General features: G+C 41.1%; 5 protein-coding genes, 1 long non-coding RNA gene and 2 pseudogenes across 12 annotated transcripts; 3 read left to right on the forward strand and 5 right to left on the reverse strand.

The window, feature by feature from the left end:
- The first annotated feature begins 26520 nt into the window (after nucleotides 1–26520).
- Nucleotides 26521–38064, forward strand: Pin4 (peptidylprolyl cis/trans isomerase, NIMA-interacting 4). The gene is made up of 4 exons (XM_070039132.1): nucleotides 26521–26610; nucleotides 33281–33354; nucleotides 37223–37342; nucleotides 37882–38064. Exons 1-4 carry the CDS (start codon nucleotides 26568–26570, stop codon nucleotides 38038–38040), a joined length of 396 nt encoding a protein of 131 aa, XP_069895233.1. The 5' UTR covers nucleotides 26521–26567; the 3' UTR covers nucleotides 38041–38064.
- A 9224-nt stretch (nucleotides 38065–47288) lies between these two features.
- Nucleotides 47289–119740, reverse strand: Ercc6l (ERCC excision repair 6 like, spindle assembly checkpoint helicase). Of its 2 annotated transcripts, none has more exons than XM_070040333.1 (2): nucleotides 119720–119740; nucleotides 47289–51014 (listed from the first exon to the last, which is right to left on the reverse strand). In XM_070040333.1, exon 2 carries the CDS (start codon nucleotides 50912–50914, stop codon nucleotides 47348–47350), a length of 3567 nt encoding a protein of 1188 aa, XP_069896434.1. In that variant the 5' UTR covers nucleotides 50915–51014; nucleotides 119720–119740; the 3' UTR covers nucleotides 47289–47347. The 2 variants fall into 2 exon arrangements, with proteins under 2 accessions (XP_069896434.1, XP_069896433.1); XM_070040332.1 differs by lacking the exon at nucleotides 119720–119740 and adding an exon at nucleotides 92033–92135.
- On the forward strand, nucleotides 84155–84657 carry LOC138839566 (protein FAM204A pseudogene; annotated as a pseudogene).
- Nucleotides 119741–120274: 534 nt separating the features above from the next.
- Nucleotides 120275–125344, reverse strand: Rps4x (ribosomal protein S4 X-linked). The gene is made up of 7 exons (XM_070040334.1): nucleotides 125286–125344; nucleotides 124324–124401; nucleotides 123708–123888; nucleotides 123260–123357; nucleotides 121980–122151; nucleotides 121039–121196; nucleotides 120275–120490 (listed from the first exon to the last, which is right to left on the reverse strand). Exons 1-7 carry the CDS (start codon nucleotides 125286–125288, stop codon nucleotides 120389–120391), a joined length of 792 nt encoding a protein of 263 aa, XP_069896435.1. The 5' UTR covers nucleotides 125289–125344; the 3' UTR covers nucleotides 120275–120388.
- Nucleotides 125345–163333: 37989 nt separating this feature from the next.
- Nucleotides 163334–169428, reverse strand: Cited1 (Cbp/p300 interacting transactivator with Glu/Asp rich carboxy-terminal domain 1). Of its 4 annotated transcripts, none has more exons than XM_070040339.1 (3): nucleotides 169303–169428; nucleotides 165475–165599; nucleotides 163334–163951 (listed from the first exon to the last, which is right to left on the reverse strand). In XM_070040339.1, exons 2-3 carry the CDS (start codon nucleotides 165532–165534, stop codon nucleotides 163418–163420), a joined length of 594 nt encoding a protein of 197 aa, XP_069896440.1. In that variant the 5' UTR covers nucleotides 165535–165599; nucleotides 169303–169428; the 3' UTR covers nucleotides 163334–163417. The 4 variants fall into 4 exon arrangements, with proteins under 4 accessions (XP_069896440.1, XP_069896439.1, XP_069896438.1 ...); XM_070040338.1 differs by lacking the exon at nucleotides 169303–169428 and adding an exon at nucleotides 168756–168924; XM_070040337.1 differs by lacking the exon at nucleotides 169303–169428 and adding an exon at nucleotides 168103–168172.
- A 27035-nt stretch (nucleotides 169429–196463) lies between these two features.
- Nucleotides 196464–462416, reverse strand: Hdac8 (histone deacetylase 8). Of its 2 annotated transcripts, XM_070040340.1 has the most exons (11): nucleotides 457775–458277; nucleotides 457200–457252; nucleotides 452100–452230; nucleotides 450280–450421; nucleotides 370577–370689; nucleotides 366290–366367; nucleotides 365617–365725; nucleotides 333754–333926; nucleotides 330475–330569; nucleotides 226573–226678; nucleotides 196464–197040 (listed from the first exon to the last, which is right to left on the reverse strand). In XM_070040340.1, exons 1-11 carry the CDS (start codon nucleotides 457997–457999, stop codon nucleotides 197018–197020), a joined length of 1248 nt encoding a protein of 415 aa, XP_069896441.1. In that variant the 5' UTR covers nucleotides 458000–458277; the 3' UTR covers nucleotides 196464–197017. The 2 variants fall into 2 exon arrangements, with proteins under 2 accessions (XP_069896441.1, XP_069896442.1); XM_070040341.1 differs by lacking the exons at nucleotides 196464–197040; nucleotides 226573–226678; nucleotides 330475–330569; ... (2 more) ...; nucleotides 366290–366367; nucleotides 370577–370689 and adding an exon at nucleotides 462388–462416 and having other exon boundaries at nucleotides 450276–450421; nucleotides 457775–458315.
- Nucleotides 230740–471338, forward strand: LOC138840293 (uncharacterized). 2 transcript variants are annotated; one of them, XR_011376059.1, is made up of 6 exons: nucleotides 230740–230912; nucleotides 231193–231355; nucleotides 257640–257787; nucleotides 430420–430622; nucleotides 462222–462453; nucleotides 470505–471338. It is a non-coding gene; the product is annotated as an uncharacterized lncRNA (long non-coding RNA). The 2 variants fall into 2 exon arrangements; XR_011376060.1 differs by having other exon boundaries at nucleotides 230740–230834.
- A 19619-nt stretch (nucleotides 471339–490957) lies between these two features.
- On the reverse strand, nucleotides 490958–504822 carry LOC138839858 (etoposide-induced protein 2.4 homolog; annotated as a pseudogene).
- Nucleotides 504823–576716: the final 71894 nt, after the last annotated feature.

Raw genomic sequence — 576716 nt, forward strand, 5'->3', positions numbered from 1 at the left:
CTCTTGTCTTTTGAGACCTGTCCATGGAGTCATTTGAAAAAAAAATCTCCTCTGTGACACTGACAGGTAGATGGATACACCTTGAGCCAGAACTCTTAATTCCACAAGGACCCATCACTTGAACACAAGCCCTTAAAGCATAACGTTTTTAGCCCAGAATATTTGCTTTTTAGGACTTTTAGCTTGATTTCTATCATTTGAGCCCAGGGATCTAAACACTTTCTAAAATCCAAATTTTTAAAAATCAGAGACACAAGTAACTTGAAAGATTTTTCCTCTTTCAAAGCACCCAGGAAATGGTTTCTTTCTGCCAGAATTAGGAAGGGAAATTAGGGTTACCCACAGACCCTAAAGGAGCCCAAAGACCACCTTTGCTAAAGGCCAGATGAGAGCTGAAGATTATCAGGTGGTAGCTGCCAGTCAGTGGAGCATTAGGTGCTTGCTGAACTTCAACCCGTGTTTAAACACAAGCAAAGAGCCAGGAGCCAACAGACCAGTGTTCTCAGCTGAAGCAGAGTTCAGGCCACTCCCCCAGTGATGGGACTGTGAGTCAAATTTCTAGAAGAAGCAGCAACTAGGAGAGACCATGATCCCAGTCTTTGTAGGGTTCCAGCACAAAATGAAGGGAACCCTCTGTGGGGTGTTATTGCAAAGGGTTTTCTTGTCTATTCTTTCTCTCTTTTTTCTTTTTTTCTTTTTAAAGCATTCCTTACTGGCTTGCTACCAGCAATTGAACTATATTCTTTGTATAGCTAGAGCTGTTTGTGTCTTCTTAAAATAAACCTTTTTCTGTCAAAAGCACTTGGTTTCACTGCCTGAGTTTCATTGTAGGGCTAATGGCTAAATTCAGACCTTCAACATTGTTTGTGATAGCATTTTATCACTCTGTGTGTGTGTGTGTGTGTGTGTGTGTGTGTGTGTGTGTGTGTGTGTGTGTGTGCGTGCATGTCCCCAACCACACCCAGTCCCCCGTACAGCCTGCCACTCATTCAGATAAGTTTCACAACAGACGGTGTGCTCACTACAAGGAGACAGGTCACCCATTGGACGCCTGAGGACAGGTGAAGAGGCAGTGTTTGCAACAGAAGGAATCTTCCAGTCTCTGAAAAATTAAGTAAGCATCCATTGTTGTCATGACCCATATGTCACAGGTGTGGCCTACAGCAAAGCTATGGGTAGACTAGCATTCCATTTAGATGCCTGGTCTCCAAAATTAGTGATTTTTTTCTTTTGCATTTCTGGGGATGGGACCCAGGGTCTTGTACATGTTAGGCAAGTGCTCTACCACTGCCCTCCAGTTTGAGCTGCAGATTTGTCATTTTTAACGTTAACTAAAAGCAGGTACCTAAAAGCAAATGAAGCTACAGTCTTTCCAGGTCTTCCCTTGGCCTCCAATGCAACTCACATACATTGTGTGTAATGTTCACAAAGCCCTGAAGACCCTGAACAAACTCATGGTCCACAATATCATGCAGAAGCCCAGCACACCTACCTTGGTCACATGGGCAGGTAATGTGTGCTCCCGGACTTCAACCATTCAAGTTCTGCCGCTCATAAAGCAAATCATGGCTGAAAACCTCACAGGTCACTCCTGACAGGAGATGGCTTTGGCACTATCTTACTTTTTTCCCTAGCTCAGAAAGCCACTCAGAAAAGGACACCATATTGAGTTCGGCCAGAATCAAAGCCACCATGACCCAATGTGTTCCTGATCATTTCCACCCCACAAAAAAAGGTATGAGCCCACCATGCAGATGGTGACAGCTCTACCTACAAGAAGGTCAACTCCTATCAAAAAGGAGCCTTGCTCTCTAGTTTCTAAGATTGAGAACCTTGCAGTTCACATCCATGTCTCTTTAGGCCTTGTAAGGTTCCCAGAAAGAAAACCACCACATAGTTCAGACAGAAGAGAGTTTATTGGGGAGCTGGGAATGTGGCATAGTGGTAGAGTTCTTGCCTATCATGCATGAATCCCTGGGTTCCATATAAACACAAAAAGCCTGAAGTGGCACTGTGGCTCAAGTGGTCGAGTGCTATCCTTGAGCAAAAAAAGCTCAGAGACAGAGCCCAGGCCCTGAGTTTAAGCCCCAGGACTGGCCAAAAAAAAGGAGTTTATTGGGGGGAGAGCAAACTGCCTGCCCCCACAGATGGAAGTGTGTGGAGAGAGAAGGGCAGGAAAAAGAGGGACTTGTGTTGAGTGGGATTATCTAGGGAAAGGCAAGAAGTTGAATCACAGTGGATGCAGAAGTGATCTTAGAGCCTAGGGAACCTCTTACTGTCCAAGGGAGCCTTGACCAGGGCAGTTCAGGAAGTGGCCTCAGCAGATGAAGAAGTGACCTCAGCATCTGTGGTCCTTTGCTGACTCAGTCAGGTGACTGACAGATGATTACCCGTTTCAGGCAGGTGAAGAGGAAGGGGGAAGGGCTGTTCTCCCTGGCAGACCTAACAGGCCTCAGTACTAGCTGATGTCCCTAAATGGACACAACTAAATAGATATAACCAAATCCGGGAATCGTGGTTAATGCCCATAATCCTAGCTACTCAGAGGGCTGAGATTGGGAGGATCGTGTTTTGAGGCCATTGTGGACACAAAAGTCCATGAAATCCTACTTCAATCAATAAAGTTGGGCATAGTGCCATGCTCATAAGCTTAAATAAGAGGATCTCTATCAAGGCTAGCCTGGGCGAAAATGACCAAAACAGGTTAAGGTTGAAATGGTAGAGCTCTTGCAAGTGTCAATCCAAGTTCAAATCCCAGTCCTCAAAAGAAAAAAGTCAGCAAAACTGGAAACAGACACCAAGGCAAACACTAGAAAGGAGAGAAGTCATGGCTCTATCAATATAGCATTTGTTTAAAGGAAGAGAAAGTCAGAGAAGGGGCCTAACTGAATGCAAGTGGACTTGATGGCAGATGGTCCCTTCGTGAGACCCTGCAGTTGGATGTCTGGCTGTCTCAGTACCTCTTTTAGCCACTGAAATGTGAGTTAGTGATTCTAGGGACGACCCACACTGATCAAATTCATCAAATGAGTTTAGAAGACAAGTTCTGGTGTACTAATTAAGCAAGGAATGAGTCTGCCTTCGAGCAAGGGTACAAATGGAAGGCTGAGGAACTCACTTGCATCATCAGGAGTACCATGTTGTTAGCCATTTATAAAAATTGAGCCAAGTGCCAGTGTCTCATGCCTCTAATCCTAGCTACTCAGGAGGCTGAGATCTGGGAATCATGGTTCAATGCCAGCTCCAATTCTGGATTAAACATGTGTCTTTTTTGATCCAGAATTGGAGCTCAAGTGGTAGAGTACTAGCCTTGAGCAAGAAAAACTCAGGGATAGCACCCAGCCTCTGAGTTCAAGCCCCAGGACCAACACCAAAACAAAACCTTTTTGATGGACAGGATCTCCCCAACTTCCCTAGGCTTCCTTCTTCTTAGCCAATAAATACAACTAGCTCCATTCCCTGAAAGCATTGGGTGGATGGCCCTTCCCTGGGGGTGCAGTCTTGATCTGGTTTCCCCCAGAAATGGACTGAGATGCAATTACTGGGCAGAATGTTCTAGGAGATGTCCTGGGCAGGGTACGATGTGTGTAGAAGAGAACAGAAGAGAAGAGAACGAAGTAGGTCTGGGCAGGAAAGAGCAGCAGAAAAGCACACTCATGGCAAGTTCTACAGTTCAAATGACTCAGGGTTATGGTATGGCTCAGTGGTGGGGCACCTGGCTGGCATGAGAGGGCCTGGGCTCCATGTTCCATCACCAGCATCACAGACAGAGAGGGAAAGGGGGGGGGAGAAGAAATGCAATATGTCAGGCACCAGTGGGTAGCTCACGCCTATAATCCTAGCTACTCAGGAGGCTGAGACCTGAGGATCACGGTTCAAATACAGCCCGGGCAAGAAAGTCCGTGAGACTCTTATCTCCAATAAACCATTGATAAAACCGAAAGTGGCACTGTGGCTCAACTGGTAGAGCACTCGCCTTGAGCTGAAGAGCTGAGGGACAGCGCCCAGGCCAGAGTTCAAGCCCCACGATCAACAAAAAGAAAAGAAAAAGAAAGAAAGAAAGAATGCAATAGGTGTCTTGTGCTAGATGGCAGGACAGGCTTCCACACCCCTGCTTCCAATGAGTTATTGGCCCTGGACCACCTTTCAAGAGCATGATCTTGAGTGAGGAATTTCTATATTGCTGAGACATTCTTGAAGGAGTGGACAGCTGAAGAAGATTCTATGTTGGCAGGGCTCCCAGTATGTGAGCAACAAGTTCTTCCCTTGATGGGAGATCTCAGTGACAAAGGTCTGTGTTCATCACAGGCTCTCTCTCCCATAAACAGCACGTGCTAAACACTTGCTGATACTTTTTTTTGTGGTAGTGGTGCTGGGGTTTCAACTCAGGAACTCTTGATTGCTAAGCAGGTACTCTATTATGTGAGCCATACCACCAGACCTTGCTTTCGGTTATTTTTTGGGATAAGGTCTAGCTTTTTGTTTTGTTTACCCTGTAGCTGGTCTCACACCACAATCTTACCTATGCCTCCTGAGAAGCTGGGATTATTGTGTAAACCACTATGCTCAGACAGGGTTTTGCTAACTTTTTGCCTGAGCTGGTCTGAAACAAAGATCCTCCAGATAATCCACTACTCAAGTAGCTGGGATTACAGGTATGACCCACATCTCAGTGCTTAGTTCATTTTTTCAGACTGGGTGTCTCACTTTTGCCCAGGATGGTCTTGGACCACAATCTTCTAACCTGTGCTACCTGAGTAGCTATCTGAGAAGCTACCTGAGATGACAGGTGTGTGCTAAGCCCAAATACTTATTTTCTTGATACTTTATAGGGTCTGAGGTTTGAACTTGAAGCTTTATGCTTGCTCAGCTTGCTTGTTCAGGTAGTATTCTACCCCTTGAGCCACATCTCCAATCTCACTTTTTTGCTGGTTAATTGGAGACAAAGTCTCACAAACTTTTCTACCTGGCTGGCTTCAAACTGTGATCCTACTTATGTCAACCTCCTGAGTAGCTAGGATTACAAACATGAGCTATTGGCACATGGTCCCCACTTCTTATTTTCTAATGTCCCTTTCTATAAAACTCATCCATTCCATTCTCTAGACCAATTGCAGTTTATTTGATGAGGTTGACAGCTTTTTTAAATTATCATCTCCACCCTGGGACACAGGCTGGCCACTTCAATTAAATTTTTGTGTTTCACAGACTCCATTAGGCCCCATTAGGAAAGTCTTTCCAGTGCATCTCATCATGTGTCATATGCAAATGGATAAATAGACTCATCATAAAATACTTTGATTAAAATGGTATTATTCACTATCAAGCACCTACCAAAGACAATGCTCTGTGTGTCAATCCATCTACTTCTTTATTTCTTCTATACACAGGTATGCGATGAGCTCCCACTGTAAACTAGGCAGAGTCCCAGGTGCAGGTGTAAAGCACTGGCCAATGCAGATCCAGGCATTCTCTCTTGAGACCAGGCCCAAAGGTCCTGACATTGCTGCTAGGAGTCACCACCTTGGCTGCAACCTAGTCATACCTACTCTCCACTCTGATCTATGGTTCTCCTCATCCCTATCTTCTTCATTGGTGCCCACAGAGCCCCATGTCTCAGGACTGATAAATACTCCAGTGGCTCAAACAGAAAACCCCTCTCGAGCCAGGTATCATCCGTTCACTCCTGTATCCTAGCTACTAAGGAGGCTTAGATCTGAGGAGTGAGGTTCAAATCCAGCCTAGCCAGACAAATTCAAGAGACTCTTATCTCCACTTAACCACACCAAAAAGCCTAAAGTGGAGCTGTGGCGCAAAAAAAAAAAAAACCAACAACAAAAACTAAGTGACAGGGTACAGGCCCTAAGTTCAAGGCCAGTACCAGTACAAAGAAAGGAAGAAATGAAATGAAGAAAGAAGACAGAAAGAAAGAAAAGAAGGAAGGGAGGAAAGAAGGAAGGAAGGAAGAAAGAAAGGAAGGAAGGAAGAAAGAAGGAAGGACCTTACTTTTCTGTAGGTCTTTCCTCAGCACTTCTGCACATGGAGGTAGCACAAGCACCTTGCTCCCTCCCCATTGCAGTTTCCAGACCAAGGCTGCTACACCTGTCAGGTGCCACCTTTCATCTGGGGTCTCCCCACGTCCCCATCATACCCAAAATGCAGATCTTAACAGCGTTCATTTAGAGGATCAATTCCACATTCTTGGTTTCTCTTTCCTCCAATCACCTCCATTTGTGCCCCAAGTAGATTTTGTTGTTGTTGTTCTTGGTCATGGGGCTTGAACTCTGGGCCTGGGCACTGTCCCTCAGCTGTTCAGCTCAAGGCTAGTGCTCTACTACTTGAGCCACACCAGCACTTGTGGTTTCCTGGTTGTTTATTGGAGATAAGAGTCTCATGGCCTTTCCTGCCTGGGCTGGCTTTGAACCATGATCCTCATATCCTAGCCTCCTTAGTAGCTAGGATTACAGGCATGAGCCTCCAGGGCCTGGCCCAAGTAGATATTTTTATGGTCTACAACCAATGGACCACCAAAGGGTAACCTCTTCAATTTCCCTTGTGCTCTCAGATCTTTTTACTCCTCCTCTAAAATTACTTCATTACACTCTTCAACCACGTTGAGACTTACATAGTTCACCATCAAAGAAAAAATTCAAATGTCCAATAAACATGAAAAGGACCAAGTGTCAGTGACTCATGCCTGTAATCCTAGCTACTCAGGAAGCTGAGATCTGAGGATCTTGGTTCAAAGTCAGTCTGGGCAGGAAAGTCTGTGAGACTCTTATCTCCAATTAATCACCAAAAAGAAATCTATACAGTTTCTAGTCCCAGAGTTCAAGCCCCAAGACTGGTGCGTGCACATGCACACACACACACACACAACTGAAGAAGTGCTTAATCTCAGCCAGGCATGCTGGCTCATATCTATAATCTCAGCTACTGGGGAGGCTAAAATAAGGAGGATCAAAGTTCCAAGCCAACCCAAGAAAAGTCATAGAGCCCTCATTTCAACCAATAACTGGACATTGTGAGGAAAACCTGTCATCCCAGCTGCACAGAAAGCATAAATACAAGGATTACAGTTCACATTAGCTCCAGGGGGAAAATATGAAACCACAAACGAGATGCTGGTGTCTCACCCCTGTAATCCTAGCTACTCTGGAGACTGAGATCTGAAGATTGAGGTTCAAAGCCAACCTGAACAGAAAAATCCAAAAGACTTATCTGCAATTAACCAGAAAAAAGCAGGAAGTGGAGGCATGACTCAAGTGGTAAAGCTTAAGTTGTGAGCGGAAAAAAAAAAAATTGAGAGTGACAGGTCCCAAAGTCAAGCCTTTATTCTTTTTTTAAATCTACTTTTATTGTCAAGGTGGTGTACAGAGGGGTTATATACATAAGGTAATGAGTGTATTTCTTGTAGAACATTGTTATCCCTCCCTTGATTTCTCCCACTGCCCCTTCCCCAATCCCCCCAAGTTGTAAAGTTCATTTCCAACATATTGTCTTGTGAGTATCGCTGTTGCCTTGATTCTTTTTTAAAAGATAAAAAATAAAAAATAAGCTTAGAGAAGCTTCTAATTTTCCAAGAAGTGAGTGGGCAGCAATGTCAACCCTTATCCATCCTTGTTGGCAGAGCACATCAGAGCAGGGCCTCTCACCAGACTTGGCAGCTGTGACAAAAATACTTTTGCACACACACAAAAAAAGAACAACAGTACGAACAGACGAAGAGAAATACTATCAGGAGGCACACATATGGGAAAATGTCTTCTCTTCCTAATGAGAAAAGATATATTTAATTTCAAAACCTGAATGGCCATTTTTTCCGCTAATTATAGAAGCAAAAATTAAGAAATTGCAATATGTCAGGCTGGAAAGAATACCCAGTTGATGCTTGGGTACTGGCTGCTAACAGTAAATACATAGCAGCCCTTGGAAATCTAATGTGGCAATGAGAGTAGGGTTCCCACGCTCGCGGTTCCCACGCTCGCTCCATCAACAGGGAAACCTACTGCTGGCAATCTGTTCTAGGCAAACTGGACAAAGGGCGGCGGGAAGGAGTGCAGAAGGGATTCCCAACTCTCTACGCCCCGTCCACAGCCACACCCAGTAGCAAACCCAGCACCCACCTGACAAGCACCTTTGATGGCTGGCAGGCCTCAGGGCTCTAAGAAAGGTGGCTCAGTGGTAGAGCGCTTGCCTTGCATGCCCGAGGCCCTGGGTTTGATTCCTCAGCACTACATAAGCAAAAAGAAAAAAAGCCAGAAGTGGCACTGTGGCTCAGGTGGTAGAGTGCTAGCCTTGAGCTGAAGAGCTGAGGGACAGAGCCCAGGCCCAGAGTTCAGGCCCCACGACCAGACCCAAAAAAAAAAAAAAAAGAATAGCCACGAAATCCTAGCAAACCTGAATTTCTTTGGGGCTCCTCCTTCCCAATAAATGGCTTACTGAGTAGCTGAGATTACAGGCATGAGCCATAACTGCCAAAAGCAGTGTGTGTGTGTGTGTGTGTGTGTGTGTGTGTCTGTCTGTCTGTCTGTCTGTCTGTCTGTATATATGTATGTATGTATGTATGTATGTATGTGTAACAGTCCTGGGGCTTGGGCACTGGCCCTAAGCTTTTGTGCTCAAAGATAGTGCTCTACTACTTGGGCCATAGTTCCATTTCTGGCTTTTTGGTGTTAGAGATAAGAGTCTCATGGACTTTCCTGCCTGTGATGGCTTTCAACAGTGATCCTCAGATCTCAGTCTCCTGAGTAGCTGTGATTACAGGCATGACTCACCAGCATCCAAACAGAATTGTTTTAAAGCCAAATATATACGCGTGAATACACCATATTTAAGGTAAACAAGGCAGAATCATCAAAAACTACAAACTAAAAAAAAAGTCAAATATGATGGTTCATGCCTGTAATCCCAGAAGTCGGGAGGCTGAAGCAGCAGGATGGCAAATTCTAAGCCAATCTGGGCTACATAGCCAATTTGGGATTGGGATATATAATAAAATGTATAAAAAAAAACAAACAGGAATCACATCATATCAGCAGCCTATATAAGATCGAAACTCCCGCCCACCCCATCCCAGCTACACTCTAGGCTGGGCTTCCTTTTATTGCAGCAAACCCCCTCATTAGGGCCTTTGTACTTGCTGCTTCCCGTTGGCTCCTCCCCCACATTCATCCTTCATGCTTCTTTAGGTTTCAGCCCCAAAGTCACACCAGGGAAGCTTCTGTGAGCCACCCGTGTAAAGAAGCCTCCTCTCCCAGCTCTGGTCAATCTTGCTCCCACCAGAAATCTTTAAATCAGTTGAGGTCATTATTTACATATTTACATAGGACCTTGTTTTCCCCCATCACAACTACAGCATAGCTTTGGGAGAGTAAAATCTTTTTTTTTTTTTTTTTTTTGGTCACTTGTGGGGCTTGAATTCTGGGCCTGGGCACTGTCCTTCAGCTCTTCAGCTCAAGGCTAGCACTCTACCACTTGAGCCACAGCATTACTTCTGGTTTTATTAATGGTTTATTGGAGATAAGTCTCATGGACTTTCCTTCCTGGGCTGGCTTGAACCGCCATCCTCAGATCTCAGCCTCCTGAGTAGCTAGGATTACAGGCATAAGCCACCAGCGCCCGGCTGAGAGCAGAAACTTGTGTCTCTGGCTCACTACTGCATCCATAGCACCTAAAGGTCATCCACACTCTAAATGTATGGAATGAATGAAGGTAGTCATATCAAAGTTTCTGACAAGGTTAGCAGTGAAGAAACCCTTTTAGTCTAACACAACTTTCAAAATCTATTCATAATCCTCAATTTGGGGAAAAATAATTCAGAAAATGATAGCCAAAGTATTTTAGTGTCACAGTAGAGTGAAGTAAAAATAATAGTTTTTTTATTGTGAAAATACTGTACAAAGGGGTTACAATTACATGAGCAAGGTCATGAGTACATTTCTTATCAAGCATTGTTGCCTCCTCCTTTGTTTCCCCTTACCCTCCCTTCCTATCTTCACCCTCTCCCCCCACCCCTCACTCCCCCCCATCCCCCACCCCGCGCCAGAGTTGTAAAGTTTATTTTTGGACATAGCGCATTGTACATCTCATTGTTGCAATGGGTCCACCTGTATCCGTATTTAAACGATTTGATTTTTCCCTTCCCCTCCACAAATTATACCAACATCAAATACAGTGAAAGCAGGGGTTATACCATAGGGGAGGGACATACAAAGCAACAAAGAAATCATCTTATAAATATGTTAGAAACAATAGAAGAAAGAAAACACATTTGAGTCCTTATCTCGGGGTTCATTTTGCCTAACATCAACTTATCTGACCATTTCTGCTTGTCTCAGACATATACTAGTTATTGCAAATAAGGGAAACCATGGGACCTATATTTCTGTGGGCCTGGCTTACTTCACTTAGTATAATTTTTTCCAAGCGAAATGTTATGTTTATTTAGTTATGTTTGTTAGTACTGAGATTTGAACTCAGAGCCTCATGCTTGCCTAAATGCCTTACCACTTGAGCTATGCCTCAGTTATTTTTCAAATAGGGCCAACTTTGGACCTATGGCCTCTTATGTAGCTTGGATGACAGGTACATGTCACCATGACCAACCTATTGATTAAGATGAGGTCTTACTAACTTTTTCCCTGGCCTGACTTCAAGGAAGATCCTCCTAATCTCCATTTCTTGAGTAACTAAGATTATAGGCTTGAGCCATCATACCTAATCTTGCAAGTCTTCATATTCAGACAGATATATATATAGATATATATCTTGATTTTATCCTTGACTACCGAGTTGTGTGATCATTGGCAAGTGAATTTGCTTCTCTGAACTTTTATTTCTCGCTACATAACTGGAAGTAAATAAAAGACTTCAGGTAGTTCTTTGAAAGCAGATTATGTACACAGCCTGTACTAGAAGACATATTGCAAAGTATCCCTTGGTAATGGTGATGCAGGCTAAGTGGCTTTACATGGGCGATGAATGTAAACAGAGAAAAAAAAGAGTCCAGAATGAGCCTAGGGCAGGTATGTTTTATATATTGGGTAGAGAAAGAGTCAACATGACACGCACCTTTGCTGTGTACTGCACAGGAAGAGCCAAGAGGACACTGTGGGAGCAATGTGGCTTCTGCTCTACTAAGTGGACAGGCAGGCTACAAAAACAAGATGCAAATGAGGACTGCCATTGAGTTTATCCATGCCCAAAACATTCCTGGTTCAAGTGCTCAGTAAACATGCTGAAGACATGAATGAATGAATAAGTAAAGGAATGACTGCAAAGTAATTTATAGTGGACAACCACTCCATAGGATTAAACAAACACAACAGCAATGGTAGTCAGAAGGTATGATTAAAAATAGTTTGTCCAGGGCTGGGAAGGTGGCTCAGTGGTAGAGTGCTTGCCTTGCATGCATAAGGCCCTGGGTTGGATTCCTCAGTACCATATAAGCAGAAAAAGCCAGAAGTGGCACTGTGGCTCAAGTGGTAGAGCGCTAGCCTTGAGCTGAAGAGCTGAGGGACAGTGCCCAGGCCCAGAGTTCAGGCCCATGACTGACAAGAAAAAGGGCTTGAGTGTGGCTCAAGGTAAAGTGCCTGCTTAGCAAGCAAAAGGCCCTAAATTCAATTTCAGTACTGCCTCTATCACAAATAATGGTTGTATAGTAGCTATGTTTCTAGATGGGCTTGCCCCAAAAATTTTCAAACTGTTCTTTTGTTGTTGTTGTTTGTTTGTTTTTCCAGTTGTGGGGCCTGAACTCTGGGCCTGGGCGCTGTCCCTCAGCCCTTCAGCTCAAGGCTAGCACTCTACCACTTGAGCCGCAGCATCACTTCCGGCTTTTTCTTATGTGGTGCTGAGGAATGGAATCCAGGGCCTCATGAATACAAGGCAAGCACTCTATTACTGAGCCACCTTCCCAGACCTCAAACTGTAGTTTTGTGTGCATTATTTATTAATGGTGTTGTTTAGAAATAGATGTGATAAATTTTAAAATCTTTTATTATCAACATGATAGTAGCACAAGAAATTTTACTGTAGATTATTTTTGTATATAATTTCTTTTTAATAAAAATTAAATGTGGAAACAGAACAAAATAGTTTATTGGAGCCTGGCACTGGTGGCTCATGACTGTAATAGTAACTACTCAGGAGGCTGAGTAGACAGGAAAATTTGTGAGGCTCTTGTGTCCGATTAACCACCAGAAAATGGGAAGTGGAGCTTGGCTCAAAGTGGTAGAGCACTAGCCTTGAGTGAAAGAGCTCAGGGGACATTGTCTAGGCCCTGAATTTAAGCCCCAGGACTGACCCAAAAATAGTTTGTCCACATTCTCTGCAATGTTGGGCTGTCTTTTTCTCCTGAAGTTTCCCTACTCTGTCTGTCTGTGTGACTTTCAGGGTATGATGTCCCTCACATAGTGTGGGAGTCCTTGCAACATTCCTGACTTCCTTTATCTTCATTCAACTCAATTTAATACACAAATATTATAGTCATCCCAGCCTGTAGGGGCCCTGCTCAGATTGCTCCCAGTTGTAGAGGATGCAGGTGGGTCCACAGGACACCAAATTCCAACCCCCCCCTCGTGCTTTCATTCACACATCCCCAGCTGCCAGCTTGTGACCCTAACCCACACCTCCCAACAGCCCATGCAGATATATGGTTAATGAAAAGAATCCTGCCTGCAAACACCTGGGAAAGGTAGCAGGGGACACTCCATCATGAAGGTGACTTGTCTTAGACCATCTTTATGAACTTTATTCATAGTTGAATAAGTGTGCTCATTGCTTCTCTGGCTTGGATTAAGTCTTAGGGGTTTTGCTAGAAGGGAACACGGTACACTATCACACTGCCATCCAACATGACATCAGCTTAGAGGGCTTTCATTATGGTGGGCAATACACTCTGTCAAAAATGGAAAAGCAGGCTGACTTATGCAAACCAAGTTGTCATTTATGTTTGCTGACAGCACCATGTGCCAAGCATTGCTCTAGCTCTCTAATCACACAAATTCATTTACCCTCCCAATATCCTGTGAGGAAGACACGCATATGACCTCTGACCACAGACAAGCCCAGAAATGTCAACTGACCCAGGACTGCTACAGCTAAAATTAGGTAGCATTCAATCCAGACAGCTGGGTTCCAGTGCCATCTTCACACACAAGACACTTGAAACACAGAAGCTGTCTGCTACTTTTTGTATTGTGTTCTCTGAGGGAATGTTGATTACAATCCGGATCATATGACCTATTACTTTCTGTTACTGGAGACTGAACTCAGGGCCTTGTGCTTGCTAAGCAGGCACTCTACTACTTGAGCCACATCCCCAGACCTTTGTCTGCTTTAGCTATTTTTCATGTAGGGTTTAGGGTTTTTAGATTGCTTGTTTGTTTTAGTGCCAGTCCTGGGGTTTGAGCTTAGAGCCTGAATACTGCTCTTGAACTTTCATGCTCAAGGCTAGTGCTGTAACATTTGAGCTACACTTCCAGCTTTTTTGGGTGGTTAACTGGAGAATCTCACAGACTTTCCTGCCTCGGCTGGCTTTGAACTGTGATCCTCACATCTCACCCTCTTGACAGGAGCCACCAGCATTCAGTGGATTTAGAATTTTTGCTGGGAGCTGACCTCAGACTTTGAGCCTACTACCTGTCTTCTTCTTTGTAGCTGGGGGCTATCATGCTTGTCATTAGTTGAGATGAGTTCTCACTAACTTTTTGCCTAGATGGCCTAAACCATAATCCTCTTGATCTCTACCTCCAGACTAGCTGGATGTACAGATATGAGCCACCTTGCCCAGCTTCATATAACCCCTTCAGGCAGGTTTATTGTACTTTCATACAAGTAGATTAGGAAAAAAAAAAAAGCTTTGAAACACCAAAATGACCCATTAGACCAAGTAAACCTTCATAGTATTCTTTTTTTTCTTTTCTTTCTTTTTTTTTTTTTTTGTCAGTCGTGGGGATTGAACTCAGGGTGCTGTCCCTGAGGTCTTTTCCTCAAGGCTAGCACTCTATTACTTTGAGCCACAGTGCCACTTCTGGTTTTCTGGTGGTTACATGAAAATAAGATTCTCATGACCTTTGCTGCCCAGGTAGACAGTGCTTGGCTATCATATTCAATTTTAAAGAGAGTATTTTGCTGAGATTACAAAAAACAGCATGTCTAACATTGCCAGGCACCAGTGGCTCACGCCTATAATCCTAGGGACTCAGGAGGCTGAGATCTGAGGATCATGGTTCAAAACCAACACGGACAGGAAAGGCTGTGAAACTCTTCTCTCCAATAAACCACCAGAAAACCAGAAGTGGCGCTGTGCCTCAAATGGTAGAGCACTAGCCTTGAGTTGAAGAGCTGAGGAACAGTGTTCAGGCCTAGAATTCAAGCCCTGTGAATGACAAAAAAGAGAAAGAAAGAAAGAAAGAAAGAAAGAAAGAAAGAAAGAAAGAAAGAAAGAAAGAAAGAAAGAAAGAAAGAAAGAAAGAAAGAAAGAAAGAAAGAAAGAAAAAAAAAAAGAAAGAGGAGAGAAAGAAAGGAAGACAGAAAGAAAGAAAGAAAGAGAGAGGAGAGAAAGAAAGAAAGAAAGAAAGAAAGAAAGAAAGAAAGAAAGAAAGAAAGAAAGAAAAAAGGGAGGGAGGGAAGGGAAGGAAGGGAAGGAAGGAAGGAGAGAGGGAGAGGGAGAGGGAAAAGGAGGGGGAGAGGGAGGAAGGATCTTGAAATATTGTAGATCTAATCCTACTCCAAAAGAGACTGGGAATGTTTGCCGATAGCTAATATAGTATAAACCTCCCCAAGGTCTAGAATTAATTCACTGCACTTCACAATGCCATTTCTGTGGAGTAAAGATTACTACATTTGGAGGAAAGCAAAGGAAGGGCGACATTGTCCAAAAAGAAATGTACTAATTACCTGACATAAAATGGTAACCCCTAGGTATATCACCTTCATAATAACAATAAAATCATATTAAAAATATTTCTGCCAGGGCTGGGAATGTGGCTTAGTGGTAGAGTGCTTGCCTAGGATGCATGAAATCCTGAATTTGATTCTTCAGTACCAAATAAACAGAAAAGGTTAGAAGTAGCACTGTGACTCAAGTGGTAGAGTGCTAGCCTTGAGCAAAAAAAGCTCAGTGACAGTGCCCAGGCCCTGAGTTCAAGTCCCAGGACTGGCAAAAAAGAAATGTACTCGGGGCTGGGAAGGTGGCTCAATGGTAGAGCACTTGCCTTGCATGCCTGAGGCCCTGGGTTCAATTCCTCAGCACCACATAAACAAAAAGAAAAAAGCCAGAAGTTGCGATGTGGCTCAAGTGGTAGAGTGCTAGCCTTGAGCTGAAGAGCTGAGGGACAGCGCCCAGGCCCAGAGTTCAGGCCCCACAACTGGACCCCCCCCAAAAAAAAAAGAAAGAAAAGAAAGAAAGAAATGTACTTCATTACCTGACTTATTAAACAGTAACCCAAGGCTGGGAAGGTGGCTCAGTGGTAGAGTGCTTGCCTTCCATGCATGAGGCCCTGGGTTCAATTCCTCAGCACCACATAAGCAGAAAAAAAAAGCCAGAAGTGGCATTGTGGCTCAAGTGGTAGAGCACTAACCTTGAGCTGAAGGGCTGAGGGACAGCACCCAGACCCAAATTTCAGACCCCACAAGCGACAATAAATAAATAAATAAACAGTAACCCATCTGTATATAACCATAATAATAACAATAAAATTATATTAAAAGACTACCAGGCTGGGTGCCTACCAAGAGAGGAAAACTTTGTAGGAAGATTTTGTTACACTTTTAGCTAATTAAGCTCCTTTAGTGGCTGGAAATGTAGTTCAGTGGTAGAACACCTGTCCAGCATGCCCAAGCCTCTGAGTTATATCTTCAGCATGGAAAAAAGGGTAAAAGGTCTGTGGCAAATAGGCACTCTATGCCTGGTCAGTGGGAGCACTTGTCAGTGCTCTGTCTCGGAAGGCAACTTTCACAACTACTAATAAACTCCAAAACACTTGTACTTTATCCCTACATAGGAATATATCCTAAGATGTCTTGTGCCTGTGAGGTTAAGATGTTAATTGCAGCAATGTTTGTCATAACAAGAGATTAGACAGCCCAGAATAGTGGCACATGCCTGGAATGCAAGTGCTCTGGAAGCTGAGGTAGTAGGGGCATAATTTTGAGGCCATTTTGTTAAATAGTGAGTTCAAGATCATCTTTGGCTACCCAATGGGTCTCTGTCTTGAAAACAACCAAATATAAGAAATAAAAAATGAGTAGTTAGCATCTGGTTGAACCACTACTAAATATCCCCATGCTGCTGATCACGTGTATGGTATATAACATATGAACACCGTTATATATTACAGACTGTGATAGACAATTTGCTCCAGGAAAGTTAGAATGAACCTGTGACTTTAAATGAGCATCATTATTCCACAATACTGTGAATTTCCGGAAATTAAGTAATCACTTAATCACAATCCAAAAAAAAAAAAAAAAAGAACCTTGGGGAAGGGAGGGAGGGAGGGGATGGTAGGGAGAAAACAATGGAGGGGGTAACAATGTTCAAGAGGAAGTGTACTCATTACCTCACTCATGTAACTGTAACCCTCTGTATAGAATCTTTACAATAAAAAAATTTAAAAAAAAAAATATCCAGCAAAAAAAAAAAAAAAATGAGTAGTTAGAACTTCCTTAGAATACAGGAGGTTAGCTGGGAGCTGGTGGCTCACGCCTGTAATCCTAGCTAATCAGGAGGCTGAGATCTGAGGATCACGCTTCAAAGCCAGCCGGGGCAGGAAAGTCCATGAGACTCTTATCTCCAATAAACCACTAGAAAACCGGAAGTGGCGCTGTTGCTCAAGTGGTAGAGTGCTAGCCTTGAGCTGAAGAGCTGAGGGAAAGTGCCCAGGCCCAGAATTCAACCCCCACTACCAACCAAACAACAACAACAACAACAAAAAGAATACAGGAGGCCCTGGTTCAATATCCAGCATCGAGACAGAAAAAAATAGAGGGCATGGAGGGGGGGCATGGAGGAAGGAAGGGAGGGAGGGAGGGAGGGAAGGAGGAAGGGAGGGAGGGAAGAAAATACTCATATAATGAAAACCTGAGGACTGAGGTTCAAAGACAGCCCATACAGACAAATTCGAGACTCCTATCTCCAATTAACGAGCAAAAGTGGAGACATAGATCAAATGGTAGAACTCCAGCTGTGAGAGAAAAAGCCAAACAAGAACGTGAGGCTCTGAGTTCAAGCACCAGTGCCAGCACAAAGGGAGGGGGGAAGGGCAGGAGGGAGGAAGGGAGGAAGGCAGCCAGGTTCAGAAACCCTGGTATTAAAAATAAGAACAAAATGGAGAGTCTTAAGTCCATTTTTGTGCTGCTATAACAAAATACCAGAAGCTGACTAGAGAAACAGTTCTGGCAGGTGAGATGTTCAAGATCAAGGCCTGAGCACCTGCTGAGGACCTTCTGGCTGTTTCAGCTCATGTGCAAGGGTAGAGAAAGTGTGGCGGGGAGTGAGAGAAGGAGGGACGCTGTAGGAGAATGAGAGACTAAAATTATCCTTTTTAAAGGAACATACTAGCTTAATCACTCCTGTAATAACAGCATCAATCCAATGAATAAGTCTTCACTGTCTCATTTCTTTTTGTTTATAATATTATTGGTTATTAGAGGATTGAACTCAGGACCTAATGTTCACTAAGCAGTGCTCTAAGCACTTGAGTATACTCACAGCCCTTGTGGTTTCAGCTTTTCAGCTAGTCTTTTGCCCGGGCCAGCCTTAGATCTGGATCTACTCACCTCTACTTCCCTACTGTTCTCCAGCCCAGGTCTATGCTAGATCCCTTCTCCCAATCTATGCTTCTGGTCCAGGAAGTTCAGCAGAAGTGGACATATTCCAGGCTCCTCAACCAACACCCTGATGTATAAGCCAAAGATAACTTATCTATGTCCCACACTGGGGCATATTTGCCTACACAGAATGATTCAAGCACACCTCATGGTCCTGGGATAATAACTGCCTTATTTAACATGCATAGTAAACAGAAGAGCTTTGGGGTTCTTGAATTTCTTTTCAGGAATGGCAAAACCTGATGGCATGGCATCCTAGAGACTGTATTAGACCTGACTTTAGAGACTGAGCCTACCACAGATCCTAGCTAACTGAAATTTGGGGTATTTTTCTTAACTTCCACAAGTCTATTTCCTTGGTTCTAAAGTTGGAACAGTGTTATTTTTGCAAATAAGTCTGTTGTGGGAATTATAAGATTGGCTTGGGGTGTAGCTCAGTGGTAGAGTAGCTGTTTATCATGCATAAGGCCATGGGTTTAATTACCCGCACTAAACACAAACACACACACACACACACACACACACACACACACACACACACACACACACACACACACACACACACACAGAGCATAATTAAAAACTGGAAAGAAATCCTGACTGATAGTACATATGCTGTTTGTGTTCATTGTTTTCTAGTGTCTCAAATGAATACTGCCTCTGAAATAAACTCACCAGAAATCGTACTAGTTTTGCATAGACAATGCCTGTAGAGTCTTCTCTGAATCTTCTGTTGAAAAACTAGTCATTTGCCTGGTGCCGTAATCCTAGCTACTCATAAGACTAAGATCTGAAGTTCACAGTTCAAAATCAGTTGGGGAAAATATGAGAGACCTCATCTCCAATTAACCAGCAAAAAGTCTAGTGGAGCTGGATGCTGGTGCCTCATACCTGTAATCCTAGCAACACAGGAGACTGAGAGCTGAGGATCATGATTCAAAGCCACCCCAGGAAAGAAAGTAATGAGACCTTTGTCTCCAATTAAACAGACAAAAGCCAGAAGTAGAGCTGTGGCTCAAGTGGTAGATTGCTAACCTTGAACACAAAAGCTCAGGGACAGTGTCCAGGCCCTGAATTCAAGCCCCAAGTCTGGCATCAAAAAGTTGAACTGGCAGCATGACTCAAGTTGCAGATTACCACACATGAGTGAAAAAGCTGAACAAGAACTTGAAGCCTAGATTTTAAGCCCTGGAACCAACATGAAAGAAAAAGGAGAAAGAAAAATGAAAGAAAGAAAGAGAGAAAGAGAAAAAGAAAGAAGGAAAGGAAGGAAGGAAGAAAGAAAGAAAGAAAGAAGAAGGGAGGGAGGGAGGGAGGGAGGGAGGGAGGGAGGGAAAGAAAGAGAGGGAGGGTTGGGAAGGAAGGGAACAAAAGAAAAGGAAACAAACTAAAAAACAAAAAGCCAGTGAATGTGGCTAATGTGCTGGGAACACAAGAACGTTCTGTGTGTTCCAGCAGATGACAGCAACAATGATAATGAGACTGTGAACCTGGCTACATGTGTCCAAAGTGTTGCTTCAAAGCCAATTGCTCCAAGGAGAAATAGATGGACATAAGTCTGCTGGGAGTTCAAGGTAAAAAACACTTTTAGACACTCAGATGCAAAATCATATAGGATCTCAGCTATGCATAGATGCACTAGAAACAAATGGGGCAGGAAATAAAAATTTTCCAATATTTTGAAATGCAAGTTTCTGAGTAATTTTCACTTTTTTCTTTGTATTATATTTTCATACAGCTCTTGAAATGTATAATTTTTATATTCAAGGGTTGAAGAAAACCAATGCCAGACACTGGTGGCTCAGGCTGTAATCCTAGCTACTCAGGAGGCTGAGATTTGAGGATAGAGGTTCCAAAGCAGCTAGGACAGAGAAGTCTTTGAGACTCTTATCTCCAGCTAACAAACCAAAAGCCAGAAGTAGGGCTGTGGCTTAAGAACTAGAGCACCAGCCTTGAGCAAAAAAGCTCAAGGAGAGTGCCCAAGTCCTGAATTCAAGCTCCAGGACTGGTATGCGAGAGCACGCACGTGTGCACACACACACACACACACACACACAACACACACACACACACACGTATGCGCGCACATACACAGAGGCAAGAAATATTATTTCTAAAATAAACAACAAAAAAGGCAATTTCTATAGAGGGTTAAGTTTGCACCAGTCAATGGAGGCTTACTGTGGAGGAGGCTGCTAAGCAGAGTGACAAATTAACTGAAGAGGGAGCAGGGAGGAGGAAGATTCAGCCTTGAAACCATGGTAACATCTGCTCGAGTGTGCGATAACTCAGCCAGTAATGGCTCCACTTGTGTTTTCTACTAATTATCTCCTCAGACTCAGGCTGCTATACATTACTTAAACCTACAAAATCAGGGAAGATCTGTGGCAGCCCCCTGCCCAGGACAGAGGTTCACATACTTTAGCCCAGACCCCCTTCCCCATCCCACTTGCTACACTGTCTTTCCTATTTAAGATATTCTGCACAGGAAAGCCTGAAGCAACCAGACACAGAGATCTAGTTGATCAAATTAATAAGTGGTCAATATATAGAGAACACTGGAGCCCAGACTCTGAGGACAAGGATAGAGAAATGTTGCTTTCAAGACTGAAACTAGGGGGGGAAAGTCAGAAATGAGTGACTCGTTTTTCTTTGTTTCCTTTTCTTTTGATTCTTTCCTTTGTCTTTCTTTTTTTTTTATCGTGAAAATACCGTACAGAGGGGTTACAATTACATGGGCAATGTAATGAGTACATTTCTTATCAAGCATTGTTGTCTCCTCCTTTGTTTCCCCTTCCCATCCCTTCCCATCCCCCCCCCCGCCCCCGCCCAGGCAAAGTTGTGAAGTTCATTTTTCAACATAACGATTTGTACATATCACTGTTGCAATGGGTCCACCTGTATCCCTATTTAAACGGCTTGTTTTTTTCCCTTCCCCTCCACTAACTACACCAACATCAAATACAGTGAAAGCAGGGGTTATACCGTGGAGGAGGGACATACAAAGCAACAAAGAAATCATCTTATAAATGTGTTAGAAACAATCACAAGAAAGAAAAAAACATTTGAATACTTATCTTGTGGTTCATTTCACCAAACATCAACTTATCTGACCCTACCTCCCTCTCTCCTTCCCTCCCTTCATTTCTTTTTTATTCCCCTTTCTCTCTCTTTCTTCCTCCCTTTTTCTTTCTTTACTTTCCTTTTTCCTTCCTTCCTTCCTTTCATACTTTCATTTTCTCTCTCCTTCCTTCCTTCCCTCCCTCTCTCTCCCTCCCTCTCCCTCCCCCTCCCCTTTCCTCCCCCTCCCCCTTCCTCCCTCCCTCCCTCCCTCCCTCCCTCCCTCCCTCCCTCTCTCTCTCTCTCTCTCTCTCTCTCTCTCTCTCTCTCTCTCTCTCTTTCTTTGACAGGTCTTCTCAAGTAGCCTAGGTCAACAAGCTGACATTGAACTTTTGATTCTCCTGCCTCCACCTCCCAAGTTGTAGAATTACAGGTATGCAGCCGCACACACAGCTTTCTTGTTGACTCTTCATTAGGATCTGAACTCTGATTTACTTCATTTCTACTCTACAATGGCTAGAGCCACTGATCACAAGTTAAAAAAAAGACTTAAAGGGGCTTTCTGGACCTCTTGGCCATGAACGCTGATATTTTAACTCTCTGTCTCCCAACTGGACCTTGAAAGTCAGTAGAGGGCTTGGAGCCAGCTCAAATGTCAGGGAGCAGTGATTCTTTCTTTCTTTTCTTTCTTTCTTTCTTTCTTTCTTTCTTTCTTTCTTTCTTTCTTTCTTTCTTTCTTCCTTTCTTTCTTTCTCTTTCTTTCTTTCTTTTTCTTTCTTTCTTCTTCTTTCCCTATTTTTTCTTTTTTCTTTTTTTGTCGGTCGTGAGGCTTAAACTCTGGGCCTGGGCACTGTCCCTGAGCTCTTCAGCTCAAGACAAGCACTCTATCTCTTGAACCACAATGTCACTGTCAGTTTTCTTATGGTTAATTGAAGATAAGGGTCTCATGGACTCCTGCCCCAGCTGGCTTTGAAGCATGATCCTCAGATCACAGCCTCCTGAGTAGCTAAGATTACAGGTGTGAGCCACTGGTGTCTGGCAGGAGCAGTGATTCTTGCACCACAGTTGGTTATTTCCAATATGAAACAAGATGTGTCCGGAAGTCATAGTAGTATTATTTACCGATTTGGGAATCTGCACCTGAAGTACCTGACCTATTTGTTTCAGCATGAGACACCCTCGAGTCCAGGAAAGACTATATTCAAAAACTCAGCCCTGCTTGATATCCATGTTCGTGCCTGTGATCCTAGCTACTATGAAAAAAGAGTCTTTTCTTTCGAAGTCATTTCCTTCCTGTTTATCTTGATAGAATTGTTTTCTGAAGGGTTCTCCTTTGGGGAGGTGGCTTGGCCCTTGCTAACTACATTTAAGTTACATACATCTTTTTTTTTTTTTTTTGTCAGTATGGGACTTCAATTCTGGGCCTGGGCACTGTCCCTCAGCTCTTCAGTTCAAGGCGAGCACTCTACCACTTGAGCCACAGCACCACTTTCAGTTTTCTGGTGGTTTATTGAAGATAAGAGTCTCACGGACTTAGGGGCTGGGAAGGTGGCTCAGTGGTAGAGCGCTTGCCTTGCATGCCTGAGGCCCTGGGTTCGATTCCTCAGCACCACATGAGCAAAAAGAAAAAAGCTGGAAGTGGCGCTGTGGCTCAAGTGGTAGGGCACTAGCCTTGAGCTGAAGAGCTGAGGGACAGTGCTCAGGCCCAGAGTTCAGGCCCCACAACTGGACCAAAAAAAAAAAAAAAAGAGTCTCACGGACTTTCCTTGCCCAGGCTGGCTTTGAAGCATGATCCTCAGATCTCAGCCTCCTGAGTAGCTAGGATTACAGTTGTGAGCCACGGACACCCGGCTAGTTACATACATTTTTTTGCCTGTGTGCTTTAATTATGACATCCTGTTACAAGCTCCTTGAATTTTAGTTGCATCCTGTTAATTAAGGCATATCCTTTGCAGATTGTGAACCTGAGCTCAGCCAATGTGAGCAGAGGGGCAGACCCGGCTGGATCCTGCTCTGTGTGTTTGCTTGCCAGATTTTTGGCTGATGGCTCACCCTTCTGCATAAATAAACTTTGCATTGCCCAGTTCCTTTTGACTTGGTGTCCTTATTCTTATGCAGCACCCCAACATCTGGAGCTATTTATTTCTTTTTTGTTAGTCCTTGGGCTTGAATTCAAGGCCTGAGCGCTGCCCCTGACATTTTGCTCAAAGCTAACACCATACCACTTGAGCCACAGTGCCAATTCCAGCCTTTTCTGTTTATGTGGTACTGAGGAATTGAACCTAGGGCTTCATGCATGCTAGGCAAACACTCTACCGCTGAGTCACATTCCTAGCCCCTGAGCTATTTCTAACACTACTCAAATGGCTGATATTTGAAAATTGAGGTTCAAAAATAGCTGGGGCAAGGGATGACATTGTCCAAAAGAAAATGTACTCATTATGTTAGTGAAATGAGTCCCTTCCCATAGCTTAGTCCACTCCTTCTCTTCTCCACAGCTTAGCATGTTCCCTTCCTAGGCAGCACTAGGCCCACATAGTAAAGGCAGTAAATAATCAACTTCCAGCCTCCTTTACCTTGGGATGGCACTTCTCTGGGGCAGCTACCACCATATAAAGCATCAAGAGCCCCTTAGAGTGACCTTCAGGTCTGGACAGTTGCAGGACCCTTATCTACTATTTGGACAGCAGCCATAAATCCTAGTCTACCATGATGAAGCCCCTGGTCCACATGTCCACACCAGGGTCTCTGCCTTCTAGACCCTTCTAGCCCCTCCTAAACCTAAGTTATATAGGTCACCCCAGACAATAGCTGGTGCTTCTTCTCATTCCTCCCTTGTGAGAAGGGGTCTTGCCGGCCCCCTTTCCCCAGCAATAAACCTTTCTTTGTTCTCTGTACCTGGATGTCTGCGTGGTTCTCTGGCAAAGTCTATTAATCTTAATTTTGCTGACATTATGTACCCCTTCTTTTTTTTTGTCTTTTCTTTTTTGGTACTGGGGATCGAACCCAGGACGTTGCACTTGCTAGGCAAGCGCTTTGCCACTGAGCTACATCCCAGCCCTATGTACCCCTTCTTTACATCACCTGTATAATAATAAAAATTAAAAAAAATAGTTGAGGCAAAAAACCCAGACTCTATCTCCAACTAACGAGCAATAAGTCAAAAGTGGAGCTGTGGATCAAGTCGTAGAGTGTCAGTCTTGAGTAAAAAGATCAAAGATAACTGTAAGTCAGCAAGTTCAAATGGCAGTACTGATAAAAGAAGCCTAAACTCCAGCTGAACTTGTGCCATATGTCTGTAATCCCTGCAGTTGGTAGGCAAGAGGCTGGTTTAGGCCACCCTGAATAGCTAGATAGTGAGACCTTGTCTCAAGAGGGAAAAAAACCAACTAAGGTCTGGCTTAGGATGTAGTTCAGTGTTAGAGCACTGGCCTGGCATTCATGAGGCCCCGGTTTTGTGTGTGTGTGTGTGTGTGTGTGTGTGTGTGTGTTTCATGAGGCCCCGGTTTTGTGTGTGTGTGTGTGTGTGTGTGTGTGTGTGTGTGTGTGTGTGTGTCCTGGAGCTTAATATCAGGACCTGATTTCTATCGAGCTTTTTCCATCAATAATAGTGCTCTACCACTTGAGCCACAGCTCCACTTACAGCTTTTTTGATGATTAGAGATAGGAGCTTCACCAACTTTTCTGCCCAGGCTGCCTTAGATCTGTGATCCTCAGATCTTCGTCTCAAGTAGCTAGGATTACAGACATCAGTCACTGGTACCTGACTGAGGCCCTGGGTTTGGTCAACAACACTGCAAAATCAAAAACATGAAACTCTGAACTGGAGGAACTATGTATTCTGGCTTGCAGTCATATCACATAGTAATTATCAATGGATGAGGGAGGGCTTGTGGATAAGGAGAAAGAAGCATCCTCAGACAATTTTTTTTTTTTTTTTGTCGGTCATGGGGCTTGAACTCTGGGCCTGGGCGCTGTCCCTTAGCTCTTCAGCTCAAGGCAAGCGCTCTACCACTTGAGCTACAGCGCCACTTCCGGTTTTCTAGTGGTTTATTGGAGATAGGAGTCTCACGGTCTTTCCTGCCCGGGCTGGCTTTGAACCGCAATCCTCAGACCTCAGACAATTTTTTAATCATGTTTTGTGTGTTTCACAAATATGAACTTTTAAATTTTTTAAACTTTAATTAAAAAAATTTTAATACCCTGTAAACACATATTGACTCCATTATACAGATGATGAAAGTGTGCCACAGAGAGCTAATTAATAGATAGTGACTTTGAAATTTGTAACCAGGCCATGTGGCTCCAGAATCTATGCTACTAATGACTTTCAGATGCTGCACCATCATAGGAGTTTTGGAAAATACACAGAAGCATACTCAACAATGTTGGGACTGACAGCATCAGTAATATTTTGCCCTACTGTGTAGCCTGCCTGTCTTTCATATGTGTAGATTCTGCAGCACATGATACTATTAGAAAAAGGAATCCTTCGCATCTTGGTCTGTAATCCTCCTTAAGGATATTTTCCTGTACACAAGGTGTTACCGTGTGTGTGTGTGTGTGTGTGTGTGTGTGTGTGTGTGTGTGCGTGCGTGCGCGCGCCTGACCTGGGCTTGAACTTAGGGCCTGGGCCCTGTCTCTGAGCTTTATTTCAACTCAAGACTGACACTCTACCACTTGAGCCACAGCTCTGCTTCCAGATTTTGGTGGTTAATTGGAGATAAAGAGTCACATGGACTTTCCTGCCCAATCTGGCTTTGAACCATGATCCTCAAATTTGTCTTCTGAATAGTTAGGATTACAGGCATGAGCCATCAGCACCGGCAACATCATTGTTTTAAATAGCACCTTTTTCTGTGGGTAAAACATGTATTTCAGCAGTACTCTACTGAGAAGTCTGCCTCCAAGTGTCTGTAGAATCCAAGGGGAAGAGTAGTGATAAACTTAAAAAAAAAAAACAAAAAACAGAAAACATTTTTTTAACTTAATCAACTACAGCTGCAAAACAATTTTTTAAGGAAAAAAAAAAACACCAGGGAGAGCAGGCTTGTGTGGGAGGAGACGAGTGGAATGTGGGCCACCACCACTCTCTCTGCTTTCCCTCCCACTACGCAGGCGCAGGCGTGGAGGAAGTGGGCTGGGGGAGGGGAGCAGAAGGAGCAAGGATGCTGGGGCAAACAAGGATGTGTGAAAACAAAAACGCAGAGGTGGTCTTTCCTGTCCGGACACTACTTTTGTCTCCACCCTTCCACCCCGACTTCAGGTTCTTACTGGTTAAATATCTTTTTTTTTTCCTCCAAATTCTTTATTGTGATTGATTATATAATTCCCCAAATTTCACAGTATTGTGGGATAGTGATGCTTAAAGTCACAAACAACACATTCTAACTTTCATGGAGCAAATTGTCTACAGTGGTCTATAACATTTATGAGTTCTATGAGCTTTGTAATACAGTTATTTCTTCCACAGATGGTCGAACGTCTTAAAGCCCATTGGTCCAGGAGTCAAAGGACTGGGTCTGTCCTAGGCAATGCCTGTTTCCGGAGAGAAGGCAGAAAGCGTTGAGTGCTATACTTTTTTTCAGGCATTGTTTAGGACATTCTACTGGGGCTTCGAGAGGTTTTTACGGCTTCCGGAGCACTTGGGAGTTCAACATCGCGTTTAGAAGATGCCGCCTAAAGGAAAAAGTGGCTCTGGAAAAGGGGGGAAAGGTAGAGCTGACAAAAACCAATCAAGGAGTGGGGGCGGTGGAGGACAGGGGAGGGAACAGGCAACTCTCGGGGTCTGGAACGGAGGCAGCAGATGGCCTGTGGTCTCTCAAAGCTGCTAGCGATGTCAGCAGTTACTTAGGTGAAGCTCAGGAGGGAGGGGCTATCGGAGTTGTGGAGGGGGTAGTACATAAACTTGAATACGATGCAGGAGCCGTTCTGGTGGGTAGTAGAAACTGGTAGGTGTACTCTTTCGGAGGCGATAACTTGAGACTGCTGTTTCAAGGAGGATATTACAGATGTCAAACTTAATTTGACATCTGGGAGCTTGGTGCCTCACGCCTTAACCCTAACTACTTAGGAGGATGAGAGCTAAAGATGTCGCTTTGTAAGCCAGGCGCCGGTAGCTCATGCCTGTAATCCTAGCTGTTCAGGAGGTTGAGAGCTGAAGATCACGGTTCAAAGCCAGTCCAGGCAAAAACGTCGGGCACACCACCAGAAAACCGGAAGTGGCGCTGTGGCTCAACTGGTAGAGCACTCGCCTTGCATGAGGCCCTGGGTTCGATTCCTCAGCACCACATAAGCAAAAAGAAAAAAGCTGGAAATGGTGTAGTGGCTCAAGTGGTAGAATGCTCGCCTGGAGCTGAAGAGCTGAGGGAGAGTGCTCAGGCCCAGAGTTCAGGCCCCACGACCGATCAAAAAAAACAAAAAAAGATGTCGGTCAGACAGATCAGAGACTCTTATCTCCAATTAACTACCAAAATACTGGAAGTGGGCCTGAGGCTCTACTGTAGAGTGTCAAATTTAAGGAAAAAGGCTAAGGGAGAACATGTGCTCGGGTGCACACACAAACTTTTTTTTTTGTCGGTCCTGAGGCTTGAACTAAGGGCCTGGCTTCTGTCCCTGAGCCTACCTGTGCTCAAGGCTAGCACTCTACTACTTGAGCCATAGCTCCATCTCTGGCTTTTTCTGTTTATGTGGTACTGAGGAATTGAACCCAAGGCATCATGTGTGCTAGGCAAGCATTCTAGCACTAAGTCACACTACCAGCCCAACACTATTTTAAAAAGTAGTCTGAGCTGAGAGCACCTAGCTAGCATGTACAAGGTCTTTGGTTCCGTCACCAGAACTAGAGAAAAAAAATCTTATCAAGAGCCATTAATAGAAGGAAGCCTTATTAATTAAGGTTTCCTTTAATGCTTACAGAACGACATGCCCTCTATTAAGGAAGGACCATACCTTCCATTGAACACAAATGTGTTGGACACAGTGCTATGCTCTGAGAAATGATGTAGTCAGGTGTGGTAGTGCACACCTGTAATCCCAGCATTGCTGGAAGTATAGGGAATTGAGGTTTGAGACCTGACCTAGGCAAAAAGATGGAGACCTATGTGAAAAATAAAGGAAAGCAAAAGGGACTGGCAGCATGACTCAAGTGGTAGAGTGCTTGCCTAGCAAGTGAAAGTCACAAGTCCCCACTACTGTGTGAATGAACAATTGATTATACTCCTAATGAACTCCCAAAGTAATGGGGAAGATTTCTAATAACCAAAGTACTATATTAAAATCAGTGCTAAGAGACATGTATGGGATATTACAGAAGCTGAAGAAGTGCTTCATCTAGCCAGAGAGCAGAAAGGGAAGCTTCTCTGGTGATGAGTTGTTCAGTTCAGGATGGGTGGTGGACAAAAGGTAAAGCATACCAGACAGAGGGGCCAGCAGCCAAAGCATTGAGATGAGAAACATCACAGTTTGTGTGGTATAGTGTGACTGGAGAAAAACCTCAAGACCTAGTGGTGAGCATTAATGCCAAAACAAACTAAATCCTGGAGAGTGCCATGCATGATACTAAGAAGGTTAGTTAAAGCCAAGTAGAGCTTTGAGATTGTTGAGGTAGTTTTGGTGAGAGATGGTAGGGGCCTGAACTAAGGTAGTGATTATGGGAGAGAGGAGGAGAGAAAAAGGGAGTGCAGAAGAAAGATGGCCCAGAGTCCTAAGGAATTAGTGTTTTAAAGAAAAAGAGTATGGGGCTAGGTGAGGTGGCACACACCTAAGGCAAGAGGATGGAAAGTATGAGGGCAGCCTGGAATACAAAATGAGCCCTATCTCCAAACAAAGGGGGCAGGGAGGGTATGGCATTATGAACCATGGCAAAATGACCAAATAAGATGAAGACTGGAAACAGGCTGCTTAGATTTAGAGCTGGCTTTAGGCACAAGTGGAGTGAGAAAGGCAGAAGCCACATTGCCGTGACAAAAGTGTTAAGTTGAAGACAATGTGCACTTATTGGAGATTTTTATTTTTTTTGTGCTGCTTCTGGGGCTTGAACTTAGGTCTTCACACTCTCCCTCAGCTTTTTCTGCTCACTACTAGTGCTCTACCATGAGCCATACCTCCACTTCCAGTTTTTTGCTTGTTAGTTGTAATCAAGTGTCTTCTGATTTGTCTTCCCCAGGCTGGCTTCAAACCTCAATCCTCAGATCTTACCCTCCTGAGTAGCTAGGTTTATTGGTGTGAACTCCCCAACACCAGGCTTCTTTGGAAATTTTAAATAGAAGAAACAGAACTAGAATGATAGAGGAGGTTGAAGCATTAGAACATTTTGTTTCTTCAGAATGTGACAAACTTGAGAGTGAGACTGAAATGAAGGATCCAGTAGATGAAAGAGAAAGTACAAAAGAGGGAGATTTCTGAGAAAATGGAGTCCAGGACTGATTTGCAACAATTGACCTTCAAACAGGAGAAGGGCACTGTATGCTTGAAGTCATGAAGAAAGAGACACGGTGGCTTTGTAAAAATCAAAGCAAGAAAAAGCTGGATGTCTGTGACTAAGACCTCAGCTACTCTGGAGGCTGAGATCACAGTTTGAGGACAGCCTTGGCAGGAAAGTACATAAGATGCTTTTTTGGGGGAGGAGGGGGGGTCCGGTCGTGGGGCCTGAACTCTGGGCCTGGGCTCTGTCCCTCAGCTCTTCAGCTCAAGGCCAGCGCTCTACCACTTGAGCCACTGCACCACTTCCGGCTTTTTTCTTTTTGCTTATGTGGTGCTGAGGAATCGAACCCAGGGCCTCAGGTATGCAAGGCAAGCGCTCTACCACTGAGCCACCTTCCCAGCCCCCATAAGACTCTTATCTCCAATAAATTACAAAAAAAATCCAGAAGTGGAACTATGGCTTGAGTGGTAGAGCACTAGCCTTAAGCAAAAGAAGCTCAGGGACAGTGCTGAGGCCCTGCATTCAAGCCACAGGACCAGCATCACCCTCCCTCCTCCCCCCCCCCTGCAAAAAAAGTGAATATTCAGCAAGCCCATTTAAGATTTTGGTTTAATAAAACTCTCGGCACTAATATTTTCCTAGGCTTTTGCTGGTCATTAATGGGGTTTTAAGTTTCATTGCACATTTATTTTGCACCTGTTCTGTGCCAGGCACTGCTCTAGAAGTTGGAGATAGAGGCTGCATATCCCTTAATCAAAAAGCTTGTCACCAGAACTGTTTTAGATTTCAGAGTTTTATGGATTTTGAAATACTTGCAGAAACAACCAGTTGAGCATCCTTAATCTGAAAAATCTGAAATCTAAAATGCTGAGAAGTTTCAGATTTAGAAGCATTTTGGATTTTCTGATTTGTGCTAAGACAAATGAGAGGGAGCCTCTTCCCTAAAACTTTTCCATAATCTATTCTAGGGTAAATTTCAAGATCCAGACTGGGGATGTAGCTTGGTAGTAGAGTGCCAGCCTGTCTTACAATTGTAAAGTCCTGGGTTCCCTCCCCAGGATTGCCCTGATCCTTAGCACCTCACCCCCTACAGGCCAATTCCATGCCTCCCACCTTATATTGGGCTTCATCCAAACAACTTCTTATACTGAATGTGGTTTGGTCTTGTCCTTTCTTGAGCTGGTTTAAAAAGCCCCATGGGCTTTCACAGCTCTCAGTCCATAACTGCAGATGTTGCATTACATTCCCTATGCTCACTGAATAAAGACATAGTTTGCTTGGCTTTCTACCTTCAGTGCCTGTAATGTAAGTTATTTAGAAAATGTTTACTGAACCGAGTGCTCAGTCCAGCTGTAGTTCATTTTTTGTCCAGCTATAGTTCGTTTTTTGTCGGTCGTGGGCCTGGATGCTGTCTCTGAGCTCTTCAGCTCAAGATGAGGGCTCTGCCACTTGAGACACAGAGCGCCACTTCCGGTTTTCTGGTGGTTAATTGGGGATAAGAGTCTAATGGAGGGCTGGGAAGGTGGCTCAGTGGTAGAGCAATTGCCTTGCATGCCTGAGGCCCTGGGTTCGATTCCTCAGCACCACATAAGCAAAAAGAAAAAAGCTGGAAGTGGCGCTGTGGCTCAAGTGGTAGAGTGCTAGCCTTGCGCTGAAGAGTTGAGGGACAGCACCCAGGCCCAGAGTTCAGGCCCCACGACTGGACCCCCCCCCCAAAAAAAAAGAGTCTAATGGACTACTTTTCTACCCAGACTGGCTTTGAACTGTGATCCTCAGATCTCAGCCTCCTGAGTAACTAGAATTATAGGCATGAGCCACTGGCACCTGGCCCTGCTGTAGTTCTAAGGAACACCAACCTCTAACAGTATGGATACTGCCTGTGATGCAGAAATCAGCAGTAAATTGTCTGTGCTTGTTCATCTGAATGTCATTGACTTTTCTTAGGAAGACATCAATAGGTGATGTTAGTAGACTCCTAGAATTTGGACAGGAATATTTTTTTTTGTTGGTCCTGGGCTTGAACTCGGCCTGAGGTTATTTTGCTCAAGGTGAGTGCTCTACCACATTAGCCACAGAGCCACTTCTGGCACTTTTGAGTAGTTTATTGGAGATAAGAGTGTCATGGAGTTTCTTACCTGGGCTGGCTTCAAACCACCATCATCAGATCTCAGCTTCCTGAGTAGCTAGGATTACAGGCATGAGCCACCAGCACCCAACTATTATGTTCTTTGTAAAAAATTATTTTAAGCCAGGTGTTGGTGGCTCACACCTCTAATCCTAGCTATTCAGGAGGCTGAGATCTGAGGATCACAGTTCAAAGCCAACCCAATCAGGAAAGTCCGTGAGACTATTATCTCCAATGAACTATCAGAAAACCAGAAGTGGTGCTGTGGACCAAGTGGTAGAGCACTAGCCTTCAGCTGAAGAGCTGAGGAACAGTGCCCAGGCCCAGAGTTCAAGCCCCAAGACCTACCAAAAAACATATTTAAAGTAATTATACAAAGGGGTTTTGAGTCCGTGTCAGACTGTGAGTACACTGCATCTTGATCAGTGTCACCCCTTCCATTGTCCTCCCCATCTTTCCCAATATCATCTGTACCTTCAAGTTAAATAATTCCATTTCTACATATGTACATTGGATATTATGACTGCATTTGCTCACCATTCCTTTCTCCATTTGTCTGCTTTCCATTCCCCTTCCCCCAAAACACGTTTCAACTTCGTGGAATTCAATGAATGAATATATATATTAATATATATATATTTATGTTTATATTTGCCAGTCCTGAGACTTGAACTCAGGCCTGGGCACTGTCCCAGACCTTTTGCTCAAGGCTAGCACTCTACCACTTGAGCCACAGCACCACTTCTGGCTTTTTCTGTTTATGAGATACTGAGGAATCAAATCCAGCGCTTCATACATGCTAGACAAGCACTCTACCACTAAGCCACCTTCCCAGCCTAATGAATATATTCCTTAGCCAAACATATTCTAAATAGATTCTTGGGGATTTTATTTATTGGAATTATAAGCACTCAAAAACAAAGTTGAGGGCTGGGAATGTAGCTTAGTGGTAGAGTACTTGCCTAGCATTCACGAAGCCCTGGGTTTGATTCCTTACATACCACATAAACGGAAAAAGGAGGAAGTGGTGCTGTGGCTCAAGTGGTTGGCTACTAGCCTTGAGGACAAAGAAGCTCAGGGACAGTGCCCTAGCCCTGAGTTCAAGCCCTGGGACTGGCAAAAAAACCCCACAAAGTTGCAGTGTGTATTAGGAAATTTGTACAAGGTTGAGGTTTTACCCTTAGAAGGCAGGATTTGAAATTGGATTCGGAGAATTTGATTGTGGGAAATACTCTTTTATGTATTCATTTTCCTGGAAAGGTTTGTGTAGGGCACACATTTCCTATTTCAAGAGAGGCAAGTGAGGGCCACGTGCCACTGTCTCATTCCTGTAATCATAGCTATTCAGGAGGCAAAGATCAGAGGATCACCATTTGAACCCAGGCAGAAAGTCGGTGAGACTCTTTATCTCCAAGTAGTCTCCTCCCCCCAATAAAAAGCTCAGGGAGCTGGGAAGGTGGCTCAGTGATAGAGTGCTTGCCTTGCATGCATGAGGCCCTGGGTTCAATTCCTCAGCACCACATAAGCACAAAAAGCCGGAAGTGGCACTGTAGCTCAAGTTGCAGAGCACTCGCCTTGAGCTGAAGAGCTGAGGGGACAGTGCCCAGGCCCCCACTACCACCACCAAAAAAAAAAAAGCTCAGGGACAGCATCCAGGCCCTGAGTTTAAGTGATAGCGTGGCTTTGTTTGGCTTGATGTGGTACAGCATGGCAGACTCCTTCTGAAGCCTGGTGCTGTGGTTGAAATTATCATCACATGGGGGCAGGGAGGTTAGGCTTTCTATAAAGAGATCAAAGTGCAGCTTAAATGATAACTTGTCATCTCTTCTCCAAAGGGGGTGCAGCTTCTGGAAGTGACAGTGCTGATAAGAAAGCTCAGGGCCCCAAAGGTGGTGGCAATGCAGTAAAGGTGAGTTAATTCTCTTGTTCCTTTTTTTCTATATTACGTATTAAGTTCTATATGTGTGTGGGCACATATGTTTTGTGTGTATCCATGTGTTGTATATACTCTCATTTGTGTGTGCATGGGTGTGTGTTGGTACATACAAAAAGCAGTATGAGCTGGGTGCTGATGGCTTACACCTATAATCTTAACTACTCAGGAGTTTGAGATCTGAGGCAGCCTAGGCAGGAAAATCTGTGAGACTCTTAACTCCAATAAACTATCAGGAAGTTGGAAGTGAAGCTGTGGCTTAAGTGGTAGAGAACTAACCTTGAGTGAAAGGCTAAGAGACAGTGCCCAGACTCTGATTTCAAGTCTCAATACCAGCATGCAACACACACAAAACGACAGTATGCTTAATTCTTTTAATTGTTGTTGCAACAGTGATGTACATAAGTCAGGTAATGAGTAACTTTTTTTGGGGGGGGGGAGTTTCCGGTCGTGGGGCCTGAACTCTGGGCCTGGGCACTGTCCCCTCAGCTCTTCAGCTCAAGGCTAGCGCTCTACCACTTGAGCCACAGCGCCACTTCCGGCTTTTTTCTTTTTGCTTATGTGGTGCTGAGGGATTGAACCCAGGGCCTCATGCATGCAAGGCAAGCGCTCTACCACTGAGCCACCTTCCCAGCCCCCTGAGTAACTTTTTTTTTGAGCAATGGCATCCCTTCACTCTCTCCCAGTTTATGCTTAACTTTTATTTTAGAGACTAACCTAATACATAAAACCAAGAGGACACCATTGGAAAATAAAGCCCAGTTTTTCTTATGAATAGTAAATTATTTTAAATGTTTTCTCAAGTGCTATCTCTCAGGCATCCAAAATTCCTTCATACTTTGAGTAATACTCCATAAAATATATTGACTTAGATGATCTTAGTGAATGATTTCTCAGAAAAGGGTACTGTTTTATGAAACCAAGAGCTTAGGTGTATGTTCAAAGCACCTCTGTTGAATAACCAAGTCTCATTAGAAGGCTTCCTACTGGTGACCTACAAACCAGAAACCTGACCATGCTTTGGCAGGAGGTGGGGAGGGGGAATGGGAAGGGATGGGAAGGGCAAACAAAGGAAGAGGCAACAGTGCTTGATAAAAAATGTACTCATTACCTTGCTCATGTAATTGTAACCCCTCTGTACGGTATTTTCACAATAAAAAAAGATGCAATAAAAGAAAAAAATAAAAATAGAAAGCACTTATAATAGTAATAAAAATACCTATTCTCTAAGATGCTGTGAAAATTAAATGATCTGTGGCATAAGAATCAGTCTGTTACCTAGTACATACTAATTATAAAACAAGTATTGCCTACTGAAATTACTGCTTTTATTGTTATTAAAAATAAATTGATAGTGAAAAAATGGGGGTGGGAAACAATTAGGAAATAAGTACAAGAAGTTTGTAATATAGTTCTGGAAGGGTGTTTGCTATGAGAAAATTCAGTCTGAACACAACTATGTGGCTTATGTTATGGAACAAGGTAATTTCCATGTGTTAGCCAGGATATGGGAACATATAGTTTGATTCATTCATTCAGCAAGGATTTAGTGACATCTGCCCCAGGCCAAACAGTGTACTAGGCTTTGATAGCAAGAGTAAGACAGACAGAGAGAATATGAAACAATGACAGAAGCTGTTTTATCTACCTTTCTGTTCAGGGAACCTGCTTCCAGAGAGAGGAAGATAGGAGGCATGAATCTGCTTTTCTGTTCTTGTCCTCTTTTTCTGTATGGGCATTTAACTGTATCAAATGAATTCTGGTGTCTAAAGAAAAAATTTTCATTAAACATGACCCCTAAGTATAACCTAGTTACTTTATCTCATGTTCTTCCAAAGAAGTAGTCATTGTCATAACCGAGGATTGGTGGGGAGGGGGGGAGTCTGGCTATTTGGGGCTTAATGAGAGCTGACTTGTTGGTCTCCAAAATAACACTTAAAAGGAGTGTTTAGCTGGGTGCTGATGGCTCACATCTGTAATCCTAACTACTCAGGAGGATGAGATCTGAGGATTGAGGTTCAAAGTCAGCCCAGGCAGGAAAGTCCTGTGAGATATTTTTTGGTCGGTTGTGGGGCTTAAACTCTGGTCCTGGGCACTGTCCCTGAGCTCTTCAAGAGCACAAGCACAGCGCCACTTATAGTTTTCTGGTGGTTAATTGGAGATAAAAGTCTCATGGACTTTCCTGCCTGGGCTGGCTTTGAACCATGATCCTCAGATTTCAGCCTCCTGAATAGGTAGGATTAGAGGTATGAGCCACTGGTGCCTGGCTCCTTATCTCTAAGTTATAAGGCAGAGACATTAGTTTCTACCCTAGTATATCATCTACAGTGTGAAACAAATAACAGTGTGAAACAAATAACTGATTTTTTCTAAATGAAAAATGGGAAATCCTGCAAAACATAATATAATAAAAATCACATAGCTCACTGTTCACTAGCAAAGTACTTGCCTAGCAAGCATAAGGCCCTGAATTCAAAGTCCAGACTGACCCAAAAAAAAAAAAGAAGAAGACAAGAGAAAATTAAAGATAGAGGTTTTGTTTGTTTGGTGCCAGTCCTGGAGCTTGAACTCAGGGCCTGGATGCTATCTCTGGGAATTTCTTTTGCTCTAGCCTAGCATTCTAACATTTGAGTCAGCTCTGTTTCCAGGTTTCTGCTGGTTAATTGGAGTTGAGAGTCTGCCTGGGCTGGCTTTGAACTGTGATCCTCAGATTTCTGTCCCTTGGGTTGCTAGGATTCTAGGTATACGCCACCGTGCCCAGCAAGATACTGGTTTTATTTTTAAACCACTTCTTTATATAAACATAGGTTGAATGGGATACTGCTGTAATTATGAGTATTCTAATATTTGAAGCCAGGTGTGTTATACACCTATAATACCAGCACTTGGATGGCTAAAGCAGGAGGATTGCCAGTTCAAGGCCAACCTGGGCCACATATCAACTTCCAAGCCAACACAGGCTATGTAGAAAGACTCTCAAGAAAGAGATAATTCAATGTGTAATAACTTTTCACTGTTAAATTGTGAGATAGCTTGATACAGAAAGCATCTTTGATTAAAATATTTCCTAGTAGATTTTTTCGTATCATCCCCCATGCTAATGAAATCATAGGCAACAGTTATTGAATGCTAGTTGCATTCTCTCTTTGCAGTACTAGGTGAGGATCAGGTACAATTATTTCAGTGTATATGGTAAGATACATGAAGGTCTAAAAACCTGGGTGCATTACTCAAATGGTAAAACACTTGCTTGTCTAGAAAGAGAGGTTCTGGGTTTAGTACTCAGTACTGCCAAAACAACAACTATTTATCAGAGTTAGAATTGGATTCAGGCCCAAGACTCTCAGCTAATATTATTTTTTTGCTAGGCCTGGGGCTTGAACTCAGGGCCTGAGCACTGTCCCTGAGCCCCTTTGTGCTCAAGGCTCTACCACTTGAGCCACAGCACTATTTCTTGCTTTTTCTTTTTATGTGGTACTGAGGAATCGAACCCAGGGTTTCATGCATGCCAGGCAAACACTACCACTAAGCCCCATTCCCAGCCCTCTCAGCTGTTACTTTCCCCTCCCTGTTATTTTGAGGTACATGGTAAAAGATGGGAGAAGCCCTCAGTCTGGTGCCCATTTTCCATCTAAATGAGGTTTCTGAGATGTCTTCAGATGCAAAACAGGTTTATAGTGATCACCCAACTGGGCAGACTTGCGTGATTTTCAATTATTATTAGTTAATGATGTGTTTGGTTTATTTTTACTGGCAGGGATAATCCAAATGTCACTGCTGTATAGAGAGAAAACATTTGGGTCTCCAAGTATTAACATGAACATGCTTTCTTTTTCCCTTGTAGGTCAGACACATTTTGTGTGAAAAGCATGGCAAAATCATGGAAGCCATGGAAAAGTTAAGGTCTGGAATGAGATTCAATGAAGTAGCCACCCAGTACAGTGAAGATAAAGCCAGGCAAGGGGTATGTTGCTCTTAGCATTTAAAATTTTCTGTCCTTAAGCTCCAGGTAGAGCTCAGGGTAGGTCATGCATATAAACTCCTACATTTGATTCTTAGCATTGCAAAGAAAACACAAAAGCAGGGCTTATTTAATTGTTCTGCCATTAACTTCAGCCATATCTCAATGTACAATCTTAAAAGCAGAAATGTCTGACTTGTGGGGCTGGGAATGTAAGTCCAGTAGTAGGACACTTGCCTGGCACATATGAAGTCCTGGGTTCTATTCCAATCACCACAGAAAAGAAAAAAAATGTCCACATTATAATAAGAATTACCTACATATAATGTAGGCATACCCAAACCTTTGCAGCTAACTTCATACTTCACTATCTTGCAGGTGTTGTGTTCAGCCAAGGGTTAGATGACTTCTGGTTTGTCCTTGTTGGGCTCCTACATAGCCCAATTGAATAAGCTTCATGTTGGGAAATTCCCTCAAGCTACAGGACAACTTATCCCATTTCAGGACCATTTGCTATATGATGTTATCTTTGGGTTTTGCAGGGCGACTTGGGCTGGATGAGCAGAGGGTCCATGGTGGGACCCTTTCAAGAAGCAGCGTTTGCCTTGCCTGTGAGTGGGATGGATAAGCCTATATTTACGGACCCACCAGTTAAGACAAAATTTGGATACCATATTATTATGGTTGAAGGGAGAAAATAAAATCATACAACTGAATAAGTTGCACATTTTGTTTATTTTCAAAGATGTCATATAATACTTGTGCTTTGTGAACTGTTGGTATGGGTTTATAGGTAGAAAACAGGATGGGTATAGGGCAGTATATGCTATAATAGTTTTCAATCAGTTCTCACAGTCACATACTTTTTAATCTGTGGTGCTCTTCCTCCCAAGAACAACTCAAAAGTTAATTCAGAAACCATCTTCGATGGGGGGAAAGATCTTAGCTCAGATTGTTTATGCCAACTGAAAATATTGGGTATCAGAAAGATTAATTAGTATATGAAAATCATAGGATAAATTCTCATACAACTCTTTTGGACTCTTATGTCCAATTAATCAGATGGGTAGTAGTAGCTCCCTTGTGTAACAGAGTACATGACACCTAGGAGCCATTTGACATTAACTCCTTTTCCTTTAAATAAACATCTTTCGAGCCAGGTGCCAGTGCTCACACTTGTAATCCTAGTTACTCTGGAGACTGAGATCTGAGGATCATGGTTCAAAGCCAACCTAGGCTGTGAGACCCTTATCTCCAATTAACCATCAGAAAACTGAAGTGGTGATGTGGCTCAAAGTGGTAGAGCACTAGCCTTGAGCAAAAAAGTTCAGGGAGAGCACCCAGATAGCCCTGAGTTCAAGCCCCATGACTGACTAAATAAATAAATAAATAAATATCTTTTGGTAGAAAAAACACAATTCTTCCATATGTGGTATGTACAAAACTAAGCAACCATTCACCAAGTGCTGAGTAAAGGGACAAGAAAAGGGACAAGGACATGAAAACATGACTCCTTCATCCTCAGTATGTGGATTATATTTATTATAATTCTCCCATGGCTAACATTCTGAGTGTATATTTTAAAATGTTTAATTATGATATATTAAGGATAATATACTCCTTCAAAAATAAAACATTGACACTTGAGCCTCCAGCTCTGATACATGTATGTGATTCTTGTAATCCACTGGACTCTTTCTCAGCTACATTATGCATATATTATTCCAACTTATATATGAGTCTAATTTTGCCTAGAGACCTGAAATTCCCATTTTGGACATTTCTGAGCACCTCAGGAACTTTAGGCCTCTGTGAGATTTTCCCCACCTAGCAGGTATGCTAGTATGACAGAAAAAGTTCAAAATAAGCTGGATGTTCTTTGTATACACCTATAATCCTAATATTTTGTGTGTGGAGGTACTGGAGCAGGAGGAACATGAGTCCAACAGCAGTCTGGGCTTCAACAAGACCCTGTCAAAATACACCCCCCCAAAATGGAGGAAAAAAGATGCTAAAATAGTAAGTGAAATATGATGCTAGAGGCTCATGCCTATAAATCTAGCTATTCATGAGGCTGAGATCTGAGAGTCACAGTTTAAAGCCAGCCAAGACAAGAAAGTCCATAAAACTCTTCTGTCTAATTAACCAGCATAAAGCCAGAAGTGGAGCTCTTGCTTAAATGATAGAGTGCAAGTCTTGAGCACAAACTATTAGGGACAACACTCAAAGTTCAAACCCCAGGAGTGGCACCAAACAAACAAACAAAAAGTAAATAAAGAAACTACATTCACCTAGCTTCAAATAAGCTAGTTAAGTACACTCAAAAATCTGGGGGGTAGAGGCTGAGAAGATGGCTCAGTGGTAGAGTGCTTGCCTTGCATGCATGAGGCCCTGGGTTCAATTCCTCAGCACCACATAACCAGAAAAAGCCAGAAGTAGCGCTGTGGCTCAAGTGGTAGAGGGCTAGCCTTGAGCTAAAGAGCTCAGGGACAGTGCCCAGGCCCAGAGTTCAGGCCCTACAACTGGCCAAAACAAAAAAATCTGGGGGGTATAGTGGTAGGTAGGGGTTCAGACTCTAGCATGGCAAAGTAAACAATTAGGCTGAATACTAGTGACTCATGTCTGTAAACTTAGCTACTTGGGAAGCTGAGAAATACACATCACAGTTCAAAGCCAGCCTGGGCAGAAAAGTCTGTGAGACTTATCTCCAATTAACCACCAAAAAAATGGGTACAATGGAGCCATGGCTCAAGTGGTAGAGCACTAGCCTTGAGAGAAAAAAAGCTAAGTGACAGCATTCAGATCCTGAGTTCAAGCCTCAGTACCAGCACATGCACACACAAATTTTAAATAATTTAGTATCTGTGTAAACTAATATATTCTGAAAATCTTGAGTCTTTATAAGCAAAGATGGTATTGAGATAGAAAGTTTTGCTCAAGACATTGGCATAATCAAGATTACATATGAATGTTTGTTGCATGGATGTCATCAAAAAGGAAGGAGCTGGAAGGCAAGCCAGAGAAACAGCCTGTGAACTAGGGAGAGGGCAGTAACAGGTACCTGAGAATGAGTAGGGAGCAATGAGCCTCTGATACCAAGTTTTCCTTTGGGAAGTTAGGTTCTAGCTGGCAACTGATAATCTGCGGGAGTTGGTAGAGGAAAAAAAAAAAAAAGGATTTCTACAGATTTAAACACATTATAACAAATGCATTTAACTATGGCTTCATCTCAGTAGGTTCACTGTTTAAATAACAAACATTAATTGTAGAAAAATAATTGTAAATTAAAGCCCAATTAAGATCCTATTTCTTACCTGATTGGCACAATTCCAGACATGTAATGTATTGCTGGTGAGCATATTCACACTAGTGAATATGTATTCACTAGTGATAGGAATATAATTAGAATCTCGAGAACAATTTAGCAAAACCTATCAAATTTATAGACTCTTGGCTCAGCAACTCTATTTCTAAGAACTTACCATCATGGGTATAATCACATATAAAAGGTATAAGGATATTCATGCCATCATTATTTAGAAGCAAACTAAATGTTCAATGGATGATGATAAATTACAGTTCATCACATCTCTGGCTATCATTTGGATAGAAAAATATGTACACTGGGTCCAGTGATAGAACACTTGCCTAGCACACACAAGGTCCTAATTTCATCCTTAGAGCTACAAAAAATGAAGTGAAAGGCAGACAAGACAACTCTGGGAATGGCATCCAGAATGGGGGCAGATTGAAAGGAAACTTGACCTCAGGCCCTTGGATCAAAAGTCTTAACATTTTATTCACGGATCCCTTTGGCACTATGACTAAATTTCCAGATCCTTTCTCCTAATGTTCATACACCTATATAGGGACTACAAAAGCCACCGACTATATTGAAATATAGTAATTAAGCTTTTTGTTTTGTCAGTTGTGGGGCTTGAATTCTGGGCCTGGGCGCTGTCCCTCAGCTCTTCAGCGAAGGCGAGTGCTCTACCACTTGAGTCACAGCGCCACTTCTGCTTTTCTCATGGTTTATTGGTGATGAGTCTCACGGACTTTTCCTGCCTGGGCTGGCTTTGAACCACGATCCTCAGATCTCAGCCTCCTGAGTAGTTAGGATTACAGGCGTGAGCCACTGGTGCCCAGCAGTAATTAAGCTTTTAATATGCAAATATGTGTACTCTTCATTAGGTAATATCTACTAGTAGATCTAAGAACCATTGTGACAGGGCTGAGAATGTGGTTTTGTGGTAGAGTGCTTGCCTAGCATGCATGAAGCCCTGGTTTTGAATCCTCAGTACCACATAAACAGAAAAGGCTGGAAGTGGTGCTGTGGCCCAGAGTGATAGAGTGCTAACCTTGAGCAAAAAGGAGCTGAGGGACAGTGCCTTAGCCCTGAGTTCAAGCCCCACGACTGGCAAACACACACCTACACACAAAAATTGTGATTTAAGTTTTTGGTGCTGAGGATAAACCTAGGACCTCATACATGCTAAGCATGTAGTCAGTGGTTATTTTGAGACACCTGCGAAAAATCAAGCACAATTTCTGTTGGCAGAGAAGTCATAAATAATCAAGGCTAGTACTTCTGCACTTTGGTGCCTATATCCATAGTGAAAAATTCTGAACTCCAGATTCAGGTAGTGGATGAAACGGTGTTAACTTTTTTTGGAGGGGGTGTGGTCATGGGGCATGAACCTCTTTTGTTCAAAGCTAACACTCTACCACTTGAGCCACAGCTCCAATTACAGGCGAGAGCCATACACCATTACATGGCTAAGATGTTAACATTTTCCCATCCAAATTTGACACCCAGGTTCTATTCAGAAGCCCCAGGTTTTAAAATCATTACTTTGAAACTAGGCACCCAGAGACACACCACTGTAATCCTAGCTACTCAGGATGCTGAGATTTGAGGATTACAGTTCAAAGCCAGCCCAAGCAGTAAAATCCATGAGGCTTTTTGTTTTTTTGTTTCTTCTGTGGTAGAGCCTGTAAATCCTTTATTTTTTAAACATTTTTATTATTATGTTTAAGTAGTTGTACAAAGAAGTTCCCATTCTACAACATATGAATACAAGGTGTCTGACATTGTCACCCATCTCTCCTAACCCATCCCTTCTCTTTTTTTTTTAAATTGAGATTAAAGTCACGAACACAGTTTAACCTTCACAAGACAAACTGTCTTTATCAAATCCTTGAGACTCTTAATTAACCAGCAAAAAGCCATAGTGGAGGCATAGATGCAAGTGGTTGAAGATAAGGGACAGCACACAGGCCTGTGTTCAAGCCCCAATACCAGCACAGAAAAAAAATCTGCTTTGGATAGTTTGAATATTTTACCATATGGATGTTTTCCCCAAAACCTTGTCATAGTACACTTGGAAAAGAAAGTACATTCTGATGGTATGGGATGTAGCTCAGTGCTAAGAGCTTATCTAAAATGCACAGCCATGGGTGTGATCCCATGGAAAAAAAAAGATAAAGCAGAGCCTGAATTTCCACAAATAATTGTATGCCTAATGGAAAGGACTGAAAAAGATGTCAGGTACAACTTTTTGCCTGAATCACTGTGTGAACCCACAGGTCATGCTGGGGTAGAGTCAGATTCAGACTGAATTAATGACTCAATGTTACATCAGCATTCTAAAAAATGATATATGCAGTCACATTACACTAAAATACAAGTCACAGTTGTTTATATATTTTTTATTATTTTGGTTGTGGGGCTTGAACTCTGGACCTGGGCGCTGTCCCTCAGCTCTTCATCTCAAGGCTACCACTCTACTACTGAGCCACAGCACCACTTCCAGCTTTTTCTGCTTATGTGGTGCTGAGGAATCAAACCCAAGGCCTCATGCATGCAAAGCTCTACCACTGAGCCACCTTCCCAGCCCCTGCAGTTGCTTTTATTAAAGTTTTGTATCATCAACTTCTTTAAATTTCAGCTTGAACTCAGGGTCTAGGCACTATCCCTGAGCTTTTGCCCTCAAGGCTAACAGTCTACCACTTGAGCCACAAGCTCCACTTCTGGCTTTTTTTTTGGTGCTTAACTAAGAGTCTCACGGACTTTGCTGCCTGGGCTAGCATTGAACTGCAATCCTCAGATCTCAGTCTTCTGAGTAGCTAGGATTACAGGCAAGTCACCAGCGCCTGATCTCAAACATCTTTTACTAACATATGAGAATAGTGGGTAGTTTAGTTCAATTTACAAGCCACTTTCTTATGATATAATAGGAAATACTAGCTAAGTGCAGTACAGTGCATCCTATATTCCCAGTTACTCAGGAGGCTCTGGAGACTCGAGCCTAGGAGTTCAAGGCCAGCCTAGGGAACCTACTGATACCCTGTTTCTCTTATGTTGAGGCCAGAGAGCAGATGCTTTGGTTTGTCCCCTTTAATTCTCATGCCCATCATGAACAAAGCAGAAAAATTCTCTCTGGACAAGGGGCTTATTAGGCCTGGAGTTGTTGGTGGATCCATTGGTCTCAGGACCTAGGTGAAACTCTCTTGGAATAGTTCATATTGAATTGCAAGATAGTGGCTAGCTGCATTGTTCCCTAGACAGGTCAAGCCTAGGGCCCTTTCCTCTGAACTTTCAGCAGATTCTTTTTTTTCTTTTTTTTTGGTCGGCCGTGGGACTTGAACTCTGGGCTTGGACTCTATCCCTCAGCTCTTCAGCTCAAGGCGAGCTCTACCGCTTCAGCCACAGTGCCAGTTCCGGTTTTCTAGTGGTTTATTGGAGATAGGAGTCTCACGGACTTTCCTTGCCTGGGCTAACTTTGAACCGTGATCCTCAGATCTCAGCCTCCTGAGTAGCTAGGATTACAGGCGTGAGCCACCAGCGCCTGGCTTTGTTCAGCAGATTCTTGAGCTGCTTGTAGACAGTCCTGTACTCAAGCAAACGTATCAGCTAGTACATTGAAAACAGCATTTCTTCCTTACAAATTAGGTGGAAAGAGGCACTCAAGAAAACCTTTGAGTGAATGACTTGTCATCCTGTTATTCAACACCTGTCCCCTAACATGTTGTTCTACACTTTGAAGTTACAGCAGTGAACAAAACATGAATCCTTGCCATCATGGAAATACAGTTGGCAAGTTGGAGTTGGGATTTTTGTTGTTGTTGTTAGTCATGGGGCTTGAACTCTGGGACTGGGCGCTATCCCTCAGCTCTTCAGCTCAAGGTGAGCACTCTACATCTTGAGCCACAGTACCACTTCCAGTTTTCTGGTGGTTAACTGATGAGTCTCGTGGACTTTCCTGCCTGGGCTGGCTTTGAACCTCAATCTTCAGATCTCAGACTCCTGAGTAGCTAGGATTAAAGGTGTGAGCTACTGGTGCCCAGAACAAGTTGGAGTTTTTAGGGGCATAGAGTTGGAAGTTTTATACAGGGTGGGGAGGGGTGTTAAAAAAATTGTCTTTGTCCTTGGTTCCTGGCACATAGCTGTGTGTGTGTGTGTGTGTGTGTACATGCACCTGTACTAGAGCTTAAACTTGGCCATTCTCACTCAGCTTTCTTGGCTCAAGGCAAGGCTGGCACACAACCACTTGAACCACATCCCACTTCTGGCTTTTCTTTTCTTGGGTAGGTAATTGGAGATGAGTCAGATGGACTTTCCTGCCCAGGCTGGTTTTGTATATCAATCCTCAAATCTGAGTCTCCAGAGTAGCAAGGGTGATAGGCATGGGATAATGGTGATGACTAATAGCTCTTTTCAGTATGCTGCAGAGATAGCTAATGGCTAGAGGCCTGGGAAGAGCTTGAGGACCCAGGCTGGTAGCAAAAAGACCAAGGTTCAACTAGAGAGGTGGCGTTACCGAACCTCAGGGCTGATGACTAAATTAGTCATCAAGAGCCAATTACTTTGAATTATGTCTAGACCAATGAAACTATCCTAGAGTCCCTAAATTGTTCATTCTCTGGTCTGCAAAAAAAAAAAAAACACTCAAATAATTTGAGTTTGGAGAGGGTCAGCTTATGAGAATGATGTACCTGGGCACACAACTGTTGTCAGTACTGAAAGAAATCATGGTTCTGTGTATTATAGTGAGTTTTCATTAGGTAATACAAGATAAAAGCTTAAAAAACTTTCATACTTTATCACTGGGCAGGTGACAGAGTAGACCTCATAGGAGTTTGCTCAGAGAGCCTTAGGAGTTTGCTCAACTGAAAAACTAGAAATGTCATCCTCCTTCTACTTCAAAGGATTATGGTAAGTAGCCAGGCACCAGTGACTCATGCCTTTTATCCTACTTACTCAAGAGACTAAGCTCTGAAGATCATGGTTTGAAGACAGACCAAACAGGAAAGTCCATGAGATCCTTAGGCCAATTAACCACTACAAAGCCAGAAATGGAGCTGTGGCTCAAGTGGTAGAGTGCCAGCCTTGTGCAAAAAAGCTCAGGGACAACACCCAGTCTCCTGAGTTCAGGCCCCAGGACTGGTAGACACCTATTATTTTTTTTTTAAAGTATTACAGTAAGAATTAAATGAGAGGCAAGTATAGAGTACTCAATATACCATAGGTAGCTGAGAAGAAACAGTTTGTTTCCTTTCTGTGGTGGCAGAGTGCAGAGTGCTATGCTCCCCTTGATGTTTCTGAGAGGGAATCAAAATCCTTTCTGGTTTACAATCAGCGAGACTGTGATAATGTGTTGTCCAAACACAAGCAGAGCTATACTGAAGAAAAGGTGATGTGAGTGGAAAATAGCTAACTGGTCAGTCAAGTGACTCTAGGGAAGGCTGCCAGCAGCAGAGAATGAGAGCACCAGTACCTTCTGTGCTGTTAATGCTGAAAGCATTAAAAAAAAAAACATGTTAACATGGATGCCTTAGATCTGGAATGCTAATGACAAGCTCCTACTTGAATTTCACTATAGCTTCTAGATGCACCTGCAAAACCATCTCAGTGAAAGGAAGGGAATGAAAAGATAAAAAAAAAAAAACCGAGAAAACTCATTTTTTTCTGAATGGATAACCAAGTGATGATCCCTTTCAGAGTAAAATTAGTTGCCAGAATAATTTTACAAAAACCTTAAGTATCCATTAAAAATAAAATTTGAGGGCTGGGAAGGTGGCTCAGTGGTAGAGCGCTTGCTTTGCATGCCTGAGGCCCTGGGTTCGATTCCTCAGCACCACATAAGCAAAAAAGAAAAAAGCCAGAAGTGGCGCTGTGGCTCAAGTGGTAGGGCGCTAGCCTTGAGCTGAAGAGCTGAGGGACAGTGCCCAGGCCCAGAGTTCAGGCCCCATGACTGGACCCAAAAAAAAAATAAAAAAATAAAAAATAAAATTTGAATAAGACGCCTTGGTTCTGATATGTTTATGGAGTATACCCATAAGAAAAATAGAATACTGAAGGGGGCTGGGAAGGTGGGTCAGTGGTAGAGCGCTTGCCTTGCATGCCTGAAGCCCTGGGTTCAATTCCTCAGCACCACATAAGCAAAAAGAAAAAAGCCAGAAGTGGCGCTGTGGCTCAAGTGGTAGAGTGCTAGCCTTGAGCTGAAGAACTGAGGGACAGCGCCCAGGCCCAGAGTTCAGGCCCCACGACTGGACCCAAAAAAAAAAAAAAAAAGAATACTGAAGTGAAGAAATATTTAATCTACAGCATAGAAACCAGAATGTGGGCTGGGAAGGTGGCTCAGTGGTAGAGCGCTTGCCTTGCATGCCTGAGGCCCTGGGTTCGATTCCTCAGCACCACATAAGAAAAAAGCTGGAAGTGGCGCTGTGGCTCAAGTGGTTAGAGTGCTAGCCTTGAGCTGAAGAGCTGAGGGACAGTGCTCAGGCCCAGAGTTCAGGCCCCACGACCGGACCAAAAAAAAAAAAAAGAAACCAGAATATAACTGGGGGAGAGGAACCACAGGATAGAAGTGAAGTTGCTTTTTGAACTTTCTTGCTTTAAGCATGAATGCTTCAAGCACTCAATGAATTTAATTGTGGAAAGAAAAGAAAACAAAACACTTTATATTCAGTTTCATCTTAAAATGAAGTGAACAAGTTATAAATTTCTCAAGTGTTGCTAAGTTGCTTATACAAACTTAAAGTCATAAGCATGACTTCAGGATCTGCACTTTTTATGTCAAGCGCCTTAACAAAGCAGTTTAGAGCCTCCTGTATTTTTCCGCATTCTTTCAGTTCTTTTCCACGAGCCACAAGAGTCTCATAGTCATCAGTAGCCTCCACTGACTTCTCCTGGGGTGAAGCAACTAAAGGTTCACCAGACAGAGGCTCAGGAGTAGCACCAGAAGAGGTCTGCAGAACAGGAGAACTAGGCTCAGACATCTTTAGCTCGCTGGACTTGTCTTTGGAAGGCAGTGTTTCACTAGGAAGGTCCTCTTCTGTGCACTCATCACTGCTAGTTTCTCCTTGGGGATCATCAGCAGCATCCTCTGCTTCATGGTGGTTGCCAAGTTCCTCTTCCATATCCTCTACATGGTCTAAAACCACATTAATCAGAGACCTCCTAGAAGCCAAAGATCTTCTAGAGGTTGTGGATTTATTTCCACTGTCAGGCATTTTAGGTGAAAAGAGCCTTCCAGGTTGACTGGTATCATGTTTGGGAGTTGAAGCATCAAATTGTTTCACAGATGTAAATTCAAAGGGAGATGTGCTGAATGGACTTGTGCTTGAAGTACTTTTAAAGGGATCATCATCATCTTCATCTTCATCATCTGAAATGATCCTTCTAGCTTTGCTTCTGGTTTTAACATTAATAACTACTTCTTCTGCTTCATCTTTCCCAGAACTTAAACTGGAATGATGCACTGACTCTGCTCTGGAATTAACTGCAGAACCACATGGGCCCTCTTCTTTCCCAACATGCTCCAAAGACTGACTGGAGAGATTTTGTCTATTGTCTGCAGAGTCTTCCAGGAAGAGATTGAAATCACATGCATATTGTGGTGAAGATGATAAAGATTTTTCTTTTGTGTTGGCCCCATTTACTTGAGCAACCTGCAGTGTGCTATGAGATGCTGACAAGCTGTCATCAGATATTTTAATAACGGATGTATTTGATTCTTGACTTTTATTTTCCTTTGTCATGGGATTAATGGGCCACGAACTGCAGCTATGTAAAACCTCACTATCCTGTAGATCTAGAATTGGCCCAGGCTCGGCTTCTGCTCTGACTGATTGACTAAGTAAACTTCCCAGGGGGCTCTCTTGCAGTGCTGCTTGCCTGGGCCTCTCTTGTAAAGCCTCCTTCTGCACAGCCTCATCTTCAATGGCACAGACTTCTGCTGTTCCAAGTGAAGATTCAGTCCACTTTCTTTCTGCACTTCCAACCCCCGTGGGTAAAGTAGATGCAGAGTCAGCATCAAATTTATTTTCATATGGGTGACTGCCATCTTGCATCATGGTAACGTTCACTGCAACATTGGAAAGATCTTGTGGCTCACTCTCTTGGGACTGATCATCAAGGCTTATGTTTGCCATCTGAGAACTAATGTCATCTTCCTGAGTATAATGAGTAGTTCTAAAAGGTGAAGGCTGATGCTGTGGTTTGTTCAATCCAGGGCCTCTCTTCTTTGTTTGAGAAGCTAATATAGATGCTCTCTGCCAGGCTTCCTCATTTTCAGTTCTTTGTTTTCCCATGGTATTTTGAGACTCAAATTCAACAAGGAATTGAGCTTTCTGAACTCTCTGTTGAATATACTGAGATTCTTCTATCACATCAAGCTCTTCTTTAACAGATAGATCACGTGTGTACATCAAGTCATGGTCTGAGATTCCAGCAATGCCCAGAGAGTGCAGGTAGGCAATGTGTTCGTCTAGTTTCTCATCAGATCTCCTCTGAGCAGCATGCAAAGACTGAAGCTGCAGCTGGGTTGCAGAGTTTTGAAGATCCTCAATTGTAAAGAGCTCTCTTAATTCTTGTTTGGTAAAATAGCGGAATGGATTCTTCTTATCACCAGTTGTCTGCCTGATTAATGAGTCCTTGAAAACCTGTCGTCTATATATTTTTTCTTCTACAGTCCCACAAGTGATTAGCCTATAAATCACTACGTTTTCTTTCTGTCCAATTCGGTATACTCTATCTACAGCTTGAGCATCAGTTGCAGGGTTCCAGCTAGGGTCAAAAATGACCACTCTAGTGGCTGCGGTTAATGTCAGGCCAACACCACCTACGAGAGTGGTAAGCAGGAAAACAGAGTACTCTTTATTTTGCTGGAATAACTGAATTCGTTTTTCTCGTTCCCAGAGATGAGTAACTGTGCCATCAATTCGTAACACCTTAAAGTACTTACTCTTTAAAAGGCGTTCAATGATGTTTAGAATTTGTCTCGATTGGGAAAACACCAGAGTCTGATGCCCCTCATCTCGAAGTCTGTTTAGCAGGTCCATCAAGAATATCATTTTTCCAGATTCATTCATCAGTGTTTCATCAGTTATGTGATCAATGTTGTGCACTTCTGAGGGATCTTCTTCATTTACATCTTGAGCAGAGAGTCTGATATTCCCCAGATTCAGCAAACCACAAACCCGTGCAGACAGCAGCCGAGGATGATCACACAACTTCTTTAAGACACCTAGTTCAGCCAAAGGTGAGCGAGTCTCCATTAATAACTCCTTGATATGATCTAGAGATGTGAATTTCCTATAAATTTCTTCTTGTAGAGGTACCAGACGTATCCAAATGATTAAATCATTTTTCCTGGAAAGGGAAGGCATTTCACAAATGGGATCGACAACTGGAGTGTTTTCATTGGGTCTCACCTCTGGGCCACTTGGCTTTTTCTTCTGTACTTCTTCTTTAGTTCTCCTGAGAAAATAGGGTTTTATGATTGCCATTAAGTTTTCAGAGATCTTAAATCCCAAGGCTTTTTCCCCTGGGGTAGCATCCTTCTCTCTTGCACGCACAATAGGATTTTCATACTCTATTTTAAAAGTTTTTAATGTTCCTAACAAGGACCCTTGGCAAGCAAAGTCAAACAGAGACCATAGTTCTTGCAAATTATTCTGGATTGGAGTTCCTGTAAGGAGAAGGCGATTCCTTGCAGGGACAATACGAGCACAGATTGCTGTCTTGGTAGATGAGCTTTTTATTTTATGAGCTTCATCAAGGATCACATAGTCCCACACAAACTCTCCACCATTAAAGCTTGCAAGGTGCTGCCAGTTATTGATTAACATTTGGTATGTCGTGATAACGATGCCATTCCTTTGTTGAATCCGCCTGAGGTTTCTGGTACGTTCATCCTTGCTAGGGCCGTGAAAAGTCTTCACTCTCATTCCTGGAGTCCACCTGGCAAACTCTTTGATCCATGTGTTGATGAGACTGGTTGGCATGATCAACAGCACATGCTTCACAAAAGAAGCATCAAACATACCAGAAAGGAAAGCAATGATTTGAACAGTTTTCCCTAATCCCATATCATCTGCCAAAATGCCCCCTTTTTTCCCATCCCTATAGAGGCTGTAGAGGAAAGCAACGCCTTCCTTCTGATACTCAAAGAGCTGGTTGTATAGTTCTCGGTAAAGCAGCAGGCCAGAGTTGCATACATCTGTAAATTCATCATTTTCTTCTTCTGCCAACTCCTCCAAGGCCTCCTGTAGTTTTTGGATTCTACTCATCACTTTTTCATTGGGAAAAATGTCCTTTGCCAAATTGAAAAGTTTAAGCGCTTCTTCCAAATCTCCATTCTTAGCTGCTTCTTTGGCCTCTTTCACATATCTACAAAAAAATTTAAAAAAGAATTATATGAAGCCAAGTGTAGAGCACTTGCCTACCATGCATAATCCTCAGCATTGTTAAAAAAAGAAAGAAAACATCATACACTTTTTCAAAAAGATCACACACACAATATTAGAGAATTAGAAAGAAGGGTAACAGGTCAACATTCAATTTAGTAAAGCTTTAGGGCATTTTTGAATCCAAACTATAATTGGGCTTTTTCTTTTTGGTCGGTCGTGGGGCTTGAACTCTGGGCCTGGGCGCTGTCCCTCAGCTCTTCAGCTCAAGGCGAGCGCTCTACCACTTGAGCTACAGCGCCACTTCCGGTTTTCTGGTGGTTTATTGGAGATAGGAGTCTCACGGTCTCTCCTGCCCGGGCTGGCTTTGAACCACGATCCTCAGATCTCAGCCTCCTGAGTAGCTAGGATTACAGGCGTGAGCCACCAGCGCCCGGCTCTATAATTGGGCTTTTAACATCCTCAATTCAGGATGAGAAAGGTTAGCACAGAAGATGGTCCACATCTGTAATCCTAACACTTGGGAAAATAATAAGGCTTCCAGGCCAGCCTGGGTAAGCATAGCAAGACCTGGTCTCCAAAAAAAAGAAAAACAACATCAAAAATAAAACTATACAAATGGCCAACAAACATATGAAAATATGTTCAATATCATTAGTCACTAGGGAAATGCAAATAAAAACTACAATGAGATTGCATCTCACTCCAGGTATAATCATCCAAAAAAAATGAAAAGTAACAAATACTTGTGAGAATGTGAAGAAAAAGGAACCTTTAAAATGCAGTATAGAGGGGCTGGGAAGGTAGCTCAGTGGTAGAGTGCTTGCCTTTCCATGCATGAAGCCCTGGGTTCAATTCCTCAGCACCACATAAGCAGAAAAAGTCGGAAACGGTGTTGTGGCTCAAGTGGTAGAGCGCTAGCCTTGAGCTGAAGAGCTGAGAGATAGCGCCCAGGCCCAGAGTTCAGGCCCCACCACCGACAAAAAAAAAAAATGCAGTACAGAGGGGCTGGGAAGGTGGCTCAGTGGTAGAGCTCTTGCCTTGCATGCCTGAGGCCCTGGGTTCCATTCCTCAGCACCACATAAGCAAAAAGAAAAAAGCCGGAAGTGGCGCTGTGGCTTAAGTGGTAGAGCGCTAGCCTTGAGCTGAAGAGCAGAGGAACAGCGCTCAGACCCAGAGTTCAAGCCCCACAACCAACACACACACACACACACACACACACACACACACACACACACACACACACACACACACACACGACTGAAGATATGGCTGGAGAGAAGAATCCAGAGATCAAACCTCAGTTACACACACACCACACACACACACACACACACACACACACACACAAAAGGACTGAAGATATGGCTGGAGAGAAGAATCCAGAGATCAAACCTCAGTTACACACACACACACACACACACACACACATACACACACACACACACACACACACACACACACACACACACACACACACACACACACACACACACACACACACACACACACACACACACACACGGACTGAAGATATGGCTGGAGAGAAGAATTCTTGCCTGGCAAGTGCAAAATCCAGAGATCAAACCTCAGTTATGGCAAAAAAAAATTAAAAAATAGGAACATCCTATGATCTAGCAGTATCATTTCTGGGTATGTACAAAGTCAGTTTACCATAGGCACACCCCTGATTACCAAGGCACTACTTGTAATAGCTAAGTTAATCAGCCTAGTGCCCATCCACAGATGAATGCATTAAGATATAATGCTGGGTGTTACTGGCTCATGGCTGTAATTTTGGAGGCGGATTGCAATTTGAGGATCACAGTTCGAAGTTAACCCAGGCAGGAAAGAAAGTCTGTGAGACTCGTCTCCAAATAACCATCAAAAAGCCCAACGTCGAGCTGTGAGTCAAGTGGTAGAGCTCTACTCTTGAGGGAAAAAAAAGCTCAAGAACAGCACCTAGGCTCTGAGTTCAAACCTCAGGGCTGGCACACACACAAGCACACATGCACACATGCACACACCAATAATGGAGCATGAAATCCTCTAACATTCAACAAAGTCAGAAACAGAAAGATAAGTAGTGCATGTTTCTCTCATACGTAGAAACCAATCAAGAAGAAAAATGATATGAACAAAAGGCTAGTAGGGACTGACTGGGAAGGGGCTAGAGGGACAATGTGGGGGACAGGGTAGAAGAATCAGGAGTGAACATGACCCTTACATGATATATACATTATCAAAATATTGGTGAATCCCAATGATCATTACAATATATATTAACTACAATTTCTTGTGCCAGTGCCAGGGCTTGAAATCATGCCTTTTTGCTCTCATTTGGCTTTTTCTACTTGCAACTGACACTCTACTACTTGTGCTACACCTCCAATCCAGTTCTATTTTTTTGCTAGTTATTTGGATAAAAGATTCTCTTGGACTTTTCTACCTGGGATGACTTTGAACCTGATCCTTAGATCTCAGCCTCCCGAGATTACAGGTGTGAGCCACTGGTGCCTGGCAATAATTACCACATTTAAAAAGGCTAATATAAGAACATGAAAAGAGGTGGCTCAGTGGTAGAGCGCGTGCCTTGCATGCCTGAGGCCCTGGGTTCGATTCCTCAGCACCACATAAGCAAAAAGAAAAAAGCCAGAAGTGGCACTGTGGCTCAAGTGGTAGAGTGCTAGCCTTGAGCTGAAGAGCTGAGGGACAGCGCCCAGGTCCAGAGTTCAGGCCCCACGACCGGACCCCCCCCCAAAAAAAGAATAAAGTTATTTAAAAAAAAGTTATTAAAAAAAAAAGAACATGAAAAGATATTCTATATCATAAGTCATCAGGGGAATGAATGCAAACCAAAACCACACGATATCTGCCTCTCATACCCACTAGGGTACCCACATACATAGACACAAACATGTACTGGGGATTGAATTCAGGGCCTCCTACCTGCTAGGCAGATACTCTACACCTGAGTTATTTGGGGGGTAGAATCTCAACATATATTTTTTTGCCAGTCCTGAGGCTTGAACTCTGGGCCTAGGCACTGTCCCTGAGCTTCTTTTGCTCAAGGCTAGCAGTCTACCATTTGAGCCACAGTGCTACTTCCAGCTTTTTCTGTTTATGTGGTACTGAGGAATATAACCCAGGGCTTCATGCATGCTACACAAACACTCTACCACAAAGCCACAGTCCCAGCCCTCAACGTATTTTTTGCTTGGGCTAGTCTGGACCACAATCCCACTTACACCTCCTGCATAGCTGATATCCAGTTTTGTTTTTTTGTGGGGTGGTCTGGTTGTGGGGCCTGAACTCTGGGCCTGGGTGCTGTCCCTCAGCTCTTCAGCTCAAGACTAGTGCTCTACCACTTGAGCCACAGTGCCACTTCCAGCTTTTTTCTTTTTGCTTATGTGGTGCTGAGGAATGGAACCCAGGGCCTCATGCATGCAAGGCAAGTGCTCTACCACTGAGCCACTTTCCCAGCCCCATGTCCAGTTTTTGTTGAGATGAAGTATTGCTAACTTTTTCCCCAGGCTGGCCTCCAACCAAAATCCTAACTTGATTCTCAAATAGCTTGTGCCACCATGGCCAACCCAGGAAGACTATATCAAAAAGTGAAAAAAAATGGGGTTAGGAATGTACCTCAGTGGTAGAGTGCTTGCCCAGCATGTCATCAATTCCTAGTACCACCAAAAAGGTGAGAAAATTATTGTTGGTAAGGGCATAGAAAAATTTTCAATAATTGGTTGGAATGTAAAACAGTACAGCTTCTTTGGTAAAGTCTGGCAGTTCTTCCCAAAATTATACACAGATAAATAAAAGAATTTGTGCACAGTAACTCTGGTACAGAAATATTCATAGCAGTACTTGGGAAACAATGCAAATGTCTTTCAGCTGATGAGGTAATAAGAAACGTGCTATGTCTATATAATGGAATATCATGAAACCCTAATTCCCATTACAACTGGATGAACCTTTAAAACATTACGCCACCAGAGTTCAAGCCCCATAACCAACAAAAAATTAAATAAAATACAAAACATTATGCCAAAAGAAACAAGCCAGTCATAAAAGACCATATATTTTATGTATGAGTCTATCTAAATGAAATTTCTAAAACAAGCAAATTCATGGAGACAGAAGATAAACTGGTAGTCACCAAGGGCTGGAGGGGTTATGTACATGGCAAGGAATTCCTTTTCAGGTAATGTAAAATTAACTGTGGTGAAATATGCACAATTTGGAATATACCACAAATCACTGAATTTGTACTTGTACACTATAAATGGGCAAAATATATAGTATGTAGATTCAATAAAGCTGCTAACCAAAACCAAGTCTGCTGGTAAATACAGTCCTCCATGTGGTGGGGAAAGGACTGGGAAAGAGAGCTGGGAGAGCTGGGAAAGAGAGAGAAAAGAGCTGGAAAAGAGCTAGAAAAGACAGCCTCTGGGAAAGGTGGGAAAGAGAGAGCTGGGAAAGAGAAGAGAAGGAAAGAGCTGAGAAAGAGCTAGAGAGGGCGTCTGGGCCTGGGCTAGGCCTTATCTAGGGTATGGGTGGAGAAAGGTGTGGATACATCAAATTCAGATGTGACCTCTTCCAGGTGTCCCAGTTGCCTAGGTAACGCAGGTACTGGGTGGAGACTTTGCTGCGAGGAGGGTGGAGACTGCTAGCCATCCAGGAGCTACCTTACATTCCAGCCTTTTAATAATCATGAAATAGGGCGCGGATTCTCTCTGGCTACTTCCTGCTGACAAGGGGCATCGACAATAGGGGTAAAAGGCTGGAATTTGGTCCCCTCCCACAGAAGTCAGTGAGCAGCAGCTGTCTCTTGGTGGCGTGAGTCCTTAAATGAAGTCTGAAGAAGTCTCATGAGCATTGAGGGGCTAGAAAAAAAAATACTAGAGAGCAAATAAATGGCAAGAGGAAGGACTTGGGGCTGAAAATGTTGGTAGAAATGTCCCTAGCTACTTCTGACATCTTTTGCCCCAAATTCTTATTGCTGCCTGCCTCCTGTTAAGTTTCTATAGTTTCAAGTTTCTCAGTGTCCTTTAAGCCTAGGCTCACACTATCACTGTCTTCCTGGAATGTGCTCCTCTCCCTCCACCAAGCTAACCTCATTCTTTAACAGTGATTCTCAGGCTGGTGATGTAGCTCTGTAAAGTGCTTGTGCAGCATGCATGAGGTCCTCTGTCCCATCTTCAACATGGGAAGGGCAAAGGTTGGAAAAAAGTGATTCCCAATTTTTTTTATTTTTAAATTGTGAAAATATCATACAGAGGGGTTACAATTACATGAGCAAGGTCATGAGTACATTACTTATCAAGCATTGTTGCCTCCTCCTTTGTTTCCCCTTATCATCCCTTCCTATCCCCCTCTCCCGGCCCCCCCCCCTCCTCCCCCCCCCCTGCACCAAAGTTGTAAAGCTCGTTTTTCAACATAACGACTTGTACATCTCATTGTTGCAATGGGTCCACCTGTATCCCTATTTAAACAATTTGTTTTTTCCCTTCCCCTCCACAAATTATACCAACATCAAATACAGTGAAAGCAGAGGTTATACCGTGGAGGAGGGACATAAAAAGCAACAAAGAAATCATCTTATAAATGTTAGAAACAATAACAAGAAAACACATTTGAGTCCTTATCTTGGAGTTCATTTCGCCTAATATCCACTTATCTGACTGTTTCTGCTTGTCTCAGACATATACTAGTTATTGCAAATAAGGGAAACCATTGGGGACCTATGTTTCTTTGGGCCTGGCTTACTTCACTTAATATAATTTTTTCCAAGTCTTTCCATTTCCTAACAAAGAACTCTAATAACAGATGCTGGAGGGGATGTGGACAGAAGGGAACCCTACTGCATTATTGGTGGGAGTATAAACTTGTTCAACCACTTTGGAAAGCAGTATGGAGGTTCCTCAAAAGACTCCACATAGAGCTCCCCTATGACCCAGCAATCCCACTTTTGGGCATTTACCCAAATGATCACAAACAAGACCATACTAAAGCTAACAACACAACTATGTTTATTGCAGCATTATTTACCATAGCTAAGATATGGAACCAACCCAGATGCCCTTCAGTAGATGAATGGATCAAGAAAATGTGGTATATATACACAATGGAATTCTATGCCTCCATCAGAAAGAATGGCATTGCCCCATTTGTTAGGAAATGGAAAGACTTGGAAAAAATTATATTAAGTGAAGTAAGCCAGGCCCAAAGAAACATAGGTCCCATAGTTTCCCTTATTTGCAATATCTAGTATATGCCTGAGTCAAGCAGAAAACCCTAAGATATGTATTCAAATGTTTTTTTTTCTTTCATGCAATTGTTTCTAACACATTTATAAGATTATTTCTTTGTTGCTTTGTACGTCCCTCCCCCACAGTATAACCCAGCTTTCACTGTATTTGATGTCCGTATAATTTGTGGAGGGGAAGGGGGAAAACAAGTCGTTTAAATAGGGATACAGGTGGACCCATTGCAACAATGAGATGTACAAGTCGTTATGTCGAAAACGAACTTTACAACTTTGGGGGGGGGAGCGGGGAAGATTGGGTGGGGGGCCAGGGGCAGGATGGGAAGGGATGGGAAGGGGAAACAAAGGAGGAGGCTACAATGCTTGATAAGAAATGTACTCATTATCTTGCCCATGTAATTGTAACCCCTCTGTACAGTATTTTCACAATAAAAAAAAAAGAAAATAACTAAAAGTGGCCGAGCACCAGTGGCTCACCCTGTAATCCTAGCTACTTAGGAGGCTGAGATCTGAGGATCGCAGTTCAAAGCCAGCCCGGCAGGAACGTCCATGAGACTCTTATCTCCAAATAACCATCTGAAAAGTGGAAGTGGCACTGTGGCTCAAGTGGTAGAGCACTCGTCTTGAGTTTAAGAGCTCAGGGTCAGCGCCCAGGCCCAGAGTTCAAGACCTACGACCAACACAAAAAAATAACTAAAAGTAAAAAGGGTTGTGGGGCATGGCTGAAGTGGTAGAACACCTGCCTAGCTACTTTTCTTTGCTAGCATTGTTGCTGAGAAACAAGTTAATGAAAGAATTCTTTTGATCCATCATGGCCAAGAGGGCCTAAATCTTTCAAGGGGACAATTCCTATTTGAACCATAACAGTACCCTACTCTTGTTATCATGTGATGTGTTTTTCCCCAAAACTCAAATCTCCAGTATAATCCTGAGAAGAACACCTGGAAAATTCCAATTGAGGGATATCCTTGAAAATACCTGACTAACTCTTCATAACAATCAAGGTCATCAAAATACAATGGAAGTCTAAGAAACTGTCATAAGCAAGGATAGCCAAGAGATAATGATGAAATACAATGCAGTGTCCTAGATAGGATGGTGGAAAAGAAGAGACATTAGATTAAAAACTAAGAAGAAGCCAGGCATTGGTTGCTCATGCCTGTAATCCTAGCTACTAGGAGGCTGAGATCCGGTTCAAAGCCAACCCGAGCAGGAAAGTCCGTGAAACTCTTATCTTCAATAAACCACCAGAAAACTGCAAGTGGCACTGTAGCTCAAGTGGTATAGTGCTAGCCTTGAGCTGAAGAGCTGAGGGACAGAGCTCAGGCCCAGAGTTCAAGCCCCACAACCAACAACAACAACAAAAAAGAGCTCAGAGACAGCACCCAGGCCCTGAGGTCAAGCCCCACACTGATTTTTAAAAAAACTAAGAAGATTCAGCTGGGGACTGGGGGCTCATTCCTGTAATCCTAGCTACACAGGGAGGCTGAGATCTGAGAAATGCAGTTCAAAGCCAGCACAGGCAGGAAAGTCCATGAGACTCTTATTTCCAATAAACTTCCAAAAAACTAGAAATGGTGTTGTGGCTCAACTAGTAGAACACTAGCTCTGAGCAAAAAAAGCTCAGGGACAGCACCTAGGCCCTGAATTCAAACTCCAGGACCAGCACAAAAAAATTAAGAAAATCAAATAAAGTAGCTTAATTTTTAAAACCATCTGTTGAGCCAGGCTCCAGTGGCTCATGCCTATAATCCTAGCTACTCAGGAGGCTGAGATCTGAGGATCATTGTTCAAAGCCAGCCCAGGTAGGAACAGACTTGTATCTCCAATTAACTACCAAAAAGCCAAAGTGGAGTTGTTGCTCAAGTGTTAGAGTGCCAGCTTTGAGCCAAAAAACAAAACAAAACAAAACAAACAAAACACCATAACCATATGCAGGGATAGTGTGTAGGCCCTTAGTTCAAGTCCCAGTACCAGAAAAAATATATTATGGTATACTGAGGGTTTGTCTATATAGATGTAAACCTTCAAAATGGCTCTAAGGATCAGGTATTCTAACAGATACTTGGTAGAAGTAAACTGAATGAACAGATAAAGGAAACAAAGAATGAGTTGGGATATAATTTGGAGCTATAGCACTTGCTAAGCATGGGTATAAGGCTCTGGGTTCCATCCTAGCACAAGGAGACAGAAAGAAAAGCCCGCTAGCTCTAAATGTGTTATTCCATGCCGAGGACTGTAGAATTATGTTACATTCTCTGTTACGTGACCACTGGAGTCCTGTAAGTGCCAGGCTCTGAACCCCATTCTCCACCTTTTAAAAATTGTTTTAATGACTGAACCTGAAATTGGATCCCTAGGGTATGGTTCTTTTTAAGGATAGTTTTTGCCACATATCAGTGACTCAGGCTTGTAATCCTAGCTATTTGGGAGACTGAGATCTGAAGATCCGGGTTTGAAACTACCCCAGGTAGAATAATCTGTGAGACTACTTTCTCCCAATTAATCAGCAAAAAGCTGGAAGTAGAGCTGTAGCTCAAATAGTGGGAGAACACCATCCTTGAGTGAAAAAGCTAAGGGACAGTACTCAGGCCCTGAGTTTAAGTCCCATTATTGGCACACAAAGGATAGTGTTAAAGGACATAGAAAAAGATCATATACAGGCTGGGTATCAGTGACTTATACATGTAATACTACCTATTCCGTAGGCTGAGATATGAAGAATTGTGGTTTAAACCCAGTCAGGGAAGAAAAGTCTCTGAGATGCTAGTTCCATAATAACCACCCAAAAGCAAGCAGGGAAGTGTGGCTGAAGTGGTAGAGTGCCAACATAGCAAGCAAATCAGGAGACCTTGAGGTCTTCAGTTAAAACCACAGTACTGGTACAACCACACAAAAAGATATACAACTCCTGAAAGGGACACAATTATTAACAAGTGTATAGTTACCAACTCTCTAGGTATTAACCCTACCTAAAGTAAATTAAAAATCATCTCTGACCAGGTGCTGGTGGTTCACACCTGAAATCCTAGCTACTCAGGAGGCTGAGGTCTGAGGATCAAGGTTCGAAGCTAGCCCGGGCAGGAAAGTCTATGAGACTCTTATCTCCAATTAACCACCTAAGAACCAGAAGTGGAGATGTGGCTCAAGTGTTAGGGCATTGGCGGTTAGTAGGAAAAAGCTAAGCAAGTGCATGAAGTCACGAGTTCAAACCTCAGTACCAATGTACCTACGTACATACACACACAATCTCCCTCCTGTGACTGGTTATGTGCCTCACTTGCAGAGCACTTATCTAGCTAGCATGTATTAGGAGCCCCAGACTTCCCCTCAAAACAAATCATCACTGCCCCAAAGCTTTATTTCCCCAATATTAACATTTTAGAGCTGGGAGTGAGACACACACCTGTAATCCCAACATTTAGAAGGCAGAAGAAGGGTTGGAAGTTCCAAGCCAGCCTAGGTTATGTAGCAAAACCCCCATCAACAAAACAAAAATCTTCCTCAATCACAGCCTATTAACCTCTCAATAATCCCATCTCACCTACCACCCTTTGTAGCTGGCAGACACTTGGAGAAACCTTTTTCCTCCAGAGGAACTGCCAAGTTAAATGATAAGATTTTCTATATGAGAAAGCATTCAATAAGTATTCCCATACCTAAGCCTCAAACAGCTAAGCCTCACTAAACACAGTGCTTGCAATTTCACGCCAGCTTAAACTGCAGACTAGTGCTAGATTTTCCTTGATGCTTGATGGAGGATCCTTTGGAACATTTCCCACAATGTTCTTCTCAAATGTAATTGGATAGAGAACTAGATGCCAGGACTTTGACCCAATAAAATTTTATTTGTCATATGCAAAGCAGTCAGCTGCTCTTTACTGTCCAATCTGGTCACCAGGCACTGGGCCTATACAGTGCTAGAAAGACCTGACCATGCTCATCTCAGTGAACATGAGTGGGGATAGTCAGTTCCCATACCCTGACCTAGTTCCTAGATAAATCTTTGTCAAGTTCCCTTGTGAACGCACCTGTAAATAAAATTGACATAACTAATAAGTTATGTGATTCTCAATTAAAATTAAAATCAATCATAAGATCAACATAAAACCTACAGTTGGACTAAAGGACATGATTGGGAATAGATCCATTCATAGCCCCAATCAGGGCTAGGAGGATTTTTAGGGGGCCTCATTTCCAGGAATAGAAAATATTTTATCAGGAGCTGGGAAGGTAGATCAGTGGTAGAGTGCTTGCCTTGCATGCAGAAAAAGTCAGAAGTGGCGCTGTGGCTCAAGTGGTAGAGTGCTAGCCTTGAGCTGAAGAGCTCAGGGACAGTGCCCAGGCCCAGAGTTCAAGCTCCACAACTGACAAAAAAAGAGAAAATATTTTATCATCAGGTGTGGATGGCTCATGCCTGTAATCCTAGCTACTCAGGAAATTGAAATCTGAGGATTGAGGCTTAAAGCCAGCCCAGGCAGAAAAGTCCATGAGACTCTTCTCCAATTAACCACAAAAAGCTAGAAATGAAGGTGTGGCTCAAGTGGTAGAGTGCTAGCCTTGAGCACAAAAGCTCAGGGAAAGTGCCTAGGCCTAGAGTTCAAGCTCCAGGACTAGTTAAAAAAAATACACATATTTCATCATAATCATTTATAATTACAAATTTATTATTAAATAATAGTGATTTCTGGAATAAGTTAAACATGATTTACATTTCAATCAGCAGATATTATTATTTAATAATTACCATTTCCGGGCTGCGAAGTTGGCTCAGTGGTAGAGCGTTTGCCTTGCATGCCTGAGGCCCTGAGTTCGATTCCTCAGCACCACATAAGCAAAAAGAAAAAAGCCGGAAGTGGCGCTGTGGCTCAAGGGGTAGAGCACTAGTCTTGAGCTAAAGAGCTGAGGGACAGCACCCAGACCCAGAGTTCAGGCTCCATGACCGGACCAAAAAAAAAAATAATAATAATTACCATTTCCCCTCTTGGCCCATTTGGTGTTTTCTTTAGTATTTTGTTTTGGTGCCAGTCCTGGGGCTTGAATTCAGTGCCTGGGTGCTATCTCTGAGCTTTTGTGCTCAAGACTAGTGCTCTGTCACTTGAGCCACAGCAACACTTCCAGCTTTTAAGGTTGTTAATTGGAGATAAAAGACTCACATACTTTCTAGCCTAGGTTGGCTTTGAACAGTGATCCTCAGATCTCAGCCTCCTGAGGAACTAGGATTATAGGTTGAGCCACTGATGTTCAACTGGCCATTTTGTTCAAAACATACTTTATTTCTAACAGCTTAAAAGTGAAAATAAATCAAGAGCCCAGCCTGGGTTAATTGTTTCTGGTGTATTCATACAATAGACTACTATTATACAAAAATTACTATATGTATGAATACATACAAGAATATATACTTGTATGAATCTCAAAAAACATGCTGAGCAAAAAGAAGGTAGGCGTGAAAGAGTAGAGGCAGCCAGGTACAGTGGCTCTCTCCTGTCATCCCAGATAGAGGGGAATTACAAACAGGACAATTGGAGTAGTCTAGTCATAAACATGAGACATTGTTCAAAAAATAACACAAGCAAAAAGAGCTGATGGCAAGGATCAAGTGGTAGAACACCTGATTGGGAAGTATAAGGCCCCGAGTTTAAACCCAATACAGCAAAAAAAATAAGCAAACAAAAGAACCCCACCTGCTTTGCCCATAGATATCTGCCTCTCAGTTTAAGTCACACAAAACTGGCATTCATTCTGGAATCTGGCTTCTTAGCTAGCACTCTTAAGCAACTGTTCTCACCAGGGGCACCAACAGTCACCATATTGCCAAACTCAATGACTATTTCTTGGGCTTTTTCATTCCTTGGCCTTTCTGCATCGTTCATTCATTCATTCATTCATGGTATTGTTATATAATCCCTGCTGGCTTCAAACTTGCCATCTTCCTACTTTAGCCTCCTGAGTCCTATGATTCCAAGCATGCACTATCCTACGTGGTTTCTGCCCTATTTAAAACTACTTACCACCCCCTTGTCCCTGGGCTTAGTGAGTGGCACACACCATTCTCTCCTGGATTTTTCCTACCTCTCCAATCATTCCTTCTCAATCTGCATCTTGAATTCATCTCCTTCCACCTGTCCCCATATAAAATGTTGGTGTTTCCAATATTGTTGTGTTGTCAGTGCCCTTCCAACCTGATGTGTTTACTCCAGCAGCTTTTAGGTTGAATCATGTTCCCTAGAATTGCATTTGGACTAGAATCTATGGATGTGCCCTTATTTGGAAAATCTCATTTGCAGTTGTAATCAAATTAAGATGAGGTCATACTAAATGGGAGGAGGTAATCCAACATAAATTGTGTACTTAAAAGAGGCAGACTAGGACACAGAAACAAAGAGAATGCCATAAGAAAATGGGAGCAGGCAGAAGTATATATAAGCCCAAAAATGCTCCAAGGATTGTGGGTGTTCCAGAAGCTAGAAAGATGTATAGAACAGACTATCTCTTATAGCCTCCAAAAAGAAGCTATTCCCTGCTGATGCTTTGATTTAAAACATCTAGATTCTAATGAACCCCAAGATATGTATTCAAATGCTTTTTTCTTTCATGCGATTGTTTCTAACGCATTTATAAGATTATTTCTTTGTTGCTTTGTATGTCCCTCCCCCAGAGTATAACCCCTACTTTCACTGTATTTGATGTCCGTATAATTTGTGGAGGGGAAGGGGGAAAACAAGTCGTTTAAATAAGGATACAGGTAGACCCGTTGCAACAATGAGAAGTACAAGTTGTTAAGTCAAAAACGAACTTTACAACTTTGGGGGGGGGCGGGGAGGATTGGGTGGGGGGACAGGGGGAGGATGGGAAGGGATGGGAAGGGGAAACAAAGGAGGAGGCTCCAATGCTTGATAAGAAATGTACTCATTATCTTGCCCATGTAATTGTAACCCCAATGTACAGTATTTTCACAATAAAAAATAAAAATTAAAAAAAATCTAGATTCTATAACAATGACAGAATAAATTTGGGGGATTTAAAAATTATGATAGCTGGGCACCCACTGGCTCACGCCTGTAATTCTAGCTACTCAGGAGGCTGAGATCTGAGGATTGTGGTTGAAAGCCAGCCCAGGCAGGAAAGTCCGTGAGATTCTTTTTTTTGGGGTCCGGTCGTGGGGCCTGAACTCTGGGCCTGGACGCTGTCCCTCAGCTCTTCAGCTCAAGGCTAGAGCTCTACCACTTGAGCCACAGCACCACTTCCGGCTTTTTTCCTTTTGCTTATGTGGTGCTGAGGAATCGAACCCAGGGCCTCAGGCATGCAAGGCAAGCGCTTCTACCACTGTGCCAACTTCCCAGCCCCGTCCGTGAGATTCTTATCTCTAATTATCCACCAGAAAACCTGAAGTGGTGCTGTAGAATGCTCACCTTGAGCTGAAGAGCTTGCTCAGAGGCAGTGCCCGAGTTCAAGCCCCATGACCAAAAAAAAATTTTTATTATAATGCGTGCCAATATTGGGACTTGATCTCAGGGCCTTAATTTGTTCCTTAGCTTTTGTGTGTGTTCAAGGCTGGCACTCTACCACTTGAGCCATAGCTCTGCTTCTGGCTTTTTGCAGGTTAATTGGAGATAAAGAGTCTCATGGGCTTTCCTGCTTGAGCTGGCTTCCTCAGATCTCAGTTACCTGAGTAGCTAGCAGGCATGAGCCATCAGCTCCCGGCTATTTCTGGCTTTTTGGTGTTTTATTGGAGATAAGAGTTTCACAGATTTTCCTACCCTATTTGGTGTTGAACTTTGATCCTAAGATCTCAACCTCCTCAGTAGCTATTACAGGCCACTAGTGCTCAGTACTTAACTATTTTGTTGTTGTTGTTGGTCGTGGGGCCGGAACTCTAGGCCTGGAGGCTGTCCCTCAGCTCTTCAGCTCAAGGCTAGTGCTCTACCACTTGAGCCACAGCGCCACTTCTGGCTTTTTCTGCTTATGTAGTGCTGAGAAATCAAACCCAGGGCCTCATGCACCCATGGCAAGCACTCTACCACTGAGGCACATTCCTAGCCCAGTACTTAGCTATATTTTTTTGTCAGTCATGGGGCGTGAACTCTGGGCTTGGGCACTGTTCTTGAGCTCTTCAGCTTAAGGCGAGTGCTCTACCACTTGAGCCACAGTGCCACTTCCAGTTTTTTCGTGGTTTATTGGAGATAGAGTCTCACAGACTTTTTCTGCCCGGGCTGGCTTTGAACCGCGATTCTCAGATCTCAGCCTTCTGAGTAGCTAGGATTACAGGCGTGAGCCACCGGCGCCTGGCTTAGCTATTTTTAAGTGTACAACAGCATAGTGTAACCATCTCCACTAATGCCCCAATAGAAATAACTCCCCATTTCTATTCAGTCTCTGGTGATTGATCTTTCATTGACTTCTTCCCTCTATATATTTGCTTATTCTAGATCTTTCTTTTTTTGTTGGTTCTGGGGCTGAACTTAGGATGTGGGTATTGTCTCTAGCCTCAGTGCTCAAGGCTAGTGCTTTACCACTTGAGCCACAGTGCCACTTCCAGCCTTTTCTGCTTATGTGGTGGTGAGGAATCGAACCCAGGGCCTCATGCATGCAAGGAAAGCACTCTACCACTGAGCTTCTCAGCCCTTCTCAGCCCCTAATATTTGCCTTTTAGGCTAGGCAATGTTTAATAAGATAACCTTGGGATGGAAGGTTAACAGGTTGTAGGTACTAAAGGCCTATATCTCATGTAAAAACTTAAAGTTTATGCATTTCTTAATGATTTTTTTACCTTATTTATACTTTATCCCAAAAGAGCCAACCAGGATACTAGCCATCAAATGCCCCATTAATAAAGGCATTTTTCGGGCTGGGAAGGTGGCTCAGTGGTAGAGCGCTTGCCTTGCATGCCTGAGGCCCTGGATTCAATTCCTCAGCACCACATAAGCAAAAAGAAAAAAGCCGGAAGTGGCGCTGTGGCTCAAGTGGTAGATCGCTAGCCTTGAGCTGAAGAGCTGAGGGACAGTGCCCAAGCCCAGAGTTCAGGCCCCATGACCGGACCCCCCCTCAAAAAAAGGCATTTTTCCTGCGGGGAAGCATTGCCTAGTATGATCCAAATGGATGCTATAACACATCTGTTTGGCCAGGGGAAAAAATTGTACTGGTATAATTACCCACTAGCTGTTTTTTTTTTTCCCCAGAGTAATTAGCTAGCAGATTCAGCTGCTTTATGAGGGCATGTTGTTAGCATATAGGAAGATGACATCTTCCAGTTTACTCTGTTACAAGTATATTCTACCCAGTTCAACCAAAAGCAGCACTAAAATTTTCAGGTCTAAATTTACAGAGGGGTTCTAGAATCCTGTATGCTTTTACTCACTCTGAAATGGGCCTTAGTCCTCCTGTCTGTATATAACAGACCAAAAGGGGGAGTAAAATCCTCAGGTTTCTTTTATGCCATATAGGTGGTCCATATAGTTACTGGCTGTGGAATATAAATCCAATTACACAGATATTAAACACTACTGAAAACCTCACTTCCAACTGCTTTGGATGGTAGCTCTTCTTAAGTTACACAGGGGATGGGGACCATGTAAACCCCATACCACACTTTATGAAGGATCCTTATCCTAAGAGCCCCAGGCCTACCATTAAATGGTAGGTTTTATACATTTTTCTCTACATGTCTTACACATCACAATTAATTAAAGTGTTAAAGAAAGGTACTTTGAATACCCTAGTGGCTACAGAGTAAGATCCATGGCAAAAGAAAATGGATGTGAAAGCTTGCTGAACAGACAAAAACTCAAAACCATGAAAGCCACAAAACATAATAGTATCCATAATCTCCTACACCTAGCAGATTCCTGAAGTAAGGGAGCTTTATCTTGTCAATACAAGAATATAGATTCTCAGTTTGTTTGTTTTTTTGATGTGTCAGTCATGGGGCTTGAACACTCTCTCTCTCTATCTCTTCCCCCTCACTGCCCCCCACACACATACACACACAAAATGAAGATGTTCTGAACAAAAAATAATACCCAATGCTGGGAGCTCATACCTGTAATCCTGGCTACTCGAGCATCATAGTTCAAAGCCAGCCCAGTCAGGAAAATCAGTGAAACATATCTCCAATTACCTACCAGCTCTAGTAGTAAAATGCTAGTCGAGCAAAACAAAAAAAAAGCTTAAGCACAGTGACTAGGACCTGAGTACAAGCCCCAGGACTAGCATCAAAGAGAGGTGGGGGGGAGGGAAAAAGGGAGAGAGGAAGAGAGTGTGTGTGCTTGTGTTTTGGGGAACTACTGAATACAATGATGTCTAAAGTTCATAATGTACATGCATTTCAAGACAGACAAAAGAATGGACCATAATTGTTTTGGCCACAAAGTAATGATTAGTACTTGGAGTGATAGATGTGTTAAGGAAGTTGATTTGATCATTCCAGACAGGACTGCTACTTTGGAGTAGTTCTTCCCAAAGGAGCTCCCTTTGCTATTCTACCTATCCCTAATACTACTCCAAGACTTACATACCCCTGCTTTTATCTAGTATTTTAAATACTAAAGAGAAGCCCTACCTAAATGGTTAAGATGTTAACAGTTAGCCTGGCACCGGTTGCTCATGCCTGGAATCCTAGCTACTCAGGAAGATGAGATCTGAGGACTGCAGTTCAAAGCTAGCCTACACAGGCAAAGTCTGTGACACTCTTATCTCCAATTAACCAACAAAAAGCCAGAAATGGAACTGTGGCTCAAGTGGTAGAGTGCTAGCTAGCCTTGAGAAAAAAATAAACAACCAAAAAGCAACTTAGTTCTGGCCCTTTGTGCCAGTCCCAGGACTGGTACAAAAAAAAAGATATTGCCGGGCGCTGGTGGCTCACGCCTGTAATCCTAGCTATTCAAGAGGCTGAGATCTGAGGATCACAGTTCAAAGCCAGCCCAGACAGGAAACTCTATGTGACTCTTATCACCAATAAACCTCTAGAAAACCAGAAGTGGTGCTGTGGCCCAAGTGATAGAGTGCTCGCCTTGAGCTGAAAAGCGCAGAGAAAGTGCCCAGGCCCAGAGTTCAAGCTCCAAGACCGAAAAAAAAAAAAAAAGATGTTAACTGCTAAGTATTTTAGATTTGCAAAACCAAATATTAGATAACCATGGTAGTACCTCCTTAGCCTTACTTATACTGTGATGTTCCAGGGAAAAAAAATAGAACAGAGACAAATATCCAGGAAAGATTTTAAAATGCTGCCCTAAGCCAGGCATGTTGGCTCAGCTAGCTGCTTGGAAGCTGAGATAAAGATGATGATGTTTTGAGGCAAGCCCAAGCAAAATGTTCACAAGACCCCCAACTCAACTATAACCTGGAAGCTGGTGTACAAACCTATCATCCCAGCTTCATGCTGAGACAATTGGCTAAGTTTAGCTCTGATCCAGCTTGGGCAAAAAAGTTAATGGCTGGACGTATGGCTCTTTAGTAGAGTGCCTGATTAACAAACATGAGGCCCCAATTTCACCTCAGTGACAGGTGAATGGCAGCTCATACCTGTAATCCTAGCTACTCAGGAGGCTGAGATCTGAGGATCTCAATTCCAAGCCTGTCCAGAAAAGTTTGCTATCCTCCATCTCCAAAATAATCAGCAAAAAAACTGAGGTGGAGATGTGGCTCCAGTGGCAGGCCGGGCATACCAGCTGAGCAAGGGAGGCCCTGAGAGCAAACATATTACCACCTCCACCCACAAAGTACAAGTTGGGTGTTGGTGGCTCATTCTATAATCTTAGCTACTCAGGAGGCTGAGATCTGAGAATCATGGTTCAAAGCCAGCCTGGGCAGGAAAGTCTCTGAGAATATTATCTCCAGTTAAGCACCAAAAAAGCCAGACATAGCACTGTGGCTCAAGTGGTAGAGTGCTAGCCTTGGGAAAAAAAAGCCTTAGGACTGTCACAAAAAAAAAAAAAAAGCACACAAGAATTTCCTTGAATAGATATAAGAAAGAATAGTTATATCAGAAAAATCACTTTTTATAATACTTACTGAAGTAACTATGTGAGCAATGATTACCAATGTATGAAAACATTGATAGGGAAAAGGATATTTAAAGGATGCTAAATTATCCCCAACATATTATTTCCTCATCCAAAGGAAATGTAGCTTTAAAAAGGAAGGATCAGACTGACCACTGAAGCCTGTAATCCACCTTAACATTTCTGAAAGCAGAAAAACCAGACATTATTTGCTTCCTAATATGATGCAAAAAGTATACAGATGAATTATTCCCGCCAAAGAAACTAAACCTTAATCTTCTCAAGCCTTTACATTTACATTACAGAAGACAAGAGAACCAGCTAAAGGCACTACAAAGAAGCCACCTGGCTAACTCATATCTTTCTTCATTAAAAGAGGATTAAAAAGGGCTAGAGTGTAGCTCAGCAGGGGAATGCTCACCTACCTTTTACCAGGCTTTGGGTTTGATGCCCAGAATGCCAAAAATATTGGAAAATAAATTTGTGTTAGGACCAGGGCTTCACCTCAGGATCTGAGTAGTGTCTCTTAGATTTTTCACTCAAGTCTCTATCACTTATGCCACAGCTCCACTTCTAGCTTTTTTGCTGGTTAATTGGAGCTAAGGAGTCTCTTAGATTTGTCTGCTTGGGTTGGCTTTAAACCTCCAGCCTCATACTCCTAAATAGCTAGGATTACAGACATGAGCCACCAGTGCCAAGCTAATATTTTAAAGGCTTAAAGGCTTAATGCCTACCAAGTGTAGCCTGTAACCCTAAACCTTCTATGAATCTTGATTTCATAAAAAATGATTTAAAAAACACACAAAAGTTTTTGTGGTACTAAGGTTTGAACTCAGCTTGCTAGGCAGGTGCTCTACAAGAGCCATGCCTCCAAACTTACCTATTTGAAAGCTTTTGAACATGGACTTTAACAACCTGGTAATCCACAGGGGGCAGACAGCTGGGGGTGGAAAGCAGCAGTGGCTATAGGAGTGCAGGACTGATAAGAAACTAGACTTTCTGTTAAACCAAAGTAGACATTTATAAGAACATAATGGAGAGAATATGATGACTGTGATGCCATGTATATACATTTGCTATCTCCAGATGGTTATCAATTTATTGTAAAAAGAGAAAGTGCACTAAGATCAGGCACTGGTGACTCATGCTTGTAATCCTAGCTACTCTCTCTCTCTCTCATACACACACACACACCATGTTTAATGGCTCAGGTTAGTCTACAGAGAACAAAACTAATGAGGTCAATCTGAGAAAGATCCCTTCACATGTTCTTTTAAGGTTTGAGTGCAGTGAGGTCTCAAGAGGCAGGGATTGAGAGAATCACTTTGAGGGCCAGCCTTGGCAAAAAGTTAGCAAGATTCTAACTCAAATAAGCAGATAAAGCTAGGTGGCTTATACCAGTAATCCTAACTACTCAAAAGACTGAGATCTCAGGATCATGGTTCAAAGCCATCCTAGGCAGTAAAGCCCAAGAAACTCTAGCTAACTGCCCCAAAAAAGCCAAAAGTGGAGCTGTGGCTCAAGTGATGGAGCACTAGCCTTGAGCAAAAAAGCTCAGGGACAGCATCCAGGCCCTGAGTTCAAGCCCCAGGACCTGCATAAAAACAGCAAGTTAAAAACAATAAGCAGGGTGTGGTAGTGTACACCTGTTGTCCCAGATACACTGGAGGCCACGAATAGGAAGATTGTGGTCCAGGCCAACCCATGGCAAAAACCAGAGATCGTATAACTAAAGTACAAAAGATGTGGATTAGCCGGGCACCTGTGGCTCACGCCTGTAATCCTAGCTACTCAGGAGGCTGAGATCTGAGGATATTGCTTCAAAGCCACCCTAGACAGGAAAGTCTGTGAGACTCTTATCTCCAATAAACCACTAGAAAACTGGAAGTGGCACTGTTGCTTAAGTGGTAGAGTTCTCGCCTTGAGCTGAAGAGCTAAGGGATAGTGGCCAAGCCCAGAGTTCAAACCCCACGACTGACAAAAAAAAAAAAAAAAAGATGTGGAAGTATGACACAAATGGTAAGAAACCAGAGTTCAAACCCTAGTCCCACCCCCCACAAAAAAGTATGCACATATTTTACTTATAGCAGCTCCAATATTTCCAAATTCTCAACTGCACCTAAAACTGCATCACAACTGCTGATAATTATACACTTTTTTTGCAGGTTCTGGGACTTGACTTCTAGACCTGGGCACTGTCCCTGAGCTTATTTTGGTCAAGGTAAGCACTCTACCACTTCAGCCACAGCACCACTTCCAGCTTTTTTGGGTCATTTATTAGAGATAAGAGTATCATGGAGCTCCTGCCCTAGCTGGCTTCGAACTGTGATCCTCACATCTCAGCTTCCTTAGTAGCTAGGATTATAGCTGTTGGCCACCAGTGCCAGGCTGTACACTTCTTAGATTGATAAATTGTAATGAACTTAAAGTTGTTTTTTAATATAAACTACATATATTAGATGATGTCAAGGAGTTAATTTTTGTTAGGTATGATGATACTTTATCTTCTATACAATAGTGGGTATCTGAACCCAGGGCCATAGTACATGCTAGGCAAGCACTCTACACCATAGCCTTTTAGCTTTCCTTCTTTCTTTCTTTCTTTTTTTTTTTTTTTTTTTTTGGTTGTTCATGGGGCTTGAACTCTGGGCCTGGGTACTGTCCCTGAGCTCTACAGCTCAAGGCAAGCACTCTATCACTTGAGCCACAGTGCCACTTCTGGTTTTCTGGTGGTTAACTAGAGATAATTGTCTCACTGACTTTCTTGATAGGGCTGGCTTTGAACCATGATCCTCAGATCTCAGCCTCCTGAGTAGCTAGGATTACAGGCATGAGCCACCAGCAACCAGCACATTTTGATTTTGAGCCAGCCTTTCACTATCTTTAAATTGAAAGCTCTTGCACAACTAGTTAAATGAAAATTACATATATTTTTTTAAAATGAAGGTGGGCACAAGTGACTCATACCTGTAATCCTAGCTACTCAAGAGGATAAAATATGAGGATCACAGCTTGAAGCCAGCCCAGGCAGAAAAGCCTGTGAGACTTTTATCTTCAATTAACAACCAAAAAGTCAGAAATAGAGCTGTGGCTCAAGTGGGAGGAGTGCCAGTCTTGCACAAAAAAGCTAAGGGACAGTGTCTAGGTACTGAGTTAAACCCCCCAGGACCAGAACCAAGGAAAGAAAGGAAGAAAGTGAGAGGGAGAGGGAGAGAGAGAGAGAAAGAAAGAAAGAAAGAAAGAAAGAAAGAAAGAAAGAAAGAAAGAAAGAAAGAAGGAAGGAAGGAAGGAAGGAAGGAAGGAAGGAAGGAAGGAAGGAAGGAAGGAAGGAAGGAAGGAAGGAAGGAAGGGAAGAAAAGAAAGAAGGAAGGAAGGAAGGAGGGAGGGAGGGAGGGAAGGAGGGAGGGAGGGAGGGAGAGAGGGGGAAAAAGAAAAAAAGAAATGAAAAGTGGGGCTGGGACTGTGGTTTAGTGTGTCTAGCATGCATGAAGCCCTGGGTTTGATTCCTCAGTACCATATACATAGAAAACGCAGAAAGGGGCGCCTGAAGTAGTGCTGTGGCTCAAGTAGTAGAATGCTAGCCTTGAGAAAAGAAGCTCAGGGACAGTGCCCAGGCCCTGAGTTCAAGCCCCAGAACTCGCAAAAAGAAAAAGAAAAAAGAAAATTGATCTAATGATTTTTATCAAATATTATTAGCTGAGGAAAATAAAGATTGAGAACTGCTGGACTTAACAGTAGAAGTCATGGGGCTGGGAAGGTGGCTCAGTGGTAGAGCGCTTGCCTTGCATGCCTGAGGCCCTGGGTTCGATTCCTCAGCACCACCAAGCAGGAAAAAAAAGCCGGAAGTGGTGCTGTGGCTCAAGTGGTAGAGCACTAGCCTTGAGCTGAAGAGCTGAAGGACAGCACCCAGGCCCAGAGTTCAGGCCCCACAACCGGACCCAAAAAAAAAAAAAAAAAAGCTTTGAAACACCAAAATGACCCATTAGACCAAGTAAACCTTCATAGTATTCTTTTTTTTTTTTTGGTCAGTCGTGGGGATTGAACTCAGGGCGCTGTCCCTGAGGTCTTTTGCTCAAAGCTAGCACTCTATTACTTTGAGCCACAGCGCCACTTCTGGTTTTCTGGTGGTCACATGGAAATAAGAGTCTCATGACCTTTGTTGCCCAGGTAGACAGTGCTTGGCTATCATATTCAATTTTAAAGAGAGTATTTTGCTGAGATTACAAAAAACAGCATGTCTAACATTGCTTAAAAGAAAAAGGATCTTGCCAGGCACCAGTGGCTCATGCCTATAATCCTAGGGACTCAGGAGGCTGAGATCTGAGGATCATGGTTCAAAACCAACACGGGCAGGAAAGGCTGTGAAACTCTTCTCTCCAATAAACCACCAGAAAACCAGAAGTGGCGCTGTGCCTCAAATGGTAGAGCACTAGCCTTCAGTTGAAGAGCTGAGGAACAGTGTTCAGGCCTAGAATTCAAGCCCCGTGAATAACAAGAGAGAGGAGAGAGAGAGAGAGAGAGAGAGAGAGAGAGAGAGAGAGAGAGAGAGAGAGAGAGAGAGAGAGAGAGAGAGAGAGAGAGAGAGAGAGAGAGAGAGAGAGAAAGGAAAGAGGGAGGGAGGGAAGGGAAGGAAGGGAAGAAAGGAAGGGAAGGAAGGAAGGGAAGGAAGGAAGGAGAGAGGGAAAGGGAAAAGGAGGGGGAGAGGGAGAGGGAGAAAGGATCTTGAAATATTGTAGATCTAATCCTAGTCCAAAAAAGATTGGGAATGTTTGCAGATAGCTAATATAGTATAAACCTCCCCAAGGTCTAGAATTAATTCACTGCACTTCACAATGCCATTTCTGTGGAGTAAAGATTACTACATTTGGGGGAAAGCAAAGGAAGGGCGACATTGTCCAAAAAGAAATGCACTAATTACCTGACATAAAATGGTAACCCCTAGGTATATCACCTTCATAATAACAATAAAATCATATTAAAAATATTTCTCCCAAGGCTGGGAATGTGGCTTAGTGGTAGAGTGCTTGCCTAGGATGCATGAAATCCTGAATTTGATTCTTCAGTACCAAATAAACAGAAAAGGTTAGAAGTAGCACTGTGACTCAAGTGGTAGAGTGCTAGCCTTGAGCAAAAAAAGCTCAGGGACAGTGCCCAGGCCCTGAGTTCAAGTCCCAGGACTGGCAAAAAAGAAAGGTACTCGGGGCTGGGAAGGTGGCTCAGTGGTAGAACGCTTGCCTTGCATGCCTGAGGCCCTGGGTTTGATTCCTCAGCACCACATAAGCAAAAAGAGAAAAGCCAGAAGTGGCGCTGTGGCTCAAGTGGTAGAGCGCTAGCCTTGAGCTGAAGAGCTGAGGGACAGTGCCCAGGCCCAGAGTTCAGGCCCACGACCGGACCCAAAAAAAAAAAAGAAGTGAGTTCAAGAGAAGCTTGGAAAAAAGGAATTGGAAATGACAAATATGTATTTAGAATTTTTATTTAAAGGGAGGATAAAGCATGGAGTAATAATTGGAGGAGAACATAAGGTCAATAGAGTTTTGGGGAACTGGGGTTGTGTTTGCCTAGCATACATAAGGCCCAGGGTTTGTTCCCCAGAACTACAAAATAAAAATTAAAAGATTATTTTCTTAGTAATGAAAAAAAATACTTCTAGATCAAAGTCTTTGTATCATAGGGTGACAAGGGTGGGATGTTTTGCACAAATAGAAGAGTTATGACTTAACTAGGAGCATGAAGAATTCATCCATACTAACAAGACAGAAAATTCAGTGGGAACAATTCTGAGATGGGTGGCTATGTTCTCCCATAGCTTATGGAATTTCTCTTCCTATTCTCTTCTAGTGAAACTGGAAGCAGGGTCCCAGCATCAGACATAAAGAAGGTGTTGAGGGTTTGAAAAAGCAAGAAGATATGAAACATGCTTCTTGTAGAGTGGACAAGTAAATACACTGGAGAAATGTAAAATTATTGCCAAGTATTAAGAATCTGTTTAATAATCATGGATTCCAAGCAAGGGCAGTTAACTGTTTCTTCAACCACTTCTATTTATTTAAGCCAAACATGGATTTCTGAAAGTGAATTGATTCCTTATGGCTATTATTGATATAGTAATACAAGTATGTCACTACAGGGATATACACACATATATAATACATATATGTGTGTGTGTGTATAGAATATCAAAATGAGCCCCCAAGTATAATATATAATACATATATGGAATATTAAAATAAGCCCCCTTGTATAACTAATATTTACTAATAAAAGTAATATTAAGCTGGGTACCAGTGGTTCATACATATAACCCTTGCTTCTTATAAGGCAGAGATCTGAGGATCATGGTTTACAGCCAGCCCAGGCAGGAAAGTCTGTTAAGAACTTATCTCCAATTAACCAGGGGAAAAAAGCTAGAAATGGAACTGTGGTTCACAAGGTACAGTACCAGCCTTGAGTGAAAAAAAGATCAGGGACAGTGCTCAGGCCCTGAGTTCAAACCCAAGAAAGGCAATAATAACAACAATAGTAATAAATAATATTAACAACAACAATAATACTGCTATCTCATAGCTCATCTCTCTGATCTTTTCTGTACCCCTCTTCTACTTTTAAAGGACCCTAGCAACTACCTTGAAAAATCTCCCCATTTTGGGGTCAGCTGAATAGCAACCTTAATTCCATCTTGGACCTTAAATCTTGTTTTCTGTATAAAGTTACATTCACAGGTTTAAGAAAATAGTATGGTGATATCTGCTGGAAAAACAATATGCTCCCTACCAGATAAAGCAAGAAAAATGAAGTGTGGGGAGAGAGAGAGAGAGAGAGAGAGAGAGAGAGAGAGAGAGAGAGAGAGAGAGAGAGAGAGACAGAGAGAGAGAGAGAGAGAGAGAGAGAGAGAGAGAGAGAGAGAGAGAGAGAGAGAGTGTGTGTGTGTGTAAAAGCAAGAAAAATGAAGTGTGGAGAGTGGTGTGTGTGTGTGTGTGTGTGTGTGTGTGTGTGTGTGTGTGTGTGTGTGTGTGTGTGTGTGTGTGTGTGTGTGTGTGTGTGTGTGTGTGTGTGTGTGTGTGTGTGTGTGTGTGAATGTGTATTACTGGACTTTAAGCTATATAGTTGGGAAGTGAGGACCTGAGTTGGGAAGCAACAGTGAAAAGACTCAATTAATAGCCTAGAGCATCCAGTGACATGAAAGGGTGTTGTAAATGACATCCTAAAGAAAGTAAAGTGATTAGAGAGTAGAATGCTGCATATTGAGATAATGGAGTATTAAGGTGATTCCAAACAGAAAGATGGTGAATAATTTCAAAACACATGTATGAAGATGGCATAAAAAAATCTCAGGTATAGCTGTTGATCAATACATGGTTGAAGAGACCAGAAAAGAAAAAGCTATAGTGAAGTATATCTGACATACCATGGTGAAATACTCTTTGGTACAATTACTATACACTTAAAAGGAATGTCAGGAAAGTAAAACTGGCTCTCCTAGGAGGGCAGATTCCATGGGAGGAGTAAGGTTAGTTGAAAGGTGAGGGTGAAAGAAGATGAATATAGTTGAAGCAGTTTATTTGCATGTTTGAAATAGAACAATGAGGGGCTAGGAAGGTGGCTCAGTGGTAGAGTGCTTGCCTTGCATGCATGAGGCCCTGGGTTTGATTCCTCAACACCATATAAGCACAAAAAGCAGCCCGAAGTGGCGCTGTGGCTCAAGTGGTAGAGTGTTAGCCTTGAACTGAAGAGCTGAGGGACAGGGCCCATGCCCAGAGTTCAGGCCCCATGACTGACAAAAATTATAAATAAATAAAATAGAACAATTAAGCCTGTTAAAATTGGTTTAGAAGGGGGAGGAGATAAGGGTGATAGAGGTTGATATGGATACATTATATGCATATATGAAAATGTCACAATGAATTCCCCCTTTGTATAACTAATGTATATCAACCTTAATAATTGTGTTAAAAAAGTGATTCTGTTACTATTGCTTGACCACTGTTCACAGACTGTTAGTGTCATTAGATTGACAAACACCTAAATCATTATTATTATTAAGTATCTATCTCATCGGACTCTTGTAAGCATACAGATTCTGATTCAGGAGGTCTTTTTTTTTTTTTTTTTTTTGGCTAGTTCTGGGGCTTGAACTCAGGGCCTGGGCACTGTCCCTTAGCTTAATTTGCCATTCTTCCACTTGAGCCACAACACCACTTCTGGCTTTTTCTATGTATATGGGACTGAGGAATCAAACTCAGGGCTTCATGTTAGGTAAGCACTCTAACACTGAGCCACCTTCCCAGCGCACCTACATCATTACTAAAACATACCTCTAAATATTCCTAAGGACAATTACATCCTAAAGGTTCTGACCTAATGAATAGTTTAATCCAATGATAGATTCAAAATCTGAAGAGCACCAGGTTCTCATGGCTCATGCCTGTAATCCTAGCTACTCAGGCGACTGAGATCTGAGGATCACAGTTCAAAGCCAGCCCATGCAGGAAAGTCCATGAGACTCTTTATCTCCAATAAACTGCCAGAAAACTGGAAGTGGCACTGTGGCTCAAGTGGTAGAGTGCAGGCCTTGAGCTGAAGAGTTGAGGGACAGCGCTCAGGCCCCGAGTTCAAGCCCCATGAGCGACAAAAAAAAAATCTAAAGAGAATTTTGGAAGGTGACAGAACTGTGGAAGGCGAGGCCTGGCTGAAGGTGGCATGTCACTGTCACTGGACATACATCTTTAGAAGCTGTATCTTGCCCTTGCTCCTTGTCACTACTTTATTCTTTTTTTTGGGGGGGGGGGTCCGGTAGTGGGGCCTGAACTTTGGGCCTGGGCACTGTCCCTCAGCTCTTCAGCTCAAGGCTAGCGCTGTACCACTTCAGCCACAGTGCCACTTCCAGCTTTTTTCTTTTTGCTTATGTGGTGCTGAGGAATCAAACCCAGGGCCTCAGGCATGCAAGGCAAGCGCTCTACCACTGAGCCACCTTTCCAGCCCTTTATTCTTTTTTATCCTCCATGTGAATTGCCCTCTCCTCCACTATGAATGAAACCTCTGTAAAAAAAAAATTGAGCAACAAAAAATTAATCCCCCAAAAAATAAGCTCTTAAAGAAGTAACAATGCAATTGGTAAATGGGATAAAGCCAGACTTCTCAGAAGAATGGTCAATAGACACATGAAGAAATGTTCAACATCTCTGGCCATATCTGTCTTTGGGAGGAGGGTAAAGGGGCAGACATGGAGGGACAAAGGCTGAACAAATGCAGCAGTGATATTCACTAGATACTATGTTGAAAATAAACAATAGTACCTGTGAATGGGGACAGGAAGGAAAAACTGGGAGAGAGCAAGAGAAGGGGTGACAGTGTTAAAAAAGAAATGTATTCTTTATCTGACTTATATAACCATAACTCCTCTGTATGTTATCTTTACAATAACAATAAATATTTTTAAAAGAGAAAAAAATGTTGAGCAAATAAATCCTTACTCCATTAAGTCGTATGTTAGTTATGTTATCACAGAGACAAATAAGTCTAACATGACTACTAACAGCTTTTAAAGTTCCACCATTCCCACTTTGCTTATTAGTAAGCTAAAAATATATCTGAAATGCTTCCTTCCTTGGCACCTGAGGGCAACTCAAACCATTAAAGTTTCAGCCCCTGCACAAGAAATCCTTATCATAGCACTACTTACATCTTTTCCCTACACTCAAGCAGTTTTCACATCAGATCCAGAAACTTGCCTCACTTTCCCCAGAAAACCTCAATACATGTCTAAAAAACACTTTTATATCTTCTTGGTTCTATGTATGTAAGATTAGCAATCTTGACATCTGAGCTAAACTTTTTGTGGGAGGAAGTCTTGTCTGAGTCTGTTTTCTATTGTCATAACAAAACAACTGAGGCTGGGTTAATTTATATACGCAGAAGGTTTACTTAGGGCTGAGAATGTGGCTTAGTGGTAGAGTGCTTGCCTACCATGCATGAAGCCCTTGATTTGATTCCTCAGTACCACATAAACAGAAAAAGCCAGAAGTGGCACTGGGGCTCAAGTGAAAGAGTGCTAGCCTTGAGCAAAGAAAGCTAAGAGACAGTGCCCAGGCCCTGAGTTCAAGCCTCAGGACTGGAGAAAAAAGGCTTACTTAGACTCACAGTCCTAAAAGTTCAAGAGCATACTGCAGTACCTACTTGCTCAATTTCTGGTGAGGACAACATGTTGCTCTGTGCCTGACAGAAAAGTACAAAGGGGAATGAGGTACAAAGAGAGGGGACAAAAGGAGTTGTTCTGATAGTAAATACCCCTCATAAACTATGTGTTAGCCAGGTTCCGGTGGCTCACACCTGTAATCCTAGCTACTCAGGAGGCTGAGATCTGAGGATCAAAGCCAGCCTGGGCAGGAAAATCCATGAAACTCTTATCTCCAATAAACCTCCAGAAAACTGGAAGTGACGCTGTAGTTCAAGTGGTAGAGCGCTTGCCTCGAGCTGAAGAGATGAGGGACAGTGCTCAGGCCCAGAGTTCAAGCCCCACGACCAACCAAAAAAACAAAAACAAAAACAAAAACAAAACTATATGTTGTGGGGGGTTGGACGCGTGCTGTTGACAGAGTGCCAGCCAGTGAGCAAAAGTGGCTGCAGGTACTGAGTTTAAGTCCCAGTCTTGGACCAAGAAAAAAAAGTAAAAAGAAAAAAAAAACTATATGTTGAAGGCTTGATCATTAATACAATGCTAAGAGACTTTTGGGAAATGATAGGTCATGATGGTTCTGATCTAATCAATGGGCAAATCTACTGATCAAGTCATAATTTAATGGCAATACTGAGACATGATGGAAACTAGGGTATGGTCGTAGTTAAAACTTCATCCAAAGCAGGTTCATGGGTATGCACTAGAAGGTTATATCTTGTCCCCATTATTTCTTCCTTTTCTCTGCTTTCCCAGCTGCCATGAGGTAAGCCCTTTCCTCCATTATGCCATGCCACAAACTAAGAACAATGGAGCCAGCTAACTATGGCATTGAAACCTCTTCAGTTATTTTTTTCAGCAATAGAAAACAACCAAGACAGGAGCTGACTTGCTCTTATGACAGCCAATTCCTTCATGAAGGCAGAACCTCCATGACCCCAACAATCTTTTAAAGGGCCTACAACTCTTAAATATAACAGCAATTGAAACTCAACATGACTTGTGGTGTATATAAACCAAAATCAGACCATAGCAAGGTCCTTTATCTTTGCAAGGTGCCCAATTCCAAGAGCAGCTGTAGTAATTAATAATGATGAAGTACATGACAAAACCATGATAGTAAGAAGATGTAATGGAGAAGATAATAAAAAAATTGAGATCAACAAATTGACAATTTGGTACTGGAAAAAGATCGACATCAATATTGGAAAAAAAAATTTAAATCCTATTGACATGCTCTACTATACTATGTACTATATACTATGTACTATATATAGTACATACATATATATGTATATATATATATATATATGTGTGTGTGTGTGTACTGGATGTACTAGAATTTAATCTATTTAACAATTTCCCTATCAATCAGTATGTATACTGGACTAACGATATAGTTCAGTGCTACAGTAATTGCCTAGCATTTGAGAGGCCCTGGGTTCCATTCCCAGCACAGGGGAGAAAAGCTTGTAGACTGAAATAACAGCTATCACTATAAATACTACAATAGCACATACATACATGTACATGTTTATACACATAAATACCTTTGTACACTTGTATAAATATTTAGAAAAGAAAATACTATAATTTCTAGCTTCAAAGAAAACTAGGCTAAGAGTATGGCTCAAGTAGTAGAGTGAATACCTAGTAAGAGTAGAGTCCTAATTTCATACCCCAATACTGCCAAAAAATAAAGCAAAACTAAGACCAGTGTGGTGGCACATACTTGTAATCTCAGCATTTGGGTGACTGAGAAAAGGATTATAGCTCAATGCTAGTCAAAGCAAAAGTTAGCAAAATCTTACCTCAAAAGCAAGCCAGGTTTGGTGATATATGTCTGCAATACCAGATACTTGTGAGGCAAAGGTCACAGAACTTAGGTTTGAGGTCAGCCCAGGCAACGTTAGCAAAAGAACCTACCAAAAAACTGAACGTAAAGCTGGGCACCGATGGCTCATGCCTGTAATCCTAGCTACTCAGGAGGCTAAGATATGAGAGGATCACAGTTCAAAGCCAGCCTAGCAGGAAAGTCTGTGAGACTGATTTCCAATAAACCACTCAGAAAACTGAAAGTGGCACTGTGGCTCAAGTGGTAGAGTGCTTGCCTTGAGCTAAAGAGCTAAGGGACATTATCCAGGCCAGAGTTCGAGCCCCACGATTGACAAAAAAAAAAAAAAAAAAAAAAAACAAAAAAAAAAAAAACACACACACACACAAAAAATGAATATGAAAATGGCCATGACCATGACTAGAAAATGGCCTAGAAAATGACTAGAAAATGGCCATGAGTTTAAAAAGAAAAAAAAAAGGATCAGGATCATCAAATGATAATCTGAGAAAAAGCACAAATAAATGGTTACTTGTAAAGACTACTGATTGGATTAAAGACTGGTAAGGCGTTCTTGAATTATCATTCATTTATTCATGATTTCATTCACCCCAGAGACTGGGTCTCACTCCATGGCCCAGGCTGCCTCAAACAATCCTCCTGACTCAGCCTCAGTAGTAGCTTGAACCATAGCCATGTACCACCTCACTGGTTTCAATGGCTACTTTAAATGTGTATTTTCTAACAACCAGCAATCCCACTTCCAAAGTGTGTACTCAATAAAAGTGTACCAAAATTCATAAGGATTATTCATTACAACAAAAGTTAAATGACAAAAAATAAGCCAAATGAATTAATGTTGAGAATACTTACACCTCAACAAAAGAAAATATCCAGACAGCAGCAGCTCCCGCCTGCAATCCTAGCTACTCAGAAGGCAGAGATCTGAGGCCCATGGTTTGAAGACAATCCTAGCAGGAAAATCTATAAGACTCTTAACTCCAATTAACCACCAAAAAGCCAGAAGTGGATCTGGCTCAAGTGGTAGAGTGCTAGACTTTAGCACAAAATCTCAGGGACAGTTCCCACTCCATGAATTCAAGCTCCAGGAGTGGCACAAAAAGAAAGGGAAGAAGGGAGGGAGGAGATGGAGGGGAAAGGAAGAAGGGAGGGAAGAGAGAAAGAACAAGAGAAAAAGGAAAAGAGATTTTAAAGAGGGATGTTGAGTGTGGTATGGCATTGAAAACCTTTTATTTCAGCACTGAAGAAGCTGAGGCAGGAGGTGCCCTAGTTCAAGGTGCTAGCCTAGGCTACATACCAAGACACTGATTCAAATAAACAGGCAAAAAGCTATAGTGGTATATGCTCATGTATGCCTATAATCCCAACTCACTTGAAAGGCTTAGGTGGGAGGATTGATCGCTTAAGTTAAAGACCAGCCTGGGCAATGTAGTAAGACGCCAGCCTCACTCAAATTAAAGTTCTAGACTATGAAAAAGGAAAGGCATAGAAAACAGAAACAGAGTATTAACCAATTTATGGTGTTACAAGGACAGAGGAAATATTGTAATGGAGACAAGGTTTCAAAAAATTAATGTTTTGTGTAAAAGAAAGTATAGAACAGTTTGAGAGAGAAAGAGTCAGAGACAGAGACAGACAGAGACAGTGGGGTGGGGCAACAGAGTATGTGTACTGACAAAGAACAAGCCAGTGATCAACAGAAAGAGTGAGTAAGCAAAGATAACTGAGAGAATGAACATAAGTAGGTCCCTGAAATAGTGGGTCACTAGTCATAGAAGGTAGCCAGAGAGGACACAGTATTAGATAAATGGCAGGGATAGGGCAAGGACAAATACAGACAAAAAGAGGCCAATAAAAAAGTGAAGGAGGGTAGGGCACCGGTGGCTCATGCCTGTAATCCTAGCTATTCAGGAGGCTGAGATCTGAGGATCGCCATTCAAAGCCAGCCCAGGCAGGAAACTTCATGAGAAACTAATCTCCAAGTAACCATCAGAAAACAAAAAGTGGTGCTGTGGCTCAAGTGGTAGAGCACTAGCCTTGAGCTGAAGAGATGAGGGACAGCACCCAGGCCCAGAGTTCAAGCCCCACCACAAAAAAAAAAAAAAAAAGAGTGAGGAGGGTCTGGGAATGTAGCTTAGAGGTAGAGTGCTTGTTAGCATGCATGAAGCCCTGGGTTCGATTTCTCAATACTACATAAACAGAAAAAGTGCCAGAAGTGGCACTGTGGTTCAAGCAATAGAGTGCTAGCCTGAGCAAAAAAAGAAGTTCAGGGTCAGTGCCCAGGCCCTGAGTTCAAGTCCAAGGACTGGCAAAAAAAAGTGAAGAATGAGGAGAGCATATAGGAGAGTGAAAGAGTGGACAAGAGGGTGCAAAGTGAGGATGTTTGACAGGTCCTAAGATGGCTGTGGGGCTGTTTTCTGGCCTAAATGAAAGTCAAGTTGTATCAAACTCTGAAGATGAAGCCACATTGGAGAACTCCAAATTTAAACTTACAAGAACTTAAAGAGGAGCCGAGTGCTGGTGGATCATGCCTGTAATCCTAGCTACTCAGGAGGCTGAGATTGGAGGACAGCAGTTCAAAGCCAGCCTGGGCAGGAAAGTCCGTGAGACTCTCATCTCTAATAAACCACCAGAAAACCGGATGTGGCGCTGTGGCTCAAGTGATAGAGCATTAGCCTTGAGCTGAAGAGCTCAGGGACAGTGCCCAGGCCAAGTTCAAGCCCCACGACTGACAAGACAAAACAAGAAGTTAAAGAAGAAGGAACCAGTAGGAAATCACAGAAGCCTCAGATTTCCTAGCAGAGGGGTCAAAAACTGAACCAATGTAAATGCATATAAAGAGTGTCCTTCTAGAATTGCCATAAGTATGTGGAACAAATGTCAGGAATTGCATAAAAAACATTCTGAACATAAAGCATCAGCCTCCAGATTCAGTTGGAGAAAATAAAAAAGATAAGTTGAAGAATGTAAATGAATCTCAGGGAACAGTACTCAAAGAAACTCAGTGAAAGGAACTTACTCAGCATTTTGGAGCCATTGTTAGATTTGAATCTCCTGTGAAAAACAAATCAAAATGTTGAAAAGTCAGGGGGAAAAAAAAAGGATAAACTAGGCTGTGGAGGAGTGGGATGCTGAAAGACTGAGGAACTCAGCAACTAGCTAGTTACTGGAGGGCTTCGTGTAAAAATTGCCAAAGCAATTGCCTGCCACAAGTTCATAGAGGCCAAGAAGGAGGCTGAAAATTCACAAACTGCTAGAAAGAAGAAACTGGAATAGGGGTTTATAGCAAAGGCAAGAGGGGAAACCAAAAGCAACATGGGATATATGTAACCCTGCAGAGCTCAGAACTCTTTTTTTTTTTTTTTTGAGTCAGGTCATGGGGCCTGAACTCTGGGCCTGGGTGCTGTCCTTGAGCTCAAGGCTAGCACTCTACCACTTGAGTCACAGCCCCATTTCCGGCTTTTTTCTTTTTGCTTATGTGGTGCTGAGGAATTGAACCAAGGGCCTCAGGCATCCAAGGCAAGCACTCTACCACTGAGCCACCTTCCCAGCCCCGCTCAGAGCTCTTAAGGGACCTCACATGTTCAAATTATCAAGACTTTCCTGCCTAGGCTAAATATGGCACAAATTGATAGGAGTAAGAAAAAATGTATATGATTTAGGAGTTGATCACCAACTCCTTCTTCGACATTTTCAGGGTTTTTTGTTTTTTTTGGTCCGGTTGTGGGGCCTGAACTCTGGGCCTGGGCGCTGTTCCTCAGCTCTTCAGCTCAAGGCTAGCACTCTACCACTTGAGCCACAGCACCACTTCCGGCTTTTTTCTTTTTTTCTTATGTGGTGCTGAGGAATCAAACCCAGGACCTCATGCATGCAAGGCAAGCGCTCTACCACTGAGCTACCTTCCCAGCCCCATTCTTCGACATTTTCTAAGGAGTTTATTTTATTAAAGTGAACAAAGCATACACAAAGGAAAAGGAAAGGATGGGATTTTAAAAAATCTATTTGGATAAACCTACAGTATAGGATCAACTGGCTTTTCATCTGTTTGGTATAGCAAAGTCTGTGAGATCCTTGTACTTTCTTCTCCATTCTAAGCATAATTACACTTTTTTGGGACTTGTGTTTTTACGATTGTCACTATCTTTACAAATAACCTAATGTCACAAAAACAGTGACTGATTCTTTATTGGAGACAGTAGAATTGAGATTTTTATAGTGACATTTATATATCTTCAGATGAAATAATTATAAAAGGGTGACAGAACCAAGAGAGGTGGCTGCCTGCTGGCCCTGGAAGCCCACACCAGCCCTGCCTGAAAACTAGCACCCTCACTTTTCTGCTATCCAGAGGGCTGTACAGTTTCTCCCGGGTTTGCTCTTCCCTAAATACCCTCCTTTAGTCCTAATTCATTCATTAGCTAGGCATCTCATTTCTCAGGTGAATATGTTAAAAAATTTCTGTTTTGTCAGGTGCTGGTGGCTCACACCTGTAATCCAAGCTGCACAGGAGGCAGAGAACTAAGGATAGTGGTTCAAAGCCAGCCCAGGCAAGAAAGTCTGTGAGTCTCTTATCTCCAATTGAACACCAAAAAAGCCTGAAGTGGGATGTGACTCAAATAGTAGAGTGCTAGCTTTGAGCAACAAAACTCAAGGACAGGACAGGCCTTCTTAAGCTCAAGCACCAGGACTGGCACACACATACCAAAAAAATCTTATTTTAATACAATGCATGGTTTCTATCTGTGCTTAAACCCAAAAGTTACTGATAGGGAGAGAGGGTAGGCAATAAAATTATATGACAGGGAAAGGACAAGCACCAAAAAAAGATTCGGTGGGGCTGGTGATGTGGCTCAAGTGATTGAGTGCTGCCTAGAAAGCCTGAGGCCCTGAGTTCAAACCCCCACAGACAAAAATAAAGACAGATGATAGAGACAGGTAAAGAGTGGTTGACAAACTAAGAGACCATAGGTGACTGAGAACAGTGCAAGGGGACACAGTGGGAAAGATGGCAGAGAAAAAGAGGGTGAGATGAAAGAGCAAGTGGATGGCAGAGAAAATAAACAGTGACTGGGTATGTGGTAATGAACAGATGAGTGTCAGAGACAAGTTGGTGACAGGGAGAAAAATGGAGGGAGCTTGAGCAGCACAGTGAGCAGGCAGACAATAGAGGAGCTGGTGAGCAGGCATCACCAAAGGAGAGCATGACACAGTGTGCCCAAGATCACTGTGACAGAAGATGCTTTATGACAAAGAAATGTATGTAGCAGGGGGAGGGGGCAAGAAGAATAAGAGATGGGGCTGGGAAGGTGGCTCAGTGGTAGAGCACTTGCCTTGCATGCATGAGGCCCTGGGTTCGATTCCTCAGCACCACATAAGCAAAAGAAAAAAAAGCCAGAAGTGGTGCTGTGGCTCAAGTGGTAGAGTGCTAGCCTTGAGCTGAAGAGCTGAGGGACAGCGCCCAGGCCCAGAGTTCAAGCCCCACAACCGGACCCCCCCCCCAAAAAAAAAAGAATAATAGAGATAAAATATGATCAAAGTGCATTATATATATGTATGAAAATGTCATAATAAAATCCCTTACTCTGAACAATTAATGTAGTGTGTGTATATATATTTTTTCTTTTTACATTTTTTTTTTTTTTGTCAGTCGTGGGCTTGAACTCTGGGCCTGAGCGCTGTCCCTCAGCTCTTCAGCTCAAGGCGAGCGCTCTACCACTTGAGCTACAGCGCCACTTCCGGTTTTCTGGTGGTTTATTGGAGATAGGAGTTCCACGGTCTCTCCTGCCCGGGCTGGCTTTGAACCGCGATCCTCAGATCTCAGCCTCCTGAGTAGCTAGGATTACAGGCGTGAGCCACCAGCGCCCGGCTTTCTTTTTACATTTTTTTAACTATCAACTAAGCTGGGTACCTGTCACTCACACCTGTAACCCTAACTGTTGAAGAGGCTGAGATCTGAGGACTGTGGTTTGAAGCCAGCTCAGGCAGAAAAGTCTGTGAGACTCTTATCTACAATTAATCACAAAAAGCCAGATGTGGAGCTGTGGCTCAAGAGGTAGAGCACAGAAGCAAAGGGACAGAGCCCGGGCCCAGAGTTCAAGTCCCAGGGCCAGCAAACAACAACAACAACAAAAATCAACTGAAGTGAGATAAAACTAATAGCTGGAAAATGGGTTAAGAATATACTAAACTGCTGGGTATGGTGGTACCCACCTGTAATCCCAGCTACTCAGAGGTGATAACTGAGAAGATCTCACTTCCAGACAAACTTTGACAGAAAGTTTGCAAGAACCCATCTCAAAAACAAGCCAGGGTTGGTTACTGATGGCTCATACCTGTAATTCTATCTACTAGGAAGTTAAGACCTGGAGGACAGTGATTCAAAACCATCTCAGACAGAAACCCCATCTGTGAGGCCTCATCTTTAATTATCCAGCAAAATGCTAGACTGGCAGGGCACTGGTGGCTCACGCCTTTAATCCTAGCTACTCAGGAGAGACTTAGATCTGAGGATCAGGGTTCAAAGCCAGCCTGGGCAGGAAAGTCCATGAGACACTTACCTCCAATTAGCTGCCAGAAAACCAGAGGTGGTGCTGTGATTCAAACTGGTAGAGCACTAGCCTTGAGCTGAACAGCTCAGGGACAGTGCCCAGGCCCAGAGTTCAAGACCCACAACTGACCAAAAAAAATCCAGGCATTGGGGCTGGGAAGGTGGCTCAGTGGTAGAGCGCTTACCTTGCATGCTCGAGGCCCTGGGTTCGATTCCTCAGCCCCACATAAGCAAAAAGAAAAAAGCCGGAAGTGGCGCTGTGGCTCAAGTGGTAGAGTGCTAGCCTTGAGCTGAAGAGCTGAGGGACAGTGCCCAGGCCCAGAGTTCAGGCCCCAGGACCGGACCAAAAAAAAAAAAAATCCAGGCATTTGTGGTTTATAATCCCAGCCCCACAGGAGGTGTAGAAGGATCAGGGTTGGCCCTGGAAAAAAGATCTATCTGAAAAAAAAACTTAAGCAAGGACTGAGGAAATGGCTCAAGTGGTATAGCACCTGCTTAGCAAGCAAATGGCCTGAACTTTAAGCTCTAGTACCAACAAAAAAAGAAATATGGCCAGGCACCATTGGCTCACTCCTGTAATCCTAGCTACTCAGGGGGCTGAGACCTGAGGATCACAGTTCAAAGCCAGCCCTGGCAAGAAAGTCTGTAAGACTCTTATCTCCAATTAACCACCAAAAAACAGGAAGTGGTGCTGTGGCTCAAGTGGTAGAGCACTCACCTTGAACTGAAGAGCTCAGGAAAGTACCCAGGCCCAGAGTTCAAGCCCAAGACACCCCCCCCAAAAAAAAATAAAAGAAATATGTACTGATGTCTGCACTTTGGGGCATTTTCAAAAATTATGAAAACTGGTAACTTTAAATTTTCTTTTTTTGTCGGTCGTAGGGCTTGAATTTTCAAAAACTAAAATGTTTACAGAAATGAGTATACTTTTTCTGTCATTGATATTGATATCCTCTCTATTTTGAGAATGTCCATGTTTTTGAGAGACAATCAAATGGTAGGGTTACAATTGTTCAACTAAAAATTTTGTTTTATAGTACTGAGTATTGAACTCAGGGCCTCACACACACACTAGGCAAAGAGTTCTACCACAAGCTATACCCTGGGTCCTTTTATTTTAAAAAATAAGATCTTACAACCCTTGACCTAGGCTGGCCTCAAACCTGCAAATCTGATGCAACCTCCCAAATAGTTGGTATTTCAGGCATGGGCCACCACACTTGTCTTGTAGATTTTTTGTGTGTGCCTTAATTTGAAAAGGCTTTCTGAAACTTTCTATTGAAAAATACATGTTTTACTATGATTTAGACCATTCATTAAAATGTGATTAAATATTAAAATGAAAGCCTAAGCTATTACAATTATTAGCAATAATTCAAATATAATATATATCAAGAATGTATGTTCGTAATAAGATTGACCTATTATAAAATACAAAAAATAATAAATCTGGAGATCTCTTTATTTTGTGCCAGTACTGGGACTTGAATTCAGGGCCTGGCAGATGTCCTTCAGCTTTTTCACTCTAAGTGTGAGCCACTGGTGCCTGGCTAAAGATTTTGTAAAAGACCAAAAAAAGGCTAGAATTGGTTACTCACACCTGTAATACTAGCTACTCAAGAGACTGGGAGTTAAAGTTCAAAGACAGCCTGGGCAGTAAAAGTCCATGAGATACCTCCAGTTAACCACCAAAACAATCTGGAAGTGGAGTTGTGGCTTATGCAGTAGAATACCAGGAATAAACAAAAAAGCTAAGGGAGAGTACCCAAGCACTGAGTTCAAGCTCCAGTACTGGCATATACACATACATACACATGCAGACAAACAGACATACACATGCACAAAGACAAAAAAGATATCGTGTGCCAAACATATGTAAGCCAGTTTCAGAGTTCTTTTCAGCACTTACACAGCAGCATCAGATAGAGAAAGGGACAAAAAGGAAGGGGAAAAAGAGAGAAACAGATTAAATAACTAGCATTGTATCTAGGACCAAAGCTGTAAACAGGAGATAGTTTGTGTGAGGGGAATATATGTGGAATGGGGGGCATGTGGGAGGATTAGTGAGGACAGGAGAGACAGAAATATTAGGTGGGGGGGCTGGGATTGTGGCTTAGTGGTAGAGTCCTTGCCTAGCATGCATGAAGCCCTGGTTTCGATTCCTTAGTGCCACATAAATAGAAAAAGCCTGAAGTGGCGCTGTGGCTCAAGTGGTAGAGCGCTAGCCTTGAGCACAGAGGGGCTAAGAACAGAGTCCAGGCCCTGAGTTGAAGCCCCAGGACCAGGGAACTAAAGAAATGTTAGGAGGAAAAAGAAAGCAATTGTGATAGCTGAGGGGGTCATGAGATAAGTCCTGAAATGAATTGTGAGAGAAGACAGGATTGGAGGAGTGATGGCTGTAAGTAGTGGAAGACAGGGATTGTTTGAGAATGCTCAGGCAAGAAGCTTTGGGAGCAAGCAAAATGTCTCAGAGTAAGAAACAGTTCTAAGGGAACAAACAGTGCAGACAGAGAGCCCTCCCCCTGATGTGCTTAGGGAAAGGAGAAGGGCTAAAGATTCATTTTCCAAATGAAAACTTAAGGCTCAAAATAGTTAAGAGAAACTTGCTTTTGGTAACCAAGCTAGTTAACTGCTTGTAATTTCTGTTTTTGTTTTATCTTGTTTTGTTTTTGTTTTTTAAGTGCTGTGGATCTAACCCACAGCTATTTCATGCTGGGATAGTGCTCTACTACTGAACTACACTCCCAACCAGTCATCTGAAGTTAAAATGACCCAACTTCAGTTGGGGATATGGCTCAATGGTAGAGTATTTAGCAGTACATGCATGATGATCTAGGCTGTAATCCCCAGACCTGTAAAAAATAAAATAACATGACCCAACTCTAATAGTACTCTAGTAACATACATAGACTGTCTTAAGATATCATGGGACTTATTTACTTGGTACGGTTTTAGTTTTGCAAAATAAAAGCTTGGAGTGTGCCTCTATTATATAAAAAATATTTATTGAAATGAACTCTAAAAAGCAGAAGCAATAAGGTTTTTGTTTTGCTGATCCTGGGGCTTGAACTCAGAGCCTGAGCACTGTCCCTGAGCTTCATTTCCTAAAGGATAGTGCTCTACCTCTAGAGCCAAAGAGCCACTACTGGCTTTTTCTGAGTTGTTTATTGGAGTCTCATGGACTTTCCTGCCCTGGCCAGCTTTGAACCGTGATCTTCAAATCTCAGCCTCCTTAGAAGCTAGGATTACAGGCATGAGCTACCAGTGCCTGACAAGGTTTTTCTTTAAAAAAAAAAAAAAAAAAAAAAGCTTGGAGATGAGTTACACAATAAGGTGAATATGAGCTATATACTTAAAAATGAAGATTGTGGACTGGGAATGTGGCTTAGTGGTAGAGTGCCTGCTTAGCATGCATGAAGCCCTGGGTTCAATTCTTCAGTACCACATAAACAGAAAAGGTTAGAAGTGGTGCTGTGGCTCAAGTGGTAGAGCGCTAGCCTTGAGCACAGAGAGGTTTAAGGACAGTGCTCAGGCCCTGAGTTCAAGCCCCAGGACTCGCAAAAAAATAAAATAATAAAAATGAAGATGGTAAATTTGATGTTATGTGTATTTTACAATAAAAAAAATCCGTATATCCCCTAGATTTCACTCAGCAAGCAGGTGAACGCTTATGCATTTTAACACATCGTTCAAATGTTTCCTTCGGTGGTGAGGTCTTCCTTCGCTCAGTGATCCTTCTATTTAGATGCTCACTCTCACCTTTATACTAACGCTCAGCCCAGCATATGAATCAATTTAAAGTACTCATGAAACAATACAGCAGATCGGTTCCCACTACCAGAGCAATTTGGGGGCCCCGTTTTATTTGTCTCTGTATACGTTAGGTTCGGGGCTTGTTAGGGTAGGAAGATTCAGAAAGGGCTTAAGCAGTTGAAGTGCTGACTCTGTAGGAGATAATGCTGGAGCTCATGCACCCCTTCTGGCCAAAAAGTAGGTGTCCCAGGGATTCCCAGGGAAGAAATACGGTCAGTGCTTGGAGTCGATTCTCATGCCCTACTCGGAAAAGGCCGAGAAGCGTCCCACAAGGCTCCACCATCCCCTCCGCGCAACTGAGGACAAGGCCCTGCTAGTTATACCTGCCCAGTAGCCCAAACTAACCTCAGATAATGGGCAGCCTGTATTGAGCTTAAATTCTGGATTTCCGCCGAACTTCTGGACACCTCCATCATCACGCTTGGTTTTCAGGAATCAGAGCTGTAGCTTGAATTTCGCTCGTTAACATCCGACGCATGCTCTGTTCACTCGCATAGCGGCAGGGCCAACCCTCTGCCGCCAGGCCAACCAATCCGCAGGCCCGCGCTTCAGCGCCGACGTCATAGCTCCACCCGTTCTGCGCCTGCGCGTATGCGCGCGGGAACCTAGAGGTTGAAGCGGTTAATGTAGCACAGCGCGGTGAGGCGCCTAGTAGACTGCGTCATTGGATTTTCAATATGGTCGGAACCAAAATACGGGGAACAGACGGGGGGGAGGGGGCCAGGGGACGGGGAGTGCGCATGTGCCTGCGTACGCGCGCCCACGTACGCACGCACGCGCGCACACACGCACGCACGCACGCACACGCACGTTATTCTTGGAGTGGCGGAGGACCGGTATACCTTCTTTCAACGACTCCGGTACTTCCTGGCTCTGAGCACACTTTGAATCCAGATGCCTTGAGAGTTGAGGTCTCTGTGATCTAAACACATTGATGGAGGTCACCAAAGCTGTCATTTAAGAAATAGCCTGGCACTGGTGGCTCACGCCTGTAATCCTAGCTACTCAGGAGGCTGAGATCTGAGGATCACGGTTCAAAGCCAGCCCAGGCAGATAAGTCCGTGAGACTCTTCTCTCCAATAAACCACCAGAAAACCAGAAGTGACGCTGTGGCTCAAGTCGTATACTGTTTGCCTTAAGCTGAAGAACAGCGCCCAGGCCCAGAGTTCAAGCCCCATGACCGACAAGGAAAGAAGGAAGGAAGAAAGGAAGGAAGGAAGAGAACAGGCAGGAAGTGGAGCTGTAGCTCAAGTAGTAGAGCAGTAGCTTTGTGAACAAATGTTCAGGGACAGCACTTAGGACCAATTAAACACCAAAAAGCCACAAGTGGAGCTGTGGCTCAAATGATAGAGCACTAGCCTTGAGCACCTAAAGACTGACCCCCTCCCTGTTTTCCCGGTGCATACAAATGTCAGACAAGCCACCAAAGATATGTACAGACTGCCTGACACAGGCAGAGCAATCTACCTAAGCCTGACTGCAAACATTCTATTGTGGGCTCAACTGAAAAGCCCCCGACCTCCCTAGACCTAATGGCTTCTTCATTAACCTCTGCCTCCTTGCTCAGACCTCATAAAAACCCAACTCCTGGCCCACCACTTGACACAGTCTCCAAGCCCACAGGAAGCTTTGTCCTCACTGTTATATCTCAATAAACACTCCTTGCCTGTGGAAGATGGCCTGTTTCCTTTTTCCTCCATTTTTCTAACAAGCACAAAAACTCAGGTCCTAGGACTAGCACATAAACAAACAAACCGTCTGTTAAGAGAACATTTGGGGGCTGGGAAGATGGCTCAGTGGTAGAGTGCTTGCCTTGCATGCCTGAGGCCCTGGGTTCGATTCCTCAGCACCACATAAGTAAAAAGAAAAAAGCCGGAAGTGGCGCTGTGGCTCAAGTGGTAGAGCGCTAGCCTTGAGCTGAAGAGCTGAGGGACAGCACCCAGGCCCAGAGTTCAGGCCCCACGACTGGACCCCCCCCCCCAAAAAAAAGAGAACATTTGGTAGGGGTGTTTAAGTTGTGTGTGTGTGAGTCCTGTGGTTTAAAATTGATGTGGTAGGAAGTGGCGCTGTGGCTCAAGCAGTAGAGAGCTCACCTTGAGCTAAAGAGCACAAGGACAACGCCCAAGCCCAGAGTTCAAGCCCCACAACCGACAAAACAAAAAACAAAAAAACAAAAACAAAATAAAATTGATGTGGTAGCAATAAGCATGGGGCCTTTTGGGAATGCCTTTTGTTAGGAAGGCTCCATTCTTATGAAAGACTCCAAGCCTTATAAAAAGTTTCAAGATCATTGGTTTAGCCCTTATTTGTTCTTGTACCATTTAAGGACACAACATTCCTTCTCCTGCTGAGAAGGAGATTCTGCAAAGAGGCACCATCTTAGGAGAGAGGCCCTCACCAAACACCAGTCTTACCAGCCCCTTATTTTGGACTTCTCAGACCCCAAACCTGTAAGAAATAAATTTCTAGTCAAGTGCTGCCAATGGCTCATGCCTGTAATCCTAGCTACTCAGGAGGCTGAGATCTGAGGATCCTAGTCTGAGGCTAGCCTGAACAGGAAAGTCCCTGAGACTCCTAGCTACAATTAACCACAAGAAATAGATCTGTGGTTCAAGTGGTAGAGTGCCAACTTTGAGAGAAAAAGCTAAAGGACAGCACTCAGGCCTTGAGTTCAAGGCCCCATACTGGCACCAAAAAAAAAAAAGGAAGAAAGAAAAAAGGATAAAATTTATATTGTTTACAAATTATTCCGTCTGTGATAGCAGCAAAAATAGACTAAGACAGGGCAAGTTGACTGCCCAGATACCCTGACAACCCAAAAGATAAGTAGGAGTAGAGAATAGGGGAAATTTCTATAGAAAGTAAAAGAGGGATAGGAGCACAAAAACTTCATTTGACTAACAAGGTAGTTGGTAATTCACACCTGTAATTGCAGTATTCAAGGGGCTTTAGCAGGAGAGTAAAGAGTTCAAGGACAATTGAGGCTACATAACAAGACCATGGTTCAAAAGAAAAAACTTGAGGTTGGTGTGAGATACCGAGTTTGAGTCCCAGTCTTGAAATGAGAGGGGGGGGGAGGAGAGAAAGAGAGAGAGAGGAGGGGGAGAAGCTTCATCTGGAATCTAAGGAAGTCATTTCTAATTCAGCTTTGGCTTGAGGTCTGCCATCATCACTTAAATACTTGGAGAGCCAAGTGCTGGGGACTCACACCTATAATCCTAGCTACTTAAGAGGCTGAAAATTGAGAATCACAGCTTGAAGCCAGCTGGGGCAGACAAATCCATGACAATATTATCTTCAATTAACCAGAAAAAAATATATAAGTGGAGATGTGGCTCAAGTGGTAGAGCACCAGACTTGAGTGAAAAAGGCAATGGAAAGTGTGAGGTCCTTAGTTTAAGCCTTGATATGTGCACAAAAATACATACATACACCAGGAGCTGGTGGCTCACACCTGTAATCCTAGCTACTCAGGCAACTGAGTTCTAAGAAGCTGTGCTTAAAGCCAGCCCCATCAGGAAAGCCTGTGAGACTCAGATCTAAAAACTGTGGCTCAAGGACTGGTAAAGTGGCTTAGTACTAGAGTGCTTGCCTCACATGCATGAAGCCCTGGGTTCGATTCCTCAGTACCACATAAACAGAAAAAGCCAGAAGTGGTGCTGTGGCTCAAGTGGTAGAGCACTAGCCTTGAGCAAAAGAAGCTCAGGGACAGTGTCCAGGACCAGAGTTCAAGCTCCAGGACTGCAAAAGGAAACAACAAAAAAACTGTGGCTCAAAGTGGTAGAGCGCCAGCCTTCAGCACAAAAAGATCAGGGACAGGACCCAGGTCAAATTTAAGCCCTGCAACTGACAAAAAAAACTCATGCCTGCAATCCTAGCTACTCAGGAGGCTGAGATCTGAGGATTGTGGTTCAAAGCCAGCCCAAGCAGGAAAATCTGTAGACTTTTATCTCCAATTAACCACCAGAAAACCAGAAGTGGCACAGTGGCTCAAGTAGTAGAATGCTCACCTTGAGCTCAAGAACTCAGGGACAGTGCCCAGGCCCAGAGTTCAAGCCGCACCACCGACAGAAAAAAATGCATACAAACATATGTCCATACCCACATACCTATAAAACCCAAGCTGAAGCAATGCAGTTCTGGGTTTGCTGTTGTAGGCAGCTGTCCCTCTATGAACTATCATGAAAAGTTAGAGAGACTTCCACAGGAACCTGGTTACCCTTTCCCTATCTGCTTCCCTGCTGGCAGTGATCCCCAAAGGCCCTGATCAATGGGAAGGAATGTCTATCTTGCCAGTCTTTTTTTATTTTGATGGTCCTGGGGCTTGAACCAGAGCCTGGGTGCTGTCCCTAAGCCTCTTTGTGCTCAAGGCTAGCATTGTACCACTTGAGCCACAGTACTTCTGGTTATTTTGAGTAACTTAATGGAGATAAGAGTCTCATGGACTTTTCTGCCAAGGCTGTCTTCAAACCATGATTCTTGGTCTGGGAATGTGGCTTAGTGGTAGAGTACCTGCCTAGCATTCATGAAGGTGTGGGTTGGATTCCTCAGTACCACATGAACAGAAAAAGCCGGAAGTGGTGCTGTGGTTTAAGTGGTAGTGCACTAGCCTTGAGCTAAAGAGGCTCAGGGACAGTGCCCAGGCTCTGAGTTCAAGTCCCAGGACTGGCAAAATAAACAATAAAAATAACCATGATTCTCAGATCTCAGCCTCCTGAGTAGCTAGGATTACAGGCGTGAACACTGATGCCTGGTTCCTTGCCTGTCTTTTGGCTTCTGGACTTTCTCAGAGCCATTGTCACACAGCTGTAGAGTTCTTCCCCATCCCCTAGGAACTGCAGTTACTCTTTTCTGTGTCTTTTTTGTCAGTCTTGGGGCTTGAAGTCAGTACTTGGGTGTTGTCCCTAAGCTCTTTTGTTCAAGGCTAGCACTCTACCACTTGAGCCGCTGTGCCACTTCCAGTTTTCTGGTGGTTAATTGGAGATAAGAGTCTCACACTTCCCTGCCCGGACTGTCTTCAAACCACAGTCCTCAGACCTCAGCCTCCTGAGTAGTTATGATTATAGGTGTGAACCATTGGCTCCTAGTTGTTTTTTGGGTTTTGGTTTTGGGTTTTTTTTGGCGGTCGTGGGACTTGAACTCTGGGCCTGGGCGCTGTCCCTCAGCTCTTCAGCTCAAGGCTAGCACTCTACCACTTGAGCCACAGTACCATTTCCAGTTTTCTGAGTGGTTTATTGGAGATAAGAGTCTCACAGTTGGGGCTGGGAAGGTGGCTCAGTGGTAGAGCACCTGCCTTGCATGCCTGAAGCCCTGGGTTCAATTCCTCAGCACCACATAAGCAAAAAGCTGGAAGTGGTGCTGTGGCTCAAGTGGTAGAGCACTAGCCCTGAGCTGAAGAGCTGAGGGACAGTGCCCAGGCCCAGAGTTCAGGCCCCACGACCGGATCCCCCCCCCCTAAAAAAAGAGTCTCATGGTCTTTTATGCCTGGGCTGGCTTTGAACCCCAATCCTCAGATCTTAAACTCCTGAGTATCTAGGATTACAGGCATAAGCCACCAGTGCCCAGCCTGGCTCCTAGTTTTATTCTAATTCTTAACTACTAGTTTTTAGTGCTGGGGCTTTAACTCAGGGCATCATATTTTCCTCAGTATATCCACTCAAGGTTGGTGCCATACCACTTGAGCCACACCTCCACTTCTAGACTTTTGCTGGTTAATTGAAGATAAGAGTCTCTTAGATTTGCCTGCCCAAGCTGGCTTGGAACTGTGATCCTCAGAACTCGAACTCTTGAGTAGCTAGTATTATATGTGTGAGCCACTAACACTGGGCATATAAAAAATAATATAGCTGGGCTCCAGTAGCTCATGCCTTAATCACATCTACTCAGGAGGTTGAGATATGAAAATCACAGTTCAAAGCTAAACTAGGAAAGAAAGTCCCTGAAACTCTTATCTCCAATTAAGCACCAAATAAAAAGCCAAAAGTGGAACAGTTACTCAAGTGGTAGTGCTTTAGCCTTGAGCACAAAAGCTCAGAGATAGTGTCTATAACCTGAGTTCAAGCCCTAGGACTGGCACCCCCAAAAAAGAATAATATAAATATTATATTGCTTCAAAAATAAAAGTTTGTTGACATAACTATGATTCTTTTGTGGTACTGGGGTTTGAACTCAAAATCTTGTGCTCTTAGCATTTTTTGCTCAAAGCTGGTACTCTATCACTTGAGTCATGCCTACACTTCCATCTCTTTGCTAGTTAATTGGAGATAAGAGTGTCCATGACAATTGGGAATGAGCAAGTGAATGAGTGACATTATCCAAAAAGAAATGTATTCATTACCTGACTTATATAACTTTAACCCCTCTGCACATCACCTTTATAATAACAATAAAAAAGAGTCTCAAGGGCTGGGAAGGTGGCTCAGTGGTAGAGCGCTTGCCTTGCATGCTCAAGGCCCTGGGTTCGATTCCTCAGCACCACATAAGCAAAAAAAAAAGCCGGAAGTGGCACTGTGGCTCAAGTGGTAGAGCGCAAACCTTGAGCTAAGAGCTGAGGGACAGCGCCCAGGCCCAGAGTTCAGGCCCCACGACCGGACCCCCCCCCCAAAAAAAAAAAGAGTCTCAACAACTTTTCTGCTCAGGCTGGCTTTGAACCACAGTCTTCAGATCTCACCCTCCTGAGTAGGTAAGATTACAGATGAGAGCCACCAGCACACAGCAACTGATATTTAATTACTAATATTAACCCACATATCATACATTATACATATATTATGAACATATGAAACATATAGAATTAGCTAAGAAAGGGCTAAACAGGCTGCAAGGTTCCCAGTGAATGTATTAAATAAAAGCTGAAGGCAAGGGCAAAGAGCTGATACAGATGTAAGAAAAGTCAGAGGGAAAAGAAAAGAAAAGTCAGAGGGGACTTGATGAAAATTATGAACCACAGGTACACAGCTGTTATAGTGCAGACTTAAAAAATGCAGGTCAGGGTGGCAGGCAGTTTGGGGTGTCAGTTTGAAAGGGGTTGCATGTCAAGAGCAGGAAAAACTGTACTTGAGCTAAAGCTCTGGAAGAGTGCTGAGATCTGGTCCTGGAGTTTGAACTCAGGGCCTGGGTATTGTCCCTGAAGTTTTTTCTCAAGGCTAGGGACTTGAGCCACAGCCCCACTTCCAACTTTTTTTGGTGCTTGTTAGAGGTAAGTCTCATAGACTTTCCTGCCAGGGCTGGCTTCAAACTGCAATCCTTGGATCTCAGCCTCCTGAGCAGTTAGGATTACAAGCATGAGCCTGGCTCACAGTGACAGTTTTTTTTGTTTTGTTTTGTATGGGTTTGGGGGGGGTGTTGCCAGTCATGGGGCTTGAACTCAGGGCCTGGGTGCTGTCCCTGAGCCTCTTTGTGCTCTTAAGCTCAAGGCTAGTGCTCGACCACTTGAGCCACAGCACCATTTCCAGTTTTTTCTGAGTAATTTATTAGAGATAAGAATTTTAGGGCTGGGAAGGTGGCTCAGTGGTAGAGCGCTTGCCTTGCATGCCTGAGGCCCTGGGTTCGATTCTTCAGCACCACATAAGCAGAAAAAAAGCCGGAAGTGGCGCTGTGGCTCAAGTGGTAGAGCGCTAACCTTGAGCTGAAGGGCTGAGGGACAGCGTCCAGGCCCAGAGTTCAGGCCCCATGACCGGACCCCCCCCCAAAAAAAAGAATTTTATGGATTTTCCTGCCTGGGATGGCTTCAAACCACAATCCTCAGATCTCAGCCTCCTGAGTAGCTAGGATTACAGGTGTTAGTCACCAGTGCCCAGCTCACGGTGACAATTTTTTTTTGACTCACGACAAGTGATCAAGTGGTTGTGCCTGCCACATCTTATTCTCAGGATACTCTTTCTTCTACAATCCCAGGTAAAGGGGTTATACATCTGACATGATTGATATACTGTGTGTCTGGTGTTTCTTCTATGTTTGATATTTCTACAAATATAATTATTTATTGGCACAAAATCTATCCATTTATGCCTCGCTGTACTTGCAGATGATGATTGCTTACTTTTTATAAAAGTTATAGAGTCATTCTGCTTTGGCACTTAGACTCAAAATGCAGTAACTCAAACATAGGTTTTTGTTATTCTTATTGTTGGTATTTGGTTTTGCTCTGGGTTCATCTTCTTTAAGAGGGACAAAGGGACCACATAAAGGGAGGGAGGAAGGATGGACAAATTACTATTCAGGATACACTCTTTGAAAAATGACCTATGTAATTTGTGGACAAGGGGTGGGAGGGGGAAACTGGAAGAAAGTGAAGGAAGAGATGACGTTGTCCAAAAAAAGAAGTGTACTCATTACCTGATTTATGAAATGGTAACCCCTCTGTACAAATCCTTAATAATGACAATAAGGGGCTGGGAAGGTGGCTCAGTGGTAGAGAGCTTGCCTTGCATGCCTGAGGCCTTGGGTTCGATTCCTCAGCACCACATAAGCAGAAAGAAAAAAGCTGGAAGTGGCGCTGTGGCTCAAGTGGTAGAGCGCTAGCCTTGAGCTGAAGAGCTGAGGGACAGCGCCCATGCCCAGAGTTCAGGCCCCACGACCGGACCCCCCCAAAAAATGACAATAAAATTATATATGTATATATATGTATATATATATATATATATATATTTTTTTTTTTTTTTTGTCAGTCATGAGGCTTGAACTCTGGGCCTGGGCACTGTCCCTCAGCTCTACACCTCAAGGCGAGCACTTTACCACTTGAGCCACAGTGCCACTCTACTTCCCATTTTCTGATGGTTAATTAGAGATAAGAGTCTCACAGACTTTCCTGCCTGGGCTGGCTTTGATCGAGGATCTTCATATATCAGCCTCCTGAGTAGCTAGGATTACAGGCGTGAGCCACTGGCACCCGGCTTAAAATTATATTTTTTAAATGGAGTTACTCGGGAGATGGGAATGTGGCTTAGTGGTAGAATGCTTACATAGCATGCACGAAGCCCAGAAAAAGCTGTTAGTGGCACTATGGCTCAAGTGGTAGAATGCTAGTTTTGAGCAAAAGAAGCTCAGGGACAGTGCCAAGGCCCTGAGTTCAAACCCCAGGACTGGCAAAAAAATGGAATACTTTGGGTCAAAATTTGATTATAAATTTGACTGAATCCATTTTATATTGTGCCTAGCTTGAGTTAAGCTAGGCACAGCCTGAAGGCTGCTATGCTTTTTTTTTTGTTGTTTTTTTTTTTTTTTTGGTTGTGGGGCTTGAACTCTGGGCCTGGGTGCTGTCCCTCAGCTCTTCAGCTCTAGGCTAGAGCTCTCCCACTTGAACCACAACACCACTTCCAGTTTTCTGAGTGCTTTATTGGAGATAAGAGGCTCATGGATATTCCTGGCTTTAAACCGAGATCCTCAGATCTCAGCCTCTTGAGTAGCTAGGATTACAGGCGTGAGCCACTGGCGCCTGACATACTTTATACAACATAAAGTAACCTAGATCAGATCCAGTCTATTCTCATCTAGCATGTGTGAGGCCCTGTATTCAATCTCCAGCACCATAAGAAGAAATTCTTTCTCTGCTTCTTGCTGGCCATGGGGTGAAAGCCCCCATGGCTGCAAGTTCCTAGCACCATGATGATCTGCTCAAGCATATAGAGCTAGGCCAGAATTCTGAAACTGAGCAAAAGTAAATTTCATGCCAGGTCCTGGTGGTTCATGCCTATAATCCTAGCTACTCAGGAGGCTGAAATCTGAGAATCACAGTTCAAAGTCAACCTGGGAAGATGACTCTACAAGACTCTTATCTCCAATTAACCACCTAAAAACCAGAGGGGGAAACATGACTTAAGTGGTAGAGCACCAGCAATGAGTGAAAAAGCCACGTGAGAGTGCAAGGCCCTGAGTTTGAGTCCCAGTACTAGTACACACACACACACACACACACACACACACACACACACACACACACACACACAGAGGGTTTGAGACAGAAAAAAATAAAACTTGGACAACAAGCATTTCATTCATGGGCTGGGAATGCAGCTTAGTGGTAGAGTGCTTGCCTACCTAGCATGTGAAGTCCTGGGTTCAATTACTCAGAACCACATAAACAGAAAAAGCCAGAAATGGTGCTGTGGCTTAAGTGATAGAGTGCTAGCCTTGAGCAAAAGAAGTTCAGTGACAACCGGGTGCTGGTGGCTCACGCCTGTAATCTTAGCTAATACCACTAGAAAACCAGAAGTGGGCCTGTGGCTCAAGTGGTAGAGTGGTAGCCTTGAGCTCAAGAGCTGAGAGACAGCGCCCAGGCCCAGAGTTCAAGCCCCACAAAGCCAAAAAATAAATGAAAAAGAAAAAGAACTTCATTGGTGCTTCCAGACATCCAGGCAGACCTCCTCACTTCCAGCAAGTACTTCTGTTAGGTGAATGGGGTTTTAAAACAGGGAGAAGGGGGTTGAGATGAGAGGATGCTGGAAGAGTGGGAGAGAGGGTTGAGGGGATGCAGATGAAGAAAGAGCAGTAAACAGCTGGGTGTCATCTCCAACTCTGCCAGCAGGGGGAGCCATAAACTGAATATTCTGAGAGTGACAGCATACTGGCCCATGAGCTAGAAAAATTCCATTACTATTATTATTATTATTACTCGTTGTTGTTGTATAAAGGAGTTACCATTTAAACAAATTAGCTTATGATTCCAATGCATCTTGATTGATGTCACCCCTTTCATCATTTTCTGTCCCTCCCCTTAATTTTTTTTTTTTTTGGTTGGTCCTGGGGCTTGAACTATGGATGTGGGTTCTGTCCCTCAGCTCTTCAGCTCAAGGCTAGTGCTCTACTACTTGAGCCACAACGCCACTTCCGGTTTTCTAGTGGTTTATTGGAGATAAGTGTCCCTTGGACTTTCCTGCCCTGGCTGGCTTTGAACAGCCATCCTCACATCTCAGCCTCCTAAGTAGCTAGGATTACAGGCATGAGCCACCAGAGCCCAGCTTTCCCCTTAATTTTCTTTTTTTTTTGCGGGGGGTCCGGTCGTGGGGCCTGAACTCTGGGCCTGGGCGCTGTCCCTCAGCTCTTCAGCTCAAGGCTAGCGCTCTACCACTTGAGCCACAGCGCCACTTCCGGCTTTTTTCTTTTTGCTTATGTGGTGCTGAGGAATCAAACCCAGGGCCTCATGCATGCAAGGCAAGCGCTCTACCACTGAGCCACCTTCCCAACCCCACCCCTTAATTTTCTTAAGTGCATAGGATATGCATTGAATATAATGACTTCATTCTCTCCAACTTCCTCCCTTCATTTTTCTCCCTCCTAACCTTTGGTCCTTCCCTACACCTTTAAAGTATCAGTTTCCCTGTATTCATTTTGTTGGACTGTTTTCTAATTGGAAATACTTCAAGTCAGCCCAGGATGAGGTGGAATGACAGGAAGGGAGATAAAGGAGGGAGTTAAGAGTTATATTATCTGCAGGATCTCTGTCCTACATTGAAGTCTTTAGTGAAATCTGACTTCCAGAGTTTAAGTGAAACAGCCAAAAGGTTGGGAATCCTTTGAAGGGACAGTGCCCCTGCCAAGTGCATGGCATTGTCTTTGCCCTTTGGGCCACCTCACCCATTCTCAAGACCTCACAACTGTCTCCTGTCTCATCCTCTCATTTGAATTTTGGATATAAATAACTAAGTGGCTATAGAGCATCTCATTCTGAAAGTTCAAACCCAACATGGCATTGAATTCATCTCTTACCCTTAATATCCTCCAACTGCATGAACCGAACTACCAATACCTTAGTTGTCTAAGTCAGAAACTGGGAGGAGGAGCTGGACGCATAACTAACTCCATAAGAGTGCTTGCACAGGAAATGAGGGAGCTAGAGGAAGAAAGGGAGGGAATGAAGAAGAAAGGACATTTTGAGGCTTTTCTCTCATTCGTCCCTCACATTAAATCTATCAGTAAGTCTCATTAGTTCTACCTCCAAAATACAGCCCCAATCCAGCCATTTCTTTCCATCTTCACTGCTACCATTCTGGTCTAAGCTACAATGATCACTTCCCTTAACCACTGTAGTAGCATCCTGATTTCTTCTCTCCCGGCTTGTCTACCATCCACTGTCTGATCTCTCTCTACCAAGAAACCAAAGTATCTTTCAAAAACACCAAATTGACCACATCAGGGCTCATGATCCAATCCACAACAGTTCAAAGTATTTCTATTGCCTTCCTGATCAAGTCCTGCTTCCTTACCATGTCTAGACTACCTCTCACCTGCTGGTGTTCCCCTTCACAGTCCTGCCATATGCATGCATACACTCTCTTCTTAAGTGGAACTGTTTCCAGCTATCCAGATCTTGTTTCCTGATCTTCTCGCTGTCTTCTCATTCAGGATGGGAACTGCTTCCTTTCCTTTTTGTTTCTGTGCCTGTCTTGAGGCTTGAACTCAGGGCCTGGACATTGTCTCTGAGCATTTTCTCAAGGCTAGAGCTCTACCTTTTGAGCCATAGCTCTATGTCTGGTTTTGTTGTTGTTGTTAGTGGTGGTGGTGGTGTTTGTGGGGCTTGAACTCAGGACATGTACTCTGTCCCTGAGCACTTTTGCTTAAGGCTACTGCTCTATCACTTTGAGCCACAGTTCTACTTCAGGTGGTTTATTGGAGATAAGATTCTCACGGGCTTTCCTGACCAGGTTGGCTTTGAACCATGATCCTCAGATCTCAGCCTCCTGAGTAGCTAGGATTATAAACTTGAGCCACCAGCACCCACCCACTTCTGGCTTCTTTTGATGCTGACTTTGAGCTACAATAATCTTTAGATCTCAGCCTCCAGAGTAGCTAGGATTATAGGTGTGAGCCATCAGCTCCTAGTTCTTCCTTTGCTTTTTTCCTCTCTATGTCAAATTCCTCTAGTTTCGGCTCAAGTCTCCCTTCTTCCAGGAATGGTTCTGATCCTTCTTTACATCCTTGCTCACAGCCTACCTTTATCATTGGATTGATTCTGTGGAATTTAACTTCCCAGTAACCTGACTTGTTTCCCTCATTGTCACAGGAGTTCTATGAGGGATTTAGCTGTCTTTTTCACAATTAGAGTCCCACAGAGTTTAGCACAAGGCCTACACCCAGAAGTATATTGGTAAATACTTATTGGTTGGGTGGATAGATGAACAGGTGCATGATTTGTCAATTTACTCTAAAAGGGGTACCATGGACACTACACTGGACTTAGAATGAAGCCTTGGGTAGAGGACTGAGAAACCTCCAAAGCCATAGTAGTGACTAGGAACCAGAGAAGTAGAGAGGGTCAAGCATGCCCAATCCTAGACACTCTTCATGCCAGTAAAAGCTTTAGGGTCTTAGGGGGTAATTGTGGAATGGAATAGGGATAAGTATTAAGTTTTTCTAGAGCCCATCCAAGTCCTTGGCCCTCTGCCTGGATCTGAGTCAAGAACTGTTATGTCCCAGAGAACTAGCTTGCCAGCCATCTGCTGTGAACTTAAATGAACCTAGGGGCCCTTGTGGAATGTTTTGTTCCAATTCATCAAGAAAACAACACAGCTGAGGACCTTGGGCAATCTAGACCTTTGAAGGTGTGGTTAGAAGGGCCAGATACATGACACCAAGGCATGCTGAGAACCTGGCAAGTCCCAGAACAGAGAGCTCCTCTTCTAGCACAGCCCCACTGTTCCAGAACTGCTTCCCATGAAACCCATGCTTCATGAACAATTGCTCGATGCTGGGTCCTTGCTCTACAGCAAGATGTCATCCTTTATTAATTATAGGAACCCAGGCTCAGAGAGATTAATTGCTGTCTGCAAGGTCCTAGAGTAAGCACATGGCAGATTCAGTGAGAGGACCAATCCCCTAGTGAATGGTTTCCCAGTCTGCTAAGAAATTATTTTATCAGTGAGCAGGTAGGTAGCCTGAGGATAATGGCTAGGAGCAGAGACACGTCTAAGATATACCTTGCTCTATGCAAGAACACATATTTGTCTCTGAAACACATCATTTCTAGGTGACAGGACTTGGTCAAGGAATAGAGTCAAGCTGTGCAAGCAATAAAGTTTTAGCATGGAGACAGGAAAAAATGGGCTTAAGGTCTCAGCTGGCATAAAAGAACAGTTCAGAAGGGAGCTAAGAAGCAAATCAGATCCCCAGCAGGAACACTAACAAGTCACCCTTTGCTCCTAAAATACCCCACAGCCATGGGCATTCACATGCATTGAAAGACTATTCCCTGGAGCCAGGTGCCAGTGGCTCATACTTGTAATCCTAAGTAATCAGGAGGCTGAAATATGAGGATCCCATTTTGAAGCCAGTCAAGACAGAGAAATTTAACTAGCAAATTACTGGGAGAGGAGCTATGGTGCAAAATGTAGAATTCCAGACTTGAGAGGAAATGCCAAGTAAGAACATGAGGCCCTGAGTTCAAGCCCCAGTACTGGCACAGAAAATTTGATTAGACCTTCCTAGTCTCACTTTCTCTAAAACAGAGAGCCTTGCCACTTGTATGCTTCATATTACTCACTAGGATTTAAACTTAAATTTATTTTATCCAGGTGTATGTGTCTCTCTGATCCTTTTTGTTTTGGTGGTGGTGGTTGTTGTTTTGTTTGTTTTCATTTTTGCCACTCCTTGGGCATGAACTCAGGCCTGGGCCCTGTCTCCAAGCTTCTTTTGCTCAAGGCTAGCACTCTACCACTTGAGCCACAGCGCCACTTCTTTCTTTTTTTGGTAATTTATTGGCGATGAGTCTCACCGACTTCCCTACCCAGGCTGGCTTCGAACCACTATCCTCAGATCTCAGCCTCCTGAGTAGCTAATATTACAGGTGTGACCCACCAGGCCCCAGCTCTGATCTTGATAGAAATAACTGTCTCGACTCACTTCCCTTTGCTCCTCATTTAGCACACCAGCTCCATGTCTGTATCCAGCATGCAACATTACTTCCAACACATAGTACATGCGGCTGAAAAAATCTGGGGAGTGAGTGAGTTGTTCAATAGCAATTCCCTGTTTTCCAGGCCTTTTCTTTTTTTTTCTTTTTTTTTTTTTTTTTGGGGTCCGGTCGTGGGGCCTGAACTCTGGGCCTGGGCACTGTCCCTCAGCTCTTCAGCTCAAGGCTAGCACTCTACCACTTGAGCCACAGTGCCACTTCCGGCTTTTTTCTTTTTGCTTATGTGGTGCTGAGGAATCAAACCCAGGGCCTTAGGCATGCAAGGCAAGCGCTCTACCACTGAGCCACCTTCCCAGCCCTCCAGGCCTTTTCTTGGTGAAGCACTCAGATTTGGAGAGAAAAAAAGGGATTGGAGAAAGGATTATTTTCCACCTTCCTGAAGGGAGAAAACTGATTTTAAGGACTTGAGGTGAGGTCTATGTCTATCTGAATAATTAGCAAAAACTCTCACTGATTCACTAAATAATGTTCCCTTTGACTCAGAGAGTTGTCTTTAAATTATCACCTTTGAATTAATGTGAGTCATTGCAGACTACATAACAGCCTTTCTTTGTCAATATGGTCTGCTTCAAATTTGTCACTAATTCCAGCTGGCCTTGCCCCAACCAATCTGAATGACTGAAAGGCAAAGTGAATACAATTTAATCAGTGGTTCTGTCCCTGCACGATCAGCTTTTGGTGTCTCTGTGGGCCTTCTCCTTAAAAAGTGTCCCAGGTGCAGTGATTTTTGCAGGAAATAAAGGAGTGCCAGCAGGGACCTTGCTTCTATAGAGAGGAATCTGGCAGTTTGTGGTTCCAAGCAGAGCGTTGAGGAGAAGGGAAAGGTGGCAACACAAGCAAACAATAGTCATAATCACAGCCAGGTTCTACTAACTGGCCTTCATTTTACAGTTTACAAACTGTTCAGGCCCTCAGCTCATTTCTGTCTGGGTCTGGGTTATTATGGAAATGAGTTATTATTCCTGTGTCACTGCAGGGACAACTGAGACACTGAATGGTCAAGGCTGTAAAAGCAATGGCCTCTATGCAGCTCAGTGCCTGGCACATCAGTGCCCAGAGCCTGGCTCCCTGCCCAATCTCCTGTTGTCACTAAGCCTGGCGGTGCCAGGGCTGGTTGCTATGGCATTTCTAGAGTGTCACAAGTGCCCAGGAAGCATACAAATTGACCTGTGTGAAACATAGTCTTGTGAAAAACAACTTCCAATTTACTCGCACTAATTACCACCCCCAGATTATACCCTGTGCCCAGTCAGGAAAAGAAGGGATGGCGGGGGAAGGAGAAAGGACTTGGAGAGGAAGAGAGGGAAGAAGAGAGGCACACCAGGCAAGTGGCCTTGTCAGGTCTGAGGTTTCAAGTATGAGAGTAGGGGAGACAGAAAGAGATGGTCTTTCTGGATTAGACATGGAAGAGGGCTATGTCATGTTGGGTTTTAGGGACTTGAGTGTTCTTCCTTTTCTCTAACCACCAAAAGGCTAGAAGTGAAGCTGTGGTTGAAGTGGTAGAGCACCCGTTTTAGAGAGGAAAAAGCTAAGGGACAAAACCCAAGTCCAGAGTTCAAACTCTAACACTATGACACACACAAAAACATTGGATATGTTCTATGTTCATTTGAATTTGCCAGAGACAGAACCAACAGGGTAGAAACATGTACATGTGCATGTGCATGGAAACGCACGCGCGCACACACACACACACACACACACACACACACACACACATTTTGTACAAGACATTGACTCACTTGATTTTGGAGGCTGAGAACTGGAAGTGCAGTTGGCATGATGGAGATCCAAGATGGGACATTAAAGTTCCAGTTTGAGTTCATGTTTAGAGACAGAAGAAGATAGATATTATAGCTTTAAGGTAGGCAGAGAGATAGAATTCTTTCTCTTTTCTTGCCAGTATTGGGGCTTGAACTAAGGGCCAAGGCACTGTCCCTTAGCTTTTTCACTCAAGGCTGGCACTCTACGACTTGAGCCAAAGCTCCATTTCCAGATGTTTTGGTGGTTAATTAGAAATAAAAGTCTGATGGACTCTGCTTCTTGGGCTGGCTTTGAACTGTGGATCCTCAGACCTCGGCCTCCTGAGCAGCCAGGATTACAGTTGAGAGCCACTAGTGCCTGGTTTGTTTTGTTTTGTGATGTGGTCTTGCTCTGTTGCTGAGTCTGGTCTCAAACTCTTGTACTCACTTTTCCTACCTCAGCCCCAAGTAGCTGGCTTGTGAAGTTTAAATGAGATGATTAGGTGAAAAAACTCAGGTTCACAATAGGCATAGAATACTGTTCCCTCGGTACTTGTTCTTCCTTGACCTGCAGGAAGCTAGAGAAGCTTCAGAGCAGATCTAAGACAGGAGAGGCTACGATGGACAAATGGGATTGTATATGATGCAGAAGCAAATAAAGGGCTCTCAGAGAGTCAGTGGTCAGGAAGTACTTAGTGGAAGACTTGGGAGTGGGGAAGGCTGGAGGAGGACATGATAGGGTGCGCCAGGTAAGGAGAACCTGTGACAAAAAGAAATAGAAAATTATGTACAAATAAAGAGGCCCCAACAGGAGGGGTGAAGAGATGGGAGGTCAACCTTCTTCCTCTCCAGCTCTGTCTTGGACCAGTGCTGGCCCAGAGGACCTTTGAAACTTTCTGAGTTACAGGATGAAGCTGGTCATAACAATAGCACACAAAATTCCCAACACACTAAGGAGTTACTGGGGTTTGTGCTGTATGGAATTCTACACAGCAAACATCTGGCTTGGATACTGGCCAGGACAAACCTTCCCCTACCAGCCATATACACATTGATTGCAAACATATGGCCCCCAAGGCAGAGGGAGGTTCTGAGAGTCATCTTTGCATTCTGGCCCAAATTACCCTGGCCTGGGACCTGCCAAAAGGGGCCCCTTATTCCCTTACTAAATGTATAAAAGCATGGAACTCTCCTCCCTCCCCCACAGAGCCACAAACAACAACCCCTCCCCCATGGGAGGTTCTGACATCAGCCTGACTGGGCTCCCATCCAGCCTCATTCATATTAGTTATGTGAACTTGGATCAGTCTCTTGACTTCCCTGTGCTCTTACTTCCCACCTCTCTAGAGAAGGTTGTAAATGACACATCCTTTCCAGGCTTGGTGAGAAGCAAAGTTCCTACGGGATTGTATGAGAGCAAAACTTAAAGGTACTAAGCACTGTGAGTTAGTGGTAGAGTGCTTGCCTAGCATACATGAAGCCCTGGGTTCAATTCCTCCCTACCACATAAATAGAAAAAGTGGCACTGTGGCTCAAGTGGTAGAGAGTTAACCTTGAGAAGTTCAGGGCCAGTGCCCAGGCCCTGAGTTAAAGCCCCAGGATTGGCGGGGAGGGGGGGAAGGGGAGAGAGAGGGAGGGAGGGAGAGAGAGAGGGGGAAAGGGAGAGAGAGAGAGGGAGGAGACAGAGATGAAACAGAGAGAGACAGAGAGACAGATGAGGAAAAGGAAAAGGTATTAAGCACTGAAAAGTGTGGATGTTGCCTTTCCTTTCCTATCCCCTACCCCCTACTAACCTACCAGTACCATTAAGTGATTCAACCTAAAAATGATGCCAAATGAAAAACGGTAAGAATTTCAGTCTAACCAAGTTCAGATTTTTCTTGTGATGACTACTTTGATGGAGTTCTTTAAAATATCAGTTATCACATTGTTCTCCAAAACATTTTGGTTGTTTTCCCTGCTTTACAAATTCCCTAAGCATTTTTATTGAGCTATCAGGCTTGGAGAGGAGAGATTTGGAAGCCATAAGGGACCAAGTACATTGTTGTTGGCCAGGATCAGCTAACACTCAATAAATTTTACTGCCTGCCAGGGAATGTTCTAATTGATTTTATCCTTACAAAAACCCTATGAAGTTAGTATAATTATTAACCCTTTTTGCAGAAGGGAAAGCCAAGAATCAGAGGGATGGATGGATTTTTTCAGTGTTGTACCTTGTGGATCTGGTGGAGGTTTTGAATAAAGTCTTGTTGCAAAGGTGATATGCTTACTGCTATGCTGTACAGTTGCCCTCGATTTTCATGGTTCCAGAAACCCTAGGCTACCAGAATCTGAGGATGCTCAGAACCCTTAACCATAATGGCATAATACGGGCTTGGGATGTAGCTCAGTGAAAGAGCACTGCCTAACATGTACTAGGCCCTGGTTCATTGCCTAGCACCACAAAATAGAGGGAGGGAAGGAGAGAGAAGGAAGGGAGGCAAAAGGGGAAAGATTAAGAGATTGGGAGAGATGGTGACAAATAGCGAGAGAGGTGGTGATACTCTCCTCTTTGTGGAAACCCTGGGAAACAATGGCCAGTGGAGACAATGCCCCTTCTCCCTAAAGGCCCTGGGAAGCCACGATAATGGCTCTGGTGAAAGCAAAGGCCCTGGTAACCAAGCAGACCCACACAGGGCACAGGTGCCCCTTCCTTTGGTGTGAGGTACTGACCCAACCAGATACCAGACTGAGACTTGCCCAAAGGGACTATAAAAGAGTGGTCTCATATGTCTTTAGGAGTATAAGGGAAGGTACAAAATGGAGGGACAAAGGGTGAACAAATGCAGCAGTGGTACTCACTATACACTATGTTCAAAATGAACTATATAACTTGTGGGTGGGATGAGGAGGAAAAACTGAGAGTGAAGGAAGGGGTTTCATTGTCCAAAAAGAAATGTATTCTTTATCTATCTTATGTAACTGTAACCCCTCTGTACATACCTTTATAATGACAATAAAAACTTAAAAATGGAGAGATCCCACTAGTTTATATCTTATTACCAATTTCTGAGACTTTTTCTTCGTCTCTTAGATGAGAAGTCTGCTTCTTACTCCTCTCTGCCCTTCCCTCCTGTCCCCCTCCCCCTCCCCCTCCTACCCCCTTTCCTCCTCTTCCTCTCACCAGGGAAACAGGTGAACAAGCCCTCATACATCATAAGGTGGCCTTCTCATCCAGAAGGCCTGTTTTTAGCGACTTGCACCACTAGCAACTATAACTCTTTCTTCAGCTTCCCTTGCTCCTTACTGTCATTTTCAACTAAACACCTCTGCTCACACTTTTCCTGCCTCATAATTCTTTATTTGGTAGAGAAAAGAAAAAACCCCAAATTTCAAGGCAGTATCACCTTTGGTGGGGGGTCATCTGGGATTTGGGAAACTCTTAAAACCACAGACTCTAGGTCAGTATAGTCCTGATAAACTGAGAAGGGAATGCCCAGAGAGTGTTGATAAGTCCTATGCATCTATGGTATCTCCTCTTGGGAAAACGCACATACACAGACACACACACACACACACACACACACACACACACACACACACACACACACACACACACACACTCACACACACACACACCATTACCAAGTTCAATCCTCCAGGTTTCCTTTTTCTTTCCCACATGAGCAGCAGGCTCTAATGCCCTTGACAAAAGTAGGATGTCTTTATTCCCTGTGGGGACTTTCCCCACCCTAGGATTGTCAGTCCATGCTGGCTCAATATGTAGGGATGGAGGCCTTTGTACCTTCTGTCAGTCTTCCTTTGATTGGTTTTGCCTTTTGAAGAAAAGTACAGGCTCTGAATTGGAGGTATCCCTCAGTTATATCTCCTCCCATACTCTTGTAGTTCACCCTTGAGCTAGAAAATATCTCAGGAGTCTCTATGATGGCCTTGGAGGGAATTCCTGTGTTGGTTCTTACAAAACTCATTAGTAATATTGACTTGAGGGGCAAAGGAAAGGTCCTCTACTACTTGTACTGGCCCTCATCACTGCTTTCTTGCCCTTTATCCAGGTGGCTGTTTGCAAACTCTGTTTTTTGTAATTGGAAAAAGCAAACATACTTGGGATATAACAAATTGATCAATCGCAGGCAAGGTTACATAGGTCTCAATGGCCCAAAGCTTGGATGAAGTGGTGTCAAGAGTACAAGGGGGAAGGATGCTCCTTGTGTAAGGCAAGTCAGGACCCACTCAGATACATGGGGCCTTGAGTTACAAGTTGGCTTTGTTTAAACTCTGTACTTGAGGGTTTTGCTCCATTGACTAGCACTCTTCCAACTGAACCATGCCTCTAACTTCCCTTCCTTCCTTCCTTCCTTCCTTCCTTCCTTCCTTCCTTCCTTCCTTCCTTCCTTCCTTCCTTCCTCCCTTCCTTCCTTCCTTCCTTCCTTCCTTCCTTCCTTCCTTCCTTCCTTCCTTCCTTCCTTTCTTTCCTCTTGGGCTGGTGCTGGGGCTTGAACTCAGGGTCTGTGTGCTGTCCCTTAGCTTTATTCTCAAGCTTAGCTATCTACCATTTGAGCCATAGCTCTACTTCTGGTTCATTTTGTAGTTAATTGGTGATAAGCAGATTAAGACCCAACTAGGGAATACTTGAAGTTAGTTTGTGTTATTGTCCGTGGGGGTGGTCATGGGGTTTGAACTCTGGGCCTGGGCACTGTCCCTCAGCTCTTCAGCTCAAGGCAAGCGCTCTACCACTTGAGCCACAGTGCCACTTCTGGTTTTCTGGTGGTTAATTGGAGATAAGAATCTCATGGACTTTCCTGCCTGGGCTGGCTTTGAATCACAATCCTCAGATCGCAGCCTCCTGAATAGCTAGGATTACAGGCATGAGCCACTGGTGCCCGGCCTGGGAAGGTAAGTTTATGAAGATTTCTCTATCTGGGATGTTTTCAGTCAAGAATATGAGGCCCTGAGTTTAAGCCTTAGAGATGGCATGAAAGAGACAGACACAGACACACAGATAGTCAGATAGAGACAGAGAGAGTGACAGAGACAGAGACAGAGAGAAAGTGACAAGATTAAAGCTGAGCTCTGGAGATGGGTCAGTAGTGTAGGAGACTAAAGTGGAAGCAAAGCAATTAGCCTCTGGCTCAGATGACTGAAGAGATAGAGAAGGAAGAACCCATGTTAGAAGGACTGATGCAGCATGTAGACAGGACCAGGACAGCCTGCCATCCCTAAAGTGACACCAGGTGGCTGGTGTGCAGCAGCTGGCTTGTCCCACTTTGCCAGAACCCAGTTGTTACATTATTCAGAGAAGTATAAAAATATGTTATTGTTATTACTTTTATTATTATTTGCCATTCCTGGAAGTTGAACTCAGGGCCTGGGCTCTGTCCCTGAGCTTCTTTTACTCAAGGCTAGCACTCTACCAATTGAGCCACAGCACCAATTCCAGCTTTTTTTATGTGGTACTGAGGAATCGAACCCAGGGCTTCATGCATGTTTGGAAAACATTCTACCACTAAGCCACATTCCCAGCCTAAAATTAAAAATTTAATACATAATTTTAATATACCTGCTTGGTACAGGTGGCTCACATGGGTAATCAAAGCTACTCAGGAGTCTGAGATTTTAGGATTGTGGCCTGAAACCAGCTGGATGGAAAAGTCCATGATATTCTTGTCATGTAATCAACAAAAAGCCGAAGCCAAGCAAAGTGGTAGAGCTCAAAAGCTTAGGGACAGTAGGCCCTGAGTTCAGCCCCACGACCAACAAAAACAAATAATGAAATAAATTATATTAAATACAAAGGTAATAAATACTTAAAAGTTCAGTACTTCCTGGTGCTGGAAGTGTAGCTCAGTGACACAGTGTGTACTTAATCACAGGAGTCTGGGGTTTCATCTTTGGCATCAAAACCAATCAACTAACCAATCAACAAACGTATAGGAAGAGAAGGAAAATCTTATGACTTTCTAATCATGTCACTACATCTATCTTGTCTGTCTGTCTGTCTGTCTATTTTGTGCTGGTCCTTGACATACTCAGGGCTTGGTTGCTGGCCCTTAGTTTTTCCTACTTTTTTTTTGTTGGTTGTTGTTAGGTTTTTATTTTTATTTATTTTTTATTTTATTTTTACTTTTTTGGGTCCGTTCGTGGGGCCTGAACTCTGGGCCTGGGCACTGTCCCTCAGCTCTTCAGCTCAAGGCTAGCGCTCTACCACTTGAGCCACAGCGCCACTTCTGGCTTTTTTTTCTTATGTGGTGCTGAGGAATCGAACCCAGGGCCTCGAGCATGTAAGGCAAGTGCTCTACCACTGAGCCACCTTCCCAGCCACTGTTGTTAGGTTTTTAAAAAGAGGTAGCTGAGTAAGAACCACACCACGCATGTGGTATTCAGGTAAGGGGTAGGTTTATTCATTGTTCTGGCTGGTACCAGGCCATGTTGGCACTCCACGCATCAGGGAAAGGCCTGGAAAAGGCCTGGGAAAGACCTGGGAAGGGAGAGCTTGGAAGAGAGCTGGGAAGAAAAAGAGCGTCTGGGCCTGGGCTAGGCGTTAGGGTATGGGTGGAGAAAGGTGTGGCCACATCAAATTCAGATGTGACCTCTTCAAAGTGTCCCAGTTGCCTAGGTAACGCAGGTACTGGGCGGAGACTTTGATTCAAGGAGGGTGGAGTCTGCTCCAAGACCTTACAGTTGTGGGGCCTGACCTCTGGACCTGGGTGCTGTCCCTGAGCTCTTCAGCTCAAGGTTAGCACTCTACCACTTGAGCCACAGCACCACTTCTGGTTTTCTGGTGGTTAACTGGAGATAACAGTCTCATGGATTTTCTTGCGCAGGCTGACTTTGAAATTCGATCCTCAGATTGCCTCCTGAGTAGCAAGGACTACAGGTGTGAGCCACTGGCACCCTTAGTTTTTTTTAATTTAATTTATTGTTATTATAGAGGTGATGTACAGAGGGGTTACAATTACATGACAGGTAATGAGTACATTTCCTTTCATACAGTGTCTTCTGTTCCCTCATGTTCTCCCAGTCCCTTTCTCCCATCTCCATTCATGAGTTGTATAGCTCACTTTTCATCAGTGTCTAGTGAGCTCCACTGCTGCACTTTTTCACCCTTCTCTCAACTTCTGTAATGTCCCCTACCCTCCTAAAGATATACACTTGAAGCCAGGTGCCAGTGGTTCACACCTGTAATCCTAGCTACTCAGGAGGCTGAGATCTGAAGATCTCAATTCAAAGCCTGTCCAGAGAGGAAACTCCATGAGACCCTTATCTCCAATGAACCACTCAGAAAAATTGAAGTAGCACTGTGGCTCAAGTGGTAGAGCGCTTACCTTGAGATGAAGAGCTGAGGGATAGTGCCCAGGCCGAGTTTAAGCCACATGACTGACAGACCAAAAAAAAAAGACTAGTGCTCTACCAAGAGCCACAGCTCCTCATCTGACTTTTTGGTGATTAATTGGAGATAAAAATCTCATGGACTTTCCTGCACAGGCTGGCTTTGAACTGTGATCCTCAGATCTCAACCTCTTGATCAGATTATACGTGTGAGTCACCGGTGTACTGCTTATCGATATTTTTGTCAGTCCTGGGGCTTGAACACAGGCCTTGACATTGTCCTTGGGCTTTTATGCTTGAGGCTAGTGCCCTACCACTTGAGCCATAGCTCCATTTCTGTCTTTTTGGTGGCTAATTGGATATAAGAGTCTCATGGACTTTCCTGTGCAGACTTGGCTTCAAACCTCAATCCTCAGATCTCAGCCTCCTGAGTAGTTGAGATTACAAGTGTGAGCCACCAGTGCCTGGCTTATCTATATTCTTTAGGTTGCTAAATGTGTATGGTGAAGATACTCTATAAAGGACTGCTATGATACATAGCTCCCAAACTCTGTTTAATGCCAACAGTAGCTTAAAAGCAGCTACACAAATGGTAAACAGTATAAATTAAGACTTGTTTTATTGACGGTCTAGTGTCAAGAAGTGTTGCACAAAATGTTAGAAAGGCAAACTTAGAAGCATATGTAGCTGAGCATGGTAGAACACATGTAATTTTAGCACTTGGGATGCTAAGGCAGGAAGATCCTGAGTTCAAGGCCAGTCTGGTTTAAATCTTTTTGTAAAAAAAGTTTTTTAAAAAAATTATACCATTACAATGCAAATAATACCAAAAATAAGAAAACATTCAGTATTCAAAAAGTATTATCCAACATAGCAAACAAGTAGCAAATGTCACAAAAAAGTCAAGTTTCAACATGTAAATCATTGTTATTTTACTTTTTTTGTATGTGAGGATTGAACTTTGAGCCTGGGTTCTATCCTTGAAATTTTTCATTTTCATTTCATTCATTTTTCATTCAAGGATAGCACTCTACCACTTTGAGCCACAGTGCCACTTCCAGTTTTCTGGTGGTTATTTGAAGATAAGAGTCTCACAGACTTTCATACTGGGTTGCTTTGAACCATGATCCTCAGATCTCAACCTCCAGATTTGTTAAAAGGTGTGAGCCACAAATACCCAGCAGTTATTTTACTTTTGACTTTTTTTGGTAGTGCTGGGGTTTGAAATCAGGGCTTCTTCACACTTGCTAGGGAGGCACTTTACAACCTGCACCATTCCCCCAACTACTTTTTGTTTTTGGCAGAGTCTCTAAGTTCAAGGCTAGCCTGGATTAGTCTTGAACTCTTGGTCCTCCTGCCTCAGCCTCCTGAGTAACTGGTATTACAAGCATGCACCCCTATGTCTACCTCATATTTTATTTGTTAATGCAAACAAAAATATCAACCAACACATCTAATACATTTTTTTGTCTGTTATAGGGCTTGAGTTCATGGGGCCTGAATTCACGGCTGGGAACTGTCCCTGAGCTTTCTTGCTCAAGACTAGTGCTCTACCACTTTGAGCCACAGTTCCATATCCAGTTTTCTGGTGGTTAATTGTTTTGTTTTGTTTTATTTTGGGTCCGGTCATGGGCCTGAACTCTGAGCCTGGGCCTGAACTCTGAGCCTGGGCGCTGCCCCTCAGCTCTTCAGCTCAAGGCTAGCACTCTAGCACTTGAGCCACAGCACCACATCTGGCTTTTAAAAAAAATTTTTTTTTGGGTCCAGTCGCGGGGCCTGAACTCTGGGCCTGGGTGCTGTCCCTCAGCTCTTCATCTCGAGGTTAGCGCTCTACCACTTGAGCCACAGCGCCACTTGAGCCACAGCGCCACTTCCGGCTTTTTTCTTTTTTCTTATGTGGTGCTGAGGAATCGAACCCAGGTCCTCATTTATGCAAGGCAAGCGCTCTACCACTGAGCCACCTTCCCAGCCCCATCAGCTTTTTTTTTTTGCTTATGGGTGCTGAGGAATCGAACCCAGGGCCTCAAGCATGCAAGGCAAGCGCTTTACTACTGAGTCACCTTCCCAGCCCCTCTGGTGTTTAATTGGAGTTAAGATTCTTACTGACTTTCCTCCCTGGGCTGGCTTCAAATAATGGCCCTCAGATCTCAGCCTCTTGAGTAGCTAGGATTTACAGGCATGAGCCAACAATGCCTATTCTGGAACTAACATTCTTTTGTTGATTGCAAATAGAACCCTAAGTTGGCTATGGATACAAGAGTTTGGCAAAAATACATGAAAATACCAGGCACTAGTGGCTCATGCTACTCAGGAGGCTGAGATTTTAGGATTGTGGCTTGCTCAAAGCTAGCCTGGGCAGGAAAGTCTGTGAGCCTCTTATTGTCAATTAACCACCAGAAAACTGGAACTGGTGCTGTGACTCAAAGCAGTAAATTGAAAAAGCTCAGGGCCGGGCACCGGTGGCTCACACCTGTAATCCTAGCTACTCAGGAGGCTGAGATTCAGGAGGATCTCGGTTCAAAGCCAGCCCGGGCAGGAAAGTCCATGAAACTCTTATCAAGCCAGCTTGGGCAGGAAAGTTGGTAAAACTCTTAACTCCATAAACCACCAGAAAACTGGAAGTGGCGCTGTAGCTCAAGTGGTACAGCGCTAGCCTTGAGCTGAAGAGCTGAGGGACTGCGCTCAGACCCAGAGCTCAAGCCCCATGACCACCACCACTGACAAAAAAAAAAAAAAAAAAGAAAAAGAAAAAGAAAAAGCTCAGGGACCGTGCCCAGGCCTTAAGTTCAAGCCCCACAATTGACAAAAAAATAAAAAAGAAAATATTTGGGGCTGGGAATGTGGCTTAGTGGTAGAGTGCTTGCGCCTAGCATGCATGAAGCCCTGGGTTTGATTCCTCAGTGCCATATAAACAGAAAAAGTGGGTAGTGCTGTATCTTAAAATGGTAGAGTGCCAGCCATGAGCAAAAGCTCAAGGATAGTGCCCATGCCCCAAGTTCAAGCCCCAGTAACCAAAAAAAAAAAAAAAAAAAAAAAAAAAAAAAAAAAAAAAAAACTGTCTCAGGTCAGTTGGTAGTGAAGGTAAGCACTATTTAGAAGGTAAGGTACTGGGCTGGGAAGGTGGCTCAGTGGTAGAGCACTTGCCTGGCATGCATGAGGCCCTGGGTTTGATTCCTCAGCACCACATAAGCAAAAAGAAAAAAGCCAGAAGTGGCGCTGTGGCTCAAGTGGTAGAGTGCTAGCCTTGAGCTGAAGAGCTGAGGGACAGCACCCAGGCCCAGAGTTCAGGCCCCACGACTGGACCCCAGAAAAAAGTTGAATTGGAAACCTTACAAAAACACAGTGGTAGATAGCTTGCCTATTGCATGTGAGGCCCTAGATTCCATCCCCAGCAACAAAAATTGAAATGGAGCCCAGTGTTAGTGGCCTATAATCTTAGCTACTCAGGAGGCTGAGTTTCAATGATCAATATTCTAAACCAGGCCAGGTGATGGTGATCCATGCCTGTAATCCTAGCTACTCAGGAAGCTGAGATCTGAGAATCACAGCTTGAAACCAGCCCAGGCAGGAAAGTCCGTAGAGACTCTTATTTCTGTTACACTACTTAGAATAAACTGGAATGGAGTTGTGACTTGAAGTGGTATGGTACAGCACTAGTGTGGGGTTTTTTTTGCCAGTCTTGATGCTTGAACTCCGGGCCTGAGCACTGTTCCTAAGATTCTTTTGCTCAAGGCTGGCACTCTACCACTTGAGATAGTGTCGATTCCAGCTTTTTGTTTACATGGCATTTAAGAATCGATACCCTGGGCTTCATACATGCTAGGCAAGCACTCTACCACTAAGACCCACTTCCAGCCCACAGCACCACTCTTGAGCAAAGCTCAGGGACAGTGTCCAGGACAAGTTCAGACCCCACTAATAGAAGATTCTGTCTGCCTGGGCAGACAATTCCAAGACTCACCTTTGACTAACTAGAAAAAAACAGCTCAGGAGGTAAGTCACCAACATTGAAGGTTCAAGAGCCCATGAAACAGGTCTTGCCAAGACTTCAGAACCTACCTGCCACTCCTTGGGAGAACAGAAGTTGGTCATCTACAACGGACAATAGCTGAAGTTAAGGACTACAGTTGCAGTAAAGTGAATGATAGACACTAATTAAAGCACATGTTACCCTACTAAGAGACTATAATCATGAAGGTTAACTACTTCTAGAGATTCCTTATTGCTTTTGGCAAGCTGGGCACAGGGGCAAAGACAAAGCAGGCTTGTGAGGGACCAGTGCAATATAAACCCAAGTGTAAGATGAGGGTGGTACATTCCCAAATAGCCAAGTGAGGAGCTGGGGCATTTCTGAATGGTAAAATGCTTGCCTAGTGTGTGTAGGCCCCTGGGTTTGATCCCTAGCACAAAAAAATAATTAGCTAGGATTTTACTGTAGCTGAGGCCTACCTAGCCCAGCCCTGAGTTATCTATTTCCTGGGCTTAGTTGTAGCCCCTTTCTCTTTACCACACAAAAATCTGGATTAGAAACAACCTGAGCTTGTCTAGAATTTATTCTTCATGTTACAATGTTAAATAGTAAACTGTGATAAAGACAACACAAACCAAGAGCAATTAATCACATCAGATCATTTTTATTTAAAATTCTCTGATTCTTATTTATTCAGAGACCATTTTATTGAGTACAATCTCTTATTTCCAATGGCACATAGAGATAGTAAGTGAAATTCACCCACTGCTCTGTTTGGCTGCCAGCCTCTTGTCTCTTTCTTCAGCGATGGTGAGGCGGATCCCCTTTCCTCGGGGAAGAGAAATCCAAGGTTTATTGCCCTGAAAGAATCAAAATAAGCATTTGCAATCCATCTCTGCAAGTTGAAGTAGTACCACAGGAGGATCTTTATTTAGTGTCCTAGAAAAGCACAGCCACATGAGGAAAGAATAAAACAGGCCATATTGGGGAGGGATTAGGATTAATAAAAAAGGTAATCCACATGGCTCCTACGTCTAACTACCAAAAAAGCCAGTAGTGGGGTTCAAGTTGAGACATGTTAGCTTTGAACAAAAGATGTGTGTGGGCCTTAGTTCAAGCCTAGACCCAGCACATGCACACACAGACAATATGTATGTATATTGTTTGCCTATATAAAAATAGTAGAGTGAGAGCTGGGAATGTGACTTAGTAGTAGAGTGCTTGTTAGCATGCATAAGGCCCTGGGTTCGATTCCTCAGTACCACTTTAAAAAAGTTTAAATAGTACAGTGAAACTTGCTCTAATTGTTTTAGGAAAGGAGAAAGGGAGTGAGAGGGTGAGCAGATTAGGTGGAAATGTCATAATAGTATAATTAATGATTGCTTTGAGAAGGAAAACTGAGACTTACTTTGCCAATAACAAAGATGTTGGAAAGTCGGGTGGCAAAGCTGTTGCCATTGGCATCTTTCACATGAACCACATCAAAAGAACCTGGGTGTCTCTCTCTATTGGTGATCACACCAATTCTTCCCAAGTTAGCACCTCCGGTCACCATACACAGGTTACCTAAACAAGAAAAACACTTGCTTCAATCAGAGATATGTGCTCATCTAGTTCATAGATCCCCTGGCTTTAACCCCAGGAGCAACTCATTCCTACTAATGCTGTAGTCCAAGCCAGGTCACCCCTGGAGTCTCTAAAAATGTAAACTGTCTACCCTAGGAGGACCGTGTCAGGTCCTGACCGTCCATTGCCTTTATTACTCCTGCTGCTTTTATATTTTCCACAAAGTTTTGAGGCCATATCAGGCAGTTATGTCCCTAAATCTCTTATCTCCAATTAATCAGCAAACAAACAAAAAAAAACCCAGAAAACAAACCCTCAGGGACAGTGCCTAAACAAACTGAGAGTTCAAGCTCTAGCATAAACAGATTTACATAGTTTTATTTTATACTATACATTTTGCCACCTCAAAGTGAAGATGCTACAGGTGAGTAAAAGCACCAGCCACTAATCTATACCCAGGCTGACCAGTTCACAATGCTCAGATGAGTTTAGTGTATGAAAAACAAAGCTGGGTAACAATGGCCCACACCTGTAATCCTAGCTACTCAGGAGGCTGAAACCTAAGGATCTCGGTTCAAAGCCAGCCCGGGCAGGAAAGCCTGAAACTCTTATCTCCAGTGAACCACCAGAAAACCCAAAGTGGTTCTGTGGCTCAAATGGTAGAGTGCTTGCCTTGAGCTGAACAGGTCAGGGACAGTGCCCATGCCCAGAGTTCAAGCCCCACAATCAATAATAAAACAAAACATCTGTTCTCCAAGATGTTATGTGGCAGAGGATGCTTACCAGTGTCAAACTTGATGAAATCTGTTATCTTGCCAGTCTCCAAATCAATTTGAATGGTGTCATTGACTTTGATGAGGGGATCTGGGTAGCGAATGGTTCGAGCATCATGAGTCACCAGATGAGGGATTCCTTTTGTGCCAACAAAGATCTTTCTCACTTTGCACAACTTGTACTGGAATCATAGAAAGGGTTAATTTAGTTGGGCTCATACTTATTATATTCACAAGTGCATCAGTTCTTTTTCCCAGGTCTGGAGCCACTGGCTGGAAAACGCAAACAGTAGCTGAAGATAATTTTATACAGCTCCACAGCTGTTGTGAACTGAAACACTGTATCTGAAGGGCCAGTCCTGTATGTCCCAAGCAGGTCCACCACTGGCTTCTACTGTCATTCCCACTCCTTTCCTTGAGCTCTTGAAATGTCATGGGCCCAGGGAGTTCTTTACGCACTGATTTCTCCTAATGTTTTGGGATTTTTTTTTGGGGGGGGGGAGAGGAAGGGGCATCCATACTTTGAACCACGATCCTCAAATCTCAGCTTCCTGAGTAGCTAGGATCACATTTTGACTCATAAACAGCAATTGTATTACCAGTTCATGTAATCAGTAAATATTTCACAAAGCACTTCAATTTTAGATCTTCACTTCCTGATAGTTTTACAACAAACTGAATTATTAAGGAAACCACTGGACAAGCCCTTCAGCCTGCTAGTACCAAGACAGCTCACAAGGTAACTACCTCACCCAATTGAATTAAATATGCTAGGCTGAAGTTAAGCTTTTTGTTGTGGCTCAAAGGGCTTGAACTAAGGGCCTGGGCACTCTCCCTAAGCTCTTTCACTCAAGGTTATCACTCTACCACTTTGAGCCACAGGTCCACTTCCAGTTTCCTGGTGGTTAATTGGGTCTCACGGATCTTACTGCCCTGGCTGGCTTTGAACAGTAATCCTCAGATCTCAGCTGCCGGAGTAGCTAGGATTACAACAGGTATGTGAGCTGTCAGCACCCAGCAGTCTGCAATTTTATGTTATCTCAAACTAATGCCTCAAGTATTATCAGTCTCTACCACCAAGACCCCTATAAAGCAAAGCTAGAGTCACAAATGGAGCAAGGGCAAAGAGCCAAAATAAACTGACTGGACCAGATTGGTTTCCTAGGTCTTTTTTTTGAAGTGTCAACTGTGTGAGGCCCCAGGCTTGTATCCCACCTCAGCTCAATCTAGGATTTAACTTAGAACCAAAGAACTTTAAAGTTGAAAGCCCAACCCACCTGTCATACTCACCTTGGCCTCCTCTGGTGTTATGCGGTGAACAGCAAAGCGACCCTTGGTGTCATAGATCAGACGGAAATTCTCCCCAGTCTTATCGATGCTGATGACATCTGATATCAAACAGCAACAAAGTAACTTACTATAGTGGACCCCATGCTCAGTAAAGAATTAACCACTTGCCTCAATCTTCCGGGGTCATGTGAAATTTAAAGTAAAATGAAATTTAGTTTTGAGAAGTGAAGCAATCCATGGCATTTAAGTAAAAACTTCTGACTCTGTAGCTTCTCAGTACTAACTAGACGACTATAGGGTGAACCTTGCCCCTCTCTACATAGGTTTCCAAATCCCTAAACATGACACTACTGAGTAGCATTAAAGCTGAGCACTGAGTACAACTGCCATGTAGGAGATGCGGGTAAGGCAATGTATCGCTACCAAGCACCTAGCACGAATTGCTCACCCATAAAACCAGCAGGGTAGGTGATATCAGTTCTGACTTTGCCATCAATCTTAATGAAACGCTGCATGCAGATTTTCTTCACTTCATCTCCTGTCAAGGCATACTTAAGCCTGTTCCTTAGGAAAATGATGAGAGGCAGACATTCTCTCAGCTTGTGGGGACCGGTGGATGGACGAGGAGCCTGCAAAATTATAAATAGTCACTTTCCAAATATCACCACCTGAATTCACTCAAAACTTACATCAGCCCTTAAGTCCATTAAGACACCAAAACTACCTTTCCATCACTTGGACACTTAGAAGCAATTTTCTCCAAGGAATAAGGCTCACCAATAATTATCATTTGAGATCTGAGTTCATGTATGTAAGTGTGAGAAAAATGTTAGGTGCAGTTGCGGAGTACAGGTAGACAGACAGCCCAGTGACTCCAAAAGCAGGGAAAGCCAGTGTATGTTTAGCCTGGCTTATAAAGTGGAAAATACTTTCCATCTTGTATAAGATCCTTATAGAAGCTGTGGGTATAACTCAGTGGTGAGTACTGCTCTAGCATGTGCAAGGCCCCAGGCTCCTCAGCAATCCTCCACCCCCTTCCCCAAGAAACACGTGGGGATACTTACAAATACACCGGTCAGTTTATCCAACATCCAATGCTTAGGAGCGGCTACCCGCTTCAGATGCTTCTTGGGACCACGAGCCTGAAGGGAAGTTTTATATTGCAATGTTGTGACATGGTTTCAGCTCAATAGGAATGTAGTGTAAATTCTCAAAATTTCTCTTCAATAAAACGTGTTAGAGATGTTCTGATAAAACGGACAGAAAGTACACGCATACTCTGTACAGAATACTACACGCACGGCAAACCGCACACAACTTTCTCACGTCCCAAGAAAAATACCGATTCCTCTCTCCCACAAGTAAACTAAGTACTTCAATGTTACCATTTTCTAAGAACACCGGCTCACTACGCAACACTGCAGGGATATAAAGTTCAGCGCTTCAAACCCAAGCGCACTGCGGCACTGGCCCAGGATTTCATTTCCGTTTCCAAAGAAGCTGCTTCAAAAGATCCATCTAACTTGGGCGCAACAACGTTTAGTGTCTCTTCGTATACTCATGCGAAGACCCGGCACTGGCTTTCGCTTTAGAAGTCGGAAGGCAGACTTCTCAAAGCTCCTTGCTGATGCTTACCAGCCACACTACGTCAGGTCAGGCGGCGGTGCCAACCAAGCTAAGAAACCCGGTGCTGATTTGCCTGGGGCTCGCCGCCTGCGTCCCCAGACTACCCGACACTTGTCGGGGACCAAAGCCACTTCTCCCTGATTTGAAAAAGACTGGCCAAGCCAAAGTCCTAGGCCTTGCAACTGGTGGCACCAGTGGCACATTCACCGCTTCCCCCCCCTCCAGCTCCCCAGGCCACTAATCATCCTGGCCCCGAAGCCCACTACAGCCAGCTCTAGGGGTTGCTTTCCCTTTGTCTCCATCCTGCCGACCCCCACAGGAGCCCGAAGCCCTGGACAATCTCAGCATTGGGAGGATGGAGGCCGATGCAACCCTAGAGTTCGCCGAACTGCTACCTTACCATGGCTGCGCTAGGAACGGAAAGAGGCCCGCCTTCTTCCGGCGCTCAAAGAAATTAGGGTCGGAGGCTGCGCGCGCCGCGCTAGAGACTGGGACGCTCCGCCCACGGTGGCATTTTCCCAGCCCGGTGCTTCCGTAGCCCGCCGGTACTCTCTCTTGCCATCTACTGGTCGGGAGGTCAGTGATCTCGGGCTCCGAGACCATAACGTGAGAAAGAATGTCTCGTAAGGGCAAGTACTTCCTCTCGTTTCCCGGTCTTTTCTCCGTCCAGGAGCACTGAAGGCTTGCCGGGTTTCTGACTGTGATAAGTGCCGGAAACTCAAATGATAACCAGATAAGATCCCTGCCTTCCAGGAAAATGTAGCTACGCTGAGTTCCACATACATATGCTCACACAATAAAAAAGAAACTATATTTTAACAATATTTAATACTATTTATTTTTTTACTCTTTTTTTTTTTTTTTTGGATCGGGTCTTGGGGCCTGAACTCTGGGCCTGGGCGCTGTCCCTTAGCTCTTCAGCTCAAGGTTAGTGCTCTACCACTTGAGCCACAGCGCCAATTCCGGCTTTTTTCTTATGTGGTGCTGAGGAATCGAACCCAGGGCCTCGAGCATGCAAGGCAAGTGCTCTACCACTGAGCCACCTTCCCAGCCCTTTAATACTATTTATTAAATATACTTTGTATTATCTTCCAGATTCCCTGCAGTCAGCCATCCTCACTCTAAAAGTTGGAAAGAGTCACCAATGTAATCTGTGTCTGAAGACTGCTGAAGGCATGAGCTGGGGAAGATGGGAAGGTAGAATCCCAGCTTGAACCCTGGCTGGCATCCTGCCCATGCCTTCCCGCACAATGCTTCCAGAACTTGCCACATATTCTCGGAGAAACAAGGGAACTTTTGAAATCATCTGGTTTTCTAATATATATTGCTTCTGCTATTTCCCTACTTCAAACTTCTTGATTTTCCATTTCCAGTCGTGAGGGAACAGATCGGCTCAATCACCTATGTCTTCTAGATTGTAGGCGGCAGCACCCTGGGCTAATCCCAAATCACAGAATTCCAGTCACTCTGAAAGGATAATTAGGAGAATCTCTCTCTCCTCCCTCCCTCTCTCTCTCCCTCTTCTCCTCCCTCTGTCTCTGTCTCACAATCTATTTCAACAAGAATCAGTTGGATTCAGGTCAGGATGAAAGAAAACAGGTATATGTGTTTTCTTGACAACATTCACGAGTCATTAATTTTCAAGTTCAGATTAGGGTTAGGGTTTGGAAATCGTCAGCTTTAGGGTCAAAATGAGTTTTCTACCAATAACTAGAAGCAAAGTACATATGAAATTTAAAAGAATCTACAGAAGTTTCCTTACTTTCACACTTTGGCATCATTGGGGTTTGGTTTCTGATCATGTTTAGGGTGTCACTAAAGCTTGCCTTGAGCCTTGAACTTGTGATCCCCCTACCCGAGTCTCCTGAATGCTGGGTCATTTCCTAATTTTATTTTATTTTATTTGACAGTCCTGGGGCTTGAACCCAGGGTTTGGGCACTGTCCATGAACTGCTTTGGCTCAAGGCTAGCACTCTACCACTTGAGCCACACCACCACTTCCAGTTTTTTCTGTTTATGTAGTACTAATCAAACCCAGGACTTCATTCATGCTAGGCAAGCACTCTACCACTAAACCACATTCCCAGCCCATGTCATAGATTTAAACAGAAGACTCCTTGACCTCCTAGTTATTACTATCTGGTTAAGAAGAACTGACATATTTTTATTTTTTTCCTTTTTTTTTTTTTTTTTTGCAAGTCATGGGACTTTAACTGAGGGCTTGGGCACTCTCCCTGAGCTGCTTTTGTTCAAGGCTAGGACTCTACCATTTGAGCCTCAGCACCACTTTCGGTGTTTACTGTTTATGTGGTACTGAGGAAGTGTACCCAGGGTTTCATGCATGTTAGGCACTCTACCACTGAGCCACATTCCTAGCCTGTAACATATTTTTCTTTTGTCTCAAACAAACAAGAGAAGCTAGGTGCTTGGTTCATGCCTGTAATCTTCCTAGCTCCTCAAAACCGAGATTGGGGTTATCATGGTTTGAGGTCAGCCCAAGCAGAAATTTACTGAGATCCCCTCTCAGCCAATAGCTGGGTTCAGAGGTATGCACCTGTCATCCCAGCCTCCATGGTAGGAAGTGCAAATAGGAGAATCACTGCCGATGCTGGCCCAGGTAAAAATAGAGACCTTATCTCAAAAATGCCCAGCACAAAAGACTGGAGACATGGTTCAAATGGTGGAGTACCTATCTTGCAAGAACAAAACACCTTGAATTCAAACTCCAGTGTGGAAGAGGAGGAACAAGAGGAGGAACAAGAGGAGAAGGAAGAGGAGCAGGAGCAGGAGCAGGAGGAGGAAAGATAGGTAAGGATTAGACAGAGTGAAGGGGACAAAGCAAGATAAAGTTTTGTGGTTTTCCAGCTGGAGGTACTGGGAAGATGGTACAGCTAACAGAACTGAGGAAAGAAGTGACTTGGGCGTGAGAGATGATCATTCAAGTTCCAACTAGGGTGGACAAGGACAGAAGACATAGCTGCTTGGAGCTGCACATCTCAATCAAAATTACAGATCTTGTTAGGTGTGTGTGCAAGATGGAGGTCTGGTCTCTTCTTGCCTCTTGAGTTAGTGGTTTGTTGGCAGCTTGGAAATCAAAGCACCTTTTTCAGGATTTTTTTCTCTCTTTTGTATTTATGCATAAATGACATTATAGCAACGATAAAGAAAATTTGGAAAGTGCTGAGTAAATTTCAAACAATACCTCCCTAAACACCCTAAACACGTCATCTGTATTCATTTGTCCCCACTCCTGTTCTCTTTTGGATGAGGGTGTATGCATGCATACTTTTACATAATTTTAGTCCTAGCATACAGACCAATTTGTATTCTGCTTTTATTATATTAAAAACAATTTCCAAGTCACTACATAATCATCCTAATTACCATTTTAACAGCTGCATCATCTTCCACTAAGTGATTATCCCATAAGTAAGAAAAGTTTTCTGTTGTGGGACATAGAGTTTCCTGTACTGTTCTCTTTATTGGGATTTTTGCTACAGTGGAAAGCTTTCTTCCTATAGCTTTTTCCTTCAATAAGACAATTGTCATAGTACAAATCCACTCTTTCAGCCAACATTTATTGAGTGCTTAATCTGTGTCAAGTTGTATATTATGAGCTGATGTTTAAAAGCAATTTTTTGTGCCAGTACTGGATCTTGAATTCAGAACCTGAGCATTGGCCATTGAGCTTTTCCACTCAAGGCTATCACTTGAGTTACAGCTCTACTTATAGCTTTTTAGTGGTTAAGAGTTTCACAGACTCACTTCTTAGGCTGGCTTTGAATTGTGATCCTCAGATCTCAACCTCCATAAGTCTCTGTAATCCTAGCTACTATGGAGGCTGAGATCTGAGGATCATGGTTCAAAGCCAGTCCATGCAGGAAAATCAATGGACCAACAAAAATAAATATGTCTTTAAGTTGTTGTACTAAGTGGTTTCATTTCATATCAGTTCATGAATATAATACATCTGGATCAATGTTACCAACTCCATCATTCTTCCCCATCTCGCCCAACCCCACTCATCTCCTCAAGTTACCTGGTTCCATTTTCACATATATAGACATTGAAGATTATGAGTGTATTTGCTCTTTTGAACAACATTATAGTTTAACAAAATGAATACCAGAAAGCTGAAAACTGAGTTGTTGGGAGGGGGAAGGTCAAGGGGAAGGAGCAAATAAGTGAAATGAACCAGTTTTTTTTTTATTACAAAGAACTTGTATTACAATGGGAGAGGTTAGCCTGGGAGATGGGAAGGCAAGCTAGGGATAACTCATGGGAGTAAAGCTGGTGAAGGAGTGGGTTGGAACTCAGCTGCTAAATCTTCAGAATCTTGGACTGTAGCCCATAGGCAGACAATGGGCTAATGTGACTAAGGAAAGGATCCACCTTTATGCATTAGAAAGATAACTCCGTACTGCTCCCTACAGGATGGTTCCAGGCATTGTATGAGTAGCTTGGATCAGATAGACCTAGGGATTTTTCAATAATCCAAGCAAGAGTATACAGGAGGTCCTTGTGGCTCATACCTGTAATCCTAGCTGATTAGGAGGCTACGATCTGAGGATCATGGTTCAAAACCAGTCCAGTGAGGACATCCATGAGATTTTTTTTTTGTCGGTCACGGGGCTTCAACTCTGGGCCTGGGCGCTGTCCCTTAGCTCTTCAGCTCAAAGGCAGTGCTCTACCACTTGTACCACAGTGCCACTTCCAGTTTCCTGGTGGTTAATTGGAGATGAGTCTCATGGACGTTCTTGCCTGGGTTGGCTTTGAACCGTGATCCTCAGATCTTAGCCTCCTGAATAGCTAGGATTACAGATGTAAGCCACCATCACTTGGCAAGACTCTTTTATTAATACTAGTCCTGGGGCTTGAACTCAGGGCCTTGGCACTATCCCTGAGCTGCTTCTTCCCTTTTTTTCCCAAAGAGAAATCATTTAATAATCCAGTAAAATAGTGTGTATTTGAGTATACCTAGATTCCCTGTGATACTTTTGCTTAAGGGTAGCATTCTACCACTTAAGTGAGCCACAGCTCCACTTCCAGCTTTCAGGTAATTTAGTGGAGGTAAGAGTCTCACAGATTTTCCTGCCCAGCCTGGCTTTGAACCTTCCTGAGTAGATAAGATTACAGGAGTGAGCCACCAGCACATAACTTCCATGGAACTCTTATCTCTAATTATGAAGCAAAAATCTGGTGGTGGGGCTATGGCTCAAGTGGTAAATTACAAGCCTAAACCAAAAATGCTAAGGGACAGATTCTAGGCCCTGAGTTCAAGTCCCAATACTGGCATTAAGAAGAATAAGACAACAAGGAATATGAGACTCAGATCTGTGATTATGGAACTCAAGAGGAGTAGGCAGGATGAAGATATTGCAGGTGGAGTATTGGCAGAATCGGACTAGCAATAATCAATAGGCAGGGGTAAGTGGCCAGGAGGTAATCAGGGTGACTGCCAAGTTTGGGGCTTGGTAACTCAGTGTGTAGTCACTGGAACCAGGAGGTGACAGAGGAGTATCCTTGGGGAGGAGAGCAGGAGGTTGGTATGAGATAAAGGGACCATTAGCTTGGAGGTATTTTATAGATAAACACAGCTCTGAACTGTGTCCTGGTTTTGTGGAGGCTGTGTTGGGAGAATTGTAGAGGCTGAGTTGGGAGAATTGGTGCATCTATGGGCAGTCTCTGGGAGCAACTGGCAGTCACCATTAAAGAAGGAGCAATGGGTCTGGAAGGTGGTATAGGGCAGTATGCTTTCCTAACATGCCCAGGGCCCTGAGTTTGATCCCAGCACCTAGCAGGAGGGAAGGGGATTGAAAGGAGGGGTAAGGAAAAGCAGTAGGTTATAGATTCTGAAGCTTTTCCTGTAACATGTATGTGTCAACAAAAATATTTCTCAGAGGGTCTTTACAATCTTCCTACACTATTACCTCTTGGGTAATTACTTTTTAAAAACTTTTGTTAATGTAATTTGTTTCATTTGCACTGAAAAAAACCATCAGTGAGACTGCATATTTTACCATATGCTGTTTACTCATGCCATTTTCTCTAGTGTAATGTGTCTCAACCATTTATCTTGGGAAGTCGTGGGTTTGGGGTTGATGTGCATGAAAGCTTTATAAAATATAGAACATGGGGCTGGGAAGATGGCTCAGTGTAGAGCGCTTGCCTTGCATGCATGAGGTCCTGGGTTTGATTCCTCAGCACCACATAAGCAGAAAAAGTTGGAAATGGCTCAAGTGGTAGAGCACTAGCCTTGAGCTGAAGAGCTCAGTGCCCATGCCCAGAGTTCAGGCCCCACGACTGACAAATAAATAAATAAATAAAATATAGAACTTAGCCTCTTGTCATACTTGAAGCAGGTATTCTTACCAATTGGTTACTTTTCTTTACACTCCGTGTGTGTGTGTGTGTGTGTGTGTGTGTGTGTGTGTGTGTGTGTGTGTGTGTGTGTATGTGTGTGTGTGTGTGTGTGCTGGCACTGGGGCTTGAACTCAGGGCCTCAAGTTTTTGTTTGGCTCTCTTGCTCATGGCTGGTGCTCTACCACTTGAGCCACACCACTACTTCTGGCTTTTTGCTGGTTAATTGGAGATAAGGGTCTCTCAGATTTGTCTGCTCTGACTAGCTTTGAAACTCAATCTTTAGATCTCAGCTTCCTGAGTGGCTAGGATTACAGGCATGAACCACCAGTATTAGGCCTGCTTCCCCAAACCAAGGTTTGAGCTCAAGGCATTGTTGCGCTGGCTAGGCAGATGCTGCTCAACCACAGAATCCATATACCCTCATCTGTTTTTTTTTCAGTCGGTCGTGGGGCTTGAACTCTGGGCTTGGGCACTGTACCTGGGCTCTTCAGCTCAGGGTGAGCCTTCTACTGCTTGAGCCACAATGCCACTTCTGGCTTTCTAGTGGTTTATTGGAGATAACAGTCTCACTGACTTTACTGCCTGGGCTGGCTTTGAACCGTGATTCTCAGATCTCAGCCTCCTGAGTAGCTAGGATTACAGGCCTCATGAGCCACCCGTGCCTGGCGAAGTTTCAAGATTTTCTACAGCTAAATCTGTTTATGTTTTTTCTTGTAGTTTCCTCTATCTCCAAACTTAGAAAACTACCACGAGTTCAAAGATGTAATAGTCAATTCTATTTTAATTACATATAGTTCATTCTTGAAATTGATCAACATAAATTGAATAAAAAATTTCTTATTTTTCCCAAATATTAGCTTCAACTTTCTCACTACAATGTACTAAATGATCTTTCCTTCTTGTGTTGTTTAGTAAAAACTACTTTGGCATGTAGTAAGTATAATCATATAGCACATAATTCTATCTTTTGCATGCTGGAGACAAAACTCAGGGCGTTCTGCATGTATTCTACCAATGAGCTACATCCCTCAGCCTACTCCCTTTTTTTTTTTAATAGTTCCTGATCAATTTACTATTGGCAGTCAATGAACCAATACAATGTCCTTTTCTTTTTTTTCTTCTCTTTCTTTCTTTCTTTCTTTCTTTTTTTTTTTTTTTTTTTGTTGGCAATGGGACTTGAACTCTGGGCCTGGGCACTGTCCCTTAGCTATTCAGCTAAAGACAAGTCCTCTATCACTTGAGCCTCAGCACCACTTCCGGTTTTCTGATGGTTTATTGGAGATAAGAGTATCAAGAACTTTGCTGCCTGGGCTGGCTTTGAACTGAGATTCTCAGATTTCATCCTCCTGTGTAGCTAGGATTACAGCTGTGAGCCACAGCTGCCTATCTACGACATGCTTTTCTATCTCATGCAGCTAGGAGACAGTGAAGCTGAGTGGAGAAAACATACTGAATCTGGCTTGGTGTGACTTTGGGCAAGGGGCTTCACCTCTCTGAGCTACCCGTCCCTTGTGTAGAATAGAGGAAAAACAATAGAGTCGGCTCACTGTATCCGCAGGGGCTACATCCATGAAATTAACCAGTCATGGATCTTGAAAATATTCATGAAAAAAAGCATCTGTGCTGAACATGAACAGACATTTTCTTGTAATTATTCCTTAAACAATACAATGTGACAAAGACTCACACTGTACTACTCACACTGTATTAGAGATCATAATCTAGAGATGCTTTAACGGATATGGGAGGATGTGTTTAGGTTCTCTGTAAATATGATGCCACTTTTTAATAAGGAAGTTGAACATCCTTAAATTTTGGTCTCCACTGAGGGACATGGGAGTTACTACCCTTGAATACCAATGGATGACTGTAAAGATCAGAGATAAGCCTAGTGCCAATGGTTCCTGCCTGTAATCCTAGCTACCCAAAAGGATAAGATCTGAGGATTTGTGAGATTCTTATCTTCAATTAACCAGAAAAAAGCTGGAAGAGGAGCTGTGGTTCAGATAGTAGAATAGTAGCCTTGTGCAAAATAAAAGCTCAGGGATAGTACCCAGACCCTGAGTTCAAGCCCCAGGACATACATACATACATACATACATACATACATACATACATACATACATACGTACACACACACGTACATACATACGTACATACATACGTACATACATACATACATACATACATACATACAGACAGACAGACACAGACACACACACACACACACACACACACACACACACAAAGAGATGAAGATGATGTATCAAATGCGTGGATTGTAGTAGTGAATCAATGAATACTAGTGCTCCAATTTCCTCTTGACCACTTTGGTTATGCTTTTCTTAAACATTTTCTTAATAGCAGCGCAAGCTGCTATTAAGGCTTCAACAACTCAGGGTCTTGTGCCTTTGTTTGGCTTTTTTCCTCAAGGCTGTCACTCCACCATTTGAGCCACACCTCTTCTGGCATTTTGCTGGTTAATTGGAGATAAGGGTCTCAAGAACTTTTATGCTTTGACTGGCTTCAGACCTCAATTCTCAGGTCTCAGACTTCTGAGTAGCGATCATTATTGATGTGAACCACCAGCTCCTGACTTAAATTTGTTTGTTTGATGTGTTGGTCTTGGGGCTTGAATGTGGGACCTGGGTTCATCATGAGCTGTTTTGCCCAACACTAGCTCTCTGCCATTTGGGCCACAGGTTCACTTGCCGATTTTTTGTTGGTTGATTGGAGATAAGAGTCTCACATACTTTTCTGCTTGGGCTGACATTGAACTGAAATTCTCAGATTTCGGCCTCCTGAGCAGCTAGGATTACAGGCATGAGCCACTGGCACCCAGCTTTTTTTTTTTTAAATTATCTTTAAGCAGTTCTTTTCTATCATTAAAGAACTGAGGAGGGCTGGGAAGATGGCTCAGTGGTAGAGCACGTGCCTTGCATGCCTGAGGCCCTGGGTTCGATTCCTCAGCACCACATAAGAAAAAAGAAAAAAGCCGGAAGTGGCGCTGTGGCTCAAGTGGTAGAGCACTAGCCTTGAGCTGAAGAGCTGAGGGACAGCGCCCAGGCCCAGAGTTCAGGCCCCAGGACGGAACCCCCCCCAAAAAAAAGAATTGAGGTATACTTCAGCCAGTTAGCATATTTTATTTCTTGGCAATACTGGAGTTTGATCTCAGAGCCTCCTACTTGTTGGAATTGTGATGGCAGTGTAATTATTTTAATTCTCATCCATTATTGTATGTATCAATAACTTAATTTTATGTCAAGTAGAACCCCTGTTGTACTGATAAAGTTTAATTACTTTATTCATTCATCTTCAGATGGATATTTGGATTGCCCCAGGTTTTGGATGATTACAAATAAATCTGGGCTGAGAGTATTGCTCCAGTGGTAATGCACCGGACATCTGCCATCACAGGTCTTCAATTAAAACCCCAATACCATTGGCCATATGGGAGTTGTATTGTTAAATTATATTTTGTAGTTGTACAAAGGGATTAAGATTCAACTTGCCACATTATGAGTACAATGCATTTTGATCTGTATCACCCCTTTCACCATTCTCCCCCATCCCTCCCCAAACCACCCATTCCCCCAATTTTCTTAGTTCCAAAGGATATGTATTAAATATTATGCCTGTAATATTCCTCTACTTCATCGCTTCATTTTGTCTAGAGTTATATTTATTTTGATGCTCCTACTGGGACCTGAACTCAGGACCTGGTGCTCTCATTTGGCTTTTTCTACTCAAGGTTGGCACTCTATCTCTCAAGTCACACCTCAATTTCTAGCTTTATTTTGTGTGCTAGTCCTGGGGCTTGAACTTGGGGACTAGGCACTGCCCCTGAGCTCTTTTGCTCAAGGCTAGTGCTCTACCCCTTTGAGCCACAGCACCACTTCCAGTTTTCTGGTGGTTAATTAGAGATAAGAGTTTCACTGACTTTCCTGCCCAGGCTGCCTTTGAACCACAATCTTCCACAATCTTCAGATCTCAGCCTTCTGAGTAGCTAGGATTCCAGGTATGAGCCACCAGTTCCTTGCTGGCTTTTGGCTTTTTTTGTGTGTCAGTCCTGGGGCTTGAATTCTGGGCCTGGGCACTGTCCCTGAGCTCTTCAGCTCAAGGCAAGTGCTCTACCACATGAGCCACAGTGCCACTTCCTGTTTTCTGGTGGTTATTTGGAGATAAGTGTCTCACAGACTTTCCTGCCCAGGCTGGCCTTGAACTGCAATCTTCAGCTCTCAGCCTCCTGAGTAGCTAGGATTACAGGCATAAACCACTGGTACCCAGTGACTTTTGGCTTTTTGATGGTTAATTTAACATAAGAATCGTACAGACTCTTCTGCCCAGGTGGGCTTTGAGCCATGATCCTCACCCTCCTGTGTAGCTAGAATTATAGGCATGAGCTATGAGCGCCTATGCAGCTTCAGATCAGGCTTTTACTTTTCATTTAAAAAAATTGTGGTAAAGTATGCATAAGATAAAATTACTAGGGCTGGGAAGGTGGCTCAGTGGTAGAGAGCTTACCTTGCATGCCTGAGGCCCTGGGTTCAATTCCTCAGCACCACATAAGCAAAAAGAAAAAAGCCGGAAGTGGCACTGTGGCTCAAGTGGTAGAGTACTAGCCTTAAGCTGAAGAGCTGAGGGACAGCACCCAGGCCCAGAGTTCAGGCCCCAAGATTGGATCCCGCCCCCACCCCCCCAAAAAAAAGAAAAAAAAGATAGTTACCATTATGAGTGCATGCAAGCCCCATTCTTCCTGAATGCAGTTCATTAATTGCTGCTGTTATCACCTGGGAACAGGTGTCCAGGTTCCTCAGGCTTTCAAAGCTGACCCTCATCACACTCTCTAGGGAGATTCCTTCAGCTTCAGACTGGGATTGCATCACTGGTCCACCTTGCTAAAGGCTTCCCTCTTCTTAGACTTGATCAGCTACTGGTTTCTCTGGCTCCCCAGCATCCAGGTGGCCATTGCTGGATTAACTAGACCTCAATTGTGTAAGTGAACCCAATAAATCACCTTTTAAAAAATTCTTTGTGATTAAGTGATTACATAAATTTCCCAAATTTCACAAGTATTGTGGGATAGTGATGCTTAGTTAAAGTCACAAACACATTCTAACTTTCATGGGGCAAATTGTCGATCATGGTCTATAACATTTATGAGTTCTATGAGCTTTGCAATACAGTTATTTCTTTCACATTGTGTGATATGTACATTTCTTTTGTTCCCTCTTTCCCACTCGTTCCCTTCCTCCCATCACTGCCATTGAGTTGCTTAGTTCATTTTGATCAATGTCCAGTGCAGCTGATGGGTCCCGCTGTTGTATGTTTTCCCCTGATTCCCTCTAGTTCTATGTCGTCCTGCTGGTTTCCCTCCAGTGTGCACATATATACCATATATGTGATCAGCAGCATAGGGTTATTTAATGGTGATTCGACCAGATGAGTAGAAGTTCTTTGTTTCTTTTTTTTTTTTTTTTTTTTTTGTCGGCCGTGGGGCTTGAACTCTGGGCCTGGGCGTTGTCCCTCAGCTCTTCAGCTCAAGGCGAGCACTCTACCACTTGAGCTATAGCGCCACTTCCGGTTTTCTGGTGGCTTATTGGAGATAGGAGTCTCACGGTCTCTCCTGCCCGAGCTGGCTTTGAACCGGGATTCTCGTATCTCAGCCTCCTGAGTAGCTAGGATTACAGGCGTGAGCCACCAGCGCCCAGCAGTTCTTTGTTTCTTGTCTTGTTAACTTTGTCATATCACCTTATGTTTTGGATTTAACACCCACTTATCAGGGAGACCATGTGCTGTTTGTCTCTTTGTTCTTGGCTTACCTCGCTCAACATGATTTCTTTTAGCTCCATCCATTTTCCTGCAAATGCCATTATTTTGTCCTTTCTAATGGCTGCATAATATTCCATTGTGTATAGATACCAGTTTTGGGATCCATTCATCTGTGGTGGGGCATCTGGGTTGTTTCCACATCCTGGCTATTGTGAACAGTGCTGCAATAAACATGGAGGTGCATGTGTCCTTGTATACTGGTTCCTGTTGTTCACAATAGATGCCTATGAGTGGTATGGCTGGGTCATAAGGGAGGTCAATATTTAGCTTTCTGAGGACCCTCCAGACTGCTTTCCAAAGTGGTTGTATAAGTGTACATTCCCACCAGCAGTGTAATAGGGTTCCTCTTTCTCCACATCCCCTCCAGCATTTGTCGTTGGCTGACTTTAGGATGTGGGCCATTCTGATATCTCAGGGTTGTCTTTATTTTCCTTTACAACCAGGGATGGTGAACATTTCCTCATGTGTCTCTTTGCCATTTTGGGAGGGGGGGTCCAGTCGTGGGGCCTGAACTCTGGGCCTGGGCGCTGTCCCTCAGCTCTTCAGCTCAAGGCTAGTGCTCTACCATTTGAGCCACAGCGCCACTTCTGGCTTTTTTTCTTTTTGCTTATGTGGTGCTGGGGAATCGAACCCAGGGCCTCAGGCATGCAAGGCAAGCGCTCTACCACTGAGCCACCTTCCCAGCCCCTCTCTTTGCCATTTTTATCTCTTCTTCTGAGAAGTCTTTCTTTAGTTCCCTTGCCCATTTAGTAATTGATTTGTTAGGTTTGGGAGGGATTAGTTTCTTGAGTTCTCTGTATATGCTGGATAAATAAATCACCTTTTATACTTATCTATTTCTATATCCATCCATCCACCAGTCCTTTTTTTGTGTGTATGTGTGTGTTCCAATCCTGGGAATTTATCTCAGGGACTAGGCTCTGTCCCTGATATTTTTTTTGCTCAAAGCTAGCGCTCAACCACTTGAGACAAAGCACCACTTCCGGTTTTCCAGTAGTTAATTGAAGATAAGAGTCTGAAGAACTTTCTTGCCCAGGCTGGCTTTGAACCTCAATCCTCATATCTCAGCCTCCTGAGCAGCTAGGATTACAGGTATGAGCCACCGGCTGGCCTCTGGCCTTCTACCAGTTCTTATCCTCTGATGGACTAACCCAACATAGGACATTGTCTGGGGATATTTATGTGGACATGCACAGTGGTCTGGGCTTTAAAGTGAGAGCTAAACTGTTGGTGGGAGTATAAACTGGTTCAACCACTCTCAAAAGCAGTATGGAGGTTCCTCGAAAGAATAAACATAGAGCTTCCCTGTGATTCAGCAATCCCACTCCTGGGCATTTATCCAACTGATCACAAACAAGGCCATATTAAAGCTACAAGCACTGTATGCATTATCCTGCCCATGTAATTGTAACTCCTCTGCACAGTATGTTCACAAATTAAATTAAATTAAATTTAAAAAAAAGCTACAAGCACAACTATGTTCACTGCAACACTATTTACTATAGCTAAGATATGGAACCAACCCACATGCTCCTTACTAGATGAATGGATCAAGAAAATGTGATACACACACACACACACACACACACACACATACACACACAATGGAACTTTATACTTCCATTAGAAAGAATAACATGGCCCCATTCATAAGAAAATGGAAAGACTTGGGAAAATATCATATTAAGTGAAGTAAGCCAGACCCAAAGAAACAGGGTCAAGAGTTTCCCTCATTTGTAAACATTAGCATATGACTACAGTCCTAGAAGAGGATGACAATAGTTCAATGGCTATGTACATATGACCATATAAAATGATGCTAATTGAAATGAAGTCCAAGATATGAAAACAGAGGGTTTTTTTTATTTATGTTTTTTAGTGGTGGTGGTGGTGGTGGTGGTTGTGGGGATTGGGTGCTGTTCTTGAGCTATTCAGCTCAGGGCAAGTACTCTACCACTTGAGCCACAATGCCACTTGCAGTTTTCTGGTGGTTCGTTGGAGATAAAGAGTCTCACGGACTTTCCTTCCTGGGCTGGTTTTGAACCTCAATCCTCAGATCTCAACCTCCTCAATAGCTAGGATTACAGGCATGAGCCACAAATGCCTAGCACTGGGATTTTAAAAAATGTACTGTGTGAAGTTATTTCTTTTTTTTTCATTTTTCCCCTTTGATTTATCCCCTGTTGCCACTGTTTTTGATTTTGGTACCTGGTGCCCTGTATATACGTTTATCTGATTTGGGGAAGGGAAGGGGAATAACAAACTGGTGAGATAAAGGACAAAGAGTGAACCAATGCTACAGCAATACTCACAAGGCATTATGTTGGAAATGAACTTTACAACCTGTGGAGGAGGGGAAGTTGGAGGGGAGGGAAAGAGAGAGAGGAAACAAGGGAGGGATAACAATGTTTGACAAGAAATGTACTCAGCCAGGTGCCGGTGGCTCATGCCTATAATCCTAGTTACTCAGGAGGCTGGGATCTGAGGATCACTGTTCAAAGCCAGCCCAGGCAGGAAAGTTAGTGAGACTTTATCTCCAGTTAAGCACCAAAAAACTGGAAGTGGTGATGCGGCTCAACTGGTAGAGCGCTCGCCTTGAGCCGAAGAGCAGAGGGACAGCATCCAGGCCCAGAGTTTAAGCCCTACAACCTACCAAAAAAAAATGTACTCATTACTTTACTTATGTAATTATAACCCCTCTGTCCATTACTCTTACAAAAATTAAATTAAGTTAAATTAATTTTTTTTAAGTGAGAGCTGCTGGGCACTGGTGGCTTACACCTGTAATCCTAAGTTCTCAGGAGGCTAAGATCTGAGGATCGTGCTTCAAAGCCAACCTGGGCAGAAAAATCCATGAGACTCAGATCTCCAATTATCCACCAAAAAACCAGAAGTGTTGCTGTGGTTCAAGTGGTAGAGTGCTCACCTTGAGCTGAAGCGCTCAGGGACAGAGCCCAGGCTCAGAGTTCAAGTCCCAGGACCAGTTAAAAAAAAAAGCGGGGGGTGAGAGTTGAGTTTTGCTTCTGACTATGATAGAACTTGACTGCACAACTATTACAAAATGCATGGACAATTGTTTGAGAGCAGTGACAAGGAAACCTCAGCAGGCAGATCAGAGAACACTATAATTAAAGATCCAATGAGCTGGCTCTGTCCCTCCAGAATCTCCCAGAAGGAAATTAGCACACTCTGGATGGGAAGGAGGCAATTTCAGGGTGTGGCATGTGGTGGAACTTTCTAGTTCTGGATGGAAGGGTGCAAAAGAACGGAGGAAGGTTGCAGGTGCCTCTCCTCCCTCTCCTTCCCACTACTGTCTGTGGTCAGTCACCAGGCAGGCAGTCCCCCAGGAGAGGGCGTGGCAAGAGCCAGGGATGGGAAATACAGAAGCCAAAATTCTGAAGAACCTTCTCTGTTCAGTGGAGTTGTGACTCTGTGAGAGAGGGGGCTGAACCTCAAGGGTTTCTTCTTTGTCTTGTATTTCCTCTTTTTCCCCCCTTGCCAGTCTGGGGCTTGAACCGAGGACCTGAGCACTGTCCTTGAGCTTGTTTTGCTCAAGGCCAGCATTCTACCACTTGAGCCACAGCACAACTTCCACATTTTTCTGAGTAGTTTATTGGAGGTAAGAGTCTCAGGAACTTTCCTGCCCTGGCTGGCTTTGAACAGTGGTCCTCAGATCTCAGTCTTCTGAATAGCTAAGATTACAGGCATAAGCCACCATGCTGGGTTGTATTCCCTTTTTAATGTGTATATGACAGCAGTGGGGATTGAACTTAGGGTCTAGGCACTATCTTTTAGCTTTTTCACTCAAAGCTGGCATACTACTACTTCAGCCACTCTTCCATTTCAGGCTTTTTGATGGTTAATTGGAAAGTCTCATGGACTTTCCTGCCTGGGTTGGCTTTGGACTGTGATCCTCAGGTCTCAGCCTCCTGGGTAGCTAAGATTATAGGTGTAAGTCCCAGTTACCTGGCACCAGCACTGATTTTCTTTTGGTCTCCATTTCCCCTCCCATCCCAGCCAGTCCCCTCCACAAGGCCCAGATACAGCACAGCACTGATGTAGGGACTTTCTGGTCCAGAACTGGAAATGGAGGCCAGAGCACCAGAATGAGCTGGGAATATAAGGTAACAAGAGGCTCAGGGGAGCACCCCGTAATACTGCCTATGAACTCTGGGTTTATCCTTGACCTTTGCATCAGTTGTGTGATCTTCTTCAGCAGAAGGAAGACTTTGAACATGGAACTACACAACTAAATGGTCCTCCTCATGACCCAGGCTTCGGAGCTGAGCTGCCAGGCTATCCTCCCTGACTCAGCTGAACCCTGGCTGGCCCCATGACAAACACTCGATTAGCTCTGCAAAATTTTTGAAAACAACTTCCACTAGACATACAGATGAGAGGGCGCAACATTCTCCATGGAGCACAGCAGCAGTATTTTTTGTTTGGAGTAATGGAATTCTTCTCTATCCTGACTGTGGTAAGTGGCTATGTGAATCTGCACATGTGCTAACACAGCAATATAAGTGAAAAGAGAAAAAGCCAATTTTAGGGAATAATGAAGAGCAATTTTTAAGTTGCCATTTTTGTTTATGTATAATTGTGCAATTCAGTGCCATCAAGCACATTCATGATGTTGTGTAATCACTACTAGTGTCTGTTTCCAGAATTTGTTCATCTTTGCAAACAATAATCCCAAAGACCCGAAACTGCTGGATATTGGTGGCTCATGCCTGTAATCCTAGCTACTCTGGAGCTTGAGATTCAGAGGACTGCAATTCAAAGCCAGTTGGGCAGGAATGCTGGTAAAACCTCCAATTAACCAACAAAAACTAGAAGCAGAGATGTGGCTCAATTGATAGAGCTTCAGCCAAGCAAGCAAGCTCAGTGAAAAGCCCTGACTTTGACCCACGTACTGCTAGAAAAAAAATGACCCCCCCTTGTCTAACTAATTTATGCTAATAAAATGAAAAATACACACCAAAAATCTATATAATAATAATAATAATAAAAATAAAATGCACAGCTGCCAAATAGCAAACTAATTTCCATTCAGCACCTGTGTTGGTTGGATGGAGGTTCAAGGCCAGTCTAGACAGAAACATCATGATTTGATCTGTTGGGGGAACCTTGTCCCTAAGATTCAAACAATAACTATCAGCTGAAAGTAGGCAGATGGTGATTTGGTTGGATTGCAATGGAAACTATCTTAAAATAATCAGCAAAAGAAGTGGTACTGTGGCTCAAGTGGTATGCTTGCCTTGAACTGAAGAGCTGAGGGACATTGCCCAGGCCCATAGTTCAAGCCCCACGACCACCACCAACAAAAAAATAACCAGCAAAAAAAAAAAAAGTTCAGTAGTATTTTGCCAGCCTAACAAGTGCAAACTCCTAGTACAAACTCCTAGTAGTACGGCCACCACACACACACAAAATAGAAATTCCCCTTTTCCTCTTGCTCATAGCTGCTGCTGGCCAGATTTCTTTCTCATTTCTCTACCAATTGGGCCATACCTCTAGCCTTTTTTTCTCTAGTTATTTTTCGGGTAGGGTCTTTTCCACCCCTTGGTCAGCCTAGGCTTTGATCCACATATCTCTCACATAGCTGAGATGCCAGTTGTATGCCACCACACCCAGCTTTTTTTTTTAAATTGAGATGAGGTCTTGCAAACTTTGTGTCTAAGCTGGCCTCAAACCTTGTTCTTCTTGATTACCATCTACTGAATAGCCGGTATACAGGCATGTATTACCTGTGTTTAACTTTTTGAGAAACTGCCCAGATTTCTCTTTTACTATGCCTTGCTTTGCTTTTCCTCTCAGTGTGGTCTGTATTGATGTATATTAATTTGTGTATTTATGGCTTCTTCTGCACTCTAGAATTTTAGCTCCATGAGAACAAAGGTTTTGCCTGTTTGGTCATTGCTTTCCTGGTCACCTGGAACTGAATGTTTACTGACTGAACAAATGAACAAAAAAATCATTTTACTCATGAGGAATCAAGGCTCAGAGAGATTTAGGAACTCACCCAAATTAACTCTAGTGCATGGTAGAGCTCAGTTAATAAGCCAGTTGAATTTCAGAATTTGTCTGTGCCAATGGTTTAGCCTCCCATGGGGTGTTTCTATTTCTATAAATATGCTATTTCACAGATACTATATAAATGGAATCATAAATATGTTCTCTTTAGAAATTTAGCTGCTTTTCCACGTAGCAAAATTTTCTTGATTTTCATCCAAATTACTTCTTCCTTTTCTCTGCTGAGTACTATTCCATAGTATGCGCCATGGCTTAATACATGGAAACATAGTAGGTAGTTTCCAGCTTGGGATTCTTAGGAATAAAGACATTAGCAACACTTGTGGACAGAGTTTTCTTGCTCTACCAGTTGAGCCACACCTCCTGTGTGTGTACAGGAATAACCAGAAGCTTGAGGGAGTGGGTGAAGTTGGGATAGATGAGGGGGAGAATAATGGAAGGGGTGACATTGATCATTGTACACAAAAAAATGACAAGTCCAATTGAAATTCCTTTGTGGGCTGGAAACATGTCTTAGTGATAGAGTGCTTGCCTAGCATGCATGAAGCCCTGGGTTAGATTCCTCATTACCACATACACAGAAAAATATAGAAGTGGTGTTGTGGCTCAAGTGGTAGAGTGCTAGCCTTAGGCAAAAGCTCAGGGACAGTGACCAGGTCCTGAGTTCAAGCCCCAGGACTGGCAAAAAAAGAAACCCCTTTGTACAACTATTTAACGATAGCAAAAGTAATATTTATTTTAAAAGCAAAAACAAAATAACTAGCAAAAATGCTAGAGTGGAGTTGTGGTTCAAGTTGTAGAGTGTCATCTATGAGCAAAAAAGCTCAGTGAGAGCTCAAGGCCCATGGCTGAAACCTCAGTACTGGCAAACAAACAAAACAAAGAAAAAAAAACACTAATACCACCACCACCAAGAAAACAAAAGAACTTCCTCAACATTCTTTTTTAAAATTTAGTAGTTGCTTCCTCAACATTCTATCTCAATGAATCATAAGGATTTTTTTCTGGTTACTTTTTAGAGTGTTTTTGATGATACTGGGGCTTTCACTTAAGTCCTTGGCCCTTTTTGGTGTGTGTGCTGGTTCTAGGGCTTGAACTCAAGGCCTAGGGGCTGTCCCTGAGCTTCTTTTGCTCAAGGCTAGTGCTCTACCTTAAGCCACAGCACCATTTTCAGCTCTTTTTAAAGTAGTTTTTATTGTAGATAAGAGTCTTATGAACTTTCCTACCTGGGCTAGATTTCAGCCTCAAGAGTAGGTAATATAGGCCTGAGCTACCAGCACCAGCCTTGGACTTTTTATTGGCTTTTTCTGTTCAAGGCTGATGCTCTACCACTTAAACCACAGTTCCACTTCTAGCTTTTTGCTTTTTATTTATTTATTTTTATTTTTTATTGCTGGTCCTGGGACTTGAAATCCAGGCCTGGGCTCTGTCCCTGAGTTTATTTTTGCTCAAGCCTACCACAATACCACTTGAGCTCTACCTCTGACTTTTTCAGAGTAGCTTATTGGAGATAAGAGGCTCATGGACTTCCCTGCCTGGACTGGCTTCAAACTGTGATCCTCAGATCTCAGCCTCCTCAGTAGCTAGGATTATAGGCATGAGCCACTGGCTCCTGGCCTTTTTGCTTTTTTTTTTTTTTTTTGCTAGTTGTGGGGCTCGAACTCAGAGCCTGGGGGCTGTCCCTGAGCTTCTTTTGCTCAAGGCTAGCACTCTTCCACTTGAGCCATAGCACCACTTCTGGCCTTTTCTGTTTATGTGGTACTGGGGAATCAAACCCAGGGATTCATTCATGCTAGGCCTGCACTATACCACTAAGCCACATTCCCAGATGCCGTTTTGCTTTTTTTTTTGGTCAGTCCTGGGGCTTGAGCTCTGGGCCTGGCATTGTCCCTGAGTTCTTTTTTTTTTTTTTTTTTTTGGGTCCGGTCGTGGGGCCTGAACTCTGGGCCTGGGCGCTGTCCCTCAGCTCTTCAGCTCAAGGCTAGCGCTCTACCACTTGAGCCACAGCGCCACTTCCGGGTTTTTTCTTTTTGCTTATGTGGTGCTGAGGAATCGAACCCAGGGCTTCAGGCATGCAAGGCAAGTGCTCTACCACTGAGCCACCTTCCCAGCCCTGTCCCTGAGTTCTTCAGCTTAAGGCAAGTGCTCTACCACTTGAGCGCTTCTCAGGTGCTGGTGGCTTGTGCCTGTCATTCAAGCTACTCAGGAGACTGAGATCGGAGGATTGCGACTCAAAGCAAGCCTGGGCAAGAAAGTCTATGAGAGTGTTTTATTGCCAATTAACCACCAGTAAACCAAAAATGATGCTGTGGCCCCAGCCAGCACACACACACACACACACACACACACACACACACACACACACACACACACACTCCTATGTGAAGCAAAACAGATAAAACTGAACATAGTCACTTCAAGTGTAGTAGCCAGACACAGAAAGAAAAGTTATCACGTTTTCTGTTCTATGTGGAAACTGAAAAGTAAAAATAAATAAACCAAAAAGTTGAGGTCAAAATAAAATATTACAGGCTATGAATGTGGCCTAGTGGTAGAGTGCTTGCCTAGCATGCATGAAGCCCTGGATTTGATTCCTCAGTACCACATAATCAGAAAAAGCCGTAAGTGGCACTGTGGCTCAAGTGGTAGAGTGTTAGCCTTGAGCAGGGACAGTGCGCAGGCCCTGAGTTCAAGCCCCAGGCAAAAAAAAGATTACTTGGAACTGAAAAGGTGCTTGGAAAGGGAAGGTAGAAGGTGTGGACATGATCAACTGGTAATTCATGCACACATGAAAACATCACTACAAATCTCATTCATTCACACATTAAAATTATAAATAAGTTTTTCTAGGTACATCCACATGATATAATTCATTCATTTAAAAACAATCCAGCAGGGAGAGCTGAGAGGAACACACAAATAAAGGAAGGAAGGAAGGGTGAGCAAATGCAGTCATCCTATTCAATGTACATTATGGAAATATTAAACTATGTACCTTGAAGGTAAGGATGGGAGGAGGAAAATGGGGGGGAGGGACAGAAGAGGTGACATTGACCAAGAAGCACTGTACTCATAAACTGATATATGGAATTGTAATCCCTTTGTACAACTATTAAGTAATAATATTAAAAAAAATCCAGACTGGGTTCTGGTGGCTCACGTCTATTATCAGAGAGACTTTGATCTCCAATTAAAAAGCAAAAAGGGGTCTGGGAAGGTAGCTCAGTGGTAGAGTGCTTGCCTTGCATGTGTGAGGCCCTGGGTTCGATTCCTCAGCACCACATAAACAGAAAAAGCTGGAAGTGGTGCTGTGGATCAAGTGGTAGAGTGTTAGCCCAGAGTTCAAGGCCCAGAACTGACCAAAAAAAAAAGCCTGGTCTGGTTTGGAAGCACAATCCTCAGATCTCAGCTTTCTGAGTAGCTAGGATGGTAGGTGTGAGCCACCAATGCTGGCTCTTGGTATAGTTTTGATTGGCATTTCCCTTGTGACTAAGGATTTTGAACATTTCTTCATATATACTGATCATGCTTCTTTTGAGACCTGTCTGTTCAGAAGGTGATTCTGTTTCTCTCTCTCTCTCTTTTTTCTGTCAGTTGTGGGGCTTAAACTCTGGACCTCGGCGCTGTCCCTCAGCTCTTCAGCTCAAGGTGAGCGCTCTACCACTTGAGCCACAGTGCCACTTCCGGCCTTTTCTGTTTATGTGGTGCTGAGGAATCGAACCCAGGGCCTCATGAATGCAAGGCAAGCACTCTACCACTGAACCACCTTCCCAGCCCCTCTGTTTCTCTATATCCTTGAAACATTTGGTGTTGGCACTGTTGTTTTTTGGTTTGGGTTTTTTGTTGTTGTTGTTGTTGGTCATGGGGCTTGAACTCCGGGCCTGGGCACTGTCCCTGTGCTCTTCAGCTCAAGGCAAGTACTCTACTACTTTGAGCCACAGTACCACTTCCAGTTTTCTGGTGCTTAATTGGAGATAAGAGTCTCAAGGGTTTTCCTTCCAGGGCTGGCTTTGAACTGCAATCCTCAGATCTCAGCCTCCTGAGTAGCCAGGATTACAGGTGAGAGCCACCAGTGCCCTTAACTTGTTGTATTTTTATTTTTATTTTTTCTGTCACAGGGCTTGGACTCAGGGCCTGGGCACTGCCTCTGAGCTTCTTTGGCTCAAGGCTAGTGCTCTTCAGGCTTTTCTCTGTTTATGTTGTACTGAGGGATTGAACCTGGGCCTTCATGAATGCTAGGCAAGCACTCTACCATTAAGCCCTTGACTCGTTTTTTGAGATAGAGTTTTTGCTGAGTTTTTGTCCAGGGTGACCTTGAACTGCTATCCTGATCTCTGTGTCTGGTGTTTTTCCTGGTTTGTTGAGATGGTGTGTTGCTATGAGGCCTGGCTAGCCTTAACACAAGAATTTTGTGCCTTATCCTCCTGAGTGCTGGGATTCCAGGCATGAATCACCATTCCTGATAGTTGATTGAATTGTGAATGTTGAACCAATATTGCATACCGAGTTAAACCCCACTCGGTTATTGGGTCCTTTTTATGTGCTGCTGGATTAAATTTGTTATTTATTTATTTATTTATTTTTACCATTTCTGTACCTAAATTTAGGGAAGACATTGGTCTGTAGTTTTATTCTTTTGTGTGTTGTCTTTGGTTTGGGAGTTAGAATAATGCTTGAGAAGTGATCATATCGCTTATTTTCTGTAAAACTGGTGTTGATCCTTATTTGGATTTTTTCATAAAACTTATCCAAAGAGATTACTTTTCCAGGAGACGTTTTGTTATAAAAATCTGATTTTTTGCTGGATTCCATTAGCTCATGTCTGTAATCCTAACTACTCAGGCTAAGATCTAAGGATCACAGTTTGAAGTCAGCCTGAGCAGGAAAGTATGTGAGACTCTCATCTCTAATAAACTACTCAAAAAGGTCCAGTAGTGGTGCTGTGGTTCAAGTGGTAGAGCACTAGCCTTAAGCAGAACAAGCTTAGAGATAGCACCCAGGCCCTGAGTTCAAGCCTCAGGACCAGCAAAACAAACAAACAAACAAACAAATCAGTCCTGGGACTTGAAGTCAGAGCTGTCCTTGAGTTTTTGTTTTGTTTTGTTTTGCTCAAGGCTAGCGCCCTACCACTTGAGCCACAGCTGACATTATTCCTAGTAGTTTATTGGAGATAAGAGTCTTGTGGGCTTTCCTGCCTGGGCTGGCTTTGAACCGTGATCCTCAGGTCTCAGCCTCCTAAGTAGCTAGGATTACAGATGTGAGCCACCACTGCCTGGCCCAAATCTGATTTCTTTAATAGTTATAGGATTGTCCAATTACCTATTTCATCTTGGTAGAGTTTTAGTAGTTTGTTGGTTTTGAAGAATGGGTACATTTCTTCTAAGTTGCTGGATGTATGAGCAGAATATTATATTGTAGTATTTTCTTTCTACATCTTCAATGGCTGTAGGGTTTATAGTGATGGTGTATTTCATTTCTGATTTTGGTGTGTTTGTTTTCTCTCCTTTTCTTTTCTTTTTTTTTCTGTCAGTCCTGGGGACTGAACTCATGGCCTGGGCTCTGTCCTTGAGATTCTTTTGTACTCTACGACTTGAGCCACAGCATCACTTCTGGCTTTTTCTGTTTATATGGTACTGAGGAATCGAACCCAGGGCTTCATGCATGCCAAATTCCTAGCTCATTTTTTTCTCCATTTCATTCTATTAGTCTGGCTACAATTTGGTCATTTTTCTTAATTGTTTTTCTGAAGAAAAACAATTTTGTTTCTTTGATTATCTCTGTTTTTCTACATTCAAGTTCATTGCTTTTTGTTTTCATCTCTATTATTTCCTTCTGTTTGATTTTGAGTCTGTAAATGTGTGTGTATGTGTGTATATACTGGTAATTGGACTTGAACTCAGGGCCTCATGCTCTTGCCTAGCTTTCTCTAACACTTGAGCCACAACTCCATTTCTAGTTTTTTCCTGGTTAATTAGAGATAAGGAGTTTTCTGCTCAGACTGGCTTCAAAATCCCTCTTCCAATCTCAGCCTCTTGAGTAACTAGGATTTCATTCACAAGCCACCAGTGCCCAGTGAATATACTTTGCTTTTCTTTCTTTCCTTTTTATTTTTGTGGGGTGCTGGAGATGGAACCCAGAGATTAATGTATGCTAGGCAAGCATTCTACCATTGAGCTCCATCCCCAACTTCTTGATTCCTGAGGTAAAAATTTAGATGACTGATTAAAGACTTTTCCTCTTTTTCTAATGCAAACCTCTTTTTTTGTCTGTTGTAAGGCTTGAACTCTAGGCCTGGGTACTGTCCCTGAAATCTTTTGCTCAAGGCTAGTGCTCTACCACTTTGAGCCAGAGCTCCATTTCTAGTTCTCTTATGGTTAATTGGAGGTAAGAGTCACACAGGTCTTCACTGCCTGGGCTGGCTTTTTAAATTCTGACCTTCAGGTCTCAGCCTCCTGAGTACCTAGGATTACAGGCATGAGATACCAGCGCCTGTGAGGCTTTCTTTCTTCCTCTTTTTTTTTTTTTGCTTGTTGTAGGGCTTGAACTCCGGACCTGGGAGCTGTCTCTCAGCTCTTCAGCTCAAGGCGTGTGTTCTACTACTTGAGCCACAGTACCGCTTCTGGTTTTCTGGTGTTTTTTTGAAGAGTCTCACAGACTTTCCTGGCCAGGCTGGCTTTGAACCGTGATCCTCAGGTCTCAGCCTCCTGAGTAGCTAGGATTATAGGCATGAGATACTGGCACCTGGCCCTAAGGTTTGTTTGATGACTGAGGATATGGTCTCTCTTGGTCAATGTTTCTTTAGACAGTTGAATATGTATTCTGTTATTATGAAGTGTGCTGTATATTTCAGCTAGATCCTCTTGATGGCGCTCTTGAGTCCTGGATCCTTTCTGAAATGTCTGAGAGTGTTGAATGCTCCAACTGTTAATTATGAATGTCTTTTACTGTTGAACCCTGTTTTCCCTTCAGGTATTTTGAAGCTCTGTAGTTTGATGGTGTGGGTTTAGATTGCCATGTCTTCTTGGTGAATGGACCTTTTAACATTATGTATTGTTTCATTTTGTCCCTAGCAACTTTTACTCTGAAGTCTATTTAGTCTGATATTAATATAGCCACTACTGCCCTTTAAAAATTAATGTTTGCTATACATTTTTCCATCCTTGTCCTTTTTCCTTCAGGGGTAGAGGAGAAAAGGTAGGGAAGAAGGATGAACAAATGCAATCATCCTTGTGCTTCCCATGTTGCCTTTTTTCAATTAGGTGTCTAGTAGAAGTATATAGTTGGGTTATGTTCTTTTCTTTCTTTTTAAAAATACACTGTTTATCTCTCTTTTTGAAACTTTCTTTCTTGGTTGTACTGGAATTTAGACTCAGGGCTTATCAGGCAGACACTCTACATCTTGAGCCAAGTTCCCAGCCTTGCTCTGCTTATCTCCTTCTTATAATTGGCATATTCCACCAATTTACAGTGAAGGTCATTATTGGTATTTTGTGCCTTCAGTCTGGAATTTTATCATTAGTTTTCTATTTATTCCCTTTCTCTTTTTTCTATGTATTTTTGCTTGTCTTCCTGTGGATTACTTGGGTGTATTTCAGCATTTCATATAGATTTATTTATTTTCATTTTTATTAGCATATGTTAATTTTACAATATGCATTTAAAGTACTGTCATCGTATTCACCCATTATCCTCTCTGATTTTTTTCTACCACTCTACACTTTCCCTTTTTACAGCCCTAAAAATCTCCCTTTTACTTTGATGTCTTTTTTCCCCAAGATTACACATATGACAGAAAATATATGGTACCTGACTTTCTGAGTTTGCTTATTTTGCTTAGCATGGTGATTTATAGTTCCATCTAATTACCTGCAAGCAATATCATTTCATTCTTCTTTATGCCTAGATTTGTGTGTATGTGTGTATGTATGTATGTATGTTAGAGTATAGTTACTAATCTAAAAAGGCAATGTACAAAATGGGAGAAGATATTTGCTAGTTATATGTATGACAAGGGCCTAATATCCAGAAGATACAAGGAGCTCAAGAAACAAAATCCCAATTATTAAATGTGCAAAGGAACTAAGTGGAGACTACTTAGAAAAAGTAGGAATGGCCAATAAACACATTAAGAAATGCTAAATACATCTGGTCATAAAGGAAATGCCAATCAAAACAGCACTGAAATTCTATCACTCTCCAATAAGATTGGCCAGCATGGGGAATAGGAGCAACAGCAAATGCTGGTGGAGATGTACAACCACTTTAGAAGGTAGTCTGGAGATTTCTCATACTCAACATAGAACTACCTTATGATCCAGCAATAGCACTCTTGGGCATCTATCCAGAGTATCACAAGTCAGGATATGGTAAATATACTTGCACATCCATGTTAATTACTGCACTATTCATCATAGCTAAGTCACAGAAACAGCCAAGATGCCCTACAATGGACCAATGGAGCAAGTGTGGTAAACGTATATAATAGAATTTAATTCATCTATCTGAAAGAATAATATGATATCATTTGCAAGGAAATGGATAGATCTAGAAAAAAATTAGGTTGGGTGAAGTGATGCAGGTCCAGAAAGATAAACAATGAATGTTTTCTATCATATGTGGCAGTTAGATCTAAACTATAAACATATATAAAACATACAGGGTCATATGTGTATATACATAAACAAACTGAGTCAAGGATAGTATACTTAGGGGAAGAGTCCAATGGTGTAACTCCTCTGAAAAACTTACAGGGCTGGAAAGATAGCTCAGTGGTAGAGTGCTTGCCTTGCATGCATGAGGCCCTGGGTTTGATTCCTCAGCACCACATAAGCAGAAAAAGCCAGAAGTGGCACTGTGGCTCAAGTAGTAGAGCTAGCCTTGAGCTGAAGAGCCCAGGAACAACACCCAGCCCCAGAGTTCAGGCTCCACGATCAACAAAAAAACACAAAACAAAAAACTAATTGTACTGGGCAGGGAATATGGGCAAAGGTCTCTTCTTCTGGAACTACTTCCTGCTGAGAGGGGGAGAAGGGGTGCCAGGTACTGTAAATGAAGTTTTTACTTGTCCAGAGCAGGGTCCTCTGGCTCCTCAATGACTGGAAGAAGACCGGGTCCAATCTTTTTTATCTGTAGAGATAGGGGTCCAGTTGGCTCAGACGTATATGAGGTCCATCAGGCACATGATGTTTAACATGCCAGATGTGAATCCAATGTGGACAGCCCTGAACCTGCACAGCTGTGGGAGTAGAGAGAGTTATTGAGTAGGGTCCCTCCCACTTAGCAGAGAGCTTGGTGGAACTAGGTGCTCATGGCAGGTAATTTCTTGAAATGTACACTAGGTCCCCAGCCTTGATGGAAGCCTTGGAGAGCACTGTGGAAGGCTTAGGTTTCATATTGGTCCACATACTTCCAGAGAAAAGTGTGCAGGTGTTGAAGGAGAGAGGACAGCATTGGGGGAGGCAAGGGGAAGTCCGAGGTCTGAAATAGGGGAGGCAAAGGTGGCAGCCATACATACTGCTAAGATGGGGATATAATAGGGAGAATTAGTGGAGCGTAACAGCCCTTTTCTTATAATTGGTTGCGGTCCCAGAAGAGTGTGGCGAAGGAGGAGGTACTGGGATTGTGAAGGGAAGCATTTGGTCCCTCAGACAGACATGAATAGGAGGGTGGTGTTTAGCAATAGAGGGGTTGTGGGTATCCCCCACCTCAGAGGGTGGAAAAGGGAAGTTTGAGAGGTCACTAGGTGAGCCTACTAAAGACATCAACAAGGAGATTGCGGGGGGGGGGGGGAGGGAGAGGCCAAATCAGTATCACATTGTGCCAATTGGGAAGGGCATAGGGTAATAGAGGCTCCAAATTTGGCCAAAAGGTCTCTGCCCAGCAGTGGAACTGGGCAGTGGGAAATAAGGAAGGAGTGACAGAAGGTCACTCCTGAAAAAAGACAAATGACGGGAAGGGGGGGGGGGCTTGGAGTTTGTAAGGTTTTCCCTCCACCCCGACTATGGAGGTATCGGCTAGGTAGGTCTGGACATGGAACTCAGTGAGCACCGAATACATAGCACCTGTGTTCACCAAAAGCGAGGTCATCCTACCTGCAACCATGATTGTCACCCTGGACTCCTGCTCAGTGATGGGAGTGGTCAGGTCCAGGAATCCAGGGCTGCCTCAGTCTTCTCTGGCTGCAAGTCCTAGAGTGCCAGGAGGAGGCGATGGGGCCTTAGTGGATGGTGGACAGTCCAGGGCCCAATGCCCTGAAATTTTGCACTTGGGTCATGGTCGGATTGGCTCACGTGGCTGTGAGCATGCTGGACCCCTACAGCCTGGCTGGCCACTCAGTAGCAGAGCTTCTTCAGGGGCAAGTTTCCATCCAGTGCCCTTTTCAACCACAGACATAGCAGGGCTCAGGTGGACCCCATCAGGAAGGGGTTGGTTGCAAAGCTGGAGGCTGGTAGATTTTGGCTAGCATCTGGTACTTGAGCTGTTTGGTCTTTTCCTCCCTGCCTGATAGTCCTTAAAGGCTGCCTCCATAGCCTCACTAGTGGGTATTAGGGGCCCCCAGTCTAGTTATTTTTTTATTTATCCTGGATGTCTGGAGCAGATTGATGAATAAAATGAGTCATTAAACAGTGTTGTCCATCAGTCTGGCCCAAAAGGCAGATGGGTTTTCATTTTTGTCTTGTATGACTGTGGCCATTTTGTCATAGTTGATGGCTTTGCAGCCCACTTGTTTGAGACCCTCCATTATACAGGCAATAAATTGGTTTTGCCTTTGGTGACCACCCGGGGAATTATAATTCCAGTGAGGCTCCTGGTCAGGCACTGCCTCAGTCCCAATTGGGTGATCAGGGGTGGTCCCGTTGGTCTCATCTGCATAGTGGCGGGCCTTTTCCCAAACATCCCGCTGTTCCCCTGGTAAAAGGGTATTACTCAAGATTACATATACATCAAGCCAGGTTACCTCATATGATAGGAATACAAGCTGCAGCACCTTGATATAGGCAGTGGGATTGGCGGAGAAAGATCCCAGGTACATCTCAATCTGTGCTAGATCATTTAATGAGAACAGCATGTGCACTGTGATTATACCATCAGCCCTTGCCACCTCCCATAATGGGAGAACATGGGCTGAGGTAGAACTCTGATCTGTAGTAGGCTCTTGGGCCTGGGTAAGAATGGTACTCAATGTTTTTTGTAAATTTGGTGGGTTTTTTTGGTTGGTTGTGGGCCTTGAACTCTGGGCCTGGGCACTGTCCCTCAGCTCTTCATCTACCATTTGAGCCACAGCACCACTTCTGGTCCTCAATGTTTTTGTAAGGCATGCAACAACCTCCAGGGTATCTTTCAGCTGAGACAGCTAGTTCACAGTGGCCAGGCCAGGTGTGCTTTTGTCCTGTGGGTGCCGAGGGGGTGCCGATGGAAGGGGGCATTGGCCTTGGTTGTTGCGGGAGCCAAGGTTGTGGGAACAGGTGACTGGTGGACTGGAAGCTGCCAGACCAATGGCGGGGGAGGGGGCTGCCACCTCCGGTGGAAGTTGCACCTCCTCCGGAAGTCCCAACACCTTTGGAGGAAGTCCCACCTCTTCTGGTGCAACAGGAGGGGCTGTTGCCCCACGTGTTAGAAATGGCAGCAACTCATCCTCCCGATCTGGAATAGAGTCTGAGTTATGAGGCAGTGGCCTTGTGACCAGGAGGAGTGGCAGGAGAATGTAAGGACTCAGGAAGAAGTTTAGTTTGGAGGAAGGAGAAAAAGAAAGAGAAGGCATCTATGTAGCTAGCTTCCTTTAACTTGCCCAACCGCCTTGGATAGATTCTGTATAACATCAGGATCCAGTGTCCCATGAATGGGCCATGTGGACTGATTGTCTAGTGGATATTCGGGCCAGATCTCAGTACAGAAATGTATGAGCTCCTGTGAATCAATGTTAGATTCAAGGTTAAGCATTTCTAGATTATTTAGGAGAAAACCCAAGGGGGACTCCTGAGGAATGTCAGGAATATTAGAGTGTGCCCTGTCCATGGTAAGTGATCTAGAACCAAAAGCTGCTGCGAAGCATCCTACACAGTGCAATTTGGCTCAAAAAGTGGGAAACAACCAGTGGGAAATGTCACATTTCTCCACGGCATCCCTTGGCCATGGAGGCCCTCAGAAATGTGGCTTCCATACTTGGCAAAGTTTTTTGGGGGTGGGGGGCCTGAAGCTCCCTGAGAGAGGCATGGAGCCTGCACAGTGAAATCTAAGCCTCTAGACTTCACTTACCGGGGGAGTAGGACTTGATCAGCCTCTGGCAAATGTGTAGGAGGCTTTCGGTAAGTAGGAAATCAGCTTGGCAATCATTTGGGTCTGCCTAGAACCGTGGGTTGGGTCTTGGGGTCTCTGTCAGGGCCCTCCCAGTCGTTGGGGGCAGCAAATCCACCAGGGAGCCTATCCCCATATGGGACCACCAAAATGAAGGAAAAAATGAAAACCTGAGCAGGAAGTAACCCAAAGAAAGTAACCTGGAAGACTACTCAGACAGAAGTTAAGTAGAAGGAAAGATTTATTGACAGCAGAGCTGACAAGGCCAAGTTTTCAAGAGGAAAGGGAGAAAATGGTGCTGTCTGGCTCTTTGGAGGCCCCTTTATATTGGAGGCTGGAAGTGGGAGGTGTCTCACCTACTGCCTGCCATCACGGGCAGAGATTAGGCTGTGAGGTGGGCATTTCCTTACAAAGAGTAAGCAAATGCAGTCATTATATTTGTTATGTACAAATAGACTATGTAACTCGAGGGTAGGGATAGCATCAGCGAAGATGAGTAATAACAATGGAAGGAATGACATCAATCAAGTTGCATTGTACTTAATAATCTTGTTGAATTGAAACCCCTTGGAACAGCTAAAGATGGTAAGAATGATAAGAAAATTGTATGAAAAATATATAACACAAAAATACCTTCTTAACTACCTTACATGTAGAGTAATGTTAAGTATATTCACATTACTGTACATCAGATTTTTACAAGTCTTTCATTTTACACAACTGGAATGCTATACTCACTGAACCACTCCCCAGTAATGAGCTCTTTTGGTCAAGGCTGGTGCTCTACCACTTTGAGCCATGGTGCCACTTCTGCTTTTTGACTGGTTAATTGGAGATAAGAGTCTCATGGGAACTTTTCTGACTGGGCTGGCTTTGAACCATAATCCTCAGATCTCAGCCTCCTGAGTAGCTAGAATTACAGGTGTGAGCCACTTGTGCCTGGCTTTAAATGTTACCTTTTTATCACAAACTAAATTCATGTCTTTCTTATTCCTGTCTGTAGCAGTTTAGAAGCATTTCTTTAATTCCAATTTGTCATCTATACTATTGGCTGATTAATTTCTCTCATGCAAACTCGGACCACATCACTCCCTTAGTTAAAACCATCACAGGCTAAGAGCCTGTGGTTCACATGTGTAATCCTAGTTGAGATCTGAGCATCATGGTTCAAAGCAAGCCCAAGCAGGAGAGTCTGTAAGACTGTTAGTAATTACCAAAAAATCTGGAAATGGATCTGTGATTCAAGTGGTAGAGTGACAGCCTTGGGTAAAAAAGCCAAGGGAGAGCACCCAGACCCTGATTTCAAGCCCCAGGACTGGCGCGCGCGCGCCACACACACACACACACACACACACACACACACACACACGCACACACACACACACACACACACACACACACACACACACACACAAAACCGAACTATGCCAGGCTCTCCCTGACACCAAAGTTGAGATTAATCTTCTATCCCATGATACTGGTTCATAGTGCTCCATACCTTTTTTATCACTTCTCATGAGTTGCAATTTTAATTATCTGTATGATTATTTGATTATTAATGAGCGTGAAGCTTATTAGTAATTAGCAAAGATTACACTAAGATTGTAGCTTCATGAGACCAAGGATGATCATTCATTATGCATTCCCAGTGCTTAGCATTGTGCCTGGCACATAGTAGGTAGTCAGTCTATGTCTGTAGAATGTTAGGTTCTTCTTCTCCTGTGGGAAAAAGTAGAAATTGCCACTGGATTCCAATTTATCTTCTCTCTGTTCTCTGCCTTCGAGGAGTCAGGCTGCTGGGCTTTGTGCCCTCCCTTGACAAAATCAGCCATGGACTTTCTGATGGTTTGTTCTGGTTTACCCAATGCCTTGGCTCTGTCTTTTAGTTTGTGCTGCTTTTTGCTCCCTCTGGTGTGGAGGTCGTGCTCTCTCTTTGAACCCCTTACCAGCCTTACAGAAGTACAATGCTGTCCTTCAAGGTCTCATCATTGAACTGTGAGTTCCTTAGGAGCAAGGACAGAGTATATAATTTATCCCCTGGGCGTAGCATACCTGGGCTCTTGGAGGAGCTCTTGGGTACGTATCCCCAGCTGATCCAGCTGCAGGTCTTTACTAATAGCCTAGCTTCTTTATTTTGTGTGCACCTGGGAGCCTGGCCTCCTATGTCTCCTGTATGCTACAGTGACACTTGAATTTGGAGGCAAGAATTTTCACCCAAAATTTCAACTAATGAATGAATGTGTCCAGTTGTGAAATTAGAGGATTGAAATTGAAATAGTGTAGGACTAGACACTTGCCTGCAATCTCCTCATTGTCCCCTGTAGAGCTCCTCTCCACTCTCTCCTGCTCCACACCTTCTGTCCCAACCCCCAGCAGAGTCTGGCTCTTCCTGGAGGTTGTCCCAGTCTCCCTCTCCCTCTGAGCCCTCTGCTAGGAGGCTGCTCTGGTGGTCACACTTCTGGTTGCTGACACCAGGAGGCAGGGTTGCTCCTCCGCATTCAGAAGCACCTTCTCTAGGTATGATGGTTATTTTAGGGGAGCTAAGGGATACCCAGGCAGCTGGTGAACTATTATTTCTGGCTGTGCCTGTGAAAGTGTTTCCAGGAGAGATTGTCTTCTTGAATCAATAGCTTTAGGAAAGATGGCCCTCCCAGTGTGAGTGGGTAGCTTCCAATCTGTTGAGGGCCCAAATAGATCAACAAAGGAAATGGGAGGATAGATTTGTTTGAGCTGGAACATCTATCTTCTGCCCTTGGTCTTCAGCCATCCTGGATCTCAGACAGGAACTTGGAGCTATTATAAACCTAGGTCCTTTTCAGGCTTCCTGATCCATACCATATTATACATTGGGTTTCTTGGCCCTCCAGCTTGCTGACCACAGATTATGGTGCCCTGGCCTATGTAATATTCTTTTGCTGGTCCTGGGGTCTGAGCACTATCCCTGAGGTTTTTAATTTTTTTCCTCAGGGTTAGTATTCTACCACTTGAACCACACACAGCTCCACTTCTGACTTTTTGATGGTTAGAGTTTCATGGACTTGTCCTCCTCAGTCTGGCTTCAAACTGCAATCCTCAGATCTGAGCCTTCTGAGTAGCAAGGATTATAGGCATGAGTAACTGGAAACCAGCTCCTGACCTCTATTTTTTTAATTGGTCATGGAGTTTGAACTCTGGGCCTGGGAACTGTCCTTGTACTCTTCAGCTCATGGCCAGTGCTCTATCACTTGAGCCACAGGTTTTCTGGTGGTTAATTGGAGATAAGAGTCTCACAGACTTTTCTGCCCAGGCTGACTTTGAACCGCAATCCTCAGATCTCAACCTCCTGAGTAGCTAGGATTATAGGTGTGAGCCACCAGTGCCCCACTAACTTCTATAATCTTAATAAGCCAATTTCTACATTTTCTTTGGTGCCAGTACTGGGGCTCAAATTCAGGGCCTGGGTGCTCTTGCCTGGCTCTTTTGTTTAAGGCTGGTGCTCTACCACTGGAACCACAGCTCTACTTCTGACTTTTTTTTTGGGGGGGGGGGTCCAGTCGTGGGGCCTCAACTCTGGGCCTGGGCGCTGTCTCTCAGCTCTTCAGCTCAAGGCTAGCGCTCTACCACTTGAGCCACAGCGCCACTTCCAGCTTTTTTCTTTTTGCTTATGTGGTGCTGAGGAATCGAACCCAGGGCCTCAGGCATGCAAGGCAAGTGCTCTACCACTGAGCCACCTTCCCAGCCCCTACTTCTGACTTTTTGTTGATTACTTAAAGAGTCTCTTAAGGCTGGGAATGTGGCTTAGTGGTAGAATGCTTGCCAAGCATGCATGGAGCCCTGGGTTTGGTTCCCCAGTACCAAATAAACAGAAAAAGCTGGAAGTGGTGCTTTGGCTCAAGTAGTAGAGTGCCAGCCTTGTGCAAAAGAAGCTCAGGGACAGTGCCCAGGCCCTGAGTTCAGGCCCCAGGACCGGCAAGAAAATTAAAAGAAAGGAAAGGAAAGGGAAAAAAAAGAGTCTCATGTTTTGTTTTTGTTTTTGTTTTTTTAATTTTTTTTTTTTTTGCCACTCCTGGGGCTTGAGCTCAGGGACTGGGCACTGTTTCTGAGCTTTTTGCTCGAGGCTAGCATTCTACCACTTGAGCCACAGCACCACCTCCAATTTTTTCTGTTTGTGTGGTACTGAGGAATCGAACCTAGGGCTTCATGCATGCCCAGCAAGCCAAGAGTCTCTTAGATTTGTCTGTGCCTACCTGGGCTGGCTTTGAACTTCTATCCTAAGTAGCTAGGATTACAAACATGAGCCCCCAGCACATTTGCCTATTTGCTATTTGTTCTTTCTTTTTCTATCTCTGTAATATCTATCTATAATATCTATATCTATCTACACACACACAATCTGTTTCTCTAGATAACCCTGACTAATATATTAGGAGTATCCAGGCTATTCTATGCCACCACCTGGCCCTCATTTGCACCCTGTCACTTTCACAATTCCCAGGAAGCCCCTCTCCTTCACTGAGGCACTTGATTCTAACTCAGGCCTCCTCTTTTAACTCCAAGTGATGCAGCTATTTTGGGGTCTGGATCTTCACAAAAATCAGGGTAGGGGCTGGAAGGTGGCTCAGTGGTAGAGTGCTTGCCTTGCATGCATGAAGCTCTGGGTTTGATTCCTCAGCACCACACGAGCAGAAAAAGCTGGAAGTGGCACTGTGGCTCAAGTGGTAGAGCGCCAGCTTTGAGCTGAAGAGCTGAGGGACAGCGCCCATGACCAGAGTTCAGGCCCCACGACCGACAAAAAAAAAAAAAAAAAAAAAAAAAAAAAATCAAGGGAACACACTTGGGATCATATACCCAATTCAGCTTGCTGACATGTTTTATCTGGCCAGTCTTTTGTTGTTTTGTTGTGCCAGTACTAGGGCTTAAACTCAGGGACAGAACATTGTCCCTTTGCTTTTTCTCTCAAGACCGATGGTCTACCACTGGAGCCATGGCTCTACTTCCTGTTTGTTCCGAGTAATTGAAGTTAAGAGTCTCATAGACTTTCCTGCCTGGATGGGCTTTGAACTATGATCTTCAGATCTCAACCTCCTGTGTAGCTAGGATTACAGGTATGGCCAGTGGTGGATAGCTTCTTACCAATTTCTTGTCCCTGCCTTACTAGCTTCCTTAGCCCCTGCCCCATGTCTGCCTGTTCCCAGCCTTAGAGGAATCAAACCATTCACTTTCAGTTAAAAATAAAAATTGGGAGCCAGGCTCGAGTGGCTCATGCTTGTAATCCTAGCTACTGAGATCTGAGATCTGAGGATCATAGATCAAAGCCAGCCCAGGCAGAAAAAAGTCTGAGACTTTGCTCCAATTAAGCTCAAAAACAGCCAGAAGTGGAGCTATAGTTCAAGTGGTAGAGCCCTAGACATGAGCACAAAAGCTCAGGGACAACTCCTAGGTCAAGCCCCAGGACCAGCAAAAAAAAAAATTAATTTTTTAAAAAAAGTTGGTTGATTGTTTATTTTTCTGCAGTCATCATCAGTCATGACATCTGCTCTAAGAAGGCCATGTGAATTCAGCCTCCACCAAGCTTCTAGCCACATCTCTTCAAGTGCTCCCCACAAGCCCATTGAGCTTTCATGCTTAACTCCTGGATGTTAGCCACCACAGCCCCCTTTCATGAACCTGCACCTGTGTAACAGCTGTTGCCCTCACTCATTCTCCCCTTGACTGACTCAAGTCTTATTTTAAAACCTTGTTCTTTCTATGAGTAGATATATCTTTATGTCAAGGCACAGAGTAAGGTCGACAAGGAAGCACTGCTGACAGCTAAACAGTTGGTGTCTCTGTGAAAGTCCAGAGGCAACCAGGACTCAGGGAGACAGTTGGCCAAAGGGTACTTTAGTCTTATTTCAAAGTTTCCATTTTTTATTTTGGTGTTTTGTGTTTTACAGTGCTGGGACATGAAGCTCAAGGCTTCATATATGTTACACAAATGTTCCACCACTGAGCTATATGCCAGTTCCTCTATTTTCTTTTTTTCTTTCTGGTGGTGGTAGGGCTTGAATTCAGGGCCTGAGATATGTCCTTGAATCTGTGCTCAAAGTTAGCACTCTACCACTTGAGCCACAGTTCCACTTCCAGATTTTTCTGAGTAGTTTATTGGAGATAAGAGTCTCATGGACTTTCCTGCCTGGGCTGGCTTTGAACTGAGATCCTCAGATCTCATCCTCCTGAGTAGCTAGGATTACAGGTGTGAGCCACCGGTGCCCAGCCAATTCCTCTAATTTCAACAAGGAGATCCTGTTCTGTATGTGTATTGCTTGTAAGATACAAAACCAAAAGGACCAGCTCAATCCCAGAAAGCATCAGCCAGGCACCCTAGGCAGATGGAGCTATTTCCTTTTGGGGGATCAAGTAGACAAGCCCCTATGTTCTGGGAAATATTGCTTTGTTGTAATGTATAGTTTTCTCTTTGAGATGGGGAGCCCCCTCAAAGGTGCAAACTTTATTGGATTCATGCTCTGCATCTACCAAAGTAGCTGGCCCAGAGCATGGGGTCAGAGAGGGCTCCTTTGAAAGTGCTCACTATGAAGCAAGCTTGATGCTGAGCTTGATTGGTTGGGGTAGTTTTCATGTTCAAGAAAATATGTTCAATAAAGGAGTTTGAAATGTGTGCAGCGGGGTTCTCTGCATGAAGTCAGAGCTGCACTAGCACTCCCCCCCACTTATCTAGTGCAGGGCCACGACATTGTCACTTGATATACTTCTAAAGCCAATGCTTCTTCAGTAATCAAAGAACAAGAGATATACCTTCAAGTCTAGCACTGATGGCTCATACTTGTAATCCTAGCTACTCAGGAAGCTGAGATCTGAGGATCATGGTTTGAAGCCAGCCTCTGAGACTCTTATCTCCAGTTAACTACCAAAATATCCTGAGGTAGAGCTGTGGCTCAAGTGGTAGAGCAGTAGTCTTGAGCACAAAAGCTGAGGGACAGTGGCCAGGCCCTGAGTTCAAGCCCCAGGACAGAAAAAAAAAGATACATCATCAGACTTTGAACTTGTCAAGCCCTGACCTCATTTATATTTCTAAAATGCAGTTAGCCCATACAGATAGGCTGACCCCAGGTCGGACCAAGGAGATTGGCAGTTAGAGAACGCTCTGATCTGCTCAGTGTTCCAGGCTTAGAGGGAGGGGTTGAATAGCTGTCTGAAGGCACCTAGAATCCAAGGTTAGCTCTGCAAGTCTGTAGCTTTCCATTTTCCAAAGAAATCTGAGTTCCCAGGTCATAGGATCTCTGGCACCTTCTACTTTGCATAGGCAAATGGGTGAAGAATGGCCTTGATAGGACAATTAAATTGGTGGCTTTTAGAGTTGGGGGCAGTGTGTTATGTGGTTAGGTATGTGCCCTTAGACTTGGATGTACCAGTGGCAAGGAGGCTGCAGAGGTGTTTAACTAAGTTTGTCTTGGGCAGGGAAGGTGTCTCAGTGGTAGAGCGCTTGCCTTGCATGCATGAAGCCCTGAGTTCGATTCCTCAGCCCCACATAAGCAGAAAAAGCCAGAAGTGGTGCTGTGGCTCAAGTGGTAGAGCGCCAGCCTTGAGCTGAAGAACTGAGGGACAGCACCCAGATAGGTCCAAGGTTCAGGCCCCATGACTGACAAAAAAAAAAAAAAGTTTGTCTTTCCAGGATTCACGCTCTAGCCTGTATTCACCATGAATAGGAAGGCATCCCTGGGTCCGGGGACAATAAGCCTAGAGTTATGGGACTCTGAAGAAGCTAAGGACAGTAGTGGTAACAGGAAGAATTTAGGAACAGCCATCCCCCACTTCCCCTCTCTCCTCACTCGTCCCATCCCCCATAGCTAGCTGCCTGAAACCCCACCATGTTGCCTCAGAATTGTTGGCAGTCCATCAGGCTGCCCTGACACCTTTAGACCTCCATGAAGAACATCCCCAGGCAGCTTGTCACTTTGCAAGTAAGTTTTATTTTTATTTACAACAGAATTGGTGGCTTTATTCCTCCATCTTTAGGGGCACTACTTGGCATCAGCAGCCTGAGGGAAAATCTGCGGTGAAATCAAACTCATTCTGCCCCAGCCACAGCTCCGGCAGCTCATTGGCTCGATCCAGTCCCAGCTCCACCACCAGTGACATCAACACCTCCTCATCCACCGGGTCCGAATCGATAATTGCAGGACTCTGGGCACCGGTAGAATGAGAGGCTGACCCTGCCCCTCCCACCTGAGCCCCCAAACCCCAATTTTGCTGGGGTGCAGCCTCCCCAGGTTGGCCTGGGGTAGGGGCAGCAGCAGCCATCCCATGATACTGGTTATTGAGCTTCTGCAGCTGCATACTGGCCAGCAGGTGAGGGGAAGGGTGCAGGTTAAAGGGAGGGGGTTTGGTGGGAGGGGTAGTAGGAGGAGAGCCTATAGGAGATGAAGATCCAGAGGAACTAGTGGGAACCGCACTGGCTTTGGTTCCGTTAGCAACAACCCCAGGGTAGTGCAGGATGGCCACTGCTTTGCGATCTTTCACCCCCAGGTTAGAGTAAGCCAGGGAGTTCATTTCCTGGTTAGCATCCTAGAAGACAGACAAAGACATACCATTAAGACCCTTGCTCCTGGCTTGTTCTTCACCATTCTTTTTTTTTTTTTTTTGGTCCGGTTGTGGGGCCTGAACTCTGGGCACTTTCCCTCAGCTCTTCAGCTCAAGGCTAGCACTTTACCACTTGAGCCACAGTGCCACTTCCGGCTTTTTTCTTTTTTTGCTTATGTGGTGCTGAGGAATCAAACCCAGGGCCTCAGGCATGCAAGGCAAGTGCTCTACCACTGAGCCAACTTCCCAGCCCTCTTCACCATTCTTGAGACTTTGCAAGTTCCTACATGAGCTTTGTCTGAGGCAAGTAGCAGAAGGACCCCCTGGAATGTTACACTTCTTGGATTGAGGGCCTGGCTCAAGTAGTAAAGTACTTGCCTAGTAAGGAAGAGTCCCTGAGTTCAAACCTCAGTACCATCGCCATCAAAAACAAAAAGCAAAAAACAAAACAACAAAAAGAAGGCAGGCAGCCAGGAAGGAAATAAATTTAGGTTCCTAGTTCAATTATTTTTTTGCTACCTCAACTCTGAGGATACCCTAGTTCTACTGCCAGAGCACACGCTATCCTAAATGGGTTAGCTCCTTCTATCTCCCTCTCCTTGTCCACCTTCTTTTTATATTTTTAATTTTAATTTTATTTTTAAAATATCATCAGACTGGGAATGTGGCTTAGTGGTAGAGTGCCTGCCTACCTTGCAAGAAGACCTGGGTTCAATTCCTCAGTACCACATAAACAGAAAAAGCCAGAAGTGGCGCTGTGACTCAAGTGTGATAGCCTTGAGAAAAAAGCTCAGGGACAGTGCCCAGGCCCTGAGTTCAAGCCCCAGGACTGGAAAAAAAATTATTATCTTCAAGTTCCTTGTCCATCTTTTCATTATCACTTTACTGTCTCTTTTTTGGTGGTACTGGGGTTTTAACTCAGGCCCTAGCAATTACTAGGGTGGTGCTCTACCACTTGAGCCACAACTCACTGATGCCTTTTGCTATTTATGTTTCTGCCTGGGCAAGCTAGATCTCGGAATCCTGAGTAGCTAAGATTACAGGTGTGAGCCACTGGTACTATTTCTTTAATGTCTAACACAGTTGTTGAATCCAATCCTGCTTCTCTGATCTCTTCCTTGCTTTTTTTTTTTTGTCGGTGGTGGGGCCTGAACTCTGGGCCTGGGTGCTGTCCCTCAGCTCTTTAGCTCAAGGCTAGCGCTCTACCACTTGAACCACAGTGCCACTTCCGACTTTTTCTGCTTATGTGGTGCTGAGGAACCAAACCCAGGGCCTCATGCATGCAAGGCAAGCACTGTACCACTCAGCCACCTTCCCAACCCCTCCCTCTTCCCTACTTTCTTTCAATTGAGACATGGGCTCAATTTGACCACATTTAAGCAAAAGCTATACCCATTTTCCACAGAGAAAGCGTTTCAGGCTCCTTTGTTCCAGGACACTGGCCTGACCTTTCAAAGCTTCATTCTGCCATGCCTCAGTGTCTCCATCTGTCAAATGACAAAACTTACCTCCTTCCCAGGGGAGGTGCCACCCTTGACATCAAGTGCAGGCCTCGACATAGTTGGCATTTCAGAGCCTTGGCACAAGTGAGATGCGATCTCAGGAGGTGATTCTGCCAGCTGGAGCTGTTGTTCTATAAGTGAGAGAAAAGACATGATAAGGGCAAAGGCTTCCTTGACCAACAAAGCATAGCAGAGTCTGAAGTATACCTACAAGGTAAGGGTGGTGAGAGGATTATACTGAACACCAGAGATTGCCTGGGCACAGGAAAGTAACACACAGGAACTTTGATCTGCAGCCAGTCAGGTAGTGCCCACAAAGCCAGCTAGCCACAACACCAAAACAGAACACAAAACACTGTGTTTCACAACAATGATTTCAGTGTCCCAAGTTGGGGGTCAGGATGGGAGAGGGGATGGTGCTCTCCCTGAGAATAAAAGTGTCCCCAAGTAAGGAGTGCACTGTGTCAACAGACCATTAACATCTAAGTCTCCACTGGCACTGGGAAGATGTGGAAAGAATTCTACACAAGGCTAAGCTAAAAAGCTGGATATGCAGCCCAGCAAGTTCCCCCAAGCAAATGTCAAAAGGGCTCAAAGCCCTGCCTGAGGCATGCCTGGAAGAAGCAAGCAGATCCGGGTGGTGTGGGGTCTCGGTGGCAGCTGGAACCAGACAGCAGCTAGGAATGTCTCAATTCCCTCCATGTTTCAAAGCCCCTTCTCATACAATCCAAACACTGTGCTTTACCAGGGCATCTGCACCTTGAGGGCAACTCAGGTACCAAAATTCTAAGGCTGTGCAGTTAGGAGGCCGTGTCTTGGGAGCATGTGTGCCTATGCCTCACTTGAGCATTGACAAGAGAGTTCTCCTACCTGGAAAGACTCAGATACATTTGGAAGAAATGAGTTTGGCCCAAGTGCCAAAAAGATACGCGGAGGGGGGGAGGTGTATGATAGTAAATGAATGCCCCAAATGAGTAAATCTAACCCCCCCCCCCGGCATTGTCCAGTTATTTTCCCGGAGACCTGTTTGACAAAAAAAAAGCCCCATAAGTCTAGCCTCCATGGCCAATGAAAATATGCCATATTTCATATTTGTAAATATTGCTTGGTCTAAAGAATCTTGAGGTCCTTGAAAAAAAGTCATTTTTCCCCCTAGGAGCCTACACTTTGCAGGGATATTACCCACCCAATGTCCCCTCAGCCTCTGCCTCAGTGGTCGTTAGGAATCTTCTAGCCGAAGCTTCTAGAAAGTAGACCCTTACAATCCTTCTATTCTCTTTGCAACCTATTGCTTACTTGGGGGGTGGAATGGAAGACAAAACGTGAGTGAAAAACCAGTTGGTGGGTCCGGAGCCACTGCATCACAGAAGCCCAAACAGCGCTCATATTCCTCCAGGACAACTCTCCACTGTTCCATGGCAGCAAGCAGAGGAAAAAGGCTCTACTTTTTGTCCCGTCGAGAGCCCGCCACCTTCCCTTTCAGCATCGGACAAAAAATGTCGAGGTGTGTGTGTGTGTGTGTGTGTGCAGGGGACCCGCTCATCTTTTCCTCTTCCTATGCAACCTCTATTACAACTCGGGGTGTGTGTGAGGGAGCTTTTAAGTAAGCGGTCTTTGGCGGGTCGTTTTCCCCTGTCTCCCCCTTGAGGCTGGGCTCTGAGCTTCTCGCCCCCGCCACCTCCGCCACCCCGCCACCCCGGCGGGGCCCCGACTCCCCCTTCAGATCTGTCACTCTGGGTCGGTCGGCCGGGGTTCAGAGACGCTCAGGCAATGAAAAAAACATTTCAAGAGGCAATCACATTCCCATGTCGGTTCCCCGCCCCAGTCCTGCTCTCGGAGTTTCTTTCACCTCTCGACCCCCCAGCCCATCGGAGGGTCCAAGTTGGTAGCGGGAAAGCGTCTTAGCACGCGCTCTAAGCCTTGAGCTGACCACAGCGAAGCCGCTGCCACAGGCGGCTGCCGACACTCGAGCAACAAGTGCGTCCTTGCCTCCCAGCAGGCGTCTACCCGTCCTGGTCCTTAGGTTCCCCCAGTCCCGACCTAGCGTCCGTCCTCCCCTTCAGTCCTTCCCACACAGGAGAGAAAAACAGGCAAGTGGTAGTGGCGGGAAGAATTGGTAACCTGTTGAGGAAGCAAAAGTTAATATGGCACCAACCGGACGTCTCCGTGTCCATGGTTATTTTCTCCCTCAGGAGCTATTAGAGACCTCCGCAGCAGCGCTCGACCCCACCACGACGCGGTCTATCAAGCAGACCAGTCAATACTGGTTTCCGGACGCCGCGCAGCTGCACCTCAGAGGCCAAGACGGCGGGACGCGCCCCTGCACGGTGCGTACGGACACCCCGGGGTGACTGCGCCGTCCCGCGGCTCGAGTTCCCTCAAGCGCTCTCAGCAGGAGGTGCGGGGTCCGCACGTGGGCGTCAGCGCGATTGGCCAACACTCGCGCGCCTCACGCCACTTACGGAGCCCCTAGCGGGCCGACTGGGGTCAGCGCAGCAAGCCCGGTGCGCCACCCCAGAGAGAAGAGGGAAGACCAGAGACAAGTAGAGGAGGGAAGAAAAGCGCAGGGAAGGGAATAGGAGAAGAGAAAAGAAAAGGGAAGAAAGATGGGCAAGGAGAGGTGCAGTAACTTGCCCAAGGTCACAGCGCTAGAAAGTGGCAGAGTCGGGATTCGCAGCTAGGTCTGTGGGACGCCAAGTCCAGGGTTCTGCGAAGCAGCGAGTCCGCGCGCTGCTTTATAAGAGCTGGGTGGACGCGTGGGTGGGGGCGGGGGCATAGGTGCGGGGGAGAGACGTGGTCCACTGGCCAGTGAAGGCAACTTGTCCCGATTCGTTAACTTCATCTAGCCATCCCGCCGAATTCGGCCCCAAAGCCCCTGACGCCCGCAGTCCCCAAAGGAAACCTGAGCTTTGGGCAGCCCTTCAGCCCGAGGGTCCCGCTATGATCCATCCGGCCAATTGGCAAAATCGGTGGAAGGAAGGCAAGAGGGAGAAAACGCGGGCGACCGGTCAGTCGGCCGGGAGCCCGAAGAAAGGTGCTGCAGCTTCCGGAGAGCAGCAAGCGCTCGGGCCAGCCGGCCGAACGGAGAAGCGGCGGGCAGACGAGAGGGCGGGCGTCGGCCCTCATGCCCCCAACACAGCAGCTTGCAAACAGAAAACAAGTCCTTCGGCGCCCCTGGGCCGCTCTTTCGCTTGCTCGCCGCTCTCGGAGTGCCCAAGATCGCTTCGCAAGGAGTCCAGGGCCCCCCGCCCTCCAGTTCATCGCCTTGCCCGGCGGCCCCAGCTTACCTAGGCGAAGCTGACTGCCCAGGATCGAACAGGGAAGCGCGGTCGAAGCGGAGCCCCCAGCCCTTGGGCGCGCACGCCGGGTGCCGCCAGGAGCCCGTCACGCTTAGTGGCCGCGGTCACGCCGTTGGCGACCCGACCCCAGGGCGCCTGGGAAAAGCCCGCACCGCCGCGCCGCGCCGCGCCGCCGCACCGCACCGTGCCGCGCCGCGCCAAGCAGCCCCGGCCCGCGCCCGTGCTCGCCCTCCAGCCCGCCCGCAGCTTCGGCGCCGGACTCCGGGGCGGTGGCAGTGGCAGCCACCGCGCTCCCTTCCCAGCGCGGGGGACCCGGCTCTCAATCCCCCATTGCTGCCCGGAGAGCCCTGGCGCACACGCACACAGCAGCAGGCTGGTCTCGGCTAGGAATCCCAGGAAGGACAGACCCTTTTTTTTCCTTTTTTTCCCCCCCTCTTCCCCCAATTTCCACGTCTTTATAACCGGCTTAGGGCATTATTAGCACATGTCCTGGCTCGTGGGTGAGTTGGTAGCAAAATCTGAACTGGATACTCACGAAGACCTGCGCAGCGGCGCTTTCCTCTACCCTCGTCCACCTCGCCGGGATCGGCCCCAAGCGGCCAGGCGGTGGGAGGAGCAGCCGGGCGGAGAGAGCCTCCCCTCCGCAGCTCCCGGGTGCACCTTTTGCGGCCCGCTCGCCAACAACATTTTATAGCGGCAGCTGGTGTGTGTGGCCCTTTAAAGGCGCTCGAGCTGGTGCAGTCACCGCGGATCCTGTGAAATCGACGGGCCGGCTGGGGAACGGAGTCCGCGCAGTCCCGCTGCTCCCGCAGCTCTGGGGACGGCCGCGGTTCCTGGGTCGAGACTGCCCCGCTCACAAACAGGGACCCCTTGCTCCATACCTTGCCTAGGGATTGTGCTTCTAAACTGAATGGGCCTGGGCCCGAGACATGGGCTCTCCCCGCAGCCCTGCGTGGACTTGCCCAATAAATTCCACTAAGGCGAGGGGAGCTGGTAGTGTGTGCCTTCTGCCCTAAATCTAGGATATTGCCTGGGTGGGCTGAAGGGGCCGGGGAAGAGTTGGTGGGCTTACAGAATGACCTAGAGGAAGGGGACGCACATGGGACACCACGGACACTCAGGTTATTTTTAGCATTCTGCTGGCTGTCTGCCCTCTTTAGGTTGCACCACCCCCCTCCTCCAAAGGCTGAGGGTGGGGGAGTCCCTGTCCCCTTTAAGTCGCCACCCTCTGGGCAGACACTTGGAGGGCTTACAGAGATCGAAAGGGCGGCTTCTCTGGAGGAGCAGAGCTGGTGTTGGGCTCGAGGGTTTCTGTGCTGTGGACATCCAGGGCAAAAGGAGGCTGGCTGAATGCGATACTGAGAAGTGCTGTTCCACTGGACCCTGAGACCAGGTGCACCTCACATGGTTCCCCAAAAAGCCAAGAATCGGGGTTGGAAAAGCTTGCTCTGGAGTTCACAGAGATCCCTCTTTCCTTCCCAAGCTGCTAGGCTATTTTATTGTGGTTATATAATCATTCCTATCTAGTATGAGTAACATTTTGCATTTGAAGCACATCTTACTTAGTTTTGTATGGGTTTTCTCCATCATCTCTATTCTCGTTCCTTGTGACTAACAAAACAAAATCAAACCTTCCACCTCTTACAGGAAGGCCACCGAGATTAGCCTTCTTCTAATCAAACCCTCTCCTCCTTTTGCCGCCTCTCAGAAACAACTACTCAGTTTATAAGATTTATAAAACATGCTTTTTAAAAAAAAAAAGCCTCGATGTTAAGGAAAGGGGGAGAGGTAAATGTAAAGAAGTCATTTTTACGACGTTTGTATTTTGTCTTCCTAATTGGATTTGAGACTTGAAGGTCGCCGTCCCCTGGCTCTCTCGCTCGCTCGCTCTTGCTCTACTCTCTCTCGCTCTCTCCTAGTATCCCAAAGTGCCATGCATTTACTGTTCTAACAAAGTTCTGTTTGTTGACGACCTGATCACCTTGCTGACATAAAGAGGGGGAGTGAAAGGAGGGATGAAGCAAAGCCCTTCCTTGGCATCTATGGAAGCCAGGATGAGCGCTCTGGGTGCCAGAGAAACCTATTCTCCCGCCCAAAGATGCCTTGCTTGTCACCCCCCCCCCCCAACACACAGTCTGTCCCAACTTGAACACGAGTAACAACCATGCTTCACGTCTCGCCACACTTTTTCACTTTGCCCAAAGATTGTGGCCTGTACTCAGTTTCCCTCTGATAAAAGGCGGGCTCGTTGGGACTCTAAAGCCCTATTGGTTTTGCACGAGACATTTACCCTTAAGCCTCCCTGGTGTTCTCCTGGACTGGGAAACATGTTTTTGCAGGATCAAGTGGTGGAAAAGTGGAGAAGGAGCGATCATAGGCTTTGGAATTGTGCATCAATAATCAGAACCTCGATCTTCTCCCTCCCCCCCGCGCCCGACCGGCCCCTCTGCCTAGCTCAAAGTCACTGGCGGGATGGTTTGCAAACGGCGGCAGCGTGTGGGCGGCGGCAGGCTCCGGATCCGTGCGGATCCGCCCTCCATGTTTTGGATGGCTCCCAGGCCAATTGTTAGAAAGAGGCATATGTTCATCTCGGCTTCTGGAGTGTCTCCTGAGCAGTTGCTCAACAGCCAGCCCCCTCCCCCATCCAGACCATTGAAGGGCAGAAAAAGGAGCGCCCTCCACCACATTTCTCGGTGCCCACACATCAGGAAGGGCTTCCCTACAGGTGACCTCCTTTCATCTCTATGGCCCCCCTCCTGGGGAGCAAGAATGGCGGGTGGGCTTTCACTGCCCATCTCTGGAGCTCAAAAAGCCACCCCTTTCCTTTGGTGGGGGTGGGGTGGGGTGGGAGATGGGAGAGAAGGTTAATTGCAGAGGCCGAGAAAGGAGCAAAGGAGACATTTGCATTTCTCTGCAAATATGCCCAGGGTCACCGACGTCCCTGTTAGCCCCAGCTGAGCTCCGAGCTCTGCGCTGAACTCTTATCTCTAACTTGGCAACTGGACCCAGCGAGCTTGCGAAGCGGAGAGAGAACAGAGATGGTCACTCAGCAAGAGCCGTCTGTGAGCCAGCAATAGGCCTGGCTTGTTCCCAACCATCATTCGCATTTCATTGCCAGGCAGACTGGTGAGGTTGGATTGGATTACAAAAATTTAAACGGTCTCCCTGAAGTGCCCGAGTTCACTCAGCCCGGAGGCTGAGTGTTTGAATCCGGCTCAGTCTGGCTGCAAAGTCTTTACCCAACACCCCTATATCCTGCTGCCTGAAGGCTAGGAGTCGGTCCAGAGTGCAGGATCTGAGCTCAGTGGCCTGGGCTAAAATACCGACTCTGCTATTTTGCTAACTGTGGATTTTAGGCCAAATAGCACTGTTTCACAGAGGGCCTCACTTTCCCTATCTGTTAAGTGGGGATCCCAATCGCCGCCCTTAAATAATCTGTAAGGATCCAAAGGAGAGGCATAACTTGGTTGGTGCCTGCCTCTTCATGAGTAAATGGCCTGGGAAATCTGGGATGGCCCCATGCCTTCTAGTCTTTTCCTTTTTTGCCCCATCCGGGTCTCAGTTCACACACTTCCGGTTCAGTGTAACCTGTTGACTGAATAATTGATAAATCAGACCAAGTAGGGAAGGAAGAGGTCTATAAACTCAAGAAGGGGAGGGAGGAGAATGCCGATTTGCTCTCAACAGCCCCCCTCCTCCCCCAGAGCAAGATCTACCTGAGCCATATTACAAAAGTAAATTTGGGACCTATAAAACATTATTATGTTTTCTGAGTCAGCCTGTAAATTCACCAAGAGGTCTCCAGAAACTCAACATGTGTATAGAAAAGTGTAAAAATACAAGTTCTTGTTCAAGAATGTTTGGAAAAAATTGTTTATAATAGTAAAAAATGGAAATCAATGGAAAGGTCCATGGCAAGGATTTTTAAACCATTATTAAAAAACATTCATAGGAAAATATTTATAACAAAATATTAAATGAAAAATGCTGGGTACAAAGTTGCATAAATATGATGCTAAATCTCAGCAAAGGGCACAAAAATACAAGGTGAAATGCACTTTATGCTTCCAAGTGTGTATGAATATGTGCATAAAGCAATGATCTAAAACACACTAACAAGGCTACAGTGCCAGAAAAGGATAGGATTATGAATTTTTTCTCTTTTCTCCATGTCATGCAATGTATTATTCTTACAACTTTATAGCTAATAAACTGCCAAAAGAGTATCTAAAACTTACATATGCATAGAAAAAATATTGGAAGCAAATACCCCAAAAATGTTAACCGTGATTATAATTGAGTAGTAGAATTATGGGTAATATTTTTCTTTTCCTTTAAAAACTTTTCCTGCAGTATGATTACATTGTTTTTGTACAATTAGCACAGATTCATAACTTGAAAAGTGCATAATCAGTAGGATTCCACTTGTGGTAAAATTATGAATGCAAATTGAAAAAAATAAGCAGGAACTCTATAAAAACATGAAGTTTTTTAATATTAGGTGGTAAAGGATTATGGGTAATTTCTTCTCTTTATTTTTTGTAATATGGTTTTATTATTTTTATAATTAAAATAAAATGATACCTAAAAATAGTAAACAGAATGTGACCCAATTTTTTACTAAAAGCATGTGCATAGAAAAAAAAATGTAACTGTCTTTGTGTGTATGTGAGGGGGCATAATTCAGGATTTGCTTTTTTGTAAATGGATTCGTCATTCTCCTAATTTTCAGTTATCGTATCATTTTCTAGTTATAAATATATTTAAAGCAGGTTAATATTGGAGTATTTATGGGAAAGAGGACATGTCTCGTACCAGCTTTAAATATTACAGTTGAGATGAGAGGTAAGGGGATACAGATATAGATTAAAAATTATGACACTGTTGATGATGGCACTTGAGGCTTCATTATAATGGTTTCTCTTCTTGTGGATGTTTGGAAGTTTCCATAATAAGTATTTTTCTTGAAGAAGGATCTTTCACACAGATCTTCTCTTCTAGATTTATGATAGCCTCGTGGTATGGTTATCTCCATTTTACAGAAGAAAAATGTGGTTCAAAGAGGTGAAGTCATTTGCCCTAGGGGGTCACAGAACTGGGAAGTAAGACAAAGGCTTGACCTGTGTTTCTCACTCCAAGCCTAGGGCTCTTCAGCATATTTCAGAAGCTGAAGCAGCTTCTTTTTATTAGTAATATTATGATTTCATTCTTTTTTGTTTTGCTTTGTTTTGACTGTCCTATGATTGGAATCCAGGGCCTCAAGCGTGCTAGCCAAGGGCTCTACTACTGAGCTTTAGCCCCCAGCCGCCCTATTGTTCTTCTTCTCCTCCTCTTCCTCCTCCTGTTCCTCTTCCTGCTCCTCCTTCTCCTTTTCCTCCCCTATGTCCTCCTCCCTCCTTCTTCCTCCTCCTCCTGCTGCTGCTGTACTGGGCTTGAATTAAGGGCCTTTTCTTCTGCTCAAGGCTGGCACTGTACCACTTGAGCCACACATGCACTTCTGGGTTTTTGCTGGTTAATTGGACATAAGTGTCTCATGGACTTTCCTGTCCAGTCTGGCTTCAAACTGAAGCCCTTACTCAACCTCCTGAGTAAGTGGGATTATAGGTGTAAACCACCAACAGCCGATTGTTTCTTTTTAATAATTAAAATTAATTAAAATTAATGCGGCAATATTCCCATGATCAGAACTTGGAACAGAAATTCACTGGAGGGAAACAAAATCAACCCCAGGCTCCATTGTTAACACTTTAGTGTTCCGGCCATAAAGACTCTCACACTCCAGAGATGCTGCAGAGGCAAACAGCTCACCTACTGGTTGTTTATATATCATTCTTAAAGGCAGCTGCAATTCTTTAGGGGCCCTGAATGTGTGAGGCCCCAGAAGATAGTGGGTCTCAGCTACCCCCCACCTCATTCTTCCTCCAAGACCCCTGCGGAAATGAGGGGGGGGCTGGGAAAGGGAAGACCACACCCCTTCTTTTCTGTCTTTCTATCTTCCCCTTCCAATCAAGAGGAATCCAAGTCCATTTGAAGAAGTCTGGGTGACCTTTCTCCACTTACCCCATCTGGAGACTCTGCCCTTAAGCTGTCTTAGGATCTCGTGAGTCTGCAATCACTCCAAGTATGCCTGTGCCTCCATTTCCCCATCTGGAAGATGCTAGATGGGTCGGCCTCTGCCAGGGAGTGATGAGCTAGCGTCTGCAGCGCTTTCCAGCCCCTCAGAGCAAGGTGCTGGAGCCTCCTCGGCTTGGCTGCGCCTGCCGCTGCCAGGCTAAGTGAGCGCCTGGTCCTGGCTGCCGGGCAGAGCATAGGGAGCGGCTGCATTCCTGTGACCCAGGCCAGCGGGTTTGGACAGACACTTGGATTGCTCCTGTGTTTAAAAAAAGAAGAAAGGGAAAATGAGATGAAGAAGGCGGACAACATCATAACTAGGGGAAAGGGACTTAAGAAATAGAAACCTGCAGAGAACTACCTGGGCATTCTCTGATGTTCTTATCAGGCTGTGGATTCTAGTCTTGCTTTCCTGCTTCCACAGGGGGTAGGGGAAGTTTGGGAAAGTGTCAGGAACTGGGTTCAGTTGAATTGATTTTCTACTTGAATTCCTGTCATTTATGCATACTGGGAAAATTGTAAATGCACAAACAGCTGGGGCCACCTGGGCTCTTGCTTTCTTTCTCATGGATGACTCTGCCCACGTTAGCCTTTGGGGACATCATTGCCATGGGTGCCCCTTCTCGGTGCTCCTTTTTAGCATTTAAGGTCATCAGAACCCTGGGAAGTTAGCACTATCACTCTCATTTTCTCCTCCCCCCTCCCCGCCTTTTCTTGTGAGTGTATGGGTACTGGGGCTAGAACTCAGCCTGAGTGCTGTCCCTTGGTCTTCTAACTTAAGGCTGGCACTCTACCATATAAGCCACAGCTCTAATTGTAGCTTTATTTTATTTTATTAATTTTTTTTATTGGTAGTTAATTGGAAGTCTCTCAGATTAGGCTGCCTGGGCTGGCTTTGAACCATTATCATCAGATCTCAGCCTCCTAAGTAGCTAGGATTACAGGTGTAAGACACCAATGCCTGTTCCATTTTACTTTATTATTGTTATTATTATTTTCAGTGCCCCATTTTAGAGAGAAACTGCTTCAAGGCACAGAGGGGTGAAATCACAAGCCCAGTATGCACAGTTAGTAAATGGGAGAACTGGCAGCCAGCTCCAGTTCTCTCTTGAGGTTCGACTCTCCCCACAAGGCTACCTGCTATTCTGTTCTCTCTGTGGATAGTTTTCCTCTAGAATGGACACTCCACCATGCCCACTGCATTTAATGGCCAACACATGTGGCCAGAAAGTACTTGTGGTTTGGGGTGAGGGAGGATCCCAGTGAAGGGCTATGGTAGTCATCTCCAGAGATGAAGGGTGAGGTAGGAGAAGACTGCAGCCTAGAGGATGGCAAAAAAGGTCTCTGGAAAACATCACCCAGGGAAAAATGCCCAGGGTTGAAAGTCAGGGAGAGAGAGGTTCTGGAGGAAGGGAGAAAGAGCAGCATCAGGCCAGTCTGGCCCTGGGCCCTTTGGTTTGAGTAGTGAAGCTGGAGGCCTTGGGAAGGTGTGAGGCTTTGTGGGGGAAGCGAAACTCTGCTTTAAGCATGTTTAGTTTAAGCTGTTGGCAGAACATCCAAGTGGAAATAGCTTGCACACAGCCAGGAATATAGGACTGGAAAGAAAGTGTGAGGTTGTGTCAAAAAGAGCAATCGGCAGGATGACTTTCAGCCAAACTGTGGATAACTTTCCCCTGACTTTCTCCACCAGCACAGAGGGGCTTTCTCCTCTGGACCCAGGGGACCCTGGCTTTTCACTGCAGTCCTCCTTCCTCTCCCTTCCTCAGCTCTTCCAGCCGAGCAAAATGGTGGACACTTGCATCAAGTCCCTCAGGGTCAGTGCAAGGGGATCTCAGTCCATAAATTTCACCATGCCAAGGAGTGACAAGGGCCTCAGCTCACTGCTAAATATTTTGCCGAGGCCTCAAGCATGCCAAGCCTTCCTTGGTTTCCCTTCAGCGTCTAGAACATAAGCCTTCAGGGTCTTGTTTGTTATTCATTATTCTCTAGCTGGCATAGTGTCTCCTAGCTTATTTCATCCTTAGAAAGGTGAATCCCTTTCTTTCTTTCTTTCTTTCTTTCTTTCTTTCTTTCTTTCTTTCTTTCTTTCTTTCTTTCTTTCTGTCTCTCTCTTTCTTTCCTTCCTTCCTTCCTTCCTTCTTCCTTCCTTCCTTCCTTCCATCCTCCCTTCCCCCTCCCTCCCTACCTCCATCCCTTCCTTCTTTCCTCGCTCTTTCCCTTCCTTCTTCTCTTCCTCTTTTCTTCTTTCCTTTCTTCCTCTTTCCTTCCTCTACTCTTTCCTCCTCTCTCTCCATCCTTCCTCCTTCCTTTCTTTTATCTATCTATCTATCTATCTATCTATCTATCTATCTATCTATCTATCTATCTATCTATCTTTTGTATTAAGGCTTGAACTCAGGGCCTGGACATTGTCCCTGAGGTGTTTTTTTTTTTTTTTTTTTTTTTTACTTAAGGCTGGCACTCTACCACTTGAGCCACACTTCCACTTCTGGTGTTTTCCTTTCTTTTTCTTTGTTATGGTGCTAGAGTTTGAACTCAGAGACCCACAGTCTGAGTTCACAATAACTGATGCATGTGAGCTATACCTCATGAACTATATCTCAGCCCATGGTGAGGCCATTTTAGTCTGCTCCCTGCAGCACCAGGCCCAGTCTGTTCCCATTTCCTAAGTCCTGAGAGGATCTGATGGCCCTTTGTTCCCAATTTCACCTCTTGTCAGAGCTATCGTCCTTCACTTGCTTTCCTGGGGCCTTTACTCCCAATTCCATCTTGGCTGAGACTTCACACTTGCCCTCATTCATAGGCCCCAGTTTGCTTCTGACCAGAGTCTATGCTGGCATGGAGAAGTTGCCTCGATTAAACACCTAAGCCCTGTTGTCCCTTGACTTTGGAACAGGTTTTGATAATCATAGCTGTATGATTCACTTCACATTCATAACCTGGGAACTGGAATCCCCATAACCAATGAGACTTGCACTTCTGGGGATCAGCAGCTGGAGCTGGAGCTGGAGCTTGACTGAGGGTCTAGCACATGTATCTCTAGGGGTCAGGGTATAGTGTCTGATTCCAGCCCAGCACAAAGGACTACAGGCTGGGTTGCCCAAGTTCCCTCTCTTGCAGATGTGCAGACACAGTGCCTCAAGTTCCATGTCTTGAGCATCACCCCCACACTTGGCAGGAGTGATGATAAACACTCTGCTTCCTGGGGGCTCTACACAAGCCTCTCCCCAGGGCCCACAACATAGCAAGTGGAATGCAAGCTGAATTTTACGGCACAACCTGCACTACAGAGTTGAGTGTGGATGTGGTGGCCCAACACCCCAAATACTCCACCACCTCAAGGGAGTATTATTCCTACTAGCTCTGAATGACAATGTCAATGTCAATGGTCACTGAGAACTTACTAGGTGACAGACCCTCCTTTGTTCTTAGCACTCATGTAATTCCTACAGCAACCTAAGAGGTGCAAGGAGGAAGCGGAGTCACAGTCATGGGGAAGTGGAGGCATAGATCTGTGCTGCTTGTCAAGATTATCCACCCTGTATAGCTGGGGCAGCCTGACTTTAGGGCCTTTGCTACTGATTGTTGGCCCCATTTCCTACTTAGTCACACCCATTGACACCTGCCACTCACTATTAATACAAACCTTTCCCATCCTTGGACAAGGTCAATACTCACTTACCCTCCTTATACTATGTCAGGCTTTCACTATTATTGCCAGCTTTATTTTTATAAAGGTGAAGGATGGAGGCTCAGAGAGGGGAGGTGGCCTGGCTGAGGTCACATAGCTAGCAAGTAAGAATGCTGGGATTTGAACCCAGTTCTGCTTGGTTCTAGCTCCTTATGGCTTCCTACTCCAGGAAAATTCTTCTCTTTCCTTAAAACTGAATGGCATGGGGCTTGGAAGGTGGCTTAGTGGTAGAGTGCTTGCCTCACATGCATGAGGCCCTGGGTACGATTCCATATACGCAGCACCATATACGCAGAAAAATCCGGAAGTGGCACTGTGGCTCAAGTGGTAGAGCGCTAGCTTTCAGCTGAAGAGCTGAGGGACAGCACCCAGGCCCAAAGTTCAGGCCCCATGACCAAAAAAACAAAACAAAACAACAACAAAAAAACCCTGAATGGCAGAGGAGTGCTGGTGGCTCATACCTGTAATCCTAGCTACTCAAGAGGCTGAGATCTGAGGATCAAGGTTTGAAGGTAGCTCAGGCAGGAAAATCTGTGAGACTCTTATCTCCAATTAATCACAGAAAATGCTGGAAGTGGAGCTGTGGTTCATGTGGTAGAAAATCAGCCTTGAACAAAAACAGCTTAAGCACTCAGGTCCAGAGTTCAAGCCCTAGGACTGGCAACTCTTTCCCCCTTCCTCCCCCACCAAAAACAAATCAAGAAACCACAACAAAACCAAACCTGAATGTCAGTTTCACACTAGTGGTTCGTGCTTGTAATCCAGGTTACTCAGGAGGCTGAGATTTGAGGATCGTAGTTTGAATCCAGCCCAGGCAAAAAAGTCCATGAGAATGGAGAGCCAGTGGCTTATGCCTATCCTCCTAGCTACTCAGGAGGCTGAGACCTGAGGATTGCAGTACAAAGCCAGACTGGGCAGGAAAGTCTGTGAGATTCTTATCTCCAATGAACCACCAGAAAACTGGAAGTGGCGCTGTGGCTCAAGTGGTACAGTGCTGGCCTTGAGCTGAAGAGCTGAGGGATAGTGCCCAGGCCAAGAGTTCAAGCCCCACAACTGACCAAAAACGAAAAAAATCCATGAGATTTTCATCTCCATTTAATCAACAAAAAGCCAGATATGAAACAAATAAACAACCGAATGGCAGAACTGGTACCAATTAGAGAGCTGAATTCTTTGGGATCTCTCCCTGTAATAGAGGAGGTCTTGGTCCTGATGCTTGAACTCAGGACCTGGGCTTTTGTGCTGAAGGCTAGTTATCTACCATTTGAGCCACAGCTCCACCTCTGGATTTTTTTTTGGTTGGTCGTGGGGCTTGAACTCTGGGCCTGGGTGCTGTCCCTCAGCTCTTCAGCTCAAGGCTAGCACTCGACCACTTGAGCCACAGTGCCACTCACTTCCAGCTTTTTCTGCTTATGCGATGTTGAGGAATCAAACCCAGGGCCTCATGAATGCAAGGCAAACACTCTACCACTGAGCTGCCTTCCCAGCCCCTTCTGGATTTTTGGCAGGATAGTTAATTGGAGATAAGAATTTCACAGGCCTTGGGGAGGAAAGGGATGGTAGGAGAAAAAAAAGGAAGGGGTAACAATGCTCAATAGGAAATGTACTCATTACCTTACTCATGTAACTGTAACCCCTCTGTACAATATCTTTACAATTAAAAACATTTAAAAAATATCACAGGGTTAACTGCCCAGGCTGGTTTTGAAATGTGATCCTCAGTTCTCAGCCTCCTGACTAGCTAGGATTACAGGAGTGAGACATTGGCCTTTGGCTGGCAGAAGTGTTTCAGTGGTGAGAGAAAGAATTGGTGAATGATTGAGAGGAAGAGAAAGATAGTGACAGGGAGAGAGGGAGTGAGCAAGTGAGAGAAGAAAACAAGATAAGGAAAAGAAATCAAATGAGAAAGGAAAAGGCCCAAAGCGGGGTGAAAACATAAGTGACCTGCTATGTGGAAGCAGCACCAAGCCGGGTGGGGGGCACATTTGTGGAGCAGGTGCAGGGACCCAGCTGCTGCCAGGGAAAAGTTTTGTGTGGGTCCAGCACCCAACAGGAAAGGAAAAGAAGGGAAGGGAAAAGAAGGGAAGGGAAAAGAAGGGAAGGGAAGGGGAGGACAGAGGAGGAGAGGGAAGGGTTAGCAAGACTCCTCAAGGGGGACTCCAGGAGAAAATGTCCTCCTTTAGGCCTCTTGGTGCTCACCTCTGAACAGCTCCCTGGAGGAAGGTTCCCAGGTCTTTCTGGATTTACTGACTTTTCTTCAAGCCTCTCCCAACTTTGCCTTTGGGGCCTGGAATATGAATGATTCCTGGCTATGTCTGAATCATGGGCCAACGTCCCTAGGTCTTGAACAGTCTGAGAGGAATTGCAAATACAAATTCATATTACCATTAATGGGAAACTCAGTAGGGACAGATAGGAGGGGAAAATGGCACCACTCAGCATGATCTAGTTTGATAGAGCGCTGGGCCCTGTTGCCAGTCTGACCCTGGTTCAAATCTCAAGACTGCCCTTTCTTACAGTGTAACTTTGGGCAAATGCCTTTGACTCTTTGGGACTCAGTTTCCTCAGGTGGAAGGTAGGAGAAGCAAGAATACCTATCTCCTGAGGCTGTGCCAGGGTTGGATGAGCTAATGTCTGTGGCTATAAACTCTCAAGTGCTGTACACATGTGAGTAATTATTCTTCCCTGACCTCTGTTCCCTGCTGCTTGGAGGATTGGAGTCAGCCTTCCAATCCGAGTCCAGTTCCAAGCCTGACTTCACCTCCTTGGCCCTGTTTTTCTCATTGTCACATAGGACTGTGTGGGAAGTCAGGCCTCCTGACCCACCAAGGTGGGCTCAGAGATGGCTGGCATTCCTATACAGTTTTTCATTCAGGCCACAAATGTGAGCTGAGCAGCTACTTGGCCCTGCTTCAGTCACTAGGGCTCAGAGGAGACCAAGGATTCACTTTGGCCTTCAAAGAGATAAAAACGCAGATGTTAATATGAGGAAGTAGGGGTTGGGAGGAGGTGACAGCTGAGCTGAGGATTGGCATTTTCCAGGTATTGGCAACAACATGGTCAATGACCTTGATAGGAACTAGGAGAACAGTACAAAAGTGGGTTTGTGAGATCACAGGAGCCAGACTTGGATGCCACGTTAAGAAATTCAGCCTTGATGTTGTGGACACTGAAGGCAATGTGGGCAGATAAACACAGAGTTTGGTACAGTTAGTAACTCAGTAAATTGCTCATTGCCTTGACCTTCTTCCTCCACCTTCCCTCCCACTATCAAGTGAGCTTAGGCTTCCTGGAAAGTTCTTAGGCCTCTGCCCTGAACATAAGACATGTGGTCCTCTTGTACCCCTCCCCCATTGCTTTCTGAGCTCAGTAAATAGCACTCTTGTTCATTCAGTTTCTCAAGCCAAAATCCTGCCTTCAGCTTCTTTCTTTCTTACTCCTCACCCAACTGTTGAACAAATTCTGTTGGCTTTCACTAAAATACAGCCAGAATCCAAAACCTTCTTCATTTCTATAGCCACCACACTGGCCCTTTTGAACTAGGGTCTCACTGTGTTGCCCATGAAATCAAATGACTTTCCTATCTCAGCCTCTCAAGTAGCCAGGACCACAGGAGAGAACCACTGTGCCCAGTCTCCTTGTTGCTCTTTTCTGTCACTTGTGTCACTGAAGTGGCCTCATGACCGGCCTCTACTCTCTATCCCCCTTTTATTATGTTCTATACACAGCAGCCAGAGGGATTCTTTCTTTTTTATTTTTTGTTGGCTGTGGGGCTTGAACTCTGGGCCTGGGTGCTGTCCCTCAGCTCTTCAGCTCAAGGCAAGCGCTCTACCACTTGAGCCACAGTGCCACTTCCAGTTTTCTGGTGGTTTATTGGAGATAAGAGTCTCACAGATTTTCCTGCCCAGGCTGGCTTTGAACCACAATCCTCAGATCTCAGCCTCCTGAGTAGCTAGGATTACAGGTGTGAGCCAGTGGTGCCCAGCTACCAGAGGGATTCTGTCTGTGGCTGGAGAACCCTCAGTGGCTCTCCATCCCACCCAGGATACAAGATACAAGATATAGTTCTTACAGTGATCTATGATCTGGTCCTTCCACTTTTCCTTCCTTCCTTTTTTCCCTCCCTCCCTCCCTCTTCCTTCCTTCCTTCCTTCCTTCCTTTCCTCCCTCCCTCCCTCTCCCCTTCCTTCCTCCCTCCCTCCTTACCTCTTTCCTTCCTCTTTGTTCCTTCAGCTTCAGGCACACTGGTTTCACTATTTCTTGGATGTGACAAAGAGCCATTTCTTTGGCTCTTTGTATTTGTTCTTCCCTTTTCCTGTAACACCTTTTCCTTGATGGCCACATCCCTCACCTTCTCACTACAGTCAGATCTCTGCTCAATGCCACCCCCTTTGATGGGCTTTCCATGGGCACCTTGTTTAAAATAGCAGCACCCTTACTCTCCACTCTCATCTTGCTTTACTTTTCTCCACAGACAGAGCATAGCACCATCTTCCAGGTCCTATTTATTACCTATCTCTGAAACTATTTAGGAATCCTGGAGGACAGAAGTTTCTGTATTTGGCTCCTACCAGTTTCCCCAATATGTTGTCTTGTACATAGTATGTCATCAGTAATGAACTGTTAGCCGGGTGCCAGTGGCTCATGCCTGTAATCCTAGCTACTCAGGAGCTGAGATCTGAGGATTGCGGTTCAAAACCATCCCGGGCATGAAAGTACGTGAGACTCTTATCTCCAATAAACGACTCAGAAAACCTGAAGTGGTGCATGCATGAGGCCCTGGGTTCAATTCCTTAACATCACATAGGCAGAAAAAGCCGGAAGTGGCACTGTGGCTTAAGTGGTAGAGTGCTAGCCTTGAGCTGAAGAGCTGAGGGACAGCACCCAGGCCCAGAGTTCAAGCCCCATGACTGACAAAACAAAACAAAACAAAAACTGTTGGTGCTGGGAAGGTGGCTCAGTGGTAGAGTGCTTGCCTTGCATGCATGAGGCCCTGGGTTCGATTCCTCAGCACCACATAAGCAAAAAGGAAAAAGCCGGAAGTGGCGCTGTGGCTCAAGTGGTAGAGCGCTAGTCTTGAGCTGAAGAGCTGAGAGACAGGGCCCAGGCCCAGAGTTCGGGCCCCATGACCGGATCCCCCCACCTAAAAAAAACCCCAAAACAAAACAAAACAAAAAAACCTGTTAAGTGTGAAGGCTGGCCAGCTAGACAGCCAGCCTCTGGGTGTTGGAAACACAAGCTGCTCAAATCAGAGGAGTACTCTGTAGAAGAGGGATCGGAGGATGGTCAAGAAGACCCACCTCATGCAGAGAGGTTGAGGATGGGAGGCTGGTGGTTTTCCCTCTTCCCAGTCTCCAAGGTCACTGGTGATCTCAGGATCATACCATAGGGCTGAGAGGTGGCCTAGACTGGCAGGGACACTTCAGGGCAGTAATTGTCTCTACTAGTTGGGCAGAAGGTACTATGGGTGGGATAATTGACCATATTGGGGAGAGGGAGGATGGACAAAAAATGGAAAAGTAATTTCCACTCACTCTGCTGACCTACAACTATGATTCTGATGTTTTTTTTGCCTGTCTCTGTACACACACACATACACACACACACACACACACACACACACACACACACACACACACACACACACACACACACACACACGATCCACAGTATAACCCTCCTTCTTTCCCACCCTTATTCTGCCTTTTTGTCCATTGCAACCAGTGCCAATGCTGCTCCCTGGCACCCACAGTGGTCCCACAGAGGATTTCAAAAGTCACTTAGGTAACTTTGGGGGAAATTCCAGTACAATTATGTTGGACAGTTAAAGCTGGGCTGAGCCCTGGGAGAACCAGGAAGGGCTTAGAGTACTGATACCCTCCTTTAACACTTCTCAGGGTCCTACTAAGTGTCACTTGTAAGTGCTGGACCTAAAAAGGTGGTAAATGTCTGAGGTACAGTGAAATGGATAGGTAGCTAAATAATAACTATTAAGTGTTAAAAGCATGCCTGACCTCTATAAAACCAAATAGGTGATCATTGAAACAAGGAAGTTGTACCCACTTAGAAGGGTAGAGATGAAGCCATGGGGAACTGAGATCAAAGTGGCCACACTCTGGTCGTTTCATTGGGACTGTGGACTGGGGCAATACTTTGGGTAATAAAAACACACCATCTTTTTTGTTTCTTGGTTTTAAATATACATGTCCTTTCATCTAACAGTCTCACTTCCAAAAATTTATCCTAAGGAAAGAATTTAACAAATATACAGAGATATAAGTTAGCGGGGCTTCTTAGCAATTTCTTTTTTTTCTTTTTTCTTTTTTTTTTTTTGTCGGTAGTGGGGCCTGAACTCTGGGCCTGGTTGCTTTCTCTCAGCTCTTCAGCTCAAGGCTAGCACTATACCACTTGAGACACAGTGCCACTTCCGGCTTTTTTCTTTTTATGAGGGACTGAGGAATCAAACCCAGGGCCTCATATATGCAAGGCAAGTACTCTACAACTAAGCCACCTTCCCAGCCACCCTAAGAATGTTTTTTGATGAAATTTTCATGATTAAACATTGAAAAATGGACAGTTCAGTGACATTTAGTTTTTTCAGTGTTGTGCAATCATCACTGATATCTACTTTCATATTTTCATTATTCCAGAATTAAAGTGGTGGCTACTTCACCCTATTCCCTCCTCAACCGAAGCCCTCCGGTGTTTACCTTCCACCAATTGATGGACATTTGCTTCATAATTACAACATTTATTTGGTTTCTTTTGGCTATTGTTAGTAATGCTGTAATCAACATCTACATGTAAGTATTTGAATGTCTGTTCTCTTTTGTATGTGTAAGTATTTGAATGTCTGTTCTCTTTTGTATGTGTAAGTATTTGAATGTCTGTTCTCTTTTGTATGTATTTGTCAGTGCTCTGGGCCCTGTTCTATAGCTTTTTTGCTCCAGGCTAGCAGTCCACCATTTGAGCCATTTCCACCTTTTTGAGAGTTAATTGGAGATTGGAGTCTCAATAACTTTCCTGCCCAAATGGGCTTTGAACTTTGATTCTCAAATCTCAAGTTTACAGGTGTGAGCCACTAGATCCATCTAAAAATAACAAAAAGAAAAACAGATGTTTTGACCTTTTCTTTAATCTTTTAAAAATTGTTATTATAAAGGTGATGTACAGAGGGGTTACAGTTACATAAGTCAGATACGAGTACATTTCTTTTTGGACAATGTCACCTCTTCCCTCTTCCTCAGTCTTGTTTTGACCTTTTCAGTGAATAATCATCCTGTTTCCAGTTTCTTAGGCTATATATTGCTGGGAAGTAGGGAAATTCTACACTTAACACATGGAGGAACCACCAAGGCTGCCCTAGTCTTTACTCCCTGCAGCAGTGTGTGAGGGCTCTTATGGTTTCACATTCTCACTAACACGTGATTTTCTGGGTTTTTGATTATAGGTATCCTTGTGTGTATGAAATGACATTACCCTGTTGTATGATCTTAAGTATCTTTTCATGGACTTGTAGGTCATTTGCATTTTATTTTTTAGAGAAATGTCTTTTCCTATTTAAAAACTATTTTAAAAAGATTCATTATAAAATAATTTTTTTGGGAGGTCCGGTCGTGGGCCTGAACTCTGGGCCTGGGCGCTGTTCCTCAGCTCTTCAGCTCAAGGCTAGCGCTCTACCAAGTGAGCCACAGTGCGTGCCACTTCTGGCTTTTTTCTTTTTGCTTATGTGGTGCTGAGGAATCGAACCCAGGCCCTCATGCATGCAAGGCAAGTGCTCTACCACTGAGCCACCTTCCCAGCCCCTATAAAATAATTTTTGTAATGTGAAAGTTGAAAAAAAATTTTGGTAGGTATGTCTTCCCTTTCTTCTTCCCTCCCTCCCTCTTCCTGTTGCTATCTTTGTCTTTTCCTTGTGCTACTGGGGACTGAATGCAAGGGATACTACATGCTAAATAATCATGCCCCCTCAATACTTGACAGAATTAGTTGCTTGTTACGTTTATAATAGCCACTCTCAATTGAAGTGAAATGGAATCTCAGTGTGGTTTTGATTTGCACTTCCTTTATGGCTAATAACATTTGATTTTTTCCGCAGTATGAGGATTTGAACTCAAAGCCTTATACTTACTCAGCTTCCTTGCTCAGCTGGCATTCTACCATTTGAGCTGCACCTCCAGCCAAGCTTTCTACTGGTTATTTTGGAGACAGAGTCTTACAGACTTTCCTGCCCAGGTTGGCTTCGAACCTCAATCTTCCAATTCTTAGCTCCCTGAGTAGTTAGGAGTGCTCAGTTGCAGAAGCTTATAAATTCTCTATGCTTATCAATTCTGATTTTTATTTCCTGAGCTACTGGAATCTTATTTAGAAAGTCATTGCCTATGCCAAGATCTTGAAGTGTTTCTGAAGTTTTAATCTAGTATCTCTTTCTGGTAATTTCCTTTGCAACAAAAAAGTTGTCAGTTTGGAATTTATTTATTTTTCCTTTGTTGCTTGTACTTTTTGGTGTCATGTCTAAAATTCCATATCTACCCCTATGTTTTCTTTTAAAAAGTTTTAAAAGTCCTGTAATATGACCATCTTAAGAGAATAGGTATACCTTACTTTTTGGAATGTCTGAGATGGATCACAATTAAAGATGAATAAGGTAGCTATTTATGGATTGATCTGGAAAAGGTTTCTGTGACATTAAAAAATCAATGGAAAAAAATCAGGTCACAAAACTATAGTTTCACTCATGTAGCAGTTGTCTATGTGCAATGCCTGATCCACAGAGCAGGGAGTTTGGTCTGCTTTGTATACAGAGGTCACCAGAGTGCCAGGCACACTGTGTAACATAGTTGGTGCTCAATAATATTTATGGAGTAAATGAAAAAAGTCTCAAAATATAAGATTAAGTAGCCATTTCTGTAGCTATAATTTTTTTTTGGCTAATACTAAGATTTGAGCTTAGATCTTGGGCTTTGTCCCTTAGCTATTTTGATCAGGGCTGGCACTCTACCACTTGAGCCACAGCTCCACTTCTAACTTTTTGATGGTTAGTTGGAGACAAGACTCATGAACTTTTCTTCCCAGTTGATTTTGAACTGTGATTCTTAGATCTCAGCCTCCTAAGTAGCTAGGATTATAGGAGTGAGCCACCAGCATGGAACAGTTTGAAGTGTTTTTATTTTATTTTTTTGGGTCTGGTCATGGGGCCTGAACTCTGGGCCTGGGCGCTGTCACTCAGCTCTTCAGCTCAAGGCTAGCGCTCTACCCCTTGAGCCACAGCGCCACTTCCGGCTTTTTTCTTTTTGCTTATGTGGTGCTGAGGAATCGAACCCAGGGCCTCATGCATGCAAGGCAAGCGCTCTACCACTGAGCCACCTTCCTAGCCCATGGCTCCTTACATGAAATGTCAGGTCCCACCTCCTTCACCTGGTTCTTGGTGACCAGCTTTTGTCAACTCACTAATATACATCTCAGCTTGTGTGTGTGTGTGTGTGAGAGAGAGAGAGAGACAGAGAGACAGAGACAGAGACAGAGAACGGATAGTGGGACTTAAACTCAGTGCCTTGAGCTTTTGATTGGCCATTTTGTTCATGGCTAGCACTCTACCACTTGAGTGTACCTCCAGCCTGGCATTTTGCTGGTTAATTGTACAGAGAGTTTTGCAATTTTTTTTTCCTGCCCAGGCTGGCTTTGAACTCTGATCCCCTAGGTTTCAGCCTCCTGCTTAGCTAGAATGACATGTGTGAGCCACACAACTTGGCTATGTATTAACTTTTTATTATGGAAATTAGAAAGCACACAGAAGCAGAGAGTATAGTATATATTCTTTTCATCCAATCAACTTCAAAGATGATCAGCATTTTTCCTGTTTTGCTTCATCCTGTCCACATACATTTTCTCCTCTGAAATATTTAAAAATAACCCCTTAGATACAGGTGGACCCATTGCAACAATGAGATGTACAAGATGAAATGTTGAAAAATGAACTTTACAACTTTGGTAGGGAGTGGGGGATGGGAGGTGGGAGGGGTGAAATGTAGTCATGGAGATGGGAGGGCAGGTATGGTAAGGGAAAAACAAAGGAGGAGGCAACAATGCTTGGTAAGAAATGTACTCATTACCTTGCTCATGTAATTGTAACCCCTCTGTATGGTATTTTCACAATAAAAATTATTTAAAAAATTAACCCCTTATTGAGTGCTGGTGGCTTACCCTTGTCATCCTAGCTTCTCAGGAACTGAGATTCTGAGGATCCCAGTTTGAAGCCAGCCCAGTCTTATCTCTAGTTAAACAGCAAAAAAGCCAGAAATGGAGCTGTGGCTCAAGTAGTAGAACAACCAGTCTTGAGCCAAAAAGCCAAGTGAGGCCAGGAAGCCCTGAGTTCAAACCCCAGTATGAGAACACACGTACAGAGAAAAACAACCCACCAGTATATATTATTCAACCTGTAAACACTTTTCTTTGTTTCTGTTGAAACACAGTGCACCACTGTAACTGTCTCTCCATTTCTTTCTTTTCTTTTTTTTTTTTTTTTGGTTGTGGGGCCTGAGCTCTGGGCCTGGGCGCTGTCCCTCAGCTCTTCAACTCAAGGCTAGCGCTCTACCACTTGAGCTACAGCGTCACTTCCAGCTTTTTCTGCTTATGCAGTGCTAAGGAATTGAACCCAGGGCCTCATGCATACAAGGCAAGCACTCTACCACTGAGCCACCTTCCCAGCCGCCTGTCTCTCCATTTCTTTTCTTTTCTTTTCTTTTTGGCCTGAGACAGGACTTGAATGTGATATCTTATTGATTTGCTCATTGGCTAGTGCTCTACCAACTGAGCTATGCCTGTAACTCCAGGCCATTTAGTTACATCATTATCTCATCTATATACAAATTTACCTCAGTGTCTTAAAAACCCATTTCTGCACTTGACTTGTTTGAGCACTGCCTAGTATTCTGTGGTCTTCTTAACACTCAACAGCTTGCAACTCCTTCTGTCCCCTCACCCCACTTTGGCCTTCTTGTCTTCATTACTGGGGAATCCTCTGCATAGAGTGACCTCCCTGCATTCAGGCCCATGACTCAGCTCGTGTCACCACCTACAATAATCATGCCTCCTGTATATCCTATCACATCCAGAAAACAAGACATTGCTTTGTATTAGTGCATGGTCACACCATTCCTCAAGTGTGGAGGGAGCACTCTCCTAAGAGACTAGGTATTCCTAACAGTAGAGGTAAAGGAGTCAGAGAGTTGAGGATGATCTTTGCATTTTGGGGAGAAGGCCTAGCCTGTGCATGGTGGTGATGGATCTGTCTTAGGGCATCCTGGTCATGTCTGTCCTTAACTCTGTGTCTGTGGAAGTGTGGCCTTTTCTGTTGTCACAAATCCCCTTTGAGTGTTAAGAATCTGGTTCAGAGGGAGCTATGTCTCCCTGCTCCATAAAAATATGTACAGATAGACAACAGATATTTGTACCACGTTCCCCTAATTTCTGAAGTCTGGGAATCTCAGGACGTTTCCCTATCACAGTTGTCAAGAATATCATGTGTTACTGCTCCTCAGCATGCACACTGTTATGTGCTTTTCTTCATTGTTTTGTAGGTCCAGGTAGTGTGCCTATTTGTCCTATTTGGTAGATGAAGAGACTGAGGGGATTCAACCCAGTGAGGTAAGGTGCAAGGATATTTGTCTTATAGGAAGCTTCCCCTGGTCAGCTTTGGACTCAGCATTGAGAAGGTTTGTGGACCTGCTTCTTTTTTTTTTTTATTGTGAAAATACTGTACAGAGGGGTTACAATGGGCAAAATAGTGAATACATTTCTTATCAAGCATTGTAGCCTTCTCCTTTGTTTCCCTTTCCCATCCCTTCCCAGCCTCCCCCGGCCCCGCCCCCATCCAATCCTCGCCACCTCCCCACCAAAGTTGTAAAGTTCATTTTCAACATGACAACTTGTACTGCTCATTGTTGCAACGGGTCCACCTGTATCCTTATTTAAACGACTTGTTTTTCCCCTTCCCCTCCACAAATTCTACCGACATTAAATACAGTGAAAGCAGGGGTTATACTGTGGGGGAAGGACATACAAAGCAACAAAGAAATAATCTTATAAATGCTTTAGAAACAAATGCATGAAAGAAAAAAAACCTTTAAATACATATCTTAGGGTTCATTTTCCTAACATCACCTTATTTGACCTTTACTGCTTGACTCATATATATATATACTAGATATTGCAAATAAGGGAAACCATGGGACCTATGTTTCTTTGGGCTTGGCTTACTTCACTTAGTATAATTTTTTCCAAGTCTTTCCATTTCCTCACAAATGGGGCAATGTCATTCTTTCTGATGGAGGCATAGAATTCCATTGTGTATATATACCACATTTTCTTGATCCATTCATCTACTGAGGGGCATCTGGGTTGGTTCCAGATCTTAGCTATGGTAAATAATGCTGCAATAAACATAGTTGTGCTGGTAGCTTTAGTGTGGTCTTGTTTGTAAACATTTGGGTAAATGCCCAAAAGTAGGATTACTGGGTCATAGGGGAGCTCTATGTGGAGTCTTTTGAGGAACCTCCATACTACTTTCCAAAGTGGTTGAACAAGTTTACACTCCCACCAACAATGCAGTAAGGTTCCCTTCTGTCCACATCCCCTCCAGCATCTGTTGTTATTAGAATTCTTGATTATAGCCATTCTAACTGGGGTGAGGTGGTATCTCAATGTTGTTTTGATTTGCATTTCTTTTATGGCTAGGGAGGTTGAACATTTCTTCATGTGTCTATTGGCCATCCTTCTTTCTTCTTCAGAGAAGTTTCTCTTTAAGTCATTTACCCACTTATTTCTTGGGCAGTTGTTTCTTTGAGGATTTGTTGTTGGGGGATTTAATTTTTTGAGTTCCAAGTATATTTTAGATATGAGACCCTTGTCCATTGTATGGCTAGTGAAGATCTTCTCCCAATCTGTGGGCTTTCTATTGATCTTGCTAGCTATGTGTGGACCTGCTTCTTACAAATGCATCTGGATAGATGCTGCAGAAACTTTTTGGACAGGGATATAGAGATAGCAAAACCTACTTGCTTGCTTTCTTTTTTTCTCCCCTCCTTCCCCTCCTCCCTTCTTTCCTTTCTCTTTCTTTTATTTTCTCTCCACCCTCTCTCATCTTTTCTTTCTTTCTTTTTTCTCTCCACCTTCTCTCATCTTGTCTTCCTTCCTTCCTTCCTTCCTTCCTTCCTTCCTTCCTCCCTCCCTCTCTCCCTCCCTCCCCCCCTCTTTCTTTCTTCCTTCCTTTCTTTCTTTCTTTCTTTCTTTCTTTCTTTCTTTCTTTCTTTCTTTCTTTCTTTCTTTCTTTCTTTCTTTTCCTTTTTTCTTTCTTTTTTTTCTTCACCCCCTATCTCTGTCTATCTTTCTTTTTCTTTTTCTCCAGTCATTTAAACTCAGGGCCTGGGCACTGTCACTGAGCTTCTTTTTGCTGAAGGCTAGCACTCCACCACTTGAGCCACAGCACCACTTCTGGCTTTTTCTGTTTATGTGGTACTGAGAAATCAAACCTAGGGCTTCATATATACTAGGCAAGCACTCTACCACTGAGCCACATTCCCAGCCCTCTTTTCTTTTCTTTTCTTTCCTTTCCTTTTCTCTTTTCTTTCTGTGTGTACCAGAACTGGGGCTTGAACTCAAGGCCTCCCACTGTCACTTGTCTTCTTTTGCGTTCTATTCTTCCTCCTTTTTTCCTTCTGTTTTTCTTATTGAATGACAATAATTGATTTCCTAATAATGACTTTAACTTAGAAAGGGTCTTTAAAATATAGAATTGGAAATATACTGATCTCTATGATAGCCACCCTCTCCAAAGGTAAACTGGTATGTGAATTTTCCATAGTTTTTTTTTTCTTTTTAAATATCATTTATTTACTTTTTGGAGAACCTGGCAATATTTCTACACAGTTCAAAAATCAAAAGGTACAAAAAGAAACACAGTGCAAGTCTCCCTCACTCCCCTTCCACTTGCCACCTGGTTCCCTTGCCTGGAGGTAACCACTGTATCCCAGTTTCTTGTGTATTTATGCAAATACATGCATATCTACCATATATATAATATTGTATATAGTATATTATATAATTATTATATAAATACATAATTATATTGCTATTACACAGTGTTATGCTTCATAGTATTATGTAGTTAATCTTATATAATATGTTATATAATATATGTGCATGTATATATACACATATTATATATAGCCTTGTTTATTCTTCTTTGGTTGTTCAGGTCCAGGAGCTTAGACTCAGGGTCTGGTTGCCTTCCTTGAGCTTTTTCACTCAAGGTTGGTGCTCTACTACTTGAGCCACAGCTCCACTATTGGCTTTTTTCTGGTTAATTAGACGTAAGAATCTCATGGACTTTCCTGTCCAGGCTGGCTTTGAACAGCAATACTCAGATCTTAGCCTCCTGAGTAGCTAGGATTAAAAGCATGAGCCACAAGTGCCCAGTTCTGGGTCTTCTTTTTCAGATTTTTTTTAAAACCCTCAGGTTGTAAATGCAGCCTGTTTTTTTTGTTGTTGTTGTTTGTTTTTGTTTTCTCTCTGGCCCTTGTGAGTGCCTTGGAAATGGTGCAGGCTGGGAGGGGTAGGGGTCTCCTGGAAGCACTGGATTCTTCTCAGTGATAAGCCTTTCTTGGGCTATTTTCTTGGCAGATCCTGCTGAACACAACACTTGAAGCTCTTTTCAAAGGTCTTCCATCTTTGCTAAGTCATCAACCACTCACAATAGCCCATGAGAGTGCAAGAATTATTGCCCCATTTTCTGTGTAAGGAAACCAACTCAGAAAGGCTAAAAAAACCTGCTGAAAAGACACAACTAATTAGTGTTGTCATTGTAGGGTGAGGGCCCAGGAGCAGTGTGTGGTTTGGTCTAGCTTAGACTTTGGAAACAATTTTAAAAAAAGTTGTTGATTCCATAGCCTATTAAAAAATATACTAATAGCAGTAATGGAGGGCAGGGGAAAGTAAGGGGACTTGCAGGTTCTAGATAGGGTTGTTCTGCCTTGCCATACCAGTTACAAGTGGGCAAAGGATCTCTAGTTTGGGGGCTCAGTTCCCTTTCCTTTCAAGTACGGTTCCAATACCCACCCAGCACGATGTAAAGTGACATATTTAAGTGAAAATTACCTGTAAAAAAGGGGCACATTCCAGCACTTGCCTCACAATTGTAATTAGGGGCTTTGAGCTGCTCCTTTGCTGGCATAGGGGAGATGTCAGAGGGGGTGGGTGGTGGTGGCTGGGCAACTGTTTCCAGAGCGAAAGACAGGCTCACAATGGGTACAAACTTGCCTTGCCCTTAAGCCAGTTTCTTCCAAAAGCTCTCTCAGGCTTAGTGATTTGTAAATCATGAGGACTTCAAGCTGACCAGGCCAGTTCAGAGCCTCTTGGGCAATTAGAACAGCCCTGGGGCCTGAGCACAAGGTCTTCCTATGTGGGTGTCTTGCACTGACTTTGATCTGTAACCATCTCTGCAAATCAATGTTTTTTAAAGTTCATTTATTACTCCTTTTTTTTTTTGGTACTAAGGATGGAGCCCAGGCCTCTATATACCACTGAGCTTTTTTTTTTTTTTTACTCCTAATATAAAAGTAAAACATGTACAGTAAAGAAATTTTGGAAACTACTGAAAAATAGAAGAAAAAAAAAAGAAATCATCTTTTTTACTTTCTTTCTCCACAAAAGCCCGCCTCAGTTATATTTTGGTGTGTTTCCTTCAGTCTTAATTTTATCCCCTATACATTTGTCATAATTCTGGGCAGAACAATTCTGAATCTGTCATGCTGGTTTTGTGGCTGCTGTGCTTGCCTTTGGGGTATTTGAATTTAGATTTTTAAGTACTTCAAAGGATTCCACCTTTTACCTATGACTTTTTTTTTTTTTTTTAGGTCCGGTCGGTCGTGGGGCCTGAACTCTGGGCCTGAGCGCTGTCCCTCAGCTCTTCAGCTCAAGGCTAGCCCTCTACCACTTGAGCCACAGTGCCACTTCCAGCTTTTTTCTTTTTGCTTATGTGGTGCTGAGGAATCGAACTCAGGGCTTCAGGCATGCAAGGCAAGCGCTCTACCACTGAGCCACCTTCCCAGCCCTTACCTATGACTTTTAGCTTAGCATTTTTTCCTTCCTTCCTTTTTTCCCTCCATTTTTCTTTCCTTCCTTCTTTCCTTCTTTTTCTTTCCTTTCTTCCTTCCCTTTCTTTCCCTCACTTCTCCCTCCCTCCCATCTTCCCTTTCTCTTTCTCATCCTTCTTTCTTCCCTCTTTCGTTCCCTCTCTTCCTTTTTTTCTGTGCTAGAAATGGAACCCAGGGCCTTGTACATTTTAGGCAAATGTCCTATCACTGAGCTGCACCCCTGGCCCAGCATTTCTCACAAAAAATCAAATGAACAGTAATCCTTAAGGCCCACGTGGTGCTCTCTCTGACAAGCAGGACCAGTTTATAGAAGCTAGGTAGTAAGTAGGTTGTTCTACTGCTCATTTTTGGTTCTTATTGGGCCAGAGCTGAGGCTGGAGTGATTCACTGCTAGGCACTGATACCTTGGCTAGGTGAAGGTGGTATCAGCCACTCAGCAAAGGGCTCTCCTAGTGCCAGGGACCTTTTGCCACTCTCCACCACTTGTGGCACATCCTTGCTAAGATCCATTCCCATCGAAAGGAACATGGGGCACCAATTGGCCATCAATCTTTGTCACGTGGCTGCTTCTAGGGTTTAGGCCTTCACAGAGATTTGAGCAATTACTTCGAGGGTGAGTTCTTCCCAGAGTTCTGTCTGGGTTCTTGCAAGCTGGTAGTTGGAGATTGTTTACTTGCTGTTTTCCCTGGACTTCCCCCAACTCTGCACTAGCCATTTGATGCTTCCTTACTCTTTGATTTAAAAAACAAAAAACTCTTTCTTTTTGGTATGAGTGAAACTGCACTTAAGCTGAGAATGTGTAAGAGAATTATGGGCATTTGAAGTGACTAGTGTTCCTAGCCCACCAGGCATACCTCTCTGTTTAATGAGATTGACTATTCCCATCCCAGAGCACATTCCAGCCTTTCCCCATTTCCTTCTATGGAATGCCCTTCCCCCACTGGCTTAGGGGCCTGGAGAAGTACAAGTCATTCCCCGCAAGGCTGGCTCAAATATCACCCCTCAGAACCTCTCTGAGATGCCTGTTCCATGGGGTGATTTGCTCCCTGTTCAGTGCTCCCTTAACCTCTGTTTGTGTTGCAAACATAGTTCAAACAAGCTGGGACCTGCTTCTTTCCCTCCTCCTTTGGCTTGTCTGGAAATTCCTAGCTGGCCAGGACGAGCTGTGCCCCTGTCTTCCAGCAGTTGAAAGTTTCATAAATATTTGGTAAACCAAGTTATAAAATCATTACATGCGGTTGTCCCTTCCTTGACCTCATCTCTCATAATTTTTAATCCTCATTTGTTATCTTCCAGGATGATGACAACAACCATTTGGGCCATGTCCCCTTTTCATCATGTATACTGACAATAATTACTAGGAAGCATCCTCTCTAACCATGGAAATGTCCCCTTTGAGAGCTGACATGCCAACCTGCTCTATCCATCCCTAAATCTTTTTCTGGAAAAGGCACTCCTCCAGGGTTCTAGCAAGACCCTCTCCATGGTTGCAGAGCCTGTATTCATGTACCTTCTTTCCTATGGCTGGGCCCCATGGTAGAGCTTGCCTTCTGTCCAAAGGAATTGGGCTAGGGACATATTAGTTTTCCAGGGGGTCCAGCACTCAGGGTGAGCCCCCCCAGGCTGGATCAGAGCACAGCATGAAAGCTGCAGGATTATGTTAAATACTTCAGTGAGAGGAAATGTTCAGAACTGTGTGTACAGTCAGTGGCAGTTTATAACGAGGACAATGGGAACAAGAGGTAAGTTTTCAAATATTTTATTAATAAACAACATAAATTCAGAATCCTAAAACACCACCTGTGGACTTCTTCCTTACCTCCCACTCATAATTGGTCCCCCCTCCTCCAGGTTCTACCTGGATGATCCTGATGTCATAACTGTTCCTGTCGGTAACTGTTCCTATCCAGTGCCTCTCAACCAAGAAACTGGTGATCAGCAAATTCTGTACTATCCTCCAGCATTTTGTCTGTCTCCTTTAAGAAAATAAAAAATGCCCCTTCCCCAACTTACTCAAAAATAATCTCCAGAGATTAAAAATGTGTATTTAAAAAAAATAAACACTTTTAAATGTTGAATATCTCCCTCTTCCCCTAGGTCTAGCTGAGGACTCTGGGGTGCCTGCCTCCTCACCCCAGGAGGCCAGTTGCCACTTGGTACCACTTGGAAATTTTCAGGAAGTAATTTCTTCCAAACTTCCCCTGCAGTCACAAATTCCACAAACTGCTCACATAAACACACTGTCTTCATTACAGGCACTGCTTCTCAGCTCTGGAAATCTGATCTCTTTTTGTCAATTAGACCACATGCTTCAGATTGCCTGCAAACAGGAGAAAAAACAGAATTTGAATTCAGGTGATATATATGAATTATACAATTCAATGAAGCTGTGAGAAAGAAAAGAAAGTGTTTGCATTTGGGAACCCTGTGACCCCACTGTGTGAACAAGCCCAGGCTAGCCTGCTGGATGATGAGAGACAAAGTACCAGGTACCCCTATCATTCCAGCAACCAACAGATAAGTGAGCTTTTGATAGCCAGTTGATTGTAGATACTGGGTGAGTATGGCCCAAACCAGAAGAACCACTCAGCTGAGCCTAGGTTTGTCACCAATCCAGAGTTATGAGCTAAACAAATGGTTGTTTTAAGAATCCCCCAATTACGTGCATGAACATTCAGACAATGCTTTTACATAGTTCAGTTAGCCACATCCAATTTCCCTTTATTCTCCCTTTTCCCTCTTGCAGGGCACAATCTGCCTGGTAGTTTAGTTTTTGTGAGTACCTGTGAAGTATGGAGTAAGGACCTTTTATTGCCTTCAGAGCTTTTTAGGAAAGGGGAGACACTTTCAATCCTATAGAACTGGGCTCTAAGAATGAAAAGTTTGCTCACTTGGTCCCTGGCAGTCTTTTCCTTGCCCCATTTCCCCAAGTAAACTATTGGCCTCCAAACTCTACTGCTCACTCCTCTGAAATCTTCTAAACAGAGCAGGGACCTGGGCTGTCCTACTTTCTGTTGATCTGTAAAGTGTGGCATAGTGTCTCTTACATAGTAAATGTATCAGCAAATAGCTGAGTGAATGGGTGAATGTAAGAAAGGAAGGAAAGAAGAATCCAATCAGAAACAAACCATTTATTTATTGTGCTGGGAACTGAATTCAGGGTCTCATCCTTGTACATGCTTGGCAAGTGTCCTACCATTGAGCTACTTCTTTAGCCCTCTACTGTAACTTTTAAAATAAATTTATTTATATTTTATTGTGGTGTTGGGGTACAAACATGAGGCCTAAAATATGCTAGGCAAGCAAGTGCTCTCCCACTCAGATACACTTTCAGCCCCAAGATTTTAACTTTTTTTTACTTAATCCCTAGTAACATTGATATGTGTATGTGTGTGTGTGTGCACACGTGTATGTGTGTGCATGCAGATCTGTGATTTTTTTGATGGTACTGGGGATTTATCTCAGGGACTTACACTTGCAAGGTAGGCCACTAAAGCCACACTCCCTTGTTTACTGGTTTACATTAGTTGTATAGTATATAGCATATAATATGTTCTAATCAATCTCAGCCCCTCTATAACTACTCTCTTCCGCTCCTTTTTATGAGGCAGAGTCTCACTTTATGTCTAGATTGGCCTGGGCTGTGATCCCCATGTCACTAAGGACGAGAGGTTCCTGTCACTATACCCAGCTGGGATAACAGGTGTGTGCCCAACCACTGATTGAGATAAAGTCTCATGAACTTTTTTTTTTTGGTCGGTCGTGGGGCTTGAACTCTGGGCTTGGGCGCTGTCCCTCAGCTCTTCAGCTCAAGGCGAACGCTGTACCGCTTGAGCTACAATGCCACTTCCGGTTTTCTAGTGGTTTTTATTGGTGATAAGAGTCTCACAGACTTTCCTGCCCAGGCTGGCTTTCAGCCAAGATCCTCAGATCTCAGCATCCTGAGTAGCTAGTATTACAGGCGTGAGTCACCAGTGCCTGGCTTCATGAACTTTTTTTGTGTGTATGTGTGCCAGTTCTAGGCCTTGAATTTGGGGTCTGGGCATGTCTCTGAGCTTCTGTGATCAAGACTCACACTCTATCACATGAACCACAGCTCCAGTTGTTAAATGGAGGTAAGAGTCTCACAGACTTTCCTGCTTGAGCTTGTTTTGTACCATAATCCTCAGATCTCAACCTCCTGAGTAGCTAGGATTACAGGCATGACTCACAGGTGACCAGCTGCTGGTTGTTTTTGGACTTAGAGCCTTGTTGAATTTTCTTCCCTGCGCTGGCTTTGAACTATGATCTCTGGATCTCAGCCTCCTGGGTAGCTAAGATTACAGGTATGAGCCACTGGTGTGTTGGGAGCCAAAAGTTGAGTCAATCTGCATGATAAGCTTGACTATCTTGCTGGAACATCTCTCGAGGCTATTTACAGAATCTGGTCTTTGCATCCTGCCCCAAACAAAGACCAGGTAGCTGCTATTGACCACCTTTTCACATTGCCCTAAGCAAACATCTTGCAGCTGCTACGGCCAATGAAGAAGCTTCCTTATCCTAAGCATATAAATACCCCTGTGTGAAAAATAAAATTTGGCAGCTTGATCAGGATCCTTGTCTTGCTGTCCTTCTTCGTGTCTCTTGTCCCTTCATTCCTTCTCGCTTAGGTTCACTGCCCTCGTTGAAGTCCTGCGGGTCGGGACACTGGTGCCTGGCTTGCATGTTTAGTTTTTTAACAAACTGTCAACATGTTTTCCAGAGTCATTGTGTCATTTATAGTCCCATCAGCGATGTATGAGGAATCTCATTTTTCAACAACTTTGGCAGCATTTGGTGCTGTTTGTTTTGTCTGTTCTAGTCAGGGCATAGTGATGTCTTGTCTCGCTGAGCTCTCCATTTGCACTCTTCTAATTATATAGGGATGTTGAACATCTTTCTATTCTTTTTTTCCCCCCCGTCAGTGTCAAGGATTGAACTCAGAGCCTCAAGCTTGCAAGGCCACTTGAGCTACACTCTCCAGCCCAATGTCAAATGCCTTGTATGTGTCTATTTTCTATCTTCATATTCTTAGTCTGTTGCCCATTTTTTAATCTGGAATTTTTAGAAATGTTGATTTTGGAGACCTTTGGTTTGAGATATATCTTCTGTTAGGTGTATAACTTGCAAATATTTTATGTTAGTACATAAGTTATGTCTCTATTTTTTTGGGGGGGTCCGGTCATGGGGCCTGAACTCTGGGCCTGGGTGCTGTCCCTCAGCTCTTCAGCTCAAGGCTAGCGCTCTACCACTTAAGCCACAGCGCCACTTCCGACTTTTTTTTCTGCTTATGTGGTGCTGAGGAATGGAACCCAGGACCTCATGCATGCAAGGCAAGCGCTCTACCACTGAGCCACCTTCCCAGCCCAAGTTATGTCTCTATTTTACTAACAAGAGAAAGCAAAATTTAGTTTCAGTGAGGTCCAATTTAGTACTTTTTTCCACCTCTGTTTTCAGTGTTTGAAACCCTTAAACTCAAAACTTCTGGGCCATCTTTGATTCTTCCTATCTTTTGCTCAAAGCTAGCACTTTATCACTTGAGCCCCAGCTCCCATTCTAGCTCTTTTGCTGGCTAATGGACAAATGAGCATGTCATGAACTTTCCTGTCTGGGTTGGCTTTGAACTATGATTCTTATATCTCACCCTCCTGAGTAGCTAAGATTTTAGGTGTGAGCCACAAGCACCCAGCACTTTGTCTCTTGACTCATAACCTTTTCACACCTTAAGACTTGCTAAGCCTAACTTCAAGCATTCTCTGAAATCTATCCCCTCATTTCTGTCTCTGCCTTAGCCATATAATTGATTACTTGGATCACTGAAGCAGCCTCATCCACCTGTGTTTCTGGTTCTGGAGCTGACTCCTGACAACTGCTGCCAGAAAACTTCCCGTAGCTCCTGACCACCTGTGAATGAAGTCCAGCTCCTCAGTTCAGAGGGGCCCCAGCCATGCATTCCACTCTTGCCTTTTGCTTGTGTGATTGCCTGTGCTGAGGTCCATCCTCAGCAGATCCTGCTGCTGAAGCAAGGATCCCTCCATCTGTCAGCACAGCCAGAGCTTGAGGAATGAGTAAATACATGGAGGGACAAAATTCCACATCACTGTGTTCCAACAACACATGATCATAGAAAGGAAAGTTGGGTGCTGTATTTTCTGTTGCCTGACCTACTCTCTGGTTACATTTGGAGGCAATTAAGAAAAACAACAGAAATAATTTTCACCAAAAGTTGATGATGAGCAATATTGAATTTGGGTAACAATATAAATGTAAGCCTAAATAATGCCTATTGTTTCCCCTTGAAGTCCAGCTTTTCCAGTGGTGGGTGGCAGCCTGAGAAAATTCTAAAGGCCTGGGGAGACAAGGGGTTTAGATCAGAGGAAGCAAACCTGAATGACTAGAAAATCTGAGAACAAACTAAATGAGAGGAAAGCAAATTGAGGCAAGACTTATGGAGCATTCTTTTTTTTTTTTTTGGTCCAGTCGTGGGGCCTGAACTCTGGCCTGGGCACTGTCCCTCAGCTCTTCAGCTCAAGCTAGTGCTCTACCACTAGAGCCACAGCGCCACTTCCGGCTTTTTTCTTTTTGCTTATGTGGTGCTGAGGAATCGAACCCAGGGCCTCATGCATGCAAGGCAAGCGCTCTACCACTGAGCCACCTTCCCAGCCCCTTATGGAGCATTCTTGATGCACTATTCATTTTCCTACTTGGAATCATGAGTACAAGAAAGTTTCTTTTTGTTTGACTCTACTCCAAAAGCAAACAAAGCTACAACACTAAGTTGTTGTGGTAGGTGGAGACTCACACTTGGCCTAGAGTAAGACAGACCAAGGTGAGTGGCAGAGTATGAGGCACATTGGACAGCACATACTCCCATGCTCACAAAGTGGGCAGTGCCCATTCAGCATCAGTCATTCACTAGTGGGCAAGCATGTAGGGCCAGTATGACCAGAGCTTTCCATTTTCCAAGAGGAGTCAGAAACACGCAATTTAAGGCAAAGTTTCCAGTGTTAAATATGGACAAGTGATTGAAATTTTTAACAACTATTATGTGAGGTACCAATGAAAGTGCTCACACAGCTGGGCACTGGTGGCTCATGCCTGTAATCCTAGCTGCTCAAGAGGCTGAGATTTGAGGATTGCTGTTTAAAGCCAGCCCAAGTGGGAAAGTCCATGAGACTCATCTCCAATAAATCACCAGAAAACTGGAAGTGGCGCTGTGGCTTAAGTGGTAGAGCACTTGCCTTGAGTTGAAGAGCTCAGGAACAGTCCCAGGCCCAGAGTTCAAGCCTTGCAACTGACAAAAAAAAGTGCTCATACAAAACAATTTTGGAGGCAAGATGTGCTCGTGGACTACCTGTTGTAATTCCTGATTACTTTGGGATGGATTTTTTTTTTTTTTTGTGCTGTGGGCCCAGAGCACCGTCCCTTAGCTTTTTCATTCACAGCTGATACTTTATCATTTAAGCCATGCCTCTAGTCCATTTTTTTCCCTGGCGATTTTGGAGGTAAAGTCTCTTGGACTTTCCTGCCCAGGCTGGCTCGAACTGCAATTCTTCTGATCTCAGCCTCCTGGGTAGCTAGGATTATGGGCATGGGCCACCAGTTCCCAGACCCTTTATTTCCTTGTTTTTTTCCAACCAGCTTTTCAAATAGAAGCTTAGATATGCTTGGATATGCCTATGCTCAAATCCCTTGAACAGCTGCCAAGCATACCTAGAATAACATCATAGCAATTCACCTGCACAATACAGTCCTTGTCTCTGGTCTCCTATCTGCACCTTCTTTACTTACCCAGTTCTAGCAAGTCTCTGTGTGGTTTGAACTCAAACCTTTTTTTTTCCATTTAGGGCTTGCTTCCCCTTCTTTGTACATGCTATTCCTTCCCTCTGGAATATTCTGTCCTTGGATCCTTGCATTTTTTGACCCATCTAATTATCTCTGTCATTTTTGAGTCAACAGGTCTCAACTCCAACATCACCACTGGGAGGCCTTAAGATCATTCCCTAGCCACTACTTTTCTGTCACATGGTCTTGCTTTGCTTTCATAATGCACATAGCATATGGAAAATAACTTTATTTCTGGGCATTTCTAACCTTATTTCTAGGCAGACTGTCTCCTTTTACAAGCTCTATGAGGGCAGGGGCTTTGTCTATCTTGTTCATTACTCTGTCATTAGTACCCTCAATAGTGCCTGGCAGATAACAGGAGCTGAATACCTCCACACTAAAGGAATAGACACATATGAAGGTAAACATTATCATCTATAGCAACAGGGTAATAAAGCACCCATATGTACAGGGCAGTTGATCAAACACTTTTCCATTCAATGCATAGAGGCTGCAAGCTTAGCCATTGCTCTTAATGATCTTATAAATGTGATTCAGGAGAGCAAACACATACCAACAAATAGAGAATTGGCACTGCCAGACAAGGTGGCAAATGATTCTGAAGATAGTACCATAGTAGCAGTTTGGAGGCATGCCAAGGAGATCCCAGAATCTTTGGGAGCTGAGTGGCTTCAGAGATGAACAGGAAAGTGAATTTAGGACTATTGAATATTTCCATAGAAGTTGTACTTTCAGAAGTTGTTTTATCTGGGGCTGGGAAGGTGGCTCAGTGGTAAGAATGCTTGCCTTGCATGCATGAGGCCCTGGGTTCGATTCCTCAGCACCACATAAGCAGAAAAAGCCAGAAGTGGCACTGTGTCTCAAGTGGTAGAGCACTAACCTTGAGCTGAAGAGCTCAGGGATGGTGCCCAGACCCAGAGTTCAGGCCCCACAACTGACAAAAAAAAAAAAAGTAAAAAAGAAAAAAAAGAAATTGTTGGGGCTGGGAAGGTGGCTCAGTGGTAGAGCGCTTGCCTTGCATGCCTGAGGCCCTGGGTTCGATTCCTCAGCACCACATAAGCAAAAAGAAAAAAGCCAGAAGTGGCACTGTGGCTCAAGTGGTAGAGCGCTAGCCTTGAGCTGAAGAGCTGAGGGACAGCGCCCATGCCCAGAGTTCAGGCCCCACGACCGGACCCCCCCCCCAAAAAAAAAGAAATTGTTTTATCTACTTGACATCTTTATTAATAGCCACCTAATATTTTCCTTTCCCTCCCTCCCTCCCTCTTTCCTTCCTCCCTCCCTCTTTCCTTCCTTCCTTATTCCTTCCTTACCCCCTCTCTTTCTTTCTCTCTCTCTCTCTCTCTCTCTCTCTCTCTCTCTCTCTCTCTCTCTCTCTCTCTCTCTCTCTCTCTCTCTCTCTCTCTCTCTCTCTCTCTCTCTCTTTTATTTCTCTTTCTTGTCCTGGGCCTTGAATGAAGGGCCTGTGCTCCAGGCACCCCGAGTAGCAAGAATTACATGTATGAGCCACCAGCACCTGGCTTGCCATCTAATTTTTTTCTTATCTATTCACTTTTAAAACTTTAATACCCATTTTGGTCTCATATATTCTAAGAAGCATAAAAAGAGAATAGTTTCCACATGTTTAGTATAGAAAAAGCTATATTACTGGTCAACAGATTATACTGATGTGCAACACAGAATACATTCATTAACTAGTCCTTAATATTTGTAAAGCCAAATATATTAAGCAGTGGTCTTCATGGTTATACCTGATGACATTAACACAATCAAAATCATAAATATAAATAAGTCAATAATATATACATACAACTATTAAAGTAAAAAATGTGTTATGCTATGCATTATCCTGCCCACGTAATTGTAACTCCTCTGTACAGTATGTTCACAAATAAAATAAAATTAAATTAAAATTTAAAAAAATGTGTTATGCATTTCAAATTGTACTTCTTACAGGCCCATCTTGAGAGATGCTCTTGGGCAGCTGGTGCCTAGGCTGCTCTATGGCTATCAGCTTCTAGTATCTAAAAATCTTAGAGTTGGTGATGTGGCTTAAGTGGTAGAACCATCTGCCTAGTAAGAAGAAAGGCCCTGAGTTCAAACCCCACCCAGTACTACCAAAGAAGTAAAACTTTTCTCTTTTTTTTTCCCCCAGGGCTGAGGACCGAACCCAGGGCCTTACACGCACCGGGTGGGCGCCCTTCCGCTGGGCTAAACCCCCAGCCCTGAAAAGTAAAACTTTTCTACCTTCACTCCATTCCTCTCCTTTGGTCCAGTCTGGTCCACTTCCATATCCATCCATTGTACAAATCTTTGTGTATTCAATAGGCTAGGCCTTGGGCTGGATGCTGGAGTCACAGAGGAGAGCAAGGCATTGATCTTGCATTCAAGGAGCATTCAGTGCAGTGAGGAAAACATATATGGAAACAATTATACTAGTGACAAGCACCATAGAGACAGGGTAATAAAATACCCGATGTATATAATGCTTAGGGTAGAGAAAGAAGAGTACAGAAAGTTTCACAGAGTATCTTGAAGGTCCTAAGAGGAAGAATGTTCCAAGCAACAAGAACAGAGCAGTATGTATAAAGGCAACCACAAGGTTTTTGTGGCCAGAACTCAGAAAGAAGGTCAGGAAGAGAGATAAGGGCACTAGAGGAGGCACTGGGATCTCATGTGATCCAGGGCTATAGCAAGTTTTCCAGTTGCTGCCTTCCCATGACCAGGTTTGAGGGTCTTCCTTTTTCCTGGGAGCAATGGTAGTCCGAAGAATTTCCATGCAGCCTTGGGCATGTGTTGATGTGGATGGTTGATTTAATTTTTAGCTCTTAATTGACAACTGCATTGTTTGCCTTGGAATGTCGATCCCTCCTGTCATCAGTAAGCCTTTCAATGACAATTACAGAGAACCACCAATTACCACTTGTCTGCCTCTGACCTGAATTAGAACCTGGGGTTGCAGATTAATCCCACCAGGCTCTTGGCATTTACAGGCTATCAGCACTTAGCCTGATGGTTAGGGTGCTCTGGTCTCAGCTTGCAAGGCGCAACTGCAGGCTCAAATGGAATTGAAGCAATTTTTAAAATAGCCCATGATTCATTTTTTCTCCTCTCCTGTGCCTAATCTGCTGGCTCCATGTGGAGGGATGGGCACAAGTAACTGACGAGGTGACATCACAAGAGTGGGCTGTATGCCTGCCAGGCAGCTTGTGGAACTGGGTCCCGGCAGCTGTCGATCTGCTGGGCTGGGTAACATCTCTCAGGCATTTTGGAGTCACAGCTCCCAGGTTCTTTGGTCTAGGTGCCTTCTCTACATTTCTTTTTCAGACAAAAATGCTGGGCTGGGGAATCCGGGATAATGGGAATAGCAGCAGTCCGAAGAATAATACAGCCTTACATCTGTATAATGCTTTAGAATTTCAGAAGCCATTTGCTCCATTTTACTCCACCCAAACACTAGTGAGAAATGGAAGCTGTGATTTTCAGTTTGTCCTGGACACAAACTCCTGCTCTTTTGTTCAAAAGGGTCAAATGCTAGCATTCCCCATTGACCTCCAGGCACATGGCAATTAAGCCTTGGAGAGCATGAGGTGGTCAGAGATTCCCTTCAGCATCTAGGTGCTTCCTGGCAAATACATCCTCCAGGATGAATGGTCTGGCAGGCAGTGTCTTAGCCATGCCATCCCCATGGAGCCAGCAACTAGTTCCAGTTTCAGCACTGCCAAGTCCTCTGTACACCCAGATTTACAGTCCCAATGGTGCCCAAGATCTCAACTAGAGCCAAAGGCATGACTGCTAACTGTGGTGCCCTGAAGGTAGGGTGTGTCATGAACATCAGAAAGTCCCAATCACAGTCAGAGTAGCTCAAAATCTTGGGGAAAGAAAAGCCACAATTCACGCCATGCCATCCACCACCATGGATCTTGAAGGGAAGGGTCACTGAGCCCAGCCAGGAACAGCTGGGGAGTGGGGTGGAGATATTCTTTTCTTGGAGGAGTCATAAAAATAGCTCTAAAAAGCCTTAGGCTTGCTCTGTGATCTTCTAGCACCTGGTCCCAGCATGGCTTGGTGTCTCCAGGATTCTACTGCCAAGGTTGACATGTGAAATTTCCGCCAACCTAGCTCTTCTGCCTTGACCTTCCCCAGACTCATGGCTACCATGCTGGAACCCAAAAGGATGGCATACTCTTGCTTGGCCTTCAATTTTAGATTGGATTCCAGTGTCATTTGTGTGTGCATGGGGGGCAGGGATGGAGGCAGCAAGCCATAGATGTTCAGCAGACATGTGAGAATGCAGGTGCTCCTGCTGTGGTTCCTGTCATAGTTGCTACCACCATGATTCCCAGCAAATGAAGACAGAAGGACCTTCGGTAAGACCACATATGGTGGTCAGTACCATGGAAATGTCATCTTTGTAACCCAAGATGCTGGCACTCGAGCAATTCTGCCTCTACCAGGTATAAAAGTGACCCTTTGGACAGTTCAATCTGTAAACCTTTATGTGACAAGTGATTGGCATAACAGATGATTACCACCTCCAATGGAGGCCTCTCACACTTGTTTTCCCATTCAAAGGGGAAACGTGTCCCTGGGAAAGTAGACTGAGGATCACTGCCTCAGCCTGTTTTAGAGATGTGAATAAAAATCTTGGCTTGGGAGTACCTCCTCTCTGGTTGACTGATTTTTCAATTGATTTGTATTTATTAGCTAATGAAATTAAAGTTGTAAAAATGATAACAGAAACACAATAAATCTCTCCCCCAACTGGCTGTTTCTATGTCACTATAGTGCATTCTTCACTTTGATTACTTCAAAGTCTATTATTTTGTTCTCAATTATTCTGTTTTTCTGGCACTGGAGAAAATCAATTTGTTTTATTTTCTCTTATTCATGCACTCAATTATGCTCTTCGGGCACATTTAATCACTTTGATGCTTTCATTTTATGGCCCATCTCTAGGCACTTCAGCTGCTTTGCTGCCAACGGGCAGGCAGGACTAATTTGCATGTCACAATAGACTTGAAATTCTAACTCAATTTAGAAATCTTTATGAAATCTCCCTCCAAAATGTGCTTGCAGCTGCAAACAGGCACAAAGATGTGGGCAAAGCAGGAGCTTATAAAGATGTTTCTCTTTCTTAAAAGTCTGTGAGCTCCTTGGTTGCATGACCATGGTGTGGGATGTCTCCATGCAGGTATACCAGAGTCCATGGGTTGACATAGGATGTGTATGGAGCTTTCTTGGGAGTCCTGAAGGAAGAATCCTGTGGCAGCTGCCCCTAGGCAGCCAGGCTTGCTGACTCTGGTATCTAGCGACCCTTAGCACTGCTGGATTTGGCCTGGATTTGGCCACTGTGCTTGAGACTGCACCTGAATCCCAGTTGGTTAAAGGGCCTCTGAGTAGATCAAGAAAGTTGTCAACAGTTAAGACATTCCAGAACCCTGAATGGCTTACCTTATTTTCTCTAGTAATTTCCAACCTTCCTTTTGCCCTTTGATCATTTTATCACAAGAAGCTGGAGGGGGATGAGCAGTGCAATTGCTTTAGACATGTACTTTGAGCAAACAAATACACAAAAATGCTCAAACACAGTAGAGGCCTCCCACTATGGTTCAAAAGACTTTAGTTTGTTATGTGTAATAATCAGCAGCTCCACCAGGACAATTCTATACTTCCTTTTCTAAGTTTGGGTATGATCCTTAGCATCTTTTGTGGAATACCAGTTTCCCCACTGACTGCCATGTGACCCTGTGCAAGGGAATTAAGTTCCCTATGCTTGGTTTTCTCACCATTAAATGGGGCTAATAAATCTACCTCAGAGACGGATTTGCTCCCTAAACTTAAGTACTGTCAGGAGTGTTACTATACTTGCATACCATACAGACTAATTTCTTAAATTTAACTTCATCTTAAGCAATAATATCTATGAAGTAAAAAAATGGATGCAATAGTTGTATTTCTTTCAATTATACTTTAAAACATAAACATTAAACACACTAAATCCATTCCTGCCTTTCATCCTGTTCTTACCTTCATCTAGAATATTCTTCACCTAAATGTTTATAAAGCCCTTTTGCTCACTTCATTAAACTCTATTTCAAAATGTCACACCACCTTAGAAAGACTTTCATTGACTATCTGATCTAAAATAGTACTCCCAAATTAATCAGAAACATATTAGTTTACACATACTACCTTAGCCGTAGCCAGAGTCCCCATCCATACCAGCAGGTGTCAGAGAAGGCAGAGTGGAAACAAAGACTTTTCATCTCTCTTGGAGAACAAGGATGCCCATCCACCACTGTGCCTGTACAGTGCACAGTGCACTGTACATAGTGCACAGCACAAAGGCACCATTCCTCAGCCTGGCCAGGCACTGTAACTCATGTGGGTACTCCTAGCTTTCAGGAGGTTGAGGTTGGAGGACTGTTGAGTTTAAGGATAGTATGAGCTACATAGTGAGACTTTCAATAAAAAGGTGCCACTCTATTCTGGTCAGGGTACTATCAGTGAGGGTCCAGTGGGCCACGTAAATTTCTACATGGTATAAAAAGTAACTGACTAGGGAAATTGAACTTTTTATTTGATTTTTAATTTTTTTAAGGAATCTAGACTTAAAATTGTTTTAGTGACATTTTAATATTTACTGTTGAATGACAATCCATAGCACATGTTTCTGTTGCTGTACAGACTAATGGTATATATTTAGATTATTATTCTGAAGGATCCCTAAAAATAACCATTAACACAAACATTACTGATGCATGTAGTCTGAAATAAAATTTCAGGAACAAGGGAAATTTTTGTCTTTTGTGTGGCCTACTTGATAATCTGTTAAAATATAATAACCTCTTTAAAGTGAGAACTCCAATTTTATGGGGTAATGGCTCCTAATGTCAGTTAAAGGTGTTTTCTGCTAAAACAGAAGGTTTAAATAAGATCTAGACTTTCAAAACACCATACTTCAAATATTTAGGATACAGAGATAACCATTCATCATACCAACAACAGGAAATGTGCAACTCAAAGGAAAACAACAGATTGCAACATAGAGATGACATAGATGATCTATGGCTATTTCACTTTGAATATGTCTGATCTCATCTGATCTCAAAGGTTAAGTAGACTTGGGTCTGGTTAGTAGGTTGGATAGGAGATGACACAGATATTGGAAATACTTGAGGCATTTAAAGCAGCCATCACAACAATACTTCAATAAGCAACTATAAATATGCTTGAAACAAAAGACAGGAAGTATTGACAGAGAAACAGGAGAAATAAGGAAAAATGAAGTGGAAATTTTAGAACTGAAAAATAAGAATAAGTGAAATAAAAATTCAATAGAGTGGTTTAACAGAAGATTGGTGGGGATAAAAGAAGAATTAGTAAACCAGAAGACAGAATAGAAATTAGCCATTTGAGCAAGTGATAGAAAATAGACTGAACTCAAAAGACTTCATATAGAACTCCCCTATGACCCAGCAATCCCACTTTTGGGCATTTACCCAAATGTTTACAAACAAGACCACACTAAAGCTACCAGCACAACTATGTTTATTGCAGCATTATTTACCATAGCTAAGATATGGAACCAACCCAGATGCCCCTCAGTAGATGAATGGATCAAGAAAATGTGGTATATATACACAATGGAATTCTATGCCTCCATCAGAAAGAATGACATTGCCCCATTTGTTAGGAAATGGAAAAACTTGGAAAAAATTATATTAAGTGAAGTAAGCCAGGCCCAAAGAAACATAGGTCCCATGGTTTCCCTTATTTGTAATATCTAGTATATGTATGAGTCAAGCGGAAAAGGTCAGATAACGTGATGTTAGGAAAATGAACCCTTAGATGTGTATTTTAATGTTTTTTTTCTTTCATGCATGTGTTTCTAACGCATTTATAAGATTATCTCTTTGTTGCTTTGTATGTCCCTCCCCCACAGTATAACCCCTGCTTTCACTATATTTGATGTCAGTATAACTTGTGGAGGAGATGGGGAAAAACCAGTTGTTTAAGGATACAGGTGGACCTGTTGCAACAATGAGAAGTACAAGTTGTCATGTCCAAAACGAGCTTTACAACGTCGGTGTGGCGGGGGCAAGCGGGGAGGAAGGAGAAGGATTGGGATTGGGATTGGGGGGGAGGGGGGAGGCTGGGAAGGGATGTGAAGGGTAAACAAAGGAGGAGGCTGCAATGCTTGGTAAGAAATGTACGCATTATCCTGCCCATGTAATTGTAACTCCTCTGTACAGTATGTTCACAAATAAAATAAAATTAAATTTAAAACAACAAAAAAAAAAGAAAATAGACTGAAAAACTGAGCAGAGATTCAGCAAACTGTGAGACTGTGATAGATCTAATATTCATGTCATTAAACCCAAGATGGAGAAGAGAGTGCGAGGCTGAAAAATATTTGAAGAAATGATTAAATATTTCATAAATTTTGAAAAAAAATTAAATCTATAGATTCAAGGAGAGTAAAGCCCTAACAAGATAGTTCTCCGTCCTTCAAATCCCTGTCTAGACACATAATAATCAATTTTCTGAAAACTAAAGAAAAAAAATCTGGCCAAGTGCCAGTGGCTCACCCCTATAATCCTAGCTACTCAGGAGGCTGAGATATGAGGATCACAGTACAAAGCCAGCCCAGACAGGAAAGCTCCTTAGACTCTTTTTTTTTAAATGTTTTTTTAAATGTGATTTCTTTTAAATTATGAAAATTCCGTACAGAGGAGTTACAATTACATGGGCAAGATAATGAGTACATTTCTTATCAAGCATTGTTACATCCTTAGACTCTTATCTCCAATTAACCACTAGAAAACCAGAAGTGGTGCTGTGGCTCAAGTGGTAGTGCTAGCCTTGAGCTGAAGAGCTCAGGACAGTGCCTAGGCCCAAAGTTCAAGCCCTACAACTGACAAAAAAAAGAAAAGAAAAATGTGGGAAGCAGTAAAAGAGAAACAAAGTCTTAATAGATAATTTATTGATAATTCAAATGACTGGATTTTTCATCAGAATCATGTAGGCCAGAAAAAGGTAGTACAGTATTTTCAAATGTTTAAAGAAAAAAAAAACAAACTATTGATCCAGAAATAGTCTTGGAAATGAAGGAAACATAAAGATTCACAGAAAAAATAAAATGAAGCAAATTCATTGCCTATAGAGACTTTAAAAGAAAATATTTAAAGGAAATTCTTTTTTTATTCTTTTTGGTTGGTCACTGGGCTTGAACTCTGGGCCTGGGCACTGTCCGTCAGTTCTTCAGCTCAGGGCTAGTTCTCTATCACTTGAGCCACAGTGCCACTTCTGGTTTTCTGGTGATTTATTGGAGATAAGAGTCTCACGGACTTCTGCCAGGGCTGGTTTGAACCATGATCCTTAGATCTCAGCATCCTGAGCAGCTAGGATTACGGGTGTGAGCCACTGGTGCCCAGCACAAAAGGAAGTTCTTGATGGAAAGGAAATGATAGAATAAAGAAACTTGGCATATAAGGGAAGAAAGCAAGAAGAATGGAAGGAGTAAAAATAATATACATATATATATATATAAAATAATATATATATATAATACATTTCCCTTTTCCTTTTGAGTTTAAAAAAGCAAAATTTATACTATTGTCTGATGTGGTTCTAAATGTACATAGCAGAAGGATTTATCACATTTGTTTTCATTGCCTGGAGATTTGAAATTGGTAGGCAGGTGTTCTACAACTGAACTATGTTTCCAGTCCTTTTTTTACACTGGTTGAGATACTTTTTTCTTGGGCCCACACTTAAACTATGATCTCTGATTTTTTATTTCCTACCATAGCTGGGATGATAGGCATGCACCACTATGCCGATCTATTGGTTGAGACTGTATCTTGTAAACTTTACTGTCTAGGTTAGTATCAGACTCTGATTCCCTCAATCTCAACCAGATAAGGACTTAAGAGTACATACAGTTTGTACAACTCACACAGGTAACAGATTGACATTATTAGACTGTACTGTTAAATATGTATTATAATATCCCCAGAGCAACCATTACAAACCAATCCAGAGTTATAATAAAAAAAATACTACACATTGCTGGGCGCTGGTGGCTCATGCCTATAATCCTAGCTACCTAGGAGGTTGAGATCTGAGGATCATGGTTCAAAGCCAGCCCAGGCAGTAAAGTCTGTGAGACTCTTATCTCCAATTAACCACCAAAAAACTGGAAGTGGCGCTTTGGCTCAAGTGGTAGAGTGCTAGCCCTGAGCTGAAGAGCTCAAGGACAGCACCCAGGCCCAGAGTTCAAGGTCCGCGACTGACAAAAAAAAAGAGATACTACACATAAATTACAAAGGTACAATCACCCACCATGAAGGATGGGGAAGAAAACTAAGAAACAAAGGTTTTTTTTTGGGGGGGGGGCGGGTCCGGTCGTGGGGCCTGAACTCTGGGCATGGGCGCTGTCCCTCAGCTCTTCAGCTCAAGGCTAGCGCTCTATCACTTGAGCCACAGTGCCACTTCCGGCTTTTTTCTTTTTCTTTTTGCTTATGTGGTGCTGAGGAATCGAACCCAGGGCCTCAGGCATGCAAGGCAAGCGCTCTACCACTTAGCCACCTTCCCAGCCCAAGAAACAAAGTTTTGTTTTTTGTTTTTTTGTTTTTTTGTGGGTCGGGTCATGGGGCCTGAACTCTGGGCCTGGGCGCTGTCCCTCAGCTCTTCAGCTCAAGGCTAGCGCTCTACCACTTGAGCCACAGTGCCACTTCTGGCTTTTTTCTTTTTTTGCTTATGTGGTGCTGAGGAATCGAACCCAGGGCCTCTGGCATACAAGGCAAGCGCTCTACCACTGAGCCACCTTCCCAGCCCCTCAAGAAACAAAGTTTTAAACAATCAACAGAAAATAAAAATAAAATGGAAGCTCAAGCTCCAACATATCAAAATTTCTTTGGATGGTAAGTGTTTTAAACAGTGAGAAAGAAATACGAACTAGTAGAATAGCTATAAAAGATTTAACCACATGCTGTGTACAAGAAACTCAAATGTAAGTAGACTGAAAGTAAATGGGTAGAATAAAATATATTATGCAGCTATATTTATATGGCATAAAGTAGACTTCAGAGAAAATAAAATGACGACAGAAAGGGACATTACATAATAGTAAATGGTCAACTTACCAAGACATAGCAATCTGAAATGTACACCCATCAAACAGTAGAGTGTCAAATTACATGAAGCAAAACCAGATAGTGTGGGGAAACAGATAAATCTACAATTAAGAGTTAGAGGCTTGGGGCTGAGAATTTGGCTCAGTGGTAGAGCAGCTGTCTTGCATGTATGAGGCCCTGGGTTCGATTCCTCAGTACCATATAAGCAGAAAAAAAAAGCCAGAAGTGGTGCTATGGCTCAAGTGGTAGCATGCTAGCCTTCAGCTGAAGAGCTGAGGGACAGCACCCAGGCCCAGAGTTCAGGCCCCATGACCAGACCCCCCCCCCAAAAAAAAGAGTTAGAGCCTTAACCAATTGAATTAACTAGACAGAAAATGAGCAAGGATATAGAAGAGCTCAACAATACAATCAATAGACTGTAACAGCATGTTACAGGGATACTTACTCCAAAAACAACAGCAGGATATACATTCTTTTCAAGCACTAACAGAACATATACCAAGACAGGCCATAAAATAAACCCTAACAAAATAAATAGAATTGAAATTACAGAGTGCATTTTCTGTCCACAATGGTATCAAAATAGGGGTTATAAATGTCCTGAAAGAGAAAACTCTAGGTCTATATAGTTTCACAAGAGAATTCTACTGAGGTAGACTATTAATCTTAAATCTATACTACATTATGCAGGAAACATGAGAATACTTCTTAATTAAGTGCCATACTGGGGCTTAAACTCTAAGCCTTGACCCCTCTCCTCTCTCAGCTTTTTCGCTCATGGCTGGCACTCTACAACGTGAGCTATGCCTTCAGTATGCTTTTTGGCTCATATCTGTAATCCAAGCTACTCAGGAGGCTGAGATCTGAGGATTGTGGTTCCAAGCTAGCTGGGGCAGAAAAGTTCCTGTCAGACTCTAATCTCCAATTAATCACTCAAAAAAAAAAACACCCCCAAACCAGAAGTGGTGCTGTGGCTCAAAGTGGTAGAGCACTAGCCTTGAGCAAAAAGAGCTCAAGCACAGTGTCCAGGCCCTGAGTTCAAGTCCTAGGACCAATAACAACAAAAAAGATGTAAGAGTCTCAAGAATTTCTCCACCCCAGCTGACGTTGAACTGAGGTCTTCAGATCTCAGTTTCCCAAGTAGCTAGATCTTTCATAACTGAACTCTTTTTCTGGTACTGGTGCTTGAATACAGTAAGCATCCTAAAGAGAGTAAGTAAAAAATAAGAATTTGCACTTTCTCAAGCTTGATTGCAGGGCTGGTACTCTACCACTTGAGGCATTACTACAGCTGCTGATTATAGTAATAAAAAAAGTAGTATTTGATTCTATAAGGCATGTATTCCTCTGATGCCACAAGTAACAATGAAATCCATTATGAACATGGATGCAAAAATGTTTAACAATATAAACAAACAGAATTCAGCAACATATAGACTTATTCCAGATACACAAAGCTGATTAATGTTTGAAAATCAATTTCATCAATCATTTAAAAGCTAAAGAAGAAAAATCACATATATCAATGTTAGTATCAATAAGACACAGCACCTGTTCATGATAAAAATGCTTAGAAAACCAAGATTTGGAGGGGAAGCATGAGAGGAAATATATAAAAAAGTCATTTACAAAAAGCTACAGTTAAAATAATACTTCACGGTGGAAAATGGGTGCTTTCCCTTTATATTCTGAAACAAGTGAAAGATGTCTGCTCTTGCCATTCTTTTTTTCTTTTTGGTCATAGGGCTTGAACTCAGGGCCTGAGTGCTGTCCCTGGCCTTTTTTGCTCAAGGCTAGTACTCTATCACTTTGAGCTATATCTCCATTTCCAGTTTTCTGGTGGTTAATTGGAGTTAAGAGTCTCATGAAGGGTTGGGAAGGTGGTTCAGTGATAGAGTGCTTGCCTTGCATGCATGAGGCCCTGGGTTCGATTCCTCAGCACCACATAAATAGAAAAAGCTGGAAGTAGCGCTGTGGCTCAAGAGGTAAGGCGCTTGCCTTGAGCTGAAGAGCTGAGGGACAGCGCCCAGGCCCAGAGTTCAGGAAATAAAAGAGTCTCATAAACTTCCCTGCCTGAGCTGGCTTTCAACTGTTACCCTTAGATCTCAGCCTCTTGGGTAGCTAGGATTATAGGTGAGAGCCTGGCTATTCTTGTCATTCTTATCACAGTGCTGGAAGTCATAGCCAACGCAATAAGGCAAGAATGTGATACAAAAAGCACATAGATCAGCCAGGTGTTGGTGGTTCATGCCTGTAATCCTAGCTACTCATGAGTCTTAGATCTGAGGATCGAAGTTCAAAGCCAGCCTGGGCAGGAAAGGCCGTCAGACTCGTATCTCCAATTAACACTAGAAAACCGGAAGTGGCACTGTGGTTCAAGTGGTAGAGCGCTAGCCTTGAGCTGAAGAGATCAGGGACAGCATTCAGGCTCAGAGTTCAAGCCCCGCGACTGACAAACACACACACACACACACACACACACACACACACACACACACACACACACGTACACAGAGCAGAGCTACTGGTACTTGAACTCAGGGCACACAGGTGCTGTTCCTTAGGTTTCCCCACTAGCGGCTGGCATACTACCACTTGAGCCATAGCTCAAGTCTCTATTTGGTCTCTATTTGTATATGAATGAAATCCTATGTAGGATATCCCAACAAGATCTATCAAGAAAACACGTAGAACCAATAAATGAGTTTGACAATGTCACAGGCTATTAGAGCAATGTTAAAAATACAGTTATATTCCTATGTAATAATGATAAAATTGACAGAGGTTCACCTTAAGCAATGGAGCACTTGTCAATCAAGTACAAGGTTGTAGTTCAAACCCCAGTACTACCAGAAAATAATTTAAAAAAACAAAATATTTTGTCTGTTGTAGTGGTACATGACTACAATCCTAGTTTCTCAGGAGGCAGACATAAAAGGATCACATGTTAAGACCAAAAATTAGTGAGAATCTATCTGAAAAGCAAACTGAAAACAAGAATTGAGGATATGGCTCAAGTGATGGAGTGCTTGCCTTAGCAAATTTGAGACTCTAAATTTAGGGCTGTCAAAATCAAAACAACAAACAGATGGGAACCTATATTAAATAAAAAATATAATCTAATTCACAATCATAATAAAGAAATGTTGAGCCCAGAAGAGTGGCTCATGCCTATGATCTCAGCTACTTGGGATACTGAGGCAGGAGAATAGTAAGTTCAAGGAGACCTTGCCTCAAAAGAAAAAAAAGATTTCAAAGATATTCTTAGCATGCATGAGGCCAGGAGTTCAATTCCTATTTCACAAAAAAAGATAACGACTTTTTTTTTCTGCTACTGGTGCTTGAACTCAGGGCACACAGGTGCTGTTCCTTAGGTTTTCCCACTAGTGGCTGGCATACTACCATTTGAGCCACAGCTCCACTTCCAGCTTCTTTGGTGGTCAATTTGAGCTAAGAATTCTCACAGACTTTCTGCCTAGCCTAGCTTCAAACTGTAATACTCAGCTCTCAACCTCCCGAGGAGCTGGCCCCACCAAGAAAAACTTCTATATGAAACCTGTTCAGGTTTTGTATGCTGAAAGTTGCAAAGTGCTGATGAAGGAAATAAAATGTTAAAATAGGTATTTATCTATGTTCACATATTGAAAGACAACATAATGAAGATATCAAATACTCTTTAAATTTATGTACATGTTTAACACAATTTATACCTATATCACATCAAGATTTTTTTGGTTGTGGGGCCTGAATTCTGGGCCTGGGCGCTGTCCCTCAGCTCTTCAGCTCAAGGCTAGTGCTCTACCACTTGAGCCACAGTGCTACTTCCGGCTTTTTTCTTTTTGCTTATGTGGTGCTGAGGAATCGAACCCAGGGCCTCAGGCATGCAAGGCAAGCACTCTACCACTGAGCCACCTTCCCAGCCCATCACAATTTTTTGTAGGTTATTCTAAACCTTATATGCAAAGACAAATTATCCAAAATAATTTTTTATTTTTTGGGCTGTAGTGGGGCTTGAACTCTGGGCCTAGGTGCTGTCCCTCAGCTCTTCAGCTCAAGACAAGCGCTCTACCACTTGAGCCACAGCACCACTTCCAGTTTTCTGGTGGTTTATTGGAGATAAGAGTCTCATGGACTTTCCTGCCTGGGCTGGCTTTGAACCGTGATCCTCAGATCTCATCCTCCTGCGTAGCTAGGATTACAGGCATGAGCCACTGGAACCTGGCTAATTTTTTAGTTTTGAGACAAGATCTTACTATGTAGAGTAGGCTGGCTTAGAACTCGCTACCTCCCACCTCGGTTCCCAAGTGTTAGGATTATAGAATGAGCCACCATGCCTAAACTTTAGCTGAAATAATTTTGAAGAAAGAAAGATAAATTACTCTACCTGGATTTTAAGATTTATTATACAGTAATAGTGATCATAAAAGGAGGAAATGATTTGCAGATAGTGGAGCAAAAGAGAAAACCCAAAGAGACTGAGATAGTTGCCTTACAGTGAGTGGTAACTTTGGAAAGTGAGGTGGTTCTCAGGAGGCTCTTTGGATTTTCTTCCCTTCTGCCAGACAGAAAAGTATTTACACTGGGAGTCAAGAGATGATATATTTTTAAGATAAATGGAAGTACCTAGAATCCCTAGAGGTATCTGCAAAGGAAATGGCACCTGAGATTTTAAAATGTTCACCCTATAGTTTGTAATTTTTCATCTGTCTGCAGGTATAGGTAGAGTGCCAAGTAGTAGAGCACAAGCCTTGAGTAAAAAAGCTAAGGGACAGTGCCCAGATCCTAAATTCAAGACTCAGTACTAGTGTGCGTGCGTGCGCACACACACACACACACACACTTGTGCATGCACACATTTTATATAGAGCCCATCTATATAGAGACACAAATCATACTTCCTTTTTATGGTTGGTCATGGGGCTGGAACTCAGGGCCTGGGCGCTGTTCCTGATCTTTTATGCTCAAGGATGGCATTCTACCACTCTGACCGACAGTGCCTCCTCCAGCTTTCTGTTGGTTAATTGGCGATAAGATTCTCACAAACTTTTATGCCTGGGCTGGCTTTGACCCATGATCCACAGATCTCAGCCTCCTAAGTAGCTAGGATTACAGGCGTGAACCAGTTCACAACTCAATTTGTGATGGGAAGGAGTTTCCAGATTACTGGGGAAAAAAGCAGACAGGGGATGATGAGTAATTTTGTCAGGTCAATGTTAGTTTTGGAAGGGGCACCAGCCTTGGATTCAAATCCAGGACTTTACATTTAGACATAACATCACTAAGGGGATGTTGTACAACAGTTTTGGGCACTAGGCTACTATCTTCTATGGCAACTATGAAGATTAAATGAGATGGTGTGTGTGTGTGTGTGTGTGTGTGTGTGTGTGTGTGTGTGTGTGTGTGTGTGTGTGTGTGTGCGTGCGTGTGCGCATAATGTAGCCAGCACAGTGTAGTATGCTTTATACTTGCTGGGAGTGTGGCTTAGTGGTAAAGTGCTTGCCTACCATGCATGAAGCCCTGGGTTCAATTCTTCAGTACAACATAAACAGAAAAAGCCAGAAGTAGTGCTGTGACTCAAGTGGTAAAGTGCTAGCCTTGAGCAAAGAAGCTCAGGGACAGTGCCCAGGCCCTGAGTTCAAGCCCCAGGACTGGCATAAAAAGTCAGTTCTCACTTCATGGATTTTGGTAGGCATTTCAATCCTTCCTTCCTTCCTTCCTTCCTTCCTTCCTTCCTTCCTTCCTTCCTTCCTTCCTTCCTTCCTCCCTCCCTTCTTTCCTTCCTTCCTTCTCTCCCTTTCTTTTTTCCCCTCCCCCTTCCTCTCTCTCTTTCTCTGTCTCTCTCTCTTTTTCTTGTACTGGAGATTGAACCTAGGGTCTTGTGCTTGGTGGGCAACTGCTCTACCACTTGAGCCATGCCTCCTCCCAGGCCATATTTCAAGTCTTCATAAGTGATCTGCCAACTTTTTCGAAAGTTTGTTAAAAGTTGATAAATTACTTTAAGTTGGGGGAGCAGCTTTCACTTTTATTTCAGAATTTGTAAAATTTTTAGTATGGCATTTTTTGTGGTACTATGGTTTGAACTCAGGACCTCATGCTTGTTAGGCAGGTAGTCTATCACTTGAACCACATCTCATCCTTTCTTGTTTTTGATGTTTTGGGATAGGGTTTTCTGGTTTTACCTGATCTGGCCTGGACCCAGATCCTCCTATTTATATCTCCTATATGGGTAGGATGACAGGCAAGCATCATCATGCTTTTTATTTTTTGGTTGTGGGTCTTGAACTCTAGGCCTGAGAGTTGTCCCTCAGCTCTTTAGCTCAAGGCTAGAGTTCTACCACTTGAGCTACAGAGCCACTTCTGGTTTTCTGGTGGTTAATTAGAGTTAAGAGTCTCATGGACTTTCTTGCCCCGGCTGGCTTTGAACAGTGATCCTTAGATCTCAGCCTCCTGAATAGCTAGGACTACAGGCATGAGCCACTGGCGCCTGGCTGCCAAATTTTTGTTGATTAAGATGGGGGTCTCACTAACTTTTTGTCTGGGTTAGTCACAAACCAATGTCTACCTCCAGAGTGGCTGGGATGACAGGCAAGAGCCACTGTGCCTAGCCAGCAGAACATTTTTATAGCTTATTTTTCTGTTTACAACAAAAATAACAAGAACAAATATTTCCATTTCTTTTACTGTTTGGTGAAGCAAGGAGAGGAATCTGCTTGGTGGGGAAGCTGAGGTTGAAATAGGCTTCTGGAAGAATCACAAGGAGATAGAGAGGGAGATAGAGAGGGCAAGGGACAGGAAAGGGAGATAAACATAGATGTCACAGAGATCCTCACTTGAAGCCATTCAAATAGGCTCAAGGTATCTTCCATAATCCTGCTCCAAAGTCCTTTCAAAGGGTCCTAAAGCAATCATCAGTCTGCCCTTGGAGGCAATCTTGCCTCTCAACTGATCCTTACAGCTTCTTAGGCAGCAGGACAAGGCGTGGGAGAAATCTGTGTTTCCATGTTGTAGAGTTCTACTAGGCAAGAGCTCAACTTCAAGCTCTAGGCTCCAGCAGTCCTTAAATGTGGTCAGACTCAAAGCCCCAACTGCCAACCCCTAGAAGGATGGTATCCTCAGACTGCAGGCTGCCAGAGGAGGTGCTGCTTGCCTCCTGAGAATGTTACCAGCAGATGTGCAAAGGATATCAGCTTGGGGCTGTAGAACTGTAAAGGGCAGGTCAGGCATGGTGGCTCATGCCTGTAATACTAACTAGTAGGGAGGCTGTGATTCAAGGTTACCCAGGGCAAAAAAGCTTCTGAACCAACAAAAAGCAGGGAATGATGGCTGATGTACACTTTAAGGCAGCATGAGCTGGTTGAGATGGCTGGTTCTCTCTTCTTTTCTTCTCTTTTGCTTCTCACTTAAGCTCAGAATGGACCTGGATGGTCTAGATTAGTATGGTACAAGTGATGGAGGCATGGAGGAATAGAGAGATGGGGAGAACAAAACAATTTAGGTCAGGGACCAGAACTTTAAGGATTGCTCATGCATTTCTTCCTTCCATTTCTAGGGAGACAAAGATCTCAGGTGCTTTGGACTAGCCACATAGAAAGAGCTGGAGTGGGATGGGTTTACTAGGGACAACTGGTAAAAGTAGATGAGGGCTGGAAAACAGATTTCATGGGCAATGCTGCTAAGGAGAGGACAAACAGTCTATGCACTGGTGGATCACTCATAATTTTAGGTACTTTGGAGCCTGAGAAGGGAAGATGTCAGTTCTAGGCCAGTGTGGGAAGGAAAGGTGGGCAGATCCTTTCTTAACCTATAGCTGGACACAGTGGTATGTGCCTATCATCCTAAACTATGACAGGCTGAAATTGAAAGGGATCACAGTGCCAGGCCAGTCTGGGAAGAAAAGCCTGAGGGACTCCATCTCCATAGAAGGGAAGCTGGACACAGTGGCACATGCCTGTGATCTCAGTGACAACAGGAAGCCTAAATTAGTAGGCAGGTCATGTTTGAGTTGTGGGCCTGGGTGGATAGTGAGACTCTATCCTAAAAATAACCAGTGACAAGCCTCCTAAAGGTGTGTCTCAGTGCTATCCTGTTATCCTCACAAGAGTAAGGTCCTGAGTTCAAACTCTCAATGTACCACACCAAAAAAAGAGACAATATGACCCCCAAACTCCCTCATAAACAGTTTAAATGTCTGCCCATTATTCTTATTAGCACAGTGTGGCATACTTCAAGTGCTTAGTTAACTACTTAGTTAACTTGCTGAATAAATGAAGAGCTTAGCCAAGTCATTTATCCTCTCTGAATCTGTTTCCTCATGTGGTAGATAAATAATGGTTATTATTCTTATTTCACTTGTGTTGTCTCTCCCCATACTGTATCAGTCTGCTAGCCCCTTTCCCAGATCTTGTACCAAAGAGGCTGCCCTAAGTAAACCTCATTTATTAAGGGTCACAAAGGACAGATGTATCCAAGGCCTTTTCTTTCCTCTAGTGTCCCTTCATTTCTTTTTCTATCCCAGTCAAACCTTGGGGTATAGATTTGGAAACTCAGAGCAAGTGTTGAAACCTGAAATTAAAACTCTAGCACATATTCACAAATACACAATGAACTCTGCTGCCTCCCTAGAGGGTTGGGTTTGGGCGGCAACCTGAAGCTCTGAGCCCCCTATTTGCCCCTCATTTGATTCAAATGTCATCAGTATCACAGACTAGCAGGCCTCCTACCTCTTCCCCCATTTCTTCATGCAGAGCTAGCCAGGCTTGAGGAGCTGGTCCCCTCTGGGGACTGATCCCATGAGCACTGTTCCAACTCTGGAAGCTTCACTGTGAGCTAATTCCTCTGGAGTATGTGAACCAGAGGAAAGGCAAACAACTCCCAGAATGTGAAGATAGGGCAAGGAAGATTTTCCAGAAGTAGTCATGAGGTAGGTTCAGCTATGTACTCTTTAACCCATACTTCCTTGTGAATACATACCTTTAGGGGAAATCATTGGCATCCTAAATTTGAGAGCAATTCATATGGGAGCAAAACAAACCTTGTCTCTCTTTAAAGGGAACAGCTAGAATTGACTCTCTGTGGTTTTATTCCCCCCCCCTTTTTCTCTCAGAAAGACTAATGGACAGAAAAGATGGGGGTAAAGCTAGGTTATCTGATAGCATGTGGAGTACATCTCTCTAAGACATACCTTCCTGAGTCTGGTTGCCAACAGGCTAAACTCGCAGCCTTTGTGCTTGTAAGGGATTTTGTGAGAAAAAAAACAAGCTCAAAGGCTGAACAAATTCAACTAGACATGGTGGATGACCTCCCTCACCTATAGTGGGGCTAAATGCATCTAATAGCTTATTGACATATCACCTCCCCATGTCACCCTGTGTCCTCAAACCTGCTTTTTGTTTTGAATGGTGTGCAAAGCTCAGTGAGAAACAACCAGCTTCACTGTGGATTTTACTTGCAAGAACAAGTGGCTGTCTTGGAGATAGGTTCAGGAAAATCTTTTAGAATGTAGAAAATTCAGCAGCCTTTTCACACTGACCATTGTCATGGCAACACACTATCTGATGGCAGCCTGCGTCACCAGGCTGAGGGGCATGGTATCAGTATAGCAGGTTAGCCTGGCCATTTTTAGCAACATTGGACTTTTTTCTAGCCTCATTTCTTCTAGGTTGAGCTGATTTTCTTTTTGATTCTGGACTCGTGTACTCCGCCGATTTCCATAGCTAGAATGTAAGACTTTGTTAATATGAAAGAAGATGGCTAAATGGAAAAATTTGAACATTCCTAGTATTCTATAGACTCTGTACTTATTGTCCGCCCTTCCTGGATCCTCATCACCCACTATGAGTGACTTCCATTCTTCTCCTCTGCATTGATTCTTTCCTATATAACACAGCATTACACCCCACCCCCCGCAACTGTGACTCATCCACCAACCTTGCACTCTTACCATAGTCTTTTTCTTTCTTTTTTCTGTGTTCTCATTGCAATGTACAGCATCCTGGAATTTTAGGGTGGGAAGGAACCTTGACAATAATTCAGTCTAATCATCCTCCCCACTCAAAGAAGAAGCAGCTTTAGAGTGTGACAGCCAAGTGATCTTCTAGCCTATACTTGTATATTTCAAATGACAGAGACTGGCTTCTTTTATGGGCAGCCTGCTCTACTTTGGGAAGCTGTGTTAGAAAAATCTGTCCTTCAATTGAAAGAAAATCAGTCTTTAAAAAATAATACCTATTCATGGATTCAGCTCTGTGCCCTGTGGCCATATAGACCCTGTCTCTGTCCTCTGCTCTGTGACAGCCTCTGCAGAGATATGAAATAGAGATTATGTGCCTTTCCTTCTCCAGAAAGCTTTAGCTTCTCCAAGCAGACCTCTTGGAGCCTGGGCTCCAGTCCTCTCTGTAGTCCATCTGACCTCCTAGAACATGCTCCTATTTGTCTAGAGCCCTTTTAAAGTGAGATTGATACTGCATCAGTATCTCTGGAGGCCACCTTGCCCCACTGACTCATGCTGATCTCTGTGTCAACTACAATCCCTAATTCTTCTTTCAGATAAAATGCTGCTAAGCCTTGCCCTTTTATTTGGTATGTGTCTAGTTGCTTTAGAGGACCCAGTTCCTCATCCATATGTTTTTCTCCCAGTTTAGATTCATTGTTACAACCAGAATACTGATTTAACCAAACAGAATCTTTAAAAAAATGACTTCCATGTAACTTCCATTTCCTCTAGGATTTATTTGCTTTTCACCCAAGGCTAGAGCCTTTAAAAAAAATCTCGTCTCTCATTCATTTCTCTTTTAGGTGTCTTACCTCTCCTAATTCTTTTCCCTTGTCATTTACTTTCCTTATGATTTTCCAGGCTTGACATTTCTATTTCTTCTATATCAAGATGTCACACTCTGTAGAGCTATGGGGACTAGAGATGGGTGCAGAGAAAGAGGGCACACACATACCCCCACACACATAGGTGTGAGTAAGTTGCTGCAGAGGCTTGTAGGGTTTCTCTGTTTTTATTGCTCTGTCTGCACTCTACCAGGATTTAGAGACTGGATAGGAAAAGGGGCAGAGTTGAAGGAAAAGGGATAAAAATTGGTCTAAGATGAGTTCTGAAAGAAACTGGAAGTGTGTTTGAGTCTGAGAGGCACAGGGGGAAACCAGGGAAGGATTGTTGGCATTCATCAGGGCTGCAGCACAGGGGGAAGGACTGGAGAAGAGCCAGCTCTGGAAAGTCTTGAAGATAAGGGAGGATTATTTGGTTAGGAAATGAGGACTTGTGGGGTGAGTGGCCATTGATAGATCAGAGGGAGATGGCTTCAAACAGCAGAGTTAGGAGGAGGCTGAAGGCAATAAACAATGCTTTGAGAGTCCACGACTTATTAGCTTCCAAAATTTCTCTGGCCAAAGCTCAGAACATGGAATCTTTGCGTAAAGGCACTGCTATCATCATAGAGTAGTCATTGCTGGTGGATATAGGGCTTAATATAACCCTCAACAAAAACCCTTAGGACATAGAATGTTCCCTCAGACTAACTGCAGCCTCCTTTCATGCTGGATTACATTCCAATGAGGGAGCCCAAGGTTCCAGAACTGGCACTATCTTAGTAATTTTATGAATAAATGGCAATTTTACTCTTTACAACAGGCAATATGATACCTTTGACTTCTTAACTCTGCAAATAATTAGAATCCAAAAGCTACACAGGACATAACACAACGATTATATCAATTAAACAGGAAAATAGCTGCTTGAAATACATAAAAGCAAATGGTAAATGGGAAGTGGGTTGTAAAGAAGCAGCTGGGGCTGATCTGGGGGCACTACTGGAGAACTGAGGGTAGTGACCCTACACAGCTTGTGGACAGTATGATCAGGAGGGCAATGGTCCAGTGATCACCATTTCCCCTGAACTCTGAGGCTGGAATGACTCCAATGCAGCCTCAGGGGAGAGAAGAAGAAAAGCGCAGCTGTTCCATTCCCTGCTCCACTCTAGGTAAAACTGGGGAATCCATTCCCAGGCCATGAGAATCCCTGACTACTTAGTGGACTTTCACAGTCTCTCAAGGCTCTATTATACCAAAGATACATCCACACTAGAAAACAATATCTGTGAGCCCATTTCTCACTTGGACTCCTTCAGGGCTAAACTGACTTTAACTTCTTTCATCTTTTTTTTTTTTGTGTGCCAGTCCTGGGCTTGAACTCAGGGCCTGGGTGCTGTGCTGGAGATTTTGTTGTTGTTGTTGTTCAAGGCTAGCACTCTAACATTTGAGCTGCAGCTCCACTTCCAGCATTTTTGTGTGTGGATGACTGGAGATGAGTCTCACAGACTTTGTTCCCTGGGCTGGCGTTGAACTGTGATTCATAGATTTCAGCCTCTTGAGTAGCTAGGATTACAGACATGAGCCACTGGTGGCTGGCAAACTTCCCTCATCTTAAACTAGAGAGTTTTCTTTACAGTGCTGTAGATGGAATCCAGGGCTTTACACGTGCTAGGCAGACATTCTTACATTGTGCCACACACTTAGCCCCTTAAACTCAGTTTTACGAGTTGGCCTTTTGAAAGAAAAAGTATGTCAGGACAGATTTTAGAACTGATTTCCCCCTTAGAGGTGCCTAATGATGAACCTTTTGTTTTTCTGAAGGTGACATTAGCCAGCCAAATGACAATATCAACCAGTGGCCTGTGATGGATTCTGGCTACAAGCTGTCAAGCCCAAAAGATGTTTCCTTTCCAAGTCAGTGAAATGATTAGGCAGGAAAAGACAAATGGTATTTGAGGAAGTCCCCCCCACGAAGGGTTACCACAAACTGAGTGGAATCAGGAGGGCAGAACTTGAAGGGTGGTGCTCACCTTTGATGTAGTTGAGGATTTTCTGGATTTGGTGGGGCTCATTGCGGTCTGGCCGGCAGCTTGGCGTGATTTCCAGCACATAATCAGGACCATATGCTGTGAAAAACTGTAAGGAAAAGGGAAAGGCCAAAAAACAAACTAAACCACATAAAACCTCTAAGCCAAACCACATACAAACAGGACAATCAAAAGAAACTTACCTCTACCAACAAGGCCAAGAAGGCTTCACTGGGTAGGAGGCCCTGCAATGGTGGCATTACTGTTCCTTTAGCCTTCAATGACATGAGATTACTCAATTCTTTTTTTTGGGGGGGGGTCCAGTCATGGGGCCTGAACTCTGGGCCAGGGCGCTGTCCCTCAGCTCTTCAGCTCAAGGCTAGTGCTCTACCACTTGAGCCACAACGCCACTTCCGGCTTTTTTTTCTTATGTGGTGCTGGGGAATCGAACCCAGGGCCTCATGCATGCAAGGCAAGCGCTCTACCACTGAGCCACCTTCCCAGCCCAGATTACTCAATTGTTTAGCTTGCTATTCAAGGGCTCCTTTGCTCAGGTCTTAACTTCTGTCTCCATCCATAGTTTTTATCTCTCCCAGTTCTCTAGCACACAACCCTGTTCTGTGCTCTCCCAGACATCCCTGTGTTGTCTTCCTGTAGGATCTTTGTCATTGCTCTTTCCTGGGGCTTGCAAAGGCCCACCTCCAATCCCTACTGCCTGAACTGTGTGTATGTGGGATTCCTCATCCTTCCAGGTGAAGATGAAATGATAGTCCCTTTACAAGCTGTCTCTTATTCTCCACCAAACCCCACAGCATTCTGTTGGCACCTATCTTATGGGCCTCATTTGCTTTGGTAGACAGAACTGGACTGCCTAGCATATGCAGGTCACATGCCAGTGGCAGTGAGGACTGTAAGCATGGAGGTGGCTTCCTTTGCCATGCTCTAGGTGTTCACAAGCACATTCGGAATCAGGTGATAGTTTCCCACAATGCCTGGATTTCTCCTCTTCCACACTGGATCATCAATTCTGTGAAGGTGGCAGTCCTCATGTTTTCATCTCTTAGGGCCTCAGCCCGTGGCAGCTGCCTTAGACATTGGGTGCTTTGAATCCCTTTCCCCAGGAATGGCAAACAAGTTGAGTTTTTCTATTTTAGATTTTATTCCTCTGTAGTGCAGTTTGTTTTTTAAATTCAAGGAATCAAATTAAAAGTTTGTGGATTCTATTTCTGACTTACTTGATGACTCCTTGTGACCCCTGATAAGTCATAATAACTGACTGAGTTTCTGTGTTAGGGTCCATTTGGTGGAAAACACTACAACAAAGGGAATCATTCAATTGAGCCAAGTCTTTGAATGGGGGATAAACAAAGCTACTATTTCTGTTTAGTTTTGAACAGAAATAGTATTTGTGTACACTCTCTGGAGAGACAGCATATGGTCCTTAAAACTATGTGCTTTCAACAGTGATACTGTCAGAGGATAAGAAAACCAGGGAAATTCAAATTCCATGAAAAAGAAAATGGTACAGTGAGTATGAAAACAGGGATCTTGATATGTGTCATAATTTCAATGCCATTGAGTTTTTTTTTTTTACAAACAATCCACACTTATTGCCATTGTCACCAAATTATCCTTGTTAGTAGTCTACATGTGCATCTGGCATTGTGGGAGATGTTGTGGAACAATCTCTAGGGATTCTTGCAATGGAATCCATGGGAGTCATTTGATGGGGAGATAGCTTTTGCACATCCACGACAGAAATGTCTGCACATTTAATTTAAATGAAAATGCCTCAGATTGCGCTACTAATGCCATGTTATATGCATGAGCATGTGTGCGTGTGTGTGTGTATGCTAACTTAAAATGGCAGAAGGACTTAGGTCTTTCCTGCTGCATGAAGCCTGACACCCCAAATTGTAGAAATGGAAGAAGCTATGAGTTGAAATGGTCTTTAGCAAATGCATATATGGAACAGAGATGAGAGGTTACTTGAGGAAAAATTCAGAAACTAACTTTCCACTGTGGCTGAGGAACTATAAGGAATTCCCCTCCCTCTTTTTGTACTGAGGCTTGAATTCAGGAATTGAGTGTTTTTCCTTAGCTTTTTTCACTCAAGGCCAGTGATCTACCACTTAAGTTACAGCTCTATTTTTGGCTTTTTGGTTCTTAATTGGACATTAAGAGTCTTATGGACTTTTCTGCTTGGGCTGGCTTTGAACTGAGATTATGTTAGTTTTCAACCTCCTTATTAGTTAGGATTATAAGTTTAAGCTACCAGTGTGTAACAAGCCTTGTATTTTTAACCAAGGAGGGCTCCTTGGTACGAGCCTAAGGACTTTGTGGGCTTGGCTCTGAAAGAGAAGGCTTCAAACAGGTGTAGTGCCCTTGCCTTATGTAGCCTCTTTTCAACAGGGTCAAGTGCTACACTCATCTCATGGCTATGGAAAGAGAGGCTTACAAAGAGCACAGCAGGGCTGGGAAGGTGGCTCAGTGTAGAATGCTTGTTTTACATGCATGAGGCACTGGGTTCGGTTCCTCAGCACCACATAAGCATATAAAGCCGAAGTGGTAGAGTGTTAGCCTTGAGCTGAAGAGCTGAGGGACAGCGTGAGAGGCCCAGAGTTCAGGCCCCACAACTGACAAAAAAAGGAAGAAAGAGCACAGCAGAAGAAAGGCAACTGCAATGATGTAGACCCCCTGGCAGACCCAAGCCCTTAGTATCATAATGCTATAAAAATCAGAAGCAAGGGGCCTCATTGAGGTATAGGATGAGGGAACATTCTGTCTCTGCATGCAGAAATGACACTGATTCTTGGTCAGCAAGGCATGTCATGAGCCATTTGCCCAGGGCTGAGGGTTTGGAACAACATGTTCTTACTTGTGAATGCCTACTGTGTGGTTACCTACACTCTGCTACTTTAGTCTTCTTTGACCAGGAGCACACAGTGGCTAACCATACCATCAGCTGGGGCCAGAACTGACTACCACGTGACAGAATTCAGTTCTACTAGGATTAAGCCTTTTGTCCTGGCTTCATTTGGAGCTGGCTTTAACTGTGCCACATATTGGGCAGTTATCAATAACCCATGCTTTGCTGAAGCAAGCTGCATGAAGTTAACAGCCATGTCTGACCACCCAAACTTGTCCCCACTTTTGTCAATCCAATACTATGCTTAGGTTCTGCTTCTTTGCACTGTTTTTGCATTAGGGGATTCAGATGATTTAAGGAAGTCCCAGTGTTGGGAGGCAGTTCCACATGGCAGCTTGCTGGCTCTGGTCTCAGAAGTTCTGCTTGGGGCACCAGTAAGACATAGACTCTATCTAAAGCAAAGGTGGTCCTGTGCGTCCCCTCTCTGGCTCACTCATGGCATTTCCCTGTTTCTGTGTTGTGTTTGAATTTTTCACTTGTCAAATTGCCTTTACCAGTATGAATTCTGCAAAGGTAGAAACTTCTGGCATGTTCTCTTTGTATACCCTGTAGAGTCAAACTCAAACCATCACAGCTTTTCCTTAAAGATATGTAGAATTAAATAGATTCACTACAGCTTTAGCTAACTGTTCAGTTAATTGTGTGGAGTAATTCAGAGTTCCCCCCAGAACAAACTGCGTCCCTAGGCTCTGGAGGCTTCGTGGTGTGGTGGAAAGAACACTGGCTTCACAGTCAGGGAAAACCGGAATGTGGTACAAGGATTTAGCTGTGTGCCTCTGGTAAGCTTGTTAATCTCTGTTTCGTCATCTCTACCTCAGGGATGATAAATGCTGACCTGGTTGGGCTGTTAGGAGGTAGGGAGATAATATCTACCATAAGCCGAACTCAGGATCTAGAATATAGTAGGCCTTTGATAAATGTGAATTCCCCTTTCCCAGTACAAGAAGCTTTTGCCTAACCATGTCTTCTCCACATCCTGAGGGATGGTGGGTGAAGCTCTGATTCTGGGCTGAGATGCAGAAAGAAGAGCCTGTTCCTCGTGCCAGACCAAGCCTATTAACAACCCCAATGTGTCCCTCCGCACTTGTTTCAGTAATGACTGAAGTTTAGCCTGGGGCCAGTGGAGGGACTGATTTCTCTCATAGTTTCCGGTACTGTGGTTTTGCCACTTGTTACTGACTAGTGAGGTAGAGAGGAAATATGATCACAGAAGGCAAAAGAGATGTTGGGGTGGAGGGATTTGGCCAGCACTCGAAATAGCTTGAGGCCCCACCCTGGAACTGCCCTCCAGCTCCTAAGAGGAAAGGAACTGCACGAAGCAATCCATCCCAGACAGGTGGGGCACTGGATGAAAGAGGCCAGCCGACCTTCAAGGGAAAACATTGGCTTTGATCTCAGCAAAGGAAGGAGGGAGGTACTAACCCCTCTCCACCCCTTCCCCTTCCCCTATCCCCTCAGCACGCCTATGGTTTCCAGGGTTCTAATGGAAGTATTTTGGAAGGGAACCTTGTACTGGGGATCAGGCAGTGGAAGGTATGAGGTGGGGTGGAAGGCGGGGAGTTGAAGGTAACAAAGGCTTTAGAGCAGTCTGTCATTTCTAGACCTTAGAGTCAATGAATAAAGGAATGTAAATAGCTCAGCTCCAGTATACATCAGCCCAACTTAATGCTCCATTCTTGCTCAATCCTTTCCAGCTCTTGCTCACACAATGAAAACAGCATACAATTAGCTACTTGGTCAAAAGGATATCAGAAGAAGCCCTAAAGTTGCTGTATGCCTCGGTAATCCTGTTTGGTCACGGGAAACCAAGCCACAAACCTGAATCAGCCGATCCTTTTATCCTTCCCTGGACATTTAGTAAGTACCTACTATGTGCCCGTCTAGGTTAGTCACGGGGGTATAGGGACAATGAGACATGTTTAATAGAGGGTTTTTTTTTTTTTTAAAGAATCAGTACAATGAGTGTTATAGTAATAATGTTAAAAATCAAAGTAATGCCAGCTAACATTTACTACAGGCTTATTTTGTGTTAAGCACTTTTGATAGATTGACAAACTTAATTCTTACAAGCAACCTGTGTGGTAGGGACTATTATGGTTTCCATTTTAAGGCAAGGAGCTGAAATCCAGACTCACGTACAATATGTGAAAAGCTGAGATTTGCATGGAGGTCATTCTGGAGGCCAGCACTAACTGTAGAGTCCATAAAGTGGAGGTGATGTAGACTGGGGTCTGGCCAAGGGAGAACTGGGGTGAGGGTTATGGTGGAAAGGCAGGAAGCATGAACTAACCCCAGCCCCTAGTTAGATATAATTAGGTGTGGTAAGGGGGGACAGGCCACAAGGCTGGGGAAGCAGGCAAGAATTTCACAATGGGCCTTGCCCAGACAAGGCCCTTACTCCAGACTAGGAACTCCATGAGGGCAGAGCATTGATCTATTTGTTTCTTGCTATATTACAAGTTCCCAAAACAATGCTTGTTTACATGGTTTGGATGAGAAGAAGCTTCAAGAAGGTGAGCAAAGGTCACTTTGAGACAGGCACTTGAGACAGCCCACTGGCTAACCTGTAGAGACTGGTGCAATTGGAAGGGAGGAATGCTGAGTAGGAATACCTGGTTTTAGAGCCCCCAGGGGTGATCACAGGACTTAAGACAGGGACAGTGTGGGAGGGTTGGAGAGAGAAAAACTCCAAAGATAGCATCAATGGGATGAGACAGGGGAGTAAGGAAGAGGCGACAGTCAAGGATTTCTGGCTGTGGGGGGAAAAGGATTAGGAATATGAGGACTGAGGGCCTACATGTGTGTGAGGGGTCCACCTGGGAGCACATGCAGGATTCAAATACTGATGGCATTGTGATCTGTGTTCGAGAGGGAGGTAAGATTTCTGAGACCACAAGTACTACAGATTTGGGAATTACCAACAACATATAGCCATGGAATCAGATAAGATTGACAAGGCTGGCAAGGTGGGTCCTGCCAGAGTATGAGAGAAGGTATGTGAATGGCAATACCTTAAAGGGGACTGAAAGTCTTCTCATTTGTTTATGCATGGAAAGAAGGTTGGTAGACATCTGGTAGTAGGGGCCTAGAGGGAGGGGGGAGGGAATAGAGATAAGAATGAGAACTAGAATATTCTCTATTTAAAAGGGAGTTTGAGCAAGGTGCTGGTGGCACACACTTGCAATCCTAGCTACTTAGGAAGCTGAGATCTGAGGGTCATGGTTCAGAACCAGCCTGGGCAGAAAAGTCAGTGAGACTCATATGACCAATTAACTACCAGAAAACCAGAAGTGGAGCTGTGGCTCAAGTGGTAGAGCATAAAAGCTCAGGGACAGTGCCTAGGCCCCAAGTTCAAGCCCTAGGATTGGCATGAAAGGGAAGAAGGATGGAAGGAAAGAAGGAAAGAAGGAAGGAAGGAAGAAAGCAAGGAAAGAAGAAAAGAAAGAAGGAGGAACAAACAAAAAAGGAAGGAAAGAAAAGAGAAAACAAAAATGTTGTAGGGCTGGAGTCATGGCTCAGCAGTAGAGTGCATACAGGCTCAATGCCTTGGGTTGAGACCTCAGAATTGCCACAAAAATGGGTGGTTTTAGATGGAGTTCTGGAGTATATTTACAGGCTAAGGGGTAAGAACATACTGGGTGGACACAGGCACAGCCTGAGAGGGACTCATAGCTAATTATGTCTTTCTGGCCCATTAGGCAGGGATTCACAAGGGACAAATACTATCTTTTTTTTTGTTTTGTTTTGTTTTGTTTTTGGTTCATAGTGGGGCTTGAACTCTGGGCTTGGGTGCTGTCTCTCAGCTCTTCAGCTCAAGGCAAGTGCCCCACCACTTGAGCCACAGCGCCACTTCCAGTTTTCTGGTGTTAATTGGAGATAAGAGTCTAACGGCTTTCCTGCCTGGGCTGGGCTTGAGCTGCGGTCCTGAGATCTCAGCCTCTTGAGTAGTTAGGATTACAGGCATGAACCACTGGTGCCTGGCTATTGTGTTTTTTTTAAACACAAAAGTATTTATTGATTATTGTTCACCATTATTTACAAAAAGTAAATTATATACATATATGCAGTTTTTGACTTCTGAAAAATACTGTTTTATTTAGCTTTTAAAATAGTTTAACTAATGAGCATTAATTGTGGTATGTCCATATATGCATATACTGTACCTTGATTAAATTTAGTCCCTCTCTTTTTTTGTTAGCTTTCTTTTTGTTGGTCATGGGGCTTGAACTCAGGGCCTGGGCACTGTTCTTGAGCTTCTTTTGCTCAAGGCTAATGCTCTACCACTTGAACCTGACCTTTTCTGTTTCTGTGGTACTGAGGAATCAAACCCAGGACATGCTAGGTGAGCACTCTATCACTCTACCACTCTACCATTAGGCCATACTCCCAGCCCTTTTTGTTGCACTCTTAAAATTGTTATTATAGGGCTGGGAAGGTGGCTCAGTGATAGAGCGCTTGCCTTGCAATACATGAGGCCCTGGGTTCGATTCCCCAGCACCACATAAGCAAAAAGAAAAAAGCCGGAAGTGGCGCGGTGGCTCAAGTGGTAGAACGCTAGCCTTGAGCTGAAGAGCTGAGGGACAATGCCCAGGCCCAGAGTTCAGGCCCCACAACCAGACCCCCCAAAAAATTGTTATTATAAAAGGTAATGAGTACGTTTCTTTTCTGGACAATGTAACCCCTTTCTTTGCTTTCTTCCACTTTTCCTTCCCATATATTACCTCAAGCTCTTAGCATAAGGCCTGGAAAATAATAAGTGCTCAATTCATTAATAAATAAAATGTAGCGTGATTGGTGTTATGCAGAGATTCACATCAGGTACGTAATATTAGGGCCTTGATGGATAGGGTCATTACAAATAGTCAGTGAGGGAGGGGTATGTGTGGTCAGGTAGCTAAATCAAGCAAGAGAACACAGGATAAGTTTTGGAAACAGTAACTGCTGTTTGTTGGCTAATGCTGGATAAGGAGAACTAGGGAGCCTTAATGTTCAGGTTGAGAGGACAAGACCATATGACAGCAGTGGGGCAGGGCCAAAACTGGAGCAGTACTGTAGGACTTTATGGCAGACAAGAAGGCCAGGAGAGCAGAAATGTAACAGGGCTTGGCAGATGATCAGCTATGGAAGAAAAGAGTGCAGGAGAAGTGGAAGTTGACTCCTGGATTTTGAGCCTGGGGGATCCGGAGGATCCCAGTGTCTGTGACCAAAACTGAGGTAAATCAGTAAGAAAATCAAGTCCAGCTAGGGAAGAGGATAGGCCTGGTTCTAGTTGGGTGTGAGGTGACAGCAGGGAACTGTGTCTGGCAGGCAGCTGGAGATGGGCTGGGAGTGTGTGGAAGTAAGGACATGGCATGGGCCCAAGGTACAAAGTTGGGAGAAGGCCTACATTTAGAATGCAGTCAGGAGGATGAAAAGATCCAGTAAGCACAGAAAAAAGGAAGCAGAGGGAAGAAAGAACAGTGAAATGAAATTTCCTGGGAAGCTCAGGGATAATAAGTTTTAAAATGCTTACACCTGCCTTGCTGGCGACATGTCCTTGTGGTCAAAGCAGCTTTCTCTCCCAGCCAGTTGCAGTTACAATGGCAGATTCTGTCCAGTCTCCTTTCTAGAATATTCTAAGAAGTTCTCAAACTTTCTTTTTTTTTCAATACTAGGGATTGACTTCAGAGACTCGATTTGTTAGGCAAGTGTTCTACCATTTGTACCACAACTCTATCCCATTTTTTTTGTCAGTCGTGGGGCTTGAACTCTGGGCTTGGGCACTGTCCCTGCACCCTTCAGCTCCAGGCAAGTGTTCTACCACTTGAGCCACAACCCCACTTCCAGTCTTCTAGTGGTTTATTGGAGAGAAGAGACCCACAGACTTGCCTGCCTGGGCAGGCTTTGAATCATGATCCTCAGATCTCAGCCTCCTGAGTAGCTAGGATTACAGGCGTGAGCCATTGGTGCCTGGCTCTATGCCCTTTTGGTATGGGTTAATTTTTTTTTTACATTCTTTTTTTTTTATTGTAAAGATACTATACAGAGGGTTACAGTTACATGAGTGAGGTAATGAGTACACTTCCTCTTGAACATTGTTACCCCCTCCATTGTTTTCCCCCTACCATCCCCTCCCTCCCTCCCTTCCCCGAGGTTCTTTTTTTTTTTTTTTTTTGATTGTGATTAAGTGATTACTTAATTTCCGGAAATTCACAGTATTGTGGAATAATGATGCTCATTTAAAGTCACAAGTTCATTCTAACTTTCCTGGAGCAAATTGTCTATCACAGTCTGTAATATATAACATGCTCACATGTTATATACCATATATGTGATCAGCAGCATGGAGATATTTGGTAGTGGTTCAACCAGATGAGTGGGAGTTCTTTGTTTCTTAAGTCCTGTTAGTTTTGTCATATCACCTAACATTTTGGATTTATCATCCACTTATCAGGGAGACCATGTACTGTTTGTCTCTTCGTTCTTGGCTTACCTCGCTCAACATGATTCCTTCTAGCTCCATCCATTTCCCTGCAAATGCCATTATTTTGTCATTTCTAATGGCTGCATAATATTCCATTGTGTATAGATACCACAATTTTTGGATCCATTCATCTGTGGTGGGGCATCTAGGTTGTTTCCATATCCTAGCTATTGCAAACAGTGCTGCAATAAACATGGAGGTGCACGTGTCCTTGTATATTGGTTCCTGTTGTTCAGGGTAGATGCCTAGAAGTGGTATGACTGGGTCATAAGGGAGGTCAATCTTTAGCTTTCTAAGGACCCTCCAGACTGTTTTCCAAAGTGGTTGTATAAGTGTACATTCCCACCAGCAGTGTAATAGCGTTCCTCGTTCTCCACATCCCCTCCAGCATTTGTCGTTGGCTGATTTGTGGATGTGGGACATTCTGACTGGGGTAAGGTGGTATCTCAGGGTTGTCTTTATTTGCATTTCCTTCACTACCAGGGATGATGAACATTTCCTCATGTGTTTCTTTGCCATTTTTATTTCTTCATTTGAGAAGTCCCTCTTTAGTTCCCTTGCCCATTTAATAATTGGTTTGTTAGGTTTGGGAGGGATTAGTTTCTTGAGTTCCCTGTATATACAGGATGTTAACCCCTTGTCTGATATATTGCTGGTAAATATTTTTTCCCAATTAGTTGGTTGTCTTTCTAGCTTGGTTGCGATAGCTTTATCTGTGCAGAAGCTTTTTATTTTAAGGTAGTCCCATTTGTCGAGTCTCTCTCCAACTTGTTGTGACCCTGGGACTCTGTTCAGGAAGTTCCTTCCTGTGCCTATTAGTTCAAGTGTCTCTCCTACTCTGTCCTGCAGTAGTTTCAGAGATTCAGGTTTAATGTTAAGGTCTTTAATCCATTTTGAGTTGATGTTGGTGCATGGTGATAGGCTGGGGTCCACTTTTAGTTTTCTGCATGTGGCTGCAGTATGGGTTAATTTTGAGGTAGTATGTTGTTTTCTGTCTGGGCTGCCTTGGGCTGTGATCCTCTTACTTGCACTTCCAAGTTGTGTTGTTGGAATGACAGGAACATGCCACTGTGCCTAGCCATTGGTTAAGATGGGTATGACAAATATTTTTGCCCTTCTTTCTTGCCTTCAAACTATGATACCCCATTATTTATATCTCAAACAGGTAGGAGACTTGAGCCATTGCACCCAGCTTAAACTTTTAATTATTAGTTCAGGCTTTACCCTTCCCTAAAAATTATCTTGGATTCTATCAAGGCAGGCCCAAAGATAGCGCTAACCTCTCTTGTAACCCACCCCTGGCTTTTCTGTCTTCATTTAGGAATGTTGTGCCAGTGATAGTAATCTGGGCTCTGGCCAGAAAGAGTACTTCTTGTTCTGCATCATCCTGTGAACATAACTCATCAGGACCAAAACAACATAATATTAGCACTTTGGACCCTAACACGATCTTGTTCGATACTTCTCAACCTTTCCTATATCATCAATTACTCCATCAAAGAACCTGAGCCTAACCACGATGGAAACAAAAAAGCCCTCTTTTTTCCCCCTGAAAAACATTTCTGTTTACAGGAAATTCGGTTATTACATATGTCATTGATGGTACATTTTAAGGACATAAAATTGCAGTGGTATTATTGGGAGTAAATTTTATTGCCATGGCTTTACAACACAAACAAACAAAAATAATAACTCCATTAGTTGTTGGATTGAAGCTGCAGGAAGCAGCACATCAAAGGCAATTGCTAGCAGGAGAAGTGGGGGCTAGGGGGAGGTCCAAAGCCCAAGCAAGAGGTCAGGGAGATGCAGGCTATTCTAGAAAAGATGTTACATGTGGAGGTGGGCACGAGGATGCAATGAAAAGGGAATTCTCCATTGCTGGGATAAAATTCTGGTGTCCTGAAAGTGGAGCTGTGGTGCTCAAATGGTAGAGCACTAATCTTGAGCAAAAAATCTAAGGGGCAGTATCTAGGCCCTGAGTTCAAGCCCCAGTGCCTGCACCAAAAAACAAAACAAAACAAAACTTTGGTGTTCTAGGCTCCACACGTACCCTACCTTGGGCCTCACTGCACAGTATCAGTATATAGGAACAGTTTGATGGCGAGACTTACACACTAGGGCACCATTGTGCCAAGCACTGTATGTGAATGAATGAATGATAGGATGAATGGATAGTATATATAAATTGTTTCATTATTCACATTTTTTTGTGGTGCTGGAACCCAGGGTCTTGTGCATACAATGCATGCACTCTACTACTGAGCCACATCTTTGGCCCTCATACCTGGTTTAATTGCATTTTAGCTATTCTTACTGAAAAGAAGTTTCTAAAGGAAAATTATCAGGCAAACCTGGGAAATGTTATCTTACTTGAGCACCAATTACATTTAAGCAAAGAACAGGCCCAATATTAACAAGTCTTATTTCATTAGCTACAGTACTTAGAGGCCTCGTGCACAGCCATTTTGTGTATTTAACCTAATTTGTAAGAGTCCTATGTGAGCTGATCTGCAGCAGTACGTGCATGTGTACTTGTGCATGTCTGTGTGCGTGCACGCACGTAAACGTGCATTCTGTTAGGTTTTGAGTATCATTCTAGGCCCTAGGGAAAAGCTGAGAAAAAAAATAGTGTCTGGTGACAGGTCTCAAGGAGATGAAATCTAAATAGAAACAGAAAGGTCTAATTACTGGAGAGGCAGAGGAATCAATCCAAATGAAACTGTGTGATATTGGTTAGAGTTCTATAAAATGTTCTCACATGTGTGGGGCTACTAGACAAGTGAGGTGAGCCTAATGCCAAAACCATGTAGTGTTATAATTGTGGTGAACTTGAACCCAAGGCTTCAGACTTTCAGCCCAGTGGGCTTTCCAATAAATCATGAAATAATTAAAGAGTGAGATTTCTGGTACCATGGGGGATGAATCCTAAATCTTTGTTCTACCATTTACTAGTTGTGTGACTTTAACCAAGTTACTTATCCATGTCATGCACTGGTTTTCTTATTTGTGAAACAGGGGTGGGGGGAGATAACAGAAATCACTTTATAGGATTATTGTGACAGTAAATGAGTTAATTCACATAAAGCTCTTAGAACAGTCCCTGGTCCCGACAAATGCTCAGTAAATGCTTTTGTTAATATTTAGGGACTAGATGAGGATTAAAAAAGGAGATACAGAAGAGCCAGGAGAGATTAGGGCAGGGTGCTGCCACCTCTCGGGGTCTCCCTGCAGGCCAAGATTTTCCTTCAGGGTGAGGTTTTAGGGGTTTGGGGAAGAGCACTGTCCAAGACTAATACCTTCTTCACACCACTGCTGATCCTCAAATTTCTACTCTTACAGAGAATTCTTCCTTTATAAATACACGTAGGGTCAATTTTGGTTATATGTCTTTGTTAATCAAATGAATATTTTGGAAACAAGCCTACATAGGAACTTTTTTTTAACATCAACTATTTGTTTGGCCAAAGATGGGGATGGAAGAGGGAAGACTATAGGGATATTGCTTTACCAGCCTTGCTGGGGGACAAAAAGATGATTTTGAAAACAGATTCTAAGGTCTGGGCATGATGATTCAGGCCTGTAATTCCACCTACTTGGGAGGTGGAGACTAGGAGGATTGCAGTTTGAGGTAGATCCAGGTTTGTAAGACTCCATCTCAGTCAACATGCTGGCCATGGTGGTTCATACTTGTAATCCAAGCTACGAAGGAGGGGTAAATAGAAGGATAGTCATCTGAGTCTCTCCTAGGCAAAAACACAAGATCTTATAAAAGTAACTGAAGCAAAAAAAGTGCTGGGGAATGACTCAAGTAGTAGAGAGCCTGCGTAGCAATGTATGGTCCTGAGTTTAAGTCTCAATACTGTCCCTTCAAAAAAAGGGATTCTGTTGGAGTGATAAATGCGTGCTGACTTGACTCTATCCTTATTTTATGCCAAGCAACTCTTCTTTCTCCATCCTGAAACCTCTTATAATCTCTCTTCCCCACCATTTTGGCTTCCTTATTTCTCACACACTTCATTACTGTTTGACTTCTCCTCATAACTTCACCAAACTGTTTTTTAGAGGAGTATGGCAAAGAGATTTGAGCCTGTTGGTAGTAGCTGCTTGGAGTGCAGTGTTCACGAGGATTCCAAGACTCAGTCTAGGTTCAGCAGGAAAATGTACCACAGTCATTTTCTAATGTACCTGGGCCGGGGGGGCCGGGGGGGGGGAACTGAAGGTAGCTATGCCCTCTACTTGTTGTTCCTGAATTAGGAGACCAAGAGACTACCTACCTGTCCAACTTAATGTCCTCTTCTCACTTATTTATCCTGTTTGACTTCCTGTCAGTACATGTCATCAAGCTCCTCTTTCAAAATGACACTATCTCCTCCTTGTCCCCATGGATCTCACTATTCTTTTCCAATATTCTTTCCTGGACCCTCTTCATTCATTTCTGAATTGTAGGTCTCTTCTGGCATACTCTCAGCTTCTCCCTTCCCCCATCTCTCTCTCTCTCTCTCTCTCTCTCTCTCTCTCTCTCTCTCTCTCTCTCTCTCTCTCTTCTCTGTCTCTGTCTGTGTCACTTACTATAAGTCCATACTCTGTTGCTGTTTAATGACATTTATGTAGAGACCATACATCTCTGGGGCCAGTATGCATGTATTCCAGCCTCTGACTTGCATTTATAATTAATCATCTGCTGAGCATTTCCACCTGGGAAATTTGAGTTCTTGATTCTTGATGCTCAATATTCAATGTATCCCAAGAAGACCTAATTTATCCCAAATCCTTTAAAAGGGAATGTTTATGGTTTTGGTTCCATCAACACCATGGGGGACTCTCACTATACAATCTACTACTCTGCAAAGATTTGTGACCTTGAATGGGCTAGTGTTCTTGTGCTTTATTTAGAAGTATTGTGTTTTGTACTTTCAAAATACCTGCAGAGTTATATGGAGGATCCTGTTTCTGTGATATTACATTGTTTGGTGAGCAATTACTTCTTTTCTCATTATTTGTCAAACAAGACAAAAAAACAAACAACAGAAGGAGGCACAGGGCACTCCCAAGACTGGCATTCCTTGTCAGGGATGGCCAGATAGCAAACATGATGTTTGGTCTTGGTGCAGAGCGTAGTGTAGTAGGTGCTGAGGAGACAAAGATCAAGCAGAAAAAATATCTAGCAAAGGCACCCTGCGGTATAGAGGAGCTTATTGTCTGGTAGACAGTCTAAGAGGAGTCACAACTAGAACAGCAGAGATGACTACTTTCTCTATAGTGACAAATTCTGAAGGGGGATTGTTAATTGTGGATAATGATAAGGTTTTATGGAGGAGACTGGAGGTAATGAAACTGGATCCCAGGACCAACAAAAAAAGTAGATGGAGAGCCAGCACCAGTGTGGTCCCATCGGCAGCAACCTGCTCTGAACATCTCCTTTTTTTGTGCTGAAGACCAAGAGATTTGATGGGCTTGGCAGAGAAAGGGAAAGGCTGTGGAGGCATATGATATTCCATCAGAGTGGGATTTCTTCCTGTCATCCAGTGAGATGTCTCTGATATACATTGAGGCAACTGTGGGACAAATTAGAACCTATTGATTCATCTGTTCCCTGGTTCACATGACTTGTGTGTTTCCTGAACACTGCTAGGCCAGGCTGATGTCTTGCCTAGATGAATGAGTCTCAGTTTCTGCCCTCAAAGAGTGAATGGAGAGGCAGCTGTGCAACTGAGCAAGGACAGTGCTTTATGACAAGGGCCAACACAGGAGGGAACAGGAAAAGGGTTTTTTGAAGGCCATAGAGAAGACAAAGCAAAACAAGTAATGTTCTCAGTCAGCCTCTAATTGACTTCTGTCTTCCCACCTTTAGGAGGGAAAAATTATATCAGGAATTCATTTCTCATCTTGTCATTATCCCTGCTGAAGATCCAAGGTTAGCTCCTCACTATGTGCAGGACCAAATCAAAACACTAAGGCAGGAAATGTAAAGTACTGTAGTCTGGCCCATGGCCAATGGACATGCCCAGCCTTATTTCTCCATGGGCCTATACTATAGCCACATTGAGTAGCAGTATCTCTCTCACTCCTCTTTATCTAGTCAATTCTGTTGCCTCCCTCCATCCTTTGCTACAAGAAAGGTATTTTGGAGACAGTTGAGAAATGATTACCATTCTGCCTCTCCCAGCTCCTTCACACTGTCCAAATTCCTTCCTTGGGTTCCCATAGCTCAGGGCTGGCACTTATCACATCTTGGTGTAACTGTTTTTGTGCTTCTTTGCCCCAGGCAGTGTTGTCCACTAGGCAGTGCTTTCCCCACTGGTGGGAACTGGGCCCTCTTCTTTATCTCTGAGATTTGGTATGGACCCAGGACATAGTAGGCACACTTGACAACTTTGCTGGGTGAATGACTGACTTGGACATGTGGCCAGTTGGGCCCTGTTGTCGTCAGCAGCTGGGGTTACTTAACATGAGAGATGCATAAAATATGAAGGGCAGCCAGAGTAGCTGTAAAACAGGAGGCTCTAGTGACATCATGAAAACAAAACAAAACAAAACAAAACTGGAGAAGGCTGAGACAAATGCTCCCACTCAGGTTTTAACAAATGACTCTCACTTCTGAGCAGCCCTTTTATTTGTCTGCTCGCCATTCACTTTCAAAAACCCAGTGGTTGAAATGATTCTAATTATTCATGGTCAGTGGCATATCCAGGAAACACTTAGTTCACTAGCAATTAAAAGACACTAAAATAGATTTATACAAGTTGAACCTGATCTTGCTGGTAAGAAGGGAGTAAGAGATTCAGATCTTAGGGGAAGGGTAGTATTTGCTCACCAAGCTTAGTTCCTTTTTGCACTAGTTTGGTGTGACAAGGGTGTAGCCAGAGATACCCTTTCACCATCTGCTTTCATGCTTCCCTGCAGTCACCTCTCCTATAAATGTATGGGCACTGCCTGGGCCTAGCTATTGCCATAAGACAGCTCCTTAGTACTGTGATGAGGGGCTTGGCTTCCAATCATATTGGAACCCCTAATAAACAGGGTCCTGGATCTCTACTCTGCCAACCTTAAAGGGTTACATCTGAGGAGGAAAGGAAGGAATCTGGAGAAAAGCTCTAGGTGCTAGTCAACTCATGGCTGTGGGCCCTTTCAGTTTCTGTTTGTGGCTTTTCTCAGCAACTGATTAACAAAGATCCACTTAGGCTTGGCCTCTAACAGCTTATTCAAGAGTCCACACGAGGATGATACATCACCTCACCACACCCAATCCAACAGAGTTTTAATGTCCCTTTAATGATGACAGCAGATGGCAGCTAAACAAACATGGGGTAGCACATGCTTAGCACATGGAGTCCAGGTGTCCACAAAGATTTTGTGCCATTTTTCTCCACAGTAGACTCTGACTTGCTGGATTTAACTCTAAAGGGAGGAGAGGAAGGCCACCTTTGGCTGCTCCAAGAAACTTGGATAATATAGCTAAGCCCTCAATGGTCAAGTGTGATTGATGCAAAATTTAGGATAAGCAAAATAAAATGGCATGCATTTAAGCACCAGCTTTCATCTAAGTTTAGAGAACTGCAAAAAGGCTAACAAGCTGCCACAAAAACCAGCTAGGGAAGTGAATGAAGGTAGTGAAAAACTGGTCAACAGGAATGGTAGATCACATTTAAGTCTGACCTTAAATTATGAAGGCCAGGAGATACGGTAATGGCAACTTGTTGCTCTATGTGCAAAAGGATCCTAGGATCCTTCACACTTGGTCACACTTCCCTGCTTTTCCGCTTGAGGCGGAGCACAGGGCCCTCCCTTCTCAGCCTACACCATGATTCCTACTCATCTTTCAAGACCCAGCTCAAATGTAACCTCTTTGAAGTCTTTGCTGACTCCCCAAAAGCAGAGTTCCTTGTTGCTCCTCTGGGCCTCCACAGGCCCTTTTACAGCCTTTGGGCTCACTTTGACATATTTGTTTGCATGCCCTTCTTCCCCTACTAAGCCAGGAATAGAGTTCTTAGGAGCCAGAATGTTCACATGGCACAGAGATGCTTTCTGAGCATCAGGCTGGGCATAGGGATGATCCTCATTCAAGGTTGGCTGTCTGAGTGAGCATATGCATACACTTGTGCTTATTGGGTCCATGAGCACCCAGAGGGAAGGTTCATTAGGCAACAATTGGATATACTTTACCTGCTTCTTCAACAGTGGATTACCTGCTTAGTGATTACTGTGGTGCTTGAAAACAGTAAGAAATCTGCTGCTAGGGGTGGCCTCACCTCACATGGAAGAGATAAGGCCTTGGGGTCCAGGCTCTCAGCATGCTTTTCATGGTTCACAAATGCAAGGCAGAAAGTGTTGCCCCAAGCCTTCATCTCAACTCTCTTGTATTTTCCACTCAGGAACTTGCCCAGAAGCATCACTTAATATGCATGATAAAATCATACCTGTAACCTTGGCTACTCAGGAGACAAATCTGAGGATCATGGTTTGAAGCCAACCTATGCAGGAAAGACTCTGAAACTCCTATCTCCAAGTAACCATCAAAGAGCTGGAAGTGGAGGTGTGGCTCAAGTGGTAGAGCCATAGCTTTGAGCAAAAAAGCTAAGGGACTAAACCCAAGTCCTGAGTGCAAGCCCCAATGCTGGCATAAAAAATATGTTTGACAACTGGAAACACACCCATTAACTGAGAGGAATGACTGCCTCATGATTGGAGCTCAGCTGTCCTAGACATAGCTCCCACAGAAGCTCTGGCTTAGCACCCACAGCCTCCGGTTTTCTGATTCTGCTAATGATGAACTTGATAACTTTAGACATACCAGCATATTTCACATTCTTCATCTCCAAAATGGGGAGAAGAATGATGATATTGCATGGTATGAGTTGATAAGCAGCTTGACTGAGATCCTCATGGATAGGGGAAGCAGGGGTGGATGCTAGCGGAGCCTTCAGGTTTTTTTTGTTGTTTGGGCTGTTGCTGTTCTTGTGAATTGTTCTGCTTCAAGCCCAGATGCATAGCCCACAGTGAGGAAGGGGAAGCCAGCTACTGTGCATGGAGTGGACTGCACTGAAAGGGATGGAAGGGCTGAGATGAAGGGAATGAGAGAGGTTGGTATGGGATGGGATGAGACAGGATGGGATGGGACAGGACAAAGACAGGGTGATATGGGATGGGATGGGATGCTTAGTTGTGGGCTTGCTGACAGCTGGTCTGCTCCCTGGAAGAGAGTAGGAGCACCAAGCTCTGGTGGCTGTGCTTGCCAGAGCAGTTTACTATTAAAATCAAATAAAACTCGTGACAAAGTCAATCTGACACATCTTTAACGATACACATGATTATTTTGCTGTAGTGTAATTAGGCATAATGGCAAGCAACTCCCAGGAATGACTATAATCACAATCACTTTTATACAGCTGAACCAGAGAGTTCTGAGGGCAGCCAGTAAGGGGGTGGGAATTTGGGATGGGTGGATAGGAGAGCAGAAACCCTGTGGCAAGCTGCATATCTCTTCCCTCTGCACTCAGTCCCTTCACTCTTTACTGGGGGAACAACACAATAAAGATCTGATGAGGGGCTGGGCGCCGGTGGCTCACGCCTGTAATCCTAGCTACTCAGGAGGCTGAGATCTGAGAATCGCGGTTCAAAGCCAGCCCGGGCAGGAAAGACCATGAGACTCCTATCTCCAATAAACCACTAAAAATCCGGAAGTGGCGCTGTAGCTCAAGTGGTAGAGCGCTCGCCTTGAGCTGAAGAGATGAGGGACAGCATTCAAGCCCCATGACCGACAAAAAAAACACAAAACAAAAAACAAAACAAAAAAAGCACAAAGATCTGATGAGGGGACTGGATTTTAACCTTTCAGTTTTTTCTCAGGCCTGGAGTAGATTGTCCTCAAAAGTTGAGGGTTATGGACTCTGATGTTCATAAACACTTCAAAATGATTACTCCCCACTTTTTAACAAGGCCCAAAATTCCACAAAGTAGCCTTAAATCTAAAAAGCACATAGCTACTACTTGGGCCTTGTTTGGATGCACATAAAAGGGTGTTTTCTAGACAATTGGTAAAATGTGACACACAGATATTAGATGATATTGAAATGATTGTGCTCATTGAGTTCAATAATGGCATTGTGATTATGTTAAGAAAAGCTTCTTATGGGTTGAGATAAATCAATGGTAGATTACATGTTCAGTAGGCTCAAGGACCTGGGCACAATCCCCCACTCCTCAAAACAAGAGATCTCTAGAGATATATACAAAAATAATTACAAGCCATCAATGGTAAAATGGTATGAAACCCCAGAATAGTATTAACATTCTTCAGAAAAGAAATGAAGGCCAGAAGAAGAAAAATCATGGATATTGATAATCGTGGAAGCTATATAATGAGTGCATGAAGGCTTCCCATTACTCTTCTCTTTGCTTTACATATGGTTTGAAAGTTTCCATAATAAAAACTTGAACAAATCAGGTACCTTAGTCTGCACTGGTAGTGACCCATTCAGTAGTGAAAATTAGCTTGATCATGCCAACATCTCACATACACAGGAAGCTGCCAGGAATAGCAGTTTGGATGAGCAAAGCCAAAAGGGTAGATAGGTATATGTTATAACTTGTGCTACTTTTGGAGCCTGGAAGTCTTGGCTGGAGTGGATATATGTGTGGAGGATGGGGAATTCTGAATGGCTGCAGGACAGTCTGAAGGTACTGGCAGAAAGTAAAAAAAGATATGAGACAGTATAATAAACTGGGCCCTCATGCCTACACTTATGGTCCCCACTAGCCTGTAAGATCTGAGAGACTAACTCCTATATCTTCATTATTTGTCTTCCTTAGAGCCCCTGGGCATTAGCTTATTCATTTTATTCCACACTAGTTACTCTACACTATTTGTTCCATCTATTTAAGAACATTTATTATCTTCTATATTATCTTCTATTGCCATTTATCTTCTATAGGCAATGCTTTATCCCCCATGCTTACCATGTGCACATTGGTAAGCATGGGGGATAAAGCAGTGAACAAAATCAAGTCCACAGGAAACTTACGTTATAGTAGGAGGAGACTAGGTAGTATATATAATAATGTATGTAATATGACAGATGGTGGTTACATGCTGCAAGAAAGATAAAGTAGGGTAAGGGGGAGAAGGAGGGTAGGTATTTTGTTGTTCAGGATCAAATATGCATGACACTTAGGCCCTTATAAGCTTTTTTCAGGTTCCCACTTCAAGCAAGTCTTCAGTCAAGTTGGATTCCATGCCATTCATTCCCTGGATTTTGCCAAAGGAATCATATATGTGTGTGTGTGTGTGTGTGTGTATACACTTTAACTCCATTGCTGATTACGTTCAGCCCTCAAATACCTGATTAATTCACATTGTTCTTTGGAAACCTTCAGGTACTACTTCCACCAGGGAGTAGTCACAGGCTCTTCAGCCCTAGGTCTTCTGCTTCTGTAGCATCCTTGCATATAAGCTCTATCATGGCACACAACACTATGGATTATCAGTCTTTTCCTGACTGATAGAGAGATATAGAGAATATATCTATGTCTTTCCATATAGCACAGGGCTTGGAGCATAGTGGGGATCCTGTACATGCTTGGTAAACACATCAATGCAAAGACAGATGAAAGACATCAATCTGCTCCCTAGTAGAACATTATTGGAAATATGGGAAACATCTCATTTTAATCACATGCTTGGAAAATAGAATTGCTACTTAGTTTGTATGTAGTGACCAAAGGAACAAATGGGACCAGACTCCTTGGATATGTTTTAAATTTGATGATAATTCACATTCAACAATTATTGCATAAGCCTGACTGCCTGAGTTTTACTTTTGGCTCCACCATTTACTACCAGGGTGATCTGGAGCAAGTTACACTTAGAGTGACTCAGTTTTCTCATCTAAAGGAGGGGGATAGTATTTAGTGTTATATGAAATAATGTTCTGCAAACCATTTACAATTTAGTACTTGATATACAAGCCATGCTTATTTATTCATTTCTGTGTATTGAGCTCCTGCCAGTCCAGTTTGTGGGAGGCAGAGTGCCTTGAAGGAGCTAATATTTGGCCTAATAATAATAAAAATATTTGCATAATAAGAGGGAGCTACTGAGCATAGCCCCATTCCACAAAGAAGAAAAGTGAGGCTTAAAGCTACTAAGTAACTTGCTGAAGGCCACAGAACTTGGAAGCTGAAAAAAAAAATCTTATCTCAGGTCTGTGTGACTCTAAAACACTTCGCTCAAGACCAGGTCAGAGAACTATAGCCTGTGGGGTAAATCTGCAGTACATGTTACAAATCTGTCCCACTGCTCTATTTTTTCTTTGAGATATAATTCACCCTTTTACAGTATACTCACAAGTAGTATATTTATAAGGCGATGCAATCATTCTCTAATTCTACATGTTCTTTCTTCCAGAAGAAAACTCCACATCCACATTGTTTCCCTTCCTCCAGTTGCAGGAGACTACTAAAACCTATTATCTGTCTCTATGGATGGAATGTGCACATTCTGGACATTTCATGCAAATAGAATCATGGTATATGTCCTTCTGTGGCCTTTTTTTCATTTAATGTAATGTTCACCACGCTATAACACTTATCAGTACATATACACAGCCCTATAGATGTTTCTCACACTAGCCTAAAGATGAGACAGTTTAAATGAATAAGTTTCCTTTGGTATTCTCAGGACATATACACATATGTCTGTGCATATTTGTATGTATATAATCAGACCTGTGTATCTGGTTCCACATCTGCAGATTCAACTAACAGTAGAAAAATATTTAGAAAAACTTGCATTTGTACTGAACACATACAGACAAATTTTCTTGTCATTATTCCCTAAATAACACAGTGTAAAACTACTTCTACAGAGCTTATACTATACTAGGGATCATAAATAATCTTAGAGATGCTTTAAAGGATATGACAGAATGTGCTTATATTCTTTGTAAATATGGTGCCATTTTATATAACTGACGAGTATATTTACATTTTTTCTCTCTCTCTGTGTGTGTATCCATTTTGTTTCTCTATACATCATTTATGGATGTTTCTGCTTTGGGCTATTATGAATAATGCTGCTATGAAAATATCTGTACAAGTTTTCTGTGTGAAGTTATGTGCATATATACATTGGAATGAAATTCCTAAGTAATTTAGTAACCCTAATTTTTTATGTATGTTTTTATTGTAAAAATACTGTACAGAGGGGTTATAATTACATGAGTAAGGTAATGAATACATTTCCTATTGAGCATTGTTACCTCCTCCTTCATTTTCCCCCTACCATCCCTTCCCTCCCATCCTCCCCAACTCCTCCCTCCTCATAGTGTCTTGTACATCTCATTGAGTAACCCTAACTTTTAAGGAACTATTAGACTTTTCCCCAAAGTGAGTATACAGTTTTATATTTCTACTGGCAAAGTATGAGGGCTTTAATTTCTCTATGCACTTCTTGCTATTGTCTTTTCATTATTATTATCCTATCATTTGCACTTGCCTAATGACTAAAGATGTTGGGCATATTTAAAATTATTGGCCATATATACGTTTTATACATATGTATAAAGAAATTATATTCACATACTTTGACCTTTTGTTTGGGGGGGAGGAAATAGTACTACTAGTGTTTGACCTCAGGGCTCACCTCCAACCCTTTTTGTTTTAGTTATTTTTCAGAGAGGGTCTTGATTTCTGCTTGGTGACTACATGTGGCCTCCTGAATAGTTGGGATGACAGGCATGTGCCACCAGTCCTGGTTTGTATTGTTGAGATGAGATCTCCCTAAACTTTTGCTTGGGCTGGCCTTGGACCACAATCCTCCTAATCTTTGCCTCCCGAGTAACTTGGATTACATATATGACCCACTTCATCTGGTGTTTGACTGTCTTAAAAATGGATAAGTGCTGGGCTCCAGGGGCTCACACCTATAATCCTAAGAGGCTAAGATCTGAGGATTGTGGTTCAAAGCCAGCCTATATAGGAATGTCTGTGAGATTCTTATATCCAATTAACCACCAAAAAGCTGGAAGTAGAGCTGTGGCTCAAGTGATACAGCACTAGCCTTGAGCAAAAAAGTTCAGGGACAGTGCCTAGGCCCTTAGTTTATGCCTCAGTACTGGCACAAAAATGGATTAGTTTGCTTTTATGATTGAGTTCTAAGGGTTTAAAAAGTGTTTCTGGCTATGTCTTTTATATGTGATTTGTAAGTATTTTCTCCAATTGACTTGTCTTTTCACTTTTTCAATAGTGTCTTTAGAAGCAAAATTGCGATGAAATCCAACTTAGTTACTTTTTCCTTGCACTGTTTATTTTTTAAAAAATTATTATTATAAAGGTGATGTACAGAGGGGTCACCATTTCACAAGTCAAGTAATTAGTTCATTTCTTTTTAGACAATGTCACCCCTTCCTTTGCTCTCTCTCTCAGTTTTCCCTTCCTGTCCCCACCCACAAGTTGCATAGTTCTTTTCCAATATGGTTTCTACTGAGTACCACTGCTGCACTTGTTCACCTTTTATCTCTCCCTTTTTGTGCCCCCTCTAACACTCCCTCAAAAGACAGAAAAATGGACAAAAAAAGACAAAAATGGTAAAGAAAAAGAAAAAAACCTCTCATTTCCATTTCCTGGAATTCATTTCAAGAAACATTGTAGAGGCACACAGGCATTGCATTTTTGTGTTTCTTCCCTAAGAGTGTCCTTTGGTCTCATTATGTATGAAAGCTAGAGTCATGTATAATTTACCATGTATTTTATATCTAGCTTCTGAATATGAGAGCAAACATGCACAATTTGTTTCTCTGAGTTTGGCTTACCTCACTTAACATTTGTCCTAGGTCCATCCATTTCCCTGCAAATGACATAATACTGTTCTTTCTAATAGCTGTATAAACTTCCATTATGTATAGGTACCACATTTTTTTGGATCCACTCATGGTTTTTTTTTTTTTTTTTTCGGTTGTGGGGCTTGAACCCTGGGCCTGGGTTCTGTCTCTGAGCTCTTCAGCTCAAGGCAAGCACTCTACCACTTGAGCCATAGCTCCACTTCCAGATTTCTGGTGATTCATTGGAGATAAGAGTCTCATGGACTTTCCTGCCAGGGCTGGCTTTGAACTGCAATCCTCAGATCTCAGCCTCCTGAGTAGCTAGGATTACAAGAATAAGCCACTGGTGCCCAGTGTCCGCTCAGCTATTGTAGGGCATCTGGGATGACTTCATTCCATAACTTCGCCATTGTGAATACTACAGCAATTAACACAGATGTGCAAGTATGTTTATGGAATCCTGGCTTGTGATGTTGGCTGGGTGGAAGATGCTCATGAGTGGTATGGCTGGGTTGTAGGGAAGATCCATGTTTAGTTTTTTGAGGAACCTCCAGACTGCTGTCTAAATTGGTTGTATTTGTTTACATTATCACCAAAATGCACTGTTTATTTTTGAGACAGAGTCTTACTTCTTGCCTGGTTCCATAGACTGTGATCATCTTATATTATGCTTTCTACCATTGCTGGGATGGCCAGCATGTACTACTACACTCAGCTTCTTCTGTTGAGATAAAGTCTCACAGCCTTTTTTTTTTTTTTTTTTTTTTGCCTGGGCTGGTCTTAAACTGTGATCTAGATTTCAGCCTCTTGATCACATGTAGCTGTGATTAAAGGGCTTGGCTCTTTCTCAGAAATTTCTTTTGGTAGTTCTAGGGATAGAACCCAGGGGATCTCTTTTCTTAAGGTGAGAGTTTATGTTTCAATTTGTGTTATTTTTTTTGACTTTTTAGTAGTTAATTGGAAATAAGAGTCTCTTGCACTTTCCTGCCTGAGCTGGCTTTGAACCTTGATCCTCAGATCTCAGCCTACTGTGTAGTTAGTATTATATTCATGAGCTACTGGTACCTGGACCTTTTTTTTTTAAAACAACAACAACAACAACAACAACAGGTATTTACAGCCAAAAATCTACCTGAAAGTCCCACTTTTATTGTATTCTATAAGTTTGGGCATGTTTTCCTTTTTGTTCTTTTTTCTTCATCTCAAAGCATTTTCTAACTTCTCTTAGGATTTCTTCTTTTTTTAATTTTTATTTATTTTTTATTGTGAAAATACTGTACAGAGGGGTTACAATTAGATGGGCAAAATAATGAGTACATTTCTTATCAAGCATTGTAGCCTCCTCCTTTGTTTCCCCTTCCCATCCCTTCCAAGCCTCCCCCCGCCTCCCCCACCCAATCCCCCCCCCAAAGTTGTAAAGTTCATTTTTGACATGACAACTTGTTGCAACGGGTCCACCTGTATCCTTATTTAAACGACTTGTTTTTTCCCTAGGATTTCTTCTTTAACCAACATTTGCTCTTTAATTTGGAGTGTGCTCTTTAATTTCTACATGTTTGTGAATTCCTAAAATTTTCCTTCTTTTATTGATTTCAAATTTCATTCGCTTCCATCCATCTAATTTAATACCAAAGTGTTTTGTATGGCTGTAGTCCTTTTCAATATATTGCTATTTTGTGGCCTAACATGCATTATATCTTGAGAAGAAAGTATCTTCTCCCCTAGTTGGCTTATCACGTTGTTCAACTCCTCTATTTCCTTTCTGAACTTCTATCTAGTTATTCTTTTTTTTGGGTGGGGGGTCCGGTCATGGGGCCTGAACTCTGGGCCTGGGCGCTGTCCCTCAGCTCTTCAGCTGAGGGAACCCAGGCATGCAAGGCAAGCGCTCTACCACTGAGCCACCTTCCCAGCCCTCTAGTTATTATTTTTTTTCTGGGGGGGGGGTCTGGTTGTGGGGCCTGAACTCTGGGCCTGGGCGCTGTCCCTCAGCTCTTCAGCTCAAGGCTAGCGCTCTACCACTTGAGCCACAGTGCCACTTCCAGCTTTTTTCTTTTTATTGCTTATATGGTGCTGAGGAATCGAACCCAGGGCCTCAGGCATGCAAGGCAAGCGCTCTACCACTAAGCCACCTTCCCAGCCCCTGTCTAGTTATTCTATCCATTATTGAAATAGGGGATTGTCATCTCCAACTATTGTTTATTTCTGCCTTGAATCCTTTGGTTTTTGATTCATGTGTTTTGGTGTCCTGTTAATGTACATAAATGATTATAATTTTGCCTATTATAGTAAACAGCTTTCTTTTGGTTACTACATACACGATCATGTTCATTATCCTTTTTTTGTGCCAGTCCTGGTGCACATCACTGGGCCTGAGCACATCACTGAGATTTTGTGCTCAAGGCTGGTGTTCTACCACTTGAGCTATAGCTCTATGTCTGGATTTTTGGTGACTAATTGGAGATAAGAGTCTGGTGGACTTTCCTGCCAAGGCTAGGGTTATATAGGCACGAGTCACCGGTGTTTGGCTTCAGTATCTTTTATACTTTCAAATGTTGTGTGTAGGGATGGAAATTTGGCTTAGTGGTAGAGTGCTTGCTTAACATTCATAAAGCCCTGGGTTTGATTCTTCAATACCACATAAACAGAAAAAGCCAGAAGTAGTGCTATGGCTCAAGGGGTAGAGTGCTAGCCTCAAACAAAAGAAGCTCAGAGACAGTGCCTAGGCCCTGAGTTCAAGCCCCAGGACTGGCAAAAACCAAACAAAAAAACCAGATGTGTGTCTTTGAGTTTAAAACATTTCTTTTATGAACAATGTATAGGTAATTCATTTTAGAAGTTTATTTGCCAATCTCTAACATTTAATTGGAGTGTTTAATCATTTACATTCAATGTTAATTACTGGTGATGCATGATCTAGGTATGTGATGCTACAATTTGTTTTCTATATGTTTTAGGCTTTTTGATTACTATTACTGTTGTCTTTTAAATGAAATAAGTATCTTTTAGTGTGCCATTTTACTTCTGTTTTAATTGCATATATATAAATTATATATATATGTATATATATATGTTTATTTTCTCAATAACCTGGGTGTTTCAATGAGCATTGTAACTTGAAGAATACACTTTACATTAACACCAATCTAATTTCAATAGCATATAAATACTCTGCTCCTATATAGTTCCATTTCCCTACCCCTCCTTTGGATTATTTTTGTCATACATATCTTTATACATTATTCACTTATTTTTTAAAATTTTATGCACTTATCAGAGCAGATGTATAGTTATTTTGATTAACTGTCTTTTAAATAATATAGGAGAAAAAAGTTACATTGGAATATTTTTTTTTCATTTTTTTGGTTTGAGATAGTGGTCTTGCCATGCAACCCAGGTTGACCTTGAAATTTTGATTCTCCCTTCCTTAGTCTCCAGAGTCATGGGATTAAAGATATGCATTACTGCACCTGGTTTACCTTTTCAGTTTTATATTTACATATGTACACATCCTTACTGATGTTCCTTCTTTATTTTATTAAAAATATGAATTCAATTTCTATTTAGTGTCTTTTCATTTCAGCCTCTACCCCTACCTCCCAAGTATTTTTTTTTATAATACAGCAGGTTTAACATTTCTTGTAACAACACATTCACTTAATGTTAACAATGAATGTCTTAATTTCTCTTTCATTTTTGATGAATGTTTGCCAGAGGTAGAATTCCTGGTCAATACTAGTTTGATTTTTTTCCTTTCCAACATTCTAAATATGTCACTATATGGCCATCTGAATTTCATGGTTTTTGACCAGAAACAGCACCTTACTGAAAGATTTCTTATATACTATGAATTATTTTTCTCTCCTTTTAACTTCTTTCTCTGTCTCTAAAGGGCTTTGGCAGTTGAGGATGTCTTTCAATCTCTCAGTTGATCCTACTTTTACTGAGTTTACTGATCCTACTTTTAGTGAGTTCACTGAGCTTCTTAGGTGTATAGATTAATTTCTTTTTCCAAATTTGGGAAGTTTTAGGTCATTATGTCTTCAAATATTATTCCCTTTTCCTCCCATCTTTTTCTGAGACACTCATTATGCATGTTAGTGTGTTTGATATTGTCACACAGGTCTCTGAAGATCTGTTTATGTTTTCATTCTTTTTACTGTCTGCACTTTAGACTGAATAATATCAGTTGATCTATCTTCCAATTTGCTGATTCTGCCTTCTGCCTGCTCACATTTGCTATTGAGCCCCTCTAACAAATTTTTATTTCAAGTATTATACTTTTTGAATACAGAATTTCTATTTGTTCTTATTTCCCTAGAAAAATTCTTGATTTGTTAAGACATGTTTCTCTCTCTCTCTCTCTCTCTCTCTCTCTCTCTCTCTCTCTCTCTCTCTCTCTCTCTCTCTCTTTGGTTGGTTGTGGGGCTTGAACTCTGGGCCTGGGTGCTATCCCTGAGCTCTTCAGCTCAAGGCAAGTGCTCTACCACTTGAGCCACAGTGCCACTAAGACATGTTTCTCATACTTGTAATTTTCGTACTTATTTAAGATTGTAGATTAAAGCTCAGAGGGACAGTTTATACTGATTGTGTACTGGTCACATTTCTTGTTACTTTGCATGCTTTGTAATTTTTGTTGAAAATTGGACAGTTAGTTATATAACATGGGAACTATAGAAATCACCTTGCATCCCTCCCTGGAGTTTGTTGTTCTTGCTGTGGTATTTATTTGTTAAGTGATTTTTCTGTATTAATTCTGCAAGGTCCATATTCTTTTGTCATGTGTGTTCACTAAAAGCTCTGCTTGGTTTAGTTTAGTAGCCAGCTAATGATTAGACTTCCTTAATTTCCCAGGATCAGTAAATCTTCCAGTCTGTTTTTCTTCTTTTCTGTGCTGAGGATTGAATTTAGGGCCTTGTTCATACTCCATCCCAGCTCTAATGCTCTAATCTCTCAGTGTTTACAAGAAGCTGTGTGTGTGTGTGTGTGTGTGTGTGTGTGTGTGTGTGTGTGTGTGTGTGTGTGTGTGTGTGTGTGTGTGTGTGTGTGTGTGTGTGTGTGTGTGTGTGTGTGTGTGTGTGTGTGTGTGTGTGTGTGTGTGTGTGTGTGTGTGTGTGTGTGTGTGTGTGTGTTGGGGGACATACCCCCAGCATTGAGCTAAGCAGTTGACAAATGTGCCTTATCATTTGCCTCGCCAGAGCTCAAAGGTCAGCCAGAGGTGAGAAGTTAGGCTTTCTCGATCTTTTCTGAATACAGCCTTACACATGCAACACCTTGTGTATATACATGGTCTCCTAGATTCCTTGCAAGATGGTGAGCTTTTCAAAGCCCTCCTGGCCACTTCATTCCCTAGTGTTTACTTATAAGATTTTTGGTTAGTTTAATATTTTTCCTAGCTGTTGTCCACTACATGGGGCAGCTGTTTGGTTAATCATTTTCTTCTAATTGTTTTTGACAAATGCCCCAAGCAAAATGGTTTTCACCCCAAGAGTCCTTTTGAGTCAGATCTAATAAAGAAAACCTTATAAATGAGTTTTTCCGGGGAACCACCAGAAGGGCCAAATGATAACTACATGTGAATGAAGGCTGTGAAGAGGCTCTAATTCTATTCTTTCTTTTCTTGACTACCAGGCTATTGGATTTCACCATAATTGTGAGCCATTTTCAAGGCTACTACTTCTTTTTTCTTATTGGCTTTGTTTTAGTTGAGAGTCTCCTTTCTGTGGTGTCCTGGATCAAGCGATGCTCCTTGTCTCAGCTTCCCAGGTGCTGGCACTACAGGTCCTTGTTACCATGCCAATCTTGTACTTGCTTTTTTTTGTTGTTGAGGGGCTTGAACTAGAGGCCTGAATGCTATTCCTGAACTCTTTTGCTCAAGGCTAGCACTCTACCACTTTGAGCCATGGCACCACTTCCAGTTTTCTGATGGTTCATTGGAGATAGGAGTCGCACGGACTTTCCTGCCTTGGCTAGCTTTGAACCATGATCCTCAGATCTCAGCCTCCTCAGTAGCCAGAATTACAGGCGCAAGCCACAGTGCTCAGTTGTACTTGCTTTTATAAATAAAGTTTTACTGGAACACAAACATTCAATTTTTTTGTTGGTTTTAGGGCTTAAATTCTGGGCCTGGGTGCTGTTCCTCAGCTCTTTAGCTCAAGGCTAGTGTTCTACCACTTGACCCACAGTGCCAATTTTGGCTTTTTCTGTTTATGTGGTGCTGAGGAATCAAACCCAGGGCCTCATGCATGCGAGACAAGGACTCTATCACTGAGCCACCGTCCCAGCCCAACATATTCATTTTCATGCCATCTATGACTGCTTTGGTGCTACAGCAGTAGAATTAAGTAGTTTGTTTGGTCAGAGACTATCTGATCTGAAGACCTAAAATTTCATGATCTGGACTTTTATTGAAGATGTTTGTGGACTCCTGCTCTAGATCATTAGTGTTTTGTAGGATTATACTTTAAAAAATGAAACACAAGTGAAATTAATTTTAAGAATATACTTTAGTTAACCTAAAGTACTCAAGTATTATCAATTTAACATAGTCAATATAAAATTACAAATAAGATATTTTATGTTTTACTAAGGCTTTGAAATCTGGTGTGCATTTTCCACTTACACTACATCTCAGTTTGCATTAGCCACATTTCAAATTCTTAATAACCATGAGTGACTATTGTATTGTCCAGCATAGTTTTAGATACTTGCTACTCAAATATGGTCCCTAGATAAGCAGCATGGTACCACCCAGAAGCTTGCAAGAATGTAAAAATTAAACTACGTAACTTAAGGCTAGGGATGGGGGAAAAAAGGGATGGATGGGCTGATATTGATCAAGGTGCACTGTACTCTTCACTTACAGAATTATAACCTCTTTATACAACCACATAGTGATGATGAAGATGATGATGACGATGATGATAACGATGATGATGATGATGACGACGATGGAAGGTATATCTCAAGTTCCATCTGGGTTTTGCTGTATCCAAATTTGCATTTAACACTAGGTAAGGTAATTCAGATGCATCTTTTTTTGGTGGTGTTGGGGCCTTACACATATGGGACAAATGTTCTAGTGCTGAATACTCCAGAAACTCTGAGTTGCCTAGCCATATATTACTTCACTACATTATCTGTCTTTGGGACCAAGGCCCAGTCCAAGGTAATCCTCTGGTTAAGTTGTCATTGTCTTTACAGTTGAGTTGTGTGAAAATAATCAACTACAGTGACAGCAGGTCAGATGTTGTAGCAGGCATTATGAAACTTGCTGAGCTGAAAAGGAGATGGTCTCTGTTTTCAGGGAACTTACAAATGCCCAAGGATGGCAGGAGAATGCTACTCTGCATAAGAAATCCAGTCTTTTTCCCACTAAAATTCTTTAACAACTTCTCCATCTCAGATGTAAATGTGGTAATCAGGCACTGGACTGCTCAAGCAGGCATTCAGCTCAAGAGGTTCATGGGACAGAAACAAAACAGTTTCACTCCATTTGAAATTGGCTCATGGCAACGGTCTGAAGCAAACACTCCAGCTTTAGGACATGAACTCAATGGGTTCCTCTGAAAGGGTAGCAACACAGTGTTTATATAACAGGGAAGTTATAACATTCATCATGCTCAGATTCAGGAACTGTGCACTCAAGTCAAGGGAAACCTGACAGTATGATTTCCAGGTTCTAGTGACTTAGAATAGGAATTCCTATTTAAAGCAAAGAAAATAAGAAACGAGGAAGTACCAGTCCTTGTTTCTCTGTGTAGGTGTTGACAAGTTATTAAATCATTAGGCTGTCCCTTGCTAGAAGCAGCAGAATAAATCTTGGAAGTTGACAAATGGTCAGTGACTCTGTGTGTGCCTGCACACTCAGAGACACACACAAAGGGCATACTGTTTCCCAGGTTTATCTCCTGGCTGTGTAAATATTTCATCTGATATTTGGATTGGATTCTGAGCTAGTTTCCCACCAAGCTGATGGGTTTTTAATCTGCTTTCATCAGCCTACAATAAACTGTCTAACCTGTCTGCACAGTGTGGTGCTCTCTCTGCCCACTAGCAAACAGAACAAATTGGAGCCAGGAGACCCTGGTCATACTTTTCTCATATGTCTGAAGACAAGAAATTGCACCCAAGCTCCTTCCAAGCCAGAAGAACAAGCACTAGGGCACATGCTTCCTCCCATTAGACCAGCACCCAGGAACCCTTTCCAGGCAAGCCCAGTGCCAGCAAGGGGTCACCATACCAACTCAGGGCTGCTGTTTTATTAGGACAGATCTTTGGCTCAGCCTAACTGTGCCACTGCCAAAGGTGGCGATGGCTGTAATCTCATTCATTCTGGGTTGTATTCATACTGGCTTCTCTTCACTTTCAGATGAGTTCCTTCAGTTCTCCAAAATGTAGGAAACATAGTGATAGCCTAAAGCACAAATCACTGGCTCACAAAGCTCCTACACAGTAATAAAAAGAAAGGAAGTACTGATATGTGCTACAACATGGATGGCCTTTGCAAATATTATGTTAAGTGAAAAAGGCCAGTGATAAAAGATCATGGATTATGAACTCCAATTTATGAAATGTCCAGAATAGGCAAATCTGTTGAGATGGAAAATAGTCTTGTTGTTGCCAGGGGTTGGGGGAGAGGAGCTTGACAGAGTGGGCTTGGGAAGTGTTTTTAAGGGTAATGATAATGTTTGTTTTTTGGCAACAGGGTTTGAATTCAGGGCCTCATGCTCGCTAGGCAGATACTTTATCACTTGAGACATGCACCCAGCCTTCTTTTGCTTTACTTACTTTTACGTTAGGGTCCCATATTTTCCCCCAGAGCTAGCTTCAGATCACAATCCTCTATATGCCTCCTCAGTAGGTGGGAAGACAAGTGAGGGTCACCATCCATAGCTCATTTTATTGACTGAAATGGGGTCTTGCTAAGTTTTTGCCTGGGCTGCCTGTAAACTATGATCTTCCTGATCTCTACCTGCTCAGTAGTTGGGATTACAGTTGTGAGCCACATTACCAGGTTTATTTTTGTTTTGATACAGAGTCTTGCTATATAGTCCAGGTTTGTCTGGCACTTGCTATGGATCCCAGGTGACCTTTAACTTGTGATACTTTTGCTTTTGCTCTTGAGTGTTGGGATTACAGGCAGGAATAGATAACCATGAATTATATGGCAAAATATTTCTATCTTAATAAAGCTGTTTAAAAACAGATTTTAAAAAGTAGGGCTGCAGTGTGATTGAAATGATGAAGTATCTGGCTAGCAAGAGAGGCCCTGAGTTCAAATCCCAATATAGGCAAAAAAAATCAAAGCAATTAAAAAAGAGATGGGGATGTTGCTCAATTGTAGAATGCTTGTCTAACATGCATGAGGTTCTGGGTTCCATTCCCAGCACTGCCAAAACCTAAATATGGTAATTAAAGTATCATTAATTTCTTCTCTCTCCATCTGAAAACTCTCCTATAGATCACTCTTCTCAGTCTTGTTATTGTGTATTTGATTTACAGGAAAAATAAGTGAAAGATAGGCAAGCAAGTGGTACTAAGAATGCTATGAGATTGGAAGGTTCACCCAATCTATTGATGCATTCTGTCTTCACCATGCAACTCTCCCTGCCACAAAAAGTGTACTGTGTACTAGGTATTATACACTCTTCCCTTTCCATTGGAAGTATATTACAGTGAAGTGCATTATTTTCCTTTCTTTCCCTTCCTCCCTCCTTTCCTCCCCCTTTTCCTTCCTCCCTCCCTCCCTCCCTCCCTCCCTTCCTTCCTTCTCTCTTTTCTTTTCTATTTCATGCTCTCACTTGGCTTTTTCGTTCAAGGTTGGCACTACCCCATTTGACCCACACCTCCACTTATGGCTTTTTGATGGCTAACTGGAGATTTGTCTTCTGAGGTTGGCTTTGAATTATGATCCTCAGATCTCAGCCTCATGAGTAGCTAGAATTACAGGTGTGAGCGACCAGCACCTAACACTAAGGAGGCTCTTGATGCTGATCCTAAGGCCTCCTTCATTCATGAATTGCCTGAGGGACTATTCCAGGTTTAAATGTGTTAATTACAATTTACTATTCATATTTCAATTGCTTTTTGGAAACTGGGAATTCATGGATGATGGTTTGATTCTCTAAAAGTTGGAACACCTAAAGTGTAAGGTGTATTGGGTAAAGTAAAATATATAAAGAACAAGGAAGGATACAAACTTCCTGCTTCCCCAAGATGTTGGAAGCAAAAATTATTCTTATTATTTTTCGGTCGGTTGTGGGCCTTGAATTCTGGGCTTAGGCACTGTCCCTGAGCTCTTCATCTCAAGGCAAGCACTCTACCACTTGAGCCACAGCACCACTTCCGGTTTTCTGGTGATTGGAGATAAGAGTCTCACAGACTTTCCTGCCCAGGCTGGCTTTGAACTGCGATCCTCAGATCTCTACCTCCTGAGTAGCTAGGATTACAGGTCTTGTGAGCTATGGGTGCGCGGTTGGAAGCAATTATTATTGATGACACCAGCAAGGTGACAGCAAGGTTCCAACTTTCAAAGGAATAACGTTTTGTGAATGAACACACAGACTTCACTAAGAGGGAGTCTTTTAGTCTCAGTGTAAAGACATTTATCTGCTAACATTTCCAGTGTTAGTGTGGAGCATGCTGATACAAAAAGACTCAATTGTTCATTTCTTAAGACATTGTATTAGATGGAGAAATAACATTTGATCTTAGGAGTCTTCCAGCTGAGTTCCAATCTGAGCTCACACTTTAACAGCTTTGGAGCTGCTCTTCCTATTTCTAGTCATGTCTCTCTTCAGTTCTTTACACAGCAGCCTAAGTAAAGTCTTAAAAAGTCTATGAGACTCTTTTTTCCAATTAACCACTAAAAGGCAGGAAGTGGAGCTGTCCTAAGTGGTAGAGAGCTAGCCTTGAGCAAAAAAAATGTTAAGAGACAGTGCCCAGACCCCTGAAATTCAAGCCCCAGGATGAGCACACAAAAACTATCAGCTAATACTTAACAAGCAGGGACTTACTATTTACTAGGTACAGTTGTAAGTGTTTTATGAAGAGTGAGCCATTACATCCTTTCAAGTACCCTATTAGTGGTGGAGTTGGAGTCCAAATGTGGGTCTACCTGGCTCTTGGAATTATGTATGTACACTATATTGTCTCTATTTCTCTAAATCAAAACAAACCAACATAAAACCAGGACCCTAGATGATACAAGTAGAGGAATGAATACTACTGTGAAGTTGTTATTGTTGACTTCCCCACCTTCCCTTTTCTGTTTGTCACATCAAAAGACAGTGGTGTGGGCAGCTCCACTCTGGAGCTAAGCTAGCTCTAGTCTAGAGTAAAATGAAAAGCAACACTCTCTACCTCTGCAAGAACAAAAAATACAAACAAGAGTACAAGAGGATGGGTTCAGTTGGGGACCTTACAGGACACACGCTCAAATGAAGTTGGTGTGCAAACTAAAATGGGCAAAAGCTAGCTAAGCCTAGTTCTTAGGCTCCAAAGTCAGGGCAGTGGGGGAGCTAGAAGTAGGGAGGAAAAGTGAAGCTGGGAAGAATGAGGGAAATCCTCTGTCTTCCTGGGAAGGATGCTTTGCTCCTGAAGAAAGATAGGGGTTGGGTGGGAAGGGGGAAGATTCCTGCTTTGAAGAGCTAGGTAGTAGAAAAGGATGGAGGATCAGGGTACCTGAACTCTTTTAGGTTGTCTCTGATTTTGCTACAGTAATCTGTGTACTTTCTGGTGTCATCATCAAAGCAGCTCCTAGTAAATCCTAGACAGAGAAACAGTGGGGTGGGAAGAGAGGATGACTGCCCTGATGGAAAGAGTAGAAGGGCAATGCCAATCATCCAGGACATGAGCATCATTGAGAGGCCATGCAGTATAGCAGGGAAGAGCTCAGACTGTGGAGCCTGCTCGCCTGAATCTGAATCCTGGCTCTACCACTTATTCATTCAGTTAGCTTTGGTAAATAAGCCTTCTGTGAAATGAGGATAAGAACAGAATTGCTGTGAGAATCCAGAGGAATATATATATATATATATATATATATATATATGTGTGTGTGTGTGTGTGTGTATGTATATCATATATATATTTATATATGATGCTTAAGAGAGTGCCAGGCACACAGTGCTTACCTTTATCATCATGATCATTCTTCCTGAGGTCATACTCTAGTGGGAATTGGGGATGGCTGTGACTGACATTTGTGCCCTTGAACTTAGTTAGGGAGTCAGATGATTAAATGAATTACAGTTTCTCATCTATGAATATATAAATAAAAATAAACTAGTTTTTGAAAAAATAAATGAATTGCAGTGCAAGAGAATAAGGTCTAATTATGCATTTGATATTAGGATCTGATAGAGAAGTGGGAAATTGGAGGGAATGGATAGCCAGGGAGGGCCTCATAGATAACAAGGGAGTTGGAGCCTAAAACAAGAGTAGAATTTCATCAGGCAGCCAAGTGGGAGGAAGGACATTCCCAAGAAGAAGTAATATCTTGGTCAAAGGCATGGTTGAGAATAAAGTTCAGGACAGGAGAGGATTAGTACAATGGGAAAATAGATTAGAGCTCAATCTGGAAGGACTTTTTTCTCTCTAAATTTGGACTGGTAAGTTTTGGGAATGTATATATATATATATATATATATATATGCGTATGCACATACATATGTGTACATGTATGTTCATGTGGTTTGAAGTATATGTTATGGATGAACAGAAAACTGGGTGGAGATCAATGCTGTTACACCAATTCCTCCAACTCTACCTCACAAGTATTCAAGGATTCTGGATAGGCCAATCATCTATCCACCCAAATGCTTATCACAAAAGAACCTTGGAATCCCTGGTGATGCTTCTTTTTCTTCCAACCCAACATCTCTTCCATCAGCATGTCTTGTTTCTATATCCAAATTGTGTCACAATAGCCTACTTGATCTTTCTAATTCCAGAGTGCTCTCTCTCATCTTTTGTTTATACAAATGTATACATCATTTTGTTGTGAAGGCTGTACAGTAGGCAATTCATACCTTTATTACTGCCATGTAAAGTGTTTGGTCAATCACATTTAGGTTCTCATATTTAGCTTCTCCTATACAATTTAAAGTTATTCTGGTGCCCTGCATCTTGGATATACATTTTTCTAATTTGAGGAGGGGAAGGAAAATAACAAAATGCTGAAACAAGTATACAGGTTGACCCATTATAACAATGAGATGTACAAGACACTATGTTGAAAACAAACTTTACAACTTGGGGAGGGGAGGGAGGTGTGGGAGGTGGGAAGGGAGGGGATAGTAGGGGAAAAACAAAGGAAGAGGTAACAATGCTCTATAGGAAATGTACTCATTGCCTTACTCATGTAACTGTAACCCCTCTGTACAGTATCTTTACAATAAAATATTTAAAAAGTTATTAAACACACACACACACAGAACTATGGATTGATTTGTATCCCAACCCAATTCCTATGTTGAAACCCTAACCTCTAGTTTAGCTGTATTTGGAGGAAGTAAGTAATTAAGGTTAAATGAAATCAGAAGGGGGGCTGATCTGATCTGATCAAATGATATCCCTGTAAGAAGAGATACCAGAGAGGACTGTAATACTCTTTCCACACAGAGACAGAAAAAGCCACATGACAATGCAGCTGGAAGGTGGCTGTCTTCAAGACCAAGGAGAAAGCTCTCACTAGAACCTGACCATGCCAGTGCCTTGATCTTGGACATCCATCCTTTAGAACCATGAGAAAATTAATTTCTGTGCTATGTGTCATTGAGTCTACACTATTTTTGTTACAGCCACCTGGGATGACTAACAGTAATTTTAGCTATATTATCAATACTTGTTTATAACCTATTTTATGAGATTTTTCCCCTAATTAGTTGTCCTGCACAGATGACTTTCTAGGCTGGAAATTTGTAGAAGATATGGAACGTACCTTTTAAGCCACCAGAAACACCTACAACAGAGTGAGTGGGCACACAATGGTCATCAATAAATACAGAAGGAGTATGTGCAACTACACAGGAAGCATGCTGAGTGGTCACAGGTAGGGCACTAAGACTCCAGAGTTGGTGTTAGCTTCGTTATAGATGTCCTAAGTATTTACCTCTCTATCCATTTGTTTCCTCAGCTGTGTTGTTTCTTCCCCCTTATGGAGTTTCAGTATTTCCAGGGCTTTTGTGAAGAGAGTCTAGTTGTTTTCCTGGTGGTACTTGCTAGGCAGATACTTTACTCCTTGAGCCATGTTTTAAACTCTTTTTTGCTTTAGTTATTTTTCAGATAGGGTTTCAGGTTTTTACCTAGAGTTGCCCTTGGACTGAGATCCTCCTACCTATGCCTTACCATAGCTGGACCCACAGGTGTGTACCAACATCTGGGGTTTGTTGATCGAGATGGAGTATCACTACGTTTTTGCTCAGGCTGGCCTCAAACTTCAATCTACTTGATCTCTTCCACTCAAGTAGTTGGCATTACTGGCATGAGCCATTATACTTGGCCAGCTTTGGTTTTGAGTCACAAAGACCAGGACTCAAGATCCAGCTTTCATACTTATTAACCCTGGATGGAGTCCTGATCTCGTGCAAGGTGATTTATACCCACTGATAAATTCCATCTTCACAGCCACCATACAATGTGGACATAAGCACTACCATTCTTGAAATGAAAGAAAGTGAAACTCTGGGCAACTAGAGAAAACAGCTTCAATATTACTGCTGGTTAAAGGATCAGAACTCCAGATGATTTGACTTTGCACAGCTCATTTTCTTTCTACTATGTCATGGGCCACTAAAAGGGAAATAGTTTATCATTTAGAAAGAATAACCTCCTATATGGGATTCAGCAGAACTCCATGAATGGGGGACAAAGGTTCTTGCTTCTCTTTGGACTAATAGGAAGCCATTTCTATAATGCTTAAGTAACATCAGGAAGTTGGAACCAGGTTTTCAAAAGAAACAGAGAGAGAGAGAGAGAGAGAGAGAGAGAGAGAGAGAGAGAGAGAGAGAGAGAGAGAGAGAGAGAGAGAGAGAGAGAGAGAGAGAGAGAGAGAGAGAGAGAGAGAGAGAGAGAGAATGTGTGTGTGTATGTGTCATGTAGCTGCATCATTTATTACAATATTCTTAGAAGACGGTACTGTGCCTGTCTCCAGGAGGCACTCAATGGCTTCTGGTGGAATGCATTGATTCAGTGCAGCTCAGGGGCTGAATAACATTACATTCTGTGGCTTGATGTTTTGGTGGAGCTATGGAGGGTAGGTGTGAAAGAGCCAGTCATGTAGCTGCCCAGGTTTGGAAGCAAAAAAGTATAGTTTTGATGTGTATCAGAGTCCACAAAGAAACAAGATTTCCTGATAGGAATTTTCCCAAGGACCTGATCCACACACCCAATAAATGGGTTACAAGTAGACTTGCATAGATTTTGCAAATGGTATGTATTTAGCTACAGTTTTCTGTTATCTAGTCCCTAGTGCTTTTCAAGGCAAAAATTTATTACCACTCTAAAGGTTATGGCACAATTTATAAAAATAATAAAAATTTATCTCCTCTTTCTTAACAAAAGGACTAGCCAGTACTATATTTTGCTGTCAAGGCTGTTTGGTGCAGACAACTCATATCTTTATTGCCATGGAAAGCATTTGATCAATTATATTTAGGTTCGCCTATAAAATTTCAAATGTCAGGTCTACCTATCCATATTAGCCAATATCACTGAGGTTCCTAGGACACCAATCCCTATGTTACCAACATGAGGAATGTCTCATTACAATAGGATTTTTGGATTTCGGTAATGTAGAGGCCCATCAAGTAGGAATCTATGTCCATGAGGACTCCAGCCCAGGCAGTCCCTGTGTTTCTCACAAACACAATAAAGGTCCAGTGGCAGTCACTCTGCTCAAGAGCAGGGGAGGCTGTGGTGACATAGCAGAGCTGTGAACACTCATTCTTAACTCCCAGGTACTTTGTAAGGTTACAGCTGACAGAGCAGTCATTTATAAAAGAAATACAGGTCTCATCATTTAGCAAACATTTTCTGAGGGCCCTCTGTGTACAAGGTGTTAGATAAGCATTACAACTTAATAAGGAGAACTTTTGAATCCATTAGGTCTTCTCTTGTCATTGTCTTAAAGTATCATATCCTACATTTAAAAATGACAACAGAATAGTGACAAGCAAATCTAAACTTAACTTTATAGTACAATTTATATTTGCCCTCACAAGTGATGGTAAAAAGGACTCTGAATGCTTTAATGTGCCTTTTGCCCACATTGTTTCCTTGGCTTGGTATCCTCTTCCCTTTCTTCTGTCTGCTTCTTGAAATCCTACCCAATCTTTTAGATATAACTCAAATAGCATCTCCTTTGTGAACTCTCCTGACACCCCTTCAACGAATTAATCATTCTCTTCTATCCAGTCTCAGAGCTCTTTGCAAGGACTCTCTGCTCTCACACTCGATTTGTAATTTCTTTTTTCTCCCACTCTACTCTGAGCTCCATAAGGCAGGGTACATCTCTCATAGCCCCAGCACAATGCCTGTGTATGGCAGCAATTACTAACTAAACGGTTGCTGAAATCCTCTGGTCATCTGAAAAAAAGGCATCTATTAATATACAACAGAGAATTCTAGCAACCTGCAAGGCTTTGTACATAGTATGTACTCAATACAGGTTTGCTGACTTTGACTTAGTAAATATGAAGCTTCTCTTAGGTCAAGGCTATAGATAGCAATTCTCACTTGCCCCTTCCTGGAGCCACAGCAGCAGAGAGCAGCCCTACATGAACAGATATCCTTGTAATGTTCCAGGCACTGAATGTCACACTTGCCCTGAACCATTACCCCTGCTGGCTTAGTGGATGGCACAGAATGTTCCATTAGGAGTCCCTTCTTGGGACCAAGGAATTTACTACAGAAATGCCTTGTTGGATTGCTTTCAGTTAAAGGAAAAATATGTCAGAAGTCACTTGAAAGACTCCCCACCTGTCAGAGGACCTACAGATCATTCTTGTTTCCCCTTTCCAATCTAAAGTCAAGATTGACTATAACTTAAATTGTGCCTTGTAATCAGAGTGGATCATCCTCTACAAGCTTAGAGTTGTTTGCTGCTTGTAAAAGTGCTATGATGCACAAATCGATGAGTAAATGTAAAATATCAAAGCACTAAAAAAATACAAACTTTGCTTTTTAATCACAGCCACTATCTTTTCTTTGGGTGTGGAAAGTAAAAGTTTTTTTTTCTTTCTTTATTTTTTTTATTGTGAAAATACTGTACAGAGGGGTTACAATTACATGGGCAAGATGAGTACATTTCTTATCAAGCATTGTAGCCTCCTCCTTTGTTTCCCCTTCCCATCCCTTCCCATCCTCCCCCAACCCCCCAAGTAAAAGTTTTTTGTTTCTGTAAATAGATGTGTAGAAGGCAACACATTTTGTAGTTTGAAAGGCCTACTTTTGTAGGAAATATATTTCTCTCAGAGCTCTTCAGTATATGATCACTGAAGACATTTTAGGCCAACATAGGCACAAAATGGTCAACGAATCCTACATTAGCCAGAAACCATTGAGAATTAACCAAATACAAGTTTTCCTGAGCATTTTAGTTAAGAGCAACTGAGCTGATTTTTCCCTAATTTTCAAAAACTAGGATGTTTTGTGACTTTTCACAACTCAGTGATGACTTAAGGAATTCTTGCTTATTGCTGGTGGTTTAGTAAATTAGGTAGAAGGACACATCTCAAATCTGTTAAAGTTAGCTAAAACAAAAGACTAACCTTGCTTCCAAATCACTGTTACTGCTATTTGAACAGTAAAAAACTCAAGAGTACAGAGATAAGTGAAATTTCTCAGTGCAATCCCCAACTACTTTGGGTAGCTTGTGGAGGCCCGGGTGAGAGAAAGACAAAGCCAACAAACCTAATTGTACAGCAAAGAAAGAAAGGGAGGGCCAGAACAGTGAGTGAAAAGTTAACCGACTTCACTTAGACCACCATATTAAAACCAGATGTGTCTAAAATGTTGGGTGAGAAAAACTGGTATTACTGATAGTGTGAACAAACCCTTTGTGCTTTCTTCCCAATACAGTATCATTACAGGGTGCCAGAGGTGCCATTTTCTCTCATTCCACATGTAGTGCATTCTCAACAAGTTAAACCGTTTCTAATCTTGTGTAATTAGATAGGTCTCGCTACATCCCTCACTTGAAGGATTTTATGAGCTGCCTTGTTCTGTCTCCCTTTTGTGACAGCTTCTTTGGGGCTGGAAACTAACATTTGCTAACATTTCTTTCCTTCTGGCACCTGTCAGCTGGATGGGCTCTGGGAAAAGGAGGATGGGGAGGGAAGGAATGCAATGCCTACTCCCCTCTCCAGGTTCTGGTATTAGAGCCCTCTTTGTCTCTAGGCAGGCCTTACTCTGTTAGCAAAAGTGATATTAAGTACACACTGAAAATAACAGCAGAAGGATGAATGGAATGATGAAGTTCTGGAGTTTTATTTTTTTTTATCACAAATTTCAAGTTCCTTTGTTTACTGAATGTAGGGCCTGGGTGAGGTGATAGCAAGAGATGGAAGCCCTTTAATGCTGCCCAAGGGTGAGATACCCTAAAGTGGCTGGGGCTCTGTACTTTAAAAACATCACCCCATCCAGTCACTGTTCAGAGCCCACCATTGCATGTAGTGACCCCAATGTGACTGCCTTCTCCTTCCTTTGGTGCAGTTTGAGGAGTCACCAGACATCTGACATCAGAATCAAAGGCTATATAAACACAAGGGCTTTTCCTTCAATGCAGAAATAAGAATTGCCTTTTGGAATGGAAGTTTTTTTTTTTCCCTTCAAAAGGCTTTAAAACCATTCCACCGCTAAGAGCTTTGTTGGGGTCATTTCTTGACCATTCTATGATGTCCTTGCGAAGTTGCTAACTGGTAAATGCTCTCCATGTGTAGATGGGGAAATCCAGAATTAAGGCCGATTTAGGCTTCTATGATGTGAGACTTGTGCATGATTGATTCTATGCAGGGCCTGACCTTCTCACCACAAAATTCTGTGTTTTTTGTCCAATAATGAAAAAAGACAATTGAAGGAGTGCAGTATCCAACAGAAATGGCTGAGTGGCAGGGCCACCTGATGTCCCCTAGTACTTTACAGTTTATAAATCGCTTTCAGACTTGTCCTTTCATGGCTAGGCAGTGTTTCACTCCTATTTCACCAAAGCAACTGGACGGCAGAAATAAGAGCCAGTGTGCTGGCATGGCCAGGAAGGCCTTGAATTTCTCACGCTGGGGCGGGGGCAGGGCAAGGAGGCCACGGGAAAGCCTTGCTCCTGCCTTCCAGGAATAGTAAGGCTCCAAGACTCCTCACTAGACTGCCTGGAACAAAGATTAAGGCCCAGGTTCTCTTTGCATTCCATTTGGCAGTTTGCTCATGCTTTCACTACAGATCAGGCTCAAGAATTTCTCAGCCAGCTGAGAATCTGCATGTTGCGTTGGCTCAAAGATACTATTTTATTTATTCCCATAAATCCTCTCCCCCTTGGTCCCTGATTATGTTCACCCGAAAATGGAAAGGGAGGCAAAGGATGTAAGCATTTGAGTACTGGACTGTTGCCCACCCTTGGCAATCTTGGTGGTATTTTGGGACTCTCTTCAGCATACACTAAAGATCAACAACTCATCTAATGTCACACACAGTCCCTGTCAACTTCAGAACAGTTCCTCAAAAGTGATGCTGAGAAAAGGAAAAGACTAGAGTCCAGGGTGGGGGGGGGGTGAGGGGGGGAAGGTGAAGTGCTAAGAGCAAATGATACTTTCAATGGGTTTGCTGATGTCACGGAAGCAGAGAGTAAGGATTGGTCTGCTTTGTTCTCAGATTTCCTCTCCTGTTGGGATGGGGAAAAGTGGGCCCACTGCAGCCCAGGTTACTACCTGATACTCCTAGGAACTCAGAGCCATGTGCAGCTCAGCACTCTGGGCTAGAAAGAAGAGAGTGGAAGACCTAAACTGGGAAGGGAGAAAAGTGAGAAGCAACTGGCACAAATGCTGCCTAACCCACCCCTCATTCTAGACAGTTGTATAGACAGCTGTCTCTTTACCTTAACCCTTAGTCCATCCACTGGGTTTGCACATTGACATCAGTTAGCTACCATGGTAGTTATGAAGCACAAGAAAAATGCAGAGGCAAAAAGGTTATGTAGGGTTTCCTTTTGGGAAATGTATTGAAGACATTGGAGGGTCCCTGCAGAGTGATGGGAACCACTGTAAGCAAGTGATCTGGAGGACGGAGGACTGGATGTTCATGCTCAGTCTTGCAGGATAGTTTTGTTTATTCTTCTCAAGGGTAACTGGGTAAATGAGAGTTCCTGATTCAGGATTGGGCATTTTTTTTTGTTTTTGCTTTTTTGGTTGTCTTTTGGGTCCAGCTGTGGGGCCTGAACTCTGGGCCTGGGCGCTGTCCCTTAGCTCTTCAGCTCAAGGCTAGCGCTCTACCACTTGAGCCACAACACCACTTCTGGCTTTTTTTCTTTTTGCTTATATGGTGCTGAGGAATCGAACCCAGGGCTTCAGGCATGCAAGGCAAGCGCTCTACCACTGAGCCACCTTCCCAGCCCAGGATTGGGCATTTGTAAGATGCACGTGGGTTTGTTTTCTACCCTTCCAGAAACCTGACTCAGCAATACAATCCTGATCAATAGACAGGAGGTTAATTACTCATCAACCTGGAGACTAAGAGGGTAAATGTGCAGGCTCTTTTCCCCTTCAGTGGATTTAAAGCCTTGGCTGTTCAGGCTGGAAGTGACTATAAACTGTGCTCTAGTTAAACCCTTAAGCTTAAGGACTGTGGAGGAATTGGGGCCCAGAGGAGAAGCCCAGTTGATTGTCTGGAGTCACATGTACTAGTGAAGATGCCAACCAGGAAAAAACTAGGTCTTTTTTACTTGCCCAGAGGTTTCTGACCACTTTTGCATCTCAACCCTTCAGAGGCCCCTGGATGGCAAAAGTCCACTTGTTTTTCTCCTAGCTGTTTCACCTTCGATCCTATGACAATGTTGGCCGGCTCAATGATTGAGCAAACCCTTGATCACAAGAGAAGGCTACTGATTCTTTCGTTCCTGACCTTACTGGGGAAGAGCCACGCTGCTGCCTGCAGTATAACCTTGCCATCTCCAGGCAGGATGAGGAAGCCAGGGAGACTGTGTTCCAAAATGCAACATGGCTGCTGTGAAGGGGTGAGGCTGTTTAACAGTCTTGTTTTTTCTTACACTTTCTTTTAAAAAGTGAACTGACAAAAACCTGTATAAATAAGGACTGAGGGTGTTCAAAGTATTTGCCTACTATGTGTGATGTCCTACTATGAGTTCAAGTCCTATCATTGCCACAAAGAAACTACATACACACACGTACATTTTTTATATATAAATATATATACGTATTATAATATATGTTATATATATATATATATATATATATAAATATAAATAAATGTGTGTGTTGTAGAAGGTGCTGTTTTCTTACATTTGCATTGTGGAATGATGAAATCAAACTAATAAACATATCTTGTATGCTGGGGGTAGGAGATACTGGTCAGAAGGTATAGAATTTGCATTGGATAGGAGGAGTCAGTGTTGGACAGAAGGAGACAGTTTGGGAAACTTGTAAAGCACAGTAACTATAGGTAACAATCATTTATTAGGTAATGATCATTTACTGTATACTTGAAAATTGCTAGGCTAGGAAAGATTTTAAATGTTCTCATTGTGAAGAGTCTCTCTGTAGAGAATTCCTTTCCAGTCTTTATTTCAAAATAGAATGGAATTGATACAAAGTGTTTCATATAGGAAATCATATTTGTGTATAGTTTCTCCACATAAAAAATAAAACAACGTTAGGTATGAAGCCTTATAATAGAATAACTTCCCATGAAGCTACCATGACCAGAAATATTGATGTGCTTTTCTTGCCCAACCCTACCATTCTGCCTTCCTCCCAGGAGCACTCACTCTCAGGAACTTAAAATGCCCTTCAACCTCTCTGAGGAAAACTTTAAAAACCTGAAAAACGAAATTGAAGCAGAACTAAGGATGTGGAAAAACCTCCCATGCTCCTTGATTGGGAGAATTAACATCGTGAAAATTGCAATACTGCCAAAGGCTATCTACAAATTCAGTATGATGCCTATCAATATCCAACCTCATTCTTCAATGAAATAGAGGAAGCAATCCAAAAATTCATATGGAACAATAAAAGACCCTGAATAGCAAAAACAATCCTTAGCAGAAAGAACAGTGCTGGAGGAATATCAATACCAGACTTCAAACTCTACTACAAAGCCATAGTAATCAAAACAGCTTGGTACTGGCACAAAAACAGACCTGCGTACCAATGGAGTAGGACTGAAGACCCAGAAATAAAGCCACAGACCTATAGCCACCTAATCTTCGATAAGGGAGTTAAAAAATAGAATGGAAGAAAGACAGCCTCTTCAGTAAATGGTTTTTGGCAAAGTTGGTTAAACCCCTGTAGAAAACTAAAGCTAGATCCTTCTATATCACCCTGCACCAGAATCAACTCCAAATGGATCAAAGACCTTGAAGTCAAAGCAGACACCCTGAAAACATTACAGGAAGGAATAGGAGAACCTCTAGGACTCCTTGGCACAGGCTGAAATTTTTTTAAATAAAGACCCAGAAACACAAAAATTAAAGAAAGGTTGGACAAATGGGATTGCATGAAACTGCAGAGCTTCTGCATGGCAAAGAACATAGCTAGTAAGATCAATAGAAAGCCCACGGATTGGGAGATGATCTTCACTAGCCATACAACGAACAAGGGTCTCATATCTAAACTATACTTAGAACTCAAAAAAAAAATCCCCCAACAACAAATCCTTAAAAAAAAACAACTGCTCAATTAATAAGTGGGCTAAAGACTTAAAGAGAGCCTTCTCTGAAGAGTAAATAAGAATGGCCAATAGACCATGAAGAAATGAAGCAATGCTCAACTTCTCTGGCCATAAAAGAAATGCAAATCAAAACAACATTGAGATTTTACTTCACTACGTTAGAATGGCTATAATCAAGAAATCTAATAACAACAAATGTTGGAGGGGATGTGGCCAAAAGAGAATCCTACTGCATTGTTGGTGGGAGTGTAAACTTGTTCAACTACTCTGAAAAGCAGTATGGAGGTTCCTCAAAAGACTCCACATAGAGCTCCCCTATGACCCAGCAATCCCACTTTTGGGCATGTGCCCAAATGACCACAAACAAGGCCATACTAAAGCTACCAGCACAACTATGTTTATTGCATCATTATTCAGCATAGCTAAGATATGGAACCAGCCCAGATACCCCTCAGTAGATGAGTGGATCAAGAAAATGTGGTATGTATACACAATGGAATTCTATGCCTCCATCAGAAAGAATGACCTTGCCTCATTTGTTAGGAAATGGAAAGATTTGGAAAAAATTATATTAGGTGAAGTAAGCCAGATCCAAAGTGAAACATAGGTTCCATGGTTTCCCTTATTTGCAATAACTAGTATAAGTCTAGGACAAGCAGAAAAGGTCAAAAGCTATGTACATATGACCATATAAGATAATGTTAAGTGAAATGAACCCTAAGATAGGGACACAACTGGTTTTTTCTTTCTTGCTATGGTTTTTAACGTATTTCAAATGTACTATGTGATATTTTTTGTTTCTTTTGTATGTTCTTTCCCCATGGTATAACCCCTGTTTTCACTGTATTTGATGTTGGTGCCCTGCATCTTGTATATACGTTTTTTTAATTTGGGGAGGGGAAAGGAAATAACAAAATGCTGAAATAAGGATTCAGGTTGACCCATTGTAACAATAAGATATATAAGACACTATGTTGAAAACAAACTACAACTTGGGGGTGGTGAGGGAGGAGTTGGGGAGGTTGGGAGGGAAGGGATGGCAGGGGAAAAACAAAGGAGGAGGTAACAATGCTCCATAGGAAATGTACTCATTACCTTGCTCATGTAACTGTAACCCCTCTGTACAGTATTTCTACAATAATAAAACATAAGAAAAACAAAGGAAGAGCTAACAATGCTCTATAGGAAATGTTGTCATTACTTTACTCATGTAACTGTAATCCCTCTGTACAGTAACTTTACAATAAAAATATGTATTAAAAATGCCCTTAAGGGGCTGGGAAGGTGGCTCAGTGGTAGAGTGCTTGCCTTGCATGCATGAGGCCCTGAGTTCGATTCCTCAGCACCACATAAGCAAAAAGAAAAAAGCCGGAAGTGGTGCTGTGGCTCAAGTGGTAGAGCGCTAGCCTTGAGCTGAAGAGCTGAGGGACAGTGTCCAAGCCCAGAGTTCAGGCCCTATGACCAGACCTCCCCCCAAAAATGTCCTTAAAATATTCATTCTTTTCACATATGAGTATCCATAAATAATATTCTTTCAAGTTTTGGTTGGTTCTAAACTATAAATAGTAGCATTATACTTCTGTTTAATATAAGTTGATTTCGCACAAAATTATGTATCTGAATATTTTTTGGTATTGTCTGTAGCAATGGCCCATTCATTTTTTTTCTTTTTTTTTTTTTGGGTCCGGTAGTGGGGCCTGAACTCTGGGCCTGGGCGCTGTCCCTCAGCTCTTCAGCTCAAGGCTCGCACTCTACCACTTGAGCCACAGCGCCACTTCCGGCTTTTTTCTTTTTGCTTATGTGGTGCTGAGGAATCGAACCCAGGGCCTCGAGCATGCAAGGCAAGCGCTCTACCACTGAGCCACCTTCCCAGCCCTGGCCCATTCATTTTTATTGCTGTTTAGTATTTCATTTTATCATTATATTGCAAATATCCTTGAGTATTGATAAACATCTGTCATTTCTAGTGTTTTTCCAATTCTGAACAATGTTGACATAGCTTTATAGTATACAGTGTAAATGTGTCTAAGGTATAACTCTGGAAATGTAATCAATGAGTCATAATGTATTCACATATTCAAATTTATCAGTGAGTGACAATTTATTTCCCAAGTAGGTTGTTGATATACACTTTCACCAGAAGTCTAAATTTTCCATATCCTCCATAACAATTAGTATTGTTTAAATTGCATAATTTTATCTGGACATACATCTGTAATCCCAGTACTCAGGTTGAGGTAGGAGGATTAGGAGTTTGTGGCTATCCTGGGCTACATAACCAGATGCTTTCTCAAAATAAAAATAACATTTTTCTTCCCAGTCTTATGAGTTAATATGGAATGCTTTGTTACTCATTGTGGGTTTTAATTTGCATTTCTCTGATTACTAATGATTCCGGTTGCACACCTTTTCAGTTTCTTCATCATTTAGATTTCTTTTGCTGTGAAAGGATCATTTATACTTTTTGATTATTTTTCTTGTTATAGTCGTTGCTGTTGTTGTCGTCCTCTTCTTCTTCCTCTTCCTCCTCCTCCTCCTCCACCTCCTCCTCCTCCTCCTCTTCCTCCTCTTCCTCCTCCTCCTCCTCCTTCTCCTCCTTTTTCTTTTTCCTTCTTATTCTATGGCTGGTGCTTTTTTTTGTCTCTTTGAAGAAATTCTCACCTATCTCAAGATCACAGAGCAATGTGTATCAGTATTTTTTTGGGTGGGGATGGTATTAATGGAATTGAGGAAAGATCAGGTAATAGAAGTCTGGCTCTGACATTGGGGGTCACCTAGCTCCACACTGTGGGCACTAAATGATGTTAGCACTATTTTTATTTTTCCAATCAGTTTATATTTTATTATTTTTATTTTTTGTCAGTTGTGGGGCTTGATCTCTGGGCTTGGGTGCTGTCCCTCAGCTCTTCAGCTCAAGGCAGGTGCTCTACTGCTTGAGCCACAGTGCCACTTCCAGTTTTCTGGTAGTTAATTGGAGATAAAAGTCTCACAGACTTTCCTGCCCAGGCTGGCTTTGAACTGCAATCCTCTGATCTGAGTAGCTAGGATTATAGGCATGAACCACTGGCGCCTGGCTATATTTTAATATTTCTTATGTGTTTTTATACTTGATTACATATTTTTGAATTTTCAAAAGTTGTATAATGTTATTTTGCAGGTTTTGTTCTCTAATTATAATTGTTATTATCTTCAAGTAGCTGTATGGAGGGGTTTCAATTCAACACAGCAATTTATGATTATAATGCATTTTGATCAATGTCACTACTGTTATTTATCCTCTACATTCTCAAATGTTCTCTGGGTAGAAGTACTGCCAGTCAAGACCAATTGAGCTATATTTTCATCTGAAAGTACTTAATATACCCAGAATAGAATCTCATATTGGTTGCTAGGAATCTATACACAACCAATTTTCCCAACATCACTGATGGAAGAGTTCATACTTTCCTACATTGATCTGCAGTGCTACCTGTTATACATCTGCTTTCCAGGTAGCTAGCTACAGATCTATTTGACCTTTTCTGTTCTGTTCTACTAGCCTACTTGTCTACTCCTGCACCCATATTACAATATGTTAAGTTCTACAGTTGTCTCATAAATCTTAATATCAGCTGGAGTAAGTCCTTTCTAGCTGAAAGGTCTGAAAGAAATGCCTTGGCTCTTCTCTACATGCTCATATAACTTTTAGACCAATACCAAACATGCCGAATTCCATGAAAAAAACCCTGTGTGATTTTATAGGAATCTCAGTGGTTGTACTGATTGCTCCAGACTACATACTGATTGCAAAGGATATCTTTGAAATATTAAGTCTCTCTACCTAGGAATGGGATAGAGCTCTTTATTTCAAGAAAGTTTTACAATTTCTTCCACAAAGGATCTCTAGCACATATTGTTTTTTTTTTCTAGACACTTTTTTCTTTTGGAAGTGAGGACTGAACTCAGAGCCTTGAACACTGTCCCTTAGTTTTTTACATAAATATAATTTTATTAAGGTGTTGAGGGGTTATATTTCAAAAATCAGGGAATGAGTACATTTCTTTTTGGACAATGTCACCCCTTTCTTTGCTTTCCCTCAGTTTCCCTCTCCTGTCCCTGCACACAAGTTACATAATTCATTTTGACATAGTGTATAAATAAATAGCATAATTGCATTTGTTCACTTTTCCTCATTCCCAGTCTGCATCCTCTTTTGCCCCCTCCCCCCCCAAAATAAACCCCAAAGCAGAAAGAAACACTTGTTCCTTTCAAACAAGGTTGTTGCCACACTTACACTTCTGGCTTCTTGGTCATTAACTGGAAATAAGAGTCTCATAGATTTTCCTGTCTGAGCTGACTTTTAACCATGGTTCTCAGCCTCCTGAGTAGTTAGGGTTATAAGCGTGAGCCACCGACAACATCTTCTACTTTTATTGTTTGTATATTTTAATTGCACTTTTTTGTTGGTCACAGGGCTTGAACTCAGAGCCTGGGCACTGTCCCCGAGCCTCTTTGTGCTCAAGGCTAATGCTCTACCACTTGAGCCACAGTGCCACTTCTGGGTTTTGAGTGGTTAATTGGAGAAAAGACTTTTCTGCCCTCAGATCTGCGATCCTCAGATCTCAGCCTCCTGAGTAGCTAGGATTACAGGCGTGAGCCACTGGTACCTGGCTTAATTGCACTTTTTGATTCTTGCTGCTACATAGAAATGAGCACTAACTCTTGCTGCCTTTAATATATCTCTATCAGACATTTCCACTTAGCTCCATTCTCCTTTCAAGGCTGCCATGACTGTACTTCTGCTAAGCCCCTTGGTACTCATCTTGCTTGATTTTGTAGTAGCTTATGTCACAGCTGGCCAGTTCCTCCTATTTGAAACATTTTCACAGCTGCCTTCCAGAATAGCACACCTGTAATTTTACATTTCCCTCATTTGTTATTTTGTCTTCTTTGTTTTTTTCTCATGTGGACAACAAATTTTTATGTGTGTGAGGGGGGAGGGGCTCAGGGCTTCTACCACTTGAGTTATGTTCTCCATTCTTTTGCTTTTAGCTTGGTTTTCAGATAATTTCATGCTTTTGCTCAAGCTGGCATTAGACCATGATCTTCCTACCTCTGCTTCTTGTGTAACTGGTATTCCAGGTATGAAATGCCATGTCCAATCTTGCATTTCCCTCAACATTCTAATGTTGGACTGTATCTGGGTTCAGTTCCTAGAAATCTTCCTTTGTCTAGCAATTTACGTACTTTTTGCAATTCCTTTATTTCACACTTGAAAATTTTTACTTATATGTTAACTCACAATTATTTCAGATTAGCTCAATGCACTGTCAGAATCTATTTAGTTAGCTGTAATTTTTCCTTCTGCCAACTTGACATTTTCAACTCAAAATGTCCAACTGAACTCATTAACTTATCAGGTGAAACAATGCCCACACAATCTTCTCTATCTCGGTTCCCTACTCTGTCATTCCAGTTGCTTAGAACAAAAATCTTTTAGTCCTTGAATTATGAATTTCTAATCTTAGTAATCAGATTTTTCTCTTTTTGCCCATAGTCAACCTGTTTAAAGGTTTGTTAAATTTGTTGATCTTATTAATCAGCCAAATTTGCTTTCAATGGGCTTTCTCTATTGTTTTTTGTATTCTCTATCTCATTTATTTCTGTTCTATTTCCTTTCTTCTGCTTGTGTTGTATTTAGTTTCTTTATCCCCCCCCCCCCCCCCTCTCTCTGCACAGAACAGATTTGAATTAAGGGCTTAAGTGCTGTGTCACTGAGTCATGAACTCCAGCCCTTTTTTGTGCTGGTTATTTTTGAGATAGGGTCTCATTTCTTGCTTGAGTATGGGCCTGAATTTGCAATTTTCTTCTCTTTTTTTTGTTTCCATCTGTAGCTGGTATGACAGTCAAGTGCCACCATGCCCTGCTTCTTCTGTTGGGATGGTGTCCAGCAGATTTTTCTGCCTAGACTGGCCTGGAACAGCAGTCTCCCCAATCTCAGCCTCCCAGTTGCTAGATTGACAGGTACTTCCCAAGCACCTAGCTAGATGGGGGAAGGGGTGTTTTTTTTTCAATTATTATTTTTTTCAGGCTCACCTTGAAGTGACCCTCCCAGTCTTAGCCTAGGATTATAGGTGTCATCCACCAGTGATCAGCTCTTTCTTGAGTTTCTTAATATGGAAGGTTAAACTATACATTTGAGATTTTTTTTTGTTGGTCCTGGGGCTTGAACTCTGGGCCTGGGTGCTATCCCTCAGCTCTTCAGCTCAAGGCTAGCACTCTACCACTTGAGCCACAGCGCCACTTCCAGTTTTCTCCTGGTTGATTGGAGATAAGAGTCTCCTGGAACCTGCCGCCCATGGCTCACGCCTGTAATCCTAGCTACTCAGGAGGCTGAGATCTGAGGATCGATGTGGCTGACGTGATAGAGCATTCGCCTTGAGCTGAAGAGCTGAGGGACAGCGCCCAGGCCCAGAGTTCAGGCCCCATGACCAAAAAAAAAAAAAAAAAAACCACAAACAAACAAACAAACAAAAAAACCAGAGGGCTGGCAGAGAAGCTTCAGTGGTAGAGCACCTGCCCAGCAAATGTGAAGCTCTGAGTTAACCCCCTAGTACCATAAAATATAAAATAAAAATAGCAGTTTGACAATATTGGCTTTTTGAGTGGATTTTTTTTTATTTGAGGATTTTATTTTTTTAATTTAATTTAATTTTATTTGTGAACATACTGTACAGAGGAGTTACAATTACATGAGCAGGATAATGCGTACATTTCTTACCAAGCATTGCAGCCTCCTCCTTTGTTTACCCTTCACATCCCTTCCCAGCCTCCTCCCTCCCCCCCAATCCCAATCCTTCTCCTTCCCCTTCTTCTCCCCCCCCCCCCCCCCCCCCGCACCGACGTTGTAAAGCTTGTTTTGGACATGACAACTTGTACTTCTCATTGTTGCAACAGGTCCACCTGTATCCTTAAACAACTGGTTTTTCCCCATCTCCTCCACAAGTTATACTGACATCAAATATAGTAAAAGCAGGGGTTATACTGTGGGGGAGGGACATACAAAGCAACAAAGAGATAATCTTATAAATGCGTTAGAAACACATGCATGAAAGAAAAAAACATTAAAATACACATCTAAGGGTTCATTTTCCTGACATCACATTATCTGACCTTTTCCGCTTGACTCATACATATACTAGATATTACAAATAAGGGAAACCATGGGACCTATGTTTCTTTGGGCCTGGCTTACTTCACTTAATATAATTTTTTCCAAGTTTTTCCATTTCCTAACAAATGGGGCAATGTCATTCTTTCTGATGGAGGCATAGAATTCCATTGTGTATATATACCACATTTTCTTTATCCATTCATCTACTGAGGGGCATTTTTAAATCCAAATTTATTATCATTGATACATTGCTATTTTTGTATGTTTTTATTGTAAAAATACTGTACAGAGGGGTTATAGTTACATGAGCAAGGTAATGAGTACATTTCCTATTGAGCATTGTTGCCTCCTCCTTTGTTTTTCCCCTACTATCCCTTCCCTCCCACCTCTACAACTACCTCCCCCCTACCCCACCAAAGTTGTAAAGTTAGTTTTCAACATAGTGTCCTATTCTTTTATTTTTTATCTGCCACATACCATACTTTCTACTATACTATGTGGTTATTTATGTAATTTTAAAAGTCTTTTCACAATTTAAAACTAATTTTTGAATTATTTTCTTAGTAGCTTTTCTAGGGCTTATAATATACATCTTAACTTAGAATCAACTTTAGATTTATGTTAACTTAGTTCCAGTGAATTAGAGACACTTTATATAACTTCATTGGTTCTGTCCATCTGTTTGTCTGTTTCTTTCTCATGCCATTATCAGCGTTTGAACTCACTTGATTTTTTTTTTTTTTTTTTGTGGATAGCACTCTACTACTCCTTGAGCTTTAACTCTAGTCCAGTTTTTTTCCCTAGTCATGGGCCTTGAACTCAGGCACTGTCCCTGAGCTCTTCAGCTCAAGGTGAGCACTCTACCACTTGAGCCACAGTGCCACTTCCGGCTTTTTCTGCTTATGTGGTTGGTGCTGAGGAATTGAACCCAGGGCCTCATGCATGCGAGGCAAGCACTGAGCCACGTTCCCAGACCTAGTCCAGTTTTTTTTGATGGCTATTTTGGAGACAGTATTTAGTAGAATTGCCTGAGCCACTGGTGCCTAGCTTCTCCTTTATTTTGTTGTTACTGTTGTACATACATACACATATGTGTATATATTATGATTATGAACTTAATTCAATTGTTCTAACTATAATTTTATGTTGTTCAAAAAATGCTGGAAGCAAAAGTCAGTGAGTAAATAAGCTGAGTGCTGTCATGATATTCTTATTTACATTCTGCTTACTTTCATTTCTTCCTGTGGATATGAGTTACCACGTGGTAACAACAGAGGTTTGCCCACCTCCTCTTTGTGCATTTATTATTAATTACATTCTATTTCTACATGCGTATAATCCTGACAGTACAAGTATATTCATATTGTTTCACTCAAATGTTTTTAATAAACCAAAGAGGAAGACATAAGCAATCATATTGTCTTTTCTAATTAATCACATAATTATCTTTCCTTACATTCTGTTTTTCATGTGGATTCAAATTACTGTCAAGAGTAACTGGCTTGAACCCTGAAGAACTTCATCTGGTATTTTAAAAGAAGGTGTGTTAATCATGAGTTCTCTTATTTTTTTAAATGAGATTGTCTTGATGTTTTGCTTTTAAGTTTTCCCTTTTGCTTTTTAATTAACACATAATAATTGCATGTATTTATGGTATAGTGTGATATTTCAGTACAGGTATATAATATATGCTATCCAATCAAGATAATTAGCATTTTCATCTCCTATCATGTTTGGCACATGCAAGCTGCTCTCTTCTTGTTCTTCATCAAATATATGTTAAGGTACTATGAATTACAGTAACCATATATACCTACAGAACATAGTTATTCTTCTCAATTAAGTGTATTTTGTTACCCTTATCCAAATTTCTCTTTTCCTCTTCCTCTTACACTTCCTAGCCTTTGGTGATTATCATTCTACTTTCAGATCAAATTTTTAATCTTCCATATATGTGAAAGGACAACCAGTCTTTGCTTTTCTGTCTAATTTTTTTCACTTAACATAATGTCTGCCAGTTGCATACATTTTTGATGCAAATGGTAGGATGGAATTCTTTTTTATGGCAGAAGAATATTCATATATATAATTATTTATTCATCCATCAGTGACACCTAGGTTGTTTCTAGATAGTGATATACTATCCATGAGAGTGTAGATATCTCTGATACACTGATTTCATTTCCTTGGGATTTAGGTGGATCATATGGTGGATCTAGGTTTAGTTTTTGTGAAACCTCCATATGATTCACTAGAGTGGCTGTACTATTTTATATTCCCACCAACAGTGTATAAGAGCCACCACAATATATCATACTGTTTTACAGGGACACAGGCTGTAAGGTGCAGGGAAGGACTGTATTTGGTGAATGATTGTATATGGGAAAAGACACAATGGCAGTGAACATTACTGAAGCTTATAGAAAGTAGAGTAGATACAGAGAACAATTCACTAGTGCTTTAACAAATTAGCATTTATAGTATAAAATGTTTTTGGTGATATTGGGGTCTGAACTCAGGGTCTTGTCCTTGGTAGGCAGGCACTCTTGCTGCTTGAACCATGGATGCAGCCCTTTTTGATTTAGTTATTTTTGAAATAGGGTCTTGCCTTTTGACTGTGCCAGCCTGGACTGCGATCTTCCTATTTATGTTTCTCACATAGATGGAACATGCCACAACATCCAGCTTTTTCTGTTGAGATGGGGCTTCTGAGAACCTTTTTGCCCAGGCTGGTCTGGAACCAAAATGTTTCCAATCTTAGTGTCCTTTGTAACTGAGATGGCAGGAGTATACCACCACACCAAGCTAAAAATGATCATTTGCCAATCTGGCTGCTTGGCTTTAGTTTCCTACACAGCAGAATGAAGAGGTTTCATATTCAAGTGATCAACAAATCCATCAAATGCCAAATTATTGCTTAAAATGCACTATCCATCATCACTGCTATGACTCTAGCAAAGGCCCCTATTGATTGTCACCTGGATCACTGTACTAGCCTATGAACCAGTTTCTATGCGCCTTCTCTATCACATATAATCTGGAAGACAACAGTTGGCATTATCTTTTTAGAATGTCAATTAGGTTATAATCATGTACCATATGGATCAGTCACAGAATGGACATATGATGGAGGTCCCTTAAGATTACAATGGGACCAGAAAAGTCTTATTTCCTAGTGACATCATAGCTGTCATAATTTCACAGTGTAACACATCATCACATGTGTGTAGTGATGCTGGTGTAAGGATGTGCCTTCAACTTAAATGAAATGTTCCCTGTAAAACAGTATGATATATTGTGGTGGCAACTGCTTCAGATATCGAGTGACTGACATGAACTGGCTAGATTTGTATAAGTACCCTCTATGGTGTTTGCACAATGACAGCACCTAATGATGTCTCAGAATGTATCCCCATTGTTAAGTGACACATGACTGTATAGTATTCCTCCACATAACCACTCTTTGGTTGCCCCTGTACTTGGCCATATTACTCTGGCTTGTATAGTGCCTGCTGAATAAAGTTCCTACCTGTGTCTTGAATCCCATCCACCCACTTTCCTCTCGCTCCACTCACACAGCATTTCTGCCTGTACAGAGCATGGCCAAGTCTTTCCTCCTTTTCACATGTTATTCCCTGTGCCCAGAATGCTTCTTTTGCCCAGTTTCTTCACATTGCTTGTGCTTCACACTTGGCTGATTCCTTTCTTGACCCCATCTGCTTATTTTCTTTCTCACACAATAACCATTTGTATCATTTTCTTGTGTACTTACTATTAATCTTCTGTTGGACTACAGTTGTTAAAGGTAGGGCCCATCTATCAATTGTACCATCTCTGCCAGCAGCAAGAGATGCAGTGAGAGACACAGTGAAGGGTCAACAAAGAACTGGAAACAAATGAACCAGGGAAGAAACAATGGAGGTAGAGTCTGTCTACCTAATGAGATAGTTAACAATGAGGAAGGAAGAGGAACTGAGAATTCTACTCTCTTGTGAGACTAGTGTACCTAGTTTCCTTAGCTTGTAGGATAAAATCTGAGCAAAAACTGCAGGCTGTAACTGGAGGATTCGGGCTCCATATTAGGAAGAATCACAGAAGCTGGGCTCAAAGAAATTCAGTTCAATTCCCCAGAAACTTGAGGAGAGCTTATTGGGTACAGAGCTCTATGCTGGGCACTTATTGTGGAGGCTACAAAGATGAATAAGTTTATACTTCAAGAGTTTATATTCAATAAACTAGAAATAGGAGATAAGGGTGTGCAGATGATAATAAAAAAAAGCAGAATTTAATCAAACAAAGGCCTCTGGGGGCTCAGAGAAAGGGGTTTACAAAAAGCTTCAAGGAAATTTATTCTGACCCTGAAGTCAACAAGCCCCAGTCCACAATGAAATAGGAACACAGACAGTTCTTGCCGTTCTTCCTCACTAAAGACTGTGATAGCAAGCCAAATGTTTGAAATGTTCTCTTCTGATGGACTGTTTTAGAATGATCAAACTAAGCTTGGGAGGTGGTGCTCTGCAACTTGCTATTTGGGAACCTTCTTTTTTACAAATGTTTGCTAAAGGCCTACTATGTGTTGGGCCCAGAATATATGCTATTTTGTTGAATCATTTTCTTTTCTAAGCTTCATTTTCCTTACCTTTGAAAGCTAGTAGCCTAGATTTGTAGTTCTAGAACAGCTGGTGCCAGGAAAAGACTTGCAATTACTTCTTTCTTCTTTTTTAACTGTTTTTTTTTGCCTTTTCTTTTTTTGTTACTGGGGATGGAACCAGGATGTTGCACTTGGTAGGAAAATGCTTTGTCAATGAGCTATATCCCAGCCAGCAATTACTCCTTTCTGCCTTCAGGTAGCAACTGCACTTCAGCACTAAAGCTGATTGGATTTGGAGATCTTCTTAAAGCACTAAATATATGTTGTCTACTTGTGAGGTGGGGAAAATGGATGAAAAAGTTGGAGCTATGAAGGTAACATTCCTTTTGGGTGCCACTGATACCCAGTGGGGTGTGTGTGTGTGTGTGTGTGTGTGTGTGTGTGTGTGTGTGTGTGTGTGTGTGTGTGTGTGTGTGTGTGTGTGTGCATGCGCACGCATGCACACATGTGCCAGTACTAGGGCTTAAACTTGGCTTGGGTTCCTTGTCTCCCAAGGCTAGTGCTTTACCACTTGAGCCACAGTTCCACTTCTGGCTCTTCTCTGTTTTTAGTTTTTTAGTTTATTTTTTTGTGATTAAATGGAGATAATTGGACTTTCCTGCATGAGCTGGCTTTAAGCCAGTATCCTCAGATTTCAGCCTCCCATGAGCTACCAGCACTCTCCTATTGTGTACTGGGACTTGACGCTACTAAGGTATCAAGAGGTCACACTGATATCAACGTCAAGATAAACTATAATGTGGAAAAGTGTAACATATTTCTTGATTGAAGATAAGGTTGTATCCTCTCCATCTCCCTTCTCTCTTCTCCCTTTTTTTCCTCCTCCCTCTTCCTCCTTCTCCTCCTCCTTCTTTCCATCTTCTTCCTCTCCCCACCCCAACTACTGGGGCTTGACCTCAATGCTTTGTACCTATTCAGCTTGCTTGCTTGGCTGGCACTCTAGCCAGCCTCTACTGAGGCTTATTTTTCTGGTTATTTTGGAGGTGGAGTCTCGAAGAGATCTCCCTTGATCCTCTGTATCTCAGCCTTTTGAGTTGTCAGAATTACAGGGGTGAGTCACTGGCATTTGGTAAGCCTTGTGTATGTTTAGATGCTTCTTTGACAGAACTGTTCTTGCTATAGAACAGGTCAATTTATCAGTACCTAAGTTTGATTTAAAAAAATCACTAGAGAATATTCAATTTCTTTATTTTAATTATATGTGCACAAAGAAGTCCCCTGGTTTGTAACTATTTATTTTTGGTCCTTGCTGGGATTTGAACTTGGGCCCTTGTGCTTGCTAGGCAGGTGTTCTGCCACTTGGGTCACAGCTCCATTGCTGGCTTTTTTGGTGGTTAATTGGAGATAAGAGTCTTACAGACTATCCTGCCCTGGCTGACTTCAAAACATGATCTTCAGATCTCAGCCTCTTGAGTAGCTAGGATTACAGGCATGAACTATCAGAGCCTGGCTCAGATGATGAAGTTTTTTTAATATATATTTTTATTGTAAAGATAGTGTACAAAGGGGTTATAGTTACATGAGTAAGGTAATGAGTACACTTCCTATTGAGCATTGTTACCCAGATGATGAAGTTTTATGTGGCCAAATATACTGTTCCCTATAAATGACTACTTTGAGGTCTGTTTTCTAAATTAGTGTGTGATTTGGACAACATGGATCTCTCCCTATATACTTATCTCATGGTGGCACTAGAATTGGAAAAGAAATGCATAATAGCAAAACTATAGAAGTATCTGGACTGGGATAGTGTGGCTCTCCTATGAGATCTGGCCTGAGGCAGCTACTGATTTGACTTATTAAAGCAATAATAACCTTTTACATTAGCTCAGTGATTTTAACTTTCAAAGCACTTTCATAGATTATCTAATTTTTATCACTTTATATATTACACATTATTAAGCTCACACTGCTTGTAAAGGTACATCTGAATAGCAGTGACTAAGACAGCACACCAAGCAGTAGTATTGGCAATATGTTGAAAGCACACCTGTCCATGAAATGGGCCTTGTGAAAATAAAGATAAGGAAAGAAAGGTGGTTAGAGTCTAGTATGCAGTAGGGATATCCTAGAATGCGTAGCTAGGCCTTCAAGGACTGTGAGAGAAACTAACACAGATGTGACAGTATAGTAATATAGAGATAAACTTGGGAGCTGCTCAAGTAATCAAGGTAATCAGGACACAGTACAGGATTGGACCATAGGAATTTACTTGAAAAATGTTGCAATCTAATCAGCTTATTGTAAACTTTGTGAAGACTAATGTGATACAGAGAGGTGGTGATGGACAAATTATATGAAAAAGGAATTGGAGAGCAAACAATGTTACTATTTGTCCAAGTTGTCCCATTCTCACTGTGCAGAGGGGTGGCCTGGGATGCAGAAGGGAGATGGATCCATTTGTGTAGTGGCTGAAGAGCAGAGTCAGGAGACCAGGAGAAACATGATGGATCCAACATTGTAGTCCCCAAGGATGTACACTCACATAGTGTATATATACCACCTTTTCTTGACCCATTCATCTACTGAGGGGCATCTGGGTTGGTTCCATATCTTAGCTATAGTAAATAAAGCTGCAATAAACAGAGTCGTGCTGGTAGGTTTAGTGTGGTCTTGTTTGTGATCATTTGGGTAAATGCCAAAAGTGGGATTGCTGGGTCATAGGGGAGCTCTATATGGAGTATTTTGAGGAACCTCCATACTACTTTCCAAAGTAGTTGAACAAGTTTACACTCCCACCAACAATGCAGTAAGGTTCCCTTCTGTCCACATCCCCTCCAGCATCTGTTGTTATTAGAGTTCTTGATTTTAGCCATTCTAACTGGAGTGAGGTGGTATCTCAATGTTGTTTTGATTTGCATTTCTTTGATGGCTAGGGAGGTTGAGCATTTCTTCATGTGTCTATTGGCCATCCTGCTTTCTTCTTCAGAGAAGTTTCTCTTTAAGTCTTTAGCCCAGTTATTTATTGGGGAGTTGTTTCTTTGAAGATTTGTTGTTGGAGGATTTAATTTTTTGAGCTCCAGGTATATTTTAGATATGAGACCCTTGTCCGTTGTATGGCTAGTGAAGATCTCCCAATCTGTGGGCTTTCTACTGATCTTGCTAGCTATGTCCTTTGCCATGCAGAAGCTCTGCAACTTTATGCAATCCCATTTGTCCAATCTTTCTTTGATTTGTTGTGTTTCTGGGTCTCTATTAAGAAAATTTCGGCCTATGCCAACAAGACCTAGGGTTTCTCCTATTCCATCCTGTCATGTTTTCAGAGTGTCTGCTTTGACTCCGAGGTCTTTGATCCATTTGGAGTTGATTCTGGTGCAGGGTGATATAGAAGGATCTAGCTTTAGTTTTCTATAAGTAGTTAACCAACTTTGCCGGCACCATTTACTGAAGAGACTGTCTTTCTTTCATTCTATTTTTTTTAGCTCCCTTATCGAAGATTAGATGGCTATAGGTCTGTAGGTTCATTTCTGGGTTTTCAATTCTATTCCATTGATCCTGAGGTCTGTTCTTGTGCCAGTACCAAGCTGTTTTGATTACTATGGCTTTATAGTAGAGTTTGAAATTTGGTATTGATATTCCTCTAGCAGTGTACTTTCTGTTGAGGATCATTTTTGGATTGCCTCTTCTATTTCCTTGAAGAATGAGGTTGGAATTTTGATAGGTATCGCATTGAATTTGTAGATAGCCTTGGGAAGTATTGCCATTTTCACGATGTTGATCTTTCCAATCCAGGAGCATGGGAGTTTTTGCCACTTTCTAAGTTCTGTTTTGATTTCCTTTTTCAAGGTTTTAAAGTTTTCATCATAGAGGTCCTTCACTTCTTTGGTTAAGTTAATTCCTAGGTATTTTATTTTTTGTGTGACTATTTCAAATGGAGTTGCTTTCCTAATTTCAGCCACACTTTTCTTATTGTTTGCCTACAGAAAAGCCATTGATTTTTGAGGGTTAATTTTATACCCTGCTACTTTGCCAAAGTTTTGAATCAGCTTGAGTAATTTGGGAGTGGAGTCTATGGGATTCTTTAAATATAAGATCATGTCATCTGCAAAGAGGGAGAGTTTTACTTCTTCTTTCCCTATTTGGATCCCCTTTATGTTTGCATCTTGTCTTATTGCTGTAGCTAGGCATTCTAATACTAGATTGAAAAGAAGTGGAGAGAGTGGACATCCTTGTCTTGTTCCTGAGTTAAGAGGAAATGGCTTTAGTTTTTCACCATTAAGTGTAATGCTGGCTGTAGGTTTGTCATATACAGCCTTTATTGTATTGAGGAATGTTCCATGGATTCCTAATTTTTCCAGAACCTTCATCGTAAAGGAGTGTTGAATCTTGTCAAATGCTTTTTCTGCATCTATCGAGATAACCATGTGGTTCTTATCCTTGCTCCTGCTGATGTGATGAATTATATTAATGGATTTGCGTATATTGAACCACTTTGCATCCCTGAAATGAATCCTGTTTGATCGTGGTGTATGATTTTTTGGATGAATTGTTGAAGTTGATTGGCCAAAATTTTGTTGAGAAGTTTTGCATCAATGTTCATCAAAGAAATGGGTCTATAGTTCTCTTTCTTTGATGAGTCCCTGCCTGGTTTTGGGATGAGGGTTATTATAGCTTCATAGAATGAATTCGGTAGTGAACTTTCTCTTTCAATTTCATTGAAGAGTTGAAGGAGTATTGGCATGAGTTCTGCTTTGAAGGCCTTATAGAATTCCGCTGTAGGCTGGGAAGGTGGCTCAGTGGTAGAGCGCTTGCCTTGTATGCCTGAGGCCCTGGGTTCGATTCCTCAGCACCACATAAGCAAAAAGCCGGCAGTGGCGCAGTGGCTCAAGTGGTAGAGCACTAGCCTTGAGCTGAAGAGCTGAGGGACAGCGCCCAGGCCCAGAGTTCAGGCCCCACGACTGGACAAAAAAAAAATAAATAAAAGAATTCCGCTGTAAAACCATCTGGTCCTGGGCTTTTCTTAGATGGGAGGTCTTTTATTGCTGTTTCTATTTCAATGCTTGATATGGGCCTGTTAAGATGGTTTAACTCATCTTGGTTTAGTTTCGGCATGTCAATATTTGTTAGGAAAAGGTCCACTTCTGCCAAGTTCTCAAACTTATTAGCATAAAGTTTTGAGAAGTATTCCCTTATAATGTTCTGAATCTTGGTTGTTGTGATGTTTCCATTTTCATCTCTGAGTTTATTTATTTGGGTGTGTTCTCTTCTTTTTCTGATAAGATTTGCTAAGGATCTGTCAATTCTGTTAATTTTTTTGAAGAACCAACTCTTTGTTTTGTTGATTCTGTCTATAGTTTTTTTTTTGGATTCTAATTCATTTAATTCTGATTGAATTTTAATTATTTCTTTCCGTCCACTGGATTGGGGTTTATCTTGCTGCTCTTTTTCAAGGAGGTTCAGATGTCTCATTAAATTGTTGATTTCAGATCTCTCCAATTTGTTGATGTAGGAACTCAGAGCTATAAACTTGCCCCTGAGTACTGCCTTTGCTGTGTCCCAGAGGAACTGGTAATTTGTGTGCTCATTTTTGTTGAATATCATGAACATTTGAATTTCCTTTCTAATCTCTTCCATGACCCAGTCGTGATTCAGCAGTGTGTTGTTCAGCCTCCATGTGTTACAGGATTTTCTTTGGTGGCTTTTGGTGTTGAGTTCTAATTTTATTCCCTTGTGGTCTGAGAGAATGCAAGGTATAACTTCAATGTTTCTGAATTTGGACGTTTGCTTTGTGGCCTAAAATGTGGTCTATTTTATAAAATGTTCCACGTGCTGCTGAGATAAACGTGTATTCTGATGCTGCTGGGTGAAATAGTCGGTAGATGTCTTAAATCTAGTTGATCTATGCAGTTGTTTAGATCTGCGGTTTCTCTGTTGAGTTTTTGCCGAGTTGATCTATCTAGTGGGGAAAGTGGTGTGTTAAAATCCCCAACAATTAATGTCTTTGGATCTATGTGGGATTGGAGGGAAAGTAGTGTTTCTTGGATAAATTTGGGTGCTCTGTTGTTTGGCGAATAGATATTTAGAATTGTTGTATCATCCTGAAGGAGAGATCCCTTAATTAGTATGTAGTGACCTTCTTTATCTCTTCTCACGAATTTTAATTTGAAGTCTATTTTATCTGATATTAGGATTGCAACTCCTGCCTGTACACCTACACCTTTAGTGTCTCAATTTATTTGCCTATACCACACTGTCTGTAGCTACAGGTGTGTGCCACCATATTTGGATAATTGATTTTTATATCCTTCAACCATGTTGAATTCATTCATTAATTTAAATGAATTACTGCAGTGTTGGGAATCAAACCTAGAGCCTTGTGCATGCTAGGTAAGTGCTCCCTCTCACTGAGCTACTTCTCCCTCTAGGAGGATTTTTGTATATCGTGAGATTTTTCTACACACATAATCATGTCAGTTAAAATGAGGCCAGTTTTATTTCTTCCTTTCTATTTTGTATGAGCCTCTGCTGCTACCTGCTAAGTTTTTTACATACACAAAGCTGAGAGTAGGGATTTTGCTCTGTTTTTTTTTTTTTTTTTGTGCTAGCTCAGTCTGGTTTGGGTATCAGAATAATATTGTCTTCATATAGAGTTGGGAGGTGTTTCTTCTCTTATTTTCTGTAAATAAAGTAATAATTTATATTTCTGGTATGGATTCGTCTTTAAACATGTGTTAGAATTCTCAGTGAATCATTTAGTCTTGCAGAGTTATTTTCTTGGAGAGGTTAATATTAAAAATCAGTTTTCTTCATAGCTTCAGGGCTATTTAAATGATTTCATGTTTGTTGAGCTCCGGCAATATGTATTTGTGAAGGTGCATGTCTGTATGTGTGTGTTTTCTTTTCTAGCAATACTGGTGTTTGTTAGGCAGGTATTGTACCACTGGAGCCTTACTTCTAGGTGCCCCCCCTCCTGTTTTTAAGAGTTCATCTATTTAATCTAAGTTGCCAAGCTAACATGTATAGGCTTATTTGTTGTAATTTGTTAACATTCTCTTGCTGTCAGCATGGGTTGTGATGATATATTATTTAATTCCTTATATCAATAATTTGTCTTTTCTGTTTTTTAAATCAATCTTGCTAGAGATTTATCAACTTTATTGATGTTTATAAAGAATTTTTGTTTGAGTTTCTCTATTATTATTGTTTTAATTCCATTCATTTTCTTTCTTGTATTTATTCTGGAGTTTTAAATATTTTTATTTTTGAGACAGGTCCACTGTGTAGCCCCAATTCCCTTCAAACCCATGGCCTTCCTGCCCCAGCTTCCTAAGTCCTGTGATTAAGACATATATAACATCTGGCTGTTTTGGATTAATTTTGATTTTTTTAAGATGTCAGCTTAAATAATTGGTTAGAGACTACACTCTTTTAAATTAAAGATTTAGTTATAGATTCCCCTCTTAGCCCTTGTTTTAGCTGGGTCCTACAATTTTAAGATATTGTGTTTTCATTATAATTCAGTTTAATGTATTAAAAAGTTTCCTCTTTGATCACATATTTAGAACCTTTTCAGTTTCTAAGTATTTAAAGATGATCCTATTATCTTACTTTATTGATTTCCTTTTGGTCAAATAATAAAATTCAGATTTCTTTCTTTAAAATTTAGTAAGTTATCTCATGATAACTTCACCTTTATTTTTTAATTTTTATTATTTTAATAAAAACATCAAAGGTAAAACAATGACACTGTAATCATTTCAAGCACACAAATTCACTGGCATTAATTACATTCACAACAGTGCAACCATCACCAGTATTTATTTATGTATCTATATATCTATATATCAATTTGTGTATGTATGTATGTATGTATATGCTGGGACTGAGGCTTGAACTCAGGGCCTGGACATTGTCCCTTAATTTTTTTTTTGCTCAAGGCTGGCACACTCTCAACTGAACCACACCTCCACTTCTAGCTTTTGGTGGTTAATTGGAGTTAAGAGTCTCCTGGATCTTCCTACCCATACTGGATTTGAATTGTGATCCTCAGATATTAGCATCCTGAGTAGCTACGATTAAAGGCATGAGCCCTAGCACCCAGCTTGACTTTTCCCTTTCTTGATCGTGTCTTTTACAATACAAAACTTGTATGTTTTCACCTAGTCTAATTTATCCAAATTTTCTTTCATTGCTCCTGCTTTTGGTGCCATATTAACAAACCCAATGGTTTTAGCTCTTATATTTACATTGACAATTCATTTTCAGTTGGATGAACTACTTGCTCAATTATTTGAGAGATCTTGGTAACTGTTGATATCAATTCTTCTTTAAATATTCAGTATAATTCACAAGTGAACCCAACTGCTCTGGGTTTTCTTTGTTGGGATAATTTGATTACTGATTGAATCTCTTTAGTCCTTAGGCATCTTGAAACTTTCTATTTCCTTTGATTCAGCATAGGTAATTTGTTCATGCCTAGGAGTTGGTCTATTTCATGTACACGGTTTAGTTTGTTAGCCTACAGTTGTTAATAGTAGTCTCTTATAATCATCTTCATCTCTGTAAGGTCAGAAGTAATGTCCTTGCTTCTATTTCTGATTTTAGTTTTCTCTCTCTTTCCCTGCCAGTATAGGTAAAGTTTCTCAATTTTGTTGATTTTTTTCAAAGAAACAACTTTTGGTTTTATTGATCCTCTTTGTTTTTCTAGTCTCTATTTCATTTACCTCTATTCTAATCTTTATTATTTTCCTCCTCCTGTTAGCTTTGGATTTTATTTTCTTTTCCAACTTCCTCAAAGTATGAAGGTAGGATTGATTTTTCTATCTTTTCTCTTCGTAATTTAGGCATTTACAGGTATAAATTTCCCTCTGAGCATGGTTCTTGCTGCATCTCATAAGTTTTGGTATATTATGTTTCCACTTTCATCCATCTTGAGGTATTTCCTAATTTCCTTGGTGGTTTCTTCTTTGACTCATTGGTTAAGTGTGTGTTATTTAATTTGTGAACGTTCCGCGTTTCCTTCTGTTGTTCAGTTTTAGCTTTTTAATTTTTATTCCATCTTGGCAAGATACAATACTTTGTATAATTCAAATCTCCCCCCTCTCATGTTAGGGAGGCACTCCACCACTGAGACATATCTTTAGTCCCTTATTTCAATCTTCTTATTTACTGAAAATTGTTTTGGCCTAATGTTGTATGGTCTATGCTGCAGAATGTTCTGTGTGCACTTTGGAAGAATATGTACTCTGCTATTTTGGAGTATAATGTTGTATATAGGTCTGTTGGGTTTAGTTGAATTATAATGCTATTCAAGTTCTCTATTTTCTTATTGCTCTATTGTCTCGATGATCAATCCATTACGGAAATAGTGGATCAGAGACTCCAACTATCATTGTAGGACTTTTTCCCTTTAGTTCTGTTGGAGGCTTTGCTGTTTGGTCTATATGTGTTTATAGTTGTTACATCTTCTCAAAGAATTGATTCTTTTACCAGTATATAATGTCTGCTTTTGTTTTGTAACTGCTTTTTAAATTTTTATTATCTTTAAGTAGTTGTACAAACAGATATCAATTCAACATGTCAATAAGAGTACAATGCATCTTGATCAATGCCACTCTTAATCACTCTCAACTTAAAGTCTATTTTGCCTGCATATAGCCTGGCCAGACCCTTTTTGTTTCTATTTACATACAATGTTTTTACTGATTTCTACTCTTTCACTTTAAAGTTAATTGCAATGAAAGATGTAATTAAACCAATCTAAAGTGATTTTTTTGGAAACAGCATACAGTTACATCTTTTTTTTGCCAGGGGAGCAGTATGGGGATTTGAATGAAGGGCATCTGTTTACTAGGCAGGCATTCTACTACTGGAACCATACCCCTATCCTTCTTTGTTTTACTTATTTTTCAGATAGGGTCTCATTTTTACCCAGGGCCTGCCTTGGGATGCAATTTTCCTATCTATGTGTCTCAAAGCTAGGATGACAGGTGTATACCATCATGCTCTGCTTGTTTGAGATGGGAGCCTCACTAACTTTTTACCCAGGGCAATTCCAAACCATGATCCTCCCAATCTCTGCCTCATGAGTAGCTGGGATTATAGACATGTGATACTGTACCTAGATTACATCATAAAAAATTCATTCTACCAATCTCTTTCAATTGAAAAATTTAATCTACTTACATTTAATTTGTTTACTGATTAGGAAGCATTCTTGCCATTTTTTCCCTTTTTGTTTTCTCTTTATCTTCTATGTGTTTTTTCTTCTTATTTTCCCCTTTATGGTCTTGGATAGTTATTTGTAGTGAAACATTTTGATTCTTCTCTCTTTTACCTCCTTTCTTCCTTATTTTCTTTCTGAGTCAAAGTTTTGCTACATAGCCCAGTACAGCCTCAAATTCAAGATCCTTCTGTGCTAGCCTCCCAAATTCTGAGATTACAGGGCTGCCCCATCACTACACCCAGCTTATTTTCACTTTTCATTTAAATTGGTACAATTTTATACATTTTTGTACATAAAATGTGGATTACATTTAACATGCTGAATTTATTAGAGTTTAGTTTTAATCAGTACCAACTTTAATAGTACATAAAGAACTCATTCAGTTCTATCACCTTCTGTAAGTTGCTGCTGTTATAAACTATATATTTACTCATAGACTGTGTGCCCAACAACACAGATTTATAACAATTTTTATGTAGGTGTCCTTTATTCGTGGTACTGGAATTTGAATTCACAGTCTTATCATGCTCTTTTTGCTTTTTGGTTATTTTTAAGATAAAATTCTTGCCTTTTGTCTGGACCAGTCTGATGCCTCAGTCCTCCTACCAATACTGCACATACAGCTGAGATTAAAAGTTCACCCCAGCTGGGTACTGGTGGTTCATGCCTCAGGATGCTGAGATCTGAGGATTGTGGTTCAAAGCCAGCCTAGGCAGGAAGTCCGGAGAATCTTATCTCTAATTAATCACCAGAAAACCAGAAGTGGTGCTGTGGCTCAAGTGGCAGAGTGTTCACCTTGAGCTGAAGAGCTCGGGGGCAGTGCCCAGGCCCAAAGTTCAAGCCCCATGACTGACAAAAAAAGTTCATACCTACATGTCCTGTTTTTGTTTTTGTTTTTTAATTTGGATGGGGTCTCTTGAACTTTTTTCCCAGGTTGGAACATTGAACTATGATCCTCTCATTCTATGAGATTACAGCTATAAGCCATAAAATGTGGTCCTTGTACTTTTAACCATGTAGGAAATAAAGAGTGAAGTTCCAAACAAAATATATAATGAAGCTTGCTTTTATATTTGCCCACATTGTTCCTTTTACTGGGAATCTTTATTTCTTCTTATAGTTTCAGGTTTCTGCTTAGTGTTCATGTCCACCTGCAAGATTCCACTTATCATTTATTCTAACATAGGCCTAGTTGTAACAGATCCCACTTTAGCTTTTTGTTCACTGGGACTGTATTGCCACTCACTTTTAAAGGACAGTTTTGCTGGATATAGAAGTCTTGTTTGACAGCTTTTTCTTCTAGAACATTAAATGAAGCCTTTGAAAGTGTGATCCAGAATAACTCTTTACTCTTTTAAGTTCTCTGAACATGCATATTTGTAAATATATTTGGAAGAGTCGTACTGAGGTTTGAACTCAGGGCCTTGAAAACTGCTAGGCAAATGTTCTACCACTGAGCCACACCTCCATACCTCTTTTAAGTTTATTTGTCTCAGATACTTTGTCACAGCAACAACAGAAATAACACAAACATGCATTGGGGATTTCTATGGTTTGAATGTCCACTCCAAAATTTATGTTAAAATTTACCAGTTTAACAGGATGAAGTGGTACACTTAAGAAGTGATTATGTAATTAATGGAATAGTGCCATTAGAGAGGGCATTAGTTATCACAGGAGTGTGTTCTGATAGAGAGGATGCTCTTGGCCTGATTTTGTGTCTCTGCTTGCTCCCAAGCTCCAAAACCACCAGTCAAATAACTTGTACTGCTTATAAATTACTCATTCTATGGTCGGTTGTTACAGTGACAGAAAATTATCTTTTTATTCTTTATGCAAAAAGTGATATTACAAAGTCACTGTCAAATGTAGTGATTGAAGCATATCCATCCAAGAGAGAAGGAAAAGGTACTATCTATGCACCATGCATTCAATCAACCAAACATTTGGTAGCATTTGCTTTGGATTTAGTGATGTTTGTAGTATTTTTCAGCTTTTTGAAATTTGGAGATTGTTGCAGTTTCTTTTCTTAGTTTAAGTATCTACTTTTACCTAATTTTAATTCCTAATTGTGTTCTTATTCTTAAATAGCCCTCTCTCTGTTTGTGCAAGTTATATACCTCAGGCCTTCAAAAGCTCCATCTGCCTTAACCCTTTAGAAAGATTTAAACCAATGATTCCATGTCTGTGCTTGTCCTTTTTCCAGTGTAGGAACTGGGTCTTCACCTCTGCTTTGCTAGGCCTTGACACAATGTTATCACACAGTAGTCATTTGATAAATGATAATGATAAATTAGTTAAACTAATTAACCAGCAAATAAGGACAAAGAATGGAGATGTATTGTTCATTAGTGGAGGAAGTGAGAGGTCTCAGGATCAAAGAGAATGAACATCCAGACAAGAGAGGAGAAGCCAAAGTGACCAAAGAATCCCAGTTTCTTTTTTTAAAATGATGACTAACTTTCCCATCTGCAGTCAGTCTTGGAATAGAAAAGGGCTGTCCAACATCTGACAAAGGACTAAAATCCAAAATATACAAGGAGCTCAAGAAATGAATAAATCCCAAAGCTAACAAACCAATCATTAAATGGGCAAAGGAGCTAAGGAGAGACTTCTCAGAAGAAGTAAGAATGGCAAAGAAACATATGAGGAAATGCTCAACCTCCCTGGCTATAAAGGAAATGTAGCCAGGTGCTGGCAGCTCATGCCTGTTATCCTAGCTACTCAGGAGGCTGAGATCTGAGGATTGTGGTTCAAAGCCAGCCTGTGCAGGAAAGTCCGTGAGACCCTTATCTCCAATTAACCACAAGAAAGATGGAAGTGGCACTTGTGGCTCAAATGGTAGAGCCCTAGCCTTGAGCTGAAGGGTTGAGGGACAGGGAGGGCCCAGGCCCAGAGTTCAAACCCCATGACTGACAAAAAAAAGAAGGAAATGCAAATCAAGACAACTTGGAGATCCCAATTCAACCCAGATAGGTTGGCCAACATTGTGAATTTCAACAACAAATGTTCCATGGATGTGGGGAAAAAGGAACCCTACTACACTCATGGAATGTAAACTAGTATCACCCACTCTGGACAGCAATATGGAAGTTCCTCAAAAAATTAAACATAGATCTTCCCTACTACCCAGTCATCCCACTCCTGGGCATCTACCCTAAACATCACAAGCCAGGATATCATTAAAAAATGTGGTACCAGACAGGCACTGGTGTCTCACACCTTTCATCCTAGCCACTCAGGAGGCTGTGATCTGAGGATTGTGGTTTGAATCCAGCCTGGGAAGAAAAGTTTCTGTGAGACTTTTTTTAGTCAGTTGTGGAGCTTGAACTCAGGGCCTGGGTGCTGTCCACAAGCTATTTTTTGCTCAAGGATAGCACCCTAGTACTTTGAGCTACAGCTCCACTTCCAGTTTTCTGGTGGTTAAATGGACATAAGAGACTCATAGATTTTCCAACCTGGGCAGGCTTTGAATGGCAATCCTCAGATCTCAGCCTCCTGAGTAGCTAGGATTACAGGCATGAGCCACTTAGAGACTTTTATTGACACTTAGCAACTCAAAAACCCAAAGTGGTGTTATGGTTCAAAGTGGTAGAGCATAAAGGAGGTCAGGGACAGCACATAGGCCCTGAGTTCAAGTCCCACAACCAAAAAAAATGGGGTACCTACAAATAATGGAATTTTATACAACCATTAAAAAGATTATAATGTCATTTGCAGAGAAAGGGATGGACCTAGAAGAAATCATGTTAAGTGAGGTAAGCCAAGCTTAGAGAAAAACTGGTGCATATTTTCTCTCATATGTTGGAGCTAGATCTAAAATACACCAGGACATGGTAAGGAAGATACGCTTAGGGGAGGATCATAAAGGAGAAATGCCTATGTACCTCTTATCATATAAAATAATTTATTGAAATGAACTCCAGGAAATGGAAACAGGTTTTTCCTTCACTGTTGTTGTTTTCCTTTTTTTGGTCCTGTTTGTTCATTTATCTGTCTTTGGGTGGGTAATAAGGGCACAGAAATGGAGTAACAAAGGGTGAACAAACGCAGCAATGGTACTCAGTAGACATTCATTATCTGACTTATGAAACTGTAACCACTGTGTATCCAATAACTATAAAAATTAAGAGAGATAATTAAAAAATAAATAAAAAACCCTGAGCCATTCTCTCAGACCACAAAGGAATAAATTAGAGTTCAATACCAAAAGCTACCATAGAAAATCCTGTAACTCATGGAGACTGAACAATACATTGTTGAATCACCAGTGGGTCATTGAAGAGATCAGAAGGACAATTGAAACATTTATGGTATTTAACAAAAACAAGCACACAAAATACCAGCTCCTCTGGGAAACAAAACAGGTAGTACTCAAAGGAAAATGTATAGCTTGAATGCCTACATCAACAAATTGGAAATATCACAAACCAACAGTTTAATGATGCACCCTAAGCTCCTTGAAAAAAGAACAACAATCCAAACCCCAATCCAATAAATGGAAACAAGTAATTAAAATTAAATCAGAATTAAATGATTAGATTCCAAAAAACCACAGGAAGGATCAACAGAAAAAAATTAACAAAATTCACAGACCCTTAGCAAATCTTACCAAATAAAGGAGAACACACCCAAATAAATAAAATCAGAGATGAGAATGGAAACATCTCAACAGAAACAACCAAGATTCAGAACATTATAAGGGAATTCTTTGCAAACATTTATACTAACAAATTTGAGAATATGGAAGAAATGGAAGAATTTCTAGCAAATACTGATATATTCAAACTAAACCAAGAAGATTTAAACCAACTAAAGAGATCTATATCAAGTAGTGAAATAGAAATGGCAATGAGACCTCCCTTCTAAGAAAAGCCCAGGACCAGGTGGATTCACAGCTAAATTCTTTAAGGCCTTCAAAGGAGAACTCACACCAATACTCCTAAAACTCTTCAATGAAATTGAAAGCGAAAGTTCACTACCAAACTCATTCTATGAAGCCAGAATAATCCTCATTCCAAAACCAGACAAAGATGCATCAAAGAAAGAGAACTATACAACCATTTCTTCGATGAACATTGATGCAAAGCTTCTCAACAAAATTCTGGCCAATTGACTTTAATAACTCATCAAAAAATTATACACTATGATCAAACAGGATTCATTCCAGGGATACAGCTGGTTCTATATACTCAAGTAATTCATTACATCAATCGGAGCAAGGACAACCACATGATCCTCATCTCCACAGATGCAGAAAAAGCATTTGACAAGATCCAACACACATTTATGATGAAAATACTGGAAAAATTAGGAATCCATGGAACACTCCTCAATATAATAAAGTCTATGTATGACAAACTTACAGCTAGTATGATACTAAATGGTGAAAGTTAAAGCCATTCCCTCTAAAATCAGGAATGAGACAAGGATGTCCACTCTTTCCACTCCTCTTCAATATAGTTTTAGAATTCCTAGCTAGAGCAATAAGGCAAGAGGCAAATATAAAGGGGATCCAAATAAGGAAATATGAAGTAAAACTCTCCCTCTTTGCAGATGACACGACCCTGTATTTAAAGAACCCCATGGACTCTACTCCCAAATTACTTGAGCTGATTTGAAACTTTGGTACGCTATAAAATTAATCCACAAAAATCAATGGCTTTTTTGTATGCCAACAATGAGAAGAGTGCAGCTGAAATCAGGGAAGCAACCTCTTTTGTAATAGCCTCAAAAAAAACCCCTAGGAATTAACTTAACACAAAGAAGTTATGGATCTCTATGAAAACGTCAGAAACCTGAAAAAGGAAATTAAAGCAGATCTAAGGCAGTGGAAAAACCTCCCATGCTACTGGATTGGCAGGATTAACATCATGAAAATGGCAATACTGCCCAAAGGCTATCTACAAATTCAATGCAATACATATCAATATCCCAACATCATTCTTTAATGAAATAGAAGAAACAATAAAAAAAATTCACATGGAATAATAAAAGACACTGAATAGCGAAACAATAGCAAAAACAATCTTTAGCAGGAAGAACAGTGCTGGAGGAATATCAATATCAAACTTCAAGCTCATAATGCTTCAAAGCCTTAGTAATAAAAACAGCTTGGAAGTGGCACAAGAACAGGCCTGAGGACCAATGGAATAGAACTGAAGACCCAGAAAAGAACCCATAGAACTATGGCCGCCTAATCTTTGATAAAAAGAGTCACAAAATATGATGGAAGAAAGACAATCTCTTCAACAAATGGTTCTGGAGAATTGGCTAAAGACATGTAGAAAACTAAAGCTAGATCCTTATATATCAACTCCAAATGGATTAAGGAACTTGAGGTAAAAGCAGATACCCTGAAAATATTACAGGAAGGAACAGGATAAAGACTAGGGCTCCTTGGCACAGGTCGAAACTTTATTAAGAAAGACCCAGAAACACAACGAATCGAAGAAAAGTTGGATAATTGGGATTGCATTAAACTACAGAGCTTCTGCATGGCAAAGGAAATATCAAACAAGATAAATACAAGGGCCTCATACATAAAATATACTTAGAACTCAAAAAATTAAATCCCCCCAAATTAAATCCCCAAACAACCACCCCATTAACAAGTGGGTTAATGACTTAAAGAGAGACTTCTCTGAAGATGAAGAATGGCCACTACACACATGAAGAAATGCTCAATATCTCTGGCCATAAAGGAAATGCAAATCAAAACAACAGTGAGATTCCATCTTACCCCAGTTAGAATGGCCATTATCAAGAAATCTAATAACAGATGCTGGTGGGGATGTGGCCAAAAGGGAACACTACTACACTGTTGGTTGAAGTGTAAACTTGTTCAGCCACTCTGGAAAGCAGTATGGAGGTTCCTCAAAAGACTAAACATAGAGCTCCTGTATGACCCAGCAATCCCACTCCTGGGCATGTGCCCAAATGACCACAAACAAGGCCACACTAAAGCTATCAGCACAACCATGTTCATTGCAGCATTATTCACTATAGTTAAGATATGGAACCAATCCAGATGCCCCTCAGTAGATGAATCGGTCAAGAAAATGTGATACACACACACACACACACACACACACACACACACACACAATGGAATTCTATGCTTCCATCAGAATGAATGATATCACCCCATTAGTAAGGAAATGGAAAGATTTGAAAAAAATACTATTAAGTGAAGTAAGCCAGACCCAAAGAAACATAGGTCCCATGGTTCCCATCATTTGTAATAATTAGTATATGTCTAGGATAGTCCTAGCAAAGGATGACAATAGCTCAATTGCTATGTTCATATGACCATATAAGATGATGTTAATTGAAATGAACTCCAAGAATGGAAACAAGAGGTTTTTCTTTTCTGTTGTTTTTAATGTACTGTGTTATTTCTTTTTTATTCCGCCCCCCCCCCCCCCGCTTTGGTTTATCCCATTGTCATTGTGTTTGATTTTGGTACTCTGTGTCTTGTATATACATGTTTATTTGATTTGGGGAAGGAAGGGGGAACAACAAATGGTGAGACAAAGGACAAAGGGTGAATCAATGCAAATGCAGTACTCACAAGACACTATGTTGGAAATGAACTTTACCACTGGCGGGGAAGTTACAGGAGAGGCAAAGTGGGAGAAAAGCGAGGGAGGGCTAATAATGTTCGACAAGAAATGTACTCATTACCTTATGTATGTAACTGTAACCCCTCTGTACATCACCTTGACAATAAAATTAAATTTAAAAAACTGAGGAAATAAAGATATCCCTAAATTAAAAAAGGAAAGGGCTGTCCATGGACACAACAAGACTTAAAGGAAAGTAACCCTCTCATTTCAAAATGGGGGCAAGAGAGATTACCTGTCAACAACCTTCTCCAAGCTTCCCTTTCTTCCATCTGCTACTCTCACAGAAGGTGGGGGACCTTGGGAGAAATCACTTAACCTTTAGGAGACATTATTTTTCCCTCTACAGATGTAGATATGTAGTTGACAAGTTTGTTGTGTAGGTAGAATGAAATAATTCTTAGAAAAGCTAGATCAAGCAAATATATTTGGCATATTGTAGGTGTTCAATAAATTTGTCTTTCAGTGAAATCTGTTAATTCCTTTTGAAGAGGGAGACTGGTCTTACTTTTCTGTACTCTCATACTCCTCTAGGGAGATATGATATCTTTCCTTAACCTGGGAAGAAACTCCATCTACTTACAAGAATGTGTTTGGGGGGGGGGATTGGGTAGGGGGGAGGGAGGATGGGAAGGGTAAACAAAGGAGGAGGCTACAATGCTTGATAAGAAATGTACTCACTATCTTGCCCATGTAATTGTAACCCCTCTGTACAGTATTTTCACAATTAAAAAAAAAAGAATGTTCTTCCTGGGGCTGGGAAAGTACTCAGTGGTAGAGTGCTTGCCTTGCATGCATGAGGCCCTGGGTTCAATTCCTCAGTACCACATAAGCAGAAAAAGCTGGAAGTGGTACTGTGGTTCAAATGGTAGAATGCCAGCCTTGAGCTGAAGAGCTGAGGGACAGTGCCCAGGCCCAGAGTTCAGGCCCCATGACTGACACACACACAAAAAAGAACAAAAAAGAATCTTCCTTCCTTGGAGTTTCTTTATTAGTTGTAAGAAAAAAAGATCCTGTAGTTTATAAGACAGCTTGTGATCTATCAGGCTTTTTTTTATTATGTTTTTTATTGTGAAAATACTGTACAGAGGTGTTACAGTTACGTGAGTAAGGTAATGAGTACATTTCTTATCCAGCATTGTTGCCTCCTCCTTTGTTTTTCCTCTACCATCCTGTCAGGCTTTTAAAAAACATTAATAGCAAATGGACAAGAAGTCTAGCTTCAATTTGTGTAGACATTTTGTGACCTTGGCATATTCTTAGAGCAGAGGAAGGACAGTTGTAAATAAGTGAAGGTCTCTAAAACGGTTTTTAACAAATTCTGATTTTATTAAATGGTACAATGTGAAGACACATTAAGCATAAAGTACTGCCAAGGCCTGAGTCTGTACCCTGCTCTAGTCCTATTGTGAGGAAGAGATGCTACCTCTATATCAAGGCCAGAAAACTTCATTTCAGAAAGTGTCCACTGAGGAGATGCTTGTCAGTGAGAAGTGACTGGGATATTGTCCTGGAAAGATAAGCCCAGAGCATAATGCAGGCCAACTCTTTTGGGTCCTCTAAACTAACACTGCTGTGGTACAGGTTTGCCAATTGTCAATTCATCTCTTCAAAAGTAGGCAAAATTCAGGTTAGAATATTGTTTCATGGGGTGTGTATGAGTGGAAGCAAAGGAAGATTAGAATTGGGCTTCATCCAGTAACTGGTTAGGAATTGCAAGTGAAAGCAAGTAAAAGGAAGTTACAGTTCCCTGTCAGTCACCTGCCGCAGCAATTAGCACCAGAATGAAGGTTTGAAAGCTCCCTTATTTCTGTTTCTTCCATTTTACCAGCAAAAGTATTTCCCCAAATGGGCTGTTCTTATTTGTTGTGAACATAATAAGAAATAGTCCTGGTTTATAAAAGTTAAGAAAAAGCACATATAGCTGGATGCTTGGTGGCTCACACCTGTAATTCTAATTCCTCAAGGAGGCTAAGATATGAGAACCATGGTTCAAAGCCAGCCCAGGCAGGAAAATCTGTGAAACACTTATCTCTAATTAGCTAAGAGCAACAACCAAAAGCAGGAAGTAGACTCTTACCTGTGGCTCAAATGGTAAAGTGCTAGACTTGAATGAAAAAGCTAAGGAAGAGCATTAGGCCCCTGAGTTCAGATCCAATTCCAGTACACATACACACATGTGCATATACATAAAATTCAACTAGAAATTTACTTAATTGGGGCTGGGAAGGTAGCTCAGTAGTAGAGTGCTTGCCTTGCATGCATGACGCCCTGGGTTCAATTCCTCAGCACCACATAATCAGAAAAAGCTGGAAGTGGTGCTGTGGCTCAAGTGGTAGAGCACTAGCCTTGAGCTGAAGAGCTGAGGGACAGTGCCCAAGCCCAGAGTTCAGGCCCCACAATTGACAAAAAAATCACTTACTTGGTTCTTTAGGATGTAAATGATCAATGTCATCTTTTCATCCTTTTTTTCTTTCTCTTCATTTTAAAGAAAACCTAAAGAGAGCATTCTTATATACAGTTCTTTTTTACTTATGATTTTGTGTGTGTGTGTGTGTGTATATGTGTGTGAGTGAGTGCACATGCGTGTGTGCATGCCTGTACTGGGGCTTGACTGGGGCACTGTCCCTTAGCTCCAGGCCAGTGCTACACACACACACACACACACACACACACACACACACTGGGGCTTGACTGAGGCACTGTCCCTTAGCTCCAGGCCAGTGCTACACACACACACACACACACACACACACACACACACACACACACACACACACACACACACACACACACACACACACACACACACACACACACACACACACACACACACACACACACCCCTCAGATGTTTTTTCCCTGGGATAGCTTCGAACTATAGATCCTTAGATCTCAGCTTTCTGAGTAGCTAGGATACAGGCATGAACCACCAGCATCCAGGATGATTTTGTTCTTAAACAGCAAGCTTATTAAGTTAGCCAGTTGTTCTTGTTTCTTTTACTTTGTATTCATCATTCAATCTGTTCTTGTCTGGCTTTTGCCCACTCCATTTTGTTGAATTTTCTGTCACAAATGTCCTTTCTCTTGTCAAACAAATCCATGCTTCAACTAAGTCCTTAGCTACGTCTTAGGGGCATCTGATGTATCTCAGCACACTCTTCATCTTTTAAATCATTGCTTTCTAAGTTCCACAGTCTGATCTTAGTTTTCTTTCTATAAGCAGAGCTTATATTTGCTGTTTATCAGGTCCTATATGAAGGGCTTTATACATATTATATGTCCATTTAATACTAAAAGCTTAGAGAGGTAAAATAATTTGCTCTATGTCACACAGCTGGAAAGTAGAAGAGCTCACAGGATTCATACAGACTGAGTTCAGAGCCCATGGATTTGCATCACTTTCTACCCTACATATCCTTGGGAATATGTTTTTATTCTTCTTTGCAGTACTGGGGATTGAATTCATGGCTGAGTGCTTGCTAGGTAAGAGCTCGCTAGTAAGTGCTCTACTATTTGGGCCATACCTTTAGTTTTTTTTTTTTTTCAGTTTCCTTTCTGTGCACATTTTTGCTGGCTCCTTAAATACTTCTCCAAGATTCTCTCACTTGTCCTTTGGCCACCCTTATACTCTACCCATGGGTAATCCAGCCACCCTCCTGATTTTAACTCCCCCTTTTTCACTCCTAATACTCAGATCCATATCCATCAGCATTTTCCCTCCAAAGTTGTGATAGTACATCAAGAGTGGATTCACATGGGTGTAACACTGACATCTACTCATCAGAAAAAATCCTTCCTTTGAGTGTTCCTCTTTCTGTATTAGATAGTAACATTATCTCATCCAAACCAGAAAATATGGTGACATCCCAGGTTTCTCCTTCTCCTTTACTAAATAGCCAATTAATCACCAAGTTGTGTTAATTCTACCTCCTAATGATTTCTTAAATCTTTCCATAAACTCCATCCCTACTTCAAATTCTTTTAAACATTTGTCTGATATATTGCAATAGTCTCCAGTCAGGTGGCTCTAAATCATCCTGACTCATGTCACTGAAGCACAGATCTGACCACGTCACTGCTCTTCCATGACTCAGTCCTGCTAACAGGCACACTCTCTGTTCTTTAATATGCCACTTGAGATTTATTGTAGAACAGCACAGGCTCTGGTGCTAAACTGCCTGGTTTGAATCTCAGCTTCCACAGTGTATATAACTCTAGGCAAGATACGCAACCCCCTATTGCCATCCTAGTTTCCATATTTGTGTTGTAATGGTGAGGATTAAATGACAATCCATGTAAGGCACTTATTATAGTTCCATCACTGTCAACAATTGCCAATAATACATATCTAGTCTAATTTCTTATCAGTCTCTGTATTGTTTCTAGTTTTCAGAGTGTGTGGTAGGGTTTCATTGCTCTGGGCCTTTCTATTGCAGGCTTTTCCTTAACTTCCTTTGCTTTGCTTGGTTCTGTCTTCAGCTCAGACATGAAGATGCCTTCCCTGCCCCCTATTCCCTCTCCCCTTCCCCAGCCACAGTAATTGGCTCCCTTCTATGACTTTATAGACTCTGTGAGCTTCTAACTTAACACTTCACACAGCAAAGCTGTCTGTTTATATGTTTGTCTCCCCTGCTGGGCTGTAAACTCTTTGAGCTAAAGGAGGGTCTGTTACTTTTTTGTATCCTCACCATGTTGTCACAATGTCCCTAACCCCATTAGGTGTTTAATAAATCCTGGTTGAAGAATGCCTTATTTCTTCACTGAATAACTAGTTAGGTAGTCACTTTTGTGGTTCTTTTGACCAAGGATATCTCTCTCTCTCTCTGACACACACACACACACACACACACACACACACACACACACACACACACACACACACACACACACACACACACACACACACACGGGAGACATTCTTTTGCATTTCAACAAATCATTCCACCTTGATTCCTCTTTCCCTCACTATGTATATCTAATTCCTCAGCTTATGTCAATTCCAAAATGAAAATATATCATTCTTCCTATTGTGTCCAGTATTTGTCAACTGGCATCAACGTCCTAACTGGTCTGTGCCCTTCTGTTCTTGCCCCTGGGCACCATCCCACACTGCTGCACACAACAGACAAGAGAGTTTAAAATATGCATCAAACCAACTGCTTCCTACTCTACTAAGAATAAGATCCAGGGCCAGGCTTACACTTATAATCCTAGCTACACAGGAGGCTAAGATCCGAGGATTGTGGGTAAAATCCAGCCTATTCAGAAAAAGTCCATGAGATTCCATCTCCAGTTCACCTGCAAAATGCCAGGCTGGCAGCATGACTCAACTGTGAGTGAAAAAGCCAAATGGGAGTGTGAGGCCTTGAGATTGAGTCCTAGTACTGGCACCCCTGCCTTAACTTAAAAAGATTCAGGGGCTGGGGATGTGGCTAAGTGGTAGAATGTCTGCTTTTGAAGTGTAAGGCCCTGAGTTCAAACTCCAATAACAAATACATTTTAAAAACAAGAATAAGATCCAACTCTTCCTTATGACCTACAGGCCTCATAGGGTCTGGTCCCTGCCTGTTCCATGGCATACCTCTGGGCCCTGGTGGCAGGAAATGTCTTTCCATATGAAAGATACACTAAGCTTTCCTCAGTGACTCTATCATCAGTCTAAATCACTTGTGCTCTACTTAAGTTACTTTTCTTTTTAACCTGGCAGACTCCTCTCAGTCTTCGAGTTTTGGCCTTAAATGTCACATCTTCAGAGAGTCCTATCTTATTAACCCGTGTCTAAATCCCTTTCTTATTTCTTTCCCTGTACTCTGTGGTTTTCTTTAATGGTACTTACTACAGTTCCTAATTAATTTTTTATTTCATTTTGACTTATTCTTTAGTCTGCTCTCCTCACTAGATCATAAATTCTGTGATATAGGGTTCATACCTACACTGTTCACCAGCACTTGGTACACTCTTTGCATTCTATAGTAATTGGGCAGGGCATGGTTGTGCATTTCTATAATATCAGCTATGGGGAGGGGGAGATGGGAGAATTGTGGTTCAAGGCCTACTCAAGAAAAGGTTAACAAGAACCTGTCTTAAAAACACTAAGCCAGGAATGCTGGTATATGCTTGTGGTCACAGCTATGAAAAGGAGGAAGAGATAGGAGGGTCACTGTCTAAGGCTGGGCTGAGCGGAACTGTAAGACCTTGCCTGAAAAATAAATTAAAGGTAAAGATGGCTGGGGGTGTGGGTCAAGTGGTGGAGTACCTAGCAAGTGCAAGACCCTGAGAGAAACTCAGTACTGCCAAAAAGTCATTGAATGACTGAATAACTTGATAAGTCAATCAAGGGTGTGGGTGTGGGGGAGGGCTAAATAAACCTTCTTTCTTGGTGTTTTAGGTAACAAAACCTTTCCAGGTTTATCTAGCAATTTAACTGTTGAGATGATGCTGTCTTGTTTAATGCAACTGAATGGTTTTATGGCAGACCTTAATCAAGGAAAAGATAGTTCGAGAGTCTTAGTTCTTAGGCTCTCTATGCTTGTAACTCAAGACTGATGGTTGTAATTACTACGAGCCAGTGATTCTCAATACGGGGCAATTTTACCCTGCCCCCGGTGACATTTGGCAACATCTGGAGACCTTCTTGGTTGTCAAAACTGGGAGGGAGGGGCAATAAATGTGCAATTGGTGTCTAGTGTGGAAGCCAAAGATGTTGCTCAGCAGCCTATGACACAAAATACAGTCTGCCCCCCTCCAACAAAGAATCACACCATCAGAAATGCCAAGGTCTGGGGGCTGCAAAACCTAAAAGGAAACAGAAATACCACTGGCTTTGTAGAACATAATAGAATGGTCAATTAGAGGTGTTAGTGAGCTTGAGGACTTGTCAAACTAAACAGCAAAGCACTAATAAGCCCTCTTATTTACTAAGATTTTCTTCTGTTCTTCAGGACATGTTTGCTTGTTTTAACAAAGAGTCCATTGATGTGTTTTAAGAAATTGCTGGATGCTCTGAAATTGTACCCAAACTCTGTCTCTGTCTCTGTGTGTGTGTGTGTGTGTGTGTGTGTGTGTGTGTGTGTGTGTGTGTGTGTGTGTGTGTGTGTGTGTGTGTGCACACGCGCGCAGTGTGTATAAGCACTTATCTAGGAGGAGGAGCTAGAGACTGTCAGAGTTCCATGACAACCCAAAAGAGTAAAACCCACTGCTATGGACAGCCCTTTGTATTTCTGAGCTGTATTAAAAAATCATGTTCTAAGCAATGCATGTTCTGCAAAATGTTGAGAGCTATGTGTCCCCGAATGATGTTGTTTCTAGCTGCCTAGGGAGGCAGGCGAGTGTAATGAATGCTCAACTCAGCTCAGTTCCGTTTCCCCCTGGTTGTCTGGATAACACAGGTTTCATTGGGCTGTAAGGAGACCATGTAAGATGATTTATACAAAGTGTTTGGCCCACCATGGGGGCTCAACAAATGTCAATTCTCTTTCTTTTTACAAATAGGGTCATTGTGAGGAATGAGTTACAAACCACTTTGATAATTAAATAAAATAAATGTATGTGGCACATTGTATGACTAGCACTAGCTGTTTAGAAAGTGTTTATTTTTTTCTCTGATGTATTCCTCACAGCCAAATCCTGGGTCTTATCACTGAAGCAAAGAAAAGAGTTGTCCAGAAACCTGGCAGATTTGGGGTTACATCAGGGCCCTGTTTTTGAACCAGTTGCTTAAGAAATGATAAAAGAAATCTCAGAACATCAGGAAGCAAGAAGGGACAACAGGAAGAGAAATTATAATTAAACATAACAGACTTCCCTTATCCATGGAGTTCTATAATTCTGTTTGATGCTGGAAACTAAAATTATAACATTATCTGATGTGGTTCTCAATGTGTGGAGAGGAAATAGTTAAAATAGATTATAAAGGGAGGAGGGTAAAGGGAAACAAAGTTTCTTCACTCAATTGGTTAATTGTTAATATAGGTAGATTGTGCTAAGCTTTATATGTATAACCTAGAGGAACATATAAAATACCTAAAGCAACCAATATAAGACATATGAAAAGTGACACATTCAAAAATATATTTAAATAATGATGAGCATGGTGTGATGCATAGACCTGTAATTGTAGCAATTAGGAGGCTAAGGCAGGAGGATCATGAATTTGAGGCCATTCTAGGATATATAATGAGACATGTTCTTACGCCCCCCACCAAAAAATGTATGAATAAAAATAAAGCTCTTTAAAAATGTCCAAATATCCCACATGAAGGCAGGAAGAAAAAAAAGAAAAGCAAATATAAAATGGCAGACTTAAGCCCTACCATTTCAATACATTAAAAACAAATGGTTTAAATATACCAATTGAAATATAAAGATTGGCAGAATAGATTATAATAAAAGCATGGCATGACTATATTGTGTTTACAAGACACGTTAAAGTCTAAATGATAGGGCTGGGTGCATATCTAGCTCAGTGATAGAGTAAAGCCCTTGGTTCCATCCCTAGCATTACAGGAAAAAATATGTTCAAACAAAATAATACAGGGAAGTTGAAAGACCAATGGTGTGTATACATATTTAGTGCCAGGCAATTTTATCATGTTTACACATTAGTGTAATAATTACCACAGGCAGTATGCAGAACTGATCCATTTCCACAAAGAACTTCCTTGTGTTATGCTGGTACACCACAGGGATGATGTATGGTACGAGTAAACCCTCTCTTCCCCCACTCTATCTTTCCTCCTCTGTTCCTCATATCTATGATGTGTTTTCATTTACACATGGTAGAAATGAAATCATGTAGCAGGTGACTTTTTGAGAGTGCTTTCTTCACTATATATATTCCCCTTTAGATCCATCCAAGATGTTTCATACACCAATCATTAATTCATTTGAGGCTGGAAGTGTAGCTTTAGCCGTAGAGTGCTTACCTAAGAAGTGAGAGCTCTGGGTTAAATTCTCAATACCACCAACACACATTAATTCCAGTCAGGTACCAGTGGCTCATACCTGTAATCCTAGCTACTTAGAAGGCTGAGATCTGAGGATCATGGTTCAAAGCCAGCCTGGGCAAGAAATTCTGTGAGACTCTTATTTCCAATAAACTACCCCCCTAAAAAAAAGCTGGAAGTGGAGTCTGGCTCAAGTGCTCGAATACTAGCCATGAGTAAAAGAAGCTCAAGGAGAGCACTCAGGCTTTGAGTTCAAGCCTCAGAACTGACTGGCACAAACAACAAACAAAAATTTCATTCTTTTTACTGTTGAATAATATTCAACAGTAAAAATCATATATGGCTAATGTTAGCTCTTTAATGTCATTAATTTACCTAGTGTCTTACACAACAGATAATTCTTTAACCATTTATACATTGAAGGAGTTTTGGGCTGTTATCAACTTTGGCTATGAAAATCCTGTGAATGGTGAAAGATTTACACGATCTGAAGAGAAACCAGAGGGTATAATTTGTGGAGGGGAAGGGAAAAAACAAATGATTTAAATAGGGATACAGGTGGGCCCATTGCAACAATGAGATGTACAAGCCGTTATGTCGAAAACGAACTTTACAACTTTGGGGGGGGGAGGGTTGGGTGGGGGAGCAGGGGGAGGATGGGAAGGGATGGGAAGAGGAAACAAAGGAGGAAGTTACAATGCTTGATAAGAAATGTACTCATTATCTTGCCCATGTAATTGTAACCCCTCTGTACAGTATTTTCACAATAAAAAAAAAAAGAAAATCCTGTGAATGTAAATTTTCTCTACTTTGGAACATAATTACTGGATTACCCAGGAATGCAATTACTGAATTATAGGGTAAGAATAGGTTCAGATTTTTTTTTTAAAAAAGAAACATATATTCATGCATTTGTTTTACCAGATACTTTATTTACCAAACAATATTATCTTATATATAGGTTTTTCCTAGGGGCTGGGGGGTATGCTGGGGACCTTATGCTAAATAATCATGCATTGTTTTGATTACTGTTTAGATATTATACTTTAAAATTTTAGTGTTTTAAAAACTTAACTGGCATTGTGTGATAATTTGATTTTTGTACACAATGTGTAATGAGCAAAGCAGGGTAGTTTGTGTGTTCACCTCTGGAAACATCATTTCTTTGTGCTGAGAGCCTTCAAAATTCTCTCTTCTGGTTCTTTGTAAAATATACAATAAATTGTTGTATAGTCACCCTACTGTGTCAACTGCTGGCTTAACAAAGGAGATGAAAAGAATTGCTTTCTCCAAGAAGTGCTATAGCAGGTATTTTTACAGAAAAGAAAAAGATGAAACCACAGCATACATGAGGTGTCTGACTCATGGAAGGAAGGGATTTACTTTAAAAAAAACTGAGTGAAATTGTAAAGAAGACATGAAAGTATGAAAATATGATTAGAATTTTTCTTCCCCGTCCTCCCTTTTTTGAGACAGGATCTCACCATAAATCCCTGGTTATCCTCCAATTTACTATGTACCCCAGGCTGGCCTCAAACTTATGATCTTCCTGCCTCAGCCTCCCAAAGTGCTAAGATTATAGATGTGTACCATCACATATGGCTAATGTTAGCTCTTTAATGTCATTAATTTACCTAGTGTCTTACACAACAGAACAATTTTTTGTGTGTGTGCTGGGGCTTGAACTCAGGGACAGAGAGCTCTTCTTTAGCTTTTTTTGGTTAAATGCTGGCACCTGAGCAACAGTTCTACTCCAGGCTTTTTGCTGGTTAATTGGAGCTAAGAGTCTTATGAACTTTCTTGCTCAGGCTGGCTTCAGACCTCTTCTCAGATCTCAGTCTCCTGAGTAGCTAGGATTATAAGCATAAACCACTGGCATCCAGGAACAGAATGTTTTTGAATAGTTTAAAAATAATTTGCCTGGGCTCAGTGGCAGAGTGCTTGCCTTGCATGCATGAGGCCCTGGGTTTGATTCCTCAGCACCACACAAGCAGAAAAAGCCAGGAGTGGTGCTGTGGCTCAAGTGGTAGAGCGCTAGCCTTGAGCTGAAGAGCTGAGGGACAGTGCCCAGGCCCAGAGTTCAGGCCCCATGACTGACCAAAAATAATAATAATACTAATTTGCCTTTTGAGTTGTAGCAACATTTTAGACCACTCATTCACAAAAAAGAGAATATTTTAAGTGGAGACATGATGAATTTGTTTAAAGCTAAAATTTACTACTACTTCTTAAATTAGAATTGAAAAAGCCACTGACGCATCTTATAGATAAGTTACTGTACTGCAGTGCACACAATGCTTAGAGACCAATAAAACCTGGGAGAGTTGAAATTGCTTATTGTCTACTGAAGGAAAAGTTAGTAAAATAACTCTGATCCTGTCTTTATTCAAATGGATGGTGACTTGTTAACTTAAACATTTAGTTATAAACATGGAGACAGGGTTACCAACTCATGTTCTAATTAGGCTCTCACAAACAGGCAAATCTATGATGTGATTGGATTTGCTATTTTGTTTGTAGTCATATAGTATTAGTATTAACTAATTTTGAAGAGACCTTTCATGTCAATTGTTGGCAACAAACATAAGGGGTGATAAAATTCTCAAAGTGCTGGGCTGGGAAGGTGGCTCAGTGGTAGAGCGCTTGCCTTGTAAGCCTGAGGCCCTGGGATCGATTCCTCAGCACCACATAAGCAAAAAAAAAAAAAAAAAAAAAGAAAGAAAAAGGAAAAAAAAGCCGGAAGTGGTGCTGTGGCTCAAGTGGTAGAGCGCTAGCCTTGAGCTGAAGAGCTGAGGGACAGCACCCCGGCCCAGAGTTCAGGCCCCACAATCGGACCCCCCCCAAAAAAATTCTCAAAGTGCTGAAGAACTTGTTTGAATTCCATGATGTATATTAGAGCAAATTTGTGTGTGTGTGTGTGTGTGTGTGTGTGTGTGTGTGTGTGTGTGTGTGTATTGTATTGCTGGGAGTATTAGGGAGTTGAACTCAGGGCCTTGTGCTTTCAAAGCAGGCCCTCTACCACTTGAGCCATGCCCTAGCCCTTTTGTGCTATTGTTGTTGTTGTTATTTTTATTATTACCAGTACTAGGCTTAGACTCCAAAGGCCTTAAGTTTGCCATGACCTGTCTTGCTCATGCCTGGCACCCTACTACTTGACTCACACCTCTAGCCTGCCATTTGCTGGTTAATTGGAGATGGAGCCTAACATTCTGGCTTCAAATTGTGATGTTCCAAGTCTCAGGATTATAAGTGTTAGCCACACATGTCTTTGGTTATTTTTTGAATAGGATCTCACATTTAGCTTCTAGCTGGCCTGGACTGCAATACTCTTATTTACACTTCCCTGTAGCTGGGATACCAGCCAAGTACCACTGTGCCCAAGTTTTTATTAATAAAGATGGGACATCTCACAAACTTTTTACCTGGGCTGGTCTTGAGCTGCAATCCTCCTAATCTCTGAATCCTGCGCTGCTAGGATTGTAGATAGTAAACCTGGTTGCTTACATTTGCACAGGGGTACAAGAATAATGGTGAGCAAACTGCTGTCTCACCAGGGTATAAATTAAGGAAGTATCACCAAGTGTACCAGCAATTACTATATTCTTTACTATTATAAAACTATATTTAAAATATAACCCCTCTGTACAGTATTTTCACAATAAAAAAATCAAAAAAAATCTTTGATAAAGCACTAAATTATCAATGCTATTAAATCCTGATGGTGGATTTAATATTACACAGAACAAAACAGGAGGTATGCAAGGCAGGTGCCAGTGGCTCACACCTGTATTTCTAGCTACTCAGGAGGCTAAGATATGAGGGTCGTGGTCATCCCAGACAGGAAAGACAGGGGTGCTCTTATCTCTAATTAACCACCAAAAAGCTGAAAGAAGAGTTGTATCTCAAGTGGTAGAGGAAAAAAGGCTCAGGGACAGTGCCCAGGCCTTGAGTTCAAGCCCCAGGACTGGCGCGCGCGCGCACACACACACACACACACACACACACACACACACACACACACACACACACACACACACACACACACACACACACACATACACGATGCATGTATAAGGTACCACTGGTACAAACTGCAGTAGGATGGTTTTCATGAGAAAAAACACATCAGTGATGAAGGTGTGAGCTCAACTAGTCCCAGTTTTCATGGAATATTGTATCAGTTACTTTTTCATAGCTATAATCAAAATACTTGAGCGAACAATGTAAAGGACAGATGGGTTTTGGCTCGTGGTTTCAGAGGGGAAGAAAATGGCCACTTAGATTTATGAGGAGGGCAAAGGAGGTTTTCTACCTCATGGCAGACAGGAAACAGAGAGAAGGGACTAGGGACCAGATATAACCTTCAAAGGCACACCCCTAGTGACCTACTTCCTCCAGCTAAGCTCTACCTCTGAAAGATTCTAGAACCTTCCAAAATAGCACCATCAGCTAGGGACCAAGCTTTTGAAATATGAGCCAGTGGGAGACATTTTCAATTCAAACCATTCTATTTTTGCTCGAAAGAACAACTAGTGGATAAACCATGATTAACTATTTGGATACTGAGTAAATACTTTTCTCAAAATGAAGAAGTAAGCCTATCATTTGATGGCAAACAACTGATGGTGTTTGCTGCAAAGAATAATACTCATGTTTCTTGTTTTTTGATAAGGTAAAAAAGTGTGTGGGCATTTGGAATATTTATAAGTTACCAACCAATATTTTCCAAATAGCATTATAGGGGTCAAATTACAAGGTGACCAATGAATATTAATGAAACAGTATGTTAAAAGTTCACTGATTGCCGGTGATGTTGGCTCACACCTGTATTCCTAGCTACTTAGGAGACTGAGATCTGAGGATTGTGGTTCAAAACCAGCCCAGGAAGGAAAGTCTGTGAGACTCTTATCTCCAATTAACCATCAGAAAATTGGAAGTTACACTGTGGCTTAAAATGGTAGAGCACTAGCCTTGAGCAAAAAGCTCAAGGAAAGCACCCAGGGACTGGTTTCAAGCCCCAGGACAGATTTTTTTTTTAAAAAAAAGCTCACTAATGCGTTTTCAGATTCCACATGGCATCAACCTTGAATAAACTATAATTTGTAGAATTTTGGTGTAGTATCAGAGAATATACCTGAAAAGATCACTAAGATACTCTTTTTCAGCTATGTATCTATGTGAAGTTGGATATTCTTCAAATACTTTTAACAAGACATATATCAAAATACATGGAAAGTAGAAGCAGTCATGGGAAATCAGGTAGACAGTGAGAAGGCAAGCAGAAGAGTATCATGATGGCATTTCTCTCACAAAATTCTTTTTGTCTTAGAATGTATAGCTCGGGCTGGGAAGGTGGCTTAGTGGCAAAGTGCTTGCCTTGAATTCATGAAGCCCTGGGTTTGATTTCCCAGTACCACATAAATAGAAAAAGCCAGAAGTATGTGGCTCCAGAGTTGGAGGTGTGGCTCAGTGGTATTTCACTAGTTTGGGAAATATGAGGCCCCCAGTTCAAGCCTCCCCCGTTCCAGTACTGTTTAAAAAAGAAACAAAAATATAGTTATTTTGCTTCAAGAAATGTTATTTGTCCTAGCTGGACGTATGTTAAGTGAACCAGAAAACATGTCAGGAAAAAAATTAATTGTTCAAGGGAAAAACAATAGGAATATATTGAGAGATTTATATGTGAAAATATTTATATGACATAATGGAATAATGCTGGTGTAAATTACATGTTAAGTAATGTAATACTATTGGAAAGTAAACTTTGACTTAAAAATTAAGGGTACCAATCCCAGATCAGCCACACACACAAAAAACTCCCACTACCTCACCCCAGTTAGAATGGCTATAATCAAGAACTCTAATAACAAAAGATGCTGGAGGGGATGTGGACAGAAGAGAACCTTACTGCATTGTCGTTGGGAGTGCAAACTTGTTCAACCACTTTGGAAAGTAGTATGGAGGTTCCTCAAAAAACTCCACATAGAGCTCCCCTATGACCCAGCAATCCCATTTTTGGGCATTTACCCAAATGTTCACAAATAAGACCACACTAAAGCTACCAGCACGACTATGTTTATTGCAGCCTTATTTACCATAGTTAAGATATGGAATCAACCCAGATGCCCTTCAGTAGATGAATGGATCAAGAAAATGTGGTATATAATATACACAATGGAATTATATGCCTCCATCAGAAAGAATGACATTGCCCCATTTGTGAGGAAATGGAAAGGCTTGGAAAAAATTATATGAAGTGAAGTAAGCAAGGCCCAAAGAAACATAGGTCCCATGGTTTCCCTTATTTGCAATATGTAGTTTATGTCTGAGTCAAGCAGAAAAGGTCAGATAAGTTGATGTTAGGGAAATGAACCCTAAGCTATGTATTCAAATGTTTTTTTTTCTTTCATGCGATTGTTTCTAACACATTTATAAGGTGATTTCTTTGTTGCTTTGTATGTCCCTCCCCCACGGTATAACTCCTGCTTTCACTGTATTTGATGTTGTTATAATTTGTGGAGGGGAAGGGAAAAAACAAATCGTTTAAATAGGGATACAGGTGGACCCACTGCAACAATGAGATGTACAAGTCATATTTCGAAAACGAACTTTACAACTTTGGTGGTGGGGGGGAGGAGGGTTGGGTAGGGGAGGGGGGAAGGATGGGAGGGGATGGGAAGGGTAAACAAAGGAGGAGGCTACAATGCTTGATAAGAAATGTACTCATTATCTTGTCCATGTAATTGTAACCCCTCTGTACAGTATTTTCACAATAAAATTTTTTTTAAAAACCACCAAAAACAAACATTAAGAAGTAAGGAGGTAAAACTGAACCTTAAATCATTCATTTGGGCCTAGGAGTATGGCTCAGATGTGGAGTGCTTGTCTAGCACAAGCAAGACTCCAGATTTGATCTCTAGCACTGCAAACAAGCAAGCAGACAAGAAATCATTTAATTCAAAAGGGAATAGAAAAAGAGAAAGAAGGGCAGATGAGACAAAGAAATAAGATGGACTGAAACCTAATATGTAAATAATTATACCCCAACTAAAAGGCAGAGATTGTTATACATGATAAGAAAGCATTGCCCAACTATAATCTGCCTATAAAATTCCACTTTAAATATGAAAACACATAGGTTGGAAATGAAAGGAAGGAAAATATGTATTACAATAGTGATAACAAGGAAATGATGTGGAAATATTAATATTGGACAAAGGAGATTTCAGAACCACAAATATAATAAGAGATAAGGAGGGATATCTTATAAGAGAGTCAATTTATCAAGAACACATAATAGTCCAAGAGTGTATGCATCTAATCATAAAGCTTCAAAAATATATAAAGCCCAAACAGATAAAACTGAGAAGAAAAATAGCTAAATCCCAAATCATAGTTGGAAATTTGAACAATCTCAGAAACTGGCAAAACAAGTGGATGAAAAAAATCTGTAGTGATGTAGAAAATGTAAACTACACTCCCAAGCAACCTGCACTGAAGGATAACAATAAAAATTTCATTCAATGACAGCACAATACACATTCTTTGCCATTAACATATTAAACATTTACTATAATAAATCATATGCTGGGCTATAAATCTCAGTAAGCATAAAAGAACTGAAGTCATGCAAAGTATGTTGTTTAAGCACAAAAAAATAAATTAAGATAAAAACAAATAAAAAAACCTGAAGCCTATGCTTGGAATCCTAACTACCTAGAAGTCAAAATTGGAAAGATCATAGTTCAAAGCCAGCTTGGGGAGAAAGTTTGTACAACTACATTGAATCAATATTTGGGCATGTATGGTATGTGCCTGTCGTCCCACTTACATGGGAAGCTGGGATCAGGAAGATTGTGGTTCCAACCTTATCTCAAGAGAGAAAAACATCTGTACATGGGAGCACATTTCTGTCATCCCAACTACAGTGGCAAGGGTAAATAGGAGAATAATGATCAAGGATGGCTTTGGGTAAAAAAGTAAGACTTTATCTCAAAAACTACCAAAGCAACAAAGACTGGAGGTATGAATTTAAAGGTGAAGTCCTAAGTTCAAATACTGGTAATGAATGAATGAATGAATAATTGGAAAATATCTGGAAAGTCCTTAAATATCTGGAAGTTAATTTAAAACTCCATACTTTTAAATAACTTATCAAAGAAAACACTTTGAATTGAATGAAAATTATAACAACATATCAAAATTTGTGAGATGCAGCTAAAGCAGTGCTTGGATGGTAATTTATAGCTTAAAATGTTCATATTAGTAAAGAAAATTTCAATAAAATTGGTAAAAACACTAGTTTAAATAACCAAGAAAATGAAAGAAACTGTTAGGAATGAAAGGAATTATATCACTACAGATCCTATAGTCATTTAAAAAGGAATATTATGAATAAATAGGCAAATTTTGTGAAAGATAAATTAGCAACATGGAATCAAGAATTGATCATAAATCTCAACAGCCCCATAATCATTAAAGAATTTGAATTCACAAATAAAAACCTTGTTACAAAGACATTCCCAGGCCCAAATATTTTGCTGGTGAAGTCTATCACTTTTTACAGAAACTCTTTTACAGTACAGAAGAGGAGATGAATTTTTCCAAGGAAATTTAGAAGACTCATATTGTCCTGTATCAAACCAGACAAGATATTATAAGAACAGAAAACAATAGTCCAGCATCCATCATTAGCAGACATAATCACCCATGACCAAAGTTCTGCGAACTCAATCATTATATAAAAAAAGGATAAGACACCACACCTCTTCTGCTTGATTCAGACATATACTAGATATTGCAAATAAGGGAAACCATGGGACCTATGTTTCTTTGGGCCTGGTTTACTTCACTTCATATAATTTTTTCCAAGCTTTTCCATTTCCTAACAAATGGGGCAATGTCATTCTTTCTGATGGAGGCATCTTGATCCATTCATCTACTGAGGGGCATCTGGGTTGGTTAGATAAGGTGATGTTAGGGAAATGAACCCTAAGATATGTATTCAAATGTTTTTTTCTTTCATTCGATTGTTTCTAACACATTTATAAGATGATTTCTTTGTTGCTTTGTATGTCCCTCCCCCACAGTATAACCCCTGCTTTCACTGTATTTGATGTCAGTATAATTTGTGGAGGGGAAGGGAAAAAAACAAATCGTTTTAATAGGGATACAGGTGGACCCATTGCAACAATGAGATGTACAAGTCGTTATGTCTAAAACGAACTTTACAACTTTGGTGCGGCGGTGGGGGGTGGGTGAGGGTGGGGGGGGAGGATTGGGTGAGGGGGCGGGGGGAGGATGGGAAGGGATGGGAAGGGGAAACAAAGGAGGAGGCTACAATGCTTGATAAGAAATGTTCTCATTATCTTGCCCATGTAATTGTAACCACTCTGTACAGTATTTTCACAATAAAAAAAAAATTTAAAAAAAAGACACCACACCTAAGTAGGGTTTGTCCCAGGAACATAAAGGTATTTTAACATGGAAAATATCTGTGAAACTTACTGTACTAACTGAATAAAGTTAAATCTAAATAAAATATAAATATAAATATAAATATAAATGTTGATTTATAGAAAATGTAATTAACAACAATTAACACTCATTTGTGAGAAAAAAAGGCCCTCAGTAAATATGAAATCCTAATAAAGGACATTTTTGGAAAAAACAACCAAACACCTGTAGCTAACATCACACTTCAGTATTAAAGATTAAGTGAATTCTCCTTTGACCAGGATTAAGACAAAAATATTTACCCTAAATTTCTAATCAGCAATGCATTGCTGGTTCCTGCCCATGGTCACAACCACTGCCATAAGGTAAGAAAAAGAAATAAAAAGCGTGACAATTCCACAGGAAGAATTAAAACTATTTATTCACAGATGGTATGTTTGTGTACATGGGACATGCTAAGTAATCTACAAACGTCTAGTAGAGCTAATAAATGAGTTTAGCAAGGCTACATAACTCAAGATCAATATAAAAAAGCAATTGTGCCAGACATTGGTAGCTCATTCCTGTAATCTTAGCTACTCAAGGAGGTTAAGATCTGAGGAGCACAGCTGAAAGCCAGATAAGGCAAGAAAGTCCAAAAGACTTTTTTTTTTTTGGTGGGTCATGCAGGTTGAACTTTGGGCTGGGTGCTGTCCCTCAGCTCTTCAGCTCAAGGCCAGTGCTCTACCACTTGAGCCACCGCACCACTTCCAGTTTTCTGGTGGTTAATTGGAAATAGGAGTCTCATTGTCTCTCCTTCCTAGGCTGGCTTTGAACCGCGATCCTCAGATCCCAGCCTCCTGAGTAGCTAGGATTACAGGCATGAGCCACCAGCACCCAGCTCCAGAAGACTTATCTACACACAAAAAAGCTGGAAGTGGAGCTGTGGCTCATGTGGTAGAGCACCCGCCTTGGCAGAAAAAGCTCAGGGGACAGTGCTCATGCTCTAAATTCAAGCTCCAGGATCAGTGTGTGTGTGTGTGTGTGTGTGTGTGTGTGTGTGTGTGTGTGTGAACATACACGCACACACATACCTACACAGCAAATGTATTTCTATACTCCAACAACAAACAATTGGAGAGATTGTTTAAAAATGCCACGTATATCTGGGTGTGGTGACACATGCCTTTAAGCCTAGTTACTTGGGAGATAGATATTGGGAGGAAAATGGTACAAGGCCAGTATAAGACTCCATTTCAGGAGAAAGCGGGGAGAAAGCAATACAAAATTCAATATATATCCTATAAAATTAAGAAAAGTGGGGAAAGAGATGGGTTGGGAGGGATGGGTGAGAATCTTGAAAGGGGTGTCATTGATCAAGATGTATTGCATTTGTATACTACTTTGTAAAATGGCAATTCCTTTGTATAACTATTAAAGATAAAAAAATATTTTAAAAAGAACAAGAAAAAACGGACCCATTTCAGGCAGCCTCATGACTATAATTCTAGCTACTCAAGAGGATGAGATCTGAAGATCACAATTCAAAGCCAGCTGGGGCAGGAAAGTCTGTAAGACATTTTTTTTTTGTCAGTTGTGGGGCATGATCTCTGGGCCTGTGCGCTGTCCCTCAGCTCTTCAGCTCAAAGTAAATGCTCTACCACTTGAGCCACAACACCACTTCCGGTTTTCTGCTGGTTTTATTTGGAAATAAAGAGTCTCATGGACTTTCCTGCCCTGGCTCACTTTGAAGCATGATCCTCAGATGTCAGTCTCCTGAGTAGCTCAGATTATAGGCACCCGGCTTGTAAGACTCTTATCTCCAATTAATCACCAAAAAGTCAGAAGTGGAGCCATGGCTCAAGTGTTAGAGCACTACAACTCAGGGAGAGTTCAAGCCCCAGGACAAGCACACAAAAAAGACCACATCTCAACTAATAAAAATGGAGTGAAACAAGTGGTGTGCCTACCATCCAACCTGTGTGGGAAGAATAAATAGGAACATTATAATCCAGGCTCTCTGAGTGTAATTTTGAAACCCTATTAGAAAAAAACAATGAAAGCAATAAAAGGGTTCCGGGAATGTAGCTCACATAAATGGTAGAGTAGCTGCTTAGCAAACCCTTCATGAAGTTCAAATCCCAATACCCCAAGGAGGTACTAAAGAAGTGGCATAAACTTGGGGCTGGGAAGGTGGCTCAGTGGTAGAGCACTTGCCTTGCATGCTTGAGGCCCTGGGTTCTATTCCTCAGCACCACATAATCAAAAAGAAAAAAGCTGGAAGTGGCGCTGTGGCTCAAGTGGTAGAGCGCTAGCCTTGAGCTGAAGAGCTGAGGGACAGCGCCCAGGCCCAGAGTTCAGGCCCCACGACCGGACCCCCCCCCCCCCACCAAAAAAAATGGCATAAACTGGGTGCCAATGATTCATGCCTGTAATCCTAAACTTCTCATAAGGCTGAGATCTGAGGACTGAGGTTAGAAGCAAGCCTGGGCAGGAATAGATTCTTTTTATTTTTTTTCTTTGTTGTTGTTGTTGTTTTTTTTTTTTTTTTGCCAGTGTTGGGGCTTGAACTCAGCACCTGGGCACTGTCCCTTGAGCTTTTCCACTCAAGGCTAGCACCCTACCACTTTCACTCAAAGAGCTGCTTCGGTTTTCTGGTGGTTAATTGGAGATAAGAGTCTCACAAACTTTGCTGCCTGGGCTGGCTCTGAATTATGATCCTTAGATCTTAGTCTCCTGATTAGCTAGGATTACAGGAGTGAACCACTGGTGCTCAGCTCTACGAGACTGTTATCTCCAATAAGATACCCTCAAAAAGCCAGAAGTAGAGCTCTGGCTCAAGAGGTAGACAGCTGTCCTTGAGCAAAAGAAGCACAGGGACAGCATCCAGGTCCTGATTTCAAGCCCCAGGAGGAACACATACACAAAAAGAAAAGCCATATAAAATAAAATCAGTTTTTAAATGCAGATTAATTTAACAAAACTTATGCAAGATCTAACGAAGACTCTAAATAAAAATTAGAAATTTAAGAAGACCTACATAAATGGAAAGATAAAGGAAATTAATGGATTGAAAGACTAATACTGTTAAACTGTTATTCCTCCCAAATAAATCCATACATACATTCTGTATGTAAATCAACTAAACTTCTTTTAATAGCTATATGTATTTCCTAATATGAATGAGACACAGTTTTCATAATTAATCCATCAAAAGAAATCTGAACAAATATTTTTGTTAGGAAATCTGTTGATACTGAACATTACCATGTTGCTGCTAAGAAAGTTATTTCAGATTTTGGATTTTTGGATGAGATGCTCCATCTGTATATAAAACTGCCATACTTTAGCCTACATCAGGGAGTCTAAATAAAATTACTAGGCTACAGAATATCCATATACTCATTCAAGGTACTTTATTAGTCCCCCATTTTCCATTCAAGCTTTAATCTGTCTGATAATCACACAGTCTATGTTCTCATACATTCTACGTTCTACACATCACATCTTCCTATGGGTCCTTTCCAACCTCAGTTACTTCAGTGGAGAATTCTTTCCTCCTCCTTATTCCACCTAGAAAACTCCCAAGCAACCTCTATGATTCAGATCAAAGGATGATTGAAATAGTTCTTCTATGCTCCTCATTTGTCTCAGTTTACAGCACATTGCTTCCTCAACTCTATTAGATGGTGAGATTTTTTAGCACACTGGGTCTTATCCTGCTAGTCTTTGTACCTCTGAATGCAGACCTGAATAAGGCCTGGCAAGTAGTAGAGGCCCAAGGAAAATGTGTTTAATAAATGAAGGAACAACTGAACATGAAGGAAGAATTGGAGGGGCTTGCTAGATTTAGGTTAAGGTTTTATGGGAGGCACAGTAGTGAAGTGGGAATAAGGCAGTTGGGAGAGGTGGAGGACTACTGTTGCAGGGGAGAAGAAAACAAAAGCTGAAGACTAAGAGCAAAAACACAAACAGAAACAGTGCGGAGGTCAGCCAGGCTGAAGCTGACTGCTGCAATAGTTTGACCCCGTGACAACACTTCATTTCTCAAGCACATTTTCATCTTCTGTATTCCCTTTAAGTCTGATGCAAATCCCCACAGTCACTGCTGCTACTATCTTAGGGTTCTTCTCTCGGTCTCTGTCTGTCTCATCTTTCTCTCTCTGCTGTCTTTGTCATCTATCTCTCTCTCCCTCTCCCTTCCCCACTCCTTCTTGCCCCTCCCCCTCGCACCCTCCCAATCTCATCAACACTTGAACTCAGGTCTAGACATTCTTGCATGGCTTTTTTTTTGTTGGTTGTGAGTCTTGAACTCTAAGCCTGGGTGCTGACCCTGAGCTCTTCAGCTCAGGCTACCACTCTACCTCTTGAGCTACAGAGCCACTTCCGGCTTTTGCTATTTATGTGGTGCTCAGCAATAGAACTCAGGGCTTCATGCATTCAAGGCAAGCACTCTCCCACTGAACCACCTTCCCAGCCCTTGCTTGGCTTTTTTGATGAAGGCTGGTGCTCTACCACTTGAGCCACACCTTTTTTTGAAATATTTTTTATTGTACAGATACTGTACAGAGGGGTTACAGTTAAATGAGTAATGAGTACATTTCCTATCGAGCATTGTTCCCCCCCCCATTTGTTTTCCCCTACTATCCCTTCCCTTCCCACCTCCCCAACTCCTCCCCCCCACGTTGAAAAGTTCATTTTCAACATAGTGTCTTCTACTCATTGTTACAATGGATCAACCTGTATCCTTGTTTCAGCATTTTGCTATATCCTTCCCCTCCCTAAATTAGAAAAATGTATAGTAGAGTTTGAAATTTGGTATTGATATTCCTCCAGCAGTGTTCTTTCCGTTGAGGAGCGTTTTTGCTATTCGGGGTCTTTTATTGTTCCATATGAATTTTTGGATTGCCTCTTCTATTTCCTTGAAGAATGAGGGTGGAATTTTGATAGGTATCGCGTTGAATTTGTAGATAGCCTTGGGAAGTATTGCCATTTTCACGATGTTAATCTTGCCAATCCAGGAGCATGGGAGGTTTTGCCATTTTCTAAGTTCTGTTTTGATTTCCTTTTTCAAGATTTTAAAGTTTTCATCATAGAGGTCCTTCACTTCTTTGGTTAAGTTAATTCCTAGGTATTTTATTTTTTGTGGGGCTATTACAAATGGAGTTGCTTTCCTAATTTCAGCCACACTTTTCTCATTGTTGGCATATAGAAAAGCCATTGATTTTTGGGGGTTAATTTTATAACCTGCTACTTTGCCAAAGTTTTGAATCAGCTTGAGTAATTTGGGAGTGGAGAAGATCTTTACTAGCCATACAACGGACAAGGGTTTCATATCTAAAATATACTTGGAACTCAAAAAATTAAACCACCCAACAACAAATCCTCAAAGAAACGACTGCCCAATAAATAAGTGGGCGAAAGACTTAAAGAGAAGCTTCTCTGAAGAAGAAAGAAGGATGGCCAATAGACACATGAAGAAATGTTCAACATCCCTAGCCATAAAAGAAATGCAAATCAAAACAACATTGAGATATCACCTCACTCCAGTTAGAACAGCAAAAATCAAGAACTCTAACAACAACAGATGCTGGAGGGGATGTGGACAGAAAGGAACCTTACTTCATTGTTGGTGGGAATGTAAACTTGTTCAACCACTTTGGAAAGCAGTATGGAGGTTCCTCAAAAGACTTCACATAGATCTCCCCTATGATCCAGCAATCCCACTTTTGGGCATTTACCCAAATGTATACAAACAAGACCACACTAAAGCTACCAGCACAACTATGTTTATTGCAGCATTATTTACCATAGCTAAGATATGGAACCAACCCAGATACCCGTCAGTAGATGAATGGATCAAGAAAATGTGGTATATATACACAATGGAATTCTATGCCTCCATCAGAAAGAATGACATTTCCCCATTTGTTAGGAAATGGAAAGGTTTGGAAAAAATTATATTAAGTGAAGTAAGCCAGGCCCAAAGAAGCATAGGTCCCATGGTTTCCCTTATTTGCAATATATAGTATAGGTATGAGTCAAGCGGAAAAGGTCAGATAATGTGATGTTAGGAAAACGAACCCTTAAATATGTATTTTAATGTTTTCGTTTCTTTCATGCATGTGTTTCTAACGCATTTATAAGATTATTTCTTTGTTGCTTTGTATGTCCCTCCCCCACAGTGTAACCCCCGCTTTCACTATATTTGATGTCAGTATAATATGTGGAGGAGATGGGGACAAACAAGTCGTTTAAGGATTCAGGTGGACCTGTTGCAACAATGAGAAGTACAAAATGTCATGTCAAAACCAGCTTTACAATGTCGGTGTGTGGGGGGGGAGGGGGGTATAATTGGGTGGGGGGAGGGGGGAGGCGGGGAAGGGAGGTGAAGGGTAAACAAAGGAGGAGGCTGCAATGCTTGGTAAGAAATGTATGCATTATCCTGCCCATGTAATTGTAGCCCCTCTGTACAGTATGTTCTCAAATAAAATAAAATAAAATTTAAAAAAAAAAAAAAAGAAAAATGTATATACAAGATGCAGGGTACTGGAATCAAATACAGTGACAACAGGGATTATACCATGGGGGGAAAACATACAAAAGAAACAAGAAAATCACATAGTACATTAAAAACAACAACAACAAAGGAAAAACCTCTTACTTCTTGCTTTTTGATGGTTAACTGGCAATAATAGTCTTTCTTGACAAGAGACTTTCTTGCCCAAGCTGGCTTTGAACCGAGATTGTTAGATCTCAGCCTCCTGAGTAGCTGACCGTACAGGTGAGAGCCACTGGTATCTGACTGTCTGTCAATACTGGAGTTTGAATCCAGGGCCTGACACTTAGCTTACTAGGCAGATGCTGTAGAACTTGAGCCACATCTCCAGCCTTATCCTAGGGTTCTTATTCTGCTCTGTATTACAACTATCTGTCCGCTGGCAAAGTTCCCTACATCTATATCAGTCTCCTACCCCACACGCATGAGGTAGAGGACAAAGTCTAATTGTCTTTTGCATCGTCCAAGTCACCTAACATAGCATAATTACCGGCATACAATGAGTGCATAGCAAATATTTTTTGATCTACTATTTGTTGATCTGATTGCAGAGGACCATAAGGATACTTGTGTGCAACTGTATACTGAGACACAAGACTTATATATGCCTTCATACCATGTTGTCTATTTTTGGCAATTTTCATTAAAATGTTATCTTATAGTACCTGGAAGACTGTCATTTCAATTTTCTTCTTTGTTCCTTCTTGGATGCTGACATTTCTTATACCAAAAGGATATGACAGAAGGGTTTCACAAAGGATTTGGGCAAATTTATGAATGAAAGAGTCATAAATATCTAGCTAGAAGCAGTGAGGAGTTACAAAGAGGAAGGGAGAACCTGTATTTTCAAAGTGTCTGTTAGGTGCTAAGACCTGGGTCTCAGACATTTGTCATGTATTATATCACATTTAACCTTACAGAATAATTCTGTGTAAAGGCAGAGAATCTCTAGCTAACCCCACCTTTGTTCAGGCACATAGTTTTTCCAGGCACTAGAGGAAATATTTATGTTTATTAAAATTTTACCAATCTTTTAATACAGATGAATCCTCTGATTTGCTCTTGCTTCCTTGGAACAGAACACTCACTCTTAATTCAGATTTCTACATCCTAAAATTCTTTTTTTGACATAACTCCATCAGTTTTTAAAGTCCCAGTGCTTTACGTTACAATGCAATCTGACATATCCTCACAGCAATAACAGCAATTACATTTGTTCACAGCACTTACCTATGTATTTAATTAAGCTTCCAAATACTAAATAAAAGAAAGTCAACAAAAGTGACTCCTATTAACCCTGACACTAGCAAATTGTCTCAAAGTATAGTGTACCTTCTATTTGTGACACAAAACATATTGCCTTCATACTGTTTTGTTTATTTTTGGTAATTATCATTAAAATGTTATCTACAACCAAAACACCATTCCTTATCTTTGGGAAATAATTGGAGAAGGTGGGGCTGCATGCACTGATTTGTTATTCTAAGTCATACTGTCGAAGGTCTATAGCCACATCCTGATCTGTAACAGCATATTGCCTGCCAGGTGTGGAGGTGGAGAACCAGAATGGTACACCTTTGCGTAAACCATTATAAGCACACTCTCAGGTCCCAGATAGCCTTCTATTAGCTTGTTTTAGGAAAACTAGTACCAGACACCTTTGCTTTTCAAAACCACTCTCAAATGAGTAAAGAAAATGGCAAAGACACAAATGACACATTTCACATTTTAGATGATCCTGTCCCAATCTCTGTGGGCCACATTGCTGGAGACACACCAGACTTGACTTTGTTAGTAATTTATAGTTCTTGAATTTTACATTAGGCAGGGACAATTGAGTGACAAAGACTATATCACCCAAGAACCTGTGGGACATATCACCTATGCAACTTCTGAAAATTAGATGAAAACTTAGTTTACACACTTAAGAGCTAGTCCTTTCCTTTTTGAGCCTAGGGGATGAAAATATGAACATATTCTAAAGGGTTCTTTGTGTGAACAGGTGACCCCTTCCCACAGTCTTTGTAATTAATTGAGAAATTAAAGTTGGTTGGCCTTTGAGGGCTTTTGTAAAAAAAAAAAAAAAGAAGGCAGAAGGTCTTGGATATTTTGGAACAAGAGTCTACTATTCTGCCAAGACAGTGTGTTATTGTTATTATAGTGTCTCTCAACAAAACGGTATTGAGTGGTGAGGACATGATTTTGATTAGGTGGAATGACTCAGCTCTTCCCCTTAAAGAAGAGATGACTTGTCAGAGCCTTACTTACCTCATGATCTGGGATCTCAGAGGATAGTGTTTTCCCTAGGATGACCCCGGTCAAATATGTCCAGCAACGAGCCGTGTTGGCAAGGTTATAGCCTCCTATCTCCATCAAGAATTGTGTAGTTAGGAAAACAGCAGGAGAGGGAAAGGGATAAGAAAGAAGAAAAAAGTATTTTAATAAATGGGCTAAAAAACAACTCTGAACATGCAGAATTTTACTTAAACATGCTGTGATAATATTTGCAATCCAAATAGTGGACAACCTTTTGGGGGACCGATCAGATTATGTACAACGTAGAACTGGGAATTCCCAGGGCAATACAGATTAAAGAGGCTCTTGTCTCCTAACAAATATGCCTCTGAGGAATCCAAGCTCCTTTCAGTCCATTAGGAGACATCAGCAATGCCAGGCACTGATGGTTCACTCCTGTAATCCTAGCTAGTCAGGGGGCTGAGATCCAAGGATCTCAGTTCAAAGTGAGCCTGCAGAAAAATCTGAGGGACTCTTAGCTCCAATTAACCATGAAAACACACAAGTGGAGATGTGACTCAAGTGGTAGAGCACCAGCCTAAGAGGAGAAAAAGCCAAGGGAGAGCAAAAGGCCTACTACCAGCATGCATGTGTGTACACACACACACACACACACACACACACACACACACACACACACACACACACACACACACACACACACACACACACACACACACACACACACACACACACACACACACACACACACACACACACACACACACACACACACACACAGAGATATTAAGATATCAAGAAGGCTGACAATTCCAGAACCCAGATCTTTGGAGGTGACTTATCTAATATAGAGGTTTCTGTGATGAATTTTGCAACAATTCTAAAAAGTGACAGTTGGATACAATTTGTATTTTAAAGCTACTGACAGAGGTAGCCTTAAAAGCCTACAGGAAAGAGAAAGGGAAAGTGCTGACAGCAAGACTTCCTTCTTCAAATATCAGCATTCCTTTCTACCACAAAACACAGGCCTAGTGGCAGAGATCAAAAACAGTGAGATGAAGAAGGGACTGCTGATTGATTCTCTGACCCACCTCATCAGGGCCTGTCATAGTCACCTAGCAGCCATATTACACTGACCAATAATCAGCATATTTTTTGCTTAATAGATGTATTCTGCAATGTAAGCATTGGAAACACTGGACTTTAGCTAAATTCCAAGAGTGTAAGAGTTAGAATGAAATGATTTCGTAACCCCCAACATAGCTTAAAGGAAATAGATTCCTGTCTATTTTCAGTAGGATGACCATATAGATTATTGTCCAAAATGACAGACTTTTAAGACTATGAGAGGACACTATTAGTCGTGACATTGGGAAAAATCTATGTACTGTTTTCATGTTTTTTCTACTTTTTGAATATTGGGGATACAGAAGCTTCTATAATGTGTCTTTTTTGACAATCCTGAGGATTCAACTCAGGGCCTGGGCACTGTCCCTGAGCCTGTATGTACTCAAGACTAGGACTCTACCACTTGAGCTACAGCGCCACTTCCAGATTTGTCTGTTTATGTGGTACTGAGGAAATAAAACCAGGGCTTCATGCATGCTAGGCAAGCTCTCTACCACTAAGGCACATTCCCAGCCCTAGACTGTGTCTTTAAGGCCTGAATGGGGTCCATCTAAGTGTAAGGAAGTGGCCATCTCTACTGTCTTTGTATTAATAGGAGCTGAGAAGTGTAGTTAAATAGCATAGGTATTATGTTAAACACACTGAACATGGAAAAATCTAAACTTCTAAGATGGACTTACTTGTCATGGCTACTCAATTTCAAAAAGAGTCAGTATAGATTTTGCTTAAGTAGTAAGATATTCCTGGTATACACATAATATTTGATTTGTAAACATTTTACTAATGTGCTGTCAAAATACAATGTCATACAATTCTTATTGATTTTACCTTTTAATGCAGTTGAAGATAATATATTTCATACCAGCTTTTCATAAAATGTTGTCTTGTGTAAGCACCTTTAATTTTTGTCCTTCTTGGGTTAGAGATTGGCCAAAGAACTAGGTTAGTAATTTTTTTGTGCCAATACTGGGGCTTGAACTAGAGTCTGGACACTGTCTTTTAGCTTTTTCCGCTCAAGACTGGTGCTCTACAACTTAAACCACAGCTCTACTTCAAGATTTTGGTGGTTAATTGGAGGTAAGAGTCTCAAGGATTTTCCTTACTAGGCTGGCTTTGAACCACAGTCCTCAGATCTCAGTCTCCAGAGGAGCTAGGGTTACAGTTGTGAGCCACTGGTGCCCAGCTTAGGTTGGCATATTTGTGTTGAATGTTTACTCATTTACATAGATTTACCTATTTCCCAATATACTCCAATTTGGACTTTACAACAAACTGACAAAATGACAGATTATTAGCTCATTGATCATCTTTGTATTTAGAGCTCAATTTGTTTGGCCATATTTTAACATATTCATCCAGCAAAATAAAGATTGTACCATGTAAGAGAGACAGAAGATGCTAAGCAAGACATATTTACAGGTGGATAAAGGCTCACAAGGTCCCCCTCTCAAATCAGTAAGTGCTTCTATTGAGTAGACCCAGATTTCTGTTTAGTAGAGTAAGTATCAGTATATGTGGAAGGTAAGATAGCCAAGAAATTCTTTGTATATTTCCATTTTGCTTCATTATAACAAAACCATGTTTTGGGAAAAGAGGGCCATTCTTGAAGTCACCTTATATACTTAATCCAGTCATACATTTTACAATTGAAAAATGAGTAGAGTTAGAATTTTAGTGGTATGGTTCTAAAAGATGAGTATAAAATGTAAAAATCAAAGATCACACCAAAGGAAGATAGATCAATCTGTTGGGATCAGATCTATTCTTAGGATTCTATTAGGATCTATTCTTAGGATTCTATCTATTCTTGAGGTAACATTTATCTTTTATTTTCAATGCTAGGATTGAACACAGGATCATGTGCATGCTAGACCAATGCTCTATCACTGAGCTATACTCCCAGTTCCAGAGGTTACCTTTTGGCAAAGGCATTGGAAAAGACTGAAGAGTGCTGAGGAGTCAATTGACATCGGGAGCTGAATAGAAAGGAGAAGGGAGCCTGTCAGTCCTTCCTCAGGCTAAACTTGGAGCTGGCAGATTTCATTGACCCAGGCTTCTATGTAATAGTCAGATTGTTTTGGTCCTATCCCATTCAAGACAGCCAACTTCTTATCCATACCAACCAATAAAATAAGGAAGAGGGTGACTTTCTTTTGTACTTACCTCCTCCTAAAATGAGTGTTGCCAGTTGCCACTGAAGGATATACTTAAGACAATTGCCAAGCCCCACTGGAGTCATATTAAAGGAGCACATGGGATCCCCAGCTATTGTATCTGCTCCCAGCTGTAAGACCACTGCTGTAGGATTAAAGACTTGGTATACCTCCTTTAGTACACTGTAGAAAAGAGAAATGACACAAAATATCAGAAAAACAAAGATTTGTTTGGTTTTAGGGGTTAGTGAGGCAAGCAGGGGTATAGCTGAATTAGTAAATAGTTAAGACTCTCAGGCTTGTCAGGGACCAGTGATTCATGCCTGTAATCCTAGCTACTCTGGAGAATTTCCTTTCAAAGCTGTGTGTGTGTGTGGGGGGGTGTTACACAAGATTTCATTTCCAATTAATCTGAGAAAAAGCCAGGCTGGAGGAATGGCTCAAGTGGTAGAGCCCCAGCTACACAAGTAAGCTGAGCAAGTACCAGACCTTGACTTCAAAAACTTACACCAACAAAAACACCACTCCCCCAAGTTATCAATCATATCAAACTTTCCATCAAAAAGACTGAATAAGGTTGTATGTGAATTATATGTTAATAAACGTGATTTTTAAAAATCCCCCTGCCTGTACCCTCATCATTGAACAAATTTGCTCTTCTGTTTCAGAACTCAGAATTCATTGAAATATTCATATTAATTTTTTGTCAGTTGTGGGGCTTGAACTCTGGGCCTGGGCCCTGTCCCTCAGCTCATCAGCTCAATCTAGCGCTCTACCATTTGAGCCAGAGTGCCACTTCCAATTTTCTGGTGGTTTATTGGAGATAAGAGTCTCCTGGACTTTCCTGCCCAGGCTGGCTTTGAACCATGATCCTCAGATCTTAGCCTCCTGAGTAGCTAGGATTACAGGCATGAGCCACTGGTGCCTGGCAAAATATTCATATTAATTTAACTTGAATAAATGCTTGGGACATAGATACACATTAATTCCATTTTATAATCTGTAGAAATGAAACATACACATTGCATTGACTGAATAGCTTGAAGAATTCTTTCTGGTCATTTAAGATGACAATGAGTTTATCACCAATGGACATGGACGGGAGAAATGCACACTTTGAAAGCCTAGATGGTATCACCTTACTTTGTATTATGCAAAGGAACTTAAAGATTATGAAATATAGTCTTCTCCATGCATATGCAACCAAACAAGTATTATAAGGAAGGGAACGGTAACAATTGATCTAAAACGGTAAATCTAAAAGCACCCCAAAACAAGTTGCAATCGGTATTATTGAGCCTAATTATAATATAATCAATCAATGCTGTCAAATCAACCTAATTGTTTTCTTCAATAGTAAGAAGCCTGATAGATAAAAAGGAAGATGTCAATGTGACAGGTGACTTTAGTCAGGCTTTTAGTACTGTCATTATTTAAACACTGACGATGTCCAGAATGCATTCCTGAGAGTTATAAGGTTCTTGCTCTCAAGGGGATTACAATCTACTTTCCAGACAAAACATATCTCAGTCCTCAAGGGCCTGAGTAACTCTTACAAAGACATATAAACAAGTGCAAATTAACAGACTTCAGAGTGAGAAAATACAGAGTCAAAAAGTGATCAAAAATTCTGAGGTTAATGACCCTCTCATAATCAACATGTCAAATTTCACCAGTGCAGAAAACCCAGAAAAATCCCAGATCCTTCAGAAATGGCAAAAGAAATTCAGGGATAGAAAATGCTACCTTCTCCAATGCAACCCAGTAATTGAAACTACAGCCAACAATCCTTTGATTCAAAGGGCTGTTTTGTTTTCATTTCTCATCTATACAGACAAATACTAAGTGATCGTAGAGATTATAAGAATATTACAAAAATTATGACATATGATCTTTAATACAAGGATTCTTGGGCCTATTCTTTCTTTTATGTGCTTATCTCCTGGGTGCAGAGGGAAGATAAGCCACCTGAGTAGTTTCTATGACATTTATTACGCATCTACACGAATAGTGCACCCTATTAGCTGCTGCTGGGAGACACAGGAAGGTGTTATGTCTATTCTAAAAAGGTTCCTAGCAAAGGCGGGGGTAGAGGGACACGGAAGAGGCAAGTAAAAATACTATTCTTTCCATTCATTCTTTCCCTCACTTAGCATACATTTGCTGAGTGCACCACTATGTGCCCAGCATGAAACTGTACCAGATGCTGAAGGAATTGAAAGGAATCTGTCACAGCGGAATCACATGCAGCCCAGAAGAGAGGGAGAAGACAGAGACTCTGGAAATATATAATGAAAATACCATGATAAATGAAGCATCAGAGACAGCACAGAAGAGAACAGAAGAGAGAGTAGTCAACATTTGTAGAGGATGTTAAAAAAGGCTCTACAGCAATAACTCAGGTCTTAAAACATGAGAAGTACTATAGTGAGCCAACTCTTAAGATGGATAAAATGAAAACCAGTGATAACAACAGTTCCTGGGAAGGATGTAGAGAAATTAGATCACATATATTTTGCTGGTGGGAATGTTAAATGTTATAGCCACCCCAGAAAATAATTTAGCAGTTCCTGACAAAACTAAAAATAGAATTGCCATATGAGCTAGGAACTATACTCTCGGGCAATTTATTCCAGAAAAATGAAGACTTATTTTCACGTAGGAACTTTTATATGAATGTGTATAGCAGTTTTAATTGTAATAGCCTCAACTTGGAAAAACCAAATGTATTTCAACAGGTAAATGGTCAAACAAACTGGTATTTCCATATCAGTGGAATATTTCTCACCAATTTGAGAAAAACAAACTACTGATCCAATGCAAAAAATGGATGAATTTCAAGGAAATTATGCTGGGTAAACAGGGCCAAAGAATACATACTGCATGACTTCATTCATATCACACTATAAAATGGTAACTACGGAGGTAGAAAAAAGATTATTATTGAGTGCCAGGGGTTAGGATTGGATGTGATTATATGGGTATGACAGAGCCTTGTGCTGATGGTATAGTTCTGTATCTTGATTGTGGTTGTGGTTAGTCAAGTGATAAAACTGCAAAGATACACATAAGAGTAGATGTATAACTGGTGAAATCTGAATCAGATCAATAGACTGTACCAAAATCTTTTTTTGGCTGTACTGGGATTTGAATTAAGACCTCATGCTTGCCAGCAGGTGATCTCCCACTTGAGCAATGACTCGAGCCCTCCAAAATAAATTTATTGATGCCGATAGTGTATTATATTGTGTAAGATGCTAGCATGGGGGAAAGCAGAGGAAGATTGTATGGGACTTTCCTACATATTTCTTTGCAACATCCTGCGAATCAGCAATTATTTTGCAATAACATATTTTTTTTTTTTTTGTCGGTCGTGGGGCTTGAACTCTGGGCCTGGGCGCTGTCCCTCAGCTCTTCAGCTCAAGGCAAGCGCTCTACCACTTGAGCTACAGTGCCACTTCCATGCAATAACATATTTTTAAAAGCATAGGAGAAGGGCTTGGGATACAGCTAAATACTATGGTGCTTTCTTAGCATATGTGAGGCCCTAGATTCAGTCCCCCCAAATGAAAACAAAGCATAGTAGCAGTTTATAGGCAATGTAGAGTGAAGGTAGGGGAGGTAGAGGCAGGGATGGCTGTGGGGGTTACTGGTAGGGGATGAAGTTCAGAGACATAAGTACATTGCAGGAACATATAGGTTAGGAACTGAAAGTGAAAGAATGAAGCTAGAGGTGTAAATGTGAGCAGCCACACTGATAAGCTAATTTCATGCCACCTAAAGAATATGAAATGCCTGTCACAAACATTGGATGTGGATGCATGTGCATGTGTACACACATGTGTCTGTGTTGTGTGTGTTGGGGACATTAGATACCCTGTGTGTGTGTGTACTGGTCCTGGGGCTTGAACTTGGGGCCTGAGTGCTATCCTTGTGATGTTGTGTTCAAAGCTAGTATTCTACTGGATCCATTTCCAGTTTTTGGGTAGCTAGTAGGAGATGCATCTCATGAGCTTTCCTGCTCAGGCTAGCTTCCTACTGTGATCCTCAGATCTTAGCCTCCTGAGTAGCTAGGATTACAGGTGTGAGCTCAGATATTCTTCTTAAAGCTCTTGTGTCAGACATACTGGCTCCAAGAAGAAAGAGTGGAGAAGAAGCAATGGATTTGAGAGGTATTTCCATGATAGAATTAACAGAGTAATACAGAGTGACACATGGCCATTTGGTAGTTTGGAGACATGAAAGAATAAAGGAAGGAAGGTATTTCTGAAATAGTTATTTTAATTGTAGTCTGATAGAGGAAATGAGTCCTTAGGGAATTCTGATGAAGTGGGCTCTGGATGGGTAGAGAAGGGTAAATAAAAGCCTTGAAAAATGTAGGGTGTTTTTATATATTGTCTAAAGCTCAGCTTACACAGGGTTGGAGAATAGATATTGGTGAATTCAAGAGTGGTGTTTTCATTTGATTTCATACTCAAATGGGAGCACCTGGAGAAGTATGATGCACTGAGTGATAGTGCTAAAAAAACGTCTTTAGCCCTGGTTGTTGCTGTTGCAAGTAAAGCGAAAGTGATAAGGTCTAGAGACAAAGAGATTAGCAAAATGAGTATTGAATCACATTAAGCATGAGGACAACAGGAAGTGAGGCAAAGCAAACAGAAAAAAAATTGAGAGGGTTGGGTGACAGGGCAAGGAAGAAGTGTCAAAGGAGAAAAACATGCTGTGGCCATTCTTCTACAACTACCTGGATGGGAAGAGAGAAATTGCCATTTCCAAATTCCCTCTTGGATCCTTGTATCTTCTCTTTAAAGTCAATGCCATTTGTTTATGCCACTAAGTTTTTATGTATGTCTATAATGTATTCCTCCACCTCTCTGGAGGATTTTAGCACCTAGTCACAATGTTCGTCTCTCTCTTTCCTTGCCACCATTCTCTTCAATTCAGTATTCATCTACTTGAACTTTATTGTGTGTCAGTAATGGGGCTGGAACTCAGGGCCTGGGTGCTGTCAAGGCTAGCACACTTTGCTGTCTGGCTTTTTGCTGGTTAATAAAAGAGTTTTCCGCCTGCAAGAACTTTAAACCATAATAATCAGATCTCAGCTCTCTGGAGTAGCTAGGATTTCAGATGTGAGCCATTGGTGATCAACCACTTCCTTAAACTTTGATTCTAGCATTTGCTAGTCTCCCTATGCTGGGTATGATAGATACAGAAATAAACCAGGCTCAAGGAGCTGATGGTCAAAGAGGGGAAGAAGACAGAAAGATGAACAATTCTGACATGTGCTGCAACATCCGTCCATCCATCCATCCATCCGTCCATCCATCCATCCATCCATCCATCCATCCATCCATCCATCCATCCATCCATTTGCCCTTTCCCATCCAGTCATCTAACTGATCAACAAATGTTAGTTGAATGTCTATTTCCTACTAGGCAATGGGTTTACTGTGTTGAATAAAAGACTTATTCTTTCTCCGGGGTCTGTCATAATTCTCTGATAGTACAACTTTCCCACCTTTTCATTAACAGTGATGTTAACCTGCATTCCACTTTCATTATTCATTCCTAAGCATGGCCATACTATGGGACCCGATAAAGAAACATTTGAAATTGCTTTATTTCTAAGACCTTGAACTCTAAGCTATTTTCTCTGTATACAATTTTCTGTTTTTTTTCCTATGTCCCTATTGCAATTGCTCTTTTATGCTTATTATAATGCCCAGTCCCATGGTCTTTCTCCTATGTTCAAGGGCCACTACACTATCTTTTGACTTCATTTGCTTCACTGATCTTCTAGAGAACAGTTAGACCTTTTGGAAACTCAGTAGCACCGTTACTTCCCTTAACTCTTTGTCATTTTTCCCCTGGAAATCTGTAGGTCCTTGAATAAACTGTCAGATTTTTCTGTTATGTCCCCACTTTGTATAACTAATGTAAGTTAATAAGAAAAAAATAAAATAATTTTCTGCTCCATTCGAGATAGCTGAAAAATCAAACTAATTGTGTCCACTACAATTTATGCTTACAACTTCAAAATCAACAAATTCTATGAACGTTTATAGATTAAAATGGGCCATTATCTCTCTGCAGCTTGGCAGTCCTTCACTTCACCTCCAACTGATAAAGAATTGCATTTCGTGTAACAGCTGTTCTTTTTTTTTTTTTTTTTTTTTTGGCATTACTAGACATTAAATCCAAGGCCTTGTACTGCTAGGCAAGCACTCTACCTTTTGAGACATACTCCAGCCTTTTTGTATTTGTATTTTTATAAGACCTGGCTAAGTGAGCTCAGTCAGGTCTGGAATTCTCAATATTCCTGCCTCTACCTCTAGACAGAGAATGTGAGTTCAAAGCCAGCTTCAGCTATGTAGCAAGACTACCTTAAAAAATGAAAAAAGCTGGTTTTGACATGACATTTTGTACTTCTCATTGTTGCAACAGGTCCACCTGAATCCTTAAACGACTTGTTTGTCCCCATCTCCTCCACATGTCGGTGTGTGGGGGGGGGAGGGGGGTATAATTGGGTGGGGGAGGGGGGTAAAATTGGGTGGGGGGAGGGGGGAGGCGGGGAAGGGAAGTGAAGGGTAAACAAAGGAGGAGGCTGCAATGCTTGGTAAGAAAAGTACGCATTATCCTGCCCATGTAATTGTAGCCCCTCTGTACAGTATGTTCCCAAATAAAATAAAATACAATTAAAAAAAAATGAAAAAAGCAAATATAGTTAAGATTAAAATTAGGCAGAAGTCTTTGAAACTCAATCTTCAATTGACAAGCAAAAGCTGGGCTGGAAATGTGGCTCATTTGGTAGAGTACCAAATGTGAGCAAATGTGGGGACCTGAGTTCAAGCCATGGTACTAGCCAACGAAACAAAATAATGAAAACAAATGCAACAGTCTGTCAAATGAAAGCATCTCCAATCTGTAAGTTTGAGGTGTATCTTTGGAAATTAAACTTTCTCTGCTTCATACATGAGAGAACTGGTTGAAGGTATGTGTGCCAAATGCCCTCCTCTACCTCCTTTCCTATTGCAAAATGTCCTTCTTTGTACTGCTCCTCTTCAAGGTTAATTTCTCTACCTGGGGTCTAGATTTTCTCCTTGCTAATAGTGGCCATCTATCCTCCTCATGCAGAGGCTGGGAACAGAAAGGGGGAGGCTTTATGTGGTTTTCTTACATCTTTAGTCTCTGCTTTACTCTATAGACTAAACCATTCATCTACTTCTCTCTTTCTCAGTTCTATACAGTTATCTAGTTCTAGCCCCTAATAGCCAATTCTTGTAATCCACTTTCTTATCAACGTAGTCAATTGCTTCTTTCTCAGAAGTAATTGATTGCTAATTCTACTAAAAAAAAACTATAGTTAGCCATCTGTGGGTACTGTTTCAGTAAAAAAATTCCAAAATATATTTAAAACAATTAACTGGGTGCTGCTAGTGATTTATGCCTATAATCCCAGATACTCTTGAGTATCATGGTTCAAAGCCAGCCAGGTAGGAAAGCTTGTGAGACGTGTATTTTCAATTAACCACTAAAATGCTGGAAGTGGAGTGTGGCTCTTAAGTGGTAGAGTGCTAGCCTTGAGCACCAAAGCTCAAGGACAGTGCCCATGCCCTAAATTCAAGCTGTAGGACTGGCACAAAAATGAAATAAAAAACAAAAAAACTGACATTCATATACCATACTATTTCCTCATTTAAAGTGTATAATAATTTTTAGTATAGTTATAGAGCTTTACAAGTATCACCACAGTGCAGTTCAGCACATTTTTGTCACTCCCAAAAGAAACCACGTGCCCATTAGCAGTAATTACACCCTTACTTCTTCAACCTCAAGCCCCTGGCACCACTAATCTATTTTCTGTCTCTATAGATTTGGCTACTCTTTTGACCTCTCATGTAAGTAGAACCACACAATATGTAGTCTTTTGTGTGGTTTCTTTCACTTAGCATTAGTTTTTAAGATAAATTTGTGTTATGGCTTGTATCTATCCCTCCCTCCCTCCCTTTCTTCCTTTTGCCAGAACTTGGGCATGAACTCAGGACCTCACACTTGCTTGGCTTGCTTGCTCACAGCTGGTCCTCTATCCCTTGAGCCTTGCCTCCATTCCAACTTTTTGCTACTTGTTTTGGATATGGAGTCTGGTGGACTTTTCTGCCTGGGATGGCTTGAAAACAAGATCATCCAGATCTCAGTTTCCTGAGTAACTAGGATTACAGGGATGAGCTACCAGCACCTGACTATTTCTTCTTAATATTTTGTTGTATGTATATGTCACATTTTGTTTATATAGTCATCTGTTAATCAACATTTGGGTTAGTTCCAGTTTGGGGCTAATATGAATAATGTTGCTATGTATCTCTGTGTGCATTTTGGTGACAGCACATTTTCAATTGCTTGGTATATATACCTAGGATTGGAATTGCCAGGTCAAATGTAAACTATGTTTAACTATTTGAGGAATTCCTGCCAGCTCTTATTTTTTGTCTTTTAAGAAATTATAGTCGGGGCTGGGAAGGTGGCTCAGTGGTAGAGAGCTTGACTTGCATGCATGAGGCCCTGGGTTTGATTCCTCAGCTCCATATAAGCAGAAAAAGCTGGAAGTGGCACTGTGGCTCAAGTAATAGAGCACTAGCCTTGAGCTGAAGAGCTGAGGGACAGCACCCAGGCCCAGAGCTCAGGCCCTACAACCGACAAAAAAATTATAATCATTCTAGTGAGTGTGATATAGTTCTTCATTCTGTCAACCCTAGGGGCCTTGGGTCTCCTGCCTAAGACTAGAACTCTACCACTGAGGTGTTACAGTCCCATCTCTCAATGAGGTCTTGATTTGCATTTTTTTAGTAACTAAGAAGTCAAGTGTCTTTTCTCATGTTCATGGCCATTTGTACATCTTCTTTAAAGCAATGCCTGTGTCAGGTTTTTACCCACTTTTACATTGGGCTACCTTTTAAAAAAATATTGAGCTGTAAGCATTCTTAATATATTCTAGAATCAAGTCCTTTATCAGAGCTATGATTTGCAAATATTTATTCTCATATTGTGGGTTATCTGCATTTTCTTGGTAGTGTCCTTTACAACACAAAAGTTTTTAATTTTCACAGTCTATCTTATCTATTTATTCCTTTTTTCTTATTTTTGGTGTCATTTCTAAGAGGCCATTTCCTAATTCAAGGCCATGAAAACTCACAGCTATGTTTTATTCTAAAAGTTTCACTACTCATATTTAGATCTTTGATCTAAGTTACCTTTTGTCTAAGGTGAATGTAATGGTCTAACTTTGTTCTTTAGTATGTTGATACCAAGTTGTCCCAACATTATTTGTTGTGAAGACTGTCCTTTATCCTACAAAATAATCTGGCCCCAATGTGTATATCACTTGACTGTGGAGATTCATGTGCTGGGTGTTGAGGGCTCATGCCTGTAATTCAAGTTACTTTAGGAGGCTATGAACTGAGGAAAGTAGTTCAAAGCAGCCTGGCAGAAAAGTTCAAGAGTTTTCTGGCAAAAAGCCAGAATGGAGTTGTGGCTCAAGTGACAGAGTGCTTGCTTTAAGTGAAAAAGCTAAGCAAGAACATGAGGTCTTGAGTTTAAGCCCTGGTATTGGGTCAAAATAATGTGGGGATTCATTTCTGGTCTCTGAATTCTATCCTACTGACCTATATACCTATCTTCCATGGGTACCATTCTGTCTTACTTACAACTTTGCGGTAAGTTTGGAAGTTAGAAAGTATGTTTTCCAACTTTGGCTTTCCTTTTCAAGATTGGTTGGGCTATTCTGGGTTGTATTTTCATACAAAATTTGGGACTATCCTATCAATTTGTGCAGAGAAATCACCTATGATTTATAGCTTAATTTGGACCAAGCTGAATCTGTTGTCTTACCAAATCTTCTATTGTTTGTCCTGTTGGTCATTCATGTTCAACATTGTGAAGCCTGTTAGGATTCTTCTTTTTCTCTGTTCCTCTTTAATTGCTAGTCATTTACAATCCTCTCCCATCATCTCCCCTCTACTCTCACTTGTAGACTCTCTTACAGCCTCATAACCTCCATGGGGGATGACAGAAACAGCTTCCTAACTAGTTGTCCTGCCTCAAGAATCTTCCTTCTCCAGTCCATCACACATATTACCAGTAGATTAATTTTCCTGAGGGATGGTTTGATCAAGCTACTTCCTTACTCAAAACTTTTCAATGACCCTCCATTGTCTTTAGATATTAATATCTTTAGTTATTGTCTTTAGATCATTTATGATCTCACCTTGTATACCTTTTAAATCTTATTTTCCAATAATTTCAACCTATATTATTCCATAGACAAAACTCTCAGTTGTTCATTCTAATCATCTGCCATTTTTTTTACACGTAGGCCTACTTGTTTATACCATAGCTCTTCTTTAAAGGTTATCTCAAATTCTTTCTCCTCTATGAGTGAAAATGATAACAGCACCTAACATTTATCAAGTATTTTATTCAGAACAGAGTACTGTTCTTTACACTTCATATGTACTAGCATTTAACCTTCACAATTTATAAAAGATGGGCATTATTAATATGTTTTGCAGAGTACTGTTTATATACTTTGTATGTACAAATATATTTTCTCTTCATAATTTATAAAACAGGTATTATTATTATTAACTTTGCCTTGCAGATGAGCAAACTGCATCACAAAGAGGTTAAGTTGGGGGCATGGCTCAGCAGTACAGCACCTGCTTGAATTCTAGTTCCTGAATTCAAATCCCAGTACTAAAAAAAAAAAGCATCACATAGCTACTACTAAGTATAAGAGCTACAGCTTGGCACAGAGTCTATGTTTGAAACTATAGCAGTCTACCTGCTTCTGTGACTTCCTGATCTGCACATCAGGTGCTGTGCCAGCCACGTCACCCAAACTATTTCATGTAATAACAGCAGCCACCACAGTGCCATCTTCTCAAGGGAACTCTGATCTTATTATTCCTTCATTCAAAAGTCTTCACTGGCTCTCTTAATGCTTACAGAATATGGTACAAGTTTTCATAGCTGAGAATCTTAGCTCCCATGATGTAGTTCCCACCCATTTTTTTCAATCTTTGCAACTTCCTCCTGCCATGCCCTTTACAGTCCAGCCAACCTAAACCACTGTGATCCTTTGTACACAGTGCAGCCTCTTCTGACTTTGATCTTACGCTACACTGTGCTGTACAATTTGTATATATTCAAACTTGACCTAGATTTTATAAAAGCACATACCCTTTCACACGTTTTGTAAAGACATAGTAATTAGGTACCCTTTGAAACCTAGATTGACTGTTACCTCCTTAAATTAAGTATTTTTCTAGAGTATTTACACCTTTGAATGCCCACAGCATCTGACATATTATGGTTTTTACAACCTTCTATGTTTTATTTTGTTCAAATATGTATGAATATGAAAATACAGCTATAGCTAACAATTTAAAACTTCCCCTAACTTCCTTGAGGGTAGACTCAATACTTCATACATAGTAGACATTCAATAAATAGTCATTAAATGAATAAATGAAAGAAATTGCTTTGGAAAAACTTTCCCTAACTACTGTAAATATATTGTTCACTATACAGCAAACCATTAATTTTAGGTTTTGTGAAAGTGTAAAATCTCTTCTCCAGAAAGGAGGGGGAGGACAGGCATCTCATTATATTAGTAACTTTCCCATCTGAAATGGAGTTTTCTTGATGAGAAACCTGATTCTGCCGCCCCGCGTCCCCCCCCCCAGTCATCAAGAATCTGGTTTTCAGAGGAGGCTATGTAAATGAGGAGAAGCACCCAGCAGGCTGCTTCCCAGGCTTTGATTTGGGGGAAGGCAGTAGAGCTTTTGTGTGTGTGTGTGTGTGTGTGTGTGTGTGTGTGTGTGTGTGTGTGTGTGTGTGTGTGTGTGTGTGGGTGGGTGTGGGTGTGTGTGGGTGGGTGGGGTGGTGGTGGTGGTGAAGACATGTATGATGATTTTAAGTAAAAGAAAAGTTCCAAACAAAATTATTCAAGCATTCTCTTTCCCTCTAGTCCATCTCAGTGTATCCTAGCTTCAACTGCATTACCCAAGACATCATTCCTCGATGCCATTTTCCCTCTTGCATCAGAAGATGGATAGGTCTGTTGGTTAAAGAATTATAATCCAGGCTGGGAAGGTGGCTCAGTGGTAGAGTGCTTGCCCAGCCTGCATAAGTCCCTGGGTTTGATTCCTCAGCACCACATAAGCAGAAAAAGCCAGAAGTGGTGCTGTGGCTCAAGTAGTAGAATGCTAGCCTTGAGCTGAAGAGCTGAGGGACAACACCCAGGCCCCGAGTTCAGGCCCCATGACCAGCAGAAAAAAAAAGGAATTAATAATAATCCCAAAGGGTTTACCTCTGGGCAATGGATGCCACTCGGGAATGTTAACTCCAGATCAGGGTTGATGGTGGGGTATGGTAATCCAAACTTGTCCCTCTAGCAAGGTCTAGGTCCAATCTCTTGACTTTCTAGCTTGCACTCTAGCCTCAGCCAGCCTTGCAATCTGCTCAACTTTCCAAGTAATACTCTCAGTACCTTCTAGAGACTTTCTTCCTACAGATGAAAGAAATTCAAAGTTAAAAAACCAAGGACTGGGGGCTGGGAAGGTGGCTCAGTGGTAGAGCGCTTGCCTTGCATGCCTGAGGCCCTGGGCTCGATTCCTTAACACCACATAAGCAAAAAGAAAAAAGCCGGAAGTGGCGCTGTGGCTCAAGTGGTAGAGTGCTAGCCTTGAGCTGAAGAGCTGGGGGACAGCGCCCAGGCCCAGAATTCAGGCCCCACGCCCGGACCCCCCCCCCAAAAAAAACCCAAGGACTGAAGTAAGGAGGCCAGGTCTGGCCGGTGCCATATTGGCCACATGGTGGATGGTAGGGACTGGCATCTTGTCTTCATACAGGGGGAAGGAAATCCGCTCCTCCCCATCACCTGCCTCCCAGCTGATGGGTGCGTCCAGACCCCTGTAGGCAGGGGCAGGCACTTGGCTGATAGGTTACTGAATCTGTCAGTCTAGTGCCTGGGACTGGGGATTTCTTGAGGATCTTCCCCCTGCGCTGACCTATTTAGGCCCCGACCAGCCTAGCTGCCAGGACTCCATGCCACAGGTGTCTCCGTGATCATGCCATATGTCCTGTCTCCTTGCTCATCTCCAGTCATCATGGCGTCCCAATTCAGCTCTCCATTGGAGCTGAATTGGCTTGTTGGTATTGTTTTCCTTATTTCTTTCCTCTTAGAATGTTTCCTAGCAGTGATATGTGTATTTGTGTGCTGCAGGCCTTTGTAAAAACTGGCGGCCTGCAGCCTGATAACTGTATAATAAAGACTCCAATATTCTATACTTTAAAATGTGGCTTCTGGGATGATTTACCTTACAACATATGGCACCCAACGTGGGGCCCCAGTGCCAAGAAGGGCATCTGGGTTCCTTGAAGCCACTGGCGGATGGTCTCGGTGGGCTGGCTGCCATGGTATGGAAACTGCTACAGGGGAGGTGCACCCCCTGAGAAGTTCTAGGACCCTGGTGGCTCTGACAGTGGCTCACTCTGGTACTGTGAAGAGTTTTGCAGTTTCTTTGACTCTAATACAGTAAGGGAGTTCTGGATACCGTTGTGTTGGGTCCCACTCATGGTGGGAAAGGCCCCAGCTCAGCTGGCTTTTTCTGTGTTTGTCGTGGTCTTGTGTCTCTTCTTATCTTTGGTCTTGTGTCTTTATGGGGGAGATCAAAGCCTTCTATGTGCTGTACCCCCTTTCTGCAAGGAGGCGATAGGGAGTTTGCAGGTGACTGAGTGCTTGGTTCAAACAACTAGCTAATCTTAGCAGTTTAAAAATTAAGTGATCCTGGTTGAAATTGGCGAAAATGTCTGGCAGCCTGGTGGGTGGAGAGATTAGCTTCTGGTAACCTCTCCCTTCTTCCAATTGATGGTATTCAAAAGGTCAATTGATGTGTAAATGCTGTAGACAATTAGGACAAAATTAGAGTCAAGTACTGGGTGGGTCAAATTTGGGCACCAGGGAACCCCCCCCCCAGCATTTCTGATATGCTAATATGCCTTGGTAGAACAAGCTAGCCCTGGAAAAAGCAGACCAGCAAAGTAATTTGTTAAAAATTTTGTTTTACGCTGAAAACATTACAGGATGGAATATGAGAAACCCTAGGTCTCCCTGGCGCAGGCCGAAATTTTCTTAATAGAGACCCAGAAAAACAACAAATCAAAGAAAGGTTGGACAAATGGGATTGCATGAAGTTGCAGAGCTTCTGCATGGCAAAGGACATAGCTAGCAAGATCAATAGAAAGCCCACGGATTGGGAGACCTTCACTAGCCATACAACGGACAAGGGTTTCATATCTAAAATATACTTGGAACTCAAAAAATTAAATCCCCCAACAACAAATCCTCAAAGAAACGACTGCCCAATAAATAAGTGGGCTAAAGACTTAAAGAGAAACTTCTCTGAAGAAGAAAGAAGGATGGCCAATAGACACATGAAGAAATGCTCAACCTCTCTAGCCAAAAAAGAAATGCAAATCAAAACAACATTAAGATACCACCTCACCCCAGTTAGAATGGCAAAAATCAAGAACTCTAATAACAACAGATGCTGGAGGGGATGTGGACAGAAGGGAACCTTACTGCATTTTTGGGAGTGTAAACTTGTTCAACCACTTTGGAAAGTAGTATGGAGGTTCCTCAATAGACTCCACATAGAACTCCCCTATGAGCCAGCAATCCCACTTTTGGGCATTTACCCAAATGTTTACAAACAAGACCACACTAAAGCTACCAGCACAACTATGTTTATTGCAGCATTATTTACTATAGCTAAGATGTGGAACCAACCCAGATGCCCCTCAGTAGATGAATGGATCAAGAAAATGTGGTATATATATACAATGGAATTCTATGCCTCCATCAGAAAGAATGACATTGCCCCATTTGTTAGGAAATGGAAAGACTTGGAAAAAATTGTATGAAGTGAAGTAAGTCAAGCCCAAAGAAACATAGGTCCTATGGTTTCCCTTATTTGCAATATCTAGTATATGTATGAGTCAAGCAGAAAAGGTCAGATAAGGTGATGTTAGGAAAATGAACCCTAAGATATGTATTCAAATGTTTTTTTTTCTTTCATGTGATTGTTTCTAACACATTTATAAGATTATTTCTTTGTTTCTTTGTATGTCCCTCCCCCACAGTATAACCCCTGCTTTCACTGTATTTGATGTCCGTATAATTTGTGGAGGGGAAGGGGAAAAACAAGTCGTTTAAATAAGGACACAGATGGACCCGTTGCAACAATGAGAAGTACAAGTTGTCATGTCGAAAACAAACTTTACAACTTTGGTGGGGTGGGGGGGAGGTTTGGGTGGGGGGGCAGGAGGAGGCTGGGAAGGGATGGGAAGGGGAAACAAAGGAGGAGGATACAATGCTTGATAAGAAATGTACTCATTATCTTGCCCATCTAATTGTAACCCCTCTGTACAGTATTTTCACAATAAAAAATAAATAAAAATTTAAAAAAAGAACTTAAAAATTTTGTCTTAAAATCTTGGTCATCTAGAGTAAGAGTGGCAAAAAGATCTCTTGCCACTAAAATTCAGGAAAAATGTATGGATGGTATTCATTTTGCACACTTTTAAGATCTTTGTGCACAAAAATGTATGTATGAACTGTTAAGATAAAGATTGTCATCATTTTTAAAAATGTTTAAGTTTAAACTGCAAGAAAGGTCAGCAAGTTTGGATATTACCAAAAGTGTAAAAGGATTATTGCATTTGTTTTAAAGAACTTTAGTTAAAAGATTGATTTTGTAGGGATTCTTTAATCTGGAAACCAAACATCTGATGTTTTGATGCATAAGGCTGTTTGCATTGTAATCAAGTTATCTGGCTTAGCAAAACACATTGGAAACTTGAGATTATTTCCCACCACTGCTAAAATTTGGGAGTGAGTGTTTGAATTTGTATGTAAAGTTTTGTTTACCACTGTTAAAGACATTGCTTCTTCTATGTATCTAAACTGTTTTTGGTTTCTCAGTCAGAGATTAAAAAGGACAGGAAAGTTTAGGATAAGCCTGTGTACTTAAGTTTAGGGGTGAGGGGTGCTCTGGAAAAGGTGCAGCTCAGCTGCTCCATGCATAGTGGGAAAAGCCCAGGCGAGTTCATACAAGGTGGAAGAGGGTAAACTGGCACAAAGGCAGTTCATCTAACCCTACAGAGTCAGATTGGGTGTATGCCCATTCTGTAGGACAGGCCAACAGGCCCATCTTCGTCCTGTCTCTTTTCCATGCAGATGGACACTGGAAACCTGATGACAAAAATTGGTGTTTAATATTTCTAAAACTTCCCCTTAGGATGTATTTAAATTGAAAAAGTTTTAAAGAAGAGTTTAAAAGAGTGTATGTGATATAATTTGATTTCTATGCTATTTTTGCAATTAGATGTATTTTTAAAAGGACAAAAAGATGCTAAGTCTAGATTCTTGGTACAGTGTTAGTGCTTGTAATTCTTGCATTAAGAAAAACTGCTGATTTCCTAACCATGACTCAGACTGAAAAAAAAAATAAAGGTGCTCAGTTTAAAATAACCTTTGGCTGAGAGGTAATGGGTGTGCCCAGTGTTCCAATGGGGCATTTAAATGCAAATTAAAGTCACTTTAGGTAAAGGGATTAAAAATGGCGTAAAATTTGGGAAGTACTAAGGGAGTGGCTGGCCTCCCAGACAAAGTTTAAAACTAAAATTCTCCTAAAAGTTTCTTTAAAAATCCAAATAGGCAAATTAGGATTACCAAAATGTTTGTTTAATTGCTATTCCAGTTTTCCCTTATAGGTTTTTTTGTAACAGTTTCCAGCAGGCCCACAAGTTTGTCAGTGTTGGCTCTTAATAAGTTCTAGGTAAGGGGCTGGGAAGGTGGCTCAGTGGTAGAGTGCTCGCCTCAAATGCATGAGTCCTGGGTTTGATTCCTCAGCACCACATAAGCAGGTAAAAGCTGGAAGTGGTGCTATGGCTCAAGTGGTAGAGCACTAGCCTTGAGCCAAATAGCTGAGGAGAGTGCCCAGGCCTAGAGTTAAAGCCCCATGACCCACAAAAAGGTTCCAGGTTAGATCATGCTTATAGAACTACTTCCAATGACCATCTTTGTTGCTTTTAATTGGAGTAGAGTGGCCATATGTATAAGACTCATTTATCTGAAAACTGGTTCGAAGCCAGCCCAGGCAAAGAAAAGTCCCTGAGAGATTGTCATCCCTAATCCACCAGCAAAGTGTTGGAAAAGCGGAGTTGCTTTGGAGCTCAAAGTGGCAGAGTGCTAGCCTTGAGCTGAAGAGCTGAGGGACAGCACTCAAACCCTGAGTTCAAGTCCAGCAACCGACCAAGGAAAATGCCAAGGGTACATTTATTCCAGCATGGAGAAAAGTACTCCTGGGACTGTGGCAAATGATGGGGCATCTTGAGGTAGTAAGCCACTGCTCAGATGGCAGAAGTGGTGTCAGATCCTGGAGTCATTTGTGTGTGGCCATTCAAAAATTGGTCAGAGCCAGGAAGTGATGGGAAGATAGTTTGTAAGGATACCTAACATCCATGACTACCTTGTAAAGGGACAGAAACTTGCTACTCATCTGTGATAGTAGTATAAAGCTAAAGTTGTAAAACGTGGGGGATAGTTTAAAATCTCAACTCCCATGTATTTGCCCAAAGCTCTAGCTGGCAGTAACTTTTGGGCTGGCAGCAGCCACCTAAATTCATCTATTCAGGAAAGATGATGTGGACCTGAGATTGTGTCCCTGTTGAGATCTGTCTAAAGTAATTTAGGCATGGTTAGGGTCACTAGAGATCACATTCCTAAGCCATCCAGAAAGAAGCTTTTGCAAACTAAAGTGCTAAACAAGCTACACTGCTGTAGCCAGAGAAAAGGTCAGGGCATTTGTTAAAAGTTAAATGTTGTATATAATTTCCAATTTGGAGTAAAACAGTGTTCCTAATAACATCTCATCCTGGCAACCCGTTGGTAAAACAGGCTATAGGTTCCTGACTAGGTAGTCTCAATGCCCCTGTGTCATCTTGAAGAAAATTAAAAAGTTGTCACCTTAGTAAATTACACAGAAGGAGCTACTGCCTAAACTGTCTTAAAAACCAATGGGGCTCCAGCCTGCAAGCGCCAGTGTACAAATAGGAAGGTAGTCGGAAATTTCACTAAAGTCAGACCTTAGGTTAATCTTTAACCAGTTTATGCAGAAATGGCAGGTACTTCAGCAGGAGGTGTGACATTCTACCTGAGCTGGGAGAAATTGCTGCTGTTGTTGAGCCCATCTCTTCTAATCTGGAGATTCCTGTCTGAGTAAAGTTCAAAAACAGCCTGGCAGCATCTGGAGGTGACAACATCATCATCCTGACCACCTCCACCATGGTCAAAGTGGACTGGGCTCCTTCTTGCCTGACTCCATCACCTGCAGCTGATACCTGGCAAAAGACTGTTTTGTATCTGCCTAACCTAAATATTTGGTTGCAGGACATTCTTTTGTGGGACATAGATTTTATTTGTAAATATAACCTGACTGCATGGGAAAGTCCGGGCAAAGTCCCCTGACTGTATGGGGTACCAACCATATGGTGCCAACTTTTAACTGCTGGAGACTCCATAAATTACAGGAGTAAACAGCCTAGGCAAAAATTCCGTCCTTTTACAGAGAAATCAATGATTTGATTTCATGTACATAAGAGAAAAAGGAGGGAATGAAGTAAGGAGGCCAGGTCTGGACAGCACCATATTGGCCACATGGTGGATAGTAGGGTAAGGCATCTTGTCTTCAAAGGGGAAGGAAATCTGCCCCAATCACTTGCCTCCAGATAATGGGTGTGCCAGACCCCTGAAGGCAGGGGCAGGCACTTAGCTGATAGGTTACTGAATCTGTCAGTCTAGTGCCTGGGACTGGGAATTTCCTGAGGATCTTCCCCCTGCACTGACCTATTGAGGACTGGACTAGCCTAGCCTGGTACTCCATGCCACGTATGTCTCTGTGATCATGTCCTGTGTCCTGTCTCCTTGCTCATCTCCAGTCATCATGGCATCCCAATTCAGCTCTCCATTGGAGCTGAACTGGCTTGTTGGTATTGTTTTTGTTATTTCTTTCCTCTTTAGCATGTTTCCTAGCTGTGTTATGTGCATTTGTGTGCTGCAGGCCTTTGTAACAACTGGCAGCCTGCAGCCTGATAACTGTATAATAAAGACTCCAATATTCTATATTTTAAAATGTGGCTTCTGGGATGATTTACCTTACAACAGGATAGACTGCAGAGGGAGAATGGAAAGAAATATCTGTTACTAATGCTTTGAGCTCCTAAAGTCAGCTTTCTAACTTTTGAGTTATTGTTAGAAGCAAAAACTCCTTGCTAGGACATAAATTTTGAAACGTATTGCATTTGATGGGATTCAGAAGGGGGACTGTGTTAAGGACCCAAAGTATCACTAATCAGTCCCAACTGGGAGTGGGTCAATTGCTCATAGGTATGTGTTTTCTAAATTCCCTCAATCTGGTCTCAACTCAGGTACTGCTGACTCATCCGGTAACCATTCAACCTGCCCAGGGACACAACATATGGTAAATGCCTCAGCAGTTCCTGAATAGCTATTACAAATGGGCCTGGGAGGCAGGGAATTGGAGGGAGGTGCTCCCTGCAGTGAGGATGATATGTCATTTCACTGGGGGCCTTGGGTGTCTCTCAGACACAACCAGAATACATTTAATTTCCTACAAGTTCTTTTAGCAGCAGACAAGCTGTACTGGCTCCACAAACTTCTAAAATAAAACATCCAGAACTACAAAAAAGAAAACAAACCTCAATCTACAAAACCCACCAACCAGGTCCACATCCATTTTGTTTTAATTTTTGTGATATACTTTCTTCACACTTGATCTTTTCTCTCATCATTGAGTCCATTAAATAGAAACATAGATTCAAAACGGCTTTTTTTTGCTTTGTAGTGACTCTACTAATCAATTTGATATCACCTTGGCAACAGAAAAGGCTGTACACTATTTTTAGCATATCTTACTTATCTCTCACTATAACTCTTGGAAGTAAACTACTCTCATTCACACACTATTCTCATTCATACAAGGGAAAGTGAGTCATCCAGAAATAAAGGATTTTACTATTGGCTTGAAGTGAATCGTCAGAGCTAGAATTAGAACTCTATTTCTAATTCAAATCCAGTGTGTTGTCGTCACTAAATCGCAATATGCTGACTCTTTTTCATTTGGAAAGGCCAGAGACATCAGCAAACAGGTTGTGTATTATCTGGGTAGGGAGTGGGGTGAGTAAACAAACAGGCTGGTTTAGGGAGTTAACAAACAAAAGATTCAAAGGATAACTGTGCTAATAGCCCTTTATGTGATGTGGGATAGGTCCTTTTACTGCACAGGAAGCACCAGGACAGCCATGATGCACATTAAATATGATTTTGTCACATTATCTGAGCTTAGGTCTCATCCATTCCCAACCTCCTAAGCAGCCTGCACAGTCCAGCTCAAAGAACATCAGTCCTGGAATCAGGTGAACTTGGATCCAGTGTTCATATGGCAACTTGAACAAATTACTTCCCTTTCCAGTTTTCTTTCCTATAAAACAGAAATAATACTCTCCCCCTCACAAGGTTATTGTGAACATTAAGTGCTATAATATTTTGAGTGTCTTCTCCCAGCACCAGGAACATAGTAAGCACTCCACAACCTTGAATGAAAAAAATGAATGGCCATAAGTCAGGCCCTATGAGTGCTATGTTAATTCTTTCAGCCCGCTAGGATACTGTTGAGTTCTGCACAGCACACCATAGCAGTGACTTCCTGAATAGTACACTAATGGTCCCTAAAGGCAGAGAGAAATTTCATAGTGTCACTGCCTGGTTATACCTGTTCTGGGAATACAGTAATTCATTTTCCAGTGCTGCCAATCTATTACCTTTCACCAAACACAAAATTCACCCCAAGAAGGGGCAGAAACACAAGTGCCTTTCTGTTATATAGAGCTTGGAAGAATATATTATTCAAATTGAAACCGACTTCTCTGATTTCCTAGGCAAAAAAATCAGATTGGAAGCCAAATAGCTATTTGGCCTTTGCAGCCCCTGGATAGTGATGCCCTGGGGGAAGGGGAGAGCTGGAGTGCTTCCCAGCTGTAGTTACATTTGTGTGTATATTTACTGCTCAGGCTCATACTCTCCACACTTGCTTTTCACTCTCTAAGCCTTGAAGAATTCACAATTTACCTAAAGCACAGTTTAATACATGTGGAGAGAAATACAGGCCTCTATCTGTTTCTAATTTCCTAATAAATTTTCTCCTCTCTCTATATAACCAAGACCTCTTCTCTTTCAATGCCATTGCTCTGCTTTTCAAACTTAGATGGACAAAAATGATTTAACAATAAACATTCCCCAAGCCCTTCCTTCACCCTTCTTTACCCAAGAGGGCCTCCCTAAGATTCAAAAACGAAATCCTGCCATATAGTTAGCACCTGGTGCAGCTCATCACAATATAATATCCTCTCCCAGATGATTGGAAATCTGTACAATGCCGTCACACAATGAGGTGTGCAAGAAAGAGTATAGGGATTGATTTTCATCATTAACTTGATATTGCATGGTTTTTGTGGGACTTAAAAGGAAATGCATTTTTATTACTTTTAAGTACTGCACATAGAGTGACTCCAACTCATCATATTTTAGCAGTTATTTTTCTGGGGCAGGATGTATTTTAAACATGTCTATGTTGGAGTGTCTGGTGGATCATTTAGGATCAGTGTCCTGTTGCTTGATGAAATCCAGATCACTTCAATGAAATCCAGATGGGGAAACTGGGTCTCTGGCAATGGCTGCCAGATCTTCTCCATATGAAATCTCTCTAGTCTGTATGCAAATTCAAAACCCCATATCCTGGAAATCCCAAACCAATCAAGTGGCACTCAGCTTCTTAGTTACTGGACTAAACATAGGGAAGAGATTCATTCTTCCCTGAGGAAATAAGCATTTCTTACATACATCTATCTTGGCACAAAAAGGGCTGGCTAAGCAAATTAATAGTGTAAACAGGATTGCACTGGGGAATGTTTGTCCTACTTAGGAGAATAAACTTTTTATGCACTTTATGCACATCCACTTAAATACAAATAATTGATATGCTAATTAGAAATGATTCTTAAAGCCCCTTATCTGAGGTGCTATACTATGCTGTGGAGTCTACTTTGAATTACTAGCATATCCAATGCTTGAATGTAATATAAATTGACTTAAAATATTGCATGATTGAGACTGGCTTTCCTCTAATTAGGCTGAGTTAGTGAGGCTTGCCTGTATTTAAATAGGATATTTTGTGACTTCACTCCTCCTACATCTACGATATTCCTCCCCTGCCCTCTTTTAGGGATTCTCTTATGAGGAGCTAGCACCCACAAACCTATTCACCTCTCCCTTACTACTTAACCGTACTTGCCTGTCTCCAGGCAAATGCTGCCTTTTATCCCTGGCACACACCCAGTTTCACTTTTAACTTGTTAGCTGGTTATTTGATACAACTGGTTGGTTTTTTTTTCAGAGTTCTTTGCTTTAGTCTTTAAGTACCAGTGGATATGGGTGTTTTCTGATAGCATAATGGGTAACAGTGCACACCAAGGAAAAGTCCAGCCAAACTTAACATCAGGCTTTTTCATCAGGTGGTGGATTCTGGCTTCAACTAAACCTCTGTCCGGTCCATGTCAACAGAGCACAGGGAGGCAGCTCAGCAATGCTGGCAGCTGCTAGGTGTATGGAAGTGTCAGACGCAGTCTATTCAAAGCCATAACATGTTACAGCACAGCCTAAACAGTCATTTTTCCAGGCTGGGCTGAAGGACAGAGCGGTATCTGAACATTTCAGGAGGGGTGGGTTAGGGCAGGAATAAGAGCTTTGTGATACAGAGAGGGCAGCAGAAATGAACAACATGGATTTTTATATTGTATCCAGCACAGATACAGTCATGTTTGGGATTCTTTTCAGAGCAGGGTATGATTTTTCAAGCTGTCCATGTTGGAGAATGTCTTCCTGTCTTTATTTCAGAATATGTTCTACCATCAGAACTATTAATCTGCTGCCAGGGACCCAGGCCACTTTCTTCAGTATGTATGAAGAAAGCAGGGAGAATGCACAGCAGACTGATAAAACAACAGAATTCCAAAACACTGTCATTTGTGACTTAAATGAAAAGTATTTACTAACATAGGCTTTTTGACTTAATGGGGGTGAAGTAGGGTGGGGTGGGATGTTATGGTGCCAAGTCTACATGAGAACTAGTCATGAAATACATTGGATGAGAAGGGAGAGGAAAAAATAGGCATCATCCCTAACCAACTGGCTTTAAAACCCTAAAGATCAGGTGAGAGAAATACCAGTTCCCAGTGCAACCTTACAAAACTCTTGGGGACAGGCAGGGTGAACTCACTGACTGTGACCTCAGGACAACTCAGATAATGAAGCATAGGATCCTCCTACAAAATTATTCCATACTGTCATGCTCTTTAACACCTTTTATATTTTAGTGAACACATCAAACTAGTAAGGAAAAAAAACAACCCACCTTGTATTCATTTCCATCTGTGGCTAATACTACTGGTGAATTTTATTAGTGACTGAGTTATCTATTTTCCAGAAACAATAAGCAAGTTTACATCTGCCATACCAGAGAGAGGCAGGCAAGAAGTTTATTAAATTGAACAAAAGCATGTCATATAAATACCTTACTTCCAGAGTGCCAAATTCTAGGTGCAAAGTTTACAAAATGAAATGGCAGCTTCCATTGCTTTTATCACGGGGCCAAATGGAACTAGTGATTATGGAGGTAGTGAAGATGTGACCTCATGGAAGACAGGACAACTGTGTGATGAGTTTCTCTAGCTTTCAGATTATAATACAATGGAGATGATGATGGAAGTAAATCTATGTAATGGTTTTGTCTCAAATGTAAATTTCTAGAGTTCATTCCTTTTCCTCAAATAAAAGAGAATTTTTTAAAGTGTATTGCTTAAAAGATTTCATGAATATGTGTACACATTTTGCTTTTGCCACAATATGAAAGCCAAAGGAGTCAAATGTAATTGTTTGGATTCTCTTTGACTGAGGATCTATTTGGTAAAGAGAGTCTGGAGTCCCAAGTGGTAGATCATTTCTAGATGACATCATTATAATGAAAGAAAAACCTATCATCATTGACACATCTCTTCTTTAATATTAACATTAAAAGTCAATAGTGTAAGGAAGTATTTTCCTTACATGTCTTTTAGTGATGTCCCTCAGTTCTCGTTTTATTTAATCAGTTATTCGTTGAACAGTTTACAGTGGGATGGAGAATTGCTGCCCTACATGGATACATGGCCTTCTGCCAGGGTGAAGAGGCAGTACAAATTTTGCTTATAGTTAAAAAAAGTGCAAGGAGTTAAATATCTCTAGCAATACCAGTCTAAAAAGAACACACAAAAAGCATGTAAAGCCAGAAGCCAGTGGCTCATGCCTGTAATCCTAGCTACTCAGGAGGTTGAGCTCTGAGGATCTTGGTTCAAAAGCCAGCCTGGGCAGGAAAGTCCATGAGACTCATCTCCAATTAACCAACAGAAAACCAGAAGTGGCACTGTGGCTCAAGTGGTAGAGCATTTGCCTTGAGCTGAAGAGCTGAGGGACAGCACCCAGGCCCAGAGTAAAAGCCCCACAAATGATTTTTTAAAAAAAGCATGTAAGCTGGGCATCAATGCTTGTAATCCTAGCTTCTTAAGAGGTTGCGACCTAGAGGATCACAGTTCAAAGGTTTCAAAGCAAGCCAGGGAAGAAAACTAGTTAATTTCCAATTAACTAGTATGACTGAAGTGATAAGAGTGCTAGCCAAGCAAGCAAGCTGTGAATGTGAGGCCCGGAGTTCAAGCCTCAGTTCAAGAAAGAAAAGAAAGGCATACAATCCTCTCAGAAGATATAAAATGACATGTGACACGATTTACCTTCTAAAATTGGAAGTCAGGATTTCTACATTGAAAATTAAGTAAAGAGGATTCACAGAATCCCCATGTTTCCAAACTTTAGGAATTCTAACCCTAAGAAATAAATTTTTGTGGTATTTACTCTTATTTTCTGTCCATCTGGGGAATTAAGAGATCCTTTATTGGCAAAAATCGAAGTTGTACTTTCATTAATCACACAAAATAGATTGTTTATACTATATATCATGTGGGCATTAATTTGCATAAGCTGGTGTTTAAAGTGGTTTTCTGCAATCTCTCTCTTTTTTTGGTCAGTCATGGGGCTTGAACTCAGGGCCTGAGTGCTATCCCTGAGTTTTTTTGCTTGATGCTAGCATTCTACCGCAATTTTTTAAATATATGGATGTAAATACTGTTTCTTAGTTAAAACTCCAGTTTAACAGTTTTTCATGAGTCCTCTTCATTGAGAAACCTATTTAATATGTCTTCCATTTGGTAAAGAATCTATAATCAATCATCTTACAAGTAAGTTAAGGTGATTGCCTTACTTAAACATCTTAGTGAATATTTTTGTTTGTTTGTTTTTTGGGTCCGGTCGTGGGCCTGAACTCTGGGCCTGAGCGCTGTCCCTCAGCTCTTCAGCTCAAGGCTAGTGCTCTACCACTTGAGCCACAGCGCCACTTCTGGCTTTTTTTTCCTGCTTATGTGGTGCTGAGGAATCGAACCAGGGCCTCATGCATGCAAGGCAAGCGCTCGACCACTGAGCCACCTTCCCAGCCCAATATTCTTAATAAAATGTGTTTTTTTCAGAATACTACACTGACAAGTTCAGGATGTGTACCCATACTCTCCATAAGCATTATATACACAGCCTATGAGACCTACCCTAACTACCAGACAACTAGTAAAGAATGTTTTCTGGCTAAGTCTGGCTATAGAATGATAGGTAGGATATAAATTAAGTAGTAGCAGTATACCTCTGACTTTCTTCTCCCAGGTTCCACATATATCAATAGCAATTCACAGGGGCTGGGAAGGTGGCTCAGTGGTAGAGCGCTTGCCTTGCATGCTCGAGGCCCTGGGTTCGATTTCTCAGCACCACATAAGCAAAAAGAAAAAAGCCAGAAGTGGTGCTGTGGCTCAAGTGGTAGAGCGCTAGCCTTGAGCTGAAGAGCTGAGGGACAGCACCCAGGCCCAGAGTTCAGGCCCCACGACTGGACCCCCCCAAAAAAAATAGCAATTCACAGTGGGCAAGTAGTTGGGTCATCCTGCAGAAACTGATGGTTCAGAGTGGTACCCTACTGTTTATTACAAACTCTCACGAACAGTCAGATACAGTTAAGAGTAACCAGTAAAACCCAGGCAGAACAATGTCTTGTTTGTTTGTGTATGTATGTATATACTTACTTATTTGGTGCTGAGAATGGAACTCATGACCTCACACATGCTAGGCAAGCACTCTCCAACCAAATCTCACTGCCAGATCCTCAACACTTTCTCTTTTAGATGACAAAACTTGGGAACTAATAAACCCTCCTTCAGTACAAAAGTGTATGGGGGAGATGTTTTTAGGTTGAGGATGGAGTGAGGTTGGTGGTTTTTATATAATCAAGATTGTAATGATGGAAAAGTTCTCTGCTGATACCTGAATATGTCCATTTAAGGTCTGGCATCTTGTCCACAAGGTTGGGGAAGGTGAAGCCCCGCCCCCTTCAGGTGATGGGGATACCGGAATTCCTGGAGACAAGAGCAGGCACTTGGCTAATAGGTTAATAAACCTGTCAGTTCAGTGTCTGGGGTTGGGAGTTTAGGCCCAGACCAGATCAGATGCCAGGATGCCATGCCATGTGTCTCTGTGTTCCTGTCCTGTCTCCGGTCTCCTGGCAGTTCTCTGGTCACCATGGTGTCCCACTTCAGCTCTCCACTGGAGATGAATTGGTTTGTTGGTTCTTTCCTTCCCTCTGGCCTGTTTCCTAACTTTGTTAAGTGTAAATACTGGCTGCTGGTCTCTGAGACAGGGAGACAGGGGTCTACCATGAAGTTGCTGGCTTTTTAATAAAGATTCCAAGATTCAATCTTTCAAAATGTGGTTTCTCTGATTTCTCATCTTACAACAATATACCTGTACCATCTCTATACTGGTGCTGTAGACTTTCATTTGAAGGAGAAGGTATACTTATAAAAGTAATGTTGAAGTTCTCTCATGCTAGTTAAAACAGAAACCTATTTCTAAAACAATTCTAGTAATTCCCATGGAAATTAAGGAAGTTTGTGGGAATCAATAACCCTTGCCTTACTATTTGCCTGGAAAAAACTAATTGTAAAATTGCCATTTACATAAAATGGAACACAAGGCCTTTTGGTGGCATTAGAAAATGGTTGTGTCAAGCTTCCACATGTAATCTATTATAAGAAATGCTAAGCTGATTGTGTGTGTGTGTGTGTGTGTGTGTGTGTGTGCGCGCGCGCGCGCGCTGGTTTTGGGGCTAGATGTCAGTCCTGGGTGCTGTCCCTGAGCTTTCTCAAAGCTAGCATTCTTTAAGACACAACTGTACTTCTTTGGGTGGTTAACTGAAGGTAAGAGTCTCATGGACTTGTCTGTCTGGGCTGGCTTTGAACCATGATCCTCAGATCTTACCTTCTTGAGTAGCAAGGATTATGGGTGTGTGAGCCACCAACGCCCCAATAATCTGACTTTATTTTTCTTTCAGTCATGGGGCTTGAATTCTGGGCCTAAACGCTGTCCCTCAGCTCTTCAGCTCAAGGCTAGCGCTCTACCACTTGAGCCACAGCACCACTTCCGGTTTTCTGGTGGTTTATTGGAGATAAGAGTCTCATGGACTCTCCTGCCCGGGCTGGCCTTGAACTGTGATACTCAGAGCTCAGCCTCCTGAATAGCTAGGATTACAGGCATGAGTACCGGGGCCCAGCTAATCTGACTTTTTAAAAAGAGATTTGCATTCAGTGTTACAGTGGCAAGGTCAGAAAGCTGAGAGAAAAAATCATCTTGTTTACAAAGGAAGGGAGAGAGGGAGGGGAAAGGAAAAAGGAGGCAAGAAAAAGAAAAGAAAAAAGAGACTAGAAGGGGAAGGGAGGAAGAAAATGAGGAAGACAAGGACAGTTTAGTAAATTGCACAAGTTCAGGCAGCTCACTCAGAAGCACTGATAAGAGGTCCTTATATCTCACCAGAAGCAAGCCAAAATGCCACTGAGATTCAGAACAAATGAGCCATTTATGTATCTGGTGTATCTTTTGAGGCAGGCAGATGGGTCAGAGGTAATAAAGTGAAAAGATGATTCTTGGGACTGAGACCTAGTTGCCAGGACTGGCAAGACTGTGCAAATCTGGTTGGTTAGTTGACAAGGATTGCTGTCTTACTTTTACCATTTCCCCCCTAGTGGTCCATCACTCAACTCCTGCTCCTCTGTTCTCCAAGGAGCTCCCATCCTAGCTCTTTGCAAAGCAGCTGCCTGTGAAATTATATGACTACAACTGAGTGGAGTGAGGAGATATTGTGCCAAATTTTCATTTCCAGGCATATTTCTAATTGTAGAAAACAAGTCTTGATCTTGTTGAAAGAATTTAGGTATGAGTCCAACAGATGGGAGAGATGTGTGGTCCAGGAAACCTTCCTGGCACCCCTGGAATGAGAGGGTATCTTCACATAATGCCCTAAGCAGGCTTGATTTCTAAGGAAAAAAAAATCAAAGGAAACAATTCTTGTACCTCTAATGAAAACCTGGAAAATGTTATTCTAGATGATCACTTCTGTGGCTCCATGAGCAAATGGGCCCTGGGATCTGTACACTGGTTCATTAGTAGAGAAGCTAGAAAAATCACTCTTTGCCTGCCTACCTGCCTGCCTGTCTTCTCTGTTTGGAAACTGAATTCAGAGCTTTGAACTTGCTAGGCAAACATCTTGTCTGGGCTGGCTTGGACCACAATCTTCCTACCACTGCCTCCTGAGTAGCTGGGATTACAAATGTTACCATCATGCCTGGCTTCTTCTTGGAGATAGGGTCTTAATATTTTTTCTTTTCTCCCATGGCTTTGAACTTCAATCCTCTTATATTCCCCATTCAAGTATCTCTGGTGGACCTTTAATAAACGCTTGGGCTGTTTACTTTTAAAATGCTTGTAATTAAGTTTTTTTTTTTTTGGGTCCGGTCATGGGGCCTGAACTCGAATTGCACGCGTCCCTCAGCTCTTCAGCTCAAGGCTAGTGCTCTACCACTTGAGCCACAGCACCACTTCCAGCTTTTTTTCTTTTTTGCTTATGTGGTGCTAAGGAATTGAACCCAGGGCCTCATGCATGCAAGGCAAGCGCTCTACCACTGAGCCACCTTCCCAGCCCTGTAATTAAGTTTTATACCAAGAGTATTTTTAAACATGAATTACCATGAGATTAAATTTTTGTATCATGTAGCAGGAACTGGAGTATGTTTTTTTTTGTTTTTGTTTTTGTTTTTGTTGGGCATGGGGCTTGAACTCTGGGCTTGAGCTGTTTAGCTCAAGGCAAGTGTTCTACCACTTGAACCATAGGTTTTCTGGTAGTTAATTGGAGATAAGAGTCTCACAGACTTTCCTGTCCAGGCTGGCTTTGAACCACAAGCCTCAGATCTCAGCCTCCTGAGTAGATAGGATTATAGGCAAGAGCCACTGGTGCTCTACTTGGAGTATGTTTTAAAAAAAGAAAAGAAAATTCAGGGGAGAAAGAGGCATTTTTCTTATTGAAGAAGGGTATGTAGTAGGTGTCCTTAGGGGTGAGCACTGGGAAACCTTCAGTCTACAGATAATACTCACATATTCTAAGTAGTAAAATGCAACACTGGTAGAGGATTAAGAAGATCTCAGGGGATTTTATGATTGGCAGATGAGTTTCAGTCGGGGTACATGATGGCAATTCATTTAGGGAAGGCTACAAATCATACTTCCAGGCTTATGAGTGGTGGCCTTTCAATTAAGGCCAAGCCAGAGCTCTAGGAAACTCTGTGGATGGTGCCCTGAAGAGAATAATCTAGTTTTCTAGTACAAAAAAAAGACAACAAATTTTTGGGCATGGTCAAGAAAGGAATAAAGACAAAGTAAGTTTCTGATTATAGAGAACCAAAAGACTCATTCATTGGCGAAGTTACATAAGCAGCTCTGATCTGCACACCTCAAGGACAGAACAGAGTCTGAGGGGAACAAAGAAGAGCAATTAAACCATCAATGTTAGGTTCCAGTCTAATAATACAGAGGCAGCCAGGGCACAAGATGAAAATCTTGAAGGGGCTGGTGCTGCAGAATGATTGAGGGAAGGATTGGTTGGCTGGCCAAATCTCTTAAGCTAAGGGGCACCTTTGAAGCATGAAGTTTTTCATTTTTAAGTAGTTCTGCTTTGTTTATACAACTGCCAGTGATGGTGGCCAGTGTGGGCAGGCTCCTTCGGGAACCCTCTGTTTGCCAGCAGAACTTGAGAGAAGAACTGTGAGCCCAGCAGGGGAGGGATCAGGAGTACCTCAAGCCCTGCTGCTGACCTGTAGTTAGGTTGACTTGACTTCTAGGGAGACTCACTTTTTCTCTTGCCATTGGCAGCAGTGAGTTTATTTATACCTGAAATCTCAATTTTTGCAAATAAGAGCTTAACATTCCACCACATTCTGTAGGATGTGTCCATATCAATGGTCTACAAATCAAACTGTCTATATAAGTACCTGTAATTTGATCCTTGACTTTAAGGTGAAAACAGATTTGGGTCAGTGGCTGACACCTGCAATTCTAGCTATGCAGGAGGCTGAGATCTGAGGATCATAGTTAAAAGTCAGCCTATGCAGACAAATCCAGGCGATGCTTATCTCCAATTAGCCACCAAAAAGCTGGAAGTGGAACTGTGGCTCAAGTAGTAGAGCAAGAACCTTGAGTGGAAAAGCTAAGGGACAGTACCTAGGCCCTGACTTCAAGCCCCATACCAACACACACACACACACACACACACACACACACACACACACACACACACACACACACACACACACACACACACACACACACACACACACACAAAATCCAACCATCTTTGGGGCTAATGTACCTCCATTTTGTAGTGTGTACTTAGCATGTACAAGGCCCTGGATTCCATCCCCAGCACTACATACGCGCACACATGCACACACACACATGCACACACGCACACACATTTCTGACTACAATTTTACCACCATGGATAGAATGCATGATAAAGAATTATAATCAACTCTAGCAGGGAACCACTGGCTCACACATCTATAATCCTAGCTACTCAGGAGGCTGAGATTCAAAGGATTAAGGTTTGAGGCCTCTGCTGGCAGAAGAGTTAACAAGTACAAGGTCCTAAATTTAAACCCTAGTAATGTAGAGAGAAAAAGAGAGGGGGGGGGGGAGAAGGAGAAGGATAAAGGGAGAGAGAAGGAAAGAGGAAAAAGGGAGGGAGGGAAAGGGGGGAGGATTATAGTCAAATGTAAAATTCACAATAGTTTAGGGAAGGAAGGTCTCCACAAGGGGAACAGAACTGTACTCCATCATATTAAAGAAGTTACGCACAATAGGTTTCTTTGGCTAAGAAAGTAACAGACAAATGCTTCCCCAAGACAACCAAAAAGCTTTTCTTTGGGGATGGTCTTAATCATATGGAATAGGAGGTACACGTGGAGCATGACTTGGTTTAGCTGCTCAGCTCTCCCCAACAGAGGGTTGCTACCCAATCAAATAATCGGAATGAGCAGTAGCTAAAAGCTATGTATTCATGCAATTGTTTTTTTTGTTTCAAACTGTTCCTTGAAAACAAGAACTCTGATGATATCACTGCATCCCACAGAGATACCATCTACTTGCTACTAGCTCAGGTTCCTGCCATACCTTTCACAGATGTGGTAATACCTCTCGTCCTGTATGCCATCCTGAATAGGCACATTCACACTGTAGTAGCGTCCTTTCCCTAAGCCTACATCAGACACATCACCTGTACCTGTGATAGAGAGAAACATTGTGATCAGCTATTAAAAGCACAACAACTCAGAAAACTTAAAGGATTTTCTGGCAGCAATTGGGAAAACTAAAACAATTACTTTGGAGAATATTTGAAATTAGTGATGAAAAAGAATGAAATTAAGAAAAAGAATACGGAGATGTAATAAGTACAATATTAGGGAAAGCAGGAAACCCATAAAGGCTCTGAAGTTTCCATCTTACTGAATGGGATATAAAAAAAGAGATTTAACCTTTTTCTTGAGTTTTTGTATGTCTTAGGTGGACATAATATCAATAAACTATTAAGATGTCCAGACCAGCCTGGCCTACCAATAGCATAGTAAGTGTAAGTGACATGTCTGTTTATAGTCCATAAAAATCATCCAGAAGGAGCAAGCAGTGTTATTGTCATTCCTCTTGCTATTGTCACTTGAAGTGAGAGTTTTAAATTTTTGCATAGACTAGCACCAATAAGAGATAAGTAGCATGAGAATAGTAGAATTGTGGCGAAGAATCACAGTATCTATTCATTAAATGTATAGGAAGCACAGAGATCACTTGCCTGGGAAAAATCCTGGAGAGAATTTGTGCAGGGACACAGTCATGACTTTGGAAGTGAAACTGAAGGCATCTTCTACACCTACCAGAGAAAGAAACATCAGAAAGATTACTGCATAGATAGGTCTCTTGTTTGCAACATCTGAAAAATCTTGAAAACAGCTGTGGAAAGTGGAGGAGATGAGAAAGCAGCTCATTACTGAAAGCAGCACACATCCCTGGTTTCCCATCTTTGCAATTACAAATGTGTTAAAACTCGGGCTCCAAGTGAACTTTGAAGGTACCTTTTCGAATCCATGTCAAAGTATAACCAGACTTCCCCTTTCTGAATAACGGGATCCCTGGGCTCTCCTTGACTTGTGCTCTGAGTGGTGGGGAAAAACAAAGGCCCAGGACTGAGGCATTGTCAACAGAACTGAACAGAGGGAGCTAGCACCAACTTTCTTCTCTACTGTTTTGTGTAAGTGACTCTAGTTCAATGCTTGGGATTGTTTTTTCAAAGAAGTATAATAACTCTTTAAAACCATATCCAATACAAACATTAAGCATTATATAGTGAAAAACTAATTATGAAGTACCTCTCTCTAATGCAGATTTGGTTATAAATGCAGACTGCCTGAATTTCCCTTGGTACCTGGTACCTAGTATTGTATAGCTCATCTTCTGGTTAAGATACTGAAAACAGAAAATAGTCAAGGCCTTGTCCTTTATAGCATCTTTATTACAGAAGGTTTTTTTTTTTAATGTGGTATTAGCATTTGAATTTAGGGCCTTGCTAGGAAGGTGCTCTACTACTTGAGCTCTGTCTCCAGCTTCTTTTACTTTAGAGTTGGAAGACAGTTCTGTCTTGCATACGTGTCCAGACAAGCCTGAACTATGACCCTCCTCCTATTTATGTCTTCTCCCCTATATGTGGGCTGATCTTCCTTTTAATACTTCAGTAGCTGGAATAACAAGTATGTGCCACTATGCCCAACTTATTTGTTGAGATGGTAGGTCTCACTTTTTGCTTCAGTTGCCTTTGACCTATGATCCTGATCCCACTGAGTAGCTGTAATTATAGGCATTAGCAACTACACTCAACTACAACAGTTTTAAAGCCTGGAGGAAGACTAGAGGAGTGGCTTTTGGCTCTTTCTGTTGTAAAAAGTCAGAAAATAATGTCTAGGTATAAAAGTTGCAATTTATAGTAACCTTCACAAAGCTACTACTTACATGATAACTACTGCCTACAAGTACCCCTTTCCTCTCAGGATTACCTAATGTCATACTGTTGGTCACATAATTACTTTGTAAAATGGAAGAACAATTAGCAAATTCAGGTATTATCCTCTTACATTCCAAACAACGATTTTTGTCTCTGTGTTGACTTAAATGCATTCAGTCCTCATTAGAGGCCAACAGAGATCTTAAAAATAATATGAAGTCTATTTGGATATAACAGGTATGTTTGAATTTCCCAAGCCTTATGCTTTGCTCTAGGGAAGCAGTTAAAACCAGTTAGAGGCCCCAGGCAAAAAGTATGAAGGAGACTAAATGAAACAACACAAAATATCTTTTCAGGTTAGAAACAATTATACTCCATGAAAATCCAGATTATTTACCCATCAAGAAACTATTAATTTATACCTCAGCCAAATGTGTGTGTGAATTCTCTGCAACCCCTTCCTCCCAGTGACTAGATCTATTCTTTTTAATCTTATGCGGAAAGCATTCCTAATTTGCATTTCCTGAAGAATTAGGGTATAGAACATCCTTTTATCTATATCTAGTATCCATTTTTTTTGGAATGGGGTGGTAGAAATACTACTGGGCAGTTATAAAATCATACTTTCAAATGGACATAGTAAGAGGTGGAGGAAATGGGGTGGTGTGAAGGAGAGTGGTGAGCGAAGCCACCCGGGGAGGTTAGTGATGGAATCATGGGAGATTTAAAAGAAACCAAATGTGTAAGAGTTTGGGGGTGGGGCAGGGGTCACTAGAAGGGAGGTGCTGAAGAGGGGAAATAAACTGAAATGAAACACACCATAAAAGTTGGCTGAAACAGGAAACTCTAAATGGTGTAGAAATAACACTGCAAATGGAAAGAACGGTTTCGAGTGACAGTCTTATTTTGTTCTTATATGGTTTAACAGAGTTGGTTCTATTCTTGAACTCTGAATTTCATAATCATTCATTCATATGACAAAATTTTACTGAACCACTATTACATGCAGAGTACTGTTGGTTCAATTCATTGTACAGAGAGAAAGATCTCTACTCTGGAAGAAGTTAAAGTTTCTATGGTAAGAAATGACAGTTACACTAAAGTTTAACAATACAAAATAATGCATAATTAAATAACAATCAGTGATACAAACAATACAGGATTTAAAAGGCAGAAGGGAACCCTTTAGGCTGGAGTGGGCAAATAAAATCTGTTACTGCTGGGATTTGAACAAAGGTAGAAGCTAGAGCTGCAAAAGCGGAGGAGGAAGCAAAGGTAAAGAAAAGGGAGGCAAAGGTAGGGATCTGGAAAGAGACCTGCTCATTGAGTAGACCGAATGGACAGTGAGTAGTGAGAAAATAGGATAGCTAAAATGAGAAGAGGCCTGAGGGAAGTCTTGAAAGACAATACTAACTGAGGACTTTATAGGGAAGATCATTGCTTTTCAAGGTGTGGCCTGAAGAACAATCAGAATATTGTTATAATATAAATTCTTTAACCTACTTAATCTGAATCTGGGTGTGTAGCCCAGTAATCTGTATTTGAAAACATCAGTCACCCTTGCTGTTCAGTCAAATTTGAAAACCAAAGGACTGAGGTGTGCTGACCAAAATAGAGAGAGCGGGTGGGGGCAGGGAGAAATTGCCTCAGACCTAGAGTCAGAAAATTTAAGTGGCTAGTAAACATTCTAGACTTTGTAAACTATATAAGGTTACTACTATACAGTGTATGTGTGTGTGTGTGCACACGCGTATGTGCATGTACACACATAACACTTTTATATACTTTCACAACCTTTTAAAAGTGGGAAAAAATTTCTTAACTTACTGGCCATATAAAAATAAGCCATGGGTCAGATGGCTTTCCTTGTTATAGGACGTAGGGCCTCAGAAAGGTTTTGAGTACGGTCAAGGTTATATTCAGTTCAGTCAATGTGGTTCTCAAAGTAGTATATTATTTTAACCCTTCTCTCTCTACTCTGTTACCTTCAGTTTTCTGTCATAGATTCATGTTTCTAGCATCCAGGCAGGTAAAGCACCTTGGGGGAGGCTCCCTGACAAAATTTATTCCTTCTGTTTCTATTCTGGCAGCAAAGCTAACCTTAAGCACAGACATATATTATTATTTTCCTCCCTTATGCTGTGATGTTAGTCTAGCTAAAAAAATAACTCCTAGAAATAGGGAAGCATTAACCGCTAATGTGGAGAGGGGGGAGGATAGTCTTTAATAATTTATTGCATGAAATGCTTTGTGTCACAGACAGGACTTCTTAGAGAAATAGAATGTGGCAACTGTCCCTGAAAGTCTACATTCTAGGTAGAAAATGTGCAGGAAGTTTAGGAAAGTCCACCTAAATTGTTAAGAGAGTGTGGTATTAGCCAGGAACTGGTGCCACTTCTGGATTTTTCTGCTTATGTGGTGCTGAGGAATCAAACCCAGGGCTTCCTGCATGCAAGACAAGCACTCTACCACTGAGCCACCTTCCCAGACCCCAAGAAGAATCTTGATAAAAGTACTGATGAAAAGACAGAGACAGCTCTAAGCACAAATTTCCCTTAGAAGTCATGATAAAAGACCCTGTGAAGCCAGGCACTGGTGGCTCACGCCTGTAATCCTAGCTACTCAGGAGGCTGAGATCTGAGGATCAAGGTTCAAAGTCAGCCAGGGAAAGAAAGTCCGTGAAACTCTTATCTCCAATAAACCACCAGAAAACTGTAAGTGGCACTGTGGCTCAAGTGGTAGAGCGCTAGCCTTGAGCTGAAGAGCTGAGGGATAGCGCCTAAGCCTAGAGTTCAAGCCCCACGACCTACCAAAAAAAAAAGACCCTGTGAGGTGCCTGCACAATTGGGTAAACACTACTAGGTTTTAGTGTTTTCTATATACAGCTTTGTCACAGGGAGAGAGGAGAGTAGAAATGACAGGAGCGTGGCTTGAGAAGCAAAGCAAGAATTGAATCAGAGGAATCTCTGCACTTCCTACTTTAGAAATCTCAGTAAAACTACATTTGCAACAGGTATTTCTTCTAGAGGGAACTTTACTGATCTAAATCTGCTGTACTAGCATCTTTGAAACTGAAGGGCTTACCATCACCATGGTGCAGATCCAAATCCACATAGAGAATACGTTCAAATTTCCGTCGCAATCGTAATATTCCCAGGACAGCATCATTGAGATAACAAAAACCAGATGCTTCATCTCTGCAAGAAAATAAGTTGCTAGAGCCAACAGCTACAAAACAGTCCAAGGGAGTCTTTAAAGCCAAGGATCTAACACTGGAGATCTAGTCTCTTAAAGTCTTTCGTTCTTTTAAGAAAAACAAAAATCCACATATAAGGATTACATAGCAAATGGTCCAGAATGATCAAGGAATGAAGTGTTTGGGTAAAAGAAAATATTCACGTAGATTGGTAACATTTTCCATTTAGGAACCCAGATTTTCATAGCATAATTCAGCAAGACAGAACTTTTCTCTGATGACTTAGGAATTACTTTTAAAAAAACATATAAATTCCCTGGGGTCATTGTGAAGAACCCTCCCAGAACCATAAGAAAGCTAGCATCTACTTATAACCTTAATGACAATATCATAGATGATAAATATTGGATACTCTGTACAGACCCTATGATATAACTTACAAGTTGTTTTCCTTTAATTTTCTAATATGTCTTGGCACTTATTGCTCATAAAAGTTGAGTGTAGAACATACAAATGAATAACCTCCTGGGCAGCCTAATATTGTATTTCTGTAAATGTAATTACTACAATGAACAGTGAAGCAACCTTTTCTAGTTATTTTGCTTCCTTCAGAAAAACTGTTGTCATGGGTTTCACTAGTGTCCTTTAATGTGTTTTGCTATTAGTACTATTGCATCACATTACTCTCTTATCAACATTCACCTGCTCTTTTATTATATTTCCACTATGCCTCGTTGATTAGATGTAAAAGAACACTTTATCATCAACTTCTAAGGCTGTTTGTCCAATGTTGAAGTTTCTTTGCTTCCACAGATACTTCAAATATCTAGTCTATTATTTTTCAAAAAGTGCCCTATGATTTTATTTGAAACTGAATTCTAGACATGAACACTTCAAATGGCATCTTTGCCACTGAGAGAAATCTTCCCGGAACTTACAATGCCGAAAATTCTTTATGAAATCTACCACTAGATTTTACCATAAAATTGTGTGTTCTACACAAAGCCCTGGTTCATAGGCAGAATCAACAAGACAGGTACACTGGTGAACAGGAAGCTGGAAAAATATAGGGATAAACTGCTGCACTGAAGTGACCCCAGATATCGAGACAAAGAATAATTTGCCCCCAGACAGGTGCTAGTGGCTCACATCTGTAATCCTAGCTGCTTAGGAAGCTGAGATCTGAGGATCACTGTTCAAAGCCACCCTGGGAAGGAAAGTCTGTGAGACTCTGATCAGAAGTAGAGGTGTGGCTCAAGTTATGGAATACTAAGTTCAGAGACAGTGCACAGCTCCTGAGTTCAAGCTCCAGCACACACACACACACACACACACACACACACACACACACACACACACACACACACACACACACACACACACACACACGTAATTCAGCCATCTATTAATTCTCTATAAATAAGAATTAAATATGTGCCCGGCGCTGATGGTTTACACCTGTAATCCTAGCTACTCTCCCATGGACCAGGAGATTTATGGAGTTGGGTAAACAAGGGAATTATCCAATTTACCCAACTCCATAAAACTCCTGGTTCATGAGAGAGTAGTGAGGGTAGCTTACACCTATAATCCTTGCTACATAGGAGGATGAGATCCAGAGGATCATGATTTGAAGCCAGCCCAGGCAGAAATAATTGTTAAAAACCAGGCTGGAAGCATGGCTCAAATGGTACAGTGCCAGTAATGAGTGAGCAAGGAGGAAGCTTTTAAAGGGCTAAAAATGTTCCTATAAAAACAATTGCAAATGTTTTAAGAATTCAAGTTTGTATAATATAGGTCATTTTGACAAATAAGATTAATTCAGTACCTTTTACTTCCTAAACCAGTTATATCTTTTCTGATGTGTCAATGTTACATATAACATATAAGTAGATATATTTATATAAGTAGATTTATTTATATAGGTTTACTTCTAGATGTTTAAGATTTGAAAACTGAAAATTTGTTTAACCAAATTGAGTCATTATTATAACAAACTTTATCTCAATAGTAATTATGTTTCATAGCCTATCAGTTTGAAGATAATTTATAAAATATTTAAGTAACTGCAAACTGTGGGCAGATGCCAGGCTGAAATAATGGATAAATTCATTAAATACTTAGATGATTTCTCAGTAAAAGAAAGCCAAATCAATATTTACTACATATAACTCTAGGATCATCTGCATTTTCTTCCTACTTTTACATACTATGGGAAGATATATATTCTTTCTCTCTCTAGCTCTCTCTCTCTCTCTCTCTCTCTCTCTCTCTCTCTCTCTCTCTCTCTCTCTCTCTCTCTCTGCTAGCTAGCTATTAGAATCTGTTAATAAATGTATTCTTTTGAGTTACTTAGAGACTATTACTAAAAGGATGTGTTTGGATATAAAAAGTTGTAGATGGTCTGTGGGAAGAGAATTTTAATTATTCAGGTCAAATATGGCTAAGGTTTGACAAGATTATAAGTTCATAAAAAGAACTTTAGTATCAAATATACTGATGAAAATGAGAATTTTGTTATTTCTCTTTTAAAATGGCAATTAAAAATTGGGTCTGTTCTTTTTTGGCTGGATTGGGGTTTGAACTCAGGGCTTCACACTAGCTGGCCAGGAGTTCTACCACTGAGTCTTACCTCCAGTCCGTTTGCTTTCATTATTTGTTTGTTTATTTTTGCTTTCGTGACTTTTCGAATAGGGTCTTGTATTTTGCCCTGGCTATCCCAGTCCATGTAGGATAACAGGAATGTACCACTTAGCCCAGCTTTTTATTAGATGATTGGGGGGGAGGGGTGCATTGTCAACTTTTTCCCAGGCTGGTCTCAAACAAATACCCTTCTGGTGTCAGTCTCTTGCATAGCAAGGATTACAGGTGTAAGCCCAGTGGGCCTGGCTTATTGGTCTGTTCTTAATAACAAGTAGGAAAACATTTGTTTCACCTTTTTCTTGAATTCAGAGCCTAGGAGTTGTCCCTTAGCTTTTTTCACTCAGCTGGTATTCTACCACTTAAGCCATACCTCCACTTCTAGGTTTTTGGTGGTTAATTGGAGGTAAGAGTCTCACAGACTTTCCTGCTTGGGCTGGCTTTAAATTAAGATTGCCATATCTCAGCCTCCTGAGATGATAGCCTGTGTCTTGGGTGCCTACCTTGCTTCTGAATAACCTTCCCAGATAATGAAAATTTTTATTTAGCCAGGGCAATATTCTATAGTTTCCTGCTTTTTCCTTTTCCTTCTTTTTTTTTTTTTTTAATTCCTGCCATGCTGGAGATCAAACCCAGGCCTCAATCATGCTAGGCAAGTGCTCTACCACTGAGCTACATGTCCAATTCTCCTCTATAGTTTATATTGATTTTATGATGTCCTTGATTACTTAAGAAAGGCAAAATCTTCTCAGGAAAAACCTAACATTTTTTTTACAATCATTTTACTTCCTATGTTTATATTTAAAACATTTTATTATCATTTTGCCAGAACAGAGAGCAAAGTATTGTTTTTCAATAACCCAGTCATGCTACCTTAATCATGTCTGAGAGGACCCATGGAAAATCCTGAATGATTTGTTCTTTCACATTGTAAAGAGAGACACTGACAATCCTTAGGTTTGATGTGCTACTACTAAATGCGAAGAGATGTCAATTTAGAAGATAAAATCATTTCCTTCCCTAGCTTAAATTGGTAAAATGTTACTAATATAATATTTCAGAAATTGTATGTTGAGTGGGATATTTCTATAGATTCATCCATTTTCTCACTCGCTGTAATAAATTTCTACTTGTCAGTCCAGCTGCTGCTTTGTCAAACATTGATTGGACAGTTATAGTGTAGTTATCGAGATGTGTTCAAGACCCCTAGTGGATGCCTGAAACTGCAAATGATACCAAATACTGTATATACTGCATATACTTTACTGCATGTATGTACTTTGATGAACTCTAATTCATATTAGGCACAGTAAGAGATTTATAATAACTGATAATGTAATAGAACAATTATCAAACTATACTATAATGAAAGTTATATGAGTGTGGTCTTGTTCTCTTTCTCAAGATATCCTTTTTGGGTCCACATGGAATTGAACTCAGGACCTTGAGACTTCTAAATAGAACCTTTACCACTTGATTCAACCCCCCAGTCCTTGAAATACTTCCTCCTTCTCCTCTCCTCCTTTATCTTTCTCTTTCGCATTTTCTTCCTCTTCTTCTTTTTTTTTAATGGCAGTACTAGGGTTTAAACTTGGGTCCTTAGGCTTGCTATGCCACACATCTAGTTTAGTTTTTGCTGGTTAGTTTGGAGATAGAATCTTGCAAACTTTTCTGTCTGAGTCAGCCTTGAGCCTCAATCCTTCTGCTCTCTGTCTCCCATGAAACTAGGATTATAGGTATGAGCCACTAGCACCTGGTTCAAATATCTTAATGTACTCTGATGACCATAAATGACCACAGGGAACTGAACTTGGAGAAAGTGAGATCATGGATAAAGGTGAGTGAGGGGTGTTGTACAGTGTTTGCAGTCAGAATTTCGGTTCAAATTTTCTCCTTGATTTTGCATCTAGCATCTTTCTCATCATTCTATGCTATTGGGATTCACATCACTTACCCATTGAATTTTATGCGTCAGCAAATGTTTAAAACATTTCAGTTGCTAAATTGCTTTACATGATATTTCTGATATATTTTGGATATATTCAAGCTATCTGCTTGGCATATTCATGGTATATTATATCAGGATTGTTCTATGTTTTAGCTAAGTCTTTTCCCCTAGAAAGATTATGCTCACACACTTTTATAAATTTGGCATAATATTCCCTCTTCTTTGAAAATTAGGTTAATCACTATGTTTACTGATAATTTGCCAAAAATTTATTTGGGATTGACTTTTATCTTGTTTTACATGTCACTGAAACAACTACATTTCCTTGTCAGCTGCATTATTATTCTTGTAATGAACTCTCATCAGATGTTTTCCCTTTTGAAAATGATCAGTAATAAGGTAAACACAGCTATTATAAGTCTTTTGTCACCTTCAGATTGCTTTTTATGTTTTACTCTCATGCTTCCCTGAAAGCTCTTCCAATCAGCTACAAGCCTGAAGGCTTCAACTTCAACAGAGGACTTTTTCAGAGGCCCATGGAAAAGGATGGGGCCAGGTACCTTCGTGTGGAACCTTCTGATGGGATAGTTTACTTCCCCTTTATTTTTGAAATGCTGGGGATGGAACCCAGGGAGGGCTCCACATATGCTGATGAACAATCTTCCACAGAGATTCATCCCATCCCTGGTAGGATACATTTTAAAAACCCTGAGGCCATATGAGTAAACTGAGTTAGGATTTCAAGAGCTTTAGTTGAGAAATAGGTGGGTGAATTTGGAGTGCTAACCCAAGACTGAGTGGTGCCAAGAAGTAAGAGCTGATGAGGAATAGTTTTCTTTGGAATATTACTGATGTCTTAAAATTATATTTCCTGGACTATAGAAGGAACTCATTTCTTTCTTACACTGTCTAGAACAATTAACTATTTGGTAAACTGTTCTTTGCAAAGAGAAACAGAACATTTGTAAATGGAATTACTTATTCCCTGCTTGAGTTTCCAGGATTTAGAAACACTGATCATTATTTTATTTTCTTTTTTCCCATGATGCTGTGAATGGAATCCAGGGCATTGTGTATTCTAAGTACATGCTCTACCACTGAGCTACATCTAATTCTTATTTTCATAGCAATCTAATTATCTATATAGATTAAATAAAATAAAAATCTATCTTCCTTGTTACTGGGCCATGATTACAAACACTGGCAGTGAGTAAGGAAGTTTACTTCCTGACAGGCCCAGGAATCTAAGGATGTTATGAAGCTCTCAATAAGAGAGTGCTTGGGCTGGGAATGTGGCATAGTGGTAGAGTGCTCGCCTATCATGCATGAAGCCCTGAGTTTGATTTCTCAGTACCACACAACAGAAAAAGCTGGGTGTGGAGCTGTTGCTCAAGTGATAAGAGAACTAGCCTTGAGCAAAAGAAGCTCAGGGACAGTGCCCAGGCCCTGAGTTTCCATGACTTGTAAAAAAAGAAGAAAAGAGTGCTTCTCCTAAGTTTATAGGTACCATCAGTAAAACCTTGACTTGGCTTCCTAACCATTACTTAACAGGCTTTCCAAATTCCAAGCTGACATTCCTTACAAAAACTTTCAGCAAAGCAAGCTTAAGAAGTTCTGTATAGTAAATCACCATTTATTTCTATGTCTATATAAATCAGGCTATAGTAAGACTTGCTCATTATTTTTAAACATTTTTTTTATTGAGATAGGATCTCATTATGTCACCCAAAGTGGCTTTGAACTTATACTCCTCCTGTCTCAGCTTCCTAAGTGTTGGGATTACAGAGCAAATACCAGTATGCTCAGCAATAATCTTTTTCATAATTCTTATTGAAATACAATTTACATACCTTAAAAGTAACCATTTAAAAAGTATAATTCACCTAGGGGGCTCATACCTCTAATCCTAGCTACACAGGAGGCTGAGATTTGAAAATTAAGGTTCCAAGCCAGCCTGGACAGAAAAGTCCATGAGACCTTTATCTCTAAGTAAGCATTATAAAGCCAAAAATAAGGGTGTGGCTCAAGTGGTAGAGTACTAGCTTTGAATGAAGCCAAGGGATGAGACTCTGGCCCTGAGTTCAAGCCTAGTACTAGGACAAAAATAAAATACAAGAATAAAAGAAATTGTATGATTCAGTGCCATTTTGTACATTTACAATAGTGTGCAACCTTAACCTGTCACCTGAAAAATATAAAAATAAACTGTGCTCATTAAACAGCCCCTAACAATCACCGATCTGTAATCTGTGTCTATGGGTTTACCAATCTGGGATATTTCATATAAATGAAATAATATGAGACCTTTTGTTTCTGGCTTCTTTCATTTAGCACAAGGTTTGCAAGGTTTATCTGTGTTTTAGCACATTATCAGCACATCCTTCCTTTTTACAGCTAATATTCCATTTTATATAGACACACATTACATTTCACTTATCCATTCAAGAAGAATATGCTTGTCAATTATAAATAGTGCTGCTAAGAGCATTTATATACAAGTATATGCTTACAAGTCTTGTGTGTGTGTGTGTGTGTGTGTGTGTGTGTGTGTGTGTGTGTGTATATATATATATATATATATATATATATATATATATGTAGAATTGTTGAGTCATGTGAAAATTTTGTATAATCCCCCCTTTTTGTGGATCTGGGTCTTCTTATGTAGCCTGAATGCAAGATCCTACAGCCTCAGCCTCCAGAGTGGAGGAATTGCAGGTATGTAATATTACGTTTATTTTGAGGAATGAGCAAATTTTTCCAAAGCAGCTGCACCATTTTATATTTCCTATAGCAGTGTACACAGGCCCATATCTCCATATTCTCACCAACACTTGTCATTTTCTAGGTGTTTTCTGTTGTTGCTAAAGTTCTAGCTATCTCACTGAATGTGAAGTAGTATTTCATTGTGGACTGACTTGTAGTTCCTTGGTGACTAATAATCTTAAGAATCATTTCAAGGGCTGGGAAGGTGGCTCAGTGGTAGAGCGCTTGCCTTGCATGCTTGAGGCCCTGGGTTCGATTCCTCAGCACCACATAAGCAGAAAAAAAAACCCAGAAGTGGCGCTGTGGCTCAAGTGGTAGAATGCTAGCCTTGAGCTGAAGAGCTGAGAGACAGCGCCCAGGTCCAGAGTTCAGGCCCACGACCGGACCCCCCCCCCCCCAAAAAAAGAATCATTTCAAGTAATTGTTGGCTATTTGTATATTTCTTTGAAGAAATGTCTATTTCAATACTTTGCTGGTTTAAGTTTTTAAATTTAATTTTTAATTATCTTTTACTTGTATAAAGGAGTTGCCATTTAACAAAGGAATTTATGAATACAATATATCTTAATCATGTCACCTCTTTCAACATTGTCACCCATCCCTTCCTTACACACCTTTCCCTCACTCTTCTTAATTTTGTAGAATATGCACTGGATTCTTTTATTTATTTATTTATTTGTTTATTTATTTTCTGTTTTTCCTTTCTTTATTTTTTTTATTTTTTAATTTTTTTATTGTAAAGATACTATACAGAGGGTTACAGTTACATGAGTGAGGTAATGAGTACACTTCCTCTTGAACATTGTTACCCCCTCCATTGTTTTCCCCCTACCATCCCCTCCCTCCCTCCCTTCCCCAAGGTTCTTTTTTTTTTTTTTTTTTGATTGTGATTAAGTGATTACTTAATTTCCGGAAATTCACAGTATTGTGGAATAATGATGCTCATTTAAAGTCACAAGTTCATTCTAACTTTCCTGGAGCAAATTGTCTATCACAGTCTGTAATATATAACGGTGCTCATATGTTATATACCATATATGTGATCAGCAGCATGGGGATATTTGGTAGTGGTTCAACCAGATGAGTGGGAGTTCTTTGTTTCTTAAGTCCTGTTAGTTTTGTCATATCACCTAACATTTTGGATTTATCATCCACTTATCAGGGAGACCATGTACTGTTTGTCTCTTCGTTCTTGGCTTACCTCGCTCAACATGATTCCTTCTAGCTCCATCCATTTCCCTGCAAATGCCATTATTTTGTCATTTCTAATGGCTGCATAATATTCCATTGTGTATAGATACCACAATTTTTGGATCCATTCATCTGTGGTGGGGCATCTAGGTTGTTTCCATATCCTAGCTATTGTGAACAGTGCTGCAATAAACATGGAGGTGCACTTGTCCTTGTATATTGGTTCCTGTTGTTCAGGGTAGATGCCTAGAAGTGGTATGACTGGGTCGTAAGGGAGGTCAATCTTTAGCTTTCTAAGGACCCTCCAGACTGCTTTCCAAAGTGGTTGTATGAGTGTACATTCCCACCAGCAGTGTAATAGCGTTCCTCATTCTCCACATCCCCTCCAGCATTTGTCGTTGGCTGATTTGTGGATGTGGGACATTCTGACTGGGGTAAGGTGGTATCTCAGGGTTGTCTTTATTTGCATTTCCTTCACCACCAGGGATGATGAACATTTCCTCATGTGTTTCTTTGCCATTTTTATTTCTTCATTTGAGAAGTCCCTCTTTAGTTCCCTTGCCCATTTAGTAATTGGTTTGTTAGGTTTGGGAGGGATTAGTTTCTTGAGTTCCCTGTATATACAGGATGTTAACCCCTTGTCTGATATATTGCTGGTAAATATTTTTTCCCAATTAGTTGGTTGTCTTTCTAGCTTGGTTGCGATAGCTTTATCTGTGCAGAAGCTTTTTATTTTAAGGTAGTCCCATTTGTCGAGTCTCTCTCCAATTTGTTGTGACCCTGGGACTCTGTTCAGGAAGTTCCTTCCTGTGCCTATTAGTTCAAGTGTCTCTCCTACTCTGTCCTGCAGTAGTTTCAGAGATTCAGGTTTAATGTTAAGGTCTTTAATCCATTTTGAGTTGATGTTGGTGCATGGTGATAGGCTGGGGTCCACTTTTAGTTTTCTGCATGTGGCTGCCCAGTTTTCCCAGCACCAGCGGTTGAAGAGGCTGTGTTTCTTCCATTGTATGTCTTTGGCTCCTTTGTCGAATATCAGCTGGCTGTAGGCCTGTGGATTTATTTCTGGATCTTCTATTCTGTTCCATTGGTCTTCGGGTCTGTTTTTGTGCCAGTACCATGCTGTCTTTGTTATTATAGCTCTGTAGTAGAGTTTGAAGTTCGGCATGGATAGCCCTCCCATATTGTCTTTATCCCCTAGAATTGTTTTGGCTATTCTAGGTCTTTTGTTGTTCCATATGAATTTTTGGACTGTTTTCTGTATTTCAGTGATGTACGTCATTGGGATTTTAAAAGGAATTGCATTGAATTTGTATATTAGTTTTGGAAGTATTACCATCTTTACTATATTAAGTCGGCCTATCCAGGAGCATGGGAGGTCTTTCCATTTCCTAGTGTCTTCTGCAATTTCTTTCTTTAACTTTTTATAGTTCTCATTAAATAGTTCTTTTACATCTTTGGTTAGGTTAATTCCTAAATATTTTATTTTTCAGGAGGTTATTGTGAATGGGGTTGCTCCCTTTATTTCCCTCTCTTCCTGTACATTATCAGTGTATAGGAAGGCAACTAATTTTTGTGGGTTTATTTTGTATCCTGCTATTTTGCCGAAGTGATTTATGATTTCTAAGAGTTTGGGGATGGAGTTTTTGGGATCGTGGAGGTATAGTATCATGTCGTCTGCAAAAAGGGATAGTTTAACTTCTTCTTTCCCTATGCGGATCCCTTTAATGTCTTTTTCTTGCCTTATTGCCCTGGCTAAGGGTTCTAGGACTATATTGAAGAGGAGTGGAGACAGTGGGCATCCTTGCCTTGTTCCTGATTTTAGGAGAATTGGTTGTAGCTTTTCCCCATTAAGTATAATATTGGCTATTGGTCTGTCATAAATGGCTTTTATTGTTTTTAGAAATGTTCCTTCTATTCCTATTTTCTCCAGAGCTTTTAGCATGAATGAATGTTGAATTTTGTCAAAGGCCTTTTCTGCATCTGTAGCGATAATCATGTGATTCTTGACCTTGGCTCTGTTGATATGTTGGATTACATTTATTGACTTACGTATGTTAAACCATCCCTGTGTCTCTGGGATGAAGCCTACCTGGTCATAGTGAATTATTTTTTTTATGTGTTTCTGGATTCTGTTAGCTAGAATCTTGTTAAGGATCTTTGCATCTGTGTTCATCAAGGAGATTGGCCTGTAATTCTCCTTTTTGGTTGGGTCTTTGCCTGGTTTGGGGATGAGTGTGATATTGGCTTCGTAGAATGAGTTTGGGATAGCTCCTTCCTTCTCTGTTTCTCTGAAGAGCTTGAGGAGTATGGGTATTAGTTCTTGTTTAAAGGTCTTATAGAATTCTGCTGTGAATCCATCTGGTCCTGGGCTATTTTTGTTGGAAGACTTTTGATAGCTTCCTGTATCTCATTATAGGATATTGGCTTATTTAATTGATTAACTTCTTCTTTGCTCAGTTTGGGCAACTTGTATTTCTCTAAAAATGCATCCATTTCTGCCCGATTTTCTTCCTTTAGAGAGTATAGCTTTTGAAAGTAGTCTGTTAGAATTGTTTGGATATCTTGGGTACGTGTTGTGATGTTTCCCGTGGCATCCCTAATCCTATTAATATGGGTTTCCTCTCTTCTTTTTTTAATTAATCTAGCCAATGGGCCATCAATTTTGTTTATTTTTTCAAAGAACCAGCTTTTTGTTTGGTTTATTTTGGTTATGGTTTTCTGATTTTCTAATTGGTTAATCTCTGCTTTTAATTTGGTTATCTGGCTTCTTCTAGTAGCTTTAGGTCCCATTTTTTCTTGTTTTTCTAGCTGTTTTAATTGCAACATGAGATTATTTACTTGGTCTGTCTCCATTCTCTTGATGTGGGCACTGAGGGCAATAAATTTGCCCCTCAGGACTGCTTTTGCTGTGTCCCACAAGTTTCTTTGTGAGGTGTTTTCATTTTCATTGAGTTGTAGGAAATGCTTTATTTCTTCTCTGATCTCTTCTGTTATCCAGGCATTGTTAAGGAGTGTGCTGTTCAATTTCCATGTATTAGAGAAATTTCTGCGGTATGCCTTGTTATTGAGAGCTAGCTTGATTCCACTGTGGTCAGATAGGATACAGGGGATTATGTCGATCCCTTTGTATTTGCTTAAGTTCCTTGCATGAACTATGATATGGTCTATTTTGGAGAAAGTTCCGTGAGCTGCTGAGAAGAATGTGTACTGTGTTGTTTTAGGGTGAAATACTCGGTAGATGTCAGTTAATTCTGCTTGAAGTATGGCCTCTCTTAATTCGGTAGCTTCTTTGCCAATCCTCTGGTTGGTAGACCTGTCCTTTGGTGAGAGTGGTGTGTTAAAGTCTCCTAGTATTATCGTATTGGGATCTATTTTATTCTGTAAGTTTGAGAGCATTTGTTTGACATATCTGGGTGCACCAATATTTGGGGCATATAAGTTGATGATGGTTATATCCTCCTCTTGGATTGTTCCCTTTATTAATATGTAGTGTCCGTCCTTGTCTTTCTGTACTGATTTTAATGAAAAGTTTATTTTGTCAGATATCAGGATAGCTACACCTGCTTTCTTACTGGGGGCGTTTGATTGGTAGATCCTTTTCCACCCCTTCACTCTGAGTTTGTTTGTATGTTTGGCTGAGAGGTGGGTCTCCTGAAGGCAACAGATGGATGGGTCTTGTTTTCTGATCCAGTCCTCAGTTCGTTTTCTTTTAATTGGCAAATTCAGCCCATTTATATTAAGAGAAAGCATAGAGAGATGCATTGTTGTCCCTGCCATTCCGTTTTCCTAAGTTTTTCTTCTTTCCTTTCCTTCTGTGCTTGCTCAGTTAGACTTTGAGTAACGCCTGTTTGGGGCAGGCCCCAGTTCCTGGCTGCTTTCTTCAGGTTGTGTCCCCCCTCTTAGAATTCTTTGTAATGCTGGCTTAATGTTTATGTATTCATTTAGTTTTTCTTTGCTATTAAAAGTTTTCAGTTCTCCATCGAATGTGAATGCTAGCTTTGCCGGGTAGATCAGTCTGGGTTGGCAGTTATTGGCTCTCAGGGCTTGTATGGTGCTTTCCCAGGCTTTTCTTGCATTCATTGTTTGTGTGGAGAGATCTGCAGTAATTCTTATTTTTTTCCCATTGTAGTATAGCTCCTTCTTCATTTTTGCTGCATGCAGGATTGTTTCCTTATTATTCAGATCTATCATTTTTACTATAATGTGTCTAGAAGTGTTTCTCCTGGGGTCTTGCTTGTTGGGTGTTCGATAAGCTTTTGTGATGTAGTTAAGATGGTCGTTTTTGAGGTGGGGAAAATTTTCATTGATTATATTGTTAAATAGGTGTTGCATTCCCTTGCTCTGGAATTCCTCACCTTAGTCCACTCCAATTATGCGAAGGTTAAATTTTTTAGCATTATCTGCTTGCTCTTGAATATCCCTTTGGTTTAATTTGAGTGATTTTTCCATATCTGTCACTTTTTGGTCCAGTTGGTGTATTCTGTCTTCTGTATCTGACACTCTACCTTCCATTTCATTCACTCTGTTGACAGTGGCTTCTATTGTGGTTTGCATGGAGGAAATGGATCCCTTTATGGATTCAATGTTGGTTCTCAGAGTACTGATCTCACCTCTCAATGAGGTATGCATTACCTCTAATTTGGCGTTTATCTCACTTCTTACTGAGGTTTGTGCAGCTTCTATTTTTGCATGCATCTCTTGTTTGATACCCTGTATCTCTTTGGATAGTTCATCCTTGTGCTCTTTCAATTTCTGATCGATTTCTCGCTTTATTTCTTGAATCATTGCCTCCAGCAACCCTTGGATGTAGCTTTTGTCTTCCATTCCTGCTTTGCTCCCACTGGGGCTCTCCCCTGTGTGGCTGCTGGCTTTTGAGGTGAGCTTGCTGTCCTGGGTGGTAGTAAACCTTGTGATTTTTCTCTGTGATTTTCGCATGGAGGTTCAGGAGACTGCTCTTCAATTTTGTTTTGCTGTGTCTGTTTTGCTTGGTTGCTGACTCTGTATTGGTAGAGAGAGTCTGTGCCTGATCTGGGTTCTGTTGGTAGCCTATTTCCAGCTGCTATTCTGACTTACTTAGGATTCTCAGCTCTCTGCTGTAGATTGCTGGCAGTTCCCGCCTTTGGAAGGGTTGAGCAGCCTAGACTGCTTGTGTTTGCTCCTACGGGTACTCTTGTGAAGAACAGATGCTCTGGATCCACTCTCCCAAATACTGGAGTCTGCTATGGGCTCCTGATGTGTTTTTGTTTGTTTGTTTTGGGCTGGTTGTGGGCTTGAACTCTAGGTTTGGGTGCTGTCCCTCAGCTTTTCAGCTCAAGGCTGGCACCCTACCGTTTGAGCCACAGCACCACTTCTGACCCTTTTTGCTTTTGTGATGCTGAGGAATCAGATCCAGGGCCTCATACATCCAAGACTATCACTCTATTGCTGAGCCACCTTAACAATCTGAGCTCCTGCTTACGATCAGGTGCTGGCAGCCTGTGTTGCCCAATTCCCAGTCTAGGGTATATGGGTGGAGTTTTGGTGGGGTTTGGGCTTCTCTTGTCCTGGGCCTCCAGGTCTTTTGTTGTCACAGGCTTGCTTCCCGGGGGAGTGTTGTTTCCTGGTTTTCTCCCCTCTGTTGAGGCGTATGCTCAGCTTTTTACTTCAATTGGGAGGAGTTGGTTGTGTTGTTCAGGCGCCGGATCCCCGGGCCTGGTTCCGGCCCCAGCCTGGAGCGCGCTTGTTTGGCCTGTGCTGATGTGTATACCACCTAGGTTATGCAGCCTGGAGCGCACTCGTTAGGCCTGTGCTGATGTGTATACCACCTAGGTTATACAGCCTGGGGGATACAGTTCAAATTTCTTCTACTGTTGGTAGTCTTGACCCAGGGGCGCTGTTCCTGGCTTGGGCATTTAAGCTCCCTTCCAGGGGTGCTCTTGCTCTAGCCTGGCCAGCTGAGTGTGCTCCACGGGCTGGTAGAGCTCTCAAACAGTTCCCAGTTTTAGTGGGTCCTGTGGTCCGGGTGTTGGGGTAGGGAGTCTAGGTCAGGGTCTGGGGATTCCCTCCAGCTCTGGTCTCCCTTGAGGGATACACTTCCCCTGTGGGGTACTCACCCTGGAGCTGGTTGTTTCTGTGTGGTGTAGGTCGTCAGTTGTTGTTGCAATCCGGGCTGGGTTGGGCGGTGGTGGCTCTGTGTGATTCTTTTCTGTCTCTGCCTCTGTCAAAGCTGTCGGGTCAAGAGTGTCCACGCTCAGGCAGCTTCTTCGCGGTACTTCTGGGGCCCGAGTGGCCCCGCCGGGTCGTTGCGATCGTGATCGGGCGGGCGGGTGGTCTGCAGACAGGTCCCTTTGTCGCGCTGCTGGTGCCGAGCGGTTTTGGCGGGATGGAACCTCTCTGCTCGGGTGGAGAGTGCCGGGTCGTTGCGATCGCGATTGGGCGGGCGTGCTGCTGGTGCCCAGTGGCTTTGGCGGGATGGAGCCTCTCTGCTCGGGTGGAGAGTGAGGGGTGGGGGTGGGATCCTCGTGGAGACTCCTGGCTGGTAGGTTTCTCTGTTCCTGGCGATCTGCTGTTCTGCAAACCGGTACCTGGTGATCTGAAAGCGGCCCCCTGTGTCTCTGCTGTGTCTCTGGGGCTCCCGCAACCCCCGCTGGGCCGGCTGGCGGCTTGTCGCACTGCTGCGTGGCCAGTAAAGGTTGGGGGAGGGGTCTTCGCTGTTCTCTGTTCTGAAATTCTTCTTTTCCTCTCTTCCTTTTTTTGTTATTCTCCGCCTCTGCTTTTTCTCTGAGTGTTCGTCTTTTTGTTGTTGTCGGTCTCTTGGGGAGATTAAGCGTTGGAACTCGAACTCTCTTTTTGGTTGGAGAGAGCTGTGGCGTTTCCCTACTGCCCCGTCGCCATCTTGGTCCCCCCTCCTATTTATTTATTTTTTAAATTTATTGTTTTATGATACTTTTCTAGATTTTTTTTGGGGGGGGTCTGGTCGTGGGTCCTGAACTCTGGGCCTGGGCGCTGTCCCTCAGCTCTTCAGCTCAAGGCTAGCGCTCTACCACTTGAGCCACAGTGCTACTTCCGGCTTTTTTCTTTTTGCTTATGTGGTGCTGAGGAATCGAACCCAGGGCCTCATGCATGCAAGGCAAATGCTCTACCACTGAGCCACCTTCCCAGGCCCATATACTGGATTCTGGTCTGCATATTTTCCTCTTCTATTCTTTATTTGTCTACCCCTTTCCTCTTTCCTCTCTCCTCTTGACTCATCCCACTCCTTTTGAGTACCTGCTTCCAGGTATTTTTATTTGATGAACTTTGATTTTGACTCTCTTAGGAATTACACTATCTGAGATTGCCCTTGAATCTACCACATTTCAGTTAATAAATTTGCATTTGCTTGCATACAATCTAACATATTTACTTGTGACACTCTACGCTATATCTAGCTTCCACATATAAGGGAAAAACATGGATCCTTTGTCTCTCCAGGCCTGACTTATTTCACTTAACATAATGTTTTCCAAGTCTTTCCATTTCTTTACAAATGGTACAATGTAATTTTTTCTAATGGATGAGCAAAATTCCATTATATATATGTATGTGTGTATATTTAGACATAAATGCATACATATGTCTACATGTATATATCTCACATTTTCTTGATACATTTTTCCATTGGGCTAATTCTATATCTTGGCACCTTATTATGGTGCTGCAAGAAACATGATGTGCTAGTGCTTTTGCTGTATCCTTGTTTGTAATCTTTTGGGTAAATGCCAAAGTGTGGAATTACTACTGTTGTTACTTTATATTTTATTTTCTTGCTTACTACTGTAGGAGTTCTTTGATATATTTTGGATACCAGATGTTTGTAAGATAGATGATTTGCAACTATTTTTCTCACTTTATAGGATGTTTTTTCATTTTCTTGGTAATTTTCTTTAATACACAAATTTTTTTTTTGTTGGTTGTGGGGCTTGATCTCTGGGCCTGGGTGCTGTCCCTTAGCTCTTCAGCTCAAGGCAAGTGCTCTACCACTTGAGCCACAGTATCACTTCCAGATTTTTCTGCTTATGTGGTGCCGAGGAATGTAACCTAGTGCCACATGCATGCAAGGAAAGCATTCTACCACTGAGCCACCTTCCCAGCCCTAATATACAAGATTTTTATTTGTGGGCCGGGTGCCAGTGGTTCACACCTATAATCCTAGCTACTCAGGAGACTGCGATCTGAGAATCATAGTTCTAAGCCAGCCCAGGCATCAAAGTCCATGAGACTTTTAACTCCAATTAATCACCAGAAAGTGGCACTGTGTCTCAAAGTGGTAGGGCACTAGCCTTCAGTAAAAGAGCTCAGGGACAGTGCCCAGGCCCTGAGTTCAAGATCCATGATTAACACCCCCCCCCCAAAAATGTATTTATTTATTTTTCTGTGCCAGTACTAGGGCTTGAACTCAGGGTGTGGGCACTACCCCTTAACATTTTTACTCAAGATTAGTGCTCTACTACTTGAGCCATTGTTCCATTTCTGGCTTTTTTGATGGTTAATTGGAGATATGAGTCTTACACAACAACTGGATGACAAGTACATGCTACAACATTCAAAATTTTACATTGAGATGGACTCTTTTGGACTTTTCAGCCCAGGCTGGCTCAGAATCTTGATCTTCCCAAACCAAGCCTTCCATGGTGCTGGGATGACAGGCTGGTACCATTGTACCAGGTATGAATTGAGAATGGGTCTTGTGAACTTTTCTGTTGGCTGCTTTTGACTCATAATCCCTCCATTCTCAACTTCCCAAGTAATTAAGATTACAGTCATCAGCCACTAGGACCCATCTAGAATGTCTAAATTTAAGAGCTTGTTGGTATTGAAAGTAGGCAACCATAGGTCCTTAAAGTAGCAACTTTGTCTCCAGATTTCTATAATAGTCCACCAAAGTTTAATTTCAATTTTCAAGTTATTTGGATTTGAGATAAATGGGTTAAAAATCAGACTCCCAAAGTAAATAAATGACTTAGGGTCAGATTGGCATAAACCAGCTCTATAAAGCAGAGTGATTTTCTGACCTAGTGTCTTTGCATTTATACAGGATCATGATGAAAATTATTAGGTCAAGAAGACCCTATTTGTTAATAGTAACAAATTAATTAGCTGTGTGGCAAAACTACCAGAAATGTCACTCAGAAAAAAGATAAATGTAATAGTATCATAATTCTTTTCAGTTCTCATCCTTTCTACACCATTTGGCATGATAGGCAGTCATTACTGAGAACAAATAAAGGCTTGGAAGACTAGAAACAAGGTCATATTTGCCTAAAAATGAACCAAGAATACGCACTATCAATCCATTATGGGAAGAAGTACCAGGAGGCCTTTAAAAAGTAGACCATATTTCCCTTTGGATAATCATGCCATCCAATGTAAATGGATGGAAAAAATGTCAACAGTTCTCCTTACCACTCAGAATCTTAGATAGTTCATAAACAGAATTTAATATTTATACTACAAGAGTCAAAGTGGTGAATCTGTCCCTGAAATTGCTGGAAGATTAATTCAGCTAGGAAATGAGTTGAGTATACAGGTCATGATGAACTAAATTCACTGGTTGTTTCTTTTGGATGTGTAAAGTCTCATTTTTCTGGCTCTAAGCTTCTCTAAGCTTTTTTTTCTCAGATGACTTAGATAGGATTTTTCTTCCCTAAAATATGTTTTTATTCAGGAAAATGTAGGTTAGCAAATCAAAGCCTCACTTGGCTAGTGAATTTTTTCCTGTACTCTATAGAGAATGTAGCAAGCAAAAAGAAACCAAACAGATTTTCAAAGCCATTTCCTGGAACATCCCCCAGGGGTCAGGTCAGAGTTAGTCAATATCCTCTACCTCCAACAATCCTGTCCAATAGAATCTGGGGGAATAAACACTAATCAGGTCCAGTCTCCTGTGCTTATTAAAGCAGAAATAATATGTGTGTGTGTGTGTGTGTGTGTGTGTGTGTGTGTGTGTGTGTGTTTAAAAAGGGATCAGAGAATACAGTTACCCCACTCCGAAAATAGTCACCTAGGACAATGATTCACCTAACCAGAAAACTCAGTTAACCAGATCATTCCATTCCCTGAGCATATCGGTTAATTTAAAAGATCACATTTTATTGTGAACTCTCATTTATTAAACTAAAAAACATTAATAGTTTAGCCATCGATACTGGACAGAGGAATTAAATATATTCTTTTCCTCACAAGTAAAGGAACAGTTGTGGTATAATTGATGGAAATGGTGCCTATCCACCTTCCTAGTCAGAGAAAACTCAAAAGCCATCACCAAAGGGTTTCTGCAACTTGGGACCTGGCACATAAGATGAATGTCATGAGAGCCAAAGACTTAATGTGTTTGCCTCCCCAACTTATGTAAGAGAACTCATTAAATTGACTAGAGTTTATGTTAGGTAGATAGGGGAAGAAAAGGCTTTTCTTTGACAACTGAGAAACAAGATGATTTCTACCCTAGGGTAGTTATGTGATTGGCTGAATGCTGCAGAGCTATGGCACCCCGAGTGGTACTATATTCCTTATCTATTCTGCTCATTAGACCTCCCTAAAACAGGGTCTAACAATATCACCACTTTGCTCAGAAGTCCTCTAGTGGGTTCCAAGCCCTTCCTGATTTTGCTGATGCGTTCACTCCTCAAGAAAGCCACTTATCCCACTATTTCTCCCAGTACTCAAATCAATCTTAATCATAGCAAACTTTCTCCTATATTCTGAATTCAATAAAACACCTCTGGGCCTTTGCAGTCTTCAACCTGCAGAATGACCTCTAGGATCTCCTACTCATCCTGTAATGACCTCCTACTCATCCTGTAAGATTCAGTTGTGAAGACATCCCTAAAGCTTTACCTTCCTTTCCCAGGCAGAGAAAATGTGTTTCTTCATTTTGTGTGCCATGTCCAAGCATTTAACACAAATATTTACCATGTAACTTTCAAATTGGCTTGAGATGATTAATTCCTATGCAGTGCCAATCTCTGCTACCTCGGCTATAAACTGACAGTTCGGGAGCAAGGACTGCATTTCCCTCATCTTTATGCCTCCATTCCTAGCACAATACTTGAGGACATATTAGGGTCTGAAAAATTTTATTTTTAATTTTAAGAATTTATATGAGGGGCTGGGAATGTGGCTTACTGGTAGAGTGCTTGCCTAGCATGCATGCATGAAGCCGTGGACTTGATTCCTCAGTACCACATAAACAGAAAAAGCCAGAAGTGGTGCTGTGGTTCAAGTGATAGAGTGCTAGCCTTGAGCAAAAGAAGCTCAGGGACAGTGCTCAGGCCCTGAGTTCAAAGCCCCAGGACTGGCAAAAAAAAATTATATGAATGATTAAGTGTCTAAAGAATAGAGAAAAAAAGATTTGTATTGTTTTCCTTGAATATAAAAAGACAAAAACAGTCTTTAGTTATACATTTACACATTTGAAAGTAAGAAACTAGGAAAGCATGAGAACAGATTGTTAAAAATAAACTTAAAGGCTCATTGCCTAACTGTCAACCTTGCCCCTCATACCAAGTAAACAAAAGCAAAGCATGGATTTCAAAGTGGCTGGCCCTCTATGTAAATCTAGAGCTATGCCATGGGCCTTTTAAAATACTATGTGACAAGCTGAGTGCCAGTGGCTCACACCTGTAATCCTAGCTATTCAGGAGGCTATAATCAGAGGATTGTGGTTTGAAACCAGCCCAGGCAAGAAAGTCTGCAAGACTCTTTCTTATCTTCAATAAACTACTCAGAGAAAAAGCCAGAAGCGGCACTGTAGCTCAAATGGTAGAGCACTAGAGGCTCAAGGACAGTGCTCGGATCCTGAGTTCTCAAAACTGGACAGGCAAAAAAATTACTATGTGACAGAATAGGAAGCTTTTCATTAAATATATTCAGAATGGGTAGGTATTACTTGAATATTGGAACACAGAGGGTAATTCACTGATGAGTAACACCTCAGGAGGATGGGCAATGCAGTATAAGGCCACTCTGGAAGGGCTTCTGAGTACCTTGGTGTAGTAAAAGACTTCTGCACAGTATACAGACCAGTTTGCACAGAGCATTAAGATAAATCTACAAAATAAACAGTTTGGCCACCTTAGGATTTCTGCCTCAACTCATTGACAGGCTATAAACTCAGAACCAATTGGTGGTATTTTTGTCTCTGTAGTGACAGGCATAGGCAGAAATAGTGATGGCTCACAATATTGTCATTTTTAAGCCAGGACCATGGAGCCATTAAAACAGCCTCAAGGAAGAACAAAAGACTAAGTCTCTGGCCCCTCAGCATGACTGGGCACAGTCAAGGTCAGCTGTTTTTCAAACATTCCTTAGGCAGAATTGTTTTCAAAGGAAATGCTATATAGAATCCCAATGCAGAAAACAAAATTAGCTCTTCTGGTTAAACTAGGGTGTCAAAAGTGAGTAAGGAAAGCCAGGTACTGGTGGCTCATGCCTGTTATCCTAGCTCAGAGGCTGGGATCTGAGGATCGTGGGTTCAAAACTGGTCTAAGCAGAAAAGTCCAGAAGACTTATCTCTAATTAACAAGAAGTGGAGCTGTGGCTCAAGTTGTAGAGTGGTAAGCTTGAGCTAAAAAGCTCAAGAACAGCACCCAGTCTCTGAGTTCAAGCCCAGGCCTATCACCAAAATGAGTACCTAGTAAACATTTGGATGTTTAAAACCCTATGCTTTCAGCTGTTCCTTAACTTTCTATTGAGGCATCTTCAAAGAACTCCTAAGACAGGCTGTGAGCGGAGCTTCTAGGTAGGGGACAGAGTAGAAAAGGTAAATTGAGTTCTTTTTGACTCAGAAAGTCTATACTATGATAACGCCCCACTCCATCATCAGAATCACTCAGAAAATCAGAATTTTATTCCATTAACAGAAGAGTTCAGGAGACTTCAGAGGGCTTGGACAATTATTTTGGGGGGTATACTTGAAAAAAATCACATATATTTAAGGTATACACTTTGTGTACTAGTTTGAAATACATATATAATCACCACAATTAATGTAGCCATCATCTTGGGTAAGTTGCTCCTTGGTTTGTGTGACGAGAACACTTAAGATCTCTCAGCAAATTTCTAGTATATAAAGTCTATGCATTGGGTGTCCCAATTATATTCATGTGGCATAAACTGTCTTCTCATCTCCTCCTTCCTAGACCCTGATAACTACCCTTCTACTCTCTGACTTTGACTGAGACCCTGCGTTTTCTTTCTTCTCTTGAGTAGCTCTGGGGATTGAACTCACAACTTTGTGCTTACTACCACTAAGCCACATAACCAGCCCAGATTACACCTCTAACTGAGATCAAGAGGTAACTCTTTCTGTGCCTACCTTATTTCTGATGACCTTCAGTTTTGCAAATGGAAGAATTTCATTCCTTTTAAAAGTGTGGAGTATATTGTAATTGTAACCCCTCTGTACAGTATGTTCACAATAAAAAAAAAGTGTGGAGTATTCCATTGCATCTATATACACTTGAGAAATAATCTTTTTTTTTCAACAGATCTTGAAGTTTTAATACAAAAAAAGTAAAACGTAACATCTCATATTGATTACATATTAATATGGTAATCTTTTGGCTCTATTATACTAAATGAAATGCATTATTTAACTCAAAGTCTCACTATGTAGATCAGGTGGGCCTTGACCTTCATGTCTCTCTCTCTCAAGTGCTAGAACTACAAGCATGTACCATCATGTCCAGAAGTGAGAAATAATATTCTGGGTAGCAAAAGAGGCCTCTTGCTGGCTTTTCCTTCAACACACTATTTGTACGAAGTACTTATTCTATTTATTCTATTCTACTTATTATATACTCTGGCACTAAGGATGAAAAAGGCAAGGATCTTGCAGTACAAGGTGGAATACAGAGCAGGTAGAATGCAGAGCAGATGAAAACAGGAAACAAACAAAAAACAGCATATCGTGACAAACAATTTTATAAAAGAATATCTAGTAATATGACAGAGGGGAATGGAATGGGTGATTGGGGTGCCAAAGCTTAGATATTTCAATTACGGAGCGCTTGTCTGGGGAAGGAGCACTGGAAGTCACCTGAAAGGTGGAAGAAACTCACTGCTCTGAGAAAGAGAAGCCTCCCAGGCAGAGAATCTAGCACTGCAGAAATCCTAAACCTTTCAACCAGTTTGAGGAGTTGAAAGGCAACTAGCAACACTGGAACCCAGGAAATAGACAGAAGAGTGCTACAGAACCAAACACTGGGCTAGGAGGAGGAGTTCGGATTTGTTCTCTATCAGATGGGAAGAAGCCCTTAGCATTAAGATCAGAGGAAGGGTGGGATTTAAGGTAAACCCTCTTTTATACAAAAGAACGAGATCTAAATGACCCATAGTGCAAGGCAAAATGGTCTAAATCCATCAAGAGGAACTTAAGACAGAGGCAATTGGGGAGACAGAAAAATCATTGCCAAGAAAGGTTGAGAAGTTTTTCTTGAGAAACATAAAACTATTTGGTTTTAGAAGGCTTCTTCAGCTTTCAAGTTGTCAGCTTTGTCAATTCACCCTTGCTGTCACAGTCACTGAGAGAGCAGAGGCTTGTATTTTAAACCTACTGACTCTCAATTGTCTTTTCACTAAATTAATTGCTTTTAATTCCTCACAGAAAAGCAGCAAAAGGCAGAAAAAAGCAGAAAAATTATTTTATTTCTTAAAACTCCTGAAAGTTCTATCTTTCTGTATAAGAATCTACCTGAAACTGTTTTCCTGTTTCCGCTTACCATCTGAACTTTCAATCTGACCCAACTTCATATATGACCACTATTTTCTGTTTCCAAAGCTACAAGGATCAAGGGCTGTTGACAAAAGGCCAGACAACATGGACACAGCATCATATGTTCATAGTTCTCTTCATGGGTGGATACTTCCCTGGAAGTATCTCTTTCTCATTCCTTACAGTGGTTATTACAACATACCAAGATCAAAACATTTGGAATAAAATCCAAAGCCTGATCAAGGTCTCTTCAAGGCTTTGCATGATACCACCACTGACAACTTTATTCTCTTATGCCACTGTCCCATTACTCCAGTTTCATTGGTTTGGCAATGTCAAATGGATAATGATGTGCATATCTAGCTACATATTTGCTTTGGAGGAACTGCCAGTTTTCCAGGTTGGTTTACCATTTTACAATCCCACCTGCAATGCATGAGGGTTCCAATTTCTTCCTGTCCTCATTTTCATTTGCTACCTTTTTTTTTCTGTTAAGCCTAGGTGCTGTCCCTTAGCTTTTCGCTCAAGGTTAGTGCTCTACCACTTAAACCACGACTCCACTTCCTCCATTTGGTATCTTAATGACTAAATGCTTTGCTCATTTTATATGTTTTCTTTTTATTCAAATCCTTGCCCTTATTTTAACTGGGTCTGTCATCTTTTTATTGCTGAGTTGTAAGAATTCTTTACCTAATCTGGACATATGTATTATATATAAGCAATTTTTGTGTTAATTTACTGGTTGTCTTATTTCTCTTTTTCTCCTTTTTGTGGCACAGGGGATTGAGCCCAAGGCCTTGAGCATGCTACACAAGTGCTCTACCATTTAGCTACATTCTCAGCTTCACTTTCTTGATGATATTCTTTGAAATTCAAAAGCATTTAATTTTGAAAAGTCAATTTATTTACTTTTTCTTTTGCTCCTTGTGCTTTTGGTGACTAAGAAAGCTTTTCTAAATAAAAGTGTTTACTTCTAAGAGGTTCATCTCGTGTGTGTGTGTGTGTGTGTGTGTGTGTGTGTGTGTGTGTGTGTGTGTGTGTGTGTGTGTGTGTGTGTGTGTGTGTGTGTGTGTGTGTGTGTGTGTGTGTGTGTGTGTGTGTGTGTGTGTGTGTGTGTGTGTGTGTCCAGTTCTGGGGCTTGAACTCAGCACCCAGTGCTCTTTTGGCTTTTTCAGCTTACAGCTAGAAGTCTACCACTTGAGCCATACTTCTTTTGTCTTTTTGCTGGTTAATTGGAGATGAAAGTCTCACTTTTTCTGCTAGGCTGACTTCAAACCGCAATCCTCATATCTGTCTCCTGAGTAGATAGGATTACAGGCATGAACCACCAGTGTTTTTTTATTTTTATTTTTATTTTGCTGCTCATGGGGCTTGAACTCAGGGCCTGGGTGCTGTCACAGAGCTTTTTTTGCTTAAGGATAGTGCTCTGTCATCTTGAGCCACAGTGCCACTTCCTCATGCTTTTAATTCTATTTAGATCTATGATCCATTTGGAGCTAATTTTTATGTTATGAAGTATGACCTCACTTTACTCTTTTGCATGTAGATCTAGTTTGTTTAGTATGATCGGTTGAAGACTATTCTTCCCATACTGAATTAGTTTATACCTTTGATAGCAGAAATCAATTAAACATTATTCTGGACTCTAAATTCTATTACACTGATATTATATATGTAATATTTATATGTGTGTATTCATACGTCAATAGCACATTGTGAGTGCAAATTTGGTCTTTTCCAATATTGATTAGTTAACCTAGGTCTCTTGTATTTCTCTATAAATTTTAGGATCAGCCTGTAAATGTGTGTGAAAACCAACCAGGATTTTGACAGAAATTGTGTTGAATCTGTAGCTCTTATTATCATAATATCTTCATAATATTATTATCTTATTAAGTTTTCTGATCTATGAACATGGGATCTCACTGTACTTTATGATTTAAAGTTAGAAAGAACTACTGTATAATCACTTTAAAATATTAAAAACGTATTTTTAACAGTTTTATTAAGATCATCAAGTTCACTCTGATTAAGTATATAAGAATATGATTTTGGATAAATTTATTGTTTTAAAACCATCACCATAATCTAGTTTTAAGGGATCTCTCTAATAAGATCCCTTACACTGGTTTACAGTTAATCCCCATTCTTAACCCTGACCCATGTGGCCTCTAATCTATTTTCTGTGTATAGATTTGTCTTTTTAGACATTTCATATAAATGAAATTACATAGCATTACATACATAGATGCACATAGCGTATAGTCCTTTGTAGCTTCTTTCACTAACATGATTGTGTGTGTGTGTCTTTGTGTCTGTGTGCCAGTACTTGGGCTTTAACTCAGGGCCTCATACTCTTGCTTGGCTTTTTTGCCTGTGCTGGTGCTCTACCATTTGAGCCATACATCCAGTTTCTAGCATGATGTGTTTTAAGACTGTCTTTAATTGAGGGCCATCTGGGCTGATTCCATATCTTGGCTATGGTAAACAATGCTGAAATTAACACAGTTCTGCCGATAACTTTAGTGTGGCCTTGCTTGTGGTCATTTGGGTAAGTACCCAAGAGTGGAATTTCTGGGTCACTGGGAAGCTCTACGTTTAGTCTTTTGAGGAACCTCCATACTGCTTTCCAGAGTGGTAGCACAAGGTTACATTCCCACCAACAGCATAATAATGGTCCCTTTTGGCCACATCCCCACCAGCATTTGTTATTTTTAGGTTTTTTTTTTTTTTTGAAAATGGCCATTCTAACTGAGGTGAGGTGGAATCTCACTGTTGTTTGATTTGCATTTCTTTTATGGCCAGAGATATTGAACATTTCTTCATGTGTCTATTGGCCAGTCTTATTTCTTCTGAGAAATCTCTCTTTAAGACTTTAGCCCATTTATTTATTTATTTATTTATATTGTGAAAATACCGTACAGAGGGGTTACAATTACATGTGCAAGATAATGAGCACACTTTTCATCAAGCACTGTTGCCTCCTCCTTTGTCTCCCCCCATCCCCTCCCATTTCCCACCCACCTCCCCCAACCCCCACCACCCCATACCCCCTGGCCAAAGTTGTAAAGTTCATTTTTCGACATAATGACTTGTACATCTCATTGTTGCAATGGGTCCACCTGTATCCCTATTTAAACAATTTGTTTTTGCCCTTCCTCTCTACAAATTATAACAACATCAAATACAGTGAAAGCAGGGGTTATACCGTGGGGGAGGGACATACAAAGCTACAAAGAAATCATCTTATAAATATGTTAGAAACAATTGCATGAAAGAAAAAAAATTTGAATACTTATCTTGGGGTTCATTTCACCTAACATCAACTTAGCTGGCCTTTCCTGTTTGTCTCAGACATATGCTAGTTATTGCATATAAGGAAAACCATGGGATCTATGTTTCTTTGGGCCTGGCTTACTTCACTTAATATAATTTTTTCCAAGTCTTTCCATTTCCTAACAAATGTGGTATATATACACAATGGAATTCTATGCCTCCATCAGAAAGAATGACTTTAGCCCATTTATTAATTGGGCTGTTTCTTTGAGGGTTTATTTTGGGGGTTTAATTTTCTGAGCTCTAAGTATATTTTAGAGATGAGGTCCTTGTCTGATGAATAACTGGTAAAAAAAAAAAATTCTCTCATTCTGTGGACTTTCTACTTCTCTTGTTAGCTATGTCCTTTGCCATGCAGAAACTCTTCAGTTTGATGCAATCCCATTTATCCAGTCTTTCTTTGATTTGTTGTGATTCTGGATCTTTACTTGGGAAGTTTCAACTATGCCTAGGGGCCCTAGTATGGAGATGAATGGATCAAGAAAATGTGATACACACACACACATACACACACACACACACACACACACACACACACACACACACACACACACACACACACACACACAATGGAATTCTACTCATCTATCAGAAAGATAGATACTGTACCATTTGTAAGGAAATAGAAAGACTTGGAAAAAATTATATTAACTGAAGTAAGCCAGACCCAAAGAAACACAGGTTGCATTGTTTTCCTCTATTGTAGTAGTAAGAATGTGCCTATAAATCTACATGTAAACATACTAGATGGTAAAAAAAAATACACTGGGGCATGGTAAATTATACAGGCCGCTAGGCATTCACACACAGTGATACCAAAGAGACCAAAGGACGATATTTGTGCACAAAGCCACAATAGCTATGTGCATCTGATCATATAAAATAATAGTTATGGAAATAAACTCCAGGAAACGGAAACAAGAGTTTTTTTCTGTGTTGCTGTTTTTGTTTTCTTCTCCTTTTGTCTTGCTTGTTCATTTATCTGTCTTTGGGGGGGGGGTGCGGGGAGCACAGAAAGGGCAGGACAAAGGATGAGCAAATGCAGCAGTGATACTCACTAGACACTATGCTGAAAATGAACTATACAACTTGTGGGTAGGGACAAGAGGGAAAAACTGAGAGAGAGTGAGGGAAAGGACGATATTATTAAAAAAGAAATGTACCCTTGCTGGGCACAGATGGCTCATGCTTGTAATCCTAGCTACTCAGGAGGCTGAGATCTGAAGATCACAGCTCAAAGCCAGCTTGGGCAGAAAAGTTCATGAGACTCTTATCTCCAATTAATCACAGAAAAATCTTGAAGTGGTACTGTGGCTTAAGTGATAGAGTGCTAGTGTTGAGTAAAAAGGAGCCCAGGGATGGTACCCAGGCCTAGAGTTCAAGCCCTAGGACCGGTTTAAAAAAAAAAAAAAAGGCCTGTCCGCTTTTTTTTGACTTAAATATCTGTAAGCCCTTTACAATAACAATTAAAATGTATTAAAAAGTTTGTCTTTCAGGGCAATTTTATATGTAAATGTAAAAAACCAAGGAGAATAGGGTTCTTATATACCTCATTGTGGTCCCTATTTTTTAACACCTTGTATTCACATGGTACTTATTACAGTATTGATACATTATTAACTAAAATCTGCAGAGTGAATCTTATTTTACTTTCTTTGGTTGTTTTCAAAGAAGTTTTATTGAGCCTATACCTATAATCTTCCCAAGTGGCAGGCAGAGGAATAAAGGTGTGTGTGTGTGTGTGTGTGTGTGTGTGTGTGTGTGTGTGTGTGTGTGTGTGTGTGTGTGTGTGTGTGTGTGTGTGTGTGTGTGTGTGTGTGTGTGTGTGTGTGTGTGTGTGTGTGTGTGTGTGTGTGTGTGTGTGTTGTTGTTGTTGTTGTTGTTGTTGTTATGCCTGAGTCATTTAGAGTTCACTCATAGTGTTACACAGTTCTTTGATTTCTGGAAAATGTATGTTGCCATATATTTCACATTACAGAATCATACAGGATAGTACCACTGCCCTAGGAACCCTCTTTCCTCTCTTCTCCTCTTCTCCCTTCTCCTTCCTTTCATCCTTAGTCCTTGGCCACCACAAATCTCTTATTCTCTCTCTAGTTTTCCCTATTTTAGAATGTCAAATAGAATCATATAGAATGTAGCCTTTTCAGATTGGATTCTTTCTTTTAACGTTTTTTTTTTGTGAAAAAATACTGTACAGAAGGGTTAAAATTACATGGGCAAAATAATGAGTACATTTCTTATCAAGCATTGTAGCCTCCTCCTTTGTTTCCCCTTCCCATTCCATCCTCCCCCCACCCCCGTCCCCCTCACCCAACCCTTCCCACCCACCAAAGTTGTAAAGTTTGTTTTCAACGTAACGACTTGTACATCTCATTGTTGCAATGTCCTCCTGTATCCCTATTTAAACTATTTGTTTTTTCCCTTCCCCTCCACAAATTATAACAACATCAAATACAGTGAAAACAGGGGTTATACTGTCGGGGAGGGACATACAAAGCAACAAAGAAATCATCTTATAAATGTGTTAGAAACAATCGAGATTGGATTCTTTTACTTAACAATTTCTATTTTAAGTTTCTGCCATGTCTTTTTATGGCTTAATAAGTCATTTTAAATTGCTGAATCATATTTTATTAGATGGATGTCACAGTTTATCTTCTCCTCTACTGATGGACATCTTGGTTGCTTCTAGATTTTTAGCAACTGTAATTAAAGGTGCCATAAATATATAACTCACTCAACTCAACTGGGTAAATAGTAGGAGCAGGTTTACAGAAAATAATGACTGTGACCTTTATTTGTGTGCATATTTTGGAATTTCATTCTTTTCTAGCCCTGAATTATATTCAATCATCTGCATGTACCACTCCCTATTTATTCATGTACTAGTTGATAGATACATGGCTTGTTCCACTTCCTGGCTACATGAATAAATAGAGCTACTATGAACATTTGTGAGCAAGTCTTGGTGCAGATGCATGTTTTCATTTCAACTGGGTAGATACCTATGAGTGGACTGCTGGGGTATATGACAAATTTGTGTTTAGCCTCTTAGGAAATTATCATACCATTTTCCAGAGTGGCTATACTCTTCTTCATTCCCACCAGCCACATTTAAATGTTGCAGTTCCTGTTTCTCAACATCCTCACCAACTTTTTTTTGTCTATTCTTTTAAAATATGCATCTAGTGAGTATGCATCTAGAGTAGTGGTATCTCATGGTATTTTGTTTTACTTCTGTACTAAGATTTGAACTTTGAACTCAGGGCTTTATACTTTCCAAACAGGTGCTATACCATTTGACCCATTCCCTTAACTCTCTCTTTTGCTTTAGTTATTTTTTAGACAGAGGACAGAGTCTTGAGTTAGGGTAAGCCTTGGACCTCAATCCTCCTTCCTGAAACTCCTGAATTGATGGGAATTAAGTGTATATCCTCCCCCCACATACATAGTTTCACCATTAAGATGAGGTCTCAAAGTTTTTGCCCGGGTTGGCCTTAAACCATGATCCTTCCAACCATATCTGAGATTATAAGTATGAATCCCAGACTTTTCATGGTGGTTCAAATGTACATTTCCCTAAAGATGAATGATACCAACAATTTTCTCATGTGTTTATTAGCCATTTATGTATTTTCTTTGATGAAATACCTATTCAAATCTTTTACCCATTTCTAAATTGGGCTGTCTTCATATTTTTCTGTTTCTAGAGGTTGAATACAGAGCCTAGCAAGAACTTTACCACTTGAGCTATGCTCCTAGTCCTTTTGTTTCTATTTTGTTTTTGAGACTTTTGCGAACTTTGTCCAGACTTGCTTCAGATTTCTGCCTCTGCCTCCCTACTAGCTGGGATTAGAGGCCTACCTTTCCATGCCCAGCTGACTGTCTGCCTTCCAACAGTTGAGCTGTAATAGGTCTTTCTACATCCAGATATAATACTTATTTGCAAATATTTTTCATAGTCTGTGATTTGTCTTCTCATTTGCATAATGAAGTACAAGTTTTAAATTTTGATGAAGTACAATTTATCAAATTTGTTTATAGATCATGTTTTTGTTGTTAAGAAACAAGCCTATCTAATATCTCAGTGATTTCCTACCTCAATAATTTTCTCCTGTGTTTTCATCTAAAGGTTTTACAGTTTTATCACCTACATTTAGGTCTCATTCATTTGGAGGTAATTTTTGTGTATGGTATATAGATATCAAATTGTCTCAGCAGCATTTAAAAATCTTATATGTTTTCATAGATTTGAAAACAAACTTTTTCAAACTTTATTTTTAAAAACCATTCTTTTTGGGGCTGGGAAGGTGGCTCAGTGGTAGAGTGCTTGCCTTGCATGCATGAGGCCTGAGTTTGATTCTTCAGCACCATATAAGCATAAAAAGCCAGAAGTGGCACTGTGGCTCAAGTGGTAGAGCACTAGCCTTGAGCTGAAGAGCTGAGGGACAGCGTCCAGGCCCAGAGTTCAGGGCCCAGGACTGGCAGAAAAAAAAACAAAAAAAAAAACAAAAAACAAAAACAAAAAAAAAAGCTATTCTTTTTTTTTTTTTGGCGGTCATGGGGCTTGAACTCTGGGCCTGGGCGCTGTCCCTCAGCTCTTCAGCTCAAGGTGAGCGCTCTACCACTTGAGCCACAGAGCCACTTCTGGTTTTCTAGTGGTTTATTGGAGATAAGAGTCTCACAGATTTTCCTGCCTGGGCTGGCTTTGAACCACAATCCTCAGATCTCAGCCTCCTGAGTAGGTAGGATTACAGGCGTGAGCCACCAGCGCCCAGCTAAAGCTATTCTTTTTGTTCTTGTTTTTGTTATGTCATCTGTGGGGCCTAAACTCGGGGCCTGGGTGCTGTCCCTGAGCTTCTTTTTGCTCAAGGCTAGTGCTCTACTACTTGAGTCACAGCTGGCATTTTTTCTGAGTAGTTTATTGGAGATAAGAGTGTCACGGACTTTCCTGCCCAGGCTGGCTTTGAACCGAAATCCTCAGATGTCAGGTTCCTGAGTAGCTAGCATTACCAGCATATGGCTGAAAACTATTCTTTATCACAGAAGCATTTGAAGAATAGTACTAGCACTTAGATTCACCAATCATTACCAATTTTCTATGTTCCCAGCTTTTTCTTTTTTTTCAGTCATGGGGTCTGAACTCTGGGCCTGGGCGTTGTCCCTCAGCTATTCAGTTCAAGGCTAGCACTCTACAACTTGAGCCATAGCACCACTTCTGGCTTTTTCTCCTTATGTGGTGCTGAGGAATCAAACCTAGGGACTCATCCATGCAAGGCAAGCCACCTTCCCAGCCCCATTCCAACCTTTTTAGTGAATAAATGGAGATAAGAGTCTCACAGACATTCCTGCCTGTACTACCTTTGAACCATGATCCTCAGATCTCAGCTTCTGGAGTTCCTAGGATTATAGGAGTGAGTAACCTTTTGCTGAGTCATTTGAAAATAAGCTACAAATATGATGCATCTCCTAAAAAGAAAACTTCTACATGATCCCACCTAAGAATACAGCAGTTTTCAATGTATCTAATGCAAACACTTTATCAGTATTTCCTAAATCATTATAACTTATGTCTTTACAGTAAAGGATGGCAGATTATAGTTGATTGTTAGAGTTTACCGTTTTCCAAAATCCAGAATAATTCCTCTACCTTTTTTTTTTTTTTTTTTTTTAGGAGAGTGGCTCTTTGATGTGAGCAGGCCAGCTGACATTGGATGTCTCACACACTGGGTGTGTGTAATTGTTTCTTCATATTTAGAATCAGGGAAAACAATTTTGGCAAGAATATTTCATAAATGGTTCTGACTACTTATTACATCCCATCAGGAGGCACGATGTCAGGTTGTCCTGCTATTGACGATGCTGACTTTAATCACTTGTATAACCTGATGACTGCCAGATTTTCTCATTGTAAATGTGCATTTCTCCCTTTGTAATTAGTAAGGAATCTGTGGGGTGATAATTTGACACTGTGTGAATTTCCTGTTTGCCAAGAACTTTTTGCTCAATGGCTTTAGCATCCACTTGATGATCTTTGCCAGAATCAATTATTATGCTGGGTGTGTGTGGAGGGGGATGCTAAAAATAGTGGTTTCCTATCCTATCTCTTCTACATTTATTAGCCTGTATTCTGCTCTAAAGATCTTTCCCCTCTTTCCCTCCTCTTTTCAAAATATTATTGTGGCTTTAAATTTAAACTGCTAGGATCGATTTTATATTAATATAACTCATTTCTATTCTGTTTTTCAAAACATTATTAGCATATATTAGTTGTCCAATGGTGTTATATACATGCATACAATATACCTTATCTCCCTTAACCCCTCCATCTTTTTGATCTTCCCCATTTAACCATTTATTGCCTATGAATATAATACCTTCATACGCATACACACATACAATTTCTTAGCCTGTTCTATGGTAAAAGACTAGAAGTAAAGTATATGCGTGTAGCTTGTGGTACTGAATACTATTCTATACTAAAAGGAACCAGAGCTTCTGAGAGAAATGGATGCTGGAAAAGGAAGTTGAGAGGCAATCTTTCTCAACAGAAAGCAAAGATGTGCTGGGTGCCAATGACTCACCCCTGTCAGCCTACCTATTCAAGAGGCTGAGATTTGAGAACTGTGGTTGTTTCAAAGCCAGCCCAGACAATCCAAGAGACTCTTATGTCCCATTACTCAGAGATAAACTGGAAATGGCAGTATGGCTCAAATGGTAGAGTCTTGAGTGGAAAAACCAAGCAAGAGTGGAAGGCCCCTTATTCAAACCTCAGTAGGGACACACACACACAAACACACACACACATGCACATACATGCTCACCCATGCATGCACACACACAAACACATAAGCAAGAATGCTAAAAGCAAAAACAAAAAATGATGGATCCCATCAGAACCACATAGGTGCTGGCTTGAAGGGGCTTCTTGGCCCAATGAACATTAAAAAGTGCTTTTAAATTTACTTATATTTCACTGGGTCTCGTGCAATTTTCTCTGTCTCTGCCTCTCTTTCCTGCCTTTATTTCTTCATTGTTCATTTGCCTGTACCCTACCTTAGGCTATTCCTTTTATACTACTTAAAATATACCAGCTATTTTTTGATTGTCAAACCCAACAGACCCCCTTCTTAGTCCTCAACACACTAACTCTTCTATCACTGATGACCACTTACCCTTGCATGCCAAGCTTTCTTCTCTTATTCACTCAGAAAAAAGTGAGGCTCTCAGCTTGCCATGGACTTCCCAGACAAACTAAAGGGACCATGGGAGACAGGACCCCAGGTTGGAGATGGGTGAGAGGGTATGTGGTAGTAGCCACATTTTACCCATCTCCATATTTTCAGAACTTACATAGTAACCCAAAGGCATAAACTGATGCAAGTCACTCTGTGGTATCTGGAACAAGGCACTGCACCTCTGAGCCTCAGCCTCCCCTATGAAATGGGAATTATAATAATATCCACACTGAGGAGTGTCTCAAGGACATTCACGTGCTCACATACTGTGAACTCTGAAGATGACTTGAAAATAATAAATTTTTTAAACCAAGTTTATTTCATGACCTCTGTTCACTATTTCTCCTCATACTATTTCATAGATGAGGAAATGGAATTAGATGAGTTGAACCGACTTGTGTAAGGTCACAAAGTTAGTATGTTAAGAGCTGGGACTCAAATTTGAGTCTTGTCTGATACCAAGTATACAATCCCACGCACACATCTCATAGCTGTGTGCTGTACACATTTGTGTCAAGGATCAGCAAACTGTGGCTTGCAGCCAAATCTAGTCTATCATGAACTTCTCTAAAGACTATTTTATTGGAACACAGCTATACCCATACCCATACCCATACTGTCTATAGATGCTTTGATGTTCCATAACTGAGTAAACAAACATAACAGGCTTGCAAAATCTAAAATACTAATATTATACATAAGTTTATCTACCTTCTATCTATATATAGATAACCAAATTCATATCTTCATAATTGATGCATCATCTGAGTTTTCTATTTGCCTATTGAATGGACATTTCCACCTTGTAAGTACCTTAAATGATTTTCTTTTTTCTGTGCTAGAGACTGAACCCAGGGCCTGTGCATGGTAGATAAGTACTCTATCACTAAACTCCATCCCCAGACTCAGTGCTTCAATCTCTTCTCTTTTTTATTTTTTGAGAAAGGGTCTCACTATGTAGTCTACAGTGGCCTTGAACTTACTATGTAGCCCAGGATGGCCTTAAATTTGTGATCCTCCCTGCCTCTGTTTCCTGAGTACTGGGATTACAGGCATGCACTAACTACCATGCCTCGATTCAGTATTTCATCTTAATACACTAAAAACTGAACGGGACTTCAAGGCATCACTTTTTGCCTTTTTTGTTGTTGTTGTTGGTTGTGAGGATTGAACTCTGGGCCTGAGTGCTGTCTCTCAGCTCTTCAGCTCAAGGCAAGCACTCTACCACTTGAGCTGTACTGCCACTTCCAGTTTTCTGATTGTTTATTGGAGTTAAGAGTTTCACAGACTTTCCTGCCCGGGCTGGTTTTGAACTTCAATCCTCAGATCTCAGCCTCCTGAGTAGCTAGGATTACAGGCATGAGCCACTGGCACTGGCTTACTTTCTGCCATTTTCCACCTTACTAGCTACATCCTAGCTTAAGGATATGGTATGCATTTAGTCCATCCTCACTTTTATACCCATGGCAGACTCTGCTAATGGGTAATTACTCTTTCTCAGTAAGCCAAGATGAAGCATCAGATTTTTTTGGCAGTCCTGAGATTGAACTCAAGTCCTAGTGCTTGGTAGGTAAGTGCTCCACCATAGTTTTTTCCTTAGATAGAATAAACTATATTTCACCTGGGCTGACCTTAGACCATCATACTGCTATCTCCATCTCCTGAGTAGCTGAGATTATAGATGCATGCCACTTTCACATTTGGCCTAGAATCTCTTTTAATGTAGCCCTTATGCAGGCCTGGCCCAAGAATAGCAGTGGGAAGTACTAGAAAGGGTGGCTTCAAGAACTATTTTAAGAGGTACAATCATCAGGATACGGAGATAAAGGTAGCTATTATAACCTCATGGAGTTGTAACATATTCCTAGTTCCTGTAGCTGAGCCACTCTGGGCTCAATGGTCCTGCAACCAAGCCATTTCACAATTCCATAGCCCAGCACATGAATATTCACCCTAGAATGTCACACTCTCCATGTTCTGCCTGTCAACTCGTTTTCCCATGTCTCACCATAGCTCAAATGGGCACTACCATGAAGTCTTTCCCCAGGCCTCCATGTGGGTGAGCTATTTCCTGCATGTGTTCTGCCAATTCTGCCCTCTCTCACAGCATTAATATACCACACACTACACTACATTTATCTCTTCATGGGCTGCTCTGTCTAATCACAAGTTCAGAGCTTCTTAAGATCGTGCCACATGTCTTCATTATCTCTGCATTTTCGGTGTCTAGCAGTATCTAGGACATAGCAAGTTTCAGTGTGACAAATCTTGAGGAGAAAATCATTGCAGGTAGTACCATTGACCCAGACAAAAGTTTGCTATAGCATTCTTGACTTAAACAACTTCTCTACACCTCCCACTGCCAATCTTAAATCAGACTCAAACCTTTTGTACCCTGGATTAGTGCCATAACCTACTTGATCCCTTACATTAGCTCCTTCTTTCAACAAATACCTACAGAATATCTACTGCTTGTTTTCTGTTATAAGCACTGAGATCAAATATGTGTCCCCTGGAGCTTGTTTTCTAGGAGGGGTAAACACAGCCATCATAATGAAACATTTGTATGCAGCTCTGACCATGTCACTCTTCAGAATATTCACTAGCTCCCCACTGTTTCCAATCTAAACCATGGAACATAGCACCAGCAATACTGACACCTGTCTCTACCAGGTCTTTTCTTATCTCCCTGTCTTGACTTGGCTTTTGTGAATCCTTTTACCTAGAATGACTTACTTTTTCTATTCTTACATGGTGAGCTCCTATTTTTCTTATCTTTCTTTTTTTTCCTTGTCTTTCTTATCTCCCTCCCTCACCCTTAATCCCCCCTCCCCCTCCCTCTCCCTCTCCCTCTCCCTCTCCCCCGCTTCTCTCTTTCTCCCCCTTCCTTCCTCCCTCCCTACTAATGCTGGAGCTTTAACTCAGGGCTGGGTGCTATCCCTTAGCTTTTTTGTTCAAGGCTGGTGCTCTACCACTTGAGCCACAGCTCCATTTCCAGCTGGTTAACTGGAGATAAGAGTCTCATGTACTTTTATGCCTGGGCTGTCTGCAAACTAGAATCCTCAGATCTCAGCATTCTGAGAAGCTTACAGACATGGAAATTACAGGTGTGAGCCACTGTTGCACAGCTCTTTTTTATTTATTTTCTATTTTTTATATTTTTGCAATACTGGGGTTTGAAGCCAGGGGCTCACATATGTTATGCAGGTACTCCTACCATGGAGCTACACTCTCAGTTCCTATTTCTTCTTCAGGACACTTGATTTGGGATGCCTACTTCTTCTTGCCTTAGTAGGGAGATTCTGGTCAGTGCCACCTAATCATATCCTGCGTATGCCTCTTCATACAACTCCTTTTCATTTTTTGTTTCTGTGTACATTTTTCTCTACTAGGTTGTACTCATGGAGGATAGAAGGAGTCCTATACATCTTCCTAATTCCATGGTCTTCATGGACTTCCTCTAGTGTACAACACATACTAGATATTCAGTAAACATCAGCAATGCCATCTCTCCCTCCAACCTCCCCCCCAAGAACTGCTCTTCTCCCTAGATTACTAAACCACTTTCAACCTGACAACCTTAGAATCAATTTCTATTCTATCTTCCTCTCTCTGATAAATGTGCTTCATCAGTTCTCTCTCTGGCTTTCCTTCCTATTTCCTCTGCTGCTGTCCTTATTCTTCCCCTCTCCCCCAATTGATTGTACACATCTCACTGCCTCTAGTCTCACTCCCCAGATTTCATCTTCCATACTACTACCAGTTATTTTTGTCAGAGATAAATATGATTGTGTCACTTCGTTGTTTAATGTTCTTTTTTCCATATATTTTTATTATAAAAATACTGTATGGAGTGGTTACAGTTACCTGAGTAGGGTAATGAGTACATTTCCTATTTTTTTATTGTGAAAATACCGTACAGAGGGGTTACAATTACATGGGCAAGATAATGAGTACATTTCTTATCAAGCATTGTTGCCTCTTCCTTTGTTTCCCCTTCCCATCTCCCTCCTCCATTACCCCCACCACCACCCCAAAGTTGTAAAGTTCATTTTTCGACAGTGAAAAAAGGGTATGTTATACTTTGGGGGAGGGACATACAAAATAACAAAGAAATCATCTTATAAATATGCTAGAAACAATAGCAAGAAAGAAAAACATTTGAGTCCTTATCTTGGGGTTCATTTCACCTAACATCAAATTATCTGACCATTTCTACTTGACTCAGACATATACTAGTTATTGCAAATAAGGGAAACCATGGGACCTGTGTTTCTTTGGGCCTGGCTTACTTCACTTATTATAATTTTTTCCAAGTCTTTCCATTTCCTAACAAATGGGGCAATGTCATTCTTTCTGATGGAGGCATAGAATTCCATTGTGTATAATATAGCACATTTTCTTGATCCATTCATCTACTGAGGGGCATCTGGGTTGGTTCCATATCTTAGCTATGGTAAATAAAGCTGCAATAAATGTAGTTGTGCTGGTAGCTTTAGTATGGTCATGTTTGTGATCATTTGGGTAAATGCCAAAAGTGGGATTGCTGGGTCACAGGGGAGCTCTATGTGGAGTCTTTTGAGGAATCTCCCTACTGCTTTCCAAAGTGGTTGAAAAAGTTTACACTCCCACCAACGATTCAGTAGGGTTCTTTTCTGTCCACATCCCCTCCAGCATCTGTTGTTATTAGAGTTCTTGATTTTTGCCATTCTAACTGGGGTGAGGTGGTATTTCAATGTTGTTTTGATTTGCATTTCTTTGATGGCTAGGGAGGTTGAGCATTTCTTCATGTGTCTATTGGCCATCCTTCTTTCCTCTTCAGAGAAGTTTCTCTTTAAGTCTTTAGCCTACTTATTTATTGGACAGTTGTTTCTTTGAGGATATGTTGTACTGGGATTTAATTTTTTTAAGTTCCAGGTATATTTTAGATATGAGACCCTTGTCCATTGTATGGCTAGTGAAGATCTTCTCCCAATCCGTGGGCTTTCTATTGGTCTTGCTAGCTATGTCCTTTGCCATGCAGAAGCTCTGCAATTTCATGCAATCCCACTTGTCCAACCTTTCTTTGATTTGTTGTTTTTCTGGGTCTCTATTAAGAAAATCTCAGCCTGTACCAAGGAGACCTAGGGTTTCTCCTATTCCATCCTGTAATATTTTCAGAGTGTCTGCTTTGACTCCGAGGTCTTTGATCCATTTGGAGTTGATTCGTGCAGAGTGATATCTGCTTAATATTCTTTTCTGGCTTCCCACTGTCTTCAGGAGAAAATCCAAATAGAAGTTACAGTATACAAAGGTCCTTGAGGAGGATTCAGTTCTCCTCTAAATTCCCAGTTGCCTGTCCTTCCAGGGACCCAGACAAATTTTAGACTGAGCCATACTGAACTCTTGACATGTCTTGTTTTCCTGTACCTTCCTACCTTCTCCTTCTCCTTTCCTTCTGTGTCTGCCTAGTATGGAACTCAGCTCAAGTGCTTTGACAGTTTGAATCCCTCCACAAAATCTGCTGAGAAGCCATCCTGGCAGCTAAATTTTTAGTGCCTTTTATGTAAGTGCTTCCTTGGGACCATTCATTACCTCATGCTGGTGTGCTAGTTTATGTGTCACTGTATCCTGACTGACCCTAAGCTTCCTAAGTGAAGGAGAGGTGCCAGCGTGTTCTGTCTTTGTATATTCAGTGCCTAGAGTCACTACCTGGGACACATTACATACTTAAAGACTGAAATAAATGTTGATGTAAGGAAGCATCTCCTAAACGTCACCAATGCTGATCACTTTGCCTGGTAAAATCTAAGGCCACTAATTTACTGTGTCAGAAGGCCTGATATAAAGTAGGTACTCAGTAGATATTGAATTAATGAACAAATGAATAAGACCAAGCAGAAGTGCCCCTTCCTGACCTCTTAGCCCTAAGTGCTAAGCTTATTAGCCCCTGCTGCCAATCCCCATTGGACTTTACTTCTCTGCTACAATATTCGCTTCACTGCACTATCCATGTGGTTGTCTCTGCTACACTGGCATCTCCTTAAGAAGAGATGTTTGCCTGCTCATCTCTATTTCAGGTCCTTAACACACTGTCAGCTATACAAAGGATGCTCAGGAAGCATTTGTTGAATGAATAAATGGATGAATGAGAAGTCAAGACTTATGGGGTTTGAGAAAGACCTGGGTGGCTGTCATAGACAGAAACTAGACTTTGTTATGTCCACAGGAGGCAAAAAAGTGAGGAAGAACAGTGGCATTAGTTTATCTCAACAGAAAGAAGACTTTTGTTAGCATTATTTAAAAGGGCTTGAAAATGAAATGTGTGGCATGAAGGGGAAGTGAGATCCCTGAAGCTGGAGGGCACTGGGTAGTGATGAAAGGGAGGGTGTTTTAACAACAGCCAGGACAACAGGGATGGAATTATAGTTGGGGGTACCTATGCATCCGGTCACTGCTTTGCCATGTACCACACCATTCTTAGCCAGCCTGGCATACTTCATTGCTCACCTTCGCGGGGGAAGGGTCATCTTACTCATATTCTTACATTGAATAACTAAAAAGACATCAGATACATAGTAGATACATGGCAACTATTGATTTGTATGACTGTCCAAAGATCTAAAAACCTGTCTTACTCTCTGGCTCAAGAATCATTTGCTAAATGAAATTAAATGACTTCAGGGGTTCAGTGTAGATCATAACATTCATTCATGATCTCTAGGCATGCAAGGCACTGGGAGAGAGAAACCAGCATGTACCTTGTCTTCTAAAAGTTTAGGTATCAGCATAGATATGAAAACAGCAAGTGCTGTACTTGTATTAGATGCTTAGAACAGTGCTGTTATGTGGTAAGCACCTGCAGAAGGATAAATAGTGGCTTCCAAATATGTCCATATCTTTGTGTGTATGTGTATGTTTTCATACACAGTGCTAGGACAGAACTTGGGGTTTGACCGATACTAGGCACAAGATCTACCACTAGCCATGGTGTCCTCATCCCTGGAGTCTAGAAATGTTACAAATGTGGTGAAAAGAAGTTTGCATATGGGATTTAGTTAAGGATGATAAGGTAGAGAGATGAATCAGCAATGTCTGGGTAGACCTGTAGGTTATCACCAACTGTCATTGGGAAGGAGGGTAAGGGGATTCCACTTGGGTGAGAAGGTGGCCATGTGGTAAAAGCAGAGGGAAAGGGAGCAAACAAGCCATGTTGCTGTCTATGAAGGAGGAGAACAGAGGCTATGGGAAAGGACCATAGCTGCAAAGACTAGAAAGACCTTGACCAACACCTTGATTTTAGTCTCCAAAACTTCACTTCAGACTACTGGCCTCCACAACTATATGAGAATACATTTCTTGTGGTTTTAAACAATTAAACTGGTAGTAACTTGTTATAGAAGCAACAGTAAATTAATATATCATTCAGGAAATATTTTTGAATAAGTTGTTTTTTTTCAAGTTCCATAAAAGAGATATAGGTATTTTCCTGCTGAGTGGAAAGGAACCTAAAAGTCCTGGAACTACACTAAGGAGCTACAGTTCACTCTTTCTTTGGTTTACTTTTCCCTGCTGAGGCCACTGTGGGAATTCTAAGGGCTATTTGTCAGCTGAGTGCTGAGAGCTTAGTTTCCTGTTGTCACTTTGGAAATCTACTTAGGGGGGGATACCCTTGAAATGCTGTGCTAGGCAATTGATATCTAGATAGAATATGGAGTTTCCTTTTCACTGAATTGTGATAGTGAATAAACTGTGCTTTAAATTGTTCAGTCCTCTACTATGTGTAGCTTTAAGTTGTTTTGCAGTTACAGCATGCACCTGAGCCAGACCTCTTTGATCTCATAAGAACCTTAAGAGCAGGGGCCATGTTCATATATTTGTGTCTTTCACGATACTTGATGTTCCCAGATGGACTCAGAAAATACTGACTTCTCAGAATCAGGAAATACTGACTGCACTTGGGTAGAGGGAGCAGAAAAGTTGCTTTTTGTGCTTCCGATTCTAGGCCATAACTATTAAATTCCCTTTACCCATCTGTCTGTCTACCATTTATCAATCAGCCAATCAATCATTGACTAGAATCATAACAGACCATATATTCACTAAATATGTAAGTATGAGAATATATAGTTTCTGCCTTGAGTGACCAAAGAATGCTAAACTAGCATATGACAGGATATGTGTGAGGCAAAAACAAAGACAAAAACAGAGGCAAGGGTTCCCTCTCCACTGCTGAAAAAAATCACCCCCTCCCCCCCAAAAAACCCCAAGAGGCAAGAGCAATTAATTCTGCCTATGGGAGTCAGGAAGAACACCATGAAGGTGACAATTAAGCTGTGCCTTGAAGGAGAAGTAGTTTTCCAGGAGAAGGAGAGGTGTGTGTGGTATCCTGGAGAAACATGGAAGGCTCAGTGGAGTTGTGAAAAGAAGAATTATGACAGGTGGGAAGGAGAGGGAAATGGGAGGAGGGGAGTGGAAGAAGAGCAGATGAGGGTTAAGGCTGGACTTTTAAAGCCAGATTTGGTAGTTTGCATGGACTTGTAATTTGTGTGTGAAGAGTAAAAAAATGCATCTATTCATATGTCATGTGAAATGTATCTCCAATAGAAATTGTACTGTAAAGAAGGGTTGTAACCGTGGAATTACTATACAAAAACACACAATGATCACAATCATTATTATTAAAAATGTTAAATTTGAAAAGATCCTAGAGCCAACTTTTCATTTCCCCTGACTAGAAAAAGAAACAGAACATTGACTATTGAGAAAAATAATCTTACCTGGTCACTAAAGGACATAATGTCTAGTAGAAGACAACGCAGTTTTTACTTATTTTGCCAGTACTAGGGTTTGAATTCAGAGACTCACACTCCTAGCTTGGCTTTATCATTCATTCACAGCTGATGCTTACTGTATTTAGGCATTTTTCTGGTTAACTAGAAATAGATTATCTTGGACTTTTCTGCCTGGGCTGGCCTTAAAACTCAATCCTCAGATCTCAGCATCTTGAGTAGCTAGGATTACAGGTATGAGCAAGGCTCAGTCTTCTTTTTAAAGTAAACAGCTTTACTGTTTATTTGTCACCATAACCAATTTAGAACAAGTTTTAGCATCTCACAGAGAAGTTCTATACTTATTAGCAGTCACTACTCTGCACTTCTTCCAGCACCCTCTAACCCTGGCCCTGGCAGCTACTGCAGATGTGCCATACTTCATGTGGAGACTAGGCAACTTGTGATATGTTGAGACTAGCTACAATTTAGCATAATGCTTTCACTAGTCATCCATTTTGAAGTATGTGTAAATACTCAGCCCCACTGACTCGAGGGTTTGGCATATCCTAGGCAAATCATCTATCAGACAGACCCTTGGCTTGATATTTCCTTTTTGTGAAGTAATATTCCATTGTATAAATGTACCACATTGTGTTTATCCACTTATAAGTTTTACTTTTGACTATGGTGAAAAATATTCAGTGAAAACTTCTGTGTGGACATACAGGACCAGTTCTGTTGACAGACAGACAGACAGACACACACACACACAGACACACACACACAGAGACACACACACACACACACACACTTATGAGTTAATATGGTTAATATGGTAAGTCTATGTTTAACCTTGAAGAGCTATCAAAGTATCTGTGGGTTCCAGTGTCTCCATATCCTCTTGAATACTTGCTAGTATTCATCTTTTTAAAAAAAATTATAACTACTATTAGGTGTGAGATGGTACATCTTAGGGACTGATTTGTATTTCTGTAACAACTAGTGAAGTGATACTGGACATCTTTTATGTCCTTATTGGCCTTTTCTATATCTTCTTTTGAAAAACACATTTTGAAATTCTATATACATTTCTCAATTGAGTTATTGCTGTTTCATTGTTATGTTGTAGAATTTTTATACATTAGATACAAAATCCTCATCAGACACATGACTTGAAAGTATTTTCTCTCATTCTATGGGTTGTCTTTTTATCTACTTTAAGATACCACTTAAAGCATAAAAATTCCTTTTCTTTTCCACCTCTCCTCTCTTCTTCTCTCCCCTGTCACTCCTACTTCCCCTCTCCTCTCTTACGTTCTTTTGCCAATACCAGGGATTAAACTCAGGTCCTCCCACTCTCACTCAATTGCTTGCTCAGCTGCAGTCCACCACTTAAGCCACATCTCCAGTCCAGCATTTTGCAGTTTATTTAGAGACATAGTTTCACAGACTTTTCAGCCTGGGCTGGCTTCAAACTTTAACCATGATGCTTCAAGTCCCACTCAGCCACCTGAGTAGCTAGGATTTATAGGCATCAGTCACCAGCCCCCATTTTGGTTTTTGTTTTCTCTTAAAACAGTGTCTATATAGCCTGGGCTGGCTCAAACTCAAGGATCCTTTTGCTTCACCCTCGATTATCACAAGCATGCCTAGGTTTGCTCAATTTTTAAAAATTCTGATGAAATCAAATTTATCACCTTCTTCCTCTGCTTATACTCTGCACAAGTTAGTGCTTTAGTACTGTTACACCATCAAAACTTTAAAATACTTTTTAGGGCTGGAAAGGTGGCTCAGAGGTAGAGTGTTTGCCTTGCATGCATGAGGCCCTGGGTTCAATACCTCAGCACCACATAAGCAGGAAAAGCAGGAAGTGGCACTGTGGTTCAAGTGGTAGAGCGCTAGCCTTGAGCTGAAGAGCTGAGGGACATTTCCTAGGCCCAGAGTTCAGGCCCCACGACTAACAAAAAAAATATTTTTTAAAGACAAGGTCTCCCTAAATTGCCTAAGCTGGCCTTGAACTTACTATGGTTCTCCTGTCGCAGACTCCTGAGTAGCTAGGATTAAAAGTGTATGCCACCATGTCCAGTAAATTAATTTTTTTAAACTTTTGTTTTTCATATTCTAAGAAACCACTATATATTATCTCAAGGTCATGAAAATTTAATACTAAGTTGTCTGCAAAGAATTTATAATTTTAGCTCTTAAATTTAGCTTTGATCTTTTTTTTGGAGGGAAGGGAGTGTGAACTCAGTGCCTGGGTGCTGTCCCCGAGCTTTTTTTTTTCTCCCTGTTCAGGGCTAGCTCTCTACCACTTTGAGCCACAGTGCCACTTTTCTGATGGTTAATTGGAAATAGTCTCAAGGACTTTCCTGCCCAGGCTGGCTTTGAACTGCAATCCTCAGATTTCAGCCTCCTGAACAGCTAGGATTACAGGCATGAACCACCAGTGCCCCACTTGTCTTTGATCTAGTCTGAGTTAACTTAATGCGCACTGTTACAGGTCCACCTTCATTCTTTTCCAGTTACTCTAGTACCATTGCTCAATGGTCTCATTATCCTTGATGGAAATCGATTAATATGGATATGTAAATGTTTCTTTTTTAGTACTGGAGATTGGATCCCTAGCACTCAGCGCTATATCCTAAGTTCTCTAGAGGTTTGTTCTTTTTTGTTTTTTTGAGACAGGGTCTTGCTACATAGTTCAGGCTGGCCTCAAACTCACAACTGTCCTGTCTCCACTTTCCAAGTATTTGGATTACAGGCGTGAACCACAATGCTTGGCTTTAGATTTGTTTCTTAACTCCCAACTCTATCTTATTAACCATGTCTATCCTTATACCAGTAACAGACTGTATCACTGTAACTTTGTAGTAAGTTTTGAATATGAAGCATGAATCCTTCAACTCTGATATTTTTCAGGAGGGTTTTTGCTACTCTGGATCACTTGCTTTTCCATACCAGCTATATGATCACCATATCAATTTCTGCAAGGAAGTCCATGTTCAGATGGTATTACTGGTATATACTACCAAACATTTAAGGAAAAAATAATACCAGCTATCTACAATGTTTTCCAGAAAATATAAGCAAAGGAAACTCTTTCTAATGGATTTATGAGGTATTATTACCTTGATACCACAGAGAAAAATATTTCAAGGAAAGAAAACGAAAACTAATTTCCATTATGAATGTAGACACATATGTGCTCTACAAAAGGCAAAATCCAGAAAGTATACATTAAAAAGTTGAAACACCATGATCAAGAAGGATTAAGGATTAAAACCACATAATCATTTCAGTAGATTCAGAAAAAAAATAATTTGACAAAATCTAATACTTTTGTGATATAAACACATATCAGGAACAGACAAGGACATTCACTTTTGTCACTTTTTTTCCTTTTGTGCATTACTGGGATTTGAAATCAGGGCCATGTGCTTGTAAGGAGATCTTCCACCACCTGAGCCATACCCCTAACCTTATTGCTTTGGTTATTTTTTTAAATAGGATCTCAAATTTATGCCTATTTGGACCAAATCCTCCTATTTGTGATCCCTCCTTAACTGAGATGACAGGTAAATGCCACCTTGTCCCAACACACACACATGTATATGTGTACATATACATGTGTGTGTATATATGTATATATGTGTGTGTGTGTGTGTGTGTGTGTGTGTGTGTGTGTATTTTTTTTTTTGGTTGAGATGAGGTCTCCCAAACTTTTTGCCCAGACTGGCCTTGAGCTATGACAATCTCTATCTCCTCTAGCTAGAATTACAGGTGTGAGCCACCACACCCAGCCTCATCACTTTTATTCAACATTACAGTGGAGGATGTAGGTAGGGCAATTTGGCAAGAGGAAGAAAATAAATTGTATTTCTATATAATACCAATCAATCAAAAACGGAAATTCAGAAATTTTTACTTATAGTAGCATCAAAAGAATAAGAATACATAGGAATAAATTTAAAAGTGGCACCAGAGTTAGACATTAAAAATGCAAAACACTGAAATGAAGTCTAAATAAATAAGAAGTTATGGTTCTTGAAATGCACATTGTTGAGTGGATTGTTGTCCTTGCAGTTAGAGATAGTGGTTCCAGGATTTGACATATGCTGGTTATTACATGAAAGAATAAAGAAACAGCTGATGCTTTTTCTGATGTGGGAAGATGCCCTTTAGAATTTTATTTACTTTATGCATTTTGGGTGTTTAGCTGCAATTAGCTTTTTTTTATAATGTCTTTTTATAATTCTGTCCACCATTTCCTACAGAGCTGCAGTTGTCAGAATTTCTGTAAATTTCCATGGTTGTTGGTAGGTCTGGACAAGGGCCATTTTTCTTGCTGTAACTTCAGCATTTAAGAGCATCCCGCCTGAGGCCTGCAGCCTTTACAGTGTGGGGTTGTGTTTAATAAGCTGTATTCTTACTTCCAACAAGGTACATTTCCCCTGGTATTTCCAGTACTAGCTGATCAAACCTCTTAAGCTGTTCCGGGAATGTGGTATTGGTACTCTATTGTTCCTTCATTAAATGATGCTATTTGTATTATTATGGGTAATTTCTGTTTAAGAGCTGGAATGGTTACAGGAGATCAGCAGGGGGAAAAAATTCAAGTGATTGGTCAGAGGTGAGAGGCGCATCAGAGATAGAATACGATGGCTTTCCCAGAAATTGGAAATGACCAAATTTTCAGTGTTCTTTCCTTTTCCCCCCATCTTTTTGCCCATCAAATACTAATGCTTTCTTAATACAATGATGTTTTTCTTTTCTGTACAATATTCTTTTTTAAAAATAAGTTTTTTATTGTGAAAATACTGTACAGAGGGGTTACAGTTACATGAACAAGGTAATGAGTACATTTTTCTTATCCAACATTGTTGCCTCCTCCTTTGTTTTTCCCCTACCATCCTGTCCCTCCCACCTCTTCAACTACACCCCCCACATCCCCCACCGCCTAAATTGTAAAGTTTGTTTTTAAACATAACGTCTAGGACATCTCATTGTTGCAATGGGTCAATCTGTATCCCTATTTAAACATTTTGTTTTTTCCCTTCCCTTCCCCAAATTATACCAACATCAAATACATTGAAAAAAGGGGTTATACTGTGGGGTTTGGACATACAAAGCAACAAAAAAAATCACATGGTATCTTATAAATACATTAGAAACAATAGCAAGAAAGAAAAAACTACTTGTGTCCCTATCATGGGGTTCATTTTGCTTAACATCATCTTATCTGAGCTTTTCTGCTTGTCCCAGACATATATTAATTATTGCAAATAAGGGAAATCATGGGACCTATGTTTCTTTTGGGCCTGGCTTACTTTATTTAATATAATTTTTCCAAGTCCTTCCATTTCCTAACAAATGGGGCGATGCCATTCTTTCTTATGGAGGCATAGAATTCCATTGTGTATATATATCACATTTTCTTGATCCATTTACCTACTGAGGGGCATCTGGGTGGGTTCCATAATGCTGCAATAAACATAGTTGTACTGGTAGCTTTAGTATGGTCTTATTTGTGATCATTCTGGTAAATGCCCAAAAGTGGGATTGCTGGGTCATAGGGGAGCTCTATGTGGAGTCTTTTGAGCAATCTCCATACTACTTTCCAAAGTGGTTTTAACATAAAGGTTTGAGAAGTATTCCTGTATAATATTATTAATCCTGTTTTTATGCTCTGCCCTACATGTTAACCTACACAGTTCATATGGTGCTCCAAAACACCAGAAAAACAGAATTTTCTGAAGTGAACTTTTTAAGTTATATGGGGGGCGGGGTAAGGTAAAATAGCTGTATTTTACAAATAGTTAATACCAAGGGAAGCTTTGTTACAAATACGTTCCTGAAGAATTGTAAGAACTCTTTGTATGTCAAATCTTAAATTCACTAGGGAAGTTAATTTAAGGAACTCAGTAGGTGAAGGTTACATGTTTAGAGTGAATACTCTATTGCTCTATACAATATTCTTGAATCTATCAATTTGGCAACTGCCTTTTTAATTTCTGGAACTTTCTCTTAAATTGGTGCACACTTCTACTGGATCTTTCTCTCTTTTTTTTGGAAGTTTGAATTCAGAGCACTCAGATGCTCTACGATTTGAGCCATGTCAAGACCTTTTTGTTATTTTTCAGATAGGGTCTTGCTTTTGCCCAAGGTTGGCCTCATACAATAATCCTCTCACCTATAGCTCCAGCATAATTGGGATTACAAGCATACCCCACCATACTTGAGTTATTTGTTGAGAAGGGATCTCACTAGCTTTATGCCTGGGCTGGTCTTAAACCACAATACTCCTCATCTTTGCCTCACAAGTAGCTGAATTTCAGGCATGAACCACCATGCCTGGTCCAGCACTTGACCTTTAAGAGTCCTGAAATCATGATTATGACATTTACTTACTTTTCTTCTCTGCTGGGTATAACAATCTAGAGATGCTAAAAAAAGAGCTATCAAGTCCTATCTGTGTCATTGTAGCTTGTGACTAGTTAACATACTACATAATCTAGTATTTTCTTTTTCTTTTAAAAATTATCTTTAAGTAGTTGTACCAAGAGGTTTCAATTCAACAGGTCACTTTATGAGTACAATGCAACTTGATCAATTGTCACACCTCTCATCATTCTCCCATATCTCTTTCAACCCCACTTAAATCTAATATTTTCATGTCTAATGTCCAAACCTTATTACAGTATCTTCTGTGGGCTCCCTTCCCTAATATCCTGTTCACTACGAAGTTCACATTGCTGTCAAATGTATAGCATTCTTAGCAGAACTGAATCAATGACTTCCACAGATCATGTTTGTGTGTTCACAATTGTTTTCTCTATTAAGTGGGAGAACGAAAAACCAGAAATCTTTCTGTTACTTGATTTCCTAGTTATGGCCAGCAACTCTTCTTAGAAATATACATGTTATCTTGGGGTTCATTTTGTTTAGCATCATCTCATATGGTCATATATACATAGTTTTGAACTTTTCTGCTCATCTGATAAGATTATCCTAGACGTATGCTAATTATTGCAAATTAGGGAAACCATGGGACTTATAATTCCTTGGGTCTGGCTTCACTTAATATGATTTTTTCCCAGTCTTTCCATTTCCTAAAAAATGGGACAGTGTCATTCTTTCTGATGGAAGTATAGAATTCCATTGTGTGTGTGTGTATGTGTGTATCACATTTTTTTGATCCATTCACCTACTGAGGGGCATCTGGGTTGGTTCCATATCTTAGCTGTGGTGAATAAACCTAGTTGTGCTGATAGCTTTAGTATGGACACAAGAGGTTTTTCTTTATTGTTGTTTTTAATGTACTATATGATTTTTTTGTTTCTATTGTATATTCTTCCCCTTATGGTATATCCCTTGTTGTCACTCGATTTGATTTTGGCACCCTGCATCTTGTATATACATTTACCTAATCTGGAGAGGGGAAGGGGAATAACAAAATGCTGAAACAAAGATGCAGGATGACCCATTGCAACAATGATACTCACCATACACTATGTTGGAAATGCCCTTTACAACTTCGAGAGAGGGGGGAAGGAGTGGAGGAGGTAGGGGAGGGAAGGGATAGTAGTAGAAAAAGGAGGGAGTAACAATGCTTGACAAGAAATGTACTCATTACCTTACTCATGTAACTGTAACCCTTCTGTATAGCATCTTTACAATAAAATAAAATTAAAAAATATATATGTTATATAGAAGTACAAAAACAGAAGTAGAAACCAGGAAATCTGGGCTTCTGCTTCAGTGTTTTGGCTATGAAAAAAATCCTAATGTTAATAGGATATATTTAAAGGCACTTATTTTTTTTTAAGTCCAAAGTATTAACTATTCTAATTAGGCATTTCACATTTTTCTTTCATTAAGACATTAATCCTGATTTAATACAACTAATACATTTTCTCTGTACACACATGTTCTCTCCACACAAAATATGCATATACAAAAAACACAGGCACCTGATTGTGGGAAATTAGAAATTAGTTCTACATAATGGGTTTTCTTTTAACCACTCACTGTACATTTATAGGCCACTTCAAGGGCTCTGTGCATATAGTTGGCAGCTCTAGGAACAGTAAGATCATGTTGTCTACAGTTGTTCCCAGACTTCTTTGGCTCTGGTACACCTATACTTGCTTCCAAAAAAATACCCCACAGTCTGATGCTCAATGGTATGAAAAGCTTCCCTGAGCTAATAGTATAGAGAGGCAGTGGACACAGCTCTGGGTTTTGGGGTACTCATAACCACAAATCAGTAGAGAGTACATAGTTTGACTCAGCACCAAGAAAACAAGGTTTGGGGCTGTTTTTTCCCCAAAGAGGGGGATAGATTTATCAATTTTTATCTGCCAGCATGGCCTCCCTTACAACTGAGGAGGACACTATGGAAGAGGTAGGCGGTCAGGAAGTATTAGAATAAGTGAAGAACCAACGGCTTATACAGGATAAAAATCATGGTTTTAGCTTTATTAGCATGATATTCTAACTACCTGAGTTAACTGGCTGCAGATACTGCCTGAAAGAAAACCAATCTTTAATCAGAAACTAGTCAGTGCACTATAGGATAACACACAGATAAATTGCTCAGTCTAAATCACCTGCCTTCAACACTGAGCTCATTCCTAAGCTACTCTCTAATGAGCTGGAAAGATCCCTTAGTTACCTGAGCAGTTCTGAAAGTTCTGTAGTTTACATTGGTACTCTCAATAATTGAATTTTTCTCAGTAATTAAATTCTAGCTAATTATACCACATTTCTTACAAGTAGTGGGTATTTGAGAAATTTCAGTAAATATTGCTATTCTTTATCGTAATTAAAAATTATTAGGTTATATTAGTTATGGAGGGATTTCACTGCTACCTTTCTGCACATTTACAATATGTTCCAATACCCTCTCTACCATTCTTCCTGCCCCAAAACAATTTCAGCAGGTTTCATGTTTACAAATAATCTATTTTGTGACAGTATTCCACCTCTTTCATCCACCTTGTTTATTGTAAATTTGTATTATTTTGTTATCTTTAAGTCATTGTACAGAAAAGTTCAATACAACAGTCAGTTATTTATTATAATTTTATGTGAACATTTTTTCCTGTGAAGGGCAAATATAAATCAATGCCATTCATATGGATGTATACATGTACTACAGTAAATCCACTGATAGACTTCCTGGTCAGGGCATTCAACAATCTTCAAGAAACTTCCCAGTGGAAGTTTTCAAGATCCCTTTGAGAGCTTTGTAGTTGGCTGGAATAAAGCCCATCATTACTGCTTGACTCAATCCACCTGTCTGTTTTGTTGCTACCATTAGTTATAATAAAGCACACCGGACTGGCGATTTAAATACCTTTTAGTTCTTGATCAGAACCCAATTCACAGCAGAATTAATGAGCTATTTTTTCTTGATTTTAAAACAGCACACAAAATGAAGGTTCCTAGAAGAAAAACCTACTGAGTTCTAGCAAAGATCAGCTTGTTTCTACTCCAAGAAAATTTTAGTATCAGTATCAGTTGCATAAAAATTTGCAGGCACAGGTGGCTCATGGCTGTAATCCTAACTACCCAGGAGGCTGAGATCTGATGATTGCAGTTCAAAGCCAGCCTGGGCAGGAATGTCCTTGAGACTCTTATCTCCAGTTAACCACCAGAAAACATGAAGTGACACTGTGGCTCAAGCAGCAGAGTGCTCGCCTGAAGAGCTCAGGGACAGTGCCTTGGCCCAGAGGTCAAGACCCCCAGACTGACAAAAATTCCATTATTAGAAAAGATATTTCAAAATTATGTTGAAAAAAGAAAGCCCAGCCGGGAAAGTGGCTCAGTGGTAGGGTGCTTGCCTTGCATGCATGAGGCCTGAGTTCGATTCATCAGCACCACATAAACAGAAAAGGCCAGAAGTGGTGCTGTGGCCCAAGTGGTCGAGCTCTAGCTTTGTGCTGAAGAGCTGAGGGACAGTGCCCAGGCCCAGAATTCAAGCAGCACCACCTACAAAAAAAAAAGAAAAAGAAAAAGAAAGCCCAGCTTTATCTGTACATATGTTTAACAACAGATGACTCTGGCTCGATTCAACCTTCTCTTTCTCTAGAGATCATGGTTCTTACATGATAAACACTGAAATTGAAAGCAAAGACTAGCACTATACTTCAGTACCTTAAAAAAAAAGTAAAAGATCAAGAGTAATAGGTACATATTTTGAATTTGCATCTTCAAATTCCATTTATGTCTCCTAAGATAACAGTAGCATGTTTTTGTCAACTATGAAAAAACAGGCTTTCTTGCAGGGTACATTATATTATAAAAATTCACGTATGCTAAAGATATTTGTCTGCTCTAAGCAAGGATCTGCTACAGGAAGTGTTTCTATTTATTATAAAAGTAGATTCTGGAGATTTCAGCAAAAAAGAAAAATAGGTATTGGGAAAAACAACAAAAAGGAGTTGTATTTCTTAGGATACTTAAGATTCTAGAACCTGAAGCAAAGCTGATCACTAGCTTGAAGTCTGGGCTACATAGGAAGAATCTCTGTCTCTGTCTCTGTCTCTGTCTTTGTCTCTCTCTGTCTCTCTCTCTCACACACACACAAACACACTCATACTCCTACTAGACTGAAAACTACATAAAAATAGATGTAAAAATACACAATTCCGCATATTATTGGTTCTTCTCAAAGCTGTAAAGGTCATCAAAATAAGGAAAGCCTGAGAACCTCTCACAGCCAAGGGGAGACCAAGGGATTTGATGATAAAATGTAATGTGGCAGCTAGTACTTGAGATGTATTTGTGGGAGATCAACGGGAAGGGGGAAAGAATAATGAATCAAGGAGCTGGGGGAGAACTCAGTCATAATATTCAATGCATACCCATGAAACTAGGAAAACTGAGGGAAGGGTGGGATTAGGAGGGACGTAAGAGAATGATGAAAGGGGTGATACTGATCAAGATGCCTTGTATTCATAAACTGGCATGTTGAATGGCAACCCCTTGTATAACTACTTAAACACAATAAAAACACAATTTAAAAAAATGTAATGTAGTATACTGGATGGGATCCCCATCCAGAAAAAAAAAGATATTAGGTAAAAACTAAGACAATTTCAGCAAATTATGGCCTAATTATGGCCTATAAGTAATATTGCTTTTCAGTATTGATTCTTTAACACATGCATCATACTCATGTAAGATGCTAACAACAGAGAAAGCCTTAGGGGCTGGGAATGTGGCTTAGTGGTAAGAGTGCTTTCCTAGCATGCATGAAGCCCTTGGTTTGATTCCTCAGTACCATATAAACAGAAAAGGTCAGAATGTTATGGCTAAAGTGGTAGAGCGCTAACCTTGATTAAATGAAGCTCAGGGACAGTGCCTAGGCCCTGAGTTCAAGCCCCAGGACTAGCAGAGATTGAGAGAGAGAGAGAGAACACATGCACATGAGTGCCTGTGTAAGCACCCTGTGCAAGGTATATAAGAACTCTATACTAAGTTCAATTTGTATGTGAATGTAAATAAAGTTTATTCAATTAAAAAGTTATGGGCTGGGCACCAGTGGCTCACACCTTTAATCCTAACTAGCAGGAGGCTATCTGAGGATCATGATACAAAACTAGTAGGGCAAGAAAGTGTTTGTGACACTCTTATCTCCAATTAATCACCCAAAAGCCAGAAGTAGATCTGTGGCTCAAGAGACTCAACACTGCTAGCCTTGAGCAAAATGCTCAGGGTTAAATTTTTAGTCCATTTGAAATGATTCCATTAATGAAACATTCCTATTTCCAAGGGCCTAGTTCATGGGCCTGGTTTAAGGGCATCTTAGGCTTTAGCCATTAGACAATAGGTCAATACCTCCATGACCTTCAGAAATCCAGTTTAGAAATCCTTGAAGTCAGCTCAGAATACTGCAAACCTATAACTGAAATCCCATCAAAGAATTTTAATGGAACAATGGATTATTAAGACAATAAAGTAAAGCCTGTTTAAGTTCCTTTATCCCAAATAACCCCCCCCAATAGCTCTAAAGCACACTGTGGAGTACAGGTTCTGCAAGCAATGAAATCTCCCAGTACAAATTGAGCTAACAATTCCACAGGATCAAGTAAGCTTAGCGAGCTACACCTTCACCAGTGGTCAATCCCTTTTGAGGGAGGGAGGAGGTAGGCTAGGGTAGGGGCCTGCCAGGATTTAGTTGACTTCTAGCTTAGGTACCCACTGCTGGGTGGTCTGACACTATCATTTCCATGAATAAAATAAACTCCCAATCTGACTGCCTCCCTTCTCTTGCCTAAAAATTATTTAAACACAAGGGACCATGAATGTTACATTTATCAGCTTGGTTTTGAATTCTGAAGGATGATATCACAAGGGAATTACTGAACATAGTTCATTGGTAAAAGATTTCAAGAATCTGTTGATTCTAAACTTTCATTTAAATCATAAATGCTTATCAAAGACCTATTATGAGCCATATACTGGGCAGATGAAAGAAATTAGTGCAGGAGAACACTGTGAAGTGATGAAACATTTTAGGTGATCAGTAAATAGAAAAGTGAAAGATGTTAAGAGAATTTATTAAGTGGAGAATATTCTTGATTTAACCTTACACTCCCCCTTACTGGGCTCCTGGTTAAAATGCAAAGCTTATATAATAGCCTAGTTTTTAAAATGCTTGATACCCCCTGACTTACCTTCATGAGCACTTTCATTTCTGACTGCTGTGTGCAATCTCCCCCTCATTCTTGGTTCTAACAAATCTGTTAAGGTATTACGACTGATTCCATCACCAAATACTTATTTAGATCCTACTCTGAGAAGAATTAACTAATCTCAGTTTATTCTCCATTTCCCAAACATTTTGACATTAACTAAGTCACCTGGTGTTACCAGTGAGTACCAGTGAGTGTTGGAAACACTCACCTGAAGACTGGGAATCAATGTTTTCCACTGATACCTCCCAATCCTTCCCATCTATTCCAAATTTCATACTCATAGATACCCTCCCTCATTTTTTTGTAGGCTGATGGGCACCATCTCTGAGCTTATTTGCTCAAGGGTAGTATTCTACCATATTGAGGCACAGTGAAACTTCCAGGGTTTTTTTGTGGTAAATTGGAGATAAGAGTCTTGTCCAGGCTGGCTTTGAACTGCAATCCTCCAGTCTCAGCTTCATCAGTAGCTAGATTACAGGTGTGAGCCACCAGCAACCAGCTTTCTCCATTTTTATTGAGGGTTTGCTATGTTCCAGGGAGAGCTCTAGGTAGTGAAGCTGTAAGAATAAACAGAATAGACAAATATTCCTACCTCAATGTTCATATGGCTGGGGAGTATGTGTGGTAAAGTAGAAAACAAAATATTATATTAAGTAAATCCAATAAATTTTCGGCTAATCAATACTCTGGGAAGGTCAGTTAGAGGCTATCTTAGAGTGTAAACTTTTTAAATGTGGTTACAGAAAGTGCAGAGAAAATGGTACTTGAGCAAACACTTGAAGGTAGTGAAGGCACATTCCAAACTTAGGGAACAGCAAGGCAAAGGTCTAGAGGTGGTGGCATAAATACTATGTTCAAGGGACACAAGAAGAAGAGTGGCCCCTTAACACTGAGGAAAAGAAGAGCCTAACAGTTTTCCAGAAGAGAGGAAGAAAGGGGTTATTGGCAGGGCCATTTTTAGCCACAGCAGGGACTTTGGCTTTTACTGGAAATGAAATAAAGAGCCAATGAAGTGTGCTGAACAGAGGAGTGCTGGGATTTAATCTATTTTAAAAGGACCATTTTGGCCAGGTGCCAGTGGCTCACATCTATAATCCTAGCTACTCGGGAGGCTGAGATCTGAGGATCACAGTTCAAAGCAAGCAGGGTAGGCAAGTCTGTGAGACTCTTTTCTCTAATTAACCATCAAAAAGTCAGAAGTGGAGCTATGGCTCAAGTGGTAGAGTGCTAGCCTTGAGCAAAAAAGCTAAGGGATAGCACTGGATTTCAAGCACTATACTAACACACACACACACACACACACACACACACAGGATAGCACTGGATTTCAAGCACTATACTAACACACAGAGAGAGAGAGAGAGAGAGAGAGAGAGAGAGAGAGAGAGAGAGAGAGAGAGAGAGAGAGAGAGAGAGAGAGAGAGAGAGAGAGAGAGAGAGAGAGAGAGATCATCATGGCTGATGCTTGGAGACCAAAGAGGAGCAAGTCTGGAGCAAGACCATTAGCTGGAAGGTTCGTATCATAATCTAATGGGAAGGGAGAGAAGTTAGTGGCTCTCTGTAGGGCTCTTACAGAGGTAGTAAGACATGGCACATTCTAGATTCAGATGTTTTGAAGACAGAATTGATGTGTTTTTTTCTCTAAATAAATCAAATGTGAGGTATGAATGAAGAGTCAAGACTAATTCCAACAAATTTGATCAACCAGAAGGATAGGGTGGTTTGTTTTGAACATATTAAGTTCAGGATGCCAATCAGACATCCTCCTAGCAAGCTATTCTCTACTACCCTCTGTCACAAATTCTTTATACTCCCCTACATGTTTTCTGACAGGCCATTTCCAATCTTGGCTGGAAGTAACAAGTGAGAAACTAGCTATCTTTGCCATTTCCTTTTTCGTTATCATAAGCACTAAACTGTACCAGAAGGCGTCCAAGATCACAATCCAGCATACTTTCCTTTCATTACCTGCTTTCATGACCTGTCTTCACACTTTCTTCATCTTTTCCCTGATCCCTAAGTTAATAGTGTGTCTTTTTCCTTTTATCAATAAGAATGGATACTGATTCAGAGTCAAGGTAACAGCATAAGCAGAAGCAATACCTAAATAAGAGTAGAATTACTTCCAGGTCCTTGGTCCCTACAATTATGTGAAAGTGAACATTGGAATTATGTTGAAGAGGAAGTGCTGAGGTTGATTAAAATTAATGTACCTATAATAGGATTATCACATAAATGGCCCTTTGAGTACTTCACCAAAATATTCCTTGATCATTAATTTTGCCTATAAATCAGAAAGTGGGCCAACAATGATGCTGCTAGAAACAAGCACCTCCTTCATGATAGTGATTGTGTCTCTGCCAGTATGAGGTTATAATTGCAGGGTACAAGGTAGCTGAAGTATACCAGTGAGTAACAGAAGACTTGGATGAGTGATTGAGCTGTTGGTTGGTACAGGCGATTTGTGGGCTGATGACTGAATTTTACCTCTAAGGTCTAAGAGTCCTCCAACTTTTGGCCTGGACAGATGGGTTTGTGCCAAAAGGCAGTCTAACTGGTGTCACATAGCTGAATGATCAAGTTAGTAGGATTAACGTACAAGTTAACAGCATCTACTTTTTTGTGCTGAGCATGTGCCAAGCCCTATTCTGTAACAAAAATGCTTTGTGAGATAGGTACTATTATTGTCTCTACCTTATAGTTGAAGATATTGAGGGAAAGAAAGTTTAAGTTAGTCATTCAAGGTCACATAACCAGAAAATGGCAGTGCTGGAATTCCAACCCAGGCAGTGTGGATCCAGAGTCCCTGCTCTTATCCCCTAGTCTATGCTGTATAGTGAGAGCAATGGGGAGTCCAAATTTCAGTGTCCATGAGTGTAGCAAAGCCAGGGCAGGGCAAATGACTGAGGAAAGGGGAGAGTTGGGGGAGGAGGGGATGGAATGTATTTTTACACACATGACTTCCAAAGAGTCTGACTAAGCACATTTCATGTTGGAGAGTAGCAGTGCTGCCCCAGTAGCTAGAGAATCTGTGACTGCAGAGCAAGTTAGTATGGCACTTGTGATAAAAGAAGACCTTTCAATTGAAGAAGGCTACAGTGCTGGATTGTACTTAACTGGCTAACAGCATTAAGAGAGATGCACTAACCATGTGAAGATGTTATAGAAAACTTCTTAATGTTTACTGGAACAATGTCCCAAGGGGCTGAAGGCCACCTTTGTTTTTGCCTTACCTGGAAAGATAACAGAGGCATATAAGATGTTAGGTCAGATGTGAGACAAATAACCCCTGAGGCGAAAAGCCAACAGAAGAACCTGGAGAGGTAATAGTTACAGGGAAATATGCTTAAGCTGTATCATCTGCTAGTCTTATTTAGGAATCTTTACTTTAGGATTATGACACAAACCATCTTTCAAAGCACACTCCATCAGATAGCATGCCAACTTTGAATAGCTGTATGGACTTGCTCATGAGCATATGCAACCCTAGGCCTAATAGAATGGGCCACTGTAGAACATAAATCTCTGGACTTCCCCCTGGTCGATTTGGATTTTTATGTTCTACAACATCTGCCTGTTCTTTATGTCATGGATAGGGATAAAAAGATGTGACACTTGCAGGCAAGAACTATTTCCACTGCCCATTGATATTGTGAATTCTGAGTCTTCCTGGCTACTCCAAGATGTAATGCTTTCAGTTCCTCATCATATGCTGCCTGTCCCTCTTAGAAGTAAGCATCTTCCTATTTTAAAGTAACCTTGATCAGTAGGAGCTTCATTACCACTGGAGGTAAAAGGTCAACACGCCACCCCATTCTACACTTGTAAGTTGACAGCACATGTCAAGGGCATGAACCAGAAATGGGGTAAAAAGAAATAAGGTCTTAGGGTACTGGAAGGTCATTCTTGTATCTGAGAACCAAATTCCTATCAAGGAGGATGGATACTGCAGTGGTGAAGATGAAGAGGCGGTAGATGAGCTGCTGGCAGTGTGACAGGACTGATGACATCTTCTGTCATCCAAGGGGACTGCATTTCAGAAAGGCTTACATCTTATCCATCAGTATATAAGCTCTGGTATAACAGAATTGTACTACAGATGTATCATTTTCACTTTGAAGGGCTTGGACTGGAGACACTCTTACTATAATCACACAATTACCACTAAGTCCAGAGAGTCCGTTATCCCATTAAGTGAATTTATCAAAATATTGCCCAGGTAACTAACTACTGGAAAATGAGGTCCAGATCTCATTCAATGGAAGAAATTGGGAATGCCACATAGGAATTTTCCATGTTATCCTTCTTGGTCTTGATGAAGGTTTGAAATTGATTAGGAGGCTCCAGACTATTTGAAAGGATTTTATAAAGGAAAGGATCATCTTGACAAGGAAGGAACTTCTGCTTTTCATTTTCAGAAAGGTCTCAAAGCCAAGGTGGAGGGCCTGATGAAACCTGCTCCAAGATGCTGTCCAAAGTTTTGCTTTATAGAAGAAGCCCTTGATTAGAGATTCTGAGAGCATCTGCTTTTTTGCCAACAAGGCAAGTCCTGGGTATCAAGGGCACCAAACAGTCATCCTTGACAATTAAAGGAGGTCCCTGAGCCCCTACCTATTGGAAGGTAGGTAGTATCTTTGTTTGCTTCGTAAGTATGAACTGCTTCATAAGTATGAGCTGGATTCTAGAAGAATGAGTGGTTGACTGAACAGGGAATTCTCTGCAATATTAGGGATGGAATAGGAGAGTAGAGAGATACTAGTGGCAAAACTGACAAAGCTTTTGCTTTGACATGAATCTTCAGGACAATAGGAAGCAGTCTGCTCTCAGCCAGGAGTGGCAGACAGAAAATGCAGAAGTGTAAGTATACTGGGTGAAATACCAGGCCTCACTCAGCTAGATAGGAAGCTAGACCTGCTTCCATAGGGACTAGTCTGATAGGTCAGCTAAGATTCTCTAAATGACAGTAAATGTCATTTATCAAACAATATATGCTAGGCTGTCTGGTAAGCTCTTCAGTGCAATTTCATATTTAATCTTTATCACCCTAATATTTAGGTACTATTATTGTCTCTAGTTTATACATAAGGATACTGAAAGAGGCATAGTAGTTGGTGGAGTAGTTGGTAGAGATTTCTGTGTAACACAGCAGTATAAGAACATATGTGTTCTCTAGGCTAGAGGCAGAAATACATAGGGACAAAGCTAGTCAATATCCTGGTGGCCAGATGGAGGAGTTGGTGTTTTATGGGTTGGATATGTATTGACAGGGTGATCTGGGCTACCTGTTGCTTTTATCTAGTGATGTGCCTATTTTTTTATGTGCTAGCATTGAGCCGGCATTAGTGACAAAGTGACAGGGCCCCAGGGCCCCTGTGGATGAAAGGAGGGTGTGTCTCAGTGGTGAAGTGCTGTGACTAATTAGGAATCTAAGAATCCTTTCCATGCTGTTATCTACATGTTTATAAGGGCTGGAGGTATATGAGATGGTGGAGGAGGGGAGGAAGGCTAGGCTACTTGGGTAACAAGTTACACTGTGTATAGAGCTCTTTGGGGGAATTAGAACTACAATGCAGTTCACTCCCATTCCCATCATCTGATGCAGACAGAAGGAGGTAGAGCTCCTGGGACTACAGCTCAAGCAGCTTTGATTCTAACTGCCAAGTAGGTGGTAATGAGGGACTGGAGGTTTTGTTCTACATTCTCCTTGTAGAGCATGCCAAGACACAGAACAGAGGACCTCGTGGTTCTGTCCTTCACTGCCCCCTGGTGGAAGCTCCAGACACCAACAGCATCTCAGGACAGTGAAGCAGATAAGGAGCCCAGCTGACCAAGATCCTGTGTTGCCAGGTGGAAGGCTTCTGTGTCATGGGATGAGAGAGGAAGGAATACAATTCCTTAGGAGGAAGAAGGACATAAATGAACTACAGATATAGGTCTTGAATACAGTCAGAATGAGATAAAGGAAAATATTAGGAGTTAAGGTGCAGACAGAACCAAACAGAAAAATGAGGCCTGGCCAAAGTGAACAAACAAGATGTTATCTAGACAAATTCTTGAGGCTGAGACTCACTGACCTGGGCTGAGTGCTGATGTTCACATGACTAGGGTGAATTCCATTGGAAAGAATCTGGATGGAACAAGATGATAAGAGAATAAGACTTCCACAAAAGGCAGAATCCAAGTATGCAAAGAGATCTCTGAGCAAGTAGTACAAGGCAAAAATTACTTCACAGAGAAACAGGACATTGGGCAAGCACACCATTACTTCCTAATGATATGTGAGCAAACTGTATGCAAGGAAGTACACAGCACAGAGTTCAATACATTAGCTGTTGTTATTAAAAATCATCCTCAGAAATCTGAGTCATCTTCCTCATCTTAAATCTCTTCAAACTTCCCCTTGATTTTATCTTAAAGCGTTTTCTACCCCTCAGTTTGTTTGCCCTACTTTAGTTTAGGTCATCACTTTTTCTCTTTTTTTAGTGGTATGGGAGTTTGAATTTAGTGTCTTTCAATTACTATGCAGGTGCTTTATCACTTGGGCCATACCCCCAATCCTTTTTGCTTTATATATTTTTGCCTGAGGCTAGCCTCAGACTGTAATCATCCTATCTACACCTCCCACATAATGTTATTATTGTGCATACCACCACACTCAGCTTATTAGTTGAGAAAAGTGTCTCACTAACTTTTTTGGGAGGAGGACCAGGCTAGCCTTGAACCATAATCTTTCTGATCTCCACTTTCCAAGTGGCTAGAATTCCAAGTAGCTGGAATTCCCATCCCTGGCCTTTCTTTATCACTTTTCAGCAGGATTGCTATCACCCTAATTGGTCTCCTTATGTCTGCCTCCCAACCCGTCTATAACTACAATCATGGTTACTTCCTTTCATTACAAATCTAACCATTGCACCTTCTAACAGATTAAAAATTTTTTTTTCAGTGACTTATTTCTTACAAGCAGAGTTTCTCAAAGTGTGTCCATTAAAATCTTCCTAGGCCAGGCACCAGTTACTCATGCCTGTCATCTAGCTACTCAGGAGGCTGAAATTTGAAGTTCAAGGCCAGGGTAGGCAGAAAAATCTGTGAGAGCTTTATCTCCAATTAACCATAAAAAAGCCTTAACTGGAGATATGGATCAAGTGGTGGAGTACCAGCCTTGAGCAAAAAGAGAGTTCCTTGGCCCTCAGTTCAAGTACCAGTAACAGTATGTACACATAGAAAAGAATCCCGCTAGAATGAGAAAGTGCAAATTTCTATGCATTATCCTACACCATCCTACACCTAGCACAAGATCCCTGAGACTCAGAAAACATGTCTCAATTTTGTGATTTTTAACATACAAGGAAGCCTTTCATGAATAATTTCCTATATTTGTATCTTGTCTTCTATCACTGGCAACCTGAAACATCCAGCAGTATTGGGCTCCCCAAATACACCAAGCTGAGTGCTCTACTTTTAATTTTATGGGGTTCATTTTACATCTGCTTTTTAATTTTCCTTGCTCTGTGTTTGCAGATGCTGTTGTGACCTTCTGAAAATACTCTTCTACCTCATTTTCTTGCACAGCCCCTTTTGTCCTTGACATCTCCTTCACCACAACCTCCTGACTGATCAGTCTCACCTCACTTTCTACAGGACTTTCACAACCAGTTTTTCTTATTGTGCCTGAGAACTACTGTGGCTAGTGTAATATATAAGTTGTTTCATCTACAAAAAAAATTTTTTGTGAGCCAGGCACCTTTGGCTTATACCTATAATACTATCTACCCAAGAAGCTGACATGTGAGGATGATAGTTTCAAGCCAGCTTTGGCTATGAGACTCTTAACTTCAATTAAACAGAAAAAAGTTGGAAGTGGAGGTGTGGCTCAAGTAGTAGAGCATAAATCTTGAGCAAAAGAATCCAAGAGAAAGCACAAGGTTCTGCATTCAATCCCTAAATGCAGCACACCAAAATACCATTTTTTTCTCCCTCAGGGAAGCCATTGTCCCTGTGGAGAATGCATAGGGCCATAAACTGCTGTTGAAACCTGGCTTTTTGAGTATCACTTTCCAGGATGATAAAAGGCTTTGCTTATTCTCTCCTAACTCTGTAGCTATCCTTCTCAAAACTCCTTCATAGACTCTTATTCTCCTATCTTCCCTTTATAGATGTGTGGGTATGTGTGCTTACCCATGTATACACGTGTTACTGAGGATAGAACCTAGGACCCCACACATGGTTAAGCACATAATACACTGAGATACACCTCACCTGCCCTTTACTACCATTCCCCAAGGTTCAGTATTTGTTTGTTCTCTTATTATTCTCTGCTTTTTAGTGACCTGATCTATTTTCTTAGTTTTAATTACCACCTATGATGTGGTGACTTCCAAATCTGTCTCTTCATTGAAGATGATTCTCCTGAATTGCAGTCTTTTACTACATTCAAGTATAGTCCACAGACTGCCAATGGGTAGTATCACCTGGGAGCTTCTTAGAAATGCAGACTCTTGGCTTGGTGTGGTAGCTTGCTCCTTCAAGTTCAGCTACTGAGAGGTGAAGATTAGGAGAATTATGGCTCAAGGTCATCCCAGGCAAAAATTAAGCATGGCACCATATCAGCAAAACATAATAAAGCAATAAAAAAGAATTTGGGGTGTGGATCAAGTGGTAGAGTGCTTGCCTAGCATTGGGGAGCCTTGAGATCCAACCCCAGTACCACAAAGCAAGAGGAATAAATTCAGACTCTCAGTTTCTACCCCATATCTTCTGAACTAGAACCTGCATTTTAATGAGATCCCTAAATATTTTGTATGCAAATTAAAGGCAGAGAAGCCCTGGGCTGTCTGAAAGACACCTTCAGTGATACGTGAGCACAGTAATCCTTGAACTTTGGGCTTCTTGATTTATGGTAACATGATGGACTAAGTCATTCATCTATACAAGAAGGCTGCACCCTCTATATCATTTCTTTCTACTTGGTTTGGTCACCATTCCTATCTTTTCTGTCTCCTAAATGGTCATGAATGCATTCCCTATTTTATGGGTACCACTAATTCTTCCATCTGCTCTCAGATAGACCATTGCAGCAAGGTCTTAACAGAGTTCTCTGTCAGCAGCCTCTCCCCCATCACTTATCTGTGGATTACTGCAAGTTAGATTTCTAAAACACAAATCTGACAGTGTTACTTCCTCATGGCTAAAAATTCCCTCAGGAAGTCCATAGTGTCTAAACCTGGGATCCAAAATGTGGGGTTTTTTTTTTGGGGGGGGGAGTCAGTCATAGGGGTTGGCCACTGTCCTTAAGCCTTTGTTCTCAAGGCTAGCACTCTATCACTTTGAGCCACAATCCACTTCTGGTTCTTAGGTGGTCAGTTGGAGAAAAGTCTCACAGACATTCCTGCCTGGGTTGGTTTTGAAACATGATCCTCAGATCTCAGTCTCTGTAGGAGACTTTTATACTTTTTTTGCCCTTTTGGCTCTAGTTATTTCAGAGATAGGGTCTCGCTTTTTGTCCAGGTAGGCCTAGACCACAATCTTCCTACTTATGGTTTCTTTCTTTTTTTGGGGGGGGGGGTCCGGTCGTGGGGCCTGAACTCTGGGCCTGGGCGCTGTCCCTCAGCTCTTCAGCTCAAGGCTAGCGCTCTACCACTTGAGCCACAGTGCCACTTCTGGCTTTTTTCCTTTTGCTTATGTGGTACTGAGGAATCAAACCCAGGGCCTCAGGCATGCAAGGCAAGCACTCTACCACTGAGCCACCTTCCCAGCCCCCTTACTTATGGTTTCTGATGTAGCTAGGTGACAGATTCATACCACCATAGCCAGATCTTTTGTTGAGATGGGTTTTTGAACTTTTAACTTGGACTGGTCTTGAACTGTGATTCTCTGACTACACACAAACATACATTACCACTACTCCCAAACGGTTTCATGTAATTTACCTTGACACCCAAAATGTTGGTAGCATCCCACTAAATAAATATAATGCTCTACAAATGAGCTGCATAGTCAAGGTGAAAAATGCTGCCCTGGACCTTTGCTCTATAGGGTGTTCTCAATGCTGAGCATTTATTATTTTAGTCCTTGTACTACCAAGGTTCTGAGAGGTTTCCTAAGGGTACAACACTGTTGTAATATGAGAATATTTGCTAATTAATAGGCCAGTTATATCAGTCTCTGCTCAAGCATCCCACTCCATTAAACACCTGCACATAATGTCATCTATTTGTTAGGTACAACTAGCAGCTAGGTGCAAATCTGTCACAAAGTAAAATTAGAAATCTTCTATAGAAGATTCAGGGATGCCTTAGTACCAAAAAAAAAAAAAAAAGATTCAGAATCAAAACAGAACTTAGAAAGTGGCAAGACCTCCCACGCTCCTGAATTGAAAGAATCAACATTGTGAAAATGGCAATACTTCCCAAGGCTATCTACAAATTCAATGCAATACCTATCAATATTCCAACCTCATTCTTCAAGGAAATGGAAGAGGCAATCCAAAAATTCATATGGAACAATAAAAGACCCCGAGTAGCAAAAATGCTCCTTAACAGAAAGAACAGTGCTGGAGGAATATCAATACCAAATTTCAAACTCTAATACAAAGCCATAGTAATCAAAACAGCTTGGTACTGGCACAAGAACAGACCTCAGGACCAATGGAATAGAATTGAAAACCCAGAAATGAACCTACAGACCTATAGCCATCTAATCTTCAATAAGGGAGCTAAAAAAATAGAATGACAGAAAGACAGCCTCTTCAGTAAATGGTGCTGGCAAAATTGGTTAATCATTTGTAGAAAACTAAAACTAGATCTTTATATATCACCCTGCACCAGAATCAACTCCAGATGGATCAAAGACCTCCAAGTCAAAGCAGACACTCTGAAAACATTACAGGATGGAATAGGAGAAACTCTAGGTCTCCTTGGCACAGGCTGAAATTTTCTTAACAGAGACACAGAAACACAACAAATCAAAGAAAGGTTGGACAAATGGGATTGCATAAAGCTCCAGAGCTTCTGCATGGCAAAGGACATAGCTAGCAAGATCAATAGAAAGCCCACAGATTGGGAGAAGATCTTCACTAGCCATACAATGGACAAGGGTCTCATCTAAAATATATCTGGAACTCAAAAAATTAAACCACCCAACAACAAATCCTCAAAGAAACAACTGCCCAATAAATAAGTGGGCTAAAGACTTAAAGAGAACCTTCTCTGAAGAGGAAAGAAGGATGGCCAATAGACACATGAAGAAATGCTCAACCTCCCTAGCCATCAAAGAAATGCAAATCAAAACAACATTGAGATACCACCTCACCCCAGTTAGAATGGCAAAAATCAAGAACTCTAATAACAACAGATGCTGGAGGGGATGTGGACAGAAGGGAACCCTACTGCATTGTTGGTGGGAGTGTAAACTTGTTCAACCACTTTGGAAAGCAGTAGGGAGATTCCTCAAAAGACTCCACATAGAGCTCCCCTATGACCCAGCAATCCCACTTTTGGCATTTACCCAAATGATCACAAACAAGACCATACTAAAGGTACCAGCACAACTATGTTTATTGCAGCATTATTTACCATAGCTAAGATATGGAACCAACCCAGATGCCCCTCAGTAGATGAATGGATCAAGAAAATGTGGTATATATACACAATGGAATTCTATGCCTCCATCTGAAAGAATAACATTGCCGCATTTGTTAGGAAATGGAAAGACTTGGAAAAAATTATATTAAGTGAAGTAAGCCAGGCCCAAAGAAACACAGGTCCCATGGTTTCCCTTATTTGTCTGATACAAGCAGAAACGGTCAGATAATTTGATGTTAGGTGAAATGAACCCCAAGATAAGGACTCAAATGTTTTTCTTTCTTGCTATTGTTTCTAACATATTTATAAGATGATTTCCTTGTTGCTTTGTATGTCGCTCCCCCATGGTATAACCCCTGCTTTCACTGTATTTGATATTGGTATAATTTGTGGAGGGGAACGGAAAAAAAAATCATTTAAATAGGGATACAGGTGGACCCATTGCAACAATGAAATGTATAAGTCGTTATGTAAAAAAACAAACTTTACAACTTTAAGGGGGGGTGATGGGAAGGGTTAGGAAGGGGAAACAAAGGAAGAGGCAACAATGCTTGATAAGAAATGTACTCATTACCTTGCCCATGTAATTGTAACCCCTCTGTATGGTATTTTCACAATTAAAAAAAAAAACTAAAAAAAAAAAAAAAAGTTTCAGGGATGCCATGAAGTCAACACACAAAACTGACAACAAGGACTTCATACAGTATTTGACAACTGAAGAGGAGAAAATATATGGATCATGATTTTCAAAATGGTTCACAAGAGAATGATTAGAATATTAAGTTGACTAAGGAGAAGCTCATAGGAAAATGAAATTTTTGAATGTTCTGGCAAAATCAAGTCTTTTAAAGGCCATGCTGCAGAAGTGTGGCAGAAAGTGCAATGTACTATTTCGAAATACCATGAATTTTTTAAAGATAAGGCCCCCAAACTAAAAACAAACAAACAAACAAAAAAACAAAAAAAAATTCTTGATACATTTTTTGATTGTTGTAATAACTAGTACATGGCTGTATATAGCACTGTATTCAAACAAACACAGTTTGTTTCCAGTTTGTCCCTTCTACTATGTTCTAAAATCTTGTTCTCAATTTGTTTGAAACACTTTCAATATGCAGTCTGGTCTCCAATTTGTAATCTTCCTGCTTCTGCCTCTTGAGTGTCAGAACTACAGATGTGCACTATGATGTACAATTCTGTTTTCCCCTTTTATTTATTTTATTTTATTTTTATTTTTTTGTTGGTCGTAGGACTTGAACTCTGAGTCTGACACTGTCCCTCAGCTCTTCAGCTCAAGGCTAGTGCTCTACCACTTGAGCCACAGCACCACTTCTGGTTTTCTGAGTGGTTTATTGGAGATAAGAGTCTCACAGACTTTCTTGCCTGGGCTGGTTTTGAACTGCAATCCTCAGATTTCAGCCTCCTGAGTAGCTAGGATTACAGGTGTGAGCCATCAGCGCCCAGCCTTTTATTTATTTTTGTCAGTTGTGGGGCTTGAACTCAGGGCCTGCGCACTGTCCCTGAGCCTCTTTGTGCTTAAGGCTAGTGCTCTACCACGTGAGCCATGGTGCTATTTATGGTTTTTGAGTTGTTAATTGGGGATAAGAGTTTCATGGGGACTTTTCTGCCCGGGCTGGCTATGAAGCATGATCCTCAGATCTCAGCCTCTTGAACAGCTAGGATCATAGGTGTAAGCCACCAGTGCCTGGCTGAGGGTTTCTCCTTTTAAATGGATCATCTAAGTAGCCTTTTGTCTAATATCATTTTTCCTTTAAAAAAATAAAAGGAACTGCCTACATACATTTTTGTTTCTTTAGTACCTGACCTGATTTAAAGCAGAAGTTTAATAAATGTGTGTTAAATACTGGGTACTAGTGGCTCATGCCTGTAATCCCAGCTTCTCAGGAGGCTGAGATCTGAGGATCACCACTCAAAGTCAGCCAAATCCATGCAACAAATTCATGGACTTTTCTCTCCAATTAACCAATTAATTTAATTAACCAATTAAAGCCAGGAGTAGATGTGTGGCTCAAGTGATAGAGTACCAGCCATAAGTGGAAAAGCCAAGTGAGAGTGAAGGCCTTGAGTTCAAGCCCCAGTACTAGCACACACACACAAAAACAATATTCTCATATCAGAGAAAATAGAGGAAGCAGGAAAACACATGAATACTTGTGTATTATCACATCCTCACAAAGCCACTGTTACCATCTTGCTGTATTTTCTTATACAATTTTTCACGAGTCTGATTTGAGTTAATGTATAATGTTCTTACCTGTCCTTTAAAAACAAAACCAACAATATAAAATTGACATTTTTTACAGTTAAGTGGCCATATGAACCACTATTTTTGATTATTATGTACTATTGTAGTAAATAAATAAGTTGGTGTACAATACCTAATCATCAGTTCTTAATGACTACTGAGGTCTCTCTCTCATCACCTTTTTTGGCTATTATAAGTAACAGAGAAAGCTCCACTTTCACATACACATTCACCATTATTTTGGGTTGGTTTATTTCCTTAGATTACTAAGAGTCATCTCAATTTTGGTAGGAAGGACAATGTTGCAAAGTCTCTATTTATGATGCTAAATATTTTCCTGCTCACTTACTATTTCCTCTTTTGTAACTGTCTTTGTCTTCTGTCCATTAATCTGATTAGTGTTCAATTAATTATAATAAATATTTTGGAAGTGGCGCTGTAGCTCAAGTGGTAGAGTGCTCGCCTTGAGCTGAAGAGCTGAGGGACAGCGCCCAGGTCCAGAGTTCAAGCCCCACAACCGACCAAAAAAAAAAAAAAAGTATAATAAATATTTTAACTTTGGCTGTATTTGCTACAACTATTTTTATTCTGCTAAAATTTCACCTGCAAAAGTAATATTTCATTAGAGATTTTTAAACTAGGGAAAAGCATTTTAAAATTAATAATAATTCTGCCCCTATAAAATAACCACTATTAGTACTGCCACTGTTTTTTGTATATATGTGTGTTTTCTCAGTGTAATGTGCACAAATTTTAAGACTTGTTGTTTTTTCTTTTTCTTTCCATTTTTTTTTGGCTGGTACAGCACCAGGTTTTGAACTCCAGGGCCTTGTGCTTGCTGGACTTGATTGCTCAGATGGCACTCTACCACTTGAGTAAAACCTCCAGCTATTTCTGGTTATTTTGGAGATGTAGTCTTGTCGACTTTTCTGTCTGGGCTGGTCTCAACCTGAGATGCTACAGATATCAGCCCCCTAAATAGCTAACATTACAGATGTGAGATACTGATGCCCCGCTAAGGTATGCTTTTTTAATTAACATATATAATTATTTTTGAAATGCTCTATTATCTTTTTTCTATTATCTTTGTAACCACCATTAAATAATAATAATAAATCTGGAGGTATGGCTCAATAGTAGATTATGTGCTCAGCATGCACAAGACTCTGTGTTCAATCCTGAGTACCAAAAAGAAATGCCACAAACCAAAAAAGAATAGCTTAATAGTTCATCGATGTTCACTATTCCCTTATTGCTAATCACTCATGTTATTTATTTTCTTGTGCTGGTCTTGGGATGTGAATAAAGGGTCTATGTACTACCATCCCTGAGCTTTTGTGCCCAAGGCCAGTGCTCTACCCACTTGAGCTACAGCTCTACTTCCAGCTTTTTGGTGGTTAATTGGGGATAAGAGTCTCATGAGCTTTCCTGATTTATATGGCTTTGAACAGCAATCCTCAGATCTCAGCCTCCTGAGTAGCTAAGAATATAGACATGGGCCACTGGTGCCTGGCCTTTATTTGATTTAAAAAAAAGTGTGACATTGTATGAAAATGGTTGCACAATTTTCTTCAGAGATGCTCCCAGAAGTAGGACTATTAGATCAAGGTCATTATTACATTTTGCCCATAAAACTGCTTTCTTAAAGCCATGTGTGGCATCATATATTTATAATTCTAGCAATCTGAGAGTCTACAGTGGGAAGATCAGGAGTTTGAGGTCAGCTTAAGCCACACAGTAAGATCTTGCCTTTAAAAAGAAAAGGAAATAGTTTCTTAGAAGGCTGAAACAGGGATATGAATATATTTTACTGGTGGAGTTTTTGCTTAGCATATGTGAGGTTCTGGGTTTAATTCCCAGTACTACAAACACAAAAAATTTAAACCAAACAACATTCATTAGCAAACTGGATACCATACTTTTCAATTCTGTTAAATTTAGGCTTAAAAAGGCTACCTACTTATTTTGGTTTGCATTTCTTTGGTTACTAATAATGAACATTTCACATGGTTTCTGCTTGCACTTAAAATCTTCTATAAATTGTAAATTCACGTTCTTAGTCCGTATTTCTTCACATACATTTTACTAAGTCTTTTAGATAATACAAATCTACCACATTTTGTCATATTTATGTCACAAAGGCTTTTCTAATTTTTTTGGGGGGGGCGGTTGTAGGGCCTGAACTCTGGGCCTGGGCTCTGTCCCTCAGCTCTTCGGCTCAAGACTATTGCTCTACCACTTGAGCCACAGCACCACTTCCAGCTTTTCCTGCTTATGTGGTGCTAAGGAATCGAAGCCAGGGCCTCATGCATGCAAGGCACTCTACCACTGAGCCACCTTCCCAGCCCCTTCTAATGTTTTTAAGTTTAAATTTTTTTAAATATATTTTCATTTTTTAAGTAGTTGTAAAAAGGAGTTACCATTCAACAGAGCAGTTTATGAATACAGCGTCTCTTGATCAATGCCTCCCCTTTTAACATTCTCAGCCTCCCTCCCACCTCACTCCTTCCCTCACTTTTCTTAATTTTTAGGTTATGTATTGAATTTTTGCCATTTAACAAGCAATTTATGTATACAATGCATCTTGATTTGTGTCATCCCTTTAACATTTTCACTCCCCTCCCCACCGGCTTCTGCTCACCCCTTCCCTTAATTTTTCTCAGTTCTGTGGCATATATAATGCATTCTTGCCTGTATTCTACTCATTTACCCCGTTCATTTTTCTCTCCTTGCTTCCCCCTTGCAAATACCTATTTCCTTGTACTTATTTTGTTAGGTTTTGACTTAGTCTTTCTAAAGAATTATACTATATGCACTCTCCATAGATTCTAGTAAAAAAAAAACTTAAAAGTTATCTTGGTTTTAAAATGTTATATAATCGCACTTGGTGTTTCCCTTTAGAACATCTTTTATTACTTCTTAAGCTTAGAAAACTATTCCATCTTAGAAGCTTGTAATTATTCATTCAGTCTAGTTGATATAATTTTCTTTTTTATATTGAACTTTTCAACTACCATTTATTTTAGTGTATTACAGGAGGTAAAGGTATAAATGCTACAAGCTGTCACAATATTATTAATAGGCAATCCTTTCTATTCTCTTTCACTTGCAACACATCATTTTAGTCATTTCCCCAATGCAAATTAGATCTTAGAAAATAAAGTATATTATAAGGAATATAAGTAGGTGGTGATCCCTGTTAAAATTTCTGTCCTATATGAAGTCTTAACGTGATAAATCAACCAAACCCATTGGCCATATAATTAGGGGTTGTGAAGTGTAATAATAAAGTAGAAATAGGTATAACTTGGTCTAGCTTTGATATGAAGCATTAGATGTTAATAGTGCTACTAAAGGTAATAGATTCTTTGCAAGGATACTTTACTCAGGCTTCTGAAACATCCATGCCTATCTGTTCCCTTGTAAAATACAGTTTTAGCAAAGAACCTTGCTACAACCAGTTAGTTCCTCAGCCTTCAACATTCCACAGGTGATATCTGATCACCCTCACCAGTCTTTAGCAATAATCTTGTTAATCAATTTAGCCAGAATCCTCTTACTGATTTTTCCTTTCAGTAAATTTCTATTTACTGCTCTATCTTCAATTGGCCAAGCTAATTTAGAACTAAGCACAATTTCTCTCAAAATTGAGAGCCCGTGATTTAGTGCATTAGTCTTTATATCTATTGTCTTCTTACTATGATTTAACAAGTATCACTGAATAGTATTTTTCTTGAACAAAAGACATCATAATAAAGTGAGATACTTCAAGAGCCTTCTTCTCTCCTACAAACCACGGAGAAAATATGCCCATGCAAGATTAGGAGGAGCTGGAAAGAAATTGAGAAATATCGTTCAAAAATGACTTTGTCTTAAAATTTAACCAACTTATAGGAGTACATTTTTCAGCCTATAAAGTTTAAAGTGAGCCAGACACCAATTGCCTATAATCCCAGTTACCCAGGAGGCTCAAATCTGAGGATCACATTCAAAAGCAGCCTAGACAGGAAAGTCTGAGACTCTTATCTCCAACTAACCACCAAAACAGGTGGAAATAGAGCTGTGGCTCAAGTGGTAGAGTAATACTCTGACAAAAAAAGTTCAGGGACAGATCTCAGGCCCTAAATTCAAGCCACAGTACCAACACACACACACACACACACACACACACACACACACACACACACACACACACACACACACACACACACACACACACACACACACACACACACACACACACACACACACACACACACACACACACACACACACACACACACACACCTATTTAAAGTGATCGTTTGATTTGATAAAGAGGTATCAGTACAGATATAATGACTTATAAAGAGATTTCAAGAGAAATGCCTGTTTTCTCTGAAATCAAAATAAAATAAGTTAGCCAATACTCAGATAAAGACATTGGAAAGTTCATTCAGACAATACCTATCACCTTTCAATGTGTAGATTGTAGGACTTGGAAAGATTATCATAGTGGATGCCCTATAAAATTAGGGATTGTTAAGTTAACTGCCAGCAGGTGGCGCGTGGCCTAGAGCAAAATACTGAGGAAAAGAACTGTACCACTGAATCAAAAAAATGCTGTTCCCAGACAACCCATAGCAAAATTCTCCTAGACAAATATGCTGTACCAAGAAAGCTGAGTAACCGCAGCAATACAGGAGAAAAAAAAGGAATCTTAAAACCAATATGAAACGGATGAATATGAGGGAGGGGTAATACTGTTCAAAAAGAAATGTACTCATGACCTTACTTATGTAATTTTAACCACTCTCTACATCGCCTTTACAATAAAATAAAATAAAATAAAAAACAATATGAAAGGCACCAGCTCCAGAGAGATGTCAATGTCTGTTCTGGGAAAAGGAAAATGGCTTCCTTCCTTGCTTCTAGATTCTTAGTTGGGCTATGAATTAAACTGACATAAAGATAGATTAGCTGAAGAAAAATCATTTAAATTACTTCCATATGCATGATAGCCTTAGACTAGTGTGAAATTTAAAGAAGTGTGAGATTATAAGCTTATAAGCTTGCTTATAAGCTGAGCTACAGAGTAGAATAAGGGCTCGAAAATTCTGGTAGGGGTACAATGAAAGATGGGAGAGGGAGGAATGTACAGTGAATGGAGATGGTCTTTTTACACAGTCAAAGTCATTCAAGTAATAAAATTTGTTTTGGAGCAACTTTCTTCTTGGTAGATAACATTATTATGCTTTACCCCTCACAAAAAGTTTTGAATCTGGGGTCCTAACTGATTAATTGGCTTTGGAAAGCATGCCTGCTTCTTATAAAAGTTTAAGAACTCAGGCTGGGAATGTGGCTTAGTGATAGAGAGTTTGCCTTGCATGCATGAAGCCCTGGGTTTGATTCCTCAGTATCATATACACAAAAAGCCAGAAGTGACGCTGTGGCTCAAGTGACAGAGTGCTAGCCTTGAGCAAAAGAAGCTTAGGGACAGTGCCCAGGCCCTGAGTTCAAGCCCAGGACTGGCAAAAAAAGTTTAAGTACTCTTCTCTAGGGTTGGGTTATATTATACATTACCTATCTAATCTAATACCAGTGCACCGAGGGTTTTCATTATTTTCGTTTTGTATATACCATTACACTTCCATTATTCTTCTTTTGCAGAAATAAACCAATCTTATTTATCTTCAAATGAAATTCTTTTGCTATTTTATACTTAACATACAAATTTCTTTCTTTTTCTTTTTTTTGCCAGTTGTGGGGGCTGAACTCTGGGCCTGGGCGCTGTCCTTCAGATCATCAGCTCAAGGCTATTGCCCTACCACTTGAGCCACAGCACTACTTCTGGCTTTTTTCTGCTTATGTAGTACTGGGGACTCGAACCCAGGGCCTCATGCATGCAAGGCAAGCACTCTACCACTGAGCCAACTTTCCAGCCCCAACATACAAATTTCTTGAGGGCAAGATTGGTTTATTTCTTCTGAATAGATTGTCAAGAATATTGTTACTGGGTCTACAGGAATTAACTTTTTCCCAGCCTTTTTTGGTAGTATTATGGTTTGAACTAAGGGCCTCCTACTTGCTAATCTGGAACTGTATCACTTGGGCTATGATCTAGCCCGTTTCTCTACTTTAACCACTTTTTTTGTACGTTTTTTATTGTAAAAAAATGCTGTACAGGGGGTTAGTTACATGAGCAAGGTAATGAGTACATTTCCTATTGAGCATTGTTGCCTCCTCCTTTGTTTTCCACCTACCATCCCTTCCCTCCCACCTCCACAACTACCCCCCACCGAAGTTGTAAAGTTCATTTTCAGCATAGTGTTTTGTATATCTCATTGTTACAATGGGAATTTTCCTCAAAGGTTTGGGCCAGTTTCATTGTGATTGTCCCAGAATTTGGATATGTAGAAATGTTTTCTTTCCAAGCAAGGTAGGGGAAAATTTTTCTTTCTTTAATTTCTAGAATCTATATATCAAGAATGTTTATAATATGTAGTGTTTAACTAGCATGTGTTCAATGAATAAGTGATATGTATGAGTCTGTTTATGTATGTAGAGAATGGGAGGTTTCACCAAATATTGTAATTATAAGTCAGTAAATGCTGGCTGTATGTAGTCAGTCTGCAAAGAAGTCTAGAGGTACCAAGAACATGCTGGAATTCAGACTTGAAGCAATCCCTACAGTCTGTAACTTACATTCACTGCAGGTGTGTCGTTTTCGGGAAGGATTTACTGAAACCTAATTTGAGCAATTAACCTAATGATAAGCAGGTACTTCATAGCGGACCACAGGTCAGACAGCCATACCTGGCTTGAGTGAAGTGTACATCCTCTGGCAGCAAAACAGTAGTAAGAAGTGGTTAGGACAGGTTCTGGTGGCTCACAACTGTAATCCTAAATATTCAGTAGGCTGAGATCTGTGGAGCTTGGTTCAAAGCCAGCCCAGATAGGAAACTCCACGACACCCTCATCTCCAATTAACTACCCATAAGACAGAAATAGAGTTGGTATGGACGGAATAGGAAAAACCTTAGGTCTCCTTGGCACAGGCTGAAATTTTCTTAATAGAGACCCAGAAACACAACAAATCAAAGAAAGGTTGGACAAATGGGATTGCATAAAGCTCCAGAGCTTCTGCATGGCAAAGGACATAGCTAGCAAGATCAATAGAAAGCCCACAGATTGGGAGAAGATCTTCACTAGCCATACAATGGACAAGGGTCTCATCTAAAATATACCTGGAACTCAAAAAATTAAATCCCCCAACAACAAATCCTCAAAGAAATAACTGCCCAATAAATAAGTGGGCTAAAGACTTAAAGAGAACCTTCTCTGAAGAGGAAAGAAGGATGGCCAATAGACACATGAAGAAATGCTCAACCTCCCTAGCCATCAAAGAAATGCAAATCAAAACAACATTGAGATACCACCTCACCCCAGTTAGAATGGCAAAAATCAAGAACTCTAATAACAACAGATGCTGGAGGGGATGTGGACAGAAGGGAACCCTACTGCATTGTTGGTGGGAGTGTAAACTTGTTCAACCACTTTGGAAAGCAGTAGGGAGATTCCTCAAAAGACTCCACATAGAGCTCCTCTATGACCCAGCAATCCCACTTTTGGGCATTTACCCAAATGATCACAAACAAGACCATACTAAAGGTACCAGCACAACTATGTTTATTGCAGCATTATTTACCATTGCTAAGATATGGAACCAAACCAGATGCCCCTCAGTAGATGAATGGTTCAAGAAAACGTGGTATATTATACACAATGGAATTCTATGCCTCCATCAGAAAGAATGACATTGCCCCATTTGTTAGGAAATGGAAAGACTTGGAAAAAATTATATTAAGTGAAGTAAGCCAGGCCCAAAGAAACACAGGTCCCATGATTTCCCTTATTTGCAATAACTAGTATATGTCTGAGACAAACAGAAACAGTCAGATAAGTTGATGTTAGGTGAAATGAACTCCAAGATAAGGACTCAAATGTTTTTTTCTTTCTTGCTATTGTTTCTAATATATTTATAAGATGATTTTTTGTTGCTTTTTATGTCCCTCCCCCATGGTATAACCCCTGCTTTCACTGTATTTGATGTCGGTATAATTTGTGTAGGAGAAGGGAAAAAAACAAATTGTTTAAATAGGGATACACGTGAACCCATTGTAACAATAAGATGTACAAGACATGTTGAAAATGAGCTTTACAACTTTGGTGCGTGGAGGGGGGGATGAGAAGGGTTGGGAAGGGGAAACAAAGGACGAGGCAACAATGCTTGATAAGAAATGTAGGGCTGGGAAGGTGGCTCAGTGGTAGAGCGCTTGCCTTGCATGCATGAGGCCCTGGGTTCGATTCCTCAGCACCACATAACCAAAAAGTAAAAAAGCCAGAAGTGGCGCTGCAGCTCAAGTGGTAGAGCGCTGGCCTTGAGCTGAAGAGCTGAGGGACAGCGCCCAGGCCCAGAGTTCAGGCCCCATGATCGGACCCAAAAAAAAGAAATGTACCCATTACCTTGTTCATGTAATTGTAACCCCTCTGTACAGTATTTTCACAATTAAAAAAAAAGTAGAATTGTTACATGAATGGTAGAGTGCTCAGGGATAGTGTCCAGGCCCTGAGTTCAAGCCCCAGTTCTGGAACTGGCACATGCATGTACACACACACACACACACACACACACACACACACACACACACACACACACACACACACACACACACACACACACACACACACACACACACACACACACACACACACACACACACACACGTAGGCAGTGTCTGTGTAACTCCACTGGAAATTTATATAGGTCCCAGCCGGTCTTCTGCAGTGTTTTTAAACACATAAGAACCTAGATCAGGATTTAGGAGCAGCGATTTTCTATGAAGCCATGCTATTTTTTCTTCTCTACCTGCTAAACCTAAGAGAATATACAAGTCTTAGATTCTCTTTTCATTCTTCAGATTTAGGGAGAGAAATCATTCTCTTTTCCCAGGGTTTATTCTCTTTGTTTTTATCTTAAAAATAAAGCAAACACTAACAAAAGCAGGTTGTTTTTAAGACTGTGTAAAACTCACTACTAAGGGTTTCTCAAGGACTTTCTTTGTTAAGAAATCTGCCAAATGGATAAAAATAATAGCATTCTATAATCTGAACCAGTATAGCTAAAATGTTGTTGTTTTTTATTTAAAAACAAAACAAAACAAAAAACTCCCCAAACACAAAGCGCTGTTTGGACTCAAGAGCACCTGAGTAAACTGGCAACAGGAAAATTAATCAGTCAACGATGCCCTGGCAGTTATTTGCACAGCTGTTTCCTTTCACTTAGCATACAATTTTAGTTTTTTAAATCTGTTACCCACAACATGCAATAGGTACATATGACATACTAAATGGCATGCCATTGTTGAAAAAGATCCAGCAGTTCTCACCATGGTAGAGTATTCAACATGTGAACACAAAACTCCAAAAAGACTCTCTCTGCAACCCCAAGTAGCACCAAAGAAAGCTGTTACACATGCCTTTTCTCTTTAGACAGACATCTAACTTGGTGTTGCCACTTTCCTGGGGGATGGTAGCATAAGCCTCCTTCTTGATTCTCTGACATTTTGTTCAAAATCTATTCTTTCCAATTTACCACTTTATGAAAAATCTGTCTGCCATTTCTAGCAAGAATTAGCTATAAAACGCACCTCTCTGCTGGGCACTGGTGGCTCACACCTGTAATCCTAGCTACTCAGGAGGCTAAGATCTGAGGATCGAGGATCCAAGCCAGCCTGAGTAGGAAAGTCTGTGAGACTCTCATCTCCAGTTAACCACCAAAAAGCCAGAAGTGGAGCTGTGGCTCAAGTGGTAGAGCACTAGCCTTGAGCAAAATAGCCAAGTGAGAATACAAGGCTCTGGAGCCCCAGTACTGGCACAAAAATAAACAAATAAAATGAACCCTGCTAAGACTCCCTCAATTAATTTCTCTCAACTGCTTAGTTCATATATCTATTTCATTGGTACCATAATTCAAGCTTTTCTCTAATTATTCTAATTTTGTTAATGTTTCTAGGGCATAAATCCCATGAAAACAGGGGAATTTCCAGCAAACTGAAAAGGAATTTATAGACTGTCTAATTACATCCTTTGCCCTACCCCTTTTGCTGAAGAAACTGAGGGCCCTTGTGGGTCAACCTGTCCAAGTCAGCCAAGTTAACAAATGAACTAGGCATAGAGGTCATTGTGTCCTGATTCTCAATAGTGTGCTTTTCATTTTTACCACATTAGGTTATCTTCCTATTTCACATGCATCTCTTCAGAACACCTTAGGAAGTGCTAGATACACACATGTCTCTCAAAAAACGTCAATATGATAAGCAGAGGAGTTTGTATAACTAAGTAATTGAGTCAAGAAAACCATCAGAAATCAGGAAGAGCATTTCCTTACTTACTTCTTTGCATGATGCCACCCTCCGGCCCAGTTAATTGCTACTTTACATATCCCATCAATCAGACACTGGGCAGCTGTGATTGTAGCCCCTCCTACTGCTGCAGCAAATTCAAATATCCCTTCAGTGGCTGGGCAATCGTACCCTGAAGGCAGAAACAGAGGGCTTGTTAAAGATGACTTGGAGGAGGAGGAGGAATAGGTTGAAGTGCCACAACATTCTCTAGCAAAAGCTACTGCACTGACATCAGTTCCAACTGAGAGAGAAACCTCTTCAATGCTGAAGAACGTTGGAGCTAGAAAGAATAAACATTCAAGATAAACAAATCACAACCTAGAGATAGTGCAAAGTGAGAGGTGATGAGGTGATGAAACCTGCTGTAGTTGCACAGAGCCCGGTCTGGACTCTAGATCTCTTGACCTGCTCCCTCAATACAGTGTCTTACTAAGCCATGTCGTTTCTCAAAATTATCACACTGGTTACTTTTTCTTCTTTTTTTAAAATAAGTTTTTGTTTTTTTGGGGTCCGGTCATGGGCCTGAACTCTGGGCCTGGGCGCTGTCCCTCAGCTCTTCAGCTCAAGGCCAGCGCTCTACCACTTGAGCCACAGCGCCACTTCCCGCTTTTTTCTTTTTGCTTATGTGGTGCCGAGGAATCGAACCCAGGGCCTCAGGCATGCAAGGCAAGCACTCTACCACTGAGCCACCTTCCCAGCCCCTTAAATAAGTTTTTTATTGTGAAAAGACTGTACAGAGGGTTTACAATCACATGACCAAGGTAATGAATACATTTCTTATCAAGCATTGTTGAGTCCTCCTTTGTTTTTCCCTTCCCATCCCTTCTCTCCCATCTCCACAACTACATTCCCCTTTTCCCCCCTTTTCACACTGGTTATTTATGGTTTTTAAAAATGTATTTAAAAGCCAACTGCCGGTAGCTGACACCTTTAACACTTGCTACTTAGGAGGCTAAGATCTGAGGATTATGGTTCAGTTCCAGCCCAGGCAGGAAAGTCTGTGAGACTCTTATCTCTAATAAACTACTCAGAAAATGCTGTTAATGGCACTGTGGCTCAAGTTGTAGAATGCTAGCATTGAGCACAAAGAAGCTCAGGGACAGAGCCCAGGCCCCAATTTCAAGCCTCAGGATCAGCAAAATATTTTTGCTTGTCTTGGGGTTTGAACTCGGGGCCTGCGTGCACTGTCTTTGAGCTCTTTTGCTCAAGCCTAGCACTCTACCACTTCAGCCATAGTTCCACATCTGACTTTTTTTTGTAGTTAACTGAAGATGAGTCTCATACACTTTCCTGCCCAGGCTTGCTTAGAATCTCAATCTTCAGATCTCAGCATCCTGAGTAGCTAAAATTGCAAGTGTGAGTCACTGGTGCTAAGCTTAAAAATGTATTTTAATAAGGAATCAGAAAAGTTAAAGGATGCTAAATCAACAGATATTCAGCCAGACCAGATATGAGTACTTTCATTAGGGCTGCATCAACTGAACTGTTTCTTTCTCCATCTGGATCATCATTCAGTTTTGTTTAATTTGCATGCTTTTTCTGGGTAGTGAGTTCTGTGTGGCTAAATCAAGAGATTAAAATGGACTACTGGGAGCATAACTCAGTGGCAGAGTATATGCCTAATATGTTTGAAACCTTGGGCTCCATCCCCAGCAACACACATATACACATGCACCCCACACACAGAGTGTTAACACATTATTTCTTAATTAAGCATTTAAAGTCATTATAAAAGTTATAAAATATGCATCAATATAATCCAGATGGGGGCTGTTAAGTCTCCCATCATTGCCTGGGAAAGATGTTACCTAGTCCATATTCTATGGAGTCGGGATGATCCTCGTCCCCTTCTTGGCTGATCTTCTGGAGATGCTGTAGGTAGGCATCAGTGTGAAAGGTGGCCATCTCCTCCATGGAGGCCACTTTGGGCTTCACTATCCTAATAATAACAGAGACAACAAAGAGAGGTAAGTGAGTCAGACCCAGGATATTCAAAAGTTGGAGACAGGAGCCAGTAATCTGAGAGGTTAAAATACAACTCCCAGGTCTGGTTCCAGTGAGCTGATGTAATAAACAAATTTGGTTCCTCCCTTGTACTGGACATACTCTACTTTCATATAAAGTATTGACCTTACTAATAATGGGCAGAGGACAGATTTCTTTCTCCTAGTTATAAATAGGCAAAAATAAGTGAGTAATTATATTTAAGTTAAACCAATTGTCAGGAATCAGATAAACCATATTCTATGAGTTGTAATTTTTTTGAGTTGTAATTTTTATGACAAGCCAGTAAGCAGAGATATCATCACTTGAATTAATTGCCAAATGGGATATATAACCCTTTCACCCAAGTCTTTATTTTGTTTTACTTATTTATTATAGTTTTGGTGCTGGAAATCGAATATAGGACCTTGCACATGCTAAGCATGTACTGCTGAGCTACATCTTGGCTTCTTATATCTTATTTTAAAAGGCAGTCAGGTTATCATGGGTTCGAATTTGGAGTGTATACATTAACTGATCTATACAGTTTTCTCATTGATAAAATAGGGAACTGCATGGGACTTGTGAAGAGTAAATGTGTGTGCCAGCACTGGGATTTGAATTCAAGACTGGGTGCTATTCTTTAGCTTATTTGCTCAAGGTTGATACTTTACCACATGAGCCATAGCCCTGCTTCTGGCTTTTTACTGATTAACGCACTTTTCTGTCCAGGCTGGTTTCAAACTGCAATCCTCAGATCTCAGCCTCCTGAGTAGCTATGATTACAGGCCTCTGCCACCAGGGCCCAGCTCACAAACAAATTCTTTGTGGTTAAATATCATCGATATTTGAGGAAACAAATTAGGAAACTCAAGATAAAAAAGTTTCTATACTTGGCCCTTCCCATCTATCTCTGAAAGGAAAAAGCTGGGGGGGGGGGGAGGGGATGAAACTGGGCTTTAGTCAGAACCTTTCAACCTACTCCTCATAGGAAGTGAAAAATAGGAGCACATAAGAGAATAAAAGGACCTGCCCTAGTGGTAGGCCTTAATTCCTCTGACTTCTAGCTGCTTGTTCCCCACTTTTTCTTTGTATCCTCACTGTACCTATGTTCTCCAGCCCTTGCAGCTGAAAGGGGTTTCTAGGGACCAGCAACACCAACATTTCCTGGGAATTTCTTTTTTTTTTTTTTTTTTTTTTGGGTCCGGTCGTGGGGCCTGAACTCTGGGCCTGGACGCTGTCCCTCAGCTCTTCAGCTCAAGGCTTGCGCTCTACCACTTGAGCCATAGCGCCACTTTCCGGCTTTTTTCTTTTTGCTTATGTGGTGCTGAGGAATCGAACCCAGGGCCTCGAGCATGCAAGGCAACCGCTCTACCACTGAGCCACCTTCCCAGCCCCGGGAATTTCTTAAGAATGCAGAACTTCAGCCTTACCCCAGACTCAGTGAATCAGAATTAGTACTTAACAGCTGATTTTTTAGAACAATTCAGCAAAATGAAATTCTGATTTATTGAACAAACTTTGTTTCATATACACATCAAACAGGTCACTCCTCCTGCTCTCCCCCCCCCCAAAAATGCAGCAACTTCATAGACAAAAAAAGGGGAAAAAAGAATCCTTTTTTGTCTTTAGCCTTTTTTTTTTTGGGTCAGTTGTGGGGCCTGAAAGCTGGGCCTGGGCGCTGTCCCTCAGCTCTTCAGCAGAAGGCTAGCACTCTACTACTTGAGTGTCAGCCCCACTTCCGGCTTTTTCTGCTTATGTGGTGCTGAGGAATTGAACCCAGGGCCTCATGCATGTAAGGCAAGCACTCCACCACTGAGCCACATTCCCAGCCCCAGTGTCTTTAGCCTTTTTAACTATCTTATATAAATGAACTACTTTATAGTACAACTAAGTATATATACACAAAAAAGTTACTGAAATGCTCAGAATAAGATTGTTTATTTTATATTTTTTGTACATATTGTTCCAAATGACCAAAGCAGCCTTAAGTGCATTCTGTCCTACCTCTGACTATTTGTAGTGTCACCATGTTCATTATAATCTCAGAGGAGAAAAAAACCTCTGACAAAAAGCAAAAACAACAACAAAAAAATAACAAGATGATTTCTACAAGATAATATTTCTTAAATTCAAGTTGAAGGAGCGCAGATCCAGACCGCAGAGATGTAGTCATGGTTTCTTAATGTCTGATGAACTGGGGCACAGCTGCAAGTTTTTCACTGAATTAAAATGTCTATAAAGGCTACTAGTAAAACTAAGCTGCTCAGGAGAAATCCTTTGGCCCAGCCTTAAAAATGAAATATTACAGTCAAGACCCAGTGATTCTTATTTCTTCTTCAAGAAAACTTGTCTATATCATCTATCCATAAAATAAAAAGTTTATAATTTCTTGGACTGTTTCCCAGACCTATTGGCTTTCTCATATGGTACCTTCCCATGTACTTTGTTAAATGTTAAAAGTTGAAAATACCAACTAAGCTGGTCCCTGGTGGCTCACACCTCTAATCCTAGCTACTCAGAAGGCTGACATCTGAGGGCTGTGGTCCAAAGCTAGCCCAGGAAGGAAAGTCTGTGAGACTCTTACCTCCAATTAATTACCAAAATGCTAGAATTGGAGCTGTGGCTCAAAGTGGTAGAGCTCTAGTTTTGGGCACAAAAGAGACAGTTCCCAAGGCCTGAATTCAAGCATCAGGACTTGCATGCATACACACACACACACACACACACACACACACACACACACACACACACACACACACACACACACACACACACACACACACACACACACACACACACACACACACACACACACACACGGCCTGAATTCAAGCATCAGGACTTGCATGCATACACACACACACACACACACACACACACACACACACACACACACACACACACACACACACACACACACACACACACACACACACACACCACTACCAACACCACTACCAACACCAACACCACCACCAACTAAAAAGTAAATAGTGGAGAAGACAGTTGGATTTTCTTTGCTGTTTGCAGTAAAATAATTTCAAACTTGTGTTGCCAAAAATAATTAAAAATTAAACAAAACTTAGTGAGGATGAACATCAATGGTTCACACATGTAATCCTAGCTACTCAGGAAGCTGAGATCTGAGGATCACAATTCAAAACCAGCCCAGGCAGAAAAGTCCGTGAGACTTTTTTCTCCAATAAATTGCCAGAAAACTGGAAGTGGCACTGTGGCTCAAGTGGTAGAGTACTCACCTTGAGCTGAAGAGCTCAGGGACAATGCCCCGGCCCAGAGTTCAAGTCCCAAAACCAATTAAAAAACTTAGTGAACTGTGTGCATCAGTGTCTCATGCCTGTGATCCTCGCCTCTCAGGAGGCTGTAGTCTGGAAGATTTGAGGCTAGCCTAGCAGAAAACTCCATGAGATTCCAACTCCAATTAATCACACAAAAAGCTGGGTGGGAGGTGTGGCTTGAGTGGTAACCATCAGCCTGGCAAGTATAAGGCCCTAAATTCAAATTTCAGTACTTCCAAAACAAACAACAAAAAACACCCAAACACTTAAAAAATATACAGTTATACTGACTGAACAAGGTTTAATGATGACTGAAGCTGGGTGCTGGTGAATCGTACATTTAATCCTAGCTATTCAGAGGAGACTGAAATCTGAAGATTATGGTCCAAAGCCAGCCCAGGGAGGAAAGTCTATGAAAGTCTTATGTTCAATTAACCACCAAAAAGCTGGAAGTGGAGATGTGGCTGAAGAAGTGATAAGAGTGCAAGCCTTGGGCACAAAAAGTTTAGGAACAGAATCCAGGCCCTGGGTTCAAGTCCTAGCACTGGCATAAAAAAACAAAAAATAAAGAACATGTCTAAAGGAAGTAACACCAAGTGGGGAGTGGTAGAACATTGTTGTAATCCCAACACCTGGAAAGCAGAGTTGAGCTCTAGACTATCCTGGGCTACACAGCAAGACCCTGTCTCAACCTCTGTCCATAAAAAGGAGGTACACAAGAAATCATTTGCTTAATTATAAAGATGAAAGATGAAAGCAGAAGATAAGCATACAATACTAGCTGGTGTAGGACACTTATCTATTTGGCCAGAAAATATCATAAGTATTACTTATAAATGTGGCAGGTTCATATAGATGCATTTATACTGACATTAATATAGAATAGGCAATATTTTTATTCTTGGAGTTTGAATTCAAGGCCTTATTTTGCTAGGCAAGTGTTCTTCCACTTGAGCCATATCTCCAATGCAGTCCTTTTTTTGTTTACTTATTTTTCAAATAGGGTCTCACATTTATACCCAGGCTTGTCTATTTATCCCTACCTATTTATGCTGCCTCTGTAGCTGAGATGATAGTTATGAGCTACCATGCCTAGATTCATTTTTTTAAAAGAAGCACTTCATTGCATCTGGAGTCCTGACTGGCTTCAGCAGTTTGCTTGGGTCTTGACTTTTCTCCAAGCTAGGTCATTAAAGTATGGTGGTGGTAGAAGCATTTCTAAAAATCTTAGGTTGAACCTGTACCCTCAAACCTGGCTTAGAGGAAAAAAATCCGGCCCCATCAAAAACAAACCCCAAACACAGTACAAAACAAGAACCGAAGACCTGCAACATAACTCATCTCAAACTGTCTACCAAATACCTATCACACCCCGAAATAAAGTCGGATATGTAATGCATGGTAACTCTCTCTGTTTTTTTCAAGTTTCCTTAATTTTTCAAGAGCTTTTCTAAAGTTACAGGAAGATTACAAACACTATAAATACTCTGACAAAAAAAAAGGCTTTTTTTTTTTTTAAGGCAACATACTCTCCTTAATTATCCCCAGTGTGAAGTAGGACTGCAAGGCTATGTTTGGGCTTCTAGCTTTAGGGATGAAAAGCTAGATGCAGAATAACCAACTTACCTCATGTGCTTATGCAGTGCATATGCTTCAATCAGAGAATGGACCATACTGGCCTAAAAAAATACAGCATAAGGAAAAAGAAAGACAGAGTACAGTCTCTTTCATAGTTTAATTCAACGAAATCCAATAAACGTCACCAAGATTGAAGGAGCTATCTACTTTAGCTCGCCTCCCTTTCTTAATGGAATGCGCTTTAGCCGATACAGAGATGAGGAGTCAAAATCGCGTAGATAGTAGCTGCCCGGCGCCTTTCCACGGGAGATGGAGTACTTCTCCTCAGCAGTTTCTCTTTCACAACGTAAGCAATCCCCACCTAAAGAAACTCCATCTCGGCCTTGCCATTCCCCCTTCTCTTCACGGATTCCCTCCCCCTCTCTCCCCCACCGGCTTCTGGCACTCTCCGAACCCCCCGGGAACGCTTTCTCTTTACATCAGCTTTAGGCTCCGGACACAGCGACTCCAATTTCTGTGGCGGATTTTTAGTCTCCCGCCTTCCTAGAGCCCTCCCGTCTACCCCGACAGACCGCCCTTCAAGCACAAAACCCACCCAGGTCTTTCATCCCAATCTCTCTCACCCGCTTGGGAACCTTGGTCAGGGAGTCGCACACGCTGACATACTCCGGACTGTAAATGTAAACAGGGCGTAGCGGCTTCCCACCCTTTCCTTGGGACTGTAGTTTGTCCATCTTCCGCTTCCCACAGCTTCGGAGGCACGGTCTGGATTCTACTGCCTTCAGACCCAGCCTGAGCTCCGGTTCCTGCTCCCCAGATTGGCCGCAGCGGTGCTCCCCGGTCAACATTCCCTCCTATTCTTGAGACCGCGGGAGACACTGCCCCTGCTCCTCAGCCAATTGTGGCGATGGCTGGGCCTTCTCAGGACAGAAGAACCCGTCTCAGTGACAGCACCTCAAAGAAAGAAGGCTTGGCAGATAAAGGAAAATGCCCAAATAACTGCCAATTAGGACCGGCTTATTATGACAGAAATAAATACGGTCAAAACTAATCATACCTTGTTGCCCTACGGGGCCATTTGAGATGAAGTCAGGCCAGACTCAGAGCATGCTGGGAGATGTAGTTCTTAACACGTCTGGGTAGCGGAAGAGCTGCGGCTAAACACTAAAATAGTCGTACATTTCATTTTTAACAACAAAAAACGAGCCGCGACTCTTTATGAATTGCTTCACTATGAAAATACTAGACTTTTAAATATTTAATGACAGATTCAATGTAGCTGTCTACAGCCCCCCACTTCAACTGTTTATCCTGAACATGGGCATGGGGATCAATGAATGATGTAAATGGTTTGCAAAGTATGCACAGTAAATTCTGTGCAGCAGTTTTAGTTTAACATTTATCATCATTTACTGTGTAAGAGGTAATGAACCACAAGAATTTATTCAGGCAAATCTGATATGTTCCCAAGAGACTATGTGATACTGTGAAAATTGCTTGGTAGATTCGAATCAAGCAGTGATGTCAAATGTACTCCCTGAATGTTGATATAATAATAGGAAGGATGTAGGATGTGTTCAGTTGTGTTTGGAAATTGTAGTTCTTCCCTCCCTCCTTTGTTGTAAAACTAAACAAAAGCTAGGGATATGTTTCAAGTTTGGTTTGCAGGTCCTGTTAAGAGTATCCTGAGGCAGTTGTAGAATTACAATCAGCATGTCCAGGTTCTTCGATGTTTGCAGGATTTGGTACAAGCTGAACTGATCTACTAGCACCCCCCAGACACAGGCCATATCTGCAACTTCTTTAAAGTCTAGCTTACTTTTTTATTCTTAAAAAAATGTGATATGCACTGTGGATATATTTTTTCATATTATCCTTCCACAGTCCTTTGAAGGACATTGTAATATACCCATCTAACAGATGCAGTTTGGAGAAAGAGAATAACTGTGTAAAGTTGCACATTTAAGGAGAAAAGCCATAATTTAAAATCAGGACAGTGACAGTGAAGGTTTAAATCTTTTATTATATAAACCTGATTCCTATAGGGTGATTTTGCGTTCTATCTAACTTTGTTCAACTCTCCACTTAGTATTCCCTTAATACTTAGTATTTTGGAAATCATTGTGGGTGAGGGGTTTGTGTTTATTTATTCTCTAACTAGGATGTAAGTTGTCCCACATGAAATAAGTGTGCAGTTCAGCTGTGAATTCAAAGACGAATTACAATCTAGTCTGTGCCCTAAGGAATCTGCATTCTTGTAGAGAAGAGAGGTAAATGCACAATAAACCATACACATGGCAGTCAGATAATGAATATAGGATGCTTAGCTTACTAATTTTTTTAAAAAGCATTGTCAGGCACAGTATTAATGGTGGTAACCTGAAGTAATCCCATCACTTGGGATGCGGTAAGAGGATCAAGAGTTTGAGGGCAGCCTGGGCTCTACTGCAACACGTTGTCTAAAAAATGAAATAAAACAGTTGCTGGGCACCTGTACCTCACATCTAGGCTGAGATCTGAGAGCCAAGATTCAATGTCAGCTCAAGCAGTCAAATCTGAGAGATCCTTATCTCCAATTAACCATTAAAAAGCCAGAACTTGAGTTACTGTTCCAGTGATATAGCACCAACTCTGAGTGAAATCCCCAAGCCAGACCAAGAGGCCCTGTGTTTATGCTCCAGTAGCAGTGTGCATGTGTATATACACACAGAGACACACACACACAGACACAGACACACACACACACACACAAGGAAACACTTAACATTCAATAAATGGTAAGTAGGATTCTCATACAGTGGTTTTAAGAGGATGAACAGGATTTTTCTCTGTGAATATGGGAGCTAGAGGACAGCATGCTGACTAGAATGAGCAGCATAAGCAAAAACTGTACAAAATTCTTCATCTACTTTAGCTGAAGGAACCACAATTTAAAGAGCTTTTGAACAGCATAATAAAAAAAAACAGACTTAATTCTGTGGAAATGGGGGAACATTTAGAGAGATTTGTTTTCTGTGTGCTGGTATTGGGGCTTGAACTTAAGACTTTGTGTTCTTGCTTGGCTTTTTCATAGCTGGCACTCTACCACTTGCACCACACATCTAGTTCCAGCTTTTTGCTGGTTAATTGGAGATGGAGGTTCCTGGACTTTTCTGCCTGAGCTGGCTTTGAACCTCAATTTTCACATTTAAGCCCCCTGAGTAGCTGGGATTACAGGTGTAAGCCACCAGTGCCCAGCTCATTTAGACAGATTTTGCTGTGTGGTCCTGGAAATCAAGCCTAGGATATTGTGCATGGCAGGCAAGTGTGCTGCCAAGTGAGCCACACTCTGTTCCTTAGAAGAATTTGTGAAGAAAATTATACAGTAATAGTGTGTAGGAAAAAATAGTCATTGAAAGACTAGAGGCTTGGAGTCCCAAAACTTCCCAGATAAGAAGTGATTATTTAAATTAAGGTGATGGCAATGGAAACAGTTTCATAAATCATTGCGTTAGGAAGTTGCATGAGAAATAAACATTTTCCAAATAAAAATGAAGTCATAAGAGTGTCTGAGAGAGCAAACAATACATGGCTTTCTCTTCTGCAGTGTGTAATAGTCATATATTACAAAATTTCAAACCCAAACTCATTATTCCCCCAGACAAGTACCTTCAATCCTTTTCCCATCTTTCACAGCCCAATAAAGATACCAATGCCTAACCAGTTGCGTGGGCCAGAAATCTGGGTGTCATTTGTGTATCCTTCTTTTGTCCCACCTGAAAATCCAACCCATCATCAATTTCCATTAGTTATATCTATAGGAATCACTTTACATACATTTACTTCTCCCCCTTGGTAGAGTCATTACCCTAGTCTGAGCACTATTATTTTTGGCCTGGACTTTCTTCAATATCCACATGGTCTCTCCTACTCTGGCTGCCTGTACAAACCATTCTCTTTGCAGCTCTAAAACAAAAGTGAATTGGTTCACATCATTTAAACTTGCCCTGCACCATAGAATCTTCTAGCTACAAAGCAGTAACTTTTGAAGATTCCTTGCTCTGGATATTTGTAATAGGAAAAAGACAAAAGAAAGGTGACAAAAAGGAAACAGCTGAATCAAAATGATTGTAATAAGCCGAGCGCCGGTGGCTCACACCTGCAATCCTAGCTACTCAGGAGGCTGAGATCTGAGAATCGCGGTTCAAAGCCAGCCCGGGCAGGAAAGACCGTGAGACTCCTATCTCCAATAAACGACTAAAAAACCGGAAGTGGCGCTGTGGCTCAAGTGGTAGAGCGCTCGCTTTGAGCTGAAGAGCTGAGGGACAGCACCCAGGCCCAGACCCATGACCAAAAAAAAAAAAAAAAAAGATTGTACTAAGATTTCCCAGGAATCAGTAGAGGTATTTCAAGGAGGAAGAGCTAATAAAAAATGTTCACTGGTGCTCTATGGGGTGGGTGGAATCAGAGGTAGGAGAGGAAGCCAGAATGCAAGGGTTAAGAAATGAAGCACTCACCCTTATATGTAGCTTCCTTTTTGAAGTAATATGATTGTGAAAGGAAGTAGTGTGAGGGGATATCAGAGCCCAGCTTTGCTTTTAAAAGGACAAAAGAGAACTTCACACACTCATAGATGGGGGGAAAAGAGTCCATGGGGCTCTAGGAAATGACTGAAATGTGAAATGATGACATATTAGCAGTGTAAGTAGGTAATGAGACTTGTTTTGGGCCTTCTGGGCTAGGCATTGTGGAAGGAGCTGGGCAGGATACAGAAGAGCAATTAACATTCTAAATTCTGCATGGTAATCAGATAAACTGGACATAGGTGTGTGTGTGTGTGTGTGTGTGTGTGTGTGTGTGTGTGTGTGTGTGTGTGTGTGTGTGTGTGTGTGTGTGTGTGTGTGTGTGTGTGTGTGTGTGTGTGTTCTTTCTTTAACATCTAGAGAGACAGCCAAACTTTTCAATGAAGGAGTATTATTTCTCAACTGGAACCAGTATCTTAGAACAGCACAAAATGTAGCAAGATAATTTAATCTTACAAAAAGGTAAGTTGATGCACAATGTTCTGAAACTGACTCCTTGTACCTGCAGCAAATCTAATAAAGGATCTGGAGCCTTGCTCATGATGAAGATAGTACAGATCATGCTGCAAGTCTCCAATCTCAATTTTCTACATGCTTAATACCTATGTAGTCCTGAAACCATGAAAAAATTCCTTCTAAAGTCCTCAGAGGAAGCCAGCTGAATCATGGCTTACCAAGCTGATGATCTTGCTTTCTTCAACCATTGTTTCGAAAGGTAATGCTGGAACCTGCAAAGCCAGGTAAGTTGAACTGGACCAATTATTTTTAATCTTCTCCCCTGCTTTCACTTGCTGGCAGAAGCAGATGAGAGGAAAAGTTAACACATTAAAGGAGCACTACCAGGGCTGGGAATGTGCTTAGGCAGAGTGCTTGCCTAGTATGCATGAGGTCCTGGGTTTGATTCCTTGGTACCACAAACCAAATAAATAATTTTTTAAAATGTCACTACCAGGTTAGGCATGGGACATAGGCATGTGGTTCTAGCTAACAGGTGGAGACAGGTTGATGAATGTTTGAGGCCAGAATGGGAAAAAGTTAGTGAAACTTTATGTCAAAAAATAGCCTGGCTCAGTGGTAGAGTGCTTGCCTAGCATGCATGGAGCCCCGGGTTCCATTCCTCAGTACCACATAAGCAGAAAAAGCCAGAAGCGATACTGTGTCTCAAGTGGTAGAGTACTAGACTTGAGCAAAAGAAGCTTGGGTACAGTGCCCAGGGATTCAAGCCCCAAGACTGCTTAAAAAAAAAGCGGGACACCTGTGGTTCACGCCTGTAATCCTAGCCACACAGGAGGCTAAGATCTGAGGATTGTGGTTCAAAACCAGCCAGGACAGGAAGACCATGAGACCCTTATTTTCAATTAACCACCAGAAAACCAGATGTGGCCCTATGGCTCAAGTGGTAGAGCATTCACCTTGAGCTGAAAAGCTCAGGGAAAGCACCTTGGCCCAGAGTTCAAGCCCCATGACTGACCAAAAAAATGCAAAACAAAACAAAACAATCAAAAAATCAACTAGCCTGGTGTAGTGGCATAAGCTTGTGTTCCCTGTTACTCCAGATGCGGAGGCAAAAACATTACAATTCAAAGCTGGCCCGGGCAAAGTTAATGTGAAATCCTATTGGGGAAAAAAAACAAACTAAAACAAAGGACTAGGGGCATGGCTCAAATGGTAGAGTGAAACTTGCTAAGCAAAAAAATGTCACTACCATTTTGGCCAATTTCTTTGTTCATTTTATAATCTGTCCACCAATGCTTTAAAAGCTAATCTTGTTTTCACACCACCCACTAGTGTCTTTACCAAAGAATGTAGTTGCTACAAATGTGAACTCTTGATCCAGACTACATGGGTTAAAATCCCAGCTCCACCACTTATGAGCTGATCCAACTTGAAAAATATGCTTTAACTTTCAATACCTCCATGCCCTTGTCTGTAAAATTGGGGTGCCAACAGTATCACTGTTGGTGACTGTGAGGATGAGATGAGATTATGCCTATGTCATTTGATAAGCACTCAAATATTGGTAGTTTTAAGAACTATTATTCCTTAGTATTCCAAATATCCCTTAATATTTTGGAAACTATCATTCTCCTTTCCCCCATACTACTACTGAAAGGGTTTCAACACATTTCTTATTTGTTTGTTTGTTGTTGTTTCCTGTTCTAGGGCTTAAACTCAGAGCCTGGGCACCATCTCTGAGCCTCTTTGTGCTCAAGGCTAGCTCTGTATCACGTGAGCCACAGCACCACTTCTGGCTTTTTTTTTTTTCCTGAGTAGTTTATTGGAGATAAGAGTTTCACAAACTTTCCTGCCTGGGCTGGCTTTGAACTGTGATCCTCAGGTCTCAGCCTCCTGAGTAGTTAGGATTACATGTGTTAGCCACTGGCATCCAACCTGATTGTTTTGAGGCAAACTTTCAAATCAGATTTATCCAGGCACTGGTAGCTCACGCCTGTAATCTTAGCTGCTCAGGGGCTGAGATCTGATGACTGTGGTTTGAAGCAGCCTGGCAGAAATGTCTGTGAGACTCTTAGCTCCAATTAACCACTGAAAAGCTGGAAGTGGAACTGTGGCCCAAGTGGAAAAGTACTAGCCTCAAGCAAAAAAGCTCAGGGACAATGTCCAAGCTTTGAGTTCAAGCCTCACGCCCATCAAAAAAACAAATGACAATTCTTGCCTCTCCAATTGTATTAAATCTCCAGAATGTAGTAAAATGGAATTAGCTAACCCATTTTTATTATATAATGGCCAGTGAATGTTATATATAAGATTATAGAAATATTTATAGTATTTAGGAAAATAAACTGTTTTAAGTACCCTCCAGTAGCTTAGAAGCAGCATTTGGGCCCAACTGAAATTCTGAGTAAAAATCCACCTTATCCTATTAACATAACCTTTCCACTTAAGACATCAATAAGCCTGTTTAAATTTATGAGCCTAGTTTGGGTATATATCTGAACAAAAATGTATAATATACAATACATATTAAAATTATTTAAATTTGTTTCAGCTAATGAGCTTTGCCTCAATTGTATAATTAGAGTATGTTAAATAAATCCACAAAATAAGCTCTAATCACAAAAACACATGGTTTTGTACACTGGCACCAAACTTGATTTAATTGCAAATTCTAAATCTTTATTCTATTTTTAAAACATGAATGACTTAAAAAATTCCAACATGCTTTTTAAGTATTATAAATTTAAAAGGAACCTGTAGAGTTTTGTGAAAGGTTAAGTAGCATGGCCTGGGGTCACAGAGACATTTGTAAAATAAACCCAGAGAGGTGTAGCCATCAGTGTCAATCCAGACAAATGAGTGCAGGAAGGAGTGGTGGTTCTCACCTGTGTCACTCCAGATGTACCTCCGGTGACTGGAGCATACTTACAGCCAATGAAAAGACAAACTATTTCAGACTTGATTAATCTCTTCAAAAGTGACCAGAAAAATATGAATAAGAAAAGTACTTACTGTGTATTTCTTTTTTTTTATACAAAGCATATCTTTAATATTTTTATTGTAAAGATACTGTACAGAGGGGTTACAGTTACATGAGTAAAGTAATCTTACTGTGTATTTCTGTGTGCTTGGAGAAAGGTACTAAAAGGTGTGCCATCCTCTTTTTGTTTCCACCATCTGTTTTCTATCTATCTATGTTCAGTGCATTCAGAGGATTGCTACTGGTTTTGGAAAAAGTGTTTATAGAATCTTCTGCCCATCTACTCCTATTCCCGTTCTTGGAGAAAAGCCTTACAAATCCAAGGGAAATTAGGGGATTCAAGTAGGAAATTATCTGAGTGAAAACAGGGAAATTAGCTATCACTACCAACAAATCAGAAAGAAAAGTAGGAGAAATGTTGTGCCAAGCAAGTCTTCTATGCCTGAGACCAGAAAAGACTATTGGAGCACCCTTCCACTGCCTGTGCGTGTAAGCCAGAGTTCTGCCCTGCTCAGTTCACTTGCCACACTCATACTCACATACTTACTCAGTCTAACAAATGTACTCACAGACACATGGTCTTGTCACAACTAGTTACATTCTACTTAACTATTGCACATGTGCGCGCACACACACACACACACACACACACACACACACACATAAATACCATGAGATACAGGGACATGAGCTCTAAAAGTGAATATATAAGTGGAAGAGTTTAAGAATAGTTTTTGGAGGCAGTTGAGAGGGGCTGATTGGTTGGCTGTAGAAAGTGAGTAGCTAAGTGAGTCAGAGACAAAAAGTACAAGAAAAGTGATCAGTAGAGCAGTTACAGACTGGACTGCTAGGATTTTCTTTGTTGAAGATGGATGCTTCCATTCTCTGTGCTGTGTGGGATTCAGAGGCAAGGATTTGGGGCAAGGCTATCTGCAAGGAGCAGTCCATGGTGGGTACCTATGGCCCTATGCGTGTAACACTGCCCACATATCTTCTCATCTTTCCCTTCCTGTCTGGAAATGGGCTCCCGAATCTCTTGCTCTAGGTTATTGTACATGTTCTGCTCTGAGTAACAAAAATCTTCATAAAAGGTGATTTAAAGTGTCAGTACAACATTTCCTGGCTCAGCTTGCATTGACCATCAAAAAGAGGGGGTAGGCATCATGGACAGAGACAGAAAGGAAAACAATAGGCAATTCTACAGAGAAACTATTTTATCACTTAGAATAAGGCAACCTGTAAGTGAAGAAGGAGATTATGATCTGAGGGGGGGCTTTTTTGGCTTTTTTCTGCTTATGTGGTGCGGAGGAATTGAACCCAGGGCCTCATGAATGCAAGGCAAGCACTCTACCAATGAGCCACCTTCCCAGCCCGGAGATTATGATCTGGTATTTTCTTTTTTTCTTTTTTTTCTTTTTGTCGGTCGTGGGGCCTGAACTCTGGTATTTTCTTTTCTTAGGAAAAGGCACTTAGTAGATAGTTCTAATTTACAGCAATGTAAAATCCAACAACTTAAAAGTCCACTTACTAGAAGTAATGTCCCAAAGCACCCACCACTCATATAGATAATAAAACTACATATAACAACCATCAACTATGAAGAATAAGTTAAATATTAATTCCTGTTCCCCAAATGGGAGTTATGAAAATAAGTTGGTAACATTCTCTGCAGAATAAAAACACATGCAGATTTTTATAAACTGTGAACAAATTAGAAGCAGTATTTGAAGGCCTGGGTGAGCTTATGCACACTGTAGGTAAATCTCCAAGTAAGGTTCTCTTCTTCTAAAGCAGTTAGTTTACCAGAAGACTTTTTTCTTATTGGAAGGAATGGGGCTGAAAGGGGCCCAGGGGAGTGATCAGGGGCTAGAATTTCAATTCCATGCATAATCAACCAAGAAAGCTCAAATTTTTCACTGCATGGGATAGCTACTGTGGGGCAGGAACTCCTGCATGTAGGTGGCAGTTGCCTTGGAGAGGTGGGTCATGGTGCCAAACATACCACTGGGAGCACTGTCATATAGAAGAGTACAGATGCCAGATGCGGGATCCTTTGCCAACATGGTATCATCTGCACCAAGGGTTGTCTGTTTGGTTTTACAGGTGGGAAAACACATGGGAAAGGAAAAAAAATTACAAATCCTACCAAGCAAAATCCTGGTTAGTATAACTCATAGCCTTTTCTCCATTACCAGTTAGTTGGCTACTAAGCTACTTAGCCAGGAATGGATGAGGGTAATGTCCAAAATGACAAATATGGTTTGGGGCTTGAACTCAGGGCCTCTCACTTCCCTTGGCTTTTACACTCAAGGCTGATATTCTACCATTTGAACCATAGATCTACTTAATTGGAAATAAGAGTCTCAGACTTTTCTAACTCAGCTAGCTTCAAACTTTGATCCTCAGATTTCAGACTCCTGAGCAGCTAGGATTACAGGCATGAGTTACAGGTGCTGGGTTATGAACATGACTTTCTAAACATGTCTTTGCACTACCCTTCAGAATTTAAAAACTATTTTAAATTTTCTCTTTTTTTGTCCGTTGTGGGGCTTGAACTCAGGGCCTGGGCACTGTCACTGAGCTCTTTTGATCAAGGCTAGTGCTCTAACACTTTGAGCCACAGCTTGGCTTCTGGCTTTTGGAGCTAAGAGTCTTACCAGGACTTTTCTGCCCCTGCTGGCTTCGAACTGTGATCCTCAGATCTCAGCCTCCTGAGTAGCAAGGATTACAGGTTGGAGCCACTGATGCCTGGCTATTTTAAAATTATTTTAAGATAAATATAAAGTGATAGTTAATTAAATGTGACACATCTGTTTATAACAGATAAATACTAATACTTAGAGATTTGCTTAGTGGGACTTTCATCTGAAACTTTCTAGTATTATTTCAGCTTGACTTCTTTTATCTTGTGTTTAATCACTAATCTTTAGAAGCCAACTTAAAAGAAAAAGATCATAATCTTTCTAAATCTAATCTATGTCTCAAAGTGGTCACATTTTCAGACACAGACTGATAGCAATCCAGAATATTGAAAATTAGAACTGTCCTAGAAAATCCTGGATGGTTTTCTTTTGTATCCTTTTACAGTGGCTGAGAAACAAATACCTGCTACACATTTTTCCTGTGGATAACACACACACTATTTCCTTCTTTGATCCTGCTGTTAGACAATATTTGGAACATGTTCAAGAAAGTTACTTATTTATTTATTTATTTATTTAGGTACCAGTACTGGGGCTTGACCTCAGGTCCTGGACACACTCCTTTAGCTATCTCCCTGAAGGCTAGCAATCTTAACACTTCAGCCACCATTCCAATTCCAGCAATTTACTGGTTAATTGGAGATAACAGTTTCACAAACTTTTCTTCCCATCTGGTTTCAAATTGTGATCCTCAGATCTCAGCTTACTGAGTAGTTAGGATTACAGTCTTGGGATATCAGTGCCCAGTGAGAAGTTAGTCTTTTTTAATGTGGTTAATATTCTGGGAGATTATTCAAGAAGATAATAAAAAATATAGAAATAAAAGTTTCACTTTAATATTTTCCTATAAGTAAGCAGTAAAAGCCAAGCAAAACTAAATCTAAATGTGCTTTTTTTCTAATAGACCAGAAAGGAGTGCTTTCAGCCCTTAAAGCTACAAAAGAAGTATGATCAGGAATTGGAAATACGATGCTAATGCCATGCTTTAAAGGCTTTTCAGAAGAAAGCATAACACTTCTTAAGTTCCAGGCAACTTCACCATCTAATACAAATAAAAAAATACATGGGGTGAGGAAGGCTGATAAAGGGAGATTAAATTCTATCAGTGCAAGCTGTATGCCTGTGTGGAATATCACATGGAACTCCATTAATACACCTAACACATGTTAATAAAAAACAAAATAAAATGAGATCAATGGAAGAACACTTAGCTAATGTGCACAAGGCCTTGGACTTGGCCCAAGCAGTACTAAATATATACATAAATGTTTTACGATATTTTTAAATTTATTTTTTATTTTTTGCCAGTCCCAGGGCTTGAACTCAGGGCCTGAGCACTGTTTCTGGGCTTCTTTTTACTCAAGGCTAGTACTCAACTGCTTGAGTCACAGTGCCACTACTGGCTTTTTCTGTTTATGTGGTGCGGAGGAATCAAACGCAGGGCTTCCTGCATGCTAGGCAAGCACTCTACCACTGAGTCACATTCCCAAACTGTGTTTTTACAATTTTTAAGAAATGTTTTTTGCTTGTTTGTTTGCTGATCTGGAATTTACAATCCTCCTGTTTCTACCTTCTGAGTGTTAGGAATATAGGCACATATTGTCATACTAGCTTACATATAATAGTTTTTTTTTTAAGAAACAGACACATACAACAAAAGACAAATGTCATCCTACAGTGCACTTCTTTTGCAAACAGAGGTTAGAGCCACTATAAAGAAAGCCCAGCAAAGAGCTATGGATAAAAAAGCGTAAGAAAGAGACTTAGGCTTTTAGTGAGGAGCTTGGAATGCAGTCAGCTTAGCTTTATACATTTTTCTTTGAGAAAAATCACATGTTTACCTACCTGTTCTTGAAGAAACAAGTCATTGGCAGTATGCACTACTTTTTCCACAGTATGATGCTTCTAATGCTATGAGTCTCAATGTCTGCCATCATGGTAAAAACAAGGATGGCATCAACTAGAAGCTGACAGTATTCTGACTGAAGTACATGATTCAGGACAGACTCCACATCAACAGAGAATTTAATCTCCCCTGGAATCCCTTACCATAGAGTAAAAGAAAATCATGTCATAGGAGCCCACTGCGAGAAGCATCAATCCCTGGTCTGAAAGGCAATAAAAACTCTGTAGCTGTGAGTACAGATTAACCCCCTTTAATGTAATGAGTGAATTGATTCAGTCTTTGTGAAAGGCAATCTAGCAAGACATACTGAGAGTCAGTCATAAAAGTGTCAATGCCCTCTAACCCATAATCCTATTGCTAGGAGTATATCCTAAGAAAATAATTCAATCAAAGAAAAAAGTCCTATGTGCAAGAGTGTTTATAGCAGCATTAGTCACAAGTGGAAAACTCAAAGGAATCCAAATGTGGAAATGGATGCATAATGGCCTATCATGGCAGAGAAACTTCACAAGTTTGTATAGTTAGTTGAAAGAATAAATCTGATGACTGTGGATAACAGAAAAATTTAAGTCGATCTTAAATTATATATATCCATCTGTATATATATATATATATATATATATATATATATGTAATATCCATTATCTGTAATATACAATTAACATATAATTACATAAAACACTTATATGCCACTAGAATAAAATGGGCATTAAAAAGTGTAAAGTTATCACCTTTACATTTTTTTAGGTATAAATTTGCTGAGGGTGGGTCATGCACTTATAACCCTAGCTACTCAAGAAGTTGAAATCAAGAGGATCAAGGTTCAAAGTCCGTCTGGGCAGAAAAGTTCATAATGACTCTCCCATCTCCAAGATAACCAGCAAAAATCAAGACTGGAGGTAATGGTTCAAGTGGTAAAGCATCAATAATGAGCAGAAATGAGGAGTAAAATTGCGAGCTCCATTTCCAGTATAATAAAAGTGTGATGTTGGGCTGAGTCTGTAACTCAGTGGTAAAGTACTTGCCTAGCATGTGTGAGATCCTGGATTCCAACTTCAGACTCAAATAAATAAGAAAAATTAATCATAAATAATGAATAAATAAAAGAGGCAGAAGGTTATTTTAGAGAGAAATAGACTGCTTAAATGCACAGAAAAGAGATATTACAGAAAAAGGCCTGTAGGCAACATATAGGCCCTAAGCATTATAAGCATATTATAAGGCACCCCAGCTGCTATCTGTAACAATCCCAGGGGTTCTGAGAATTTTCTACCACCCAATCTTATCACTCCTAGCTTATTACTACAAAGAGAAAATATGTACTATATGTCTGTGGATTGTGGCAGTATTTTCTATCCATGGATATGTATTAGCATCATTAAATAACATTTAAAAACACCGATTCTTAGGCTCCCTCTCTGATGATTCTATTAGGACATGTTGTGGAGTCCAAGGAACTCCAAGCTTTAATTAGAATGTAGGATCACTATAAGTCTACAAGATCCTACTAGACAAAGGTGAGAATGAAAATGATGGGGAATATAAATCATTTGTTCTTAGATTACTAGCTCTTCTGCTCTTTTCAACTCCGATGTAATCTCACATAGACTAATGTTTGAAAGAAGCTGTTATTATGTAATTAACATAATATACAACTATTTACTAATGTTTCTATTCATTAAAAAATTCTCTGCTTTCTTCAAATGCACTTTGTATTCAGTTGATATATAGAAGCATAGGTTTGTTACTTTAAAAAGTTATCACTAAAATATTTCTAACGGGCAATTCTCTATCATACAAATGTAAACGACAGAAGCTTAACTCCCTAGTTGTTGCAGAAGGAAGAACAAAACCTTCCACAGAGAGTCCATGACACTGCAAAGCAGAAAAAACATGTGGTTACCTGGTACAAGCTAAACAACTGAGAAGTTAAAAGATGAGACTTCATCTTTCTAAGTGTGTGTCATGGGGTGCATAATGAGTAATCACAGGGAAGCATGAGACACTATGGCTGCTGTTTCCTTGCCATGGAGTCATAATCCCCAAGTTCTAAGATGTACAGTTAGACTACAGAAGGTACCTCAGTTCATCTTCTACTTAGGGGAGTGTGATAGGTAGGGAAGATCTACCAGTCCTCAAATTCAGACTGGGAGGATATCATGCTAGGTTCCACAGTCTTCACAAAAAGGCCTTAAGAAGAAATTTTAGGCTATGGGAAAAATTTGAGATATGCATTTATTGAGCACATGCAATTGGCACATGCCACAGTTAGGCATCACACCCCCTGCATTACTTTGGCTAAAGCACTTACTGTCTTTCAACACTATGAACATTTTACTGTTTCTTATTCTTTCTCTCTGATAAAATCAAAGTTCCATAAGGACAGTAATAAATATTACATCAATATCCTCTCCATCACTTCCAACTGTTTATTAAAAAGCAGCAGAAACTAATGACTTTAGTTTCTAAATAAGTCAAAACACTCTATATTAAACAGCTGGAGAAACATTACAATCCAAGAAGTTTACTAGTTTTACTAAACATGCTTTTCCTCACAACAAATCAAAGAAAGGTTGGACAAATGGGATTGCATAAAGCTCCAGAGCTTCTGCATGGCAAAGGACATAGCTAGCAAGATCAATAGAAAGTCCACGGATTGGGAGAAGATCTTCATTAGCCATACAATGGACAAGAGTCTCATATCTAAAATATACTTGGAACTCAAAAAATTAAATCCCCCAACAATAAATCCTCAAAGAAACAACTGCCCAATAAATAAGTGGGCTAATGACTTAAAGAGAAACTTCTCTGAAGAAGAAAGAAGGATGGCCAATAGACACATGAAGAAATGCTCAACCTCCCTAGCCATCAAAGAAATGCAAATCAAAACAACATTGAGATACCACCTCACGCCAGTTACAATGGCAAAAATCAAGAACTCTAATAACAACAGATGCTGGAGGGGATGTGGACAGAAGGGAACCCTACTGCATTGTTGGTGGGAGTGTAAACTTGTTTAACCACTTTGGAAAGTAGTACGGAGGTTCCTCAAAAGACTCCACATAGAGCTCCCCTATGACCTAGCAGTCCCACTTTTGGGCATTTACCCAAATGTTTACAAACAAGACCACACTAAAGCTACCAGCACAACTATGTTTATTGCAGCATTATTTACCATAGCTAAGATATGGAACCAACCCAGATGCCCCTCAGTAGATGAATGGATCAAGAAAATGTGGTATATATACACAATGGAATTCTATGCCTCCATCAGAAAGAATGACATTGCCCCATTTGTTAGGAAATGAAAAGACTTGGAAAAAATTATATTAAGTGAAGTAAGCCAAGCCCAAAGAAACACAGGTCCCATGATTTCCCTTATTTGCAATATCTAGTATATGTATGAGTCAAGCAGAAAAGGTCAGATAAGGTGATGTTAGGAAAATGAATCCTAAGATATGTATTTTAAATGTTTTTTTTCTTTCATGCATTTGTTTCTAACGCAATTATAAGATTATTTCTTTGTTGCTTTGTATGTCCCTCCCCCACAGTATAACCCCTGCTTTTACTGTATTTGATGTTGGTATAATTTGTGGAAGGGAAGGGGAAAAACAAGTCATTTAAATAAGGATACAAGTGGACCTGTTGCAACAATGAGAAGTACAAGTTGTCATGTCAAAAAGGAACTTTACAACTTGGGGGGGGGGGGAGGATGGGAAGGGATGGGAAGGGTAAACAAAGGAGGAGGCTACAATGCTTGATAAAAAATGTACTCACTATCTTGCCCATGAAATTGTAACCCCTCTGTACAGTATTTTCACAAAAAAAGAAAAAAACCAAAAAACATGCTTTTCCTGTATTCCATATACCAAGTAAGTATGTGCAAAGAATTGGCAGTCTTCAAATATATGTGCAGTTATGTCACATTCAGACTCTAAAAGGCATGTGTTGTGCCTCTTACATTAACATCCCAAGCCCAGGTTTTGTTTCTGACACAAAAGATCTAATCACAAGACACAGGCCTTCTCTTGTATAATTGCAGTCTTCTACTTAGGCATCTGGCTTATGAACCATTTGGCCTTGCATAGTAGCTGCTATTTAAGAAGTAACCATATGTTGAAATGAGATTAGAATCCAGAGCCTTGCCCATGCTAGGCAAGCACTCTACCACTATCTCCAGCCCTAATATTTCTTATCTTAGATTCCTTTTTTTTTCTCTGTGTGTCACTTATTCAGCTCTAGGTAATAGACTTTTCAGTTTCATTTATTTTTACCATTTAATTTAATCTGTAATTATATGCTTAAGAAATTTGTCTAGTTCTGTGTTTTGTGTTATAAGTTGCACATCTTATAAATAAATGTAATCCTTTCTAAAACAACAACAAAAGGAAGTAACCATTGCTTCAACTCATTTATTAATAGATACTTCATAGTGTCTTTACATGTTGTCTGAGAAGAATAGCCCTTAATGCAGGTAAGTTGAATTAGCACAATTCATGCATAACTGGAGACATAAAATATATATGTGTCTTGATGGGTGCCAGTGGCTTATGACTGTTAGCTACTCAAGAGGCTGAGATCTGAGGATCAAGATTCAAAGATGCCCAGACAGATTAAAGGTAAGTTCTTGAGACTTATCTTCAAATAATCACCAAAAAGACAGAAGTGGAGCTGTGGCTCAAGTGATAAAGTGCTAACCTCAAGCAAAAAAGCTCAGGGACCCAGGCCCTGAGTTCAAGCACTAGGACTAAAACAAAAAAAATAAATCTGTCAGGATTGGAAGCGTGGCTCAAGTGGTAGAATACTAGACATGAGCAGGAAAGCCAAGTGAGCATAAAAGCCTTTGGTTCAAGCCCTAGTACTGACACAAAAAGTGTTTTTGTCATCACCATGTTACAATGGCTGAAAGGAAAGCAAGGTTTAGACACTGTTTGAAAGGAAGATACTCAGAGCCAAAAAACTAAGGAATCAATGTTCACATTTTCTATACCAAAATAATCACCTGATTTTGTCCCTGGAAGAACATTAGTGTGCTGAAGGGATAAATACAACTAAATGTTTTGAAGTCCAGAATGAAGTGTTCCTTAGATCAAGGACCATAAAGCAAAAATTGCCTCATGGACAAACACATTTTTCTGGACCTCAAAAACTGTCATCACCATGATATCATGTGTCTTGGGCAAAGTAGGCCTTTGGGAGGAAAAATTTGGTCACACCAAGCAAATCTTTGGGCCAGGCATAGCACTATATTACTTCAGTCCCAACACTTTGGAGGCTAAAGCAAGAGGATTTCAAATCCAAGTTTAAATAGCCTAGGCTAAAAAGTGAGACCATTTCTCAAAATAAAGCAAATAAATAGCAATAATAACAAAAGAATAAGACAGTCTTTTGACTGTTAGCGTCATTATGGCTTTGCACTTGTTTAATAATTTTTATCCAAGAGGACTATATGTAAAAGACACAATTGTCCAGAAACTGCATTTATTTCACTTTAGTGATATGTGGTTACAAAAAGACAAATAACAGAGCTTACAAGAGCTCCAAAGAAAGCTGGCTCTTTAGTATCAAATTGTTTTTTAAAATTTTATTTTACTGTAAAGATGCTGTAAGAGGGGTTACAGTTACATGAGTAAGGTAATGAGTACATTCCTTGCATTTCAGCATTGTTACCCCTCCTTTGTTGTTCTCCCACTATCCCTTTCCCTTCCCCACCTCCCTTTTTCCCCCCACAAAGATGTAAAATTCATTTCCAATATAGTGTCTTGTGTGTATCAGTATTGTAATGAGTCATCCTTTTAGCATCAAATCTTTTAAGCAGCCACAAATGCATGTACTCCAATGTCTCAGTGTCCAACTATTTCCTGAAGAGAAGATATGATTTAAAAACATCTAATTTACAAATAATACCACTAGCTTGGCACTGGTGACTGACACCTGTAATTCTAGCTACTCAGGAGACACATCTGAGGATCACAGTTCAAAGCATCCAGGCCCTGAGTTCAAGCCCCACACCTGACAAAAAATACCACTGCAAAAATAATGAAAAGAGACTAAATTATCAAACATGTCACAGTAATAAATCAACTATTTTATTTAGATCTTTTCTTCTGGGTTTTGTCTGTCTGAGTATATGATCTTTATATAATTCTACCTATGTATTATGTCTTATACAAGCCAGGGAGATTGAGGATTTAAGGTAGAGAAAAAGAGACAACAACAATGTGTGATGCTTACTTTCTGCAAAGTTTTCCAAACTTTTTGATAAAATCCAATTAGTACTCTATTCAGTGCTCCATCCAGCTTCCTCCAGCATTGCCACTGGCCCTGTTGACTATCTCTGGATGGCTGCTGGTCATATGCACTAGCAAAGGACCCACTATTGGAGCCATACAGGCTCCAGGGGACATGGCAGAAGAGAGGAAAGAATATAAATCAAAAGTAGTCTATTTCTTTGATAAAGTATTATAGCAAAGTCAACAATAAATACATTCTTTAGACTTATAAACCACACACTAAATGAAATAGCAAAGACAAAGAGGAAACAGGGAATCTAGAAGACATACACAGCTAATAATGCTGTCAAATTATATTTGTTTAAGAAAGCAATCTGGTGATATATCAGAGCCATAGAAATAATGAACACAAGTAACATACTCTGTGTGTGTGTGTGTGTGTGTGTGTGTGTGTGTGTGTGTGTGTGTGTGTGTGTGTGTGTGTGTGTGTGTGTGTGTGTGTATGGTTTGAACTCACACTTGCTGGGAAAGTGTTCTACCAGTAAAGCTACATCCTTAGCCCTTTTTGCTTTCATTATTTTTCAGGGAGGTCTCCAGTTTGAGCTCTTTAATCCTACTTCTGCTTCCCTTGTAGCTAGGATTGTAAATATGAACTACCCTATATGCCTTGTTCTTGGTTAACTTTTTGCTTAGGATGGCCTTGAACTTAAATCCCCCCCCCCTATTTCTTCTACCCCTAAGTAGTAGAAATTTGATATTACAGGCATTAACCACCACACCTAGCCATCAGGAGACATTCTTTTCTTTTTTAAGGTCTGAGAGTTGAACTTGGTACCTGATGCTTTTGCATATTGGCTAATGTTCTACCATCTGAACCAAGACTCCAACCCCATGATGAGACATTTTTAACTATCTCTTTGTCTAGTTATCTCCATTTAACTTCTATCAAGTAAATGTCTTAGCTTATTGCTGTCATGGGCCACAACATAATTTAAAAGACTTGAGAGCTGGGTGCCCGTGGCTCACACCTGTAATCCTAGCTGAGATCTGAGGATCTCGGTAAAGCCACAGCCTGGGCGAGGAAAGTCTGTAAGATTCTTATTTCCAATTAACCACCAGAAAACCTGAATTGGAGGTGTGGCTTAAGTGGTATAGTGTTGGCCTTGAGCTAAAGAGTTCAGATACAGTGGCCAGGCCCAGACTCACAACCAACAAAAAAAAAAAAATAAAGAAAGAAAGAATTGAGGTTATGTAAACTGTGTTCTCCAGCTGGGGTGCCAGTGGCTCATGCCTATAATCCTAGCTACTCAGAAGGCTGAGATCTGAGGATCATGGTTTGAAGCCAGTCTGGGCAAGGAAGTGTGAGATACCTATCTCTAATTAACTACCAAAAAGGTCAAAAACCATGTAAATATGACTGTATAGGAAGATGCTAAGTGAAATGAACCCCAAGATAGGGACACAAGAGGTTTTTTTTGTCATTGTTTTTAATGTATTATGTGATTTTTTTTCTTTTTTATGTTCTTCCCCCATGGCATAACCCCTGTTGTTACTGTACTTGATTTTGGTACCCTGCATCTTGTATATACATTTTTCTAATTCGGGGAGTGGAAGGGAAATAACAAAATACTGAAACAAGGATACAGGATGACCCACTGTAACAATTGGATGTACAAGACACTATGTTGAAAATAAACTTGACAACTTGGGGGGTGGGGAGAGGGAGGAGTTGGGGAGATGGGGAGGGAAGGGATAGTAGGGGAAAAACAGAGGAGGGGGTAACAATGCTCCATAGGAAATGTACTCATTACCTTACTCATGTACAGTATTTTTACAATAAGAATATTAAAACAAACAAACAAAAAACTCCACAAAAACCTTCAATCTTCAGGAAGGAATGACCAGTGTGAGAAATGTTAAGTATAAAGTAAAGTTTTTTAAAAAGCCAGAAGTGAAGCTGTGGCTCAAGAGGTAGAGTGCTAGTTTTGAGCAAAAAAGCTAAGGGACAGTATGCAGTCCTTGAGTTCAAGCCCCAGGACCAGCACACATATGCATGGGCATGTGCTCACATGTGGGAACACACACACACACACACACACACACACACACACACACACACACACACACACACACACGTGGCTCATGCCTGTAATCCTAGCTACTCAGGACACTGAGTTGTTAGGAGCTGACAGTAAAGCTCAAAGGTCATCTTGACCCCTGTGCTCGCTTGAAGGCATGTACAAGAAACTGGCTTACTTAAAAGATACCAGGTGCCTGAGATTGCTTTGCTATGTCTGCAGAGTTTGTTTTACTTTCAAACAGTGGACCTTGTCTTGTTTTTACTGTACTCTGTTTTTACTGAAATTTTCCTTGTTTTTCTGGACTACAGTAACCTTATGTTACCTCTTGACTTCTAACAGTATATATTAGGGAAAATTAAAAATAAATGGTGCTGCAGTCTTGAGCTGCAGACCTCCCGACCCCGTCCTTTTTCTTGTGTCTTTTTTTCCCTCATCCTTGCCCCCTAATTCAGGATTCCATTTCATTGCCGGCAGGCTCTGGCAGTAAAAGCCATCTTTATGGAGGGAAGCAGGAAACAGCTACACATGCCTGTCACACCAGTGAAATGGGAAGCCTAAAAGCAAATGAATCAATGTTCAGACAAGTTTCTGGGCAGGAAGCAAGACCTTACCCTCAAAAAAGTAACCTAAGAAAAACAGGGCTGGTGGGGGGTTGCCTCAGCCTTAGGAAGCACAAGGCCACATGTTCAAACCCAAGTACTTCCAAAAATACTCCAATACAATAAACAAAACAAAAATAAAGCCAAAATTTGTTTCTATGAAAAGTATCAACCAGTGGACAAATATTTCACAAACTTTTCCAAAAAATGAAGGGTAGAAACAACTTCTTAACATACTCTATGAGATCAGAATTATCCCAACACAAAACCAGACAACATATCAATAAAAATACTATTCCCATACACTTAATGAATTGGACTCCAGAATTCTCAATAAAATATCAACAAGCTGGGGCTGGGAAGGTGGCTCAGTGGTAGAGTGCTTGCCTTGCATGCCTGAGGCCCTGGGTTCGATTCCTCAGCACCACATAAGCAAAAAGAAAAAAGCCAGAAGTAGCACTGTGGCTCAAGTGGTAGAGCACTAGACTTGAGATGAAGAGCTGAGGGACAGCACCCAGGCCCAGACTTCAGGCCCCACGACCGGCCCCCCCCCAAAAAAAAATAAATCAACAAGCTGAATTCAATGATTACTAAACACACACACATGTGAAGCAAGGTCTAGTCTAGTAATTCAGTCTTATTTAAATATCTAAATATCAACTAATATAATATCATAGGCTACAGGAACAATTACCAGAAAAGCTGGTGACATCAAACCCATATCCAAAAGATTACCATCATTGAACTATGAAAAACAAAATTGACAAAACACAAATTTAAAGGTGATGAGACAGGCAACTATAACTTCTATCTTAAATACCTTAAGAAGTTTCTAGTAGAGCTAAAGTATACACCATTTAAGTAACTAGCCAGCCGCATTATAATTTAAAAAGCTGAAAAAAGGATTTAACAGAAATGTCACGGTAAAAGGCAAAGCAAGCAAAACTACTGAAAAATGTTTTTGCCCAGATGAGAGGCATTAGTGAGTGGAGAAAAAGGGCTTCAAATGACACAAAATAAACACAGACATACAAGGAGGCAGGAGGGAAGGGATGGTAGGGGAAAAACAAAGGAGGAGGCAACAATGATGGATAAGAAATGTACTCATTACCTTATGTAACTGTAACCCCTCTGCACAGTATTTTCACAATAGAAAACAATTAAAAAAAGAAACAGTATCTAGTATAGGTATGAGTAAAGCGGAAAAGGGCAGATAATGTGATGTTAGGAAAATGAACCCTTAAATATGTATTTTAATGTTTTCGTTTCTTTCATGCATGTGTTTCTAACGCATTTATAAGATTATTTCTTTGTTGCTTTGTATGTCCCTCCCCCACAGTGTAACCCCCGCTTTCACTATATTTGATGTCAGTATAACATGTGGAGGAGATGGGGACAAACAAGTCGTTTAAGGATTCAGGTGGACCTGTTGCAACAATGAGAAGTACAAAATGTCATGTCAAAACCAGCTTTACAATGTCGGTGTGGGGGGGGAGGGGGGTATAATTGGGTGGGGGGAGGGGGGTAAAATTGGGTGGGGGGAGGGGGGAGGCGAGGAAGGGAAGTGAAGGGTAAACAAAGGAGGAGGCTGCAATGCTTGGTAAGAAATGTATGCATTATCCTGCCCATGTAACTGTAGCCCCTCTGTACAGTATGTTCTCAAATAAAATAAAATACAATTTAAAAAAAAAGAAACAGGAAAATTAAAGTAGGCATTAGTTTTAAATGTGATTTTGTAATATACAAAAAATGGTTAGACTAAATATAGCCCTATGGTTTATGTGCAAAAAAAAAAAAAGTACTTAGAAATAAAAAGTAATGACGACCCAAGGCTCCAAATTCTCTAGATTATGGTCCTAGTGAAGACCTACAGGTATTGGATGTGTAAAAAAGAACTAGATAGAGTACCTTGGGAAATCAAGTTTGAATGTTGTATTCATATAGCTGGGAACACAGACTTTCAGTTCTAAATCTATAATGAGCCTGAAAGTAAGTAACACGGTACTATGCACAGGGAAAATGTATAGCTAATCACTCTCAACCAAACAAGTGTTGTTAACCAATAACATTAGACTAAGTATTCCACATGGAATGCTATTCTTTCATCTTTCAAATAGGAAAATGTTCAGATTATTGAAATTATCTAGTAAAATGAGTACATTTTATAAAAAAAACATAAGGCCCCTTTTCTTCTATTCTTGTTCTTAAATAAATACAAATATCCAAAGGTATTTTCTGTCTGTGCTCGAATTAAGTTTGCTTCAAATTCAACTTTAAGCACTAGCTCATTTTTCTCTAAAATGGTTTTTGATTCCCTTTTTTAAAGAAAACAAAATAATCATTTCACTTCTCACCCTCTTCTGTAACTGTAACACTGAAAGCTATCTGAATTCTACTTCGAAAGCAAGAGGCATTTGAAATTTTTCATAACGAGTGCTTCAAGGAGGGACCAAATTAGCTCATTCTCAACTTGTAGATCTCAAAACCAAATAATTTCACAGTTTTAAAAGAAATTATTAATGTTTGTATTAACTTCTTCTTTGTATATTAGAACTACCCATTTATTGCTGCCTGTAAGGAAAAGTAAAGACATTATGGTGTTTAGTGACTCCCACCAACACCTAGACTGATTCAGATGGTTCTCCTTTATGGATCCACAGCAACTTTCATATACATTTCTCATAGCAACAATAAAAGTCTACTTTAGGGACAGAGTCAAAGAACAGATTCTATTTTCTTTACTTTTGCAGTGCTAGGATCAAATCCAGGGCCTTGTTCATGTGAAGCCTGAAAATAGATTTTGTGTGTGTGTGTGTGTGTGTGTGTGTGTGTGTGTGTGTGTGTGTGTGTGTGTGTGTGTGTGTGTGTGTGTGTGTGTGTGTTTAAATTAAGCCGTCTCCTAATCTAGTACCCTCTGTAGTACTTCTTTTTTCATTGAGTGTTGGGGTTTGAACTCAGGGTTTTGTCCTTTCTGGGTGGGTGCTTTACCATTGATCCATTGATCCATGCCTTAGTACTTACTTTTAGAAGTAGGAAGTCTATGTCTACTTTAATAAAGAAAATCAATTCAAAATTGTACACAGGTCCTCATAAGAACTTAAGGTATTAATTTCTTGTCATCAAATACCAGTTTCTTTCCCCCTAAAATCAGCAAAATTGTTTAGTCCAAAAAAGGAAAGCTGTATACAAATTATGATAAAGGAAATTCAAACAAGTGACTCCAAGGCCACCAGCATGAAATCCAGTGAAAACAGGGGTTATACCGTGGGGGAAGAACATACCAAAGAAACAAAAGGATCACATAGTGCATTGTAAGTACATTAAAAACACTAGCAAGAAAGAAAAAACCACTTGTGTCCCTGTCTTGGGGTACATTTTGCTTAACATTATTTTATGTGGTCATATGTACATAGCCTTTGACCTTCTCTGCCTCCGTACAACATTTTTACTATATATATATTTTTAAATGTCTATGTGTTCATGAATGTCATTTAGAACTAAAAGTTAAAGCAAGTTTAAGGAATCCTGGTTTCACCTGACTCTCATTTGCAACAGTCTACAGAATTCCACCTGCAAAATAAATGGCTTTAATTATGCTCACGTTATGGAAGAAAAGAAATGATCCTAACAAAATCTGATTCTATAACAATGTTCTTCAATCTGATTATATCCAAGTTAATCTACCAGATAAACTCACCTGTTTTATCTCAGTTTTTAACTGCATGATGCCAGTTTGTTCTGTTTTTTTTTTGTTGTTGTTGTTGTTGCTTCAACAGCACCCACCTCATGGATAGAAATAGCAGGACTTTTTTGAATCAGTGGGACGAACTGTATCATATGAGATATTAAAGAAAATAAAAGAGCATGAGTAGGTTCCTTTTTACCCTCCCCCCATGCAAAAAGTACTTAAATATATGCCCTTCTTTTATTTATTTATTTTTGTGCTGATACTGGGGCTTGTACTCAGGGCCTGGGCACTGTCCCTCTGCTTTTTCACTCAAGGCTAGAGTTCTACCACTTGAGACACAGCACCACTTTGGCTTTTATGCTGATTAATCAGAGATAAGACTCCCAGACTTTCCTGCCTGGGCTGGCTTTATACAGTGCTCCTCAGATATCAGCATCCTAAGTATCTAGGATTAAAGGAGTGAGCCATGGACACCTGGTTCTTCTTTTATTTTTTTAAATTATTTTTTTAAAGAAACAACTAGCATAACTTCACTATTTAAAGTGTGGTCCCTGGACCACATCATGTAGGAATTTGGTGGTAGAATCTTAGGCCTCACCACAGGTCCACTGAATCAAAATCTGCATTTTTGCATGATTCCAGGGCCAGATGAATGCTGTTTCATTTCTTTTCCTGCTCTAAGGGCTAGTCATCCACCCACCTGTTCTTATTTATCTTAAGCTTAAAAGTTGTGCAAGATAGATAACACCTTTTCATTTGCTTTTCTGCATTAAGTACACAAAATCAAATGAGGCTGCCAAAACCCAAAGTGCAATATGAATTAATCAGTGCACACTGCATACATGTATTGAAATATTACTCTGAACTCTACTCTAATATGTATGCTAATATATTTATATAAAGATGTATAAAGAATAGCCAGGCAATGGTGGCTCTTACCTGCAATCCTAGATACTCAGAAGGCTGAAATCTCAGGATTACAGTTCAAGGCCAGCCCTGGGCAAGAAAGTCATGAGACTCTTATCTCCAATTAATCACACACACACACACACACACACACACACACACACACACACACACACACACACACACACACACACACCTAGGATTACAGTTCAAAGCCAGCCCTGGGCAAGAAAGTCATGAGACTCTTATCTCCAATTAATCACACACACACACACACACACACACACACACACACACACACACACACACACACACACACACACACACACACCTTGGAAGTAGAAGTCAGCCCTGAGCAAGAAAGTCCTGAGACTCTTATCTCCAACTGTTACGGGGTCCCAGGAAGGGGATTGCACGTCCCACCAGAGTCCCCCACGCAGAGACAGTCTCATGTAAAAAGATAAATTTATTGGGGAAGTGGATAGCGAGCTGACCGGCCAGGGAGGCAACACAGACTAGGGAGCTGTGACTGCGACCCTGAGCAGTCCTCAGATGGGGTTTTTAAGGAGTAGGTTACATAGAGTTACACAGATGAGCCATGCAAGGCAGGTTTGGCACATTTTCATTGGTTATAGTTATATGACCTTTAAATTCATTTGCTCTTTATGGTAAACATCATACATAATAATTTGCAATTGGCTGCTCATAGTGGGACCACTCAGTGGTGGTCTTTAATTGGTGATCTTAAGGCCCTGTTACTAAGGCAAGAAAGCAAGGTTACAGAAGCAAAACAGCAAAAACGTAGCCTTGAGTCACAGGAGCATAGGCAAAACTTAATCTTGACTTGGTCAGCATGATCAATACTATCAATACTATTGACACTATTACAGAAATTATTTTTATTATAAGCTCCTGGACTAACACAGCAATTTATTGCAGCTGGTGATAAGCCTCAAGGTTGTCAGTAGCCTTCTGCACAGCTGCCAGCTTGGTAAACTTGACCGAGGGAGAGATGTTCTTTTGCTTTTTAGCAAGGATGGAAAAGGGACAAAGGTCAGCCTTTGTCTGGGTTTTTCCTTTATCAAGAGGTTTCGCTCTTTATCAATAATCTTGTTCTGTTTTCTGATTTCACATTTTTGTTCCCATAGATATTCTTTTCCCAGGGAAAAGGGGGTTGAGGGGAGAAAGAAAATTTCCAACAGCAGGAAGGACTGAGGCCAGATATAGGAGGAACTTTCCGCCAGTGCATAATAACTCAAATATTACAAAATTAATCACCAAAAAATATTGGAAGTAGAGCTGTGGCTCAAGTAGTAGAGTTCTAGACTTGCGCAAAAAAGGTCAGGGACAGTACCCAGGCCCTGAATTCCAGTCCCTGAATTCAAGCCCCAGGAATGGCACAAATGTATAATGTATATGGAAGATTAGTTTGTGGTGAACTTTGTACCTACTAGAATTTATGGTTGAAAGGGAATGACAAGTGTACTGTAGCATCTACACACAAACATAAACATCCAAAATATTTGCATTCTACTGTATTATTTCCAGTTAGACTAAACACAACAGTTTGACTGAGATATGTAAGGGAAAGAACAAAATAGAAATGAAATGAGACCAATTAGTCTACCTGATATATCATTTAAGAAAAAAAAAAAAGACAAGACACACAGTGGTTTCCAAATCATGTTCCAGAAGACAGTTCTGCTTTTGTTGTATTCATTGGAGTTATATTTATTTGGAACATAAAGTTCCTCTGATTTAAACTTTTAAGTAATTAAACCTTAAAATTAAACCCTATGAACTAGAAATGCAGTTATTCAATTTTACCTCTTTGTTCCACTCCAGACTCCTTGCCACTAAGAATATGGTGCAGGAGGTTCCTTGTGGCTGAAGGACTGAGATTCCATCAGTCTTTCTGTGGCTTCTTCAGCTGATGGACAAAAATAGAGCAGAAGAAATTCAAATTGGCCAGATATATATTCCCTATTTTTCTCTACTCTTTCCTTCCCTCCTCTACTGCCTGCTTGCCTGTTTGTCTGCCTGCCTGCCTCCCCTCCCTCCCTCCCTCCCTCCCTCCCTCCCTCCCTCCCTCCCTCCCTTCCTTCCTTCCTTCCTTCCTTCCTTCCTTCCTTCCTTCCTTCCTTCCTTCCTTCTTTCCTTCCTTCCTTCTTCCTTCTTTCCTTCCTTCCTTCCTCCCTCCTTCTCTCCCTCCCTCCCTCCTTTTCTATTCAGGGATTGGACTCCACAGCCTTGTGTATGCTAAGCATACACGCTACTAGTGAGCTACAACACCAGCATCTATTTCTTTTCTGGTGTGGAATTTTTGAGACACTTGATTAGAAGAGATTTACAAAATAAATTTCTAATCTTATACACTTAGCTATGAACATTGCAGTAGATTTGTCATTATTTAAGGACCAGGTACCCAACTTTGGGATACCTGGTGCATAGAGTTCTTCATTCACTTCTATATCATTAGGGGAAGAATGAGACAGCAATGGAACTGGAAGACACTCAGAAAGGCGTTGAATGTGTGCATGCAGATAGATAGTGGTAGAGCACTTGTTTAGCATGCAAAAAGTCCTGGGTTCTAGCCCCAGAATTAAAAAGACCCTTCCTAGTCTAGAACTATAGATACTTAAAATAAAACAGACATAAATCCATGAAATCATAAAGAATATCAAGAGGTTAACTCACACTTGTTCATCAGCATGAGACACTCAGAGTTTATTACATGTAGGCCACCATTTTAACTGATGTTACTATAAATAGGCATGACATGGTACCTGATCTTGAGAGGCTAGACATGTATTTAAGAGAAATACAACATGTAAACAAGATAAACAATAAAATACTGTACATAGTATGTGCCAAATAAAAGCTATTGTGGCAGATGGCAAGTGCTTTGGAAGCCAAAGGAGACATTGATGTAGGGATTGATAAAATTAGTGAGTACTGCTGAAATAGTAGTTAGAATCTAGACTACAGAGTCTTGAATATCAAACAAGGGCATACTGATATCCTATAAGAGATACAGAATAATGGTTTTGATGAAACCATAGGGGAAATCTGTTACAGAAAGAAAAGTGAAGAATGTTCAAGAGTTCATTATTTGCTCAGATTTGTTTGTTTTGGACATTACTGGGGTTTGAACTCAGGACCTCACAATGCTAGGCTAGCCACGCCTCCAGCCCTGGTCAAGCCCCAGTATTGGTGCACATGTGCAAAAATATACCTACAACAGTATTGACTCTCTGGTATAATTTAAGAAAATGTATAGGAAGTTAACTGCTTCCATAACTATATTGAAACACTGACATTTTGAAACTGCATGAAAAACATCTGAGACATTTGTATAATAAAGTTGTTCTGATGCTGGGTGCCTGTGGTCATGTCTGTAATCTTTAGGAGGATGAGATCTAAAAGATTAAGGTTTGAAGCCAGCCTAGGCAGGAAAGTCTGAGACTCCAATTAACCAGCAAAAAGCCTGGCTGGAGGAGGTGTGATTCAAGAGATAAACCACCAGCCTAGCAAGTGCAGAATACTGAGTTCAAACTTCAATATCAGGGGAAAAAAATCTCTTGCTCAAATTAATGAGCAAACTATAATAAACAGGCCATTTGAGTTCCTAAACAAGGTTTATATGGTCTCCTGACCTAGAACTCCCACAGAAGGGTCAGAACTTGAGAGTACAGCAGTGAGATTCATACCATAGGAATAACTATATGGCTTTGAGGCACTAATGAATGTATAGTTGGATTGAAGGCCAAACTGTAATAGCTGCATGGCTGAGGGAAAGCTGAGGGTCTGCAAGTCCCAGCCAGATCCCACAATTACTAGGTTTGCCTGCATCACCACATCCCATTTGTGAGGGTCCAGGGCTCATATACCATCTAGGAGCAGTCAGGCTTGGGTGACACTGTACCAGGATGAATGAGGGGTTAGCTGCAGCCTTCGCAATAGGGCTGCACATCAGGAAGAGGGTCTGCCACAGAGGAGGCACAGGGTGGCTCACTGTACCCTGAAAGACTGTCCTTTGTCTACACACAGGCTCAAGAGCACATCACTGCTGGGCAGACATCGGTGATTGTTGGTTGAGTGACTTGGGTGAGAGGCACTGATTCCTTGAAGGTCAGGGCCAATAGTAGACCCAGCCTCATGCCTTGTCTGCTGTGTAGCATCCCTTCCTGCCTTCTCACTGCCCTCTACCCTCTGCAGTCCATCTTCACTTGTCTAGCCTAACCAGGAGAGCCATGTGTGCCCCAGGCCTGCTCGGTTTTATTTCATATCTTAGTCTATCTCTTTTTCCCAGTTGAATGTAAGCTCCAGAACGAGGTTTGCCTTTTCTCTCCTGGAGTTACATCATATGATTAGAATAATGCCACCCAGTAGATACTCCTAATACCTTACTGTCTCCATTCTGAGCTGTATCCTTAATATGTACCTACATAAGCCTACCATATTTTTTCCTACAGGCTTAATGGGTTTAATAAGTTTATATCTTCAGTTCCTATTTGCAACACACATAATCCTTTGAAATACCAGTCCTATCTGGCAATAGCTAAGAGTAAATTTCCATTCTCCAGGGGAAAAATTCAGTTTCCCTGAGCATTCTGTGTTGCAGTGACAATTGTCCAGAATTGGTACCTCCTCTTGGTTAGGGAACTTTTTCCCTTTCAAGGAGAAGAAAGGTATTCCTCAAAACAGCTAATCTGGCTATGAGGTCTTTCATTCTGTCCCATCTCTTCAGGATCTTTTATCTTTTTATTTCTTTTTCTTTTTTTTTTTTTTACAGTAGAGCAAGAGAGTCCAAAACCTAGCCTGAGTTACAAAAAACAAGACAGTGATGGCTATAAAGGAAGTATCCAGGAGCAACTGAGATGCTCCTATACCTCCCACATCCAATGTATGTGCTTCACAGAAAAACAACAAAAATAACAAATCCATAAAATACAACAGCTATAATTACAAAATGCATTCATCCAAGGGTACTGGAAAGCAGGAAGGAGAGGTGGGAGGGTAAATGGCACAGACAGGAAAATGAAGTAGTCAAATCATCCAGCCATGGGAACTGGCAAATGCGAGAAAAGAGCTGTAGTCCTTTCAGACCCATGATGGTGGTAAAAATCCACATACTGGAGTCAAGATTCTGCCTTATGTGCACCAGAGACAAAAATTCAAACTCCACTTAATATAATTTTTTCCAAGTCTTTCCATTTCCTAACAAATGGGTCGGTGTCATTCTTTTCTATATATATCTCACATTTTCTTGATCCATTCATCTAATGAAGGACATCTGGGTTGGTTCCATACCTGAACTATGGTAAATGTGAGGTTTTTAAAGAAGCCGTGACTGAGTAAGAACCACACCACGCACATGGTACTCAGGTAAGGGGTAGGTTTATTCATCATTCCGGCTGGCACCAGGCCATTTTGGCATTCCACGCGGCTGGGAGAGAGGGCATCTGGCCCTGGGCTAGGCCTTATCTAGGGTAGGGGCTGGGAAAGGTGTGGCCACATTGAATCCAGATTTGACCTCAGCTGGGTACTGTCCCTGAGCACTTCTGCCCAAGGCTAGTGCTCTACCACTTTGAGTCACAGTACCACTAGGCCTTGAGTTGAAAGCCTGTGAATGCCAACTGGGATGAGCCATCCCAGCAACAAGCACCTAGACTCCTGGGACTCAACCAGTCTGGGGAACAAGGGACCATGCAGAGGAGTAAGAGGGGATGATGTGACATCAGCCCCTTTGTGCCTGACCTTCCAAAATTAATCAGAGCTGGGAGGTCAAAAGAAGTAAGAAGCCTGCCCATCTACTGTCCAATCTGTATACCTTTTAACTGGACAGGAATTTACATTCTTGTCTTTGTTACCTGACGTTCTCCCCTACCTAGTCGCCAGATGTCAGAAGTAGCTAGGGACATTTCTACCAACTCCAGAACAGCCTGGAATGCAGGAGATAAGAACTAGGCATTCTAGCCAAGTCATTCAATTTTCAGCACCAAGTCCTTCCTCTTGCCATTTATTTGCTCTCTAGTATTTTTTCCAGCCCCTCAATGCCTCATGAGACTTCCTCCAGACTTCATTCAAGAGACTTGTCTGCTCCAGACTTCATCTAAGGATTCATGCCTACCAAGGAACAACTGCTGTTCTCTGCCTTCTCTGGGAGGGGACCACATTCTGGACTTTTACCCCTAATGTCGACCCCCCTTGTCAGCAGGAAGTAGCCAGAGAGAATTTGCATCCTATTTTATGATTATTAAAAGGCTGGAATGTAAGGTCAGCTCCTGGATGGCGAGGAGACACACCCAGTACCTTCGTTACCTAGGCAACTGGCACACATGAAAGGAGTCACATCTGTATCTGCTGAGGTCATATCTGGATTCAATGTGGCCACACTTTTCCCAGCCCGTACCCTAGATAAGGCCTAGCCCAGGGCCAGACACCCTCCCTCCTAGCCTCGTGGAGTGCCAACATGGCCTACTGTCAGCCAGAATGATGAATAAACCTACCCGTTACCTGAATACCACATGTGTGCTGTGGTTCTTTTCTTTTCTTTTTGCCGGCCCTGGGGCCTGATCTCTGGGCCTGGGCACTGTCCCTCAGCTCTTCAGCTCAAGGCTAGCTCTCTACCACTTGAGCCACAGCACCACTTCTGGCTTTTTCTGCTGAGGAATTGAACCCAGGGCCTCATGCATGTAAGATAAGCACTCTACCACTGAACCACCTTCCCTGCCCCGGTGGTGTGGTTCTTACTCGGCCACCTCCACTTTAAAAACCTAACAGTAGATAATGCTGTGATAAACATAGTTGTGCTGGTAGCTTTAGTATGGTCTTGTTTGTGATCATTTGGGTAAATGCCCAAAAGTGGGATTGCTGGGTAATAGGGGAGCTCTATGTGGAGTAAGCCAGGCCCAAAGAAACATAGGTCCCATGGTTTCCCTTATTTGCAATAACTAGTAAAAGTTTAGGACAAGTAGATGATGTTAACAAAATGAACCCCAAGATAGGAACACAAATGGTTTTATCTTTCTTGTTGTTGTTTTTAATGTTCTTTTTTTTTTTTTTTTTTTTTTTGTCGGTCGTGGGGCTTGAACTCTGGGCCTGAGCGCTGTCCCTCAGCTCTTCAGCTCAAGGCGAGCGCTCTACCACTTGAGCTACAGCGCCACTTCCGTTTTTAATGTTCTTATAATGTATTAAGTGATTTTTTTGTTTCTTTTGTATGTTCTTCCCCCATGGTATAACCCCTGTTTTCACTGTATTTGATTCCGGTGCCCTGAATCTTGTATATACACTTCTCTAATTCAGGGAGGGGAAGGGAAAAAAACAAAATGTTTAAATAGGGATACAAGTTGACCCATTGTAACAATGAGATATACAATACACTACTTTGAAAACAATCTTTGAAGGGGGGGTGAGGGGGGAGGGGTTGTGGGAAAAGAAGGAACGGTAGGGGAGAAACAAAGGAGGAGGCAACAATGCTAGATAAAAATGTACTCATTACCTTACTCATGTAACTGTAACATCTCTGTACAGTATTTTTACAATAAAAAGTATTAAAAATTCAAACTCCACAAACAGAAGAGACTGTGTCAGGGTGGGTCCTGCCTGCCCTGGCAGGGGGAGGAGAACAGAGAAAGAACTGCCACAGCTTCAATCCAATCCCACTCATCCCTTCTGAATCACAGGTGTCTCAGTAGCCTGCAGCAGCCTTCAGTTTGGCAAGAGATAGATGCAGTGAAGGAAACTTCTCTGCAGAGGTTGAGCTGCTCAGGGCAGATTGCAGGTAGACTGTTTTGTGGAAGTGTCTTTTGCTTAAGAAGACCACTAAGGAGAAGAGGCGCAACTGGAAAAGGTATGCTTTTCCAGGAGTCTTTGCTTCATTGGTGCTGATAATGAATAAAGGTAAAAGGATAGAAAAGATGCAACCACTAACAATGTATGAGCACTGCATTGCTGTGAGGAAAGCCACGGGCAAACCAAATCCAAAGTAGTAAGGCCAGTTCCATTCTATGTTTGACAATCTCTGGTGCATATCAATTCCTTTATTGAACCAACGATATTCAAAGCAGTGAGTAGAGAAAGGACATATGCAGCAGACTAACCAGCTGACCAACAAGATGGATGGGAAAGGGACTCACAAACATCCCGTGAATAAGGAAGAGAGTCTGCAGCAAAAGGTTGAAGAGCATCTCAGCAATGATTTTGCTGACACTAGGGAATGGATCAGGCTTCCTTCCTGATACTTCAAATGTCAGGTCAGCTATATCTTGAAACCAAATGGTACTCACGATTTTGTTAAACACAAACAGGGAGAACACACAAAGAGCACTTAAGTTTGACCAAATATTTCCATGTAGTGATGGATCACCAATAATTTGGGCTGTTAATGACTGAAGTACAGGGGTAAAGACTCGATAAAACAAGAGAAGACTGAACCAGAACACGCCGCCATTCCAAGCACAGAACTGGATAATTCTACTAAGATTGCATGGCTCACTCATCTATACTCTGGTCTCTCCTTTGGGCCAGGATACTACTTGCTCTTCTTTGCCCCTGTTCTTCTCTCTTTTGTCGGATTCAAGCATCTAGCTTTGAGATGGTACAAATACCCCAGATGGAGTCTTTGATTCCCCTGCCAAGGTCCTGGAGATGGGTTTTTGACACTGTCAGCCATCTCCTTACCACCCAGACTGTCTGTTACACAGAAGATAGTGAAGTACTTCAGAATCTCTGATGAAGGAACCCCGCAGCCTCACCTGCCTCTGCTGATCTGGCCGGTGCTTCCGGTGCTTGTCCTCCCTGGGGGACCTGCTTCATTCCCCTCTAAGCCAGGCAGGCCACCAGCTCCGCCTGGGCACTTCCAGGGTCTGGGCTTCTGAGCTCACACTGGGCATGCCCAGGCCACAAGCCTACCATATTTATATTCTATGGAAACTTTTATGAGAGGCAGTGCAAACTGGAAAAATATGTAGGAGAGAAAATGTAAGGTCATTAAAGTTCTGGAAAAAAAGATCACTTCTTGATATTTGACTGTCCATAACCAGAAGCCGATAAACTAGTGATATTTATTTCTTTTTAGGTTTCTGTAAATAGGCATGCCAGAGACTACTGGATTAGAGTTTTACAAGAACATATCCATAGTGGGCTAATACACTGTGCTCCGGTGAGTGTCACAAAACTGCCTTTTTCATCCTGTCTTATACTTGTTATGGTAAAATAAATACTATTCTGACTGGACTAAAGCCTGAAAAATTGTTAGGGCCTGTGGAAGTGGCTGAGCAGAATTATATGAAAGAAAGCCATGGTGTATGTAATTTTTTCCACTGGCATTTGCTTGATTTCAACAAGAACAGTAAAACAATAAAGTTAGGGATAGTTCAGGAAAATAACATCAAGGCTAGAAAATTAAAATTTGAAACTTTTCAGTCTGAGGAGTTGTGGATTCAACCTGAAGTCATCAGTACAGGAAAGATTCATTCCATAAATACTTATTAGGCACAAAATGTGTGTCAGGAACAACAATTCAGAATATATGTTTCTAAAGCCAGAAAATCTTATTTAAAGGCCATATGTGGCTACTTTGGTTACTACTTAGTTTTGCTGTCAAGAAAAGCAAAAAACTGAGGGATTTATTTCTAGTTTCCTGATGAAGAAAAAATTGAATGAAAAGTCAAGGTTAGGCCTCTTGAGCATATGCTAATTTATCACTTCGTTTGCTGTTTATTTACATTTATTATTAGTATTATTAGCAGTACTAGGGCTTGAACTCAAGGCCTCATGAGTTCTATGCAGGAGGTCTGCTACTCAGGTCATTCAGTCAACATTTGTATGCTGGTTATTTTTGAGATGAGGTCTCACTTTAAGACTGCAATATTTCATTTGTGCCCACAGTGACCCACATAGGGTGGATGCTCTCAGACTTGGCTCTACTCCCACTCTGTCCTTTTTCCACTCCCTCCTTTTCCCAGTGGAGCTGGTACAGCACTGCCTCCAGGCCCTTCTCCCCTTCTCCTCACCGCAGCCAACAAAAGTTAGTCTAGCGACACCTGCAGTTTACAGAATAAGTGCATCACAAACATGATTCTAACTCAATCCAGGGGAGAGTCTCCACCTCCATGACTGTGTTCTTACTTCACAGAAATAACAGGGACGGGCATAAAGTCTAGCCTAGCCAAAGGAGAAGTGTGTGTGATACACCCTACCACCCAGGTGCAGGAACAACTTAAAAAAAAAAGCATGGTTGCCTCCACTACCTAGAGATAAAGACTGTGAGTCCTCCACCGGCCTCCACCTCCCATGGTGGTGCACATTTATAAACCTAACCCCAATACTTAGGAGGTAGAAACAGGAGAATCTTGTGTTTGAGGCCAGTCTGGGCTACCTAGCAAGACTTTGTCTCAAAATGTTTTTAAGGGGAAATTTAACTGAAAATTTTCAGATTTCAATTTTCTAACCTTGATTGTATGTTTATGAACCACCCTTAGCTTTATTGTTTTGCTGTTCTTGTTTAAATCAAGCAAATTTCAGTGGAAAAAAGTCACACCATGGAACTCTTCCTCCTAATTCTGCTCTGCAACTTCCACAGGCCCCAACTATTTTTCTAACTGACACGTTCATCTTGTTAAATACACATACAATTAATTTCAAAGAATCTTGTTAGATGTCAATAAAAATATTGTTTACTTTTAATAGATCATGTTATTGATTAGACTAAACACTGACACCATGAACCTTGAATCCAAAAGCACCCCTGTGTCAGCACTCCAGAGCCCTTGAAGAAATCAGAGGAATGAAATTAGCCAAGTAGTGTTGGTAACAATAATGTGGAGTAGGGAGCCCCCAAGAGGTAGCATTTTGAAGTTCTAGAGCCAATATAGAAATGGGTCAAGTATAAGTACTGAGTGAACAATACAGAGCAAGAGTGCCTTATGTGGATTCAAAGCTTAGAGACAAAATGTGTAGCTCCCTTTTCCTCTTGATCCCAAACTCACTGATCTACTAGGAATAGTTATTGAATGGAATAGCTGAGCATCGAAAGGACTGGGCCAGTTCTGTTGCCATAACTTGTATGATCAGACCAATTCGAAGTTGAAACATTTCAGCAAACAGAGACCAGGCTGTGTTCGTATATACATGTGCACAGAACAGAAAGGCTAAAAAATTTTGGCATAGATGTCACAATGCCTACTGCGTTATCTTTGAAAATAGCCAGATCAATGAAAAGGAAACCTTAAAATATCAATGTCTAGGTTTGGCATCATAATGCTGCTTACCTGTGTGAGGATTGAAATGCTCATGTCCCCTTCACTAGCTTCATCTATCAGCTGAGTGAGAGCTTCATAGGGCAGAGGTCTGAGGAAGAAGACAGCAAGTAATGACAAAATTCTACAACCACTTAAAAATACATATACTAAAAGTCTCAGTCACTGCCTTCAATACCCCATCACTACCAGTGCATTTTTTAGTACTTTCTGTGTCTAAGGCTCATACCTCACCTCCACAAACACCCTGGACCACAGAAACTCAGGGAAACACTGCTCTTTTCTCTTTGTATCTATATTGTATTTCTCCAACTACTTTTTAGTTAATATTCACCCATGATGTCTGTCCAGAATAAACTTTCATGGTTCATATTTAACATTTGTCAGGTAACTACTATGCCTACAAAAAATAAACAGATTTTAAGCTGAGACTTGTAAATCATTTATTACTTTGCAGTTACATCTTAGAGTTCTACTGATTGACCATAGCTTATCTCTCTTTCTTTCATCTTTCACTCACACATATGCATGCACGTGTGTGTGCACGCACACACACATACAAGCATTCATACATTTTTACACAGCTGTGACTCTTTCATTGACATGAAGTATTTTAGGACCATGGATCATACCTTCATTTTTTGAATTGCTCAAAGTGCCAAAGAAAACAATCTGATTTACAATAAAACTGTCTCTAAGTCTGGAACTGGGGGCTCATGCCTGTAATCCTAGCTACTCAGAGGATGAGATCTGAGGAACACAATCCAAAGTCAATCTGGGCAGGAAAATCTGCGAGACTCCAATACACTACTCAAAAAAAATCCAAAAATGGTGCTGTGGCTCAAATGGTAGGTGTTAGCATTGATCACAAACAGGTTCAGGGACAGTGCCCAGGACTGGTAAAAAAAAAAAAAGTGAAGTCATTAAGATGAGTCCTAATCCAATATGGCACAGAGGCACACACAGAGGGGAGAGATGTGGGATATATAGGCAGAAAACAGTCATATATGAACCAACAGGAGAGGCCTGGAACAAGTCCTTCAATACTTTGCTGACACCATGATTTAGACTTCCAGCCTTCTGAATCATGACAGAATGAGTTTTGGTCTTTTCAACCACACAGTCTGTGGTATTTTATTATGGCAGCTCAAGTAAACTAACACACACAAAGTTAGGACTACTTTCCCAAAGTGTGACTGAAACTTGACACATGGCATTTAAGACAGATGGTCCTATTATACATCTCTCCAATCCTTTATTTGAGAGTTCCATTGCATCTTAGATGCAGGAGAAATTACCGACATAAATCAGGAATGAAATAGTATACAGACACCATGATTTCTCTAATTTATTCCCAAGTAAGCTTTGTATCTAGAGCCTATTTTATTTACAAAATAAAGTTTTCACTAGTTATATATAAAATCTAAACATGCATGAAAACATGCAGGGCTATGAGCATATACACATGATCAAACTGATTAAAGTATGGTATACACAGGGTGGATTCCAATAGTGTGACTCCTTTGAACAATTACTGTTAATTTAACAAAATAAATACCAGGAAGCTAAGACATGTCTTGTCTGAAGGGGTGGGGCTTAAGGGGAAGTGGAGGCAGACAAATGGAAAAAGGAACAGTGGGGGAAATATATTCATAAAACTCATTGTGCATATGTAAAAGTAGAACCAGAAAACTTGAGGGGGTACCTGGGGCTGGGAGACCTTCTGGGGTAGGTGAGAATAACACAAGGAGGTAAATTGATAAAGATGTGTTATACTCATAAACTGACATGTTGAATTGAAACCCCTTTGTTCAACTAGTAAAAAGTAATAATAATTTAAAAATTTCACTAATCAGGTGTGATGGCAAATGCCTTAATCCCAACACCCAGGAAACTAAGTGAGGAGAATTCTAAGTTTTAGACCAGCTTGGGCTATAGTAAGATCTTATCTAAAAAATTAAAAATAAATAAATACCAGGACATTGGTGACTTACACCTGTAATCCTAGCAACTCAGGAGGCTGAGATCTGAGGATCATAGTTCAAAGAAAGCCCAGGCAAGAAAATCTGTAAGACTCTTATCCCCAATGGTTAATTGGAGAAAAAAGGCCAGAAGGGAGCTGTGGCTCAAGTCATAAAATACTGGACTTGAGCACAAAAGGTCAGGGACAGCATTAAGGCCCTGAGTTTAAGCCTCATGACCAGCACAAACCTTTTTTGTTTTGTTTTGTTTTTTTACTAGCTGTTTGCTGAGGTAGAACTGGCAGGCAGGGGAACTACCATGTACCCCGTCTCCTTCAGACTGGAGACGGGGTACAAGTGGTATGGCCTAACCTAACAAGACCAAAACCCTGAGTTCAAAAATCCAAATAAATAAAATAAAACACGTGGTTTTAAAAATAACCAAATAAATAAAATAAAACAGATGACTTTAAAAATAAATAAATTACTCCCTTGAAAAAATACATTTTTCTGACTATTTTATTCCTCAAGTTAAAATCCTCTAAAAAATATTTCTACAAACTGCAGATTTAAGTACTGGCGCTGTCATGGCATGACATAAACAGATTTGGTATAGATGAATTTTATCAAAAAAGCTAATGGCAAAAAGGGCTTCTGTTTAAGAATTATGTTTTCCATCCTAACCTATCACTCCACTCCTTCCACCCGCCCCCCTCACCTTGCTGGAGAACTTCTAGGGAACAGCTGTTGTTCCAAAGCTGTGGCAAAATTGTGCAAATGGCAACCTTGATGATAGCATTCTTGTAGGAGTGCTCCCTCACTCTGCTCTTCAAGTACCCATCCTTCCCCTTCAACATTGACCTTTACCCCTTTTCTTCCTTCTTAAGCAGCATGGAATTACACCACTCCTTTTTCAGAGTATGGCTGACTTTTTTTGTGGGAGCTAACCAGTACCCCTGTTTTCTTATCAGCTCTTCAGCTCAAGGCTAGCACTCTACCACTTGAGCCACAGTGCCACTTCCGGCTTTTTATCTTTTTGCTTATGTGGTGCTGAGGAATCGAACCCAGGGCCTCATGTATGCAAAGCAAGCGCTCTACAGCACTGAGCCACCTTCCCAGCCACTCTTTTTTTTTTGAGTGGGAAAAAAGCAACAGAAACATTTCAATGTTATTTCCTGTAGTCATAACCTGCTCCCTCCCCCCAATTACTGCTGCGTGTCTCTCATGGGTTTCTGTGTGCATGTGGGACACTGTCATCCAGCCACATATTAGGGCATGATGACTGAGGTAAGGATCCCAAGCAAACACCACACTGATACAGAAATTGTCTTCTCCTGAGGCTCTGGAGGGAATCCCACTGTCAAATGTTTCTGGTGGGAGAGAAGGTCTTGAAGGCCTAGGAAGAGACAGCATAGTGTTTTCCTTGTCAAAAACCCTCAGCTTTCCTTCCACACACTGCTATTCTCAGCCTAGAAACCTTTCCTCTACCTTCAACTAAAAACACAGTGAACTTACTTTTTCTTCTTTGATGTTCAGAGAATAGGAATTTCCAGGAAGGAACAAGGAGTTCTTTTCATCTTTGAGGATGAAGAATCTTTTAGCCCATTGTATATTCAGTCTTAAGATATAGAAATTGCTGTGTGCCAGTGTTCATGCCTGTAATCCTAGCTACTCAGGAGGCTGAGATCTGAGAACCAGTTTGAAGCCAGCCTGGAAAGTAAAGTCTGTGAGACTCTTAATTAACCAGCCAAAAGTCAGAAGAGGAGCTGTGGCTCAAGTGGTAGAGTGCAGGCCCTGAGCAGAGAAGCTCAGGGACAATGCCCAAGCTGGCCTTGCGTTCAAGCCCCAGGACTGGCATAAAAGAAAAGATATAGAACTCTACCCTGAGGGAGGAAGATCACTAGTTCGAGGCTATCCTGAGCTACATAGTAAGACCTTATCTCAAAAAAAAATCTAGAGTTCTCATGGTTTATAGAACCTTCGAAGCCTACAATTCTTTTCTTTTCTTTCTTTCTTTTTTTTTGGGGGGGGGGGGTCCGGTTGTGGGGCCTGAACTCTAGGCCTGGGCACTGGCCCTCAGCTCTTCAGCTCAAGGCCAGCGTTCCACCACTTGAGCCACAGTGCCACTTCCGGCTTTTTTCTTTTTGTTTATGTGGTGCTGAGGAATCGAACCCAGGGCCTCAGGCATGCAAAGCAAGCGCTCTACCACTGAGCCACCTTCCCAGCCAACTCTTTTTTTTTTGAGTGGGAAAAAAGCAACAGAAACATTTCAGTGTTATTTCCTGTTCTCATAACCTGCTCCCAGCCCTGAAGTCTACGATTCTTATGCTTTGTTAACATATTTATCACTCACAAATAGAAAGCTAACTGAATAACAGAAACTCTTTCTGTGAGAGTCAGCATCTGAAATGATTAGAGGTTGTGATTGTTTTAAAAACAATTATGGAAATCAACTTTTTTCCTTCCTGCAGAGATAGAGATTGAACAAATGCTAGGCAAGTGTTCAACCACTGAGTTATAACCCCATCCACGGAACTAACTTTTAAAAAATCACCCACATACACAAAATTCAAGAAAATTAATACTACTTCATCAAGGGCTTCCCCTTCTTCTTAAGATCCCAGAAATGTACCAGATCAGGCCCAATGACGAATCTCCCTAACCTTGCAATATAATTCAATGAGAAGTGCTCTGACTGTGGCACCCCTTCCTCATAAAATTCAGTGTCCCAGTCAGGTCCTCTGCAATTTGAAACATGAGACTACATTAATTGTGTTAGAATGGATGTATTTGCTTTTATTTTTTGGTGGTACTGGTGTTTGAACTTCCTAGGCAAGCATCTACCACTTAAGCTACATAGTCATTGTTTTTGCTAGGCCTCCCTTAGTAGGAAACTAATGTTATTTACTAAAAATCCTTGTAAAAATATAGTTAAGAGTTAAACTTATTAGTCAATATCTAGACAAGAATTTCTTTGTTTAAATTATTATTATTATTGTTTGTTTGTTGGTCGTGGGCTTGAACTCTGGGCCTGGGTGCCATCCCTCAGTTCTACAGCTCAAGGCTAGCACTCTACCACTTGAGCCATAGCCCCACTTCAGGCTTTTTCTGCTTATGTGGTGCCAGGGCCTCATGCATGCAAAGCAAGCACTCTACCACTGAACCACCTTTCTAGCCCCTTAAGTTGTGTTTTGACACTATGCACTATTTTATTCTCTTTACAGGCATCAACATAGCTGAAATGAAATACAATTTTATTTAAAGCTTGCAATGTTGACTCATAATTGTGATCCTCGCTACTCAGGAGACTGAGATCTAGAGGATCATGGTTCAAAGCCAGCTCAGGCAGAAAAGTCTTCTAGACTCTACCTGCAAAATAATCAGCAAAAACCAGAGGTAGAGACTCAATAAGAGAGTGTCAGCTAAGGAAGGATCTGAGAGAGAATGTAAGACCTGTACTGGCAAAACAAAACAAAACAAAACAAAATACAAAGGTTTGATTTGGAGACATATTACAGATGTAGTACTTTTCTGCATCTTCATGAATATGAAGCAAAACACTAGATGTACAAATTGCTATGGGATACCTATTCTTGGTTTTTGTTGTTGTTTTGCCAGTACTGGAGCTCAACTCAGGGCCTCACACTCTTTCTTCGCATTTTAAAAAAATCATCTAAAAATGAATCTTTTAAATTTTCTTTAGACACAATAAGCAGCTTGACAACCTATATAGATCAGATGAAAGTCAATCTTTTGGAATCAATAAGGCAAGATAAAGAATCTGAAGTCTCTAAACTGAAACTTGGAGCAGATACTTATAAACAAGAGGCATTAATAAATCAACAGCAATATCACACAGAATTTGAACTTAAAATTGCTTAGCTTTTTTGCACAAGGCTGGTGTTCTCCACTTGAACTACACCTGCACTTCCAGGTTTTTACTGATTAATTGGAGATAAAAGTCTTTTGGATTTGTCTGCCCAGGCTGGCATAAAACCTCAATCTTTAGATCTCAGCCTTCTGAGTATCTAAGATTATAGACATGAACTACTGATGCCCTGCAGAATAAACATTCATCTTAGCAGCCAATGGAACTTTCTTGATAACAGCTTACAATTTAGGGCACAAAGAAAATTTGATTGTTTTGGGGCTACTGGGGTTTGAATTTAGACCCTCGTGCTTGTTAGGCAAGTGTTTTACTACTTGAGGGAGCCCCACCCTTTTTGTTTTAGTTATTCTTCAGGTAGAGTCTCCTGTTTTTTCCCCCTGGGGCTGTCCTGGACGGCAATTCTCCTAAGATCTCCAGTGTAGCATCTTTAAATCCCTCCCATGTAGGGATGAAAGGCTTGTAACACATTCAGATTTTTCTTTGAGATGGAGTCTCACTAACTTTTTGCCCAGACTGCCCTGAAACTGCAAGCCTCCTGCTGATCTTTGCCTCCTGAGTAGCTGTTATTACAGGTGTGAGTCATTGTGCCCAGCAGCAAGTCTTAATAAATAAAAAAATATTTCTTGTATCACATCAGATGTTAATGTAATAAAATAAAAAATGAATAACAAGAGAAACTACATAAACTACACAAACTATACAACATATTTGATCAGCGAGTCATTGAGGAAATTTTTAAAAAATCTTAGAATGAAATGAAAATGAAAACAGAACTTATAAGAACCTTTGGTACACAGCAAAGACATTCTAAGATGGAAGTTTAATAGTTATGGTACCTACAAGGAACAATCAGAAACATTTCAAATAATTGACTTAAGAATCACTACAAATGGGGCAGTGTCCTTCTTTCTGATGGAAACATAGAATTCTATGGTATGTATACACCACATTTTCTTGATCCATTCATCTACTGAGAGGCATCTGGGTTGGTTCCATATTTTAGCTATGGTGAATAATGCTGTGATAAACATACTTGTGTTTGTAGCTTTAGTATGGCTTTGTTTGTGGTCATTCGGTAAATGCAAAAGTGGGATAACTGGATTATAGAGGAGTTCTATATTTAGTCTTTTGAGGACCCTCCATACTGTTTTCCAGAGTGGTTGAAAAAGTTTACACTCCCATCAACAGTGCAGTAGCATTCCCTTTTGGCCACATCCCCTCCAGCATCTGTTGTTATTAGATTTCTTAATTATAGCCATTCTAAGGAGTGAGGTGGAATCTCAATGTTATTTTGATTTGCATTTATTTTATGGCCAGATATGTTGAGCATTTCTTTATGTGTCCATTGGCTATTCTCATATCCTCTTCAGAGAAGTCTCTCTTTAAATCTTTAGCCCACTTATTAATGGGGTTGTTGTTTGAGCATTTGTTTTGGGGGATTTAGCTTTTTGAGTTCTAAGTATATTTTAGATATGAGGAACTTGTCTGTTGCATGGCTAGTGAAAAAAATCTTCTCTCAATCTTTAGACTTGCATTTTTAAGATGAGTTCCATTGATAATGTTGGATTTAAATCTATTATCATTGTTTCAAATTATTATTGTTGTTTTTCATATATATTTTTATTGTAAAAATATTGTACAGAGGGGTTAGATTTACATGAGTAGGGTAATGAGTACATTTCCTATGAAGCATTGTTTCCTCTTCCTTTGCTTTTCCTCTACCATCCCTTCCCTCCCTACCTCCCCAACCCCTCCCTCCCCCACCCCTTGAAATTGTAAAGTTCGTTTTCAATATAGTGTCTTGTACATCTCATTGTTTCAGTGGGTCAAAATGTATCCTTATTTAGGCATTTTTTATTGTGAAAATACTGTACAGAAGGGTTACAATTACATGGGCAAGATAATGAGTACATTTCTTATCAAACATTGTAGCCTCCTCCTTTGTTTCTCCTTCCCATCCCTTCCCATCCCCCCCCTCACCCCCCACCAAATCCTTAATCATTTTGTTATATACCTTCCCCTCCCCAAATTAGAAAAAAATGTATATACAAGATGCAGAACAACAGAATCAAATACAGTGAAAATGGGTGGGGGAAAACATAGTAGGGGAAGAACATAGTGCATTATAAGTACATTAAAAACAATAGCAAGCAAGGAAAAACCACTTGTGTCCCTGTCTTGGGGTTAATTTCACTTAACATAATCTTATATGGTCATATGTACATAGCTTTTGACCTTTTCTACTTGTTCTAGGCATATGCTAGTTATTGCAAATAAGGGAAACCATGGGACCTATGTTCTTTGGGCCTGGCTTACTTCACTTAATATAATTTTTTTCCAAGGCTTTCCATTTCCTAACAAATGGGGCTGTCATTCTTTTTGATGGAGGCATAGAATTAATATATATCTCTATCTATCTATCTATCTATCTATCTATCTATCTATCTATCTATCTATCTATCTATCTATCTATCTATCTATCTATCTACCTACCTACCTACCTACCTATCTATCTATCTATCTATCTATCTATCTATCTATCTATCTATCTATCTATCTATCTATCTATCTATCTATCTATCTATCTTTCTATCTCACATTTTCTTGATCCATTCATCTACTGAGGGGCATCTGGGTTGGATCCATATCTTAGCTAAGGTGAATAATGCTGCGATAAACATGGTTGTGCTGGCAGCGTTGGTATGACTTGTTTGTGATCGTTTGGGTAAATGCCCAAAAGTGGGATTGCTGAGTCGTAGGGGAGCTCTATGTGGAGTCTTTTGATGAACCTCCATACTACTTTCCAAAGTGGTTGAAAAAGTTTACATTCCCACCAACAATGCAGTAGGGTTCCCTAGTGGCCACATCCCCTCCAGAATCTGTTGTTACTAGATTTCTTGATTATAGTCATTCTAACTGGGGTGAGGTGGAATCTCAATGTTGTCTTGATTTGCATTTTTTTATGGCTAGAGAGGTTGAGCATTTCTTCATGAGTCTATTGGCCATTCTTATATCCTTTTCAGAGAAGTCTCTAAGTCTTTAGCCCACTTCTTAATCTGGCAGTTGATATTTTGAAGATTTGTTTTTGGGAATTTAATTTTTTGAGTTCCAAGTATATTTTAGATGTAAGACCCTTGTCCATTTTATGGCTAGTGAAGATCTCCCAATCCGTGGGCTTTCTATTGATCTTGCTAGCTGGCTATGTCCTTTGCCATGCAGAATCTCTGCAGTTTCATGCAATCACATTTGTTCAACCTTTCTTTGCTTTGTTGTGTTTCTGAGTCTCTATTAAGAAAATTTCGGCCTGTGCTAAGGAGTCCTACAGTTTATTCCTATTTCTTCCTGTAATGTTTTCAGGGTGTCTGTATTATTTCCAAGTCTTTGCTCCATTTGGAGCTGATTCTGGTGCAGGGTGATATATAAGGATATAGCTTTAGTTTTCTATAGGTGTTTAGCCAATTTTGCCAGCACCATTTACTGAAAAGGCCGTATTTCTTCCATTCTATTGCTTTTAGCTCCCTTGTCAAAGATTAGGTGGCTATAGGTCTGTGGGTTCATTTCTGGGTCTTCAGTCCTATTCCATTGGTCCTCAGGTCTGTTCTTGTGCCAGTACCAAGCTGTTTTGATTTTGATTGGTAGTGTTTGAAATTTGGAATTGATATTCCTCCAGCACTGCTCTTTTTGCTAAGGATTGTTTTTGCTCTTTGGGGTCTTTTATAGTTCCATATGAATTTTTGTATTGCTTCTTCTATTTCCTTGAAGAATGAGGTTGGGATATTGATAGGTATGGCATTGAATTTGTATATAGCATTTGGGATTATTGCCATTTTAACAATGTTGATCCTTCCAATCCAAGAGCATGGGAGGTTTTTCCAATTCTTAAATTCTGATTTAATTTCCTTTTTCAGGTTTTTTAAAGTTTTCATCATAGAGGTCCTTCACCTCTTTTTTTTCTTTTCTTTTTGTGGGATGTGTGGCCTGAACTCTGGGCCTGGGTGCTGTCCCTGAGCTCTTCAGCTCAAGGCGAACACTCTACTGCTTGAGCCTCAGCATGCCACTTCCAGCTTTTTCTGCTTATGTGGTGCTGAGGAATCGAACCCAGGGCCTCATGCATGCAAGGCAAGCATTTACCACTGAGCCACCTTCTAGCCTGATCCTTCCCCTCTTTATTTAAGTTAACTACAAGATATTTTATTTTTTGTGGGGCTATTACAAAAGGAGTTGCTTTCCTATTTTCAGCTGTGCTCTTCTTGTTATTGGCATGTAGGAAAGCCATTGGTTTCTGAGGGTTAATTTTAAACCTTGCTACTTTGCCAAAATTTCCGACCAGCTCAAATAACTTGGGGGCAGAGTCCATGGGGTTCTTTAAATACAAGATCATGTCATCTGCAAAGATGAATTTTACTTCATCTTTCCCAATTTGTGTAAGTTTCCATATTTGCATCTTGTCGTATTGTCCTAGCTAGGCATTCTAATACTAAGTTGAAGAGGAATGGAGAGAGCGGACATTCTAATCGCATTCCAGAATATAGAGGAAATGGCTTTAACTTTTCATCATTAAGTATAATGCTGGCTGTAGGTTTGTCATACACTGCCTCTATTATATTGAGGAATGTTCCATGGATTCCTAGTTTTTCCAGAGCTTTCATCATAAAAGGGTGTTGGATCTTGTCAAATGCTTTTTCTGCATCTATTAAGATAATCATGTGGTTCTTATTCTTTCTCTTGTTGATGTGATGAATTATATTAATTGATTTGCATACAATGAACCAGCTTTTCATCCCTGAAATGAATCCTGTTTGATTGTGGTATATGATTTTTTGGATGAGTTGTTGAAGTCGATTGGCCAAAATTTTGTTGAGAAGTTTTGCACTGATGTTCATCAAAGAAATGGGTCTATAGTTCTCTTTCATTGATGAGTCCCTGCCTGGTTTTGGGATGAAGGTTATGATGACTTCATAGAAGAAGTTTGGTAGTGAATTTTCACTTTCAATTTAATTGAAGAGATGGAGGAGTATTGGTGTGAGTTCTGCTTTGAAGGCCTTGTAGAATTCATCTGTAAATCCTTCCTGTCCTGGGCTTTCTTGGGTGGGAGGTCTCTTATTACTGTTTCTATTTCAATGCTTTTTATGGGTCTGTTAAGTTGGTTTCAATCATCTTGGTTCAGTTGGCATGTCAATCTTTGCTATAAATTTGTCCATACCTTTCATATTCTCAAACATATTAGCATGAAGGTGTGAGAAGTATCCCTTTATTATATTCTGAATCTTATTTGTTTCTGTAGTGATTTTTCCATTCTAATCTCTGAGTTTGTTTCTTTGGGTGTGTTCACTTCTTTTTCTGATATGAATTGCCAAAGGTTTGCCAATTTTATTAATTTTTTTGATGAATCAACTTTGTTTTGTGATTCTGTCTATAGTGTTTTTTGGACCCTTATTCAGTTAATTCTGATTTAATTTTAATTATTTGTTTCCATCTACTGGATTGGGGTTTAGCTTGTTACTCTAGGTGCCTCATTACATTGTTGGTTTCAGATCTCCCCAATTGGTTAATGTAGGAGCTCAGAGCTATAAACTTGCCTCTGTGTAATGCCTTTGCTGTGTCCCAAAGGGGCTGGTAATTTGTGTGTTCATTTTTGTTTAATATCACAAACATTTGAATTTCCTTTCTAATGTCTTCCATGACCCACTGGTGGTTCAACAGTGTGTTGTTCAGCTTCCATGTGCTACAGGCTTTCCTTTGGTGGCTTTTGGTGTTGAATTCTAATTTTATTCCCTTGTGGTCTGAGAGAATGCAAGGCATTATTTCAGTGTTTCTGAATTTAGACAAATTTGCTTTGTGGCCTAGAATGTGGTCTATTTTGGAGAATGTTCCATGTGCTGCTGAGAAGAAAGTGTAATATGATGCTGCTGGGTGAAATATTCGGTAAATGTCTGTTAAGTGTAGTTGATCTATGCAGATGTTAAGATCCCAGGTTTCTCTGTTGAGTTTTTGCTGGGTTGATCTATCTAGTGGGCATAGTGATATATTATAATCCCCAACAATTAATGTTTTTGGATCTATGTGTGATTTGAGGGAAAGTAGTGTTTCTTGGTCAAATTTGGGTGCTCCATTATTTGTTCAGTAGATTTAGAATTGTTGTATCATCCTGAAGGAGAGATCTTGTAATTAGTGTGTAGTGGCCTTCTTTATCTCTTTTCATTGATTTTAATTTGAAGTCTATTTTACCTAATATTAGAATTGCAACTCCCACATGTTTATGGGGGGCCTTTTGCTTGGTAGATTTTATTCCAGCCTTTCACGTTCAGAATATGTTTGTTTTTGTAGGCAAGGTGTGTCTCTTGAAGACAGCAGATGGCAGGATCTTGCTTTTTGATTCAACTGGACAATCTATGTCACTTAATTGGAGAGTTAAGTCCATTAATATTGAGAGATAGCACTGTCTGTCCTTGTATTTTTATCCATCTTTTTTTTTGGGGGGGGGCTGTACCTTGGCTGTTCTTTTTGTGATTATATAGTTCTCTGTTTGTGGACCATTTCATTGCCTATGTTCTGTTCTTGTTGATTCTCTATGTGTAGAATGTCTTTGAGGATTTTTTTTGTAGAGCTGGTTTGGTAGCAATATATTGCTTCAGTTTTTCTTGCTGTGGAAGCTTTTTATTTGTCCTTCTGCTATGAATGAGAGCTTAGCTAGGTAGATTATTCTTGGTTGGTAGTTATTTGTCTTTAGGTCGTGGCATACTTCTTTCCAGGCCATTCTTGGTTTTATGGTCTCTGCTGAGAAGTCTGAGGTGATTCTGATTGGGTTACTTTTTGTTGTTGTTGTTGGTCATGGGGCTTGAACTCTGGGCTTGGGCGCTGTCCCTCAGCTCTTCAGCTCTACCACTTGAGCCACTGTAGGGAGCCAGGGTAAACGCCATTACAAGATGGCGCCCACTCCCTTGCAGCTTTGAGGTAACCACTCCATTTCAGGCGGTGCTTGGCGGGACGGTGGGTCCTGGGCTTTGCGCATGCGCGAGCCACGTAGGGTCCCCAGCCAATCCCGTGGCACCTGGTGACGGTGAAAGGCAGACGACCAATGATAGAAAGACCCGTGTTCCTATTCCCTATATAAGTGGCCATGTTTCGGGTGCACGCTCTCTCGCCCTCAAGCTCTCCCATCAACTAAAAGGCTCTCCAATAAAGCGTGATCTGAGAAGACTCCTGGTGTGGTGTTCGTTCTTCCTCGCTGGTCGAGAAGGCGCACGCCGCAAGCCACAGTGCCACTTCTGGTTTTCTAGTGGTTTTTTGGAGATAAGAGTCTCACAGACTTTCATGCCGGGGCTGGCTTTGAACCACAATCCTCAGATCTCAGCCTCCTCAGTAGCTAGGAATACAGGTGTGTGCCACCAGCGCCCGGCTTTCAGTTACTATTATATGTGATTGTTCTCTTCTCCTTGGCTGCTTTAAGAATTCTTTCCTTAATGGCCATTGATCCTGTGTGGATTATAATGTGGTGGTGGGATGACTTGTTCTGGTCTGGTCTATTTGGGGTTCTAAAAGCTTCTTGTATCTGGATGGGCCTGTCCTTTTGTATATTTGGGAACTTCTCTGCTAGGATTCCTAATACATTGGCTTCCCTCTCCAGGCTCTCCTGTGTACCTATTAGTCTCAAATTAGGCTTGCTGACTGTATACTGAATTTCCTTCAGTGATCTGTCATGCTTCTTGGTTTTGTTATGAATATCTGTGTGCTCTTTCTCTATGGAGTCCAAACTGTCTTCTGCCTCAGAGATTCTTTCTTCTGCCTCGTCCATTTGCTTTCAAGGCTTTTTACTTTGCTGTTTAACTCTTTTCTTTCTTGCCTGTCTTTCTTAATGGTGGCCAACTCTTTATTAAGGTTTTCTTTTAAGTGTTGAATAGATTGCCTTACCTCCTGGAGTTGTTTTTTGAACTTCTCATTCTACTCCTTTATCTGTGTTTCTATCTTTTCATTAGACTCTTTCTCTTTCTGTTGGAGTTCCTTTATTTGTGGAGGCTATTAATTCATCTGTTAGCATCTGCTTGGCCTTGTTACGTTCTCATGAGCCCTATGCATGGTGTCCAATTTTTCATTCAGCAGATTTACCAGCCATGCTTTTAAAATATCTTGAGCATTATCCTTTAGGTCATTCTGGGACTGGTCTGTAGCTTGTTTATGTGGAGATGGTGTTGGGTTTAGTTGATTGGCCATGTTTCTTGTGTTTCTGCAGTTAGTTCTATCCATTTGGAGACAAGAACCACACCACTATAATAGAATAGTCTTTTAGGGCTGGAGCTAACCTGGTGTCATGTAGATGTATAGATCTTGGATTTCAGAATTATGGGTAGGTGTTTCCCTATTTAGCTCTCTTTTTCTTTGCTTGGAGAGGGATATTGTTGTTTCAGAGTAGAGATTACATATAGTTGTAACTTGTGAGATGATCTGGGTTTGGCTGATAAGTAGTCTGCACCTTAGAGTTAACAAGATGGGCCCTTTATATTCAGTCAAAATGGAACCAACTGTAAATTGGGTCAAATATAAACTGTTAGGGATCAATGGACTGGAGAAAATGGAGAAGAGAAGGGTTAGGATTGGAGAGATATAAATTTAACAGCTTAGAGGAGAGGTGTATATATAGTAGAAAGAGTAGAGACCTTGTTTCCAAGTGTAAGAGTTAGAAAAGATTTCGAAGAAAGATTATGTAGGGAATAGCTTAGCGATCTTGATAAAGATAAGAAAATTAGTTATATATAAGTGTATTTGGGAGACTTGCTGAGATTAGAAAAAATTTTATTCAAAGAGTATTGAAAAATCGCTTAATCAAAGATAACTCCTGTAGTTATTGTTTATACTCATAGAAGGAGGCCTTACTTTGTGTATAGAACTAGACAGGGTAGCTCTGATGAAGTAGTAGTATAATGTCGAGAGAAAAAAAAAGGGGAGAGAAGGAACAAAAAATTAAAAATTAGAAAATTGTAAAGTGGAAAAAACCAAATAATAGTGAAAAATAGAAGATTTAAGTGAAATAGCAAATCAAAAAAAATACACAAAAGTAACACACAGAAAACAAAAACAAACATCAATCAGACAAGAAATACCACTAAAGAATGTGTTTTTTCATGTTGTTTGGGGAGCTTGAGTCGATTGCTGATAAAACTTTGTATGCCTTGCAATAGTCCACTTTCCTTGTGGCTTGGTTGGGACCAGACAGCCTTTTGATGAGGAAGGGTGACTGCTATCTAGAGTCCCACTCTCAGGCCTGGTGGCAGGGAGTTTTGGGGGTTTCAGGTTTGTAGACTGCTATACCAGGCCTGTAGCTGTGTTACCAGGCTTTGTCAGGTAGCCACAGGAGCTTTAGAAACAGAGCTTATGTCTGTGTTCTCCTCTGATGTGATCCCTCCCTTTTGGAAGGGAGGGAGGTTTGGGTCAGAGAGCTTTGGGATCCCACAGAGTTGCCATCCCCATGGAATGGACCCAATTGGGTTACTCACAAGGTCTGTAGCAGGTGGTGCGCTGGATCACAGAGTCTATGTTGTGGAGGTCAGAATGGGGTTGGCAAGTTCTCAGTCGGAGGGTCTGGGTGTTGGCAGGACCAGGTTGGGGGCTGTGGCATCTGCAGAAGCTGAAGGGTCTCCTCAGAGGCGTGGGAGTCCGGGTGCTGGGAGGACCGGGTGGAGCTTGGTTCAGAGGGCTAGAGTGAACAGCAGTGGCTATGCTGGTCTGCTGCAGAGGCAGTGGGAGGTGGTGGGAAGTCTTGGGGGCAGCTGCCTGCAGATGTGAGTTGTGTCAGTGGTGGTGCCCGCAGCAGCGTGATGCTGCAGTGGCTGTGAGAGCCCAGGGTCTGTGCCCAGTGGCAACAGGAAGGGAGCAGGTCTCAGCAGAGTGCCCAGTCAGCAGGGCGGTTGGCCCGTGGAGCGAGAGATTGCTGCGGCTGTGGCTTCCTAGGAGCCGTGTGTGGGATTGGCGGGGGTCCAGGGGGATCCCGCTGGTGCTACAGGCATGGGATGACTTTGGAGGCTTACCCAGTGGTGCCAATATCTGGCGGTTGTAATGGCAGTGATTGCTGGATTCACTCCTTCTCCATAGCCGCCAGGGGTGGGGTAGGCGTTGGTGGTCTTCACCAGATTCCCTCCTAACTTTCTGCTTTCTTCAGTTTTTGGGTGCTTCTCTGTTTAGAGTCTGCAGAATGTCCTGGCGTGGTACACAGAGCCAAGTGGTGCACAGAGCCGCGTGATGTATCTGCTCTGCAGGTGTCCAGTTCACTGTTTCTCTTTTTGCTTTCCTTGTTTTCCTGCTAGGATATTCCTCTTGTAGTAGGAAAAGACCAGATATTTAGAGTTTGATAGGAGTGGGTCTCTTGGGGTAAAGTGTTGCTGTGACCTTAGATCTTTGTTTGGTCAAAACTTTCTTTGATTTGTTTTGTTTCTGGGTCTTTATTAAGAAAATTTTGGCTTGTGCCAAGGAGCCTTAGAGTTTCTCCTATTCCTTCTTGTAATGTTTTCAGGGGGGTTGCTTTTACTTCAAGTCTTTGATCCATTTGGAGTTGAATGTATTGCGGGGTGATATATAAGGAACTAACTTTAGTTTTCTACAGGTGTTTAACCAATTTTGCCAGCACTATGGAAAAAATCATAAGTGAAGTAAGCCACATCCATAGAAACATAGGTTCCATGGTTTTCCTTATTTGCAATAATAATAATCTTATTTGCAATAAGATTATCTAGGATAATCTTAGCAGATGTGCAAAATAGCTCAGTAGCTATGTACATATGACCATATAAGATGATGCTAAGAGAAATGAACCCCAAGATATGGACACAAGAGGTTTTCTTTATCAATGTTGTTTTTAATGTACTATGTAATTTATTTTTTCTTTTGTGTTTCCCCCCCCTATGGTTTGTCCCCTGTTGTCACTGACTTAAATTTTGGTACCCTGGGTATTGTATCTACCCAGGGTATATACAATATATCTCAATTAGGGAAGTGTAGCGGAACAACAGAATGGTGAGACAAAGGACAAGGGGAGAACCAATGCAATAGCAATATTCACAAGACAGTATGTTAGAAATGATCTGTACAACTTGGGGGGGGGTTGATGGGGAGAGGGAAACTAGAAGAAAATGAGGGACAGGTAACAAGTTTGACAAGAAATGTACTTATTACCTTACTTATGTAACTGTACCCCTCTGTATATCACCTTCATAATAAAAAATAGACATGGAAAATACCACTTCTGCAGATCATTAATTAGTTCAAATTATAAAAATGCCTAGCATGATTGTTGAAAATGCTTCACAATGGAAAACTAAGACAGTTTAAATAAAAGTGAAAGCAATTAAAAAAAAAACAAATGCAAAAAGAAGCTCTTAAAAAAAGTCAAACCCCAAATTAGTGGATGAAAAACCAGGCAAAAAGTAATAAAACAGAGACTATAAAAACCATACAAAGAATCAATGAAACAACAAAATGGTTCTTTGAAACAAGATTGACAAACCTTTAGTCTAACCAAAAGGAAGAAAAAGATTATAATGAGTAATATTAGAAACAAAAGGGGAATTTTGCTGCATATAACACTGAAATCTACAGCATCATTAAAATATTTTGGAAATTTATATTCCAATGAATCTAGATGAAATAAAAAAATTCTAGATTCATATTAAACAGAGGATATAAAAAAGTGGAGAACCAGACAAATTCATTGTTGAATTCTACCAGACCTTTAAAGAGGGACTAACATTAATGCTCCTCAAAATATTCCATGAAATACAAAGGGGAAGATCATTGCCAATCTCGTACTATGAAGCCAGATGCCTTCATACCAAAGTTGGACAAGTAGAAAATTATAAAAAAGAAAACTATACACCAATTTCTTGGTAACCATAGACAAAAAAGCCTCTATAAATATTTGCATACTAAAAACACATTAAAAAGATCATATACCAACTGGGTATAGTGACATATGACTGTGTAATTCCAACTACATGGGGGGGCTAGGCAGGAGAATCTCGTTTGAAGCCAGGTTAAAACGAACAAGACTGCATCTCAAAACCATTAACTAAAAACAAAAAGACTAAAGATGTAGTATTAGAGTGTTTGTTTAGCAAGAATAAGGCTATGAGTTCAATCCACAGTACTGAAAAAAATGATTTCCCATACCATAGCCATACTCATTATCATAGGTTCCCATATCATTCTAGATATGCAAGCATGGTTCAACATAGGTAAATTGGGAAAAGTAATTGAACACATAAATAGAATCAGAGAAAAAAAATCCCATGATATCATCTCAGATTTAGTAGTTTGGTAGTATTCAACATATATTCATGAAAAATAAAACATAAAGAAAGGAAGCAGGATGCTCATGGCTCGCATCTGTAATCCTAGCTACTCAGAGGCTGAGAACTGAAGGTAATGGTTTGAAGCCAGCCCAAGCAGAAAAGTTCATGTGATGCTTATCTCCAATTAGCCACCAAAAATTTCTGGAAATGGGAGTTGTGGCTCAAATGATAGAGTGCTAGCTTTGAGCAAAAATGCTCAACGACAGTGACCAAGACCTGAGTTCAAAGTCCAGGATTGGTATGTTTAAAAAATAAAAAAGAAGCCAAGAATGGAAACATGGTAAACACTATACACAACAAACATATAGAAAACACTACCTTGCATAGACAGAGAAGGAGAGGGAGGGAGTCAGTGAAGGATAGAGGAAGAGAGAGAGAGGGAGAGAGAGACAGTTACATGCAGAGATTCAGAGAGATATGTGAGGGATCCAAGTGAAAGACATACAGAATATTTTGTAGTATTTACAACTTTTCTATATTTGAAATTATCAAAATAAAATTTAAAACTATAGAATGTACTATAAGCCTGGTGTCAGTGGCTCACACTCATATTTTTTAGCTACTCAGGAGGCTACGATATGAAGATCAGTTTTTGAAGCCAGCCTGCATAAAATAATCCAAGAAACTATCTCCAATTAACCAGCAAAATGGCCGGAATGGATGTGTGGCTCAAGTGTGAGCTGAGTGAGAGTTCAAGCCCTGTTACTGTCAAAAAAAGGCTCTTGAATGTTGAAATTTTCCTCTGCTTAAAGAAAACTCATTTAAGAATTTTAAATAGGAAAGACACTTTTAAGATGTGTACATTAAAAAGGTAAATGTGGTTTGCAGTTATTTCTATTTTATTTTGTTTTAGTTTTCCGTACCCTTTGTCTTGTATATAAATTTATCTGATCTGTGGAAGGGAAAGGGAATCACAGAAACAGCAGGACAAAGGATGAACTAATGCAACAATGACCCTCAGTAGACACTATGTTGAAAATGAACTTTATAACTTGGGAGGAGGAGAGAGGGGAGGAAATGGATGAGAAAATGAGGGAGGAGGTAACAAAAGAAATATACTCATTACCTTACTTATGTAACAGTGACCCCCCCTGTTTATCACCTTTACAATATTTTTTAAGGGTCAATATGTAGAATTAAAAGACCAGGAATTGGCAACCCCTAATGAAATAACAAATCTAGGCAATGACCACTAATGGTTGCTAAAATGACCACTAGATGGTTGCTAGGACAAAAGCTAATGGGGAATTTATGATGTCTAGAACAGGATAAAAGTACCCTGATTAATTTTAATGTGACAAAACGAAGCAACAATCAAGGACTGGTGGGTGAGCTCAGTGGTAGAGTGTTTGTCTTGCACATTACAATACCCTGGGTTCAACCTCTAACAACTCCCCTACACCACCCAAAAGCAAACAAGCACATTATGGGCCTTCTAATGTGTAATATAGGGGGAGTACAGGCAACCACTTATGAAGTTGTCTTGCCTTAAAAAAATTAACCTGGTTCTATCAATCTGTAGACATTAACTATTAACTATTAATTTATAGACAATACAAAGGAAAGAGAAACTTTTTTTTTACAGTTCTGGAGCTTGAGCTCAGGGCCTGGGCACTGTCCTGAGCTTTTTTGCTCAAAGCTAGTACTCTACCACTTAAGCCATAGTTTCACTTCTGGCGTTTTGATGGTTAACTGGAGATACAAATACAATGGAATTCTATGCCTCCATCAGGAAAAATGACATTGCCCCATTTGTTAGGAAATGGAAAGACTTGGAAAATTTATATTAAATGAAGTAAGCCCTACCCAAAGAAACATAGGTCCCATGGTTTCCCTTATTTGCAATAACTAGTATATGTCTAGGACAAGCAGAAAAGGTCAAAAGCTATGTATATATGACCATATAAGATGATACTGAGCAAATGAACTCCAAGATAGATACACAAGTGGTTTTTGTTTTTCTTGCTGTTGTTTTTAATGTACTCATAGTGTACCATGTGATTTTTTGTTTCTTTTGTATGTTCTTCTCCCATGGTATAACTCCTGTTTTCACTGTATTTGATTCCAGTGCCCTGAATCTTTTTTTCTATTTATTTATTTATTTTTTATTGTGAAAATAGTGTGCAGAGGGGTTTGAATTACATGGGCAAGATAATGAGTACATTTCTTATCAAGCATTGTAGCCTTCTCCTTTGTTTCCCCTTCCCATCTGAATCTTGTATACACATTTTTCTAATTTGGGAGGGGAAGGGAAATAACAAAATGCTGAAATAAGGTTACAGGATGACCCATTGTAACAATGAGATGTACAAGACACTATGTTGAAAATGAAGTTTACAACTTTGGGCAGTGAGGAGGGAGGAGTTGGGGAGGTGGGGAGGAAAGAGATGGTAGGGGGAAAATAAAGGAGGAGGTAACAATGCTCAATGGGAAATGTACTCCTTCCCTTTCATGTAACTTTAACCCCTCTGTACATTATTTTTACAATAAAAATAAATACAAAGCAAAAAGAATCTTACAGGTGAGGGAATGAGAATAGTCAATAGACACATCAAGAAGTATTCAACATCTCTTGCCATAAAATAAATGCAAATCAAAACAACAGTGAAATTCCACCTCACCCCAGTTAGAATGAATGGCCATCATCAAGACAACAAATAATAGTAGGGAATGTTACTACACTGTTGGTGGGAATGTGAACTGGTTCAATCACTCTGGAAAGCAGTATGGAGGTTCCTCAAAAGAGTAAACATACAGCTCCCATATGATCTAGCAATCCAACTCCTGGGCATTCACCCAAAGAAACACAAATGAGGCCTCACTAAAGCTACCAGCACAACTATGTTCACTGCAGCATTATTTACCATGGCTAAGATATGGAACCAATCCAGATGCTCCTCAATAGATAAATGGATCAAAAAATGTGTTATATATGAACAATGGAACTCTATGCTTCCATAAGAAAGAATAACATCTGCCCATTTTTAAGGAAATTGAAAGATATGGAAAAATCATAATAAGTGAAGTAAGCCAGACCCAAAGAAACATAGGCTCCATGGTTTCCCTCATTTTTAAAAAAATTAATTTTATTTTAAAGGTGTTGTACACAGGGGTTACAGTTACATAAGTAAGGTGATGGGTATATTTCTTGTTGAACATTGTTATCTCCTCTTTTGTTTATCTCCCACTTTCTCATTTGTAATAATTAGTATATGTCTAGAATAGTCCTAGCAGAAAATCAAAGTAGCTTAATAGCTATGTACACATGACCATATAAAATTATGCTAATCGAAATGAACTCCAAGATACAGAAACTAGAGGGTTTTTTGTTGCTGTTTTTAATGTACTGGGTGACTTTATTTCTTTTTTCTCCCCCCCCCCCACTTTTGGTTTATCCCCTGTTGTCACTGTTTTTGATTTTAGTACCCTGTGTCTTGTGTAAGCATTTATCTAAATTGGGGAATGGAAGGGGAATAAAATAATGGTGAGATAAAGGACAAAGGGTGAACCAATGTATCAGTGACACTCACAAGACACTATGTTGGAAATGAATTTTACAACTGGGGAGGGGGGAGTAGCAAGGGAAGAAGTAACAATGTTGAACAAGAAATGTACTCATTACTTTATTTATGTAGCTATAACCCCTCTGTATATCACCTTTACAATAAAAAGTTAAATTAAAAAAGAAACAAAAGGATCTCAAAGACTTTCCTGCTTGGGCTAGCTTCCAGCCACGATTCTCAGCTCAGTCTCTTGAGTATCTAGGATTACAGGTATGAGCCACCTACACCTGGGAAGAGAAATATTTGAAAATGACATCATTAGGATACAATCAGCAAAATATAGAATGTGACCTCTACTGGATAAACAACCCAGTTTCTCAATGAATAGTTAAAAGAAAGAGAGAAGACAGTAATGAAAACACTTAGGACATTAATCACCAAATATAATAATGTGCATCCTGAACTAAACAAATCAATTGCAAAAAATACATTATGAGGGGCTGGGAAGGTGGCTCAGTGGTAGAGTGCTTGCCTTGCATTCATCAGGCCTTGGGTTCAATTCCTCAGCACCACATAAGCAGAAAAAGCTGGAAGTGGCACTGTGGCTCAAGTGGTAGAGCACTATCCTTGAGCTGAAGAGCTGAGGGACAATGCACAGGCCCAGAGTTCAGGCCCCACAACAGACAAAAAAAAAACAACAACAACAACAACAATATGAGATGATCTGAACATTTTGTACCATGTCTGGCATTTGATGATAATAAGTGATCATTTTTAGTTTTTTGATATGCTAATGACATTGTGGTTACATTTTGTAGTCATAGATGTGCTTTTTTATGGCACTAGGATTGAAGTGAAGGCCACTGCATGCAGGCCAAGCACTCTATCACTTGGGCCACACTCCCAGACCATCATTCTACATGTCTTTGAGCCTTAATTGTTTTAGTCTAAGTCTTTCTTGTTCAGATTAGGAACTTGTTAGAACGTTATCCTCCAGTTCACTGCTTCTATCCTCTATTTTCTACATCTTATTGTTTCATTTTAGTTACTATGTTTTTATTTGTAAGATTTCCATTTTTATTCCCAGCACTTGTTTTGACTACATTTCCTCATTTCTCTTTGTCTATCCCACTTTCCTTAACCCCATCATACCCCTTTTAAGTACCTGCTTCCTATTTATTTTGGTGAACCATGATTTTGTCTTTCTAAGGAATTACAGTTTGAGTTCTCCTATAAATCTACCATATTTCAATTAATATGTTTATGTGCACTTGCATACCAACTAAGGTATTTATATATGTACATATATGTATATTAATGTACATATATACACTAATGGCATAGATATATTTGCATAGATATTAATGACACATATACACTAATGTACACATATATTTGTACATATATAGATGTCTCTCTCTCTCTCTCTCTTTCTCTCTCTCTCTCTCTCTCTCTTTCTATCTATCTATCTATCTATCCACCAAATCTAGCTTTCACATATGAGAGAAAACATGCAATCTGTGATTCTCTGGGCTTGACTTATTTCACCATCATTTGCGAAGAAAGGGAAGGAACTAGAAAAAATTATAACTGTGTTATCTTACCGTTGGATCTATTAATAGTTTTGCTCATTGTAGTTAAGATCTTCCTGGTACTGTGTATGACATGTGATTTTTCAATGATATCCTAGACATTTGAGATATTATGTGGTAAGAATCTGTATTTTGCCAGGTGCTGGTGGCTCATGCCTGAAATCCTAGCTATTCAGGAGGCTAAGACCTGAGGATTGAGGTTCAAAACCAGCCCAGGCAGGAAAGTCAGTGAGACTCTTATCTCCAATAAACCACTCAGAAAACTGGAAGTGACACTGCCTCATTACTTCCTGGTGTGATGGAGTCCTCATTCAGCGTTCATTGATACATGGCAGGATAGGTGCCTCAGTATTGCTGGACAAAGATGAATGTCAAGCTTCTCAGTAGGATTTCCTTGATATCACCCCAGGTGAGGTGAGCAGTACTTTGTTACTATTCCTCATGTCTCCATGTGGCCTCTGCTGACACTGTATTAAGCACTGAGCGTTTGTAAAAGTCCTGGCTTTACTAGATCTCCCTGACACCATGAGGTGGAGGGGAGGGGTGCCCCTTTACTATTGCATAGAAGTTCAGGCACCCCAAGTGTTCTTCATTAACATTTTAGGAGGGGGTCATTCTCAGCAGTGAGAAGCTGGCATGGTGTGTTGCCTTATTACAGTTAAGTGGGAGTGGTGTCTGGGCTTCCCACTCAGCCCTTATTGATGGGGGGTAAGTCTTTAGTTTTATTCTGTGTTTGGTTTGAGTAGAGCAGTTATTGTCTAAAAGTTGCCTGACTTACTAGGCTGACCTTTTTTCCAATATTTTGACTATAAGGAAGTTTTTATCTTTCTGAGGCATATGTTCTCTGTGCTCATAGGTGAGCACATATGACAGAATAGAAAACTCAGGAACTTCAGCATCATGCTCTTACTGAGAGTCTCAGATAATTAGCTGATCTACTTTCTCTTTTCAATAGTGTTATGATTATTTATAATTCTTATCCCGAATTTAAGCAGGAAAATAGAGAAGAAATATATCTGCTTAATCTTGTCCAGAAGGTTTTAGTGTTCCTTCTTTTGGCACCAATGGGAATCATCACCCCAACATCATCCTTAAATCATAATAAACCCTCAAATCCACTCTTCTTTCCTTGGAAACTCAAGTTTTTTTTTAAAGAGAATCTTGTGAAAGTTCTCTATGTTTTCCAGAACTGCACACTAAATTCCCATGTGTGTATCATTTGATAAAAGTTTAGCAGGGAAGTCCAATTTGCAACTGCATCATCATCATCATCATCATCATCATCATCATCATCATCATCATCATCATCATCATCATCACCACCACCACCACCACCACCACCACATTATGAAAAAGGAAAAAACTAACTAGGTTACTTTTTTGTTTTTTGGTTTTTTTTATTGTGAAAATACCATATAGAGGGGTTACAATTACATGAGCAAGATAATGAGCACATTTCTTATCAAGCATTGTTGCCTCCTCCTTTGTTTCTCCTTCCCATCCCTTACTAGGTTACTTTTGTGCAGGGGACAGATGGGCAGGAAAGAAGTGTTCAGTTTGGACATGTTGCATTTAAGATAAAAAATAATGTACCAGGGTGCCTTACAGATAAACACTTGCTACTTTCCTTTTCCTATAAGCTCTACATTCTTCTTACTTTTGATTTAAAAGTATATCTGTAACTGGGAGCTGGAGCTCATGTCTGTAATTTTGTTTACTAAGGCTGAGAATTGAGGTTTGAAGCCAGCCAGGACAGAAGAAAAGTCCATGGGATACTGTCTTCAATTAACCAGCAAAACATCTGGACTGGAGGTGTGGCTCAAGTAGTAGAGTACAAACATTGGTGACAAACATGAGTGAAAAAGCCATATAAGAGGATGAGGCCCTAAATTCAAGCCCTGTTATCAGCATGTGCACATGTGCACACAGACACAGACACACACAGACACACACACACACACACACACACACACACACACACACACAGACACAGACACAGACACAGACACAGAATGTATCTATAGGTTTTAGAAAAAATAGAGCTTACTAATAACTCTAATACTGATTATAATACTTAACAATTATTAATCACTTACTATGCTCCAGTCATTATATTAGGGACTTTATAGAAATTTACTACTCCTAAGAGGCAAATATAATCTAATATTTTTAATGAGGACATTTGAGGCTTTAAAGTCATACAATGAGTATATTGCTAAACTGTATTCAAATGCTGGGCAGTAAAACACCAAATCTAAGTCAGGTGTGATGGATCAGGCTTGTAATTCTAGCTATTTGGGAGGTGAGATGAGGAGAATAGTCCAGGCAAAAACAGTTCATGAGACCCTTTCTCAACCAATAGCTGAGTGTGGTACTACATGTCTGTCATTCCATCCATAGCCAGAAGCATAAAATAAGAAGATTGAAGTCTAGACAAAGGTTCAGACAAAAAGTGAAATGCTATCTCAAATTAACAAGTGCAAATCAGAGTTGGAGATGTAGCTTAGTGGCATAATTCCTGTCAAGCAAGAATAAAACCTGGAGTTAAAACAGAAGGAAGGAAGGAAGGAAGGAAGGAAGGAAGGAAGGAAGGAAGGAAGGAAGGAAGGAAGGAAAGAAGGAAGGAAGGAAGGAAGGAAGGAAGGAAGGGAGGGAGGGAGGGAGGGAGGGAGGGAGAGTGGGAGTGAGGGAGGGAGGAAAAGGGATGAAGAAAGAAAGAATGAAAGAAAGAAATCAAAAGAAGGGAGGGAGAGTGGGAGAGAGAAAAAGACACATAGAGAGAAAAAGAGAAAGTGAGAGAGAGGAGACAGAGTGAGAGTGAGAAAGAGAAAGAAAGTATTCTCCAAAACTGTGATTTATTTTACTACATGGTACAGATTGGTCTCCTAGAGACCTGTGGTCTCCAGCCTATAGTACTAATGGGATGTAGTAGAAATCTTTAAGAGATGGGGCCTAGTTAGGTGGTTATTGGGTTGCCATTGAAAGAGAGTAGTTTTTTTCTCCCTTTCTTTTCCATCCTGGCCATGAGGTAAATGGCTTTGCCATGTATTGGTGCCATGATATACTGCCTTACCACAGAACCAAAAGCAATAAATAAGATCATGTCAACTTTCCAAACTATGAACCAAAATAATTTTTTCTCTGAATAGGTTGATTAACTCAGGTATTTGTTATAGCAATGGAAAGCTGACTAACATGTGATGCTGCATTTCCTCTCTATATTAGTATGGAAGTATACTTCACTTACTTCATAGTATACAACATGTAGAGGATATCAGCTTGTTCCTGTAAGCTCGAGGTCACCTTCAACTGAGAAACCAATGCTTGAAAGTCCACCTTCTCAGACTGGTCTCTAGGAAGATGTATCTCTACATGAACACAGGGAACCTTTAGTTTGAAAATGATGAAAAGGAATTAAAGTCCACAAGTGAGCCACTAAATAATGCCTAAGAATGAGTCTTACTTCACCTTTGTACCGCTGAATCTTTCCTATAAAAAATTTTCATATGTTGAGCATTGAACCTCAGAAGTTCATATAATTCAGGATTATCGTATGAAGTCAAAAGACACTGCTCCTTTATTTCCTTGTATGACTTCTGCAATATTAACACTATAACATTTGCCAACTTGGTCCCAAAGGAACTATTAGGAAAACAAAAATAAAAACAAAACTAAAATATCCCCTAAAGGATTATACATTCTTTCACCAGTTTGTAATAGTTTCCTTCTCCCATGGCTAAAAATTTAATGTGTTTCAGCTCTCTGAGAATCATCATTGTGCTAATTATTCTAATTGTAGATTATCTTCAATATTTTCCAGCACTAAATGTTACTTTGTTTGATCAATTAAATTTTTGGATTACTCAGCAGTAGACTGTTTATGAGGTTGTTCGTTCAATTGTACTGCTGTCTCATTTTACCAATCAACTTTTTAATTTGAGGTTATTGAGATATTATAATTAAGAATGTGAACATATGAATAGCCTAATCAGTTTTCATTGTGCCATTAGATATTCGAGAGAAATCAAGAAATGTTGTAGTTTAGACAGAAGTCTTACATTTTGTGTCACAAGTTCTGTTTAATAGCTCTTGTAAAGTATTACTTCAATTCTACTTCCAAAAAGCAATAAAGCTGAAGTTGTTTTTACAAGGCAGATAGAAAATTGATTCACTTCTGCTGGGCATTTTCCAAGTCTAATGCAGTATTTCCAAACTGTTACATATGTAATAATGATATTGGTGTTTAAGTAAGCATTTCATTAAAAGCCTTGGTTTTAGTTCTAAAAAGAGAACTAGTATCACTCAATAATAAAGTGGTAAGAAAGTATGAGTCATATGATTTTGTCTTAAAATAAATGATCTCTATTCATGTGTTAGTGAAATCTATCAGGTGAAGTTACAGTGATGTGCTTTTATTTCACAAATACAAGGTCAATGGAAGCGATGCTCCACTTTATAGTTTATTAATGCAAATGATGTGTTGCACAAATAATTTTTAATTATCTGTGAGAGAAAGTTATCATAATCCTGGGCATATTCTAACATTTTCCATTGTAATCATATTTGTCTTTATTGAAATCTCAGTCTTTCTCAGAAGTGCCCCCAGTGTGTATTAATGTATTTCTAAAGCAAATAGCACAGAGTAAAAGACCTATTATTCTCTTCATTTCCATTTATTTCCAAGTCTCTAAAACAAGTATAAGCTACATTTTTATCAACAAAAGGAAACCATTTGATAGAATTAGTGATTAAAATCCTACTGCTGTCAGGTTCTTGTGGCTCATACCTGTAGTCTTTTCTGCTCAGGAAGCTGATGATTTCTGTTTGTAGCCAGTCCATGTAAGAAAGTCCCATCACTTAAAAATTTCTGACAACAAGGATGCAATCATAGATCAAGTACTCATATATCAAAGGAGCAAGCAAGACCAGGGAACTGGAAGTCCTAGTTCAATCCCCTATACTATCCTGAAGGCAACAATATTTCCCCCCTAACATTTGTCTCATACCAAAAGTCAATTCTCATGAAACTACTAGTAGGGTTGAGATGACAGATAATAAAAGGTTAACAGCTGGAATTTTTTACACAAATTGTTCTCATGTAGGATAAATGGATGCATGAATGTTAGGCACTTCATAGCAAGTTGCAAAGTGGTGGAAAGGCACTACCTAGCAAGTGGGAAAATCTTAGATTCTATCCCCAGCACTGAAACAAAACAAAATTACAAAGGATATTTCTTTCTTTCTTTTTTTATTGTTATTGTAAAGGTGCTATACAGAGGGGTTATAGTCATATAAGTCAAGTAAGAAGTGAATTTCTTTTTGAACATTGTCACCTCTTTCCTCATTTTTGCCCAGTTTTCCCTCCCGATCCTCCTTTCCCACAATTTTTTTTAAGTTCATTTTCAGCATTGTGTCTGGTTAGTATCAGTGCTGCATTTGTTCACCCTTTTCCCCACCATTTCTTTGCCCCACTTACCTTCCCCCAAACATATATACATACATACAAGACAAAAGGTACAGAAAACAAAAAACAGAGACAAAGGAGAAAAAAAGCAAAATAACAAGAAAGTTTCCATTTTTTGGAGTTAATTATGATAAACATTATTTTATATGAACATATGCCCATTTCTATTGAACCTTTGTGATTCTCTTCTAAGAGCAGCTTCATTTGGTGTGACTATCTGGAGTCCTACATAATTTATCATGTGCAAATATATATTTTTGTCTTTTACCAACAAGTGTGCTTAAGTGTAGATTTATAGGCACTTTCTAGTTAAAACAAGTGAGGGAAAACCATGTACCCTATGTTTTGGGGTCTAGCTTACTTTGTTTAATATTATCATAGCCAAGATATGGAATCAACCCAGATACTCTTCAGCAGATGAATGGATCAAGAAAATGTGGTATATATACACAATGGAATTCTACCCTTCCCTAGAAAGAATGGTATTTTACCATTCACAAGGAAATGGAAAGATTTGGTACTTATTTCTTATAAGGAAGAGTGGCTTTACTCTTCTGTTAGTGGTATCTGAAGAATTCTTTAAGTGTGTGTGTGTGTACATGTGCACACATATGCATATGTGCTGGTAATGGGATTTGAACTTAGGCTTTGGCTGCTGTCCCTTAGCATGTTTTGTTCAAGGCTAGCAACTACCACTTGAGCCACAGCTGTACTTCCAGATATTTTGGTGATTAGTCGGTATAATTTGTGGAGGGGAAGGGGAAAAACAAATCATTTAAATAAGGATACAGGTGGGTCCATTGCAACAATGAGATGTACAAGTCCTTATGTCGAAAACGAACTTTACAACTTAGGTGGGGGGGGCAGGGAGCGGGGATGGAGGGGAGCAGGGATGGAGGGGGCGGGGAGAATTGGGTGGGGGGACGGGGGGAGGATGAGAAGGGATGGGAAGGGGAAACAAAGGAGGAGGCAACAATGCTTGATAAGAAATGTACTCATTATCTTGCCCATGTAATTGTAACTCCTCTGTACAGTATTTTCACAATAAAAAAAATAAAAATCTCAAAGACTTTCTTCTGTGAGCTGGCTTTGAACAAAAATTCTCGAATTACAGCTTCCTAGCAAAAGTGTTTTTCATAGAAATTTACTTTTGTTTTTTTACTGTATCTTCCAAAAGAGGTTTTTGTTTTTTTCTTTGTTTTCAAGTTTAGGGGTAGCAGGGGTGACTCAAGGGGCAAAGAGCATGCTTTGCAAGGAAGGAAAGGAAAAGGAGAAGAAAGAATCAGGAGAAAAAGAAGGAGGAGAAGGACAATTTCTGTTTGGTTTAATTTTTCCTATAGTATTGGCCTTATATTATTATTTTATTTTAGTGCCAGTACTGGTCCTGGGCACTCAGCTTTGTGGCTCAGCCTGGTGCTCTACCACTTGAGCCATATCTCCACTTCTGATGTGTGTGTGTGTGTGTGTGTGTGTGTGTGTGTGTGTGTGTGTGAGAGAGAGAGAGAGAGAGAGAGAGAGAGAGAGAGAGAGAGAGAGAGAGAGAGAGAGAGAGAGAGAGAGAGAGAGAGAGAGAGAATGAATTGGAAATAAGAGTCTCATAGATTTTTCTGCCAGGCTGGCTTCAACTCACAACTCTTGGATCTGAACATCTTGTCACAAGCACCCTTCACAGAGATTTAAATGTTTTTTTAAAAAAATATTTTCCACAATGTATTTTCTTAAGTATAGAGCTAGGTGGTATGGATCAAGTTGCAAAGCACATAGGTTGCAAGGAAGAGAAGAAGGAGAAAAAAGAAATGAGACAAAGAAAATTTCTGTATCATTCCATTTTTTCCTATATCTTAGGGTTATTTTATTATTTTAAAAATTATTTTATCTTATTTTGTAATCTCTCTCCCTCTCCTTCTCCTTCTCCCTCTCCCTCTCCCTCTCTCTCTCCCTCTCCCTCTCCCTCCCCCCATTCTCTCTCTCTCTCTCTCTCTCTCTCTCTCTCTCTCTCTCTCTCTCTCTCTCTCTCTCCCTCCCTCCCTCCCTCCCTCCCTCTTCTGTTGTTATTTGGGATGAAAATCCAGATCTGAGTAATGCCTTTAGCTTTCTACTTCAAGTCTGGTGCTTTACCACTTGAGGCAACCTTTCCTTTGGCTTTATTTCCATGGCTAATTGGAAATAAGAGTTTCATAGACTTTTCTGCCTGGGCTGGCTTTGAATTGAAATCCTCAGATAACTTGAATGGCTAGCATTAGAAGCATGAGCCAACAATAATTTCGGCTTATTCTTCATTTTAATCATACCTTCCCTTCAAATCTAAGGTAGAGAGAAATAATTACAAGGGAATAGAAAATGTAAAATTCGTAGTTTCAATCTAACTCTAGACTCAATGAAGAGAAAAGCAATGTATAACATTGGGCTTGATTAAGAGAAAAGCAAATCGAAGTATAAGAAATGAAGAAATATATGACGATAAACATATATATATATATATATATATATATAAACACACACACACACACATATATATATATATAAACATAATCATGAGATCTTCAGGGTTTGAATTAAAGTCAGAGTTCAAGCAAGCTTTGCAACAGTGAAAAAAAAATTCAACACATATTTCCATATATAATTTCAGTAACTGTAACCAGTCTTTAAGATGTCACTTCTAGACAAAATTTTGACATATACTTAAAATATTCAAAAGTAATTGTTTCATGCATTTTTAATTGGAATAATTCCAATTCAGTTTAGGAAAGGTATTCTTGTCATTTTCATATTTTAGGACAGAAACTAATCTTGATTTCACTTCTAAATTGGGGCCTAGTAGACTGATAGTGTTGAGATGAGCTACCAGCACAGAGAAAGCTTTAACTGCTCAATGTCAGTAGGTTTTAGTACAGAATTATATGTTTTCATACCCTTGAGTGGATACCCTGTCACAAAGGACTCAAATACAGCACCTTCCAGATTGTCCACAGATATATGACCCACCTTCTTTCATTCTTAGTTTATAACTATTTTTGTCAGGTCACTTTACTGAAAACCTGAGAAATTTTTATCACAATATTCAACCTTTGCCTTAGGTTATGGTCCTTTCTTTTTGCAGATACTTTATTTTCAATTTCATTTTCTATAGTGTAATTTACCTTCATTTCTATTTTTCCTACAAAGAGTTTATTTAATATCCTGAATATATTTATTTAAAAATGGTTTAAATATAAGGTATATTAGTTGATCTGAAAAAATTCATGCAAGAAATCAAAAGACCATATTAAATGTTCAAATAAAGCAGATCAATTAAATTTAACACTACATTATTTTCCTACAGTGTATCCTTTTTATATGCCAGTAGTGTCAGTGGGGGAAGAGGTTTAGTTTGTTAGACATGATTTTAGAAAATGGAAGAGTTAGGCATCCAGTAAATGTCAAACATCTTTTCTGGTCAACTATCAGGCAACCCTTCAGATCCACAGCCTTTTGTCCACAGCACCTATCTTATGGCAGATGTTGATAATATGAAGACAAATTAGCTGAGGTCATGACTATAATAATGGATCAAATTTTGCTATGTTGACAATATGTAAATAGGAAAATTATAATCAATTCTTTAAAGGGCTTGTTAAAAGGTATTCACTACTGTCATGGCAGTGCTACATCAAAGTAAAAATTAATTTAAATACATGGACAACAGGGAAGAACGCTACAAAATGGAAATAAAAGCAAGTCAGAAAATAAAACTCTAAAAATAGACAAAGTGTTCAACTGAATATCAGTGCTCAGGAAACCTGGTTTAAAAAAATAATTGAGATACATTTGCTTTGGAAAAGTTACTGAACTTTGAGTGGCAGAGTAAGGAAAGTGGCAGTGTTAGGAAAGTAAATTCATCAACATAAACCAAGCCATAAAAACTAGTTTATTAATTGACCTTGACATGGAGTTGAAAAAAAAAACCAAAGAAACCATACCAAACGCTTTTGTTAGTAAATATATTACCCATTGTGGAAAATGATTAGGAAAATCCAGTCTTTGATGGAGTAATCAATTTTCCTTAGTGGAATTTTTACTAAGACAATTCTGGGAACGATTCATAGGAAATACTTGCAACAACAACCAAAAGCTCCAAGATCTTTTTTTTTTTTTTTTTTTTGGTCCGGTCGTGGGGCCTGAACTCTGGGCCTGGGCACTGTCCCTCAGCTCTTTAGCTCAAGGCTAGCACTCTACCACTTGAGTCACAGTGCCACTTCCGGCTTTTTTCTTTTTGCTTATGGGGTGCTGAGGAATCGAATCCAGAGCCTCAGGCATGCAAGGCAAGCACTCTACCACTGAGCCACCTTCCCAGCCCCCAAAAGCTCCAAGATCTTGACTATCACGTATTCACCTATGTATTGAAGAAAAATGGATCTAAGCAATCTACACATACTATTTCCAAACAAAATTTAGCCAATGAAAATGCAAAGTACAACAGAGATAGGAAAACAATCTAACAGACATTCCCGAGGGGGGGCCAGGGCTCAAGGATAAAATTTAGCAAACAAAGACAATTTTTAAATATTATGTTTATAAATTGATTTTAACTGTATTTAAAGATTTTATTTATTTCTTTTGTGCTAGTCTTGGGACTTGAACTCAGGGCCTCAGTACTGTTCCTGAGCTTTGTCACCCAAGGCTAGGTCTCAACCATTTAAGCCACAGCTCCACTCATGGCATTGTGAAGATTAACTGGAGATAAGAGTCTCATGGATTTTCTTTCCCAGGCTGGCTTTTAAAGGTAATCCTCAGCCTCCTGAGTAGCTCGGATTATAGTCATGAGCAAATGTGGCAAGAAAACATGACAATCAATTTTAGGAATTAGAAAGAAAATAAACAATACTAAAATGACTCTAGTTGAAAAATCTAGAGTTCTATAAATTTACAGTCATAGATTTTTGGTATATAAATTATACCTCAGTGAAGCTGTGGAAACTATAAGTATTACTACATAGGAAAATGGTACTAATGTTTAGTAGATTAAAAGGTTTGAAGGTCTTTTCTTATTCAATTATTTGTGCAGTTTCATAATGGTAGTTAGTGGAGTTATTTTCTTCTTGCTCCCAATAGTAAATGAAACTATAATATGCTAATAGAGGATCTTGTCTCTTTTGATTAAAATCCTTAATAAATCTTCATTTCATTTGGGTGAATCTGATCTGGTACATTTGTAGTTTCCAGCCTGATCACAGAATATGCTGGATATTTTGTTACACTGAGTGTTCAAGAGAAATGTCAAAGGCTTTCTCAACTTAAAGGTCACATAATTGTTATTTTGGTTTGTTTCTTTAGCCCAATTCTAATTCTGGTTTAGTTGTTTTCTCAATTGTCTCTTTGTGATAGCATTCTAATCCCATTCTGGCACCTACATGTAAAGCCTTTGTGTTCAAATTCATAATATACAATTGACTTTTTAATTTTTTTATCCGCTCAAGACTAAGTTTTATAGGAGAGATCACAAGTGTTTGAGTCAGTGTTTCTCAAATTGTGACTTCTGCATCACACAAGTCATTAAAAACTTTTCAGAGAAACCAAAATATCAAGGGTTGTTGTCAAAGAACATAGCTTTATTTGTTTACAGATTGTATTGAGGGTGTCATTAATAGTATCAGAACAAGGTACAAAGGGTGTTTTAGTGTAAATCAAGTTGTATGGTTCTTTGAATTCTTTACTACCTTGAAAATGTAGAGAAAACTAGCCAAATTCAGCCTACTAATATCTTGACTTAGCAATAAGATGATTAATTTTTATTGAATTCCATATACTTACTGTTCAACTAATAGAGTGTACATACAGAGTACTTGTTCATACTGAAATATAATGGATTTCTCAAGAAAAATCACCATGTAATTGTTTAAATTGCTACTGACTATCCACTTTTTCATGAAACATTTTTACCTGGAAAAACAAAGATTTTTGTTATTGCAATTTTTATATTTAAGTAATATTTTTTACAAAATAAGTAGAATAGAAGAAAGGATGAAACAAACCAAGTGATTAAAATGTTGCTAGTATTTTATTTTTTAGAATTTTTAAACAATCAAATATTTAGAATTTCAGAATTTTAAAATATTCAATCATAATTGTGAGTTTTATGACTTCCTGATTATTAGCAACATTAATAAATACAAATTTGGTAATATATAAAGGAATATGCTACTTCCTGGAACGTGTGAATAACTGAGGTAATATTTCACAGCTGAGATGGTGTATTAGAACAGAATTTAAGTTTAAGAATCATACAGTAAAAATGGTTATAAACATCAAATTTCTTATAGTAAATAATCACTAAACTTCACTTGTTCCTGAGTTAGGTAATTGTGTTTGAGGAATATAACTATCTACTCTGACTAGCAAAATATTTCCTACCTTTCCAAGAACATATGTATGTGAGTCTGTTTTCTATTAATATTTCATACAAAACAGTATGTGACAGGAGTTCCGGGAAGATGGCGGAGGAGAAGCTGTAATCTGAACAAGCTCTCGCATAGAAAGCAGTTTTAGAGTTCCAGTGAACAGTCCTAAGCCAGAGAATCACACCAAGTGTGCCATCACAGGACAGAGAGTTAGACAAGAGAGGGAAGCCAAGGCAAAAAGACACAGCTGAGTGCTCGCCAGCAGCCGCCGCCGCGGCGGCGGCAGGGTCGCAAGCGGCGGAGACCGCAGCCGGGGGCCATACCTGAGTGCTCACACAGAGAGTCCGGGACCAAGGAGCCAGACGCAGCGGGCGAGCGGATTCTACTCAACACCAGCAAGAACCAACAAAGAGCGGACATCTTCATCCTGCAGCTTGCAGACCAGAGACGACCCAGGATCCAAGACTCGGCGTGAGTACAAGCCCGACGGCCTCACTACTTCTCAGGGAGCAGAGGAGGGAAGGCCACCCCTCCCCCCCCAGCACCAGTGATCTCCATCTTGGATACCGACAAAGCTCGGAGGAGCTGCCAGCTCCAACGCAGGCCTTGGAATAAAACGAGTCATTTAGCAGGTCACAAGAACTTAACGGCAAAGTGACCTGCCAGACTCGGCTCCATCCAGGGAAAAGTCACCCAGCTCAGGCGCCAGCCATTCGAGTGGCTTCCCTCACTGGGTAACCAGAGCCAGAGGCTGCCCCTCCCTCTAGCAGCCTCAACAATCAATTGAAAAACAGAATCCCTGAGAACGGCTCCAGGCTGGGCTCTGGGAGATTTTATTTTTTTGCACAAAACAGCCCCAGGAAAAAGCTACTGATTGTTGGAAGGCCTCAACTCTACCCAGAACCTAGCCTCACCACTGCATCCCCCTCTTTTGTGATTCTCAAAGCAGATCACCCTCCTAGAAAACCAACCTGGGAGGGGGATCTCAAAATCTTGGGTAAAGCAGAGCATTTTTCTGCCTCTTCCAACAAACCGACTTAAGAAACCAATCAAGCCACAGGACTTCAAGCTGACCAGAGACTCCAACAAAAGGCTGGTTACAGACAAAAGGGAGATACAGGATTCTCCCCACCCCTCCCCCCCCCAAAAAAAATCAAAGGACTTTTTTTCTTTTTTTTTCTTTTTTTTCTTCTTCTTTTCTTTTTTATTGTTTGTTTTTTGTTTTTTGTTACCTTATATATATAAAATTTTTTTTCTCTTCTAAAACTTTTAGTAATCTTTAATTTTTGCCTCTTCTGAAAAAATAATTGATTTCCAGTAACTTTTTTTTTCTCCTCTTATAATTTTTATTTTAGGAATATGTGAATGAGCGTTTTCCTTTCCTTTCTTATCTTCTTTCTCTTTTTCTTTCTTTCATAATTATCTTTTTGTTTTTTGTCTAGCTCTACTGAACTTCTGATCCTTTCTTCTCCCTTTCCCATCCTTAAAGTTTTTCACATCTCCTCTATGTCCCTCCCTTTCTCACAACATATTCAAATTCCTCTCTAAATAGATGGTCTTTTAATCTCTATAATAACATTAATTTTTTATGTTTCTATTTTTTTTCTGGTCTCTTTTCATTCCCCTATCCCTCTCTTCTTTTTCTCTCTCTCTCTAATTGCATCCTACCCAACCCATTTCCTGCATTGTGATTAAGACATAGTTAACTCTCCCTGTGCCTCCCCACACCAATCTATTCCTATTTTTGACCCACATATCTCCCTAATCCTAATAATTTCTGGTTTTTCAAATTCTTTTCTGCTGTTCGAAGTCCTTTAAAATATAGTTGTTTGATGTTGAATAGATATATCTGTTGAACTAGATTGTATCTGTAAACTATTGACTGTACAAATGCAAACTTTGGTTGATGGTTGCCATAAGATAGTGTTCTAGCACAAAACTGGTGCTATCTTCATCTCAAATGGGGAGTAAGCTGGAAAAACACAAGAAAAATGGCAAATCCGGGTATCTCAATTCCCAATCTTGATAATCAGGGGTCAGACCAGATAATGAACAATCCAGAGGAGAGTTCCCAAATAGCTCTACAAACACTGGTGGCAAACATGATAAATGAGAAGTTTGACAACGTACAAAGGACTCTCTATGAGCGTGATAGGGAGAGAGAGGAGGCATCCCAGAAGTTTATACAGGAATATCATAAGCATGAGGAAGCTACTCAAAAACTGATACAGGATTTGCATGAGCAACTTGAGAATACTCAAAGAGAAAGGGAGGAATGGCGTGAGCAGGCTGAGAACACTCAAAGAGAACTGCAGGAATCCCACGAACGTGAGGAAGCTAAACAAAGAGTAATACAGGAATTGAGAGACCAGGTAGAGAACACAGAAAGATCACTAAAGGCATCCATAGAATCCATTAACAAAGAGCTGAAGGAAGTCAGGGAGACCACAAAGGGAATGCTGAATGGAACCCAACAGAAGGAATGGGAGTCCAAAGAAACCATATCCAATCAACTAAGTGACTTGAGGACAAACACTGAACACCAAATTAAGGAAGTATAGAGATTCATACAAGACCTAAAACAGAGCTTCAACAAAGAACTTGAAGCCATCAAAGCTGACCAATTAGAAGGAAAAGAGATAAAAAACAAAGTAGAGAGTCTTGACAGCAGGTTAGACCATGCAGAAGATCAAATCTCAGGGATTGAAGACAGCCTAGATATTATAGAGAAAGAACATACAACCATCCAAGACAAGTCCAAGAAATATGATAGATCTATCCAACACCTGGAAGACACCATCAGAAGGCCTAACTTAAGGATAATGGGTGTAGAGGAGCACCTAGAAACAGAAGTTAATGGTCTAGGAAATTTGTTTAACAGTATCCTAGCAGAGAACTTCCCAAACATGCAAAAAGATAGGCCTATTCAGATACAAGAAGCCTTTAGAACCCCAAATAGACCAGACCAGAATAGGACATCCCACCTTCACATTATAATCCACACAGGATCAACTCAGAATAAGGAAAAGATCCTTAAAGCTGTCAGGGAGAAAAGGGTAATCACCTATAAAGGGAAACCAATTAGAATCACCTCAGATTTCTCAGCAGAGACAATCAAAGCAAGAAGAGCCTGGAATGATGTATGCCATACCCTAAAAACAAACAACTATCAACCAAGAATACTGTACCCAGCTAAACTCTCCTTCATAACTGAAGGCCAAATAAAAACCTTCCACAGCAAAGAAAAATTGAAACAATACATCTCCACCAAACCAGCCCTACAAAAGATTCTTAAAGATGTCCTACACATAGAAAACCAACAAGACCACAATAAAGGCCAACAAACTGCACCCAAACTGAGAATCCAAGAACCATAGGAAGAACCCAGTTTTCGCAGCCCCCAAGAAGGTAGATAACATGGCAGGAACTCCCAAATACCTCTCAGTCCTATCTCTTAACGTTAACGGACTGAACTCTCCAATTAAGAGACATAGACTGTCTAGTTGGATTAAAAAACAAGACCCTTCTATCTGCTGCCTGCAGGAGTCACATCTTGCCCGTAAAAACAAACACATTTTCAATGTTAAAGGCTGGAACAAAATCTACCAAGCAAACGGCCCTCATAAACAGGCGGGAGTTGCAATCCTAATATCCGATAAAATAGACTTCAAATTAAAAATCGTGAGAAGAGATAAAGAAGGTCGCTACATACTAATTAAAGGATCTCTCCTTAAGGAGGATATTACAATTCGAAATATCTATTTGCCAAACAATGGAGCACCCAAATTTATCCAAGAAACACTACTTTCCCTCAAATCCCATATAGATCCAAAGACATTAATTGTTGGGGATTTTAAAACACCACTCTCCCCACTAGACAGATCAACTCGGCAAAAACTCAACAGAGAAACCGCAGATCTAAACAGCTGCATAGATCAACTAGACTTAACAGACATTTACCAAACATTTCACCCAGCAGCATCAGAATACACGTTCTTCTCAGCAGCACATTGAACGTTTTCTAAAATAGACCACATTTTAGGCCACAAAGCAAACTTGTCTAAATTCAGAAACATTGAAGTTATACCCTGCATTCTCTCTGACCACAAGGGAATAAAATTAGAACTCAACACCAAAAGCCACCAAAGAAAGTCCGGTATCACATGGAGGCTAAACAACACACTGCTGAATCAAGAGTGGGTCATGGAAGAGATTAGAAAGGATATTCAAATGTTCATGTTATTCAACAAAAATGAACACACAAATTACCAGCTCCTCTGGGACACAGCAAAGGCAGTACTCAGAGGCAAGTTTATAGCTCTGAGCTCCTACATCAACAAATTGGAGAGATCTGAAACTAGCAATTTAATGACACATCTAAACCTCCTTGAAAAAGAGCATCAAGATAAACCCCAATCCAGTAGACGAAAAGAAATAATCAAAATTAAATCAGAATTAAATGAATTAGAATCCAAAAAAACTATAGAAAGAATCAACAAAACAAAGAGTTGGTTCTTTGAAAAACTTAACAAAATTGACAGACCCTTAGCAAATCTTATCAGAAAAAGAAGAGAACACACCCAAATTAATAAACTCAGAGATGAGAATGGAAACATCACCACGGAAACAACCAAGATTCAGAACATTATAAGGGAATACTTCTCAAAACTTTATGCTAATAAGTTTGACCACTTGACAGAAATGGACCTCTTCCTAGCAAATATTGACATGCCAAAACTAAACCAAGATGAGTTAAACTATCTTAACAGGCCCATATCAAGCATTGAAATAGAAACAGCAATAAGAGACCTCCCAGCTAAGAAAAGTCCAGGACCAGATGGTTTTACAGCGGAATTTTACAAGGCCTTCAAAGCAGAGCTCACACCAATTCTCCTCCAACTCTTCAATGAAATTGAAAGAGAAAGCTCACTACCCAACACATTCTATGAAGCCATCATAACCCTCATCCCAAAACCGGGCAGGGACTCATCAAAGAAAGAGAACTATAGACCCATTTCTTTGATGAACATTGATGCAAAACTTTTCAACAAAATTTTGGCCAATCGACTTCAACAATTCATCCAAAAAATCATACACCACGATCAAACAGGATTCATTTCAGGGATGCAAAGCTGGTTCAATATACGCAAATCAATTAATATTATTCATCACATCAACAGGAGCAAGAACAAGAACCACATGGTTATCTCAATAGACGCAGAAAAAGCATTCGACAAGATCCAACACCCCTTTATCATGAAGGTTTTGGAAAAATTAGGAATCCATGGAACATTCCTCAATACAATAAAGGCTGTATATGACAAACCTACAGCCAGCATTATACTCAATGGTGAAAACCTAATGCCATTTCCTCTTAACTCAGGAACAAGACAAGGATGCCCACTCTCTCCACTTCTCTTCAATCTAGTATTAGAATGCCTAGCTACAGCAATAAGACAAGATGCAGACATAAAGGGGATCCAAATAGGGAAAGAAGAAATAAAACTCTCCCTCTTTGCAGATGACATGATCTTGTATTTAAAGAATCCCATAGACTCCACTTCCAAATTACTCAAGCTGATTCAAAACTTTGGCAAAGTAGCAGGTTATAAAATTAACCCCCCAAAATCAATGGCTTATCTGTATGCCAACAATGAGAAAAGTGTGGCTGAAATTAGGAAAGCAACTCCATTTGTAATAGCCCCACAAAAAATAAAATACCTAGGAATTAACTTAACTAAAGAAGTGAAGGACCTCTACGATGAAAACTTTAAAATCTTGAAAAAGGAAATCAACACAGAACTTAAAAAATGGCAAAACCTCCCATGCTCCTGCATTGGCAAGATTAACATCGTGAAAATGGCAATACTTCCCAAGGCTATCTACAAATTCAACGCAATACCTATCAAAATTCCACCCTCATTCTTCAAGGAAATAGAAGAGGCAATCCAAAAATTCATATGGAACAATAAAAGACCCCGAATAGCAAAAACACTTCTCAACGGAAAGAACACTGCTGGAGGAATATCAATAACAAATTTCAAACTCTACTATAAAGCCATAGTAATCAAAACAGCTTGGTATTGGCATAAGAACAGACCTCAGGACCAATGGAATAGAATTGAAAACCCAGAAATGAACCTACAGACCTATAGCCATCTAATCTTTGAAAAGGAAGCTAAAACAATAGAATGGAAGAAAGACAGCCTCTTCAGTAAATGGTGCTGGCAAAATTGGTTAACTACATGTAGAAAACTAAAGCTAGATCCTTATATATCACCCTGCACCAGAATCAACTCCAAATGGATCAAAGACCTTGAACTCAAAGCAGACACTCTGAAAACATTACAGGATGGAATAGGAGAAACCCTAGGTCTCCTTGGCTCAGGCCGAAATTTTCTGAATAGAGACCCGGAAACACAACAAATCAAAGAAAGGTTGTACAAATGGGATTGCATACGGTTGCAGAGCTTCTGCAGGGCCAATGACATAGCTAGCAAGATCAATAGAAAGCCCACCGATTGGGAGAAGATCTTTACTAGCCATACAATGGACAAGGGTCTCATATCTAAAATATACTTGGAACTCAAAAAATTAAACCACCCAACAACAAATCCTCAAAGAAACAACTGCCCAATAAATAAGTGGGCGAAAGACTTAAAGAGAAGCTTCTCTGAAGAAGAAAGAAGGATGGCCAATAGACACATGAAGAAATGTTCAACATCCCTAGCCATCAAAGAAATGCAAATCAAAACAACATTGAGATACCACCTCACTCCAGTTAGAACAGCAAAAATCAAGAACTCTAACAACAACAGATGCTGGAGGGGATGTGGACAGAAAGGAACCTTACTTCATTGTTGGTGGGAATGTAAACTTGTTCAACCACTTTGGAAAGCAGTATGGAGGTTCCTCAAAAGACTTCACATAGATCTCCCCTATGATCCAGCAATCGCACTTTTGGGCATTTACCCAAATGTATACAAACAAGACCACACTAAAGCTACCAGCACAACTATGTTTATTGCAGCATTATTCACCATAGCTAAGATATGGAACCAACCCAGATGCCCCTCAGTAGATGAATGGATCAAGAAAATGTGGTATATATACACAATGGAATTCTATGCCTCCATCAGAAAGAATGATATTTCCCCATTTGTTAGGAAATGGAAAGGCTTGGAAAAAATTATATTAAGTGAAGTAAGCCAGTCCCAAAGAAACATAGGTCCCATGGTTTCCCTTATTTTCAATATCTAGTATAGGTATGAGTCAAGCGCAAAAGGTCAGATAATGTGATGTTAGGAAAACGAACCCTTAAATATATATTTTAATGTTTTCGTTTGTTTCATGCATGTGTTTCTAATGCATTTATAAGATTATTTCTTTGTTGCTTTGTATGTCCCTCCCCCACAGTGTAACCCCCGCTTTCACTTTATTTGATGTCAGTATAACATGTGGAGGAGATGGGGACAAACAAGTCGTTTAAGGATTCAGGTGGACCTGTTGCAACAATGAGAAGTACAAAATGTCATGTCAAAACCAACTTTACAATGTCGGTGTGTGGGGGGAGGGGGTATAATTGGGTGGGGGGAGGGGGGAGGCTGGGAAGGGAGGTGAAGGGTAAACAAAGGAGGAGGCTGCAATGCTTGGTAAGAAATGTATGCATTATCCTGCCCATGTAATTGTAGCCCCTCTGTACAGTATGTTCTCAAATAAAATAAAATAAAATTCAAAAAAAATGTCATGTCAAAGCAAGCTTTACAATGTCGTTGTGGGGGGGGAGGGGGATATGATTGGGTGGGGGGGAGGGGGGAGGCTGGGAAGGGAGGTGAAGGGTAAACAAAGGAGGAGGCTGCAATGCTTGGTAAGAAATGTATGCATTATCCTGCCAATGTAATTGTAACCCCTCTGTACAGTATGTTCTCAAATAAAATAAAATTAAATTAAAAAAAAACAGTATGTGATAGATAAAGCTATGAAAATCTAGTCATATATTGAGCTAAATGTTAAATATAAAATAATGTAAACTTATTTTAGAACATTAGTTTATAATATATACTTTGTATGCCAATGTTTAATGGTTTTATTATTCAAAATAATAGTAAATTGCTGTAAATTTCTAGGTTTTGTACTTTGATTCTGAGAAGATTAAGTAGACATTATCTTGATTATATTTTTTCTGTCAAGGTAATCAAAAATTCTTTCACATTACATAAAGCAATATGTAAAGAAAGTGGATGGTGCCAGCAAGGTGGCAGAATGTCTGTAGAGCTCAAGACTCATGGAATAAAACAGTAGTATACCTGCTAGATTTTTTTGTTTGATTTGTTTGTGTGGAAGTTTTGATTAATAGATCTCAGCCTTGGACCTTAAAAATGACAAACTGGAAATAATAATGGCATAGAAAAAAAAACCAAAACCAAACAAACCATCAGTTTATAATCCATAAGTAAAGGGAGATATAAGGGATAGCCATGCCTACACAATAATTACTTTATATATACCAAATACCATAACAACAAAATATATGGCCTTATCCCACCCATGTCATTTCCCTTAGTAGGACAGTCTGAAATACCTGATTGTGAACTTGATATTTTCATCACTTCTAGATGACAATCATACTTCTCACTGAGTTGTTAATGGAGACAACTTGGTTTCATTTTCACCTGATAATTTTGAGGTAGTGTTCTCATTCCAAAATCTCATAATATGACTACAGGTGTCAGAACATTCATTAGATCCTGGTGGTAACAAAACTATACTATATTTTAATATGAAGCCAAATTAAAATTATAATGAATCTGGGCACCGGTGGCTCATGCCTGTAATCCTAGCTACTTGAGAGGCTAAGATCTGAGGATCGCCGTTCCCATCCCAGGCAGGAACATCTGTGAGACACTTATTTCCAATTAACCAACAGAAAACCGGAAGTGGTGCTGTGGCTCACGTGGTAGGGCACTCCTCTTGAGCTGAAGAGTTTTGGGACAGTACCTAGGCCTAGATTTCAAGTCCCATGACTGACCAAAAAAAAATGGTAATGAGTTACTCCCTCTCCTTCTTGCAGTGGAGGCCTAGTGCAATGCTAAAATTCCCATCTCACTCTGCCCAACAACAATAAAGGGACATGAGGTGTCCATATCTGCAGTAGAGGTTGCTTGATGGAAAAGATGCAAATTCTTCTATCAATAAGAGTATGAAGTTATACTTCCCAATATATTGGTCCATTAACACTGAAGACTCCTATTCTCCAAATCTCTATTGCCATAAGCTATTGGAACACTATATATAAATTGCTACAATTGTAGTTTGGAATATCTGCTGGTGACAAATTGAATCAGGGCAAGGGATGTAAATGACATTGGGAATAAAGCAAGGTAAGAATTGGGCTGAATGAGGAAGTTAAAGGGAAAAAGAAGTATATTCCTGTAGTGACATTCTTAGAACCATATCTCCTTATTGTGTCTAAGAGATTGAAATGAAATATATGCACTCTGATCCACTCTTAGGTGTTTAAATACATCAGAAATCATTGATTTTGATTTTCCTTAACAAAATGTCTAGTTAGCTTTCAAGGTGAAATAGGAAAGGATCAGTTTTACTCCTAAATAAGATCTTTTCAAGAAAAACTTTACATATTTCATTATGGAATATGAATGAACAGCAAAGTATTATCAAACAGTTGAGAGGGGAAAATTCTTTACTACAAGATAAAAAGACTTAAGTGTTTAGGAAACTGAAAGAAATGAGAGGAACAGAAAAATTAAAGAATTTAACAAATGTTAATTGATTTTATAAGAATGTTCAAAGACAAGAAAGCAAATGTATTCTAGAATGTAAAAATGTATAGGAACAGAAGATTAAAATATGGAAAGATAAACTGGAAGTTCTTTTTCAACACACCTTTGCAGGGTTTGGGAGGGAGGAGGTGGGGAGTTGGGAAGGAAGGGACGGTAAGGGAAAAACAAAAGATAGGGTAACAATGCTCTATAGGAAATGGACTCATTATCTTGCTCATATAACCATAACCCCCTCTGTACAGTATCTTTATAATAAAAAATATATATTAAAAATCCCTGGGCAACTGCCTAATCAGCAAGTTGCTTATATACTTCAAAGAAGAAATAAACTAGAAGCCAAGTACAATCATCGTTCTGACAAAAAAAAAAAGATAAACTGGAAGAAAATTTCTGAAATTTAAACCAAAACATAGGATAGAAAAGGTAAAAGCTATATATTTATAGAATTGATATTTAAGTCAATAATCTTTGTCTTAATTAGTTAGTTGAGTCTCCAAACATAGAAAACAAATATGACTCCTCTTAATTTAAATTTCTCAGAACTGAAAGTCATGAAAAGAAGCTTAAGCTGGGTGTCAATGGCTCATGTCTATAATCCTTGTTAGTCAAGTGGCTGAGATATTTTAAAACATGTTTTATTGTAAAAATAGTGTACAGAGGGGTTATAGTTACATGAGTGAGGTTATGAGTACATTTCCTATTGAGCATTGTTACCTCCGCCTTTGTTTTTATTCTATCATCCCTTTCCTCCCCACCTTCCCAACTCCTCCTTCCCTCCCCCCACAAGTTGTAAAGTTCATTTTCAACATAGTTTCTTGTACATCTCATTGTTACAATGGGTTAACCTGTATCCCTATTTGAACATTTTGTTTTTTCCCTTCCCTTCCCCAAATTAGAAAAGTGTATATATAAGATGCAGGGCAATGGAATAAAATACAGTGAAAACAGGGGCTATACCATGGGAGAAGAACATACAAATGAAACAAAAAATCACATAGTACATTATAAGCATGTTAACAATAGCAAGAAAGAAAAAAACACTTGTGTCCCTGTCTTGGGGTTCATTTCACTTAACATCAACATATATGCTCATATGCACATAGCTTTTGATATTTTCTGCTTGTCCCAGACATAATACTAGTTATTGCAAATAAGGGAAACCATGGGACCTATGTTTCTTTGGGCCTGGCTTACTTCACTTAATATAATTTTTTCCAAGTCTTTACATTTCCTAACAAATGGGGCAATGTCATTCTTTCTGATGGAGGCATAGAATTCCATTGTGTATATATACCACATTTTCTTGATCCATTCATTTACTGAGGGGCATCTGGGTTGTTCCATATCTTAGCTATGGTAAATAATGCTGTGATGAACATAGTTGTGTCGGTAGCTTTAGTATGGTCTTGTTTGTAAACATTTGGGTAAATGCCCAAAAGTGGGATTGGATTGCTGGGTCATAGGGGAGCTCTCCTCCATACTGCTTTCCAAAGTGGTCGAACAAGTTTACACTCCCACTAACAATGCAGTAGGGTTCCTTTCTGCCACATCCCCTCCAGCATCTGTTGTTACTAGATTTCTTGATTATAGGCATTCTAACTAGGGTAAGGTGAAATCTCAAAATTGTTTTGATTTGCATTTCTTTTATGGTTAGAGAAGTTGAGCATTTCTTCATGTGTCTACTGGCCATTCTTTTTTTTTTTTTTTTAAATTGTATTTTATTTTATTTGAGAACATACTGTACAGAGGGGCTACAGTTACATGGGCAGGATAATGCATACATTTCTTACCAAGCATTGCAGCCTACTCCTTTGTTTACCCTTCACTTCCCTTCCCCGCCTCCCCCCTCCCCCCACCCAATTTTACCCCCCTCCCCCCACCCAATTATACCTCCCTCCCCCCCACACCGAAATTGTAAAGCTGGTTTTGACATGACATTTTGTACTTCTCATTGTTGCAACAGGTCCACCTGAATCCTTAAACGACTTGTTTGTCCCCATCTCCTCCACATGTTATACTGACATCAAATATAGTGAAAGCGGGGGTTACACTGTGGGGGAGGGACATACAAAGCAACAAAGAAATAATCTTATAAATGCATTAGAAACACATGCATGAAAGAAACGAAAACATTAAAATACATATTTAAGGGTTCATTTTCCTAACATCACATTATCTGGCCTTTTCCGCTTGACTCATACTTATACTAGATATTGCAAATAAGGGAAACCATGGGACCTATGCTTCTTTGGGCCTGGCTTACTTCACTTAATATAATTTTTTCCAAACCTTTCCATTTCCTAACAAATGGGGAAATGTCATTCTTTCTGATGGAGGCATAGAATTCCATTGTGTATATATACCACATTTTCTTGATCCATTCATCTACTGAGGGGCATCTGGGTTGGTTCCATATCTTAGCTATGGTAAATAATGCTGCAATAAACATAGTTGTGCTGGTAGCTTTAGTGTGGTCTTGTTTGTAAACATTTGGGTAAATGCCCAAAAGTGGGATTGCTGGATCATAGGGGAGATCTATGTGAAGTCTTTTGAGGAACCTCCACACTGCTTTCCAAAGTGGTTGAACAAGTTTACATTCCCACCAACAATGAAGTAAGGTTCCTTTCTGTCCACATCCCCTCCAGCATCTGTTGTTATTAGAGTTCTTGATTTTTGCTGTTCTAACTGGAGTGAGGTGATATCTCAATGTTGTTTTGATTTGCATTTCTTTTATGGCTAGGGATGTTGAACATTTCTTCATGTGTCTATTGGCCATCCTTCTTTCTTCTTCAGAGAAGCTTCTCTTTAAGTCTTTCGCCCACTTATTTATTGGGCAGTTGTTTCTTTGAGGATTTGTTGTTGGGTGGTTTAATTTTTTGAGTTCCAAGTATATTTTAGATATGAGACCCTTGTCCGTTGTATGGCTAGTAAAGATCTTCTCCCAATCGGTGGGCTTTCTATTGATCTTGTACTGGCCATTCTTATTTCCTCTTCACAGAAGTCTCTCTTTAAGCCTTCAGCCGACATTTTTTTTTTTTTTGGTCAGTTGTGGGGCTTGAATTCTGGGCTTTGGCACTGTCCCTGCACTCTTCAGCTCAAGGCGAGCACTCTACCACTTGTGCCACAGCGCCACTTCTGTTTTTCTAGTGGTTTATTGGAGATCAGAGTCTCAAGGACTTTCCTGCCCCAGCTGGCTTTGAACCTTGATCCTCAGATCTCAACCTCCTGAGTATGTAGGTTTACAGGTGTGAGCCACTGGCGCCTGGCCAGCACACTTATTAATCTGGCAGTTGTGTCTTTGAGAATTTGTTGTTAGGGGATTTAATTTTTTGAAATCTAAGTATATTTTAGATATGAGACCCTTGTCCGTTGTATGGCTAGTGAAGATCTCTCAATACGTGAGCTTTCTATTGATCTTGCTAGCTATGTCTTTTGCCATGCAGAAGCTCTGGAGCTTCATGTAATCCCATTTGTCCAACCTTTCTTTCATTTGTTGTTTGTCTGGAGTTCTATTAAGAAAATTTCAGCCTGTGCCAAGGAGACCTAGGGTTTCTCTTATTCCTTCCTGTACTGTTTTCAAGGTGTTTGCTTTGACTCCGAGGTCTTTGATCCATTTCGAGTCGACTCTGGTGCAGGGTGATATAGAAGGATCTAGCTTTCGTTTTCTACAGGTGATTAACCAATTTTTTCCAGCACCATATACTGAAGAGGCTGTCTTTCTTCCACTCTAGTTTTTAGCTCCCTTTTATCAAAGATTAGGTGGGTATAGGTCGGGGGGTTCATTTCTGGGTTTTCAATTCTATTCCATTGGTCCTCAGGTCTGTTCTTGTGTTAGTACCAAGCTCTTTTGATTACTATGGCTTGGTTGTTGAGTTTGAAATTTGGTACTGTTATTCCTTCAGCACTGTTTTTTCTGTTAAGGATCATTTTTGCTATTCGGGGTCTTTTATTGTTCCATATGAATTTTTGGACTGCTTCTTCTATTTCATTAAAGAATAAGGTTGGAATATTGGTAGGTATTGCATTGAATTTGTAGATAGCCTTGGGAAGTATTGCCATTTTCACAATGTTGATCCTTCCAATCCAGGAGCCTGGGAGGTTTTTCCACTTCCTAAGATCTGCTTTAATTTCCTTTTTCATGTTTTAAAGTTTTAATCATAGAGGTCCTTCACTTCTTTAGTTAACTCCAAGGTATTTTATTTTTTGTGGGGGCTATTACAAAAGGAGTTTCTTTCTTGATTTCAGCTGCACTCTTCTCATTGTTGCCATACAGAATAGTCATTTATTTTTGAGGGTTAATTTTATACCCTGCTATTTTGCGAAAGTTTCCAATCAGCTTGAGTAATTTGGGAGTGGAATCTGTGGGATTCTTTAAATACAAGATCATGTCATCTCCAAAGATGGATAGTTTTATTTCATCTTTCCCTATTTGGATCCCCTTTATGTTTGCATCTTGTCTTATTGCTGTAGCTTGGCATTTTAATACTAAATTGAACAGAAATGGAGAGAGTGGACATCCTTCTCTTTGTCCTGAGTTTAGAGCAAATGGCTTTAGCTTTTCACCTTTAAGTATAATTTTGGCTGTGGGTTTGTCATATACAACCTTTATTATATTGAGGAAGGTTCCATGGATTCCTAGTTTTCCACAGCCTTCATCATAAAGAGGTGTTGGATCTCTTAAAAAATGTTTTTCTGCATATATTGAGATAATCATGTGGTTATTATCCTTGCTCCTGTTGATGTAATAAATTATATCCATTGATTTGCATATATTGAAACAGCTTTGCATCCCTGAAATGAATCCTGTTTGATCTTGGTGTATGATTTTTTGAGGGGTTGTTGAAGTCGATTGGCCAAAATTTTGTTGAGAATTTTTTTTATTTTTTTAAGAGAAAGGACTTTATTCTTTATTAAGATACCATGCTAGAAGTGATGAAGGATTTTTGTTGAACACATTTGGAAAATAGAATAGCTTTAGTTTAATAACTTACACTGCAGAGAAAATTGTTAAAGAAATTCATATCAAAGTCCAAGTATTACTGTTGAGAAGTTTTGCATCAATGTTCATCAAATAAATGGGTATGGACCCACTGATGTAAAATTTCTCAACAAAATTTTGTCCAATTGACTTCAACAATTCATCCAAAAAATCATACACCACGATCAAACAGGATTCATTTCTGGGATGCAAAGCTGGTTCAATATATGCAAATCAATTAATATTATTCATCACATCAACAGGAGCAAGGATAAGAACCACATGGTTATCTCAATAGATGCAGAAAAAGCATTTGACAAGATCCAACACCCCTTTATGATGAAGGTTTTGGAAAAATTAGGAATCCATCAAACACTCCTCAATACAATAAAGGCTGTATACGACAAACCTACAACCAACATTATACTTAATGGTGAAAAATTAAAGACATTTCCTCTTAACTCAGGAACAAGACAAGGATGTCCACTCTCTCCACTTCTTTTCAATCTAGTATTAGAATGCCTAGCTACAGCAATAAGACAAGATGCAGACATAAAGGGGATCCAAATAGGGAAAGAAGAAATAAAACTCTCCCTCTTTGCAGATGACATGATCTTGTATTTAAAGAATCCCATAGTTGTTTGTCTTTAGGGGGGTGCCATACATCATCTTTCTTTAATTGTCTCTGGCTGAGAAATCTGAGGTTATTCTGATTGGTTTACCTTTGCAGGTGATTAATCTTTTCTCCTTGACAGTTTTAAGGATCCTTTCCTTGGTTTGAATTGATCCTGTGTGGATTATAATATGACGGTGGGATGTCCTGTTCTGGTGTGGTCTATTTGGGGTTCTAAAAGCTTCTTGTATTTGAATAGGCCTATCTCTTCCCATGTTTGGGAAGTCCTGTGCTAGGATCCTGTTAAATAAATTTCCTAGACCATTGACTTCTGTCTCTCGGTGCTCCTCTACACCCATAATCCTCAGATTACGCCTTCTAATGGTGTCTTCTAAATGTTGAATCGACCCATCATATTTCTTGGATTTGTTTTGAATAGTTGTCTGTTCTTTCTCTATAATATTAGGCTCTCTTAAATCCCAGAGATTCAAACTTCTGTATGGTCTAGCCTACTGCCATGACTTTCTACTTTGTTTTTATTTCCTTTTCTTCTAATTGGTCCGATTTGATGGCTTCAAATTCTTTGTTGGAGCTTTGTTTTAGGTCTTGTATGGACTTCTTTACTTCCTTAATTTGGTTTTTAGTGTTCATTTTCAAATCCCTTAGTTGATTGTTTAAGGTTTCCTTGGACTCCCTTTCCTTCTGATGGGCTCCATTTAGCATTCCCTCTGTGGCCTCCCTGGATTCCTTCAGCTGTCTGTGGATTCCATTAATGCCTTCATTGATCTTTGTGTATTCTCATCCCACTCATGAAATTCGTGTATTAATCTTTGATTAGCTTCCTCATACTGACACAATTCCTGTATTAATCTTTGTCTATTGTCAGCCTGTTCACACAATTCCTGTATTAATCTTTGATGGGCTTCCTCAGGCTCACGAAATTCCTGTATTAATCTTTAGTTAGCCTCATTTTGCTCACGCTTTTCCCTATCCTGCTCACGCGTTTCTCTATCATGCTCACACAGAGTCCTTTTCAGGCTTTCAGTCTTTTCATACAGCATGTTTACCTGTGGTGTTTGTAGAGTGTTTTGGGAATTCTCCTCTGGATTATTCATTACCTGCTCTCTCACCTGATTGTCATGAGTGGGGGTTGAGATAGCTGGACTTGCCATTTTTCTTGTGTTTCTCCAGCTTGCTCTGCCCATTTGGTATGAAAGTAAAACCAATTTCATGCTAGAACACTATTTAAAGGCAAGCATCAATGAGAATCCTGCAGTTACATACAGATTGATTGATGCAGTCAAAATGAGTACAGATACAATCTAATTCAACAGATACAATCTAATTCAGCATCAAACATCTATGGATTAATGGACTAATAATGTCAAAGAGGGAGTCAGCAGATCAGAAATTAATAGGTTTAGGGAGAATTGTGGGGAGAAAATAAGATTAGAGGAATGTGGAGAGGTAAAAGGAGAGGGAATTTAATCAAACCCTAATTTCAGAGAAGAAAGGGATAGAACAGAAGGAGGAGAGAGATAAAGAAACAAGAAAAAAATGAAAAATATAAATTTAAATTTAAAAATTAAACACTTAAAAATTATATAAATATAAAGAAATAATACTGGTAGAAGAAAAGGATAGGACAGGAGGAGAGAGATAAAAAGGAAAAATGAAAAAACAAAAAATAAAAAATCTAAAAATGAAACACTTAAAAATTACATATGTATAAAGAAATAATTCTACTATTAAAGGAGTTAAGCCTAAGAGTTTGTGAATTGAGTAATCAATTTCTGAATTAATTGTGTACACAATGAAGAATAAAGTCTAATAATCAACGATGGGTATATATCTGGGTTTGAGCAGAACAGCAATTAAGTTGTGCAAAAATAAACAAAAGGTAAAGAGTTTAAAAAAACACACACCTAAAATAAAAATTATGAAAAAAGAAAGTAATTTTTAAAAAATTAAAAATTAGGTAGAAAAAAAGAGTTCTTTGATTTTTTTTTGTGGGTGTTTGGTTTTCCTGTGGCTTGATTGGTTTCTTGTCAGTTTGTTTGAGCAGGCTAAGAGTAGCTCTGGCTTACCCAGGACTTTATGACCCTCCTCTCAGGCTAATTCAGTGGGAGGGAGATCTGCTTTGAGTATCACAAAAGAGGAAGATGGCTGTTTCCTCTAGATTGGAGTTGCAGTGATGAGGCTAGGTTGTGGGTAGGGTTGAAGCCTATCAGCAATCAGTAGCATTTCCCTGAAGGGCTAGCTCCTGAGACATTATGCCCAGCCTGGAGTCATTCTCAGGGTTTATATTTATTGACTTCCAATTGTTTTTCTTTTCTTTTTTGGTGGTTGTGGGCCTTGAACTCTGGGCCTGGGCACTGTCCCTTAGCTCTTCAGTTCAAGGCGAGCACTCTACCACTTGAGCCACAGTGCCACTTCCGGTTTTCTAGAGGTTTATTGGAGATAAGAGTCTCACGGACTTTACTGCCGGGGCTGGCTTTGAACCGTGATCCTCAGATCTTAGCCTCCTGAGAAGCTAGGATTACAGACGTGAGCCACCAGCACCTGGCTTAAATTGTTTTTCTTTTTTTTTAAATTTAATTTTATTTTATTTGTGAACATACTGTACAGAGGGGTTACAATTACATGGGCAGGATAATGCGTACATTTCTTACCAAGCATTGCAGCCTCCTCCTTTGTTTACCCTTTACATCCCTTCCCAGCCTCCCCCTCCCCCCCAATCCCAATCCTTCTCCTTCTCCCCCTTTCTCCCCCCCCCCCTGCACCGACGTTGTAAAGCTCGTTTTGGACATGACAACTTGTACTTCTCATTGTTGCAACAGGTCCACCTGTATCCTTAAACTGGTTTTTCCCCATCTCCTCCACAAGTTATACTGACATCAAATATAATGAAAGCAGGGGTTATACTGTGGAGGAGGGACATACAAAGCAACAAAGAGATAATCTTATAAATGCATTAGAAACACATGCATGAAAGAAAAAAACATTAAAATACATATCTAAGGGTTCATTTTCCTGACATCACATTATCTGACCTTTTCCGCTTGACTCATACATATACTAGATATTGCAAATAAGGGAAACCATGGGACCTATGTTTCTTTGGGCCTGGCTTACTTCACTTAATATAAATTTTTCCAAGTTTTTCCAGTTCCTAACAAATGAGGCAATGTCATTCTTTCTGATGGAGGCATAGAATTCCATTGTGTATATATACCACATTTTCTTGATCCATTCATCTACTGAGGGGCATCTGGGTTGGTTCCATATCTTAGCTATGGTAAATAATGCTGCAATAAACATTGTTGTGCTGGTAGCTTTAGTGTGGTCTTGTTTGTAAACATTTGGGTAAATGCCCAAAAGTGGGATTGCTGGGTCACAGGGGAGCTCTATGTGAAGTCTTTTGAGGAACCTCCATACTGCTTTCCAAAGTGGTTGAACAAGTTTACATTCCCACCAACAATGAAGTAAGGTTCCTTTCTGTCCACATACCCTCCAGCATCTGTTGTTGTTAGAGTTCTTGATTTTTGCCGTTCTAACTGGGGTGAGGTGATATCTCAATGTTGTTTTGATTTGCATTTCTTTTATGGCTAGGGATGTTGAACATTTCTTCTTGTGTCTCTTGGCCATCCTTCTTTCTTCTTCAGAGAAGTTTCTCTTTAAGTCTTTCGCCCACTTATTTATTTGGCAGTTGTTTCTTTGAGGATTTATGCTTCTGCAGGGCAAATGACATAGCTAGCAAGATCAATAGAAAGCCCACGGATTGGGAGACGATCTTTACTAGCCATACAACAGACAAGGTCTCATATCTAAAATATACTTGGAATTCAAAAAATTGTTTTTCTTTTACCCCTCCTGCTTTTGGATCTGCTGCCTAGGCTGCTGTGGGGAGGGGCAGCCTCTGGTTCTGTTTACCCAATGAGCAAAGTCACTCTTAGGGGGTGGAGCTTCCTGGCCTGGGAAGGGCAACTTTCCGGTGGGTGGAGCTGAGCTGGGCAGGTTAGGTTCCTGTGACATGTTGAATGGCTCCTATTGTCTTCTTCCAAGGCCTGAGTTTGGAGCTAGCTGCTCTGTCTGGGTCTTTGTCAGTATCAAAGATGGAGTTCTTCTCTGGTGGTGGTGGAGAGGCTACCTTCCCATCACTGCTCCGTGAGAAGGGGTGAGGATGTCTTGGGCTACTCATGCCAATCCCTTGGTTTCTAGGCCATCCACAGTTTGTGACTGTCTGTGATCAGCAGGATGAAGATTTCTGCTCCTTATCAGTGCTTGCTGGCTGTGAGTAGAATACACTCGCACACCACATCTGGTGCCTTTGTCTCAGGCTCTCTCTGTTGATATGGTGGCCGTTGCAGCAGCTATTGACGCTGCCTCTGCCTCTGTGGATACTCAGCTCGGTCTCCTTAACCAAGCTGCCTGGATTTTTCCCCTCTGGACAAACTCTCTGTAAATGATGGCCCACTTGGTGTGACTCTCAAGCCTAGGACTTTTCACTAGAACACTAAAACTGCTTTCTATGTGAGAGCTTGTTTAGCCTCCAGCTTCTCCTCTGACATCTTCCTCCGAACTCAAGAGGCTGAGATTTGAACATCGCTATTCAAAGCCAGTGCAGGCAGGAAAGTCTATGAGACTGTTAACTTCAATTAATCACCAAAAAGAACCTGGAGGTGGAGCCACTATGGCTCAAGTGATAGGGTCATAGTTTTTAGCAAAAACATTCAAGAACAGTGTTCTCAGTGTCAGGCCCTTAGTTTAATCCCCAGGATTTACACACACACACACACACACACACACACACACACACACACACACACACACACACACACACACGAGAAGAGGAAAAAGAAGAAGAGGAGGAGGAGGAGGAGGAGGAAGAGGTGGAGGAGGAGGAGGAGGAGGAGGAGGAGGAGGAGGAGGAGGAGGAGGAGGAGGAGGAGGAGAATTTAATACCAAGGTGCACAGTTGGTTTGAAAAAATTCTAATGGTGATGACATGGTTGTAGAAATATAAAAAATAAATTTAAAAATTTCTTACTTCATGATGTTGGAATACAGTAAGAAGTAAAAGGTCTACTGGTGTAATTGCTAGTCTAACAGAAGACAAGTCCTTCAAATTGCACGAGAATTTTCAATTCTCAAGCTTATTAATAACAAATGAGGATTACTTCACATACAGTAACTTTAAACACAGATAAGTGATAATTATTGAAATACCATCCCATATGAGAAATGATACCTATTACAGCATATTAGCCCACGTTGCAGAATTGACATGGTGAGCAGTATGCAGTTGTATAACTAGGTTTTGCCAGTTCAGCTCAATTGTAATGTGAAAGAAGAGGGATTATGAAAACGTTATCTTAAGAAACGCTTCCTGGAAGTGGCGCTGTGGCTTAAGAGGTAAAGTGCTTGCCTTGAGGTGAAGAGCTCAGGGACAGCACCCAGGCCCAGAGTTCAAGCCCCACACCAAACAAAAAGAAAAAAAAATCTTCCTTGTTATTCCCACAGACTGTTCTACTTCAGGAGAGGGTTTATGTCAAGATGTAATGGATTCAACTCAATGACTACTGAAATTAATAAATATCCATTGCTGTTGTAAGAAATGGTAGTTTGGAAGTATTACCCACTCAATGGTAGAAGGAGGAGAAAATGCTTCTAAAGCTTCATATTAGGCAAGAAAGTTTTTCTAAAAAATGGGGGCAATTCTTGGAATCTCCTTTACCTTCTTTCACATGATTCTTAATGATAATTTTATATTAAATACATATTTCTTGTTATTGATTTTGACCTTATATAGGTATTCTATCAGGAAGTTGTTTTCCTAATATATTCTCTTTTTTCTGAGATTAATTGAGATTTCCTGAAATATGTGGAATTCTTTTGTTCACTAAAACAAGTATATAAATAGGAACAATTTTAAGGCTGTCATTGTCATTATCAATGAAATATTTGTTTACTGTATCCCTAAAGCTAACAGGGGGAATGCAATTGTATAGACATGAGACAAAATTGTAGGAAATAAAAGTGCTGGAAAGGGGGAAAAAAAGCCTTGTATTAAGCATGTTTTATATGTTACTGATAATAACCATGTTTGTTTCCCACAGCATGATCTACAAATAAAAGTTAAAGTTTAATGAATTATAAGCAAAATAAGAAGTCTGCTTCTACTTAGGCTGCTTGTGTCCTTTCTTGGATGAGGAGTTGTGTTTTGGCTTAGGATTCAAACAAACTTCAATGCAATTAAATTGTCAATAAATGCATAAACCTTGGAAAAAATGATTTGTAGAGCTGGATTTCTCAAAGTATTCCTAACATATTTTACTTCAATCAGGATTGAAAAAAAGCTAACAAAAGTCACTTTTAGAATTCAGCAGGGCAACATTAACTACCTGCTTCCAAAACGATTGGAGAAGTTGGAGGAGGTAGGATTCGGGAGTTTCTCCAGCACTGCTATGAGGCTGCTGCCACTGCTGCTGGTTTTGATGCTGTTATCAAGGCTCTCATGCTCACAGAGCTTGTGTCTTGGCACTAGTAGGCAATTGTAACCTTGCCAACCCTCTCTTCTCTCTGTCATTTTCTAGCTACAGTCACCAACAGAAAGATGCCTACTACCTTCTGACATTCAAAAATTAGGACTGAACTGTTAGCTTGAATGCAATATGGGCAAAATGGAAGAATGTAAGAGACACTGAGAAATAGACCCAATATTAGACTCAAAGCCTTCCCCATTTTTTTTTTTTTGGGTCCGGTCGTGGGGCCTGAACTCTGGGCCTGGGTGCTGTCCCTCAGCTCTTCAGCTCAAGACTAGCGCTCTACCACTTGAGCCACAGCGCCACTTCTGGTTTTTTTCTTTTTGCTTATGTGGTGCTGAGGAATCGAACCCAGGGCCTCATGCATGCAAGGCAAGCACTCTACCACTGAGCCACCTTCCCAGCCCCCCTTCCCATTTTTTTAAAACAAAAATATCTGAATCTGCCAGGTTTTTTTTAAAATAAAAAATAACTTACTTCATGATTTTGAACTGATGTGAACTAATTTGGCATTAAAACATAACCTGAACTCATTATAAGGTATATTTCATCTGTTTATCCTTCCAAATATTAATATGTGAATGATTATCTGGATAAATATTAACTGTGCTGACTCTGAAGATGTTATAAACTAAAGAGTAGAAATGACAGCAAGTATCAGAATATCAAATATTAGATTATGTTAGAATCACATCCACTGCATAGCTTATATCAGATTATCTGTGCAGTGGATGTTAGTTTTTACAAGTGGCTTCAATAATGAACAAATGCTTGGCCTAGGAATTTTTAGTATGAAAGCCTACATCCTTTCTACCATATCTGGATCTGAATTTCCATCTCCCCAAGTTTTTTGTTCAGTTATGTATTTAAATGATAAAACAGGCATATTTTTGATACTATAAAATGCTCATGTGATATTTTTCAGGGAAGCTTATCTAATAAAGTCATGCATTTCTGATTTGTGTACAATAATCACATCTGGACATCCAAGAGTCTTATGCTAATACATTCAATGAATAAGGATATTACCACTAGCCTGTACAATTGTTATTACAAAAGAGCTTGATAAAGAACATGCATTTAAAGAATATTTGATATTTTCTGTGTAACTGTTTTCACTAAATTCTCGCTTCTATAAAAGGAGAGAATAATCAGAAAATCAGATGAATTTTAATTTTTGTTCCAAGATATACAACATATTAGCTTCCCTAAATCCAAAACCTTTTCCCAATGCTAAAATACATCAGTCGACCATAGTACCCAAATAGGTGACCTTTAAATCATTTACAAGAGGGCAGAGCTTTGCTTTCAACTGACTGTACACATTCATTTTTGAAATGAAAACTTCCTTCTACCTAACCTAAGTTATTTATCCTTTGTCAAAAGAAAAATCCTCACAATCTCAAAAGGGAATAGAGAATTAAAGTTGGATTACAGTCTTCTGGTACTGTCCTATAGGAAATTAAGTGTTGTTACCAGAATTTAAAATTGGAATCTTGTTCTTGCTTATTAGGGACTAGGCTTGGGCTAGGTTAGTGACCCTCAGTCTGGGTACATCAGCCACATGAACCTAGCACAGAACTTACAAGCTACTTCAACACATTAAAAACTATACCACTGTATTTAGAAAACTAGGATAAGTACATTTATAATATAAAATGTTTGTTAAAACATTGGACTCTTTAATTCCCATTTCTTCTTTTTGCTTATGTGGTGCTGAGGAATCGAACCCAGGGCCTCATGTATGCAAGGCAAGCACTCTACCACTGAGCCACCTTCCCAGCCCTAATACCCATTTCTTGTATGGGGAGCAGGAACTATTTCTCTCTTTCCTATTTCTCCCTATTTTAATACTGTTATATTAAAATAAACCCTTGCTAAAACTTAAAAATGCAAATACAAGAAGCAATGTCATTAAGAATTTAGCAGAAGTATAATGTACATTTTGGGGAGTACTTTGAATCATTAAAATAAGAAAAGAAATTTCAAGATTGTAGCAATTCTCATCAAACAAATTTTTCACTAATAGGAACACTCAATTAAAAAAAGTGTATTCAAATGTTTTTTTCTTTCATGGGATTGTTTCTAACACATTTATAAGATTATTTCTTTGTTGCTTTGTATGTCCCTCCCCCACGGTATAACCCCTGCTTTCACTGTATTTGATGTCAGTATAATTTGTGGAGGGGAAGGGAAAAAACAAATCGTTTAAATAGGGATACTGGTGGGCCCATTGCAACAATGAGACGTACAAGTCGTTATGTCTAAAACAAACTTTACAACTTTGGTGGTGGGGAGGGTTGGGTGAGGGGGCATGGGGGGAAGGATTGGGGGGGCAGGGGAGGATGGGAAGGGATGGGAAGGGGAAACAAAGGAGGAAGCTACAATGCTTGATAAGAAATGTACTCATTATCTTGCCCATGTAATTGTAACCCCTCTGTAGAGTATTTTCACAATTACAAAAAATACAGAAAAAAAGAAAAATTTAAAAAATTAGAAAAATAAAAAAGTGAAAAGTATCAACACTTAAATATATGATTCAAATTCTTGTCAAGATATAACAGAAAATAATTCCATAATTTAATAATAATTTAGGATGAATGTAATGTATTAATTTTTAAAACATAGAATACTAATCCATTAATATATATTGTATATCAATGTCATTAGTGTATAAGTTAATTGTGTATTAATAATTGAGGATAGAACAAAAGAAGATCATAACCTATAGATCTCAGTTTCATGAGAAGAAACAGGAAGTTAAAATATGCTTTAGTTTATATTAATATAGTGACATTAACAAGCTTTAGTAAAACATATAATAGAGACACAACATGGAAACCGATATCAGAGGCTAATTTTATTTTGGAGGGTATGGGATCAATGTGTCTTCCCACTACCTCTCTTAGGGTATCACTGCAACTGTTATGGCCAAAATCTTCCCCTTCCTGACCTCTCATAAACCACAAGTCCCTAGATGCAGCTGGTGATTTCCATAGAACTGGGTTGAGCAGGCTCAGCATCATAAACAGAGGAAATGACTAATCATTCACTGTTTCCTCTAACTGCTGGGAGCCCCTGCTGGTTTCTGGCATCTCTGCTAGTTTTGAAAGGATAATACAAGGGTAGATTTCTTGACAGATTCCTGAAGGTCTATAATTTTAGAACTCAAAGGGGCATTAAAGATCACCACCTCCCCACCCCCATACAGATAAGGAAATTGAGGTGAATATTTCTCAGTGACCTTGCACAAACTCCATTAACGAGTTAGTAGCAGCACCTGCACCAATACTGAAGTACCTAGATTCACTCCTATGCATTCTAATGATACATTCTCCAGCTCATTCAACAACTGGCAGGACTGTGCAAGACAATTTACAGACTATGATACATTATCTATCCAAGACTTCCTGGGTCTGAAAGGCAAACTTTGGGTGAAGATAATTACCTCAGTCCTGAGTTACAAATTCTTTCTTCAAATACCTAGGTCACAAAACTCAGAAACAACTTTATGAATACTGACATAGAGAAGGCATATATTTGCTAAAGAAGAAATGATCATGTGTAATGAGTAATTTATAAAACTTATAACATGTGGTCCTAAAGGATAAATATAGTCTGTGAAGCCTGGTCAAGCTTCTACCCAGCATGGATGTAGATTATGGTTTCACACAGTTTGTAATTTCCACTAAAGAAGCACTTGAGAAATCAAATGGTTTTATGTTTGTTGTTGGTGCAATAATTGAAGGACATAAGAGGAAGGAACCTGTGACACTCTAAATCCGCAAACAGTCTATCACAACAAAAACCTGGGGTTTATGCAGTTCTTTCTGATGGTGGGGATACTTAAACAGATGAAAGAAAAAGTTTGTAATCTTTGAGTCTTAAACATAATATTATTTTATATCAACCCATTTATTTTACAAAGTACAGAGATATACTAATTTTCTCAGATTAAATGTACCATACAAGTGAAGAGATTCTACTTCTGATTGTTCAGAAGTTATTAATATACTGTTCCATTTTCCAAAAATGACTTTTTAGAGAAATGATGTAAAAAATTGTATGAGTGGTTAAGTATAGCACATTATATCAAATGCTAAGCAAAGTTGCTATATTCATCAGATTTTACCAGCTGAGCCTGATTTTTTGTAATCATATGTATATGTAAATGTATATATGTATATATAAACACAAATGTTCATATTATGATAGATTTTATTATTTGTTATTTTTGATTATTTGTTTTGCACTGAGTAGTTATTTCCTCTTGTTATAATGTAGAGCCCATTTCAATGAAAAACATCAGGTATACATGGTTCATGAAGGGCCAAATGGGAAAACTTAAGACATAAAACTATTTCAGTCCTAAAATTTAGATAGTCCAAAAGAAGTGGTAAGAAGATATTTGGTTCCTGTACCCTCCTCAGTAAAAGATTTATGTAAGTTGCTTTTCTTTGTTTCATTATCAGTGAGGCATATTGGTTTTAAAATTACATGCTTGGACTATGATATCTTTATTTTTATAACTGTGCAATAAATAAGACATATGAGAATATTTTTATGTATTTATTTTTTGTTGGTCGTGGGGCTTGAACTTTGCATCTGGGTGCGTCCCTGAGCTCTTTAGCTCAAGCTAGCATGCTACCACTTGAGCCACAACTCCACTTCCAATATGAAAATATTTTATAAAAATATTTGTAGTAAAAGAGAAATGTAGTCTAATGATATAGCTTGGTGATAATATTCTAGTCAAATCACTTGTTGGTATTTATACAATCATTTGAATAGCAATAACTTTGTGTACTTATCTTAGAAGACCTTGGAATTTTAATTTAATTTTGTTTTCCCACACATAATAAAATAAGCTTAGTTATGGAAATTTGTTTTTTTCTCTAAGTTTGAAGATTTATGGAAAAATCACATGAAAACAACTTAAGTAATATTCCATGAAAAAGAAGCATCATAAATCAACAAAAATATTACTAAATAATGATTATTACAATTCAGTATGGAACTGTGGATAGCAGCAGCCTATAGATGTTTCTTGAAAAGTAAATTACTGGGCTGGGAAGGTGGCTCAGCGGCAGAATGCTTGCCTTGCATGCATGAGGCCCTGGGTTTGATTCCTCAGCACCACATAAGCAAAAAGAAAAAAGCCAGAAGTGGCACTGTGGCTCAATTTTGGTAGAGCGCTAGCCTTGAGCTGAAGAGCTGAGGGACAGCGCCTAGGCCCAGAGTTCAGGCCCCATGACCGGACCCCCCCCCCAAAAAAAAAGAAACAAAAGAAAAGTAAATTACTGTATATTTCTGAAGACATATAAAAATGTCAATCTAGATTGGGTTTACCTCTTAACCCAGATTAAGTACAAATCATATACAATTAATTCATGTATTCATCAGAGATTCACAGAAGTCAAGAGGACTGACTGAGTAGATGGGACTATTATGGAAAAGTGTGTTAGCATCCCCAGCCAATTAACAGAATGGAAGTTAGGTATGTTACAACTTACCAATTACTCTATGAATATAAACACCTATACAATTTTCAATTTCCATTTGAAGTCTCTCTTCCTGGGATATTTTTTTGTTTTTGTTTTTGTTTTTTGGGTCCGGTCGTGGGGCCTGAACTCTGGGCCTGGGCACTGTCCCTCAGCTCTTCAGCTCAAGGCTAGCGCTCTACCACTTGAGCCACAGCGCCACTTCCGGCTTTTTTTCTTTTCTTTTTTTGCTTATGTGGTGCTGAGGAATCGAACCCAGGGCCTCATGCATGCAAGGCAAGCGCTCTACCACTGAGCCACCTTCCCAGCCCTTCCTGGGATATTTTTAAAGTAATCTCTAAGGTTCAATAATATATTTTCTCAGAGAAGGATAAATAACTGATTTTTTTTTCGGTCATGGGGCCTTAACTCTGGGCCTGGGCACTGACCCTCAGCTCTTCAGCTCAAGGCTAGTGCTCTACCACTTGAGCCACAGCGCCACTTCCAGCTTTTTCTGCTTATGTGGTGCTGAGGAATTGAACCCAGGGCCTCATGCATGCAAGGCAAGCACTCTACCACTGAACCACCTTCCCAGCCCCAAATAACTTATTTTTTTTAAATTCATAATCTCTTAGTTGAATAGGATTATTCTAATTTTGTAGGAAGTTAGTTAAAATATTTAAATCAAAATCTTATATGCACTTACTTTAGATATGACCCCATTTACATATTAGAATTACCAACTCTATAAATTATGGGCTTGTAATCATGTGTATTACAAAGCTTTTGATGAGATCAAGTAGATTATTTATGTACATTTCTATGTGGAATGTTAAATAATACAGAAGACAAAAATATTTCAAATTTCGTACATATACTCTTTCATTTAACGAAATCTGTTGGATTTTCCCATGTTTTGATATTTCTTAGAGCTTGCTATATAAAGATAACTGCACAAGGTGCCACCTGCCCTCTTATTTCTCTACTATTATCTATCTTCTCCAAAGAAAACTAAATTTAACTGAAATACATGCAATATCCATAGGATTAAATGTAGATGACATTCATATATTGAACATTAAGACTTTCATGTCCAGAAGGTAGAATAAGTAAACCAAGAAAAACACACATTTGGTAATCATGATGAATTATTTTTCAGTTCATTACACCATAGGAAACATTTACAATACCTTATTTGCACATATTTTAACATGTCCACCATCTCTAAAACTACCACTGATGGATTAAAAAAGAACACTCATTCTTATTGTGTCTGCATGAGGTAGGTTTTTCTTTCTTAGCATGTCATTTGTACATAATTAAGAATATTATTATGTACATTATTAAATAATGCATAGCTATTGCTTTTAACTAGTTAATGACAAAACATTTTCATCTTGTGGATATAATGTTTATATTGTTGAATCAAAATAGATTTGCGAGGGTAATAGGAAGCATTGTCATTCACAAATGTTTCTGCCAAATGGACAGTAAGCATTTTTTACTGGCAGTGTTAGACTTTTCATATCTTTGTCAAAATATTTAACATCCAACTTGTAGGATGACAAATCACTTATTTAGCTCATGGTTTCACAGATTTTGCTCATATCCTTGGCTATACTCTTTCTAGGTCTTGGTGATGTGAATCACATGGAAGAGTCTTCTCTATTCATGATTGATAGGAAGAGAGAAAAAAGTGGACTACCTATGTAATACCCAGGGGCATGCCCTTAGTAGGCTACTTCCTCCTTGTAACTACCTCTAAATCTGTAAAGATATGAATACATTTATTTAAATCATGGCCATCAAGAATAAAGCTTATAACGGATTACTAAATTCCCTATACATAGTTTAAGAGAGATTTTCATATTTATACCATAATAGAAATAAACTTTTGCCGGGCACTGATGGTTCATGCCTGTAATCCTAGCTATTCAGGAGGCAGAAATCTGAAGATTGCGGTTCAAATTCAGAGAGGCAGGAAAGCCCGTGAGACTCATATCTCCAATCAACCACCAGGAAACTGGAAGTGACATGTGGCTGGACAAAAGAAAATCTATAATGTAAGGCACTTTACAAGGTGTGTCAATTTTAAAGGCTTAACAACAGTGTAATTTTATGGAAAATGAATGGTCTTATCTTCTTTACAACTTTAGTATCTGATTGAATCAACTCAAGCATTCAATCATCATATTCTAGATAAGGCCGGTGGTACCATGACTGAATTGTCAAGTTAATCTTCTGTAGATGTCATTGGCACAATGCATTTTTCAAATCATAGGAAAGAACATTGACATAAGGAGTAGTTTGGAGTTTAGTGGAAAAAGGAAAAACATAAGTCTGAGATGATATCCTGGTAGGTCCTAGGGAGAAGGGGATCCAAATGTCCAATGATAAGTCAGTAATTGACAAAGGAGGGAGAGATAATGACCTTCAGCAACAGAGCAAATGAGACAATAATGTGTTAGGTTGTAGTTGACATAGACTGACTTGTTCTCACACTACATATTAGAGACAAAGAGAAAGGTTAATACTAATGGGGTGATGCTTGATTATTCAAGCGACAGAGAAGAAAAATATAGCTTCTAAATTAATATCATCTTTTTTTTGAATAAGAAAGTATGCATGGGCTCTATGTGAAGCACCTTTGCAAGGAAGAATGAAAACAGAATGAAATTGTTATTTAGATAAAAGATTTTCTGACCTATTCTAGACAAGGTTTCACTTCCCAACTAAGTCCAGGTGGACTTATGAGATAATTATCAATGTCATAGTTACAAAATGTATTTGTAAAGAAATACAAAGACAAAAGACAAACTTTTCCACTGCCATAAAAGTCATCATAAGACAAAACTAGAACTAGTCAAAGTAGGTAATATTTGACACTATTTAAAAAACTAAGCCTTGTATGATAATTGATCTAATTCTGAATACACTATTACCTTTCAATTCTTAAATGTAGAATTAATTTTAATTGAGTTTACCCTTATTTTATGTGATAGATTGATATCATTTTTCACATTAGTTACTAATATCATTATACTCTATTAAATTTTTCATTCAGGTATTCATGGTTTTATCTCAACATAATAATTATCACTTAAGAACAGAAAATCTTGTCTGTTTTTCTATTTATTTTCAGGGCCCAGAGCTGATAAACTAAGGGGAAAAATGTCTGTAATATTTTTGTTTTTCAGACAACTTAGTATTTTCTAATTAACTTATTATTTTTCTTTTCTTTCTTTATTGTCAGGTACTGTGGTTTGAACTAAACCTGCTCAAATTTTTTGATCTACTGGGGCTCTCCCACTTGAACCAATGACAGCCTAGCTTTTTGCTGGTTATTTTGAAATGGACTCTTTCCAAACTTCTCTGCTGAAGCTAGCTTTGAAACGTGATCCTCTGGATTTCTGCCTCCTTAATAGTTAGCATTATAGTTATGAGCCATCATATTTTGAGCAAATATTATTTCAGTAATTTGGTGAAATTTAGATACACATTGTAAGGTCTGCCCTGGAAAGGCTATGCAGATTCCTCCCTCCTCTTGACTAAGTCTCCGCCCAGTAACTGTGTCACTTAGGTAACTGGCACACCTGGGCAGTCACCTCCCTCTCCTCCAAGGTCATATCCTGGGCCGCTCCCTGTCAGGCCTTCCGTCCAACTGGGGGTGAAGGGGGTTTTAGGTAGTGAGGTCACATTCGCATCTGGTGTGACCACACCTTCCCTCACCTGGCCGGACCTTCTCCCTGCCCCTTCCCTACTTAAACCCAGGCCGGACCCTGGCCAGGGGCAAGCAGTTACCTGAAATAAACTCCTCTTCCTGCCTGAATACCATGTAGTGTTCTCTTTATTGGCTACCTAACTAAATCTACCTATTTAATTTACCTGACAAACAAATGGGGGAATGTTTGTCTGCTTTAAGATTAAAAATGAGAAAATATAGTCATCTTTTAGGCTCTTTATAATAGAGCTTCAAGGTAACTAGCTTTTAGAATGTTGTGTATTTTTGCATAATTATGATAGAATTTTCCAAAAATTGTTATAAAATACATATAAATTGTTATAAAATACATATAAATATGTTTGTTACAAAATACAGTCATCTTTTTAGTTTCTTATAAAAGCTTCTAGTTAAGTATCCTTTAAAATGTTAAGTGCTTGAGGGCATAATTATTATGACAGATTTTCCTTAAAATAATGTAAAATAAATAAAAATTTATTTTTTAGTTTAATCAGTCAGTTACCCCAGTGGAGTTGTCATTGACATAATTCCCATTCATTGAGATATTTAAAAATTTGAACTGTGATCTTCTGTAATGCTTGCTTTATAATTTTTGGCCCATATTATATGGAAATAGAGCTCAATTTCTACACCCATCTTTGTAAGATGTGTGAGGGGAATAAAATAGCAAATAAATGAACATTGATGCTATTCATATTATTTCTGTGAAAAGTCACAGAAATTGAGGAGGAAATGTATTGCTGTATATCCATCTTAGTACTTAAAAATAAAAGTCACAATCCACTTAATACTTCCGACTTCTTGGAGTCCTGTTTGCCCAAAAATTTTCATGCAAAAATTTTGAAGCACAAAGCCTGTTTATGTACTCCCTCAACTGACCAATTCTCAATTAGCAAACACATGGAAGAACTCTAGAAGGATTAAAAATGTGTCCTTATGTAGAACAAATTAGATTAGGCTAATCTATTTCCCTATGTGACAGAGTGACAAACCCTATGGTTGTGAGGAAAGCAATAGATATAAGATCTTTTATTTCAGTCAGGCTTTTAATTCAGTCTCATATGACATTAATGAGGGAGCAGAAAAGCAGAGTTGAGATGCTGCTATTAAAGCATGGGTGTGCAACTGCTTGGAAGGTCACACTCTCAGAGTTATTAGTCATTACTTGGTCTATGCTACCCTGAGCAATGGGGGTGGATACTAAGCAATGATTCAGAATCTGTCCTAGTCCATTACTATATCTTTATCGGTGACTGGGATGATTAAGTAGAGCTCTTACTCCTTAAATTCATGGATAACATCAAGCTGGGAGGGCTAACTGTCCTTGAAAAATAAACTTGAAAATCTGAATGACCTTCTAAGATGAAGAAGTGGCTTGTGAAAAAACACAGCAAGGGAGAAAGGATTGCATCCTGGAAAAGCAAGCAAATAAACAAGCAAAAATATTAACAAACTGAAAAGAGTAAGTTGAGGAGATGTATTTTTAGGTGGACATAACAAGATAGTGCTGTTTAATTAGTGTACCAACCTAATAACTTTAAAGGACTCAGTGCCTCCAAGTGACTGCCCTACAAAAAGGTAGAAAACTGCTGCTTTCAGGTAGAATTTTATTGCTATCTATTCTTGTCAGTTAATTGCCAATCATTTTTCAAATTTATACAACTTTTTGTTATATTTGATGGCCTTGACTAGCTACTTACTCATACTCATGTCTGCTCCTTTTAGGCTACATACTAAGAATTTCCTGTAATTTCATTCGTTTAGGAGCTAAGAAAGAAAGATACTTTGTGATCAGGAGTTTAAGGCAGCCTAAGTTTAAGGCCAGTAAGAAAGACTTCTTGACAAATAAAGATTTCAAACCTTAGAGATATCCTCAGACTACTTGTTTGTTTGATGGAGTTTCTTTTCTTTTTTCTTTTTTTTCCTTTTGGTCTAGAGTTTTGAATCATTCTGACTTGACTTCTGTTTTGCCTTTATATTTTTCCCGTAAATGTTTCCATCATTAACTTTTCTTCATCATCTAGGTCTATAGATCCTAATCAGTATGTGAGCTGCCTCATTTTGATTATGATCTAAGGGACCTCTGTTCAAGTTGCTAAGTCTGGTCATGGAATCACACTCCTAATTTATATTATCCTACTGTCTCCAACTTCATCTCAGACAATTATTTGTCAATTTTGATATCTTGCCAAGATTTGGTCCAATACATGGACTTCTTGTGTTTATTTATATCTATATTCAAATTAATAACCTGTCCCTAGACCTCTGGCAAACCCCTTAACCTCCTAACAGCTTTAGGTTACATATTCAGGGCTAACATTGAGCCCTGTGGCTACCTCATATGAATAATTTACTAACATTTTATTATTTATTCCTGAAGTATTCCAAAACAAAAGTACTATAAAATTGACTTAATATTTTTACTTAATATTTAATAAGCTTTTATGATTATTTTTATATTTCTGTTATTTAAAAAGTATTCCATTTAGTGTCATATATTTATTTTAATCACTTGCACTTCTTTTTCTAAAATACCTTTAATAGAAATTTAAGTGAGTTGAAATAAAGAAGAAAATTTTATTACATAGTACTTAAATGACAATTTTCTGCCCTAAAAGCTTCAGGCTTCTGTCAAACAGCTCTGTGTTAAAATGGGAGGCACACAATTGCGCACAATTTTCAACTTTTATTTTTGCCTGCCAAGGGATTTCAATTCAGAGCTTGAGTGCAGTCACTGAACCTCTTTTTGCTCAAAGCTAGTGCTCTGCCACTTGATCCATAGCACCACTTCTGTTTTTTCTGAGTAGTTTATTGGAGATAAGAGTTTCATCAACTTTTCTACCCAGGTTGGCTTCAAACTGAGGTCCTCAAATCTCCGCTTCCTGAGTAGCTAGGATTATAGACGAGAGCCACTGGCACCTGGATAATTTTCAACTTTTTTTTTAGGAACAACAGAAAAAGGTAAAACAGAAAATATTTAACAATATTAGCAATATCTGCAATTTATGTTTTGAAACAGTCTGAGGTTAAAGAAGTGTTATGTTTAACTTTGAAAGAAAAGGACAGTATATATCATGCTATTGCCATGATTAGAGAAAGTGTATGCTTTTCCCAACATAAGCAATTTTCAATTTAATTATTTTTTCCAAATGTACTATCTTTTTAAATTCACTACACTGGGTTTTACTAAATGATCTTTTTATGGATAGCCACAATTAAAAACATATATCTTATCATAGAACATAAATGTAAAACTTTGCCAAAGAACAAAAAAAAAGCTTCAGGGAATAAAAATAATTACTTTTCTTTATTGGATACTAAACCTTTAGAATCTGAAATTGTCCACTTCTTTGTGCCTTTTCAAGACTACAGGCCTAAATTTTCCTCTCTTGTCTTGGTTCTATCTTAAAACTCAGTTTCTAAAATAGCAGAAGTTTTTCCTAACTAAAATGTTAGGAAGAACTTCGTTGTAGAAAGTAGTGCTACTGTTATAAAGGTTTGGGTTTTTCACTTAAATAGAGATGTTTACCTGCGGTAAAGATGGTATAAGACAAAAAGCTTGGAATGGATTTAGAATTGTATCCCTCAAAAGAAAGATTGTTAGTAAGGTGGCTGATGTAATCCATATCTGGGAGGAAAAATTTAAAGCAATAAAAGCTGAAATGTTCTGAGGAAAGTTACCTGCACTTTACAACAGTGACAGAAAGAAGAAGGAAGGTGATTAGATATTAAAAACACAGATATCCCTGCAGTTAGAAAAAAAGTTGAAAATAAACAAGCAATCACAGAGAAAGGAATTCAAAGCAATTTTCAAAATCATGACTCAGCATTGTTGAGTGGTCCGTGTTTGTGAAGAGGTATGCATCATTGATTTCATTGTTCTTCATCCTACCATAGTGACATGGGCAGAAAGAACTTCTTGATTGTCTTGTTATGGAGACACAGATAAGAAATACCCTCATGTACGACAAGATGACAGATGTATGACATGTACGACAGATACACACTAAGAATAGTAACAGGACTAAGATATTTTTAGGTAAGTTTTTTCTTACTGATCTGAGTAATGCCTTTTGGCATGATGTTAAAAAATTATTTGTGGTTTCCCTTCTCCTCCTCAAATTAGACAAATGTATATACAAGATGCAGAGTACCAAAATCAAGTACAGTGACAACAAGGGGAAGAACATACAAAATAAAAAACAACAAAACATAGTGCGTTAAAAACAACAAAGAAAAACACTGAAACAAGGACACAGGATGACCCATTGCAACAATGATACCCACAAGACACTATATTGGAAATTAACTTCACAACTTCGAGGCAGGGGAGTAGTGAGGTAGGGAAGGGAGAGTGGGAGTACAACAAAGGAGAGGGTAGCAACTCAACAAGAAATGTACTCATTACCATACTCATGTAACTGTAACTGTAGAGCATCTTTACAAAAAAATAAAAATTTAAAAAAAGAAAGTGAAAAAATATTTGTGTGTGTTACAGTCCCATTAAATGAGGTCTTTGGGGGGAGTCATTTCTGGGATTTGAACTCAGAGCCTTGTACTTCCTAAATAGGGGCTCTACTAACTTAAAAACACCTCCAGCCACTTTTTTGTTTTGTTTGGTTTTCATTATTTTTTCAGATAAGATTCACATTTTACCTTATTGTGGGCCCCAGGTTTCAAACCTTCTATCTTTGCCTGTGAGGCATGACTCCTTTCCAGGACTGTTTGTTGAGATGTAGTCTTGCTAACTCCTTACCACCATTGGCTTCAAATTTCAGACCTTTAGATAACTGAGATTACTGGCTTATAACACCATGCTGAGCCCTGATAGCCACTTAATTACCACATAATCAGTGAGATAACAATACACTCAGAAAAGTAAATGTTTAGTCTGCTATTCACTGTTAGTATATATGAAAGTTGTGGTATCTATTTTTAAGATAGAAGTTGAAATAGACGAACTATTTTATTTTTGGAACTTTAGCATATCCTGTAAATAAGTTTGAGTCAACATAACACTTTCTTATTCTTGTTTTCATATATCTAGCTCCTTGAATTCATGGCAGATACCATGTCTTCTGGGTTATCTATAGTGCAGATTAAGGTAGTCAGTATGTATCCAGGAAGCACTATTGATAATTTGCTGAACATAGACTATCCTCTGAATTACCTCATATCTTACCTGGTAGTATGTATATTTAAATTGAATCTTAAGTCTCCCAAAACAACTCTTTATTAAGGGACTGTTGTTCATACAGAAAGGATAGCTAATTTAGAGACTGTAGGAGAACATTACATCTCAAACAATGTGAATGACAGAGTTGTGTCCTTTTTCCTAGTAGATCCTTTCTGAAATCACAAAATCAACAAAGTAGATATATACATAAGTATATATAATACCTACAAATATGTGCATATTTTCTATTATACATTCTAGAGAGAAAGGAGAGAATGAGAAAATCGAATATTCATATAAACCTGCAATGGAAAAACGTGTGCTAGCCACATGGCTCTGGAAACCTGACAATCAATTGCTTACTATTAGTTACTTGTCAGCAGCAAAGCAAAGAACTTGAGCCAAGAAGTAAATCACATGTAAAACTAAGCACAATATTAAGTTGAATTTACTTTTTTCCCCTCCATAGCAAAATTTTCTTGTTGAAGAACACAAGGACTTTATTTATGTGCTGGCACAAGGTCCTGATTTTTGAGCTGGCATATCAAACAGCACTGCAATATAAAACTAACCCACTTAACCTATACAGAGACTATCCATGAGCTATTAGAATTTCCCTTGCCACCTTCACATTGTTGACTGTGGTAATAATTGCAAAAGGACATGATTTACTAACTTGTGTTTCTCCATTAGTGCACCTATCATGAGAAAAGAGCCCCAAAACATGATCATACAAACAACAATAAAATGCATAGTATAAGAATGTCAACAGAAAATGTAGAAAAACAAGCAATTGAGCTTTTTCTTTCTTTTTTATCATTTTTATTTTTAATACATTTTTATTGTAAAAATACTGTACAGAAGGGTTACAATTACATGAGCAAGCTAACGAGTACATTTCCTATGAAGCATTGTTGCCTCTTCCTTTGTTTTTCCCATACCATTCCTTCCCTTCCACTTCCACAACTATACTCTCCCCCTGTTCCCCAACTAAATTGTAAAGTTCGTTTTTCAACATAGTGTCATGTACATCTCATTGTTACAATGGGTCAACCTGTATCCCTATTTAAACATTTTGTTTTTTACCTTCCTCTCCCCAAATTAGAGAATTGTATATACAAGATGCAGAGCACCGACATCAAATACAGTTAAAACAGGGGTTCTACCATGGGGGAGGAATATACAAAGAAAGAAACAAAAAAAAACCACATGGTACATGATAAATACGTTAGAAAAAATAGCAAGAAAGAAAAAACCACTTGTGTCCCTATCTTGGGGCTCATTTCATGTAACATCATCATATATGGTCATACATACATAGCTTTTGATCTTTTCTGCTTGTTCCAGACATATACTAGTTATCGCAAAAAAGGGAAACCATGGGACCTATGTTTCTTTGGGCCTGGCTTACTCCACTTAATATAATTTTTTCCAAGGCTTTCCATTTCCTAACAAATTGGGCAATGTCATTCTTTTTTTCCTTTTTTTATTGTGAAAATACCGTACAGAGGGGTTACAATTACATGGGCAAGATAATGAGTACATTTCTTATCAAGCATTGTTGCCTCCTCCTTTGTTTCCCCTTCCTTCCCATCCCTTCCCATCCCCCCTACACAATCCTTCCCAACTACCCCCCCCACAAAAATTGTAAAGTTTGTTTTTTGACATAACGATTTGTACATCTCATTGTTGCAATGGATACACCTGTATCCCTATTTAAATGATTTGTTTTTTCCCTTCCCCTCTACAAATTATACCAACATCAAATACAGTGAAAGCAAGGGTTATACCGTGGGGGAGGGACACACAAAGCAACAAAGAAATCATCTTATAAATATGCTAGAAACCATTGCATGAAAGCAAAACCATTTGAATCCTTATCTTGGGGTTCATTTCCCTAACATCAACTTATCTGACCTTTTCTGCTTGACTCAGACATATACTAGTTATGGCAAATAAGGGAAACCATGGGATCTATGTTTCTTTGGGCCTGGCTGACTTCACTAAATATAATTTTTTCCAAGTCTTTCCATTTCCTAACAAATGGGGCAATGTCATTCTTTCTGATAGAGGCATAGAATTCCATTGTACATATATATATATATATATGTATATATATATATGTATATGTATATATATATATACCACGTTTTCTTGATCCATTCATCTACTGAGGGGCATCTGGGTTGGTTCCATATCTTAGCTATGGTAAATAATGCTGCAATAAACATTGTTGTGCTGGTAGCTTTAGTGTGGTCTTGTTTGTAAACATTTGGGTAAATGCCCAAAAGTGGGAATGCTAGGTCATAGGGGAGCTCTATGTGGAGTCTTTTGAGGAATCTCCATACTACTTTCCAAAGTGGTTGAACAAGTTTACACTCCCACCAACAATGCAGTAGGGTTTCCTTCTGTCCACATCCCCTCCAGCATCTGTTGTTGTTAGAGTTCTTGATGATAGCCATTCTAACTGGGGTGAGGTGGTATCTCAATGTTGTTTTGATTTGCATTTCTTTGATGGCTAGAGAGGTTGAGCATTTCTTCATGTGTCTATTGGCCATCCTTCTTTCCTCTTCAGAGATGTTTCTCTTTAAGTCTTTAGCCCACTTATTTATTGGGCAGTTGTTTCTTTGAGAATTTGTTGTACTGGGATTTAATTTTTTGAGTTCCAGGTATATTTTAGATATGAGACCCTTGTCCATTGTATGGTCAGTAAAGATCTTCTCCCAATCCATGAGCTTTCTATTGATCTTGCCAACTATGTCCTTTGCCATGTAGAAGCTCTGGAGCTTCATGCAATCTCATTTGTCCAACCTTTCTTTGATTCGTTGTGTTCCTGGGTCTCTATTAAGAAAATTTCAGCCTGTGCCAAGGAGACCTGAAGTTTCTCCTATTTCGTCCTGTAATGTTTTCAGGGTGTCTGCTTTGACTCCAGGGTCTTTGATCCATTTGGAGTTGATTCTGGTGCAGGGTGGTCTAGCTTTAGTTTTCTACAAGTGATTAACCAATTTTGCCAGCACCATTTACTGAAGAGGCTGTCTTTCTTCCATTCTATTTTTTAGCTCCCTCATCGAAGATTAGGTGGCTATAGGTCTGTGGGTTCATTTCTGGGATTTCAATTCTATTCCATTGGTCCTGAGGTCTGTTCTTATGCCAGTACCAAGCTGTTTTGATTAGTATGGCTTTGTAGTAAAGTTTGAAATTTGGTATTGATATTCCTCCATCACTGTTCTTTCTGTTAAGGATTGTTTTTGCTATTTGGGGTCTTTTATTGTTCCGTATGAATTTTTGGATTGTTTCTTCTATTTCCTTGAAGAATGAGGTTGGAATATTGACAGGTATTGCATTGAATTTGTAGATATGTAGATAGCCTTGGAAAGTACTGCCATTTTCATGATATTGATCTTTCCAATCCAGGAGCATGGGAGTTTTTGCCATTTTCTAAGTTCTGTTTTGATTTCCTTTTACAGGTTTTTAAAATTTTTCATCATAGAGGTCTTTCACTTCTTTGGTTAAGTTAATTCCTAGGTATTTTATTTTTTGTGGGGCTATTAAGAATGGAGTTGCTTTCCTGATTTCAGCCTCACTCTTCTCATTGCTGGCATACAGAAAAGCCATTGATTTTTGAGGGTTAATTTTATACCCTGCTACTTTGCCAAAGTTTCGAATCAGCTTGAGTAATTTGGGAGTGGAGTTGGTGGGATTTTTAAATATAAGATCATGTGATCTGCAAAGAGAGAGAGCTCTACTTCGTCTTTTCCTATTTGAATCCCTTTTAGGTTTACACCTTGTCTTATTGCTGTAGCATTCTAATACTAAACTGAAGAGAAGTGGAGAGAGTAGACATCCTTGTCTTGTTCCTGAGTTAAGAGGAAATGTCTTTAGTTTTTCACCATTAAGTATAATGCTGGCTGTAGGTTTGTCATATACAGTCTTTAGTGTATAGAGGAAGGTTCCATGGATTCCTAGTTTTTCCAGAGCCTTCATCATAAAGAGGTGTTGGATCTTGTCAAATGCTTTTTCTGCATCTATTGAGATAATCATGTGGTTCTTATCCTTGCTCTTGTTGATGTGATGAATTATATTAATTGATTTGTATATATTGAACAAGTTTTGCATCCCTGAAATGAATCTTGCTTGATCTTGTTGTATGATTTTTTGGATGAATTGTTGAACTCGATTGGCCAAGATTTTGTTGAGAACTTTTGCATAAATGTTCATCAAAGAAATGGGTCTATAGTTCTATTTCATTGATGAGTGCCTGCCTGGTTTTGGGATGAGGATTATGGTGGCTTCATAGAATGAGGTCAATAGTGAACTTTCTCTTTCAATTTCATTGAAGAGTTGGAGGGGTATTGGTGTCTGTTCTGCTTTGAAGGCCTAGTAGAATTCTGGTGTAAATCCATCCAGTCCTGGGCTTTTCTTAGATGGGAGGTCTCTTATTGCTGTTTCTATTTCAATGCTTCATATGGGCCTGTTAACTTGGTTTAACTCATCTTGGTTTAGTTTTGGCATGTCGGTATTTGCTAGGAAAAGGTCCATTTATGCCAGGTTTTCAAACTTATTAGCATAAATGTTTGAAAAGTATTCCCTTCTCATGTTCTGAATCTTGGTTGTTTCTGTTGTGATATTTCCATTCTCATCTCTGAGTTTGTTTATTTGGGTGTGTTCTCTTCTTTTTCTGATAAGGTTTGCTTAGGGTCTGTCAATTTTGTTAATTTTTTCAAAGAACCAACTCTTTGTTTTGTTGATTCTTTCTATGGATTTTTTGGATTCTAATTCATTTAATTCTGATTTAATTTTATTTCTTTCCTTCTACTGGATTGGGGATTAACTTGCTGCTCTTTTTCAAAGAGGTTCAGATGTCACATTAAAGTATTGGTTTCAGATCTCTCCAATTTGTTGATGTAGGAGCTCAGAGCTATAAACTTGCCTCTGAGTACTGCCTTTGCTGTGTCCCAGAGGAACTGGTAATTTGTGTGCTCATTTTTGTTGAATATCATGAACATTTGAATTTCCTTTCTAATCTCTTCCATGACCCACTGGTGATGCAACAGTGTGTTGTTCAGCCTCCATGTGCTACAGGCCTTTCTTTGGTGGCTTTTGGTGTCGAGTTCTAAATTTATTTTCTTGTGGTCTGAGAGAATGCAGGTCTAATTTCAATGTTTCCGAATTTGGACAAGTGACCTAAAATGTGCTCTATTTTGGAAAATGTTATGTGTGCTGCTGAGAAAAATGTGTATTCTGATGCAGCTGGATGAAATATTCGTTAGATGTCTGTTAAATCTAGTTGATCTGTGCAGTTGTTTAGATCTGCGGTTTCTCTGTTGAGTTTTTGCTGCGTTGACCTATCTATTGGGGATTGTGGTGGGTTAAATTCCCCAACAATTAATGTCTTTGGGTCTATGTGTGATTTGAGGGAAAGTAGTGTTTCTTGGATGAATTTGGGTGCTCCGTTGTTTGGCAAAAAGATGTTTACAATTGTAGTATCCTCCTGAAGGAGAGATCCCTTAATTGGTATGTACTGATCTTCTTGATCTCTTCTCACTAATTTTAATTTGATGTCGATTTTATCTGATATTAGGATTGAAACTCCCGCCTCTTTATGGGGGACCTTTGCTTGGTAGATTTTGTTCCAGCCTTTCATTTTCAAAATATGTTTGTTTTTATGGGCATGGTGTGACACTTGAAGGTAGCAGATAGAAATATCTTGCTTTTTATTTATTTATTTATTTTCTCTGTTTATGTGGTGCTGAGGAATGGAACCCAGGCCTCATGCATGTGAGGCAAGCACTCTACCACTGAGCCACCTTCTCAGCCAGTATCTTGCTTTGTAATCCAACTAAAGAGTCTATGTCTATTAATTGGAGAGTTAAGTCTGTTAATGTTGAGAGTTAGGGCTGAGTGGTGTTTGGTAGTTCTTGCCATGTTATCCATCTTCTTGGGGGCTGCAACACCTGGGTTCTTCCTATGGTTCTTGGATTCTCAGTTTGGGTGCACTTTCTTGGCCTTTATTGTAGTCTTGTTGGTTGTCTATGTGTAGGACATCTTTAAGTATCTTTTGTAGGACTGGTTTTGTGGAGATATATTGTTTCAGTTTTTGTTTGCTATGGAAGTTATTTATTTGACCTTCTGTTATGAGGGAGAGTTTAGCTGGGTACAGTATTCTTGGTTGATGGTTGTTTGTCTTTAGGGCATGGAATACATCATTCCAGGCTCTTCTTGCTTTAATTTTCTCTACTGAGAAGTTTGAGGTTATTCGAAGTGGTTTCTCTGTACAGGTGATTGATCTTTTCTCCTTGACAGCTTTAAACATCCTTTTCTTTTCTCCTTGACAGCTTTAAGCATCCTTTTCTTGGTCTGAATTGATCCTCTGCAGATTATAATGTGATGATAGAATGTCCTTTTCTGGTTTGGTCTATTTGGGGTTCTAAAAGCTTCTTGTATCTGAATAGGCCTATGCTTTTCATGTTTGGGAAGTTCTCTGCTAGGATCCTGCTAAATAAATTTCCTAGATCATTAACTTCTGTCTCTAGGTGTTCCTCTACACCCATTATCCTCAGATTAGGCCTTCGGATGGTGTCCTCCAAATAGTGAATAGATCTATGATATTTCTTGCATTTGTCTTGGACAGTTGTGTATGCTTTCTCTATAATATCTAGTCTGTCTTCAATCCCTGAGATTCAGTCTTCCTCATGATCCAACTTACTGTCAAGAGTTTCTATATTTTTTATTTCTTTTCCTTCTAATTGGTCGGCTTTGATGGCTTCAAATTCTTTGTTGGAGCTTTGTTTTAGATCTCATATGAACTTCTTTACTTCCTAATTTGGTGTTCAGTGTTTATTCTCAAATCACTTAATTGATTGGTTATGGTTTCCTTGGACTCCCGTTCCTTCTGTTGGGCTCCATTCAGCATTCCCTTTGTGGTCTCCCTGAATTTTTTCAGCTGTCTATCAATTCCATGAATGACTATTGACCTTTGTCTATTCTCATCCTGCTCTCACAATTCCTGTGATTAGCTTCCTCATTCTCATGCAATTCCTGTATTTCTTTTACTGTTCTCAGCCTGCTCCCGCAATTCCTTTGTTTCTCTTTGACTGTTCTCAGCCTGCTCATGCTATTCCTGTATTAATCTTTGAGTAGCTTCTTCAGGCTCACAAGATTCCTGTAATAATCTTTGGTTTACCTCCTCTTGCTCCCCATCACACTTACACTGAGTCCTTTGCAAATTTTCAGTCTTTTTATTCCCCATGTTTATCAGTAGTGTTTGTAGAGACTTTTGGGAACTCTCCTCTGGATTATTCATTAATTGTTCTATTACCTGATTATTATGAGTGGGAGTTGAGATACCCATACTTGTCATTTTTCTGTGTTTCTTCGGCTTGTTCTGTCCATTTGGTATGAAAGTAACACCAATTTTGTACTCGAACACTATTTTAAGGCAAGCACCAACCAGAGTCCTGTAGTTGAACAGGCAAAATGGCTGCAGATACAATCTAGTTCAACAGATACAATCTATTCAACATCAAACAACTATGGATTAATGGGCTAAGAACAGCAAAAAGAATTCGGCAAACCAAAAATTATTAGGTTTAGGGACAATGGTGGGGAAAAATAGCATTAGAGGGATGTGGAAAGGTAAAAGGAGAGTGAATTTAACCAAGTCCTAATCTTAGAGAGGGAAATGGATTGGACAGAATGATTGGAGAGAGATTAAAAAAAAAAACAAGAAAACATGGAAAAACAAAAATTTAAATTTAAAAAATGAAACACTTAAAAATTATGTAAGTTTAAAGAAATGATATTGAGAGAAGAAAAGGATAGGATGAAAGGAGGAGGGATAGAAAGGAAACATGAAAATCTAAGAAATAAAAATTCTTAAAGTTGGAATACTTAAAAATTATATAGGTTGTGTTGAGTTGGCATTGTACAGAAATTAATAGCCATATTGGTCTAGAAATGTTAAACTTAATTTTTTTCCCTTTGTACAGGGGTAAAAGCACTATATTAAATATGTAAGGTTTTATCTATGTGGGTTTGATTACAGCAACTAATATTCTCTAAATAACGAAAAAAATTATATAGGTATAAGGAGATAATACTACTATTAAAGAAGTTAAGCCTAAGAGGTTGTGAATTGAGTAATAAATTTCTGGATTAAGCATGTACACAATGGGGGTAAGGCCTAATAATTGATGATGGGTATATATCTGGGGATGAGCAGAACAGCAATTAAGTCATGCAAAAATGAATGAAAGAGAGAGAAAAAAAGAATAAAAAAGGACCAAAAGGTCAAAAGAGAGTTAAGAAAAAAAAGCACACACACATATACACCTAAAATAAAAATTATGAGAGAAAAATTAATAGAAAACAATTAAAAAAATTAAAAAGTGGTAGAAAATAAGAGTTCTTTGATTTTTTTTGGGGGGGGGGGGAGTGAAGATCGTGTATCTCCCCTGTGTCAGTAACCAGTCTCTTGGTGGAGTCTCTGCTCTGCTTGTGGTGTTTGGTTTTCCTGTGGCTTGATTGGTTTCTTAAGTTAGTTTGTTTGAGCAGGCAGAAAAATGCTCTGCCTTACCCACGATTTTGTGTTCCTCCTCCCAGATTAGTTCAGTGGGAGGGAGATCTGCTTTGAGTATCACAAAAGAGGGAGATAGCTGTTTCCTCTAGGTTGGAGATGTTGTGATGAGGCTAGGTTCTGCGTAAGATTGAGGCCTTCCAGCAAACAGTAGCTTTTCCATTAGGGGCTATCTCCTGAGACAATTACAGAGCCCAGCCTGGAGCCATTCTCAGGGTTTATGTTTAGTGAGTTTCAATTGTTTAGGCTGATGTAGGGAGGGGCAGCCTCTGGCTCTTTTTACCCAGTGAAGAAAGTCACTCCTCCGGGGGTGAAGCTTTCCCTGCCTGGGCTGGGTGACTTACCTCTGGGTGGAGCTGAGCCTGGCGGGTCAGATCAGGTTCCTATAACCTGCTAAATTCTTTCAAGGCCTGAGTTGGAGCTAGCTGCTCAGCCAGGCCTTTATCAGTATCAAAGATGGAGAGCACTCCTGGTGGGGGAGGGGCAGCCTTCCCACCACTGCTCCCTGTGGAGTGAGGATGTCAGTTCTACTCATGCCAGAGTCTTGATTCCTGGGTGGTTTCTGGTCTGCAAACTGCAGGATGAAGATTTCTGCTCCTTGTCAGTTCTTGCTGGTGGTGAGTGGAATCCACTCACCCTCTGCATCTGGCATCTTTGTCTTGGACTCTCTCTGTTGGTATGGCAGCAATGGCCACTGCTGCTGACACCGGGGCTACTGGCAAGTGCTCAGATCTGTCTCTTTGACCAAGCTGCCTGGATTTTCCCTCTCTGGCCAAACTCTCTACACTTTTTGTGATTTTCTAGTCTAGGACTGTTCACCGGAACACTAAAACTAGTTTCTACACCAGAGCTTGTTTAGCCTCCAGCTTTTCCTCCGCCATATTCCTTCGAATCCAAGTCTGGAGTCTTTTGTTACTACAGCCTAGGAGTTGGGTTGTTTCCAGGGGGGGCGGGGTGGGGGAGGGGGGGAGGTTGTAGGGCTTGGGAGTCTAGGGTTCTTTTCTGCTGCTGCTGCCCCTCCTCAGCTGCTGCTTCCACCCCAGGCTGGGCTGAGCCACTTATGCAGGCTGATGCAGGGAGGCACTGTGCCCTGCAGTGAGTCTGGGGTGGCCCCAGGCTGAGCTGGATAATTAGGAAGGCAGGTGCAGAAAGGTGTTGTGTTGCACTGGGAGCCTGAGGTTGTTTGCTGCCACCACTGCTGTGGCCTCTACCCTGGTCTGGCCTGGGCTGTTCCTGCAGGCTGTGGAGAGACTGTGTGCTGTCCATCTGAGGTGGTTTGTCACTGCTGCCACTGCCACTGCCGCTGCTGTTGCTGGCTGCCGCTCAGGGCTAGGCTGGGCTCTTTAAGTGGGCCAGGCCGAGGTGCTGAGCTGTGGGGGGGTCTTCGTGCGGGTTCTGCCATCCAAGTTTTCTCTTTGTATTTTCTGAGTTGCACTGGCTCTTGGGAGTCTTCCGGGAGCCTTGGGATGCTTGTGGCTCTATGGTCCCTGGTGGGTTCTGAGCAGGGCCGCTTAGGCGTCTCAGCATGGAGCCCTGCCAGTAGGGGGGGGGGGGAAGGGTCTTCCTACTTTATGGTCTTTGTGTAGGTTCTGAAGTTTTTCCTTTTTCTCACTTCCTGTATCTTTCTGAGTAATTGCCTTTTTGTTGCTGTTGGTCTTTTGAAGAAACAGCATTAAAACCTGAACTCTCTATTTAGTTGGAGACAGCTGCGGTGTTTCCCTACTGTTGCGTCGCCATCTGGGACCTCCCTCTCATTGTTTATTATTTAAAACTTGTTTGTAAACATTCTTATGTCTTCTAATTCTTAATTTACTTAATCTACAAGCATTTAAGTATATTGTGACTATTTTATTTATATTAAACTTTTAACTAGTACAAGCAATATTATGATTTCATGTATTAGCATACTTTTACTATTTGTGATAATTTTCTGTTTAGATATGACAATATCAATATTCCAATTGTATGTATGTGGTGTTTTTGTGTGTGTGCTTTGTGTGTATTTTGTAATGTTGGGGCGATCAAACCACTGCTTCACATATGCTAAGTGAATGCTTTAGCACTGAGCTATACTTTTAGTATAGCTATTATCTAATTAGTGTTTTAAATTATGACTTTAAAAATTTTCATTCCTAGTATGTTTTTTCAAAATT

This window comes from Dipodomys merriami, unplaced genomic scaffold (genome assembly GCF_024711535.1).
Source record: "Dipodomys merriami isolate MVZ:Mamm:240054 unplaced genomic scaffold, mDipMer1.0.p SCAF_3, whole genome shotgun sequence".
Taxonomy (NCBI): Eukaryota; Metazoa; Chordata; class Mammalia; order Rodentia; family Heteromyidae; genus Dipodomys; species Dipodomys merriami.

Excerpts from the sequence above, each read along its gene's own strand:
- Pin4 (XM_070039132.1), top strand. The coding sequence starts at position 26,568 with ATGCCGCCTAAAGGAAAAAGTGGCTCTGGAAAAGGGGGGAAAG. Across the intron at positions 26,611-33,280 it reads CTCTGGAAAAGGGGGGAAAG|GGGGTGCAGCTTCTGGAAGT; the intron begins GTAGAGCTGACA and ends TCTTCTCCAAAG. Across the intron at positions 37,343-37,881 it reads AAGATAAAGCCAGGCAAGGG|GGCGACTTGGGCTGGATGAG; the intron begins GTATGTTGCTCT and ends TGGGTTTTGCAG.
- Ercc6l (XM_070040332.1), bottom strand. The coding sequence starts at position 92,103 with ATGATGGAGGTGTCCAGAAGTTCGGCGGAAATCCAGAATTTAAGCTCA. Across the intron at positions 51,015-92,032 it reads CAGGCTGCCCATTATCTGAG|ATATGTGAAAGAGGCCAAAG; the intron begins GTTAGTTTGGGC and ends ATTTTTTTGTAG.
- Rps4x (XM_070040334.1), bottom strand. Across the intron at positions 122,152-123,259 it reads TAACACCAGAGGAGGCCAAG|TACAAGTTGTGCAAAGTGAG; the intron begins GTGAGTATGACA and ends CTATGATTCCAG. Across the intron at positions 120,491-121,038 it reads ACATCTTTGTTATTGGCAAA|GGCAATAAACCTTGGATTTC; the intron begins GTAAGTCTCAGT and ends TGATTCTTTCAG.
- Cited1 (XM_070040336.1), bottom strand. Across the intron at positions 163,952-165,474 it reads GCACCTCCCCTGGGAAGGAG|GATGCTAACCAGGAAATGAA; the intron begins GTAAGTTTTGTC and ends TCTGTCTTCTAG.
- Hdac8 (XM_070040340.1), bottom strand. The coding sequence starts at position 457,999 with ATGTTGACCGGGGAGCACCGCTGCGGCCAATCTGGGGAGCAGGAACCG. Across the intron at positions 450,422-452,099 it reads CTCCATAGAATATGGACTAG|GGTACGATTGCCCAGCCACT; the intron begins GTAACATCTTTC and ends TTCTGCCTTCAG. Across the intron at positions 366,368-370,576 it reads GGATCTGCACCATGGTGATG|GTGTAGAAGATGCCTTCAGT; the intron begins GTAAGCCCTTCA and ends TTTCTCTGGTAG.